This window comes from Bufo gargarizans, chromosome 1 (genome assembly GCF_014858855.1).
Source record: "Bufo gargarizans isolate SCDJY-AF-19 chromosome 1, ASM1485885v1, whole genome shotgun sequence".
Lineage (NCBI taxonomy): Eukaryota > Metazoa > Chordata > Amphibia > Anura > Bufonidae > Bufo > Bufo gargarizans.
Genome location: NC_058080.1, coordinates 520,479,466 through 521,031,629, shown reverse-complemented (window position 1 = coordinate 521,031,629; position 552,164 = coordinate 520,479,466). Strand labels below are relative to the sequence as shown.

At 42.8% G+C, this 552,164-nt stretch overlaps 1 protein-coding gene and 1 long non-coding RNA gene across 2 annotated transcripts; one reads left to right on the top strand and one right to left on the bottom strand.

Moving 5' to 3' along the window:
- Positions 1-84,006: 84,006 nt before the first annotated feature.
- SEZ6L (seizure related 6 homolog like) lies at positions 84,007-531,582 on the bottom strand. The gene is made up of 17 exons (XM_044275383.1): positions 531,561-531,582; positions 372,041-372,742; positions 370,765-370,898; positions 255,266-255,458; positions 247,882-248,067; positions 245,740-245,905; positions 182,745-182,899; positions 175,553-175,747; positions 174,039-174,177; positions 138,863-139,059; positions 134,511-134,705; positions 125,229-125,420; positions 119,634-119,828; positions 117,332-117,364; positions 116,447-116,561; positions 92,438-92,540; positions 84,007-84,036 (listed from the first exon to the last, which is right to left on the bottom strand). Exons 1-17 carry the CDS (start codon positions 531,577-531,579, stop codon positions 84,007-84,009), a joined length of 2,949 nt encoding a protein of 982 aa, XP_044131318.1. The 5' UTR covers positions 531,580-531,582.
- On the top strand, positions 409,464-414,080 carry LOC122924365. Its single transcript, XR_006387395.1, has 3 exons — positions 409,464-409,599; positions 409,923-410,176; positions 413,226-414,080. It is a non-coding gene; the product is annotated as an uncharacterized LOC122924365 (long non-coding RNA).
- Positions 531,583-552,164: the final 20,582 nt, after the last annotated feature.

Below are 552,164 nucleotides of genomic sequence, written 5' to 3'. Positions count from 1 at the left end.
GCCAGAATAAGGTGGAGACTGCAGAATTTCCTAGTTCCCTTGGAAAATATAACATCAAACCCTTGGGCCCTAGAAATAGTAAGATCAAGATACAAAATAGAGTTTTCTACTGTCCCCCCCAAAAAGTTCCTGAACACCAACTTAGGTTCCAGAAGATCCCAGGAAAATGTGTTGCAAGGAGTTTGAGATTTTATAACACTTGGAGTAGTAGTCCCTGTTCCCCGTTCTCAAAGAGAACACGGCTTCTACTCAACACTATTCCTAGTAAGGAAAAAAAGAGGGCTCCTTTCGTAATATAAATTTAAAAAGTCTAAACAGATTTATCGTATACAGAAAGTTCAGGATGGAATCTCTGAAATCCATCATTCCACTAATAAAGTTAGGGACCGTTATGTGCGATCTAAAAGTCGCATATTACCATTTTTTTTATTCATCACAGTTACCAGAAGTTCCTAAGATTTGCGATCAGGGATACAAAAGGTTCTTCATTACCAATTCATTTCACTGGCTTTCGGGATTTCCTTGGCCCCTAGAGTATTTACCAAACTAGTGGTTGAGATGGTTGCTCATCTGAGGCAGGAGGGCTTGATTCTAGTACCATACCTAGACGACTTTCTGGTCATTGGCGACTCAGTGGATCATTTAACTTCCGATTTAAAAATATTTTTATTTCGTCTAACAGACTTAAGTTGGGTGATGAACCCCGGAAAATCTTATCTTTAACCTTCTACAAGTGTAAAATTTCTGGGAGTGGTTTTGGATAGTGATGGATGAACATCGGTTGGGACGATTCGCGAACCGCAAGTTCGCGGCGGACCACATTCACGTTAATAGCAGACGAACCTAAAAAACCTTAAGGTCATATTTGCAGCCACCAAATACTTACTAGTAGTGCACAAATAGTCCCACAACATGGACAGTGACATACTAGAGGGGGATCAATGGCAAAAATTCCCCCAAAAAATATGTATTTTAAACAGGGACCATTTTTATGCGTCTTAAAGAGAAATTCTCAGAAATGTGCCCTGCTGGAGCCTAGAAAGATTTTGTTTTAGGCCACAGGAGTACAGCATTAAAAAAATTGTGATTATGTGGCTCGAGGTACATTATGCGGTCAATAGATAAAAAATTTAATGTAGGTCACTGGAGTACAGGCCCCAAACATGAGGCATTCACCGGACAAAAAAGAACAAGTAATTATGTGGCTGGAGGTATATTAGGCAGTCAGTGGATAACAATTTTATTGCAGGCCAGTGGACTACAGGCCCCAAACATTAGGCATTCACCGGACAGAAAAGAACAATTGATAATGTGGCTGGAGGTACATTAGGCGGTCACCGTATAACAATTTTACTGTTGGCCAGTTAGATTATAGGCCCCAAAAATTATGCATTCACCGTATATAAATTATCCAAGAGTTCCATGGCAAATTGTGCAAGCTCTGGTCACAGGTCAAGCCTGCACACCCAGTAGTCCAGGGGTTCCTCGCTTCTCAGAGCTTCCACATCGGCCGTCAACCCGATGTAGTCGGACACCTGTCGGTCTAGGCATTCCCTGAGGCTGGATCTGGATGGCGGCTGTCAATGGGTTGGCTGCAAGAAGGATCTCCTATCCGAAATGACCAACACATCTTCAAACTGCCCTCTTCTTCCAGGCGCGGTAGGATTGGTAGCCGCACCTGTTTCGCTGTGGGTGGAAATTTCTCTGCCAGCTCCCGCAACAGCAGAATGCAGCATCTGTCGCAGCAAGGCCTGGACATGCTGCATTCTGACAGCCCTCTGTGATGCTGGTAACCACGGGTTGCATGCTTGATGGCTGTCAGAAGGTTCACCCAGTGGGCAGTAAAAGTTATGTACCTTCCCTGCCCGTGTTTGCTAGACCACGTCTCTGTGGTCAGATGTATCTTGGCACCGACACTGTGTGCCAGAGCTGTATTCAGTTGGCCATATAGCTCCGGGATGCCCTTCTGGGAGAAATATTTCCTTCCTGGGACCTTCCATTGCTCTGTGACAATGGACACAAATTTCTAAAGGCCTCAGAGTCCACAAGTTTATATGACAGTAGTTAGCGGGCTAGCAGTTTTGACAAGCCAGCGGTCAGTCGTTGGGCAAGAGGGTTATCCGGCATCATGAACTTTTTACGCTCAAACATTTGGGCCACGGAAGACTGCCTTATGCCAGATGAACTCGACAATGGCACGGTGGAGTGGAGGACAAATGGGAGGAGAAGAGGCGAGACGTGAAGCACTAAGAGTGTGGCTTTGTGGGTTCTGATGGCGTTGCTCCCACTAGGCTCGGTGATGGGAGGCCAGGTGCCTTCTTAAGGCGGTCGTCCCTAGGTGAGTGTTGGGCTTACCGCGACTTATGCGTTGACAGCACAGGCTGCAGATGGCAACACTATTGTCAGCAGCTGACACGTTAAAAAAAGCCCACACTGCGGAGCCATGTTCCGGCATCCTGGGAGCGCAAGATGTGAACGGGCATGGTGGATGGCTTGCTCCAGATACATTTGCAGTCTGCTTTTTGCCTCCTGTGCACTGCGAGTTCTGCCTGCTTCTCCTCCCTATCTGCTGCTCTGTCTCTCCCTCTGAACTCCCCTCCTCTTCCTCTCTTGTGGGCACCCACGTGAAGTCCATCGACACGTCATCATCGTCACCTTCACCACCACTGACATTAGGGGTCTCTGATTAGGCAGCAACAGCGGGACCACCCTCCTTGGGCTGATCTGGATACTGTCGTCACACCGCTGGGTGGCGGCCGTTGCTACCTCCTCTTTCTCATCTGATACCAAGAATGGCTGTGCATCAGTAAGGTCTGTGAATGGATGGGAAAATAATTCCTCTGACTCGAGTGGAGGGGCTATGGTGGTGGTGGTGGTAGTGGTGTCTTTTGGGGGTGCACACAGCAGTGAGTGAGGAGGGTGCAGATACAGAGGATGAGGTGGGTGCAGAAGCAGAAGGCTGAGTGAGCCACTCAACCAACTCTGGTGCGTTCATTGACGCACCTTCTCCAACTTCCCACTTAGGCTCGGGCCTTGTGCACCTGCCCGACCCCTAACAACCCTGCGGAACGGCCTGCCTCTTCCTCTGCCTGTCATTTTCAAAGTGACCCAATGCCAAAGTCCCTAGAGAAGAGCAGGATTTGTGGAAGCAGGTATATCGCAGGCCTCAATCAATAATTGGTGGAAGCAGGTATATTGCACCCCTCAATCAGTATTTTGTGGAAGCAGGTATATAGAACTCCTTAAAGGGAACCTGTCATGTGGATATTTGATTGTATATAATTAGTTAGATTATAATCATTAACTACTAAAAAGTACCTTAGATGTATTCACTTACTGGTGTGACAGATGGTTACCTCATAATATACACACAAAGATGCCACATGCTAATAAGCTGATTTGAGTCCAGCATGATGTCAGTGAGTCCAGCGTAATTCAGAGCTATAGCCACTCCCCTGCCCCCCTGCTGCTGATTCATATGGAAAATAACTATCAATACACAGCAGGCGGGGAGAGTCAGTCGCTTATTTATGTTGCCCTTAGTTAGGACACCATAAAACTGGTGACAGGTTCCCTTTAATCAGTTTTTGTAGAAGCAGGTATATGGCAACCCTCAATTCATTTTTGTGGAAACAGGTATATAGAACTCATGAATCAATATTTGGTGGAAGCAGGTACAGTACAGACCAAAAGTTTGGACACACCTTCTCATTCAAAGAGTTTTCTTTATTTTCATGACTATGAAGGCATCAAAACTATGAATTAACACATGTGGAATTATATACATAAACAAGAGTGAAACAACTGAGAATATGTCATATTCTAGGTTCTTCAAAGTAGCCACCTTTTGCTTTGATTACTGCTTTCGACACTCTTGGCATTCTCTTGATGAGCTTCAAGAGGTAGTCCCCTGAAATGGTCTTCCAACAGTCTTGAAGGAGTTTCCAGAGATGCTTAGCACTTGTCGGCCCTTTTGCCTTCACTCTGCGGTCCAGCTCACCCCAAATCATCTCGATTGGGCTCAGGTCCGGTGACTATGGAGGCCAGGTCATCTGGCGCATCACCCCATCACTCTCCTTCATGGTCAAATAGCCCTTACTTTCAAAGTTTTCCCAATTTTTCGGCTGACTGACTGACCTTCATTTCTTAAAGTAATGATTGCCACTCGTTTTTCTTTACTTAGAATTTGTATTATGGCAAGAAAAAAGCAGCTAACAGTCTATTCAGTAGGACTATCAGCTGTGTATCCACCTGACTTCTCCTCAACGCCACTGATGGTCCCAACCCCATCTATAAGGCAAGAAATCCCACTTATTAAACCTGACAGGTCACACCTGTGAAGTGAAAACCATTTCAGGGGACTACCTCTTGAAGCTCATCAAGAGAATGCCAAGAGTGTGGAAAGCAGTAATCAAAGCAAAAGGTGGCTACTTTGAAGAACCTAGAATATGACATATTTTCAGTTGTTTCACACTTGTTTGTTATGTATATAATTCCACATGTGTTAATTCATAGTTTTGATGCCTTCAGTGTGAATCTACAATTTTCATAGTCATGAAAATAAAGAAAACTCTTTGAATGAGAAGGTGTGTCCAAACTTTTGGTCTGTACTGTATATCGCACCCCTTAATCAGTATTTTGTAGAAGCAGGAATATAGAACCCCTTAATCAGTATTTTGTAGAAGCATGTATATTGCACCCCTCAATCAGTATTTTGTGGAAACAGGTATATAGAACTCATGAATCAATATTTGGTGGAAGCAGGTATATCGCACCCCTCAAACAGTATTTTGTGGAAGCAGGTATATCGCACCCTTTAATTTTTGGGGGGCAATAGGTATATCACACCAGTTGCAAACAGTTGTTCCAATAACACTTGTCCCTCCATATACCTGTGGTATCGCAGCAGAACTGCACACAACTGCTGCACAATACAAATGCACTATAATATAATTTCTATGTTAGAAAGTATATTATAGGTATATCACACAGCTCAGTATATCACACCTATAACAGTCCTTTAAAGGACTTTTGTGTCCCTATTAGCTAGCATTTGGTGTCACTAACAGTCTGTCCCTGCTCCACAAAGCAACCTCTCCCTACACTGGCAAACACAGAATGTAAAATGGCTGCCAGATCGGGTTCTGTGATAGGGTGGGGGTGTGTCCATGTGCTGAAATGTCTCAATTGGCTGTCTTGTCCCACCTGATGAATGTGTCATGGGTCAAAGTTCAGCACAGTGCAAAATAATATGACTCTGGCGGACATCGCCATATGTTCGGCGAATTGCGAATGAGCAAAGTTCACCGCGAACCGCATGGCCATCTCTAATATAGAGTATAATAAGATTGCAAACTGTTGTGCTGCACCGCAGGCTAGCCTGCACCACGCACCTGAACAGTTGTTAGTGATTTTTTTGGGTGATAACAGGGAGGGTGCTGCTCTGTGCAGCATAAGGGTCTCAGCCTTCTGGCTGGGTGTATGTAAATTTAATTGTGTGTTACTAGCATTTGTGGTCATGCTCATTAGCACATTTTAACCACCTCAGCTCCCCTAGCTTAAACCCCCTTAATGACCAGACCACTTTTTACAATTCTGCACTACACTATTTTCACGGTTTATTGCTCGGTCATACAACTTACCACCCAAATGAATTTTACCTCCTTTTCTTCTCACTAATAGAGCTTTCATTTGGTGGTATTTCATTGCTGCTGACATTTTAACTTTTTTTTTTATATTAATCGAAATTGACTTTCTGTTGTAAAATTTTTCAAATAAAACTACATTTCTATATAAATTTTTCTCTAAATGTATTGTTCTACATGTCTTTGATAAAAAAAAATGCAATAAGTGTATATTTATTGGTTTGGGTAAAAGTTATAGCATTTACAAACTATGGTGCAAAAAATAATAATTTACGCACTTTGACTTTCTGAGCACCTGTCATGTTTCCTGAGGTTCTACAATGCCCAGACAGTAGAAACACCGCACAAATGACCCCATTTCGGAACGTAGACACACTAAGTTATTACTTGATGGGTATAGTGAGTTCATGGAAGTTTTTATTTTTTGTCACAAGTTAGTGGAAAATGATTTATATATTTTTTTTTTTCTTACAAAGTCTCATATTCCACTAACTTGTGACAAAAAATAAAATTTTACATGAACTCACCATACCCCTCACGGAATACCTTGGGGTGTCTTCTTTCCAAAATGGGGTCACATGTGGGGTATTTATACTGCCCTTGCATTTTAGGGGCTCTAAAGCGTGAGAAGTCGTTTTGAATCCAAATGCGTAAAAATGCCCTGTGAAATCCTAAAGGTACTCATTGGAATTTGGGCCCCTTTGTACACCTAGGCTGCAAAAAAGTGTCACATGTGGTAACGCCGTACTCAGAAGAAGTAGGGCAATGTGTTTTGGGGTGTATTTTTACATATACCCATCCTGGTGAGATAAATATCTCTGTAAAAGACGACTTTTCTCATTTTTTTAATACAAAGTTGTCATTTTACAGAGATAGTTCTCTCACCCAGCATGGGTATATGCAGCATGGGTATATGTAAAATGACACCCCAAAACACATTGCCCTACTTCTCCTAAGGTACGGCGATACCACATGTGTGACACTTTTTTGCAGCCTAGGTGCACAAAGGGGCCCAAATTCCAATGAGTATCTTTAGGATTTCAAAGGGCATTTTTACGCATTTGGATTCCAAACTACTTCTCACGCTTTAGGGCCCCTAAAATGGAAGGGCAGTATAAATACCCAACAAGTGACCCTGTTTTGGAAAGAAGACACCCCAAGGTATTCCGTGAGGGGCATGGCGAGTTCCTAGAATATATATTTTTTTTTGGGCACAAGTTAGCGGAAAATATATATATTTTTTTTCTTACAAAGTCTCCCTTTCCGCTAACATGGGACAAAAAGTTCAATCTTTCATGGACTCGATATGCCCCTCAGCGAATACCTTGGGGTGTCTTCTTTCCAAAATGGCGTCATTTGTGGGGTGTTTGTACTGCCCTGGCATTTGAGGGTCTCCACAATCATTATGCCCTGGCAAACCCGATTTTTCCATTCACATCAATCGATGTGGATGAATAAATAATTGCCGGAATTTTTCTTTATATACAAAGTGTTTGCCAAAGCATATGAACACCGCCCCTAAGCTCATAAGCCTCGGAAAACGTATCTTTTTTTACTGCAGAGGAGAAATCTCGTCTTGCAGCGCTGCTGTCACGGCTGAGGATGGGGAAAACCCTCAGCCGTGCAATGACAGAAGATGGAGTCACGACTTGGCCAAAACCACAGAACTAGGGAGCTGGTCACCTCCTATTGCTTCCCTAGCCTGACCCTAACTCCTAGCGACATGAGCCGACCTTGAAGGTAGGAGGGCTCATGCTCTACAACCTCGGGTCCCTACTAGCCCTCCGCAGGTCCCTAAGCTAGGAGCTGGGTAGACTACCTGTTTCTCCTGGACATGGAGCAATAGGAGTCTAAGATGGCCAAACTATAAAGACACAGAAACAAGAACAGTAATATGGCAATGGCAGGTAAGTGCAACTAGTACTAACACTTACCTGCCACTTACCTGCCACAGACCCAGAGCCTGGGACCCAGGTATCAGTGCTACTGTCCACCAACACAAACGACAGCACACACACACCACACAGGACACCAGGAAACCATACACTGAAACAAATAGACATGACACACAAACACCTTCAAATCACCGTCCATAAACTTAAGAGACACAATTAGTTCTATGACCACAAGGATGGACCCCACTTGGCAGATGGAGGTCACAGGAGGCCGCTCCAGCTAGGCTTGGCTGAAGCAACCCACTGAGCCATGCCAAACACTGAGGCTATATAGACCTAAGTGGCCACACCCACACAGACACACCCAGTGTCTCACACACACAGAAAGGGAGTTAACCCTTCCAACACCAGGGAAGGGGAAACACCACTTAAAGGGGAAGTGCACATGATACATAAAACACAGTGCACATATACACACACACCTAACAAAGAGGTAGCTAGGTGCAACCGCATGCACAGCATAGAAAGCTGCCACATACATAACGTTGCCAGCGGCAACCACAGGTGAGGCAAATACCACTGCCCTCACCTGTGATTGACAACCAAACCGCTGGCAACCGGTTCAGGAGTCATGGCCATGGCTGTGACAGCCGCATACACCGACTTTTGTGTAATCTGACAGCAGCGCAATGCTTCTGTCAGAATGCACATCAGTGCTGCAGCTGGTTGATCGGTTGGTCCATCTAGAAGTAAAAAAAAACAGACTGCAACGCAATAAATTTATTAACATTAACGTTATATAACATTTGAAACAGAACATTAACTTTTATAAACTTTATTGAACTTTTAGAACATTAACTTTTTTGCTTACCTGTGATTTTTCCCATGGGACAATGTGCAAAGCGCAAATCGCCCAGAGATGTGGCGAAGTACATTATGCACCTTGTCCCAGGTGAAAGGAGAGGTTTGCAGCAGCTGTGTGTGAAAGTGTCCTAAGAGCCCTGTGTGCCTGTCCTGTGTGACGCAATCCCTATGCTAATAGTGTACCTGTGTGTGGTACTTCCGGAAACACTCCCCTAAGCATAGGGCAGGGCAGCCAGGACAGAAATAGCGGGTGTCACGCCTTATTCTACTCAGAGTGGCACTTGGTTTGAGGTACCAGCAACAACATTGGGGAAATGTCGCTCGTGTAGACCGCTCACTACACTGGTGGTTGGGGCCAAGGAACCTCCTGGATACAGGAGGTTCTCCATGATCTCTTCCTGAAATTTGAGGAAGGATCCTGTTCTCCCAGCCTTACTGTAGAGAACAAAACTATTGTACATAGCCAATTGAATTAGGTATACAGACACCTTCTTATACCAGCGTCTGAGTAAATAAGGAGCCAACATCTGGTCATTGAAGTCCACCCCTCCCATGAGCAAATTAAAGTCGTGGACCAAGAGGGGCTTTTCAATGACACTGGTTGCCTGTTCAATTTGGATTTTCGTGTCTGCGTGAATGGAGGAGAGCATGTAAATGTCACGCTTGTCTCTCCATTTCACCGTGAGCAGTTCTTTGTTACACAAGGCAGCCCTCTCCCCCTTGCAAGACGGGTGGTAACGAGCCGTTGGGGGAAGCCCCGGCGACTAGGTCGCGCGGTGCCACAGCAGCCAATCTGTTCTAGAAACAAATGCCTGAAGATGGCCACACTTGTGTAGAAATTGTCCACATAAAGATGGTACCCCTTGCCAAATAAGGGTGACACCAAGTCCCAGACTGTCTTCCCACTGCTCCCCAGGTAGTCAGGGCAACCGACCGGCTCCAGGGTCTGATCTTTACCTTCAGACACGGAAATTTGTGGGTATAGCCTGTGGCCCTTTCACAGAGCTTATACAATTTGACCCCATACCGGGCGCGCTTGCTTGGGATGTATTGTTTGAAGCCAAGGCACCCGGTAAAATGTATCAGGGACTCGTCTATGCAGATGTTTTGCTCAGGGGTATACAAATCTTCAAATTTGGCGTTAAAGTGGTCTATGAGGGGCCGAATTTTGTGGAGCCGGTCAAAAGCTGGGTGGCCTCTGGGACGAGAGGTGCTATTATCACTAAAGTGCAGGAAACGCAGGATGGTCTCAAATAGTGTCCTGGACATGGCAGCAGAGAACATGGGCATGTGATGAATTGGGTTTGTGGACCAATATGACCGCAATTCATTCTTTTTTGTCAGGCCCATGTTGAGGAGAAGGCCCAGAAAAGTCTTAAATTGGTAAACTTGGACGGGTTTCCACCGGAAAGACTGGGCATAAAAGCTTCCCGGGTTGGCGGCTATAAATTGAGTGGCATACCGGTTTGTTTCTGCCACGACTAAGTCAAAGAGCTCCGCAGTGAAGAACAGCTCAAAAAACCCCAGTGCCGATCCGATCTGAGCTGTCTCAACCCGAACTCCAGACTGGGCGGTGAAAGGGGGAACTACTGGTGCGGCTGAAGATGGGGGCTGCCAATCAGGGTTTGCCAGCACCTCAGGGACTCTAGGGGCTCTACGGGTCTGTCTGTGCGGTGGCTGCGACGGTGGAACTACTGCATGTGCCACCGTACCAGCTTCAACTGCCCTTCTGGTGCTCGCTACTTCACCATGTTCTACGGCAGTGCTGGTACTAGGTCCAGGATGGGCTGCGCTGCTGGTGTATGCCTCACCATGTAATCCGACAGCGCCAGCCCCACTCTGCTGCTCTTGAAGTGGATCCTGCGCAACCTGTGGTCTAGCAACACGGGGCCGGGTATGCCTGGTGGTATCAGGGACCTCAACCTCATCGTCCGAACTTTGGGTCACTGCCACTGCTTTCTACAGGTTCGTATTCTGACCCGCTGGATTTGTCAGATGAGGGTTCCCATTCCTCATCCGACTGGGTCAGACACCTGTAGGCCTCTTTAGAAGAATACCCCTTACTTGCCATTTGGTCAACTAAATTTAGGGGGTATTCCCTGAGACTACCCAAGAAAAAAAGCAAGCCTGTCTTACAAATGGGAGGCTAGCGAAGTACAGGAAGCCACTGCGATTGATGAAAAATATCAAAACTGATTTATTTTTTTTATCGCCGCAGCGCTTGTGTAGTGATTGTGCAGTGATAAAAAAAAATTATAACATTTTTGTCACTGCGGTGGGGCGGGCGTGGGTGAACGCACGTGTGGGCGACCGATCAGGCCTGACCGGGCAAACACTGCCTTTTGGGTGGAGGGCGAGCTAAGGTGACATTAATATTATAGATCTGACTGTGATCAGTTCTGATCACTTACAGATTGTCACGTACCGGCAGGACAGGTAGTGGATCCTCTGGACCAGAGAGGCGATGGCGCGGGTTGTACTAAAGGACCGGTTCTAAGCAGTTACTGGTCTTCACCAGAGCCCGCCGCAAGGCGGGATGGACTTGCTGCGGCGGTAACTACCAGGTCGTGTCCCCTAGTAACAACTCGACCTCTCTGGCAGCTGATAAGGCGTGGTACACAGGGAGAAGGCAAGAGCGTAGTCGGATGTAGCAGAGGTCAGGGCAGGCGGCAAAGGTTCAAAGGCGAGTAGACGGTAGCAACGGGTTCGGCAACAGGCAAACAAACACAGTGGAACGCTTTCTCTGAGGCACAAGGCACAAAGATCCGGCAGGAAGCTGTGGGAGGAGAAGGTATAAATGGGCAGTGCACAGGTGCAGCCTAATTAAGTCAGCACTGCCTCTCACAAACCTTAACCCTTAATAACCCTTTTGGACCAGGCACCAATCACTGGTGCACTGGCCCTTTGAATCTAAGAGTCCCGGCGCACGCGCGCCCTAGAGCGAGAGGACGCACACGCCGAGCCACTGGAGTGCTGCCTGGGGGCATACGCTGTGAGCGCTCCGAGGCCAGCAGGGGACCCGGAGCGCTCAGCGTAACACAGATACTATAAAGTAACAATGCTGATTAGCGATTCGCTGCGATACGCGAATCAGTGACTGCGGTGCGGTGGCCTGGGCGCTAACTGAAGCTAACTACCTACCAAAGGGGCCTAAACTAACCTAAACCTAACCAATACTGGTGAAAAAAAAAGTGGCATCGCATCAGGAAGAGGAGGTAGCGACAGCCGCCACTCAGCGGTCTGACGACAGTACCCAGATAACCCCCAAGGAGGTTGGTCCAATTTGTTGCTGCCTACTCCGAGATCTCTAATGTTAGTGGTGGGGAAGGTGATGTCGATGATGATGTGTCTATGGACGTAACGTGGGTGCCTACAAAAGAGGAAGAGGAGGGGTGTTCAGAGGGAGAGATGGACCAGCAGATAGGGAGGAGAAGCAGGCCGAACTTACATTGCACAGGAGGGACAAACCAGACTGCTAATGTATCTGGCGCTCCCAGGACGCCGGCACATGGCTCCGCAGTGTGGGCTTTTTTTTTTTTTTTATGTGTCAGCTGCTGACACATAAAAAAAAAGGCTGCTGCAGCCTTTGCAGTCAACGCATAAGTCGTGGTAAGCCCAACACTCACCTAGGGACGACCGCCTTAAGAAGGCATCTGGCCTCCCATCACCAAGCCCAGTAGGAGCAAGGCCATCAGAACCCACAAAGCCACACTCCAGGCTCTCACCGTCCAGCCTCTTCTCCTTTTCCTCACAATTGTCCTCCACTCTACCTGCCATCATGCCGTCCTCACGTTTGTCAGGAAAAATTTAGGCTTCCATGGCCCAAATGTTCGAGCGAAAAAAAAGGGGTTGACCGCTGGCTTGTCAGAACTGATAGCCCGCCAACTACTGCCATATAAACTTGAGGCCTTTCTAAAATTTATGGCCATTGGAGCACCACAATGGAAGGTCCCAGGAAGAAAATATTTCTCGCAGAAAGGCATGCCAGAGCTATATGGCCACGTTCAGCGGCAAGTGAATGTATCTCTGGCACACAGTGTCGGTGCCAAGATACATCTGACCACAGACACGTGGTCTAGCAAACACGGGCAGGGAAGGTATATAACTTTTACTGCCCACTGGGTGAACCTTCTGACAGCCGTCAAGCATGTAACCCATGGCACCCGTGTAGATTTGGTTTTACCGCCACGGATTGCATGCAGGCCTGCCTCTTCTTCTACTCCATCCTCCCTCTCCTCCTCGGTTGACTCCTCCTTTTCCGCTGCTACCGTCTCTTCAGCTGCACCGCCCAAGATCCCCAGAACCTATTCGACATACCAGGTGAGACGTTGCCATGCTGTGCCTGTTGTGCCTGGAAGCCAAGAGCCACACCGATCCTGCACTCCTTTCAGCTTTGCGTTCACAGGCAGATCAGTGGCTAACACCGCTCAATTTGACAGTTGGTAAAGTGGTGTGCGACAACAGTGCCAATCTGCTGAGCATGCTGAAACAGGGCAAAATGACACACGTGCCATGCATGGCACACGTCCTGAACTTGGTCGTGCAGCGATTCGTTGTCAAATACCCTGGGGTCCAGGACGTCTTGCGGCAGGCCAGGAAAATCTCGGGCCATTTCAGAAGATCTTACACGGCCATGGCTCGCCTTGCTGACATTCAGCGGCGACACACCTGCCCGTCAGATGTCTTATTTGTGACTGCCCGACGCGATGGAACTCAACCTTGTACAGGTCCTTCTCAAAAAATTAGCATATTGTGATAAAGTTCATTATTTTCTGTAATGTACTGATAAACATTAGACTTTCATATATTTTAGATTCATTACACTACAAACTAAAGTAGTTCAAGCCTTTTATTGTTTTAATATTGATGATTTTGGCATACAGCTCATGAAAACCCAAAATTCCTATCTCAAAAAATTAGCATATCATGAAAAGGTTCTCTAAACGAGCTATTAACGTAATCATCTGAATCAACTAATTAACTCTAAACACCTGCAAAAGATTCCTGAGGCTTTTAAAAACTCCCAGCCTGGTTCATTACTCAAAACCGCAATCATGGGTAAGACTGCCGACCTGACTGCTGTCCAGAAGGCCATCATTGACACCCTCAAGCAAGAGGGTAAGACACAGAAAGAAATTTCTGAACGAATAGGCTGTTCCCAGAGTGCTGTATCAAGGCACCTCAGTGGGAAGTCTGTGGGAAGGAAAAAGTGTGGCAGAAAACGCTGCACAACGAGAAGAGGTGACCGGACCCTGAGGAAGATTATGGAGAAGGACCGATTCCAGACCTTGGGGGACCTGCGGAAGCAGTGGACAGAGCCACCGTGTACAGGCGTGTGCAGGAAATGGGCTACAGGTGCCGCATTCCCCAGGTCAAGCCACTTTTGAACCAGAAACAGCGGCAGAAGCGCCTGACCTGGGCTACAGAGAAGCAGCACTGGACTGTTGCTCAGTGGTCCAAAGTACTTTTTTCGGATGAAAGCAAATTTTGCATGTCATTCAGAAATCAAGGTGCCAGAGTCTGGAGGAAGACTGGGGAGAGGGAAATGCCAAAATGCCTGAAGTCCAGTGTCAAGTACCCACAGTCAGTGATGGTCTGGGGTGCCATGTCAGCTGCTGGTGTTGGTCCACTGTGTTTTATCAAGGGCAGGGTCAATGCAGCTAGCTATCAGGAGATTTTGGAGCACTTCATGCTTCCATCTGCTGAAAAGCTTTATGGAGATGAAGATTTCATTTTTCAGCACGACCTGGCACCTGCTCACAGTGCCAAAACCACTGGTAAATGGTTTACTGACCATGGTATTACTGTGCTCAATTGGCCTGCCAACTCTCCTGACCTGAACCCCATAGAGAATCTGTGGGATATTGGGAAGAGAAAGTTGAGAGACGCAAGACCCAACACTCTGGATGAGCTTAAGGCCGCTATCGAAGCATCCTGGGCCTCCATAACACCTCAGCAGTGCCACAGGATGATTGCCTCCATGCCACGCCGCATTGAAGCAGTCATTTCTGCAAAAGGATTCCCGACCAAGTATTGAGTGCATAACTGAACATAATTATTTGAAGGTTGACTTTTTTGGTATTAAAAACACTTTTCTTTTATTGGTCGGATGAAATATGCTAATTTTTTGAGATAGGAAATTTGGGTTTTCATGAGCTGTATGCCAAAATCATCAATATTAAAACAATAAAAGGCTTGAACTACTTCAGTTGGTGTGTAATGAATCTAAAATATATGAAAGTCTAATGTTTATCAGTACATTACAGAAAATAATGAACTTTATCACAATATGCTAATTTTTTGAGAAGGACCTGTATATGCTTGAAAGGCTGCTCCAGTAGAAACAGTGCAGTTAACAACTACCTGCACGAACTCTGGCAGGACAGGTTCTGTGGAGCTTTGTTTCTTTTCACCGTGCCAGTGGCTGCTCATGCGCGATGCATGCAGACTTCTGCGGCCATTTGATGAGATCACCAAACTGGTCAGTCGCAGCCAGGGTACCATCAGTGACATCGTACCTTACGCCGCCTTTCTGGCGCGTGCATTGCGGTGTGTCATTGATCAAGCCAAGGAGCAGGAAGATGAGAAAGTCGCAATGCTGGATGAATTCCCAGGGGGGGCTACTCCATCTGAAACAAGTCAACAACAGGAGTCTGAAGAGGAGTCAGAGGAGGATGGTGCTGGGAAGGAGGAGCAAGAAGAGTATGCTTTAAACCTTTCTGGGATCCCTGGTGTTGTCCGTGGATGGGGGGAGGAGAACGAGGACGACATTATCCTGGATGATGAGCAGGAGCCAGGCCACTACACCGCTTCCAGTTTAGTGAAAATGGGGGCCTTCATGCTCCAGTGTTTTAAGAGGGACCACCGTATAAAAAGCATAAAGGGCAAGGACCAGTACTGGGTGGCAACGTACTTAGTACAAACAAAAAATGGCGGAAATGTTACCACCAGCACAGAGGGCTGTCAGAATGCAGCACTTCCAGGCTTTGCTTAGAGAAATGCTGCATTCTGCTTTTTTGGGTGCTGGCAGAGGAATTTCCACTCACAGAGAAACAGTTGCGGGTACCAATCCAAGAGTGCCTGCAAGAAGAGAGTGGTTTGAAGATGTGTTGGTCACTTCTGATATGAGAACATTCTTTCAGCCGACCCATTGTCAGGCTTGACCTCTGGCCAGAGCTTGCACGATTTGCAATGGAACTGTTGGCTTGCCCCTCGTCAAGTGTCCTGTCCGAAAGGACGTTCAGTGCAGCGAGGGGGGGGGGGGGGGGGATCGTGACCGATAAGCGCACTCGTCTAGCTCACGACAGTGTTGACTACCTCACATTTCTAAAAATTAATGAGGCATGGCTCTCGGAGGAATTCAACACATGTGACCAGTAGACCATGTTTGATTCAAATTCCTCATGGCAGCCTATATCCGCCACCACCCATAACAATTTATGGTCTCTGTCTTCGGTTAATACAGCGGCATAAAAGGCCTTTTATGTCCATTGAATGCCTAATTTTTCAGACTGGAATTTAAAATCAATGGGTCTGTAAACGTTCCTCTCAATTGTGGAACGGATGTGGTCACCTTTGCTGTAGTCACCTGGAGGGCGGTGATGTCAGCTGGTAGCAGGTCCCTCTAAACACATGGCACGATGTGACCCTCTTTCAGAGAATGATGCCACTCGCTGGCTTGTATGGGCTTTTGACCTGTAGCCGACCGCTTCCCTCCCCACCTCTAGGAAGGGTCCCCTCCTCCTCTTCTGGGCTGGCAGCCAAGGACCCACAAAACACATTAGGGCCCATAGCTCCAGACCAGGAGATGTTTCTGGTACCAACAGACCCTCCTGGTTTCCGTCTACAATTAAAGTCCAAGCATGGTACAGTGTTTGTGTTTCTGTGGGGAGATATGTATATCTCCCTTACCTGGCACCTGACTTCCAACCTATGACCAAGGGCATGTTCATCGTGGTCACCAGAACAAATATATATCTGGTTTGCGCCTGTGATGGCCGAGCGATTCATAGTTCCTTATAACTCGCCGGTTCCATGGTGTCTGCTAGATTTGATTGAACTGGGGAATGGCTTAGACCTCATGCTGAGAGAGTCTTCCTGTCACATCATCTTGATTCCTGGCTGACTGGATGAGGTGTGAATTCGTACGCATGTGGCCTCCTTGAAGCCAGAACCCCCGTGGAGTTCACTACCTCTGCTATCTGACAAGCAAAGGGTTGAAGTGAGAACTTATTTTGCATGTACACTGACAAAAGTGATTATTACAAATAGGTTACACAAAACATAGACATACACATAAACAGTAATTAAATGTACTATGTTAAATAGACCCGGAAAGATTAAGTAAAAACCCACTCAGTGTACATGAAGTGAGAACCTTTTTTTTGCATGTACGCTGACAAAGGTGAATCAGATGAAAATCATGGCTGCCAATAAATAATGATCCATATTCTGGCGAGATAGGCACCTCATGGACAAAGGCAAATACTTTTACCTAGTTACTTAGGCTGAAAAAAGACACATGTCCATGAAGTTCAACATTTTTCAGATCAGTTATTACAACATTTATTTTTAGATGATTTTTAACCCTCAATGCTGTTTGCTATTAGATAAGATTCTATCCCCCGTTTTTTTTTTAAACGCCGACATATTATCTGCCTTTGGCGACTCTAACTTTAATTCAGCCTTTAGAAATTTATGGCAATATCAAAGCAACACATTTTGCATGTTGTAAATAACAGGACACAATAGCTTTTAGGCCTTGTTCACATTTTGTTTTTTTTATGGACATATACTATCCACATTGTCCACAGACATCATGTGTATCTATTGATTTTAGTGTGTTCGTTCACACAGTATCTTTCCACCGACCGTGACAGGTAGTACAGAGACGTCCACTACTTTGGTCTGTGATGCGGACCAAAGATGCCCACTAAAGTCTATGGGTCCGTGAAAAACCACTGACACAACATGGATGGCATCCATGTGCTGTCAGTGTTTCATGGACTATTAAGTTTCACCTGGATGATACATGGAGGGCAAAAAACGGACGCATGGATTCTTCACAGATATCCTCAAAGATGTTCAGGGATTTTCCATGGACATCATATGGACACTGAATTGTGAATGAGGCTTTACTTTGGTTGCAATTTTGAGTCTTTTAAAACAACAGCACCATCTTCTGGTCACTTAGATGAATTGCATAGGCAATCTGATGGAACAGTGTAACTTTCAAATAAAATTACAAAATATTAAAATATCAAAATGTGGGTGGAACTGTTCAGTATTATCTTTGTTCATCCAGTTCACTTTATCATTACATACTTGTACAAGGACATCGATGTTTCAATGTCTACTAGTGCTCTCTAATATTTATACATTGTACATACAGTGCTGCCCATAATTATTCATACCCCTGGCAAATTTTGACTTAAAGTTACTTTTATTCAACCAGCAAGTAATTTTTTGACGGGAAATGACATAGGTGTCTCCCAAAAGATAATAAGACGATGTACAAGAGGCATAATTGTGGGAAAAAAACAAAACATTTCTCAGCTTTTATTTACATTTGAGCAAAAAATACAAGATGTTCTGCACTGTGGAAAATCTCAGAGGACGTGGTCGGAAACCAAAAGTGACACCTGTGCTGGCCAGGAGGATAGTTAGAGAGGTGAAAATGAATCCAAGGATCACCACCAAGGCCATCCTGATGAATCTGGGCTCTGTTGGTCGCAATGTCTCAAAGAAGACAATCCAACGGACACTGCACACTGCTGGGTTCCACTTCTCCAGATAAGGCACACAAAAGCTTGCTTGGCCTTTGCAAAAGCTCATCTGGACAAAGAAGACTTCTGGTCGTGTGTGTTATGGTCAGATGAAACAAAAATTGAATTGTTTGGTCACAATGAGGTTTCCTTCATTTGGCATAAAAAAGGAGAAGCCTTCAACCCAAAGAACACCATCCCCACTGTCAAACATGGTGGTGGGAACCTAATGCTTTGGGGGTGTTTTTCAGCCAATGGACCAGGGAACCTAATCACAGTAAACAGCACCATGAACAAAGAGCAATACACGAGTATTCTCAACGACAACATCAGGCAGTCTGCAGAGAAACTTGGCCTTGGGCACCAGTGGACATTTCAGCATGACAATGACCCAAAACACACAGCAAAAGTGGTGAAGAAATGGTTAGCGGACAACATTAACGTTCTGGAGTGGCCCAGCCAGAGTCCAGACTTGAATCCAATTGGGAATCTGTGGAGGGAGCTAAAGATCAGGGTGATGGCAAGAAGACCCTCCAACCTGAAAGATTTGGAGCTCATTGCTAAAGATGAATGGGCAAAAATACCTGTGGAGACATGCAAAAAGCTGGTCTGCAATTATAGGAAGCATTTGATTGCTGTAATAGCCAATAAAGGCTTTTCTATTGATTATTGAGAAGGGTATGAATAATTTGGGACTGGACACTTTTTGCTTAAATGTAAATAAAAGCTGAGAAATGGTTTTTTTTCCCCACAATAATGCCTCTTGTACATCGTCTTATTATCTTTTGGGAGACACCCATGTCATTTCCCGTCAAAAAAATACTTGCTGGTTGAATAAAAGTAAGTCAAAATTTGCCAGGGGTATGAATAATTATGGGCAGCACTGTATATAGGAGGGAGTCAGAAGGGGCACCAACGTTATCTCTGTAGTGCCTGATAGAGATTGCTTTGCGGTTCGCCCGGCGGTCGTTTTGCGGCGAACTTTGCTCGTTCGTGATTCGCTGAACATGCAAACATATGGCGATATTCGCACCCGCCATATTCTTTTACATTGAGAAGAACTTTGACCCATGACGCATCCATCAGGTGGTACAGCCAATTGAGACGTTTCAGCACATGGACAAACCCCAACCTTATAAATAAACCTGATCTGGCCGCCATTTTACATTCAGTGTTTTGCCAGTGTAGGGAGAGGTTGCTGTGTGGAGCAGGGATAGGCTGTTAGGGCCACCAAATGCTTGCTAATAGGGCCACAAAAGTCCTTTTAAGGACTGGTATAGGTGTGCTATCGATAGGTGTGATACACAGAGGGGTGCGATATACTTATAATATACTTTTATAATGAGTCAAAAACACATAGATCTATATAGTGATCACCTGGAAGTCAGGGGCCTAGGGGCTAGGGGCTTACTAGGGCCATTTTTATATAGGGTAAGGTTCCAGACGGGGTCGCTCTTATCAGGGCAGGTGGTCTGTGGTTAGTCTATCAGGGCCAGAATAGCACCCCCCTGTAGGGCAATATCAGGGACAGTTCTTTGACCACCCTGTCCTTCAATACCACATCATCATCTAGCCCAGGGATAGATGTTTTTTGCTTTCCCTCCGGGATTCATGGATGTGCACTGGAATCCCCCGCATTGTGTTAGGACATATGGTTTCTGATTTGGTGCCGCCGAGCACTTGTTATTGCCTACCACATCTATGCTTTTTGCTTAACCTTAATAATTTAATTTCATTTTGAGGGATATCTTTTCCATTCACACGTCTGCAAAATGGGTCCGCATCCGTTCCGCAATTTTGCAGAATGGGTGCAGACCCATTCATTTTCAATGGGGCCGGAATGTGCTGTCCGCATCCGCATTTGAAGATCCGCACTTCCGCATCTGTGCTTCCCTTTCCGCGAAAAAATAGAACATGTCCTATTTTTGTCCGCAATTGCAGACAAGATTAGGCATTTTCTATTATAGTGCTGGCGATGTGCGGTCCGCAAATTGCGGAATGCACATTGCCGGTGTCAGTGTTTTGCGGATCCGCAAAACACTTACGGACGTGTGAATGGACCCTCATAGTAAAATTATTAAAGGTTACGTTTTATCTTTATGTATATTCTAATGGATTGCCTTCCTTGCACAATTTTACAATATACTTTCCATGTTAGAAAGTATATTATAGTGCATTTGTATTGTGCGGCAGTTGTGTGCGGTTCTGCTGCGATACTGCAGGTATATAGAGGGACAAGTGTTATTGGAACAAATAATTTCTACTGGTGTGATATACCAGTCGCCCCCCCAAAAACTGATTGAAGCGGGGTTTTATATACCAATATACTTTCTTTATAGTGCATTTGGGTACTGTATAGTGCATTTGCGCATGCGCGTACACGAAAATTATATTGCCGATATTTCACATTGAAAAAAATAATGAATGGAGATGGCAAATTCGAATAATACATCTGGTATGTCACTGTCCATGTTGTGGGACTATTTGTGCACTTCTAGTAATTATTTCTTGGCTGCAAATATGAGCTGAAGTTTTCAGGTTCGCCTGCCATTAAAATGAATGGGACCCGCCGCGAACTTGTGGTTCGCGAACATTTGATCGCGTACGCGAACCGTCCCGGCAGATGTTCATCCATCACTAGTGCCTGATATGTAGTAGATTTGGTGCTTCTTGCTAGAAGTTAGATACTTTTCCCTATTTGTGCCAGCTCAAGGAACATTACTTTCAGCATTATCAAATACCTGCCCAACTCCATTAATTGGGTGGATTTTATCCCATTAAGTCACACCCTGTTTTTAGTGAGTCACAAAACACGCCTAAAACAGTAAATGCGTAGCGTGTGGAATTCTGTCTCAGTTTGAATAGTAAATCTGACCCTCTGCAGCTAACGATCAGACCCAGCAATCTGAGTTATAGTTTAGTTTTATAAGTAAATGAGCATGTTTCCTGTCAGTGACAAAAAGTAGAGATCTTGATCATGATGAACAGAAACAGAAGATACATTAGACAGTTGCAGAACCTTTTATCAATTTTATATTCAAAGAGTAACCCCATTGTGCAATTTGAGATTATATACAGTCCTGATCAAAAGTTTAAGACCACTTGAAAAATGGCAAAAAATTATATTTAGCATGGCTGGATCTTAACAAGGTTCCAAGTAAGGCCTCATGCACACGACCGTTGTGTGCATCCGTGGCCGTTGTGCCGTTTTCCGTTTTTTTTCGCGGACCCATTGACTTTCAATGGGTCCGTGGAAAAATCGGAAAATGCACCGTTTTGCAGCCGAGGCCGTGATCCGTGTATCCTGTCCGTCAAAAAAATATGACCTGTCCTATTTTTTTGACGGACAACGGTTCACGGACCCATTCAAGTCAATGGGTCCGTGAAAGAACACGGATGCACACAAGATTGGCATCCGTGTCCGTGATCCGTGGCCGTAGGTTGCTTTCATACAGACGGATCCGAAGATCCGTCTGCATAAAAGCTTTTTCTGATCTAAGTTTTCACTTCGTGAAAACTCATTTCCGACAGTATATTCTAACACAGAAGCGTTCCCATGGTGATGGGGACGCTTCTAGTTAGAATACACTGCAAACTTTGTACAAGACTGCCCCCTGCTGCCTGGCAGCACCCGATCTCTTACAGGGGGATATGATAGCACAATTAACCCCTTCAGGTGCGGCACCTAAAGGGGTTAATTGTACTATCATATTCCCCTGTAAGAGATCAGGGCTGCCCGGCAGCAGGGGGCAGACCCCCCCCCCCTCCCCAGTTTGAATATCGTTGGTGGCACAGTGTGCGCCCACCATCGCCCCCCCCCTTCCTCCCTCTATAGTTAAAAATCGTTGGTGGCACAGTGTGCGCCCACCATCGCCCCCCCCCTTCCTCCCTCTATAGTTAAAAATCGTTGGTGGCACAGTGTGCGCCCACCATTGCCCCCCCCCTTCCTCCCTCTATAGTTAAAAATCGTTGGTGGCACAGTGTGCGCCCACCATCGTCCCCCCCTCTCTCTATAGTAGTAACAACCATTGGTGGCAGTGTGCGGCCTCCCATTCCCCCCCCCCCCCGCCCCCACCACAGTAGAAGATTCATACTTACCTGCTTGCTGCTGCGATGTCTGTGACCGGCCGGGAGCTCCTCCTACTGGTAAGTGACAGTTCTTTAGCAATGCGCCGCACAGACCTTTCACTTACCAGTAGGTGGAGCTCCCGGCCGGTCACAGACATCGCAGCAGCAAGCAGGTAAGTATGAATCTTCTACAATTGTACTATTGCTAAGTAACCATGGCAACCAGGGATGCAGTAGCTTCCTGGTTGCCATGGTTACCGATCGGAGCCCCAGCGATTAAACTGGGACTTCGATCGGAACTCCGCTGCCACCAATGATGGGGGGGGGGGGGGGAATGGGAGGCCGCACACTGCCACCAATGGTTGTTACTACTATAGGGAGAGGGGGGGCCGATTGTGGGCGCACACTGTGCCACCAACGATTTTTAACTATACAGGGAGGAAGGGGGGGGCGGCGATGGTGGGCGCAAACTGTGCCACCAACGATTTTTAACTATAGAGGGAGGAAGGGGGGGGCCCGATGGTGGGCGCACACTGTGCCACCAACGATATTCAAACTGGGGAGGGGGGGGGGCTGCCCCCTGCTGCCTGGCAGCCCTGATCTCTTACAGTGCGGCACCTGAGGAGTTAATTGTGCTGATCACGGCCCCCTGGAAGAGATCGGGTGCTGCCAGGCAGCAGGGGGCAGTCATGTACACAGTTTTTCAGTGTATTCTAACCTGAAGCGTCCCCATCACCATGGGAACGCCTCTGTGTTAGAATATACTGTCGGAAATGAGTTTCACGATGTAGCTCATATCCGACAGTATATTCTAACATAGAGGAGTTCCCATGGTGATGGGGACGCTTCAAGTTATGTTCGGGTATCCGCCTGGCCGTGCGGAGGCAAGCGGATCCGTCCAGACTTACAGGGAGTGCAGAATTATTAGGCAAGTTGTATTTTTGAGGATTAATTTTATTATTGAACAACAACCATGTTCTCAATGAACCCAAAAAACTCATTAATATCAAAGCTGAATATTTTTGGAAGTAGTTTTTAGTTTGTTTTTAGTTTTAGCTATTTTAGGGGGATATCTGTGTGTGCAGGTGACTATTACTGTGCATAATTATTAGGCAACTTAACAAAAAACAAATATATACCCATTTCAATTATTTATTTTTACCAGTGAAACCAATATAACATCTCAACATTCACAAATATACATTTCTGACATTCAAAAACAAAACAAAAACAAATCAGTGACCAATATAGCCACCTTTCTTTGCAAGGACACTCAAAAGCCTGCCATCCATGGATTCTGTCAGTGTTTTGATCTGTTCACCATCAACATTGCATGCAGCAGCAACCACAGCCTCCCAGACACTGTTCAGAGAGGTGTACTGTTTTCCCTCCTTGTAAATCTCACATTTGATGATGGACCACAGGTTCTCAATGGGGTTCAGATCAGGTGAACAAGGAGGCCATGTCATTAGATTTTTTTCTTTTATACCCTTTCTTGCCAGCCACGCTGTGGAGTACTTGGACGCGTGTGATGGAGCATTGTCCTGCATGAAAATCATGTTTTTCTTGAAGGATGCAGACTTCTTCCTGTACCACTGCTTGAAGAAGGTGTCTTCCAGAAACTGGCAGTAGGACTGGGAGTTGAGCTTGACTCCATCCTCAACCCGAAAAGGCCCCACAAGCTCATCTTTGATAATACCAGCCCAAACCAGTACTCCACCTCCACCTTGCTGGCGTCTGAGTCGGACTGGAGCTCTCTGCCCTTTACCAATCCAGCCACCTGGCCCATCAAGACTCACTCTCATTTCATCAGTCCATAAAACCTTAAAAAAAATCAGTCTTGAGATATTTCTTGGCCCAGTCTTGACGTTTCAGCTTGTGTGTCTTGTTCAGTGGTGGTCGTCTTTCAGCCTTTCTTACCTTGGCCATGTCTCTGAGTATTGCACACCTTGTGCTTTTGGGCACTCCAGTGATGTTGCAGCTCTGAAATATGGCCAAACTGGTGGCAAGTGGCATCTTGGCAGCTGCACGCTTGACTTTTCTCAGTTCATGGGCAGTTATTTTGCGCCTTGGTTTTTCCACACGCTTCTTGCGACCCTGTTGACTATTTTGAATGAAACGCTTGATTGTTCGATAATCACGCTTCAGAAGCTTTGCAATTTTAAGAGTGCTGCATCCCTCTGCAAGATATCTCACTATTTTTGACTTTTCTGAGCCTGTCAAGTCCTTCTTTTGACCCATTTTGCCAAAGGAAAGGAAGTTGCCTAATAATTATGCACACCTGATATAGGGTGTTGATGTCATTAGACCACACCCCTTCTCATTACAGAGATGCACATCACCTAATATGCTTAATTGGTAGTAGGCTTTCGAGCCTATACAGCTTGGAGTAAGACAACATGCATAAAGAGGATGATGTGGTCAAAATACTCATTTGCCTAATAATTCTGCACGCAGTGTATAATGTAAGTCAATGGGGACGGATCCGTTTGAAGATGACACACTGTGGCTCAATTTTCAAACGGATCCGTCCCCCATTGACTTTCAATGTAAAGTCTGGACGGATCCGTCTGAGGCTATTTTCACACTTTGGAAATGTTTTAACAATATAATGCAGACGGATCCGCTCTGAACGGAGCCACCGTCTGCATTATGAACACAAGTGTGAAAGTAAAGGGACTCCTGACTTTACATTGAAAGTCAATGAGGACGGATCCGTTTGCAATTGCACCATATTGTGTCAACGTCAAACGGATCCGTCCCCATTGACTTGCATTGTAATTCAGGACGGATCCGTTTGGCTCCGCACGGCCAGGCGGACGCCAAAACGACTTTTTTTTCATGTCCGTGGATCCTCCAAAAATCAAGGAAGACCCACGGACGAAAAAACGGTCACGGATCATGGACCCACGGACCCCGTTTTTGCGGGCCGTGAAAAAAAAAACTGTCGTGTGCATGAGGCCTAAAGCTTCAACGTGCAACAAGAAATAGGAGTGAGACAAAACATTTTTTGAGCATTGCTTTTAATTAAAGCAACAAATAAACTAAAACAGGCTGTTTTTCAGCTGATCAAAAGTTTAGGACCACACCTCCAAAAAACCTAACCCCCCCAAAACAGAAATCCAACTTCCAAACATGAATTCAGTAATGAGTAGCTCCGCCGTTATTGTTTATCACTTCAAAAATTTGTTTCGGCATGCTCGATGCAAGCGTTTCCATGAGGTGAGTGGGAACATTTCTCCAAGTGGTGAAGACGGCTGCACAAAGGCCATCCACTGTCTGGAACTGTTGTCCATTTTTGTAAACTTCCCTTGCCATCCATCCCCAAAGGTTCTCAATTGGATTTAGATCAGGGGAACACGCAGGATGGGCCAAAAGAGTGATGTTATTCTCCTGGAAGAAGTCCCTTGTCCTGCAGGCATTGTGTACTGTAGCGTTGTCCTGTTTAAAAACCCAGTCATTACCACACAGACTAGGGCCCTCAGTCATGAGGAATGCTCTCTGCAACATCTGGACATAGCCAGCGGCCGTTTGACCGATGGAAAAAACACCCCAGACCCTTATGGCGCCCTCTCCACTGTGGCGCGTAGAAAACATCTCAGGTGGGATCTGCTTGTCAAGCCAGTAACGTTGGAAACCATCAGGACCATCAAGGTTACGTTTTTTCTTATCGGAGAATAAAACTTTCTTCCACCTTTGAATGTCCCATGTCTGGTGCTCTCTTGCAAAGTCCAAACAAGCAGTTCTGTGGCGTTCAAGGAGACAAGGTCTTTGAAGACGTTTTTTGTTTTTGAAGCCCTTCAGTCTCAGATGCTGTCTGATGGTTATGGGGCTGCAGTCAGCACCAGTAAGGGCCTTAATTTGGGTCGAGGATCGTCCAGTGTCTTGACGGACAGCCAATTGGATCCTCCGGCTCAGTGCTGATGACATTTTTTGGGGTCTTCCACTTGACTTTTTTGTTCCATAACCCTCAGGATCATTTAAGAAATTCCAAATGACTGTCTTAGGGCTCTTTCACACTTGCGTTGTCCGGATCCAGCGTGTACTCCATTTGCCGGAATTACACGCCGGATCCGTAACACGGCAAGTGAACTGAAAGAACTCAAAATGCGTTCAGTGTTACTATGGCAGCCAGGACGCTATTAAAGTCCTGGTTGCCATAGTAGTAGTGGGGAGCGGGGGAGCAGTGTACTTACGGTCCGTGCGGCTCCCGGGGCGCTCCAGAATGACGTCAGAGCGCCCCATGTGCATGGATGACGTGCCATGCGATCACGTCATCCATGCGCGTGGGGCGCCCTGACGTCACTCTGAAGCGCCCCGGGAGCCGCACGGACGGTAAGTATACTGCTCCCCCGCTCCCCACTACACTTTACCATGGCAAACAGGACTTTAGCGTCCTGGCAGCCATGGTAACCATTCACAAAAAGCTAAACGTCGAAACCGGCAATGCACCGAAACGACGTTTAGCTTAAGGCCGGATCCGGATTAATGCCTTTCAATGGGCATTAATTCCGGATCCGGCCTTGCGGCAAGTGTTCCGGATTTTTTGCCGGAGCAAAAAGCGCAGCATGCTGCGGTATTTTCTCCGGCCAAAAAACGTTCCGGTCCTGAACTGAAGACATCCTGATGCATCCTGAACAGATTTCTCGCCATTCAGAATGCATTAGGATAAAACTGAACAGGATTCTTCCGGCATAGAGCCCCGACGACGGAACTCTATGCCGGAAGAAAAGAACCCAAGTGTGAAAGAGCCCTTACTGCGTCCCACTGCTTATGCAGTTTAACAACCCGTCCGCGTTCAAAAACGGAGAGTTTTTTGCCTTTGCCATCACAACGTGTGACTACCTGACAGAAAATGACAATGAATTCACATCTTTGCACAGATTTGTCCTTTTAAAGGCATGTGATCCTAAACTTTTGATCAGCTAAAAAACAGCCTGGTTCAGTTTATTCATTGTTTTCATTAAATTGAAGGCTCAAAAAATGTTTTGTCTCACTCCCATTTCTTCTTGTTTCATGTTGAAGCTCTACTTGGAACCTTGTTAAGATCCAGCCATGCTAAATATGATTTTTTGCCATTTTGCCAAGTGGTCTTAAACTTTTGATCAGGACTGTAATTATATATATATATATATATATATATATATATATATATATACACACACACACAGTATCTCACAAAAGTGAGTACACCCCTCACATTTTTGTCATGGGACAACACTGAAGATATCACACATTGACACAATGTAAAATAGTCAGCGTACAGCTTGTATAACAGTGTAAATGCGGTGTGCCCCTTAAAATAACTCACACAGCCATTAATGTCTAAACCACTGGCAATAGAAGTGAGTACACCCCTAAGTGAAAATGGCCAAATTGTGCCCAAAGTGACAATATTTTGCATGACCACCATTATTTTACAGCACTGCCTTAACTCTCTTAGGCATGGAGATCACTAGAGCTTCACAGTTTGCCACTGGAATCCTCTTCCACTCCTCCATGGCGACATCACAGAGATGGTGGATGTTGGAGACCTTGCACTCCTCCACCTTCCGGTTGAGGATGCCCCACAGATGCTGAATAGGGTTTAGGTCTTGAGACATGGTTAATCAGTCCAGCACCTTTACCCTCAGTATCTTTAGCAAGCAGTGGTCGTCTTGGAGGTGTATTTGGGGTCATTATCATGTTGGAATACTGCCCTGAAACCTAGTTTCCAAAGGGAGGGGATCATTCTTTGCTTCACTATGTTACAGTACATTTTGGCATTCATCGTTCCCTCAATGAGCTGTAGCTCCCAACAGCCGGCAGCACTTATTCAGCCCCAAACCATGACACTCCCACCACCATGCTTGACTGTAGGCAAGACACACTTGTCTTTGTACTCCTCATCTGGTTGTCACCAAACACCCTTGACGCCATCTGAACCAATTAAGTTTATCTTGGTCTCATCGGACCACAGGACATGGTTCCAATAATCCATGTCCTTAGTCTGCTTGTCTTCAGCAAACTGTTTGTGGACTTTCTTATGCATCATATTTAGAGGCTTCTTTTTGGGACGACAGCCATGCAGACCAATTTGATGTAGTGTGCAGTATATGGTCTGAGCACAGACAGACTGACCCCCTCCCCCCCGCCACCCCTTTAACGTCTGCAGCAATGCTGGCAGCACTCATATGTCTATTTTGAAAAAACAACCTCTGGATAGGACACTGAGCACATGCACTCAACTTCTTTGGTCAACCATGGCGAAGCTTGTTCTGAGTGGAACCGGTCTTGTTAAGCCACTGTATGGTCTTGGCCACCGTGCTGCAGCTCAGTTTCAGGATGTTGGCAATCTTCTTATAGCCTAGGCCATCGTTATGTAGAGCTACAATTCATTTTTTTATATCCTTATAAAATGAGGTGCCATGTTGAACTTCCAGTGACCAGTATGAGGTGGTGTAAGAGCGATAACACCAAATTTAACACACCTGCTCTCCATTCACACCTGACATTTTGTAACACTAACGAGTCACATGACACCGGGGAGGGAAAATGGATAATTGGGAACAATCTGGCCATTTTAACTTAGAAGTGTACTCACTTTTTTTGCCAGTGGTTTAGACATTAATGGCTGTGTGTTGAGTTATTTTGAGGGCACACCACATTTACATTGTTATACAAGCTGTACACTGACTGCTTTATATTGCATCAAAGTGTCATATCTTCAGTGTTGTCCCATGAAAACATAGAATAAAATATTTACAAAAATGTGTGTGGGGGGGGGGGGGGGTGTACTTGCTTTTGTGAGATTGTGTGTGCGTGTGTGTAGGTGTAGATATATATATATATATATATTATATACACACTGTAAGGGATCGTCTCTTTTCAGGGGTCTCACTCACAGATATCTCACCAGACAACGGATTTTCATGTCCAAACTGTGCATTTATTTTGACAGTCTTCTTATAAAGGATAGTCCAGTTCAGGGGCGGGCTGGGTCGGGGGGCAGGGAGGCAATTGCCCCCCAGGCCGCCCTAAATAAACGGCCTCTGGGCCGCCCATCTTTAAAAAAAAATATTTATATTTTTTATTCTTCAGGGCCGCACCGCCGATCACCACAGGCGGCGCGGCCCTGGATGTCATTGCGGCCATGCTGTGTGCTGTGGGGCAGGGGAGGGAGAGGCGTGTCCCTCCCCTGTTCTTCTGATAGGCTGCAGGCACTAATGCCTGCAGCCTATCAGAGGCCGGCTCAGGCAGTGCGATGACGTCATTATCATCGCAACGCCTGAGCCGGGCAGCACACAGCAGGGACACAGGCCGGAAGAGGCTTGCATCGCTGCTGATGGAGGTAAGTATTAGTGTTGTTTTTTTTCTTCTTTGTGGGGGGCTGGCACTATAGGGGCATTTCTTACTGACACATTATGGGGGGCACCATGGGGGAGAGGAGCACTATGGGGGTATCTGGGGGCTCTAAAGGGGCTTTTTTAAAAAAAATTATTGGCACATTCTGTTGGGCACTACAGGGGAGAGCAGCACTATGGGGCATCTGGTGTTACTATAGGGGCATTATTAGTGGGCACTATGGGGAAGTGGGGGCTCTAAAGGGGCCTTTTGTATTGGAACATTATGAGGGGCACTATGGCATTTGGTGGCACTAAGGGGGCAATTTTTACTGGCACATTATGGGAGGCACTATAGGGGAGAGCGGCACTATGGGGCATTTTTTTACTGGCACATTGTGGGGGAGAGGAGCACTATAGGGGCATCTGCTGGGGGCACTAAGGGGCATTTTTTTTACTGGCATATTATGGGGGACACTATGGGGAAGGGGGAGAGGAGCAGTATGAGGGCATTTACTGGGGCACTATATAGGGGTATTTTATACTGGCATACATTATGGGGATATTAGCTCAACTGCGGGCACTAAGCGGGGGTATTTCATATACTGTCATATTATAGGGAAAATTAGTACTACTAGGGGGTATTATGGGGAGCTTTACTACTACTGGGGGGCTATGAGGAACATGATTACTAGGGCACTATAGGGGCATTATTACTACTAAGTGTGCTCTGGCAGAGAATTATTTCTATTGGTGGGATTTTGGGGAGCACTGTTACTTTGGGGACACCCTGGCATAGTATCAGCTTAGCACAATTATTTTTGGGGGACATTATCTTTATACTATTAGTGTCTGGGCGCAGTTATTTTTTAGAGCACTGTGTGCCAAAAATTGTTTAATGGGTCACTATCTGTGTGGTAGTAGTATTCCCAGGGGTACTGTTTCTGCAGAATAGTATTGGGGGCATAGCGGGTACAGTATTGGGGGCACTATCTGTGTGGTAGTAGCATTTCCAGGGGGACTGTTTCTGCAGTATAGTATTGGGGGTGGCAGTAAACTAATGTCTGTTTCTCAATCTCCGCAGAGACTGGAGATGGCCGAAAAATTATCATGGCGGTCTGGTCTGAATGGAGAATATGAGGAAAGAGAACGTCTACATCAAAAGGTGACATCACTGGATATAAGAGGTATGTGGTGCTATGTAGGAGAGGAGATGCTCCGGCTCCTCTTCCTGCCATTTGCAGAAGGAGGATTCAGAGTTGGGTGAAGACGACGAAAGAGGGCAGCAGGCCACGGGCGGGTGGCAGATGGTGGGGGTAACCACAAGCCTTGAGCAGGATCAGGGGAGGGAGGAGAGCGGAGGAGCTTCCTGGCTGTAGCTTGTTATATAAGCAGGCAGTGCAGCCAGGACAGACCCTCCCCTCTCCGTATGATGTGTAGACAGGCCTCAACTATAGAATATCAGCTGTACAGTGTGTGTTGGGAGTGGCCTATTATATGTAGGAGGGGCTTTTAATAATGGGCGGGGCTAAACATGGGCACTGGGTGGGGTGAGGTTCCTGCACCGCCAACACTTAAAACACAAATAAACTCCTGCCCGTCTAGGCGCTACCTAAACAAAATACGTCCCTATCTCACTCATAGAGCTCAGTTCACACATAGACATTATATGCGGCTTTCCTCAGCCAACATCAATACTGCAGCCTCCAGGCTGTGGCAACTCCAGTACCTTTTGGGGGAGTGTGGCCCAGTAGTCCTCCAGACGCTGGGCGTGCAACCCTAGTTCTCTAGGTGTCGCTAGGTCCTCCAAACCTCAGGCTATTCAAAGCCTTGTGGCCCCTCAGTCCTTCTGACTGAGACCACACACAGAGCCTCTGATTCACAAAACAGTCTCGCTCTCCCTCCCCCAGCCTGACCTACTCTGAGGCGCTTTATGCCAGCCTGATTACAGCAGGCCTCACCTGCGATCCCCTCAGGTAGAGAGGGAAAACCTGTACTGGAAGGGTGTGGACTGGCAACTCCCTCTACCGAGCCTAGCCACCAGTCCAAGTAAAATCCAGCCCAGAAAATGCATACAAAAATGTCTCAGCAAACTATGCTTTGTTGAGACTACTGCCACTCTCTGGATTTTATCTGTCTCACCCATCTGAGGTACCTGAAGTAGGACAACACACCTTCCAGCACTGTTCACATTACCACAATACACAGTGGATATAAAAAGTGTACACACCCCTGTTAAAATGTCAGGTTTCTGTGCTGAAAAAAAAAAGAAAAAAATAAATCATTTCAGAACTTTTTCCACCTTTAATGTGAACTATAAACTGTACCACTCAATTGAAAAACAAACTGAAATCTTTTAGGTGGAGGGAAGAAAAAAAAAATATAAAACTTAAATAATGTTGTTGCATAAGTGTGCACACCCTCTTATAACTGGGGATGTAGCTGTGTTCAAAATTAAGCAATCACATTCAAAATCATGTTAAATAGGAGGTGTAAGTGCGTGACCTCCCTCCTCCGGACCGGCGTGGCGTGGCCTGCAGCGCGGCGTTCATGGTGGAATTCCGGGCGCCAGGTACAGAGCACTCACCATGTGATAGCATTCAGGTGAGCTGAAGTTAGACGGATGGCAGACTAGCCAATGATATCAGTGCTTTGATTGAATGACAACCCACCAACAAATAAGATACAGTCATCCCACCTACTTAAGGGACTACCTTCACCACACCAACCAGTACCCCTTGAAAAAGCTGTACGCGAAACGTGCATTGGGGAGTGGACCGGTGGTGTTGCTGAACGGTATACTATAACTGTGTGGTCAGTATTTTTCTATATGCTGGTTATAACTCTATTTACCCTATTGCCTCAGCTAGCCACCTGTGGTGTGTATTATCACTCCCATCTTGGTATTTGTTGTACAAACAATGCATTTAGGTAAATTATGCTAATTTTGAGCCATAGTGTGTAGGTATAACATACCTTCCTACTGATGACTAATCAGGAAGTTTTTTGCACGTGCACTTTATTTATACCGTATTTTTCGCCCCATAAGACGCACTTTTTCTTCCCCCAAAATGGGGGAGAAATGCCCCTGCGTCTTATGGGGCGAATGCTTGCAGTTTTACATCGCAAGCTGCGATGTACGAGCGAGAGGGGACCCGGGGAGGGACTGGGAGGAGGATCTGGGGGCTGGCAATAGCAGCGGGGCGGTTCAGTCAGCATACATAGTATAGCCCCGCCACTCCGGTATACTAAAATAAGATGTCATATCCAAGTAATACTTATTAAACATGCCCCCTCAGTCCTATTACTACCTTACATCCTAATCGCTGCTGTAGAATTCAGGCCGGGCGGGCAGGCGGCAGCGTAACTCTTGTCACGTGCCTGCGCCGCCTACTTTATGAATGAAGCAGGCGGCGCAGGCAAGTGACGTCAGTGAGAGACGCGCCGGCCGCCCGGCCTGCCTGAATTCTACACAAGCGATTAGGATGTAAGGTAGTAATAGGACTGAGGGGGCATGTTTAATAAGTATTACTTGAATATGACATCTTATTTTAGTATACTGGCGGCGGTGATCTGTGGATGGCACAGTTATGGGCTGGGGGGGTCTGTGGATGGCACTGTTATGGGCTGGGGGGGTCTGTGGATGGCACTGTTATGGGCTGGGGGGGTCTGTGGATGGCACTGTTATGGGCTGGGGGGTCTGTGGATGGCACATATATAACAGTGCCACCCACAGATCCCCCCCAGCCCATAACAGTACCATCCACAGATCCCCCTCTGTAACAGTGCCATCCACAGATCCCCCTGTAACAGTGCCATCCACAGATCCCCCCGTAACAGTGCCCATAATCCACAGATCCCACCCCATAACAGTGCCCATAATCCACAGATCCCCCACATAACAGTGTCCGTCATCCACAGATCCCCCACATAAGTGTCCATCATCCACAGATCTCCCACATAACAGTGTCAGTCATCCACAGATCCCCAGTAATAGTGCCATCCACAGACCACCATTAGTTCCAAACCCACAGCACACCTTTTGGTTCAAAAATTTTTTTTTCTTATTTTCCTCCCCAAAAACCTAGGTGCGTCTTATGGGCCGGTGCATCTTATAGGGCGAAAAATACGGTATATACCGGCAGTTCACCATCGGTCCCATTGGTTTTTTAATATGTATTGTGACCTGTATTAAATGTCTTTGTGTGACTTGCGTCTTCCTGTGATTTTCTAATAAAATTATGCTATTTTTGGACTATCTTAGTACCATTAGTGTTATTTGTTATATATCTGACCCACTCCTTTTGGTTGGTTTTCATGTTAAATAGGAGTCAGCATACACCTGCCATCATTTAAAGTGCCTCTGATTAACCCCAAATAAAGTTCAGCTGCTCTAGTTGGTCTTTCCTGAAATTTTCTTAGTTGCATCCCACAGCAAAAGCTAGGGTCCACAGAGAGCTTCCAAAACATCAGAGGGATCTCATTGTTAAAAGGTATCAGTCAGGATAAGGGTACAAAAGAATTTCCAAGGCATTAGATATACCATGGAACACAGTGAAGATAGTCATCATCAAGTGGAGAAAATATGGCCAACAGTGACATTACCAAGAACTTGACGTCCCTCCAAAATTGATGAAAAGATGAGAAGAAAACTGGTCTGGGTGGCTACCAAGAGGCCTACAGCAACATTAAAGGAGCTGCAGGAATATCTGGCAAGTACTGGCTGTGTGGCACATGTGACAACAATCTCCCGTGTTCTTCATATGTCTGGGCTATGGGGTAGAGTGGCAAGACGAAAGCCTTTTTAAAAAAAAAAAATAATAATCCAAGTCAGGCTACGTTTTGCAAAAACACATCTGAAGTCTCCCAAAAGCATGTGGGAAAAGATGTTATGGTCTGATGAAACCAAGGTTGAACTTTTTGGCCATGTTTGGCCCAAAAACAACACTGCACATCACCAAAAGAACACCATACCCACAGTGAAGCATGGTGGTGGCAGCATCATGCTCTGGGGCTGGTTTTCTTCAGCTGGAACTGTGGCCTTTATTAAGCTAGAGGGAATTATTAACAGTTCCAAATACCAGTCAATATTGGCACAAAACCTCCAGGCTTCTGCTAGAAAGCTGAACATGGAGAGGAACTTCATATTTCAGCATGACAACGACCCAAAGCATACATCCATATCAACAAAGGAATGGCTTCACCAGAAGAAGATTATAGTTTTGGAATGGCCCAGCCAGAGCCCAGACCTGGATCCGATGGGGTGATCTGAAGAGGGCTGTGCACAGGAGATGCCCTCGCAACCTGACAGATTTGGTGTGTTTTTGCAAAGAAGAGTAGGCAAATCTTGACAAGTCAAAATGTGCCATGCTGACTCATACCCAAAAAGACTGAGTGCTGTTATAAAATCAAAAGATGCTTCAACAAAGTATTAGTTTAAGGGTGTGCACACTTATGCAACCATATTATTTTATTTTTATATTTTTTCTTCCCTCTACCTAAAAGATTTTAGTTTGTTTTGCAATTGAGTTGTACAGTTTATAGGTCACAGTAAAGGTGGAAAAAGTTCTGAAGTGATTTATCGTTATCGAATTTTTTTACAGCATAGAAACCTGACATTTTAACAGGGGTGTGTAGACTTTTTATATCCACTGTATATAGTAGAAAGCTGGGTTTTAAAAAAGCTGAGGGGACACCATAGCCAGCTGGTGACTGTGAATGGAGATAATTCTGATTATGGATATTTAACCCCTGAGATACAATTTGCGACCACGTCATCTTATGGATCATTTAAAGGGTTTGTGGTCCTGGCTACGGTGGGAGACCGTGAAGAAGGACGAGGGGAAAGGGATGATATGACTGTCCACTATAGATGGCTGGGGTGTGCGGGAAACCATGGCCGGGTGCGAGCTAAATGAGGGGCATGCCTGATGGAGAGAGAGGTGAAGAAGGGGACGGGAGGGAGGGGTGAGAGCGCGGCGTCCGTGATGGGAGCGTGGGGCCGCGCTAAATAGGCCTCCTTCGCCCCTCACACAAACGCAGGCTGACTTTCAGCCTTACTACTTGTGGTCCTGGCTACGGTGGGAGACCGTGAAGAAGGACGAGGGGAAAGGGATGATATGACTGTCCACTATAGATGGCTGGGGTGTGCGGGAAGCCATGGCCGGGTGCGAGCTAAATGAGGGGCAAAAAGTCAACGGGTAGGAAATGTAGGGGTGGAACTCATAGGGCTAAGCTGGAGAAAGCTTTGGCAATCTCGGCCCGCGGATTGGGGATGTAATGCGTGAAGCAGGAGGATTGCCATCTGCCCATTTTCTGGATGAAGTGTGCTGGGACCCCGTGACTTGATGCTGCGGAAGCGGCGCCTATGCGAAACGAATGTCCCGAGATGGCCTTGGCATCGAACACCAACCCGGAAGCTAAAGTTCTGATGTGATGGACGAACTGTGAAGTCGTGAGACCTTTGGAGTTAAAGGGAAAGAGAGGGCTGCCTGGCGCGGAAACTTTTGAGATGGCGAGAAGCTTTTTGAACACGGCCACCGGGCACCATTCATTAAAGGTCTGGAAGTAGATTATTTTGACTGGAGGTCCTACTTGGGAAGTTTTGGTGGAAGGGAGAGAAAGGGTGCAATGAGTCTGCTGCCAAACCAGCTGGTCTGAAGTGGGGCCTGCGTGTCCTGGAGAGCTAGTGAATTCCCCGGGCCGTAAGAACCCGTAGAAACAGAGATACATGGCAGCTTTGATTATTATGCTTTTGTATGGCCCGAAAGGATCGTTGTCTAGGGAGGTGGAAAAAGCCCTGCACATTGCCCCGGTGACTGGTTTCCTGCGGGACTCTGGCTTGTTGCTGCTCTTTTGGATCCCTCTAAGGGTGGATTTGATGGCCTGGGAAGAAAATATGGACTGGCTGCCTGGGAAATCTAAAGTGAGGAAATGTTGTACCCCTGCCAGGTACAATTTGATGGTGCTGAAAGATAGGTGAAGGTCTGTGTGACAATAAGCCAGGAACGCCATGAGATGAGTTGTTTCATCCAGCTGTCCTTGTGGGTGCCTGATGGAGAATTGTGAGAAGGTTTCCCACCCGGTCTTGTAGTTCCTGGCTGTATTGAGGGATAGGGATAGGGAGTTATGGATGAGTGACTTGGCAGTTCTGACGTGCTTGCTCAATCCATCATCAGTGTCTCGATGGCGGGTGGAGGAACCCCTGATGGATCGGCGTCTGGCATCACCTGAAAAAAAACCCGGGAAGTTGAAACGGGAGAGGGCATCAGCTGCTGTGTTTGCTGAACCCTGTATGAACCTGCATGAAAAATGAAAGTTGTATTCTAAGGCAAGGCATACTAATCTGCGGACGAAGGGCATAATTTGTGGGGAGGAGGAGCGACCTTTGCTGAGGATTTCTACCACTGCCTGATTGTCCGTGACGAAGACGACAGGCTTGTTCCTCCAGACCTCCCCCCAGGTCTGGGCAGCTGCCACGATAGGATAAATTTCTAACAGTGGAGAGGATTTGATGGAACTCTGGGTGGAAGAAATCTGAAGCGGCCAGGGACCCGCGAACCAGTGGTTCTTGAAAATGGCTGCAAACCCTTTTGAACCTGCTGCGTCGGAAAACACGGTGGAAGAATTATCATCCCAGGAAGGGACGAAGAGGGAGATGCCGTTCCAGCTGGTCAGGAAATGGTGCCACATGTGAAGATCGGCCGTTGCAGCGGCGTCGAGGTGGATCAAGGAGTCCTGATCCGAGGCAGCAGGTAAAAGTTGCAGCAGTCTGGAGGTGAATGCCCGCCCCTGGGGCATGATCTTGGAGGCAAAATTTAACATTCCCAGAATCGACTGGAGTTCGACCTTGGTGAGGGTCCTGGCTGCGACAGACCTCCTGATGGAGTCCTGGATTTTTAGGAGTTTTTCGTCAGGCAAACGGGCTTCGATCTTACCAGTATCCAAGATGATCCCCAGGAATGTTATGACTGAAGATGGACCTTCGACTTTTGCTGGGGCAATCGGGAAGTTTAATTTTGAAAACAAGTCGAGAAGTACCTGGAGCTGATTAGGTGCCTGGTCTGCGGTCTCGATCAACAGGAAATCATCGAGATAATGGATGACCCTGGAGCACCCGCCGTGGTTGACCAAGACCCAGTGGAGAGCTGTGGCTAATTGATCAAAGAGCCAGGGACTGCTCTTTGATCCAAACGTCAGTCTGTCTGAGAAATAGTACCGTTCCCTCCACTTGATGCCGTAGAATTTCCATAAATGGGGTGAGACCGGAAGCAGTTTGAAAGCGTCGGCAATGTCCGCCTTGGAAAGCCACGCGCCTGACCCCAGCTGGAGGATCAACCGAATGGCCTCGTCCAAGGAGGAGTACCGCATAGAGAAGTCTTCTGAAGGGATGAGCGAATTTAAGCTAGGTGTGCTGGAAACATGAGGAGCAGAAAGGTCGAATATCAGTCTTTTTTTATTTGAATTTTTTTTTGTGACCAGGCCAATGGGGTTGGCCCTCCAGATGTTGAAGGGGGGGATTATGAATGGACCCAGGAGGAAACCCTTACTGATCTCGGACTGGATGAGGGAGTCTACTGATTCAGGATCCGCCAAGGTGGAACGAAGATTGGGACCCTCCCAAGTTGTTTGCGGGTAGGAAACTAGCCCTGTATGGAACCCCTGTGAGAAACCGGAGACCAAAAACTGCACGAAGGCGGGATCGTGGTGATGCAGCAAGAGGGCAGCTAGTAGATCAACGTTGACTCCAGCTAGTCATAGCTGTTTTGATGACCTTTGCGGACAGGACGACTGGGGGTGGGCCCTTAAACAAATAGTGCAAATATGCAAAGCCTTGCATTTTGAGAAGTAGCAGTCAGACCAGTTAAAATTGTTACAAACCTGACTTTTGCCCAAAAACACTATGGGCCTGCCCCATTTGTCTGTGTTCTGCCCTGAACTTGAAGACGTAGAAGGGAAGGCGGAGGGTCTGCCTTGGGTCAGGGCCCCTGAGTTGGGACACCAGTCGGAGGAATGCAGGATGGACTGACAATTGGCGCAGGCGGGAGCTTTGAGGCCTGCAAAGTGCCTGCAGAAGAGCTCCATGTCTAGTATGGACCAATCCGTGATGTGCCGAAACTGGGACAGAGCAGCGGCGGCTTTGGCAGAGAACGAACGGTGGTAGTCGTAAAATGCGTGACCTCCGTACTTGTGTCCCAAATCAGTTACCCTGTAGAGGTAGATGTCAAGTTCCTCTCTGCGGTGCGGTTGGGCCGAGCATAGGATGTCTCGGAAAAGGCTGAAGGCCAGCACGAACTCTGGAATGGAGAGCTTTTTATGCAACCGGGCGTCTTTGGACTTGAGAACCACTGATATATCTCCACATGCAATGGTCCTGTTCTCGTCGGAGTCGTGGGTAGAAATAAGTATGGAAGCCAAGTTAATGTCTTTACCTGCCAAAATGTCCTTTCGGACATTATCGGGAACGAAATGTGATGGGGAAATGGTGAAGGAGCTGGGGGCCTGGCTTGGAGTTGGGGCCTGAATGGCGGACGGGCCTGGAGCCGGAGAGATGGGAGTGCTTGGACTTGATGGCCTGGTTTCCACCACTAGCAACCTGGTCTGCATGTCGGACACTGAACTGGTGAGAGTGTTGATAGCGGAATGAAGCTGGGCCAGCGCTGTCTGGACCGTGGACAGAGACACCTGCTCTTCAGCCGCCGAGATAGGCCTTGCCGTCAGTAGCCTGTACAACTCAGCTTTGCGGGCTGCGGCAGGATAGCGGATGCCTCTCCTGGTTAATTCGGCCATGAGTTTTGGGATGGTCCATTGCCTGCATGAAAGAGTGCTTCCATGGGCTGAGCCGGGCGATTCTGGAATGGAGCGAGTCTCGACGATATCCGACGCGTGGGACATCGTGCTGTGAAAAGGAAAAAAGGAAGGTAAGAAGGGTGATAGAGCCACCTGACACCAGCGAGTGAATCCATGAAACCCTCTGAATGACACCGAAGAGTGACCGAGTCCGTTACCAGGAAGAGGTTAAGAGGCCCAACCTACCTGATGAGCTGGCCTCGACTACCTGAGGGAAAAGGACCTGCGGATGCTGGCCTGATCCTAAGGAATGAAGTAGTGAAACCAAACTTACCTGGACTTGGCTGATGAAATCGTAAATGAAAACGACCTGGATGAAAAGGTTACCTGGGATTGGTACCTTGAGGAATTCGCCTAGCGAACTTTGAACCGAACAGACCTCCGAGGTGACCCTAGAAACATGGGGTGAGGTTTGAGATAAGCAGAAGAAAGTAGAACCTGACGTGAATCAGGGAGCGAAAGCTGGGTCAAGCTTGACCGTGCCTGACACCTGTGAGCCCCTAAATGACCTGATGCCTTGCAGGCGGGTGGAACCCGTGAGCTAGCTGCGTGGCTAGCGGCGAAGCAAGTGGGGAGCATCGAAGCACCTGGGTTAGGACGGGGCGAGTGAGTAGCGCATGAGACGTGAGAACCTGTCCCTGATGCGTGTCAGGGCGGTGGATGAACTTGATGTATGTCCGGAAAACTAACGTGGACTGCTACGTGGCAGACCACAACTGAAGCCTGATACGTGTCAGGGAAAGAAAACGAGACGGAAAGGGCATCTGCTGCGTGGCAGATGATTACGTGAAAGAAACATTTAAATTGACGTAAATCTGCTGCGTGGCAGACAAGCGTGAATGAACCTTAAGGAAAAGACAAAATTGACATGAATCTGCTGCGTGGCAGACAATAGCGTGGATGAATCTAAGGAAAAGACATAATTGACATGAATCTGCTGCGTGGCAGACAATAGCTTGGATGAATCTAAGGAAAAGACATAATTGACATGAATCTGCTGCGTGGCAGACAATAGCGTGGATGAATCTAAGGAAAATTGACATGAATCTGCTACGTGGCAGACAATAGCGTAGGTGAACCTAAGGAAAAGACATAAGTGACATGAATCTGCTACGTGGCAGACGATAGCGTGAATGAATCTTAAGGAAAAGACAAAATTGACATCAATCTGCTGCGTGGCAGACAATAGCGTGGATGAATCTAAGGAAAAGACATAATTGACATGAATCTGCTGCATGGCAGACAATAGCTTGGATGAATCTAAGGAAAAGACATAATTGACATGAATCTGCTGCGTGGCAGACAATAGCGTGGATGAATCTAAGGAAAATTGACATGAATCTGCTACGTGGCAGACAATAGCGTAGGTGAACCTAAGGAAAAGACATAAGTGACATGAATCTGCTACGTGGCAGACGATAGCGTGAATGAATCTTAAGGAAAATACAAAATTGACATCAATCTGCTGCGTGGCAGACAATAGCGTGGATGAATCTAAGGAAAAGACATAATTGACATGAATCTGCTGCATGGCAGACAATAGCTTGGATGAATCTAAGGAAAAGACATAATTGACATGAATCTGCTGCGTGGCAGACAATAGCGTGGATGAATCTAAGGAAAATTGACATGAATCTGCTACGTGGCAGACAATAGCGTAGGTGAACCTAAGGAAAAGACATAAGTGACATGAATCTGCTACGTGGCAGACGATAGCGTGAATGAATCTTAAGGAAAATACAAAATTGACATCAATCTGCTGCGTGGCAGACAATAGCGTAGAAGAACCTAAGGAAAATTGACATGAATCTGCTACGTGGCAGATAATAGCGTAGGTGAACCTAAGGAAAAATACATAATTGACATGAATCTGCTGCGTGGCAGACAATAGCGTGAATGAATCTTAAGGAAAAGACATAATTGACATGAATCTGCTGCGTGGCAGACAATGGCGTGAATGAATCTTAAGGAAAAGACAAAAGTGACATGAATCTGCTGCGTGGCAGACAATAGCGTAGAAGAACCTAAGAAAAATTGACATGAATCTGCTATGTGGCAGACGATAGCGTAGGTGAACCTAAGGAAAAATACATAATTGACATGAATCTGCTGCGTGGCAGACAATAGCGTAGAAGAACCTAAGAAAAATTGACATGAATCTGCTACGTGGCAGACGATAGCGTAGGTGAACCTAAGGAAAAATACATAATTGACATGAATCTGCTGCGTGGCAGACAATAGCGTAGAAGAACTTAAGAAAAATTTACATGAATCTGCTGCGTGGCAGACAATGGCGTGAATGAATTTGAGGAAGATTGACATGAATCTGCTGCGTGTCAGACAATATCGTGAAGGAAACCTAAGGAAAAGACAAAATTGACATGGATCTGCTGCGTGGCAGAGAATGGCGTGAAGAAAAACGTATTTGCACATGCTCTGTATACCTGGAGAGAGGATTTTTTTATTTTTATTTTTTAAACTACTCCTTGGGTGGGTCCTGTGAACTCCATTATATACAGTCATGGCCGTAAATGTTGGCACCCCTGAAATTTTTCAAGAAAATTAAGTATTTCTCACAGAAAAGTATTGCAGTAGCACATGTTTTGCTATACACATGTTTATTCCCTTTGTGTGTATTGGAACAAAACCAAAAAAGGGAGGAAAAAAAGCTAATTGGACATAATGTCACACCAAACTCCAAAAATGGGCTGGACAAAATTATTGGCACCCTTTCAAAATTGTGGATAAATAAGATTGTTTCAAGCATGTGATGCTCCTTTAAACTCACCTGGGGCAAGTAACAGGTGTGGGCAATATAAAAATCACACATGAAAGCAGATAAAAAGGAGAGAAGTTCACTTAGTCTTTGCATTGTGTGTCTGTGTGCTCCACACTAAGCATGGACAACAGAAAGAGAAGAGAACTGTCTGAGGACTTGAGAACCAAAATTGTGGAAAAATATCAACAATTTAAAGGTTACAAGTCCTTCTCCAGAGATCTAGATTTGCCTTTGTCCACAGTGCATAACATTATCAAGAAGTTTGCAACCCATGGCACTCTAGCTAATCTCCCTGGGCGTGGACGGAAGAGAAAAATTAATGAAAGGTGTATACGCAGGATAGTCTGGATGGTGGATAAGCAGCCCCAAAGAAGTTCCAAAGTCCTGCAGGCTCAGGGAGCATTAGTGTCAGTGCAAACTATCTGTCAACATTTAAATGAAATGAAACGCTATGGCAGGAGACCCAGGAGGACCCCACTGCTGACACAGAGACATAAAAAAGCAAGACTACATTTTGCAAAAATGAACTTGAGTAAGCCAAAATCCTTCTGGGAAAACGTCTTGTGGACAGATGAGACCAAGATAGAGCTTTTTGGTAAAGCACATCATTCTACTGTTTACCGAAAATGGAATGAGGCCTACAAAGAAAAGAACACAGTACCTACAGTGAAATATGGTGGAGGTTCATTGATGTTTTGGGGTTGTTTTGCTGCCTCTGGCACTGGGTGCCTTGAATGTGTGCAAGGCATTATGAAATCTGAGGATTACCAACGGATTTTGGGTCGCACTGTAGAGCCCAGTGTCAGAAAGCTGGGTTTGCGTCCGAGATCTTGGGTCTTCCAGCAGGACAATGACTCCAAACATATGGCAAAAAACACCCAGAAATGGATGGCAACAAAGCGCTGGAGAGTTCTGAAGTGGCCAGCAATGAGTCCAGCTCTAAATCCCATTGAACACCTGTGGAGAGATCTTAAAATTGCTGTTGGGAAAAGGCACCTTTCCAATAAGAGAGACCTGGAGCAGTTTGCTAAGGAAGAGTGGTCCAAAATTCCGGGTGAGAGGTGTCAGAAGCTTATTGATGGTTATAGGAAGTGACTGATTTCAGTTATGTTTTCCAAAGGGTGTACAATCAAATATTAAGTTATGGGTGCCAATAATTTTGTCCAGCTCATTTTTGGAGTTTGGTGTGACATTATGTCCAATTTGCTTTTTTTCCTCCCTTTTTTAGTTTTGTTACAATACACACAAAAGGAATAAACATGTGTATAGCAAAACATTTGTTACTGCAATACTTTTCTGTGAGAAATACTTAATTTTCTTGAAAAAATTTTAGGGGTGCCAACATTTACGGCCATGACTGTATATATATATGACTTTATTAGCAACGCACGATACGTATGTATGGTCTGCATGGCCTTTAGTTTGTGCCATACAATTCCCTTTTGATGCATATGAAATGGCTTGTTTACTTGGAACAAAGTGCATTCTGTGACATGTGGCCTGCAGACAGCTTGTCCTCACAGCTTTGTGGGATTGTTGAGATGGCGCCTCTTAAAGCACATTTAGATAGAAACTATTCAAATAGATTGGTTCAGGCGAAAAATGAGTTTTCCTAGTGGATACTAAGGCATGCTAGCCGTCGGGTTCCCAGTGCCTGGGGTCGGCCGTGCTGGGGACCCGAGCGTCAGCGTTGCCTGGAGACCGGTGCGGGAGGTGGAGCCAGCATGCGGACATGAGAAAACATATGAAGAGCGCGGCGCCGAGGCTCCCAGGACGGGGAGCAGCTCAAGGCGCCGCTTAGCTTACCAGGGGAGCGCAGTTCGGGAGGGTAGAAGACTTCCGACCGGAGCGAAGAACGAGCAGCAGCGTGGGTAAGCGGCAGCGTCAGTACTGAAGCCGGAAGCGCAGAGACGTCACGTGAGAGCGCGGCGTCCGTGATGGGAGCGTGGGGCCGCGCTAAATAGGCCTCCTTCGCCCCTCCCACAAACGCAGGCTGAGTTTCAGCCTTACTACTTGTGCAGGATCCTAAAAATAGTAATTTAATTGTGAAAAACGCATATAGTCTCCTACACAGCATAATAGTGTACCTGTAAACTTTTCCTGAGTCTTCCCTTCAATCTCCATGCTCCTGCTGTACTCCATTGTATACAACCCAATCTTCCAGGTTGTGGATGTAGATGAGCTGCTGCCACAACACTTCCCATACTGCGGTGCACCGTAAGATTAGCCAGAAATGTAAATGCCTACTAAACACTTCTCTGGGCCAAAACCTCTGTCTAATATACTCTCCATCATCCCCATTGCTGTCGCCTCCTAATGTTTCCTCCCATACCACTTCCATCTGAGAAGCAGTGGACTCCAACTACCCTGCTTGTGGACTAAGAGTGTCAACCAGCCAAATTCCAAGATCACATGGGTCTGACATCACGACCATAGGGGCAAAGATTCTGACAGAGGGGATCATGGGAGGCCTGGCCGTGATGTCAGAGGAAATACAGTCTTGGGTGGCGCTCAGAGCTCTCTGCCTCCTCCCATTATATGCATGGTCTCATGCTGGAGGTTAGTGGGAGATTGCTTTGAGTCAGACCTTGCGCTCTTGTAATTCCCCCACTGGCTCCTGGTATTGCCCATACGGCCCAGATAGGTTTAGCGTTAGGTCCCGAGCTACTTGAGAAACCTTGGCGCGGTGCTCGGGCTCAGACATGTCCTCCAAGTAGGATATGTTGGCTTATTCTCAATTTTACACCAGTACGGGGGTTAGTAAGACCGCAGAGTGCACCTGTCTTTGTTATATTATTTTTACTGTTTATTACATCCACACATTTGCCATCCTGTGTAGGATGTCCATTGTGGTACTTGTGGTCCGCTGCAGGCATCCTCCATTGTATGCTTTTTTGCTGGGGATTGCCATTAGCAGCGGACCACAAGTGCACAATCTGCCCCCCGGTATAGATGCACCACTGCATATGGGGTTGAGCATTTCCTGCTTTTTAATACCACGCCAATTTGTAGTTTGAAATACAGGCTGCACAGAGGGCACAGTCATGTGACCACTGCCCCGATCTCTGGAATGAGACAGAAAAAGTAGTACATTTGTAAGTTGCAGGGCATGGCAGGGGAAGCAAAGGGAAAAATGTATACTTGGATAAATCCTTTAACTGGAGTAGGCTGCTCCCAGTGATTTAACAGCTCCCCTGTGCCGAGATTGCAAGAACTGTTTGGTTGCTATGGAGCAGTGGCGTAACTAGAGTGCTATGGGCCCCTACGGCAACTTTGGATCGCCCCCCCCCCCCCCACGCCATGCCAGGTTGCAACCTCTGTATCTGAGTTTGTTACACCAATGGTCTCTGATCCCCCTGTAATGTCTCTCACTGCCCCCAGTAGTGTCCCCCCACTGCCCCGCCAGTAGTGTCCCCAGTATTGTTCCCCACTGCCCCCAATATTGTCCCCCACTGCCCCCAGTAGTGCCCCCCACAGCCCACAGTCTTCATGTAATGGGGCCCCGCATTTTCATTGTACTTAAGGCCGGGCCCCCTCAAAGCGCTAAGCTCATCTGCATGATATGCACTCCAGTCTCCAGGCCTCCAGCATGAGGCCCGGCGCTGCCTTACTAAAACTAGTTAGAAATTCAGCAGGTGGGTGGAGCCTGACAAACATTGGTTTTAGTTTTAGTAAGGCAGCGCCGGGGCTTGATGCTGGAGGCCTGGAGACTGGAGTGCATATCATGCAGATGAGCTTAGCGCTCTGACGGGCCCAGCATTAAGAACAGTCAAAATGCTGGGCCCCGTTACATGTGAGCACAGCAGGTCCCCTTCCCCCGCCAGGCCCGTTCGCACTTTCTGCGACCACGATCATTACGCCCTTGCTATGGAGCCTTACAAAGGTTTTCATGCCTGCTATAGCAAAGTTCCTTTTATAGCCACTGAGGAAGGAGGCAGTATAGCCTTCGAAAAGCGTCTGGCGTGGAGGATAAGAGATTTGTATCTAGCAATAACCGGCAAATGGAAAAATCAACACCGCTCTCCAAGTTGATGTTAAAGAAAGCGCTTTCATTTAATAGAAGCCCAAATATTACAGCAGCGTCTGGCGTGCTACAGGAAGTAGCAGGAAGCTAGCGAAGTCCCATTACCTGCACAGGTACTGCCGGAGAGACGAGGGACGCCCGAGACATACAGGGAACCATATTATAAGCTGACTCCGGGACAACCAGAGAAGTACCCCTGACCTATAGCAGGATCTGTCTACCAGTCATAACAGACTGCATCTGTATCAGTGAGGTATTATTGAAATCCTCTATCCACAACAGATAAAAGCCAGAGGTAAGCTTACCCCTTACTCACTCCACATGGGACGCCACGAACTGGATACCATCTCCATATACGTAAGTACTGGACTATTTTCTGACAAACAGCACTGTTTAAGGGTACTTTCACACTTGCGGCAGTGTGATCCGTCGTTGGAACTGCCCGCCAGATCATCCGATCTGCCGCTGACTGAAAGCATTTGTGAGACGGATCCGGATGAGGATCCTTCTCACAAATGCATTGCAAGGACGGATCCATCTCTCCGCTTGTCATGCGGACTGACGGATCAGTCTTGTACATTTTTTCACATTTTTACCGATCTGCGCATATGCATGCCGGAACGACGGATCCGGCATTCCGGTATTCTGAATGCCGGATCCGGCGCTAATATATTCCTATGGGAAAAAATGCCGGATTCGGCGTTCAGGCAAGTCTTCAGTTTTTTTCGCTGGAGATAAAACCATAGCATGCTGCGGTTTTCTCTTTTGCCTGATCAGTCAAAAAGACTGAACTGAAGACATCCTGAACGGATTGCTCTCCAGAATGCATGGGGATATGCCTGATCAGTTCTTTTCCGGTATAGAGCCCCTGTGACGGAACTCTATGCCAGAAAAGAAAAACGCAAGTGTGAAAGTACCCTAATACGGAAATCCTTTTCTCGATCACATTGTGAATTGAATGTCCCAGACTGCAACATTGTATATGAAGTAACAATAATAGGCTACATTCCCTAGAGAAGTATCAGAGATATATAACTTAGGGAAGCGATTGCACTACTACTACTGCAGAGTTCCCTCAGACTGTGGACAAAATACGATCCAACACTTTGATCAAATATATTTTTCTTTATATATTTTTTTTATTTTTCATTTTTGTGAGCACATCTGCACTATAAAGTTTACAACATCCATTTCTGCTGCACGTCTACCATCTTTTTGTATTTTTTTCACAGTATTATGTAGACTTTACACGGACTTGGATTTCTTCACCTACAGCTCACAGACACTTCTCAAATCTGTGCAATATAGGAGGACTTACTCACTTGCTCCAGCCTGAGATTTGAATGAACTCTGCTTGACTGCAAAACCTGTATCCCAGCAGCTACTTAATAAGTTTTAAAATTAGTATGCATATTTTATTGTATCTTTTTTTAATTATTCGCAGTACTGCCAATTTTATGTATGACGTCTTGCCTTTGAGCTATTTGCTTTATTTCATTTTGGAGTTATCTGTACGGATATCCATTTATATTATTTAATATATATTTCTATATCTCCTGTTTCCTTTGACACATGCATCCACATAATAAATGAATTTAGTGATGCTACACTCACCTAAAGAATTATTAGGAACACCATACTAATACGGTGTTGGACCCCCTTTTGCCTTCAGAACTGCCTTAATTCTATGTGGCATTGATTCAACAAGGTGCTGATAGCATTCTTTAGAAATGTTGGCCCATATTGATAGGATAGCATCTTGCAGTTGATGGAGATTTGAGGGATGCACATCCAGGGCACGAAGCTCCCGTTCCACCACATCCCAAAGATGCTCTATTGGGTTGAGATCTGGTGACTGTGGGGGCCATTTTAGTACAGTGAACTCATTGTCATGTTCAAGAAACCAATTTGAAATGATTTGAGCTTTGTGACATGGTGCATTATCCTGCTGGAAGTAGCCATCAGAGGATGGGTACATGGTGGTCATGAAGGGATGGACATGGTCAGAAACAATGCTCAGGTAGCCTGTGGCATTTAAACCATGGCCAATTGGCACTAAGGGGCCTAAAGTGTGCCCAGAAAACATCCCCCACACCATTACACCACCACCACCAGCCTGCACAGTGGTAACAAGGCATGATGGATACATGTTCTCATTCTGTTTACGCCAAATTCGGACTCTACCATTTGAATGTCTCAACAGAAATCAAGACTCATCAGACCAGGCAACGTTTTTCCAGTCTTCAACAGTCCAATTTTGGTGAGCTCGTGCAAATTGTAGCCTCTGCATACCTCGGTTGTAACGTTATTTCAGTCAACGTTGCTCTTCTATCAGCTTGAATCAGTCGGCCCATTCTCTTCTGACCTCTAGCATCAACAAGGCATTTTCGCCCACAGAACTGCCGCATACTGGATGTTTTTCCCTTTTCACACCATTCTTTGTAAACCCTAGAAATAGTTGTGCGTGAAAATCCGAGTAACTGAGCAGATTGTGAAATACTCAGACCGGCCCGTCTGGCACCAACAACCATGCCACGCTCAAAATTGCTTAAATCACCTTTCTTTCCCATTCTGACCTTCAGTTTGGAGTTCAGGAGATTGTCTTGACCAGGACCACAACCCTACATGCATTGAAGCAACTGCCATGTGATTGGTTGACTAGATAATCGCATTAATGAGAAATAGAACAGGTGTTCCTAATAATTCTTTAGGTGAGTGTATATTGATTCTGTATGTGTCCAGATATAAGAGTGCCCATTCACCTCTTTTGAATATATTCTTGGTGAATAGAGTGCGACATCAGTTTGGAGCACCTTGCCATCCCCAACCAGAAGGAGAGCCGCCCTATATCTCTTCTTCCAAAGTTCCTTTTGAGTCCTATATGTGACAGGACTTAATAGAAACATTTTATCATAAACTGCAAAGATACATCATTGCAATCTATGACATAAGAGACCTAATGATATCATGTTCAAGTCCCCTAAGGGGGCTAAAATTAAAGTAAAAAAAACCATTTAAAAAAACTAAAGAATTAAGAATTAAAATCAACCCTTTCCTCATTTCACAAATAAAAATAAATAAAAATAGACATAAATGTATTGCCATGTGCAAAAATGCTCAAAGTATTTATTCCCTATACTGAATGCTGTAATGGAATGGTTTTGTTTCTTTGCCTCCCGAAAAATTAATCCAAACTGATATCAGTAAGAATTATAGCTTGCCCAGCAAAAAAGAGCCCATACATGGCTCTGGAAATTTTTTATTTGTGTTAGAATATGGCAAAGTAAATAGTTGTTTTTAAAGATTTACAAATTAAATGCGGTATCACTGTAATCATACTGACCCACTGAATAAAGGTAACATGTCATTATCACCACCCAATGAATGCTGTAAATACAAAACTCGTAAAACTATGGCGGAATTCCCCCCCCAATACATTACATGGAATATTAAATGCTGCCATTAGAAAGTACAACTTTCCCCTCAAATAAAAAGCCCTCATATGGCTGTGCGATAGTAAAACTGGTTTATGGCCCTATGGAAGACAAGGAGGAAAAAGCAGAAACTAAGCAAACCCCTGTCGCCCCAGAACTGGTTCATGGTACCAGTACCACATCTTCAGTTCTCAATATCAGAAGACACTGCCATTATTTTATTGTATACATTCAGTAATCTTGTTTTCTCTCTAACATTTATCTGTGTACACTAAAACTGCTACATGTATCTATTAACCTTCCACATGGTCTACCTGCAGTTACATGTCTGAATTGTTTTCCTATGAAATGTTTGCCAGTAAGAACAGGGTAGCGTGCAGAACCATTCTTGCTTCTCAAAACTATGGAAACCCTTGACAGAACCCTGGCTGATCCCATCAGTAGTGCAGTGGAGAAGATAAAAGAAGAATCCTAGAGATGGCGCTGTCTACAATCAAATGTCCTTATTTTGTAACAGGCACTTAAAGTCAAATAATACATTTTGGGGAAGAACACCTTCTTCAGATCAGAAATGCGTTATTGGACTTTTTAAACTGCCTGTTACAAAATAAAGATATTTGATTGTAGACAGCGCTGTCTTCAAGATTCTTCTTTTATCTTCTCCACATCTGGTTGCTCCATTGAAAAAAAACTCTAGACCAGGGGTGGCCAACCTTACAGACACAAAGAGCCAGAAAAAAACAAAACGAATGACTGCCAGGAGCCACAAGCTATACATTTACACAAGTATGCGTGCACACAACAGTATTACTGCAATTGAGTTTTTAAACATTTAAGAGTGCATTTAAACCACCTTTCCTACCTGTAGTGTAGACAACTTTAGTGAGATTTCTGGCAATCTTTGTTTTTCACAATGTGCTTTAATATGCTTTAATATGCTCAGATGACCGCCCCATATGCTCAGATGACCGCCCCATATGCTCAGATGACCGCCCCATATGCTCAGATGACCGCCCCATATGCTCAGATGACCGCCCCATATGCTCAGATGACCGCCCCATATGCGCAAACACACTTGGTGTGCTGGGCAGTGGCACCTGTGAAAAAAAGGCAGAGCAGCAGTGGCTGGAGACCAGCAGCAGCCAATTAGAGCCAAAGCTACAGAGTGGCTGTAATTGGACAAAAATGGCTGCTGCTGGCCTCAGTGAGTCTCTGCCACTGCTGCTCTGAGTGCCCACTGCCCTGCCCTGCTGCCCATTATTAACATTCATTAAAATTTACTATGGATGAAGCTGCTCTGGCTGCTGCTGGAGCTGGAAGCAGGTCCTCCTTGCTTGCTGTGCCACTTCTTGCTGCCCCCACAAACCCAGCCTGCGGTCTGATGAATCTGGCTTCTGGGCTAGCACTGAGAAGACTGGGGGCGGGCATTAGGTCACACACAGACACACTCACAGATGGGGGCGTATGGCCGTGGGTGGGCACATCGACGGCTGGTGGCGGAGCTGCAGTGAGTGACTGAGTCACGTGCCCGCTCTTGGTGCTCTGAGTCCTCTCCACTCTTCCGCCTCATTCCAGCATTCCACAGCTGCGCTGACGGGGCCCGGGCCCGGCTGTTACTTCTGCAGCAGCGCGTAAGTGAGGCGCTGCTGCTGCAGATTATTAATTTGCTAGCTGCAGAGGAGAGTAAGAGCTGGCCACACCGCTTTCCTGCGAGCTGCAAATAAAGGCGCAAGGAGCCGCATGCGGCCACCCCTGCTCTAGACCAGTGATGGCTGACCTCTGGCACTCCAGCTGTGGTGAAACCACGACTTCCAGCGTGCCCTATTCATTTCTATGGAGTTCTGAGACAGCCAAGCAAGTGTGCATCTTGGGAGTTGTAGTTTTACCTCAGCTGGGATGCCAGAGGTTACCCATCACAGTTCTAGACTGTGATTCCTGAACATCAGCAGCAGTTGTACGGAAGGCCTATTACTACTTACACACCTGTTTAGTTGTGGCTTATCACAAAGACATCAGATGAGCCTGAAATCGCACTTTACGTTTTCATCTCTCTCTATACGGGTATCATCCTATGTTGCGCTCTCCTTTTTTTGCATACTAAAGGCCAATCAGTAGGGGTCTGTTATATAAGCGACCCCATAGAGTATCATGGCTTTCTTTATAAATAGAAATCATGATGAAGATGTGAACAAAGCATTAAACTACATTTTCTAGCATTCCTTGTTGCCTGTCCCTCTGTCTCACCACTCAGATGCCTTGGTTGTGTTTGACCATGGCACCTGAGGGGCTAAATGGACCATATTCCCAGCAGTAGGACCGGTTTGACATTCCCTTGTGAAAGACTCTTCGTGGCATTGCCCATGTGGCCTCTCCAACTATCATGGTGTTCCAGACTGTTTGAGTGGGACTCATTGCTCGTAGCCCAATGTCCTAAAAATGCCTTTTGATGGTTTGTGGGGACACTGTTTGCCACCCTTGGCTTGGGATGTGACGTCCAATTTCACTGGCAGTATACAAACGGGATTCCAAAAAAGTTGGGACACTAAACAAATTGTGAATAAAAACTGAATGCAATGATGTGGAGATGGCAAATGTCAATATTTTATTTGTAATAGAACGTAGATGACAGATCAAACGTTTAATCCGAGTAAATGTATCATTTAAAAGGAAAAATATGTTGATTTAAATTTTCACTGTGTCAACAAATCCCCAAAAAGTTGGGACAAGTAGCAATAAGAGGCTGAAAAAAGTTAATTTAAGCATAACGAAGAGCTGGAAGACCAATTAACACTAATTAGGTCAATTGGCAACATGATTGGGTATAAAAAGAGCTTCTCAGAGTGGCAGTGTCTCTCAGAAGCCAAGATGGGTAGAGGATCACCAATTCCCACAATGTTGCGCAGAAAGATAGTGGAGCAATATCAGAAAGGTGTTACCAAGCGAAAAATTGCAATTTGCATCTATCATCATCAACTGTGCATAGCATCATCCGAAGATTCAGAGAATCTGGAACAATCTCTGTGCGTAAGGGTCAAGGCCGTAAAACCATACTGGATGCCCGTGATCTCCGGGCCCTTAAACGACACTGCACCACAAACAGGAATGCTACTGTAAAGGAAATCACAGAATGGGCTCAGAAATACTTCCAGAAACCATTGTCAGTGAACACAATCCACCGTGCCATCCGCCGTTGCTAGCTGAAACTCTACAGTGCAAAGAAGAAGCCATTTCTAAGCAAGATCCACAAGCTCAGGCGTTTTCACTGGGCCAGGGATCATTTAAAAGGGAGTGTGGCAAAATGGAAGACTGTTCTGTGGTCAGACGAGTCACGATTCGAAGTTCTTTTTGGAAATCTGGGACGCCATGTCACCTGGACCAAAGAGGACAAGGACAACCCAAGTTGTTATCAACGCTCAGTTCAGAAGCCTGCATCTCTGATGGTATGGGGTTGCATGAGTGCGTGTGGCATGGGCAGCTTGCATGTCTGGAAAGGCACCATCAATGCAGAAAAATATATTCAGGTTCTAGAACAACATATGCTCCCATCCAGACGTCATCTCTTTCAGGGAAGACCCTGCATTTTTCAACAAGATAATGCCAGACCACATTCTGCATCAATCACAACATCATGACTGCGTAGGAGAAGGATCCGGGTACTGAAATGGCCAGTCTGCAGTCCAGATCTTTCACCTATAGAGAACATTTGGCGCATCATAAAGAGGAAGGTGCAACAAAGAAGGCCCAAGACGATTGAACAGTTAGAGGTCTGTATTAGACAAGAATGGGAGAGCATTCCTATTTCTAAACTTGAGAAACTGGTCTCCTCGATCCCCAGACGTCTGTTGAGTGTTGTAAGAAGAAGGGGAGATGCCACACACAGTGGTGAAAATGGCCTTGTCCCAACTTTTTGGGGATTTGTTGACACCATGAAATTCTGATTCAACATATTTTTCCCTTAAAATGTTTTCTCAGTTTAAACTTTTGTTCCGTGATTTATGTTCTATTCTGAATAAAATATTAGAAGTTGGCACCTCCACATCATTGCATTCAGTTTTTATTCACGATTTGTATAGTGTCCCAACTTTTTGGGAATCCGGTTTGTAGAATGGAGTACTATGAACCATTCTTCTAATTAAATGATCTGTCTGTGAAAACATTAATCTCTGTGCACATCATTCCAGTTCATTGTTGTTCTCCTAACCGATGGGACACACAATGCTGAACAGTGCTGACATCTTGGCCTAGGTCTTTCAGTTCAAGGATTCTGCCCCTCTCAGTTTGTGATAAGTGGTGATAACTGGCACGTCTATGAACAGGAGGCATCACACAATCTTCATGTGGCTAAAAAACTTTGCTTTAAATCTGGGTTTTATGCCCCTCCCACATGCCACAGATAAGAGCTAGGTGCTTGAAAACGTGGTCATCTGCAGATCCTAGCAACACATGCCAGTTCCTTGATTTGCTTAACCTAGTTGAGGAGTGTAATAACAGGCATCACAATGCAAACCTCAACCTCTATATCTTTACTGAAACAGGCCCCAGTGTGCACAGATTCTTTGGAGTAGATGGCATAGCTATATAGAATTTCAGATTTCCAAATTTCCCTTGTAATTTTCATGTAAAGGTTTTATTTACAGGATCTGAGTTTACAGGTGCAGTTTTACATCCCTTCTGTGTTGTAATAATATGGGAATCAGTTTTGATTTTTTTTTTTTTACAATCGTTTGTAGACAAAAATATCAGTTGTACTGGTGCTGATAAGCCGCTCATGTTCTCAGTGTCATCTGCGTAATTCTACAACAGCCGTTCATTGTAAAATACTGCTCTTCAATATAAATGCATACACATTTATGGAACAGATATTTATTTTACTAGATGGTCTTTGCTTAACATTCCAGGGAACATGAGAGTTTTTTCATACTTGCTATAAAGTAAAGTTGTAAATGTATTCAGCTTTATTACTGTTAGATTTTGTCATTTAACCCGTTTATATACACCTAAACTGATGAATATCCCGTTGAAAGTAGGTGATGTCCTTAAGGCAATGGGCACTTTTCAGCTGATTTTTTTTTTGGTCTGTTTGCTCCCTAAATGCAAAATTAAGCAACTTTCTTTAATAGCCTTCATTAAAGGGCTTCTGTCAGCCCACTAAACCGTTAATTTTTTTTGGTTGGTTAATAATAATCCCTACACTGCGAGCTCCCTATACATAAGCTAAATATTTATTTTGGTTCTGTAGATTTTGTTAAAAAGCTATTTTTATAATATGTAAATTACCTTGCTACCAGCAAGTAGGACGGCTACTTGCTGGTAGCAGCCGCATCCTCCTCTCATAATGACGCCCCCTCCGCTGTGTGATTGACAGGGCCAGGGAACGGGATCGTTCTCTGCTGGCCCTGTTTGAATTCAAAATATCGCGCCTGCGCCGTACCTGTCTTTAATCGGCGCAGGCGCACTGAGAGGCGGCCGCTCTCTCGGCGCTCCATCCTCAATGCGCCTGCGCCGGGTGTAGATGTGACGTCATCGGCGCAGGCACATTGAGGATGGAGCGGCCGAGAGAACGGCCGCCTCTCAGTGCGCCTGCGCCGATTTAAGACAGGTACGGCGCAGGCGTGATATTTTGAATTCAAACAGGGCCAGCAGAGAACGATTCTGTTGCCTGGCAACGTCAATCACACAGCGGAGGGGGCGTCATTAGGAGCAGAGGATGCGGCTGCTACCAGCAAGTAGCCGCCCTACTTGCTGGTAGCAAGGTAATTTACATATTATAAAAATAGCTTTTTAACAAAATCTACAGAACCAAAATGAATATTAGCTTATGTATAGGGAGCTCGCAGTGTAGGGATTATTATTAACCAAAAAAAAAAAAAAAAAAAACGGTTTAGTGGGCTGACAGAAGCCCTTTAAATAAAATTCTGACAAATTAGCTTCTGGAGGGTGTGCAGTTCCTTCATCTAGCTAGTGGTTCTGCAGAATCGGATATAAATCCATCTGAGTTCTGCTTCTGTTTCTAAAAACTCTATCTGCACCCCTCTATCCTTCTGGTAGTGAGAGATAGGCAGCAGGAGGTTGTACGCTGTGCATGTGTGTGGAAAGGTCCTGGAATTCTAATGTAATAATAAAGCCAAACTGACAGCCAGCAAACGCCGCACACCAGACACTTTGCACAAGCCATCACACTCTGAACACCCTGGAGGGCCAGGGTACGCTTCACCCGCCTCCAGCAGGAAGGGGGACTTTGGCAGAGCCCTTCCCAGGTGTCAGTAGCAGGGCGGCTGGAGGCTGGGCACACCGGTCGCAGTTGGGCAAAAAACCCAAAGTAAATACCGTGACACTACGCAGTGGCAAAAATAGAGAAACACGAGAATTGTCAGTAAATGTAAGCCAGGGTACAAGAACCAGAAGACAACCAAAACAGAGCCAGAGTCAAACATGAGAATTGTCAGTAAACGTAAGCCAGGGCACAAGAATAAGAAGACAACCAAAACCAGAGCCACAGTCAACCACCAGAGAAACCACTCACCAGACAGCTTCAGATCCAGAACCAGGAAGTAACTGAATAATCAGCAGTGGGTGGGGGGAAAGACCAGGTTTAAATATTCCTCAACAGATCACCTGACACTGCTGAGGTCACGCCCAATCTCCACCCTCGGACCAGGGAAGCACAGGTGAGGGCTGAGAGTGTGCAGAGGAAGGATTCCCCTACCACATATCTAAGCCAGAAGACATGACAACAGATGTTCCCTGGCAACAGCTGACACTAGAAGTTCCGTTGTCCCGGGACCTTTACTAGCTCAGCCCTGTAAGGGGTGACACCACACCCCTTGTGGCCAGCGAGGGGTGAGGGATGTACTACTGGAGGGCCGGAGACAACTTGGGAGAATGACAGACATGTCTTTGCGTGGTGACATGCTTCAGGTGAGACTGCGTCTGTCTCCCTTTCTGCCTCACAGGTCCATGGAGGACATCCCAAACCAGCTGCAGATAGTTAAAAAAGCGCACACACAAGGCAGTTTTCTGGGGGAACCAAAACCCTGGACACACAAATCCACCATGTATTACTACAAGGACTTATTCACTTGAGAAAAGTCTGAAACTAGGAGCAGATTGTAAACTGAATATCAGGGGGTCTGAAAATGAATGACCCCATTAACACTATGTGGTGTATTTTTATGTGACAGAGCTCTGGTAGTTAATGCTCTGTGCCGTAATAGTACGTTATGGTGTTGGCGCAAGCTCAGCAGCCGGATCCTGGCTTTCACTGCCGGGACTGGAGATAACATACTTATTATTGCCACATCTGCAATGCCCCAGTCTATTAACCCTTAGGAGACCGGAGGATTTTTCATTTTCATTATTCTTCCCTATCTTGCTTGAGTCATAACTTTTTTATTTTTCCATTCACATAGCTGTATGAGGGCTTATTTTGTGCAGGACAAGATAGACTGATAATTGGTCTCTCTACCTGATCAGGGCCCTTTTCCCTTATTCTCCTGCACCCGGCTGCTCACCTAACATCAAGGGCACCCCTTCCACCACCAGACAGGAGACCCTGAAAGTACAGGGTGTGCCCTGAGGGGAATAAGGCTTGTGCGCTTCACTGCATGTGCAGCCTGGGAGAGTGCTGGAGCAGGAAATAACAACTATGAGGAATCATTATCTCCACTACCACTCCCATTCTCTCCAACCACCACCATGCCACCCCTGCGGGCTAGCTGCAGATGCATGGCATATTTTCCACCATGGAATTGCTGGTGGTATGCTGCGGATTTCCTCTGTGGATTTCACCTTTTGCAGTGCAACAATGTGGTTTTTGTTGCGAGTTTTGCAGTGGAATTAAAATTTCTTTTATAGAATTACATCAGCAGTCATCTCATTATCCTTACAGAATATGATTACAGTGAAAAAGAAAGACAGTTGCATTCCTCGTCTCTTTTTCCCTTCCCTGATAATTTATGTTCATGTCAAAGAGCACTCCCACAACACTCTCCATTTGAAGTTTCCTTACGTCCAGTGATTGCTGTAAAGCAAAATTCTGGTTTGCAAAAACTCATGCACGATTTGATGCCAGGTAAATGCACAAATGTAATACCATTGTGTGCTATTTTTCTATTTTTTTATCAAACTTCTTTTATAGTCACTGTATGCAGCAACAGATCTACTTGCATACTGTATAATAGTGGTGGCCAAGAATACCTTAGGGGAACAGTAACATGCATTTTTTATTATCGTGGACAGCTATGTAAAAAAAAGAATCATTCCCATTTATCAATCCACAGTTAACTAACCACTGTGTACTTTAGCTTTATACACGTATACACTCACCTAAAGAATTATTAGGAACACCATACTAATACGGTGTTGGACCCCCTTTTGCCTTCAGAACTGCCTTAATTCTACGTGGCATTGATTCAACAAGGTGCTGATAGCATTCTTTAGAAATGTTGGCCCATATTGATAGGATAGCATCTTGCAGTTGATGGAGATTTGAGGGATGCACATCCAGGGCACGAAGCTCCCGTTCCACCACATCCCAAAGATGCTCTATTGGGTTGAGATCTGGTGACTGTGGGGGCCATTTTAGTACAGTGAACTCATTGTCATGTTCAAGAAACCAATTTGAAATGATTCGAGCATTGTGACATGGTGCATTATCCTGCTGGAAGTAGCCATCAGAGGATGGGTACATGGTGGTCATGAAGGGATGGACATGGTCAGAAACAATGCTCAGGTAGCCCGTGGCATTTAAACAATGGCCAATTGGCACTAAGGGGCCTAAAGTGTGCCCAGAAAACATCCCCACACCATTACACCACCACCACCAGCCTGCACAGTGGTAACAAGGCATGATGGATACATGTTCTCATTCTGTTTACGCCAAATTCGGACTCTACCATTTCAATGTCTCAACAGAAATCGAGACTCATCAGACCAGGCAACATTTTTCCAGTCTTCAACAGTCCAATTTTGGTGAGCTTGTGCAAATTGTAGCCTCTTTTTCCTATTTGTAGTGGAGATGAGTGGTACCCGGTGGGGTCTTCTGCTGTTGTAGCCCATCCACCTCAAGGTTGTGCGTGTTGTGGCTTCACAAATGCTTTGCTGCATACCTCGGTTGTAACGTTATTTCAGTCAATGTTGCTCTTCTATCAGCTTGAATCAGTCGGCCCATTCTCCTCTGACCTCTAGCATCAACAAGGCATTTTCGCCCACAGGACTGCTGCACACTGGATGTTTTTCCCTTTTTCACAATATTCTTTGTAAACCCTAGAAATGGTTGTGCATGAAAATCCCAGTAACTGAGCAGATTGTGAAATACTCAGATCGGCCCGTCTGGCACCAACAACCATGCCACGCTCAAAATTGCTTAAATCACCAAATCGGGAAACGATCTGACATTCAGTTTGGAGTTCAGGAGATTGTCTTGACCAGGACCACAACCCTACATGCATTGAAGCAACTGTCATGTGATTGGTTGACTAGATTATCACATTAATGAGAAATAGAACAGGTGTTCCTAATAATTTTTTAGGTGAGTGTATATTAGATTTTTAGATATATCTTTCACTTGAACAGATGATGTCATATATGCAAAGAAGGCCATTATAGCATAACTATGATGTCACAATGACTTTGACCCTATATAAACTTAGAATCGGGACAATTGTCTATAGAATTTGGAAGCCATGATTCAGGTAAATACAGGTAAATACAGAAATTTTCAGTTATTAGTGGTTTTATAAGAGAGGCGTTAGATGAGGCACACAGAGTCCGTGTTTCACTTTTGCAGTGCAATTTTAATAGGCCTAGCCTAATACACAAAATCTATGAGGCATATGGAGATAACACTGTAAGACATGTGATAGCTGGGTAGCATAGTGCAGGTTCTCTGTATAAAGTCCTGTACGTTTAGTTAAAGGAAGGAAAATGCTATTGTATCTGTTCACATTAATATTTGAAAATATAAAGGGGTTATCCGATCCTGTAAACACCACCTGAAATGCCCTGGTCCCTCATACAGAACATATTTACCTGATCCCCGCCGCCTGTGTCCCTCCAGATCCCTGCTTGCCCACTGCTGCATCTCCCCGTCGTGCAGATCACATGGGGGGGTTAGGTGGTTGTCGATGGGGCAGCCAATACCAGGCGGTGATGGTGACCTGCCCCCTTGCATCACGGGAAAGATCAGTTGTGACATGTGTTGCTGTATGTGATTTAAAGGGCTTCTGTCACCCCACTAAAGTGATTTTTTTTTTTTTTGGGCTAGTGAAATTAGTTATATTGCGATATATGACAATATAATTGTGTTACTTACTTTGATCCAGCAGTTTCTGCAAAAAACGAAGTTTTATAATATGTAAATTTGGTCTCTACCAGCAAGTAGGGCGGCTACTTGCTGCTAGCTGCTGCAGAAATCCACCCCCTCGTCGTGTTGATTGACAGGGCCAGCCGGGATCTCCTCCTCCGGCCAGCCCTGTCGGCATTTCAAAAATCGCGCGCCTGTGTTGATTCGGCGCAGGCGCTCTGAGATGAGGAGGCTCGTCTCCTCAGCACTCCCTCAGTGCGCCTGCGCCGATGACGTCTTCTATTTCGGTGATGTCATCGGCGCAGGCGCACTGAGGAAGTTCTGAGGAGACGAGCCTCCTCATCTCAGAGCGCCTGCGCCGAATCCACAGAGGCGCGCGATTTTTGAAATGCCGACAGGGCTGGCCGGAGGAGGAGATCCCGGCTGGCCCTGTCAATCAACACGACGAGGGGGCGGATTTCTGCAGCAGCTAGCAGCAAGTAGCCGCCCTACTTGCTGGTAGAGACCGAATTTACATATTATAAAACTTCGTTTTTTGCAGAAACTGCTGGATCAAAGTAAGTAACACAATTATATTGTCATATATCGCAATATAACTAATTTCACTAGCCCAAAAAAAAAAAAATCACTTTAGTGGGGTGACAGAAGCCCTTTAATCATAATTTTCATACATGGTAGCTAATGTTTAATGTTTGTTTTGTTGTATCTATATGCTATTTTGTTCATGTTTTATTCCTATTAGACGTTTAGGGATAAATTGTCAACATGGTGTTACCATTCCCCTTTTTAAAGGGACGTTGCCAGCCCTGATTGGATAGTGTCAGGGACTGCGCAGGGACATAACCCCAACTGGTAACATCCAATTGACAATTTAGCCATAAACCTCTAGGAGGAATAGCAGAGAGGGGCACAACATAGAGTTATAGGAAAAGATGCCCCAGGCTTGTCATTTCATGTGGAACACAATTATGTACTAAAACAGACAGTGTCGGACTGGGGATCCTAGGGCCCAGCCGTAAAATTCATTCTGGGGGCCCACTGCACAGATACCTGCACATTTTCCCTGCTCACACAGCCACAGCAAGATGCTGATTATGAGGGTTCCTAGATGAGGGTTGTCTAGAAGTCATCTGAATGCATCTAAAATAATAAACTGGATTGTTTGTTAAATATTCTGCCCAGTTTTTATATCACCATAGGCTGGTTGCGGTGCTGTACACTGCCTATCTATATGTAGTGCAGTAAGTCTACTGTGTTATGTGCCACTTGTGCAGTGGGTGAGGGACTAGGGGCCCACCTTGTTCAGGTGCCCACCGGTACCTTCACCTGTACTCCTGTGGGCCAGGCTGAGCCTGAGAACAGACTTGTCAGGAGAGAAGGCAGATGCTCTTTAACTCCTAGATGACTAGCACTGTAATAGTACAGCTCTGTAGGAAGTGACTAAATGCCTAGCACTGTACTATTGCAACATATTGATCGATGCTTGCCCAATCAGCAGATGAGGTCTGGCTGTTACTGAAAACGCCATTGCCAGCGGATTAACCCCTTTGATTCCACAGGGTAAAACTGACCGTTTTAATGCAGTACAATACAGCATGTATTGTACTGCATTAGAAAAGGGATCAGACCCGCAAAAGTTTAGGGCCCCAGTAAGTAGAAAAAAAAAAGCAAAAAAAAAAAAAAAGCAAAAAAAAAAAAAAGCGCCCCTTTCCCCTCATCAAGCCATTTAAAATTGAAAAAAAAAAAAAATCATGTTGAGCATTTCAGGGTGTGTAACAATCGACTAGGTCATGATCTAGGTGAACGCTGTAAAAAAAAACAAAAAAAAACATGCAAGAACAGAATTTTTTTTGGTCACCTCAACTCCCAAATATCATAATAAGAGATCAAAAAATTGGTATGTACCCCAGAATGATACTAATAAAAATGTCTCCCCTTCCTACAAAAAATGAGCTATCACCAGAAAAATGAAAAAAATATGGCTTTCAGAAAATGGCAACACAAAAACTTTTGTGTAAAAGTGGCAGAACATAAGAAAAACTATATAAAATCCACTGTAATCGTACTGACCAGCAGATAACACGTTATTTTTCCCGCATGGCATACGCTGCAATAACAAAACCCAAAAAGCGATGGCAGAGCTGCTAAATAGAACCAAAGATAATGGCAACTTGTCCTGTAGGAAAATAAAAAGTCCTCACACATCTCATATATCACATATTAAGAGAAAAAAAATGTACAGTTCTCAGAAAATGTCTGTACTACTACCCCAGAGTATGTTCAGGTAGTTCAAAAGCAACATGGCGTCCATAAATCAATTCAGCAAAATCTCACTAGAGAAGCAAAATGGTCCCTTCTGAACCCTGCAGCTCGCTCACTGGTTTTTACAGTTACAAAGTTGCTATTGGCTGGTCTGCATTGACTGGCAGATCACAGCAATCTGGGCTGCAGGGGGTGGTAAAACCTTCCTGGGCCCTTAGCTAAGATGGCTGGCTATCAGTGACCAGTCACTTCCCACTGCATGTACAGCGCATGTTGGAAAAGGGGTTAAAGTGGGACCTGTCACCTTAATGGACGCCCTATTGTGTCTGGGGTGAACTCGGTGACACAGAACTGTGGTGTCTATATAAATAAGATTCTAAGATAGTTTGTATCTGCTCTCCCCTCTTTCATGTGGGACACAATGGACTTTCTGCACAGGATTGGGACTTTAACAGTTGATCCATCATGTTCTCTGGTGAGTATCGATGTTGAGTCACTGTATAGCTCAAGGGCATCTCTGCTGCGGCTTACTTCCTCAACACACGTGGGACACATTTTATGTCACATAATGCCTTTATGCTTACTTTACTTGAGTTTGTACTTATCCATAATTATTTTCTATTTGACACAAAGTTCTTCCACCAGCTCAGGGGGGCCGCAATGGGACACGTTACATTGATGACATATTCTTGGTCGGAAATGGTAATGTATCTGAGTTTAAGAAGTTTATGGGTACCTTGAATAACAATGATATAGAATTAACTTTTACCTTTGAATTCCATCCTGATACATTGATGTTCTTGGACATCAAATTCATCAAACAATCTGAATAATTCACAACTACGATCTTCAGAAAGCCTACCTCCACCAATAATTTATTACAATGGAGCAGTTATCATCCCACTGTATTAAAAAGGGGTATCTCGAAGGGCCAATATCTTCGGATGCGAAGAAATTGTTCTGACCCGGAAATGGTTTTTGGTGAATCTTAGTGGTTACTTCATAGATTCCAAGCGAGGGGTTACCCCACATATGTTTTGAAGGAGACATTTCAGCATGCGGAGACACAGGTTAGAAACAGTTTGCCAGTCCCGAGAACATCTAGCCCTTTGAAAGCCAACATCATTAGAATAAACTTGACCTATGATGTAGCCAACAAAAGAATTAGAGACATTCTTAATAAATACTGGCCAATTCTTATGATGGATCCTGACCTGTCAGAGGTACTTTCACCATGGCCTAGTATCACCTAAAGAAGGGGAAGAAGTCTAGGCGATCGCCTGGTGCATAGTCATTATACACGCCCAAGACATCCCTGTACTTGGCTTGATCGCAAGCCTCTAAGCACTTTTAAGTGCGGTTTTTGTCAAGCATGTAAATTTATGAGAAACACAAAACCAACATGTGTTCTTTCACTGGCCGTATATTTACGGTCAGGGACTTTATTAATTGCAGAAGTAAGGGCGTAATTTACCTTTGTGAATGCACATGTCCTAAGGATTATATTGGGAAAACATATAGAGAACTGAGACACAGGATATGTGAGCATATTAATGACGTTAGGAAAAAGAATAACACCCCTGTGGCTGATCATGTTGTACAGGTCCATGGAGGCGATTCTCATGATCTCACCTTTTCAGCATTAGAATTGGTTCCTCTGTCCCCCAGAAAGGGTGAATGGAACCGTCATATTTTTGCAAAAGGAATCTGAATGGATCTATCGATTCCATTCTCAGTCACCAGGGGGTCTAAATGAAAGGAGCTATTTTCTTTATTTATTCAGGGCTGAATTTTACTTGGATTGGGTTGGTAGGTTTTGGCAGTGGAACCTTCCAATCCACCCCACCAGTCCGGGGCAGGTTTTTCCCTAGCAGGGAGGGATGCCCAGGTGAGGCCTGCTCTAATGAGGCTGGGATTAAGCACCCTCCAGGGTGCCAGTCTGGGGGAAGGAGAGTGTTTGGGAAGCAGAGTCCTGCGGAGGCTCTGGGTGGTCTCAGTCATGAGGGCTGAGGGGCCACAAGGCTATGTGACGCTTGATACCTTCCCTCGGTGGACTATTTTGCTGGGTAAAGCCGGACCAAGTTGCCAGGGGCGGACTGACCGGTCGGGCACTTCGGACGTGGTCCGAGGGCCCGGCCAGGATAGGGGCCCGCCGCAGCTGTGCTAAAGAGCTATTTTTCACCGCCTATTTCGCGTCCCCTCGTCACGTGACCTATTCCTCCCAGGAGCCCATACATTAGAGTCTTTTTCTAGTTGGAGGCTAAAAGACCTTTCATGATGTCACGACCACGTGATCCTGCGTGGGTGGAGTCAGTCTCCTGGGCTGGCTGTTCAGCGGGAGGAGGTAAAGGACCTGTGATGATGTTAAGACCATGTGATCCTGTGTGGGAGGAGTCAGGCTCACAGGCTGTGCAACTGGAGGAGGTAAAGGACCTGTGATGCTGTATGGGCCAAGTCAAGTGGGATTCCCTAGGTAAAGTCTGTGACCAGGGCCCCACCTATGTTGCAGATCTACAACTTTCAGAATTTCTTGCCCACCAAAGACTGCTAGGACATGCTCAGAGTTTTAGCAGCAGCCTCAGAGCCACAGGTTGGAAAATACTGGTCTACAGAATTATTTATATATCTTAACTTGAACAAGTAATAGTTCATTTGGCTTCATTTGTGTCATCCTCTAGGCTCAAACTTGCTTGTCTAAAATATTTTCTTTCCTTCTTGGTCTATAGTTTGAGTTTCTTTGTGAATGTACACTACTTGAAATATATCAAATTCCCTTTTGTCCTCTTAGTGAAATTGGCACCTCCTAACCTCCAATGGCATCAGGGATCCAACAACTTTTATATTTTAAAGGGTTGTCAATTATCCTATTAGGGTATCCTAGATTGGTCCTAGAAGGGGCCTATGTTTTGGATGTTCATTAATTAGCACAACTGTGTGTGTCCTCCTGCCCCTTACCTCATCCTAGTGGTGGTCCCAGCCCTTCTGTACCTTGGTGCCTCCATTACAGCACCTGTGTTACAGTGTGTCAGCACACAGAGAGCCCTGCATACAACCTGCTGACTGTCTCCATCTAACATAAGCTTTTCCAGAGTGAGATCCACCTGAAGCTGCTCGGTTCTTTCTTTCAGCCAGATGTTCTCTGTGATTTCTGGGATTTGTCTACAGTACTCTGTGAGAGTCTGTCCTTGTGTGTGTCTGTGTCTCTCCGTGTGTGTGTCTCTTTGTGTGTGTGTGTGTGTGTCTGTGTCTCTCCATGTGTGTGTGTCTGTGTCTCTCTGTGTGTGTGTGTGTGTCTGTGTCTCTCCGTGTGTGTGTGTGTCTGTGTCTCTTCGTGTGTGTGTGTGTCTGTGTCTCTCCGTGTGTGTGTGTCTGTGTCTCTCCGTGTGTGTGTCTGTGTCTCTCCGTGTGTGTGTGTCTGTGTCTCTCTGTGTGAGTGTGTGTCTGTGTCTCTCCGTGTGTGTGTGTCTGTGTCTCTCCGTGTGTGTGTGTGTCTGTGTCTCTCCGTGTGTGTGTCTGTGTCTCTCCGTGTGTGTGTCTGTGTCTCTCCGTGTGTGTGTGTCTGTGTCTCTCCGTGTGTGTCTGTGTCTCTCCGTGTGTGTGTCTGTGTCTCTCTGTCCCTGTGTGTCACCATCACCATGCCCACAGTGTTCCTATGTCTTGACGCAGCTGCATCAAGACATTCTGTGCGGGGCAAGAAGAAAAGGAGGAGGCAGCGCCGCCAGCATGGAGTCCATGGGAGAGACATAGGGAAGTGTGTTGAGCGAACTTGTGTTTTAAGTTCGGCGTCTAAAGTTCGGGTTCGGATTAGCAAAGTATCCCGTTATGGATTCCGCTACCACGGACAATAACGGAATTTAGAATCCATAACGGGATACTTCGATAACCTGAACCCAAACTTTAGACGCCGAACTTAAAACACAAGTTCGCTCAACACTAATAGGGAGGCACACTAAGGACGTAGATAACACTACCACATTATCAGCACTAGTGTTATCTGTAGTTTTACATAGGATTGCAGGTAACACTACTACAATTTCTGTACTCAGTTAGCCATCACTGTGTTTGGGGACCCACTGAGACTTTATCGCCCAAGGGCCCACATGAGCCTGAAGCCGGCACGGTGTGATGTGGGTGAGGCTGTGTGTGGGTGTGGCTTGAGGGTGGGCGGGGACACAGGGGCCCAATAATCTCCTATTGCCTGGGGGCCCCATGAGTTGTCAGTCCGCCCCTGCAAGTTGCAGTTGTGAACTGTGCCCTATAAGTGAGGTAGTTCAATAGAGAAAAGGAATGTCCCACACGCAAAAAACACCCAGTGTTTGTATTAGAATGAGGGTTCTTTCTATTAAGCAAGCGGTACAACGCGTTTCGGGGATATACCCATTCTTCAGTTATAAACGCGATGCAAGTCATTTGTACCTGAAGAAGGGGTATGTACCGCTTGCTTAATAAAAAGAACCCCCATTCTAATCCAACCACTGGGTGGTTTTTGCGCCGTGGGACTTTCCTTTTCTCTATTGAACTACTGGCTTTCTGAGGGATTCCAGGCAGCCCTGATCAGAAGTACCTATCCCAGGCTGCATACCATCCGCCGTGAGGGGCTTATGCCAACCTGACACATGTCTACATTAGAGTTGTGCCTAATATAGCAGAACTCGACCAGGTGAGCCTCCATTTTTTGGAGATACTACTTATTACCCATTTAAGACTTTATTACCCTATGGTGCGCCCTTTTTTTGTTCTACAGTTGAACGAAGCCTGTTTTTATTACTATAAGTGAGGTAGGAACTTATTTATATATGTTAGAGCCCAGCCGGGCAGGCAATTATTTTGATTGTGTATGTGGGAACCGCAACTGATCCAGTGCCTGATAACCGGACTAATCTGTATTGTGCTGAAGGGACTAACATAAAAGTACAGTTTGGACACTAAAACCTGTTGTCTGTGAAGAAGTCTGTGATTATGACCCCCTGAATGATGCGATCCCTTACAGTAGTTTTAACCCTAAATCAAGTTGGCATTATTTAAATACCCAATTCCTAATTGTGCGTTGGTATCTATTTGGGGAGGGATACATTTAATAGTATACCATCTAATTTGCTGTGTATGCACACAATGGACTTTCTGCACAGGATTGGGACTTTAACAGTTGATCCATCATGTTCTCTGGTGAGTATCGATGTTGAGTCACTGTATAGCTCAAGGGCATCTCTGCTGCGGCTTACTTCCTCAACACACGTGGGACACATTTTATGTCACATAATGCCTTTATGCTTACTTTACTTGAGTTTGTACTTATCCATAATTATTTTCTATTTGACACAAAGTTCTTCCACCAGCTCAGGGGGGCCGCAATGGGACACGTTACATTGATGACATATTCTTGGTCGGAAATGGTAATGTATCTGAGTTTAAGAAGTTTATGGGTACCTTGAATAACAATGATATAGAATTAACTTTTACCTTTGAATTCCATCCTGATACATTGATGTTCTTGGACATCAAATTCATCAAACAATCTGAATAATTCACAACTACGATCTTCAGAAAGCCTACCTCCACCAATAATTTATTACAATGGAGCAGTTATCATCCCACTGTATTAAAAAGGGGTATCTTGAAGGGCCAATATCTTCGGATGCGAAGAAATTGTTCTGACCCGGAAATGGTTTTTGGTGAATCTTAGTGGTTACTTCATAGATTCCAAGCGAGGGGTTACCCCACATATGTTTTGAAGGAGACATTTCAGCATGCGGAGACACAGGTTAGAAACAGTTTGCCAGTCCCGAGAACATCTAGCCCTTTGAAAGCCAACATCATTAGAATAAACTTGACCTATGATGTAGCCAACAAAAGAATTAGAGACATTCTTAATAAATACTGGCCAATTCTTATGATGGATCCTGACCTGTCAGAGGTACTTTCACCATGGCCTAGTATCACCTAAAGAAGGGGAAGAAGTCTAGGCGATCGCCTGGTGCATAGTCATTATACACGCCCAAGACATCCCTGTACTTGGCTTGATCGCAAGCCTCTAAGCACTTTTAAGTGCGGTTTTTGTCAAGCATGTAAATTTATGAGAAACACAAAACCAACATGTGTTCTTTCACTGGCCGTATATTTACGGTCAGGGACTTTATTAATTGCAGAAGTAAGGGCGTAATTTACCTTTGTGAATGCACATGTCCTAAGGATTATATTGGGAAAACATATAGAGAACTGAGACACAGGATATGTGAGCATATTAATGACGTTAGGAAAAAGAATAACACCCCTGTGGCTGATCATGTTGTACAGGTCCATGGAGGCGATTCTCATGATCTCACCTTTTCAGCATTAGAATTGGTTCCTCTGTCCCCCAGAAAGGGTGAATGGAACCGTCATATTTTTGCAAAAGGAATCTGAATGGATCTATCGATTCCATTCTCAGTCACCAGGGGGTCTAAATGAAAGGAGCTATTTTCTTTATTTATTCAGGGCTGAATTTTACTTGGATTGGGTTGGTAGGTTTTGGCAGTGGAACCTTCCAATCCACCCCACCAGTCCGGGGCAGGTTTTTCCCTAGCAGGGAGGGATGCCCAGGTGAGGCCTGCTCTAATGAGGCTGGGATTAAGCACCCTCCAGGGTGCCAGTCTGGGGGAAGGAGAGTGTTTGGGAAGCAGAGTCCTGCGGAGGCTCTGGGTGGTCTCAGTCATGAGGGCTGAGGGGCCACAAGGCTATGTGACGCTTGATACCTTCCCTCGGTGGACTATTTTGCTGGGTAAAGCCGGACCAAGTTGCCAGGGGCGGACTGACCGGTCGGGCACTTCGGACGTGGTCCGAGGGCCCGGCCAGGATAGGGGCCCGCCGCAGCTGTGCTAAAGAGCTATTTTTCACCGCCTATTTCGCGTCCCCTCGTCACGTGACCTATTCCTCCCAGGAGCCCATACATTAGAGTCTTTTTCTAGTTGGAGGCTAAAAGACCTTTCATGATGTCACGACCACGTGATCCTGCGTGGGTGGAGTCAGTCTCCTGGGCTGGCTGTTCAGCGGGAGGAGGTAAAGGACCTGTGATGATGTTAAGACCATGTGATCCTGTGTGGGAGGAGTCAGGCTCACAGGCTGTGCAACTGGAGGAGGTAAAGGACCTGTGATGCTGTATGGGCCAAGTCAAGTGGGATTCCCTAGGTAAAGTCTGTGACCAGGGCCCCACCTATGTTGCAGATCTACAACTTTCAGAATTTCTTGCCCACCAAAGACTGCTAGGACATGCTCAGAGTTTTAGCAGCAGCCTCAGAGCCACAGGTTGGAAAATACTGGTCTACAGAATTATTTATATATCTTAACTTGAACAAGTAATAGTTCATTTGGCTTCATTTGTGTCATCCTCTAGGCTCAAACTTGCTTGTCTAAAATATTTTCTTTCCTTCTTGGTCTATAGTTTGAGTTTCTTTGTGAATGTACACTACTTGAAATATATCAAATTCCCTTTTGTCCTCTTAGTGAAATTGGCACCTCCTAACCTCCAATGGCATCAGGGATCCAACAACTTTTATATTTTAAAGGGTTGTCAATTATCCTATTAGGGTATCCTAGATTGGTCCTAGAAGGGGCCTATGTTTTGGATGTTCATTAATTAGCACAACTGTGTGTGTCCTCCTGCCCCTTACCTCATCCTAGTGGTGGTCCCAGCCCTTCTGTACCTTGGTGCCTCCATTACAGCACCTGTGTTACAGTGTGTCAGCACACAGAGAGCCCTGCATACAACCTGCTGACTGTCTCCATCTAACATAAGCTTTTCCAGAGTGAGATCCACCTGAAGCTGCTCGGTTCTTTCTTTCAGCCAGATGTTCTCTGTGATTTCTGGGATTTGTCTACAGTACTCTGTGAGAGTCTGTCCTTGTGTGTGTCTGTGTCTCTCCGTGTGTGTGTCTCTTTGTGTGTGTGTGTGTGTGTCTGTGTCTCTCCATGTGTGTGTGTCTGTGTCTCTCTGTGTGTGTGTGTGTGTCTGTGTCTCTCCGTGTGTGTGTGTGTCTGTGTCTCTTCGTGTGTGTGTGTGTCTGTGTCTCTCCGTGTGTGTGTGTCTGTGTCTCTCCGTGTGTGTGTCTGTGTCTCTCCGTGTGTGTGTGTCTGTGTCTCTCTGTGTGAGTGTGTGTCTGTGTCTCTCCGTGTGTGTGTGTGTCTGTGTCTCTCCGTGTGTGTGTGTGTCTGTGTCTCTCCGTGTGTGTGTCTGTGTCTCTCCGTGTGTGTGTCTGTGTCTCTCCGTGTGTGTGTGTCTGTGTCTCTCCGTGTGTGTCTGTGTCTCTCCGTGTGTGTGTCTGTGTCTCTCTGTCCCTGTGTGTCACCATCACCATGCCCACAGTGTTCCTATGTCTTGACGCAGCTGCATCAAGACATTCTGTGCGGGGCAAGAAGAAAAGGAGGAGGCAGCGCCGCCAGCATGGAGTCCATGGGAGAGACATAGGGAAGTGTGTTGAGCGAACTTGTGTTTTAAGTTCGGCGTCTAAAGTTCGGGTTCGGATTAGCAAAGTATCCCGTTATGGATTCCGCTACCACGGACAATAACGGAATTTAGAATCCATAACGGGATACTTCGATAACCTGAACCCAAACTTTAGACGCCGAACTTAAAACACAAGTTCGCTCAACACTAATAGGGAGGCACACTAAGGACGTAGATAACACTACCACATTATCAGCACTAGTGTTATCTGTAGTTTTACATAGGATTGCAGGTAACACTACTACAATTTCTGTACTCAGTTAGCCATCACTGTGTTTGGGGACCCACTGAGACTTTATCGCCCAAGGGCCCACATGAGCCTGAAGCCGGCACGGTGTGATGTGGGTGAGGCTGTGTGTGGGTGTGGCTTGAGGGTGGGCGGGGACACAGGGGCCCAATAATCTCCTATTGCCTGGGGGCCCCATGAGTTGTCAGTCCGCCCCTGCAAGTTGCAGTTGTGAACTGTGCCCTATAAGTGAGGTAGTTCAATAGAGAAAAGGAATGTCCCACACGCAAAAAACACCCAGTGTTTGTATTAGAATGAGGGTTCTTTCTATTAAGCAAGCGGTACAACGCGTTTCGGGGATATACCCATTCTTCAGTTATAAACGCGATGCAAGTCATTTGTACCTGAAGAAGGGGTATGTACCGCTTGCTTAATAAAAAGAACCCCCATTCTAATCCAACCACTGGGTGGTTTTTGCGCCGTGGGACTTTCCTTTTCTCTATTGAACTACTGGCTTTCTGAGGGATTCCAGGCAGCCCTGATCAGAAGTACCTATCCCAGGCTGCATACCATCCGCCGTGAGGGGCTTATGCCAACCTGACACATGTCTACATTAGAGTTGTGCCTAATATAGCAGAACTCGACCAGGTGAGCCTCCATTTTTTGGAGATACTACTTATTACCCATTTAAGACTTTATTACCCTATGGTGCGCCCTTTTTTTGTTCTACAGTTGAACGAAGCCTGTTTTTATTACTATAAGTGAGGTAGGAACTTATTTATATATGTTAGAGCCCAGCCGGGCAGGCATTATTTTGATTGTGTATGTGGGAACCGCAACTGATCCAGTGCCTGATAACCGGACTAATCTGTATTGTGCTGAAGGGACTAACATAAAAGCACAGTTTGGACACTAAAACCTGTTGTCTGTGAAGAAGTCTGTGATTATGACCCCCTGAATGATGCGATCCCTTACAGTAGTTTTAACCCTAAATCAAGTTGGCATTATTTAAATACCCAATTCCTAATTGTGCGTTGGTATCTATTTGGGGAGGGATACATTTAATAGTATACCATCTAATTTGCTGTGTATGCATTGGTTTGGAGCTCCATTTTCATACTCTGGTGTTAGTTAAAATAATGTTTTTTAGATGGGTGTTAGGTAGAGACACAATGGGCGTATCTTTTACTATTGGTATATTACCTTTTATCAGCAGGTATATGTGTCTTTCTGCCACTTTATCATGTGGTTTATCACATGATTCATAATGTGTATTCCTGTCATTCCTCAGCATGTGATGTATCACGTGATCTATAATGTGTCTCTTTTCTATTCCTTAGCATGTGACTTATCACATGACTTATCACATGATGTGTCACGTGATAAGTCATGTGGCATATTAGGCTTAGGTACGAGGATAGAGGACATCCACCATCAGGGTGTGCCTCTGGGCTGAGCCACTATCTATGGTTCCGACAGGGTCAGTGTCACTGCCTGCCCTGTGTGAGATCTGAGAAGATCAGATAGACTTGCAGCACAGTGAGTCTATCTAACCGGTCTTCCTGTGTTTCCTTTCTGTTTGCTGTTGTTGCCTGGATCCCACCTCTCCACAGGTTATGCTTGTTAGCTGGTTAAGAGGCTCTATTTAAGTCTGCCTCTTACTGCTGATTTTGCAGGTTGATATTTTCCTTCTGGAGTTCTGAACTGGTTGTTTGTGGATCCTCTACTTCCCGCTCGTCTCAAACTAAGTCCTCCTGTTTTCTCTCTGCTAGGTCTCAGGGAGACGCTGGTCCCTTCACAGGGGAAGGTACCAGCTGTCTCATTCCCCTCTCCCTAAGTTAGGGTTTTCTACAGTGTCAGCAGGCTCAGGGATTGTTAGGAGGTTATCATTCCCTCCTCCCTAGCTTTGGGGCCTAGTCTGTTTACCTGTTGTTGTTTGTTTACTTGGTGTTCCTCTTATCCCCATTTGCTGTGACATTATCAACCGCCCCTACCGTCATTATTTTTCTTGCTTTGTGCAGATATGGATGCTGTTAAAGCACTGGTGGATTGCATGCAGGGATTATCTTTGGAGGTAGCTGACCTCAGTAATTCAGTTGCACAGTTTCAGAATTATGAGGCGTCTGGTTCAGTGGGAACCAGGTCAGCCTTTAACCTAAAGTCGCCCTTGCAGATAGGTTTTCTGGGGGAGTGATGATTTTATTCGGTTCAGAGAATCTTGAAAACTGTATTTTTGACTGCATCTGCTCTCCTCTGGGGAAGAAAATCAAAGAGTAGGGATTATTATTTCTCTGCTGAAAGGTGATGCTCAGTCCTGGGCCTTTTCTCTACCGATTGGTTCCCAATCCCTCCGATTGGTGGAAGAATTTTTCAGAGCCCTGGGCCTTATTTATGATGACCCAGATAAGGTTTCTCTGGCTGAATCTAAGCTGCGTAGTTTGAGTCAGGGAGAACATTCTGCAGATTAATATTGTTCTGAATTTAGGAGATGGGCGATTGATTTGGAGTGGAATGACCCAGCGCTCCGTAGTCAATTCTGTCAAGGGGTGTCTGAGAGACTAAAAGACGCCCTGGCATTCCACGAAAACCCTGATTCTTTGAGGGCGGCTATGTCCCTGGCCGTACGGATTGATAGACGCCTGAGAGAGAGATGCAAGGTTCCCCTCACTCGGGATGCACTACCATATGGGGAAACAGCATCTTCTGCCCCACGGGTACAGAGACACTCGAGCTCTTGTCTGGTGATGAGCCTATGCAATTTGGACAGGTCTCTTCGTGCCCTGGTGATAGGAACTTCAGGGTTCAGAGAAGAATTTGTTTCTTCTGTGGTAAAGAAGGACATTTTATTAACGTATGTCCTTATATTAAATCTCAAGGTGAAAAAGAAAAAAAAAAGGTTGTAACTAATGGGTCTTGTTCTCTTACTCTTTGCAGTGTGGGTGGGGAGTTGGAGAAGGTATATTTGTCTTTTACTGGTAGTACCCGGTTTCTCCTGCCTGCCATGGTGGCGCTAGACTTCGAAAATATTGAAGTTGAAGTATTTGTTGACAGTGCATCAGGGGTTAAGCTTTTGGACTATCAGTTCGTTCAGAGTCATGGTTTTAAAACAAGCGCATTAAACAAGGGAATATCTGTGTTTGCTAAAGTGTATGACTGATATGGTGCATGATATTCATTTGAGGGTGGGTGATTCCCATGTTGAGTTAATTTCTTGTTTTGTACTGAAGGGTTTGCCTGTTCTTCTAGTGCTAGGTTTACCATGGTTGACCAGACATAATCTTATCATAGATTGGCAAGCAAGACAGACCATTAATTGGAGTGATTTCTGTATAGACAACTGTCTTGGCGCGTCACTTTCTGTGGTATCCTCTAAGGTGTTAACCCCTATTTCGTTTAGATTTTTCTGACGTATTCTCTGAGGGTGGAGATCAGGAGTTACCCCCCTCACCGAGAGTATGATTGTCCGGTCAACCTTGTTCCTGGAGCTACATTGCCAAAGTCTCGGTTGTATAATCTTTCCCAACCCGAAAGAGTAGCTATGCGAGGGCATATTACTGAGAGTTTGGCAAACAGACATATTAGACCATCTAAGTCACCGGTGGCTGCCGGCTTCTTTTTTGTAAAAAAAAAAAAAAGATGGGACCCTTAGACCGTGTTTAGACTTCCGGGAGCTAAATCGTATCACTGTCCGTGATCATTATCCCTCTTCCCTTGATCCTGGATTTATTCGATTATCGGAGCCAAGGTGTTTTCAAAGTTGGGTTTAAGAGGGGCTTATAATCTGATAAGAATCAGGGAAGGGGTCGAATGGAAGACGGCCTTTAATACCCCTGAGGGCCACTTGGAGAACTTGGTCATTCCCTTTGGGTTGACTAATGCCCCGGCGGTCTTTCAGAACTTTATCAATGACATTTTTCATCATTTGGTGGGGAGGTTTGTTATTATTTACTTCAAGGACTTATTTACTCGCCCGATATGAAAACTCATCAGGATCATTTAAGACAAGTATTACTGATCCTCCGGGAGAATAAGTTATATGCTAAGTTAGAAAAATTCGTTTTCTGTTCAGGTTTTTGTATGGATCCGAAAAGGTCCGTGCAGTATTGGACTGGGATCGACCTGAGAATCAGTAAGCGCTGATGCGGTTTTTGGGGTTTACTAATTACTACAGAAAATGTATCCTGAATTATTCTACTGTTGTCAAGCCTTTTTACCGATATAACCAAGAAAGGTGTGGATTTTTCAGTCTCGCCTGAAGAGGCATTACATGTTTTTTCTGCTATAAAGAAATGTTTAGCTTCTGCTCCCATTCTGGTGCAACCTGATGTGTCTTAGCCTTTCATTGTGGAGGTTGACGCATCAGAAGTGAGAGTCAGAGCTGTTTTGTCGCAGGGTCCTTCTCCTGGCAAATGGCGCCCTTGTGCTTAAAAAAAAAAAAAAACTCTCTTCTGCTGAAAGAAATTATGATGTTGGTAAATGGTAATAGAGAGTTGCTGGCCATTAAATTGGCCTTTGAAGAATGTAAAAATGGCGTTATTGGTTAGAAGGAGCGATTCATCCCATTACGGTAATTACTGATCATAAGAATCTGGCTTACCTGCAATCGGCGAAGCGTCTGAACCCAAGGCATGCCAGATGGTCATGTTTTTTACCAGATTTAATTTTGTGGTCACTTATCCCCCTGGGGTCAAAAACATGAAGGCGGAAGCTTTGTCGCGTAGCTTTCCTGGGGAGGGGGGGATTTGGAGGATCCTTCTCCGATTTTGGCTGATGGGGTGGTAGTTTCCGCCCTTTATCACGAACTTGAGGTGGAGGTGTCGGAAGCTCAGGGTGAGGCACCTGATTCCTGTCCTCCAGGGAGGTTGTTTGTTCCTTTTGGGCTTCTGCACAAGGTGTTCAAGGAACATCACAATACTGTCCTTGCAGGACACCCTGGGAGCAGATCCACTATGGATCTTATTTCCCGGAGATTCTGGTGGCCAGGTTTACATAAAGGTGTGGAGGGTTATGTGGCAGCCTGTGAGACCTGTGCATATGCCAAGGTGACTCATACTCGGCATTCGGGATCTCTTCTTCCTTTGTCCATCCCATCCCGTCCCTGGACGCATTTGTCCCTGGACTTCATCACTGATTTGCCTAGTTCCTCTGGGAAGACGGTGATTTTGGTGTTGGTGGACCGCTTCAGTAAGGTGGCGCACTTTATACCATTATCAGGTTTGCCCAATGCCAAAACTCTCGCTCAAGTGTTTATTGATAACATCATGAAATTACACGGCATTCCCTCTGATGTGGTGTCTAATAGGGGGATGCAATTTGTTTCCAGGTTCTGGAGGGCATTCTGTACTCGTCTGGGAGTTCAGTTGTCCTTCTCTTCGGCTTTCCACCCTCAGTCGAACGGACAAACTGAGCGCACTAACCAGAATCTGGAAACTTATTTGAGGTGTTTTGTCTCTGAGAATCAGGAAGAGTGGTCTTAATTTTTGTTTTTGGCTGAGTTTGCCTTAAATAACCGTAGACAGGAGTCCACTGATAAGTCACCATTTTTTGGTGCTTATGGGATTCACCCTCAGTTTGGTACCTTTTCTGGGACTGAGTCCACTGGTATACCTAAGAGGAAAGATTCTCTTTCTCATTGTCATCTATCTGGAGGAAGATTCAAATTAATTAGAAAAAAATGTGCGAAAGATATAAACATATGGCTGACAAGAGACGTGTGGCTGGTCCAGACCTGTGTGTGGGTGATTTGGTGTGGTTGTCCACTAAGAACATTAAGTTGAAGATACCCTCTTGGAATTTGGGCCCAAGATTTATTGGTCATCTCTGCCATTATTAATCCGGTTGCGTTTCGTCTGGAACTTCCACAGGCTTGGAAGATCCATAATGTGTTTCACAGGTCTTTGTTGAAAAACTATGTGGAACCTGCTGAACCATCTCCCTTGTCACCTCCTCCTGTCTTGGTAGATGGTAATCTGGAGTTTCAGATCTCCAGAATCATTAACTTGTGTATTCTTTGTGGTTCCCTTCAGTACCTTGCACATTGCAAGGGTTACGGGCCAGAAGAAAGAATGTGGGTTCCGGCGACTGATATCAGTGCTAGTCACCTTCTAAATGCTTTTCCCAGGGCGCACCCGGATAAGGTCAGTCCTGGGTGCCCGGAGTTCACCTGTAGAAGGGGGGGGGGGGTACTGTCACTGTCTGCCCTGTGAGAGATCTGAGAAGATCAGATAGACTTGCAGCATGTGAGTCTATCTGACAGGTCTTTCTGTGTTTCCTTTCTGTGTTTCCTTTCTGTTTGTTGTTGTGGGCTGAATCCCACCTCTTCACAGGTTCTGCTCGGTAGCTGGTTAAGAAGAGTTTGTTTACTTGGTGTTGCTCTTATCCCCACTTGCCGTGACAGTCAGATTTCTTGCTATGTAGCCCTTTTTTTCCCCTGTTGCCAAGTTTATCATTGATTATTGGTATAGCAATGGAATAGACATTGATAGCCCTATTTGGGCTCTTTTTATATAATATATATTAAAAGTTATGTTTTAATTGGTTTTTGCTTTCTTTGATAATTCTTAGATTTTTGCATGACAAACATATGTGATTATCTACATTTAAGTTTTTTGTATTCACCTGTAGCTCCCTCAATGTTTTTTATAGTTACGAAGCTGCTATTGGCTGGTCTGCATTGACTTGCCGATCACAGCAGGAGCCCAGAACTGTGCACAGTACTCAATATGTGGTCTGACTAGTGATTTGTAAAGTGGCAGTACTATGTTCTCATCACGTGCATCTATGCTCCTTATACCTTTCACTGAGCGATCCATTGCTTCATTCTGGAGAAAAAGTACTTTTAATCCATATGTGAATGAGCAGTTGAGTGCACCAAGGACGGGCCCAAACCACTCTGTGCACCCTTCCTCATCCCTCTCATTCTTGATAGAAATGGTCAGGTTCCTGCATACAAATAAAAAAGTAAGACAGCACTACCTGCTAAGGTGTCTTAGTAAGTCCAATCGGTGGCAGTGCATGTGGTGTCAGATCCCGGCCTCTAGGATCCCCCAAGATGCAGAACTAGAAGAAAAAACCAAGGCACTCCAACTGCTCAAATAAAATCCGTGTTTATTTCTCACCCAGCGTGCAACGTTTCGACTCAAAATTAGTCTTTATCAAGCTTGAAAAAGACTAATTTTGAGTCGAAACGTTGCACGCTGGGTGAGAAAAAAAAACATGGATTTGATTTGAGAAGTTGGAGTGCTGCGTTTTTTTTTTTTCTGGTTCAGGTTCCTGCATAGTCATCCCACCTGGCCCAGTCAATCAATTTGAGAGGCAGGGGATGGCGGAAGAAGCAAGAGTAGCAAGGATGCACAAAGTAGCTTGGGCTTGTCCACTTAACTGCTCATTTCTATATCGATTAAAGGGAATCAGATCGCCAGGAAAGTTCACCGGTAAACCAGGCACAGTGCCTTGTAGGGCTAGCTCAGCTGAATGTAATGATACCTTTCATTTACTAATCTGTTTCCTCTGGAAAAATAGCACCTTTGATCCACATGTGAATGAGCAGTTAAATTAATACTGGCTGGAAACCACTCCGCGCACCCTTGTTCCTCCTACTTCCTCTGCCAGCCCCTCCCTTTAATTCTTAATTGACAGGTTCGGTGAGATGACTATGCAGGAAACTAACCCTATCAAGCAAATTTGCAGGCAAGGGTGTAGTCTATTAGATAGACTAGGGTGCAGACTTATGAATGCTACATGGGCCGTTCACACAACGGAACTTGCCATCGGAATTTTGGTGCTGACAATGCACCAAAATTCCAATGGTGGATGCGCGGTGTCTGCTTCCCAGTATTTTCAGTTGGAGGCAGTGCTGCAGTTCATGAGCTTGCAATTTAAAGCCAAGACTGTCCAAGAAGGGATATGTCCCTTCATGGAGCAATGTTCTGATGGTTGCCACTTTAAGCTGTGGTGGGTGTTCCCTCATGGTATAGCTCTCATCAATGGAGCTAAACCGCGAGTGGGTCCATGGTATCCAAAGTAAACAAAAGCATAAAAATCAGCTGCGATAGATAGCTACGATATTGTATATTTTTTACAGAGACAGTGTTGACATTGAATTATGGGGCTATCAGCCCTCCATATATCATTGATCTTGGTGCACTGTATGTTTTTGTTAGGAATCAATTCCTATAGATTTATCGTTGACTAAGAATTGGAACTCAGAGAAATGTACATAGATTTGGAATTAACTTTTTTGCTAACTGTTGGATTAACAAGGGAGAGAATGTCACACGCCATATTTGTCACACTTTTTCAACCATACAAATACACATTCGTCTTTTTTATTAAATTTTAAATATTCCAGGTATAAGTCCAATGCATTTTGTTATTTTTCAAAACAAACGTAAACTATTAAAATATTTGTTGTAGTTTCCAAATGGCTAAGATAGGAGACACTGAAAAGAGAAAAAAAAATCTGACAAAGTAAACACAATGCCATCCGATAAGAGTTAGTAGTCCTTTCCAGTCTCAGTCCTGGACAGTAGATTTATCCATGCAGGGATTAGTAGTCACATCTTTAGTTATCCTTTACAAAAGTCCCTGTTTCCACATTGCATACCATATCAATAAAAATACAGCATAAAAAAAGACATCTAAAAGGTCTTCTTCCCACAAAACACGGCTCAGTGGAGAAGGGTCAGGTTGACAGTAGCACAATCACCATCACTGAAATGGTCCTGGGATTACACACGGCATTGATAAAGGACTTTTCGAATGTCCAAAACAACGGCTGCAATATGTATTTGGTTTGGATGCTGGAAAATTACATATTTCAGTTTTCTCCTTTCTTAATCCAGTTATGAACGACATGTTACAATCTAAAAGTTGCATACAAAAAAACAATGATACAGTAATTTGAAAGAAATAAAGTCTGTTTAGTCAACATTGGCATATAAAAAACTTGCTTTGCTGAAGGTTAGTGGTCAGTGAGTCCTCTTCTAAATTCCATAGTGAATGGTTGCTAATTGAGAGTCAATATACGTCCTGTTATGCCATATTTTTGTATACAGTGCTTTTGTATGTATAGTAATCTAAAGCGAAAATACTTAGAAATTTATAGATTTGCTCATTTTCAAGTTTATGATTGTCCAGGGGCTGGTTAGGAATGTTAAGGCCTGTATTTTCTAAATGGAGTGTGCAAAGGAGTTTTGGCTATGAGAATAAACACATGCGTATCAGGGCCCTATTTCAGCTCCTGCTGCCCTAAGCACTAAGCTTGATTACACTCATCATCTGGGTGCCCATACACCTTGTGGATGCAGGGTGGTGGCATGCTACATGACCAAGAACCAAATGCAAGCCCCACCACAATTTGCCACAGTTTAAAACCATGTGCACCATCCGTACAAGCTGTCTACCCTTAAAGGGGTTGGCCCATCTGGTATATTGATGGCATATTGTTAGGATATGCCATCAATGTCACATAGGTGCAGGTCCCACCTCTGGGACCCACTCCTATCTTGACAATGGGGCCCCTGAAGTGCATCTCACCTGCAGTCCTATGTAACACCACATATAACACAGTGATAACGCTCTCCGTCTAGATAATGTAGTAGATGTTATCTGTGGTCCTGTGTAACACCACAGATAACACAGAAAAATTAGTTGATGTTACCTGTAGATCAGGAGGATGACTCAAAACACATAATTAGGAATCCAAAGTTCCCAACACCTTCCTTACGGTCAGTGTGTCTGGTGAGACTGAAGTGCAGAGAGTCAGTATTACACAAGTGTTATGTGACTCTGGATGTCACCTCTTGCAGGCCGCTTTCTTTCAGTGGTTCTGACATGATTGCCCTACTAGAGTACAGTTAGGTGCAAGTGGGCTAGCTGTAGGGTGTCCCCTCTTTAGCATTCCATCACAGGTTGAAGCCAGTATAACCATCTATAAATAAGGGGCCTGAACATCCCCAGACCATGGTGTCAGGTGAGGGTCTCAGGCCTATTGAGGACCTTCATCATGTGCTAGATGCTATCAGTGCTAAGAGAGCAGGGCTGGGAGGTTATGATCACCTGGCTTTGGCATAGGTTTCAACTGTATCCACGGCCTGAGGGCCAGACCAAAAGTAGCAGGGGAGTAGGGGATTAAAAAAAAAAACATAATTATGTAATTTTTACTGCCTTTAGCTGGTGTGGCTCCCTTGGAAGGCAGCACACTAGGCACTGGACCTCCAGTGCCTAGAGGTAAATACAGCCCTGATGTGGATAAGAAGATTCTTCCCATTCTCAGATGACAGGCTGCCATAACTGGCTCATGTATTTTGCTTGCTCTGGTACAACTACCCAATGTAAGGTGATTAAAAATGATATGCAGATGAACTCACCATGCAAAAGTGAAACGCTGTGTTGTGTTTAGTGCAGGGCCTTGGATGTGCATGACATTCTCTCTCTAAATCTTACTGTCATGCATTGCGCCGTGAGTGACGCCATGCATTAGGCATTACACAGTGTTTGGATTTTGCACAGGGTGTTTCTTTCAGGTACATCCAAGATAGAGCTTCACTTTAAAATGTATAAAGATGCATTTATAGGTGACAGTAGTTAAATGATGTAATGGATATGTCTTTGCTTGGTGACTACCATGATAAGAACTGGCTTCCTGAACACTTAGGGGATCATTTCTTAATACTGCCTGCGCTGGCGGTCGATCCGCTGAAGTTATGTAGAGGTATTGGCATACATAACTTCAGCACAACCACCGCTGGTCTAAATCTACACCAGCTTACTTGCTGGCGTAGATTTAGAACATTTTCTACACCTAAAAAAAGTGTAGAAAATGATAAATAAGACAGGCCTGGCGGCTCGCCTCTCCAACAATCCTCCGGTCCTAAATCCTCTGGACTTCCCAGTCTTGGGATCGGTGAGCCAAAAATGGCTGGGACTGCCACTTAGGCAATCACTTGCTGAGATGGGTCACCATTGTGGTACGGTGAGTATATATTGTTTGTTATTTTACCCTGCTCTGACCCCATTTTTTTATTACAATTGGTTCTCCAAAATATACCTTTAATGGCAGTGCCCTGGATTGATGTATACCAATATATGGCATTATTTAAAATGGTTGTAACAAATTCTACAATTTTGTTCGTATGGCTTTTTTTTTAAATTACAGATTAAGAAATAAAATCATTTATAGAAATTTTTCAAAAATTATAATTTATCAATATACCAAGCCGTGTTGTCTGATATCCATTCTCTGTAAACTCGCGGGCACGGGAAGATGGCATTGTGGGGCATATTTCTTGGCTAAGCCAAGTACATTAACTGTATACTGAGTAATAGAAAATATACAGGTAAATGATTGGCTAAACGACATTGGCACTTCTTATTGGAAAGCTCTGATCCATGAACACTTGCTCAGAATTTGGGTAATTTAACCATTTATGCCGTATTGCCATATTCACTATATTGTATGCACTGGGCTCTTATAAGTGGAAATGACATGTCCTATAGGTGCAAGGATCTAATAGGATAGCATAATGTTAACTATTTCATTACTAAAAAGAGACATGTTGCATTTTCCATGCTGCTCCCTTATTGAGCCACATGTCAAATCCTGCAATTTCTAAATCGGCTTTCCATTACTGACAAATATATACAGTACTTGGCATAATAAAGATACCATAGTCTCTGGGCAGCATCAAGCTTTATTCACATAGTGCAGCTAGTTTGTAGCCCAAACCAGGAGTGGATAAAAAAAACAAAAACTAATAACGTAAGTATTTTCTCTGTACTTTCTTGTCTTTAGGATCCACTTTTGAATTTAGGAAGCAAATCATACAAAGAATGCACCAAACTGACTTGTGTGAACTTGGCCTTAGAGCTATAGGTCCTTTTCCCCCACATTCACCATGAATTTCTTATTCAAATACTGCAATGTTGATGCTGCGCATAGTTGCATTACCGTGCTTATGTAACGCCTTCACCTCAAGGTCACTTTATATCCCCCAGGGTCACATGTGTACCACTTCACAAAATCCAGGCCTCACTGTTATGTGGGCCACTACCATGAATACAGTTACATGTTATCAATTCTCTATTATCTTCATTCTGTCAGTTAGTAATAGTCTGTTACCAACCTGTCCTGTCCATGGACTACACAAAACACGTATTACCTCTATGTCTAACAAATATCACCACAGACATAGTCCAGCCTATATAAAGAAAAAACGGAGTGAGAAAAAATGTAGACAGAAGAATGCATCCTATGTATGAGGACTCTAGGAAGAGTGCCAGCTGTTGGGTTCCCTTGTGCCAAGACTTTTATTAAGAAGAGAAGCGTCAGGGTAAAATAAAGCACTTGGGGTATGAGAACAATGGCCTACTGGTACAGTCATACAGTGGATGAATTACACAAAATACAATTTTAATTCATAGGGTTCAGAATTTTTTAAACCTCTTGTCCTAGATCACATCAAAGTATACTTTTTATGACACCCCCAATTTTCATTTTACTTATTTTTTCCATTTCACTCAAATTCCATCTCTGAATGGTGTATTTTTATTTTTTTAATAAATTTTCCACAAAAAAGGTTGAAAATGTCTCCTCATTTGTCTCCTACACATTCCAATTTTGCTTTTATGTGCAATACTATAAAGTGCATGAAAGGCGCCCTACACTTTTGCTGATATCGTTTGCCAGTTAGTTCTGTAACACAAATTAAGCTAGGATTGAAATCCTCAAGACTTGAAGCAAATCCTGAGAAGCTGAGGGCTATAACTTTATTACCACTGCAATTTTGCTATTTTTATGTTAGATTAATCCCGGGAGCATTAGCTGTCCTTGTTCTGGCACAAGTTTTTCTTGTAGCCTGCAACATAACAGTGTTTCCTAAAACACATCGAGTCTCCTAAATGTAAATGTTATAAATACAGAGATGGAAATCTTCAAGAAAGAGTCAAAAGGAAATACAACTAAAATACTAAAAGGTTCATTTCAACTCCACATAGTCTCTGGATTAAGCACTGAGAAGTTCTATCATGTTGCAGAACTGACATCTTGATTGAAGGTGTTCCAACTTCTCCTTTTATTTGAAACAACAGCTTCTATATTGAAACTTCATATTCTCTCGTTTCCTGAAACAAAAGAAGGAATATATTGAATTTTAAAGTTTTTTTTTTTCTAATGAAGACAAACCGTGTCCATATGCCCTATAAGGTAATATGAACATCACATAGTGGGGACCACACTTGGGTCCTCTTACCATGAGCCAGTACAGAGAGACAATGTGTTACGAGCTGCTCCCATTCTTTTAAAACGTGGACAGCAGTAACTGTAACTGCAGTGGCTGGCTGTGTCTTCCCCTGGTAAAATCAGCTGTTAGCTGGGGGTGCCAGGAGTGAAAGAACGAAAGTCTGTGTTTTCAGTACCATGCATTGAACAAGGTTCGCTCATTCCTAGTAGCAAACCATATATATATATAGTGGATATAAAAAGTCTACGCACCCCTGTTAAAATGTCAGGTTTCTGTGATGTAAAAAAATTAGACAAAGATAAATCATTTCAGAACTTTTTCCACCTTTAATGTGACCTATAAACTGTGCAACTCAATTAATAAACAAACTGAAATCTTTTAGATAAAGGGAAGAAAAAATCTAAAAATAAAATAATATGGTTGCATAAGTGTGCACTCCCTTAAACTAATACTTTGTTGAAGCACCTTTTGATTTTATTGCACTCAGTCTTTTTGGGTACGAGTCGATCAGCGTGGCACATTTTAACTTGGCAAGGTTTGCCCACTCTTCTTTGTAAAAACACTCCAAATCTGTCAGATTGCGAGGGCATCTCCTGTGCATAGCCTTCTTCAGATCACCCCACAGATTTTTAATCGGATTCAGGGCTCTGGTTGGGCTATTCCAAAACTTTAATTTTCTTCTGGTGAAGCCATTCCTTTGTTGATTTGAATGTATGCTTTGGGTTGTTGTCATGCTGAAAGATGAAGTTCCTCTTCATGTTCAGCTTTCTAGCAGAAGCCTGAAGGTTTTGTGCCAATACTGACTGGTATTTGGAACTGTTCATAATTTCCTCTAGCTTAACTAAGGACCCTGTTCCAGCTAAAGAAAAACAGCCCCAAAGCATGATGCTCCCACCACCATGCTTCACTGTGGGTATGGTGTTCTTTTAGTGATGTGCAGTGTTGTTTTTGCAACAAACATATCTTTTGGAATTATGGCCAAAAAGTTCAACCTTGGATTTATCAGACTATATTGCAAAATTTTGCCTGGCTTTGATGTTTTTCTTCGTAAGAAAAGGCTTTCGTATTGCCATTCTACCCCATAGCCCAGACGTATGAAGAATACAGGAGATTGTTGTCACATGTACCACACAGCCAGTATTTGCCAGATATTCCTGCAGCTCCTTTAATGTTGCTGTAGGCCTCTTGGTAGCCTCCCAGACCAGTTTTATTCTCGTCTTTTCATCAATTTTGGAGGGACGTTCAGTTCTTGGTAATGTCACTGTTGTGCCATATTTTCTCCACTTGATGATGTCTTCACTGTATTCCATGGTATATCTAATGCCTTGGAAATTCTTTTGTACCCTTCTCCTGACTGATACCTTTTAACAATGAGATCCCTCTTATGATTTGGAAGCTCTCTGTGGACCATGGCTTTTGCTGTGGCATGCGACTAAGAAAATTTCTGGAAAGACCAACTAGAGCAGCTGAACTTTATTTGGGGTTAATCAGTCACTTTAAATGATGGCAGGAGTATGCTGACTCCTTTTTAACATGATTTTGAAACCTGACATTTTAACAAGGGTGTGTAGACTTTTTATATCCATATATATATATATATATATATAGTCAGGTCCATAAATATTGGGACATGGACACAATTCTAACATTTTTGGCTCCATACACCACCACAATCGATTTGAAATGAAACGAACAAGATGTGCTGTAACTGCAGACAGCTTTAATTTGAGGGTATTTACATCCAAATCAGGTGAACGGTGTAGGAATTACAACAGTTTGCATATGTGCCCCCCACGTGTTAAGGAACCAAAAGTAATAGGACAGAATAATAATAATCATAAATCAAACTTTCACTTTTTAATACTTGGTTGCAAATCCTTGCAAGCCTGAAGTCTGGAACGCATAGACATCACCAGACACTGGGTTTCATCCCTGGTGATGCTCTGCCAGGCCTCTACTGCAACTGTCTTCAGTTCCTGCTTGTTCTTGGGGCATTTTCCCTTCAGTATTGTCTTCAGCAAGTGAAATGCATGCTCAATCGTATTCAGGTCAGGTGATTGACTTGGCCATTGCATAGCATTCCACTTCTTTCCCTTAAAAAACTTTTTGGTTGCTTTTGCAGTATGCTTTGGCTCATTGTTCATCTGCACTGTGAAGCACCGTCCAATGAGTTCTGAAGCATTTGGCTGAATATGAGCAGATAATATTGCCCGAAACACTTCAGAATTCATCCTGCTGCTTTTGTCAGCAGTCACATCATCAATAAATACAAGACAACCAGTTCCATTGGCAGCCATACATGCCCACGCCATGACACTACCACCACCATGCTTCACTGATGAGGTAGTATTCTTGGGATCATGAGCAGTTCCTTTCCTTCTTCATACTCTTCTCTTCCCATCACTCTGGTACTAGTTTATCTTGGCCTCATCTGTCCATAGGATGTTGTTCCAGAACTGTGAAGGCTTTTTTAGATGTCGTTTGGCAAACTGTAATCGGGCCTTCCTGTTTTTGAGGCTCACCAATGGTTTACATCTTGTGGGAAACCCTCTGTATTTACTCTGGTGAAGTCTTCTCTTGATTGTTGACTTTGACACACATACACCTACCTCCTGGAGAGTGTTCCTGATCTGGCCAACTGCTGTAAAGGGTGTTTTCTTCACCAGGGAAAGAATTCTTCGGTCATCCACCACAGTTGCTTTCCGTGGTCTTTTGGTGTTGCTGAGCTCACCGGTGCGCTCCTTCTTTTTAATAATGTTCCAAACTGTTTTTTTGGCCACGCCTAATGTTTTTGCTATCTCTCTGATGGGTTTGTTTTGTTTTTTCAGCCTAATGATGGCTTGCTTCACTGATAGTGACAACTCTTTGGATCTCATCTTGAGAGTTGACAGCAACAGTTTCCAAATGCAAATAGCACACTTGAAATTAACTCTGGACCTTTTATCTGCTCATTGTAATTGGGATAATGAGGGAATAACACACACCTGGCCATGGAACAGCTGAGAAGCCAATTGTCCCATTACTTTAGGTCCCTTAACAAGTGGGTGTCACGGCTGAGGATGGGGAAAACCCTCAGCCGTGCGATGACAGAAGATGGTAGTCGCTGCTCAACCAGGACGACAGAATTAGGGAGCAGGTCACCTCCTAATCGCATCCCTAATCTGACCCTAAATCCTAGCTGTATGAGCCGACCCTAATGGTAGGAGGGCTCATACTTCGGAACCTTGAAGTCCCTGCTAGCCCTCAGGGTGGCCCTAAACTAGGAGCAGGGTAAGACGACCTGTTCCTTCTGGACACAGAGGAACAGGAGTCTCACTGGCCAAGCTGCAGGGAAAAGGGGAACACAAACAGATCTATGGATATGGCAGGTGAACTGAACTAGTTCCACCTACCTGCCACAGCCTTGCTGACTGGATCCCTGTGCTGGCAAGCTGATGTCCACAGAATACTAAATGAACCCAGCAAACACACATCCATACACAGGAACCCAGATCCATAGCTGCACCAAATAACAAAAGGAAAATATCAACTGAACATCACATAGACATAAACCTATGACCACAAGGGTGGCCCCCACTGGCAGATGGTAAATAACAGGAAGATGTCTCCAGCAACCATGGCTGAAGAACCCCTCAGCTAACTGAAACCAGCAGAGGCTTTATAGCCCAAAGTAGCCACACCCACACTCAGACACACCCAGTGCACACACACTAGGAAGGAATTAACCCTTCTCACACCAGGGAAGGGAAGACAACCACTTAAAAGGGAAAGTGCACACATAACATGTAACACCCCGTGCACACCGATAAAAGGCACACCTATAAAGAGAGGTTGCCAGGTGCAACCGCATGCACATTGCAGCAAACTGCCTAGCACCAGCTCAGGCTGCTATACTGCCACATACATAATAAAAACATGTTGCCAGCGGCAACCACAAGTGTGGCAACAAATAAGCGGCCCTCACCTGTTGTTGAAACAACCAAACGAGACCGCAGGCAACAGCATGCGGTTCAAGAGTCACGACCATGACCATGGTTGTGACACTCCCACCCCTCAAAGCCCCCCACCAAAAAAAAAGGGAAATTGGTGAGGGACCCAACAAGAGGATAGGAGAAGGGGAATCAGAGTCATATTATGCGTGTCTCCCCAGGACTGCTGCCGGCCCCTGGAACAACACACAGGAACCGGAGACCAGCAAAGAAACAGCCCGGGGAGAGCGCACTGACCCTGCGTCCCTTCTCCACTCACGTCCCCACTCCAGTCGCTGCCAGCAGACACCCCTAACCAGCACGCAGCCGGACCACTAACAGAATGCTGCCAGCAGACGACCAGAGATAGGAACATGGAGAGGGACGAGGGATCACCAACACGGACACGGAAGGTAAGGTGGCGGGGAATAAGCCACCAACCGCGCCGTTAACGGTGATCCCCAAAACGCTCTCCCTCTGGAGAACGCGCATGCAAGCCAAAAGCAAATGGCTTTGCATGCTGCACCCTCTTTCGAAGGTAACGCCACGTGAGGAGCCTTTGTGGTCATACTGTCACTGCTGAGGATGGGGAAAACCCTCAGCCGTTCGATGACAGAAGATGGTAGTCGCTGCTCGACCAGGTCACCTCCTAATCGCATCTCTAATCTGATCCTGACTCCTAGCTGTATGAGCCGACCCTGATGGTAGGAGGGCTCATACTCCGGAACCTTGAAGTCCCTGCTAGCCCTCAGGGTGGCCCTAAACTAGGAGCAGGGTAAGACAACCTGTTCCTTCTGGACACGGAGGAACAGGAGTCTCACTGGCCAAGCTGCAGGGAAAAGGGGAACACAAACAGATCTATGGATTTGGCAGGTGAACTGAACTAGTTGCACTTACCTGCCATTGCCATATGACTGTTTCTGTTCCCCTTTCTTTATAGCTTGGCCAGTGAGACTCCTGTTCATCCGTATCTAGGAGGAACAGGTAGTCTTACCCAGCTCCTAGTCCAGGGCCACCCTGAGGGCTAGCAGGAATATCAGGTTCCGGTGTATGAGCCCTCCTACCTTCAGGGTCGGCTCATACGGCTAGGAGATAGGGTCAGATTTAGGGATTGATAGGAGGTGACCTGATCCCTGATTCCTGTCCTGGCCTTGTACTGACCATCCATCTTCTGGCATCGCACGGCTGAGGGTTTTCCCCATCCTCAGCCGTGACAGTGGGAGGCACATATGCAAACTGTTGTAATTCCCACACCGTTCACCTCATGTAAATACCCTCAAATTAAAGCTGACAGTCTGCAGTTAAAGCACATCTTGTTTGTTTCAGTTCAAATCCATTGTGGTGGTGTATAGAGCCAAAAATGTTAGAATTGATGTCCCAATATTTATGGACCTCACTATAGATATATATATATATATATATATATATATATATGTATATGTATAGAAGCAAAGAAAGCTTGTCTGTGCCAAGGTCTGTTGTAAATAAAGCAGCTTACATCTGAAATTGATAGCCGCCAATCAGAGGTGTAGCTAGGGATTTAGCAAAGCGAGTGGGCCCGAACCCAGATAACATTACAACCTCACCACTACCAATACCACTAAAGAGTAACAGAATAATTTTATCATACTACTTGTGAACACAACACTGTACAAATCAGTATTACCAATAATACCACTATACAACTACGGTACCACCACAGAGTGGCTTAATAGAATCCACTGCACAAAAAACAATCAGTGGTGGATATTTTTGTTACACAAGGTACTGTGCAATAAAATTCTGTTATTTTCTCTGATTGTAGTTCACTTTTCCTGTCTTTCCATATGGACCAGACCTCCATGATGACTGCTTTCATCTATGACTTGTGTCTGCAGAGCTTGCAACAGATATTTTTGGCTCCTAACTTTTCCAGAATCCTCCCAATCTTTTCCCAACCTACATGTTCCCATGCTGATGATGCCTGGTATAAAGTTAAAATGTTCCTCTTTTTTCCCCTAGACATTAATAATGCCCCCTGTATGTCACATGTAAAAATGATAATACCCCTTAAAAAGAAATGATGCCCTCACGAGAGTGCCACACTCGAATATAACAAAAAAAGTATACTCTGCTCACCTCGATCCTCCAATCAGTGCAGTAAGGCATCCTTTTGCCTGCATAGTTAGGGTCCCAACACGTGGCACACTGCAATTACATCATTGCGCTGACTGTGCCAGAACACTGATATTCTGTGTGTAGCCTCAACATTTTATAGGCTATAGGCCTAAAGTGGCCTGCAGCCTAAAAGACAGAGAATGACAGTCCAGAAAGCCATAGGCTGTAGGCATAGACTATATTCAGTTGTAAACAGTGTTTGCCTGAGTACTCTCCTTGTGAGCCCCTCCATGCAAGTGGCCCCAGGGCTGCCACCTCCCACCATTATCTACTCAAATGCAGCCAAAATAATTCCACAAAGAGTATATTTCCAACGAACTGTGCATAGCAAATTTTACATCACTGCAACATTTTGGGCCCTCTGTCCCTTTGTACAGCAAATGAAAATGGGGCAGAGCCCCCATAACATAGCACTCATGTGCTCCAGTGTCTTTTCCCCTTCAGGCACAATCTCCAGGTATCAAATATCTAAAGGACAAATTTGCTATGCACCGTTCATTGGAAATATACACTTTATGGAATTGTATTGGCTCCTATTAGTTTTGGATTTGTTTGAAATTTGAGTGCCCAAAGGTGCTCATGCACAAGGCTATGCCTGTATGGCAGTGCATAGAGTTGTGCAAGTCATTCAGTCTCCAACTTAGTCCAAAACAATGCCACGTGTAATGGAGCAAGTGCCTCTATGGGAGCACAGTAATGCCTTGTAAAAAATAGAGCCATCATATGACTGTTTACCATGAATCTTTAGGGTATGGCCACGCGGTCAGGTTTCTGCATGTAGTCTTGAAAGCCGAGCACGAGTGAATCATGGCTAGAGCATTGTGGACACTTTAGTTGGGTTTCCACAAACAATCATCATTTTAGGATGTTATTGAAGGACACAACTATCAAACGCCATAACCCATGAAGAACTATTTCTCACCTTTCCTTTTACCCTTTATCTCACTGTTTGTACATAAAATAACACGAAAATATATACTGTTTGTTCTCTATGAGAAAATGACAAACTGCAGTACATAATTGAAAATGATTGCCGACCACTTATATAGTATAAGAAAATGGACATATCAACTAGTGTTGAGCGAAATTAAATTTGGCTGCTTTGCTGAATTTCATGAAGAAGTTTGCTTCATGATGAATTAGGGCTCTTTCACACCTGCGTTCTTGTCTTCCGGCATACAGTTCCGTCGTCGGGGCTCTATGCCGGAAGAATCCTGATCAGTTTTATCCTAATGCATTCTGAATGGAGAGAAATCCGTTCAGGATGCATCAGGATGTCTTCAGTTCAGGACCGGAACGTTTTTTGGCCGGAGAAAATACTGCAGCATGCTGCGCTTTTTGCTCCGGCCAAAAATCCTGAACACTTGCCGCAAGGCCGGATCCGGAATTAATGCCCATTGAAAGGCATTAATCCGGATCCGTCCTTAAGCTAAACGTCGTTTCAATTTGTTTGACTTTGATTCGCTCATTTCTAACATCAACAATTTCTCCCTTTATGTGAGAGCACGCACTAAGATGTTGCATACAGAGCACAAATAGATCCTCCATAGAGGTGCATGAGCATACTGTAACCTTGTGCGTTTTTGATTTCGTACAATGGCATATATAGCTTTTTTATTGCTGAATTCTCTATTGATCAGACAGAGAAACATCATGGCATGTTCTATTGGACTCGCTTCCCTTACTGTGCGTGGGCAGCACATCTCTCCTAGGATGCAATGCAATTAGCTCTTGTTATCCCCTTCCTCCCCTGCATAAAAAATAGTCCCTCACATATAGACCCAATGATACATATGATATATAATGCCCCCCACAATTTCCTTCTCCGTAGCTATATGCTTTTATGAATTTAGAGGAAGGAATGAATGAAAGGTTCCTGGCGATCACTGCACCTGCTTCTCTATGAGATCACTGTGCCACCACTGAGGGGACGGGAAGGGAACAGGGGCCCTCCTGCGCATGTTAGTCCACCACTGAATGCAGGAGGTGGCCCAGAAGGATAAACAGCAGGGGGCGCTACCGGAGATGAAAAAGTCGTGTACAGAAAAAAACTAACCATATTTTTATTGCATCTATATTACAATAGTACTTCATTTGAAATGCACTATTCATTGCATAAGTATTGGTAAGTAAATTCATACATGGACATACACCTACCCCAGTCTCGTAGATTGGATTGTCAAACTCTGTCTCTACTGTTATCTGGCTGTATGGATGAGAATACATAAGAGGAAGGCGAAGGCTGGAATAATATCTGCATCTGAAAACAAAAGGAAACAAAAGATTATTAGACATCCTTGTTGTAATTAGTGATGAGCAGCAGGGGCAATATTTGAATTTGTGATATTTCACGAATATTTAGGCGAATGTTCGTCATATATTCGCAAATTCAAAAAATCGCGATTATTTTCTTGGTTGCGAAAATCGGCAAAGTAATATGCGCATATTGGGTGGGTCACTGTTGCTACATTTTTTCAAGCTGCTAGAAGTTTCCTGAGACTGGGGAAAATGGTTGGCACGGCAGAACATTACAATAGCTTTATATGTAGATAGAGTGCTCCAATATATTCGCGATTGCGCACATCGGCAATTAATGATGTGCCTATTTTTGCACAATACGTACAACTTCACATTTTAGCAGGTCTGACTATATATTACTGATTGGTACACTAAGTATTGTTGTGAACTTATGACATCACCGAACTATGTCTGTAGCATGTATGTATGGACAGCAGAACCATCAGCTACACTATATCACTATCTAACCTACACTGACTATCTCCCACTAACTATCTGTATTATATATATGATCTAACTAACTTACTAACTATCTAATGTAATTAAACAGTAAAGCACAGAACACAGCAATGACACTGCCGTCGCTCTCAGGACTCCATAAAACTGTAGAAAATGGCTGCTGGGGAGTTTCTTATATAGTAAGGGATAGGCAACTTTCCTATTGGTTGCTAGGGATGTTGCTAAGCTCAGACAAAGACATTGCAGCCTTCTCATTGGCCCACAAGCAAGAAGGGAGGCTACTGATGAAAAAAAAATCGAGAATATTCGCGAATTCAAATATATAGCACTATATTCTAAATCTTCATGAATTCTCGAAGTGCTGATATTCACGATTAAAATTCGTGATTCGAATATTCGCTCCCAATACTAGTTATAATATGTGCAAGAGAATTCAATAGAAAGGAATTACACACAATCCAGTGATGAGCTATGCTTTTATATTAGCTTTATTTGAGTTTCTCATATCTGTTTTTGTGATATTCACAAAATGATTATCCCATCGATGACATTTATAATCTATACCATAATCTAATCTTCATCTATGGTGGCTGTTTAATCTTTGCCATTTTACCCAGTCACATCAATACATGCAGCATGTGACATCACTAGAAGTGTCGGTTGCAGCTGTCTCGTGTGTTGCTGACGCAGTCAGAAGACTGATAAACAAGCATCACAAAGTAAAAGCCATCATATTTTCTAGTATTTACAGCCTCAGCACTCTTTGAGCCGCACTGTATTGATCCTACACTTATAATACTCAGACATCATTCAGAGATCATATTTGGATGGTTAAATATTAAAAATGAGAGGGCTAAAATGCATATGGTTATGTATTCAATGAAACCTCTACCTTTGCACTATAGGTTTTAAAGGCACTTGGCCATTGTCTATATCAGATTTCTTTATATAATGTACATTGTAATGTTACTTGCCTAAAATCTATGGACCCCTTTAGGGCAATTTTTTTATGATTGCATTTTACAAATTTTTGGCTAAAACTAATTTTCTTCCATCGGTCTTTATAAAAAATGTTCAGCGGTTTCTGAAATACAAGGGTTAAAAAAAAGACTGTTTGCAAGCTGCTACAGTCTGTTTTCTTTAAATACCATTATCTGGCATCTCATGTGTGCCTCTTTTCTCCTGACCTCATAAACACTCATTATAGCTCAATTCTAATGAAACCAATATGAACATGTGTTAAATAAGTGTTTATAAGGTTAGGAAATCAGAGATAAGAGCTACATATGAGCCCTTGGATGACGGGATCTCAGAAATGGCTAAACATTTTTAATAAAGACCAAATTTAAAAATGATATTTATCCTAAAAGGAGTAAATTGCAATCATACACTGAACAAAAATACACTGAACAAAAATATAAACGCAACACTTTCGGTTTTGCTCCCATTTTGCATGAGCTGAACTCAAAGATCTGAAGCATTTTCTACATACACAAAAGACCCATTACTCTCCAATATTGTTCACAAATCTGTCTAAATCTGTGTTAGTGAGCACTTCTCCTTTGCCAAGATAATCCATCCTACCTTAAGGTATGTCATATCAAGGAATGTCTACCAGAGCTGTTGCCCGTGCAATGAATGTTCATTTCTCTACCATAAGCTGTCTCCAAAGGCATTTCAGAGAATTTGGCAGTACATCCAACCGGCCTCATAACCGCAGACCACGTGTAACCACACCAGCCCAGGACCTCCACATCCAGCATGTTCACCTCCATGATGGTCTGAGACCAGCCACCCAGACAGCTGCAGCAACAATCGGTTTGCATAACCAAAGAATTTCTGCACAAACTGTCAGAAACCGTCTCAGGGAAGCTCATCTCCATGTTCGTTGTCCTCATCGTGGTCTGGACCTGACTGCAGTTCGTCGTCGTAACCGACTTGAGTGGGGAAGTGCTCACATTCGATGGCGTCTGGCACGTTGGAGAGACTTTGTGTTCACGCTTCGGTTTTCACTGTTCAGGAGAGATGGCAGACAGCGTGTGTGGCGTGGTGTGGTTGAGCGGCTTGATGACGTCAACGTTGTGGATCGAGTGGCCCTTGGTAACGGTGGGGTTATGGTATGGGCAGGAGTATGTTATGGACAACGAACACAGGTGCATTTTATTGATGGCATTTTGAATGCACAGAGATACCGTGACGAGATCCTGAGGCCCATTGTTGTGCCATTCATCCACGACCATCACCTCATGTTGCAGCATGATAATGCACGGCCCCATATTGCAAGGATCTGTGCACAATTCCTGGAAGCTGAAAACATCCCAGTTCTTGCATGGCCAGCATACTCTCCGGACATGTCACCCATTGAACATGTTTGGAATGCTCTGGATCGGCTTATACGACAGCTTGTTCCAGTTCCTGCCAATATTCTGCAACTTCGCACAGCTATTGAAGAAGAGTGGACCAACGTTCCACAGGCTACAATCAACAGCCTGATCAACTCTATGCGACGGAGATGTGTTGCACTGCGTGAGGAAAATGCTGGCCACACCAGATACTGACTGGTTTTCTGACCTCCGCCAGTAAGGCAAAACTGTGCACATTTCAGAGTGGGCTTTTATTGTGGGCAATATAAGGTACACCTGTGCAATATTCATGCTGTCTAATCAGCACTTTAATATGCCACACCTGTGAGGTGGGATGGATTATCTTGGCAAAGGAGAAGTGCTCACTAACACAGAATTAGAGTTTCAGCTCATGCAAAATGGTAAAACCGAAAGTGTTGCGTTTATATCTTTGTTCAGTGTATATAGAATACATAATTGATTCATGGTAGAACCATTATTTATTTAATGCACTTATATAGCGCTACTATATTCCACAGTGCTTTACAGACATTAGCATCCAACTGTCCCCATTGGGGCTCACAATCTAAGTTCCCTATCAGTATGTCTTTGGAGTGTGGGAGGAAACCCACGCAAACACAGGGAGAACATACAAACTCCATACAGATGTTGTCCTTGGTCAGATTTGAGCCTATGACCCCAGCGCTGCAAGGCAACAGTGCTAACCACTAAGCCACCGCATTGTAACCAGTGAAGAGGCAACTGCCTTGTCCTCATAACAAACCTTAGGGCACAGAACCCACATATTAGAATTATCCTACAAAAGTGCCCCAAAACAGAGCAAACTTTCATATATACCTCCATAATAAAGACAAGGGGGCAGAATTCTAGTCTCCAACAGAAGCATGACCTACAAACCCCAAATAAAGGGGTTCTCTGGGATTTTTCTTTTAATCACCCTGCTCAGTGGTACCTGTGAAGAGATCTGTACTTACCTATTCCCTGACACTCCAGCTCTGTGGCTCCTGGACTGTCTTGACTAGACTTCTGGTCCCTGTCTGTCAACAACCACATGGATGAGATCACAGGTACCACTGCAGCCAATGACTGGCCTCAGTCGTGACGTGTCATTACCCAACAATGAAATGCCACTTGGGATACATCTTCGCTGAGGCCAGTCCCTGGCTGCAGTGGTACATGTGATCTAGTCCATACAGATATTAACAGGTAGAGACCTGAATTCTAGTGAAGACAGAGCAGGAGCCATGGAGCAAGAATGGAGCAGTACGCAGCCAGATATTACAAATGTCTTCACAGGTACTGCTGGGTGGGGGGAGTTAAAAATAACTGGACAACCCTTCAATATTTGTGGTCTATCCATTAGAATAGAAATTTCCTTTTGTGTTTGATTAATTCAATTTGATTTGTGCCCAAATGTATTCTTCATGAATCAGCATTGCTCTAATTACCATGAAAATTGGTATATAACACCCACTAGTCTCCTAGGACTTAGATTTTTTTTTTATTAAAATGTTATTTTTTTCAGAATTTTTTATGAATTTTTGCTCTTTCTACACTCTCTTTTAAGCTCTTGAATGCAATGACAGCAGGAGCAATATTTTATACCTCATAAAATATTTATTACCTATTTTTTTAGGACGTTACAAGGCTTAGAAGTTTAGAAGCAATTCTTAAAATTTTTAAGAAAATTTCCAAAACCCCCTTTTTAAGGATCGTTTCAGGTCTGAAGACACTTTGTGGGGCTTACATAGTAGAAAACCCCAATAAATTACCTCATTGTAGAAACTACACCCCTCAAGTTACTCAAAACTGATTTTACAAACTTTGTTAACCCTTTAGGTGTTCCAGAACAATTAAAGGAAAATGGAGATGACATTTCTAAATTTCACTTTTTTAGCAGATTTTCCATTTTAATCCATTTTTTTCTTTAGCACATCGAGGGTTAACAGTTAAACAAAACTCAATATTTATTACCCTGATTCTGCTGTATACAGAAACACCCCACATGTGGTCGTAAACTGATATAAGGGCACACGGCAGGATGCAGAAGAAAAGGAATGCCATATGGTTTTTGGAAGGCAGATTTTGCTGGACTGGTTTTTAGATGCCATGTCCCATTTGAAGCCCCCTGATGCACCCTTACAGTAGAAACTCCCAAAAAGTGACCCCATTTTGGAAACTAGGGGATAAGGTACTAGTTTTATTGGTACAATTGTTGGGTACATATGATTTTTTTTGATCTTTCATTATTACACTTTAATTTTGGCACAGTTTTTATTTATTTATTTTTACAGCGTTCACCTGAGGGGTTAGGTCAGTGATATTTGTATAGAGCAGATCGTTACGGACGTGGCAATACATATTATGTATACTTTTTCTTATTTTTTTAAGTTTTACACAATAATAGCATTTTTGAAACCAAAAAATGATGTTTTAGTGTCTCCATAGTCTGAGAGACATTGCTTTTTTATCGATTGTCTCAGGTAGGGTCTCATTTTTTTGCAGAATGAAGTGTCAGTTTTATTGGTACCATTTTGGGGGACATACATACACATTTTTGTGATGTAAGGTGCAGGGGCGTTGCTAGGTTGAAACATTCGGGGCCTGTGCCCCTGATGTTTTGTCCCAGGCCCCAAATGTCCTGCCTGCCTGCTAGATACAACTGCATTGCCATCCTCAGGACAATTTAATCTAATGCCCTGCAAGAGCTGAGGGACCTGTAGTGACATCACAGGTCATGTGATCAGTGCTAAATGCAGTAGCTGAAAAGGACCTGCAATGATGTCACCGTCCTGTCGCTAGTGCAGGAGAGGACGGCTCAGCAGTGAAAAGAAGTCCTGGGAACAAGCTGTGGTGAGGTCTGCTACATGAGGAGAGGTAAGTGAAGGGGTAGATTACTCAGTGTAATAGGCAGAGCAATGTTGGGAGTTGTAGTTATTTAACTGGGACTGTATGTTAGGGCTGAAGGGAGGGAAGTTATTTACATGGGACAGTGGGGTGGAGTGATGTTATTTACATGGGACTGAAAGTTGAGGGACTGATGTTATTTATATGGGAATGCATGTTTTCTAGGTGGCTGGGGCAGGGTGATGTTATTTACATGGGACTATATGTTGAAGGCGGCTGTGATATTATTTACATGGTACTGAATGTTGAGGGGTAATGTGATTTACATGGGACTGCATGTTGGAGGTGGCTGGGGGGGATAATTTTATTTACATGGGACTGTATGTTGAAAGTGACTGGGGGGAGAAGTGATGTTATTTACATGGGACTGACTATTGAGGGGGTAATGTTATTTACATGGGACTGTATGTTGAAGGTGGCTGGGGAGGAGGTTATGTTCTTTACATGAGACTGTATGTTGAAGCCGGCTGGAAAGGGGGTAATGTTATTTATGTGGGACTGTATATTGAGGGAGGCAGGAGAGTGGTGTGGTGTTATTTACATGGGACTGTATTTTATAGGGAGCTGTAGATAGACAGGGATGTTATTCACATGGGACTGTATATTGGAGGGTGCTGGAGAGATGGTGTGATGGTATTTGCATGGCACTTTATGGCAGAGAAGGGAAATAATGTTATTTACATGGGACTGTATGGTCAAAAGGGCTGAGGAATTATAATTTGTGAGGACAGTAAACGGAGGAATATACAGGGGTCACTGCCGGGGGCATTATAAATACTGGAGTGCTTCAGGGCGAGCATTGTAACAGTAGGGGGCGATATAAATACTGGGGCACTTCAGGGTGAGCATTATAACAGTAGGGGACATTATAAATACTGGGGGCACTGTGGGGGCATTTTAAATCCAGAAGACATTAGGCGTTCTTATTACTACTGGGGGCTCTATAGGAGGGACTTATATATCCGCATTATTTCTACTAAGAGCACTGTGGGGGTCTTATTACTACTAAGGGGTCAGTAGATAGCTTTATTACCACTGGGGGAACAATAGGGGGGCCTTATTTCTACTAGGGGCTGTGAAAGGGCATTATTAATACTGGAGGGCTCTTCTACTAATGGGGGCACTCTTGGGGAGCATTATCACAGTTGAGGGGACTGTAGGGGGCAGTATTACAAATGAGGGAATTCTAGAAAGGAATTACTATTGGTGGGCCTATGAGGAGCACTATTACCATGGGTGGCACTCATTTTTCTTCAGGATAGTATTTATACACATGGGAAGGAATAATGCAAGTCACCCGTACTTATTAAATGGTAAAACACTCGGTAACACTGACATGGAAAAAGATCTAGGAATTTTAATAAACAGCAAACTAAGCTGCAAAAAACAGTGTCAGGCAGCTGCTGCAAAGGCCAATAAGATAATGGGTTGCATCAAAAGGGGCATAGATGCCCGTGATGAGAACATAGTCCTACCACTTTACAAATCATTAGTCAGACCACACATGGAGTACTGTGTACAGTTCTGGGCTCCAGTGAACAAAGCAGATATAGCAGAGCTGGAGAGGGTCCAGAGGAGGGCAACTAAAGTAATAACTGGAATGGGGCAACTACAGTACCCTGAAAGATTATCAAAATTAGGGTTATTCACTTTAGAAAAAAGACGACTGAGAGGAGATCTAATTAATATGTATAAATATATCAGGGGTCAGTACAGAGATCTATCCCATCATCTATTCATTCCCAGGACGGTGACTGTGACGAGGGGACATCCTCTGTGTCTGGAGGAAAGAAGGTTTGTACACAAACATAGAAGAGGATTCTTTACGGTAAGAGCAGTGAGACTATGGAACTCTCTGCCGGAGGAGGTGGTGATGGTGAGTACAATAAAGGAATTCAAGAGGGGCCTGGATGTATTTCTGGAGTGTAATAATATTACAGGCTATAACTACTAGAGAGAGATCGTTGATCCAGGGATTTATTCTGATTGCCTGATTGGAGTCGGGAAGGAATTTTTATTCCCCTAAAGTGAGGAAAATTGGCTTCTACCTCACAGGGGTTTTTTGCCTTCCTCTGGATCAACTTGCAGGATGACAGGCCGAACTGGATAGATAAATGTCTTTTTTCGCCCTTATGTACTATGTTACTATGGGGTACAGAAAAATGAGGAAGCTAAGATGTCTGTGTGTCACACTCTGTAGAGACGAGGTGCGGCTGAGAGAAGTTGTCCGGACGGAATAGAGAAGATGATGACAGAGAAGATCTACATCAGAGGAGACGTCACCTGGGAGAAACTGGTTGTGAGAGGTATGTGCTTCTGTATAGCTGTATAACTATAGCAGGCTTAAGGGTCGGTTGGTCGACTAAGGCTGGGTTCAGACCTGAGCGTACTTGAACGTACGTTCTGTATGCGCGATTGTACCGGCGTTTGCAATCGCGCATACAGAGACAAGCGAACGCCCATTGTCGCGTGTTCCCGGAAGTCTATGTACGGGAACGCGCGACAAGACGCCCCAAAGAAGCTCATGTACTTCTTGGGGCGTCGGGCGTTTTACAGTGCGATCGTACGCGCTGTAAAACGCTCAGGTGAGAACCATTCCCATAGGGAATCATTGGTTCTTGCCTGTTGAGCGTTTTACAGCGCGTAGGAACGCGCTGTAAAACGCTCAGGTCTGAACCCAGCCTTAGAGAATTGGGCTATATGCTTTGGGGCTTGGGCCCCGGATCTTTTGAGACCCTAGCAACGCCCCTGGTAAGGTGAAAAAAATGTATTTTTTGACACATTATTATTATTTTTTTTATGGTGTTCACCTGAGGGGTTAGATCATGTTATATTTTTATAGAGCTGGTTGTTACGGACATGGAGATACCTAATATGTATACTTTTTTTTTTTTTTTTTTTCACTTTAACACAATAATAGCATATTTGAAATAAATAAAAATCTGAGCAATTTTCTTATGTAGGGTCTCATTTTTTGCGGGATGAGGTGACAGTTTTATTGGTAACATTATGTGGGACATACAACTTTTTGATCGATTGGTGTTCCACTTTTTGTGATCTAAGGTGACAAAAATGGCTTTTTTTGACACAGTTTGTGTTCACCTGGGGGGTTAGGTCATGTGATATTTTTATAGAGCTGGTTGTTACACGGCGATACCTAATATGTGTGTTTTTTCTTTTTTCTTTACTTGAAACTATTATTTATTTACTAAAAACACTTTTTTTTACTTTTTTTTTTTTTTTACTTTATTTCTGTCCCACTCTGGGAATTCAACTTTTGGGGGTCTGATCCCCTCTGCAATGCATTACAATACATCTGTATTGTAATGCATTGCCTGTTAGCGTATTACACAAAGTAATACACTAACAGGTTGCCTAGGAGACCCAGCCTGAGGCTGGATCTCCTCTGCACCCGTAGAAGGCAGGTCCCAATGCCATGCAAGGCATTGGGCAGCCTCTGCATGGCATAGGGCTGCCTTGTCACCCATCGGGTCCCCGCCACAGCGGCGCGGGGACTCAATGGGCTCCCTCACCTATGACAAACCCCTTCTATGTCGCGGTCAGCGCTGATCGTGGCATAGAAGGGGTTAATCTGCCGGCATCGCTGTAAACAGCGATGTTGGCGGATACAGCAGGCGCCCGGCTATCAGGGACTGCCAGACCCCTGCAGTGATCAGGTGCGCAACGCTCCGGTACCCACCCGAGCACCATGACTTACTATTACGTCAAAATTCGGGAAGTCACTGACTTCCATGACGTAATAGTATGTCACATGTCGAGAAGGAGTTAATAACACAGTGCCGTCATATGTGCTATGCTTTTTCATATTAGAAACCTTCCAAAAATTGTTCCTTATCAGGGGCAGATGGCTTTTAAGCACAAACGGTGTTCCCTGTCCCTATTTATACACACATAAATGTTAATGTAAGAGGACAGAGTGGCTTGTTCTGCAGAATTCCTGCTCGTATTTATATACACACAAGTGTTACTTGTCATAAGACAGAGTGGCTTGTTCTGAACTAGCCTAGAAAAAGTATCCCTACTAATTGGGAGCAGCAGTACAGTGTTGATGTGGAAATGGTAGGGTAATAGTGGCATGTGGCTGCAATAATAGCAGCAGCAGTAGCAGCACAGCATGGAATAGACAAGGCAGTAGATGTGTGTGTGGCTGTTTAGGGGTAGTTACAGCAGTAGCGGAAACTGTGTAGCAGTAATTTTAGTGGCAGTAGGGGTAATGGAAGTGGCAGCAGGGGATTGGTAGCAGGGAACAGCAGCAACCATATGGTAGAGAACATGATGGTAGGCAGGCCGACAGCAGCAGTGGCACGATGACGAGAGCAGCAGCCATGCGGTATGGAAAATGATGGCAGGCAGACAGTGCCAATGGCATGATGATGGCAGCAGCATCAGCCATATGGTACAGAACATCATGGTAGGCAGGCAGACAGCAGTAGTGGCATGATGGGGTACTGTCAGCTGGAGAGGTGTGAATATCCTTGTGGATCCATGCCTCGTTCATTTTAACAAAAGTGATGTTTTGTACACTAGCAGAGGACAACTTCATCCATTTCGGGTGGCACAACACTCCCTGCTACACTGAAAAAGAATAGCTCTATCATGTTGATGACACTAAAATGGCTGCTGCTGCAGATTTTACTGCTTGGGGTAGCGGAGATGGCGAGGAGTGGGTGACTCTGCAGGGGCTGGAGAGAGGACTCAGACATGTGGGCGGCAAGCGTCTGCTCATTGAAAACTGTGGCATGCTGCATACAGTTTCCTGGTAATAAAGTAATTTGGCCTCACTTTTAGCAAGAGGAAAACATTCCCCCATTTTTTCCATCTTTGATAGATATGGTCTAAAAGCATGGTTATCCAGTAATCATCTGACTTTTTCATGTGAATGATATGTCTGTCATTACGTAAGAAGCAAGCATACAGTTTGCTACTTTGGCCAGCGTGCTGGAGGACCCAGTTCTTTCCAACTCTGCCCCTCACTGAAATGTTTGGTCATCGTGCCCGGTGTTATCGTCAACATCATTATCATCCTCCTGATCCTCTAGCACTAACTCCTCCATCTCCTCCAGTGGAAGCTCCTCATCCTAATCCTTCATGGGACCTTCCCCAAACAGCTACAGGATGGACAGCAAAATACGTAAGCTGCTCTTTTTCTGCTGGTGCCTGTAGCATCAACGTATGCATCTGTTCTAAGATAAATATCAAGGGGGTGACATTGTTTATGACTCAGTTGTCCCTACTGAGGGCTTCCGTAGGCAACAGTTGTCTCTGACTTTCGAAACAACAGATGCTCCTTGCTGAGGTGGTCTAGTGCATGACAAAATCATTCACGACTTTACAATGCTCGTATAGACGCTCTAGCATCTGCAAGATGAAATTCCAGTGAAACCACCAAAATAATCATGCATAGTTTCTATGAATTATGTATGTGTTTAATAACTGTTTAATTTTTGTACTATAAACACATTGTGTAATGCAATAATGAGTTTGCGTACCACCAATATAACAATGCAATGTTGGTGGTGAAATGTCTTTAAACTGTGCATTTAATATCACTGATATAAAATTGGCATTGTAAAATGCTTTTGCTATAATGCGATGTGTTTAATAACACGGACTGATATACTGTAATGACCTGAAAAAAATGCAACAGCTATCTTTGCAGCAGAATCCTATTGGGGTGCTGTGCTGCCCATAAACCTTTGTAGAAATTTTTTTTTTTTTAAAGCAGTTTCATATAAAAAAAAATATGATTTTTGTTTCTTGCAGTGAGTTGGTTTTATAATGTAGAACTGTTAGGCTAAATTACAGCAGCAGGCAGCTATTAGCACAGTGTCACTTGCCCCTGTGACTAGCTCCCTGATCAAATTCCCTAAAATCTACACAATTATATTTCTATTCTTTCCCTTCCATTAGTGTCCATAATCACACTACAATAGTTGCTTGTGGCTCTGTAATCCGTTTTTGACAGACACTGCCAAACACACTCTACCCAGTTTAGAAAATGATCACAGTATGGTGCTTCTTCTCGGTCAACATAGACATCTCTCTGCCTACTGCCCCCCTGATTAGCTTGTGAGGTTTGTAGCCTCTGAGCCAATCAGGGCAAATCTTCCCCCCACTTTCATCTTCTTCCTCCCTCATGGTTTTTCTCTACCAATATCAACAGTAAAATGGCACGGTGTGTTGTTTTTAACGATTCAGCTGAAACAAATAAAAAAATCTTTAGATTCATTTGGTGGATGAATTTTTGTGAAATTTGAAACAAATCCGATTAGTTTAGAATTGACTTGCTCATCCTTAATTACCATGACCACTTCTATACAATATGGGATATTGACAAGAGTAGAGTCTGGCATTCTCATCTGACCTTTATGGATAATAATGTGCTGCTGTATAGGACGCCATTCTAATATCCAGTATCTTATTGCACATTTATAGTACAAAAAGTCCATGGAACAAAGCATCGGAGCAATTATTTCTCAGCAGTTATTGATGTTGTGCGCTTTGTCCAGACACTGAAATGTTTATATAAAATTACTTCCTGTCTAAGCGATTCTTGTCTTTATTGTGTCTGTCAGTGCCAATGTACGAAGCTTAGACACTGTGTATGTGCATTACAAGACGAGCGGCCTTGAAAACAAACAACAGAGGTTAACATCAGGGGATCATAGCCTTAAAGGGGTTGTCCGGGTTCAGAGATGAACCCGGACATACCTCCATTTTCACCCAGGCAGCCCCCCTGACTTGAGCATCGGAGCAGTTCATTCTTCGATGTTCTCCTTTACCCTGCGCTAAATCGCGCAGGGCAAAGGCATTTTCAAGGGTTCCGGTGATGTGCCGGGCTCTCCATGGGGCAGCCAGGAAGCCGGGTGACATCACCGGCACTTATGAGCGGGCTTTAGCACTGCTCTAGCCAGTAAAACGGGTGGAAGCTTCCACCCAACAGTGTGTTATTGTAAACAAAAGAGCCCGTGCCCTGAGGTATCTAGCGCAGGGCAAGGGAGCGCATCGGAGCATGAGATGCTCCAATGCCAACATCAGGGGGGCTGCCTGTGTAAAAATAATGGTATGTCCGGGTTCAGCTCTGAACCCGGACAACCCGTTTAGATAATAGATACTGAGTGACTGGTATTTGTAACACGTTCTTGGCAGGTAGACATTGCAGCCACATCACTGTATTCATTATCTCTTTACTATTACATCACTGTGTTCATTACCTTTGTGTTAGGGTATGTCCACATGGCGGAAAAGCAAGGTGGGTTTGGCTAGAGATGAGCGAATCGAAGTTGACAAAGTGGAATTCGATACGAATTTCAGGAAAAATTAGATTCACACCAAATACGAATTTCCTCATGCTTCGTGGTAACAAATAATTTTTTTTCCTAAAATGGCTGCTGCATGTGTCAGGACATGGAGCAAGGAACTCTAGGAACGAGGGGTCACCCACAAGCCAGCCAATCAGAAGCCAGCCAGCCCTGTGATGTCACAGCCCTATAAATAGCCTAAGCCATCTTGGATTCAGCCATTTTCCAGTGTACTTATTGCAGGGAGAGACATCAGCAGGCGCTAGGGACAGTGTTAGAAAATACTTTTATTTTGCTGTATAGAAGTTGTGCCACCCTGTGGCCTCCTGATGATGCTGCTGCTGCCACCAACACACTGTCATTCTGCTACCATGTTGCCTCCTCCTGATGCTGTTGCTGCTGCCACCTTCACACTCTGTCAGTGTGCCACTCTGTGTCCTCCTGATGTTGCTGCTGCCACATCTACACTGTCATTGTGCCACCCTGTGGCTTCCTCATGATGCTGCTGCTGCCACCTCCACTCTCTGTCATTGTGCCACTCTGTGGCTTACTGATGCTGCCGCTGCCACCTCCACACTGTAATTTTGCCACTCTGTGGCCCCTTGATGCTGCTGCCACCTCCACAATGTCAGTGTGCCACTCTGTGGCCTCCTGATGCTGCTGCCACCTTCACACTGTCATTGGGCCACTCTATGGTCTCCTCATGCTGCTTCCACCTTACCACTATGTCATAGGGCCACTCTGTGGACTTCTCATGCTGTTCCCACCCTCCCCACTTCATGACTAGGCCACTATTTTGCCTTTTTGCTTGGCTGACATCATCATTTATTTGACCCTTCTTCTGATCTGCCAGAAGGAAGGAAAAATGAGACGCACAACGGATCATGTCTATGTAGCAGCTGTAAGGCCTGCATGACATGGTCCCTATTTTGCATCAGAATTGACTTATGATTTGGTAGCCAAAAGCAGGAGTGGGTACAAAAAACAGAAGACATGCAAATATTCCATTCACATGTCATCTCTGTTTTGGATCCACTCCTGTTTTTTTTGGGCATTAGCAATACTGATGGATTACTGACCAAATGCTGACCGAGTGAAGGTGGATGCTCCACCGACATGATCCGTTTTTTGTGGGTTATTGTTCTGACGGATCAGAGGAAGGGCAAAATAATCAGTGACATCAACACAAACTTACTGCTGACACCCTCTCCACTCTGTCGGGCGGCTCTACTTGTATAAGCGTTTAATAGAACAGGTACTGTAGACATCTATGTGGAATCAGCTGACGACGGTGTAAAATGCACTTCTTCTTGACGCTAACATTGACCTGTAAGGGTCCATTCACAAGTCCATGTGTGTTTTGCGGATTCATAGAAAATGCCTTTTCTTGTCCGCAATTGCGGACAAGACTAGGACATGTTCTATTTTTTTTCAGGATCAGAATTGCGGACCCGGAAGTGCGGGTCCGTACGTTGTGCGGCCCCATAGAAATGTATGGGTCCGCAATTCCGTTCCGCAAAATGCGGAATGGAATTGCAGATGTGTGAATGGAGCCTAAGGCTGAGTTTACACTTTAGTTATTTGTTCAGTTTTGGCCCTGTAACTGCCCAAATAAGTGAAGTGTGCATTGATTCTAAGAGCGTCGCCTGTCATCTGCATGTCATACTGACTCAGTGTTGTTTCACTACCACAGATTCCCTATGCATGTTACTGTAAGGCACAGTGCTCTACACCACTATAAAGGCTCTTTGCAGCCAGGTAATAGCCATTTTTAAACGCTATTCGCCACAAATAAATTCGTATCGAACCTAATTTTTCGGTGAAGTGGCCGAATCGAATTTTTGAGAAATTCGCTCATCTTTAGGTTTGGCATATTTTCTATGTGCCCCAATTGTTTCCCATGGGAATCTATGTTGCTGTTTATACTGTTATAACAGCGGGCGTTGCGTGAAAATGTGCGGGTGCGTTGCGGGAACACGCGCGATTTTTCCACGCGAGTGCAAAACTTTGTAATGCGTTTTGCACTCGCGTGAGAAAAATCACGCATGTTTGGTACCCAAACCCAAACTCCTTCACAGAAGTTCAGGTTTGGGATCGGTGTTCTGTAGATTGTATTATTTTCCCTTATAACATGGTTATAAGGGAAAATAATAGCATTCTGAAAACAGAATGCATAGTACAATAGCGCTGGAGGGGTTAAAAAAAAGAAATAAATAATTTAACTCACCTTAATCCACTTGATCACGCAGCCGGCATCTCCTTCTGTCTTCATCTTAGCTGTGTGCAGTAAAAGGACCTGTGGTGACGTCACTCCGGTCATCACATGATCCATCACATAATTTTTTACCATGGTGATGGATCATGTGATTGACCATGTGATGACCGGAGTGACGTCACCACAGGTCCTGTTACTGCACACAGCTAAGATGAAGACAGAAGGAGATACCGGCTGCGCGATCAAGTGGATTAAGGTGAGTTAAATTATTTATATTTATTTTTTTAACCCCTCCAGCGCTATTTTACTATGCATTCTGTATTCAGAATGCTATTATTTTCCCTTCTAACCATGTTATAAGGGAAAATAATAATGATCGGGTCTCCATCCCGATCATCTCCTAGCAACCGTGCGTGAAAATCGCACCGCATCCGCACTTGCTTGCAGATGCTTGCGATTTTCACGCAACCCCATTCATTTCTATGGGGCCTGCGTTACGTGAAAAATGCTGAATATAGAGCATGCTGCGATTTTCACGCAACGCACAAGTGATGCGTGAAAATCACCGCTCATGTGAGCAGCCCCATAGAAATGAATGGGTCAGGATACAGTGCAGGTGCAATGCGTTCAACTCACACATCGCATCCGCACGGAATACTCGCCCGTGTGAAAGGGGCCTTAGGATTGGCTAATAATTTGAAGGTGTATTCAATCAATGGGATGACAATTAGATGTGATTGTGCGCCCTGTTTTATCTAACGTCTGAACTTCTTAACCTATGTTTGGGGAAGTGTATAATGACATGAACAAAGGAAATATCTGAGGACTTCACAAGAAGAGCTGTTGATGCTCAGGTTGGAAAAAGTTACAAACCATTTCTAAAGAGTTTGGACTCCACCAATCCAGTCAGACAGCCTGTGTACAAATGGAGACAATTCACAATTATTTTTATTCTACCCAGGAGTGGTCAGCCAACAAAGATCATGTCAAGAGCAAGGTGTGTAATAGTCTGTGGGGTCACAAAGGAACCCAAGGTAACCTTTATGAAACTAAAGGACTTTCTCACATTAGCTAATGTTAATGTTCATGAGTCAGTCATCAGGGGGACACTGAAGAACAATGGTGTACATGGTAGGATTGCAAGGAGAAAGCCACTGGTCTCAAACAAGAACACTGCTGCCTGTCTGCAGTTTGCTAAAGATTACATGGACAAGTCAGAAGGACATTGGAACAATGTTTTTTTGACAGACGAGACCAAAATATAACTTTTTGGTTTAAATGGGAAGAATTATATTTAGAGAAAGTAAACTGCATTCCAGCATAAAAATCTCATCTCATTTGTGAAAGATGCTTGTGGTGGTAGTGTTTGGGCCTGTTTTGCTGAATCTGAGAAAGAACACCTTACTATAATTGAGAGAACAATAAATTCTGAATTATACTAGCAAATGTTAAAGGAAAATATCAGGACATGTTTCTGTGAGCTGAATCTCAAGAAAACGTGGGTCATAAAGCAAAAGAATGACCCTAAGCACACAAGTCATTCCGTATTCCAGGTATATAAAGTTATTCCCAGCCACATAATATGGCATAACAGATCGGTGGGGGTCCTACCACTGAGACCTACACTGATCACGAGACCAGGAGTTCTGTATCCTGTGGAGCCACCCAAAATGAACAGAGCAGCAGGTTGGTCATGCATGCGGCTGCTCTATTTATTTCTTTGGGAGTCTCAGAGATAGCGGAGTACAGAGCTCTGCTATTGCTATCTCTGGAACTCCCATAGAAATGCAAAGAGTGGCCACGTGCATGCCTAATTGGCCTCGCCATTCATTTTGTGGTCTCCACAATTCACGATGGGAACCAGGCATGTAGAGTCCATCCGTTCACCTTTTCTGCGTCGCACAAAGACACGGTGGTTGGAACCAAAGATCTCAAATTTGGACTCATCAGACCAAAGCACAGATTTCCACTGGTCTAATGTCCATTCCTTGTGTTCTTTAGCCCAAACAAGTCTCTTCTGCTTGTTGCCTGTCCTTAGCAGTGGTTTCCTAGCAGATATTCTACCATGAAGGCCTGATTCACACATTCTCCTCTTAACAGTTGTTCTAGAGATGTGTCTGCTGCTAGAACTCTGTGTGGCAACGACCTGGTCTCTAATCTGAGCTGCTGTTAACCTGCGATTTTTGAGGCTGGTGACTCGGATGAACTTATCCTCCGCAGCAGAGGTGACTCTTGGTCTTCCTTTCCTGGGGCGGACCGCACGTGAGCCAGTTTCTTTGTAGCGCTTGATGGTTTTTGTGACTGCACTTGGAGACACTTTCAAAGTTTTCCCAATTTTTCGGTCTGACTGACCTTCATTTCTTAAAGAAATGATGGCCACTCGTTTTTCTTTACTTAGCTGCTTTTTTCTTGCCATAATACAAATTCTAACAGTCTATTCAGTATCCACCTGACTTCTCCACAATACATCTGATGGTCCCAACCCCATTTATAAGGCAAGAAATCCCACTTATTAAACCTGACAGGGCACACCTGTGAAGTGAAAACCATTTCAGGTGACTATCTCTTGAAGCTCATCAAGAGAATGCCAAGAGTGTGCAAAGCAGTAATCAAAGCAAAAGGTGGCTACTTTGAAGAACCTAGAATATGACATATTTTCAGTTGTTTCACACTTTTTTGTTATGTATATATAATTCCACATGTGTTAATTCATAGTTTTGATGCCTTCAGTGTGAATCTACAATTTTCATAGTCATAAAAATAAAGAAAACTCTTTGAATGAGAAGGTGTGTCCAAACTTTTGATCTGTACTGTATATATATATATATATATATATATATATACAGTACAGACCCAACCCCATTTATAAGGCAAGAAATCCCACTTATTAAACCTGAAAATAATGGAAACTTTTTGAATGAGAAGGTGTGTCCAAACTTTTGGTCTGTACTGTATATATGAACAGAGACATGCTGTAATGAATGGGCATCTGAAAAACAGAATATCAAAAATCTTGAAAATGGGTCCTTAATTATCTTACAGATAAGGGGTGTGAAAGTTTTATGGTCTCATAATTGATGTTATCTCGGAGACATGGTGCTTCTACTATGTCTGTAGAAGGTCATTAAAAGGCATCAGAACTTTAAACCCCTTATTATGTTTTACTTAATGAGAGCACTAAACTAGTTTTCTACTAACACTGTACCAGAGCTTTTCCTTTTTCTTTATGCTTCCTAAGAACAGGAGAGAAGAAGGATGGAAAAGCCGCACAGATTGCCCTTGTCTTAAAGTTGCCTAGAATTCAGTGTTTCTGCAAATCAACAACAGAATGGCTTAAATAGAAGATGGGTGTTGCAACAGGACAACAACCCAAAGCATAGAAGTAAATCAACAACAGAATGGCTTAAACAGAAGAAAATACGCCTTCTGGAATGACCCAGTCAGAGTCCTGACCTCAACCTGGTTGAGATGCTGTGGCATGACCTCAAGAAAGCGATTCACACCAGACATCCCAAGAATATTGCTGAACTGAAACAGTTCTGTAAACAGGAATGGTCAAGAATTACTCCTGACCATTGTGCACGTCTGATCTGCAACTACAGGAAACGTTTGGTTGAAGTTATTGCTGCCAAACGAGGTTCAACCAGTTATTAAATCCAAGGGTTCACATACTTTTTCCACCTGCACTGTGAATGTTTACATGGTGTGTTCAATAAAAACATGGTTAGATTTAATTCTTTGTGTGTTATTAGTTTAAAGGGACACTGACAGGCCCAATAAGCATATTTAGGTATATACATGACAGTACAGGTCTTATAAAGTGTATTAAAATCATCTAAGTATCCCCCCTGTCCACCTTATAAATACAGTAAACTGAAGTTTTATAACCTGCTTGAATCGTCTTCAATCTGCCCAAGGGGTGGCGTTTCATCTCCATTTGCGCCCAGCCAGCCTCGCCCCAACTGCCGTTTTGAAGCGCCGCCCAGCTCATCAATATTCACTTCGCTGGGCCGCTACTACTGTCCCCGACTTCACAAGATCCGGCGCATGCCCAATACAATCCTATGGGCATCGGCCTCCGTCTCATCTTCAGCGCATGCGCACGGCACCCTCACTGGCCGGGATTACATCGCGCCTGCGTACAGTCTGCATCTTAGAGGCCGCTTCAGCCTCTGCATTATGCGCATGCGCCGGGCACTGTTCAGCGCAGCGCTTCAGAGCGGGGACAGCAGAAGCCGCCCAGCGAAGTGAATATTGATGAGCTGGGCGGTGCTTAAAAACGGCAGTTGGGGCGAGGCTGGCTGGGAGCAAGTTGAGATGAAACGCCGCCCCTTGGGCAGATTGAAGACGATTCAGGCAGGTTATAAAACTTCAGTTTACTGTATTTATAAGGTGGACAGGGGGGATACTTAGATGATTTTAATACACTTTATAAGACCTGTACTGTCATATATATACCTAAATATGCTTATTGGGCCTGTCAGTGTCCCTTTAAGCAGACTGTAATTGTCTATTGTGACATTTTTTTCTGCACATTTTATGGCCAATTTGTGCAGAAATCCATATCATTCCAAAGGGTTCACATACTTTTTCTTGCAACTGTGTATATATAGGTAACCTTAATCACTTTAGATCTTAAGAATGATTTTAATACAGACATAGAACTGAGGTTGCGATTTAGTGCAGCTTTATGAGTTCTGTAGTTAATATTGGGTTAGAAGTAAGCTTATTACACAAGTCTTGGCATTTACAGAAAACCTTAAAAAGGGTTTTCCAAGGTATTTTTACTGATGACCTATCCTCAGTATCTGATTGGTGGGGTCCGACAGCTGTTTGAGAAGGCACTGGCACTCCTGTGCACCCTGCTGCCTTCTCGCAGCTTACCAAGCACAGCGCGGTACATTGTATAGCGGCTGTGCTTGGTATCTCGCTCAGCCCCCATCACTTTAATAGGGGTGAGCTGCTCGTAGGCCACGTGACCGATGAATTTGTCACTCGGCCTAGGTAAAGCTGAGAGAAAGCCACAGTGCTGCCGCTGCCTGCTCAATCAGCTAATCAGTGGGGGTACTGTGTCCCTGACCCTCACTGATCACATACTGATGCCCTATGTTTAGGATAAGTTATCAGTATTAACATCTCTGAAAACCCCTTTAAGTGACAATCGAAACTCTGCTACAATTGTGTATATGGTGGTTGACAGAATGGTTGGTACATGGTGGGGGTGATTTATCATGAAGTCAGTTTTGCATGAGTCTGTGTTGGTGTACTTGTGGTATGCTTATCAAATGTTTCAAATTGTTTGTTAAATTTAGTCTTTTGTCTAGAAATGGTCCAATTTTTTGCTATCCCCTCCTGTCCTTTTGCGACTTTTTGGAGCCAGAATTCTGGCGTGCAGGACATGATAAATTCCTCCCATGGACTCTATATGAACATAAAATATTTTATGTGCTGATATTAAAAAGTTGTTTAAGCTCTGGTTCTTTTTCTTCTGCCCTTGGGAAAAATTTCTATGAATGACAGCATGCTATAGGACGTCTCCTTCTCCCCCTCTTCCGACCTCTTATTCAGTGGCTGATCAATAGGCTAAATCCATTAAGTAACCATGACATATAGACCCAGGGGGAAGGTAATGTCAGTCTGAACCTCTGTCAACAGCACTTGTGTCAGTTGTTGATGGTTTCTAGAAAGTAACAGAAGGATCTCTAAAAGCACTCGAGTTAGAATTATTCCATGAGTGCATGTTTAGGGTATGGCCACATGTGCAGTAAATGCTGCCCCTTTTCCACAGAAGATTGTGTGCGGAAAATCTGCAGCATTTACAGGAACATCAAAATCTCATCGCCATGCTGCGGAAAGTTCCTGCAATCAAATTCTCACATAACTTGACATGTGGCAGGGATTTTAAATTTCCACTGGGGATTTCACCGTTTGTAATACAAAGGGTAAAATATGTTGTAACACTACATTTATGCACCAAACTCTTTTTGGTGTGGACTTGATAGCTGCAGATTTTGGGTAGATGGACTGTGGATTCAGCACATGTGGCCCTAGCCTAAAGGGGTTTTCCAGTTAAAGGGACTTTCTTCTAATTGACACTGAAAATGCTTGATAATCACGGTGGGTGATTATCTGTCTAATTGTGGCATCTGAGTGGAGGGGCATACACAGATCTCATGGGTAGGGTGGCCTCTTAGGCCACCCTCAAAGATGGACTGTAAAACCCCGCCCCCAGCTCCACTAATCCACGCCCCAATCTGGTTAGGCCATGTCCCTCCCACTCGGCAGCTGACGGGGATTAAAAAAATGAAGGTAAAATGAACTGCAGGTCAACTGCAGGCGAGGGAGGGAGGGTGACTTTCTCCCTGCAGCTCATGCTCAGACGGCACAGTGCTGCTGTCTGAGAGTGAGCTGTTCATAAGGACATCCCTGTGTCTGTCCAGGCCCTGCGCCGGATGGTGGACAGGAGTTTGAAAGCCAGACTGTCCGGCCTAAAACTGGAATTCTGGCCACCCTACTCATAGGGCCCCATCACAAAACATAGTATGGCCCCCCCTATATGAACTCTGTATTTCTAAATGTATTTACACCAGACAACTGGAATAAATACACTGATACATTTCCTACTTCCTTACAAAGCTGTCTGCTTGCAGCCACTATTAGAGGCAGCTCAGTGCATAGGAATTTAAATATTTTCAATTGCCTGAAATGAAAGCTGTAATAATTTGCACAGAGCTTACCTTAGTTATGGCTGTCTGAAAATGCAGTTTTCACACTGGGAATAGAAGTTCACAGCATAGCCCCCCTTCTCTGGGCTCCGTAGCAATGAAGTGGTCTGCCTCCATTGAAGGCATACTATTGTCTGACTATTTAGACAGAAGGAGGTACTCCCTCTGTCCTCCGATTGCACCCCCTCCACAACACCCCCCTCCACACCTCCATTGGCAGAAAAATAAAAAAATTATACGTTTCTGAATAAAAGTAGTAGGACAAAAAACTATATAAATTGGGTATTGCGGTGATGGTACTAAGTCACACAATAAAGTTCACATGTGATTTTTACGTAAACATCATAAAATGGAAACCCCAAAAAACAATGCCATAAACAACTTTGTCAGCGGAAAAATAAAGCAACTTATAACTCTTTGCCTTTGAATGCAGGGAGGGAAAATGAAAATGTCACCCCTCAAAATCACCTTGGACCTCAAGAGGTTAATGCAAAATGGAAAATTATTTTTCCACAGTTCGCTAGAGGAACAGTTTTCGAAAAGGAGAGCACTATTAAGAAAAGTAGGATTACACTTATTAAGTATGGTTTAATGCTTATTCTAGAAAAACGTGATACGTCTAAATCCAATGAACGGCATTGCCGCAGTGATTACCCCAGTACCATCAATAAATGCTAGATAGGCCCACTGTAGAATCGCATTAGTATATTCAAACTGCAAACATACTGTACATTGTTAAAATACTCAGCAAAATAATGTCATGCCAATTAAAGAGGTTGTTCAGTGGGTATTAAAATATGTATATGGCTCAGTATGAGTTAAAATTAAAAGAATAAGCATTACCCACTTCACGGCTTGAGACACCAGGAGTCAGCCAGAATTTCAGTCAGCCAATTACTGGTTAAGGCAGGTCACCACGGCACGTAGCGACTGGTTGAGCAGGCATCTCCAGACATTTCCTGCTAGCTGAGCTGAGACCAGGAAGTGGAACGCAGCAGTGACCGGTAAGTGTTGAAATGCCAGTGGTGGGGGACCGTTGAGGGTGAGTATAGCCCACTGTGAGCCAGATATAATAAATGTAATACCGCTAACAACCAGGGTTGCCAACCAGAATTTTGCTTTTATCTGGACAACTTAGCCAACTTTTTTTACGGACATAGCTCAATATACTGATAAGAACTCATTACCAGCATTTACTGTGAACTGTATAATGATGATAATTACCACCAAAATAATCCTGTCAAGCACCACCAGCCTCAAAAAAACTCATGGACACATCTATTTATTTTAACGGACATGGGAAAAAATTGCCTATTTTTACGGACTGTCCAGAAATTTCTGGACAGTTGGCAACCCTGCTGACGACCCCTTTTAGGGTCTATTCACACGTCCTGCAAAATTGATCCGGATCTATTCCGCAACATTGCAGAACGGGTCCAGACCCATTCATTTTCAATGGGTCCGGAAAAGATGTGGACAGCACACAGTGTGCTGTCCGCATCTGCACTTCTGTTCCGCATCCTCACTTCCGTTCCAGAAAAATGCGGAACGCACATGGCTGGTGTCCAAGTTTTGCGGATCCACAATTTGCGGACCGCAAAACACTTGCGGATGTGTGAATGGACGCTAATGATGTAAATAAACATATTTTCCTATATGTTACAAGGTCCTGTTAATAGACAAGGAACCCATCAATGTATCGCTGGTCTGCCAGTGACATAGCTATAGGACTGCAGAGGTGACAATTGCACCTGTTTCCCAACGAGACCCTGAGGTTTTAAACTATACTTCTATATACTGATTACAAAGATAAAACAACTGTTTTATGATTTCCTACCATTTTTCATCGATCACCATTGTCTCTCTGTCGCTGTTACCTTGTTATGTAAATGTAGGCTCCTCCAAGCAGCACAGAAATGATCACTACTGGAATGAATATTGCTAATGCCATGTTCCCTCCTTCCAAGGATGTTTCTGCGGCTGCTTCTGCCACTGGACGAAATAAGGAATATACATTTGACACAATTGCTTGATAAGTATAGTAGATACACCCATTCATAGACATACGGTACATTCATATCTCCTTAATAAACAACAGACCGACTAATTGCTAGAGCCTTGATGCACTTCAGGTTGTATTCAGACAGCACTTATAACTGGCTTTTTTTTTTTGTTTCATGCCCTGCATTCAAATTTTGTAAACTCTGCAAGTAGCTGTGATCACTTACCGGTCGTGGGACCTGTGAGCATTTCACTAATGCCTGACAGATCAGTCTCTACCTGTGATTTATCTAAAGCAACCAGCCACTTTAGATGCATCTCTTGGCTTTGAAGATATAGAGACATATAAAAAGTATTAATCAGTTGGGGGTCTGAGTACTGAGATCCCCACCAAACACTAGAACGAGGAGAGAGAAGAGCTTGCATATCATGCTTTCCCCACTCACTGCAGAGGATGCAATCCAGATGGACCCATAGACTTTCTGTTGAGTACATCTTGCTTCCTCTACTCTCAAACCCCCACTGACAAAAACTTTTGATATGGCTCTATGACATCTCAAAAGTTTTCCCAACACTCAGCGACCCTCTAAGAAATTTGGCTGCAATTTGCTCCACTGTCACATAACTGAACTTACTTTTCTTACAACTTTTGAGGAAAGTCACAAATTATGCTGCAAATTCAACCTGCAACTTTTTTTTTACTCAAAAACACTTAATCAATTCTCCATTATCTTTATATTTCGCCTCATCATGTCACTTACCTTGTAATGCATGTTCAAATCTGTCTTGTGTTGCTAGGAAAAAAGGAAATAAAATCAATATCACATGAAATTCCAGACGATCTAGCACTGTTAATGAAAGGTAATGGAAGTTTTATTGCTGGAAATGGTTATTATATTATTTAAGGGTGGGACTTATATGCAAAGCATTTTCATGGCAACCTTCATTAAAGCAATTCTCAATCTATACAAGTTGTGTAACTTTTTGTTTTTCTTATTTGAGCTTTATCGTGTCCTTTTCTTCAATCATATAGATCACTACTTTCAAAACTCTCCTGATTGCCCTTGGGAACTGTTCAGTTCAGCTGTCAACTGAGATCCCAAAATGCAATAAACTTTGGTAACATGATACAAGAATAATTTTAAAGTTAGCTTTGAATTGGGATAGAACAGAAATAGAGCAGTAAATCAAAACTAGTAGTAATGAAGGTAAAGGTTTTAAAATTTTATAGGGAACCTGTCCCCATGAAAAATGAGTACAATCTGCAGGCAGCATGTTATAGAGCAGAGAGGAGCTAAGCACAATGATGTATAGTTTATGTGAAAATATTCCGTATAACTTGGATTTTATTAATTTAAGTCCCTGCTTATTCTGGGCTTAGGAGTCCGTTGAGTAGGACCTCTCAATGGATTCCTAAGCAAAAAAATGAGTAGAGATTTACATGAAGGAAGAACACGTTATACCAAATCTTTTCTTATAAAGTTATATATCAGTCTGCTCAGCCCCTCCTGCCCTATAACATGCTACCTGCAGATTGCACTGCATTGTCATGGTGACAAATTTAAGAAATGTTCCTCTAATTTTCTATATATTCAGCCTTCATGTGTTGTAAAAGGAGGTGTAATTTGCTTCAACCAAACAACCTACCTACGGTAGTGTATCAATTAGGGGACCAGAAGAATTGACTTATGTCAGAGTTGTAGAGTAGTGTTCATTCAGCTTTAAGAGGTTACACAGTGGATCGGTGGGTGGGGAGGTCATATATTTTAATGCCACTGATGTATTATAATGAACCTTTGAAGATCATGTGATGGGAATTATTATCAACAGCTTTTAAAGATCAGCATTTCTTCTTTATAATATATTATGTTTGCTAAATGAAAAGCTGGATATAATATATTATGTTTGCCAAATGCTCACTATTTGTGAAATGAAGCCAAAAATTACGTCTTTTTTTCCAAACCCAATAAATCAACGAGAACTACAAACCACAAGTGAAGAATAAGGTTCCATACAAAGAAGTAAATGCGTGTTCCTGGCTGTCGAATTTAGAAGATCGTATAACATTGTGGGTGTCATTTATCAAAGTGTTACTGATTAATAAGGTTGTTCTGGCTGCAGGTTTAGTCTATTTGAATGGGAGCTACGGACAGAACAGCCACATTAAGAGATAATGGAGTTTGATGACTTGTAACTCCCTACTATTGCTCTATATAAATACCCAATAAAGATTTCAGCAGGGTCAATTACCCTGAAGCTCTGATGCTATAAAACGTGCTGAAAATGTCTCTTGTATTCTACCTATTGATGACCATAGAAGGGAACTCTTGATAAAGTATAATATCGACCCTGATATATATCATATCTCCCTCAATAGATTTCTTTTCTTAGTGGTAGTAAATACAATTTAAATTATTCTTAGTACAGTAAATAGTATAAAAGACATTTGAGTTTTTAAGTTAAAGTTAAGTTTTGATAACTTGACAGGATGACATCACAATCTGAGGATAACAAAAGTAGGCCTGCTTCTGAAATCAAAAGCTTATATTATACCAGATGCTCCACACTGTGTTATCTACAGCAGCTATTGCTGGATAGCATGTAGACATCTGCTTAGTGTAACCTGCCAGAATCTCTTGTTTCGTCTCTTCTGGGTGACATGAAATGCGTTGGGTGTTAAAGATGCCATCTGCTCAGAAAGGCCACTGTTGTATACAACAATTTGTTTTAAGACCTCTTAAACTTCAAACTATCAAGCAGTAAATGACTAAGATGACAGAGTTGACTGTTCTTATTTTAAGAGGCGGACTCAATAAGTCTCTAAAAACCACTTTACTTCATAGTTTTGTTGGCACAACATGATTTATAGGATTAGTCTCAGAAGACTGCTAGGAAAGAGCAAGAAAATATGTAACTCCTTTGATGCTGGAAGGGCATGTAATAATACAGTATCTCCTGGCTTGGATGGTAGAGTTTAATATAGTTAGACCTCCTGTTTTTGCTGGGATAAGTGCATGGTAGAAAAGGACAACTAGAGTGGATGGTAGAATAAACATATTGTACCTTTGCATATCGGAAGTGGTCCACTCCATTGTGATGGCTGACCTAGGATACACTTTATTGTGACCTCTCCCATTAATTCAAACCCTTCATAGCACATAAAAGTGAGTGACTCTCCAGGAAGATAAAGCCTTTTGTAGAGTATTTGATAGCCATTTTCTGGTAGGCCAGGATTATCACAGGCAAGCGACTCTTCAGCTGTAATGACATGCATGAATTATTAATTTATTATTTTGTGTCTGTAATGCTGAGAAACATTGTAATCTCTCAATCTGGCCAGGTCTTTAAAATCACCATTGCCTCTTACTGGAACAGATGTAATGATAACTGGCAATGAATGGTTGCTACTGAGGCTAGTTTCACACAGGAAACGATTTGAGGGGCCTAAGGCTAGTTTCACACCTGTGGTGTGAATTTCAGCAGGTTCCAGCAGAGAACAACCTGCCAGAATTCTCCAGATCCGGTGCTGCTGGATACAAACGGAATGCCTGCCAGCACCATTAAGTATAATGGGGTCCACATTCCGGCAGATAATGCGGAGAATCAGCCGGACACTGCACGCTGCGGTTTGTGTCCGACAGATTCCCGGCATTATCTGCTGGAACAGCCTGCTGGAATTCACACCGCATGTGTGAAACTAGCCTTAGGCCCCTCAAACCGTTATCTGTTTTCAAATTTATCTATGACTAGGGCTGTAGATAGGCCAGTCAAGTTTATCCTCACCAAAGTGCTTGTGTATGGACCTTACTTAATGAAGGGGGCATGTAAAGTCTCATTGTATGCTGTATGAGGAATAAAAGAAGTCTGGCCAAAATCAAGAAAAACAGTGTCAGACCATTATTTCTTCTCAACAATTTACAGCTGACACTACACATTCTAGAAGGAAGCATTCACTATGATTGATTTATTTACGACTGCCAACATTAAAGGGCTTCTGTCACTCACCATTTAGCAATTTTCATTAGCCGACATTAGTTATTTGCTAATGTCAGCTGAGTGCAATCATACATGTCCTACCTTTGTCTGTGGCTTATTTATTGTAAAAATCATACTTTTATCATATGCAAATTTCTTCTCTACCAGCAAGTTGGGCGTGTACTTGCTGGTAGCCGCCGCATACCCGGACTATAAACACGCCCCCTCCTCCACTTGATAGACAGGGCCAGCGAGCGCTCTCCTCCTCCCGTTGGCCCCGTCTGCCGCTGAATTCCCGCGCCTGCGCCGCAATGTTCCTCGATCGGCGCAGTCATACTGAGTGAAGGATGCGCGCTTGCCAGCTCCTTCCTCAGTGCGCCTGTGACAATTACGTCACACTGCACCCGGAAGAGAAGACTGCCGATTATCGCTGATGCCGGCAGTCTTCTCTTCCAGGTGTAGTGTGACGTAATTGGTGCAGGTGCACTGAGGAAGGCGCGGGAATTCAGCAGCAGATGGGGCCAATGGGAGGAGGAGAGCGCTCGCTGGCCCTGTCTATCAAGAGGAGATGGGGCGTGTCTAGAAGCGGCAGATGCGGCGGCTACCAGCAAGTACACAACCAACTTGTTGGAAGTGAAGAAATTTGCATATTATAAAAGTATGATTTTTACAAGAAATAAGTCACAGACAAAGGTAGGACATGTATGATTGCACTCAGCTGACATTAGCAAATAGCTAATGTCGGCTAATGAAAATTGCTAAATGGGGGGTGACAGAAGCCCTTTAAGTTTTTCTGCGCTATGCATAATTATATTGTAAAAATTAATACACTCATTACCGTAACTTTTACTATTTAGTCCTGCTGGATGAAAGATGTGACTGATTGAAAAGTTAGCATTTGCTCATTTGTAGGGTGTTCAGTGGCACATTTACCCAAGGCAGTTATCTGGAATGCGTGTAACAGGGCCCTTAGCAGGTATCATATCTGAGGCATGTCTATATATACATGGTCATTTTTTTATTTATGAAAATTGAATTTATTGTATCTTTTTGGTTTTTAGATGACATGCACATTTTTACCTGATAATATCTCACAAAGGATTTTAGCACAGTTCTACCACATCTACTATCTCACAACTGATATGTTAAGTGAGACAGTAAATTACAAGGACAAAAGGAAAAGTCAAATTAGTTGGCATTTTGACACTGACACTGTATATAATTATATGGGAGTTTACTTGTATTGATTCCTTGACTATCTCTTTGATGCAGCAAACATATTGTGACAGCCGCAATCAATGCATTCAATAGATCTGCTGATATGACAGAGGGAGAGTGTTGGTGAGTCACCTCTAAACAAAGTAACAGTGCCTTTGTCTCTCACATCACTTTTGGTTCACCGGTACCATGCAATTTAGCTTTATATTTGACACTAGGTAATATTGTTAGCTTCATATTCCAGAGCGCAAAGCCATTACATGTTTAGAAATAGTTTTAGTTGAATTTATGTTACCTGCACAATATGTTATAACTAGGGAACCTTGCTATGTTAGAGTAGTAATATCCATCATATTCATACTTTATTTTCTATCTTAAAGAGGTTATGCAGCTTTCTAATATTGATAGCTTATCCTCAGGACAGGCCATCAATATTAGATCGGTTGGATTCTGACTCTCAGCATCCCTGTCAATCAGCTGTTTGAAGGGGCTACATTACCCATGTGTGTGCTGCAGCCTCAATATTAGATCAGTGGGGGTTTAACTCTCAGCATCCCCATCAATCAGCTGTTTGAAGCAGCTATATTGCTCATGTAAACGCTGCAGCCACAATATTAGATTGGTGGGGGTCCAACTCTCAGCCCCCGTGTCAATCAGCTGTTTGAACAGTCCACATTACTCATGTATGTGCTGCAGCCTCAATATTAGATTGGTGGGGGTCCAACTCTCATTACCCCGTGAATTATTTGCTACATTACTCATGTGTGCCTCACTATTAGATCGCGGGGGTCTGACTCTCAGCACCCGCATCAATCAACTGTTTGAAGGGGCTACATTACTCATGTGAGAGCTACAGCCTCAGTATTAAATCTGTGGGGGTCTGACTCTCAGCACCCCTGTCAATCAGTTGTTTGAAGGGGCTACATCACTCATGTGTGAGCTGCAGCTTTAACATTAGATCGGTGGGGGTCCAACTCTCAGCCCCCGTGTCAATCAGCTGTTTAAACAGTCCACATTACTCATGTATGTGCTGCAGCCTCAATATTAGATTGGTGGGGGTCCAACTCTCATTACCCCGTGAATTATTTGCTACATTACTCATGTGTGCCTCACTATTAGATCGCGGGGGTCTGACTCTCAGCACCCGCATCAATCAACTGTTTGAAGGGGCTACATCACTTATGTGTGATCTGCAGCCTCAATATTAGATCTGTGGGGGTCTGACTCTCAGCAACCCCATCAATCAGCTGTTTGAAGAGGCTATATTACTCATGTGAGAGCTACAGCCTCAGTATTAAATTGGTGGGGGTCTGACTCTCAGCACCCCTGTCAATCAGTTGTTTGAAGAGTCTACATCACTCATGTGTGAGCTTCAGCTTCAACATTAGATCGGTGGGGGTCTAACTTTTAGCACCCCCATCGATCAGCTGTTTTAAGGGGCTGTATTACTCATGTGAGTGCTGCAGCTTCAATATTAGATTGTTGTGGGTCCAACTCTCGTCACTCCCGTCAATCAGCTGTTTGTAGGGTCTACATTACTCATGTGAGAGCCACAGCCTCAATATTAAATTGGTGGGGGTCTGACTCTTAGCACCCCCATCAATCAGCTGTTTGAAGGGGCTATATTACTCATGTGAGAGCTGCAGCCTCAACATTAGATCGGTGGGGGTCTGACTCACAGCACCCCCATCATTTAGCTGTTTGAAGGGACTACATTACACATATGAGAACTGCAGTCTCTTCAATCTTTACATTGTTCTGCGCAATGTTCGTACTAAGAGCGCCATGTGGCGATTCTGAAGATTGCAGCATTGTTCCTTTTACTGTCTTTTTATATTTTATGTTCCATGAGTCTCTGGCATTGCATGTTCTCCAGAAGTTACTTAATGCCAATCACTAGAGACATTAGGCAGGGTGATCCATATGCTATTTGGAAGCTGGTTATCTATTTACAAGTCCTATTAAGACATTTTTTATTGGGCACAATTTTTTTCTATCTATTAGAGATAAATCCTGACTCCTCATTTCAATGTCAAGGTTATGGGCAGCAGGATGCCTTAGTGATTAGCACTGTTGTCTTGCTGTCTTGGGGTCCAGGGTTTAAGTCCTGAACAATGAACATATTATGTTCTCCCTGTATGTATAGGTTTCCCCCCACCCCCCATTCCAATAACATGCTGATAACCTAATTTGCAGAATATGAAATTGACCCTACTGTGTGTATGAGATGGACAAACTAGATTGTCAGCCCCAGACAGGAAATTATGAGAATCCATACCATTACTCTACTATAGAAACATGAATTCAGTTTGCATCCTAAGCCTTTTATCCACATACCCTGGTTAAGACAGGGTAAAATTAAAAATTACATGTATGTGGGTGAACCTTTAGGATTAGCAGATAATTAAAAGTGAAATTAGGGTCAGATGTTTTCAATGGGTTGACAATCGGGGTGAGTAGGTGACCTGCTTTATTTATATAGCAGTGATCTAGCAAAATCCATTATTTTTAAAAATCTCTTTATTAATTTTAATTCTTTAAAACACAGGACAGCCCCTCATCCGTTTAGCCGGAGGAGGGTTCTAGTATATAGTAAACATTTATAACACACCCCTCCCCCTCCTTCCTTAAAGGGTGAAAAGGCATAAAAAAGAACCTTCTGCAATTTTACAAAACCCTTTGTGTAAGCCAAGTACTCCACAGTTGGTTAAATCTATTGCTTTTGCCCCCGATTGTATATATAACTTTTTCTTTTTTTTATCATGTGCTCCACTACATTTTTCCATGATGATCTTTTACGCTTTCTGGATACTCTTGATGCAGACCTGGGGGAGGTGATGAGTACTATTGGGACTTTTGGATACTACTCAGGGTTAAAAATAAATTTTTCATACACATGCAGATTGCCCACCTCAGTAGGCTTTGGAATACCACATAGACTTTTGCAGGCATCACCAGCCAAAAATTTATGATTCTGCTACTTTGTAATATTTTCCTTGGTTTACATGTTATTTTGAAACTTTAATTTTGATGGCCTGACTATAGGCCATCAAAATCCGACTGGTAGGGGTCCAAGAACTGGCAATCAATTGATTGAAGGGGAATTAACAAGAAGCTGCAGCTTCTTCATTGTTTTCTGCATACATTAGACATAGGCTGCACCTATATTGCATCTTAGTCCCATTGACTTGATTTAGACTGAGCCGCAGTAAGCTGCAGTGCCAGATACAGCTGCTGCAAAGTATATGAAGCTGTGTCCCTAAAATCAGCTGATCAGTGGGGGTGCCTTGAGTCAGATCCACATTAATCCGATATTGATGGCCTATCCTAAAGATAGGTCATCAATATTAAAGAAAACCCTTTTAAGTCATAGAAAACCTAAATGGACATTGAAACTTTTTGGAACCTATGACCTTTACATATGACCACATTTAGTGTTTTAAAGTCCAGATTTTAGTAACTTACAAACACAGTGTGGAATTCTTGAAGTCCAGATGGGTGTCCCCGTCTCCCGACTGTAGCATGTTAGAAGAGAGCTTCCTTCAAGAACAAAGCCAGTGTTGCATGTGTACTGGATGGTGGTTCCCACCAAGAGGACCGGATCTGAAATAAGACGAGTGGAGTGCTCCACCTCTCCAGGATCTGTGCAGTACATGACTGCAACACAAAGAGAAAGATGAATTCTGATTAATATACCCACACATATATTATATACATAGGCTGGGAAATAGATAAATACAAAAACGTATGGTAGGAAATGAGATAGACTAGTGGATATAAATGTTATAAATAGGATAGCATCTATTTGTAACAAAATAGTATCATTACTTCTGCTGTATCATAAATGCTAATTAATGATCCTGAGATCTGTAGGGTGTGTTAAAACATCTAGCTGATGTTTGTTGGAAAGTAGTGTGTAATATGTGGGCCCATCATGACCATAAACCACTATTTTGATTACTACAAGTATAACAATACATTATATTTTAAATGCAACCTTAAAAACCTACAGATATACTCTATTGTTAACCAATTTTCATATGACCCCTATTATTAAGCTTTAGCCATTGAAGGGAATTGTCCCACAAAAAATATTCTACATTCTTCAAAACAGCACCTGAATTTGAACACATTTGTATTTGCATGTAATTTAAAAGTTATTATAGCTACTAAGTTATTCAATGAAATCTATTTGCATAGCACCACCTGCTGTTTGTTCTTTCTAATTTGTAAGTCCACCTCAGTGGGGTGGACACACATGCTCAGTTCCATCCTTCATATGCCACCAGCTTGAAACAAATGTAGCAGAGCAACTGGAGCCTTGGATTCATGTGGGGTAGAGGTCTGGATCTAGCTTTGTTAGAAAGAGATTGTCAAGTACAGTCTGATTTCTATTGTTTGCATTAAACATGGGATATCCCCATTAACTTACAGGACTTGAGGATAGGTCATCAATATCAGATCGGCAGGGGTCAAACACCCTGCCTCATCATGATCAGCTGTTTTAGACAAACTATACAGTGTACCGAGCTGGATGCAGATAACTCCATACACCGTGTAGTGGCAGTTCCAAGGTATTGCAGCTGAGCTCCCATTCAAGTGGGAACTTGGGTGAAGAACCGGAAGTCAGAAACTATACAGTCTATGGAGCTGTCTGCTTCCAGCTCTGTACACTGTATAGTTTCTGGTGCCTGTGGCTGTCCGAAACAGCTGATCATTGTAATGCTCTCATACTGATGACCTGTCCTGAGGATAGACCATCAATATATGTAGTCCAAGGAAACCCTTTAACCTAAAACTGATCCTAACCTAAATTTTTTAACTTTAATGTACAATAATTTCTAACTGAATTGCAATCAAAATGGGAATGAAACCTCCACCAACTTGATATTGATGACCAATAGGTCATCAGTATCATACAAGTGAACAACCTCTTTAAAGAAAGCGTTAATATAGGATACAGTAGAGTAACATAATGTAACATTCATCTGTGTGGCAAATGGATTATATCCAGAAACAGTATGCAAGAGTCCCAGATCCATAGTATTTTTAAACTTTTTTATTTCACCATGGTTTTTGTTACATGTTACAAGTAACTAAAATCATTTTCATATTATTCACAGACAAATATATAAGAACAATTTCTAATTTTGAGGCACTTTGACAGGCACAATTACAATGAGTTCCATAAAGAATTTGTAATTCATCACACGTCACATGATATTTCACACCACAAGTTATAATCTATTCATGGAGCTGTCAGACAATAATTCCTAGGTCTTGCCAATCCATCCACTTTTTTTTAATGATGATGACGTCTTCTGAAAAAATCACTCAGAGTGAGTTATTTTATTTCCAGTCCATTTTTTTCATCCACAACAAAGATGAGAGTATTTTATTTTTATCACGCTGAAGATGATATGATGAAAAAAAGGAAAGTATCCATAGCTGATATGAAATGTTGATCCTTGTGAATCTTGGCTAGGTGAGGGCAGTCACTTTTATACTAAGAAGGCTAAGGTGGTTAAAGAATGGTCAAATGAGATCTGATTCATAAATAACCAGAGAAAAGTCATACAAGTAAACAGACAATTCATCACAGGCATAATATCGGAAGCATATAGATTTGCCTATAGATGCAACTGATAATGTCAGAACAATAAATACGTTAAAGGGACTTTAGGGCATGTCAATCAGATAAGTCATAAAAGTAACGAAAGTGGGGGTCTGGTCAGGACATCAATTCTGTGATATGTTCAGTGTATACATCAATACCATAGACTTTTATCAGCCAAACTGATGCCAAAAGTGTCCTTTTGCCATATAGTATGTTTGCCTGGTCAGGCTATGTAAAAACTATATTAAGTGTAGCCCACTTCACTCTTCAATACAAGGGGATCCTGTATACATTTTTTTATGATGGGAGTTAATGCAGACATACACTATGCAACTGCATTGAATTACAGTGCTATATATTTGGCAGCTCCCTTTCCCTTTTCATGAAGAAGTATTGACTTTTTAACTATAGATAGAGGCTGGACCCCTTCAAGTAATACCACCATAATATGTCTAATTGATTTGTCAGTGGTCATTAGCTAGAAACAGCCTGCAGATATGGGATAAGTGTCTGACACTGGGTATCTGACTTTTCCCCTAGAGACCATGAAAACAAAGGGCCTGGGGTCCCCTGTGAGAAAAAAAGTTATAGTGTGCATGCATGACCACCTCTACATTCACCTCTATGGGTCTGGTGAGTATTGCGCTCAGGGCTACCTAAGTCCCAAAGAAGCGAATGGAGCTGTAGTCAGACATGCACACCACCTCTTCATTCTCATAGGATAATGTGGGCCCTCCATTTTCATGACTCGTGATCCGCTTCCCAGTGGTCAGACACCCCTTGACCAGACACTTATCCCCTATCCTGTGGATAGGGCATAAGAAGGGTTAGTTAGATAAGCACTTTCATTTTCACTCTTACTTTATAATCAACTGAAAAAAGCATTTCTCCTTTTAATAGCATTATTATTATAGATATTATAGCCTAAATGTATTATAGGTCTTTTGTACTAAAAACCAAATCTATTCCATAGGATATATTTCATATTGCTGTAGCAATGCTGTAGTGCTCTACATATATGTCAGAGCTGTCTAGAGAAGATGTTGATTAAAAACTATTTAAGGCTTTGTGTAACCTTCAAACCAAGATCCTAAGAAGTTTCCCAGAGCTCATATTTCTCGTAAATGCTTGGATGTTTAAGTTAAGTTGTATGCTTACCTTTGAATGTGACCACTTTTTGAATAAGTACAGACATAATCTACATAAACAGATGAATAACCATCCACTACATTTTTATTGTAGTTTACAAAATGTATTATAGCCTAGTGCTGAGAACTGACCTCAGAATTCTCTTGGAACTATAGATAGTCCCTTTTAGACAGCTTAGCTGAACTGCTACAATGCACAGATCTTTATTACATTGTATTCTGGGGGGTTGAGTTTTAATTTAGAAATCATATTTCTGTACTTTGCAGCAAATGACCAGCACTTATTTGATACACTGAACAAGCAGAAACTTGGAGGAATTGAGCTCAGTAGGAGTTTTGTTACATTTCTGAAAGAAATTCAGTATAGCATGACAATACATTTGGCCTCTGGAACAAAAGCTTTATGTTATTTCTTAACTACATTTACTGGGAGGCAAAAATCCAGAGCAAGTTCTGTGCAGACACTGAACAAGCAGGTCTTGTGGGAGGATTGAGGTCAGGATCCAAAAGAATTTGATCTACAGAAACTTGGGAGGAATTGCACTCAGGAAAATTTTAGCTATACCGTTGAAATCAATTCAGTATAGCATGACAATACTTTTGGCCACTGTAACAAAAGCTTTACCTTGTTTCTTATGTACACCTTTGAAAGCATTTTTTGTTTATGATTGCATCTTATTAATTTTTGTCTAAAAAACATTTTTTCAATTGGCTTTTATTAAAAATATTGAGCTGTTCTGTCACAAAGGGTTAACAGTGTTTCTAGCTGTGTGACTGGTACTTTCACTCTGTGCTGGCCATCTAATTACCCTTATCTCTAAACTACTAAAAGCTCATAAACACTTATTTAAGCCACATTCTTATCAGTAAGCAAAGGATTGAGGATTAAGTGTTTATAATGTCAGAGAGCAGAGATAAAGAGTCAATCTGCTCCTCAGATGACGTAAAAGACAACAAATCCACAGGGAGCTAGTAGAGTATGTCAGCTCTGTCCACAAAAAAGGATTCCATATTTTTAATAAAGACCAATTGAAAACATGATTTTAGCTCAAAATGAGTACAATGCAATAATAGAAAAAAAATGTCCCCAAAGGTGTACATAGCCTTTAACTACTTTCCTGGAAAGCAAATAACCAGAGCAAGTTTGAGCTGACACTGAACAAGCAGGTAATTTGGGACAATTGAGCTCAGAATTCAACAGAATTTGAAATACATCCGTGGACATAGTATTGATACCTGTAGAACAGGGTTTGCCTAGTTACTTTTGCTAACAGAGCACAACTTCTGAATTTTAGTGTTTATAAAGGCATTATTCTATTCTGGATATATACACTGTAAGAATGAATGTTAATTTGTATGGTGAGATAGCTCTATATCATCTGGACACATCATTGTGCCAGAACCATGATATAGTCCCACACTGCCTCTCTAAAAACCTAAGTGTAATGACCTGGTTTTGACTTCCAAATCCCTTACAGCTACTTCATTCAGATGAGGAAAGTATAAAATAAGTAGTTTCTTAACTTTAGACCATGCGCTATAGGTTATATCTAAATATAAACAGTGAAATTGTGCTCAAAGGTGAATGCACTCTTGAAGGGAATGGCGTGTGTAATGAATTAAATGTTATAAATAATTTTTACTTTGTTCAGTTGGTTACAGGCTGCGCACCAAGAATAATATCCATATGCACCTCATGCATACATTACTCTGCACTTTCTCCATTTACCAGATTTCTTTTGCAACAGTCCTTTTAACAATCATATGAATAATTAACTAGTAATAGTACTGCCATTCTGAATAATAGATTTCTAATGAATATGAGTGTGTAACATTTTACCGCCCACATATCATTTGATGTCCAACCTATGAATTCCTCATAAGCTGTTAATTATCTCCTGCTTTCCAGCTTGTCCCATTCATTGCTCTTATTTTACACTTTTTCCATTCTCCTGTATCATTACATTTTATAAAGGTACATTTTTAAGATTTTCAGATTTGGCTTTTCATAGCTTCTTAACCCAAAGGACTGACAGTGAATGTATTGTAAGAACAGAATATATACAGTGCATTCAGAAAGTCTTCAGACCCTTTCACTTTTTTCCCCATTTTGTTATGTTGCGGCCTTGTGGTAAAATAAAAAATTAAATAAATCAAGTTTTCCCCCATTTATCTGTACTCAATACCCCATAATGACAAAGTGAAAGCAGAATTTTAGAAATGTTTGCACATTTATTAAAAATAAAAAAATAAAAATTTGCACGGACATAATGATTCAGACTCTTTGCTATAACACTTGAAATTTAGCCCCCCCCCCCCCCATTTTAAAAATCTACATCTTGATTTGATTTAACCTGTGGTCAATTCCCTTGATTGACATGATTTGGAAAAACATATAAGGTCTCACAACTGATAATGTATATAAGACTAAAAACTAAGCCATCAGGAGGAAAGAACTGCCTGTATAGCTCAGAGACAGGATTGCGTGGAAGCACAGATCTAGAAAAGGATACAAAAAGCTTCTGCTACACTCAAAGTTCCCAAGAGCTCTGCGGCCTCCATAATTCTTAAATGGAAGTAGTTTGGAACAGCCAGGACTGTTCCTAGAGCGGACCGAGAGTCGTGATCAAGAACCTAATGGTCACTCTGGCTGAGCTCCAAAGATCCTGTGTGCAGATGGGAAAAACTTCCAGGATGTCAACCATCACTGCAGCATCCAATACATCTGGGTTTTATGGCAGAGTGACCTGAAAAGTCTCTCCTCAGTAAAAGACACTTGAAAGTTTGCAAAAAAGCACATAAAGGATTCTTAGACTGAGAAACAACATTCTGTTCTGATGAAACCAAGATTGAACTTTTTGGCCTCAGTTCTAAGTGTCATGTTTGGAGGAATCCAGGCACTGCCCAATACCATACTTACAGCGTAGCATGGTGATGTCAGCATCATGTTGTGGGGGTGTTTTTCAGCGACTGGGACAAGGAGACTAGTCATAGTTTAGGGGAAACTGAATGGAGCTTAGTAAAGAGATATTCTTATATGAAAATGTGATCCAGAGTGTTCTGGACCTCAGAGTGGGCTAAAGGTTTACCTTTCAAAATGACAATGAACCTAAGCACACAGCCCTGACAACACAGGAGTAGTTTAGAGTTTAGAGACAACTCTGTGAATGTCCTTTAGTTGCCCATTCAGAGCCCTGGCTTGAACCCAATCGAATATCTCTGGAGAAGACTGACAGAGCTTGAGAAGATCTTCTGAAAAGAATGGCAGAAAATCCCCAAATCCAGGTGTAAATCTTGTAACATCATACCCATGAAGTCTGGAGGCTGTAATCACTTCCAAAGGTGCTTTAACTAAGTACTGAGTAAAAGGGTCTGAATACTTAATGTCAATGCCATGCTTTAGGTTTTCCTTTTAAATAAAAATTTTCAAAGATTTTGAACATTCTAATTTTACTTTGTCATTATGGGGTATCGAGTGCAGAATGATGGAGAATCGATTTTTTTTTTATTAACAAAATGTAAGCATGAAATGTTCAAGTGAAAGGGTCTAAAGACTTTCAAGAACCATCAATTATAGTCACTGCATCAAAAGTCATACTATTTGAATGACAGCTTTCATTCTCAAAGGGCTTTATGACAAGTGGCATTCTGCAAAACATGAAGGCTTTCGGTGCACTTAAGACTTAGTTTTGGGCAACTTTTCCTGCATAAAAAATATGCATCCTGCTTTTGCTAGTATGAAGTACATACATGAATTTGTCTCATTAGCAGGAGTTCTTCAACTGTGAAAGGGCTGTCTGCACAGGTGGAAAAGGGCCCACCTGCCTTTTGATGGACAGGGCCCTGCCCTGTCAATCTGGCGCCTGCGCCACTGCTCCGAGTAGCGGCAGAGATGCTCTGCATCTGCTACTGTAGCAGTGACTGCGCATGCGCCACTACACTTCCTGGTAGCAGCACATGAACAGTCGCTCCCAAAGAGGAAGCAGAGCTTCTGAGCTTGTGCCACTACTCAGAGACAAATCGATTAGTTAGAATCAATTTGCTCATCCCTAAAGTAGACTTATCATTTGGTCTATCAGGAGGAAGTCAACTGATCACTATATGGTATGTTCATTTCTAGGTGGCTTCTCTTTAAGTGGCTGCAATATTAAGGGTACGCAGGCCCAGGAACTTATAAATGAAGCCATATTTTTATTATTACATTGTGTACTACTATATATCCAGATATCATAACACAGCATCACCCAATGGCTACAACATGGCATAGAGTGTGTCTTTTCTGTAAACGAAAGATCACAACTTTGAAGCTTGAGAATCCCAATAGGTAGGTTTGAGTACCATTCGGTATTAATGAAAAACTATATTAAATGCATAATAAATATTTTAATTGCCTAGAAGGACACCTTCAACTACCACAAATTAAAGTTTTGAAAATGCTATACTGCACTGGGACACAGTTCATTGTAATGGTCCTGGTCACTGTACCAAGTTCCAACCTTATAGCAACCTGACCTTGGAGCTAAAAGACAATGATGTTTCTTAGCCTTGTATCTGTTGTGAGCCATTTGATATTGACTCTAGAGCCAAGTTTCAGTAATACTTTGCCATTATTGGGGTCATTGGTATCCTATAGTATCTTCAGCTACCTATATCTGATGAACCCGATGCAGGGTACTTAATGTTCATCCCAATCTACAACTTTAGGAACACTGCCTTAAAGGCTATGGACACCTTTGACATGAACAAAGATGATTTTCACATTTGTTAGTGGTTATCTTGCATAAACAGTTGCACAAGTTTCAGTCTACAATCTTCATTCCCTCATTTATTTTCAGACCCTCTGTTTCAGTTTGTAATGTGCTCCTAGGTTTAGACTTGCTTATGTGAATGAGTCCCTCACAGTATAATACATCTTAATGTGAATCAGTGTGTCTAGAATGCTACTGTCTTCCCCCTGCTAACTGCCTTGTACAGTATGTACTTTCCTTCCTATCTAAAGCATTTGTGGGCTGCCCTCCATGGATCCTCTCCCCTCTCTCTACGCATATGCTGTGTACAACCTCCTGTTGCTACAGTATCTCTACCAATGCGACAAGGGAGAGGGAGAATATAGAGAGAGAGGCATCAGAAACAGGTGCAGTACCACAATGGATTTATATATATTTATTTAGCAGCACCATCCGCTAGGTGAAGGGCATACACATACTCTGCGGAAGCAAAATGGTAGGACATTTGCAACAATAAAAAAAATCAATGCAAAGGTGTCCATAACTTTTAAGCCAAATTTCGAACAACTTTAGGCCTTATCACACAACAGTAATGTTCCCTCTAAGCTGGAGAGTATATAAATATATTGTTAGCTACTAACAATGTCCCTGGTGTAACTAGTGCTAGAGAAACACTCATTATATTTTCAATTTAAATGCTTCCTTTCCGGATTAGTTAAGTACAGAGGTACCACTGGGTACTTAATGGTGTCTGCTCTATCTTTAACTATATAGTTGTGGACTATATGAGAGTTAATATAAAATAATAACAGCAAAAAATCCAAATTGCTGTCTTTTTAATAAGAGGGCAGACCCACTTCCTCAGATTTAATAAAAAAACGTTTTCTTGCTGCATTAAATGTGGTTTTTAGAGTACAGCTTTGTGTTGTTCATTAGACTTTATGATGCCAAATAAAAATATAATTGTTAATTTGTTACGAGTCTTGATATTTCTAGTGCATCAGTACTTCTTCCCACATCTACCTATCTTCCAATTCATACAGTGTAACATTCACATGTGTCATTTTATTTTAACCCCTTCATCACTTTTAAAAGTATAAATATTTGCTCAAGACAAGCACAAGAGCAATGGCATTTTCAAGACTACAATTCCAAGAAAAGCCACTTGACGTCTTAAGATGAAAATCAACTGCAGATGATTCGAGAAGGCCATGGAATAATCTAGAATGGAGTAATAAAACTGTTTGTGTCTTACTTTTTTCACAAAATGGGGGGTCGCTGCTCCAGCTGAGATCCCACTGACAGGTTAAGGTTTCGCTTCCCACAATATCATATCCTGGGTCACACTGGTAAGTAATTTTTGCTCCTCTGACAAGATCTGTGTGAGATGTTGTTTTCCATCCATTCTGAATTTCAGGAAGGTCTGAACATGAGTCATTTCTGGACACCTCTAAAGTATATGGTAAAAAAAAAAATCTTAGTTGGTTCTGTCAAATATTTTTTTTTTATATTTATTTATAAAAGAAGACTTTATAATAAGTAGTCGAATTCCAAGTTTGAGTCTGAGACTAGGTTGGAGGTAATTCACCATCAAACATGCGGCTGTCACAGTTTATGGGGCATATTTCCGGCTCTGTAATGGAGGATGTGGTTGGCATTGTTATGGGTGATGTGACTATCACTGGTACAGTATGAGACAACAGACAGAATAGAACCTACATCATTCCCATGGATGTTAAATTCGGGAAGTTAATCCTTTCAAAACTTAACAGGAATGCATCATGTTGACTACCGGTGTGGGAATGCTGCAGTTTCCTTTATTTGATGGGAGGTCTGTTGATGTTACTGATATAGATACCCTATCGCTAGTACTTTTTTTGGGACTTTGTAAGACGAGATTCACACTATGTTCTGGCCACACACTTGAGTCATACTTTTTGCTTTACACTCCAAAAAAGCATGTACTGCTACATCAGGACGACAGAATGACACTAGATGCCTCTGCAATTGGATCTTGCGATTGTTTAATTCTATTGTAAAAAAAACAGTATACATTTCAACATTATTTCTCAACCGCATAGAAAACTGCAACCTGCTATGTTTCTCTGCCATGTTGAAAAATAGTTTCCAGATGCTTGCTTTTTACAATGGAAGTCACTGACTGCAAGATCTATCCGTATAGGCATCCTACTTCATCTTCTTGTAACAGCATCCATTTTTGGGGGATATGCTGTTAAAACCTCAAAACTTAACTGTATGGTGTTAATCTATGCATATAGACAGACCGACTATAAGTGGCAAGAGTATGTGTACATTCCTGTGTGTACTCTTGTCCTGCTCGTAGGTCTACGAGCTTCTCTTTGACAGAGTCTGCCTGGTGCATGCACTTTATCTATATATCTAATTTTGTCTATATACAATAGTTTCATCTGTGTTTGATTAAAGGTAGGTTAGAACCTTTTTAGGACATTTTTTTCTCTCCTTCTTCTGTAACACTACATCGTTGAAGCTCAGCAGGCACTAAACTGGTGCAATCTATCCAAATAATGGGGTTGTGTGACAAACAGTAGCATCCTATCTCAAAGAGCAGCATGCAGTAATTACCATGATGCTGTCTGTGTGTTAAGAGCAGAAATAAGGTCCCCCTTAACCCTTTTAAGTCAGTGTGCCATGAATGGCAGCAAGCACCAGGCAAAACACAGTGTTGGTATAAATGTAATGCTCAATACATAATATCAATCCAGCACAATGGCCCACCTAATATCTTAGTTTAAGAAAGTTGACTTTTTGTAGGCCATGTACACAACCTAATGAAAAAAGAAGAGCGATGTTTAGTAATGGCCAAACAGTAACTAGCATTTGCAGATCCGCAATACACGGGTACTGTTCCGTGTGCATTCCGCATCACGGATGCAGACCCATTCACTTCAATGGGTCAGCAAATCTGGAGATGCAGAACGGAAGCACGGAACGGAACCCTACGGGAGCACTACATCGTGGTTCCATGGGGTGTTGTCCCGTACTTCTGTTCCACAAAAAGATAGAACATGTCCTATCTTCTTGCGGAATGGCTGGATCACGGACCCATTAAAGTGGGTCCGCGATCCGCTGCGGCTGCCCCACGGACGGTGTTCGTGCATTGTGGTCTGCATTTTGCGGGCCGCAGCACAACCATGGGGCGCACACGTTCGTGTGCAGGAGGCCTTAGAAACATTGCTACTTTCTTCCAGAAACAAGGCCACTCCTGTCCATGGGTTGTGTCTGGTATTGCAGATCAGGTCATACGTCAAGGCTATGGACACTTTTGGGGGCAATTTTAGTATTATTGCATTCTACTTATTTTGAGCTAAAATCTTTTTTTATTCAATTGGCCTTTATTAAAACACTTTGTCTTCTACAACTTTCAGTGCATCTGCAGGCTGTTTCTCTTTCCCAGTGAACCTGTCAGAGAGCTTCTCTAACACCTCAATCGGTAGGCCTTATCTCTAGGTCCCTGGTAGCCTAAATACTCATTGCATCCATATTTTTATTAGTTTGAAAATAATTTATCTTAAAAGGGGTTCTTTGGGAATTAAGAAAATGAAAATACTTAAGTATTACTTAAATATATTTCCATTTACATTCATGAGGAGACATGAAGTACAGAGAGGAGAATGGGGATGTGGCTGATGAGCAGCAGTCTCCATTTCCACAGCCCTACATTACCACAGTCTGTCCTGTCCGTCCTCTCTGTACTTCATGTCTCCTCATGAAGTCCATTCCACAGAGATTCAACTTATCATCTGTATTCATGCTCATAATCCCTGACAAGTAGGAGAGGAGGATGAGGCAGCTCTTTAGCTCAGTGTTGTGAAGTAACTTGTCCTCCTTTGTTATTAGGACATGTTTTGTGTGCACTAATAGGACGGCGGGCATTCTATTTTTCCTAATGATTGCTCCCCCCAAAAAAAAGCCATTAACTAATGAAAGCTATTTGGAAATATATGTATATAATCATTTTTAAGTAGTTTAATTTTTTTAAACTTTAAGTAGTCACTGTACTTTCACACAATCTCATTTAATATAATACAGAATGGTGTAACTAGCAAAATTTCAAATAACTTCATTTAAAAAATCTGCCTAAATCTATCCATCCCTACTAACAGAAACACAGAAGACGGCTCACAGGAAATGGGGTTGTGTCAAAGATGGCTGAGATCCTGAGCCTAATAAAATAACTGCTTCTATGCAGCTTTTGACACAGCCTGTGTGTCTGTAAGTGTTCTTACTCATTACTTATCTGTTCTGTGAGCTCCAGAGCTGAAAAGAAACATAGTGGGAAGTAAGGGAAAATAAATTACTGCACTGACTGGCAGATTCCACAAATGGATACGCCCCCTGCTTCTGAGAGAAATGCATCTAGCTATGCAGGTGAAACGGGGAATAATATGTCTGAGGAAGACATTAGGGAAGCCCAAAAAAGACCTGTTCCTTCATAGTTATGATTGTACAAAGCAGCACAGCCATTATGCAGAGAGGAAATGAGCAGATTGAGATATATTTTTGTGGGAAAAGACTCATTAAAACCTGCATATTATACATTTATATCTTTTCTTTTTCTAACAGCGATCAGTACAGAGAGGAGGGGTTATCAGTAACTGGCAGTTATGCACAATTATGCACACAATGCCATCAATCACTAATAACACCTCCTCCCTGTACTTACAGTTGTTCACAGAAAGTGGAAAAGTAAAGATATAAATGTATAAAATGCAGCTGTTACTGACTCTTTTCCTACAAAAAGATATATCAATCCACTTGGCTCCACCTGCTCTATAACATGGTGCTTTCAGATTGTATTGCATGTTGTGGTGACAAGTCCTCTTTAAATGTATGCTTGTAAGCTGTTATGAAAGTAAAGCTAAGAGCTTCCTGAGTAGCTCTCTGACAGATTTACTGAGAAGGAAAAACAATAGTCCTTAGATGCAGTAAAACTGAAAGCTGTAGAGCAAAATATGAAATTTTTTATAAAGACCAATTAAAAAAAATATTTTAGCTCAAAATATGTAGAATGAAATAATAAAAAATGGCCCCAAAGTTGTCTACAGCCTTTAAGTGAATGGGGATGAGCTGCAATACCACACACTACTTGTGGACAGGTGTGGCACCCTAGTCATATTTTATCCCATTAAAGGTGTAAGGGGGAGTTCACCTCACCGTTCTGTGTTCTGTGATCTCAAGTACCATTCATTTCCATGCTGGCAAAAAATTGTCCGATTGTTTCTGTTAGAGCCCTTTTCATCACAGATCCGTTATTTATAATGGACACAAAAGTCTTGTCCATGTGACTTTTTTCCCGTTTGAAATAATGGATCCGTGATGGAAATGGCTAAAACGGATGCCAAATGTGCATAGCTGATGCACAAAATCATTTTTTTATATATATGTTTTTTTTGTTTCTGTTCTTCTGATGGATCAGAAGAACAGAAAATAAAACGAAGATGTGAACTCTCCCTAAGGTGTATCACATATCACACTTGAGTGTTACCTTTTCCTGTTGTATGAGTTTGTATAGAAAGTACCTACTTACTACTCTTTCCATTAAACAGACAAACATAAAATGCTCACCTATGTAATTTAAGATAAAACCTTGCCCCTTTCCAAAGATCATCCCAGCTGGATCTGAATGAAACTGAATGGAGAGGTCAGGAGAGGATGAGTAGAGCTTCTGAGGATTGCTACTTCCAACAAACTGTCCTAAAATCTTTGAAGTAATTTCATCTCCATCATAAATAGTTAGGATGTCATTGTTACTCAAATTTAACCTGTAAAACCAAGAAAATAAATCTTATTAGTTTTTAAGCCAACACACGTCTATTTAACAGACTGACTAATACTGGACAGATTTATTTTTTCCAGAGATAGTGGCACTCTTGTCTATGGGCTTGATCTGGTACTGCAGTTTAGCCCCATTATAATTTCATACAGCCCCTTTATGACCAGCATAGAGTATCTGGGAGAAAAAGACTGCTGTATTCAAATCCAATGAGGTAAAAGATTTGATATACACAGTGTCGGACTGGGGTGCCTAGGGCCGACCAGTAAAATTTATTGGGGGCCCATCGTACGGATACATTTAAATATTACCTGCTCACACAGCAGCAAGATGCTACCAGATAATTGAATATGGGGGCCCCTGCAGCAACTTTAAGAAGGTAGGTGCTGGGGAAAAGAGGATACTGGCTAGCTTTCCTCTATACCTAGAAGTCATCTCTGCTCTGATCATATCTATAATAACAAACTAGGTAGTTTCCTTAATAATTTTCAAGTTTTTTTTATATGAACATAGGCTGGTTAAGGTGCTGTACATTGAATATATGTCTACTATGTTATGTGACACTTGTGCAAGGGGTGAGGGGTTTATTTTTAGAAAAATGTTATTCATACTGCACATTTATGCCTGCCACATTGCCACAGTGTGCAATACACTTTTTAGCCTTTGCCTTGGTTTACGATACAATATTTAGCCTCAATGACATGTTGGTTTCAGAACTTGTGAATATGAAAAGATTAAGTACTCATTACTAGCATTATAAAATTATGCTCCATGTCCTTAAAGCTGTATATATAGCAACCTATTCTTCAGTTCAGGAAAGGCAGAAGTAATAACATTTTAATCATAACATTTTGCAAAAAGAAATAATAAAATTCAAAAATCCTCTAACAGCATTTGCTTATTTATGCTAGTCTCTTTTTATGCTGTTTTGCACAGTTGTATAATTGTTAATTATTCCATTATAATTCAGCGAGAGATTTATTTTCTCATTTCTGAAATTCTAGGCCAGGAATAAAAATATAAAATATAATTTAATATGCTGAAAGATAAATATTTTCAGCATTGAATAAATTCATGACTGCAGCTTGTCCTAGAATAATGATGAGGGTTTATTATGGAAATAACCTTATCCTTTTAACTGGTACAATATAAAATGTGTATCTGCTGTTGCTACAGTGTTTGTGTCTGTCCAGAAATGGCTTTTCTATGGATGCCAAGACTCCAAGTGTAACCTTCTCTACAGGAATGAATGTCATTGTAACTCTGTGAAAACAAAGAAGAAAACAGTTGCAGCTTTGGATTAGTATTTTCTAAAATAATAGAGGCACTAAGCCTGGTAACAGATCTTTAGTTTTTGGACAGATTTATTGGGTTTGTCTGTATAGTATAAATATTCTGGCCTTTCCACTGAGAGTAGAAGAAATGGATATACTGACGGAAAATTTACGGAAGCATTACCTCATCCTGGTTATGGTACATAACTAGTAAGTAGCTGATCCCAATCAACAAGAAACCTGGTCGAGTGTCCATTAGTCTGATGTACCATTCTGAACAGTTACCAACAGTTTCTATTAAAGGCTCTGAACACCTTTAGAGGTCTTTTGTCGTTGCATTTTACTTATTTTGGGATAAAATAATTTTTTAAGTTGTTCTTTATTACAAGTTTTCAACAATCCTTCCTCTACAGCTTTCAATTTGACTGCATCTGCAGACCACCGCTCTCTGCTTCACATGGAATCTGTTAGGGACCTGTTGTTATGGCTCAATCTGTAGTCCTTATTAGTGTTGGGCACGAATAATCGAATCGTGAATATTAATGGCGAATATCGGCACTTCGATAATTCGCAAATATTTAGAATATAGTGATATATATTCATAATTTCGAATATTCTAGCTTTTAGTTTTCATCAGTAACCTCCCTTCTTGCTTGTGGGCCATTGAGAAGGCTGCAATGTCTTTGTCTGAGCTTAGCAACATCCCTAGCAACCAATAGGAAAGTTGCCTACCTCTTACTATATAAGAACCTCCTCAACAGCCATTTTCTACAGTTACAATGTCATTGCTGTTCTCTGTGCTTTCCACACTACATTAGATATATAGTTAGATAGCTTATATATGTATAATACAGATAGTTAGTGGTAGATAGTCAGTGTAGGTTATATCCTGATATACAGTTGCAAGAAAAGGTATGTGAACCCTTTGGAATGAAATGGATTTCTGCACAAATTGGTCATAAAATGTGATCTGATCTTCATCTAAGTCACAACAATAGACAATCACAGTCTGCTTAAACTAATAACACACAAATAATTAAATGGTACCATGTTTTATTGAACACACCATGTAAACATTCATAGTGCAGGTGGAAAAAGTATGTGAACCCCTAGACTAATGACATCTTCAAGAGCTAATTGGAGTGAGGTGTCAGCCAACTGGAGTCCAATCAATGAGATGAGATTGGAGGTGTTGGTTACAGCTGCCCTGCTCTATAAAAAACACACACCAGTTCTGGGTTTGCTGAGCTCTCCGAAGACCTACGATTAAGAATTGTTGACTTGCATAAAGCTGGAAAGGGTTATAAAAGTATCTCCAAAAGCCTTGCTGTTCATCAGTCCACGGTAAGACAAATTGTCTATAAATGGATAAAGTTCAGCACTGCTGCTACTCTCCCTAAGAGTGGCTGTCCTGTAAAGATGACTGCAAGAGCACAGCACAGACTGGTCAATGAGGTGAAGAAGAATCCTAGAGTGTCAGCTAAAGACTTACAAAAGTCTCTGGCATATGCTAACATCCCTGTTAGCGAATCTACGATACGTCAAAAAATTAAAAAAGAATGGATTTCATGGGAGGATACCACAGAGGAAGCCACTGCTGTCCAAAAAAAAACATTGCTGCACATTTACAGTTTGCACAAGAGCACCTGGATGTTCCACAGCAGTACTGGCAAAATATTCTGTGGACAGATGAAACCAAAGTTGAGTTGTTTGGAAGAAACACACAACACTATGTGTGGAGAAAAAGAGGCACAGCACACCAATATCAAAACCAATGGATTGCTATCATCGAAGGAAAAATTTATTCCCAAGTTTATCAAGGCATTTTGCAGGAGAACTTAAGGCCATCTGTCCACCAGCTGAAGCTCAACAGAAGATGGGTGTTGGAACAGGACAATGATCCAAAGCATAGAAGTAAATCAACAACAGAATGGCTTGAACAGAAGAAAATACGCCTTCTGGAGTGGCCCAGTCAGAGTCCTGACCTCAACCCGATTGAGATGCTGTGGCATGACCTCAAGAAAGCGATTCACACCAGACATCCCAAGAATATTGCTGAACTGAAACAGTTCTGTAAAGAGGAATGGTCAAGAATTACTCCTGACCGTTGTGAAACGTTTGGTTGAAGTTATTGCTGCCAAAGGAGGTTCAACCAGTTATTAAATCCAAGGGTTCACATACTTTTTCCACCTGCACTGTGAATGTTTTCATGGTGTGTTCAATAAAAACATGGTAACATTTAATTCTTTGTGTGTTATTAGTTTAAGCAGACTGTGATTGTCTATTGTTGTGACTTAGATGAAGATCAGATCACATTTTATGACCAATTTGTGCAGAAATCCATATTATTCCAAAGGGTTCCCATACTTTTTCTTGCAACTGTAGTGTAGCTGTTGCAGTGCAGGGTGTTAGGTAGTGTGATAGGTTCTGCTGTCCATACATACATGCAGACCTGCTAAAATGTGAAGTTTCACGGATTAATATTCACATCATTAGTGACGATTAGCGCAATTGCAAATATATTGGAGCACTCTAACTGCATATAAAGCCATGTTCTGTCGTGCAAACTATTTTCTCCAGTCTCAGGAAACTTCTAGCAGCTTGTAAAATGTAACAAAAGTGACCCACACCTTTATTTCACGCGCATCATGCGAATATTACATTGCCGATTTTTCGGAATCAAGAAAATAATCTTGAATTCGCTAATTTGCAAATATTCAAGAAATATCGCAAATTTGAAAATAGCCCCTGCCGCTCATCACTAGTCCTTATCTCTGAACTCCCAGCAGCTCATAAACACTCATTTAACCTAAATTCTTATCAAACTAATTTAGCTATAAAAGTGCTTATGCAATATAAGGAAAATACAGGTAAGTCCTACAAACTGAGTTGTCAGAGGAGCTCCTTGACAGATTCAGTATGAAGCAGAGCGCAATGGTTTGCAGATACAGTGACACTGAAAGCTGTAGAGGAAGGACTGTTGAATTTATTTTTAACAAAGACCAATTGAAAATTAGATTTTATTGCAAAATGAGTAGAACAGAATGATAACAGAAATTGCTCCGAATGTGCCCATAGCCTTTAATAGGGTTTTCTACAAACTTTCTACAGTATAGGTGATACATGATACATGTATAATATATCTCTGTATTTCCTTCTGAGTCTGACTTGATTACTTCTCCTCCCTCCTTTTGGTCACACCTGGTATCAATGATTAGCAATTCTGGGACAACAGGATTAAAGTCCAAATTGATGCTTTAGTTAATGACACTCTGGCAATTTACAGGAAAACCCAATTATAATTCACTAGGTACGGTGAAGTTCCAGCACCACAAAAACATAAACCAAACAAAATAAATTCCTGCCCATCCGGGCTCTGACTAATACAAATTAGTTTCTAGCTCACCTATTGAGCGCAGGTCACACGCAGAGAGTCCAACGTCTCTAGCCAGCAAGGCAGCCAGCTCCCTAGACTTCTTCCAGGCATATCTATCTCTGACTGACAGCCTGGGATGTGCTTTTATTTCCCCCTAATGACCCCAGCTGGCTACACTTGGGGATCCCTCAGGCTAGGGGAAAGCCTGTCTTAGAATGGGGGTGGACTGGGTAGGTCCCACTACCAAACCTACATTCCCAGTCCAAATAAAATCCAGCCCTTGAACTTTTAACAAAACTGTCTCAGCAACCTACATCTTGCTGAAACCACTTTAGCTTTTCTGGATTTTACTTAACTCACCCAGTTGAGGAACCTGGGTGAGATATACACCCCTTCCAAGACTTTTCCATACACTTTACCACATATCCCCCCCCTCTTTTCCAGACCGAAGGTCTGGGCACTTTCATCAAACATACAGTGTAGCCTGGACATTTGCATTTCCCTGTAACTTCCCCGGCCTATGCTTAACCTTGAAATTAAACTTTTGCAGGGAGAGAAACCACCTGGTCACTCTTGCATTTTTCTCCTTGTTTTGTTTCATCCAGGTTAAAGGAGCTGATCTGTCACCAACAGAAATTTTATACCCAGCAGGTAATATTTAAGTGACTCCAGAGCCCATTTAGTGGCAAGACATTCTCGTTTCACTATAGCATAATTTTTCTCAGCTGGGGTCAACTTCCTGCTTAGGTACATCACTGGGTGCTCCTCCCCATTTATCTCTTGTGACAAGACCGTTCCCAAGCCTGTATCAGACGCATCCATATGAACCAGAAACTCCCTTCCGAAATACGGGGAAATTAGCTCTGAAAAGCCTTTTCTGCCTCTGGGGTCCACTTCACCATTACTGACTTAGGGCCTTTTGTTAAGTCAGTCAATGGTGCTGCATTTCAGGCAAAATTAGGTACGAACCGGCTGGCCACTTTTGTATTGCCTCTACTTCATTTACTTGGGGCTTAACCAGCCCTTTACCAATAATGTAGCCCAGGTATGTTTCTTCCTCTAGCCCTACTGCACACTTCTCAGGGTTTATGGTTAGGCCAGCATTACTAATGGATTCTATCACGGCCTGCACTTTCCAGAGGTGACTTTTCCAATCAGGTGAAAAAATGACCACATCATCAAGGTAAGCGGCAGCATAGTCATGATGTGGCCTCAAGATTAGGTCCATCAACCTCTGAAAAGTGGCAGGGGCTCCATGTAACCCAAACGGCATCACTGTGTACTGGAATAGCCCCTCTGGAGTGGAGAATGTCATCTTTTCTTTAGCCCCATCTGACAATGGTATCTGCCTATAGCACTTTGTAAGGTCAAGGGTCGTGATGTACCTTGCTTTCCCAAGCCTCTCAATTAGTTCATCTTCTCTGGACATGGGGTTTGCGTCAAATTTTGACACCTCATTTTGTTTTCAAAAATCATTACAGAACCTCCAAATCCCAGTGGGCTTCGGGATAAATACAATAGGGCTCGACCACTCACTGCTAGATTCCTCAATGACCCCCAATTCAAGCACGTGCTTGACCTCGGAGGATACCGCTTTTCTGCATGCTTCTGGTATCCTGTAGGGCTTTAGATTCACCTTATTGTGGGGCTCAGTTCTCACATAATGTTTTATCTTGGTTGCGACACCTCCTTAGTAGGGATGAGCGAACTCGAACTGTATAGTTCGGGTTCGTACCGAATTTTGGGGTGTCCGTGACACGGACCCGAACCCGGACATTTTCGTAAAAGTCCGGGTTCGGGTTCGGTGTTCGTCGCTTTCTTCGCGCTTTTGTGACGCTTTCTTGGCGCTTTTTGAAAGGCTGCAAAGCAGCCAATCAACAAGCGTCATACTACTTGCCCCAAGAGGCCATCACAGCCATGCCTACTATTGGCATGGCTGTGATTGGCCAGAGCACCATGTGACCCAGCCTCTATTTAAGCTGGAGTCACATAGCGCCGCCCGTCACTCTGCTCTGATTAGCGTAGGGAGAGGTTGCGGCTGCGACAGTAGGGCGAGATTAGGCAGATTAACTCCTCCAAAGGACTTGATTAACTGATCGATCTGCAGCTGTGGATCATTGAGCTGCTGATCCTCAATTGCTCACTGTTTTTAGGCTGCCCAGACCGTTTGTCAGTCACATTTTTCTGGGGTGATCGGCGGCCATTTTGTGTCTTGTGGTGCGCCAGCACAAGCTGCGACCAAGTGCATTTAACCCTCAATGGTGTGGTTGTTTTTTGGCTAAAGCCTACATCAGGGTGAAGCTGTCACACCAAGTGCATTTAACCAGCAATAGTCTGTTCATTTTTTGGCCATATACAAAATCAGGGGCAAGCTGCGCCTGTCACCAAGTGCATTTAACCCTCAATGGTGTGGTTGTTTTTTGGCTAAAGCCTACATCAGGGTGAAGCTGTCACACCAAGTGCATTTAACCAGCAATAGTCTGTTCATTTTTTGGCCATATACTAAATCAGGGGCAAGCTGCGCCTGTCACCAAGTGCATTTAACCCTCAATGGTGTGGTTGTTTTTTGGCTAAAGCCTACATCAGGGTGAAGCTGTCACACCAAGTGCATTTAACCAGCAATAGTCTGTTTATTTTTTGGCCATATCCCAGTCTAATTCTGTCACTAAATCCATACCGGTCACCCAGCGCCTAAATACTAGGCCTCAAATTTATATCCCGCTAAATCTGTCCTTAGTGCTGTAGCTGGGCGAGTTATTTAGTGTCCGTTCAAGCACATTTCTTGTTCTGGGTTGAAATACAATTCCCAATTTAGCAATTTCATAATTTAGTGGTTTCTGCTATATCAGAGCTATTTGAAATCTATCCCTAAAAGGGTATATAATATTCAAGGTGCACATTGGGTCATTCAGAATAACTTCACACACACCCGCTACTGTGTATTTCCAAGTCTAATTCTGGCACTAAACCCATACCTGTCACCCAGCGCCTAAATACTAGGCCTCAAATTTATATCCAGCTAAATCTGTCCCTAGTGCTGTAGCTGGGCGAGTTATTTAGTGTCCGTTCAAGCACATTTCTTGTTCTGGGTTGAAATACAATTCCCAATTTAGCAATTTCATAATTTAGTGGTTTCTGCTATATCAGAGCTATTTGAAATCTATCCCTAAAAGGGTATATAATATTCAAGGTGCACATTGGGTCATTCAGAATAACTTCACACACACCCGCTACTGTGTATTTCCAAGTCTAATTCTGGCACTAAACCCATACCTGTCACCCAGCGCCTAAATACTAGGCCTCAAATTTATATCCCGCTAAATCTGTCCTTAGTGCTGTAGCTGGGCGAGTTATTTAGTGTCCGTTCAAGCACATTTCTTGTTCTGGGTTGAAATACAATTCCCAATTTAGCAATTTCATAATTTAGTGGTTTCTGCTATATCAGAGCTATTTGAAATCTATCCCTAAAAGGGTATATAATATTCAAGGTGCACATTGGGTCATTCAGAATAACTTCACACACACCCGCTACTGTGTATTTCCAAGTCTAATTCTGGCACTAAACCCATACCTGTCACCCAGCGCCTAAATACTAGGCCTCAAATTTATATCCCGCTAAATCTGTCCTTAGTGCTGTAGCTGGGCGAGTTATTTAGTGTCCGTTCAAGCACATTTCTTGTTCTGGGTTGAAATACAATTCCCAATTTAGCAATTTCATAATTTAGTGGTTTCTGCTATATCAGAGCTATTTGAAATCTATCCCTAAAAGGGTATATAATATTCAAGGTGCACATTGGGTCATTCAGAATAACTTCACACACACCCGCTACTGTGTATTTCCAAGTCTAATTCTGGCACTAAACCCATACCTGTCACCCAGCGCCTAAATACTAGGCCTCAAATTTATATCCCGCTAAATCTGTCCTTAGTGCTGTAGCTGGGCGAGTTATTTAGTGTCCGTTCAAGCACATTTCTTGTTCTGGGTTGAAATACAATTCCCAATTTAGCAATTTCATAATTTAGTGGTTTCTGCTATATCAGAGCTATTTGAAATCTATCCCTAAAAGGGTATATAATATTCAAGGTGCACATTGGGTCATTCAGAATAACTTCACACACACCCGCTACTGTGTATTTCCAAGTCTAATTCTGGCACTAAACCCATACCTGTCACCCAGCGCCTAAATACTAGGCCTCAAATTTATATCCCGCTAAATCTGTCCTTAGTGCTGTAGCTGGGCGAGTTATTTAGTGTCCGTTCAAGCACATTTCTTGTTCTGGGTTGAAATACAATTCCCAATTTAGCAATTTCATAATTTAGTGGTTTCTGCTATATCAGAGCTATTTGAAATCTATCCCTAAAAGGGTATATAATATTCAAGGTGCACATTGGGTCATTCAGAATAACTTCACACACACCCGCTACTGTGTATTTCCAAGTCTAATTCTGGCACTAAACCCATACCTGTCACCCAGCGCCTAAATATTAGGCCTCAAATTTATATCCAGCTAAATCTGTCCCTAGTGCTGTAGCTGGGCGAGTTATTTAGTGTCCGTTCAAGCACATTTCTTGTTCTGGGTTGAAATACAATTCCCAATTTAGCAATTTCATAATTTAGTGGTTTCTGCTATATCAGAGCTATTTGAAATCTATCCCTAAAAGGGTATATAATATTCAAGGTGCACATTGGGTCATTCAGAATAACTTCACACACACCCGCTACTGTGTATTTCCAAGTCTAATTCTGGCACTAAACCCATACCTGTCACCCAGCGCCTAAATACTAGGCCTCAAATTTATATCCCGCTAAATCTGTCCTTAGTGCTGTAGCTGGGCGAGTTATTTAGTGTCCGTTCAAGCACATTTCTTGTTCTGGGTTGAAATACAATTCCCAATTTAGCAATTTCATAATTTAGTGGTTTCTGCTATATCAGAGCTATTTGAAATCTATCCCTAAAAGGGTATATAATATTCAAGGTGCACATTGGGTCATTCAGAATAACTTCACACACACCCGCTACTGTGTATTTCCAAGTCTAATTCTGGCACTAAACCCATACCTGTCACCCAGCGCCTAAATACTAGGCCTCAAATTTATATCCCGCTAAATCTGTCCTTAGTGCTGTAGCTGGGCGAGTTATTTAGTGTCCGTTCAAGCACATTTCTTGTTCTGGGTTGAAATACAATTCCCAATTTAGCAATTTCATAATTTAGTGGTTTCTGCTATATCAGAGCTATTTGAAATCTATCCCTAAAAGGGTATATAATATTCAAGGTGCACATTGGGTCATTCAGAATAACTTCACACACACCCGCTACTGTGTATTTCCAAGTCTAATTCTGGCACTAAACCCATACCTGTCACCCAGCGCCTAAATACTAGGCCTCAAATTTATATCCCGCTAAATCTGTCCCTAGTGCTGTAGCTGGGCGAGTTATTTAGTGTCCGTTCAAGCACATTTCTTGTTCTGGGTTGAAATACAATTCCCAATTTAGCAATTTCATAATTTAGTGGTTTCTGCTATATCAGAGCTATTTGAAATCTATCCCTAAAAGGGTATATAATATTCAAGGTGCACATAGGGTCATTCAGAATAACTTCACACACCCGCTACTGTGCATTTCCAATTCTAATTCTGTCACTAAACCCATACCTGTCACCCAGCGCCTAAATACTAGGCCTCAAATTTATATCCCGCTAAATCTCTCGTTACCGCTGTCCTGTTGTGGCTGGGAAAGTTATTTAGTGTCCGTCAAAGCACATTTTTTGTTCTGGGTTGAAATACAATTCCCAATTTAGCAATTTCATAATTTAGTCGTTTCTGCTATATCAGAGCTATTTGAAATCTATCCCTAAAAGGGTAGATCATATTGAAGGTGCACATAGGGTCATTCAGAATAACTTCACACACACGCTTCTGTGCATTTCCAAGTCTAATTCTGTCACTAAATCCATACCGGTCACCCAGCGCCTAAATACTAGGCCTCAAATTTATATCCCGCTGAATTTGAATACAATACATTGGGCCAAATAATATATTTGTTGTTGTGGTGAACCATAACAATGAGAAAAACATCTAGTAAGGGACGCGGACGTGGACATGGTCGTGGTGGTGTTAGTGGACCCTCTGGTGCTGGGAGAGGACGTGGCCGTTCTGCCACATCCACACGTCCTAGTGTACCAACTACCTCAGGTCCCAGTAGCCGCCAGAATTTACAGCGATATATGGTGGGGCCCAATGCCGTTCTAAGGATGGTAAGGCCTGAGCAGGTACAGGCATTAGTCAATTGGGTGGCCGACAGTGGATCCAGCACGTTCACATTATCTCCCACCCAGTCTTCTGCAGAAAGCGCACAGATGGCGCCTGAAAACCAACCCCATCAGTCTGTCACATCACCCCCATGCATACCAGGGAAACTGTCTCAGCCTCAAGTTATGCAGCAGTCTCTTATGCTGTTTGAAGACTCCGCTGGCAGGGTTTCCCAAGGGCATCCACCTAGCCCTTCCCCAGCGGTGAAAGACATAGAATGCACTGACGCACAACCACTTATGTTTCCTGATGATGAGGACATGGGAATACCACCTCAGCATGTCTCTGATGATGACGAAACACAGGTGCCAACTGCTGCGTCTTTCTGCAGTGTGCAGACTGAACAGGAGGTCAGGGATCAAGACTGGGTGGAAGACGATGCAGGGGACGATGAGGTCCTAGACCCCACATGGAATGAAGGTCGTGCCACTGACTTTCACAGTTCGGAGGAAGAGGCAGTGGTGAGACCGAGCCAACAGCGTAGCAAAAGAGGGAGCAGTGGGCAAAAGCAGAACACCCGCCGCCAAGAGACTCCGCCTGCTACTGACCGCCGCCATCTGGGACCGAGCACCCCAAAGGCAGCTTCAAGGAGTTCCCTGGCATGGCACTTCTTCAAACAATGTGCTGACGACAAGACCCGAGTGGTTTGCACGCTGTGCCATCAGAGCCTGAAGCGAGGCATTAACGTTCTGAACCTGAGCACAACCTGCATGACCAGGCACCTGCATGCAAAGCATGAACTGCAGTGGAGTAAACACCTTAAAACCAAGGAAGTCACTCAGGCTCCCCCTGCTACCTCTTCTGCTGCTGCCGCCTCGGCCTATTCTGCTGCTGCCGCCTCGGCCTCTTCCTCCGCCTCTGGAGGAACGTTGGCACCTGCCGCCCAGCAAACAGGGGATGTACCACCAACACCACCACCACCACCTCCGTCACCAAGCGTCTCAACCATGTCACACGCCAGCGTTCAGCTCTCCATCTCACAAACATTTGATAGAAAGCGTAAATTCCCACCTAGCCACCCTCGATCCCTGGCCCTGAATGCCAGCATTTCTAAACTACTGGCCTATGAAATGCTGTCATTTAGGCTGGTGGACACAGACAGCTTCAAACAGCTCATGTCGCTTGCTGTCCCACAGTATGTTGTTCCCAGCCGGCACTACTTCTCCAAGAGAGCCGTGCCTTCCCTGCACAACCAAGTATCCGATAAAATCAAGTGTGCACTGCGCAACGCCATCTGTGGCAAGGTCCACCTAACCACAGATACGTGGACCAGTAAGCACGGCCAGGGACGCTATATCTCCCTAACTGCACACTGGGTAAATGTAGTGGCAGCTGGGCCCCAGGCGGAGAGCTGTTTGGCGCACGTCCTTCCGCCGCCAAGGATCGCAGGGCAACATTCTTTGCCTCCTGTTGCCACCTCCTCCTTCTCGGCTTCCTCCTCCTCTTCTTCCACCTGCTCATCCAGTCAGCCACACACCTTCACCACCAACTTCAGCACAGCCCGGGGTAAACGTCAGCAGGCCATTCTGAAACTCATATGTTTGGGGGACAGGCCCCACACCGCACAGGAGTTGTGGCGGGGTATAGAACAACAGACCGACGAGTGGTTGCTGCCGGTGAGCCTCAAGCCCGGCCTGGTGGTGTGTGATAATGGGCGAAATCTCGTTGCAGCTCTGGGACTAGCCAATTTGACGCACATCCCTTGCTTGGCGCATGTGCTGAATTTGGTGGTGCAGAAGTTCATTCACAACTACCCCGACATGTCAGAGCTGCTGCATAAAGTGCGGGCCGTCTGTTCGCGCTTCCGGCGTTCACATCCTGCTGCTGCTCGCCTGTCTGCGCTACAGCGTAACTTCGGCCTTCCCGCTCACCGCCTCATATGCGACGTGCCCACCAGGTGGAACTCCACCTTGCACATGCTGGACAGACTGTGCGAGCAGCAGCAGGCCATAGTGGAGTTTCAGCTGCAGCACGCACGGGTCAGTCGCACTACAGAACAGCACCACTTCACCACCAATGACTGGGCCTCCATGCGAGACCTGTGTGCCCTGTTGCGCTGTTTCGAGTACTCCACCAACATGGCCAGTGGCGATGACACCGTTATCAGCGTTACAATACCACTTCTATGTCTCCTTGAGAAAACACTTAGGGCGATGATGGAAGAGGAGGTGGCCCAGGAGGAGGAGGAGGAGGAGGAGGAGGAAGAGGGGTCATTTTTAGCACTTTCAGGCCAGTCTCTTCGAAGTGACTCAGAGGGAGGTTTTTGGCAACAGCAGAGGCCAGGTACAAATGTGGCCAGCCAGGGCCCACTACTGGAGGACGAGGAGGACGAGGATGAGGAGGAGGTGGAGGAGGATGAGGATGAAGCATGGTCACAGCGGGGTGGCACCCAACGCAGCTCGGGTCCATCACTGGTGCGTGGCTGGGGGGAAAGGCAGGACGATGACGATACGCCTCCCACAGAGGACAGCTTGTCCTTACCCCTGGGCAGCCTGGCACACATGAGCGACTACATGCTGCAGTGCCTGCGCAACGACAGCAGAGTTGCCCACATTTTAACCTGTGCGGACTACTGGGTTGCCACCCTGCTGGATCCACGCTACAAAGACAATGTGCCCACCTTACTTCCTGCACTGGAGCGTGATAGGAAGATGCGCGAGTACAAGCGCACGTTGGTAGACGCGCTACTGAGAGCATTCCCAAATGTCACAGGGGAACAAGTGGAAGCCCAAGGCCAAGGCAGAGGAGGAGCAAGAGGTCGCCAAGGCAGCTGTGTCACGGCCAGCTCCTCTGAGGGCAGGGTTAGCATGGCAGAGATGTGGAAAACTTTTGTCAACACGCCACAGCTAACTGCACCACCACCTGATACGCAACGTGTTAGCAGGAGGCAACATTTCACTAACATGGTGGAACAGTACGTGTGCACACCCCTCCACGTACTGACTGATGGTTCGGCCCCATTCAACTTCTGGGTCTCTAAATTGTCCACGTGGCCAGAGCTAGCCTTTTATGCCTTGGAGGTGCTGGCCTGCCCGGCAGCCAGCGTTTTGTCTGAACGTGTATTCAGCACGGCAGGGGGCGTCATTACAGACAAACGCAGCCGCCTGTCTACAGCCAATGTGGACAAGCTGACGTTCATAAAAATGAACCAGGCATGGATCCCACAGGACCTGTCCGTCCCTTGTCCAGATTAGACATTAACTACCTCCCCATAACCATATATTATTGGACTCCAGGGCACTTCCTCATTCAATCCTATTTTTATTTTCATTTTACCATTATATTGCGAGGCTACCCAAAGTTGAATGAACCTCTCCTCTGTCTGGGTGCCAGGGCCTAAATATATGCCAATGGACTGTTGCAGTGGTGGCTGACGTGAAGCCTCATTCTCTGCTATGACATGCAGACTGATTCTCTGCTGACATGAAGACAGATTCTCTGTTACGGGACCTCCCTCCTCTGCCTGGGTGCTGGGCCTAAATATATGCCAATGGACTGTTGCAGTGGTGGCTGACATGAAGCCTGATTCTCTGCTATGACATGCAGACTAATTCTCTGCTGACATGAAGCCAGATTGTCTGTTACGGGACCTCTCTCCTCTGCCTGGGTGCTGGGCCTAAATTTATGACAATGGACTGTTGCAGTGGTGGCTGACGTGAAGCCTGATTCTCTGCTATGACATGCAGACTGATTCTCTGCTGACATGAAGCCAGATTGTCTGTTACGGGACCTCTCTGCTCTGCCTGTGTGCTAGGCCTAAATATATGCCAATGGACTGTTGCAGTGGTGGCTGACGTGAAGCCTCATTCTCTGCTATGACATGCAGACTGATTCTCTGCTGACATGAAGCCAGATTGTCTGTTACGGGACCTCTCTGCTCTGCCTGTGTGCTAGGCCTAAATATATGCCAATGGACTGTTGCAGTGGTGGGTGACGTGAAGCCTCATTCTCTGCTATGACATGCAGACTGATTCTCTGCTGACATGAAGCCAGATTCTCTGTTACGGGACCTCTCTCCTCTGCCTGTGTGTGTGCTGGGCCTAAATATATGCCAATGGACTGTTGCAGTGGTGGCTGACGTGAAGCCTGATTCTCTGCTATGACATGCAGACTGATTCTCTGCTGACATGAAGCCAGATTGTCTGTTACGGGACCTCTCTCCTCTGCCTGTGTGTGTGCTGGGCCTAAATATATGCCAATGGACTGTTGCAGTGGTGGCTGACGTGAAGCCTCATTCTCTGCTATGACATGCAGACTAATTCTCTGCTGACATGAAGACAGATTCTCTGTTACGGGACCTCTCTCCTCTGCCTGGGTGCCGGGGCCTAAATATCTGAGAATGGACTGTTCCAGTGGTGGGTGACGGGAAGCCAGATTCTCTGCTATGGAACCTCTCTCCAATTGATTTTGGTTAATTTTTATTTATTTAATTTTTATTTTAATTCATTTCCCTATCCACATTTGTTTGCAGGGGATTTACCTACATGTTGCTGCCTTTTGCAGCCCTCTAGCTCTTTCCTGGGCTGTTTTACAGCCTTTTTAGTGCCGAAAAGTTCGGGTCCCCATTGACTTCAATGGGGTTCGGGTTCGGGACGAAGTTCGGATCGGGTTCGGATCCCGAACCCGAACATTTCCGGGATGTTCGGCCGAACTTCTCGAACCCGAACATCCAGGTGTTCGCTCAACTCTACTCCTTAGTCATGGTCTATGTGGCCACCAAGGATTCCCGATCTTTCCATGGCTTGATCAGTTTTACGTGGTAAATCTGGAAGGGTTTTCTCCTTCCTGGTTGGTGCACCTTATAGTTCACCTCGCCCACTTTTTCCACAATCTCGTATGGACCCTGCCACTTTGCCAGAAACGTGCTCTCTACGGTGGGAATTAAGATCAGGACTCTGTCCCTGGGATTAAAGCCCCTTACCCTGGCAGATCTGTTGTATATTCTGCTTTGAGCCTTCTGCGGTCTTTGCAGATGCTCTTTAAATATGGGCAACACGGTCGCTATCCGGTCTTGCATTTGAACCACATGTTCGATGACACTTTTATAGGGAGTAGCCTCGGTCTCCCAGGCCACATCTAATAAATCCCATTGGTGACGGCTAGTGATGAGCAAATCAAAGCTGACAAAGTGGAATTCTATCCAAATTGCAGGAAAAATTTGATTTGCAACGAATGCAAATTTGCTCGCGCTGCATGGTAACGAATCACATTTTTCCTAAAATGGCGGATACATGTGTGAAGACTGAGAACATAGGCAAGAAACTCTGGGAAGGCGGGATCACCCAGATTGACATGCCTGCATCCAGCCAATCAGCAGTCAGCCAGCCCTGTGATGTCACAGACCTATAAATATGGCGGCCATCTTACAGTCAGACATTTTCCAGCGTTCAGAGTGCAGGGACAGACGTGTGAAGCCGCTAGGGACAGCAATTGGAAAAACCTGATTGTGGAAAAAAAAAGATAGGGAGGAATCATTTCACAGCATCTTAGTGCAGGGAGAGACGTCAGAAGGCGCTAGGGACATTGATAGGAAAGTGATTTACAAGTTCAGGGAAAGATTATTTGGGTATCCAAATAGCCATTATACAGCTCTGTCATTACAGCTATTTGTTATTGGGATGCAAGCTCTATGTTGATCAGTACTACAAGAAAAATATATACACACTTTACTCTTTAAGTTTTTTTCTGGTCAAAACGCATAGTGGCCTATTTCAGTCCAACAAGAAAAATATATTCTCAGTTCACTTCTGCAATTAATTTTGTTAAAAGAGTATAGGGGCATATTACAGTAAAAAAATAAAAATATATACTCACTGCACTGTTGCACTTATTTCTGTTGAAAGCGTATAGGGGCATATTTCAGTCCAACAAGAAAAAAAATAATCTCAGTTCACTTCTGCAGTTATTTTTTTTGAAAGAGTATAGGGGCGTATTACAGTAAAAAAAGAAAAATATATACGCACTGCACTATTGCAGTTATTTATGGTGAAAGCGTATAGGGGCGTATTTCAGTTAAAAAAGAAAAATATATATGCACTGCACTGTGACAGTTATTTCTGGTGAAAGCGTATAGGGGCATATTTCAGTACTACAAGAAAAATATATACGCACTTCACTCTAAGTTTTTTGTGGTCAAAGCGTATAGGGTCATATTACAGTACATCAAGAAAAATATATTCTCAGTGCATTTCTGCTGTTAATTCTGGTGAAAGCATACAGTGGCCTATACCAGCCCAACAAGAAAAATATATTCTCAGTTCACATCTGCAGTTATTTCTGTTGAAAGCATTTAGGGGCGTATTACCGATTTTTTTTAAAAATATATATGCACTTCACTGGTGCAGTTATTTGTGGCAAAAGGGTTTAGTGACCTATTTTAGTACAGAAATAAAAAAATGTACGCCTTTCACTGGTGCACTTATTTGTGGCAAAAGCGTTCAGTGGCCTATTTCATTATAGAAAGAAAAAAATATACGCACTTCACTAGTGCAGTTATTTGTGGCAAAAGCGTTTAGTGGCCTATTTGAGTACAAAAAGAAAAATATATATGCACTTCACTGGTGCATTTATTTCTGCTGCAAGTGTTTACTGGCCTATTTCAGTACAAAAAGAAAAATATACTCTCAGTTCACGTCTGCGGTTATATGTGTTGAAAGCATGGCTGGGAGTCAGCAGGGTGGCAGCAGTGGGAGGTCGGGAGCCGAACGTGCCCGGGGTAAAGCACCTGCTTCGCAGCAGCCTACCTACCCAGGAAGTAGTGGTGCAGGGGTTTATGGAAGCAGCGGCGGTAGCAGTCAGCCAGTGCGGCTGTTATGTGGTGAAATATTTATTGAAGCATTTTGGTCGAAAAACTAAATTTATTCAGCGGTCAGCTCTGCAGTTATATGTGGCAAAATCTTTATTAATGTATTCCAGTGGAAAAACAAATTGTATTCATCTTTCAGCGCTGCAGTTATATGTGGTAAAATCTTTTGTAATGTATTTTGGTGGAAAAACAAATCTTATTTAGCGTTCAGCGCTGTAGTAATATGTGGTAAAATCTTTTCTAACGTATTTTGGTGGAAAAACAAATCTCATTTAGCGTTCAGCGCTGTAGTAATATGTGGTAAAATCTTTTGTAATGTATTTTGGTGGAAAAACAAATTGTAATAAGTGTTCAGCGCTGTAGTTATATGCGGTAAAATCTCCATGATGTCTCCATGATAAATCTGCAGACTGGGGGCTCCGTGTGGCTTCTACACACTTTCAAAATAATCTTTTAGCGGAGCGAATAGATGCCGAATGACAGGGACGCTCCATGAGCTTCCCAGGAGCTGCTGTTGGGAGCAGCGGTTCATATCTGAGACAACCATATAGTGCGGGTGGAATCCCAAGGCCCTCTCCATCTCCATGCTACGTTATATGCGGTAAATTCTTTATTGACGTATTTCGGTGGAAAAACTAATTGTATTCAGCGTTGCAGTTATATGCAGTAAAATCTTTTGTGACGTATTTCGGTGGAAAAACTAATTATATTCAGCGTTCAGCGCTGTAGTTATATGCGGCAAATTCTTTATTGACGTATTTCGGTGGAAAAACAAATTGTATTCTGCGTTCAGCGCTGCAGTTATATGTGGAAATATCTTTTGTGATGTATTTCGGTCGCAAAACAAAATGTATTCAGCGTTCAGCGCTGCAGTTATATCTGGTAAAATCTTTCTTGACGTATTGCAGTAAAAAAAACTAATTTTATTCAGCATTCAGCACTGTAGTTATATGCAGTAAAATCTCCATGATGTCTCCGTGATAAATCTGCAGCGTGGGGATCCCGTATGGCTTCTACACACTTTCAAAATAATCCTTAAACGGAGCAAATTGATGCTGGATGACCGGGACGCTCCATGACCTTCCCAGGAGCTGCTGTCGGGGGCAGCGATTCATTTCTGAGATGTCCGTATAGTGCATGGGGAATCCGAAGACCTTCTCCATCTCCGTGCTCTGGTATATGCGGTTAAATCTTTTGTGACTTATTTTGGTGGAAAAACAAATTTCATTCAGTGTTCAGCACTGCAGTTATATGTGGTAAATTCTTTATTGACTTATTTCGGTGGAAAAAAAAAATGTATTCAGTGTTCAGCACTGCAGTTATATGCGGTAAAATCTTTTGTGACTTATTTCAGTGGAAAAACAAATTGTATTCATCGTTCAGTGCTGCCGTTATATGCGGTAAAAAAATGTTGTGACTTATTTCGGTTGAAAAACAAATCTTATTCAGCATTCAGTGCTGTAGTAATATGTGGTAACATCTTTATTGAAGTATGTTGGTCGAAAAACAAATTATTTCAGTGGTCAGCGCTGCGGTTATATGCGGTAAAATCTTTAGTGACGTTTTTTTATGAACTTCGCGACTCTTCCAGGCTCAAAGCAATTTTGACACTTTGTCTTCTCATTGTCTGTAGCTACTAGAGGCCTGTTCATGCCAGGCAGGTTCCCCCAGAAGTATCTTGGTCGATCGACACTCTGTCATTGTGCCATTCTGTGGCTTCCTCATGATGCTGCCACCTCCACACTGTGTGATTGTGCCATTCTGTGGCTACCTAATGCTGCTGCCACCTCCATACACTGTGATTGTGCCACTATGTGGCCTACTCATGCTGCTGCCACCTCCAGACTGTCGTTGTGCCACTCTGTGGCCTACTCATGCTGCTGCCACCTCCAGACTCTGTCATTGTGCCACTCTGTGGCCTACTCATGCGGCTGCCACCTCCACACTCTGTCATTGTGCCACTCGGTGGCCTCCTCATACTGCTTTCACCTTTAGACCCTGTCATTGGGCCACTCTGTGGTCTCCTCATGCTGCTTCCACCTCACCACTATGTCATAGGTTCACTCTGTGGACTTCTCATGCTGTTTCCACCCTTCCCCACTTCATGACTGGTCCACTATTTTGGCTTTCAGCCTGGCTGACATCATCATTTCTTTGACGCACAATGGATCCTGTCTCTGTAGCAGCTTTACGGCCTGTATGGTCCCATTAGAATTGGCTTATGATTTGGTAGCCAAAAGCAGGAGTGGGTAGGAAACACAGAAGACATGAAATATTCGGTTAACGTGTCATCTGTGTTTTAGATCCACTCCTGAAATACTGATTGATTATTGACCAAATGCTGAAAAATTAGCTTATCTCTAGTGAGGGCTATATACTAACTTGAACGGCGAAAACCCTGTAGAAGCCTGGGGCACCTCTCTGATGAAAAACATAAGGTAGGGGAAGAGGCAGTCCTAGTCCCGACCATTCTTTTCTACCACTTTTTTTTAACATTGGCTTCAGGGTCTTGTTGACTCTCTCGACCAACTCGTCTGTCTGGGGGAGATACACGGATGTACATATTTGGGTGATTTTAAACAATTTACATAATTCTTACATGACTTTTGACATAAAGGGTGTACCCTGGTCTGTGAGAATTTCTTTAGGGATCCCTGTGCAGGAGAACATGAAAAACAACTGCCGGGCAATATTTTTTGCCGACATGTTTTGTAGGGGCACTCCTTCCAGGTACCGAGTGGCATAGTCCAATACAACCAAGATATACTGGTGTCCCCTAGCCGACTTAACAATGGGACCCACCAAATCAATTGCAATTCTTTCAAAAGGTACCTCAGTGATGGGAAGAGGTACTAAAGGACTACGAAAATGTGGGGCCAGGGCACTTATCTGGCAGGTGGGGCACGACTCGCAGTATAATCTTACCTCCTTATACACTCCATGCCAGTAAAACCTTTGTAGTACTCTCTCTTGTGTTTTGTTAGTGCCCAAATGACCCCCAAGTAAGTAGTTATGTGCAAGCTCTAGTACCATACGGCAATAGGGTTTTGGTACCAGAAGCTGCTCCACAATTTCGTTGTTGCATTTAGTAACTCGATAAAGTAGGTTTCAATTCATGGCAAAATGCAGAAATTTCTGGTTAGCTTCAGGTTCCTGTGGTACACCATTTATCACGGTAACATTTTTTTGAGCACTCACGAGAGTGGGGTCTCTCAATTGCTCCGTACCAAAGTTACCTCGAGACACTTCTAAGTCCAACACATTTTGCCCAGATAGGTAGCTTTCTCTTCCCCCGCTAACACCTGCAATGTAAAAGTGTCATCATCAACATGCATTTCACTTGAACTATTTAAAAGGGAAGGCACAGATTCTGCAGGAGTTTTTTCACTGGCTGCAGTAGAGTCTTTCTTATCCCACAATTTCCAAAACAATGGGAAGTCCCGGCCCACTATCACATCATTCATAAGTCTTTTGACTACCCCGACTTCATAGGTTACAGTCCCAGCCAGGGTCACCAGCTTAACCCGAGACACTGGGTAAGACTTGGCATCCCTGTGGCTGCACAGCACATTTAGTCTTTTGTTTGGCACATAATTCCCAGCCACTAAGCTAGCATGCACCAAGGTGACCAGACTACTCGAGTTGAAAAGAGCCCTGATAGAGCAGTCGTTTACCACCAGAGTACATATCTGCGGCTCAGTCTCTAGTCCTGGTGAGGCCAAACTGGCACCGCATACAGCGACTGTCTCCGACTAGCTTCACACTCTATGGGCTCTGAGGTTAGAGGGCAATGGGCAGCAATGTATCCCCACTCACGGCACCTCCAGCACTGACCAGACTGCCCGTGGGATTCAGTCTTATGCCCACGCCTAACCTCTAGAGCCTTGCTCCCTCTTGCACCCTTCCATACACCCCCAACAGCCTGAACTTTCTTACCCACAGATGACACTGGTCTGATACTCCGGTGAGGTGGTGGTGTGGCAGGGACATCACAGAGGTAGTCCTCAGTTGCCAGGAATCTTTCCACCAGGTTAACAAGCTGGTCAGCAGTTTTGGGGTCTCCATGTCCGACCCACCGCTGTAGCTCTGCAGGGAGGGCTCTGAAATAGTAATCCACCACTACTTTCTCCACGATCTGGGCCGGTGTAGAAGACTCGAGTTCCAGCCACCTCCTTACGAGATGGATGAGGTCATACATCTGAGACCGGGCAGGCTTGTCCATGGTGTACGGGCACGTATAGCCGGCGTAACGCCCAAGCGAGCCAGGACCTCCATTTTTAACTTGGCATAGTCCCGGACATCCTGCTCCCTGAGGTCATAGTAGGCCTTTTGTGGTTCACTGGACAGAAAGAGTGCAAGGACCTCTGCCCACTCTGCTACTGGCAGTCTCTCTCTCTCCCCCTTTCTCAAACACAGTCAGGTAGGCCCCAATGTCGTCATTTCTCTTCTTTTAAAACATATAGTGATACCTCCTAAAATAGTTATTACTTTACATTTCCCATATGTCTACTTCATGTTTAGAACATTTTGTAAGTGACATTTTCTTTTTTTTTGGGGACGTTAGAAGGCTTAGAAGTTTAGAAGCAAATCTTGAAATTTTTCAGAAAATTTCCAAAACCCACTTTTTAAGGATCGGTTCATGTCTGAAGTGACTTTGTGAGGCTTTTATAATAGAAACCACCCATAAATGGTCCCATTTTAGAAACTATACCCCTCAAGGTATTTAAAAGTTTACACACCTTCTTAACCCTTTAGGTGTTCCACAAGAATTAAAGGAAAACGGAGATGAAATTTCAAAATTTCACTTTTTTGGCAGATTTTCCATTTTAATCTATTTTTTCCAGTAACAAAGCAAAGGTTAAAGGGAGTCTTTCACCTATACTGACCATTATAGAACACTAACACCGTTATCAGCATTATAGTCCCCATATTGGAATGCTACTTACTATTTAGCTGTCCGTCACTTATTTTCTTCAAAAAACACTTTTATTCAATATGCAAATTAGGTCTGAAGGTGCCCAGGGGTGGTGTTAAAGCGGCCAGTGCCCAGGCCCCTCATCGCTATTCATATGAAACCCCTCCCCTTTCACCCCTCTGGCCTGCCCTAGGTTCTTGAGAAATCCAGCGCCAGAACCGTTCACAAGATTCGCCGCGCCTGCGCACTTCATTTCCCATTATGGCACATGCACATTAAATGCTCTTGTGCCTCTGCCCATAATGGGGAATGAAGTGCGCAGGCGCGGCAATGCTTGTGAATGGCGCTGGCTCTGGATTTCTGAAGAACCTAGGGTGGGCCAGAGGGGTGAAAGGGGAGGGGTTTCATATAAAAAGCGCTGCTGCTTGAATTCCGCCCCTGGGCACCTTTAGACCTAATTTTCATATTGAATAAAAGAGTTTTTTGAAGAAAATAAGCTACGGACAGCTAAACAGTAAGTAGCATTCCATAATGGGGACTACACCCCCCAAGGTATTAAAAACTGATTTGACAAACTTTGGTAACCCATTAGGTGTTCCACAATAATTAAAGGAAAATGTAGATGAAATTTCAGAATTTCACTTTTTGGCAGATTTTCCATTTTAATAATTTTTTTCCAGTAACAAAGCAATGGTTAACAGCCAAACAAAGCTTAATATTTATTGACCCGATTCTGTAGTTTACAGAAGTACCACATATGTGGTTGTTAACTGCTGTACGGGCACACGGCAGGGCACAGAAGTAAAGGAATGCCATATAGTTTTTGGAGGGCAGATTTCACTGGGATAATTTTAAGTTGCATGTCACATTTGAAGACCCCCTGATGCACCCCTGGAGTAGAAACTCCAAGAAAAGACCCCATTTTGGAAACTACGGGATAAAGTGGCAGTTTTGTTGGTACTATTTTAGGGTACATATGATTTTTGGTTGCTCAATTGTAACAGTCACGTACACACACACACACACACACACACACAGGGGGGAGGATAGTGACCACTGCGCTCCACCCTCACCCCTGGCCCTGCCTACTTGCCTCACGAGTCCTGATGACAGGGGACAACTGGACGGCAGTCCCTAACTTAGGATACGTGCGGGAAGGACAGACAAGACAAATAACGGATAGTGAACGGACCGGGTCAAAACCAAGAGGACAACGCAGTACAGAGGGATAAGCAAAGAATGGTCAGGAGAAGTCGGGGTCATAAATACCAGGAGAGCCGAGAAGTACCAAAGGAGTCCGCAAAGAATAGTCAGGTGGAAGCCGAGGTCAAAATACCAGGATGGATGCGCAGTACAGGAGGAGCAGGCAAAGAATCGTCAGGGAACAGGATCAGGTAAGCATACAGGTATCCAACAAACGCCAGGAACCTAAATTAACAGGCAACCTGTGGCCAGCAGGCTGCCTGTATTTATAGTGGGGAGTGAGGGTCATGTGACGTGGCCAGCGTCACATGACCGACAGACCGACCAGTTGAGCATCGAGTAATCAGCTCGGCGCTCAAGGCAGACCTAGGAGCAGGAAGCCTCCCAGCTAGCAAAGCCGCCGAACGAGGTCAAACACAGATCCTCGCTCCCGAAGCTAAGCAGTAGGTCTGCGGCTGATGGGAGACCGAGTGCACCTTTGGCACCCCGTTACATTTATATTGCACTTTTTGTGAGGCAAGGTAACAAAGAATAGCTGTTTTGGCACTGTTTTTATTTTTTTGTATTTACAATGTTCATCTGACTAGATCATGTGGTATTTTATAGAGCAGGTTGTTACGGATGTGACAATATGAAATATGACTTTTTTTGGTTGTTTGTTTCAGCTTTACATAATAAAGCATTTTTGAGAAAAAAATGATTTTTTAGTGTCTCTATTTTCTGAAAGCCAATTTTTTTTGGGGGGGGGGGGGTGACTGTCTTATGTGGGTGCTCATTTTTTTGGGTATGAGATGACGGTACTATTTTAGGGTGCATATGACTTTTTGCTAACTTGGTATTACACTTTTTGTAATGTAAGGTGACAAAAAATTTTTTTTTTTACGGTGTTCACCTGATGGTTTAGGTCATGTGATATTTGTATACAGCAGGTTCTTACAAATGTGGCAATACCTAATATGTATACTTTTTTAATTTATTTAAGTTTTACACAATAACAGCATTTTTGAAACAAAAAAAAAATCATGTTTTAGTGTCTCCATATTCTGAGAGCCATAGTTTATTTTTATTTTTTGGGCGATTGTCTTAGTTAGGGTCTCATATTTTGCAGGATGAGATGATGGTTAGATTGGTTTGATTTTGGGGTGCGTATGACTTTTTGATTGCTTGGTATTACACTTTTTGTGATGTAAGGCCTCAAAAAATTGCTTTTTTGACACAGTTTTTATTTGAAATTTTAGGTCATGTGACATTTTTATATAGCAGGTCGTTACGGACATGGCAATATCTAATATGTATCCATTTTATTTATTTAAGTTTTAAACAATAATATAATTTTCATTTAAAAAAAAATAATCATGTTTTAGTGTCCATAGTCTGAGAGCCATAGTTTTTATTTAATTTTTTGGGGATGAGATGTCAGTTTGATTGGTACTATTTTCAGGTGCATATGACTTTTTGATCGCTTGCTATTACAAAAAATTGCTTTTTGGACAGTTTTTATTGTTATTTTTTACGGTGTTCACCTGAGGGGTTAGGTCATACAATATTTTTATAGAGCATGTCCTTACGGACATGTCAATACCTAATACGTATACTTTTTAAAATTTATTTAGGCTTTACCCAATAATATAATTTTTTAAACGAAAAGAAAATAATATTTTTGTGTCTCCATAGTCCGAGAGCCATAGTTTTTTAATTTTTTGGGCGATTGTCTTAGGTAGAGTATAATTTTTGCAGGATGAGTTGACGGTTTGAATGGCACTATTTTGGGGTGCATATGACTTTTTGATTGCTTGCTATTACACTTTTTGTGATGTAAGGGGACATAAAATGTTTTTTTTACATCATTTTTATTTTATATTGTTTACGGTGTTCACCTGAGGGGTTAGATCATGTAGTATTTTTATAGAGCAGGTTGTTACGGACACGGCGATACCTAATATGTCTCCTTTTTAATTTTTTTTTACATTTAACACAATAAAAGGATTTTTGAAGCAAAAAAAAAATCATGTTTTAGTGTCTCCATAGTTTCTTTATTTTGGGGCGATTGTCTTAGGTAGGTGCTAATTTTTTGTGGGAGGAGGTGACAGTTAGATTGGTACTATTTTGGGGGACATACGCCTTTTTGATCACTCAGTGTTGCACTTTTAATGATGTAAGGTGACAAAAAACGATTTTTTTTTATAGAGCCGGTCGATATGGATGCGGCGATCCCTACTGTAAAAAAAAAATATTAGACTTTATTTTGGGAAAAGGACGTGTGTTTTTTTTTTTTTACTTGAAACTTTTAGTTTTTTTGTAAAACTTTATTTTTTTTAACATTTTTTTTCACTTTATTTTTTTGTCCCACTCTGGGACTTCAACTTTTGGGGGTCTGATCCCGTTTACAATGTATCACAATACTTCTGTATTGTAATGCTTTGGCTCTAAGTGTATTACACACTGTAATACACTGTCACAACCATGTTTATGGCCGTGGCGCCTTGGGAGCCGCATACAGTTGCCTGCGGTTTGGGTTGTAGTGTCAACCGCAGCTGGAGGCATAATGTTGTTAGCCTCAAGTGCGGTTGCCGCGGACAACAGGTATGTGTGTGGTTCCCTTGGAGTTGTGTGCGCGTTTGTATGCACTTTCGTATGTCTGTGTGCACTCTGTGTTATGTCTGGTCATACTGTCACGGCTGAGGATGGGGGAAACCCTCAGCCGTGCGATGGTGGAAGATGGTCGCTGCATGACCAGGACAACAGGACTAGGGAGCAGGTCACCTCCTATCGCGTCCCCAACCTGACCCTAACTCCTAGCTGCATGGGCCGACCTTTAAGGTAGGAGGACCCATGCTCAGGAACCTCGGAGCCCTAACTCACCCTCCGACCGGTCCCTGGACTAGGAGTCAGGGTAAGACAACCTGTTCCTTCTGGATACGGAGGAACAGGAGTCTTCCTGGCCGAGCAGCCTAACATCATCCGGCATCACACGGCTGAGGGTTTTTCCCCATCCTCAGCCATGATAGTATGACCAGAGAGGCTTCTCACCTGGTATCCCTTGAAAGAGGGTAAAGCATGCATCGCCATAGGTTGATGGGGTGCATGCGCGTTCTTCGGAGGGAGAGCGTTATGGGGGTTTCACCGCTGACGGCGCGGTGAGTGGCGTTCCCCGCCATCCCTTCACCGTTGCCTCGTTTGGCGTCCCCTAATTTTATCTTGCACTCGTGGTGTTTGTTTGGTGTGCGGTTTGCACACCTTCGAAAGAGGGTGCAGCATGCAGTGCCATCCTATTTTGGCCTGCATGCGCGTTCTCCGGAGGGAGAGCAGTTCCGGGGGGATCACCGTTAACGGCACGGTTGGTGGCTTATTCCCCGCCACCTTACCTTCTGTGTCCGTGTTGGTGATCCCTCGTCCCTCTCCATGTTCCCATCTCTGGTCGTCTGCTGGCAGCACTCCGTTAGTGGTCCGGCTGCGTGCTGGTTAGGAGTGCCTGCTGGCAGCGACTGGAGTGGGGACGTGAGTGGAGAGTCCCCTCGTCCATTCTCAGTGGTTCTCTTCCCGTGTCGCTGTGTCGGGCTGCAGGCCTCGCTGGACTGGCTGAGTGTGTGCTGGGAGAGGATGCAGCTGGCAGTGACTTCCTGGGAACCATGTCCTGAGAGTGGATGTTCCCTTCTCCTATCCCCTTGTCTGAGTCCCTCACAAGTTGTTTTTTTTGGTGGGGGGGGGCTTTGAGGGGTGGGAGTGTCACGACCATGTTTATGGCCGTGACTCCTTGCCCGCGGTTTGGGTTGTAGTGTCAACCGCAGCTGGAGGCATAATGTTGTTAGCCTCAAGTGCGGTTGCCGCGGACAACAGGTATGTGTGCGGTTCCCTTGGAGTTGTGTGCGCGTTTGTATGCACTTTCGTATGTCTGTGTGCACTCTGTGTTATTTCTGGTCATACTGTCATGGCTGAGGATGGGGGAAAACCTCAGCCGTGCGATGGTGGAAGATGGTCACTGCTTGACCAGGACGACAGGACTAGGGAGCAGGTCACCTCCTATCGCGTCCCTAACCTGACCCTAACTCCTAGCTGCATGGGCCGACCTTTAAGGTAGGAGGACCCATGCTTAGGAACCTCGGAGCCCTAACTCACCCTCCGACCGGTCCCTGGACTAGGAGTCAGGGTAAGACAACCTGTTCCTTCTGGATACGGAGGAACAGGAGTCTTCCTGGCCGAGCAGCCTAACATCTTCCGGCATCGCACGGCTGAGGGTTTTTCCCCATCCTCAGCCGTGACATACACTTACAGCTTCCTGCCTGTGAGATCCAGTATTTTTTCCTGCAATTCCAAACGGAACAGTAATAAAACCAGGATGAAATATGTTGGATTTACACAGTGCGGTAGTCATCCGTGCAGAGCCTATAGTTTTGTAATCCCTAAAAAATCATTCCATGATTCTGCCAACATTAACCACTTCCCTATTAAGTCTTATATTAACTGTAATTCCACGGGCGTAGTGTATGTTATAGAATGCAGGGAATGTAAGGTACTTTATGCAGGATGTACAGTGAGGAAATTTAAATCCAGACTTTTGGAACACCTTAATTACATCACAAATTCTGCATATACTTATATCTCTAATGCAGCGAGACACTTTATTACAGTACATGACAGAAGCCTGAATACTTTTTAAGCGTATGCCATTGAACGTGTCTTCACTCCGAAGAGAGGAGGAGACCTGAAAAGGTTAATTGCCCAGAGGGAAGCATTCTGTATTTTCAGATTAAACACCAGACATCCTGCAGGTTTGAATTTAAGAAAGGAACTGATGCATATTTATTGATTATATTTGTATTCTGTAACATCTGGTGTTGTTTTATAGTTGCTTTCGCCTTATGTAGTTGTTCTATCTTTGTTTTTAAATTTACCTTTTACATGTAATACCCAAGACAACCTGGAAGTATTGATGGAGGTTCAGACACTGCGGTTTTCTATATAGAATAACTGTTGGCTGTCTCTTTTTAATTCAGTGTCTCTCGCCCCCCATACTAGTTCAGGCTATATGTCATGCAATTTTATAAAGTTCTATGTAATTGTTCTCTGAAAACAAAGTTAATCAAGCGACCCACCCTTAATTAACTAAATTAGTATATACACCTGAATTTTTTTCTCCTCCCCCTGTTCATGTCGGAGAGAGGAATAAATCTTTATATATGCTGATTATTGAGTTGGTTCAATAGTCATGAGTAAAAACATGGTTTGTTCGAAACGAGTAGACTAAAGCGGGATTTGATGAGGAGGTGTTTTATTACCACTGTAATATTCACTGCTGGAAATAAAGAAATCTTCACTCAAGAACTTTTAAGGTGCTGGATCCACTTTCTTATTACTGGAGCTACAACAGTCTCTCTCAATACAGCAATCTGCTCCACCAGTAAACTATTGGTTTCCTGCTACTGGGCCTGGGCCTGTACAGGCTGCTTTAGGATTTCCTCCATTGCAAATGATGAACTTTACAAAGCTGCAGCAGTTTTCACCCAGGACATTAAAGAATCAACTGCCACGCCATTGTCCCCAGCAACTTGCTGTTGCACCTATCCTTCACCAATTGTAAGGGGTTGCTCTCTCAAGCAGGGCAGCGGTGACAGATTTGTTTGCAGACAACAGGATTAAAGTTCAAATTGATGCTTTATTTTATGACACTCCAGCAATTTACACGCAAACCCAATTATAATTCACTAGGTGATGAGGGGATTTTTGCTTCTTGGAAATGGGAGATTTATGTATATCTCCGTTTTCCATCCCTTCTATTCTATGCCCTTGTTTTCCATATAACCCGATTATTCTGTGTATAATTACACCTCTTCCAGTCCTTCATATACCCCAGGAGCAGCACACAACCCTCACAGATGAACTGCTCCAGGCATTGCACAAGTACACATGTATTCTCATGTATGCTTATGAAAGCATCATCTTTTGACCGCACAATACCGGAATCCATCTGTTCTGCTGTACTCTGTTATCTGGCTTACAGAATAAAGCAACTTACATGGATAAACTTGGTGTTGGTGAGTTCACGCTATCTGGTAAGGATTGTTCGCAGTGATTATATCTGCTTATACAGGCCAGGCATAGAGATCTCACTAGGGATAAATTGCTACTACAACAGTCAGAGTCAGAATAATACTACTCATACCTGCTAGACCTTTCTCTACTCCTTCTGACTGCTGGAGACATATTACCTAATCCTGGCCCCCCTCAACTGATCCCCACTATCATTTTTCCTACCACTAAACCCCTACAACAAACTGCTATCACCATTTAAACCTCATTGACTCGACCCCTGCTCTCCCCAGACTCACTCTGGAGCATTATGGAGCTCTGTTCTGTTTGCAATAAGCATTCCTACATTCATAACCACATTTGCTGACACCCTCAGACTCTGTCTCCCCTGCTGCACTCTCCTATGGAAAACTCCAATTTACCCACACTTCCCATCAAGCTAGACATAGTGGAGGTGTTAGCCTTCTCTTATCAGGTAACTGTTCTTTTAACCCACCTCTACCCTTCCTCAACCTTCCTTCTTTTGAAATTCACTCTGTCCACATCTACTCTTCCTCTCCCTATAGCCTCCAAATAGCCATCATCTACTGTCCACCAATCCCAACTACTCTCTGTTATGACCACTTTAGTGCCTGGCTTCTACACTTCCTCCTATTGGACATCCCCACCATCATCTTGAGGGAATTTCAACATTTATGTTGACACATGTCAATCAACTGCCTCCAAACTCCTATATCTTACTTCTTCCTTTGGCCACACATAATGATCCTCCAAAGCCATCCACCGAGATGGACACACACTATACCTTGTTTTCACCTGCTTCTGCTCCCTGTTTAATCTCTCAAACTCTCCTCTCCCCCTCTCTGACCACAAACTTCTTGCATTCTCAACCACTCTCTCCAACTGCCTCTCCAGTCCATAAACCAGCACACCCTTGTGGGAACCTCAAACATCTCTCTATTTACATGTTCTGTGACTCTCTCTCACTGCTGTCCATCATATCTTCCCTTTATAATGCTGACACAGTTGCTGTTTTCTACAACATCACATTACTTTAGCTTGCCTCCCTCAAACACAGCAAAACCCATCAAATCAACAACGCTGGCACACTCCCCAGATGAAAAAAACTAAGACAAGCTTGTGGCGTTGCGGAACGACTCTGGAAGAAAACCCATTCCAAGAAAGCCTTTAAAACATACAAACAAGCTGTTCTCAACTTCAGTTACTCTCATCTCTTCTAAACAGGAATAATTCACTAACCTCATATTGTCTCTTTCCCACAACCACAAACATTTGTTTAATACTTGTAACTTTCTATACCATATTGCAAACATAAAATTTACAAAATCTCACTTTCACTGAAGAAAAACTTTCCACCTTAACATTCAGATCACATGTCACCAACGGTGCCCTTGACTCATTCCCATTCTACCTCATTCCTAACCTAACCACTATAGTTATCCCTGCCCTAACCGACATATTTAACCTATCACTAACCACTGGTGTTTTCCCTTTATCTTTTAACCATGCCACCATCACACACATACTCAAGATGCCTTCCCTGGACCTATCCTCTCTATCCAGCTATTGCCCAGTCTAACAACTCCCATTCACATCAACACTCCTTGTTCCCATGTCTGTCCCTCGCACAATCGTCTATAAGATTTCTCTAGTGCATACTCTAGAATTCACATCAGACTCTACCCTTAACATTTAAACCATGAAAAGCAACCTAAAAATCTCATCAGGAAAGCCTACCACCTGCAATAAGCATGCTGCCACCACACCAGTCAGGTGAACAGCTTTTACCCTCACCTACTGTGTCATTCCTCTCTAGCGGGCATGGTCATCTCCACCTCTTTAACAGTTTGTTACTAAGCTCAGCCTCATTGTACTTGTGTTGTTTTATATTATATACAGTGCGTTTCAAAAACATCTCCAGACCCTTTCACTTTTTTCACATTATATGTTGTATCTTTCTGCTAAAAAAAGAAATCAAGTTTTTCCCCATTATTCTGCACTCAGTAATGACAAAATTTAAATAGAATGTTCAAAATCTTTGTTAATTTATTGATAAGGAAAAACTATCATCTTTTATTGTAGTAGTATCGACTGAATTTTGAACCAGTTGACTCCAATCAAGGTGTAGAAACATCTAAAATATAATAGAGAAATAGAAGCCCCAGGGCTAAATTTCAAGTGTCGTAGCAAAGGTCTGACTACTTACATCCATGCAAAATAGTTTTTCCTTTTTAACAAATTTGCAAACATTTTATAAAATTCTGTTTTCACTTTCTTAGCAGATTGATTTGGCAAAACTCGATTTTTTTAAATTTTAACAAAAGACCACAACTTGAAAAAAGGGAAAAACTCTGAATACTTTCTGAATGACCTTACTGTATACTCCCCTTAGATGTACAGTGCAATGGAATTAATGGCACTTTCAAATAGTAATAATATAATAATACTGCATGCAAACGTTTTTATTGCACTTTTTCCACAGTAAAAACAATTCAAGGTATTCTTACACTCCAGGAACTGAACCTACCTACTTTCTCTTAAGACTTAAAGTGGGTCTTATGAAGACAACCCCTTTTTAGAAACAATTCAGTCTGGTAATCGGCTGGTCAGACTGCGGCTGTTATCGGTAGCCACAACTGTATCCCCTCAATGGCTGTTGTATGGAAATTGTGGCATTACATGGTAGCCAATTAAATGAATAGCTAATCATGTAATTCTGAACAGCTGTCCATTCTAGCTTATAGAGTAGAGACCTGATAACCCATCACTATATGGTCATATTTTCTAATAGGGCATATGGACAAAGGTTGTCTTGATAAAATAACCCCTTTAATATATACAGGTCCTTCTCCAAAAATTTGCATATTGTGATAAAGTTCATTATTCTCTGTAATGTACTGATAAACATTAGACTTTCATATATTTTAGATTCATTACACACCAACTGAAGTAGTTCAAGCCTTTTATTGTTTTAATATTGATGATTTTGGCATACATCTAAAAAAAATTAGCATATTTCATCCGACCAATAAAAGAAAAGTGTTTTTAATACAAAAAAGGTCAACCTTCAAAAAATGATGTTCAGTTATGCACTCAATACTTGGTCGGGAATCCTTTTGCAGAAATGACTGCTTCAATGCGGCGTGGCATGGAGGCAATCAGCCTGTGGCACTGCTGAGGTGTTATGGAGGCCCAGGATGCTTCGATAGCGGCCTTAAGCTCATCCAGAGTGTTGGGTCTTGCGTCTCTCAACTTTCTCTTCCCAATATCCCACAGATTCTCTATGGGGTTCAGGTCAGGAGAGTTGGCAGGCCAATTGAGCACAGTAATACCATGGTCAGTAAACCATTTACCAGTGGTTTTGGCACTGTGAGCAGGTGCCAGGTCGTGCTGAAAAATGAAATCTTCATCTCCATAAAGCTTTTCAGCAGATGGAAGCATGAAGTGCTCCAAAATCTCCTGATAGCTAGCTGCATTGACCCTGCCCTTGATAAAACACAGTGGGCCAACACCAGCAGCTGACATGGCACCCCAGACCATCACTGACTGTGGGTACTTGACACTGGACTTCAGGCATTTTGGCATTTCCCTCTCCCCAGTTTTCCTCCAGACTCTGGCACCTTGATTTCTGAATGACATGCAAAATTTGCTTTCATCCGAAAAAAGTACTTTGGACCACTGAGCAACAGTCCAGTGCTGCTTCTCTGTAGCCCAGGTCAGGCGCTTCTGCCGCTGTTTCTGGTTCAAAAGTCGCTTGACCTGGGGAATGCGGCACCTGTAGCCCATTTCCTGCACACGCCTGTACTCCAGACTCAGTCCACTGCTTCCGCAGGTCCCCCAAGGTCTGGAATCGGTCCTTCTCCACAATCTTCCTCAGGGTCCGGTCACCTCTTCTCGTTGTGCAGCGTTTTCTGCCACACTTTTTCCTTCCCACAGACTTCCCACTGAGGTGCCTTGATACAGCACTCTGGGAACAGCCTATTCGTTCAGAAATTTCTTTCTGTGTCTTACCCTCTTGCTTGAGGGTGTCAATGATGGCAGTCTTACCCACGATTGCGGTTTTGAGTAATGAACCAGGCTGGGAGTTTTTAAAAGCCTCAGGAATCTTTTGCAGGTGTTTAGAGTTAATTAGTTGATTCAGATGATTAGGTTAATAGCTCGTTTAGAGAAAATTTTCATGATATGCAAATTTTTTTAGATAGGAAATTTGGGTTTTCATGAGCTGTATGCCAAAATCATCAATATTAAAACAATAAAAGGCTTGAACTACTTCAGTTGGTGTGTAATGAATCTAAAATATATGAAAGTCTAATGTTTATCAGTACATTACAGAAAATAATAAACTTTATCACAATATGCTAATTTTTTTATAAGGACCTGTATAATGTACCATGATGAAGAACATAGCATGAGAAAAAGTGAAGTAATGATCAGCAGAGGACCTCTGTACAAGAATGGCATGTGATTCTTATGGTCTCAAACAAGCATTTGTAATGCACTTTTCTCACCCCAAGGACTCAGCGTTCTTGAAGAGTTGTGGAGCAAGGGAGTCAGTAGCTGCTCATTCTCCATTATCCACTAGGGTAATCTTTATTTATTTTTTACTTTGAAGCCAATTAACCTCTTGCTATGATTTTGACAGAGAGTGAAGTACCTTGATGAAAACCATGCAAACTCCATGCAGAGGTTTTCCTTGGTCAGATTCCAACCGAGGACCACAGCACTGCAGTTTTAATGTGGTTGCAACCGTTGTGCTTCTGGTGCTCCTGTGTGGTTCCACAGGCTGCACATGTAGTATTTTAGATAATGTTTAAAATTTCAGGTAATGTGCCACATATTAAATAAGGGACTACTTCTACATTGTTGCACAGCTAACGTTTTTAAACTTCTTCATATGCAAAAAATACATATTAATGTTAGTACAATTTCTGAGAGGTAAGCCAGTCTGTACCCCAGTGCAGCTTGCACTATATTCATCTAGAGGGTGAGAGCTCTAAAGAAGCAGATTTGTTTTACTGTATATTCTAGAACTTACAACTGAATATCAAGGAATATTCTTCTATCATCTCCCACATGGATTCGCCATATGCAGTCTTCTCCTTCTGTATATAAATCAGGCCAGTTGGGTGACAATATAACCCCTGCAGGGGTAGACAACTCACCACCACACATTGCTGGATGAAGAAAAGACAATGAGACCAGTAAGACATAAACATTAAAGTGATGCAGAACTGTATTTATGGGATAATGCACACTCTTCTGTAAATTATAAGACTATTGCAAGTCACACATGTCCCCATCTAAACAAAATAACCAGGCTATAGGAGTTTTGTTTCCGTTCAGTTATTAACAATGGTGTGAAAACACAGAAACATTTTACATGCAGGACTATGGGTTTTAAACCAGAATGTGAAAAAATTCACATATACGTGCTTCATCTGAAGGAACCGTGAGAGGGTAGGTGGTGCCGAGAAGACTGGGCAACAGTCTCTTTACTGTATAATCAGCACATCCTGATGAACTCTCGCATTTACAGGCCTTTGGAGAAATATCGGTGGAGGCTCTATAGTGATTTATTACGTATAAAATAAGGTACCCAATAGACTATAACTCCATGAACGTCTTTAAAGGGGTTGGCTACTTGTGTCCAATGTTTATGTAAGATGACTAAATTGCACTTAATAATATAGTCTTTGTTAATATTCTGTGCCGTTTGTTTTATTTTATGCCTCCTTGTTAGGCAAATCTTTTGTGCTGTCCACACAGAGGTCCTGTCCATAAGATGGCTGCTGATGGAGGGTCATGTGACCAGGCAAATCACTCAGTCTCTTCCATTCAAACACAGTGCACCTGCACTAAACTCCCAAAAGTGCAAGTGCATATGGTATGTACTGTGTATTTGAACGGAGGAGACATCACATGGAGGTGATTAGCCAGGTCACATCACCCTACATTAGCAGCCATCTTATGGACAGAACCTCTGTGTGGACAGCGCAAAAGACTTGGAAAACAAGGGGCATATCTTATAAAATATAGAAAATGGTGCCGAATTTCAACATTTCGGTAACTTATAGTCATCTTAGAAACACATTGATTAACAATAAACAGAAAGTGGACAACCCCTTTAAGGAGTTTATTGCTAATTTACAGTATTGTGTTCAGTCTCTTGTAGAGGTGGCAGTTAGTTTAAGTAGATGTCTAAAATCTTAAGTAACGGAAACGCATGCTCTTACTGAAAATTTAGAAATGTGAAATCTAATTTTATCTTGAGCTTCAAATGACTGGGTGCCTTCTTCCTGTGTCCTCATGACAACACTTCCTGCCACTTGCTCTAGTAGCTCAGTTCCTAATGTCAGCAATCTCTTATATTATTGTTCTTCTTTGCCACATTAAAGGGATTGTCCACTCCTTTACTGTTGATAGCCTATCCTCAGGATGGAAAGTCGTGATTTTTTGCTCATATCTGTCCCAAAAGTTGCAAAAGTCATATTTTACAACTTTTTAAATCCAGAAATCCCCCTTAAATGTAATTTAAAATGGCTCTCTTACCTCTGCAGAGTGGCTCTGTGTCATTCCAATAAGGGTCTTTCATATTAATACACTCTATGATAGCTGGTCCTTGTTCCAGAGAGTGGCCGGGGTCACATGAAAATTCCACCACGGTTCCCATACTATATGTAGGGTCGGTTGTTGTGAAGTTGCCATTTTGTATATATGGTTCGTAGCAGTGTCCTCTTTCAAAGGCTTAGGAAGTGGATGAAAGACAAACAATTATACAATTACCATCATTTATTCTGGTGGAAGGGAGAATGAATTTCAGCAAAATTGTTGCTCTCCATTTTAGCCTCATGACCTTTACTGGGAAAATGAATACCACATTCTTGTCATAGCTTGGTTACCAAAGAATTAAAGGGGTTCTCTGAGCTACAGATATTGATGACCTTTCGTCTGTACAGGTAATCAGTATCAGATCGGGTGGGGTCTGACACCCGGGACCCCTGACCAATCAGTTTTTATTTTTTTGGGGCTGCTGAGACACTGTAAAATATACAGTGCACAGAGCTGGAGGCAGAATGAATGGGAGCTGAGCTTCAGAACACTGGTTTCGGTAACTTGTACGGAACCTTCTGCTTCCGCTCCTTACATTGTTAGTATCCTGAAGCATCTAATCAGTGGTGACGCTCGGTGTTGGACTCCCACTGATCTGATGTTGATGACCTGTCCTGAGGATAAGACATCAATATCTGTAGCCCAGAGAACCCCTTTAAAACTCAATGTACTTTAACCTTTGTCATAAAAATTGTTTTCATCAGTTTTTTTTTTCAAAACATTATTTTATCTGGTTTTACACACCCTTGAAATGGTGATAATATCACTGCCTGATCTTTCCACCTCTAAGCAAGATGTCCTTAATCTCTTCTTGAGAAGGTCCAGGCACTGACAATAACTGGCTTAGGGTACTTTCACACTAGCGTTAAAGTTTTCCGGTATTGAGTTCCGTCACAGGGGCTGAATACCGGAAAAAAACTGATCAGTTTTATCCTAATGCATTCTGAATGGAGAGCATTTCGTTCAGGATGCATCAGGATGTCTTCAGTTCAGTCACTCTTACTGGTATATGGCCGGAGAAAATACTGCAGCATGCTGCGGTATTCTCTCCGTCCAAAATTCCGGAACACTTGCCGAAATGCCGGCATTATTTTCCATTGAAATGCATTAGTGCCGGATCCGGCACCAAGTGTTCCGGCAAAACGGATCCGGTTTTCCAGTCTGCGTATGCACAGACCTTTAAAAATGCAAAAAAATAAATAAATACCTGATCCGTTTTTCCGGATGACACCGGAGAGACTCATCTGGTGTTTGAATGCATTTGTTAGATGGATCCGCTATCCATTTGCACACAGATTCACGGATCCGGCAGGCAGTTCCGGCGACGGAACTGCCTGCCGGATCTTCACAACGCAAGTGTGAAAGTACCCTTAGACTGTTCTTAGTGACAAGGATGTTCAGCAGCTTTTTTAATACTTTACATGAACAGCAGGAGTTTGCAAGATTAACGTACATTGTTCTTCGAGTGGAAAAATACATTGCCGTTTATTAATATTCTAAGTGAAAATTTGCCCGTGTCAGCATGTGTTCATGCTTCCATTATTCTCCTGATAATTCATTGCATTATAATGGAATGCAGTGCAAAATTAAATCTAAAGTAATAATAAAAGGATTATGATTAATGCATGGAATCAGCAATACACTAATATTAAACGTGTTTGTCAATTACTGCTGCCAGTGTGTATTTAACCCTTTTTGGACCTTTAGATTGAATTCGAGGAGCCATAACTTTTAGATTTTTTTGTGAATGTAGCTGTTCTATAATCAGTAAATAAATGTCTTATAATATGAATGTAGCAAGGTTTAACCTTGACAATTAGGCTACGTTCACAGTAGCATTGCGAATCCAGTGATCTAATCCAACAAAGGATCAGGCTACTGGAGCTCACCATATCTGGCACTGCCAGACACGATCACGAACCGTCAGATCTCCATTGACTAGAATGGGATTTTGCTGCATGCAGTGTTTTTTGTCTGTCCAACAGCCGGCATTTATACCGGAACAGCCTGACGATCATCCATGCTGGAGATGTGAACAAAGCCTTGAAGGGCATCTGTCAGTAGATTTGTACCTATAAAAAATGCTGGATTGTTATATGTGCACTTTGCAGCTGAAGGCATCAGTGTTAGTCCAATGTTCATATGTGTCTGCATTGTTGAGAAAAATGTAGTTTAAGTGCAATGGGATGTTGCCGTTACACCTAGAGGCTTTGCTTTCTGTGCACTTTGCACTTTGATTGACAGGGCCAGGTGTGATGATGGTTTCATAGGTACAAATCTGCTGACAGATGTCCTTTAACGCATTAAACACACAGTTGCGGTAAACTTGAAGTAGATTTTTTCGGTGGAATTTGTTGTGTTAAGTTTCATATTCTCTCGAACTGTATATTTAATGGGCTAAACTATATTTTCTCTTTGTTGGACAAACTAAAATGACTCTATATTGTGTGAAAGGGTGCTCATTAAGCCCATATATAACAATAAAACAAGTCTTTATTCGCACAGGACCAGATTTACTAATGTGTCTGCGCCTAGAATCTGTCTAAAAAGTGGTGCATATTGATATAATTTGGTGAAGCTAGGGTTTGCTCAAAAATGGGGAAGAGTATATTGGTAAGAGGCAGAGCTTCACTGGGAAGGGGGTATGGCCTAAGTTGCACTTCTATACTCAAAAACATAATCAACTATGCTTTTTATTACAGATAAAATATAATACACTGGTGCATACCACCCAATAGGCACTCTTGTGGCATACAGTACACTTTAAATAAGAACCTATAGATGCAATACATAGAACCGCCATATATAAATTGCCCAAGTTACTCAGGTCAGTCCTTTCATCCTTGATTACCTACAGTTTCACAATATTGGTTCCCTGAAAGTCCTTACTGTATGAAAGAGCATGACCCGAACATGACTTGCTGTCTGAATGATGCATTTTACATCTGGATTATTGTACTCAGTATGTGGACACTGCCAGAACAGCGCATCATCAGTTTAGCTATTTAGGTCATGCTTAGAAAACCGGAACAAAATTATTTCATTCAGGCTCTGGAAATCACAAAGATTGGAGTCAAGAGCAATTCATTTGAATCAGCTCTCCTGTGCTCAGCAGGCTAAACATCTACATAACATCTGAAAGATTGCATCAGAACTTGACAGGCCCTATGAGAAAAGTAGCTGAACGAAAGATTACACTCGCTGACATAATTCACACTGTGGAGTGAGACACAGATCGCTGGATATGCCTTATATCATTTCATAAATAATACAAGCCGAACATCAACAACTGAAGTCTTTATAAAAGTAATTCTTACCACTTAGAAATATAGTAGTACATTTTGACGTTACAGTCTATTATATAATATTATCTACTTTCTCAGTTCATCCAAAGATAATGTTCTTCATATTTTCAATCACCCTTAAAGGAAGTTGTCAACCCCTGGGGTCCTCCTCTGCTCCCTGAACATAGAACACCAACTCACCTCTCTGCAGTCCCACCACTGGTCCATCACCAGCCGCTTCCGGTCTTTGCAAGACCAGGAAGCAGGTTGATCCTGTGACCTCTGTGACCAATCACAGGCCTGTGATAGCCCATAGTGGTTACAGTACCAAGCCAGTTCCTGGTCCTGTGGCTACCAGAAGCAGCTGGAAATGAAACAGTGTTAAGAGGGACAGGGGAGGACTTCCAGGTGCTGTTGGCTCCAAGACCTTACAAGCCCTTTAAATTCTTGTCCCTTCTTAATTACAAATATTTATTTTAATGGATATGCACTTACAGTAGCAGCAAGATGACTATTTATCTGCTTAGGGTTCAGTGTTGTTACCTTGTAATACTGTGATCCTGGGTTCAAATACAACCAAGGACAACATCTCTATAGGTTGTGCATTTTCCTTGTGTGGATTTCCTTTGGCTACTGTGGTTTTGATAAACATACGGTACTTATAGATTAACAGACTAACTATGATATGGGGCCTGTGCATGGAAGTGTGTGAAAGAGGAAAATGCAGTGTGAATACAACATAGAAGCAGAAAAATGTACTGCCCCACGCTTTTCCCTGTGTTTAGTCATGCCATCCCTCAGTTGCTTGCACAACACTAAGTGATTGAAGCAGGAACTTCAGCTAGAAAAAACATGGCAGCTAAGTGCAGAAATGGAGCAATTAATTTCAGAGTTTTTTGGGGGGGGGAACTGGATTTTTTAAATTAAAGAGATATTGTGTAGAAATTTATGGCAAGGATAGACTAGGCTATTAGTGTGCAATCATTGGGGGCCCAAAAGATATGACAGTGTACAAGTGTAAGGGTAATCTGGTGGGAAAGCTCTATGACACCATGGGGAGATTTATCATTTCCATGTACCAGAAAACTGGCGTTAAAAGAAGCAAGCCCCAGATTCTTGACTTTTTAAATGCATTTGTAGTCAAATATTTCTGCAAATAGTTTTTTACTGCCGCCTTCGCCACTTTCTCAAAAGAGGCGGGGTGGTGTAGACAGGACCCTGGCTATTGCAGATGAATCATAGTTTACGACAGTTTCCTGGTGTAAATGATGACTGAAATATGGCCAGCTTCAAGTGTAGATTTTATTATAGGTGCTCTGTCTCCCGGAGGATATGCTTCATTTATAACCAGGGGCTTAGCTATAGAGGGTGCAGAGGTACCGGGCCCAGGAGCCTGAGGGGACCCAGAGACCTTTGTGCCACATAAGAAGACACTGGTATTATATAAAGTGCATGCTGGTCAAGGTACACCTCTGGCTGGAGGGAAGGGGTTAGGTCAAGAATTTAGCATGGGGGGGGGGAGTGTTTAAATTTTTGCCTCAGGCAACACAAAGGCTATGTGCTTCTCTGCTCCTGGCCACAAAGCACTGAGGGAAGGGGGCCTAAACTGAACTCTTGCACCAGGGCCCATGAGCCTTTAGTTACGCCCTTGTTTATGATATGGCATGTACTTTGTCATAAATTAAGAACATTTTTTGGTGGCGCAACGGATGTCAAGAGCAGCATTAAGAACACCAGACTGGGTAAATCTCCCACTTTGTCTCTTGTTGGTTCCATTTAGCTTTTTTTCAGAGCTCACATTGGTGACTGACAGGACAGGTGCCTGGATCTACAGCACACCTGACCATGTGAATGCAGAAGAAGTGGCTAGCAAAGGGGAATGGAAGAGCCAGGGTGCGCTAAGTGGCTTGGGCCCACCTCAGGGGAATTTAAGAAGCAATTTGCATAAGCATTAAGTATTTCTTCTTAAAGGGGTTCTCTGGTAATAAGAAAATGAAAATACTTAAATATTACTTTATTATTAAATATTACTTTATTACTTAATGGCTTGTTTTGTCTGGTGGGCAATCATCAGGGGAAACAAAATGGCCGCTGTCCCATTAGTTCACACAAAACCTGTCCTGATCACACATGAGGACAAGTTAATTTACAACACTGAGGTAAAGAGCTGCCTCTTCCTTCTCTCTACTTGTCAGGGATTAGGATCCTAAATATAGATGTAGTGTCCCACTAGGTAGGGGTAGGCACTACACAAGGGTCAATTGGGTCACGTGTTACTTCTGCTCACAAGGGACAGTGATGTTATGTTCTTATATGCATTTAATGTGTTTTTACATGTGTTGTTTCCCCTGTTATATGCTCAGCAGGCCTATTTGGGTGAAGTTAGACATCCTAGACACTAGAGGGAGATAGGGAGCCCCTAGTATAAATGTCCGGGCCCAGACAGGGAGGGGTTAGGTCATAGTCAGGAGTCTGTGGATACAGAAGTGAGAAGGCACCAGCCAGAGATAGGCTGAGGGCCTCCTCCTGACATGCAGCTGGATATTCCAGGCTTCTAGTTGCCCCAGGAGGCTAGTGAAGGAGTACAGCCTGCCTGGAGACCAGTAATCCAACCAGCACAGAAGAAGTAACCCCAGTAGTAGGGATGAACCTCCTGGGAGAAACCTGCAGCTTCCCGCACCACAGGAACAGAACAACCAGCTCAGAGAAGTAAGCTGAGAGGCAGAGGTACTATAAGATAGAAGCAAGGGTCAATACTGGAGGAAAAAATATTACCAAGGATTAAAGCCAGCATTTAGGCATCCGGGCCTTGGGATCCAGCCAGCTAGAATAGCTGAGGGGATAGTGCAGCATAGTTCTGCGAAGTATTAACTGTTTTACCCTCCAAGTATCTTGCAAGATTTATACCTGCCATATTAAGAAGTAAACCTGCTGTCGCATTTGTGATATAAGGGACTGCATGATTATCAATTGTCTGTATAAAGTTGGACTGTTTTCCAAGTAAAGCAACGTTTGGTTCACCATACCAGCTGTGTACCTCATTTACTACTCCTATAAATCGGTGTGCCACCGTTACAGGCACTGGCGTCACGATCCTTAAAGGGACCTTGCCTCAGGCACTCAAAATATCTGCAACATCCAGGGCACCTCATCCACCATCAGGCCTGGTCCCTACATCCAGAGTGTGCCCCAGAGGAACTTGTGTCTACCTCTCCTTCACTGCTGCATGCCTGCCCAGGGTTCCCCTCTAAAAAGTAAGTAACCCTCGATTGCCCATAACTGTGACCTCACTATCGCAATACCCTGCAGGTCTGGCATGCTGCATAGATAATAAGAACTTTAGCTCAATCTCTGGGGAATTTAGTTCATATGGAGACATGAAGTAGAGAGAGGACAGACAGGACAGGCTGTGGTAATGGAGACTGCATACAAGTGCTGCTGCTCATTAGCCACATCTCACCCTCCTCTCATGTCTCCTTATCCTCTCCATTCCCCAGAGATTACCTGTATTCAGGATCATGATTCCTGACAAGCAGAGAGGAGGATGAGGCAGCACTATGGCTCATTGTGGTGAAGTAACTTGTCCTCCTGTGTTATTAGGACAGGTTTTGTGTGTGCTGATAGGACGGCTTGTCCCTGGTTTGATAATGATTTCCCTTGTGACAGATTCCTTTTAATAGCAGTGGAAATAACTCATATTCATACCTACTGTATATGCTTGATATGGATTGGAGAACATTTTGGTGGCTGATTAATAAGTAATAAAAATGTTCCAAGAGAAAAAGTCAGCACATTGATGAGATAAAGAACATTTCTTACATACAGTCGATTCATAAAGTCTCATTTACCTTCAAAGCGAACATTGAACCCAGGGGCTGTTTTGGACTCATCTGTGGAGAATTCAATCCTAATGCAAGACCCTTCACTAATCAGACCTTCAAACGGCACCATTTCTGTTTTTGCAGAATCAAAGAGAATCTTCCCGTTGCTGTACACTGCCAATCTAAAGGATTTAAAAGGAAAACATTAGCCTTTTGGGCCTTTTAGTGAATATATGAGCCAATCATTTAAAGCTGCTATTACTCTTTACTATTCTAAATTTCCCCATACACATCTCAGTGGATGATGTGAATAAAATAAATGCATTTTATTCAGAGGTAAAATATAAAAGCACATTTCATTTGTTTGATGCATTCACCAATTTCAAATAAAAGATTGCTTGGATATGTATTGGGGTTACATCATCACATTGGGAGCGTCAAGGTGATGGCTTAGGAAATATTAATAAGATTAACAGAAATGAGTAGAAGGAAATAGTAAAGGAAAGGTAATATAAATGCAATAATAATCACATTGCAAGATCAGAAGATAGGAAGCAGACGAGTAAATACAATAAAAGCAAAGACATCTTTGAGGTGAGGCATTTGATTATGGCAATAGGTAAGATAAAATATAAAATGATCTCATTATAATATAAATGACATAAAAGAAAATGGCCACACCCAAATTATGAAGGGACAGATACTTTGGAAATACATGAAAGAATGGACCACGGAATGGAAGCAGGATTAGATTAAGGTTGGTGGTGGCCTTTAAGCATAAGATTTGGTGGAAGGCCCTATCCCACTTCTTTTACCCAGAAGCTATCTGACTCCCGATTGGAACCACATACGTGTGGCACATGGTCCTCTCTACTGAAGTTTATGTGAATTTGGAAGACAGCTAAAGCAGTGACACACATGCCCAGACACCAACCCTAACCATGGGAAGGGACAACTGGTCAGGTGTACGTGGAGGGGTTCAGTTTTGGGGGAGTCTGATTGGGCATTGAGAGATATCATCCTGGAATGAAGTTAAAGTAAGTTGGCTGGTGCTAGACTCATACCTGGGGAGGCTAAAACATAGGGGTGATCAGCGTGTATGGAGAGGTTGCCTGTGAATTGTATGGAATGGCTCAGTCTTGTGGTGCAATGGACTGCACAAGAGCATGGTAGGATTTGACTAAAGGAGTGACCCCATTTCTGGATAGTTTCTGTGTTAGTTGCTGTGTGCTAGCAGTTAATTTGTGTTCATCAGAGTATACTACATACATAAAGACATATTGTTATAGATAACCTGATAAAAGAAGTGAAAGCTGAATTATTATTTGAAACATGTCACAGGGTGTGTAAGGGGCACGTGTATATGCACACAATGGTAATACAGTAATATGAAAGGTTATGTCTGTTGGAATTATTTTTTTAATTAAACAACTTTGCAAGCAGTCTATCTATTTGGGTCTACAATTCTTATGTAGATCTATGTGTCTCAGTGGTTACAGACTACAAACAAACCCTGTATTGTCTGATATGCCCTACTACTTGGTAATAGAGATGAGCAAATCTTTCCAAAATTAGATTCGCCGGTTCAACTAATTTCTTTGGAAAAATTTGGTTCGATCCGAATATATTCGCGGCAAATTAAATTCATTAAAAAAAGGCTATTTCTGGGCTGCAGAGAGCCTTTATGGTGGTGTAGAACACTGTGCCTTGCAGTAACACGCATAGGGAGTCTGCTGTGGTAGTGAAATAATACTGTGAGTCCGTATGACCTGCAGATGACAGGCGTCACCCTTAGTTCACTTATTTGGGCAGTGATGGGGCGAAAACTGACCAAATAACTCAAGTATGAACTCAGCCTTACAGGTCGATGTTAGCGCCATGAAAAAGCGCACTCCTTTTACACCGTCATCAGCTGATTCCACATAGGTGTCAACAGAACCTGTTTTATTAAACGCTTATACATGTAGAGCCCCCCTGACAGAGTGGAGACGGTCAGCAGCAGTAAGTTTGTGTTGACGTCACTGATTATTTTGCCCTTCCTCTGATCCGTCAGAACAATAACCCACAAAAAACTGATCATGTCGGTGGAGCATCCGCCTTCACTCGGTCAGCATTTGGTAAGTAATCCATCAGTATTGCTAATGCCAAAAAACACAGGAGTGGATCCAAAACAGAGATGACACGTGAATAGAATATTTACAAGTCTTCTGTGTTTTGTACCCACTCCTGCTTTTGTCTACCAAATCATAAGCCAATTCTGATGGGACCATACAGGCCTTACAGCTGCTACACAGAAAGGATCCGTTGTGCATCTCATTTTACCTTCCTTCTGATAGATCAGAAGAAGGGTCAAATAAATGATGATGTCAGCCAAGCCAAAAAGGCTAAACAGCGGCCCAGTCATTAAGTCGGAAGGGTGGGAACAGCATGAGAAGTTCACAGAGTGGCAAGGTGACATAGTGGTGAGGTGGAAGCAGCATGAGGAGACCACAGAATGGCCCAATGATAGAGTCTGTAGGTGGCGGCAGCATCAGGAGGCCACAGAGTGGCACAATGACAGAGTGTGGAGGTGGCGGCAGCATCAGGAGGCCACAGAGTGGCACAATGACAGAGTGTGGGGGTGGCGGCAGCATCAAGAGGCCACAGAGTGGCAAGGTGACATCCAGTTTGGCTGCCCAGTAGTCTAGCGGATCTTCAATGACGGCTGGCAGGATGCACTCCAAGTATGCCACCACCTGCTGGTTCAGGTTCTGCTCTACGTCTAGCTGCTGGTGAGTAGTTTATTCAATAGGCAGGTGAAGAAAGCTGCTCATCAGTGACTGCAGACTCAGGCTGCTGCTGGTGGAGCTGGTACTGCTCCTCCCACCCCACTCCTCCCCAGCAGCCATGGCAGTTGAACGTGAGCGCAGATAGGCAGCGTCCAACTGACTACATTGGATGTCTTTATAGTAGTTCAGTTTGTCCTCTCTCTCAGCGGGTATAAAAAAGGCCCCCATTTTGGACCGGTAGCAAGGGTCCAACAAGGTGGAGAGCCAGAAGTAAACCCTCTGCCAAATGGTGATAATTCGGCTGTCACTACCCAAGCAAGTGAGCATGCAGCGGGCCATTTGTGCAAGTGACTCGGAGGGACTCCCTGCCTCCATCTCCACTGCATACTGCCATGGTGTGTCTTGGTCCTCTGCCTCATCTTCCTCATCACCCTGTAGCTCCTCTGGCTGCTCCTGCTCCTCCTCTCCTGCCACCTGAGTAGCAAAGCCACCTATTTCACTATACATTGCCTGTGCTCCAATGTCCTCCTCCTCCTCCAGTTCAGCCCCTGCAGGGCTCATGTGGCCGTGAGATCTAGGTGCCACGTCTCCAGTCCCCTGACCAGCCAGATTTACCAGAATCTGTTCCAGGACATGAAGCAGTGGAATTACATCGTTCATCCTGTAGTCCTGGTGACTGACAAATAACATGGCCTCCTCAAAGGGCCCAAACAAACGGCAGGTGTCAAGCATGAGTTGCCACTGGCTGACATCGAAGTTGCACAGGGGGGTACTTCTGTTTGATTGGATAATCAAGAAATCATTTATGGCCTTTCTCTGTTCGTATAGTAGGTCCAACATATGTAGGGTGGAATTCCAACAGGTGGAAACGTCGCATATCAGCCTATGTTGGGGGATGCCGTTCTGCCGCGGCAGGTCAAGGAGGGTCTGCTTTGCGGTGTACAAGTGGCTGAAGTGCATGCAAAGTTTCCTGGCCATTTTTAGGATGTCTTGCAGATGGGTGGAAGACTTCTGGAACCGCTTGACAACCAGATTGAACACATGTGCAATGCAGGGCGCATGGCTTAGCCCTCCTTGATGCAGCGCCGACACCATGTTCTTCCTGTTGTTGGTCACTATGGTTCCGATTTTCAGTTGTCGCAGAGAAATTCAGGAATCGATTTCTTGATGAAAGACATGAAGCAGTTCCTCTCCTGTGTGACTGCATTTGCCCAAGCAAACGAGGTGAATAACAGCGTGACACCGCCAGTGCCCTGCACATGTGATACGCTGGATGGGCACTGTGAATTGTCCCTGAAGTGGAGGCTGAGGATGCAGTGAAGGATGAGGAGGTGGACATTGTCGCAGGACCAACAGCGTGAGAATGTGGAGGCGGAAACAGCATCACCTGGCCAAGTTGCTGGTGTGGCTGTGCAGGAACCACATTCACCCAGTGGGCCGTAAAGGACATGTATTGCCCCTGACCGTAGTTACAGCTCCACACATCGGCGCTGCCATGCACTTTGGCAGACACTGACAGGCTCAAGGACTGGTCCACCTTCTGTTCTACATCTGTGTGCAGGGCTGGTACTGCCTTTTTGGCAAAGAAATGGTGGCTTGGGACTCTTCACCTTGGCTCGGCACACGCCATCAATTCTCTGAAAGGTGCAGAGTCCACCACTTGGAAAGGGAGGGACTTTAGCACCAGCAACTTGGACAGAAGCACATTCAGCTTCTGCGCTGTTGGATGAGTGCACGCATACTGTTGTCTCTTGGCAATCGCTTCAGTGATCGATTTCTGACGGAATGAGTGACGAGGAGGAGGAGCAGAAGCATCAGGACCAGCAGATGATGGGAAGGACAGACAGCCAGACAGCTCCCTTCGACTGAGGTGGCTGAGGTGGTGGAGCCTTGACTGCCTGAAACCAGGTGCGTGCCACTGGGTGATGCAGCGGTTGCTGTGGCAGGCTGGACTACCACATCAGAGCCACAGTTCTCCCAGGCCACTTTATGGCGATGCTGCATATGTTGACGCAGGGCCCCAGTGCCAACATTGGCACCCTGGCCATGCTTCACCTTATGCCCACAGATTCTACATATGGCCACGTTTACCTCCTAGGTGATTTTACCCGCAACATTACGCACTGACTGACTGATGCCTCCTTGAACTCCTGCAACGCTACTTCCCGGGCAGGTAGGCTCCCACAAAGCAGGTGGTCTACCCCGGGCACGTTTGGCTCCCCACCTCCCACTGCTGCCACCCTGCTGACTCCCAGCAACACTAGCGACTTGCTGGCTCCACTGCTGGCTCACAGGCAAGCTGCCACCCTCTTCTCCCGATGATGATGAAGCCCCTTCATCACCCGGCAGCCAAGTGCGATCAGCTACATAATCAGCATCGAGTACTGTCTGCACGTCACTGATGTCCTCCTCAACAGTCTCTGGGTCAGGAGCCTGTCCGCCCGCAAGACCAACTCCCACACCACTCTTCTAATCACTAATTGCCCGCCTAGCGGAGGAAGCGGTGGATGTCTCCTCCACATCTTGCCTTGCCAGTAGCTGCTGACCGTCTTCTAGTAGCTCATCCTTACTGTATAGGGGAGCTGAGCATACAGAATACAATACTTCTCTGGTTGAGGGAACAGAAAAGGACAGCGGCAGGTTCAGGACAGATTCTGCTTCTGGGCCATGCCGGGCCTGCTTCTGGGCCATGCCAACTAATTGTGTTGTCAGAGGAACCCACCGACTCTTGGCTGGGGGTGTCTGATGTCACTTGGGACGAAGTGGATGACCGAGTCAACCATTCAAGTACCGCTGGGTTGCTGGCCAAGACACAACTGGGAGCTCAGGCCTTTCGCTGCGACCCCTGCTGCCACGCCCCCTTACTCTGCTGCGATCTCTGCCTGCGCCAGAAACACTTACGCTGGGTTCACACCTGAGCGTTCGCGATGGAGCGCTCTGTATGTGCGATTGTACGGGCAATTGCGCATACAGAGACAAGCGAACGCCCATTGTCGCGCGTTCCCTAAAGTCTATGTACGGGAACGCGTGACAAGACGCCCCAAAGAAGCTCATGTACTTCTTGGAGCGTCGGGCGTTTGACAGCGCGATCGTACGCGCTGTAAAACGCTCAGGTGAGAACCATTCCCATAGGGAATCATTGGTTCTTGCCTGTTGAGCGTTTTACAGCGCGTAGGAACGCGCTGTAAAACGCTCAGGTCTGAACCCAGCCTAAGGCCTCTGCCACTCACCTGTCCAGGGCCTAGCACTTCTCTGTCTGACATACTGTTAGATCAAATAACCAAATTTTAGATCAAATATTTTTTATTTGGCCACTAATACACAGCCAACAGGGCTTTAGAGTATATCACTGCACAGCTGAACAACAAATAGGCCCTTATTTTTTTCTACTTTTACACAACACAAAAGGCTTTTCAACAGATAAGTGCAACGCAGAAAGGTGAATATATTTTTATTTTGCCACTAATACACACCAAACAGGGCTTTACAATATATCACTGCACCGCTGAACGGCAATTAGGCCCTAATTATTTTCTACTTTTACACAACACAAAAGGCTTTTCAACAGATAAGTGCAATGCAGAACGGTGAATATATTTTTATTTCACCACTAATACATGGCAAACAGGGCTATAGATTATATCACTGCACCGCACAAGGGCAAATATATTTTTCTTTTGCCTCTAATACACGGAAAAAAGAGCTTCACAACATATAACTGCATTGCACAAGGGCAAATAAGACGTACTCTAGAAATATTTCCTTGCAATAAACCCTGTTAATGGCTGTATCAAACAGCACTTGCACCCCAATAACAAGAACGGTTTGCTAAAATAACAGAGCTGTATAATGGCAATTTGGATCCCCAGTCAGTGCAGCAAGGTGTAACAGGATTGTTCCTATTACCTAATCTGTAACCTCCCCTACTGAACCCTGTTCTACATAAATGCTGTGGAATCATTCCTCCCTATACTTTCCCTGCACTTATAGTCTTTGCTATCACTATCCTTAGCACCTGCTGACGTCTCTTCCTAAGTGCGCTGGTAAATGGCAGAATCTAAGATGACTGCTGCTATTTATAGGGCTGTGACATCACAGGGCTGGCTAGCTGCTGATTGGCTGCATGCATGCCATTATGGGTGATCCTGCCTTCCCAGAGTTCCTTTTTCCATGTCCTTACACGTGCAGCAGCCATCTTAGGAAAAAATGTGATTTGTTATCACAAAGCGCAAAGAAATTCGGCTTCAGGGCAAATCAAATTTTCCACTTTGTTAGCTTCGATTCGCCCTTGTCTACTTGGTAACATACATTTTTCCACTTAGTTCTTTTCCACTTAGACTCCCAGTGGCAAATCAATATATAGCAATACACCACCAATGTTTGTGCTGAAGCGACCTCTTTCAACAGAATAACATTGCAATGCTTTAGCATCCTTTAAACCATTGTAATGATGGAATAACTGAAGCACTATTATTATACAGGTCCTTCTCAAAAAAATAGCATATTGTGATAAAGTTCATTATTTTCTGTAATGTACTGATAAACATTAGACTTTCATATATTTTAGATTCATTACACACCAACTGAAGTAGTTCAAGCCTTTTATTGTTTTAATATTGATGATTTTGGCATACAGCTCATGAAAACCCAAATTTCCTATCTCAAAAAATTTGCATATTTCATCCGACCAATAAAAGAAAAGTGTTTTTAATACAAAAAAAGTCAACCTTCAAATAATTATGTTCAGTTATGCACTCAATACTTGGTCGGGAATCCTTTTGCAGAAATGACTGCTTCAATGCGGCGTGGCATGGAGGCAATCAGCCTGTGGCACTGCTGAGGTGTTATGGAGGCCCAGGATGCTTCGATAGCGGCCTTAAGCTCATCCAGAGTGTTGGGTCTTGCGTCTCTCAACTTTCTCTTCCCAATATCCCACAGATTCTCTATGGGGTTCAGGTCAGGAGAGTTGGCAGGCCAATTGAGCACAGTAATACCATGGTCAGTAAACCATTTACCAGTGGTTTTGGCACTGTGAGCAGGTGCCAGGTCGTGCTGAAAAAGGAAATCTTCATCTCCATAAAGCTTATCAGCAGTTTTCCTCCAGACTCTGGCACCTTGATTTCCGAATGACATGCAAAATTTGCTTTCATCCGAAAAAAGTACTTTGGACCACTGAGCAACAGTCCAGTGCTGCTTCTCTGTAGCCCAGGTCAGGCGCTTCTGCTGCTGTTTCTGGTTCAAAAGTGGCTTGACCTGGGGAATGCGGCACCTGTAGCCCATTTCCTGCACGCGCCTGTACACGGTGGCTCTGGATGTTTCTACTCCAGACTCAGTCCACTGCTTCCGCAGGTCCCCCAAGTTCTGGAATCGGTCCTTCTCCACAATCTTCCTCAGGGTCCGGTCACCTCTTCTCGTTGTGCAGCGTTTTCTGCCACACTTTTTCCTTCCCACAGACTTCCCACTGAGGTGCCTTGATACAGCACTCTGGGAACAGCCTATTCGTTCAGAAATTTCTTTCTGTGTCTTACCCTCTTGCTTGAGGGTGTCAATGATGGCCTTCTGGACAGCAGTCAGGTCGCCAGTCTTACCCATGATTGCGGTTTTGAGTAATGAACCAGGCTGGTATTTTTTAAAAGCCTCAGGAATCTTTTGCAGGTGTTTAGAGTTAATTAGTTGATTCAGATGATTAGGTTAATAGCTCGTTTAGAGAACCTTTTCATGATATGCTAATTTTTTTAGATAGGAATTTTGGGTTTTCATGAGCTGTATGCCAAAATCATCAATATTAAAACAATAAAAGGCTTGAACTACTTCAGTTGGTGTGTAATGAATCTAAAATATATGAAAGTCTAATGTTTATCAGTACATTACAGAAAATAATGAACTTTATCACAATATGCTAATTTTTTGAGAAGGACCTGTATAGTTGAAAAGAACATATCCTTGAGTCATTCACCAAAAAGCAATTACCAAATGTTTGTAAAGGGATTCTTGCCTCAATGTGCAGGTGTCATCAGAAAATGACCTATTGATCAGTTTTTTATGTTAAACATATTTTTAAGAAATATGGTTATTTTTTAATTTTTCATGTCATGATCCATGTTTTTAACCGCCTCCTGAATGCAGGGATGCATCCTGCGGGCGGTTCGTGTTGTTCCTCGTTGACGCGCCGGTGCGTCATGCCGCGAGAGCCGGGATTTTACATGAACGCGCGAGTACCTTTTAGGAGGGCATTTTTAGACATTTGGCGAGTTCATGTAAAAAAAATTTTTTTTGTCACAAGTTAGTGGAATATGAGACTTTGTAAGAAAAATAAATAAAAATCATTTTCTGCTAACTTGTGCCAAAAAAAAAAAAAACTTCTATGAACTCGCCATGCCCCTCACAGAATACCTTGGGGTGTCTTCTTTCCAAAATGGGGTCACATGTGGGGTATTTATATTGCCCTGGCATTTTAGGGGCCCTAAAGCGTGAGAAGTAGTTTGGAATCCAAATGTCTAAAAATGCCCTCCTAAAAGGTACTCATTGGAATTTGGGCCCCTTTGTGCACCCCATACCCGGCATTTCTTCTAAATTGTATGCCTTAGTTAACCATTACATTTTTAATGGTTTCTTGTCAAAAAACATGAAAGAGCGACTCATACCAGCTTTCCCCAAAATCCCCACGTGGTACTTCGTACCTAAAGTTCATAAATCATTAACCCGACCACCAGGTCGTCCAATCATCGCAGGGATTGGCTCAGTAACAGAGCCCCTGTTTGGTTATATTGACTGGCTTCTCAGGCCCTTACTACGTAGTACTCCGACCTATCTTAAGGACACGGGTGACTTTCTTCGTGCGCTCAGTCACCTTGAGTGGCAGGAGGATCTTCACCTTGTCTCTTTAGACGTCGAGAGTCTATATACTCGTATTCCACACGATCTAGGACTCCAAGCAGTCAACACGGTATTGTGCAAAACAGACAAGAGTGCAACATTCATTGATTTTATCAATGAAGCATTGGACCTTGTCCTTGGCAATAATGTTTTTCAATTTGATGGTCTCTGGTACCGCCAGGTACTAGGTACCGCAATGGGCACTCCAGTTTCGTGCACATTTGCCAACCTGTACCTGGCGGTATTTGAAGAGACCTACATCTTTTCGACTGATGACCCCTATCTACACCATATTCATCTGCTTCTGAGGTATGTAGATGACATTTTCCTGGTCTGGCGGGGGAGTGAGGAGTTGTGCCTTGCTTTTGTTGATCATTTAAACGAGCACAACCAGATGAACATGAGGTTCACCATCAAGTTTGGTGGTGAGTCTTTAGACTTCTTGGATGTGCACGTCACTGTAAAAGATGGTTTATTACATACCGGTGGTTACCGTAAACCTACAGCGACCAACTCCCTCCTCCACCAGACCAGTTTTCATCCACCCTCAGTCAAACGTGCCGTCCCTTTTGGACAGTTTGTTCGACTGCGTAGGATTAATGACACTGATGAAGGTTTTTTTAGGCAAGCCAGGGAGCTTCGCAATAGACTCCTGGATAGGGGTTATCCGTCGAGTGATGTTTCAGCGGCTCTTCATAAAGCCGCCAAATTGGATCGCATCTCCCTACTTAAGGAGAGAGGAATTAGCTCCACAAAATCTCGCTTCGCTTTTTCATTTCAATACAGTGCTGTCGCAGACACAGTTAAACGGGTGATAAATCAGAACTGGGACCTCTTGAGAGGGGATTCCTCTCTCAGTAGTGTGACGGACGAACAACCCTTGATCGCATTTAGAAGATGCCCAACACTTAAAAATAAACTTGTCAGGAGTGTCTTCTCTACACCCAAGAGCGAGACCTGGCTTGATAAGCCAAAGGGCAACTTTAAATGCGGTCATTGTTCGTTCTGCACACTCAATGTATGCAGCAAACATCTACACATAGGGGGGGGTAACACACACAGTGCCGGAATTTATTAATTGCCGCACTTCTTATGTGGTGTATGTAGTTTTTTGTCCCTGTGGACGGTTTTATATAGGTAAAACTATTCGTCCTCTCTTTGAGCGTATTCGTGAGCACGTTGGCTCTATACGTTCGGGTAGAGGCTGCCCACGTCTTATTGATCACATCCGCACCGCCCATGATGCTCATCCACGTTGCCTCTCCTTTGCGGGGGTGGAGTATGTCCGTCCCATCCCTCGTGGGGGCGACTGGCACCGTCTACTCCTGCAGAGGGAGGCAAGGTGGATAATGCAGACGAGTGCTATGGGCCCAGCGGGCATGAATGACAGGAACGATATGTCCGTCTTTCTATAAGCTGTATGTGCTCAATATTTGTGGACACACGCCCATAGGTTTCAGTCTCTCGATACCTCACCAGCCCATATCCAGATTTTTCTGCTCCTTATCTGGTGCTCTTTGCTTCTGTCCCTTGCCCCATGTCATATGGCCGCCTTTGACTGCGCCAACACAATGCGCTTCCTCTATCCGTTGCATCATTATATGCACTGATCCCGCATTTTATCCATGCCATCTGTTTATGTCCTTGCACTTATGTCCCAATCGGTGTGGGCAGTAGCAAGTGAATCATATTCTTGTTTGTGCTTATTTGTATGTATTCGCATTTATTTCTGCTGTTCGCATATTTTTAACATATGTCACTTATCCTAGGGCGCACAGCTGGGGTTGACGGCGTCGGCCGTCCCCTGTCCGCCCCTTTAAAATGCGTACCAGCGTCATGACGTATCCAGCGGCCTGAGGAAGCGCGATCTCACGCGCGAAACGGCCGTCGCCGCCTGCAACACTGTGTCCGTCCCTGGACCCCCATTGTATCGACTTCCATATGAAGTTTGAATAAAGATACCTGCCTACATCCTGGTGAGTGCCGCAAATCTATCGTTTCCTCTCTCTACATCGTGAACATTAGCCTGACTTCTTACATTGCTGAGCACCACGCATTGGATTATCTCCAGACCGCACGAACGCTGACATCCATCAGAAGCGGCTTTAATAGTGGGGGCAGTGCCGCCGTGTTTCTCCCTCTCCTAGCGCTCCCTTTGTGCAACTAGGCTGCAAAAAAGTGTCACACATGTGGTATCGCCGTACTCAGGAGAAGTAGGGCAATGTGGTTTGGGGTGTATTTTTACATATACCCATGCTGGGTGAGAGAAATATCTCTGTAAAATGACAACTTTGTATAAAAAAATGGGAAAAGTTGTCTTTTACAGAGATATTTATCTCACCCAGCATGGGTATATGTAAAAATACACCCCAAAACACATTGCCCTACTTCTCCTGAGTACGGCGATACCACATGTGTGACACTTTTTTGCAGCCTAGGTGCGCAAAGGGGCCCAAATTCTAATGAGTACTTTTAGGATTTCACAGGGCACTTTTTACGCATTTGCATTCCAAACTACTTCTCACGCTTTAGGTCCCCTAAAATGCCAGGGCAGTATAAATACCCTACAAGTGACCCCATTTTGGAAAGAAGACACCCCAAGGTATTTTGTGAGGGGCATGGCGAGTTCATGTAAAATTTTATTCTTTGTCACAAGTTAGTGGAATATGAGACTTTGTAAGAAAAAAATATATATAATTCCATTTTTTCTAACTTGTGACAAAAAATAAAAACTTCCATGAACTCACTATGCCCATCAGCAAATACCTTAGGGTGTCTACTTTCCGAAATTGGGTCATTTGTGGGGTGTTTCTACTGTCTGGGCATTGTAGAACCTCAGGAAACATGACAGGTGCTCAGAAAGTCAAAGTGCGTAAATTAATTTTTTTGCACCATAGTTGTAAACGCTATAACTTTTACCCAAACCAATAAATATACACTTATTAATTTTTTTTTATCAAAGACATGTAGAACAATACATTTAGAGAAAGATTTATATAGAAATGGAGTTTTATTTGAAAAATTTTACAACAGAAATTGAAAAAGTGCAAACATTTGGGTCAATTTTGATTAATATCAAAAAAGTTAAAATGTCAGCAGCAATGAAATACCATATACTGGAACACCTTCCCAATTAAAATATACCTTTTAATGATATTCTATTAAAATCTGGCCTACAGCCGGACTACACATACAAGGAAAGTCGACAAACAATGTCCTATAATGGCAAAAAAGGAATGGCTACAGTTACACCTATATCAAGGTAAAGATACACGACTGGTAAGCAATCCTGGGGATTTTGATTACCCCTGCACAAGGTACTCTGAGTGTAAGGCACAGTTGAGGACCAGAAAAAATCGTTAAGGAAACCAATATATTATAGTTCACTATTAATCCTATTGCATAAGTTCACATGGTACACATTCCGTGATTGTTCACGGTTAGCTGAAATAAAATACACATTCCGTGATTGTTCACGGTTAGCTGAAATATGATACACATTCAATAATTGTTCACGGTTAGCTGAAAATATTGAGTCTGTATATCGTGAATATTCACATATTGTTGAACCACAGCCATAGTTACTTGGTAACTTACGATTTGCTGAAATACCAGAACAGATGGAATCAGATGGTTACTCACGATTGCTGAAATACCAGGGCAGATGGAATAGGATGGTTAGCTCAGTCGTCAAGGGGTGTAGTGCTCCATAACTAGACAGAGATCTGGTGCTGGTAAAGGAAGCGTTACGATGATTATTTCGCACTAATGATGATTGAGGTGGTCTGTAGGTCGTGATGGCAATAATACAGCTCACAAATGTGATATCCAATAGTAGAAACAATAATTCTATCCTATAAATGTCCCTTCATGACCCTACATAGACTCAGCCCAGGGACACCCCTTAATGGTAGAGGTTCCCTGTCCTCGTGCCTATACTGGCTCTCCCTTTATCACCCTATCCTAATTGCCAAAAGGCTAGGCATATAAGACACACTAGAAAAACAGATACAAACATACAAATCCCAACGCTACGTTTCCCCAGTCCAAATATTTTCCGACTGGTTCGTCAGGGGAAGTGGAGACCAATCCTCCATCAGCAATATCTCATGATAGAGATTTTCAGATTCGGCGTCTCTCAATCAAGACCCTCCAGGAATGGAAGCCCAGATGTAGGCAAAAAATGACCGGTGTCCCCAGGTCCTGTTCAAAAACAGCGCCTTATAAAGTGTCCTCCCCCAATTAGTCCCTCCCCTCTTAGATAATTAAGTTACCAAGACAGATGAACTCGATGTTCAGAGTGTTCTCTCCTGGATTATTTAACATCCCCCTAGTCATGGTAATAGCACATTTCATAGAAAACATATTATATAGTCATAAACTACCTCACAGTTGATGATCCATATAGGCAGCATGTAAAACGCCGATTTGGAACGCATATGCGTTCCACAGACCGGAAGTAGTGTCCGAACCGGAAGTGACGTATCTAGTGCTGTCCCGATACCCGGAAGTTGTTTTGGAACGCAAATTGCGTTCCACCAGGCGATTGAATATTAAATGAGGCTGTGCAATTGGTTTGCAATCATCATAATGTTAAAGTCATTACAAATAGCATGTTTATTAATGTATCATTGCTATCCGTTTATTATTTCCACCGAAATCGATTATTAAGTGGATAATATGATATAGCATTTGGCAAACAGTAAAGAAGGGGGGGAGAATGGGACACAGAGTGGAGGCTTAGAGGGAGTTGGATCACCCTAAATGGGGATTGAGGACACTTTATATATTGACAAGGTTCCACTGGACCATATATTAACAAGCCATCAGGGGGGAAAAGAATTACAAAATACACCCCCTTCCGGCACTATGATAATTACTATAGGATCAATTCTGATCCGATATTTTAATTTATGACAGAATGTATGATAACAATAAAGTCACCATTGGTAGTTGGTTTAGTTGAGGAAAGAGAAGGGGGCCACCCGAGGAGGTGAACCCCATATACAGCCGGACATCAAGGATTTAATAGTCGTGCCAGAGTGGACGGATGAGCAAGAAAAGAAGAGTAATTCATTTTGTAGATGCCCTGAACAGGCAATAATTATAAGAATGAATTCTAGTCGTGGCTGAGTGGGAGTTGTGGACAGTGTGTCTCACTCAATAATTATATTTATGTGGGAAAAGTCAGGAACGGAGGATGCACCTATTTTACAGGAAGCAGCCGAACGATAATTGTTCATTGAGGCCATGTGGACTATAAGTTTTTAGTCTATATATCCACTGGCATTCCTTCTGTAAAATCTTTTTATCCCAATCTCCTTTACGTGGGGAGGGAGGAATGATTTCAATGATTTGAAATCCCAGGGATTTAGGATCCCTCCCATGGAACTCAAGTACATGATTCGACACTGGTTTGTCTCGTTTATGTCTAATATCCCCTAGGTGCTCCCTACTCTCCTCCTCAACTCCCTTTTAGTCTTACCCACATAATTTAAGGGACACGTACATGTTATAAGATAGACCACTCCACAGCTCCTACAATTACCAAAGTCCCTTATCTCAAAGGTTCTATCCGTTGTGACACTTTTAAAGGATTTTGATGTAATAATGAATGGGCATGCTATGCAACCACTACATTTAAATGTTCCCAACGGTCTCCTATCCAACCAGGTTCCAGAGGTTTTCGGTGTGGTGTAGAAACTATGGACCAAATGGTCCCTTATCGATTTTCCCCTCCTGAAAGTGATCCCTGGTTTGGGTGGGAGCACATCTACAAGATCTCTATCTGTTCGGAGGATGTCCCAATGCCTTCTCAAGATTTCGAATACCCTCTCATGAGAGTCATCGTACGTTCCAATAACCCTAATAACTTGATTCTGTGTTTCATCCTTTTTATTAGGGTTCAGAAAATCATCTCTGTTGTGTGTGAGGGAATGCCTAAATGCCTTTTTTAGTGTCACGTCAGGATAGCCTCTATTTAGAAATCTTTCCCTAAGGTCCCTGGACTGTGCCATAAATGTGGGGGTATCAGTACAGTTCCTCCTGATCCGAATATATTGGCCCTTAGGGATGCCTCTTTTTACTGGGTTCGGATGAAAACTACCCCAGTGTAGGAGGCTATTGGCGGCCGTCGGTTTTCTAAATGTTTCAGTATACAGTGTTCCATTCCTTTTCGAAATTTTGATATCTAGGAATGAGATCTCCCTCTCATTTATTTCGTAGGTAAATCTTAGGCCTATGGGATTGTTATTCAGTGATGTGACAAAAGACTTGAAGGCAACCTCTGGACCATCCCACAGGAGAAAGATATCATCAATGTACCTTCCCCAGAAGGTAATGTGGGTGGTCCAGGGTTCCTCCACATCACTGAATACAAGTTGGTCCTCCCACCAGCCCAGGAGCAGATTTGCGTAGGTCGAAGCACAGGGGCTACCCATCGCGGTGCCCCTGAGCTGGTGGTAAAACACATTCTTAAAAAGGAAGAAATTGTGTGATAGAACAAAATTAAGGATACTGATCATGAATGAATTGTGCGCTCTGAACTGAGTACCCCTAGTTGTCAAAAAGGACTCGACTGTCTTAACTCCCCACTCATGAGGTATACTGCTGTATAGGGCCTCAACATCAATAGATGCCAAAAATGTCTTTTCCTCCACAGCAGCATCCTGTATTCGCAGGAGGAGGTCAGTCGTGTCCCTTATGTACGAGGGCAATGCTGAAACAAATGGTCTCAGGACCTGGTCAATATAGATGCTGGTATTTTGAGAGAGGGAATCTATTCCAGATACTATCGGTCTCCCTTTCAACGGATCCACCCCCTTATGGATTTTCGGGAGTGCGTAGAAAGTTGGTATCTGGGGATTTTTTGGAGACATAAATTTGAGCTCATCTGATGAAATTAGTTTATCCTCAAATGCTTGTAAGAGGATCTGGTCCAGTTCCTCTGTAAAAAGGTTTGAGGGATCATCCCGTAGTCGACCGTAACAGTCGGCATCATTGAGAAGGCCTTCACACATCCCATTATACATAGTGTGGTCCATAATAACAATGTTGCCCCCCTTATCGGCGGGTTTCACAATGATGCTACTGTCTTTTTGTAGTCCAATGAGGGACTCTCTTTCCTGTCTAGTAAGATTCCACCCAGACCCTTGTTGTGATCTAATCTTTTCCAGATCCTGGATCACCAGTCTGGAGAAGATATCGATTGCAGAATTTTCTTGGGGCGGGGGCATTCTATTGCTTTTGGGACGCAGTTTGGTGAAGGGGCCCAACCCATCTTGTTGGTAAGGACCTTCATTAATGGAAAGGAGGAGTCTGGTATCCTTTAGGCAATCCAATGGGATGCCCAATTTGGTGCATTCCTCCCTATCATTGTTTTTGTAGAATTTGTGCCAACGTAATTTCCGTGTGAAAAGATTTAGGTCCTTTACCCACGAGAAGGTATTGAAATTTACCGTTGGCACAAAAGAAAGACCTTTTGACAGGATCTCCAGTTCACTGGTTGTAAGGGCCTTGTTCGTCAAATTGATTATACATTTCTCATTCACTTGTGCCTTTGTTCTTTCTGTATTGGAACCCTGTCCCTCAGGTCGTAGGGGGGACCTGTTTGATCCTCCCCTCTCTTTCCTAAAAAATTCGTGGCTTCCCCCCCACCCCCGGAAGCAACATATGATTCCGAAGTAGAGGAGGCATAACCCTGTCCACCTCTCTGCCATCTTTTTCCTCCTTTCGGTCGAGAATTCCCACTACCACGTCCTCTGTAGGGTGTTTTAGCTCTGTTATATCTCTCTGTATCCGAGGAGTCTAAATCAGTGCTCGACTCTTCTATAATCTTGGTTTCTGATTTTTCTCTCAGGAAATCAAAGGCTCGTTTATCTCTAAAGGTGTTAAGGTCAGTCACAAACTGCCTATGCTTCCTCTCCTTTAGTTGTGTTTGGAAATTCTCGACCGAGGTTTGGAGAGTCGCTTCTCTTCGATTGAAGTCGGGGTCCCCTTTAAGTGTCAAGGCTAATTCAATCTGTTTATTTAATTTTTTACAGGTATTATTCAAAATTTCTTTTTCTTCTAGACTTCAATCGAAGAGAAGCGACTCTCCAAACCTCGGTCGAGAATTTCCAAACACAACTAAAGGAGAGGAAGCATAGGCAGTTTGTGACTGACCTTAACACCTTTAGAGATAAACGAGCCTTTGATTTCCTGAGAGAAAAATCAGAAACCAAGATTATAGAAGAGTCGAGCACTGATTTAGACTCCTCGGATACAGAGAGATATAACAGAGCTAAAACACCCTACAGAGGACGTGGTAGTGGGAATTCTCGACCGAAAGGAGGAAAAAGATGGCAGAGAGGTGGACAGGGTTATGCCTCCTCTACTTCGGAATCATATGTTGCTTCCGGGGGTGGGGGGGAAGCCACGAATTTTTTAGGAAAGAGAGGGGAGGATCAAACAGGTCCCCCCTACGACCTGAGGGACAGGGTTCCAATACAGAAAGAACAAAGGCACAAGTGAATGAGAAATGTATAATCAATTTGACGAACAAGGCCCTTACAACCAGTGAACTGGAGATCCTGTCAAAAGGTCTTTCTTTTGTGCCAACGGTAAATTTCAATACCTTCTCGTGGGTAAAGGACCTAAATCTTTTCACACGGAAATTACGTTGGCACAAATTCTACAAAAACAATGATAGGGAGGAATGCACCAAATTGGGCATCCCATTGGATTGCCTAAAGGATACCAGACTCCTCCTTTCCATTAATGAAGGTCCTTACCAACAAGATGGGTTGGGCCCCTTCACCAAACTGCGTCCCAAAAGCAATAGAATGCCCCCGCCCCAAGAAAATTCTGCAATCGATATCTTCTCCAGACTGGTGATCCAGGATCTGGAAAAGATTAGATCACAACAAGGGTCTGGGTGGAATCTTACTAGACAGGAAAGAGAGTCCCTCATTGGACTACAAAAAGACAGTAGCATCATTGTGAAACCCGCCGATAAGGGGGGCAACATTGTTATTATGGACCACACTATGTATAATGGGATGTGTGAAGGCCTTCTCAATGATGCCGACTGTTACGGTCGACTACGGGATAATCCCTCAAACCTTTTTACAGAGGAACTGGACCAGATCCTCTTACAAGCATTTGAGGATAAACTAATTTCATCAGATGAGCTCAAATTTATGTCTCCAAAAAATCCCCAGATACCAACTTTCTACGCACTCCCGAAAATCCATAAGGGGGTGGATCCGTTGAAAGGGAGACCGATAGTATCTGGAATAGATTCCCTCTCTCAAAATACCAGCATCTATATTGACCAGGTCCTGAGACCATTTGTTTCAGCATTGCCCTCGTACATAAGGGACACGACTGACCTCCTCCTGCGAATACAGGATGCTGCTGTGGAGGAAAAGACATTTTTGGCATCTATTGATGTTGAGGCCCTATACAGCAGTATACCTCATGAGTGGGGAGTTAAGGCAGTCGAGTCCTTTTTGACAACTAGGGGTACTCAGTTCAGAGCGCACAATTCATTCATGATCAGTATCCTTAATTTTGTTCTATCACACAATTTCTTCCTTTTTAAGAATGTGTTTTACCACCAGCTCAGGGGCACCGCGATGGGTAGCCCCTGTGCTCCGACCTACGCAAATCTGCTCCTGGGCTGGTGGGAGGACCAACTTGTATTCAGTGATGTGGAGGAACCCTGGACCACCCACATTACCTTCTGGGGAAGGTACATTGATGATATCTTTCTCCTGTGGGATGGTCCTTCAAGTCTTTTGTCACATCACTGAATAACAATCCCATAGGCCTAAGATTTACCTACGAAATAAATGAGAGGGAGATCTCATTCCTAGATATCAAAATTTCGAAAAGGAATGGAACACTGTATACTGAAACATTTAGAAAACCGACGGCCACCAATAGCCTCCTACACTGGGGTAGTTTTCATCCGAACCCAGTAAAAAGAGGCATCCCTAAGGGCCAATATATTCGGATCAGGAGGAACTGTACTGATACCCCCACATTTATGGCACAGTCCAGGGACCTTAGGGAAAGATTTCTAAATAGAGGCTATCCTGACGTGACACTAAAAAAGGCATTTAGGCATTCCCTCACACACAACAGAGATGATTTTCTGAACCCTAATAAAAAGGATGAAACACAGAATCAAGTTATTAGGGTTATTGGAACGTACGATGACTCTCATGAGAGGGTATTCGAAATCTTGAGAAGGCATTGGGACATCCTCCGAACAGATAGAGATCTTGTAGATGTGCTCCCACCCAAACCAGGGATCACTTTCAGGAGGGGAAAATCGATAAGGGACCATTTGGTCCATAGTTTCTACACCACACCGAAAACCTCTGGAACCTGGTTGGATAGGAGACCGTTGGGAACATTTAAATGTAGTGGTTGCATAGCCTGCCCATTCATTATTACATCAAAATCCTTTAAAAGTGTCACAACGGATAGAACCTTTGAGATAAGGGACTTTGGTAATTGTAGGAGCTGTGGAGTGGTCTATCTTATAACATGTACGTGTCCCTTAAATTATGTGGGTAAGACTAAAAGGGAGTTGAGGAGGAGAGTAGGGGAGCACCTAGGGGATATTAGACATAAACGAGACAAACCAGTGTCGAATCATGTACTTGAGTTCCATGGGGGGGATCCTAAATCCCTGGGATTTCAAATCATTGAAATCATTCCTCCCTCCCCACGTAAAGGAGATTGGGATAAAAAGATTTTACAGAAGGAATGCCAGTGGATATATAGACTAAAAACTTATAGTCCACATGGCCTCAATGAACAATTATCGTTCGGCTGCTTCCTGTAAAATAGGTGCATCCTCCGTTCCTGACTTTTCCCACATAAATATAATTATTGAGTGAGACACACTGTCCACAACTCCCACTCAGCCACGACTAGAATTCATTCTTATAATTATTGCCTGTTCAGGGCATCTACAAAATGAATTACTCTTCTTTTCTTGCTCATCCGTCCACTCTGGCACGACTATTAAATCCTTGATGTCCGGCTGTATATGGGGTTCACCTCCTCGGGTGGCCCCCTTCTCTTTCCTCAACTAAACCAACTACCAATGGTGACTTTATTGTTATCATACATTCTGTCATAAATTAAAATATCGGATCAGAATTGATCCTATAGTAATTATCATAGTGCCGGAAGGGGGTGTATTTTGTAATTCTTTTCCCCCCTGATGGCTTGTTAATATATGGTCCAGTGGAACCTTGTCAATATATAAAGTGTCCTCAATCCCCATTTAGGGTGATCCAACTCCCTCTAAGCCTCCACTCTGTGTCCCATTCTCCCCCCCTTCTTTACTGTTTGCCAAATGCTATATCATATTATCCACTTAATAATCGATTTCGGTGGAAATAATAAACGGATAGCAATGATACATTAATAAACATGCTATTTGTAATGACTTTAACATTATGATGATTGCAAACCAATTGCACAGCCTCATTTAATATTCAATCGCCTGGTGGAACGCAATTTGCGTTCCAAAACAACTTCCGGGTATCGGGACAGCACTAGATACGTCACTTCCGGTTCGGACACTACTTCCGGTCTGTGGAACGCATATGCGTTCCAAATCGGCGTTTTACATGCTGCCTATATGGATCATCAACTGTGAGGTAGTTTATGACTATATAATATGTTTTCTATGAAATGTGCTATTACCATGACTAGGGGGATGTTAAATAATCCAGGAGAGAACACTCTGAACATCAAGTTCATCTGTCTTGGTAACTTAATTATCTAAGAGGGGAGGGACTAATTGGGGGAGGACACTTTATAAGGCACTGTTTTTGAACAGGACCTGGGGACACCGGTCATTTTTTGCCTACATCTGGGCTTCCATTCCTGGAGGGTCTTGATTGAGAGACGCCGAATCTGAAAATCTCTATCATGAGATATTGCTGATGGAGGATTGGTCTCCACTTCCCCTGACGAACCAGTCGGAAAATATTTGGACTGGGGAAACGTAGCGTTGGGATTTGTATGTTTGTATCTGTTTTTCTAGTGTGTCTTATATGCCTAGCCTTTTGGCAATTAGGATAGGGTGATAAAGGGAGAGCCAGTATAGGCACGAGGACAGGGAACCTCTACCATTAAGGGGTGTCCCTGGGCTGAGTCTATGTAGGGTCATGAAGGGACATTTATAGGATAGAATTATTGTTTCTACTATTGGATATCACATTTGTGAGCTGTATTATTGCCATCACGACCTACAGACCACCTCAATCATCATTAGTGCGAAATAATCATCGTAACGCTTCCTTTACCAGCACCAGATCTCCGTCTAGTTATGGAGCACTACACCCCTTGACGACTGAGCTAACCATCCTATTCCATCTGCCCTGGTATTTCAGCAATCGTGAGTAACCATCTGATTCCATCTGTTCTGGTATTTCAGCAAATCGTAAGTTACCAAGTAACCTTGGCTGTGGTTCAACAATATGTGAATATTCACGATATACAGACTCAATATTTTCAGCTAACCGTGAACAATTATTGAATGTGTATCATATTTCAGCTAACCGTGAACAATCACGGAATGTGTATTTTATTTCAGCTAACCGTGAACAATCACGGAATGTGTACCATGTGAACTTATGCAATAGGATTAATAGTGAACTATAATATATTGGTTTCCTTAACGATTTTTTCTGGTCCTCAACTGTGCCTTACACTCAGAGTACCTTGTGCAGGGGTAATCAAAATCCCCAGGATTGCTTACCAGTCGTGTATCTTTTTTTTTTTTTTTTTAATATTTCTTTATTATTATACAAAGCACATTAAATATACAGTATCTGACCGTCCAACGGGTCGTTACAATAATCATTCAAATTAACTTTTTACCCATACCACCCCCCCAACCCCCCCCCCCTCCCAAGCGCATCGCTATTTATACAAACAGTAGAAAGTACTATATATAACAACAGTATATGGCTATATTTATTTTTCCTTTCCCCTTCTCCCACCCTCCCTCTTCCCCTTTACCAATAACCTTTTGTTACCATCGTCTCAAAAATAATCATCTATATATTAAATAGAGATTACAACTTTTTATTTACAACCATCGGAGAAAGATGAAGAAAAAAGGAAAGGAAAAACATTCCATTCCCTTACGTCCTACCAGCAGCACAGATGGGGGTTAACTGCCCCCCGTGGACTGGTAGGACCGGCGGAATGTTTAATGAGCCCAAAGAATAAACCAATAAAAGAACTCCAGCTCCCTTAAAGGGAGGGGTTCATCCCCCAGCCCACCGTGTTTTTTTCTGTCCTTTGGACAGGTGGACTGGCGAGTTTTACTCTCTCCTTGTTGAGAATTGGGGACGTTTTTTGACTCTTAGAGATGGGGTTGTCAGGATGGCCGAGCGGTCTAAGCCGCCGTGTTCAGGTCGCAGTCTCCTCTGGAGGCGTGGGTTCGGATCCCACTTAAAGATAAAGTACCGGACGGTTTTTTTCTTTCTCCAGGGGGGATGGAGGTGTGGTGGTGATCACCACTTATTCATTAACCTTCTCTTTTAGGGAAGGCTACAGCTGATGAATGGCAGTATCGTTAGGGGGAGGATTATTTTAACAAAGACCACTCCCCTGGGCGGAGCTACTCTATTTAAGCTCCCTGCTTCCATTCAGTCGGTCTCTGGCTGCGCTGCTCTTACAAGCAAGCTCCAGAGTCTCCTGCATTTCTGTGATATTTCTCTATCCAGACGGGATTTTTTTTGCCTTTCAGAGCTTATTACTGACTCCTCTGGTTCGTGCTCCTAAAAATCATGGAGGGTTTTTCCCTTATTTCTTTTAGGATGTTTTGATTTTTTAATTGTTTTCCCTTTCTATTTTCAGCTATGGCCTCTCCCCAAGAGCCCAATCAGCTACGGAAAACAGCTACCAAGAGGAAACACCTGGCTTGCTATGACTGCAATACGCCTCTTGATGAGAGCTGCCCTTTCTCCAGGTGTGACAGTTGTCGTTCCACCACTGCTACTGAGCCTTCGATGCAGGACATGTACCAGTGGGCCAAAACTTATGTTGACGATTCCATTCAAGGGGTCGTACGTCTCCTTAATGAGAGGCTACCTGTTCCCTCCCAAGCTCCTATGGAGGTGAGCGGGGGCCCCGATAGGCCTTTACCCCTTTCTGTGGGGTCATCTTCTTCTGAGGAAGAAGAATCGACTTCTGGCTTTTTTCCACCGGAAAAGACTCAGAAGCTTCTGAGGTCCATCAGGTCGGGGGACCATGATGTTGACGTAGGGGAGTCTTCCGATCCCGCCTACCGGACCCAGCGGGTCTTTAGGGCAGATGAGACCCTTCTCTCTGTGATGCGCACAGAGTGGAAAAAGCCGGAAAAAGGCCCAGTCCTTACCAGGAAATTCAAACAAATGTTCCCAATGGCTAAACCCTTAGTGGAATCGTGGGGTTCCATTCCTAAGGTGGACATGGCAATTGCCAAGTTGTCCAGGCGCACTCTGGTTCCTGCAGACGATGGGTCTAGCCTGCAGGACCCTCTAGATAGAAGGACAGAGTGCACCCTTAGACGAGGTTACTCGGCTGCCGCCGCTTCCGCCTCGACTTCCATTGCTGCCACAGAGGTCTCGTCCTTCCTCAGAGCCAGGTTGAATCAGATCCAGACGGATGTCGACCAGAGTGTCTCTCGCGATGATATCCTCGCTGCCTTCAAGTCCGTCAATTTGGCCATGGACTTCCTATGTGACACAGCCCAACTTCAGTTAAAGTTGGCAGCCAAAACAATGGCTTTAGTATCTGCCGCTAGGAGACCTCTGTGGCTGAAACCTTGGAACGCAGATAATGCGTCCAAGTATAACCTCTGTGGGCTCCCCTTTGAACCTGGCCGTCTATTCGGATCTGAATTAGACACCATTATGGAGGGTCTTTCAGATAAAAAGGGGGAAGAGTCTCCCCCAACAATCCTTTCGAGGCAGGGGTAGACAAGCCCGCGGGGGCCGGCCAGGACAGCAGGTTGGACGCAGAGATTGGGGGGGGCCGCCTAGAAAATTTTCTAGGCGCTCCCGTAAACCCACCAGGGAGGCAAAACAAACCTCCTGACTATGGGCCTCTCTGAGGCTCTTGGATAAGCCCTGCTATCCCTGTCGTTACACTTCTGGTTTTTCCCGTACCCCTTCTCCACCTCCCTCTAAGGGGGCGTCTTTTATCCAGACTCTTATGGGCCCAAGAAATCCCGCATCCTTGGGTCCAAAATATCGTTGCCATAGGCAATCTAATAGACCTTGTTTTTCTCCCCCCAGGAAGACTCATTGCTACTCGCAGTTTTTTGCCGGCCAGACAAAGAATCTTGGAGGTCTATGTTCAAGACTACCTTTCCAAGGGAACCCTGGAGGAGGTACCGGCAGGGGAGAAGGGTCTAGGGATTTATTCTCCAGTATACCTGGTTCCCAAGAAGACGGGAGATCTTCGGACGATCATAGATTGAATACTTCTCAATCCCTTTTTAAGGAGGACCAGATTCCACACGGAAACTATAAGGTCGGTCAGCCACCTCCTCAGCTCTGGGGAGGTGATGGCCATTCTGGACCTCAAGGCTGGGAAATTTTTCACGATCACGGTCCAGATACTAGGAGTAGGCAGACATCTCCAGTTTGCCGCCCCTCCCTTCGGAATCTCGTCTGCCCCCCTGACCTTCACCAAGGTCATAGTATCGGTAGTGGCAGCATTGAGACTCCAAGATCTGACCATTGTCCCTTACTTGGACATCTGGCCTCTACTTTCCCATCTTCTTCATGTCGCATTTTTTCTTCTGCTCCACCTAGGTTGGATTGTCAACTGGCTGAAGTCGAACGTGAGCCCTTCGACTTCTATCCGTCATCTAGGATTCTTAGTCGACTCTCTGGAGATGTCCCTCCAGTTGACACCAGAAAGAAGAATGCGGATACAGGACCTAGTAAGGGTCCCTTATGTACCACAACGAGTCTCCATATGGACCCTCATGAAGATGGTGGGGCTCGTGTCAGCGACTGTGGATGCAGTCCCTTGAGCTTTATAGCACCTCCGGCCCCTTTAGTCGGAGGTCTTAAACAAACGGAACGGCAGCCCCCTGGGGCTAGATTCCCTGTGCCCCCTATTCAACCAGTCCCAACTTTCCCCCACAGGGTGGTTTTATCTACCACAGGGGAAGTCTATGACCCAACCAGCTTGGCTCATATTGACCATGGACGCGTCCCTAGTAGGCTGGGACGCTCATATAGACGGGTCCCCAGTTCGGGGATCCTGGTCTCCTCAGGAGTGGCATCTTTTTTCAAATCTCCACGAGATGTGTGCTATCCGGCTAGCCCTCCTTCACTTCGCCCCTCAGATTCGGGGCAAAGCAGTGAAAGTCCCGTTAGACAACAGGACTGTCGTGCTTTATATAGACAAGCAGGGAGGCACAAGATTCTTACCCCTTCCATCTGTGATCGGGGTAATTCTGCGGTGGCCAGAGCTGAACTTATCCCATCTATCCGCCACTCACATCTGAGGCTCCTTCAACGTCATCACGCACCGCCTAAATTGCGGCCTATCGACCATGGAATGGTCACTACATCCGGAGATCTTCAAATAGTTAGTCCTCAGATGGGGGATGCCATAGGAGTATCTCATGGCAACCGAGTTCAACGCCAAGGTACAGAGGCTTTGTTCCCTAGACAGGGAGGACAACCCCCTGGCGATAGGCGCTCTGACAACACCGTGGAGGTTCAGGCTGGCGTACATCTTCCCTCCCCTTTCCATGATTCCGAGGGTATTGATGAAAATCCGTCAGGATCAGGCCTCGGTAATAGCCATCATACCATTTTGGCCCAAGAGATCCTGGTTTTCCCAGCTCATTCAGATGAGTCGGGGACAATATTGGAGACTCCCCCCGGAGCAGACCCTGGTGTCATGGGACACGCATCTCTGCCCAGATCTGCACAGACTCAACCTGACAGCCTGGAGGTTGATCAGTCCCTTCCCAGAGTGGATGGGCTCTCTGAGTCGGTCCTGAGAACTTTATCGCATTCCAGAGCAGAGTCTACTAAAAAGGCCTACTCCCGGATCATGAGGATCTTCACCTCTTGGTGTAGCTCCAACCAGGTGGCGTTTGCAGATCCGCCCCTCGCAGCGATCTTACAGTTTCTTCAGGATGGGATGGACAGAGGTCTCGCCCCATCTACCCTAAAGGTCCAAGTGTTTGCCATCTCGGCCTGTCTTAACAGACCATATTCTCGGGACCCTCTCATCAAGCGCTTCCTTAAAGGAGCGGAAAGATTGAAGCCTACAATACTGAAACCCGTCCCTCAATGGGATTTGTCAGTTGTTCTCAGGGGGCTAGCATCCCCCCCCTTTGAACCCTTGGAGGAGGCAAGTTTTAAATTTTTAACACTTAAGATGGTCTTTCTTCTGGCCATAACTTCGGCCAAAAGAATTTCGGAGCTACAAGCTTTCTCCGCGTTATACCCATATACCATGTTTCTACAGGATAGGGTCCTTTTAAAATTTCTACCTTACTTTAGACCTAAGGTTTCAACCTTTCAGAATATTAATCAGGTAGTCTCTCTACCTGTATTACTCTCTGCCTCCTCCTCTGATGTCCCAGTGCGACATCCACTGGATATATCTAGATGCCTTCAGATCTATGTGGATAGATCCAAAGAATTCAGGTTGGATGAAAATCTCTTTATCCTGTTTGCCGGTAAGTCTAAAGGCCGTAAGGCGTCTAAAACGACTATTAGTCGCTGGGTCAAGGAAGCTATCAGGGAAGCTTTCACCTCTCAATCCTTAGATCCTCCGGAGTTTGTGAGGGCCCATTCTACAAGGGCCGTAGCTACCTCTGTTGCGGAGAGAAGTCTTCTCCCCCTAGAGTTGATCTGTAAGGCAGCTTCCTGGAGCTCTGAATCAACCTTCATCTCCCATTATAGGATTGATGCTAGGGTATCAGAGTTTTCGGCCTTTGGGCAGACAGTTCTTGCTTCTGCCGAGCATGAGGACCCTCCCTAGGGGATTCTTCTTGCTATCTCCCCATCTGTGCTGCTGGTAGGACGTAAGGGAATCGTTAATTTCTAACGATAATTTGTTTTCCCTTAGTCCTAACAGCAGCACACAAATTTCCCGCCCTAAAGCATTTTTTTCTTGTGATATACACGGTGGGCTGGGGGATGAACCCCTCCCTTTAAGGGAGCTGGAGTTCTTTTATTGGTTTATTCTTTGGGCTCATTAAACATTCCGCCGGTCCTACCAGTCCACGGGGGGCAGTTAACCCCCATCTGTGCTGCTGTTAGGACTAAGGGAAAACAAATTATCGTTAGAAATTAACGATTCTTATTCCATACATACCCAAATATTTTTACTCTCCAATTTCCCACCCCCCCACCTCCCTTAGGGGGGGGGGGGGAGGGGGAGACGTGCAGCACGAAAAAAAAAAAAAAAAAAAAAAAAAAAAAAATCTATCCAGCCCTAAAGTAACCAGCTCTTCCATATTTCATCCATAGTTTTTCTTTTTCTACTATGGCCCTCCATCACCCGTTCTTCTTTAATCATGTCCTCTACTGCTTTTCTCCACTGCCGAACTGTTGGAGGGTCAACCCCTACCCATTTCTTGAGTATTAAGAGTCTAGCTTGAAATAAAACCTTACTAAGGACCATACTTATATCTCTATTCAAACCCAGATGTTCAGTTGCCCCCAGAATACACGACATCGGATCCTCTGATATTTGAACCTTCAAAATTCGATATATAGTATCTGTTATTTCTGTCCAGTATCTGAACAATCTGGGACATCTCCAGAAGCAATGCATTAAGTCAGCTCTCTCCCCCCCACATTTTACACAATCATCCGAGGATCTAACGCCCATTCTTTTTAGTATCCATGGGGACCTATGCAACCTATGAACCACAAAAAATTGTGAAATCTTGTGTGAACCCCTATTTGAGACTCGAGAATAGTTCTTTAATGCATCGTTCCATTTTTCTTCCGTAAAAAATTCCAGTTCATTCTCCCATTTTTTCCTAGCTAATATTGTAACCCGTTTCTTTTTTCCCCCCATCAATATCTTATATCTTTTTGCCGTTATTCCTCTTCTTTCACCCAAGTTAGTAAATTTGTGTAATATCTCAGATCTTTCCATCTTATATTTATCCTCTTGCATAACTGACCTCAATGCATTCCTAAGCTGAAAGTATTTATATATGTCCTTATGCGGTATACCAAACTCTCTAACCATTGTATTAAAATCTTTCAATTTACCCTGTTCGAATATCTGGTTTAAGTATTTCATCCCATTTTTCTCCCAGTCGATGTACATTTTAATCCCCTGCAGTTCCTTAAGATTAATATTTTTCCATATAGGTGTGTATTGCAGAAACCCTTTAATCTCTAGTGTTTTTTTAATCTCTACCCATATATATTCCATTAAATTTAAAACTCTATTTCCTGTGTTTTTTCCCCCCAGTGTACCCGATTCCAGTACCTCTAAAAAGTTCCATTCTTCTTTCCATCCCAGTCTATTTACTACCTGACTACCCACTAACCCATCCAAACTACTCTTTATTTGACCATATTGTGTAATTATATAATAGAAAAACCAATTCGGAACTGCGAGTCCACCTTCTCTCACTGGGAGCTGAAGTATCTCTTTCTTTATTCTGGGAATCTTACCTTTCCAAAGGAGATCTCCCATTAACCTATCAAGCAAAGATATCCTACGACAACCTGACTGGGGCGTTTTGAAGGACATATAGTATTTTGGGGAGAAAAACCATTTTTATTAAGTTTACCTGACCCTGTATTGAAATTGGTAATCTGCGCCAGACATGTATTTTGGCCCTAAGTTCTTTTATTAGGGGAAGTACATTTAATTTTTCATAATCTCCTATGTTTCCGGAAATTTGTATCCCTAAATATTTAAAGTTTTCTTGTTTTCCCAACACCTGCACCTTTAGGAACCCCTGTGGTTGTGCATCTCCCAACATCAACATATATGATTTCCCCCAATTAATATTTAATCCAGAAAAACAACCAAACTTATCTATAATATCTATAACTCTATTAAACTGGTCTCCAGTACTGTGCATAAATAATAAAATATCATCCGCGTACATTAACAATTTTTCTTCCCCTCCATCATAATGAAAGCCTTTAATTTCCCTATCGTTTCTTATTATACCTGCCATAGGTTCGATCGCAATGGCGAATAGCAGTGGAGAGAGAGGGCATCCCTGCCTAGTGCCCCGATATAGGGCAAGGGGCAGGGACAAGCTCCCATCCACCATCACTCTGGCCCGCGGATCCTGATATATTAGCTGTATCCATCTTATAAACCCTTCCCCTTAGAACTGCCCATAGATATTCCCATTCAATACAGTCGAATGCCTTTTGGGCATCCAGTGATAATACGGCTTTCTCCCCCGCTTCTGTTCTATTAGCTTCGATATTTAAATACAACCTTCTTATATTTGAGTATACCCGGTATAAAACCTGTTTGATCTAGGTTTATTATACCCTTAACCACCCTTGAAAGTCGTGTATCTTTACCTTGATATAGGTGTAACTGTAGCCATTCCTTTTTTGCCATTATAGGACATTGTTTGTCGACTTTCCTTGTATGTGTAGTCCGGCTGTAGGCCAGATTTTAATAGAATATCATTAAAAGGTATATTTTAATTGGGAAGGTGTTCCAGTATATATTCAATTATTCTTCCCTTAGATTCATTTACTGCCAAGCAGGTTTGTGATGTGGTAGCAATGAAATACCACCAAATGAAAGCTCTATTAGTGAGAAGAAAAGGAGGTAAAATTAATTTGGGTGATAAGTTGTATGACCGAGCAATAAACCGTGAAAGTAGTGTAGTGCAGAATTGTAAAAAGTGGTCTGGTCATTAAGGGGGTTTAAGCTAGGGGGGCTGAGGTGGTTAAGAAAGCTAGAAATCTTACAGCTTTGACCCTTCCCACTGACCATCTTAATAGGTTGTTGATACCTCCTACTGCTTTCCACTAGTCATCTCATTGCAGACAGGATTACAAGGTTACACTTTTATTAGGGTGGGTTCACATCACCGTTAAGGATTCCGTTTTTATTTTCCATATAACATGTTTATAATGGAAAATAACGGAATCCATAAGATGGAGGTAAAAACGGAAGCCTTTAAGAGGCATTCCGTTTTAATCCATCATAATAGAAGTCTATGGGAATCATAACGGATACGCCTGGTTCCTGTTATGCAAGACGGAAAATAAAGTTTTGTCGACGGGACTTTTTTTTCTGTTTTGCATAACGGAAACCAGACAAAAACATTACGATTGTCCATAGACTTCTATTATGATGGAAAGCAAAACGGAATACCTTTTAAAGGCTTCCATTTTGCCGTCATCATAATACAAGTCTATGGGAAGCATAATGGATCCGTCCTGGTTTCCGTTATGTAGGACTGGACTCCTGCATAATGGAAACCAGGACAGATCCGTTATGCTGCCCACAGACTTTTATTATGACGGAATGTAAAACAGAATGCCTCTTAAAGGCTTCCATTTTGACTTCCGTCTTATGGATTCCGTTATTTTCTGTTATAACCATGTTATAACAGAGAACAAAAATGGAATCCATAACGATAATGTGAACCCGCCCACTAGAGGGTAGTTGCAGCTTACCTCCTCCCCCTCCCTCCACAGTGACCTCTGCACAGATCACAGAGCATGCCACCTAACTCTCCCTCAGAATTCAAAGAGCTTCTGTTATCCATTGTGTCTATGACCCATGGTGGCTGCTGTAGAGCATACCTCTAACTAATGTTAGCAGCAGTTCAGGCAAGATGTCTGCTGCCATAATTGTGAACAGAAAATAGAATGGAAAATCTACAATCTGAAAAAATAAAATAAAATTAGAAAACAAGTAAGGCTACTTTCACACTCGCTATTTGGGCAGATCCGTCATGGATCTGCAAAAAAACCGGATTACAATAATGCAACCGCATGCATCCGTCATGAACGAATCTGTTTGTATTATCTGTAACATAGCCAAGACGGATCCGTCATGAACTCCACTGAAAGTCAATGGGAGATGGATCAATTTTCTATTGTGCCAGATTGTGTCATAGACCGATCCGTTTGGCTCAGTTTTGTCAAGTGGACAGCAAAACGCTCCAGGCAGCATTTTGGTGTCCGCCTTCAGAGCGGAATGGAGACTGAACGGAGGCAAACTGATGCATTCTGAGCGGATCCTTATCCATTCAGAATGCATTAGGGCAAAACTGATCCGTTTTGGACCGCTTGTTGGTGCCCATGATGGCTCTCACAAACGGAAAGCCAAAACGGCAGTGTGAAAGTGGCCTAATGTGTATAAGTATCTGGTTTTAATTAGTAAAAAAAATACATTGCCTTTAACTGTTATACTTTTCATGAAACACTAAGTTAAAGGGAACCTGTCACCATTGCATTGCAGTGTAATCTGCCAGCATCATTTTGTAGAGCAGGAGAAACTGAACAGATTGATATATAGTTTTGTAGGACAAGATTCAGAATAATGTATAATTGATTCATTTAAATTCCTGCTCATTCTGGGCTTTGAAGTCAAGGAGGCGGCGGCTGCCTTCTCAAACAGCTGATTGGCTGGGCTCCCTGGTGTCGGACCCCAACTGATCGGATACTGAGGTTAGGTCATCAGTATAAAAAAGTCTGAAAACCCCTATATAATAACAAATATAATACACAGAATCTACTGATATTTATTGCCTTAGATCCAGAGCCCATAGTAAGTCTCTGAGATGTGCTTTTGTTAGGTAATGCTCAGTAATGACTATTGATTTTTAACAAACTGTGCTATGTAAACATGCTGACTTAATTAGATGCTTACAATGGCAGAACGGCGAAAGCAAAGCTACCGTATATACTGGAGCAAGCATAAATGAAAATGCAAACATTTCCAGTAAAATAGATACAACATTCAAAAGCTGCTTAGAAAGTTTCACTTTTTCTTTCTTTTAATTGATAGATAATAATTTGTACCGTTTAATATTTAAAATAAAAATTCTCAAACGAAACCATTTTCCTCCTACATTTCAAAATGATAGGTTAATTGTCTATGAACCTGTGCGTGATAGGTAAATTACTTTGTGAGCCCTCTTTACCCTGGGTTCAGACCTGAGCGTTCTGAAACGAGCACTCTGTATGCGCGATTGTACGGGCGTTTACAATCGCGCATACAGAGACAGGCGTGCACACATTGTCGCGCGTTCCCGAATATCTATGTGCGGGAACGCGCGAAAAACGCCCAAAAAAAAGCTCAAGAACTTGTTTGAGCGTCGGGCGTTTTACAGCGCGATCGTACGCGCTGTAAAACGCCCAGGTGAGAACCATTCCCATAGGGAAGCATTGGTTTCTCCTTGTTGAGCGTTTTACAGCGCGTAGGAACGCGCTGTAAAACGCTCAGGTGTGAACTTAGGGTAACACAGGGACTGATGTCAACGGTGACAGTCTTTGTAAGGAGCGGCAAAATATGTTAACAATACAGTATATAAGCAACAGGAAATAAAATTGGTAATTGTCGTATGAATAACTTACATCCAATAATCCTGATACATTCCAGACTCCCATATATGTCTCTTTTCTCATTCTCATCCTCCTTTTTTTTAACTTTTATTTGCTTCTACACATTATATCAGTAGTAATGAACTGAGGACCCCATTAAAGGGCCACACAAGACTTAGCTAGTGCCAGGATGGTTGTGACTAGCACTTGTACTTATGACCAGCAATTAAATACAAATTTGGAGTCTATAGATTTGGAGTTAAAAAAAAAAAATACAAATGGAAAGAAGACAATTTACCATACATCAATACATAAAAATACACAGAAAACAACATTTGGAGATGGGAAAGACACCACAGTATCCCCGTAGCAGAGTTGAAATCTCTGATAAATTATTAAACAATAAAAAAATAACTATCATTAGTATTACCATGTCACAAAATGTACACACTATTAAAATATGAAATAATTTATCCCATAGTGTAAAAAAATAAATACAAAAATGGCCCATTTGTCGTTTTTTGGGTCGCTTTTTTACGGAATTGCGGACCCATACATTTCTATGGGTCCGCACAACGTGCGGCCCCGATCCGGATTTGCGGACCCGCACCTCCGGGTCTGCAATTCTGATCCTGAAAAAAATAGAACATGTCCTATTCTTGTCCGCAATAGCCGCGGAACGCACATTGCCGCTGTCCGTGTTTTGCGGCAATGTGAGTATTAAGAAAAATTATATACTGTAATTGTACTGAACTCCAGAATGAAGATCAAATGTCATTTTTACAGAATAGGAAACACTGTAAAAAGGAAACTCAAAAAAGTATGGCAGAATTGTATTTTTTTCCAACTCCACTACATTTAGAATTGTGTTTGTTGCCATTGTAAAGTATAACTTGTCTTGCAAGAAACAAACCCTCATACGGCTATGTGAATGGAAAAATAAAAAAGGTGACGGCTCCGGGAAGGCAGAGAGTAAAAAATGAAAATTAAAAAATGCATCAGGAAGGTGTTAAAGAGGACCTTTCACCTGGAAAAACATTGCGAACTAAGTATCATGACATATACAGCAGCGCCCAGGGATCTCACTGCACTTACTATTATCCCTGGGCGCTGCTCCGTTCGGCCGCGATGTCCTCCGGTATCTTCGCTCACTTGGTAATAGTAGGCAGAGGTTTTTTTCTCCCAGGCTGTGAGCTCTGCGCTGCGATTGGCCAGCGCTACAGCCTAGGAGGAGGAGACGCCCAGCAGAACACGGGCAGACTCCTCCTACTATAACCAAGTCCCCGAACATACCGGTGGACATAACGGGAGAAAGGAGCGGCGCCCAGGGATAATAGTAAGTGCAGTGAGAACTGGGCGCACTGTATATGTCATTACACTTAGTTCACAATGTTTTTCCAGGTGAAAGGTCCTCTTTAATGTAAATTTTGCTAATATGTTCAGATTAGTATCTGATCTTTAGACACATGTTACTAATGATATTCATTCTTCATTTTGGGCTTTCCAATTTGTTAAACCGTTGACTGTAATTTTTGGCTGTTGCCCAAATAAACAAAAAGGCTGCCGAGTTATTGTACCATGTTCTGCTCTAGATCCTTGGTGGTTTTCTTTTTACTATACAAAAAGAATTAAAATGTAGATATTTGATTACTAAAAAATAACTAATCTTCATAATTGAATATTCATTCTGTATATGTCTCATTTTGCTGCATAATCTGATTTAAGGCATATGACATATTTTTCCCAGTTTCGTGTCTCTACCCCAGAAGGCTGAAGTCACTCAAATATTTAAATCTACAGCTCAGCGTTAGTTTTACTTTCTCTAGTTTCTGCATAGTATTATCACTTCCATCTAGAAAATGATATACTTGGTTTAACTGCTCAACAGGTGGAAGGCTGGGAAGCTGTTCATAGATAAAGAACATGAATGATGGTATATTTGATAAATTATATACTGTAGAATTAAGAAAGAAGATATGCACGCAGATAATAGCAATGGTGACAACAAAGTATACGCATGGTAAATATCCTGTAGTTAAGAATTAGGTCATCTGAAATTACTACTGTGGTTGATAGCTGCCACCCAGCTGCAACAGTGAGTTTAGGGAAAATCTCAGATCCCAGCTAATTAACCCACAATCATAAACAATTTTACCATCACAACGGAGGAAGACTCCCAGTGACCCCAATTTGCCCGATGTTAGTCTTAAGGGACAGCATCCTATCTTCATTTCTGTTAGGGCATACCTGTGGAAGTTATGCTTTGGAATATATAGAGTAGGGATTAGCGAATCGGCTTCGGATAAAACATCCGAAGTTGATTCGCTCATCCCTAATATAGATATTCTGATGCTCTAAAGTCCCCTTGTGAGAAGCAATATAGTGATAAAACAATTTCTCTGGACTGGATTAAAGAGATACATTAAAATTGGAAATATTAGACAGTATACATAGTGAACTGTCTATTGAATTGTTTCACTGTGGCATTTTACTGGATAACAATTTCATAGGACCCTCTGATTTTTCTCTGATTTTCCTTTATTTTTAGCTGTCACTGAAAAAATGATATAATTTAGATGGCCACTGAGATGTAATTTTTAATAGTAGTCATTAAAAAGTACAACACAAATAGTATCAAAGACATGTATGTACTTAACACAAAGAAATGTGCTGTGATCGATAGAAAAAAATGTAATGGAGTCTACTGTGTGAGTGTACCGCTCCTTTAGGCATCCACTGTGCGACCAAGCGTTGCTTTGTAGCAGTGCAGCCACAATAGAACTGAATGGGGTAGCAATGCAACTCGAAAGCTGCCAAAACTCCAGAGTCACAAAAACAAGGTTGTTTTTTGTCATTCTGGGGTTGCAGCTGGCGCACTTTACGAGTAGCGCTACTGCACTGCTACAAAGCAATCCTTAGTCAGGAGACAGGTGTTGCGGCCAAGATCACCGTGCAGCCCTAGCCCTAGCCTGATTCCTAATCCCTCATAGTACTTGCTCTAATAGGGGAAAACTTGATAAGTCCTGTAAACTGTAGCCTCTGTATGGAACCCCAACAATCTATTATGGCAGGTGGTACAAAAGATTACATATTAAAAGTGTTTAGCTCACTGTGGTAAGGTGCAGGGTACTGTAATGGATGGCAGATACGTGTATCGTGTGAGGTAAGAGCCGGGTTTTGTGTGTTAGCAGAAGCTGTTGACACCTTTAATACTTAGTATGGCTGGAAACCCAATCCCGGCCGGCTTTTATTGGGAGTAGGTAAAGAGTTGGGCGGGTGCCTACTCCCCACGTTCCAGAACCAGGAACGTGGGGAGGCTTTGCCATGCACTCTCCAACACTGGGTAGGCCAGGTATCACCGGGTAACGCCCTAGAGATGGTCGACATGGTGGAGCGTTTTGAGGCCACTAAAAATATACAGGGGGGTTCTTTTGGGAGGGGGCCGGTTAAATCTAGGAAAGCCCCTCCTTCGATCCGACGTCCGGTTCCAGCAAAGCCTGCTCGGGACGTGCCCCCCACAGACCCGACTACAATTATCTGCTGGCGGTGCCAGGAACCGGGTCACATAAGAGCTGACTGTCCCCGTCAAGACGAACCCATGGACACCAACTTTGGCTATCGGCAGTGATTGTATGCCAGGAGACTGTGTGCAGCCAGTGCCCTTGAGACATTATACGCAAGCCACCTGTTCCAAGTGAAGGTGGGAGATACTTTGGCGGTGGCGCTGCTGGACTCAGGGAGCCTGGTGACCCTGGTTAGCGCTGCCCTAGTGCTGCCCGTCGAGTACACGGGCCGAAAGGTGGGGATGGTATGTATTCATGGGGACCTGAAAGATTATCCTACCGCCCAGGTGACCTTGTCCACGGTGTCCGGCAAGTGGACTCACGAGGTGGCCGTAGCCACCACCCTCCCACACGAACTAGTAATAGGGAGAGACTTCCCCGGTGTCCCTTCCCTGTGGCCAGAAGTTAAATGTGACGTTACACACAGGCCCGGGGTAGCCCCACGAGAGTGGCCCTGCTCAGGGGGAACCCAGAGCCATGGGAATATGAAGCCCAAGGGCCCCCAGTGGGGGTATCCACCTCTGAGGAGGAAGAGACAACCTCACTAAATGTGATGGTGGGAGACGTGGAGGAGTTGCCACCAGTACCAGAGTTGGCAGACCTCAAAATTTTGGTACTGCACAGCACCGGGATCCCACCCTGACTTGGGCCTGGGAAAATGTGGTGATAGTAGAGGGTGAGCTGCAACAACCGGGGGCGGAATCTATGTTTACCCGGTTTGTAGTTCGTCAAGAATTGATATACCGGGAAAATCAGTTACGGGGGGAGCAAATTAAACAGTTGGTGGTGCCCAAGCCTTACCGTAAGCTCGTATTAGAATTAGCCCACCAACATGTTCTTGGAGGTCACCTGGGCCAGCAGAAAGCACAGGATCAAGTTCTGCAGTGGTTTTACTGGCCCAGTGTGTTTAAAGAGGTGGAACAGTATTGTGAGTCTTGCCCAACCTGCCAGATTACTTGCCCCCAGCCCCATTTCTGTAGTCCCTTGGTACCCCTCCCGATCATCAAGATACCGTTTGAGTGTATCGCGATGGACCTCGTAGGCCCCGTACGGATCCTGGCAATCTTGGATTATGCCACACGGTACCCCAAGGTGGTGCCACTGCTTCATACGTCGTCTAAGTTAATAGCCCGGGAGTTAATGGAGATGTTCTCACGAGTAGTGCTCTCTAAAGAGGTGTTGACTGACCAGGGGACCCCGTTTATGTCCAAGGTCATGAGGGAGCTATGTAAATTGTGCCGCATAAAACAGTTGCGGACGTCCATGTACCACTCGCAGACAGATGGCCTCGTAGAAAGGTTCAACCAGACTCAAAAAAATATGTTAAAATGGGTGGTATCTAGTGTTGATCACGAATATTCGAATTGCGAGTTTTTATCGCGAATATAGGCACTTCGAGAATTCGCAAATATTTAGAATATATTAATATATATTCGGAATTTCGAATATTCGAGATATTTTTATTAATCAGTACACATGATTCCTCCCTGCTTTTAGCTTGTGGGCCAATGAGAAGGCTGCAGTAGTGTTGATTGCGAATTTTCGTAATGCGAATTTTCAATTGCTGAGTAAAAACATGATTGTTCGCTACTTCTTGCTTGTGGGCCAATGAGTCATTGGTCCACAAGCAACTTAAGCAGGGAGGAATCATGACTTTAGATGGGAAAAATTACGAATATTCTAAAAAACTAATATACAGCACTATATCGAATATATTAGTTTTTCGAATATTCATAATATTCTAAAACAAGAATATATAGCAATATAGTGAATATTCGAAAAAATATAGAGCAATATAGCTAATATAGTGCTATAATCTTCTTTGTCTAATAGTTGTAGTTTTTTACTCATCTGAAGTACAAACAAAAGATTATAGCACTATATTAGCTAAATTGCTTTACATTAGTTCTTTTCGAATATTCGATATAGTGCTATATATTTTTTAGAATATTCACAATTTTTCCCATCTAAAGTCTTAATGACTCATTGGCCCACAAGCAAGAAGCAGGGAGGAATCATGTTTTACTCGGCAATTAAAAAATTAGCGATAAAAATTAGCATTACTAAAATTTGCATTTTTGCATATTAAGCGATCATTACCTTGCTGATTTTCCGAGTAAAAAAATTGTAGAATATAACGAATATTCGAATTTGCGAATATTCAATTAATATTCTACAAAATATTCGCAAGATATCGCAAATTCTAATATGACCCCTGCCGCTCATCACTAGTGGTATCTAAGGATGGGAAGGATTGGGATCTTCTGTTGCCCTATCTTATGTTCGCGGTGCGAGAAGTGCCCCAGGCATCGACGGGGTTCTCGCCCTTCGAACTGTTGTATGGTCGGCATCCGCGAGGTCTGCTGGACATAGCCAAAGAGGCATGGAAACAACAACCTACTCCCTATAAGAGCCTGATTGAGTATGTCACCCAGATGCTGGAACAGATGAAGACAGTGCTGTCACTAGTAAGGGAACGTATGGAAGCCGCCCAGCGAGCCCAAGGGGGGGGGGGGTATATAATAGCCAGGCTCGGGTGCAGAACTTTAACTCTGGAGACCGGGTTCTGGTACTGGTCCCTACAGTCAACAGTAAATTCTTGGCTAGGTGGCAGGGTCCATACGAAATACTTGAGAAAATGGGAATGGTAACTTACAAGGTACACCAGCCCCGACAGAGGAAGCCGGAGCAGGTGTACCATGTGAATTTGTGAAAGCCCTGGCAAAATAAAGAGACCAGTCCGTACGGCCGTCCTCGGCCGGGGTTTTTAGGGTTAGAGTGTCCAGTTTCCCGGTCTAACTGGGAGGAAGCTGTTGCCACGATAAAGGTTGCTAATAGGGATGAGCGAACTCGAACTGTACCGAATTTTGGGGTGTCCGTGACACGGACTCGAACCCGGACATTTTCGTAAAAGTCCGGGTTCGGGTTCGGTGTTCGTCGCTTTCTTGGCGCTTTTGTGACGCTTTCTTGGCGCTTTTTGAAAGGCTGCAAAGCAGCCAATCAACAAGCGTCATACTACTTGCCCCAAGAGGCCGTCACAGCCATGCCTACTATTGGCATGGCTGTGATTGGCCAGAGCACCATGTGACCCAGCCTCTATTTAAGCTGGAGTCACATAGCGCCGCCCGTCACTCTGCTCTGATTAGCGTAGGGAGAGGTTGCGGATGCGACAGTAGGGCGAGATTAGGCAGATTAACTCCTCCAAAGGACTTCACTTGATTAATCGATCGATCTGCAGCTGTGCATCATTGAGCTGCTGAAATTCAAATGCTCACTCACTGTTTTTAGGCTGCCCAGACCGTTTGTCAGTCACTTTTTTCTGGGGTGATCGGCGGCCATTTTGTGTCTTGTGCGGTGCTGCGACCAAGTGCATCCAAGCTGCGACCAAGTGCATTTAACCCTCAATGGTGTGGTTGTTTTTTGGCTAAAGCCTACATCAGGGTGAAGCTGTCACACCAAGTGCATTTAACCAGCAATAGTCTGTTCATTTTTTGGCCATATACTAAATCAGGGGCAAGCTGCGCCTGTCACCAAGTGCATTTAACCCTCAATGGTGTGGTTGTTTTTTGGCTAAAGCCTACATCAGGGTGAAGCTGTCACACCAAGTGCATTTAACCAGCAATAGTCTGTTTATTTTTTGGCCATATACTACATCAGGGGCAAGCTGCGCCCGTCACCAAGTGCATTTAACCCTCAGTAGTGTGGTTGGTCAAGCTATCACACCAAGTGCATTTAACCAGCAATAGTCTGTTCATTTTTTGGCCATATACTAAATCAGGGGCAAGCTGCGCCCGTCACCAAGTGCATTTAACCAGCAATAGTCTGTTCATTTTTTGGCCATATACTACATCAGGGGCAAGCTGCGCCCGTCACCAAGTGCATTTAACCCTCAGTAGTGTGGTTGGTCAAGCTATCACACCAAGTGCATTTAACCAGCAATAGTCTGTTCATTTTTTGGCCATATACTAAATCAGGGGCAAGCTGCGCCCGTCACCAAGTGCATTTAACCAGCAATAGTCTGTTCATTTTTTGGCCATATACTACATCAGGGGCAAGCTGCGCCCGTCACCAAGTGCATTTAACCCTCAGTAGTGTGGTTCGTCAAGCTGTGACACCAAGTGCATTTAACCAGCAATAGTCTGTTCATTTTTTGGCCATATACTACATCAGGGGCAAGCTGCGCCCGTCACCAAGTGCATTTAACCAGCAATAGTGTGGTTATTTTTTGGCCATATCCCAGTCTAATTCTGTCACTAAATCCATACCGGTCACCCAGCGCCTAAATACTAGGCCTCAAATTTATATCCCGCTAAATCTCTCGTTACCGCTGTCCTGTTGTGGCTGGGAAAGTTATTTAGTGTCCGTCAAAGCACATTTTTTGTTCTGGGTTGAAGTACAATTCCCAATTTAGCAATTTCATAATTTAGTGGTTCCTGCTATATCAGAGCTATTTGAAATCTATCCCTAAAAGGGTATATAATATTCAAGGTGCACATAGGGTCATTCAGAATAACTTCACACACACGCTACTGTGCATTTCCAAGTCTAATTCTGTCACTAAATCCATACCGGTCACCCAGCGCCTAAATACTAGGCCTCAAATTTATATCCCGCTAAATCTCTCGTTACCGCTGTACTGTTGTGGCTGGGAAAGTTATTTAGTGTCCGTCAAAGCACATTTTTTGTTCTGGGTTGAAGTACAATTCCCAATTTAGCAATTTCATAATTTAGTGGTTCCTGCTATATCAGAGCTATTTGAAATCTATCCCTAAAAGGGTATATAATATTCAAGGTGCACATAGGGTCATTCAGAATAACTTCACACGCACGCTACTGTGCATTTCCAAGTCTAATTCTGTCACTAAATCCATACCGGTCACCCAGCGCCTAAATACTAGGCCTCAAATTTATATCCCGCTAAATCTCTCGTTACCGCTGTACTGTTGTGGCTGGGAAAGTTATTTAGTGTCCGTCAAAGCACATTTTTTGTTCTGGGTTGAAGTACAATTCCCAATTTAGCAATTTCATAATTTAGTGGTTCCTGCTATATCAGAGCTATTTGAAATCTATCCCTAAAAGGGTATATAATATTCAAGGTGCACATAGGGTCATTCAGAATAACTTCACACACACGCTACTGTGCATTTCCAAGTCTAATTCTGTCAGCTAAATCCATACCGGTCACCCAGCGCCTAAATACTAGGCCTCAAATTTATATCCCGCTAAATCTCTCGTTACCGCTGTACTGTTGTGGCTGGGAAAGTTATTTAGTGTCCGTCAAAGCACATTTTTTGTTCTGGGTTGAAGTACAATTCCCAATTTAGCAATTTCATAATTTAGTGGTTCCTGCTATATCAGAGCTATTTGAAATCTATCCCTAAAAGGGTATATAATATTCAAGGTGCACATAGGGTCATTCAGAATAACTTCACACACACGCTACTGTGCATTTCCAAGTCTAATTCTGTCGCTAAATCCATACCGGTCACCCAGCGCCTAAATACTAGGCCTCAAATTTATATCCCGCTAAATCTCTCGTTACCGCTGTACTGTTGTGGCTGGGAAAGTTATTTAGTGTCCGTCAAAGCACATTTTTTGTTCTGGGTTGAAGTACAATTCCCAATTTAGCAATTTCATAATTTAGTGGTTCCTGCTATATCAGAGCTATTTGAAATCTATCCCTAAAAGGGTATATAATATTCAAGGTGCACATAGGGTCATTCAGAATAACTTCACACACACGCTACTGTGCATTTCCAAGTCTAATTCTGTTAGTAATTCCATACCGGTCACCCAGCGCCTAAATACTAGGCCTCAAATTTATATCCCGCTGAATTTGAATACAATACATAATATTTTTGTTGTTGTGGTGAACCATAACAATGAGAAAAACATCTAGTAAGGGACGCGGACGTGGACATGGTCGTGGTGGTGTTAGTGGACCCTCTGGTGCTGGGAGAGGACGTGGCCGTTCTGCCACATCCACACGTCCTAGTGTACCAACTACCTCAGGTCCCAGTAGCCGCCAGAATTTACAGCGATATATGGTGGGGCCCAATGCCGTTCTAAGGATGGTAAGGCCTGAGCAGGTACAGGCCTTAGTCAATTGGGTGGCCGACAGTGGATCCAGCACGTTCACATTATCTCCCACCCAGTCTTCTGCAGAAAGCGCACAGATGGCGCCTGAAAACCAACCCCATCAGTCTGTCACATCACCCCCATGCATACCAGGGAAACTGTCTCAGCCTCAAGTTATGCAGCAGTCTCTTATGCTGTTTGAAGACTCCGCTGGCAGGGTTTCCCAAGGGCATCCACCTAGCCCTTCCCCAGCGGTGAAAGATATAGAATGCACTGACGCACAACCACTTATGTTTCCTGATGATGAGGACATGGGAATACCACCTCAGCATGTCTCTGATGATGACGAAACACAGGTGCCAACTGCTGCGTCTTTCTGCAGTGTGCAGACTGAACAGGAGGTCAGGGATCAAGACTGGGTGGAAGACGATGCAGGGGATGATGAGGTCCTAGACCCCACATGGAATGAAGGTCGTGCCACTGACTTTCACAGTTCGGAGGAAGAGGCAGTGGTGAGACCGAGCCAACAGCGTAGCAAAAGAGGGAGCAGTGGGCAAAAGCAGAACACCCGCCGCCAAGAGACTCCGCCTGCTACTGCCCGCCGCCATCTGGGACCGAGCACCCCAAAGGCAGCTTCAAGGAGTTCCCACATTTTAACCTGTGCGGACTACTGGGTTGCCACCCTGCTGGATCCACGCTACAAAGACAATGTGCCCACCTTACTTCCTGCACTGGAGCGTGATAGGAAGATGCGCGAGTACAAGCGCACGTTGGTAGACGCGCTACTGAGAGCATTCCCAAATGTCACAGGGGAACAAGTGGAAGCCCAAGGCCAAGGCAGAGGAGGAGCAAGAGGTCGCCAAGGCAGCTGTGTCACGGCCAGCTCCTCTGAGGGCAGGGTTAGCATGGCAGAGATGTGGAAAACTTTTGTCAACACGCCACAGCTAACTGCACCACCACCTGATACGCAACGTGTTAGCAGGAGGCAACATTTCACTAACATGGTGGAACAGTACGTGTGCACACCCCTCCACGTACTGACTGATGGTTCGGCCCCATTCAACTTCTGGGTCTCTAAATTGTCCACGTGGCCAGAGCTAGCCTTTTATGCCTTGGAGGTGCTGGCCTGCCCGGCAGCCAGCGTTTTGTCTGAACGTGTATTCAGCACGGCAGGGGGCGTCATTACAGACAAACGCAGCCGCCTGTCTACAGCCAATGTGGACAAGCTGACGTTCATAAAAATGAACCAGGCATGGATCCCACAGGACCTGTCCGTCCCTTGTCCAGATTATACATTAACTACCTCCCCTTAACCATATATTATTGGACTCCAGGGCACTTCCTCATTCAATCCTATTTTTATTTTCATTTTACCATTATATTGCGAGGCTACCCAAAGTTGAATGAACCTCTCCTCTGTCTGGGTGCCAGGGCCTAAATATATGCCAATGGACTGTTGCAGTGGTGGCTGACGTGAAGCCTCATTCTCTGCTATGACATGCAGACTAATTCTCTGCTGACATGAAGCCAGATTGTCTGTTACGGGACCTCTCTCCTCTGCCTGGGTGCTGGGCCTAAATTTATGAAAATGGACTGTTGCAGTGGTGGGTGACGTGAAGCCTCATTCTCTGCTATGACATGCAGACTGATTCTCTGCTGACATGAAGCCAGATTGTCTGTTACGGGACCTCTCTCCTCTGCCTGGGTGCTGGGCCTAAATATATGCCAATGGACTGTTGCAGTGGTGGCTGACGTGAAGCCTGATTCTCTGCTATGACATGCAGACTGATTCTCTGCTGACATGAAGCCAGATCCTCTGTTACGGGACCTCTCTCCTCTGCCTGGGTGCTGGGCCTAAATATATGCCAATGGACTGTTGCAGTGGTGGCTGACGTGAAGCCTGATTCTCTGCTATGACATGCAGACTGATTCTCTGCTGACATGAAGCCAGATCCTCTGTTACGGGACCTCTCTCCTCTGCCTGGGTGCTGGGCCTAAATTTATGAAAATGGACTGTTGCAGTGGTGGGTGACGTGAAGCCTGATTCTCTGCTATGATATGAAGACTGATTCTCTGCTGACATGAAGCCAGATTCTCTGTTACGGGACCTCTCTCCTCTGCCTGGGTGCCGGGGCCTAAATATCTGAGAATGGACTGTTCCAGTGGTGGGTGACGGGAAGCCAGATTCTCTGCTATGGGACCTCTCTCCAATTGATTTTGGTTAATTTTTATTTATTTAATTTTTATTTTAATTCATTTCCCTATCCACATTTGTTTGCAGGGGATTTACCTACATGTTGCTGCCTTTTGCAGCCCTCTAGCCCTTTCCTGGGCTGTTTTACAGCCGTTTTAGTGCCGAAAAGTTCGGGTCCCCATTGACTTCAATGGGGTTCGGGTTCGGGACGAAGTTCGGATCGGGTTCGCATCCCGAACCCGAACATTTCCGGGAAGTTCGGCCGAACTTCTCGAACCCGAACATCCAGGTGTTCGCTCAACTCTAGTTGCTAATAATCTGTCCTCTAAACAGTCTCAAGAGGTCAAGGAGTTGGTTAGCAGGAAAATGGATGTGGTCTCGGACCTTCCGCGATGCACCTCTGTCATCCGCCATGACATTGCCACGGAACCTCGGGTCAGTGTCCGGTTGAGACCATATCGGGTACCTGAGGCCCGCCGACAAGCCATTTTGAAAGAGGTGCAACTGCATGGGTCCCTGGTTTTGGTAAACCCCGATTTCAAGAAGGAGCTCATAGTCCAGACCGACACCTCTGAGGTTGGCCTTAGGGCTGTACTGTTTCAGGAAGTCAATGGGGAGAAGCATCCCATTGTCTTTCTCAGCCGTAAACTCACCCCAGCCGAGACCAGGTATAGTATAGTGGAGAGAGAGTGCCTTGCCATCAAATGGGCACTCGAGGCTCTCCCTTACTATCTGTTGGGCAGAAGCTTCCGCCTGGTGACTGACCACTCCCCTCTCAAGTAGATGAGCCAGGCCAAAGAAAGGAATGCCCGAGTCACCAGGTGGTTTCTGTCTCTACAGAATTACAAATTTATGGTGGAGCACAAAGCAGGCAGATTACTGAGGAATGCGGACGCCCTCTCCCGGGTACACAGTTTTTCGTGTGTTTACCCCCTTAGGGTTAAACAAAGGGGGGGGGGGGGTATGTGGTAAGGTGCAGGGTACTGTAATGGATGGCAGATACGTGTCACTGAGGTTCCTGGCCTCGGTGAGGTAAGAGCCGGGTTTTGTGTGTTAGCAGAAGCTGTTGACACCTTTAATACTTAGTATGGCTGCAAAGCCAATCTGGGCCGGCTTTTATTGGGAGTAGGTAAAGAGTTGGGCGGGTGCCTACTCCCCACGTTCCAGAACCAGGTTTTGGAACTGGGATTTAAATTCCCAGGCAGCAACCTCAGCTGGGGAGAAAAAAAAGGAAGGAAAATCACTGTGAGTCTGGGTGGTTTTTGCACTGTGTGGAGCTGAGGCCTGGACCCCGACACAGGCGTACAGAGTGCCTAGCATCCTGTGAGGAAACTTTATGTGGCTGCGCGATCAGCCAGGACAGGACTGATTCCAGTCAAGGAGCCAGGTGAAGCTCTCTGTTATTTTGTGTGTGAATTAGCACCAAGTGACTGTTCTGTTTTTTTTTGTTTGAGCAAGTGTGAAATAAATGCTCTTTTGTTTTATTACCTGGACTCCATTTTGCCTCTATACTGCACCCGCACCCCTGTCTACCGGAGTACATCCCCACACTCACACAGCCGACTATTATATTTTTCAAATTTTTTCCTCTACAATACGTGTTTCTGATACAATTTGTGTTCTGCTTTTTAATTACTACTAAGTTACGTTTTAGTGGCACACTAAATCATATAATTCCTTTAGTGATGGTTAGTTACTTTGCATAGTGCCACACTGCCTACTGCATAGGAAGGGTCCTAAACTTTCCTATTCTAGTGTATTATTACTTTTTTATTTGTTACTCGATATGTGAGTTCAATAGCTAACTATGATGCAAAAAAATATCTTTGACGTGCTCTCAAAAAACTATTTCTCAGAACCGTTTCTAAAAAATTAAACAAAATAAAAGAATGGTCACTCCACTATAATGGGCTGTATTACAGGGTGGGGCATCCAGGGCACTTGCCCTAAATGCAGTTTAGTAAAGGTGCATTGGGGAGCAGTGATGGCCAGTTCGCAGTGTTTGCCAGTGAACACATGCGATCTGCCATCTTAACTGACAAGTCCGGAGAGGCACAGGTAAGTCCTTACCTGTGCCTGTGCTTGAGCCGGTCTAAAATGAAATGCGGTCTCCGGGAGCAGGCAGTTTCGAGAACAGCCCTGGAGGCTGCTCAGTTCGTCTTCTCAGCGCAAACTGGATGATGATGAGGAGGAGGAGGAGCAGGAGATGGTTGCCTCCGCTACAGAGGGTAGTACCCATGGAAGTTTAATTCCATCTGTTCAGCGTGGATGGGCAGAAGAGGAAGGAAAAGGATGAGGAGATTGAGAGTCATCCTCCTGATGATGACAGTGAAGTCTTGCTTGTTGGGACTCTGGCACACATGGCTGACTTTATGTTAGGCTGCCTTTCCCGTCACCCACACGTTTTACGCATTTTGGACAACATCGATTACTGGTTGTTCACCCTTCTCGACCCCTGCTACAAAGAGATCTTCTCATCTCTCATTCGTGTGGTGGAGAGGACGAGCAAAATGGTGCAATACCAGAAGGAAAAATTGCTCCAAAAATTTCCATCTGACAACGCTGGCGGCAGAGTACGTAGTTCCTTGGGCAAGTGTTGAGGAGGGGAGACGAGGGGAACACACAGCAGTTCCAACAGAGGCAGGGCAACACTTATCAAAGCCTGGGACAGTTTCATGACATCTCGCCAGCACCCTCACCCTGATGCGTGGCCTAGTGTCACAAGGAGGGAAAATTTTTGGAAGATGGTGAAGGAGTACGTAGCAGACCGTGTCAGCATTCTCAATGATCCATCAGTGCCCTACAACTACTGGGTGTCTAAGCCGGACACATGGCACAAACTGGCGCTCTATGCCTTGGAGGTGCTGGCCTGCCCTGCCCCCAGCGTTTTGTCAGAGCGGGTATTTAGTGCTGCTGGAGGCATAATAACTGATTAGCGCATCCGCCTGTTAACTGAAAATGCTGACAGGTTGAATCTTATAAAAATGAACAAGGCCTGCATCTTACCCCGACTTCTCTACTACACCAGAGGAAAGCGGCTGAACATAAAGGCACAACAAAAGTTAGTTTTTTATAATGTACTGAATAATGCACCCCTTCCACCACAAAAAAGGGTATATAGTTCATTCTTCCTTTTCTTGTCCTCCTCCTCTTCCATCATATCAACATGCTTATTAGTCTGCCCTCGCTCCTAATGTTGTAGAGGTTCAGCTCACCTGCAAGCTCTCGCATATAATGTTTTAGAGGGTCAGCTCACCAGCAGGTCCTCATCTACAATCTTTTAGAGGGCCAGCCCACCTGCAGTCCCTCACATGTAATGTTTTAGAGGGTCAGTTCACCAGCAGGCCCTCACCTATAATCTTTTAGAGGGTCAGCTCACCTGCAGGCCCTCGCATATAATGTTTTAGAGGGTCAGCTCACCAGCAAGCCCTCACCTACAATCTTTTAGAGGGTCAGCTCACCTGCAGGCCCTCGCATATATTCTTTTAAAGGGTCAGCTCACCAGCAGGCCCTAACTTACAATCTTTTAGAGGGTCAGCATACCTGCAGGCCCGTGCATGTAATGTTTTAGAGGATCAGCTCACCAGCAGGCCCTCACCTACAATATTTTAGAGGGTCATCTCACCAGCAGGCCCTTGCAAATAATGTTTTTGAGGGTCAGCTCACCAGCATGCCCTCAACCATAATTTTTTCAATGGTTAGCTAAGCAGCAGGCACTCTCCCATAATTTTTTCGATGCTCAGATCAGCAACAGGCACTCGCCCCTAATGTTTTAGCGAGTCAGCTCTGCAGAAGACCCTCACTCCTAATGTTTTAGATAGTCAGCTCAGCAGTAGGCCCTCGCCTGTAATGTTTTAGAGGGTCACCAGCAGGTCCTTGCTCCAAATGTTTTTGAGGGTCACCAGCAGGCCATCAAACATAATTTTTCAAGTGTGTATGATGCCCTTCTTTATGTGTAATAAAGGGTGTATTGGAGTGCCAGTTCCTTGTAATTTTTGGAAGCCCTTTTACTTATTGCATAGGCTTTATGAGTGTAGGAGTCCGACTACCTGAACAATTGTACCACAATGTGAATGAGGCCCTTCATTATGTGATATACAGAGTGTATCGGAGTGCCTCTTCATTGTAATTTTTGGCAGTACTTGCATTTTAAATACATGTAAGTTTACAGGAGAGAATGTTTCCTAAAATTTTTTCCTCTAAAATCGATTTTTATCTTTGGCTTTGTACGTATTATTGTCAGTCTGTAAAAATGGCGTACTACTCGAACAACATCGTTCCCAGTATCGACTTGGGAGTCCAAGAGGCATCCAGACATCCTCCCCATGCTGTTCCCAAACCATTTCAGTGATGTTTCCATCAATTTCTTACCTTTTCCTATGAACCAGACACCCTCTCCTCTTCAGAGTAGGGGGGTGCCTGGTTTAATGCTTGGGTTCTCCCATTGACTTCTATTGTGCCCGGGCGCTTTCGTGCACACTATTCCCCTTCCTTTTTCAGTCTATACTGCAGAGGTTCCTAATGGCTGTAGTAACCTGATCCAGGCAGTAGGTGTTTTGAGACTGACAGAAGAGAGGGAATGCAGAGAGCAGTTCAGGAAAGCTGCAGGCTCTGCTCACCATGGCTCTCTACTACCAGGATGTAACAGCTCTGCAGGAGAGGCAAGTATTGTGTGTAAATTATTGTGTAATGTTTATGTATCTGTGTAATATTTTTGTAATGTGAATGTGTATGCAACATGTACAGGTATTTATGTATCTGCAATGTGTGCACATATATACTGTATATGGTGGTGCTTGAACTTTTGCTGACTCTTCAGAATTTTCCATATTTCTGAATAAATTTAAGCTAAAATTACATTGGATTTTCACACAAGTCCTAATAAGTAGATAGAGTCCTAATAAGTACCCAAATCAAACAAATGAGTAAAAAATATTACACTTGAGCAAACCAGTCCAGACCAAACCAAGTTTGGACCTAACTGTTATTTTTCAGACAGCAGATGAACCCGATTCTTTTCAGGTTTGTTTCGGACAATTCCAGTAAAATGACCAGTAGCGCCATTTTAGTGCACATGTCGGCAGGGAAAAAAGCACTATGGAGGAAGAAGGGTTCTCATAAGAATGACACTGAGAGGAAATGGGGGGAGGGTAGACAGACTGGATGAGCCAATCAGTGATGCAGCAAGCAGGGAGGTGCCCTAGTAGAACTAGCAGAATGCTGAATGATGATGTCAGGGAAAGTGAAAAATCGGAGACAGTCAGAAATCAGTCAAGCTTATCGCTAGGGAAAGTGAAGGGAAAAGGCTGGGATTTAAAAAAAGAATTGTATGTGTTGTGTGCAACAGAGAGAAGCAGAGCAGCTGACAGACAGGAAAAGATCCTGTGGCTGTGCCTGCTATCAGAAATGCAGGTACAACTCAAAAGCAGCTACCTGCAAGCAAATACTTTTATCTCCCCCCCCCATTTTCACAGAAATTTTTATTTTTGTGGGGTTCAATTTAATTAAGCTGCATATATACGTGATTACTGCAGCAGTACCCCTGGTGTGGCAGCAATCTACCTGCGTGTAATAACGAGAAAATGAGTGCCAAACCTCAATAGTCTATTTATGCAAAATTAATAAAAATTAAACAAAAGAGATAACAAGTTATCCTAAAATCATGAGTCCTCGGAGGCTAGTGGGGGTTATAAACCAACTTTCTGTCACGGACCTTCCCGAGACAGGTGGCAGGAGATCGGTGAGACTGGCAACACGTGATTTGATCTGACAGCTTTTCCCTGGTGTCTGTGTTGTTTCTGATATGGCCACACCCTTTTCCTCAGGTGTTGCTAAGGTGGTCAATTAACCTTCTGCAATGCTGTGCGGTTTATAGCTTCAGTTTCAGTTTTGGATTGATGGTGTGTGGATCTCGGCGGAGTTCCTTGCGCTTCCATTGCTTCTTTGAAGTTAAGTCTTTCCTTTCCCTTTTGTATTTTGTTTGAGTTCTGTGTGTTGCATTTCCCTATTGTTTGTATTAGGCCTGAGGGAGACTCCTGTTCGTCCTTCCTTTTGGAGGAACATATAGTCTCGTCCCTGCCATTAGTACTAGGGTCCTATAGGGCTAGATAGGACGCTAGGTATTCCTGTGTACGAACACACCTACCTCTGGGGTCTGTTTGGTTAGGGTCTTACTAGGAGGTGTCTATCTTCCTTCCTTAGTTCTCAGGCCTGATTCGCTGTCCCCCCCTACCCTCTTATGTTTGTTGTGGTGTTTCCCTCCCACACCGAAGTGTGACATTATAAGCCGCCAAATCCGTCATTTTTTGTTTGTGTGCAGCCATGGATAATATTGCTGCACTGGCAGGTCAGCTGCAAGGGCTGTCTTTGGAGGTAGCTGACCTCCACATGACCGTCTCGCAGATGCAAAGACCACAGGCTGCTGGTCCTAGTGGTGGTGTTGGTTACCAGGCCTGTCTTGAACCTAAAGTTGCCCTCCCGGACAGATTCTATGGGGGATGTGATAATTTCATTTTGTTTAGGGAAGCGTGCAAACTGTATTTTAGGCTACATCCACACTTATCTGGGGATGATAAACAGCAAGTCGTGTAGTTATTTACTTGCTTAAGGGGGATGCGCAGTCATGGGCTTTTTCTCTGCCGACCGGATCGCAGTCTCTTCCGGTCGGTAGATGAATTTTTAGAAGATTTGGGTTTTATATATGATGATCCGGATCAGACTTCTTTAACCAAAACCAAACTGTGCGGCCTTCGTCAGGGTAATTGTTCCGCTGAGATTTATTGCTCTGAGCTTAGCAGGTGGGCTACGGATATGGAGTGGAATGATTCTGACCTCCGTAGCAAGTTTTGTCAGAGGTTATCGGAGCAGCTGAATGATGCCTTGGCTTTTCATGAAACCCCAGTGTTTCTGGAGGCTGCTATGTCTCTGGCTCTACGCATGGATAGATGCCTGAGAGAGAGATCTATGGGCCCCTACTCTCAGGACGTACTATCACATGATGTATCGTCCTCTTCTGATACTTTGGGTGAAGCTACTCCAGGGTTTATGCCTGGGGACGAATCCATGCAATTAGGGGGAGCTACTCCTGGATCCGCTTTTTAGCATACTGGTAATAAGAAGGGAGTGTGCTTTTTCTGCATTTCTTTATCGACAGCTGGGCCGGGGTGAATCTGATTGATGCTCAGTTTGTCCGTATGCATGGGTTGTCACCGAGTGCATTATTAGAAAAAAAACATTTCTGTTTTTGCTATCGATTCTCCACTAGTGTTGAGCAAGCATGCTCGGCCGAACTGCTGTTCGGCTCAAGCATCGCTATGCTCAGCTTATTTCAGTGCTCGGCCGAATTCTGTGGGTGCTTGAGTACAATTTAATACAATGAAAGTCAATGGGAGACCCGAACATCAAACCAGGCACTCCCTGCTCTGAAGAAGAGAGGGTGTCTGGTTCACAAAAAAAGGTTAGAAATTTATGGAAAACCCATCAAAATGGTTTGGAAACAGCATTAAGAGGATGGCTGGATGCGTCTTGGACTCCTATTATCTATGACATACAATAGACAACCACACAAAGGCTGTATGCCAAAAGCCAGGTATGTGGAAGCCAACCATTTATCCATGAGACAGATAACAGTTAGCATCATACCTTTCAATGGCAGCTCTGTGCTTTATGAGACATTCCAAACCAGCTCTTATCTGACTGAAAGCCAGTAAGCCTCAAAGTTGCTTAAAATCAGTTGGATGGCTTGGGTGGACCTGCGCACCTAGATCAATATCATTAGGGTAACAAAAAGTTTTCTGATTGTCCTAACATAATATTCAATAACCTTTCTATACAGTTTTGTCATATAAAAACTAATTTGCATAAACATGGACATATGGAAAAGACACGCAAATGAGCCGAATCTGCCTTGTTTTTCAGCTGAAAAACGATAGAAAATTGCATGGAAAATTTGCGATCTACACTACTCATGATTCATGAACAGCGCCATCTATTGAATTCATAGTCTTGTCATAAGACTATGAAACCAATACATGGCGCTATTCATGAGTCATGAACAGCGCCATCGATTGGTTTAATAGTCTTATGACAAGACTATTAGAGTATGAGTCGTATGACACGACTATTAGTCTTGTCATAAGACCATGAAACCAATAGATGGTGCTGTTCATCTTGTTGGGGCATGTACAAACCATGTAGCACTCAGCCTTTTGAATGGAAAGTTCACGATAAAAATTCGCTATTAGAATATTCGCTATCTACACTACTCATGAACAGCGGCATCTATTGGATTCATAGTCTTGTCACAAGACTATAAAACCAATAGACGGCGCTGTTCATGAGTCATTACAAGCAGGGCAATTGTCCTCAGATACACCCTAGCAAGCCTATATTACCACAGATAAAGTGCTAGATGTGTGAATGATAGCAGCAATCCGATATACACCTCAGTGTTAGCGCAGGCTATTATAGGCTGAGTGCTACATGGTGTGTGGACTCTGTTGAGCAGGATGCCCCACTTACTAGCACCCCAACAAGATGAACAGCACCATCTATTGGTTTCATAGTCTTATGACAAAACTAATAATCTTTTCATAAGACTACGAAACCAATAGATGGTGCTGTTCATGACTCATGAACAGCGGCATCGATTGGTTTCATAGTCTTATGACAAGACTATGAATTCAATAGATGGTGCTGTTCATGAGTAGTGTAGATCGTGAATTTTCCATGCAAATGGTTTTTCAGCTGAAAAACGAGGCACATTCTGCTCATTTGCATGTCTTTCCCATATGCCCATGTTTATGTAAATGAGTTTTTACATGACAAAACTGTATAGATAGGAAATCTTAGGAAAACTTTTTGTCACCCTAATGCTATTGATCTAGGTGCCCAGGTCCACCCAAGCTATCCAACAGATGTGAAGCAACTTTGAGGCTTTCTGGATCTAAGTCAGATAAGAGCTGGTTTGGAATGTCTCATAGTGCACAAGGCTGCCTCTGTAAGGTATGCTGACTGTTATCTGTCTCATGGATAGATTGTTGGCTTCCACATACCTGGCTTTTGGCATATAGCCTTTGTGTGGTTGTATATTGTATGTCATAGACCAGTGTTTCCCAACCAGTGTGCCTCCAGCTGTTGCAAAACTACAACTCCCAGCATGCCCGCACAGCCAAAGGCTGTCAAGGCATGCTGGGAGTTGTAGTTTTGCAACAGCTGGAGGCACACTGGTTGGGAAACACTGTCATAGACAATAGGAGTTCCAGATGCATCCAGCCATCCTCTTAATACTGTTTCCAAACCATTTTGATGGGTTTTCCATCAATTTCTAACCTTTTTTTGTGAACAAGACATCCTCTTCTCTTCCTAGCATGGGGTGCCTGGGATTCTCCTATTGACTTCCATTATGCTCGGTAGAGCACTTGAGCATACCGATATGTTTGGCCAGAGCACACAAGCACTTTGGTGCTCGATCAACACTATTCTGCACCTCTTACTCAGAAGTGTTTATCTCAGTTAGCGCATGATATCAGATTAAGAGTGGGTTACTTTCATCAAGAGTGTATCTTTTGTTTTGTGTTGGAGGGTCTCCCTGCACCGGTGGTTCTGGGTTTACCATGGTTAAGCAAGCACAATCCCACTATCGATTGGCAAGCTAGACAAATTCTGGGGTGATTATTGCATTGACAATTGTCTGAATACATCTTTTTCTGTTTTAACTACTAAAACATTATCCTCTTTTATATCTGATTTTGCCGACATGTTTTCTGAGAGTGGACGCCAGGATTTACCTCCACACTAGGAATACGATTGTCCTGTCAGTCCTATTCCCGGAGCTAAATTGCCAAAATCTAGGTTGTATGACCTTTCGGAACTTGAAAGACTGGCCATGAGAGAGTATATTTGGCCATGAGAGAGAGAATTTGGCTAAAGGACACATAAGACCTATCAAGTCTCCAGTGGCAGCAGGGTTCTTTTTTGTTAAAAAAAAGGACGAAGGTCTGCCATGTCTGGATTTCAGTGAACTCAAACGGATTACTCTCCGTGATCCTTACTTTCTTTCTTTGATTCACGATTTGTTTAACCAAATTGGGGCCAAGTTGGACTTAAGAGGGCACATAATCTGGTTAGGGTCAAGGAAGGGGATGAATGGAAGACGGCTTTTAATACTTCTAAGAGAACCTGGTCATGCCTTTCGGGTTGACCAATGCTCCTGCGGTTTTCCAGCATTTTGTGAATGACATTTTTCATCACCTTGTGGGGAGGTTTGTAGTCATGTATTTGGATGACATTCTAATTTATTCTCCAGATGTAGAGACACATCAGGATCATGTTAGACAGGTGTTACAGATTCTAAAAGATAATAAATTGTACGCAAAATTAGAGAAGTGTGTTCATCTTCAGGTTTTCAAATGGATCCAGAGAAAGTTCGTGCTGTATTGGACTAGGATCGACCCGAAAATCTGAAGGTTCTTACGCGTTTTTTGGGGTTCACCAACTATTACAGAAAATGTATTCAGAATTATTCGACAATAGTAAAACCCTTAACTGACATGACAAAGAAAGGGACAGATGTCTCAGTGTGGTCTGATTTGGCGTTGCAAGCCTTTTCTGCGATTAAGGATTAAGGAATGCTTCTCTTCTATATTGGTGCAGCCGGATGTATCATAACCTTTCATTGTGGAAGTGGACGCATCCGAGGTAGGGGATAGTAGCAGTTTTATCACAGGGCCCGTCACTTGGTAAATGGCGCCCATGTGCCTTTTTCTCTAAAAAACCTCTCTTCCGCAGAGAGAAATTGTGATGTGGGTAACAGAGAATTACTGGCTATTAAGTTGGCTTTTGAGGAGTCTTAGCAACCACGAGTGAATCTAAATTCCACTCGGTCACAAGGGGAAAAAAGAAACAAAAAAAAGAGGGTGGGGGCCTACAATAGGGTAGTACGTTCAATACAAAATTAATTGATTGAAAGATAAAGGTGCTCACCTTTTAGGGTTGTGCTAATAAGGCTACTTTCACACTAGCGTTCGGGACTCCGCTTGTAAATTCAGTTTGAAGGCTCTCACAAGCGGCCCCGAGCAAAGTTCCTTGCTCTTCCATTGCTCCTTTGAAGTTAAGTCTTTCCTTTCACTTTTGTATTTTGTTCTGTGTGTTGCATTTCCCTATTGTTTGTATTAGGCCTGTTTGCATTCCTTCCTTAGTTCTCAGGTCTGATTCCCTGTTCCCCCCTTCCCTCTTATGCTCGGTGTGGTGTTTCCCTCCTAAACCGAAGCGTGACACTTTCAGGGCAATTGGAGCAACTTTGGTTTGGCCGAAACCGATTTGGGTCCGAACCAAACTTTTTAAAAAGTCTGGTAAACCGGACCTGAAACAAATCTTGACTGTTTCGCCCATCTCTAACTTAGTAATTTATTTATTGGGGAAAATGATCCAATACCTCATTTCTGTGAGGAGAAAAAGTATGTGAACCTTTTCTTTCAGTATCTGGTGAGACCCCCTTGTGCAGCCAAAACTACAAGTAAAAATTTCCGGTAATTGTTGATGAGTCCTGCACATCAGATTGGAGAATGACTTGTGCGCCTAGGGTCATCAATAAAACAAGTGGGGGAGGCATGGGAGATATTACAGGCCGAGTAATGTTGCACCAGAGCGGCCCCGCCCATGATGCATTTTTAGAGTTAGAGAACCATATTTTCACAAGAAAGGTTTATTTTTCAGGGGACCTAACCTACAGGGCAATATGCTTACTTTTAAACCAATTTTTGAGGCTCCCTTTAAATTGAATAGAAAAATACAGTATGAATAATTTTTTATGTGAACTTAAGGCCTCATGCACACGACCGCATACTGACCGGTATACGGGCACCGGCCGTTTGCACACCGTATCATGGATGCGGACCCATTTGCTTAAATGCGTCCGCAATCTGGATAATATCGTTCTATTTCTGATCACGGACACATTCAACAAGAAAGAGGCTGCATCAGTCTGCACCAACCACAAGGACAGTGCCCGTGCATTAGGGCCGCAATTTGTGGTCCCCAATGTACGGAATGGGCAGCACGCGTTTGTATGCATGAACCCTAAAAAAATAGAAAAGTCAAGATTTCTTGTTATATGATTACTTGACCTTTATTTAGTAAGAGAAGCAAAAATGCATGTATTATTTAAGAAGTCTAGTTCCGTTACCTGAAATAACACTAATTAGTTTAAGTAGCTTGCTTGCTAGGCAAGCAGCTGTCAGGGCAATTGTATTCCGAGCAGTATGTTTTTCAGATAGTAGATAATTTGATTTGAATTCTATCTACCCTCCCTCGGCCTAACTATTAGAACAGCAGGTGCAGCATCCATTACCGGAGCTTGTTCAATCAGTTCACTTGTAACAAGTACAGAGATTACTGGAGTAACGTTGAACAAATGTCCTCAATCATTTCATGGGAACGAGTGTTAAGTCTGAAATCACACAATGCAAATTTGTGTTTCATAATTACTTTTAGAATTTGGTTGCCAAAATCTTCCCACAGCTAACAAAAAAGAACATTTCAGTCAAAACTATTTTTGTGAAAGCAGTTGTCTGGTTTAGAAAAATCATTTACAAAGACTTATATGGGAGCTTTGAGTTAAATGAGAAGTTCCCAATTGGCGATTCGTTTGGATTGAGTTAGTATAGGCATTCTTGGCTCCTGATGAAGGGGACAGTCACACATATAGCTACTATATCATAGCATCCACTAGTCTAATATTTACAGTATCAACTGCATCTCTTTAATATGTGTGTACATGATGGCCCTCATAAACTGTAATAAACTGCTTTCTCTGATCCTGGCAGGAGACATAACCAGGCATTTGGAGGCCAGATCAAAGCACAAGTGCATACACAACTTTCTATATAAGTTTTGTAGAATTATACAGTGCAGCCAGCCCAGAAGCCTCACTGCGCATGCGCATGCGCTAAGTCTTCTACACAGTCTGCACAATAACTCTCAGCAGCAGGGATACCGTCTGAGGATACCAGAACTTGCAAACTTGGCATATTTGCTCCATTTTCTGATAGTGTGAGCCATGAATTTAGGACTGTCATCTATCAGCTAAAGCTAATGGTGGCTATAAAGAACATCTATGGACCTGTCACATCTCTGCACTACATTTGCAGCCTACTGATTTTAATGGGAATTGTGAATTGCTTAAAATTTTCTATGGTCGTGCTGCATGTGCTTCCCGCCAAAACAACTCCATTAAGGTGAATGGATCAGATTTTCAGTTGCAGAATTTTTTTGCAACTAATCTGCTGCATGTGAAGGCTCCCTAAAATGGTTGAGACAGGGGTGACGGTGAAAAGCAAGGGTTCTGGTGATGACCACCTACTGAAACAGGAAGGAGACACTTTAGTGAAATTCAGCAGCAGTTCAGGCTCTGAACCTTGGAGGTTTCACAATACGGGCAGTAACGCCTTGCAGTTGTCAATGAATGAGGCACAAATGCTTGGCAATTATATAGAAACATAGAATGTGTCTGCAGATAAGAACCATTTGGCCCATCTAGTCTGCCCAATATACTAAATACTATGGATAGCCCCTGGCCCTATCTTATATGAAGGATGGCCTTATGCCTATCCCATGCATGCCTAAACTCCTCCACTGTATTTGCAGCTACCACTTCTGCAGGAAGGCTATTCCATGCATCCACTACTCTCTCAGTAAAGTAATACTTCCTGATATTACTTTTAAACCTTTGCCTCTAGTAGCAGTTTTTCTTCTTTTAAATAATTTCTCCTCTTTTACCTTGTTGATTCCCTTGTATTTAAAAGTTTCTATCATATCCCCTCTGTCTCGTCTTTCTTCCAAGCTATACATGTTAAGGTCCTTTAATATTTCCTGGTAAGTTTTATCCTGCAATCCATGTACTAGTTTAGTAGCTCTTCTCTGAACTCTCTCCAAAGTATCAATATCCTTCTGGAGATATGGTCTCCAGTACTGCGCACAATACTCCAAATGAGGTCTCACTAGTGCTCTGTAGAGCGGCATGTCCACCCTGTTACAAATCTTTGTGTCATCAGCAAAAAGACACACCTTACCATCAAGGCCTTCTGCAATTTCGCTGATAAAGATATTAAACAATATGGGTCCCAGTACAGATCCCTGTGGAAACCCCACTGGTAACAAGACCATGGTCTGAATATACTCCATTGACTACAACCCTCTGTTGTCTGTCCCTCAGCCACTGCCTAATCCATTCAACAATATCGGAGTTCAAGCTCAAAGACTCCAATTTATTGATAAGCCTTCTATGTGGGACAGTATCAAAAGCCTTACTAAAGTCTAGATAAGCGATGTCTACTGCACCTCCTCCATCTATTGTTTTAGTCACCCAATCAAAAAAATCTATAAGATTAGTTTGACATGATCTCCCTGAAGTAAACCCATGCTGTTTTTCACCTTTCAATCCATGGGATTTTAGATGTTCCACAATCCTCTCCTTAACTATGGTTTCCATTAATTTCTGCACTTATGGTATAGGAACAGTTTTCTGTTGCAAAAAATACAGTCTAACTATATAAACTTCAACAAGTGGTTTTCCTTGATGGTGGTAGCTGCCTTAAATGGGTTCTCTGAGACAGGAAACCCCTTTTAATATGGTCAGGGGTTAAAAAATAGACTCACCCGTCAATTGTGCTCCGATTCAAGTGCCAAGCTGCCATCGCTGCCCCTTCAGATCCATGCTGGACCATAAGTGTGACAGCAGAGCTCTGGCTTATGTCAGAAAAGAGGGAATCATTTTGGCAGCTACTCCTTTACACTTCAGTAATATGCAGCAGGCAAGGCGTACACAGACCCCATAGCAAAGTATGCCCTTTTCCCAGTGAGATTTCTGAAAAACTTGCAATTATTTTGTATTGTGTGGAGGACTTTTTTTTATTACAAAAAGTTCTGCTCCATCTTACCCTCTTTACCTGACTTCTATGTTGGAAAAAGTGGAACACATGCTTCATAAATATGTCACTGGTATTAATAAATTAATAAATCTCCCCCATACAGCTCTATGTCTCCTGCTTCTCTTCAGTACAGGATAAAACTATGGGGTCATTTATCAAACTGGAATAAAGTAGAACTGGCTTAGTTGCCCATACCAACCAATCACATTCCTCCTTTTCCAAAGGAGCTGTCCCAAATGAAAGGTGGACTCAGTTCTACTTTACACCAGTTTGATAAATGACCCTCTTTGTTTTAGCAACTACTTGCATTCCCTGTGTATTTGTCACGGCCACATACTGTTGCCCGCGGTTTGGGTTGTTGTTTCAACCGCAGCTTGAGGCATGATGTTTCTTGTCTCAGGTGCGGTTGCCGCGGACAACAGGTGTGTGTGCGGTCCCTTTGGAGTCTGTGTGCGTGTATGGATGCACCGATGTTTGTCTGTGTGCACTTTGTGTATTGTGTGGTGTGCACTGACACCTTTCCTGCACTGTGGTTGCCCGTGGCAACGTTTGGTGATGTGTACATGTGGTGGCAGTGTCCCAGCCTTTGGGCTGACTCCCAGGACATGGTTGCCACCCATGTCGTTGCCAGCGGTAACAAACACAGTGTGTTTGTTGTGTTTGGACACGGTTCCTTTAAGTTGGTGTTTTCCCTTTCCTGTGGTGCTGGAAGGGTTAACTCTCTTCCCAGTGTGTGTGATGTCACTGGGTGTGTCTGACCGGTGGGTGTGGCCACTTAGGCCTATATAGCTTCTGTCTTCGGCATGGCTCAGGAGGTTGCTTCAGCCATGCTTTGCTGTAGCAGCCTCCTGTGATTTCTTTCTCCTTGTAAGGGCCACCCTTCCGGTCATATGTTATTATTGCGTGATTTGCTGTTGATGTCCTGTGTCTTTGCTTTTTGTGCAGCTATGGATGCCCTGGTCCCTGTGTGTCTTCATGTTTGTGATGTTTACCTTTGTTTGTGTGGACAGCGTTTGCACGGGTTCCAGTCTGTTAGGGTTCACCTGTCTTATCCGTAGTCCTGTTTATGTACCCCCATCTTCATGCTGCTTGGCCAGTGAGACTCCTGCTCCTCCGTTCCTAGGAGGAGTGGGTTGTCTTACCCTGCTCCTTAGCCCAGGGACCGGACGGAGGGTAAGTCAGGGCTCCGAGGTTCCTGCGCATGGGTCCTCCTACCATCAAGGTCGGCCCATGCAGGTAGGAGACAGGGTCAGCGTTAGGGACGCAACAGGAGATGACCTGCTCCCTAATTCTGTGTTCCTGGCGAGTAGCGACTGGACATCTTCCGTCACCGCACGGCTGAGGATTTCCCCCATCCTCAGCCGTGACAGTATGACCGGAAAGGCTCCTTGCTTGGAGGGTGAAAGCATGTGAAGCATGTACCGCCGTCTGCAGAAGGGGTACATGCGCGCTCTTCGGAGGGAGAGCGTTCTGGGGGTTTCGCCTCTGACGGCGCGGTGAGTGGCGTTCCTCGTCGTCCCTTCACCGTTGCCTCGTTTGGCGTCCCCCTGATTTTATTGCACAGTGGTGTTTCTTTGGTGTGCGGTAAGCATACCTTCGGAAGAGGGTGCAGCATGCAGTGCCATCCCCTTGTGGCCTGCATGCGCGTTCTCCTGAGGGAGAATGTCCCGGGGGGATCACCGTTAACGGCACGGTTGGTGGATTTTTCCCCGCCACCTCACCTTCTGTGTCCGTGTTGGTGATCCCTCGTCCCTCTCCATGTTCCCATCTCTGGTCGTTTGCTGGCAGCACTCCGTAAGTGTTCCGGCTGCGTGCTGGTTAGGAGTGTCTGCTGGCAGCGACTGGAGTGGGGACGTGAGTGGAGAGTCCCCTCGTCCATCTCTCAGTGGTTCTCTCCCCTGTGTCGCTGGTGCGGGCTGCAGGCCTCGTCGGACTGGCTGTGTTGTGTGCTGGGAGAGGATGCAGCTGACAGCGACTTTTTGGGAACCGTGTCTGAGAGTGGACGTCCCCTTCTCCCATCCCCTTGTGTTGAGTCCCTCACGTGTTTTTTTTTGGTGGGGGGGGCTTTGAGGGGTGGGAGTGTCACGGCCACGGTTTTGGCCGTGACTCCTTGGGAGCCGCATACTGTTGCCCTGCTCCTTAGCCCAGGGACCGGACGGAGGGTAAGTCAGGGCTCCGAGGTTCCTGCGCATGGGTCCTCCTACCATCAAGGTCGGCCCATGCAGGTAGGAGACAGGGTCAGCGTTAGGGATGCAACAGGAGGTGACCTGCTCCCTAATTTTGTGTTCCTGGCGAGTAGCAACTGGACATCTTCCTTCACCGCACGGCTGAGGATTTCCCCCATCCTCAGCCGTGACAGTATTCTGGGGAATGTATTCTTATGACTCTATGTTATACCATTCCTCTCTTATTTCTTCAAGAAGTTATTGACTGAATTGTCAACAGCTTCCAGTAATAGTACAGATGGGTGTTACCAGTCATGGGTGTGTCTCTGTACAGTCTGACACCAACAGTGCTGATAGGACAGAGTCAGACACACCTCCTACTGGTAACACGCTGCAGAATGTTTACTGCTGACTGCTGGTAATTTAATTGTGAATGTCTAGCAGGAACAATACAGAAATGGCACAGCACAGAGCCATAAGAATAGATGCTCCAGAACTGTTATTACATGGGGAATGCAAGTAGTTACTAAAACAGACATGTCAGGAGAGGGGTCAGGTCCTCTTTAAGCTGTATTACCTGTGATCAGGTGTGGCACTATGTTTAAAAATTAATCAGCTAGACACATGAGTGACAAGTGACCGCGGCAGCCAGTGTCAGGACCAGGGGGACCCGTGAGCGAGAGATGGAGATGGAAACCAGCAATGGGGATCAGGAAAGTATTCTCACCACTGCAGGTCTGGCTATGTTGGAGGAGTGGGGGGGGGGGGGGGCTTGAAAAATTGCAAAGTTGAACAATCCCTTTAAGGGCCTAACATGTGGGGAGCATTTAGACATTATGAGAATGAAAGATTTGATGGCCTTGGTATGTTTAATGGCCCTAGTACATGCCTAGTAGATGTTTGATTACCTGTCTTTTTCTGACAAAATGAACTTCTCAAAATGCAGATGTAATTTCTGTCCTCCCGGAGCATCTATTGTCCATGCACAAAAGAGGTTGTTGCTATAGTTGCTTGGAAAGTTTGGGGACAGAACTCTTCCAATGGTGGCATTTTGAATTCTTCCTCCACAAGGAGCTAAAGAAAGACACAAGGATACATTGAAATATAACCATATGCAATAAGCTTCTCCACTTCTACTCTTCCCCTGGTGGGGACTGTAGGCTGCAAGAATGCTATTCCTTAAATAAATCCATGTCTGTGTAAAGGATTTGGGTTCAGTATCAGAACACAGAGCCCAGACTATTATAATCATGTATTAAGAAATCAATCAGCACAGAATAATGACCCTAAAATAACAGGGGTTTAAAGAGTCACACAATTGCATTTAATAGAGGATGGTGTAACTAGCAAATTTCGAAATCATGGCTAACAGGGGTCTCACTTCCACCGAATTTGCAGTCTACTGCATCTTCTCGGGAAAGATCGGTTCCTAGTAAGAAAGAGACAGAAGACAGCAGAGAGGAAGTGGGGGCGTGTCAGTGCAAGCTGAGATCCTGAGCCTGATAAAAAAAAAAAAAACTGCTTCTACAGTCCTTCTGAAGATGGTGTCCTGCTTTTTCTGTAAATGTGAATGACCCCTCCATATCTGTTCTGTGAGCTCTGAAGCTGAAAACAAACATAATGGGAAGTAATGGAAAGGATGCCTCAGCAGTACAATGCTGGTAGGTTCCACAGAAGGGAGATAACCCCCTGTTTGTGAGAGAAATGCATCTAGCTGTGCAGCTGAAGAGAGGAATAATTAGGCTGAGAAAGACATTAGGAAGCCCCAAAAAGACCCGTTCCTTCACAGTTATGATTGTACAAAGAGGCACAGCCATTATGCAAACTTTTTTTTAGGTATGTAGGTAGGTTTTTTAGGTATGCTTTAAAAGCAGTCTTAGATTCTGTTCTGTCAGCTTTCGTTTCTCTTAAATGGTAAAATAGTGAAATCAGAGGCATTATCATTTCCAGTAAAAAAAACAAAAAAACAACAACCTTGAAACTTGACAGATCCATTACCTATAGCACCATAAATTATGAAATGGATTCATCATATGTGTTGTGGATCCAGTAAAAACAGACTTTGGGATGCAGGCGGCTAATAATAGTGTCGTCATGAGTGCCTGCCAACCATAACAGGCATCTCAGGAGGCATACTGGAAGAGGCCTGTGGCCTGCACTGCACATAGCAGCATGGAATGTATTTTATTTATTTTTTTATGTTCCTTGGCCACTTGGGACATATACCACTGGGGTCACTTTAAGTTTCCAATCTGTCCCTGCTATGTGGCCAATGAGTATAAGTGTGGCTTGATTCTGAAGAGTGATGCAAAGAACCTAGGTTTTGTAAGAGGTCAGCCCTGCCCCTTTTATGGAGGAAACTTTTTGGTATTAGGTTGCTTTGGGTTACTGTTGAGCTGTTATGGTGGCCGTACTACTTAAGTTGAACTAAGCGGTTATGTGACTGTTGCTAAGGATTGCTGGGGGCCCCAGCATGTGGACCCATGCTGATCAGACACTCATCCCCTAACCTGTGGATAGGGGACAAGTTGTCTTAATGGCACAATCCCTTTAAATGTAATGTTTAGGAGGAGACCCGATGGCGCAGCTCGCCAGATGTGGCCAAGCCAAGGCCAACCATAGGTAGAAGTGGCTTGGCTGTGTGCAACTAACTGCTCCATATGGTCTGCCTTTACACCTGAAAACCTCCACTTAAATGCAAGACTTGGATAAATAGCTACTTCCAGCTATAAGTTCAGTTGGCATACTGATGGCTGGTGTGTCCATGTGTATGTGGACCCTTGGACAATGTAAGCACAGTAGGCACCTTGTGTACCTCATCCTTAGCATCACAAGCATAAACCATGTTACCCAGATCACCACCACAGAGCCTCTTAAACCCACTGTGCTGTTGCTTCTGCCTAAGTTTGCCTGGTTCTGTTTATATCCTATAATGTTTTGGAGGTATCCATACATGATGCTTCCATAATGTGGATATTACAATTTAGATCCCAATACCTTTATGCCATTAAGTGGCAATCAGAAGCCGAACATAGTAATACAATACATACCTATGCAGACAGGTTCTTTATCGCTCCATCTTGGTTTTGAAGCATTGATGCATGTAAGATTTCTAGATCCTTCCAACTGATATCCCATATTACAATGAAAATGGGCTGTTCCTCCAGCATGAAGATCCATGACAGTAACTTCTCCGTAGTCTGGCCTTCGAGGAAAACTGCAGCTCAGCATAAAAACTAAAGCAAGATGAAAATTACATATTATTTGGTGTTCTGAATCAGAGCATTCAACATTGCATGTCAAGACATTTTCAAGCATCATTAATGGATGCTGAGATATTTCACAATGTTGTTCAGAGCATCCACCTTATTTCAAGTCATGAAGAGGCTGACTGATGTGTGTATTCAGAAGAAGTCTACTGTCCATTGTAATGTATCCCCCACGAATACAAAAAGTTGCTTCTGAAACCTCTAGCTGCATATAATGAATGCTATTAGCAATCTTACATTAAAACTGAATATGTAATAAATAGATAGATGCAAATTCATATTTACACTGTAGTTAATATAGATTTTGGAATAAATGTCATGGACTGAATGTTTCCTTCATTAAAGCCATGCTCCAGTTCCAATCCACCTTAATGACTTCATTAAGGCAGGGCATAAACAACAATTCCATGCTATCATGCTGCTATCAGTAAAGCTCCCTTTATAATAGATGCCCAATAATAACCTTGAAGGATTTAAGGGAATTCCGATCAATGGTTAGCAGGCACACACTGACTGCAGAAAGCAGATTTTATTTACAGCAATACTTCTAAAGCTGCCCATACACATAGAGATTAGGGAATCAATTCAAAATTAGTCAAATTCATCTCAAATAATAAAAAAAATGAAGATTCAGTTTTTTTATTTAAAAAAATTAAAATCTGGCTGTTTGTTACCAACGGTGACCATCTGTTTACCCATAATCATATTTGTCATTTTTAAAGGGGTTGAATGAAGGCCTAGAAGACTTCGCAATGTCATACATGACTTTTCAGGCATTCTGGCCACATTTGATTATTGAACTTATTTGTACCCAAATTGAATCTGACGACCTATTCGTTACAATCAGAGCCAAATCAAATTTTAGAGATTCACTCATCTTTATATATACGGTATATAATAGTTTGACTGGCAAGAATGTGGCTGATTAGTTGTTTGATGGATTCTGATTGTTCATATGAATGATCCTAGAAACATAGATTAATAAATGGCTGTTGAAGAAAATGGCTGCCACAAAAAAACAAAAAGAAAACCACAGAAACAAAACAAAAAAGTAAAAGTTATATTTTTTGTAAATATACTTGGCATAATTACCAACTGTAACTTCTGATTTACTAGTGTTTGGCCATTTTTAAAGTTTGGGGAGTACTCTTTAATGGTAAGTCTGTCAAGAAGTCATAATGGCTGTAAGGGCTATTTTACATTTGAAAGACAACCTCACATTGCAGAATAGGAATGGACCCTAGCAATAGGCTGCAGGATATGGATACATTTTATTATACACTGTACATTTGGGCACATGACGACATTTATCTGGGTTGTCTGACCTATCAAATGTCCCTCTCTCCCTGGAACTAAACAGAAAATGACAATAATTTAACTTCCTGAAAAGCCCCCTTCTACCCACCATTTTTGGTAAGAAATAACATTTATAATTGGAAACCGTATGGTATGTTTCAAAATAAGGGAAATTACAAAAGCCTTGTTGTGATGGGTAACTGGGGCAGTAAAATCGGTATCCCTCCTCTTTCTATGCTTGCTATACACCTGGCATCATTTCTGAGGGTATTTCTGGGTGGCAGTAATAGGGATGGGGTGAAGGAAATGGTGTTCTGATAATCGTCAAATATCCTCAGATTCAAAGGCATGTTCAGGGGCGGAGAACTCAAATAGGGGACTCTCAATCACCTCTCCTGGAATTCGAGGAAGCCAAGCATTCCTTGGGCCTTTTTAAATAAAACAAAGCTATTATAGGTAGCAATCTGAATGCTACCTTTTTGCACCAGGTCTTGTTTTTTCGCTTCACCAGAGAGGGTTGAAGTGCCTAGTCCAAAAATTCCACTCCTCCCATAAAGTAGTTATAGTCTGTTACACAGATCAGTTTGTGCTTTTCAGCAGTAGCCCCCTTCTCCCTAACTGCTACTGTGTTGTCCGCGTCCACGGTGTTCATAATGTAGACATCCTTCCTGTCCTTCCACTTCGCTGCAAGCAGCTGATCACCTGCAAGGGAGAAGGATGCTCCTTTCGCCAAATGCTTGGACACCAACGGCTGTAGGAACCCCACTCTTTTAGCATCTGTGCTTGCAGTATGGAGCGATTTAAAAAGGGGTACACTGGTATTAAAATTAGCAGTATATACGTGATATACTTTGTGCAGGAATGGCGCTAATAGGTCCTACAACATTTCCCCTGATGTAATTTCTGAGCCTGGGGGGTTAAGTAGGCGGTCTCTGCCCTCATATACAGAGAGACTCCAGGCATAGCCTGTCGTAAAAATAAATGAAAACGTTCTCTTTTACGTTGACATGGTTTCTTTTCGGTGCTGCTGATCTCCGTGTGAAGTGGGCACAGTTCACATTCAACAGTATTTTATGAAGGTGATCACACTGCCAAGTGTAGTTAATGACTACCAAGCGAGGTCAGGAAATATCAGGCTCCTCTCATGCAACCAAACATCCGAGCTCCAGCAGGGATAGCCCTATCATGAATGATCCTTCTGCAGAGGTTAGAATTTTGTGCACATAGTGAAGATCCACCAGAAAAATAGTCTTTAAAAATGTTATTATACTCACAAAGGAGATGTATAAAAAAGCTTTGAGCAAACATCCACACAGCCTGTCGTGCTCTCGCACATCTTATATTAATTTACCTAATACCTTGCATGCTTGGAGGGAATACATTGTTGGAAGAAAAGGCAACCTTTAAAACTGAAAAGGGACTCATCGACAGACAGATTTTTATCAGTGTATAATTTTAAGAATGAATCCTTAAGGAGGGCAATAAAGAGCCTCAATTTATTTAGATGATCCTAGGCTGGGTCAGTTCTGGGGGAGAATTATCCCAAAAATGAATAAACCCCTTTAGGGCTTCATAGTGGTTTCTGGACATAACTGCTGCAAACACAGAGGTTAAGGACGTCCGCATGAATGGGTCTGCACCTGTTCCGCAAAATTGCGGAACGGGTGCGGACCCATTAATTTTCAATGGGGCTGGAAAAGATGCGGACAGCACACAGTGGGGAGCATCTATGGGGGCACTTCTTACTGGCACATTATTGGGGGCACTTCTTACTGGCACATTATTGGGGGCATCTACTGAGGCCACAAAGAAGGATTATTTTATACGGGGGGCTCTGTATTAGGGGCATTTTATATTGGGGCACATTATGGTGGGTACTATGGGGAAGGAGAGAGGAGTACTATGGGGTAATCTACGGGGGCACTAAGAAGGGGTATTTTATACTTGCAAATTATGGGGGAAACTGAGGTCTACTGGGGCACTATATATGGGGCATTTTATACTGGTACATTATGGGGGGTACTAGGAGGAAGTGGGAGAGGAGCACTATGAGGGCATTTACTGGGGGCACTATATAGGGGTATTTTATACTGGCACATTATGGGGGCACTATGGGGACATTAGCTCAACTGGCATTAAAAGGGGTTATTTTTTGCACTGTCACATTATAAGGAGAATTATTACTACGGGGGGATGGGCATTATGTTGGGTTTTATTACTACTGGGGGTCTAGTGGGAACATGATTACTAGTATGGGCACTATGGGAGCATTATTACTTCTGGGGCACAGTGGGGACATGTTGGGGGCACTGTAGGAGCACTATTACTACCATGTGTGCTCCTACTTTTGGGAGGCACCTTGGCACAGTATCAGCTTACCACAGTTATTTCTGGGGGACATTACGTTTACACTATTAGTGTCAGGGACACTATTTGCTGGGCGCAGTTATTTTAGGGCACTGTGTGCCAATAATTATTGAAGGGCACTATCTGCATAGTACTAGTATTCTTAGGGGTTATCTGCTTCTGAAGCATTGTATTGGGGAGCACAGTGGCACAGTATTGGGGATGGTAGGATGATTGTCCAGAAGATGGGAGGATGATGGAAAAGTAGTAAACTAAGATTTTTTTTGTCAAACTGCAGAGACGAGAAATGGCTGGAAATTGGTAGTCTGGTCTGAAGGTCTGAAAGGAGACAATGAGGAAAGAGAACATCTACATCAAAGAGACGTCACAGGATGTAAGGTATAGGGTGCTGTATTACCCTGTATGATCTATAGTGATACAGGGTCCGTGGACGGAAGCAGAGCTTGAGTCACCGCTGTCTGAATATATTTCCACGTCTGAAGCTCTGTCCATCTCACTATCTGAACTGTCGGTGCATCAAAACTCATATATCTGCTGTGCGCTTCACCCAGCAAGGGACAATAATGAATGCCCACTGACCAACAGTTATGGATGGACCCTAATAGATGTCTAGGAATAGACGCCCACTGACCGACAGTTACAGGTGGACTGTATCAGACGCCTAGAAATGGATGCTAACGGGCCAACGGTAATGGATGGACGGTAACAGACACTCAGTAATAGACGTCCATTAATCGACAGTAACGGATGGACAATCATGAATGTTCACTGACTAACAGGAATGGATGGACAGTAATGGATGCCCACTTACCGACAGTTATGGATGGACCGTAATGGACGCCTAGTAACAGACTCCCACTGACCGACAGTAGTGGATGGACCGTAATGGACGCCTAGTAACAGACTCCCACTGACCGACAGTAGTGGATGGATAATAATGAATGCCCACTGACTGATAGTTACAGACAGTAATGGACACCCACTGACCGAAATTTAGATATGGACTCTAACGGATGTCTAGTAACAGATGCCCACTAACCAACAGTAACAGATGCCTAGTGATGGACGCCAGCTGACCGATAGTAACAGATGGACTATAATGGATGCCTAGTGATGGACGGCCACTGACCAACAGTTATGGGCGGACAGTTTAGAAATTGTTTTGTGTGAATTTATTAGATTTTTTGTTTTATCATTAAATGCACAGCCAGGACAATGGTCTGATCTCTCCCAGAACAACTGCAGTGAGGGGAAAGAAAAAACACAGCCCATGTCCTGGCCGTGTTTAGTTAATATACTGTAATGGATCTCCATGATAGGGTTATCATGGAGATGACATGATCAGGGACCAATAGTAATGGGGGTTGAGTGTCGGTATCCAGCTTCCCCTAACCCAATTGGGGCAAAACAGGGTTTCTCTCTCCTCTATTATGTGAGAGGAAAGAGAAATCTTATTGTGCGTGCATGTCCTGCTTGCTGGCCACTGCCATTTTGGATTGGGGGGGTAAGGATCGGGACCCAACCTTACCAGATCCGGCATACTGGGGAATCCGATCCTAGCACTGGAAGCTTTCTCTCTCCCACAGAAACAAAGAATTGGGCATGTTGAAGTCCTACATGCGAGATACTTCTTTCCCTGGCATCTAATTTATACATCATTGACCTATCCTTTTGAAATCAGTTAGTTATACCAATTTCTGTATAATATTTCCATCCAGCTTTGTTTGTCAGGCAGCAGTCTTTTCATGAACCCAGTGTGATATGTGCTGATACAGATGTACATAGAACAAGAACTTGTGTTTTCAGCACATTTTCAGAGTATACCGTATCTTTGTTATGTTTTCTGAAGAACAGTCTCTCACATCTTAAATACATCCATTCACGTGATACTCTAGAGAACAAAAATTCAACTTTCATCTAATCAAACAAAACCAACACATGGGAAATGAATGTACACAGATGGCTCGGCTTTTAAAAACAAAATGCTCTTACTTCTTAAGGGCTTTGAAAAACTAGCTAGGTTCACTTATATATGTCTGTAATTCATCTGAAAACTAAATTTTCTTTATTTGTTTGTTTGTACACCACTCACATCCGCATTTTGTTAGCCAATCAATATATGATATTAAAGCGGTTCTTCAATGAAAGAAAAAGTTGTGCGTCTGCTGTAAATGGCAATAACAAAAAAGGCATTACTTACACCGTTTCTCCCTGCTTCTTACAGAACTATCCTTTGGTCCATGCAGCCAATTACAGACTCCGTAGTATATGGCATGTCACTGTTGAGGCCAGTGATTGGCTGCAGTGGTAATGTGGTGTGCACAGATTGTCACCGCTACAGCCAGGTAAATAAACAGCAGCAGGGAGAATTGGAGCTCCATACTGGAAGAGGCAGCGGTGAAAAGTACCAAGCACAGCCACTATCAGATGAAAGGTGCTGTGTTTGGTGAGTAGAGAGAAGGCCATGGCGCTACTGTGAGCGCCGTTGTCTTCTCAACAGCTGTTCGGCAGGGGTCCCGGGTGTAGGACCCCCACCAATCAAATACTGATGTAACCTATCCAGAGTATAGGTCATCAGTAAAAACATCTTGGAAAACCCTTTAAATTCTTTTGCTATTTTAGCCCATTAATAACTGTGTTCACATAGAATTCCACTAGGGATATACGTCTGATCATGCAAATATAGTAATCAGTAGTGATGAGCGGCAGGGGCAATATTCGAATTCGCAATATTTTGTGAATATTTTGTAGAATATTCGTCATATATTTGTGAATTCCAGGATTCAAGATTATGTATTATGCGTGCGAAATACCGGCGTGGGTCACTTATGCTACATTTTTCAAGCTGGTATAAGTTTCCTGAGACTGGAGAAAATGGTTGGCACGGCAGAACATTAGCATATTTTTTCGCAATACCTGCAACTTGTGACATTAGAGCACTATGTCTGTAGCATGTATGTATGGACAGCAGAACCTATCACACTACCTTACACCCTGCACTGGAACCAGCTACACTGTAGATCAATCTAACCTACACAGACTATCTCCCCCTAACTGTCTGAATTATATATATATGTTAACTGTCTAATGTATTACAACAAAGCACAGAGCACAACAATGACACTGCTGTCTCTTTCATAACTGCAATAAACTTTAGAAAATAGCTACTCGGGAGGTTCTTATATAGTAAGGGGTAGGCAACTTTTCTATTGGTTGCTAGGGATGTTGCTAAGCTGTGACAAAGCCTTCTCATTGGCCCACAAGCTAGAAGAAGGGAGGGATGATCACCTGATGTGTACTGTGTTAAAAAAAAATAAATAAAATAAAAATATTTGATTTTATGAATATATTGCGCTATATTCTAAATAATCTCAAAGTGCCGATATTCGGCATAAACATTTGCTTTTCGAATATTCGCGCTCAACACTAGTAATCAGGCCTATATGGTGAATGGTACACTGACTTTAATGGCTTTAATGGAGTTCAAACGTAACAGACTTACTTTGATAATGCAGCTGAAAGGTTCCGATTGTATCATCTTGGAATGTTTTGAAGTAAACTGCAAGGGTATTGGTTGGACTTCGGATGACCTGACCTTCAACCAGAAGAGTTTCATTTGCTAAGACCACAAGACCATCCTCATTTATACCTCGAATAGACAGGTGCTCGCCTTCAGAGAGGTTAACACTTTTAACCTAAGATTAGAAAAAAACATTTTGAATACAAGAAAACAAAATAACTATCATTCATAAAACCAAAAATGATATTAAAACATGAAGAATGGGTTGCTTGATGGCACTTAGAACTGAACTTCATTTCGACCTCCAAAAATAGTTAATTGATTTTAGGCTAAATTTGCTTAAGAGTAACGTTAATCAAAACCTCAAATTTAGGTATGATTGTACACTAACACCAACATTCTGCTTTTGCAACCTTCACATGGTGCTGGAAGATATTTGTTATTGCCCTTAAATTGGAGAGCTGCCTTAGTATGCTTTGTGAAAACAAATACATGTAACCAGTGTTATCTCCTTGCAGCATATAGGCACAAACTGGAAAATAAGCTGGAAAAAACAAGCAGAGGCATACACAGGACAGTATGTAGGTAGAACAATGGGAAATACCAGGGAGCAAATGTCTCCCTTTCTCACCTGGGATGGTTTGTGCAATAGACTTATAATTGTATTGTGGCTTGTATTGGCTTATAAGTATAGGTGCTGTGTAGTATTGAGCGAGCATGCTCGGCCGATTACCAGTTCGGCTCGAGCATCCCTATGCTCGGCACATGGCGGTACTCGGCCGAGTACCGCATGTGCTTGAGCGCAATGCTCGAGTCTCCTTCCCGCACGTTTCGTGGCAGCTAAGCAGCCATTAAACGTGCAGGTAAGTACTGCCCTCACTGTAATGCCAGTAGTCATGTTGGCTACTGGCATTACAGTGATCGGCTGGCTGGAATGCGTTATCGGGTGCTATATTCAAAGTTATTCGGCTCATTCGTAGTCAGTGAGAGCTGAGCATAGGAAGGGACAGACAGTGTAGGGAGTGTAATTGAATATTATTTCTGTGCAAAAATGTTTTAGAGACTTAAAAGTTCTTGTAAGGACTATTGTGTGCGACACCAGCAATATATGTTTGTAGCGCAATCTATGCTAAATTGCTAAGTGTTAGGGAGAGCTGTGCATAGGAAAGGACAGACAGTGTAGGGAGTGTAATAGGAAGATTTTTATACAAAAAACTTTTCAGAGACTCAAAAGTCCTTTGGGTAACAGCAGCAATATATATTTTGAGCGGCATCCTGCACAAAATACAGTGTAATAGGTCGCTGCGGACAGTTACATTATTTGCACCACATCTCCTGTTTAAAGTGTGCGCATTCCTAAAATATCAGTGATATCCAGTGCAGTTTTTCTTTAGACGGTGTCCGCTTCTGACAGTGACCTTACCAGGCTTGCATCTGCTGTGTAATGTGTGCGCTTCAAAAAAAATTCTGCAACATAAAATTTAAAGGGAACCTGTCATCAACTTTATGCAGGTGGGCAGGGAGAGCAGGAGATTATGAATAACCATGACTCTTCTCAAGATCAGATTTGACTCTTTTCAAGGCCTGGGCTGCAATGATTATGATGTTGGTTCTCGGCAACCACTTAATTTTACCTTATAAATGACAGACCACTGAAATTAACTCACCTGTCTCTACTTTATTCTGCCGTTAGTATGAGCAGCATAAAGTTGATGACAGTTTCCCTTTAATTTTTCAATAGACGGTGTCTGCTTCTGACAGTATAAAGAAAAGGTTGAACGGCACTCCTCAACGTGTGCAGGGAGGTGCTCAGTGGTATACAAAGTTCATGTATTTGAAGAAAAGACCACCGCACTCTCTTTTTGCTGTTACGTCAAATGCTTATTTTTATTGTCTTATTATATCCATCCAAAAGTTTTGAAGCACCCACGTTACACACCTGGTCAGGTCACTGTCAGAAGCGTATTTTTATTGTCTTATTATATCCATCCAAAAGTTTTTTGGAGCCACTGGCCAACATTTTGGTCAGCAATAGACCTTGATCACGGTCGTAGTCATGGTGCTATGTGGTGAAGTAGGATGGCCATCCTACTCCACCACATAGCACCATGACTAGGGCCGTGATCAAGGTCTATCGCTGACCGAAACGTTGGCCAGTGGCTCCCAAAAACTTTTGGATGGATATAATAAGACAATAAAAATACGCTTCTGACAGTGACCTGACCAGGTGTGTAACGTGGGTGCTTCAACATTTTTTTCTGTGACATAAAATTCAATTTTTCAATAGATGGTGTCCTCTTCTGACAGTTGGAAGTGGGTAATTTGCGTGCCCCCACTTGCCTTCCTTGAATGTGGTAGCCGTTTATCAGGCTCCCTCTCCGGAATCGAACACTGATTCACTGTTACCCGTGGTCACCATGTTTGGCGCATAAAAGAACATCGAAAGTTGATAGGGCAGACATCCAAATGGATCATCTACGTCACGGGGATGTGCGATCAGGCAGAAGTTATCTAGAGTCAACAAAGCGGCAGTAGGCCCTCGCCCATAATGTTAGCAATGGTCAGCTCACCTGTAGGCCCTTAACCATAATTTTTTCAATGGTAAGCTAAGCAGCAGACACTCTCCCATAAGAGTCTGGTCAACACAATCCCCACCGTCGTTGGTTATCGGAATTAACCAGACAAATCACTCCACCAACTCAGAACGGCCATGCACCACCACCCACAAAATCAAGAAAGAGCTATCAATCTGTCATTCCTTTCTGTGTCTGGGCCGGGTGAGGTTTGCCGTGTTGAGTCAAATTAAGCCGCAAGCTCCACTCCTGGTGGTGCCCTTCCGTCAGTTAGTTTAAGTTTCAGCTTTGCAACCATATTCCCCCCGGAACCCAAAGACTTTGGTTTCCCGGAAGCTGCTTGGCGGGTCATGGAAATAATGCCGCCGGATCGCCTGTCAGATCGTCTTCGAACCTCTGACTTTCATTGTTGATTAATGAAAACATTCTTGGCAAATGCTTTCACTGTGGTTCGTCTTGTGCCGGTCCACAAATTTCACCTCTTGCGGCGCAATACGGATGCCACCTGCCATCCCTCTTAATCATGGCCCCAGTTCTGAAAATCAACAACATTTTTGGCAGCATTTGCACTTTATATACAAGTAAGTATACAGGAAAGAGAATTTTTCCTAACATTTTTCCTATAAAATCGATTTCATCTTCGGTTTTGTGCGTATTATTGTCAGTCTGTAAAAGTGGTGTACTTATCAGACAACATTGTTCCCAGCAGCGACCTGGGAGTCCAAGATGCATCCATACATCCTCCCCATGCTGTTCCTGAACCATTTTGGTGGTGTTTCCATCAATTTCTGACATTTTCCTATGAACCATAGGTCGAGCACCCGAACATCCCGATGTGTTCGGCCCGAGCCCCCAACCACTACGGTGCTCGATCAACACTAGTGCTGTGGTCTCAACTGATTGTCGCTTTAAGAGACATAGGCTTTCAAGTGGAAACTTGACAATAAAGAGGAAGAAAAACAGGACACCCTCCAGGCCAAACTCCATTCCAAAGAATATGAAGAATCCAATATGAAGAATAGCTTTAGACAGAAAAAAGATGAACACAGGAATTATTTTCTATCAGAAGAAGTACAAAATGTGTTGCACATCAGATTACTAACAAAGCGGACCTGAGTTTTCCACCATATTGGATTCTTTAAAGTTTTGAATTGAAAATAAAGGGTCTCCTTTTCCTCTTTACTGACATGTAGATGTGGGGACAGCTAAATCAGCTCTACATAGTGATAAACCCACCAAGAACTCCTAATATCTCAGCCTTTTAAATCCTTGTCTTTCATGAGGAGGAATGTTGGGGTTAGCTGTAGCCCAACGTAAATGTTTAGGTTTTTGAGTAATGTCACACAAAGGTACAATACGTGTCTACATGGTTCAACATTCAATTTTATATCTCTAATTCACTATGCATTATAAAGAAGACATTTATCCAAAACAAACCTTGCTTCATGGGTAAAATATTATTAATGATAATGTTAGATATTATCCCCCTCTTTTTTAGGAAATGTACTTTTTGTACTTTCAAATAAGTACCTACATTGGCATTTTTCTATCACAGTGCCAGTCAAGTGGAAACTAGTCCTAATGTAGAGACCAAAGAACCATCACTGCAATTCTCCAAGAAAATCTCATTAGAATGACATGACGTCTCATTCAATTATCATCAAGAGAACTTCTAATCTGCAACAAGCTAGAAATATTTTCTGAACCTCTACCTAGATATTGGACGCCTCTACCAAAACGACATCCTTGCTATAGCAAAAAAAATAAAATAATTTCCAAGTTAGCTGTCTAATCAAATTGCAGAAACTTCAAATAGAAAATGACTCATTAGGGAGAATTTATCAACGTTTTCAGGTACATTTTTGCACAAGCAGCATTTTGCGCACAAATATATATATTTTTTTTACATTTTATGCCTCTCTTGTTATTTTTGAAATGTGGGTGGTGCTTTGCAATATGAGCGTGGGCTACAGAAACCTGACATATTTACTATAGTTTAGTATAGTTTTTTTTTTTCGTTTCCGTTCCGTTTTTTGCTCTCCGTGTACTCCGTATGCCTTCTGTTTCCGTATTTCCGTTCCGTTCAAAGATAGAACATGTCCTATTATTGTCCATATAACGGACAAGGATAGTACTGTTCTATCAGGGGCCAGCTGTTCCGTTGTGCAAAAAATGGAATGCACACAAACGTCATCCGTATTTTTGCGGATCTGTTTTTTGCGGACTGCAAAATACTGAAAAAGCCATACGGTCGTGTGCAAGAGGCCTAAATTATAGCACAAATCTACACTACTTCATAGCTGCCTTGCATTTGTTTTTTTGGCGCATAGATTGCCAGGAGATGCACCACATTTCTTAAAGGGGTTCTCTGGGAATAAGTTAAAATGGCTACCAGCAACCTACTCTAAAATGTGAGCAGAACTGCTTGCAGAGCGGCCTGTGGGAGTGAGGGGTTGAGGCCTAAGTACACACTACGCTGCTCTTCAATAGATGTAATGATGCGATCCTGCCTATGATATGCCATCAATTTGTACTATATGCAAATGCCAGGGCGTAGCGTGTAGTGAAGGCCAATCCCCTCACACCACCCAAGGAAGCTCTGCAAGTGGAGACAACCAGTCCTGTTCATATTCTAGGACTGGTTGCTAGCATCTATTTTAATTCATTACCAGAGAACCCCGTTAAGAGGCCCGAATCTCTTAACAAATTTGGCTAATCTTATTCTAGCACACATAAAACATCAGTCTTCATATATTTCCCCAAACTGAGTATGTTGTGTGCAGACTCTGTAACGTGCAGTGGTCTTAATAAATTCCTCCCATTGAGTTCGCTATGTGCATGTTCAGTGTTATTTGCAGAGGTCTTAATAAATTCTCTCCATTGGCTCCACAAAGCATGCTCTGGGCAGAGATCACTTTGCAGCGAGGGAAAGGAGGTACGTATCTCCTCTCAACTATTGCCACTGGTGTTATCACAGACACTGGCAATGTGCATTCCGCAATTTGTGGACTGCATATCGCCGGCACTATAATAGAAAATGCCTAATCTTGTCCGAATAGGACATGTTCTATATATTTTTTGCGGAAACGGAAGCACGGATGCGGAACTGCGGATCCACAAATGCGGATGCAGATCCGTAAATGCAAATGCAGACAGCATATTCCGGCACCATTGAAAATGAATGGGTCTGCACCTGTTCCGCAAAATTAAGTAATAATGACATGGAACAAGACACCATCAAAAAATTGAAGAAATATGTTTAATAGAAAATATAATTTGAACAGATCAGTTAACAATCATACATTCCTTTGAAGGGGGATCATGGGGTTTTGAAATTCATCACTTTTGCCAAAGGCTTTCTCATACACTTCTAAATCAACAATGCATCATCACAGAAATAAATTTGATACAAAACGCATTGAAAAGTTTATATGTAATGTTTGAAAACACAATTTGCAAGCCTATTCAAGCAGGAAATATTTCAGATAAAGTAGAGAAGTAACAACAATACAAACAATAGCCTCCTACACAATGGAAACTGTCATAATTGCTATTGAGTTTTTTTTTGTTTGTTGCTTTTTTTCTGTTATGTTTGCATTTTTCAGTTATCAGCAAAAAATTGTATTTTCTACATTTCCCATAAGTAGAATGCACTATTTTAGTATGGCTTTTTGGAAAATGCTCAGTTCAGGTAATGGCACAGTTGTTGTTATACTTCTTTATATTGACAACCCATACAATAATTCACTTTATAGGTGACCACAACTGGACTTTATCTATGACACCAGAAACAGTTATAGAAGAAAGCTTAGTGTCCTGGGCTTAAGTTGGAAGGACATGTGATTGAATGAAGGTATATAGTGCATATATGTAAAAATATAGGTGGTAACGTGCACAGAACTGTGGACAGGATCTTACTGGCCTACCAAAGAGTCCTCTAATGACCCTAGGCTTGGGAGCTTAGTGTCATGCCCGGCCCTGACTATGTGCGGAGGTCGGTCAGAATAGCAGCACGTGTTAAGTGTTTGTTTTGGAGTCGTGCTGGATCCGCCTCCCATCAGGTGCACTGGGTGGGGTCATTAGTTTAAATGGCTCTCAATTCCAGTGCTCTGAGCGGGTTATAGAAATCAGTCTGGCCTAGTAAGCAAGCAAGCAAGGAAGGAAGGTTTTCTGTCCCAGCTCTGATAAGATAAGTGTGGTTTCTGTTCTTGTTGTTTGCTGTTTTAGTTGTGTTGGTATCATCTCTCCCATCCAGGTTCTGTGCGAGCATGCTGCTTCTATTTCCCCTTTTCACCATCTCAGGGAATTTAGGGTGTATTAGCCCAGGCACGAGGACACAGCATTCCTACCACCAAAGTCTGCCTGTGGGCTGAGCAGTGCTGGGAGAGAGGTCAGGGATTAGCTAGGAGGTGACCCTTCCCCTGCTTCTCGTTCAGAGCCTGGTTGTTGGTTTTTCTGTGTGTCTGAGTGCTTGTCCGCCGTGACACTAAGCTGCTGCAAGACAGTTTTGGTGGCAGCTTATCTCCTGGGAGATAAAAAGGATTGGGCGAAAATATAAATTTCGCCCGATCCTTGTCTCTCCTGACTTCATATGTCAGGGGAGAGTTGGGAGTCCCCAATACAGGTTAGATTGTTGCCAGAACCCATTGTTCTTGGCAGGTTCATCTGACAAAAGTATAATGTGTATTATCCAGCTTTAGAATGCCCCAAAAACGAGCAGAATATAACCTGATTTGATGCAGACTTTGGAACCAGGTATTTGCCCGCAGTGGTTCACAGCAGCTGCAACTACCAGAAAGTAAGATATGTGGATATGCTACAACTTATTAAAAAAGGGAATACCCCTTTAACAACCCATCAGCAGCCACATGTATGACTGTCTCAGATCATGCCACACTTCTATGCTTCTCATGGTTTCTATAAGAGTAGGGGCTTGTGCCGTATATTTGTGCTGCCAATTAGCCAATAAACGAACATACGCTCATTTATTGGCTGATTTGCATCTTTCATCAGGATGAAACATATATGATTACACAGCATATATCTCTCTGTGTAATTAGGAATGTGCTGCCGATAATCATTAGAACTGAATGAGTCAGGAACGGCTATGGTAGTGACCATTCGTTCTTTATTCACTTTGCATCAGCCTGGCTAAAGCAAACATGCATCGATCAATGTGTTTATTGTTGATCGGTGCTTGTCCTGCCGGAACAGTGTAATAGGGTGCTTAGAGCTACTCTTGGCCACAACAGTATAAATATATCTAATGGGCTTTATCTACAACACAATGATATTCCATTACATGTTTGCATGTTGCAATATCTCAATAGCTAAAGAGCCAATGTAAAGCAGTGCACTTTACTCACACTGACTGTCTCAAGGTGTGCAGTCCAAAGAGTCACAGTAGATTTCCCTAACAGGATTTATCACGGGAATAGAATGACTCTCACATGGGTATAAAATAATGAGATTGGCTGTGTGCTTGAAGCCTGTGCTATTACCTTTGATATTGAGAAAATGGCCTTTTCAGTATAATGAAAATTGTATCTCAGAGGGGATGAGTCCCATATGAATTCCTCCTAGTTTCAGCTAACCATTTGGACGAAATTATTTTGTGTGCAGTTCCAAAAACTCATTATATAAGAAACTCTTGGTGTCCTTCTGAAATCATAATTCTCTCCTACTTCAACAAAAGATGTAACCATAAAACTTAAAAGATGTTGCAACTTTTTCATCAGCTCTTTTTTTTTCTTCTGATGCTTGAATTAAGATCGAGAGTATACAATGGTCAAAGAAAAGTGAGGTCAAGCTGTGCTATTGGTGTATCCTCCTTCAATTTTACTGCAGCGTTGTACCTCATAATCATGTAGGAACAATTAAATATTTGCATGGCCCACAGAGTACACTTAAAGGCAGGGGTGGATTGGGAACTTAAAATGGCTCCATGTTGTAGGTGGGTCCAAATTGCCAGAAGGTGAGGCAACACAAGAAGGCGCGGTAAGCAATAACATGGTGCAAAATACCATCCCAGCAGAACCAAATACAGTGCAGCACAATATACTGCCCCAAAAGCTGTTCCTCTGTTGTGACCATCAATAGCTGCCATTTTCTGTCCTCCCCTTCCAGTTGTCTCTTATTAACATATGGAGCAGGGGGCTTAGTAGGGGAGACGAGGGAAGAGTATCTTAATTCTCAGTGTTAAATACCGCCGAGAGCTCATTATATACCTTGCCAGCAGCAGAGAGGAGGGCTTGGCTGGCCCCCTGGGCATCGGCCAACCGGGAAATTTCCCTGTAGTGTCTATGACCAGACTACCCTTGCTTAAGGGAATACAAACGTCCTAAATAAAGATGACTAAATTGAGCACTGTGTTGCACTAAGGGCTGTTTCACATGAGCAGATGCCGTGCGTGACATCCGCTGCAGTGAATGACAGCCAAGACCCGATGCGGACAGCAGAAGCACGGAGCATTAACATGACTGATAATGCTCCGTGCCTCTCTGTGATCTCTTTACTACGAAATCACAGTGACAACTTTATCTCACTGTGATTTCGTAGTAAAGAGATCACAGAGAGGCACGGAGCATTATCAGTCATGTTACTGCTCCGTGCTTCTGCTGTCCGCATCGGGTCTTGGCTGTCATTCACGCAGCGGATGTCACGCACGGCATCCGCTCGTGTGAAACAGCCCTAAAACTTTCAAACGCTAGGAGTTATTTGATACATTTGGCATATCTTGAAACATAAAAACTTTTGTCTATAGTTTTCGCTCCAGTGTTTGTATTCCACTCCCCTACTGGATCTATTGCACTAAAAAGTCACAGTTGATCAATCTGAGGTGCCTGTGCACCTAATTAACATAGCTAACCCCTTGCACTTTTCATCCAGTGCAACTTTTTTTTCCCTTAGAATTCTGGTGCAAATGATATGATAAACCCCCCCCCCCCCCCAATATTGTGATGTATCTAATAAATGACACAATTTAACAATATTCTTTAAAAAATAGCCCAACCTTTGGGCCCATTCAATGGAGCAGTAGAAGAAGCCTGTTTGTCCTGCCTGTTCACCTGCTTTAAATGGTATCTGTCACTTTCAGCAAACCCTACTAAGTACAATAATAGATGTATAGAGCACCTGCTGCTGACTCCAGATCAGTAATTTGGAAGTTGATACTCACTCCCATTCCCTGATATGCACCCACAAACTTCAGTAATCCTGAAGTCCTCTCCATTATATGTGCATACACAAGAGTCCTCTCAATGCTTTCCAAATGACTGATCCGGAGTCAGCGGCAGGTGTTCTATACATGTATTATTAGGGCTTGGCAGGGAAGACATATTCCTTTTAAAGGGATTCTCTCACCATAAAACTAATTGTAGGGATTCTGTAACCAGAAAATTAATTGTTAAACCGGACACAATACCTTGCAGAGCTTTGTTAGCTGAATGTAATGACGTCTTTCAAGCAGCAATCTGTTGCTTCATTTTAAAGAAAAAATACTTTGAATCTATATGCAAATGACCAGTTTGAGTGCACTGAGGGTGGGTCCAAGCCACTCCGTGCACCCTTTAAATCTCACAATCTAGGTAGATATCTGCTGATCATGCCTTTATGTATGAGGGGAGATAAGGGACTAATTAATGCTTATATCAAGATTGAGAAGGAAAACACACTTTACATGCATCTCATCTCCACTATCCGCTGGCTCAACCCTTTCCTCTCTCTCTGGAGGGATAGTGTTTCTCTTGCTTTGCAGCAGCACAATTTCTCGATCGCAGAGCTGCTTTGTGTGTGAAGACAATGAGTGTTTATAGCACTACCTTAGAAAAGTTATTGCTCATACCATATTTACACGATAATTTGCTACTTTTTACACTTCTCACATCCTTTCAAAAGTAGTGAAAAAAGTGGGCATGGCTTAGTGGGAGGAGGTGTGGCCAGCTGTGACCCGATGGATTTAGTAACATTTACACAAGAAACTGGCATAAATTGTACCTTAAATGTATATAAGTTGTGGGGACTCGCTCTGGTAGACAGGATTAGCAGACGCAGTATAGAGGCAACAACAAGTTCTTTAGACCAAACAGTTCAGTGTTTTATTCACACTTTAGGCAAGTGACAGAACAAGCAGTCATATTCAAACAAAAAGTCACCTTGCGGTGTTGGGGGTAATTCACACCATGTGGCAATTCTGCCTCAAAGAGTCCTTGCTGAGGTAGCAAGCCTTCATCCAGACACAAGGCTCCCAGATCCCAACACAGAGACCCGGCTTCTGAGCCAAAACCACTTAAAATATGGTCTGGTATTTGACCTCACCTGGCTGTAAATCAGCCCAGCAGCACCCTGGCCACTCTTCACCTTCTGCTCACATATTCTACATATGGCCATGTTTACTTCCCCTGGCGGCTTAAAAAAAAATGCCATACCTCTGAAAAGGTGATTTTACCCCCAAAACTCTGCACTGACTGGCTGCCACCGCCGCTGCCTCCGTGAAGCCATGCACCGCTACTTCCTGGGCAGGTAGGCTCCTGCGAAGCAGGTGGTCTATCCCAGGCACGTTTGGCTCCTGACCTCCCACTGCTGCCACCCTGCTGACCCCCAGCCAGGCTAGCGACTTGCCGGCTCTGCTACTGCCTCGCAGGCATGCTGCCACCCTCTTCTCCCGATGATGATGAAGCCCCTTCGTCACCCGGCTCCCATGTGCAATCAGCTACATCATCATCTTCGAGTACTGTTGAGGAAACAGTCTCTGGGTCGGGAGCCGGGACGCTTGCAACACCAGCTCCCACGCCACTCTCCTCATCACTACTTGCCCACCTAGTGGAGGAAGCGGCGTATGTTTAGCAAAAGTACAAACCAATAAACGTGCTACTATTGAACTGTGGAGGGGAAAAATATGTTCACAATTTAAAGAAGCTCTCCACCTGAATATAATTTGAAGCTGGCATAGTTAACTTCTGCCTGTTTTTCTCCTTCTAACATGTTGTTAATAGATCATTTAGCTTAATAGCCATTTAGGACAGACTGGTAGCTAGAGCAACACCACTTAAAAAAGCATCTGTCACCAAAATGCTGCTTTTCTAGGTGTTTTGAGCAGTTATTTTAAAATGACATGATAAATTTATTCTGCTCTATGGGACTGTGATTTTCTTTCAGTAACTTACACTGCAGCCCTCCTGAATTTTTGTTAGGGATGTCCAGAGCACAGCCAGTGAACCACAAAACTGCTACCAGCCTTGTAAGACCATTCTGGGTAGTGTGAGGCTAAGCTATCCCTAGATTTTTCACTAGAGCCTGCCACATGGACTTTGCTGCTAGGGACCAAGGTTACGTCTGTGGAATAGATAACAAAAAACTGGTGTGAAGCACACTAATGGCAGACCTTCCAGAATGACCAGGGAGGTACAAAGAGGAGTTAAGCCAAGGTCAGTTACCAAGAGAGTTGATATAAACAGCAACACCGATCAAGGGGTAAATCCAAAAACAAGCCAGAAGTCAATAGAAAGCAACAGAATATGGAGCCTGAGGCAAGTCAATTAGGAATCATCAATCTTATACCCCTTGCCTAGCTCTAGGATTGGAAACAGAGTCAAAAACCTGATTGCCTTGGCTTCTGTTCACTGTGACAGGGCGATCAGTAGGCTGGTCGGCATGACAACCCTCTCAGAACAGCCCTGTATCGTGATTTGGCTGGGAGAACTCTTATCAATTTTACTTATGTAGATTAAATTAGCTGCTAATAAATTCATTGGGGGGGTCTGCCCATGTTCAATCCTTTTGGAAGGACTTAGCCTCTGACTGGTAGATAATGTCGCCTGAAATACCCCGCATTATCTGATTGGTTAGACTGCAGCTTCAGCCTTTAGATTTCATCAGATATAAGACAACCAGGGGCGTAGCTATAGGGGAAGCAGGAGAAGGAGCTGCTTTGGGGCCCAAACTCAGAAGGGGCCAACCTAGGAGGAGGACAAAAAGATGTTATTGTCAGGGTCCCCTCAACAGTATTATAAAATAACATGATATACACTAACACTGTAGGAAATTGATAGCGTTGCTGTTGGGCCTTGTCTGGGCGTTTGATCTTGACTAGCCTCAGGAGTGGGGCTTACACAGGAGTCGGAAGTTGCTTTGAAGTTGCTGGGGGAGGTGGGGCCCAGTCATTTCTAGTTACGCCACTCAACCAACCCTTTAGAATCTTTTACCTCAGAGTGGAAGTTACTGAAAAATTTAATGGAGATGCTAAAAATATTAAGTATATCATGTTACTGAATGTCCGCAAGGGAATATATCATAACGTAATACAGATTATATTCCAAATATTACTGATATATGCACTTTAATAGAAATCATTCTGAGTGGTCAGTGGGTTAGTGGGATAATTTATAAATTAAAAAGTGGCATAATGAGTATTAGAAAAATGGCATATGTAATGTGCACCGTGTTATCACAGATGTGCACCAATTGTAATCCTTTCACAAAGAAGCTTCATGACGGTTGCACCAACTTTATTATAGACTTGTGAAATTTTAAGATGCAAAGTGTTTGTGTACTTGGAAGGTTAGCCAACTCCTTTTATAATACACTGTAAGTCAATGCTTGTTGGCAATGATTTGTTTTTACATATAATATGTTAATTGTTTTGTGATTTACTTAGGGTACGACCACATGGTGCGGTGGGAACAAGCCCACGCTGTGACACTCGCGGTACTGCATGACCATTAACAATACAGACCAACAAAACAGTGCAGTCTCATTAAGTTTTCTGTCTTTAGTTTTATTGGTGCCTGCTATGACCCTCGACCACAGAGTGGCTGTTTAAGCTAGACAAGACTACGTTGTGTGCTGGTACCCTTAGGCTGACAGATCCTAATTATGTCTCATACACATGACTAATGAAGACGAAGCAAGACGTGGTATACAGGCTCTTCATTCCTTGGGAACAGTGGCACAGTGGGCACAGTATGACTCAAAAAGCCTCTGTGTAGCCCAGACCTTCTTAATAAAAAAAAAAACTATCAAAAAATCAATTCCAGAGCTAAACTCCCTGCGTGTTCAATAAAAGGGATGTCTAAAGTACTTGGGACATAGACCTTTCAACACTGAATTGATTGCATGGTTTCCCACTGCAATGGTCAGCTGTAATCTGTAGGGTATTCTAACAAGTATTCCATTTTCTTGCAGTGACACCATAAGGGAAATTGAGGAATACACAATACTTGAGACCAATTTTCTTGTAACTTATGGACAAGGTGGGTCCTCCAAAGGAAGAAAATCTCTATATAGACATTCTTTGCACTGTAGCTCAGGATCCAGATCCTGAATAGGAGACCCCATCTAAGACTTCAATTTTCTCAATTAGGATATTTGTAAAATGATTTTCTAAGGCCTCCTTTACACGGGCGTGGCGGGAAAAGGTGCGGGTGCGTTGTGGGAACATGCGTGATTTCTCCGCGCGAGTGCAAAACATTGTAATGCGTTTTGCACTCGCGTGAGAAAAATCGGCATGTTTGGTATTTGGTACCCAAACCCGCGTGGGATCGGTGTTCTGTAGATTGTATTATTTTCCCTTATAACATGGTTATAAGGGAAAATAATAGCATTCTGAATACAGAATACATAGTACAATAGCACTGGAGGGGTTAAAAAAATATTTAACTCACCTTAGTCCATCACCATGGTGACGAACCATGTGATGAACGCAGTGACATCATCAAAGGTCCTATTGCTCACAGTTAAAGACAGAAGAGATGCCGGGCTGGGCGAACAAGTGGACTAAGGTGAGTTAAATACTTTTTTATTTTTTTTAACCCCTCCAGCCCTATTGTACTATGCATTCTGTATTCAGAATGCTATTATTTTCCCTTATAACCATGTTATAATGGAAAATAATAATGATCGGGTCTCCATCCTGATTGTCTCCTAGCAACCGTGAGTGAAAATCGCACCACATCCGCACTTGCTTGCGGATGCTTGCGATTTTCACGCAACCCCATTCACTTCTATGGGGCCTGCGTTGCGTGAGAAACGCACAATAAAGAGCATACTGCAATTTTCACGCAACGCACAAGTGATGCGTGAAAATCACAGCTCATGTGAACAGCCCCTTAGAAATGAATTGGTCGGTATTCAATGCGGGTACAATGCGTTCACCTCACGCATCGCATCCGCGCGGAATACTCGCCCGTGTGAAAGGGGCCTAAACCATACAACCCACTAAAATATGTTAGGGAGCATCTGCACAATTGAAAAGCTTTGCAATCAAAAAGCTTTGAAATTGAAAGTCCCAGACAATACTGCTTTTCAGATGAGAAAAATTATTTAGAAGAAAATCTTCCAAAATACGGTAAACTGCTAAACATTAAACGTTAATATTGTACAGAACAAATCAGCAGGACCTCTGTACTCAGGGAGAGAGAAGGGGAAATCTCTAGAACATTTTGTATAAGAAAAGCCGCATCATTGAAGTACATTCTTTCATCAACCATGTCGAAGCAAAGTTTCATGCAAGATTACTTCCATAATATGAACTGGATAAAGCATTTCTAAATCCAAAATAGTGAGGTACTATATAAAAACATCTGCTATTCCCTTGAGAAAAGATCACATTCAAAGAAGTGTTACACTTTCATAACAATACCATGATTATGTTATTATCATAATAACTTCAAAACAGCAGACGTGCGAAAATAAAATCTCCGTTTATGCAGTCTGGGTGGCAATAAATCTGCCAACAAAAAGTAAGCACTGCACGGTGAGATAAGTGAATTTAAACTATAGCTCTATCCTCACAGCTGGTTTTGTATGTGGAATAACTTTGAGTTAGGGATCGAATAATGTGCTCCTAATGTAGGAAAACAAATCAGACATGTGTGTAATATATATATATATATATATATATATATATTCATGCCTTCAGAAATATTTCTTATATTGCATATGTATTATACTTTGTGTTCCAGGTGAAATTGCTTTATCTAGTCGATGTCTGTTTGGTCAGTTTAGTTAACTATCTTACAATTCCCTGTATGTCCCTAGGGAGCGACTGTATCTCTCACATGACTTGGTGACATCAAGTCATTTTTTTCACAAGTCCGGCGAGGCAGTCTGAAAACAAGTGCGGTCAGCAGGAGCAGGCAGTTTCGAGAACAGCCACCGGGGGCCTTCATCGGGCTGTTCTCAGAACTGCCTGCTCCCGGTGACTGCATTTGTTTTCAGTCCGGCTCGCGGCACGGGCACAGGTCAGGGCTTACCTGTGCCTCGCCGGACTTGTAATAAAAAGATGGCAGCCCACATATGTTTGCGGGCGAACAATGCGAACTGGCCATCACTGCTGCTGAATCAGCAGCATCTGAAATAATCCCCCTCATCCATCCATCGTTGGTATGTCTAGATTTCCATCTAGCATTTTATGTTTCTACGTTAATACATATTGTTGTATTTTGCATGTATTGTATACTCCGTAGTTATTAGTTAGAGATTATGCTTGTCACAGAAAGGTCAACAACTTCCTTGTGCATATGTCTATGGCTACTCATCTTCCCTCTTATGCCGTGTTGTATTTTACACTTATTGAAGGCCCTAGTTGGGACCTTCGGGATAAATACAAGACAGCAAACAGTCAACTGACCAAAAAGAATCCATTTAGGGGTCCTAACCTATTATATATAAATAAAACTACATCTTTATTTTATCATTTAAAACTTTACAAATGTGAAAGATAGTTTTAATCACACATGATTTTCCTATCAGAGGACAGTGGAACAGGGTCACTAAGGCCTCTTTCACACGGGTGAGATTTCCGTGCGGGTGCAATGCGTGAGGTGAACGCATTGCACCCGCACTGAATCCCGACCCATTCATTTCTATGAGGCTGTGCACATGAGCGGTGATTTTCACGCATCACTTGTGCGTTGCGTAAAAATCGCAGCATGCTCTACTTTCACATAGAAGTAAATGGGGCTGCGTGTAAATCGCAAGCATCCGCAAGCCAGTGCGGATGCGGTGCGATTTTCACGCACGCTTGCTAGGAGACGATCGGGATGGGGACCCGATCTTTATTATTTTCCCTTGAAACAAGGTTATAAGGGAAAATAATTGCATTCTTAATACAGAATGCTAAATAAATTAGGGATGGAGGGGTTAAAAAAATAAAATTTATTAAACGCACCTTAATCCACTTGTTCGCGCACCCTGGCTTCTCTTCTGCCTTCATCTTTGCTGTGCAGTAGCAAAAGGACCTGTGGTGAGTTCACTGTGTTCATCACACGGTCAGTCACATGATCCATCACCATGGTGATGGATCATGTGATGGACCACGTGATGAGCGCAGTGATGTCATCAAAGGTCCTTTACCCAGGTCCTGTAGAAAGAAGAAAGAAGAGAAGCCAGGCTGTGCGAACAAGTGGATTAAAGTGAGGTAAATAATTTTTTCTTTTTTAACCCCTCCAGCCCTATTTTAGTAAGCATTTTGTATTAGGAATGCTATTATTTTCCCTTATAACCTTGTTATAAGGGACAATATTACAATCTACACAACACCTAACCTAAACCCGAACTTCCGTGAAGAAGTTCGGGTTTGGGTACCAAACCTGCAGATTTTTCTCACGCGCGTGCAAAACGCATAAAAATGGTTTGCACTCGTGCGGAAAAATCGCACATTTTCCCCGAGACGCACCCGCATCTTATCCAGCCCAAAACCATGACGCCCGTGTGAAAGAGGCCTATTGGTTGCCATTGGTAACTGCTAGGCTATCTGCGCAAAGACTGTCTTTTTTGTGTTTAAATAAACACTGCTTTTTAATTTAATTTGTGTTGTGTTATTATTGCTAGTATTTATCCACCCTTCCACTTCTTGGAATCTATTTGCACTATGTAGTGCTTTTTTTTTATATATTTACTGCTGATTACCAGCAGATATTCAATAAGGTGGGGGTGGATACACTAGACGTCAGCTATATTGTGCCTGAGATAAGTGCTTCCAGTGGTATTTCTCTTTAATCTCAGTGCTGTTCAGAGTAACCACACTGTCTAACAGTTTGCTGTCATGTAGCTTCACTCTTCTTGCAAGCTACATTCACTTATCAGCTTTCTTGTGAGTTCAAATACAGGCTGCTTAAGCTCACTAGTCCACATTGCTCAGTTTGATGCATTGTGGCTGACAATTCATACGCACTGATACTATGTATCTTTTCTCCCCACACGTTCAACAATTCAGGCAGACTGATGTTTGATTTCACCACACATACATTTCTTGTTGTGCAATAGCCCTCACACTTTCCCTGTAATCATAGATATTATATCCCTCCACTGTCCTCTGTCTAAAATGGAACACACCACGCCACCGCTCCCTACATGTTTCACCACAAGTGTGGCTTCATCAGGGGAGATAAGGGTACTAGTGTGCGCGCGCTTTACTTGCCCTGGTAAATAGACATCCACTTCCCACCCTCTGCCAGCCATTCGTTGTCCCTCATTTAGTGAGTGGCAGGGGCCTGTACCTATAGCGAGCGCTGTAACCAATGGGAGGAGATCAGGGCTGAATGGACTGCTCTCCATATAGTTACCTGTATATTCACCAAAGACTAAAATGTACCTTGGGGCATTTAAAAACTTAGTTACAGTCCCAATGAGGGACACAATTTTCCAATGCAAGGGTGAATATGATATAAATACATACATGATGGAAAAAAGCAATTATAAAAATAAAATCAAACACAATTCACTCAAATTAATAAAGGAACAGTAATTCCACACATACATATCGTCCACTATCATGATTTAATATTTCAAAATCAATCAATATGATAACAATGTGTACCTAAATTATGAAATCATAATTTAATAAAATATAAACTTTCTTTGTGACAATCCATAATACTCAGCCATCTTTTTATTCTACTATATGACGTACACAATTAATTACCTATTATATTGTTTATTCATGCATTCTACTTAACCATAACTATCCCAATGTGACATGAAATGTTATCATGTTATTAATATAACACAAACCATCATATTACTTATGATATCAAATTAATTAATAATAATTGTAGTAATAATTAATTAATAATAATTATAATTAATTGATTCCACCATTTTGATATACCATACCCATCCATGTTATATTATTTTATAGAATCATATTGATTGTATATGGAGAACTGGGGAATACAATTTCTCAATTTTGGGTAAATATTTGCATAGCATGCAATTCCCACATGGGAATGACCCCGTAAGATTCATTTTCCGATTGTATTTTAGGGAGGAAGCTATGGACTAGTTTGTCCTTGAGATTCTGTCCTCTTCTGTAGGTTACACTAGGATAGGGTGATAATACCTTGCTCAGATCCGAATCACCGGTAAGTATTTTCCAATGTTTTTTCAAAATATTCATTATTTGTTGGTGGTTACCATCATACGTTCCAATACATCTTATTACTTAAGTTTCCTGTGTACAGTCATTCCTGTTTTTCTGTAATAAGAGATCCTCTCTCTTATGACTCTTCGCTCGATTAAAGGCCTTTTTCAGGGTTTTCCGTGGATAACCTCTAGCACTGAAGCATTTGAATAGATCATCTGCTTCTCTTTTAAAAGCCTCCTCCGTAGTACAATTCCTCCCATTCTTTTATTCTGTCGGGTGCCAACTTAACAAATTGAATACCGGTCGGGCAATATTTAAGAGCTAGGAGGAATTGTACTACGGAGAAGGCTTTTAAAAGAGAAGCAGATGATCTATTTAAATGCTTCTGGGCTAGAGGTTATCCACGGAAAACCCTGAAAAAGTCAAAAGAGAGAGGATTTGCAATCTAATTCTTACACATTAACTTTCTAAAACTATAAATTAACCTTTCTGGACTACTGGTTAAAGGGACACCCATCAGAAAGGGGTATTATTTTAAATTCTATGGTGGTAATTTATTATAGCTGTATGGCAGTTTATTGGCGAAGGAAAGTTGCAAATTTTTCAGCAAGTGCTTATTTGTAACAAAATGTGTGACCTTTTTAGTTTGTTCAAAAACCATTGCCACTTCTCCAAAAAGGGAGTGGGGCGAGGTGGGCCAGAGGTGGGCCAGTGGTGGGAGCTCTGTGGCCTGACTCATTGAACATGTGCATCAGGAAACTGTTGAACATGGCACCTGAAATCTAATCCAGCTCACTCCTGAAGCAGGAATATCAGAAGATTCAAAAATGTATTCATGAGCCCCTTAGTAAATTGGTTGGATCTTTTTCCAGTACATTTTTTTTATTAAGACTGACAAGGCAACATGACCCCCAATATTCATAGAACACCATTTTTTTTGCGACTTTTACTTTTCATTTTGGCAGAACTATGCCATTGAACATGTAAGGGGTTATACCGTGATTAATATAAAAAAAATTAAATCATACATCATTTAGTACATTTATTCCTTGCACAGAATACATATCCCGTCTTCTGTAGCTGGTGGCAGTTGAAGGATTGAACTGAGTATGTACGTCCACCTCAGTGAGCTGGACAGAGAAATTAAAAGAATTGCAAACAGCAGGTGGCACTATACAGATTGATTTGATTGAATAACTCAGTGGCTATGCTAAATTTGAATTACATGCAATTGCAACATTATTCAGATGCTGGATTTGAATCTGTAGAATTTTTTTTGTCAAATTTTTACTGGTCTGACTGAAAAAGTTAAGCAAGCCTGTTTATTATGCCAAAAAATCAAACAAAGGAAGTTAAAGAGCCAGGACAGGAAGTAGAATACATAGAGGGACATAAAAAAATGATAACTAGAAAATCATCAAACCATCATTTATAAAAAAAAAAAAATACATAGAATAATTTGCAGAACGGAACAGGCGGCCCATTGTAGAAATGCCTATTCTTGTCCGCAAAACAGACAAGAATAGGACATGTTATATTTTTTTTGCGGGGCCACGGAACGGTGCAACAGATGCGGACAGCACACGGAGTGCCGTCCACATCATTTGCGGCCCCATTAAAGTGAATGGGTCCGCACCCGAGCCGCAAAAACTGTGGTTCGGATGCGTACCAGAACAACGGTCGTGTGCATGAGGCCATAGATGAATATGTGACAAAAGATTTTGATAGTGTCCCCCTTGAAATGACCTTTGGGACCAACAATGGGTGCCCAAAGGGGTTTTAGAATTCCCTCAAATTCAGCATGATAGTTGTCAGAAAAACAGTCATTTATTATTTTCCACTGTCCACCATTCTTCTCTACCAGGAAGCACAGCTTACTTAATGTAGATACTGTACCCAACCAATACAGAAAGCCAGTTTTTATTGCACTCTTTCCTTCGTAATGCCTCATTCACACATCAGTGTTTTGGTCAGAGATTTCCTTGAGTGATTTTGAGCCAATACCAGATGCTGCTCTAAACATATAACAGGTGCAGATCTTACCCTTATACCTTATGGCTATATGCACATGACAGTATGTGTTTTGCGGTCCGCAAAAAAAAAACGGATGACATCCGTATGCCATCCGTCTTTTTTGCGGATCCTTGTAACAATGTCTAAAATGGACACAAATAGGACATGTTCTATTTTTTGGGCAGGGCTACGGAACGGACATACTGATGCGGACCCATTTTTGCGGACCCATTGAAATGAATGGGTCTGCATCCTATCCGCAAAAAAAACGGAATGGACATGGAAACAAACAACGTTCGTGTGCATGTAGCCTATGTCTGATGGAAATCACTGATCAAAACACTGACGTGTGAGTAGGGCATAATGCACTAAGCATGCACACTAGTGTTGATCGAGTATGCTCGGCTGAACACTAGTTCGGCTCGAGCATCGCAGAGTTCGGCCGAACACCACGTGTGCTCGAGCACGATGCTCAAGTCAGTGTACTTAAATGTAATTTAGCATCTATTTCTGAAAAGTTTCTGCCAGGATTTGAACTCCCAACCCCTTGTACATTAGAGGCAAGGACCTTATCCACTCTATAAAGCTGAATGCTAAACTATGTTAGAAAAACCTCATAGAGGTTTTTTATTTAGTGAGTATTCCTAAGCCGAATATTTTTGTGCAGGTTAACATGTAGCTGCATAGTGTAGTGGTTAACGTCTTTGCCTCTAATGTACAACATTGGGAGTTCAAATACTGGCAGAAACTTTTCAGAAATTAGATTTAAATACACTGGGGTGTCCCCAAGCACTGACTCCATTAACTTGCATTGCGAAGTGTTCTACTCAAGCAACCGAGCACACAAGCACTTTGGTGCTCGATTAACACATTTACAGCTTAATTGTACACGCACACCAACTACATATGACCAGACATGCATACTCACTACATACTGTAAAGGTAAGGTATCAATAGCACAGTAACTTGCATACACAAAAACTGTATACATTCCCTATGCATGCATTACTGTACATTAACCCCTTAAGGACCTCCGCCGTATATATATAGCGGAAGTCCATTCCCTAAACATGGCGCCCCACTCGCGCGTGCTGCGGGCGCCAATGCCGCCGGCTTCCGCTCTGGTAATAGCGTTCCTCGACTGAGATCAGGGAACCTGTTACATTGCTGAAATAGCCCGAAGCCTGCTTGAGGCTTCGGTGCCTATTTCAGGAATATACAAATACAGGCCACTAGGTGGCAGAATTGTATTTATGAAGTGTGCAATGATGGCTATTTAGCCATCAATGCACACAATGGGCAATCTGATTATTGCCAGTTATTGTCACCCAAGGTAACTTAAAAAAAGTAAAAAAAAAACGTTTTTACAAATATATATAAAAAAATAAAAGTTCAAATCACCCCCCTTTCCTTAAAATAAAAATTTTAATTCTTAACCAAAAAAATAAATAAAAAAACATCATAGGCATCGCCATGTGCGAAAATGCTCATACAATTAAAATATAACAATATTAATGGCAAACGGCAAATGGCATAACAGGAAAAAAATATGAAATAGCCAATTTGCCATTTTTTGTCACTTCAACTACCCAATATATATTTTTTTAAATGATCAAAAAGTCACACACACTTCAAATTGGGATCATCCCGCAAAAAATGAGCCCTCACACAGCCCCGTACACATAACTACAAAAAAGTTATAGGGGTCAGAATATGGTTATAGAAAAAAGTATTTTTTTTCCTCAAAGGTTTTAATATTTATTTTCAGTATTAAAACGCAAGAAAAATTATACAAGTGTGGTATTGTTGTAGCTGTACTGACCTGGAGAATGAAGGTAACAGGTCAATTTTATTGCACAGTGTACAGTGTGAAAAAAAAAAAAAAAAACCTTTAGCAGAAGTGCCTTTTTTTCCTAATTCTACCCCATTTGGAATTTTTTTCCCGCTTCCTACTACATGGTATGCAACCGTAAATTGTGCCATTAGTAAGTAAAACTTTTCACACACAAAAAAAAGCCCTTATAAGGCTATTTGAATGGAAAAATAAAAAAGTTAGGACAAAGGCAAGACGGGGAGTGAAAAACAAAAACGCAAAAATTGAAAATCCCAGGGTCCTGAAGGGGTTAAAATACATTCAGAAGAAAAGCAAAATGTCTCCTAGGCTAAGGTTTCTAGACCCGCAGCTGTTATTTTCTAGATACTAGAATTAAAGCAATATAAAGTTGCTGCAAAGGGTCCTTTGTTGTTAGTGTTTGTCCTTGGGTCAGCTAACTGCAATGCCACAAAATGTTTGTCAGGTAAACTTTAACACAACTGTTTTATTGTCAAGCACGTGGCTGTGACATCACAAGTAGGATTCCATCAGGTAAGCTGTTGTGACTAGTGATGTCACTATCACGATCGGCGTAACTGTCACATACGTGACACGGAGGGAGGAACAGAGGGAGGCCCTGCCCTAGTGAGAGGGAAGGTGGTGACCCCTGACTCACCTTGCGTCTGGCACCTGGCTGCCCTGTCGTCCCTAGACGGGTTCCTCACCCGTACGCCGATCACGTGCCTAAAACCCTGGCTTTCCCTAGGATGAGCCCTAGATAGTGAACAGGGCGGTGGGAACACTAGTCCGCACCACTAGCTCTAGAGGAAAACACCAAGGGGAGGACAGACAATACAAACTAAACATATAATCCCAGGTGGGCAACAACAGGAGACAACAAAAGCCCAACAGGGATCCGGAGGGTAGCACTCTGGAACAACAACCAGATTCTCAGCTCCAGTGGGTCAGTATAGATGTCCAGGCAGGAAGCTCTATAACTGGCAACAAGAGAAGTGTGAGAGGAGAATATAAGGAGTTTGGGAGTGGCAGACAAGAAACAGCTGAGGAGGAGAAGCTACGGATCCCTGAGTGAGACAAAAAGGATAGCAAGGCAAACACAGAAAACAAACACTAAGAAACACCGTGATCTTTAGACATAGAGCGCGCAGCCACCCGCTGCGACTTCCTGACCCTGGGTATAACAGAGTCAGACGTGGCTCTTGACACCCTCGTGACAGTACCCCCCCTTTCACGAGGGGCCTCCGGACACTCAGGACCAGGTCTCTCCGGATGAGAGACATGGAAAGCCTGAATCAACCTGTTGGCGTTTACCTCTGACGCTGGAACCCACATTCTTTCCTCGGGACCGTAACCCCTCCAATGCACCAGATACTGAAGAGAGCGGCGGACCCGACGAGAATCAACAATTCTGGATATTTGAAACTCCAGATTACCATCCACAACAACAGGAGGAGGTGGCAGCGGTGATGGTTCTAGAGGTGGAACATACTTCTTGAGCAACGACTTATGGAAGACGTTATGGATCTTAAAAGTCTGAGGTAGCTCCAGGCGAAAAGCCACAGGGTTAATGACGGCTACAATTTTATAAGGACCAATGAACCTAGGACCCAGTTTCCAAGAGGGAACCTTCAACTTAATATTCCTAGTAGACAACCACACATAGTCATTCACTCCTAGGTCCGGACCTGGCGACCGTTTCTTATCGGCCATGCATTTGTATTTACCACTCATATTTTTCAAGTTAGCTTGCACCTTCTGCCATACCGATGAAAGAGATGAAGAAAACCGTTCCTCTTCGGGAACCCCAGAAGACCCCCCCTCTTTGAAAGTACAAAATTGGGGATGAAAACCGTATGCACCAAGAAATGGTGACTTGCCAGTGGATTCCTGACGGCGATTATTTATGGCAAACTCGGCTAACGGTAAATATGATGACCACACCTCTTGGTTTTCAGACGCAAAACACCTTAAATATGTTTCTAGGTTTTGGTTGGTACGCTCAGTCTGTCCATTCGACTGAGGATGGAAAGCTGAGGAAAAGGATAAGTGTACCCCTAAACGGGTACAAAAAGCTTTCCAAAACTTAGAAATAAACTGGGTTCCCCGATCCGAAACCACATCGGAAGGGACCCCGTGAAGCTTCACGATTTCACTGATAAACACCTGAGCAAGAGTCTTAGCATTAGGAAGTGCGGGTAGCGCAATAAAGTGTACCATTTTGCTAAACCTGTCTACTACTACCAAGATAACTGTTTTACCCGCAGACAAAGGTAAGTCAGTGATGAAATCCATTGATAGATGTGTCCATGGTCTATTGGGGATGAAAAGTGGCAATAAAGACCCTGCTGGACGTGTATGAGAGACTTTCACGCGTGCACAAGTAGAACAAGTAGACACGAAATCTATTACATCCTGACGCAACCTTGGCCACCAAAAACGACGAGACAATAGCTCCAAGGTTGCTTTACTACCTGGGTGCCCAGCAAGTGCCGAATTATGATGTTCCTTCAATAACTCAAGACGCAGGTTTAACGGTACAAACAATTTCTCTGAGGGGCAAGAGGCCGGGGCGTCCCCCTGGGCCTCTAACACCTTTCCCTCTAGAACAGAGTGTACAGCTGAGACAACCACTCCTCTTTGTAAAATAGGTACCGGATCACTAACATTACCCCCTCCAGGGAAACTACGAGACAATGCGTCTGCCTTGGTATTTTTTGCCCCAGGACGATAGGTGATTACAAAGTTAAATCTGGTAAAGAATAGCGACCACCTAGCTTGTCTAGGGGTGAGACGCTTAGCCGATTCTAGGTACAGAAGGTTTTTGTGATCCGTAATTACCGTGACGGGGTGGATTGCTCCCTCTAAGAAGTGACGCCACTCTTCAAACGCCAGTTTAATCGCCAACAGTTCCCTATTTCCAATATCATAGTTCTTTTCTGCTGCAGATAATTTTTTGGAAAAGAAAGCGCAAGGACGCCATTTGCCAGGAGACGGACCCTGAGACAATACAGCCCCCACTCCCACCTCCGACGCATCAACTTCAACAATAAAAGGCTGGGAGACATCAGGTTGAATTAGAACAGGTGCCGAGGTAAATCTCTCTTTTAGAGAGGAAAATGCAATTTTAGCGGCGTCAGACCATTTAGAAAAATCAGTCCCCTTCCTAGTCATGTCAGTAAGGGGTTTAACGATCACTGAATAATTTTTAATAAACTTTCTGTAGAAATTTGCGAAACCCAAAAACCGTTGTAGAGCTTTAAGGTTCTCAGGAAGATCCCAATCTAAAATTGCCTGGACCTTCCCAGGATCCATACGGAAACCTGAAGCAGATAATAGATATCCCAGGAATTGTATTTCCTGAACGGCGAAGACACATTTTTCAATTTTCGCATATAATTTATTCGTCCGTAGGACCTGCAGTACTTGCCTGACATGTACTTCATGTGTTTTCAGATCAGCCGAATAAATTAAGATATCATCTAGGTATATGACTACAAACCTGCCGATGAGATGACTAAAAATATCATTAACGAAATGTTGGAAGACAGCAGGGGCATTGGTCAGACCGAAAGGCATGACTAAATTTTCGTAATGCCCCTCAGGGGTGTTAAAAGCTGTCTTCCACTCATCCCCTTCCTTGATACGAATCAGATTGTAGGCCCCCCTAAGATCAAGTTTGGAGAACCACCTAGCACCCGCAATCTGATTAAAAAGGTCAGGAATGAGAGGAAGAGGGTATGGGTCTCGGACGGTTATCCGGTTTAGCTCACGGAAATCTAGGCAAGGACGCAGGCCCCCCATCTTTCTTTTTAACAAAGAAAAACCCTGCAGCCACGGGTGAAGAAGAGGGTCTGATGTGTCCCTTGGCCAGACTCTCGGAGATATAATCTTTCATGGCTTGTCTCTCTGGACCCGAAAGATTATACAACCTGGACTTGGGTAATTTTGCACCGGGAATCAGGTTAACCGGGCAATCATAAGGACGATGAGGTGGTAGCTTCTGACAACCCTTTTCAGAAAAAACGTCCTCAAAGTCCGAAATAAATGTAGGTAGGGAAGCTATGGAGGCGATTAAGCAATTGTTATTTAAGCAATTCTCTCTGCAATGCTCACTCCACTCCAATATCTCCCTGGCCTGCCAATCCACCACTGGATTGTGCGCTACCAACCAGGGAAGACCCAATACCACAGGAGAGGGAAGGCCCTCCAGAACGTAACATGAAAGACGCTCCTTATGGTGGTCCCCTACCCGAAGATGTAAGTTATGGACAACGTGAGTGAGGTTTCTCTGAGACAGAGGAGCAGAGTCAATAGCGAATATGGGAATGGGTCTCTGCAGCGTACAGAGAGACAAACCCATAGTGCGGGCAAAATGGGCATCTATCAAATTTACCCCTGCACCACTGTCTAGAAAAAAAGAAATAGACTCCGTCTTAACACCAAAAACAATAACCGCTGGCAACACAAATTGAGATGTTCGTATGGAGGAAACGTATACCCCCCGGCTGACATCCTCCGCACAGCCTGGGGTTAGTAGTTTTCCGACGGTCTTTTGTTTTTGGGAAAGGAGGGACAGACATTAATGAAATGACCCTTCCCCCCACAGAAAAAACAAGCCCCCCACCTACGGCGAACCTCAGGAGGACGGACCTGACGAGAAGTTCCTCCTAGCTGCATAGGCTCATCCAAGTCCGTACAGACTAACTGCTGCTTGGGAGAGGTTACCGATTGCTCAGGAATTTTCGATCTCTCCCTAAGACGTCTATCTATCCTGATAGAGAGGGACATAACAGCATCAAGGGAAAGGGGGGTCTCATACAGCGCCAGCGCATCCTTAACCCTTTCAGATAACCCAGAGCAGAACTGACTCCTGAGAGCCGGGTCGTTCCACTGAGTATCCGTAGCCCACCTGCGGAACTCTGAGCAATATTCCTCTGCTGGCCGATCTCCCTGTAGGAGTCTCCGTAACTTCGACTCAGCCAGGGCGACACGGTCAGGGTCATCATATATGAGACCCAAAGCCCCAAAAAATCCCTCCACTGACCGGAGAGCCTGGGAACCAGGGGGTAACGAGAACGCCCAGGATTGCGGGTCCCCCTGAAGCAGGGAAATAACAATCCCCACCCGCTGTTCTTCATTACCTGAGGAGTAAGGGCGCAGCTTAAAATATAATTTGCAGGCCTCACGGAACAACACAAATTTGTCCCTTCCCCCAGAGAATCTGTCAGGAAGAACAACCTTGGGTTCTGTAACAACCTGGTTACCCATAGCAACCGCTGGGCTTACGGTCTGCTGCATTTGCTGCTGCTGTTGGAGGACAGACGCCTTCAATCCTGCCACCTCCAAAGACAGGCCTTGAAGCTGTTTTGCCAAAGCAGCAATAGGATCCATATTGGATTCTAAGTAGAGAAAAAAAAAATTAAATAATTTTTTATTTTATTTTTTCTCAAAAAATAAGGGCCAGTTATAATATCACGATCGGCGTAACTGTCACATACGTGACACGGAGGGAGGAACAGAGGGAGGCCCTGCCCTAGTGAGAGGGAAGGTGGTGACCCCTGACTCACCTTGCGTCTGGCACCTGGCTGCCCTGTCGTCCCTAGACGGGTTCCTCACCCGTACGCCGATCACGTGCCTAAAACCCTGGCTTTCCCTAGGATGAGCCCTAGATAGTGAACAGGGCGGTGGGAACACTAGTCCGCACCACTAGCTCTAGAGGAAAACACCAAGGGGAGGACAGACAATACAAACTAAACATATAATCCCAGGTGGGCAACAACAGGAGACAACAAAAGCCCAACAGGGATCCGGAGGGTAGCACTCTGGAACAACAACCAGATTCTCAGCTCCAGTGGGTCAGTATAGATGTCCAGGCAGGAAGCTCTATAACTGGCAACAAGAGAAGTGTGAGAGGAGAATATAAGGAGTTTGGGAGTGGCAGACAAGAAACAGCTGAGGAGGAGAAGCTACGGATCCCTGAGTGAGACAAAAAGGATAGCAAGGCAAACACAGAAAACAAACACTAAGAAACACCGTGATCTTTAGACATAGAGCGCGCAGCCACCCGCTGCGACTTCCTGACCCCGGGTATAACAGAGTCAGACGTGGCTCTTGACACCCTCGTGACAGTCACGAACATAAAATTTTGCGTTCGCGAACAGTGAATTTCCACAAATGTTCGCGAACGGGCGAACCGGGCGAACCGCCATAGACTTCAATAGGCAGACGAATTTTAAAACCCACAGGGACTCTTTCTGACCACAATAGTGATGGAAAAGTTGTTTCAAGGGGACTAACACCTGGACTGTGGCATGCCGGAGGGGGATCCATGGCAAAACTCCCATGGAAAATTACGTAGTTGACGCAGAGTGTGGTAAGTTGAATTCGCAAAGCGATTAACATAACCTGCATTAATCGCATTGTGATTACAACTTAGGTCTGAGTTCATAATGGTTGTATTGGTCACACCGTCACGTGGTAAAGGGGAGCGGGGGTGTGACTCACTGCAGCCTGGTGAGTGGTGGGGCGCCGCGGCAGTTGCCCTGCAGGAGTCTCTGGTGCCGGGAGGAGGAGGTAGGTAGAGCGGCTCTGACTTTATAGACCAAATTATTTTAATAATACCCCAATAATAATAAGTTAATAACCTAACCCCATTCATAAATTACTGTGGATTATTATAGAGACGGCCAGGAGACATAAGGGGTTGGGTTGAACTGTGGGCTGGGGCCACCCGGCCACATTTAATAATCTTTGCTCAGGGGGGCCCTCATAAATATAGACCCACATGGTGTGGACTGGACTGGACATTTTCACTAAGGAATATAGTTTAAACGTTTATGTGCAAAAGAGAAAATAAGAAGTCAGCTCCAATCAGATATCTGCACATAGACCAAGACTCTGGGTCTATGCAGATATCTGATTGGAGCTGACTTTGTGACTTCTTTTTTTTTCTCTTTATCTCTTTATTATGGCTTCGGGGGGGGGGGGGGGGCAGGGGTGACACCATTTTCTACCGCACCGAGTGACACCAGCCATAGCAACGCCACTGTAACCATTAGGAACCCAGCCCTAAGTTGAATTCGCAATATGATTAATATAACCTGTATTAATCGCATTGCGATTGCAACTTAGTCAAATTTGTGACACTGCAGCTTCAGAATAAATCTAAGATGGATGCTGTCCCTAAGATGGATGCTGTCCTTGCTATTTGATAGGAGGTGGGAGGGTCTGGGAGGGAGGGTATGCTGATTGGCTGGAATGTGTCTGCTGACAGTGAGGTACAGGGTCAAAGTATTCTCAATGATGACATATAGGGGGCGGACCGAACATTGCATATGTTCGCCCGCCGCGGCGAACGCGAACAAGCTATGTTCGCCGGGAACTATTCGCCTGCGAATAGTTCTGGACATCTCTAGTTGTGACATCACAATTGAGTTTCCAGCAGGTAAGGTGTTGTGACATCACAAGTGGATTCCAGTTAGTTGAGCTGCTATGACCTCATTAGTGGGTTTTGCAAAAAAATAATAAAAAAAATGATTGGCTGCAAAAAGTAAAAAAAAAATATTTGTAAAGCATAGAAAAAAACTGAAAAAAAAGGGATCTTTCTCAATAGATCCTAACCTGCAAAAAAAAGCTGCTGTTGATGGAGCTATCAAATTAGTAACTTTTAGGCTTATACTGAGCTGTCTTACATATTTACAGAACCCATAATTAGACATAATGAGATTCATTCAGCAGTCTTAAGCTAGGAGGTAGCAGCAGGATATTTTTCATATGAAATAAATAAAAATTTGAATAAAAATTAAATTATAGAATGACTAGATAGCCAGTCAAAAGGGAAACTTTGAAAAGTTTCTGTCACCAAAATGTAAATTTTCATGCAGAATAATTGAATAACTGCTCTTTATGATTCTCCAACATTAAAATGGCCGGTCATGAATATTAAATGGTATTACTATATCCAGACTTCTTAGAATATATATAAAAATGTTCTCTCTACGAAGGACTTGCCTACCATGTGATCCCATAAAGTCCCCAATTTTAGGGAACCCATAGGTCACCAGTGGCACAAATTAGAGCAGAATCACTCTTTATTTTTCCCAATTTTTGTTTACTATACAGGACTAACTCATTGAAAAAGTGCCATTACATGAGTGAATGTTTATAAAGACCTCCTTGTTTAAGGAGTTTTAAGATCATCGCCTGGATCACTGCCAGTGAACCCCAAAACTGCTATTAGTCTACCAAAACCACTCCAGGAGGTAGGAAGCTAAGGATACCCATGTAAGGATGGATGGACTTTGCTTCTAGGGACCCAGGTTACTTCTGCAGAGGAGTTGATAGCAGAGAACTGGTGCAGGCACACTAATGGCAGACCTTCCAGAATAGTGAATAGTGAAGTGAGATTCGGATGCTACATCCAAAGTCACTTCATTCAAAGCTTTGATTAATGCTGTACGGAGATACATTTCTGTACAGCATTAAAATGTACGGGCTCCAATGAGCCAAAGTCAGTTATTTGCAAAGTCACACGAGACTTAGTTGGATAACTTCGATAGTTGATTTTTAAAGTGGAAAATCACTTTAAATATAGGTAGAAACAGCAGACACAGGATGAATCCAGAAACAAGCCAGTAGTCAGTTCACCATGAGGGTCAATAAATAGGAATAGAATATTGCACAGTATAGAGCCAGTATATAACAAAATCATAGGCAAGTTAATTGGGAATCAGCAATATTTAAACCCCCTCATAGCTCTGGGATTGGACATAGTTTGGCTTGGCTTCCATGCACTCTGACAGGGCAACCAGCTGGGACTTGGCTGGTTGGCACAGTATCCTCACAGTACAGCTCTGAATAGTGATTTGGCTGGGTGAACTCCTGACTCTCCTCACTAGAAAAATAAGTAATTCATTTTTATTGAAATAGGATCCTAGAAATTATATATTTTAATGATTTAAAAGAAAATGAATTGGAGTTATCTTGGAAAACAGTGGCAGTTGGAACCACACAATCTCCATGTGCCGCTGTATCGGCTCCTCTGAGTGCCATATATACATATAGTAGATATTCTTCCAAGAAAAAAATGGAGGATATCCCAATTTGTTTTACAGATGGAATCTGACAGAAAAAAAATCTTTATGCCTATGAATTCGGAGGCATACAGAGACAGAGTTTAAATGGAGCCATAATGTGGTCTTGTGCATGAGGCCTTATACTATAAGGAAATTGTGTATACAATTATCAATGTGGAGGATATCTATCAGCATAATGTGCTGCATGGCCCTTTACCATTAAACAAAACTGCATGATTTGGCATGTTTTTTGAATACTAGGAGAAACATATTTTTTAACATCTTTCCTTTGTTAAAAACTACGGGGCAATAACTGTATCGCAAAATCAGAACAATTTGTGTCTGTTTTTTCTGTGTGGTAATTACCCACATGGCACATTACTGCTATGTGTGAGCCAAACTTAAAGAGGACCTTTCACTACAGCATAAACTAAAAACTAACTAGATCAGTGGGCAGAGCGGCGCCCAGGGGTCCCCCTGCACTTACTAGTATGCCTGGGCGCCGCTCCGTTTGCCCGGTATAGGCTCCGGTGTCTGCGCTCCCTCTGACTGATTTTTTGTAGGAGGCGTGTCCCTTGCTGCAGTACTGGCCAATCGCAGCGCACAGCTCATAGCCTGGCTATGAGCTGTGCGCTGCGATTGGCCAGCACTGCAGCAAGGGACACGCCTCCTACAAGAAATCAGTCAGAGGGAGCGCAGACACCGGAGCCTATATCGGGCAAATGGAGCGGTGCCCAGGCATACTAGTAAGTGCAGGGGGACCCCTGGGCGCCGCTCTGCCCACTGATCTAGTTAGTTTTTAGTTTATGCTGTAGTGAAAGGTCCTCTTTAAGGAAGGGCTAAAATGAAGATTTTGAGGAGTTGTGAACTTAATTCAGCTGCTGATACTAATTACTGAGGTGAAATTCAAAACTGTTAAAGAATTAAAACAGAATCTGTAAATCAATTAGAGTTGTCACAATGAGCTACAGTATATCTGAGGTGCAATACTGCATTCTAATGTTTTAACACCTGCCTCCATTTATCTTAGTGCGTAATAACTTAATTAGCTTGGTAATTAGTACTGATGCAAAAAAAAAAAAACGATATTCACACGGGATGATTTAACACAGATTCAAAAGCTTGTAAAATGAGCTATGTTTTCCATCAGTAAAGGAATTTTATGCATTCGTTTTGGAAATGGTGTCAGATGATAAAGCAATAAAGAGCAGTAAGATGAGTTCATTAGATGGGATCTTGGAACATCTCCAAGCTCGCAGTTTGCGGTATTCTGGTGTTACGAAATTATGGAAAATTGCTAGGATAAGCCATTTCTTCAAGATGTGCAGGAGAAAAGATTGTGCTTCACTAGCCTTTTGCCCAATTTGCTCTACTGATTGGTGGAGGCCCAAGTTGTTGGACCCACATTGGACAGGAACTTACTAGCGTAGGTCAAATAACAGTCTCAGCAAAGTAACAAAATCAACACATAATAGCCCACCACAGGCATAATCATAGTCCATGAGTGGGGTGGGAGGAAGTGGCGGAGCACCCCCTTCGCGAATACAATGGACTCATAACTATGAGTTTACTATCAGTACAATTAATCACCAGCACTCCAGATGAAGATCGGATTAAAAGCCTCTGAAATTTATTTCAGACCAACAACAGGTACCAACAATGCGTTTCGATCTACAATTATGGCATGAACAATTCATAGCAACCATCGAGATTCAACTGCAGGCATGGTGAGCAGACCATATACTACTTGCAATGAGTCCACTATATAACTTCAGGTTTCATATTTTTTTTTTTTTACATACATTTTTACAGCTAATATCTTTAAAAATGTGTGCATATTGAGACAGCTGTTATTCGCTGCATAGGACCACCCCCTGGACTCCCAAGCCCAGAATGAGCAGGGATTTAAACCAATATTCAATCTTTACCCAAAAACTATATATCAATCTGCTCAGATCCTCCTGCTCTATGACATAAAGTCAGTAGATTATACACCATATTCATGGTGATAGGTTCCCTTTAAAATGACAGGTTTGACAGGCGATAATTAAATGAGAAAATGATCCTCATCTCCACTTAACCTGCAGTAATGAAATCAGGGTTAAAGGGGTTGTGTCACTTAAGCAAATGGCATGTATCATATAGGCAAAGTTAATACAAGGCACTTACTAATGTATTGTGATTGTCCATATTGCTTCCTTTGCTGGCTTGAATCATTTTTCCATCACTTTATACACTGCTTGTTTCTATGGTTACGACCACCCTGCAATCCAACAGGTGTGGCCGTGCTTGCACACTATAGAAAAAAGCATCAGCCTATGTGATCTTCCACGGTCCCGGCCACCAGAGAGGCCAGCACTTTTTCCTACAGAATGCAAGCACGGCCACTGCTGCTGGATTACAGGGTGGTCGTGACCATGGAAATGAACAGTGTATAATGTGATGGAAAAATGAATCATAGTGCCTTGTATTAACTCTGTCTACATGATAGATGCCACTTGCTGAAGTGAGACAACCCCTTTATATTAACAACGAAAAGTGTAAATTGAACATGTCAGACATTTTTATGAATATATTAAACACATGAAACTTTTCTAAAAGAAACATGTCGACATATGCTCAGTATAAATAAAAATGATATTTCTTCATGCCATGTCAGTTTCTGCAATACAAAATATAAAAAAATCACTAATGCACTTATGGGGACAGAGAGACTTGCAAAACCCTACAAGGAAATACAATGAAAGCATTTCCGTAATTTATTTTGTGAGATTACCACCCACTATGAACCAGAATTCGCACACAGCCATACACTTAACTCCCCGCTGTAGCATTTGAATACTGAGTTTCTAAAAGAATTATTATTATATTCTCCATTAACTTTCCCTTGAGTTCACCTTGAAGAGAACCAAATAAAGCCATTCCTGAGAACAAAACAGAGCAAAGGAAGCTCAGGCTCGGCTTTCAAAACTGAGCGGATATGTTGCATAGCATTTCTAATGTTCCCTGAACAGATCAAGGCAACTGGTTCCCTCATTTTTGTTAATTGGAATCCATCTGCATTGGTTATTTATTATTCTATCTTGTACAGACAGAAATTAAAGAAGTGCATAAAATATTCATAGTAGACATGGCTTGGTGCATGCTATACAAAGCTAAGCCTAATAAAAGACACATAATCAATGCAAAGAGCAGCTCAGTCTGACGTTCTAATTAGAGATGTATGAATTATCTGCTTAATATTAAAGTCATAGCGGATAAAGCAACATAGATAAAGGCCTCATGCACACGGCCGTATGTAACTTGCAGTTTGCAGATTGCAGTTTCGCAAAATACAAATACCGGTTGTGTTGCATCCACATTTTTTTGCAGACCCATTTTGTGGCCAAGTGTAGGACATGCTCTAACATTTTGCTGAATGGACATACGGATGCGGAAAGCACATGGATCATCTGTGTGCTTTCCGCAACTGTATGTCTGTTCTGCCAAAAGATAGATTATGTCCACAAAATGCAGACCACGGACCCATTGAAGTCAATGGGTCCACAAAAAGAATGCAGATGGCACATGAACCACATCTATATTATGTGCATCCGCGACCTGCTCCCATAGTGCCAGTTTATATAATGCTCCCCACTGTAGTGCCAGTATATAATGCGCCTCTCCCCCCTATGTAGTGCCAATATATAATGCTCCTCCATTCCCCCATTTAGCGCCAGTATATGTAATGCTCCTCTGTCCCTCATAGTGTCAATATATGTATAACTCCCTCATTCCCCCTGTAGTGCCAGTATATAAGGCTCCCCACCCCCCTGTAGTGTCAGTATATGTATAACTCCCTCATTCCCCCTGTAGTGCCAGTATATGTATAACTCCCTCATTCCCCCTGTAGTGCCAGTATATAAGGCTCCCCACCCCCCTGTGGTGTCAGTATATGTAAAGCTCCCCCATGCCCCCAGTAGTGCCAGTATATAATTCTCTCCATCCCCCCTGTAGTGCCAGTGATCACACGAGACCCATGCAGGAGGTCACAGTGATTTCATCCCAACCTCTTGTGCAGTTCTATGGGGTCTATGAGGCTAAACGGCAGAGACGGGAGCCAGAAGTTCTTGTAACTCGCTGTAAACCAAGGGTTGGCCCCCGCCTGAGGCGAAATACTCATCTTGCCTTATGGCAGATGCAGCCCTGCCAAGAAGTGTATTAGGATTAGTGGTCAGTGGAAAACTGCAGGATTTTATGATTTTTATTTTATAGAGATATTGACATGGAAAATTAAAAATAAGAGAATAAAAAATTCTTTAAACATGTTTAACATAAAAATAGATTTTAACAATGTCTCCCTTTAAGTGTTTAAGTGCCCCTGAACCTTCAGAGTATTATGACTCCTGTTTGATTGAAGGTTAGTTTCTCTTCATTATCACCATAAAAGCTATTGAGCAAGAAGTCTCCAGCTGGTAACATGCAATCTGCTTGTCGGACAGCAGAGAGACACGTATTAAAATGTGCCGCACAAACTATTAACATTACTTTTCCTTCCAGTTGCTTAAGGGAGTGAAGTAGGAGATACAGTACTTTAAATTGGTCTTTAAATCTCATGAGATGTTGGAGAGGACAATACAATATGCTAACAGAATAGCAATTTCAGATACAAAATAAGAGAAATATTCAGCAGCAACCTCCTCAAGTAGAAGCTCTGTGTCTATGAGCTCCCCTACTGTAAATAAAATCATGCCATATGAAACCTTGCTGCTTCTTTCTATAATAAAGATTTATGTCTGTCTTAAAGCAAAACTAAAATTATTTAAATAGGGTTTTCAATAGAAAACAATTGTCTGCTTTTCCCCCGGAAACAGCAGCTTCACTGTTGTCAATTTATTTACTACAATTGTGGGATAATCCCTTCAAAGGGCATCTGTCAGCAGATTTGCACCTATGAAACTGGCTGACCTGTTACGTGTGCGCTTGGCAGCTGAAGGCATCTGTGTTCGTCCCATGTCCATATCTGCCCGCATTGCTGAGAATTTTCTTTATATATGCAAATGAGCTTCTAGGAGCAATGGAGGTGTTGCCGTTACACCTAGAGGCTCTGCTCTCTCTGCAACTGCTGTGCCCGCTGCAATTTGATTGACAGGGCTAGTAGTGAAAACATAATCAAACCTGCCTGGTCCTGTCAGCAATGCAGGCACATATGTACATGAGACCAACACAGATGCCTTCAGCTGTCAAGTGCACATGCAACAGCTCAGCCAGTGTCATAGGTACAAATCTGACAGATGACCTTTAACTCCTTAAGGACCGGGCTCATTTTCACATTGTATTTCATGACACTGGTAAAATGGAGTCCAAAAAATGCATTTTTATTTATAAAAAAATACCAAATTAGCAAAAAATTTTGAAAATTTAGCAAATTTCCAAGTTTCAATTTCTCTACTTCTATAATACATATTAATACCTACAAAAATAGTTATTACTTTACATTCCCCATATGTCTACTTCATGTTAGGATCATTTTGGGAATTACATTTTATTTTTGGGGGACGTTACAAGGCTTAGAAGTTTAGAAGTAAATCTTGAAATCTCACTTTGTGAGGCTTACATAATAGAAACCACCCAAAAATGACCCCATTCTAGAAAATACACCCCACAAGGTATTCAAAACTGATTTTACAAATTTCGTTAACCCTTTAGATGTTCACCAAGAATTAATGGAAAATAGAGATACAATTTCAAAATGTCACTTTTTTGGCAGATTTTCCATTTAAATTTTTTTTTTCTAGTTACAAAGCAAGGGTTAACAGCCAAACAAAACTCAATATTTATGGCCCTGATTCTGTAGTTTACAGAAACACCCTATATGTGGTTGTAAACTGCTGTACGGGCACACGGCAGGGCGCAGAAGGAAAGGAATACCATATGGTTTTTGGAAGGCAGATTTTGCTGGACAGTTTTTTTGACACCATGTCCCATTTGAAGCTCCCTTGATGCACCTCTAGAGTAGAAACTCCAAAAAAGTGACCCGATTTTAGAAACTACGGGATAGGGTGGAAGTTTTGTTGGTACTAGTTTAGGGTACATATGATTTTTGGTTGCTCTATATTACACTTTTTGTGAGGCAAGGTAACAAGAAATAGCTGTTTTGGCACCTTTTTTTGTTGTTATTTACAACATTCATCTGACAGGTTAGATCATGTGGTATTTTTATAGAGCAGGTTGTCACAGACGCGGCTATACCTAATATGTATACAATTTTTTTTTATTTATTTAAGTTTGACACAATGATTTCATTTTTGAAACAAAAAAAATCATGTTTTAGTGTCTCCATAGTCTGAGAGCCATAGTTTTTTCAGTTTTTGGGCGATTATCTTAGGTAGGGTCTCATTTTTTGCGGGATGAGATGAAGGTTTGATTGGCACTATTTTGGGGTGCATATGACTTTTTGATCGCTTGCTATTACACTTTTTGTTATGTAAGATGACAAAAAATGGCTTTTTTTACACCGTTTAAAAAAATAATAATTACGGTGTTCACCTGAGGGGTTAGGTCATGTGATATTTTTATAGAGCCGGTCGATTCGGATGCGGAGATACCTAATATGTATACTTTTTTTTATTTATGTAAGTTTTACCCATTTATTTTTTTTGTTTAAAAAATGAAACCAATGTTTTAGTGTTTCCATAGTCTGAGAGCCATAGTTTTTTCTGTTTTTGGCGATTATCTTGGGTAGGGTATGATTTTTGCGGGATGAGATGACGGTTTTATTTGCACTATTTTGGGGTGCGTATGACTTTTTGATCGCTTGCTATTACACTTTTTGTGATGTAAGGTGACAAAAAATGGTTTATTTAGCATGTTTTTTTTTTTTACGGTATTCACCTGAGGGTTTAGGTCATGTGATATTTTTATAGAGCAACTTATTACGGAGAACATTTATTGACATTTATTTTGGGTCTGATTCTAATGAAATGAAATGAAATCAATTCTACCTGAAAAAGTGGTCCAACTGGTCAGAAAATCCATGTATGACCAATTTTTCTCTCTTGTGTTTCTCTTTCTTACTTTTTCATGTTTTTATCTTTCTATTCCAGCTCTTTAATACAAAGGAAGCAATTGTAATTCATTTCAGAATGACACTGTCATTAGAGATGAGAGAATTTTTCTAAACTTTTATTCAGTCGGTTTGCCAAATTTACCAAAAAGATTTGATTCGATCCGAATTTATTTGTGGTGAATCTCGTCAAAAACAGCTGCAGAGAGCCTTTATCATGGTGTAGATTGTAGAACACTGTACCTTGCAGTAACACGCATAGGGAGTCTGCTGTGGTAGTGATACAATACTGTGAGTCATTATGACACGTAGATGACAGGCGTCACTCTTAGAATCACTGCACACTTCATGGGGCCAAAACTGACCAAATAACTTAAGTGTGAACTCAGCCTTACAGGTCAATGTTAGATGCAGATACCCAAGATCCTGAAAGAGTTCACTCCTTTTACACCGTTGTCAGCTGATACCACATAGATGTCTACAGAACATGCTTGTTATTAAATGCTTATACAAGTAGAGCCCCCCTGACAGAGTGGAGAGGTTGTCAGCAGTAAGTTTGTGTTGACATCACAGATTATTTTGCCCTTCCTCTGATCCGTCAGAACAGTAACCTGTCTGTTGAGCTTCTGCCTTCACATGGTCTGCATTTGGTCAGTAATCCATCAGTATTGCTAAGGCCCAAAAAAAAACAGGATGGGATCCAAAACAGAGATGATACATTAATGGAATGTTTGTATGTCTTCTGTGTTTTTTACCCACTCCTGATTTTGGCTACCAAATCATAATCCAATTCTGATACAAAATAGGGACCATGTCATACAAACCTTACTGCTACATAGACAGGATCCGTTGTGTGTCTCATTTTTCCTTCCTTCTGACAGATCAAAAGAAGGGTCAAATAAATGATGATGTCAACCAGACCAAAAAGGCAAAATATTGGCCCAGTCATGGAATGGGGAGGGTGGGAACAGCATGAGAAGTCCACAGAGTGGCCCAGTGACAGAGTGGTGAGGTGGCAGCAGCATAAGGAAACTACAGAGTGTTGAGGTGGCAGCAGCATGAGGAGACCACAGAGTGGCCTAATGACAGAGTCTTGAGGTAGCAGCAGCATGAGGAGACCACAGAGTGGCCCAGTGACATACTGGTGAGCTGGCAGCAGCATGAGAAGACCATAGAGTGGCCCAGTGACAGAGTGCTGAGGTGGCAGCAGCGTGAGGAGACCATGTGTATAACAATGTGAATTCACCGCAGAATGGCTAATAGGATGTACATATATTTCCTATTAATACACCCCGTAAATGGCTGTAGTACAATGTAACTTCACCTCAGAACAGCAATTAAGACGTATTTTTTTCTCCTATTGATACACCCCCAAAAAAGAAATATAACAATAACAATTCACCGCAGAACGGCTATTAATACACCCCGTAAATGGCTGTATCACACAACACTTACACCCCAATAACAAGCAAGGTTTGCTGGAATTACTGAGCTATTATATAGTGCAAACCTAAAAGCAGCAGTATAATAGCAATTTGGATCCCTAATAAGTGCAACAAGGTGTAATAGAATCGCTCCTATTACCCAGGTTGTACACTCTCCTACTGCACCCTGTTCTCCTTTTATAGTGTAGCTGATGCCTCCCAATCCTCTCCCTACACCTTGAATAATCTTTCCCTGAACTTGTTAATTGTTTTTTCAGCACAATGAAGTCTTTCCTAGCACTGTCTCTAGCGCCTGCTGACGTCTCTCCCTGCGCTAAGTACACTGGAAAATGGCAGAATCCAAGATGGCTGAGGCTATTTTTAGGGCTGTGACATCACAGGGCCTGGCTGCTGATTGGCTGCATGCTTGGCATTGTAGGTGATCCCTTGTTCCCAGAGTACTTCGCTCCATGTCCTAACATGTGCAGCAGCTATTTTAGGAAAAAATTTGATTAGTTACCATGAAGTGTGAGGAAATTCAGCTTCGGTGCGAATCAAATTTTTCCTGAAATCGGATCGAATTCCACTTCGTCAACTTCGATTCGCTCATCTCGAACTGTCATGTATAGCTATGGGTAAACTCATGGTTGACTTTATGAACAAACAGCCTGCTCAAAAACACATGGCACCGGATTTGTTATACTTTTAAATTAAAAATGTTCCAAAAATCGTTACTTATAGGAAGCAGACTCCTGCCGCTACCACGCAGTGGCATTTATTGATGCACTAAAATTTGCTAATTTGCGCACTTATAAAAACAGTAGAAAAATTGAAAAAAAGTTTTTGGGAATAGAAAATAGGTCTAAATGGATGTCCACTGCGACAAAAAAACACTTTGGTATTGGTGCAGTAAAATATGCTTAACTGTGCACTTATAAACATTAGATAAATTGCATAATGTTTTTTTGTTAAAAAAAAACAAAAAAAAACATGCCCACTCAAAATTCTTCAGCTGCGACATCTACTGCTATTGATGCAGTAAACTTAGATGATTTTTTATTAATGTTGATCAAGCACCATAGTGCTCGGGTGCGCAGGGGCTCGGGCCGAACACATCGGGATGCTCGGGTGCTCTACCAAGCATCCGAATATAATGGAAGTCAATGGGAGAACCCGAGCATTAAACCAGGCATCCCCTGCTCTGAAGAGGGGAGGGTGCCTGTTTCATAGGAAAAGGTCAGAAATTGATTAAAACACCACTGAAATGGTTCAGGAACAGCATGGGGAGGATGTCTGGATGCATCTTGGACTCCCAGGTCGCTGCTGGGAAAGATGTTGTCCGAGTAGTACGCCACTTTTACAGACTGACAATAATTTGCACAATACCAAAGATAAAATCGATTTTAGAGGAAAAATTGTTAGGAAACATTCTTTCCTGTATATTTACTTGTATATAAAGTGCAAGTGCTGCCATAAATTACAAGGAAGAGGCACTCCGATACAACCTGTATATCACATAAAGGAGGGCCTCATTCACATTGTGGTACAATTGTTCAGGTAGTGGAACTCCTACACTCATAAAGCCTATGCACTAAGTGAAAGGGCTGCCAAAAATTATAAGGAACCGACACTACAATACACCCTTTGTTACACATAAAGGAGGGCATCATACACAGCCTTGAAAAATTATGATTGATGGCCTGCTGGTGACCCTCAAAAACATTTGGAGAAAGGTCCTGCTGATCTGACCATCTAAACATTATGGGCGAGGGCCTACTGCCACTTTGGTGACTCTAGATAACCTGGACTCGATCGCACGTCCCTGTGACGGCGACGATCCATTTGAATGTCTGCCCTATCAACTTTTGATGTTGTTTTCAGTGCCAACCACGGTGACCACGGGTAACAGGGAATCAGGGTTTGATTCTGGAGAGGGAGCCTGAGAAACAGCTATGGCTACCACTTCCAAGCAAGGCAGCATGCGCGCAAATTACCTATTAGGTATAATTAGGTGAGGGCCAGCAGGTGAGCTGACCCTGTAAAAGATTGTGCGTGAGGGCCTGCTGGTGAGCTGACCCTCTAAAAAAATATATGCGAGGGCCTTCAGGTGATCTGACCCTCTAAAAAATTATATGCGAGGGCCTGCTGCTGAGCTGACCCTCTACAAAATTGTGGTTGAGGGCCTGCTGCTGAGCTGACCATTTAAAAAAATAATAATTTTAAGCGCACACATTACATGGCAGATGTGGCCCTGGTAATGACACTGTCAGAAGCGGACATCATCTATTGACAAAGTACACTGTATGTCACAGATACATTTTTGAAGCGCACATGTAACACTGCAGATTCGGCCCTGGTAAGGTCACTGTCATAAGCGGACACCGTCTATTGACAAAGTACACTATATGTCACAGATACATTTTTGAAGCGCACACGTTACACTGCAGATATGGCCCTGGTAAGGTCCCTGTCAGAAGGGGACACCGTCTATGGAAAAAGTACACTGTATATCGCAGATATTTTTTGCATGAGCACATATTACACTGGAGATGTGGCGCAGCTAATGTCACTGTCCGCAGCGGACACCGTCTATGAAAAAAGTACACTGGATGTCACTGATATTTTTTGGATGCACACTTTACAAAGGAGATGTGGCGTGGATAATTTAACTGTCTGCAGCGGACACGGTTTATGGAAAACGTACACTGGATGCCACTGATATTTTAGGAATGCGCACACTTCACACAAGAGATGTGGCGCAGATTATTTAACTGTCCGCAGCAGACATCGTCTACAGAAAAAGTGTACTGGATGTCACTGATGTTTTTTGGATGCGCACACTTTACACAGGAGATGTGGCGTGGACAATTTAACTGTCCACAGCGGACACCGTCTATGGAAAAAGTGCACTGGATGTCACTGATATTTTAGGGATGCGCACACTTTACACAGGAGATGTGGGGCAGATAATTTTACTGTCTGCAGCGGACACCGTCTATAGGAAAAGTACACTGGATGTCACTGATGTTTTTTGGATGTGCACACTTTACACAGGAGATGTGGCGCGGATAATTTTACTGTTCGCAGCAGAGACTGTCTACGGGAAAAGTACACTGGATGTCACTGATATTTGAGGGGATGCGCACACTTTACACAAGAGATGTGGGGCAGATAATTTTACTGTTCGCAGCAGACACCGTCTACGGAAAAAGTACACTGGATGTCAATTATATTTTAGGGATGCGCACACTTTACACAGGAGATGTGGCGCGGATAATTTTACTGTCTGCAGCGGACACCGTCTATAGGAAAAGTACACTGGATGTCACTGATGTTTTTTGGATGTGCACACTTTACACAGGAGATGTGGCGCGGATAATTTTACTGTTCGCAGCAGAGACTGTCTACGGGAAAAGTACACTGGATGTCACTGATATTTGAGGGGATGCGCACACTTTACACAAGAGATGTGGGGCAGATAATTTTACTGTTCGCAGCGGACACCGTCTACGGAAAAAGTACACTGGATGTCACTGATATTTTAGGGATGCACACACTTTACACAGGAGATGTGGCGTGGATAATTTAACTGTCCGCAGCGGCCTATTAGACGCTATTTATCGCAGGATGCGCTAAAAATGAACAGTACAGACCAAAAGTTTGGACACACCTTCTCATTCAAAGAGTTTTCTTGATTTTCATGACTATGAAAATTGTAGATTCATACTGAAGGCATCAAAACTATGAATTAACACATGTGGAATTATATACATAACAAAAAAGTGTGAAACAACTGAAAATATGTCATATTCTAGGTTCTTCAAAGTAGCCACCTTTTGCTTTGATTACTCCTTTGCACACTCTTGATGAGCTTCAAGAGGTAGTCACCTGAAATGGTCTTCCAACAGTCTTGAAGGAGTTCCCAGAGATGCTTAGCACTTATTGGTCCTTTTGCCTTCACTCTGCGGTCCAGCTCACCCCAAAACATCTCGATTGGGTTCAGGTCCGGTGACTGTGGAGGCCAGGTCATCTGGTGCAGCACCCCATCACTCTCCTTCATGTTCAAATAGCCCTTACACAGCCTGGAGGTGTGTTTGGGGTCATTGTCCTGTTGAAAAATAAATGATGGTCCAACTAAACGCAAACCGGATGGAATAGCATGCCGCTGCAAGATGCTGTGGTAGCCATGCTGGTTCAGTAGGCCTTCAATTGTGAATAAATCCCCAACAGTGTCACCAGCAAAGCACCCCCACACCATCACACCTCCTTCTCCATGCTTCACGGTGGGAACCAGGCATGTAGAGTCCATCCCTTCACCTTTTCTGCGTCGCACAAAGACACGGTGGTTGGAACCAAAGATCTCAAATTTGGACTCATCAGACCACAGCACAGATTTCCACTGGTCTAATGTCCATTCCTTGTGTTCTTTAGCCCAAACAAGTCTCTTCTGCTTGTTGCCTGTCCTTAGCAGTGGTTTCCTAGCAGATATTCTACCATGAAGGCCTGATTCACACAGTCTCCTCTTAACAGTTGTTCTAGAGATGTGTCTGCTGCTAGAACTCTGTGTGGCATTGACCTGGTCTCTAATCTGAGCTGCTGTTAACCTGCGATTTCTGAGGCTGGTGACTCGGATGAACTTATCCTCCGCAGCAGAGGTGACTCTTGGTCTTCCTTTCCTGGGGCGGTCCGCATGTGAGCCAGTTTCTTTGTAGCGCTTGATGGTTTTTGTGACTGCACTTGGGGACACTTTCAAAGTTTTCCCAATTTTTCGGATTGACTGACCTTCATTTCTTAAAGTAATGATGGCCACTCGTTTTTCTTTACTTAGCTGCTTTTTTCTTGCCATAATACAAATTCGAACAGTCTATTCAGTAGGACTATCAGCTGTGTATCCACCTGACTTCTCCACAACGCAACTGATGGTCCCAACCCCATTTATAAGGCAAGAAATCCCACCTATTAAACCTGACAGGGCACACCTGTGGAAGTGAAAACCATTTCAGGTGACTACCTCTTGAAGCTCATCAAGAGAATGCCAAGAGTGTGCAAAGCAGTAATCAAAGCAAAAGGTGGCTACTTTGAAGAACCTAGAATATTACATATTTTCAGTTGTTTTACACTTTTTTGTTATGTATATTATTCCACATGTGTTAATTCATAGTTTTGATGCCTTCAGTGTGAATCTACAATTTTCAGAAGGTGTGTCCAAACTTTTGGTCTGTACTGTATATTGCTGCTGTCACACACAATAGTCCTTAAACGGACTTATGGGTCTCAGAAAAGTTTTTCTAATAAAAATCTTTCAATAACACTCCCTACACTGTCCCTTCCTATGCTCAGCTCTCCCTGACTAAGGCTGAGCCGAACACGTGTCATCGGGTGCTATAGCACCCGATGACGCGTTTCGGCCAGCCAATCACTGTAATGCCAGTATCCAACATGGCTACGGCATTACAGTTAGAGCAATACTTACCTGCACGTTTATTGGCTGCGTAGCAGCCAAGAAACATATGGGGAGAAGACTCGAGCATTGCGCTCGAGCACATTGCGGTACTCGGCCGAGTACAGCCATGTGCCGAGCATCAAGATGCTCGAGCCGGACTGGTGTTCAGCCGATCATGCTCGATCAATACTATTTGTTATGTTACGGACAGTGGGTGTGGAACCATTGCACCAACCATGGGGCTAGACCTACTAGTGTTGTCCCGATAGTTCCCTGTTTTTCAATCTTTAACTGCAATACAGGCATTTAGCCTTTGCTGCTGGGGAGCCACCAGGTCATTACCTCTTGGATTAATGCTCATGTGGTTGGTAGATGACTCACTGGGGTCAGAGACAGCAGTTCAAAGAAATGAGGGATAAGGCTATACTCGTAGCTGAGATCAGGGCAGACAGCGTTTGTGAGATTACATGAAACAGGTTTGAGGTCAGGGCAGGCAGCAAGGGGTCAATACAGAAAACAAGCTAAGACAAGCAGAGGAGGGTCATAGTCGGCAAACAGGCAGAGGACAGTACACGGCCAACTAAACAGCACACTTCCACTGGTTACTAGTGTAGTATCTCAGGTAACTGAAACATTCCCCCAATGACATTTGATTTGCCTCAATTACCATTTGGAAGCTTGAACTCATACTATAGTGAAATTATGGTTTGGGGACACTTTTACTATTACTCTGTAATATCTAGCTATGATATTGTTACAATGCCTTTAATATATTGTTCATACTTTATAACAATTGCAACAAGCAGTTATTTCACCGAAAAAAACAAGATGATAATTTCATAAGAAGCAATGTAAGTGTGCGATATCACCAATAGCTATAAAATGTTCAATATATTTCCAGAGGCTTGGTTAAAAACCTTTCATAATCTGCATTTTTGGAACACAAATAATCAGGTTTATAGATCATCATGTTATGAAGAACATCACAATTACAATGTAGCATGGAACCATTACATCCTTGGCTAATTATTTGCAGTAAAATTAGACTAATTGTGTGTTCTACTATTTTTCATCAGGTTGATACAATTACTTGTATTCTGAAATTTCCATTAACCTTTGAAGTGCAGACGGTGATTTTAAAAGGAAGACCCCTAAGGTATATTTAATGTGCATTAATGTCTGTGTTGTCTTACCTGGGATATTATTCTGGTAATAGGCTTTAAACTTTCTATTGCTTTCCTTTTCTTGTTTGAATACAAATATTAAATACATAGCAGCCATATTTAAATGTATTCACTGGTCAGTTTTAGTTATTAACCAATAACAGTCATTTTTTTTATTTACTTTTAAAGGGACACTGCAATTTTTTTTAAATATCTCATTTAACAGCTTACATGTGAATATTCTTTGTATTTAACATACAAACAGCAAAACAAAACAGAAAATGAACGGGTGGATGGTTTTCTGGATGCAATTGAAGTCACTCCATGTATTTCACTTCTTGTCTTTTTAACATAATCCTTTGTTTGGACTTTTAGCCTCACTTGAATTTCTCAGTCAGACCATTAACTCTGACCAGAGAGGGAAGAGGGTGAGTGTCTCTATTAGGGCAACACACATTACACTGGTAAGTGCTGTGCTCTTCTGTGGACATGTTTTTCCAGGCCTATCAAGAGAACAATAGTGCTGTCATACTATCATCCCAATTCTACTAATCTATTATTACACTACCAGATATCTTTCCCACACATCGGCAGTAAACTAACAAATGGTTACCTATCTATATAGTTTATACAATCCGGATTCCCAAAAAGTTGGGACACTAAACAAATTGTGAATAAAAACTGAATGCAATGATGTGGAGATGGCAAATGTCAATATTTTATTTGTAATAGAACATAGATGACAGATCAAACATTTAATCCGAGCAAATGTATCATTTTAAAGGAAAAATATGTTGATTCAAATTTTCACGGTGTCAACAAATCCCCAAAAAGTTGGGACAAGTAGCAATAAGAGGCTGGAAAAAGTAAATTTAAGCATAACGAAGAGCTGGAAGACCAATTAACACTAATTAGGTCAATTGGCAACATGATTGGGTATAAAAAGAGCTTCTCAGAGTGGCAGTTTCTCTCAGAAGCCAAGATGGGTAGAGGATCACCAATTCCCACAATGTTGCGCAGAAAGATAGTAGAGCAATATCAGAAAGGTGTTACCCAGCGAAAAATTATCATCAACTGTGCATAACATCATCCGAAGATTCAGAGAATCTGAAACAATCTCTGTGCGTAAGGGTCAAGGCCGTAAAACCATACTGGATGCCCATGATCTCCGGGCCCTTAAACGACACTGCACCACAAACAGGAATGCTACTGTAAAGGAAATCACAGAAGGGGCTCAGGAATACTTCCAGAAACCATTGTCAGTGAACACAATCCACTGTGCCATCCGCCGTTGCCAGCTGAAACTCTACAGTGCAAAGAAGAAGCCATTTCTAAGCAAGATCCACAAGCTCAGGCTATTTCACTGGGCATGGGATCATTTAAAATGGAGTGTGGCAAAATGGAAGACTGTTCTGTGGTCAGACGAGTCACGATTCAAAGTTCTTTTTGGAAATCTGGGACGCCATGTCATCCGGACCAAAGAGGACAAGGACAACCCAAGTTGTTATCAACGCTCAGTTCAGAAGCCTACATCTCTGATGGTATGGGGTTGCATGAGTGCGTGTGGCATGGGCAGCTTGCATGTCTGGAAAGGCACCATCAATGCAGAAAAATATATTCAGGTTCTAGAACAACATATGCTCCCATCCAGACGTCATCTCTTTCAGGGAAGACCCTGCATTTTTCAACAAGATAATGCCAGACCACATTCTGCATCAATCACAACATCATGGCTGCGTAGGAGAAGGATCCGGGTACTGAAATGGCCAGTCTGCAGTCCAGATCTTTCACCTATAGAGAACATTTGGCGCATCATAAAGAGGAAGGTGCAACAAAGAAGGCCCAAGATGATTGAACAGTTAGAGGCCTGTATTAGACAAGAATGGGAGAGCATTCCTATTTCTAAACTTGAGAAACTGGTCTCCTCGGTCCCCAGACGCCTGTTGAGTGTTGTAAGAAGAAGGGGAGATGCAACACAGTGGTGAAAATGGCCTTGTCCCAACTTTTTGGGGATTTGTTGACACCATGAAATTCTAATTCAACATATTTTTCCCTTAAAATGGTACATTTTCTCAGTTTAAACTTTTGTTCCATGATTTATGTTCTATTCTGAATAAAATATTAGAAGTTGGCACCTCAACATCATTGCATTCAGTTTTTATTCACGATTTGTATAGTGTCCCAACTTTTTTGGAATCCGGTTTGTATATTTTTTATATTTCTGTAGAGACTGCTAAAGAAGGGCATTGTATTGCATTTAATTTTCAATAGCCCAGTAATGCCAAATAAAAAAGAAAACAAACATTTATAAAAATAGTTTTCTATGAATATTGAGTTAAAAAAAAAAAAATTTGGATAGTGTCCCCTTAATTCATAAAAGGACAATTTTAAACCATGTTGGATTTAGTTACCTTGAGCCCACCAAACAAAATGATTCTGAAGCCTATAGAACCTTACAGCTAAGTAGAAGAGGTGAATGTCCAAAAGCTATAAACCACAGTGTGGTCTATGATCTGCTTCAAAGTCAGCTCGAGATTTTTTTTTTGTTGAACCTCTGGCCAATTCCTACCCTAATTTTAAACCATACAAAAAGATGTGTTAAATCTTTGCTTGAATATATGTATAATATACTGTAGGTACATAAGATCTACCTCATCGATGTTCACACACAACATTCACATAAATCCAGTTAGGATGCAGATTTGGAGATGTCTGCTGATCTGAAGTCATGTAAGATGTCTATGGTGCAGCTGACAGAAATTTAAGGGGTACTGTTGTCATTAGGATATTTAGGTAGTGCCGCCCTAGGTTTTGGGCATGAAACTTAAGTATGGAAGTAAAAACGGAACCTGTCACCATGAACACGCATTCCAATATACTGGCGTCATATTATGAAGCAGGAGGAGCTGAGCAGATTAATGTATAGTTTTATGGTGAATGAGAGTAAGAGGTTCCAAGGCACTCAGTTTCTTCCAAACCAGTCGCTTTAAAGGGAACCTGTCATCAATTTTATGGTGACAGCATAAAGTAGTGAGAGACGAGTGATTTCAGCGGTGTGTCACTCATGAGCTAAAAGTAAGTGGTTGCAGAGAACCAGCATCATAATCATTGCATCCCAGGCCTGGAAAAGAGTCAAATCTACCTGAGAATAGTCAGAGTTATTCATAAGCTCCTGCTCTCCCCGTCCATCTGCTGATGATTGATAGTCTTTTCCTTACTTTTCTACCTAGAAGAAAACTACCTATCATCAGCAGGAGCTTATGAATAACTCTGACTCTTCTCAGGTAGATTTGACTCTTTTCAAGGCCTGGGCTGCAATGATTATGATGCTGGTTCTCGGCAACCAGTTACTTTTAGCTCATGAGTGACACACCGCTGAAATCAGCGTGTCTGTCACTATACTGTCCTCGGTGAGTCAGTATAAAATTGATGACAGGTTCCCTTTAAGTAGGATAGCCAACCACTTTAGTACAGTTAAAAAGACTGTAGCACCCCAAAATTTATGTGAAATTCAGTGGATTTATTATGATTAATTCAAGGCAACATGTGACAAGTGACGGTCGAATAAAGACGTTTATCAAACACGATTTACTAGAGAGCACAGGAAAGTGATGGAATAGTGAAATAGGAAAATGTGGTCAACATCATGATAAGATCTCAGCATGGAAGTCAAATATTAAATTAACCTGTCACCATGAACATGCATGCATTATATAAAAGCAGGAGGAGCTGAGCAGATTAATATATAGTTTTGTTGGAAATGATTCATAAAACTTGCACTTTATTAATTGAAATCCCTGCTCTTTCTATGCTTGGGAGTCAAGTAAGTGGTCCTACTCAATCATTGACATACTTCTCTGTATGATTCTGCCATCAATTACTGAGAATGCCCACCCACTGGACTCTTATGCATACAAAGAGCAGGGATTTCAATAAATAAAGTACAAATTTTACTGACTTATTTCCAATAAAACTATATGCTCAGCTCCTTCTGCTCTATATCATGCTAGCCACAGATAGGACTACATGTTCATGCGGACAAGTGCCCTAAATGCCCTGAAATTTTAATTTAGAGATTTCCTCACACAACTAACAACAAGATTTAGTTGAGTAAAGGTTGATTATTACTCTGAATAGAGTGTTAGTCCCATGGTAAAGCTCACATCTGGTTTAAAAATCAATATATGGTTCAATTCTACCAGTTTTCATCAAATTTAATAAAGGCACATGCCTCCTAATAAATCTGGTTTAACTGGAATTGTCTGTTTGAATTTTGAAAATAACTAGAGTGAGCAAACAAATGTCACCATTTTTGCACATATTTGGTATAATTTTAGATGCAACTTTTTAACTTAAGCAATTTACTGAAACTAGGTGGATAAGCAATAATAAATTGGGGCCGCAGTCCCTAGTGTCTGGTGGGTTAGACATATATAGTGAAAAAGTAATATTAAGGCCTCTTTCACATCCCAACTTATGCTGTCCGTGTTTTTCATTGATGGCACATGGATCCATTGACTATACTATACAATGTTTATTTATACATCACACCAAAAGAAGGCAAATCCGAGTAGAAAACAATAAAATCTGCCTTTATTAATACATAATAAAACAAGAAATCACAGTATTAAAATGGTTGGTGGTACAAGCATAAACAAGGCTAACAATGCCCTAGCAAGAGGTACAGACTAATTGTGAAATACAGGCATATGGTTGGACAATTAATAAACCAAGGTATATAATACACTACATGATACAATGCATGCACTTGCACTTTATTTGGTTCTCAACATTGAATCATGTAGTGTATTATATACCTTGGTTTATTAATTATCACTTTTGGTGTGATAATTGAGGGGCACAGTTTTCCGAGTTGAGCTATTTTGCCCCAAATATATTTTTTGGGTGTTTATTCATATATCAGTGGAAAAGCAATGGAGACATGCACTAATTTGTCTTTGAAACCTTTGGCAGAACATAGATGATATTCATTGACCACTGGTAGCAGATGCTCTGAAAATTTTCAGCCTAGCAATGCATGTGGAATACAGGTGACTCATAGAGGAGAAAAAACAGACACACAGACTCTTCACAGATATCTTTGCAGATAAAACACTGACTATCCTGTTACAGACATCATCAATGACATGGACGTGTGAAAGAAGCCTAGGGCCAGTTTCACATGAACGTAATACAAGTGCATTTCTGCACTGATATTACAGTTAGACATCTTGGTCTAATGACCCAAACTGCAGAATAGGGATCTATGATGCTGTCAGTTTGCCTCAATAGACCAGTGGTCAGGGCGAGGGCTTGAGACCATAATGTAGGCACAGAAATACACCAGCATTAAGCTTTTGGGAAAGTGGCCTAAGGGTAAGGTATAGGCTTAGGACCCGCATGTCACACTTCGGTGTGGGAGGGATAGACCACACAGAGCATAAGAGGGAAGGGGGAAACAGGGAATAAGGCCTGAGTACTAGGGAAGAAAGAAGGACACCTCCTAATGAAACCCTAGCCAAGATTGTGACAGACTACCAGTATGAACAGACCCCAGAGGTAGGTGTGTTCATACACAGGAATACCTAGAGTCCTATCTAGCCCTATAGGACCCTGGTACTAATGGCAGGGACGAGACTAACTGTTCCTCCAAATGGAAGGATGAACAGGAGTCTCCGTCAGGCCTAATAGAAACAATAGGGTAATTGAACACACAGAACCCAAACAAAACACAAGAAAGGAAAGGAAAGACTTAACTTTAAACGATCTATGGAGGCACCAGGAACTCCGCCGAGATCCACACACCAGCAATGCAAAACTGAAACTGAAGCTATAAACCGCATAGCATAGTGGGAAAAGCAACTATAAATAAGGAAGGTTAAATGACCACATTAAAAACACATGAGGCAAGGGGTGTGGCCATTACCAGAAACAACACAGACGCCTATTGATCCACAGGGAAAACCTGTCAGAACAAACCATGTGTTGCCAGTCTCACCAATCTCCTGCCACCTGTCGTGGGAACGTCCGTGACACTGCGTTGGCAACACTTGGAGGAAAATATTATATATGAATCATGGGACTGGTATATACCAGATGCTACATGAGAAGACTACAAGCCCTGCATACTGAATAGATATTAACAAGCATGATGTCTCTTACCCTTGACATGCTGAACTAGGAAAGTACAGCTATTTACTCCACATTTCAGAGAAGGAGGTTTGACAATGCAGAGCTTGTTTAATGTGAAAGATAGATTCACAGCAGACAATGTTTCTTTCCTCTTATCTCTTGACAGATGTGGGAGATTACTTCTATTAATCATCATCACCTGTGACATTCACTGATAGTTTCAGAAAAGATTTACGCTGCCAAACCCTGCATGCCATGTGATGTTGTTCCAAGATTTAGCTGCCTGAATAGTAAGGTGAAAGTGGCTGATACTTATCACTGGTTATGCCACTGAACATATTGCTTCACACAGCAAATAAAGTAAATGTTACAAATACGCACATAAAAATGTTTTCATTTGTCTATTTTGGTATTACAGTTTTTGGGTATTCAAGCATAATGCTTACATTTCTGCATTGTGAACAAATAAAAGAGTAGCTGCACACAGAATGGCATGTATGACACTTGTTAAAAAATAAGTTAATATAAATGGAAGAGCGTGTGATTGCAGGATCAGACTACACAGAAGTTGTCTGTAGTCTGCTACCATGGAAACACAGGTTTGTATACAAACTGTAGGCACAAAATAAAAGATGATTTTTAATTAAGACTATTTGCATAGTTGCTTCATTTTTTTGTACATGCATTGGAGCAATAAAAACAAATAATTCCATAGTCTTAGCTAAAAGTGAAAAGTGAAGTTAAGGCTATTGGTACCTTCGATGTGCAAACCATAATTTTACATATGTTAGTGATTACTTTAAGTACAAAGAATTGTATTTTAGACTGCAATCTTCATTCTTACATTTAGGCCTCTTTCACACGGGCGTTGCGGGAAAAGGTGCGGGTGCGTTGCGGGAACACTCACGATTTTTCCGCGCGAGTGCAAACATTGTAATGCGTTTTGCACTTGCGTGAAAAAAATCACGCATGTTTGGTACCCAAACCCGAACTTCTTCACAGAAGTTCGGACTTGGGATCGGTGTTGTGTAGATTGTATTATTTTCCCTTATAACATGGTTATAAGGGAAAATAATAACATTCTGAATACAGAATTCATAGTAAAATATCGCTGGAGGGGTTAAAAAGAAATAAAAAGTAATTTAACACACCATAGTCCACTTGATCGCACAGCCCGGCTTCTCTTCTGTCTCCTTCTTTGCTGATTGCAGGAACAGGACCTGTGGTGACGTCACTCCGGTCATCACATGATCCATTACCATGGTAAAAGATCATGTGATGGATCATGTGATGACCGGAGTGAGCAAAGAAGGAGACAGAAGAGAAGCCGGGCTGCGCGATCAAGTGGACTAAGGTGAGTTAAATTATTTTGTATTTTTTTTAACCCCGTCCAGCGCTATTGTACTATGCATTCTGTATTCAGAATGCTATTATTTTCCCTTATAATCATGTTATAAGGGAAAATAATAATGATCGGGGCTCCATCCAGAACGTCTCCTAGCAACCGTGCGTGAAAATTGCACCGCATCGCACTTGCTTGCGGATGCTTGTGATTTTCACAGAACCCCATTCATTTCTTTGGGGCCTGCGTTACGTGAAAAATGCACAAAATAGAGCATGCTGCGATTTTCACGCAACGCACAAGTGATGCGTGAAAATCACCGCTCATGTGAACAGCCCCATAGAAATGAATGGGTTGGGATTCAACTCACGCATCGCATCCGCGCGGAATACTCGCCTGTGTGAAAGGGGCCTTAGGGCTGATGCACATGACTGTGTGATCGGCCCAGGAAACACAGCCCGTGTGATGGACGCATCTCTGGGACAAACCACAGCTCCGCTCACCCGAACTGACTGTATCATAGTCATTTATGATACAGTCAGTTTGTACCTGATCGTGAGGCTATTGCAGTGTACTGTATTCATATCATTTTCTCAGATATTCTTACAATTTTACAGTAAACATCTGGGTATTTTATATGCTTTCCCTAAGACCTATTTAGAGTTTTAATACCTTATTGGGAGGTGGGGGGTGCAATTCTACTGACAGAGAGTTGGTGAAAAATATAGTTAATTTTAAGAATTGGTAAAATAATTAAATTTGAAGAAAGAAGTGCTAAATAAGTTCAGACATTCTAATTCACAATGTTAACCCCAGTGCTGTGTTTGCGTGGGTTATCTTCTTTTTTTATTTTATTTTTTATTTTATTTATCTTTATTTATTTATTAATTTATTTTATTTCCACCTTGTGGGTACGTCACATATGAGGCGGTGAGCAGGAAGGCCAAAGTTATGCCGCAGCACAGACAGGCGAACAGCAGCAGGGTGAGAAAGCTGAAAGCACGCACAGATGGCCCGAACTTTCTGCAACAGCTTTGACATATCGGGGTAATTTTTCAGGAACCTCTGCACAATCAAATTCAGCATATGCGCCAGGCAAGGGATGTGCGTCAAACCGACTAGACCCAGAGCTGCTATGAGATATCACCCGTTATCGCACAGCACCAGGCCGGGCTTGAGGATTAGTGGCACCAACCACTCATTGGTCTGTTGTTCCATGCCCGTCCACAGCTCCTGCGCAGTGTGGGGTCTTCTCCCAAACAAATGAGTTTCAAGACAGCCTGCTGTCGATTACCATTGGCAGTGCTTAAGTTGGTGGTGAAGGTGTTACACTGACCGGATGAGGAGGCAGTAGAAGAGGAAGCTGAGTGGGGGGAGGAGGAGGCAACAGGAGGTAACGAAAAACATCCCTCAATCCTCGGTGGCGGAAGGACATGCGCCAAACTGCTATCCGCCTCAGGCCCAGTCGCCACTGCATTTACCCAGTGTGCAGTTAGGGAGATATAACTTCCCTGACTGTGCTTACTGGTCCACGTATCGGTGGCTATGTGAACCTGGCCACAGATGGCGTTGCGCAGTGCACTCCTGATTTTGTCCGCCACTTGGTTGTGCAGGGCAGGGATGGCTCCCCTGGAAAAGTAGTGGCGGCTGGGAACCACGTACTGTGGGACAGCCACCGCCATAAGGTTTTTAAAAGTCACCTTCTCCACCAGACGGAATAGCAACATTTCAAAGGCCAGAAATTTTGAAATGCTGGTATTCAGGGCCAGGGATAGCTGGTGGGTAGGGGGGTACTTCCTCTTTCTCTCCACTATTTGGCGGACGGACAGCTGAACGCTTTCATGGAACAGTGTGGAGATGCTTGGCTACGGTGGAGGAGGTGGTGGTGTTGCTGCCACATCCTCTGTTTGATGGGTGGCAGGTGCCACTGTCACTCCAGAGGGGGAGGAAGAGGCCAAGACTGCAGCAGAAGAGTAAGGGTCCATTCACACGTCCGTTGTTTGTTTCCTGATCTGTTCAGTTTTTTGCTGAACAGATCTGGACCCATTCATTTTCAATGGGTCCTGAAAGAAAACGGACAGCACAATGTCAGATTTTTTTTCAGGACCCATTGAAAATGAATGGGTCCAGATCTGGTCCAGATCTGTTCAGCAAAAAACGGAACAGATCAGGAAAGAAACAACGGACATGTGAATGGACCCTAAGCAGGAGTCTGAGATATTTCGTAGTATTTGAGGTGTGTACTACCCTGCAGCTCGTGCTTTGCATTTAGATGCCTGGTCATGCAGGTGGTGCTCATTTATGTCTTGCTTCAGGCTGCGATCGCACAGCGTGCAAACCACTCGCGTCTTGTCATCAGCACATTGTCTGAAGAACTGCTACTCCAGGGAACTCCTTGGAGCTGGCTTTGGTGTGCTCAGTCCCTGGGTGCGGTGGGAAGTAGCAGGCATACTGGCTAGGGGACGGCCACTCAGCTTTTGCATCCTGCTCCCTCTTTTGCTGTGCAGCTGGGGCTGTGTGACCACCACCTCTTCCTCAGACCTGCACACGTCACTCGCATGACCTTGATTCCATGTGGGGTCTAGGAAGAGAGATGGCCTTGCGGTTCGTCCTGCGGTGGTTTCCCAGCGAATTGTGAACATGCAAAGTTCACTGGGAAACCACCGCAGGACGAACCGCTAGGCCATCTCTCTTCCTAGACCCTACATGGAATCAAGGTCATGCGAGGAACAAGGAACATGCGAACATATGGCGATGTCCGCCGGCGCCATATTCTTTTGCATTGCCCCGAACTTTGACCCATGACACATCCATAAGGTGGGGCAGGACAGCCAATTGAGATGTTTCGGCACATGGACACACCCCCACCCAATAAAAGAACCAAATCTGGCAGCCATTTGACATTCTATGTTTTGCCAGTGTAGGGAGAGGTTGCTTTGTGGAGAAGGGACAGGCTGTTAGGGACACTAAACTCTAGCTAATAGGTCCACAAAAGTTCTTTTAAGGACTGGTATAGGTGTGCTATCGATAGGTGTGATACACTGTGGAGTGTGATATACTTATAATATACTTTCTAACATAGAAAGTATATTATAGTGCATTTGTATTGTGCAGCACTTGTGTGCGGTTCTGCTGTCATACCGCAGCTATAAAGAGGGACAAGCGCTATTGGAACAACTAATTGCAACTGGTATGATATACCTGTTGTCCCCCCAAAAACTGATTGAGGGGTGTGATATACCTTCTTCCACAAAATACAGATTGAGGGCTGAGAAATACCTGTTGCCCCCCAAAAAAGAGTGGTGGGATATAACTGTTGCGTCAAAAAAAATTATTGAGGGGTGTGATATACCTGCTACTACAAAATACTGATTAAGGGGTTCGATATACCTGCTCCCACCAAATATTAATTGACGGGTGCGATATACTTGCTTCCACAAAATACTGATTAAGGGGTTTGATATACCTGCTTCTACCAAATAGTGATTGAGGGCTGTGATATACATACTTCCAAAAAATACTGATTAAGGGGTTCGATATACCTGTCTCCATCAAATATTGATTGAAGGGTGCGATATTTCTGCTGTGATATACCTGTGATATACCTGTTGCCCCAAGAAATATGATTGAGGGGTGCAATGTACCGTACCTGCTTCCACAAAATACTGATTAAGGGGTTTGATATACCTGCTTTAATCAAATACTGATTAAGGGGTTCGATATACCTGTTTCCACCAAATATTGATTGAGGCCTACGATATACCTGCTTCCACAAAATACTGATTAAGGGGTTCGATATACCTGTTTCCACCAAATATTTATTGAGGCCTGCAATATACCTGCTCCCACAAAATACTGATTAACCCCTTAAGGACCAGGCTCATTTTCACCTTAAGGACCAGGCCATTTTTTGCAAATCTGACCAGTGTCACTTTAAGTGCTCATAACTTTAAAACGCTTCGACTTACCCAGGCCGTTCTGAGATTGTTTTTTCGTAACATATTGTACTTCATGACACTGCTAAAATTGGGTCAAAAAAGTTAATTTTTTTGCATAAAAAAATAAATTGTTTACCAAAAATTTTGAAAAATTAGCAAATTTCAAAGTTTCAGTTTCTCTACTTCTGTAATACATAGTAATACCCCCAAAAATTGTGATGACTTTACATTCCCCATATGTCTACTTCATGTTTGTAGCATTTTGGGAATGATATTTTATTTTTTGGGGATGTTACAAGGCTTAGAAGTTTAGAAGCAAATTTTGAAATTTTTGAGAAATCTTCAAAATCCCACTTTTTATGGACCAGTTCAGGTTTGCAGTCATATTGTGAGGCTTAGATAATAGAAACCTCCCAAAAATGACCCCATTCTAGAAACTACACCCCTCAAGGTATTCAAAACTGTTTTTTCAAACTTTATTAACCCTTTAGGTCTTCCACAAGAGTTGATGGCAGATGGAGAAACAATTTTGAAATTTCTATTTTTTGGAAAATTTTCCAATATAATCAATTTTTTCCAGGAGTAAAACAAGGGTTAACTGCCAAACAACACTCAAAATGGGTTGCCCTGATTCTGTAGTTTGCAGAAACACCCCATATGTGGTCGTAAACTACTGTTTGGCCGAACGGTAGCACATAGAAGGAGGGGAACACCATATGGGTTTTGGAAGGCAGATTTTGCAGGACTGGTTTTGTTTATACCATGTCCCATTTGAAGCCCCCTGTTGCACCCCTAGAATAGAAATTTCAAAAAAGTGACTCCATCTAAGAAAGTACACCCCTCAAGGTATTCAAAACTGGGTTTACAAACTTTGTTAACCCTTTAGGTGTTCCACAAGAGTTAATGGCAGATGGAGAAACAATTTTGAAATTTCTATTTTTTGGAAAATTTTCCAATATAATCAATTTTTTCCAGGAGTAAAACAAGGGTTAACTGCCAAACAACACTCAAAATGGGTTGCCCTGATTCTGTAGTTTACAGAAACACCCCATATGTGGTCGTAAACTACTATTTGGCCGAACGGGAGCACATAGAAGGAGGGGAACACCATATGGGTTTTGGAAGGCAGATTTTGCTGGACTGGTTTTGTTTATACCATGTCCCATTTGAAGCCCCCTGTTGCACCCCTAGAATAGAAATTTCAAAAAAGTGACTCCATCTAAGAAAGTACACCCCTCAAGGTATTCAAAACTGGGTTTACAAACTTTGTTAACCCCTTAGGTGTTCCACAAGAGTTAATGGCAGATGGAGAAACAATTTTGAAATTTCTATTTTTTGGAAAATTTTCCAATATAATCAATTTTTTCCAGGAGTAAAACAAGGGTTAACTGCCAAACAACACTCAAAATGGGTTGCCCTGATTCTGTAGTTTGCAAAAACACCCCATATGTGGTCGTAAACTACTGTTTGGCCGAACGGTAGCACATAGAAGGAGGGGAACACCATATGGGTTTTGGAAGGCAGATTTTGCAGGACTGGTTTTGTTTATACCATGTCCCATTTGAAGCCCCCTGTTGCACCCCTAGAATAGAAATTTCAAAAAAGTGACTCCATCTAAGAAACTACACCCCTCAAGGTATTCAAAACTGGGTTTACAAACTTTGTTAACCCTTTAGGTGTTCCACAAGAGTTAATGGCAGATGGAGAAACAATTTAGAAATTTCTATTTTTTGGAAAATTTTCCAATATAATCAGTTTTTTCCAGGAGTAAAACAAGGGTTAACTGCCAAACAAAACTCAAAATGGGTTGCCCTGATTCTGTAGTTTGCAAAAACACCCCAAATGTGGTCGTAAACTACTGTTTGGCTAAACGGCAGGACATAGAAGAAGGGGAACGCCATACGGTTTTTGGAAGGCAGATTTTGCTGGACTGGTTTATTTACACCATGTACCCTTTCAAGCCCCCTGATGCACCCCTAGAGTAGAAACTCCATAAAAGTGACCCCATCTAGGAAACTACGGGATAAGGTGGTTGTTGTTTTGGGACAATTTTTGGGGTAAATTAGATTTTTGGTTGCTCTATATTACTCTTTTTTGAGGCAATGTAACAAAAAAATTTAATTCTAAAATTGTTTCTACATTCGCTATTTAGTTTTGTGGAACACCTAAAGGGTTAACATAGTTTGTAAAGTAATTTTTGAATACCTTGAGGGGTGTAGTTTCTTAGATGGGGTCACTTTTTTGGAGTTTCTAGTCTAGGCTACATCAGGGGGGGCTTCTAATGGGACATGGTGTAAAAAAAAAAAACTGTCCATCAAAATCTGCCTTCCAGAAACCGTATGGAGTTCCCTTCGTTCTATGCCCTGCCGTGCGGCTATATAGCCATTTACGACCACATATGGGGTGTTTCTGCAAACTACAGAATTGGGGCAATAAATGTTTAGTTTTGTTTGGCTGTTAACCCTTGCTTTATTACCGGCAAAATGGATTTAAATTTAAATTTTGCCCAAAAATAGGTGTTTTGGCACCGTTTTTATTTTATATTTTTAACACCGTTCATCCGAGGCGTTTGGTAAAAAGTTATTTTTATAGCGACGACTTTTACGCACGCGACGATGCCCAATATGTATGGCTCTCAGACTTTGGAGACACTAAGCAGGCATCCTAAAACTGCGGCCCTCCAGATGTTGTAAAACTACAATTCCCACCATGCCCTGATGATGGCTGTAGGTTGTCTGGGCATGCTGGGAGTTATAGTTTTACAACATCTGGAGGGCCGCAGTTTGAGGATGCCTGCACTAAAACTAATATTTTTTGGGGAAAGAAAAATTGTTTTCGTGTCTCCAAAGTCTGAGAGCCATAGTGTTTTATGTTCTCTAGTGAACTGTTGGGGATTATAAAAATTTAGTACTCCATGGAAGTGTGATACTCCCTGAAGCAATCGATAATGCAGAGGCCCGGATGATCGGGGCACGTGTCACATTGAGTTGTGGTGTCCTTCCGTATCCCCCTCTTGTGACACACTCTGCACTTTTTTTGGGTTCGTCCCTTCTTTCCAGTATGGGGGACCACACCTGGAAAGTGTTGGCCAGGGACGATCCGGGCGCCTCCAGTTCCCGAGGTACTCCGGCCTGCTCTTTCCCGGTCCTGAAAAGATCAGGTCTTTGAGGACTGCCTCATAGAATTGGAGGAATGTCCCTGTGCTGCCAGCGCTTCGGGATAGTACAAAAGAGTTGTACATGGCAACCTGCACCATGTAGACCGCAACTTTTTTGTACCATGCCCGGGTTTTGCGCATGGCGTTATATGGCGTGAGGACTTGATCAGAGAGATCAACTCCTCCCATATACCGATTGTAGTCGACGATACAATCGGGCTTGAGGACCGTTGCCGCGGTACCTCGCACAGGGACTGGGGTGGTGCTGTTACCGTGGATTGTGGACAGCATAAGGACATCCCTCTTGTCCTTATACCTGACCAGCAACAGGTTTCCACTGGTAAGTGCACGGGTCTCACCCCTGGGGATAGGTACCTGGAGGGGGTAGGCAGGGAGGCCGCGTTGATTTTTCCGCACGGTCCCACAAGCGAACGTGGATCTGGCGGCAAGGGACCTGAACAAGGGAATGCTGGTATAAAAGTTGTCCACGTACAAGTGGTAACCCTTATCCAGCAGTGGGTACATAAGGTCCCACACGAGTTTCCCGGTAACACCCAGAGTGGGGGGACATTCTGGTGGTTGAATCCGGGAATCTCGCCCCTCGTACACACGAAATTTGTAAGTGTACCCTGAGGTACTCTCACAAATTTTGTATAGCTTCACGCCATACCTCGCCCGCTTTGTGGGAATGTATTGGCGGAAACTGAGTCTCCCCTTGAACGCAACGAGAGACTCATCAACCGCGACCTCCCTTCCAGGTACGTAGGCCTGCTGAAATGTGGCCCCAAAGTGATCGATGACCGGCCGTATCTTGTACAGCCGGTCATAGGCAGGATCACCTCGGGGTGGACATGCTGCATTATCGGAATAATGCAGACATTTCCGGATGGCCTCAAACCGGTGACGTATCATGACCATACTGTACAGTGGGGTCTGGTACAGGACGTCCCCACTCCAGTATTGCCTGACACTGGGTTTTTGGACTAGACCCATATGCAGCACGAGGCCCCAAAATGTCCTCATTTCGGCTGCACTGACCGGCGTCCAGCCACCGGGTCTAGCCAAAACTGAGCCTGGGTTTTGAGCGACGAACTGTTGGGCGTACAGATTCGTCTGCTCCACCATCAAATTCACCAGTGGGTTACTGAAAAAAAAACTAAAAAAGTCTATTTCAGTAAACCCCACTGTGGGAATCTGGATTCCAGGATTGCCAGCGAAATCCGGAATCTCAGGCTCAAAGTCCACTGGGGGACACCAGCTAAGTTCATCGGCAGGGGGCTCCGGTGAACTTATTTGGTGGGCCGGGAAACCAGTACGAACCCCAGGGCGGCTCGTACTAGGGTGGGCCACAGGATCCCTAGCATGTGTGGCCCCTGGCTCCGCCTGGCGGCGTCTCCGCTGCCTTGGTGGCTCATCGTCATCCGATGATGATGAGGAGGATGCGGATGACAAAAGGAACGTGGGGTCATCCTCATCCTCACTGGGGCTCTCAGAGTCGGAGGCAATCTGGGCATATGCCTCCTCGGCCGAGAACACCCGGCGGGCCATGGGTGTGTGTGTGTGCGTGTGTATGTGCGTGCGTGTAAACCTTTATTCTATGTGCGTGTGTGTGGGGGCACGGGTGTTCACGTACTAAAAAGTCCAGGCAAAAAAAAAGTGTTAGGAAAAAAAAAAAAAAAAAAGTTCAAACTTGCTGATCTGCGGTTCAACGCTGATCAGCGGTCGGTGGGGTGGTGGGGCGGGCGATGCGCTAACAGTGGACGGACGCTAAAAAGTGCCGGCCAGTCAGCGCACGCAGAAAAAAAAAAAAAGTGGTGGTGGGGGAAGGGTCTGGTGGTGGGGGGGAGGGGGTTGGTGGGGGGGGGGGGCTGGTGGTGGGGGGGATGCGGGGGGGGGCAAGTGGTCTGGGGTCTGAAAGTTGAAAAAAAAAAAGTTTGGAATAAATGTGCTTTTTTTTTTTTTTTCTAACTTTTCCCTTCTATCCCTGCCTAAAGGTGCCTCTCCCTCACTGACCCTAACCTACCTGGGTGGCGATGGGTGCAGGAGGGTGATGGATGCCGATTTAGGGGGACACAGGAGCTGGTGCTGGACGATGCTGCACGGTCAGGGTGCTGGACAGGAAGAGGAGGGGAGAGAGGAGCGCAGGAAGTTTGAATCTCGCGCCTCTCTCCCCTGCACCAATCAGCACCCTGGACAGCGGCGTTCAGCACCAGGGCCAGCTCCGCCTCTGCAAATCCTCGGACTGCGATTGGTGGTGTAAAATTACGCCACCGATCGCAGTCTTTTTCCGGTTCATCGGGTCACAGGACACCCGAATGGATCGGAAACGCAGAAAACCGCAGGTCTGAATTGACCTGCGGTTTTCTGCGATCGCCGATACGGGGGGGTCCAATGACCCCCCCCTGCGTTGTTACGGGATGCCGGCTGAATGATTTCAGTCGAAATCCCGTTTCGATTAACCCCCGCGGCGCCGGAATTCAGATTTTAAGTCAGGACGTACCGGTACGTCCTCGGTCCTTAAGGACTCGGGAAATAGGGCGTACCGGTACGTCCTCGGTCCTTAAGGGGTTAAGGAGTTTGATTTACCTACTTCCCCAAAATACTGATTGAGGGCTGCGATATACCTGCTTCCACAAAATACTGATTAAGGGGCTCGATATACCTGTTTGTACCAAATATTGATTGAGGCCTGCGATATACCTCTTTCCACAAAGTATAGATTAAGAGGTTTGATATCTCTGCTTCCACAAAATACTGATTGAGGACTGCAATATACCTGCTTCCACAAAATACCGATTATTGGGTTCGATATACCTGTTTCTACCAAATAATGATTGAGGCCTACGATATACCTGCTTCCACAAAATGCTGATTAAGGGGTTAGATATACCCGTTTCCACCAAATATTGATTGAAGCCTGCAATATACCTGCTTCCACAAAATATTGATTGAGGGCTACGATATACCTGCTACTACAAAATGCTGATTAAGGGGTTCGATATACTTGCTTACACCAAATATTGATTGAGGCCTACGATATACATGCTTCCACAAAATACTTATTAAGGGGTTAGATATAACTACTTCCACAAAATACTGATTGAGGGCTGTAATATACCTGCTTCCACAAAATACTGATTAAGGGGTTCGACATACCTGTTTCCACCAAATATTGATTGAGGTGTGCAATATACCTGCTTCCAAAAAATAATGATGGACGTCCGCCTTAAGAAGGCACCTGGCCTCCCATCACCGAGCCCAGTGGGAGCATTGCCGTCAGAACCCACAAAGCCACACTCCCAGTGCTCCATGTCCTGCCTCTTCTCCTTCTCCTCTCTCCTGCCATTTGTCCTACACTCCACTGTGCAGTCGTCGCATTCGTCTGGCAGAAGGCAGGCTTCCGTGGCCCAAATGTTCGAGCGTAAAAACTTGATGACGCCGGATAACCCTCTTGACCAACGGCTGACCGCTGGCTTGTTGGAACTGCTAGCCCGTTAGTGATGGACAAACAACGGCGATTCACAAACGCGCGGTCACAATCAAATATTCACGAACTACACGTTTGCGGCGGAAACCCATTGACTTTAATGGCAGGCAAACCTAAGAAACTTTCAGGTCATATTTGCAGCCACCAAATGCTTACTAGAAGTGCACAAATAGTGCCACAACATGGACAGTGACATACCAGAGGGGGATCAATGGTAAAAATTCCCACAAAAAATATAAAAATATTTTAATCAGGGGCCCTTTTTAAGCGTCTTAAAGGGAAACTCTCAAAAAGGTGCTCTGCCTAGAAAAATGTTACTTTAGGCCGCGGGAGTACAGGTCATTCACCTGACAGAAAAGAACAAGTGATTATGTTGCTGGAGGCATATTAGGCGGTCACTGGATAACAATTTTACTGTAGGCCAGTGGAGTACAGGCAACAAAAATTAGGCATTCACCTGACAGAAAAGAACAAGTGAATATGTGTCTGGAGGTATATTAGACGGTCACTGGATAACAATTTTTACTGTAGGCCAGTACAGGCCCCAAAAATTTGGCATTCATCTGAGAGAACAAAACAAATGATTTTGTGGCTGGAGGTACATTAGAGGGTCAATGAATAACAATTTTGCTGTAGGCCACTGGAGTACAGGCCCCAAAAATTAGGCATTGACCTGTCAGAAAAGAACAAGTGATTATGTGGCTGGAGGTACATTAGGCAGTCACTGGATAACAATTTTACTGTAGGCCAGTACAGGCCCCAAAAATTAGGCATTCACCTGAGAGAACAGAACAAATGATTTTATGGCTGGAGGTACATTAGACGGTCAATGAATAACAATTTTGCTGTAGGCCACTGGAGTACAGGCCCCAAAAATTAGGCATTGACCTGTCAGAAAAGAACAAGTGATTATGTGGCTGAAGGTACATTAGGCAGTCACTGAATAACAATTTTACTGTAGCCCACTGGAGTACAGGCCTTAAAAATTAGGCATTCGCCTGACAGAAAAGAACAAATGATTTTGTAGCTGGAGGTACATTAGGCGGTCACTGGATAACAATTTTACTGTAGGCCAGTGGAGTACAGGGCCCCAAAATTAGGCATTCACCTGACAGAAAATAAAAAATGATTATGTGGCTGGAGGTACATTAGGCAGTCACTGGATAACAATTTTACTGTAGGCCAGTACAGGCCCCAAAAATTCGACATTCACCTGACAGAAAAGAACAAGTGATTATGTGGCTGGAGGTACATTAGGTGGTCACTGGATAACAATTTTACTGTAGGCCAGTACAGGCCACAAAAATTAGGCATTCACCTGACAGAAAAGAACAAGTGCTTATGTGGCTGGAGGTACATTAGGCGGTCACTGGATAACAATTTTACTATAGGCCAGTACAGGCCACACAAATTAGGCATTCACCTGACAGAAAAGAACAAGTGCTTATGTGGCTAATGGTACATTAGGCGGTCACTGGATAAAAATTTTACTGTAGGCCACTGGAGTACAGGCCACAAAAATTAGGCATTCACCTGACATAAAAGGCCTTTGCAGTCTGCAGTCTGCTTTTTGCCTCCTGTGCACTTCGAGTTCTGCATGCTTCTCCTCCCTATCTGCTTCTCCGTCTTTCCCTCTGAACTCTATTCCTCTTCCTCTCTTGTGGGCACCCACGTGAAGTCCATCGACACGTCATCATTGTCACTTTCACCACCACTGACATTAGAGATCTCGAAGTAGGCAGCAACAGCGGGGGTGTACTGTCGTCAGACCACTGGATGGTGGCCGTTGCTACCTCCTCTTCCTCATCCGATGCCAAGAATGGCTGTGCATCGGTAAGGTCTGGGAATTGATGGGAAAAAAATTCCTCTGACTCGAGTGGAGGGGATATGGTGGTGGTGGTGGTTATGGTGTCTTTGCGGGTGCACACAGCAGAGAGTAAGGAGGGTGCATATACAGAGGATGAGGAGGGTGCAGCAGCGGAAGGCATAGTGATACACTCAACCAACTCTGGTGCGTCCTTTGACGTAATTGCACGCACCTTCTCCAACTTCCCACTTAGGCTTGGGCCTGGTGCACCTGCACGACCCCTACCACCCCTGTGGAACGGCCTGCCTCTTCCTCTGCCTGTCATTTTCAAAATGACCCTGTGCCAAAGTCCCTAGAGAAGAGCAGTATTTGTGGAAGCAGGTATATCGCAGGCCTCAATCAGTATTTGGTGGAAGTCGGTATTTCAAACCCCTTAATCAGTATTTTGTGGAAGCAGGTGTATCGCAGGCCTCAATCAGTATTTGATGGAAGCAGGTATTTCAATCCCCTTAATCAGTATTTTGTGGAAGCAGGTATATAGAACCCCTTAATCTATATTTTGTGGAAGCAGTTATATCGGAACCATCCATCAGTATTTTGTGAAAGCAGGTATATAGAACACCTTAATCAATGTTTGGTGAAAGCAGTTATATCAGAACCATCCATCAGTATTTTGTAAAAGCAGGTATATCAAACCCCTTAATCAGTATTTTGTGGAAGCAGGTATATTGCACCCCTCAATCAGTATTTTGTGACAACAGGTATATAGAACCCCTTAGTCAATATTTTGTTGAAGCAGGTATATCGCACCCCTCAATCAATACTTGGTGGAAGCAGGTATATCGCACCCCTCAATCAGTATTTGATTGAAGCAGGTATATCAAACCCCTTAATCAGTATTTTGTGGAAGCAGGTACGGTACATTGCACCCCTCAATCATATTTCTTGGGGCAACAGGTATATCACAGGTATATCACACCAGTTGCAATTAATTATTCCAATAGCGTTTGTCCCTCTGTATAGCTGCCGCACACAACTGCAGCACAATAGAACCGCACACAACTGCTGCACAATACAAATGCACTATAATATACTTTCTATGTTAGAAAGTATATTATAAGTATATCACACCCCTCAGTATATCACACCTATTGATAGCACACCTATACCAGTCCTTTAAAGGAATTTTGTGGCCCTATTAGCTAGCGTTTGTTGTTCCTAACAGTCTGTCCCTGCTCCGTAAAGCAACTTCTCCCTACACTGGCAAAACACAGAATGTAAAATGGCTGCCAGATCGGGTTCTTTAATAGGGTGTCACTGTGCCATGTGCTTAAACATCTCAATTGGTTGTCCTGTCCCACCTGATGGATGTGTCATGGGTCAAAGTTCGGCGCAATGCAAAAGAATATGGCACCGACGGACATCGCCATATGTTTGCATGTTCGGCGAATCGCGAAGGTACAAAGATCACTGTGAAACGACCACCGGGCAAACCACAAGACCATCTTTATAGCCCATCCAATATTATCAAAACACAAATAGCTGAATATGTGTGTATATATCAAATGGTGCTCCATAAATATGAGAACACACATATAATGTAACATGATCCTTTATTGTTAAAAAGACATACAAAACACAAAATCTGACATAATGTATAATTTAGCAGCAATGCAGGAAAGTGACATAGTGAAATAACGGTCCCCCCAAGAAGCCACAAGAAGATTAGCATATATGAGTCTCAATGGAGTGTGCGATGAGCAGTAGCCAGGGTGCTACACAACTTCCAATTTAGTGCAAATGGGGGCCTTCATGCTCCAGTGTTTGAAGAGGGACCCCCATGTAAAAAGCATAAAGTACAAGGACCAGTACTGGGTGGCAATGTACTTAGACCCCCGGTACAAACACAAAATGGCGGACATGTTACCAGCATCACAGAGGGCTGTCAGAATGCAGCATTTCCAGGCCTTGCTGCAAGAGATGCTGCATTCTGCTGTTGCGGGCGCTGGCAGAGGAATTTCCACCCACAGTGAAACAGGGGCCTGTATTCCACTGGCTTACAGTAATTTTTGAGGCCTTTACTGGCCTACAGTAAAAAAAATGATCTAGTGACTGCCTAATGTACCTCCAGCCACATCATCACAAGTTCTTTTCTGTCGGGTGAATGCCTAATTTTTGGAGCATGTACTCCCCTGGCCTAAAATAAAATGTTTCTATTCTTCAGCAGGGCACATTTTTGAGAGTTTCCCTTTAAGGCGCAAAAAAAAGGCACGTAAAGTTTTTATTCAGTGACCGCCTAATGTAGCTCCAGCCACATAATCACAATTTCTTTTCTGTCAGGTGAATGCCTAATTTTTGGGCCTGTACTCCACTGGCTTACAGTAAAAAATGTTATCCAGTGACCGCCTATTTTACCTCCAGCCACATAATCACTTTTTCTTTTCTGTTGGGTGAATGCCAAATTTTTGGAGCCTGTACTCCACTGGCCTAAACTAAAAGGATTCTATTCTTCAGCAGGGCACATTTTTGAGAGTTTCCCTTTAAGGCGCATAAAAACGGCCCCTGAATAAAATACATATTTTTTGTGGGAATTTTTGGCAATGACCCCCCCCCTCTGGTATGTCACTGTCTCTGTTGTGGGACAATTTGTGCACTTCTAGTAATTATTTGGTGGCTGCAAATATGACCTGAATGTTTTTCAGGTTCGCCTGCCATTAAAGTCAATGGGGCCCACCGCGAAAGAGCAGTTTGCCCACATTTGATCGTGAATGCGCTTTCGCGAACCTATCCGGACGATGTTCATCCATCACTATCTAGGACCTCATCATTCTCCACATCATCTTCCACCCACTCTTCACCCCTGCCCTCCTTGTCGGTCTGCACACTGCAGAAAGCCGCAGCAGCTGGCAGCTGTGTTTCGTCATCATCAGAGACATTCTGCGGTGGTCCTCCCTTGTCTACATCCTGAAACATAAGTGGTTGGGCATCAGTGCACTCCATCTCTTCCACTTCTGGGGCAGGGCTAGTTGGATGGCACACGAAAATACTGCCAGCAGAGTCATCAAAAAGCATAAGAGACTGCTGCATGACTTGGGGCTCAGACTGCTTGGTTGATTTGCAAGGGGGTGAGGTGAAAGACAGATGCCCATGGGCTGCAGGTGCCAACTCTGCACTTTTAGTAGGGGACTGGGTGGGAGACAATGTAAAGAAACTAGAGGCACTCTCAGCCACCCAATCTACTACCGTCTCTACTTGTTCTGGCCTCAGCATTCGTATACTGGCATTCGGGCCTACAAAATAATGCTGAACATTCTGTCACCTACGTGTACCTGAGGAAGGTGTTTCATTTGGGCGTGTAGCTGGCAGAGATCGACCACATCCTCTCCCTGCAACAGGAGCTCCACCAACACCAGCAGTACAACGACCAGGGACACGTCCTTTATTTCATGCTCTCCTCATTCTTTGAGGTCACCCACTGAACTAACAGACAGATTAACTATATTAATTTTCCTGTCACGAATGCAGTGCAGGTGTACCTCACACCAAAAATGAGTATGTCACCCATAATGTTGATCGCAAAATTTTTCAGCCAATTTTGGCAATTTGCGAATATCGAGAATATAGTGCTATATCTTCGTAATTGCGAATATTTTAGGTCACCCACAGAATAAATAGCCAGATAAGATTCCTAACACTCTCCCTCACTTCAGCTGCCTGCTTCCTGTCCCTGCACTACTCAGAGCTGATGGGCGGGGCTACACTTGATCCAGCTTGTATAGAGGTTGGGTCACATGATGCACCGGCCAATCACAGCCATGCCATTACTAGGCATGGCTGTGATGGCTTCTAAGTACCTACAGCTTAAAAGCTTGTTGATTGGGTGCCCTGCAGCCTTTAAACAAGCTTTATTAAATGCCCAAACACCAAACTCGAATGCAAACTTTTGCTGCAAATTTCGGGTTCGGGTCCGGGTACCCCAACTTGCAAAGTTCTGTACGGACCCGAACTCTGCAGTTCGGGTTTGCTCAACACTAGTGAATAACGTTTACATTTGTATAGGTAGTAATATGTCCACTTTGGTCATTGGCATTCAAGGACAAAGAACTGGAAGGAGGCCTCCATGTGTTCATGACCACATATTAATTTCTGGATTTGAAAACAAATAGCTAGGAGCAAGAAGCTATCAGCTGCAGTAATTAACAAATACCTATTCATACCATATGTTCCATTACTGAGCTTGGCAGTTTCATACTGGTCCATTCTGTAGCTAAGCAACTTTATTTCACTATCATCATATAGCTTTTGATTAGAGATTAGTGAATTTCTTAAAATTCTATTCAGTCTGATTTGGATGAATCAGTCAAACGATTCAATTTTGGTCAAAGTAAATTCAACCTGCATCAAAAGTATCCCTATTGACTGATCTTCCACTCTCTCCCTTTTCCTGTCCTTCTTTCTTTTTGAAAAATTCTGGTTGAATTTCCAAATTTTAGAATCTATTCGCTAATATATACTTTTGACCAACTAATTGCATCAGGAGTACATGTAAAACATGTAATCAAAATCTACCCATTAACACTTGGCTTGTTCGACCAGTGAATAAAAATAGTAACCCTAATGTCATATTTTTTGTATGATTAGGCAAGTTCTTATGTTTCTGTGTTTAAAAGGGTAATGACAGAACTGCAGTGAACCCTTTATTGATTTTACCTGGATAACAACGCTCCTAGTCACTCATTATGCCCTACAACACAGTATTCTTCTTTATAATGGAGCTACTTTACTCAACAGGTAGCTGGAAACTGCTAAAAGACATTTGTTCCTTTACTTTTGGGTTTTGTGGGCATTTTAGAGATCTAACACCAACTAACCAGAGTGTTATGGCATATCTTGCAAAATAATCCAACATACTGTATAACTGCAGACTTTTCATATAACTCATACGTCCCAAACTATTAATCAACCGTTATTTACTCAATAATTATTATTTACTTTCCATGTGTGTTTCCAGCCCTGTAGATAGCCTTTCCTCACTTCATATTTTATTGTCTTGGTTTGATCATTTAATCGTTTAACCATTACATCTTCCTAGCATCTTGGCCAATTTTCTCCAATAAATATCCATTCAATGTATGTATGCTGGTGTAAGGATGAACTTGTTTGTTGGGAACTCAGATTAAATCCATGGAGTAAGGCAGCAGAAAACTTGTGCAAACTCCCTAGATGTAGACCTACCAGAATGACTGGGGTGCAAAGAGTAGTAGACAAGCAGAGTAAAAACCAGGAGGGACAGATAATGCTAAAACAGTTGACGAGGGTTAATCTAGTAACAAGCAATAGTCAGAAAACCAGGAGAATCAGTAATCCAAATCAACAGACAATGGATTAATGCAGAAAACAAGCCAAGATTTGTACACATAGGGTTAAAAGGCAGATCTAGAGTTCAGATACAAAGAACCGAAGCACAAATATAGCCAATACACTATATACAATCACAGACAATGAGACACAAAAAGTGTTTGACCTAAATCCTAAATGACTCAGTTCCCGTTGTACTCTATGGCATCGATCAAGGCATAGATTAAAACAAATGCTTTCTATATGATTGGATTTATTTGATGCATAGATGCCACAAAATAAATACAATCCTTACAAAAATATGCTATTGCATCTTTTTAAAATGGAAGCACAGAAAATAAAGTCATACTAAGTTTTGCTGTGTGAAGTTTATAACCACCCAAGCGTTTCTACAGTAAAAACTAAATGAGCATTTTCAGGTGATTTATTGCAGTGCTTAATATTTGATGTCAGTTTGGTGAACAAAGCATAGAAAGATACTATTAATTCAAATTAATTTGCCAATCATTTTATGACAAGGACAGGTGGGGAACTAATTAACAAACTTTTACTGGATGTTCCGTAAAAATACTGTACTCAAATCTGACATCATCCTACAGATAACACTATGTAAATTCATTAAGATAATTAATATTTCTAGAAAAGACTATGTAACAATGTAACACTGCCGGGGAGAAGGGGAGTTTTTTTTCTTCTTCTTGGCTGTGACGCTCTCTGCTGCGATTGGACAGCGCTACAGCCAGGGAGAGAAAGAGACGCCCATTGAGAAACAGGGCAGTCTCCTCCTCCCTGTACCGATGCTATTCAAATCATTAGCATACCAGGCGGGAAAACTGCAGGAAGGCACAGTGAGGGAACGGAGCAGCGCCCAGACAAACTAGTAAGCAATATTACATCTGTGCACAGTGCCCTACATAACCTGCTGACCCATAACCCATGAAAGGTCCTCTTTAACAGGCCCATCGATTTTAAAGTGGTTCGTCTGGCTCCATTGTCTTATTTTTTGCCACTATCTACTAGTCTTTAAAAGAAATGGCAATGTGAATGTCGCCATAGACTTTATTGGTTCTGAAAATGTCTGTGTGATGGCCGTTACAAAAAACGCTCATTATACGGGCATTTTTTCTGTTCGTGTGACTGTAGTCTAAAACAGCAGGAAGGATGTGTGCAGGAGAACAGGGGAGGATGAGGAGATGGTGCTGTGCAGACCGGCTCTGTTGTTTTGCATGCTGGGAATGGCAGTTTTCCACCTCAGGTTGAAACTACAGACTTCCTGCACCCCAGAAAGACAGCAATAAAAACAACCATGATCACAGAAAACAGGGAGAATGGGGAAATGGAAATTTTCACAAAAAGTGCTTCTATCTAATGTGTGAGTTTGAATAAACTGTTTTAGGTGTTTTTCACCAAGAACAGATCAGGTATTACAATATAAAACTTAATCCCATAATCAGTTGTGAGTCCAACACTAAAGAGCTTAACTGTTACAATGGCGTTTCACTTGTACACTTGTACCGTGTGCGTCAGCAGCTTGTGGGTATATTGTGCCACTATGCTTATTGGCTTTCCCTTGCTGTGTGCATCTGTTCATTGTTAAGTCTGCTATATTTGTTCCTGAGTCTCTCTCGAGTTTTGTGGCCTGCCGTGGTTGTGTAATATGTCTATCTTTGGAATATCTGCCTGGGCTTTTAAGTTTGAGCCTGAATGGAGCTTTTTTTGTCTGTCTGTGTGTGCTGGTTTCAGTCTGCATTCCTGTAACGCTGTGTCTAATAGCGCCAGTGTGCATCTTGTGCATCCTTCTGCCTAGTCATCTTGACCACTCCTTCCAGTATCTACTTTGTCTGAATGGGTTCCTGCAATCCGTATGTCTGAGTTTCTGGAATGTCCGTCAATCTGTGCTCCGTGTTTTGTTTTTGCCTCTGTTTGCCTTTGATTTACCTGTATTCTACCTGGTTCTGTATTAGAGCCTAGTCTGTGCCTCTGGTGCTTTGCACTATTGTCTCTGACCTTCGGAGGTCAGCTGGCAAGAACACTTGGACCAACCCAATAGGTAGCGGTCTGGTTTCTCCCCTGAAACAAAGTCCACATACTTGTGCAGTGGTTAAAAGCTAAAAATCAGGAGAGTGCTGGAATAAAGCCCTTAGGGTTTGGACCAATGTCAAACTTGGCACAGTGGTTCCGTATCACCTTCCGTAATATTAACGTTCAATAAATTAACAAAAAAATCTCATCTGAGCCTGGAGGATCGCTTAATCTCGTGTACATTTCCATATCTGATTATTAGTATTTAGGAAGATCATCTCAGAAAACATGTATGTCAAATCAATTTGTTGTGCTCAAAATAAGAATAGGGGGAAAATAAACTTAATCGCATTTGATAGCGTTCTTGTACACTTGTACCGTGTGCGTCAGCAGCTTGTGGGTATATTGTGCCACTATGCTTATTGGCTTTCCCTTGCTGTGTGCATCTGTTCATTGTTAAGTCTGCTATATTTGTTCCTGAGTCTCTCTCGAGTTTTGTGGCCTGCCGTGGTTGTGTAATATGTCTATCTTTGGAATATCTGCCTGGGCTTTTAAGTTTGAGCCTGAATGGAGCTTTTTTTGTCTGTCTGTGTGTGCTGGTTTCAGTCTGCATTCCTGTAACGCTGTGTCTAATAGCGCCAGTGTGCATCTTGTGCATCCTTCTGCCTAGTCATCTTGACCACTCCTTCCAGTATCTACTTTGTCTGAATGGGTTCCTGCAATCCGTATGTCTGAGTTTCTGGAATGTCCGTCAATCTGTGCTCCGTGTTTTGTTTTTGCCTCTGTTTGCCTTTGATTTACCTGTATTCTACCTGGTTCTGTATTAGAGCCTAGTCTGTGCCTCTGGTGCTTTGCACTATTGTCTCTGACCTTCGGAGGTCAGCTGGCAAGAACACTTGGACCAACCCAATAGGTAGCGGTCTGGTTTCTCCCCTGAAACAAAGTCCACATACTTGTGCAGTGGTTAAAAGCTAAAAATCAGGAGAGTGCTGGAATAAAGCCCTTAGGGTTTGGACCAATGTCAAACTTGGCACAGTGGTTCCGTATCACCTTCCGTAATATTAACGTTCAATAAATTAACAAAAAAATCTCATCTGAGCCTGGAGGATCGCTTAATCTCGTGTACATTTCCATATCTGATTATTAGTATTTAGGAAGATCATCTCAGAAAACATGTATGTCAAATCAATTTGTTGTGCTCAAAATAAGAATAGGGGGAAAATAAACTTAATCGCATTTGATAGCGTTCTTCATTAAAGTAGGATAATACATCCTGAATTCTTTATTTTGAAATACTTGCATTTAATTTTTAAAAGAATTGCTAATGTTCATGGTCTCAACAGATACTTAAAAGGTGAGTGCAGCAACAGTGGTTCTTGATTTGGGACTCCCACCATTGCCTGAATGAAGGACTCTGTGACACTTTACTGTTGCAATATATTGTAATATGCATGCATTATAAACAGTCACAGCTCTCAGCAGATGGGAGAATGGAAAAATTGCGCAAAACAAAATTTAGGAAGCTGCAACTCACCACGAAAATATTTCCCACCTCTGAAAGAACACAAAAAATAACAGCATGGGTAGGTAAGTAAGTAGGTGAACACGGACTTAGCCATGACAGAATGAGTCAGCAGTCCTTGATTGGGAGAAGAGTAGAAAAAATGCCTCTCCCCTGAAATAAAAAGTGCATCATTACAAGGAAAGATAAGTATGTTAAAAAAGTTTTAAGATATTACTATAATGATATGAATGAATAGATTCTTAAACATAATTAGGTCTCGATTAACCAGCATATTTAACAGCTATTCCAAATATATACAGTACCAGTCAAATGTCTGGACACAGCTTTTTCATTCTATGGCTTTTCTTTATGAAGGCAAAAAATGCCAAAAACTGACTCTTGAAAAGGCATACCTGTTTATTGAAAACCAATCCAGGCGACCGACTACCTCATGAATCTGATTTAGAGAGTATCAAGAGTGTACAAAGCTGTAATCAAAGCAAAAGGGGCTACTTTGATGATTCTAAAATAAAAACATTCCTGTTTGTTTAACACTTTTTTTTTACTACTTAATTTCATATGTGTTCCTTTATTGTTTTCATGTCTTCAATATGAATCTACTATGTAGAAAATAAAAACACAGAAGAAAAATCTGGGAATTAAAAGAAATGCCCACATTTTTGACTGGCATATATTTGGAAAAGCTGTACAATATGCCTGTTATGGCTGATTCTCATGACTGTGCTTGGTCTGGGAAACATCTCCTGGACCGACCACAGCTCCCCTGATCCAAAGGGATTGCATCATAGTAATTTATGCCTTTAGCAATGTTTAATTTAATTAAAATTTCCTATCTGATTTTGGGTAAACACAGTACAATAATCATAAATTACTATAATTTTTATTTATTATGCTCACTTACATAGCACTGACATATTCCACAGCGCTTTACAGACATAATCATCACACTATCCCACATGGGGCTCACAATCTAAGTTCTTTGGAGTGTGGGAGGAATTTGGAGTACCCGGAGGAGACCCACGCAAACATGGGGAGAACACAAAAAACTCCATGTAAATGTTGTCCTTGGTCAGATTCAAACCCAGGACCCCAGCGATGCAAGGCAACAGTGCTAATCACTGTCAATTCAGGTCAGGGAAGCTACGGTTGGTCAGGGAATGTGGCCGACAAACAGCCCATGTTTCCTGGACTGAGTGCAATCATGGGAATCAGCCCTTAAAAAAGCTCAAATTATGTTTAAGAATCTATTAATTCATATAAGTATATACATATCAATTTTGCGGAACGGGTGCGGACCCATTCATTCTCTATGAGGACAGAAAAGATGCAGACAGCACACAGTGTGCTGTCCGCATCCGCATTTCTGTGCAGTGGCCCCGAACTTCCGGGCTTCAGCACCAAACTTCCGGGGCGCGGCTCCGCAAAAAATAGAACATGTCCTATTTTTGTCCGCAATTGCGGGTGCCTGCCGGGTGTATTGTGGATCCGCAATTTGCGGATCTGCAATACACTACGGACGTGTGAATGGACCCTAATGATGCTTTTCAATTTAAAGGGTATGTTCACATTTACAAAAAATGGTGTGGTGTCAAAAGGCAGAAAGTGCTCAACCCCATATGCAGTTGTGCATCTATACCCAGGGTAGCAGATCCTGCACTTGTGGCCCATTGCTAATGGCGACCATTAGCAAAAATGCATACAGTGGAGGATGCCCGCAGCAGACCGCAAGTACCACACAAAGACATCCTACACAATATAGAAAAATCTGTGGATGTAAATAGCTATATGAAATAAATATTAATAAGGAAGGTGCACTACTGTGGATGCAAACAAACAAGTCTGACTAAACCCTCAAACTGGTGTTAAAATTCAGCCAATATATCCTTATATGAAGGACATATCTGAACCCGAGCACCGTGCAAAGGTATCTCAAGTAGCTCGGGACCTAACGCTAACCTACCTGTGCCGTATGGGCAATACCAGGAGCCAGTGGGCAAATTACAGGAGCATAAGGTCTGACTCACAGCAAACTTCCAGTTACCTCCAGCATACAGCCATGCTTGCAATGGGAGGAGTGAGGAGGCTGTGAGTCCCACCCGAGCTACTTGAGATACCTTGGCACGGTGCTCGGTGCGCGGTGCTCGGGCTCAGATATGTCCTTCCGCGCAGCATCCAATTGTCCTTACCCCAGGCATTTGAATGCAAGTGGAAATACCCAGCCACCCACCCACTGTCCATAGCACTAAATGTGCAACTTTCAAAATTACTGGCTCTTGAAATGTTGCCATATAGGCTTGATGTCACTCGGTACGCAGTCCCCAGCCTCCACTATTTTTCACGGTGTGCCCTGCACGCCTAACACCAGCATGTGTCCCAAAACATCACCCGTGCCCTGACCAACGCAGTTACTGGGAAGGTCCACTTGACCACAGACACATGGACACGTGCTGGTGGCCAGGGACGCTACAATTTCCTCACCGTACATGGGTGAATGTTTTGGAGGCCGGGAGTGAGTCATACCCTGGGATGGCACAGGTGCTACCCATGCCCAGGATTGCGGGCCCTACGTCTATCAGGGTCTCCGCCAGCAGCTATGTTACTGGCTCCAACCCCCACTTCTCCTCCTCCTCTTCCACCGCTACCTCCACCACTTCTACCTCCAGCAGTCAGCCATCAGTCGGTAGCTGGAAGCAGTGTAGCACTGCCGTGGGGAAACGTCAACAGGCCATGCTGAAGCTGATCTGCCTAGGGGACAAACAGCACACCGCTGCATGGTTGTTTTGGACAATGGCCGTAACTTGGTGGCGGCTTTGGAGCTCGGCAACCTGATGCATGTGCCATGCCTAGCGCACGTATTCAACTTAGTGGTTCAGCGGTTTATTAAAACATACCCAAATTTGACAGAGCTACTAGTAAAGGTGCACCGCGTGTGTGCCCATTTCCGCAAGTCGTCCTCAGCTTCAGCCGGTCTGTCAACGCTGCAGCAGCACTTGGGGCTTCCAGTTCACCGACTGTTGTGCGACGTGAGCACACACTGGAACTCTACGTTCTACATGTTATCCAGGCTTTGTGAGCAGCAGAGGGCAGTTGTGAAATACCAGCTGCAACATGGCAGTTCGAGTCAACATCCACAATTCACAAGCGAGGAGTGGGCATTGATGGCAGACCTCTGTGAGGTTTTAAGAAACTTTGATAAATCCACACAGATGGTTAGAGGCGATAACGCTATAATCAGCGTAAGCATCCCACTTCTGTGTCTACTCAAACGATCCCTGATCACAATTAAGGACAACACTCTGAATGTGGCAGATGTGAAAATGGGGGAGGACTTTAGTGTGGGTGATAGCCAGACCACCCACATTTTGTCTTCTCAGCACGAATTGGACCATGAGGAGGAGGAGCTGGAGACAGTTGCCTCTGCTACAGAGGGTACTACAGACGGAACTTTAATTCCATCGGTTACGACGTGGATGGGCACAAGGGGATGAGGAGGAGGATGAGGAGATGGAGAGTCATCCTGACGTCCACATAGACATCTTGCCTGTTGGTTCTCTGGCACACATGGCTGACTTCATGTTAGGATGTCATTCCCGCGACCCTAGTGTTATATGCATTTTAGATAACACAGATTACTGGGTGTTCACCCTTCTCGACCCCGCTACAAAGTTGGCAGCAGAGCCCACACTTCCATAGGCAAACGAGGAAGGCAGACAACGGGAACACACTCCAGTTCCAACAAAGGCAGGGCAACACTCTCCAAGGCATGGGACGCTTTCATGATACCCCACCAGCAACCGCACCCTGAAGCGCGGCCTACTGTCCCAAGGAGGGAAAAGTTTTGGAAGATGGTGAAGGAATACATAGCAGACCGTGTCAGTGTCCTCAATGATCCCTCGTTGCCTTACAGCTACTGGGTGTCCAAGCTGGACATGTGGCACGAACTTTGCGCTCTATGCCTTGGAGGTGCTGGCCTGCCTGCCGCCAGCGTATTGTCTGAGCGTGTATTTAGTGCTGCTGGTGGCATTAAAACAAATAAGCGTATCCGCTTGTCCACTGACAATGCTGACAGGTTGACTCAGATAAAAATGAACAAGGCCCGGATTGCCCCTGACTTCTCCACTCCACCAGAGGAAAGCTGAGCTAATGAGGAACAAAAACCCAATTAAAATGTATGCTTTATAATGTACTCAATCCACAAGATTCCGATGCACCCTGTTCACCGCAAAAAAAGGATATATGTTTGAATCTTGTTTTCTCCTCCTCCTCCTCCTTCCATACAGTATATATGCCCTCACTACAATGTTTTATAGGGTCCGCTAACTTTCAGGCCCTCAACTCCAATGTTTTAAACGGTCTGCTCACCTATATGCCCTCACTACATTGTTTTATAGGGTCCGCTCACTTTCAGGCCCTCACCTCTAATGTTTTATACGGTCTGCTCACCTGTAGGCCCTCACTACAATGTTTTATAGGGTCCGCTCACCTTCAGGCCCTCAACCTAAATGTTTTATACGGTCTGATCACCGGTAGGCCTTCACCTCTAATGTTTTAAACGGTCTTCTCACCTGTAGGCCCTCACTACAATGTTTTATATGGTCCTCTCACCTGAAGGCCCTCACAGATAATGTTTTAGAAGGTCAGCTCAGCAGCAGGCACTCGCCCCTAATTTTTTATAGGGTCACCAGCATGCCCTCACTCCAAATTTTTTGGAAGGTACCTGAACAATTGTAGCACCATGTGAATGAGGACCTCCTTTATGAGATATACAGGCTGTAGCGGAGTGTTTCTTCCTTGTAATTTTTGGCAGCACCTACACTGTATATACAATTGAATATACAGGAAAGAATGTTCCCTAACAAATTTTCCACTAAAAAGTTTTTTTTTGGGTGGGGTGGGGCGGGGTTTTGGGTGTTTTTTGGTCGGTCTGTAAAAGTGGCGTACAACATGGTTCTCAGCAGCGACATTGGAGTCCAAGATGCATCCAGACATGGTCCCCCTGCTGTTCCTGATCGTTTTCAGAGGTGTTTCCATCACTTTCAGACCTTTTCCTATGAACCAGGCACCCTCCCCTCATCCGAGCAGGGGGTGCCTGGTTGTCTCCCATTGACTTCCATTATACTCGGGTGCTCAGCCGAGCGTATGAATATTGCTATATGTTCGGAACGAGTACCCGAACACCCAAACACTTTGGTGCTTGCTCATCACTAATCTGCTCCCCTGGGTATAGATGCACAATTGCATATTTAAATGTGCCTGATTTTCATCCATGGGCAACATTTAGGTGCACCTATGAGGCCTGGGCCTTATCAGCCATTCTTGGGTGGGACTCACAGTCTCCTCCCTCCTCCCATTGCAAGAATGGCTGCATCCTGGAGGTAACTGGGAGTTTGCTGTGAGTCGGACTTTACACTCCTGTAATTTTTCCACTGGCTTCCCACTGTCGCGGTGCTCAGGCTTAGATATGTCCTTCATATAAGGATATATTGGCTAAATTCTCAATTTTAACACCAGTTTAAGAGTTTAGTCAGACTTGTTTGTTTGCATCCACAGTAGTGCACCTTCCTTATTAATGTTTATGTTCACATTTAACTTTAATTTTAATAAACTTTGCATAGATCAATTGTGCAAGCAAAAAAAAAAAAAAAAAAACACCTTAGGATAGAAAAATGCCATTTTATCCCTCCAGCACCGTTCTTCCTTCCCTCTGCATAGATTCCTATAGCATGTGTGTCTCTGTGTCTTTAAATAACTCTTTTTGCCTCTTTCCTCTCACTCTAGCTCATTCCTCCTTCGCTTTCCATAGTCTTATATGTGCAGCATGGGCAGTCATCTTGTCTCTCAAGACAGACTTAGCAGACAGTGTTAGTTAAAAGGGAGAGTGGGGGAGAGAAAGAAGCATTTTTCTTTGATACATTGATGAGCAAAAGGGTAACAACGTTTTGCACTTTTGACTTTCAGACTCCATATCTCAACATCCATTACAGCTTTGAACATGACCCCAACTTCATTTTACAGACAATCATCTTGGCTATCTCATACATAAATTGGACTTGCAACTATGCATATGATTAGTTATGCAGATTCTTGTTATTTAACTACATTGTTACTGTTTTGCACCCAAAATTCTAAATGTTAATTTTTAGTATTTTGTAAATCCACCTTTGACTTTTAACATTGCCTTAATCCTTCTGGGCATGTTCTCTATTAGATTCAAGCATGTCTTGACCGAAAATCTGTTCCCAGGTCTCTTCTACATGTTCCCAATGTTGGTGCACACTGGTTGACTTACTTGGGTACGAACACAGTTTTTTCTTCAACTCTACCCACAAGTGTTTTATTGGGTTGAGGTCTGGGGACTGTGGGGGCCTATCTAGCATTTTTACTTCATTGTCATTGAACCATTTCTTTGCCAATATCGACATATGCTTTGGGTTGTTGTCCTGCTGGAACACTATGTCGTTCTTTTTTTATACCTATAGTACTCAACTGCACCAAATGACTCATCTTGTAGGATACTCACATATAGCTCAGCATTGAGACCACCATCGATCCTACTCAAGTATTCAACCCCTTTACCTGTGAAACAACCCCATGTCATCATGCTTCCACCACCAAACTTGACAGTTCATTCAATTTCTCGATCCATTAGCCCCCTTTTCCCTTGTTTCTTCCAGACCCATTTGCACCCATCAGAGCCCAGTCTATTGACTTTCGTCTCATCACTCCAAATCACCCATTTCCAACCTTCTACTGTCCACTATTGCAAACTCGAGCTGAAGCTTCTTATGGCTATATTGAAGTTGAGCGTTCTACACCTTTTTTCGGGCTACAATTTCAGACTTGTGTAATGGGAATCACACGGTGCTTGCATGGATGTCTGTGATCTCACCATTACGAAGCATATGAGCCACCTCGACTGCCATGTTTGTCCTGCCAGAACAGATAGACCTTGTGATGAGCCGACTTATTGACTCCGATATTTTGCCTGGACGTCTACCTCTTGGCTTTGGAGTGGATGGACAGACATAATTTTGTATTCTTCCAACTGTCATGGCACTCACATGAAGCAGTTTGGCAATTTTCTTGGCCGAAATACTGCTATTGATGAGCTGGATGATGCTGTTTTTCTTTTCTTCATAAAATCATCTTCATGGCTGCTCCTCAATTCGAACTAGTGTCTTCTTGCATGAGAATCAGCCTAATAACACACTGAGCTATTAGGGAATGTGAGAACAGGTTGTAATTTGTAGTATACAAGAAGAAAAAGATTGTTCCACCACCAGGAGCAAAACAGTAACAATGCAGTTACATGACATGAATCTGCTAACTAAACTAATCATATGATAAATAGTTTCTTATATGTTACATATATAAAATGTGTAATATGATATATTACACATTTTCTTATATTCACTTGTCCTATTTAATTATTCAACATTTGTTGAAATGGAAGCAACCATTTGATATCGTTTAATGTGAAGATAACATGGCAGCTTAATCAATTACTAAAACAAATTGACTATGGTGGTTTGTGCCATTCCAAAATAAATGGAGCTAAAAGGTAAATGTATTGACCGGATATAGAAAAATAAATGTGTCAAAAAGACATGTCATAAAAAATCTGATCAGTCATGGTCCTGCTGCTTGGACACTAACTAATCCCAAGGAAAGGCTAGTTTTACTTTCAGCACATAGGCAAGGGTGCACCACCAATGAGGCCAGGTGAGGCTATCGCCTCAGGCAGCACCAGGAAGAGGCAAGATTGGGGCAGCAGAAAGGCCATGGGCAACGAGCGCTTTCATTGTGGCAAAGGGGTTAGGTTAAGAAATTGGCATAGGGGGGAGATCCTTTTCAGTTTTTGCCTCAGGCAGCAGAAAGGCTAGCTGCACCCCTGCACATAGGCACAAGTACCTCATGAAATAACAGGGAAAGATACTAGCTATATTAAACATAATTGACCCATCAAAGTACAAGTGAAATCTTTGGATAGGGACAGACAATTAGTAATGCAGCCCACTGCAGGCATCAGAGAAAAATGGTATACCAGTCTTCTTGATTTCACAGCAATGGAAATGAGCCAAATACAGCAAGGGTGGGTTGAGTTCCAAGCGTGCCAGAAAGATGAATGCTCTCTGAGAAAATGTGTTATGAAAATAAATATAACATGATTATAGTTCACAGCATGCCTTCTTCTATGGAGTTTTCACTCACTTATCTTTCTGCTTTGCTATATAACAAATAATTGCTCCCAAAATTCTAGTTTTACAATCTTTGCTGTATCTGATAGTAAAGCTTGTATGATTTGCTAAGTATATTATATTGGAAATATCAGGCAAAATAAATGAAGAAAACGTTGAAGATAACTTTCCTCAACACATCAGATCATATTTATGTATTCGGTCTTATCCAAAGCAAACGATCTGCGTCATAATTAACGGTAAGCAGCGTAAATGCTATGGAGTCTGTATGTCTGCATGTTGGCACACCAGAGTCTCCGATTTTTTGTATGATGAACTGTATGCACTATGTGGCCCTATATGGTGCCTCAAGGAAATAGCTTCAGTGGATCTGCAATATGGTCCACGTGAGCATGCAAGAGGCCATTTGGAGTTTGTCCTCTGTATACTTTGATGCCTACTATGTACTCTTGGATTTTACAGTGATTTCTAGACTAAAGTTATAAAGCAGTTTAAATTATTTACAATACATGCTTTATAATAATCTGTAACAATTACAATGGCAATATGACTGATGTTAACAAATTAGATAATGAATATTTTATATTCCTGTTAAGTTCAATTACTAGTTTGAGCCCACAATTTCCTTCTCTAAGGCAGTTTTCAGTGCCAGATATTACCCTACTACATCTGACTTTCAGATAAGGGAAATACAATTCAGAAATGTCTCCTGCTACAGTTTAGAGCCAAGACACAACATGTTGCTTTTAGTATAGTCCTTTCGCAAATAATAATTAGAGGGTATATGCAAACAAAATTAGACATTACATAGCAAAAAACTAATCGACAAGTCAAACAATATGAGGAAATAAAGGTGGCACAAACGTTTTAGACAAAGGTGCAGCCATCTTAACTAGAGTTGAGCGAACACCTGGATGTTCGGGTTCGAGAAGTTCGGCCGAACATCCCGGAAATGTTCGGGTTCGGGATCCGAACCCGATCCGAACTTCGTCCCGAACCCGAACCCCATTGAAGTCAATGGGGACCCGAACTTTTCGGCACTAAAAAGGCTGTAAAACAGCCCAGGAAAGAGCTAGAGGGCTGCAAAAGGCAGCAACATGTAGGTAAATCCCCTGCAAACAAATGTGGATAGGGAAATGAATTAAAATAAAAATTAAATAAATAAAAATTAACCAAAATCAATTGGAGAGAGGTTCCATAGCAGAGAAGCTGGCTTCCCGTCACCCACCACTGGAACAGTCCATTCTCAGATATTTAGGCCCCGGCACCCAGGCAGAGGAGAGAGGTCCCGTAACAGAGAATCTGTCTTCATGTCAGCAGAGAATTAGTCTGCATGTCATAGCAGAGAATGAGGCTTCACGTCAGCCACCACTGCAACAGTCCATTGGCATATATTTAGGCCCAGCACCCAGGCAGAGGAGGGAGGTCCCGTAACAGAGAATCTGTCTTCATGTCAGCAGAGAATTAGTCTGCATGTCATAGCAGAGAATGAGGCTTCACGTCAGCCACCACTGCAACAGTCCATTGGCATATATTTAGGCCCAGCACACACACAGGCAGAGGAGAGAGGTCCCGTAACAGAGAATCTGGCTTCATGTCAGCAGAGAATCAGTCTGCATGTCATAGCAGAGAATGAGGCTTCACGTCAGCCACCACTGCAACAGTCCATTGGCATATATTTAGGCCCAGCACACACACAGGCAGAGGAGAGAGGTCCCGTAACAGAGAATCTGGCTTCATGTCAGCAGAGAATCAGTCTGCATGTCATAGCAGAGAATGAGGCTTCACGTCAGCCACCACTGCAACAGTCCATTGGCATATATTTAGGCCCAGCACACACACAGGCAGAGGAGAGAGGTCCCGTAACAGAGAATCTGTCTTCATGTCAGCAGAGAATTAGTCTGCATGTCATAGCAGAGAATGAGGCTTCACGTCAGCCACCACTGCAACAGTCCATTGGCATATATTTAGGCCCAGCACACACACAGGCAGAGGAGAGAGGTCCCGTAACAGAGAATCTGGCTTCATGTCAGCAGAGAATCAGTCTGCATGTCATAGCAGAGAATGAGGCTTCACGTCAGCCACCACTGCAACAGTCCATTGGCATATATTTAGGCCCAGCACACACACAGGCAGAGGAGAGAGGTCCCGTAACAGAGAATCTGGCTTCATGTCAGCAGAGAATCAGTCTGCATGTCATAGCAGAGAATGAGGCTTCACGTCAGCCACCACTGCAACAGTCCATTGGCATATATTTAGGCCCAGCACACACACAGGCAGAGGAGAGAGGTCCCGTAACAGAGAATCTGTCTTCATGTCAGCAGAGAATCAGTCTGCATGTCATAGCAGAGAATGAGGCTTCACGTCAGCCACCACTGCAACAGTCCATTGGCATATATTTAGGCCCAGCACCCAGGCAGAGGAGAGAGGTCCCGTAACAGAGAATCTGTCTTCATGTCAGCAGAGAATTAGTCTGCATGTCATAGCAGAGAATGAGGCTTCACGTCAGCCACCACTGCAACAGTCCATTGGCATATATTTAGGCCCAGCACCCAGGCAGAGGAGGGAGGTCCCGTAACAGAGAATCTGTCTTCATGTCAGCAGAGAATTAGTCTGCATGTCATAGCAGAGAATGAGGCTTCACGTCAGCCACCACTGCAACAGTCCATTGGCATATATTTAGGCCCAGCACCCAGGCAGAGGAGGGAGGTCCCGTAACAGAGAATCTGTCTTCATGTCAGCAGAGAATTAGTCTGCATGTCATAGCAGAGAATGAGGCTTCACGTCAGCCACCACTGCAACAGTCCATTGGCATATATTTAGGCCCAGCACACACACAGGCAGAGGAGAGAGGTCCCGTAACAGACAATCTGGCTTCATGTCAGCAGAGAATCAGTCTGCATGTCATAGCAGAGAATGAGGCTTCACGTCACCCACCACTGCAACAGTCCATTGGCATATATTTAGGCCTAGCACACAGGCAGAGCAGAGAGGTCCCGTAACAGACAATCTGGCTTCATGACAGCAGAGAATCAGTCTGCATGTCATAGCAGAGAATCAGGCTTCACGTCAGCCACCACTGCAACAGTCCATTGTCATAAATTTAGGCCCAGCACCCAGGCAGAGGAGAGAGGTCCCGTAACAGAGGATCTGGCTTCATGTCAGCAGAGAATCAGTCTGCATGTCATAGCAGAGAATCAGGCTTCACGTCAGCCACCACTGCAACAGTCCATTGTCATAAATTTAGGCCCAGCACCCAGGCAGAGGAGAGAGGTCCCGTAACAGACAATCTGGCTTCATGTCAGCAGAGAATTAGTCTGCATGTCATAGCAGAGAATGAGGCTTCACGTCAGCCACCACTGCAACAGTCCATTGGCATATATTTAGGCCTAGCACACAGGCAGAGGAGAGAGGTCCCGTAACAGACAATCTGGCTTCATGTCAGCAGAGAATCAGTCTGCATGTCATAGCAGAGAATGAGGCTTCACGTCACCCACCACTGCAACAGTCCATTGGCATATATTTAGGCCTAGCACACAGGCAGAGCAGAGAGGTCCCGTAACAGACAATCTGGCTTCATGACAGCAGAGAATCAGTCTGCATGTCATAGCAGAGAATGAGGCTTCACGTCACCCACCACTGCAACAGTCCATTGGCATATATTTAGGCCTAGCACACAGGCAGAGCAGAGAGGTCCCGTAACAGACGATCTGGCTTCATGTCAGCAGAGAATCAGTCTGCATGTCATAGCAGAGAATGAGGCTTCACGTCAGCCACCACTGCAACAGTCCATTGGCATATATTTAGGCCTAGCACACAGGCAGAGGAGAGAGGTCCCGTAACAGACAATCTGGCTTCATGTCAGCAGAGAATCAGTCTGCATGTCATAGCAGAGAATGAGGCTTCACGTCACCCACCACTGCAACAGTCCATTGGCATATATTTAGGCCTAGCACACAGGCAGAGCAGAGAGGTCCCGTAACAGACAATCTGGCTTCATGACAGCAGAGAATCAGTCTGCATGTCATAGCAGAGAATGAGGCTTCACGTCACCCACCACTGCAACAGTCCATTGGCATATATTTAGGCCTAGCACACAGGCAGAGCAGAGAGGTCCCGTAACAGACGATCTGGCTTCATGTCAGCAGAGAATCAGTCTGCATGTCATAGCAGAGAATGAGGCTTCACGTCACCCACCACTGCAACAGTCCATTGGCATATATTTAGGCCTAGCACACAGGCAGAGCAGAGAGGTCCCGTAACAGACAATCTGGCTTCATGTCAGCAGAGAATCAGTCTGCATGTCATAGCAGAGAATCAGGCTTCACGTCAGCCACCACTGCAACAGTCCATTGTCATAAATTTAGGCCCAGCACCCAGGCAGAGGAGAGAGGTCCCGTAACAGACAATCTGGCTTCATGTCAGCAGAGAATTAGTCTGCATGTCATAGCAGAGAATCAGGCTTCATGTCAGCCACCACTGCAACAGTCCATTGGCATATATTTAGGCCCAGCACACAGGCAGAGGAGAGGTTCATTCAACTTTGGGTAGCCTCGCAATATAATGGTAAAATGAAAATAAAAATAGGATTGAATGAGGAAGTGCCCTGGAGTCCAATAATATATGGTTATGGGGAGGTAGTTAATGTCTAATCTGGACAAGGGACGGACAGGTCCTGTGGGATCCATGCCTGGTTCATTTTTATGAACGTCAGCTTGTCCACATTGGCTGTAGACAGGCGGCTGCGTTTGTCTGTAATGACGCCCCCTGCCGTGCTGAATACACGTTCAGACAAAACGCTGGCTGCCGGGCAGGCCAGCACCTCCAAGGCATAAAAGGCTAGCTCTGGCCACGTGGACAATTTAGAGACCCAGAAGTTGAATGGGGCCGAACCATCAGTCAGTACGTGGAGGGGTGTGCACACGTACTGTTCCACCATGTTAGTGAAATGTTGCCTCCTGCTAACACGTTGCGTATCAGGTGGTGGTGCAGTTAGCTGTGGCGTGTTGACAAAAGTTTTCCACATCTCTGCCATGCTAACCCTGCCCTCAGAGGAGCTGGCCGTGACACAGCTGCCTTGGCGACCTCTTGCTCCTCCTCTGCCTTGGCCTTGGGCTTCCACTTGTTCCCCTGTGACATTTGGGAATGCTCTCAGTAGCGCGTCTACCAACGTGCGCTTGTACTCGCGCATCTTCCTATCACGCTCCAGTGCAGGAAGTAAGGTGGGCACATTGTCTTTGTAGCGTGGATCCAGCAGGGTGGCAACCCAGTAGTCCGCACAGGTTAAAATGTGGGCAACTCTGCTGTCGTTGCGCAGGCACTGCAGCATGTAGTCGCTCATGTGTGCCAGGCTGCCCAGGGGTAAGGACAAGCTGTCCTCTGTGGGAGGCGTATCGTCATCGTCCTGCCTTTCCCCCCAGCCACGCACCAGTGATGGACCCGAGCTGCGTTGGGTGCCACCCCGCTGTGACCATGCTTCATCCTCATCCTCCTCCACCTCCTCCTCATCCTCGTCCTCCTCGTCCTCCAGTAGTGGGCCCTGGCTGGCCACATTTGTACCTGGCCTCTGCTGTTGCCAAAAACCTCCCTCTGAGTCACTTCGAAGAGACTGGCCTGAAAGTGCTAAAAATGACCCCTCTTCCTCCTCCTCCTCCTCCTCCTCCTCCTGGGCCACCTCCTCTTCCATCATCGCCCTAAGTGTTTTCTCAAGGAGACATAGAAGTGGTATTGTAACGCTGATAACGGTGTCATCGCCACTGGCCATGTTGGTGGAGTACTCGAAACAGCGCAACAGGGCACACAGGTCTCGCATGGAGGCCCAGTCATTGGTGGTGAAGTGGTGCTGTTCTGTAGTGCGACTGACCCGTGCGTGCTGCAGCTGAAACTCCACTATGGCCTGCTGCTGCTCGCACAGTCTGTCCAGCATGTGCAAGGTGGAGTTCCACCTGGTGGGCACGTCGCATATGAGGCGGTGAGCGGGAAGGCCGAAGTTACGCTGTAGCGCAGACAGGCGAGCAGCAGCAGGATGTGAACGCCGGAAGCGCGAACAGACGGCCCGCACTTTATGCAGCAGCTCTGACATGTCGGGGTAGTTGTGAATGAACTTCTGCACCACCAAATTCAGCACATGCGCCAAGCAAGGGATGTGCGTCAAATTGGCTAGTCCCAGAGCTGCAACGAGATTTCGCCCATTATCACACACCACCAGGCCGGGCTTGAGGCTCACCGGCAGCAACCACTCGTCGGTCTGTTGTTCAATACCCCGCCACAACTCCTGTGCGGTGTGGGGCCTGTCCCCCAAACATATGAGTTTCAGAATGGCCTGCTGACGTTTACCCCGGGCTGTGCTGAAGTTGGTGGTGAAGGTGTGTGGCTGACTGGATGAGCAGGTGGAAGAAGAGGAGGAGGAAGCCGAGAAGGAGGAGGTGGCAACAGGAGGCAAAGAATGTTGCCCTGCGATCCTTGGCGGCGGAAGGACGTGCGCCAAACAGCTCTCCGCCTGGGGCCCAGCTGCCACTACATTTACCCAGTGTGCAGTTAGGGAGATATAGCGTCCCTGGCCGTGCTTACTGGTCCACGTATCTGTGGTTAGGTGGACCTTGCTACAGATGGCGTTGCGCAGTGCACACTTGATTTTATCGGATACTTGGTTGTGCAGGGAAGGCACAGCTCTCTTGGAGAAGTAGTGCCGGCTGGGAACAACATACTGTGGGACAGCAAGCGACATGAGCTGTTTGAAGCTGTCTGTGTCCACCAGCCTAAATGACAGCATTTCATAGGCCAGTAGTTTAGAAATGCTGGCATTCAGGGCCAGGGATCGAGGGTGGCTAGGTGGGAATTTACGCTTTCTATCAAATGTTTGTGAGATGGAGAGCTGAACGCTGGCGTGTGACATGGTTGAGACGCTTGGTGACGGAGGTGGTGGTGGTGGTGTTGGTGGTACATCCCCTGTTTGCTGGGCGGCAGGTGCCAACGTTCCTCCAGAGGCGGAGGAAGAGGCCGAGGCGGCAGCAGCAGAATAGGCCGAGGCGGCAGCAGCAGAAGAGGTAGCAGGGGGAGCCTGAGTGACTTCCTTGGTTTTAAGGTGTTTACTCCACTGCAGTTCATGCTTTGCATGCAGGTGCCTGGTCATGCAGGTTGTGCTCAGGTTCAGAACGTTAATGCCTCGCTTCAGGCTCTGATGGCACAGCGTGCAAACCACTCGGGTCTTGTCGTCAGCACATTGTTTGAAGAAGTGCCATGCCAGGGAACTCCTTGAAGCTGCCTTTGGGGTGCTCGGTCCCAGATGGCGGCGGTCAGTAGCAGGCGGAGTCTCTTGGCGGCGGGTGTTCTGCTTTTGCCCACTGCTCCCTCTTTTGCTACGCTGTTGGCTCGGTCTCACCACTGCCTCTTCCTCCGAACTGTGAAAGTCAGTGGCACGACCTTCATTCCATGTGGGGTCTAGGACCTCATCGTCCCCTGCATCGTCTTCCACCCAGTCTTGATCCCTGACCTCCTGTTCAGTCTGCACACTGCAGAAAGACGCAGCAGTTGGCACCTGTGTTTCGTCATCATCAGAGACATGCTGAGGTGGTATTCCCATGTCCTCATCATCAGGAAACATAAGTGGTTGTGCGTCAGTGCATTCTATGTCTTTCACCGCTGGGGAAGGGCTAGGTGGATGCCCTTGGGAAACCCTGCCAGCGGAGTCTTCAAACAGCATAAGAGACTGCTGCATAACTTGAGGCTGAGACAGTTTCCCTGGTATGCATGGGGGTGATGTGACAGACTGATGGGGTTGGTTTTCAGGCGCCATCTGTGCGCTTTCTGCAGAAGACTGGGTGGGAGATAATGTGAACGTGCTGGATCCACTGTCGGCCACCCAATTGACTAATGCCTGTACCTGCTCAGGCCTTACCATCCTTAGAACGGCATTGGGCCCCACCATATATCGCTGTAAATTCTGGCGGCTACTGGGACCTGAGGTAGTTGGTACACTAGGACGTGTGGATGTGGCAGAACGGCCACGTCCTCTCCCAGCACCAGAGGGTCCACTAACACCACCACGACCATGTCCACGTCCGCGTCCCTTACTAGATGTTTTTCTCATTGTTATGGTTCACCACAACAACAAATATATTATTTGGCCCAATGTATTGTATTCAAATTCAGCGGGATATAAATTTGAGGCCTAGTATTTAGGCGCTGGGTGACCGGTATGGATTTAGTGACAGAATTAGACTTGGAAATGCACAGAAGCGTGTGTGTGTGAAGTTATTCTGAATGACCCAATGTGCACCTTGAATATTATATACCCTTTTAGGGATAGATTTCAAATAGCTCTGATATAGCAGAAACCACTAAATTATGAAATTGCTAAATTGGGAATTGTATTTCAACCCAGAACAAAAAATGTGCTTTGACGGACACTAAATAACTTTCCCAGCCACAACAGGACAGCGTTAACGAGAGATTTAGCAGGATATAAATTTGAGGCCTAGTATTTAGGCGCTGGGTGACCGGTATGGATTTAGTGACAGAATTAGACTTGGAAATGCACAGAAGCGTGTGTGTGTGAAGTTATTCTGAATGACCCAATGTGCACCTTGAATATTATATACCCTTTTAGGGATAGATTTCAAATAGCTCTGATATAGCAGAAACCACTAAATTATGAAATTGCTAAATTGGGAATTGTATTTCAACCCAGAACAAAAAATGTGCTTTGACGGACACTAAATAACTTTCCCAGCCACAACAGGACAGCGTTAACGAGAGATTTAGCAGGATATAAATTTGAGGCCTAGTATTTAGGCGCTGGGTGACAGGTATGGGTTTAGTGACAGAATTAGACTTAGAAATACACAGTAGCGGGTGTGTGTGAAGTTATTCTGAATGACCCAATGTGCACCTTAAATTTTATATACCCTTTTAGGGATAGATTTCAAATAGCTCTGATATAGCAGAAACCACTAAATTATGAAATTGCTAAATTGGGAATTGTATTTCAACCCAGAACAAAAAATGTGCTTTGACGGACACTAAATAACTTTCCCAGCCACAACAGGACAGCGTTAACGAGAGATTTAGCAGGATATAAATTTGAGGCCTAGTATTTAGGCGCTGGGTGACAGGTATGGGTTTAGTGACAGAATTAGACTTAGAAATACACAGTAGCGGGTGTGTGTGAAGTTATTCTGAATGACCCAATGTGCACCTTGAATATTATATACCCTTTTAGGGATAGATTTCAAATAGCTCTGATATAGCAGAAACCACTAAATTATGAAATTGCTAAATTGGGAATTGTATTTCAACCCAGAACAAAAAATGTGCTTTGACGGACACTAAATAACTTTCCCAGCCACAACAGGACAGCGTTAACGAGAGATTTAGCAGGATATAAATTTGAGGCCTAGTATTTAGGCGCTGGGTGACAGGTATGGGTTTAGTGACAGAATTAGACTTGGAAATACACAGTAGCGGGTGTGTGTGAAGTTATTCTGAATGACCCAATGTGCACCTTGAATATTATATACCCTTTTAGGGATAGATTTCAAATAGCTCTGATATAGCAGAAACCACTAAATTATGAAATTGCTAAATTGGGAATTGTATTTCAACCCAGAACAAGAAATGTGCTTGAACGGACACTAAATAACTCGCCCAGCTACAGCACTAAGGACAGATTTAGCTGGATATAAATTTGAGGCCTAGTATTTAGGCGCTGGGTGACAGGTATGGGTTTAGTGACAGAATTAGACTTGGAAATGCACAGTAGCGGGTGTGTGAAGTTATTCTGAATGTCCCTATGTGCACCTTCAATATGATCTACCCTTTTAGGGATAGATTTCAAATAGCTCTGATATAGCAGAAACCACTAAATTATGAAATTGCTAAATTGGGAATTGTATTTCAACCCAGAACAAGAAATGTGCTTGAACGGACACTAAATAACTCGCCCAGCTACAGCACTAACGACAGATTTAGCTGGATATGAATTTGAGGCCTAGTATTTAGGCGCTGGGTGACAGGTATGGGTTTAGTGACAGAATTAGACTTGGAAATACACAGTAGCGGGTGTGTGTGAAGTTATTCTGAATGACCCAATGTGCACCTTGAATATTATATACCCTTTTAGGGATAGATTTCAAATAGCTCTGATATAGCAGAAACCACTAAATTATGAAATTGCTAAATTGGGAATTGTATTTCAACCCAGAACAAGAAATGTGCTTGAACGGACACTAAATAACTCGCCCAGCTACAGCACTAAGGACAGATTTAGCTGGATATAAATTTGAGGCCTAGTATTTAGGCGCTGGGTGACAGGTATGGGTTTAGTGACAGAATTAGACTTGGAAATGCACAGTAGCGGGTGTGTGAAGTTATTCTGAATGTCCCTATGTGCACCTTCAATATGATCTACCCTTTTAGGGATAGATTTCAAATAGCTCTGATATAGCAGAAACCACTAAATTATGAAATTGCTAAATTGGGAATTGTATTTCAACCCAGAACAAGAAATGTGCTTGAACGGACACTAAATAACTCGCCCAGCTACAGCACTAACGACAGATTTAGCTGGATATGAATTTGAGGCCTAGTATTTAGGCGCTGGGTGACAGGTATGGGTTTAGTGACAGAATTAGACTTGGAAATACACAGTAGCGGGTGTGTGTGAAGTTATTCTGAATGACCCAATGTGCACCTTGAATATTATATACCCTTTTAGGGATAGATTTCAAATAGCTCTGATATAGCAGAAACCACTAAATTATGAAATTGCTAAATTGGGAATTGTATTTCAACCCAGAACAAGAAATGTGCTTGAACGGACACTAAATAACTCGCCCAGCTACAGCACTAAGGACAGATTTAGCTGGATATAAATTTGAGGCCTAGTATTTAGGCGCTGGGTGACAGGTATGGGTTTAGTGACAGAATTAGACTTGGAAATGCACAGTAGCGGGTGTGTGAAGTTATTCTGAATGTCCCTATGTGCACCTTCAATATGATCTACCCTTTTAGGGATAGATTTCAAATAGCTCTGATATAGCAGAAACCACTAAATTATGAAATTGCTAAATTGGGAATTGTATTTCAACCCAGAACAAGAAATGTGCTTGAACGGACACTAAATAACTCGCCCAGCTACAGCACTAACGACAGATTTAGCTGGATATGAATTTGAGGCCTAGTATTTAGGCGCTGGGTGACAGGTATGGGTTTAGTGACAGAATTAGACTTGGAAATACACAGTAGCGGGTGTGTGTGAAGTTATTCTGAATGACCCAATGTGCACCTTGAATATTATATACCCTTTTAGGGATAGATTTCAAATAGCTCTGATATAGCAGAAACCACTAAATTATGAAATTGCTAAATTGGGAATTGTATTTCAACCCAGAACAAGAAATGTGCTTGAACGGACACTAAATAACTCGCCCAGCTACAGCACTAAGGACAGATTTAGCTGGATATAAATTTGAGGCCTAGTATTTAGGCGCTGGGTGACAGGTATGGGTTTAGTGACAGAATTAGACTTGGAAATGCACAGTAGCGGGTGTGTGAAGTTATTCTGAATGTCCCTATGTGCACCTTCAATATGATCTACCCTTTTAGGGATAGATTTCAAATAGCTCTGATATAGCAGAAACCACTAAATTATGAAATTGCTAAATTGGGAATTGTATTTCAACCCAGAACAAGAAATGTGCTTGAACGGACACTAAATAACTCGCCCAGCTACAGCACTAACGACAGATTTAGCTGGATATGAATTTGAGGCCTAGTATTTAGGCGCTGGGTGACAGGTATGGGTTTAGTGACAGAATTAGACTTGGAAATGCACAGTAGCGGGTGTGTGAAGTTATTCTGAATGACCCTATGTGCACCTTGAATATTATATACCCTTTTAGGGATAGATTTCAAATAGCTCTGATACAGCAGAAACCACTAAATTTTTAAATTGCTAAATTGGGAATTGTATTTCAACCCAGAACAAAAAATGTGCTTTGACGGACACTAAATAACTTTCCCAGCCACAACAGGACAGCGGTAACGAGAGATTTAGCGGGATATGAATTTGAGGCCTAATATTTAGGCGCTGGGTGACCGGTATGGATTTAGTGACAGAATTAGACTGGGATATGGCCAAAAAATAACCACACTATTGCTGGTTAAATGCACTTGGTGATGGGCGCAGCTTGCCCCTGATGTAGTATATGGCCAAAAAATGAACAGACTATTGCTGGTTAAATGCACTTGGTGTCACAGCTTGACCAACCACACTACTGAGGGTTAAATGCACTTGGTGACGGGCGCAGCTTGCCCCTGATGTAGTATATGGCCAAAAAATGAACAGACTATTGCTGGTTAAATGCACTTGGTGACGGGCGCAGCTTGCCCCTGATTTAGTATATGGCCAAAAAATGAACAGACTATTGCTGGTTAAATGCACTTGGTGTGATAGCTTGACCAACCACACTACTGAGGGTTAAATGCACTTGGTGACGGGCGCAGCTTGCCCCTGATGTAGTATATGGCCAAAAAATAAACAGACTATTGCTGGTTAAATGCACTTGGTGTGACAGCTTCACCCTGATGTAGGCTTTAGCCAAAAAACAAACGCACCATTGAGGGTTAAATGCACTTGGTGACAGGCGCAGCTTGCCCCTGATGTAGTATATGGCCAAAAAATAAACAGACTATTGCTGGTTAAATGCACTTGGTGTGACAGCTTCACCCTGATGTAGGCTTTAGCCAAAAAACAACCACACCATTGAGGGTTAAATGCACTTGGTCGCAGCTTGTGCTGGCGCACCACAATACACAAAATGGCCGCCGATCACCCCAGAAAAATGTGACTGACAAACGGTCTGGGCAGCCTAAAAACAGTGAGCAATTGAGTATCAGCAGCTCAATGATCCACAGCTGCAGATCGATCAGTTAATCAAGTCCTTTGGAGGAGTTAATCTGCCTAATCTCGCCCTACTGTCGCAGCCGCAACCTCTCCCTACGCTAATCAGAGCAGAGTGACGGGCGGCGCTATGTGACTCCAGCTTAAATAGAGGCTGGGTCACATGGTGCTCTGGCCAATCACAGCCATGCCAATAGTAGGCATGGCTGTGATGGCCTCTTGGGGCAAGTAGTATGACGCTTGTTGATTGGCTGCTTTGCAGCCTTTCAAAAAGCAACAAGAAAGCGTCACAAAAGCGCGAAGAAAGCGACGAACACCGAACCCGAACCCGGACTTTTACGAAAATGTCCGGGTTCGGGTCCGTGTCACGTACACCCCAAAATTCGGTACGAACCCGAACTATACAGTTCGAGTTCGCTCATCCCTAATCTTAACCAAATTGGGGAGTACATAAGCTACAGGTACATGTGCCAGTCAACAGTCGGTATATTTAATGCTTCTGCATACATGGGTTGTAGTGGATACTGGTGGATAAAGGGACCATGTTCTGAAAGGGGGTAAATGCAGAGGAAATAGATTAGGAGTGTAATAGGCTACCATAAAAACATGTTTTAGTAAGCACCTAAAACTGTGGGAGTTGGGAATTAACCTAATTGTTTGGGATAGCACAGTCCAGAGAACTAGTGCAGCTTGAGATAAATTTTGGAGATAGAAGTGGAAGGTTCAGATTATGGAGGAATATCATCAGTCATAGATCAGTCATAAATCCCTGGCAGGGCAGAGAGTAGGAGTATGGTGGTAGACAGAGATGAGTGAGGAGATATATAGGGGGGTGCTGCACTGTGAAGAGCTGTACTGTGTGGGTAACCAATGCAGTGACTGGTACAGGGTGGACATATATGTGCAGCAGTTGGGCAGATAAATAAGCCTGGCGGCTGCATTTGGGATAGTTTGGGAGCTTTTTGTAAGGGGAAGACAAATTAGTAATGAATTCCTGTAATCAAGATGAGAATGGATCAGGTCAACAATGAGAGTTTTTTTTTGTTTCAGTAAGAAAAGGGCAGATTCTGGATAAGATTGTGACATGCAGGCAGCATGAGTCAGCAAGTGGTTGAATAAAGGGAGTGAAGGAAAGATCAGTGTCAAACATAACACTGAGACAGCAGGCATGTTGTCTTGGAGTTATGGTAGTGCCACACATGGAGAGGGAGATATCAGGTTTAGGTCGGTTAGTAGGTAGGATGCTACTACTAACACTAATAGTTCAGTTTTTTAGGTTTCAGTTATAAAGAAGACATGATGTAAGAGACAGCTGGCAGACAATTATGGTGTTTTGCAGTAGTGCAGGGATAATGTCACTGGATGAAGTATATAGTTGGGTGTTGTTTCTGTAAAGATGGTACTGAATACCAAATCTACTGATATTCTTTCTGATAGGGGCTATGTAGAGAGAAAATAGGAGGGGACCTAGAACTGAACCCTGAGGAACCGGAACATCAACAGCAAGAGGAAGAGGAGAAGAAGTAGATCAAGCTAATGATACATTGAAAGAGAGAAAGGAAGAAAACCAAGATTTAACAATGTTCCTAAGGAAAATAATGTGAAGTATGTTGAAGAGGAGTTAGAGGTCTACCATGTCAAATCCTCCAGAATGGGGAAAGTATTCAGCATTAGAATGATTAGAAAGTAGTCAGCATTAGATTTAGATTTAAGAAGATAATTTGAAAATTTGGTAAGGACAGTAGAATGTACAGTAGATTAAGGAAATCAAATTGTAAGAGGTCTAGGAGAGATACTGTATAACAGAGAGATAAAAGATGAGGTGAGAGTAGACCAGGCATTAGAGTTTAGAAATAAAGAGGAGATTAGAGACAGGTCGGTAGTTGCAAAAGACAGGTAAAGAGATTTTTTTTATTTTGTAATGGACTTATGACAGAATGTTTGAAACAGGAAGGGAAGATACCACAAGAAAGAGGCTGAGTATTGTAGTTAAGTGAATGGTGACTGCTGCAGAGAGAGACTTGAGAAGGTGTGAGGGAATAGGGTTACTTTTGCAGGTAGTAGGGCGAGAAGAACAGAGGAGTCTGGAGACTACTTGGTCAAATGTAGAGAGTGTACCAGAGTAAGTTTGGGAGGGATGGTGATCAATGATACTTGGAGATGGGGAGAAAATTTCATGCTGGAAGTTATAAATTATTTTTTGGGGGATTACTGGATAGTGAAGAGATCAGAGTGGTGAAATAGAGCTGTTTGGCAAGGTGAAACAAAAGGGGAAAATGTCTAATGAACTTTAAATGTAAATAATCTAGAAGCAATGCTTATATCATTGCCTTCTAATATCATTCACAACTATACAACTGGAAATATGTACTATTCATTCAATACCACAGTTTGGTAAGAAGTGACAAATTGTATTTCACAATTCACAAAAAATAACTACTAAACATAAAGACATTCAAAAACATAAAATGCATTCTAAAACCTTTCCAGGTCTTTTAATGGTAACTGAGCCCAACTAAAATCAAGTTAATACCTGATGATGTTAGCTTGCATGTTTGTTGCATAATTGGCAGGATGTTTACAAGGGGTAAAGATTTGGATTCATTGGCACATGTGAAAGCACACTGACTCCAGCCATGAAAGTTATATTGAATATTACCTAAAGGATCCCATTGCCTTGTCATGGGTATATGAGGTTTTGTCAGGCTTCCAACTGCACAGCAGACCATACTATTGTGACTTTCAAAAGCAACAGAAACCAAATGGAACTGACCAGATCGACTACATCCCAATTGGGCGCTGAGGGAGAAACCTTAACAAAGAAAATTCAAAATAAAAAGCAAAAAAAAAAAAACTACTGTACTGCTTACCACAACCTGGTTACATGTATGCCCATCTCATTTTTCTTAAATGTTTGTTACTGTTCATTCTCCCTTTCAGCAGCCTGGCCAAAAACCTTTAATGGCATTGCTTATGATTAGGGATATGGGGATTTCATATTTTGAAGTTTGTGTGCGGGTTTGTGTTGTGATATTTACTGAATTGCGTTATGGATTCTGTTATCACGGACCATAACGCAATTCTATGATGGAATGCATAACGGAATGCCTTTAGAGCCATTCTGTTATTCATTCCATCATAATAGAAGTCTATGGCATGCATAATGGTTTCGTCCGCAATTCAGTAAATACCACAACACAAACCCGCACATGAATTTCAAAATATGAAATATGCTAATTTGCTCATTAAAGCAAAGTTCTGATCTCTCCTTAGCATTTTGTGAACTTCATATACTCATCTAATAATATTATCTTATGCAAAAGCAAAGGAGAATACCAACAAGGTCATTAAAGCGAAGTTCTGATCTCTCCTTAGAACTGCTCTTGATGAAGTGCACTTTGGTGCACGGAAACGCGTTGAGCAAACCCTGGAGTGGGTGGAATGTTCGCCCTTGATGAAGCTTGTGCGAAACCCAGGTCGGGCGAGAACATTTGAACTCTTCAGCATTTTATGAAAAGCTTTTATTGGATGTTGTTTGTGAGTATATTAAACCCTTTACAGTTGACCAGTGTTTGTGGTGCTTCACTAGCTGTGTGACCCTTGTTAAATTGCAGAGGGGCTCAGTAAGAGAGAAGGTGATTGGCATGGTATCGATGTTCTCTTATGCCTAAAAGTGCTTTCGCCTTGACATGAAAGGGAATACATCTGGAGGTTTTACAGCAGCGCGGTCCTACAATTCAAATTGACTGACAGTGTGAACTTTGTCCACTTCAGTTTTGAAAGTGCAGCTCAAAAACAACAGGCAATGTATCTGAGACTTTTATACTTTTTTAGCACAGTCACAAGAAGATGACAGTGGAGAACGGCAATTAGTGTTTCACGAGGTGGATGATGATGATGAGACACAGTTGCGAATAAGTCAACTGCAATTAGTATCTCAAAATGTTGATGATAAGGATGAGACACAGTTGTCAATAACTGAGGTTTTTGTTTGGTGAACAAGTCAGGAGGATAACCAGATTGAGGAAGTGGAAGAGAAGGTGGTGGACGATGAAGTCACTGACCCAACCTGGGAAGGTGGCAACCTGAGCAAGGACAGCAGTACAGAGGGGGAGGGATCCTCAGCACTGCAACAGGCTGGAAGAGACAGTGGGGTGGCAAAAGGGAGAAGGTGGGCCACACCAACCAGGCCCGCAACTGTTCCCCGGAGCACCCCCTTATGGCAATCTCCCTTGCAAAGGGGTAGGTGGTACGCAGCCTGGCGCTTTTTTAAAGAAAGGCCGAATGCCTGAGTCCACAATCAGTGTCTGCGGGTCACACCACTGCTTCCTCTTCCACTGTGTTACATGCTGGCCAATCCCCTGTCCAAGACACAGGCCCACATGCCTTCCGCCATTCACCTGGACCTTTTCAAGCACCATCAGCTAGCATATCAACTTTTGTGTCCCAACGCAGCGTACAGATGTCTATACCCCAGGCCTTTGAACGAAAGCGCAAATACCTAGCCACCCACCCACAGGTCATAGCACTATACGTGCACCTTTCCAAATTGCTGGCCTTGGAAATGTTGCCATTTAGGCTTCTGGACACTGAGGCTTTCCGCAGCCTCATGGCGGTGGCCGTCCCGCGTTACTCTGTCCCCAGCCACCAATATTTTTCACGGCGTGCATGCCCATCCTTACACCAACATGTGTCCAGTAACATCACAACGCAGTTTTTGGGAAGGTCCACTTAACGACTGACACATGGACAAGTGCTTTTGGCCAGGGACGCTAAATTTCCCTGACGGCACACTGGGTGAACGTTGTGGAGGCCGGGAGCGAGTCGTACCCTGGGATGGCACAGGTGCTGCCAATGCCAAGGATTGCGGGCCCTACTTCCATCAGGGTTTCCGCCACCACCTACCCTAATGGATTAAATCCCCCTACTCCTCCTCCACCTCCTCCTCCACTTCCACCTCTGAATTATCATCTTGCAGCACCAGTCAGACATCAGTTAGTAGCTGGAAGCAGTGTAGCACTGCAGTGGGGAAGCGGCAACAGGCCGTGCTTAAACTGACATGCTTAGGTGACCTACAACTAGGCATGGTTGTGTCTGATAATGGCCGTAACTTGGTGGCGGCTTTAAACCTAGGCAAGCTCACACACATAACATGCCTACCCTACATGTTCAACCTAGTGGTTCAGCAGTTTCTCAAAACTTACCCCAATTTGCCTGAGCTACTGGTAAAGGTGCGCCGCATGTGTGCCCATTTCTGAAAGTCATGGACAGCTTCCGCCGGTCTGGCAATGCTGCAGCAGCGCTTGCAATTGCCAGCTCACCGACCGTTGTGCGACATGAGCACGCGCTAGAACTTCACGTTCCACATGTTGGCCAGGCTTTATGAGCAGCAGAGGGCAGTAATGGAATACCACATGGTTGTCGCCTTTCCAGTCAGCTTCTGTTCCTTACAAGCGACGAGTAAACATTGATGTCTGACCTCTGTGAGGTTTACGCAACTTTGAGGAATCCACACAGATGGTTAGCGGCAATAACGCTATTATCAGTGTAACCATCCCACTTCTGTGTCTACTCAAACGTTCGCTGCTCACAGTTAAGGCGGACACTTTGCATGTGGAAGAGGTGGAAATGGGGGAAGACAGTACACAGGGTGATAGCTAGACCACCCTCAGTTTGTCTTCTCAGCGCAAATTGGATGATGAGGAGGGGGAAGAGCAGGAGCAGCAGGAGACAGTTGCCTCCACTACCGAGGGTAGTACCCATGGAAGTTTTATTCCATCTGTTCAGCGTGTATGGGTAGAAGAAGAGGAAGAGGATGAGGAGATTGAGAGTCATCCTCCTGATGAGGACAGCAAAGTCTTGTCTGTTGGGACACTGGCACACATGACTGACTTTATGTTAGGCTGCCTTTCCCGTGCCCCTTGCGTTGTATGCATTTTGGCCAACACCGATTACTGGTTGTTCACCCTTCTCGACCTTCTCATCTCTCATTCCTGTGGTGGCGAGGATGAGCAAAATAGTGCGATACCAGAAGGTCCTTGTGGAAAAATTGCTCCAAAAATTTCCAGCTGACAACGCTGGCTGCAGAGTACGTCGTTCTGTGGCCAACCGAGGAGGGGATACAAGGGGAACACACAGCAGTTCCAACACAGGCTGCGCAACACTCTCCAAGGCCTGGGACAGTTTTATGACACCCTGCCAGCACCCTCAACCTGATGCGCGTCCTAGTGTCACAAGAAGGGAAACATTTTGGAAGATGGTGGAGGAATACGTAGCAGACCATGTCAGCATCCTCAGTGATCTCTCTGTGCCTTACAATAATTGAATGTCCAAGCTGGCCACGTGACACAAACTGGCTCTCTACGCCTTGGAGGTGCTGGCCTGCTACGCCGCCAGCGTTTTGTCACAGCGTGTATTTATTGCTGCTGGGGGCATAATAACTGATAAGCGCATCTGACTGTCAACTGAAAATGCTGACCGGTTGACTCTTATAAAAATGAACAAGGCCTGGATTGCCCCTGACTTCTCTACTCCACCAGAGGAAAGCGGCTGAACATAAAAGCACTCTAAATGTGGCTTTTATGGTGTACTCAATACACTGTATTCCCATGCACCCCTTCCACTACTAAAACATATCAACATGCTTATTAGGCTGCCCTCGCTCCTAATGTTTTAGAGGGTCAGCTCAGCAGCTGACCCCCACCCATAATGTTTTAGAGGGCCACTAGCAGGCCCTCGCTCATAATGTTTTTGAAGGTCACCAGCAGGCCCTCAACCATAATATTTTTGAGGGTCACCAGCAGGCCTTCACCCATAATGTTTTAGAGGGTCACCAGAAGGCCCTCGCCCCAAATGTTTTTGAGGCTCACCAGCAGGCCCTCGCCCATAATGTTTTAGAGGGTCACCAGCAGGCCCTTGTTCTTAATGTTTTAGAGGGTCACCAGCAGGCCCTCGCCCCCAATGTTTTAGATGGTCAGCTCAGCAGCATGCCCTCGCCCCTAATGTTTTAGATGGTCAGATCAGCAGCAGGCTCTCGCCCCTAATGTTTTAGATGGTCAGATCAGCAGCAGGCACTTGCCCCCAATGTCTTAGATGGTTAGATCAGCAGCAGGCACTCGCGCCTAATGTTTTAGAGTGTCAGCTCAGGAGCAGACCCTCACCCCTAATGTTTTAGATGGTAAGATCAGGAGCAGGCACTCACCCCTAATGTTTTAGATGGTCAGCTCAGCAGCAGACCCTCACCCCTAATGTTTTAGATGGTCAGCTCAGCAGCAGACCCTCACCCCTAATGTTTTAGATGGTCAGATCAGCAGCATGCCCTTGCCTCTAATGTTTTAGATGGTCAGATCAGCAGCAGGCACTCGCCCCTAATGTTTTAGAGGGTCAGCTCAGCAGCAGACCCTCACCCCTAATGTTTTAGATGGTCAGATCAGCAGCAGGCACTCACCCCTAATGTTTTAGAGGGTCAGCTCAGCAGCAGGTCCTCGCCCCTAATGTTTTAAATGGTCAGTTCAGCCGGCCCTTGCTTCAATAATTTTTGAGGGTCACAAGCAGGCCATCAAACTTAATTTTTCAAGGGTGTGTATGATGCCCTCCTTTATGTGTAATAAAGGGTGTTTTGGAGTGCCGGGTCCTTGTAATTTTTAACAGCCCTTTCACTTAATGCATAGGCTTTATGAGTGTAAGAGTCCCACTAACTGAAGAATTGTACCACAATGTGAATGAGGCTCTCTTTTATGTGATATACAGGTTGTATCGGAGTGCCTATTCCTTGGCAGCACATGCACTTTATATACAAGTAAATATACAGGAACGAATGTTTCCTAACAATTTTTCCTCTAAAATTGATTTTATCTTCGGTTTTGTGCGTATTATTGTCAGTCTGTAAAAGTGGCGTACTACTCGGACAACATCGTTACCAGCAGCGACCTGGGAGTCCAAGATGCATCCAGACATCCTCCCCATGCTCTTCCCGAACCATTTCAGTGGTGTTTCCATCAATTTCTGACCTTTTCATGTGCCTGGTTTAATGCTCGGGTTCTCCCATTGACTTCCGAGCTCCTGAGCACAAACAATGGTTTAGGTAAATTTAATACTGAGCTGGTGGAACCTAGTTTAATGACATGTCTCTACCTAAAATGACTAACTCTGGTTTAGAAATAAAGACATAAATGTGGTGTGCGTTAATACCTACAACAAAGTACTAAAAGCTAAAATAAAAATGATACATGCTTGGCTAATTCTCTGTACTGCACTTGATCTGTCATACCAATTCCCATAGAATCTTGAGAAAATATAGACCTTTTAGGTGGAAGATTTGTTGGGCTCTGAGGTAATATAGTTCATTCTGCTCATTTCTATTATTACCATCCCATTCCTACACAATCAAAACCTTTTTGTGGACACTTTACTGTTCTTTGCTGTTATTATTCATCAACTTTCTTATTCTGAATGCAGCTCTGTTCTCTTCTGTGTACACATGGCAATGTCAACCTTTCTATAGAAAGTGAAGCTTCCTGATACACTATGTCCAAATGAATGTTGGCAGTGTTATCGTTGCAGACTGTGGAGTATTACTTCAGGTTGTGTGCACAGAATTTTTAGCTCTTAGGGGTTTCTATAGATTTTGTCTCATCTGATAATGGCTTATGTAAAAGCAAAGGAGAATACCAACAAGGTCATTAAAGCGAAGTTCTGATCTCTCCTTAGCATTTTGTGAACTTCAGCAGCAAATGATTAGATCTGAAAAGATGAACTTAGTATTAAGGGAGTGAGTGAGAAATTCACTTTTCATCTAATAATGCTATTTCAAGGGATCTAAGCGGTGTATACCATTTGATGTGATGCCACTTTACACTAGGTGTCTGACCCTCAAAGCTGTTGGAGAAATGCACATGGAGTGAAGTGGATGAGCTTAGGAGTACATTAGGTACCCTTAAATATTGTGTAACTTTATTATGCAATATTAGGCTTTAGGGCACTGTCTCTCATTATAAGAGATGGGCAAAGTTATGAAAACATCAATTTGGCTGCTTCCCCAAATTTCACAAAGATATTTACTTTGTCATGAAGCACATTTCTTTGTGAGTAGCGGGTACAATAATGGGGAACGGCGACTGCGCTGCCCCCTCTGATGTCGCGTTCATCGCTGATTGTGGTATCTGAATTAAAAAAATAGCTTTCAGGGGTTAATCGGTGAAAAGAAAAATACTCACCTTATGCAAAGAGGCCTGCGCGGGAATCTTGATTGAAGATCCTGCACAAAATCTCGCATGGCGCTTAATGACATCATTATGCTGGCCAGTGTGGTGACGTCATACGTGACCGTGCACGAGATTTTGTGCAGGATCTTCAATCAAGATGGCCATGGAGTCTCTCTCTCAAATGGATAAGGTGAGTATTTTTTTTTTCACACAATTTCAGTGAAAATTGATTAGTTACCACGAAGCATGAGGACATTTGTTCAACACTACTCATTATATGTATAGAATTGTTTTGTATGTGGCTGATTACTATTGTAATCTGTGATGGCTGCTGGCTCACCCTCTGTGATTTTATTTTACCATATATCTGGTAAATGTGTTTTAATGCTATATGTGTTTTAATGCATTTCTTAATATAGATGGATTTTTAATTCTTTGAATTGCTTGGTCTAGCATTGTTTTTTTCCTCTTTTGGTGGCATATTTGCACTTTGGTGCATATGTGACCTATACTTTGCTTTAAGGGATATTTTCTAGGTTATAAACACTGATAATCAACTATATAACTTGCCATTAACTTCTAGAAACATAGAAGAATGGTGGCAAAAAATACATTGTCCATCTTGTCAGCCCTTAGTTTTTTTCCTTTTTATATTTCTCATAGTATAGATATACAGTTATTTCAGGACAACCATATCTGCTGGAAGTTTGTTTAAAAAAATCTACTACTCTGTATCAAAATAATATTTTCTAGCATTGTACTGTGTATACAGAGCGGGAAGTGACAATTACACTTCCTTCTCCAGTTCTAGTGAACATGTGATCATTTGGGGCCAGGCAACTGCAGGAACTGCAGTGTCTTTGCAGACCCAAATCAGCTCTGCAATGAGGATGAATATCTGTGTGCTGTCTCTAGGTGTTGCATTCCTTCTGTATCTAGGGCTAATAAGCCATAAAAAATGAAATTTTAAATGCCCCACAAAGTTTTTTTTGGAGAGCACGCAGTGTAAAAAATAAATAAGAAATTAATATAAATAAAAGAAAACAACAATAAAACCCCCATCACACGGCACATTGCAGCTTCCAATAGTGTCTGATAGTAAACGATATATCCCCCTATATCAATATGACCGGTAGAGAAATGATGTATAAAACTATTTTAGTTGTACGTTGTGCGATTAAAGATGTGAAAAATGACCGAAATTAAAATGACTGAAAAATAAATCCTCATTAATCACCAAAAGAAGGTGCAAAAATTATTTTCAAAGCCAAAACAAAAAAGTTATGGCCTTCACACACAAAAAAAATGGTCAAAAAAGGGGATAAATGTTATTTTTTTTCTTGAACTGGTTAAATGTTTCAATCATGTCACCACTTTCTCTTTCCTCAAGGCCATGAAAATTTAGTTTAAGTCTTTCTTAATCAGTTTAATTCTTAAGAGTCTCCAGCATTTTTTTGCCCCGTCTTTAGACCCGGTCTGTAGATGAGGTCTCCAAAACTGAACACATTATCCCAGATGTGGTCTCACCAGCGCTTTATACAGTTGGACCACAATCTCCCTCTTTCTAGATGTTATATTGCATGCCTAAATTGTGGACTTATTTTGAAGCCATCATAAATCAGAACACCCCAATCCTTTACTCTTGGCTAACACAGAAGTAGTGCTTCTCAACTAATCATTCCTTCCAGCGTCCATAATAGGTCAGTTTACTGAGCCATGCACCAGCCTTCATGTATGTGTTCCAATGACTTTTTTAATTGAAGTGACAATTTTTTTTATATAATTACTAAAAATTTTCAGTATACACTTTAACCACATGAGCATTTGCGAAGTAAGTCAGTGGCGCTGCCTGCTCTAATTTTTGTAGGACATGCCAACCATCTAATGTGTATGGGAGCTTCCTAGCTAAAAACAAAGGGGTTTTCCGAGACTTTAATACTAATGACCTATCTTCAGGATAGCTCACTAGTAACTGATAGGTGGGGGTCCGATCACATAGAAGTGAATGTGGTTGGAGGGGGATGATGGTCCTAGGTGTCCGACCCCCACAGATCAGATACTGATGACCTATATAGAGGATAGGTCATAATTGTTTAAATCTCAAAATACTTTTTTAATTTGTACAACTCTGAATCTATGAAGCGTCTTGCCACTGATGCTGTGTTTCGTCTTTTTGAAGCTTTGATATATTTTTTCTGTTAATGTTGCTTTATTTCCCTTTTTGCAGCTGTAGATTAGTCTAAGTGAAAAGTTAGTAAAGAATTTTGAATATATGTACAGTTCCATCCTAAATTGATATATCAACTGTATTATATAGCTTTGCTACTTTTTAAGCTAATGTGTCAATGTTCTGTCTATGCTCAGATAAAACATTGTTTTACATCCAGTAAAATGTCTTTATACTGTATGTTAGACTCCAATGTGATATCCATATTTTGCTGAAATGTTTGACAGTCTTATTTTCTCTAGGTAAGTAAGAAATTCCTCTTTGTCAGTTACATTGTTTATACCTCTCTTATTCACTCACGCTATCTTTTACTCTCCTCTCTATAAAAATATCCTGTATATCTATCTACAGGGTTTCAAAGAAATTTCCAGACGTGCCATATGATTACATTTATGCCAAACTAAATAATTGCTGATTTTTTCAGTAATGCTAAACCTAGAAAATGTCACAATTATGATAAAGTACATGCATAAGTATACAAACTAACACATACACACTGTGACACAAACACACACACACACACATATATATACACACACACACACACACACACACACACACACACATTCATATACATACTGAATGCTGTGACATACACATGCACACACTGTGACTCATAGACAAATAAACATGCATTCATAGAAATAAGGTTTGCGGAAGCCACCATGGTCCATAGGCACAATAGTCTGAAGGTACTTATTGACTTCTAGGGCACAGTTTTCTAGGCAGGCTATGTGACCAGTGCAAAAGACATTGGGGGAGATTTATCAAACTGGTGTAAAGTAGAACTGTCTTAGTTGCCCATAGCAACCAATCAGATTCCACCTTTCATTTTTCACAGCTCCTTTGGATCTATCTATCTATCTATCTATCTATCTATCTATCTATCTATCTATCTATCTATCTATCTATCTCTGTTTGTAATCCTGCCTATGATGATAATGATGAAAAGTGATCTGTACAGGCCAAGAGGTGTGGCTCCTATCATTATATTAATTGACCAATGTAAAAACGACAGGATTTTAGGATTAAAAAAAAAAAATAGATAGCGATATAGAAAATTAAAAAACATCACTATTGATGAGCAAATTGGTTCGTCCCACTACCAGCAGACTGTCATGACCCTTGGTCATGGTCGTGACTCCTTTAACCACTTTACGTCCGCCCATAGGATATAAACGTCCTATGGGTGGACCTCTATTTCTGAAAGCACGTTTTAAAACGTCCTTTCAGAAATAGAAGCTGCACACTAATCGTGCAGCTGCTGATCGGGTTGCCCGCTGTCAGTGACAGCAGGGCAACCCAGAGATAAGGCAGGGACAGTTCCCAGGTGTCCCTGCCTTCTAGATCGCTGCAGACACAGCGCTCACCGAGCGCTGTGTCTGCAGAGCAGGAAACGCTATGCGCTTCCTGTTCCGGCCCGGCAGTCATGTGCCGCCGGGACCGGCGCGTGCAGGAGCTGTGTGAGGTCTTACAGAGACCTCGATCAGCCCTGCTCTGAGGCTGTACAGCGCAGAATCACGCTGTACAGCCTCTCTGGGGGGTGCATTTCTTCTGTAACTGGGGCTACTATGTCAGCCCCAGTTACAGGAGAAATCAATAGTGAAAAAGAAAAGAAAAAGTGAAGCAAATGTCCCCCAGAGGTCTTGTATGACCTAATGGGGGATGAAAAGTGTAAAAAAATAAATAAATAAAATAAAGGGTTGAAAAAATAAAATAAAAAAAGTTTCACATGTAAAAAAAAAAGGTCCCCAAGTAAGGAATAAAAAAAAAAAAATTTAAAAATAGAAAAAATAAAATAAAATAGACATATTTGGTATTGCCGCGTCCGTAAAAACCAGCTCTATAAAAATATCACATGAGCTAACCCCTCAGATGAACACCGTAAAAAATAAAAAATAAAAACTGTGTCAAAACAAGCAATTTTTGTCACCTTGCATCACAAAAGGTGCAACACCAAGTGATCAAAAACTCGTATGTCCCACAAAATGGTACCAATAAAACCGTCACCTCATCCCGCAAAAAATAAGCCCCTACATAAGAAAATCTCTAAAAAAATAAAAAAATTATAGCTCTTAGAACATGGAGACACTAAAACATCATTTTTTGGTTTCAAAAATGCTATTATTGTGTTAAAGTGAAACAAATAAAAAAAAGTATACATATTAGGTATTGCCGCGTCCGTAAAAACCAGCTCTATAAAAATATCACATGAGCTAACCCCTCAGATGAACACCGTAAAAAAAAAAAAAAAAAACGGTGTCAAAACAAGCAATTTTTGTCACCTTGCATCACAAAAGGTGCAACACCAAGTGATCAAAAACGCGTATGTCCCACAAAATGGTACCAATAAAACCGTCACCTCATCCCGCAAAAAATGAGCCCCTACATAAGAAAATCTCTAAAAAAAAAAAAAAACTATAGCTCTCAGAACATGGACACATTAAAACATAATTTTTTTGTTTCAAAAATGCTATTACTGTGTAAAACTTTAATAAATGAGAAAAAGTATACATATTAGGTATCGCCACGTCCATAACAATCTGCTCTATAAAAATGTCACTTGACTGAACCCCTCAGGTGAACGCTGTAAAAATAAATAAATAGAAACTGTGCTAAAACAACCAATTTTTTGGTCACCTTGCCCCATAAAGTGTTATAATGAATGATCAAAAAATCATATGTACCCAAAAATAGTACTAATAAAACTGCCACCTTATCCCCTAGTTTCCAAAATGGGGTCACTTCTTGGGAGTTTCTACTGTAAGGGTGCATCAGGGGGCTTCAAATGGAACATGGCATCTAAAAACCATGAGGAGTTCCTTTTCTTCTGCGCCCTGCCGTGTGCCCATACAGCAGTTTATGACCACATGTGGGGTGTTTCTGTAAACCGCAGAATCTGAGTAATAAATATTGAGTCGTGTTTGGCTGTTAACCATCGATGTGTTAAAGAAAAAATTGGATTAAAATGGAAAATCTGCCAAAAAAGTGAAATTTAAAAATTTGATCTCCATTTTCCTTTAATTCTTGTGGAACGCATAAAGGGTTAACAAATTTTGTAAAATCGGTTTTGAATACCTTCAGGGGTGTACTTTCTACAATGGGGTCATTTATGGGGGTATCCACTATGTAGGCCCCACAAAGTGACTTCAGACCTGAACTGGTCGTTATAAAGTGGGTTTTGGCAATTTTCTTAAAAATTTGAAGAATTTCTTCTAAACTTCTAAGCCTTCTAACGTCCTAAAAAAATAAAATGACATTTCCAAAATGATGCCAACATAAAGTAGACATATGGGGAATGTTAAGTAATAAATATTTTATGAGGTATCACTTTCTGTTTTAAAAGCAGAGAAATAGAAATTTAGAAAATTGCAAATTTTTCAAATTTTTGGGTAAATTTGGGATTTTTTCATAAATAAAGGTGAAATATTTTGACTCAAATTTATGACTATCATGAAGTACAATGTGTCACGAGAAAACAATCTCTGAATGACTTGGATAAATAAAGGCGTTCCAAAGTTATTACCACATAAAGTGAGACATGTCAGTTTTGCAAAATTAGGCCTGGTCAGGAAGGGGGCAAATGGCCCAGATGGGAAGTGGTTAACTGCATGCAGTTGCCTGCGGTCTTGGTTTTGTTGTCAATCACAGGTGAGGGCTAAAGTATATTGTCTCACCTGTGGTTGCCGCTGGCAACATTGTGTATGTGGCAGCAGAGCAGCCTGAGCGGTGCTAGGCAGCTTGCTGCAATGTGCATGCGGTTGCACCTGGCAACCTCTCTTTATAGGTGTGCCTTTTATCGGTGTGCACGGGGTGTTACATGTGTTGTGTGCACTTCCCTTTTAAGTTGATGTCTTCCCTTCCCTGGTGTTGGAAGGGTTAACTTCCTTCCTAGTGTGTGTGTGCACTGGGTGTGTCTCACTGTGGGTGTGGCTACATGGCCCTATAAAGCCTCAGTGAATAGCAGTAGTCAGTGGGGGTTCTTCAGCCATGCTTGCTGGAGACATCCTCCTGGTTATTTACCATCTGCCAGTGAGGGCCACCCTGGTGGTCATAAACTTTATGTCTGGTGTTAGTTTATGTCTTTATGGTTTATCTGTTATTGCAGCATATGGTTTCTTGGGTTCCTGTGTGATGTCTGGTGTGTGCTGTGTCCTCTGTGTTGTTGTGGACAGCAGCTCTTGTACATGGGTTCCAGGTTGTGTGTTTGTGGCAGGTAAGTGTGGAACTAGTCTCACTTACCTGTCATTGCCATATGTCTGTTTATGTTCCCCTTTCTATGTAGCTTGGCCAGTGAGACTCCTGTTCCTCCGTGTCTAGGAGGAACGGGTCGTCTTACCCTGCTCCTAGTCCAGGGCCACCCTGAGGGCGAGTAGGAATATCAGGTTCCGGAGTATGAGCCCTCCTACCATCAGGGTCGGCTCATACAGGCTAGGACACAGGGTCAGAATTAGGGATTGTTAGGAGGTGACCTGCTCCCTGATTCCTGTCCTGGCCATGCTGTGACCATCCTTCTGCTGATACCGCACGGCTGAGGGTTTTCCCCATCCTCAGCCGTGATACAGACTTTCTTTAATGCACCAGTAAAATGTATTCTTTCCAATGAGGCCATAGTAAGATAGCTGCTTGTCTCGCGAGAACATCTTAATCTTGTGCATGCACCCATGACTAGCAGCGCTTGAACGAATATACTTCATTATGAATCGGAACCCAGGATTGTGGCACACAGCACAATCATAATGAATCCTAGTTTGGATTCATAATAAAGTATATTTGTACATGCATTGCTACTCACAGTAATGGCGTATGGGCCATCTTAATATGGCCTCATCTGAAAGAATACATTTTAACAGCGCATTAGGGAGAGTCCATAGTAAAGATAATATTTTGAACAAATCACGTTGGAGTGCAGCAGGACGAACAGATTCAATCATCACTAAACATCACAAAACATTCTTTAAAAATATGTTTATCATAAAAAATTTATTTAACCAATTTAATTTAACACTTTCAGAATCAGACAATTTTCAGTTTTGTCATTTAGTTTTTTTTACTCCGAGCCTTTTCAAAGCCATAACTTTTTTATTTTTCTATTCACAATGCCGTATGAGAGTGAGCATATATATATATATATATATATATATATATATATGTATGCTTGTTTTTTGAGGGACAGGTTTTACTTTACAGTGGCACCAATTACGGTTCCATACAATGTAGTGGGATTTTTTTTTCCAAATTGGGTGAAATTATAAAAAAAAAAAAAAATTCTGCCATAGTTTTGTTTTTATGGCATTAACTATGCGGTAACACTGACCTGTTTCTTTCATTCTCTGGGTCAGTACAATTGCAATTATACAACATATGTATAGTTTTTTTGGCATTTTAATACTGAAAAAAATTAAAACTTTTTAAAAAATAATTTTTTTCTTTGCATCGCCATATTCTGACCCCAATAACTTTTTTATTTTTATGTCTATAGAGATGTGTTAGGGGTAATTCTTTGCGGGCGATCCGTACTTTTCAATGACACTATGTTGTGTATGACTTTTTGATCACTTTTTATTTATTTTTTGTTCGAGTTAAAGCGACCAAAAAATGGCAAATTGGCCATTTTGGCATTTTTTTCTGTTTTGCTGTTTGCCCTATGGGATAATTTTTTTTCCTTTTAATATTATAGGCATTTTTGCACTTGGTCATGTCGATGATGTTTATTTATTTGTGTATGTATTTTTATTTAAATTTCAGGGAAAGAGAGTTATTAGAATTTTAATATTTGTAATTTTTTTTATCTTTAAAACCTTTTTTTTTTTTTTACTTTTTAAAAGTTCCCCTAGGAAACTATAACAAGCAATCATCAGATTGCTTCTGTCATAGCCTGCTTGCTTGGGGGAGCCGATGCACAGCGTGGAGCACACTCCCAGTTTTTGACCTCAAGGATGAGGTAGTCACTTTTGTGCCTGCTGCTTAATTTTATGTTGGAGTGGCAGGAAGGAGTTAAACAATAGGCTATGTTTTGGTAACACGTTCCCTATAACAAGAATAAGACAGGTGGTGCTTTTTTATTTAAGGTGGAAAGACTCTTTATGTAAAATGCAATATAGGAACTTGAGTAAATACATGTCAAATTAACAGTCATAACAACCTACCTGCAATAGCTTCTTGTATGATCTTATAGACAGGCATGGCCAACCTGCGGCTCTCCAGCTGTTGTAAAACTACAACTCCCACGATGCCCTGCTGTAGGCTGCTAGCTGTAGGCAGTCTGGGCATGTTGGGAGTTGTAGTTTTGCAACAGCGCAAGAGCCTCAGGTTGGCCATCCCTGTTATAGAGTATTGACAAATAAATACTTCTTATCATTTAATATGAGTACTCAAAGTTGAACTCTGGGGCAAATTTTCATAAATAGTAACATTTTCTACTAGGGCCCATTAATCACACTTGAGTTATAAATGATTTCAGTCTGACCCCCCCCCCCCCCCCCCATGCAAGTTTCCAAGGTTATCTCCACACTTTACGTCCATAATGTCAATGTAAAAAAAAAAAGATTTTGTATTTTAGTTGGCTATATATGAGTTAATAGAAGATTGCCCCCTTCCCTGCCATCACTCACTGCTCTGCAGCTATTATGTATGTGGTTAGATACACTCAAATTAGGGCTCATGCAATCGGCCATATATATTTTGCTGTCCGCAAAAAACAGATCTGCACAAAATACGGATGATGTCCGTGTGTATTCCGTATTTTGCGGAACGGAACAGCTGGCCCCTAATAGAACAGTCCTATCCTTATCCGTAATGGGGACAATAATAGGATATGTTCTTTTCTTGTGGAACGGAAATAGGGACATATGGAAACGGAATACACATGGAGTAAGTTCCGTTTACTCTGGAATGGTTCCGCATACAGTCTGCAAAAAAACTGGAAAGGATACGGAAAGAAAATACGTTCGTGTGCATGAGCCCTTAGATTACTGAAGCATATATACACAACAAACCTATTCATAGCAATGTACCTATTTATGTATTCAGCAGGAAATACAGAATATTGTACAACAGTCAATGTAAGCCTATTAGGCCAGTTTAGCCTTAGCTCCAGGAAAAATGCAAAAGTTTTTTTTTAGATGTAATGTTAATATTTATGCATGATACTATGTAAAAAAATTGCCAAACATCACAGAAATTTATATACATTTTCAAAACATTAATTTTTGCCTGAGTTAACTTGCAAGAAACTAAATGATGTTCTTACCTGTAGCTCCACTCCATAACCCATGTAGACTGTGATATTGTAGGTACATTCCAGGAAATGTTTGAAAGGAAGTGGGGGGTAGTCTGTTGAATCAATGTATCCTTCTGGTTCCATGAAGTTCACACTGCATTGAACTACATACAAATCCTTGTTAGTCAGAAGAACAAAGAGTAGAAATATACTAGATATAAAATAAAAATGACAAGGCGTTAAATTCTTAAAATCTTCCTTCAGTTTTAGCAATCTTCTGATATATCATAGATAGATGTCCGAGCACAGGCCTTCAGCTTGTGTCCTCATCAGTTACTAGAGAGAGGAGGGCCTTTGTCTTATATCTTACAGATCTCAGAGCTCATGTCAATGGGGCTGCTGTAAAGAATCAGTGGTGTGACATAACATATATTATAATGAGATGAATTCCCATTTAACCAGCAAATTAAAGCCATATTACATACCTTACAAGATATCAATAACTGTAATTGCCCCGTCATTCTGCAGTAAAATAGCCAAATAATGAACTTGAAAGGAATTACAACAGATACGCTAGCAGACAATTCATTTTTCCTGGTTTTGGACCATAAAGCGAAATGACTAGAATATGCTGAATATGCTACTGCAATGATTTCTTTTGAAATCTATATTCATAGCTCATTAAATGAAATGTTTAAGCAGTAAGGCAAAAAAGATATTAATTGAAATTGAATAAAGAAGCAATAATATAATATTGGTTTTCTTCCATGATTCACCGTGGGTTTGTCTAAGATCTGTTTGTAGGCACTAGTTACAGTAGAATTTCTATTCAAAGTTGCATGTGTGTACCTCGCACAGTGAGACATGAAGTGTAAGTAATAGTATTACTTGCGAGTTGATCTACGGGAGGGCAAAAACAAAAAACTGCATGAGGTAGAAGTCAATTTTCCTGATTTTAGGGGAAAAATTCCTCCCCAACTCCAATTAGTAAATCATAATAGCTCCCTGGATCAAAGACCCTTCTCTAGGAGTCTAGTAACTGTAACCTGTAATATTATTACACTCCTGAAATGTATCCAGACCCCTGTTGAACTCTTCACCATCACCACCTCCTCTGGCAGAGAGTTCCATAGTCACACTGCTCTTACTGTAAAGAATCCTCTTCTATGTTGGTGTAGAAACCTTCTTTTCTCTAGATACACAATGTCCTTGTGACAAGCTATTCTTTACCATCATACATCAACTATCAAATACAAATCTACAATTGACATTGCTCTTGCCTGGAGTGAATATGTTATACAGATACCTGGACTCTGCTCAGTTGTTATCACTGTCGTAGTTATTATAGTAGATGTGGTAGTATCTTGGCTTTCATCTGCGACCATATCATTGTCTCCATAATGTGTCCTATCAGGCTCATCCGCTTGAACTGAAGTGTTTATATCAGGTAAAGACAACTTTACAGAATCTGGATTGTGTGGGTTTGATGGCTGTGCTGTATATGGAGTTAACTGGAAAGGTATTTGAGGGATGAATCCACTATGTCGTCTTCTGTTTACCCACAATGGAAATTCTGGGATGTGTTCCTTTACCACTCTGGTTTCAGAAGAAATGTCCTTTAATAAAGGGGACTTTTCTAAGAAAGATAATGATAATGAAACACTGGGATGAGGCTCTACTAGTCTTTCCGAGACAGTTGGCATAGCTTGTGGCCTCAAACGCTTCCTTGCAACATTTAACTGCTTTAGGGATGGAGGTTTTTTCCTGGTTGGTATTGTTTGATTATCTGCAAAGTCTGGAGTGGAGCTTGGAGCTTGAGATACCACCCTCAGGAGCAATCCTTCTCTTTCTGGATCTGAGTCAAAGAGTTCTTCTCCAGAATGAGGGGCACTTTGTGATCCTGTTTCCTTGAGATTGGAATTTTCTTTTCCAATTCTGTTGCTGACAAGTTCTACCGGGTGCAATTCCAATGTAATTGTAGGAATGGGGCTTTGTTTGATGTTATCATCTATAAAATGAAAGAATGACATTGATTCATATACATGTCAGTGTATTATAGGTATCTACTGTATACATTTATAAGGTAAACTGGTGTCTCTAAGAAATGAAACTAAATAGTGAGGAAAATCAAGAAGTGGTTATAATGTTTAGCATATTGAAAAAGTTCTATGTGCCTCCATATAAAATCCGAAGCACATAGAGGTGCATTACAAGCCCTCGTGGACCTATAATAAAGCCAAGTCCAAACATCATACTTTAATTCTGATAAATGAGGTAAATATCATGGTTTTCAGTGACTCTGCAGCTATGATATACAATATAATATACTGATGACTGCTTTATGTGGTAAAGCCATGTATTAAACATTTTTCTCTAAAAAATTCTCCATATAATCTTGTAAAAATAAGTGCTACCCAGCGAGAAGTAAGGGATCATAAGACATGTCCAGAAAACTCTCCACCCTGCACCCTTTTCCTGCTCTGTGCTATGATTCATATAGCTGAAGGGGAACTGAAAGACATTGCGCATGTGGTTGGGTTATCAATGAGGCTGCTCAATATTGTCATAAATATTAAAATGTTACATAGCTTTTGTTATGCATGGGAACATAGATCTTAACCACAAAATCTGACATTTTTACTATTATGAATTAAGAGGTAAATTTCTGGCTGCATAATATGACAATGTGTATTTCATTCCTTCTCTGGCTCTTTGTAATCCTGTATCAGTTTATACATTATATACTATTTCATCAAAAACTTTAACCTTGGAGGAACAGACCTTTGCTGACCTGGCCTCCTTTACACCATTTTACCATAACTCTCCTTTAGTTTTTGTGGCAGCGTATTAAATGCTGCTCCTTTTATCTTTTTATCTATGCTGGATCCTTGTGGCCTTTCCACAGATCTAGACATCAATCTGTTCTTGAAAAAAGCTTAAAAACGTCTATAATAAAAAAAAAAAAATGTATGGACCAAAATTAATATATTTGCTAATTGTTTTTGTAGTTGTTGATCTGGATCATCCTCATTCAACAATGTGCTTCAGTCAATGAATAAAATCTTTTATGTGAGGTTTGAAGTGATCTAGACCACAGTTGTAGAAATAAATGAACTAAATGGGTAGTCCAACATTCAAAATAATTCCAAGTTTTCGAATCTCTGTACAGTATTATTTTGAAATTTTGAATGAAGAGACTTCAGATGAAGCAACCAAAGCTCGCTTCGCTCAACAATAATTTAAAAAATTTGCCCCATCATTCAACCCCAATATACTGATCAAATTAGTTTTTTTTTTTTCATATAAAATGTATTGTGTAAAGTGCTCAGTACAGTTTTATAGAAGTATCTTGTGAAATATAGTAATGCAATTTTCATCCCGTTCTAGAAGAAATTACAACAAGCACACTACCTCCTACAATACACTGCAACCAGCCCAATATCATGGCCTTTAAAGTACTATGATGGTAAGTAAGTCCCTGTCCATGTTTAATGCTAATGTATTTAATGTATTCATTCCTTGAAAATTGTATCCATAAATGGGTCAGAAAGTTCTAAAAGTCTAAAAGATGCAAATAATTATTCTGTTACTTGGCGATAAAGTCAGACACACTGATATTATTACAGACTTTTCATTTTACCCTGCGGCCGTTTGAAGGTCAATGCAAGATCACATTGCTTTGAGTATGACAGATTTTCATAATTTTAATGTAAAAACAGCAGAGTGGGATAGCATATAGTTATATTTAAACCTGTGGAAATTATTTATAATTAAAGAAAATTTTCTGGAAATCTGCAATTCCGGAAACAGAAAATATTTCTAATTTAAATGTTAAAGGTAAAAACTTTCTGTTCTAATTTTCATTTCCATCATGTTCTAGGATAGAGAATAGATTTTCTCTCCTCTGGGAAGTTTTTTTTTCCTGAACTCAATGCAACACATTTTTTTTTTAATTTGTTCTTGGTCTGACACTTTCTTTGTCACATTCTCACATGTGAAATTAAACTAATTTACCTTTACATTGCTAAACATTTTCGCCGTAGCTTAAAGGGGGTCTGTCAGCAGATTTTTCCCTATGAAACGGGCTGACCTAACGTGTATTTGGCAGCTGAAGGCATCTGTTTTGGTCTCATGTTCATATGTGTCCGCATTGCTGAGAAAAATTATGTTTTAATGTATACAAATGAGACTCTAGGAACCACAGAGGCATTGCCGTTACACCTAGAGGCTCAGTTCTCTCTGCAACTGCTGTGTCCTCTCCACTTTGACAAGGCCAGGCAGTGTAAATGTGATCGGGCTTGCCTGACCTTGTCAATCTGAGTGCAAAGGGCACAGCAGTTGCAGAGAGAGCAGAGGTTCTAGGTGTAATGACAACGCCCCTGTTGCTCCTAGAGGCTTATTCGCATATATTAAAACATAATTTTTCTCGGGAATGGGGCACATATGGACATGGGACCAACACAGATGCCTTCTGCTGCCAAGTGCACATGTAACAGGTCAGCCAGTTTCATAGGTACAAACCTGCTAAGAGATGCCCTTTAAATAGAGATGTAGCCAACCCCCACATTATCTTGACTGGTTTAATATCTTAACATAACAAAATCAAATTACAGTTGTACAACATATTGTGTTAAAGTGACCATATTGGCATGCCTGGAGTCAAGATAACATTGGCTACATCTGTAATAACCTGTATAAAATGTTGAATATAGAATAATTGGTACATTTAAATTATTTATAATTTTAATATTGTAGTGTGATTATTGGTCTAACCACATGCTTAGATCAAATAAGTTCAAACTGACAGAAGATGGGCCAAAACAAGTAGGCGGGAACAACTAAAGTAGGCAGGACCTACATTGAATAGTGTAGGTCTGGTCTGCTAAACAATCCCACAGTTGGAAAAGAGAAACTGGTCGGACTGTGAGATTGGACCGTATTCTAGATGGATGTTATGGAATTGACCAGAAAAAAACAGGAAACATTTCACCCTGAAAAGAGGATTAAGCCCCTTAAAGCTTCTGCTTAAGGTAATAATGATAGTTAAAAAATTGGTCATGAGTGCGGGAAGTACTCAATTAAATACAAGATGACGCCACCAGAGTCATGATTGTGATCTGTTATGAATCTGGATCTGGATCTAAGGATCCGAGATTCCTCTATGTCCTAATCATTAGATGAATAAATATAATTTTGTATAGCATTAGAAGTCACTGGGGGACCACTCCCCCCCATACATGAGGCGTATTAGGGGTTAAACTGTTCACTGCATGGCTTTAAAGAAGCATTATCCTGTCTTCCTACCTCTAACAATCGCTAGAGGCCGGTGTCCTGGTGAATTGCAGAACCAAAAGTGACATTTGCGTTCCACCAGACCGGAAGTAAGGCCGCGCAGTGCATTCCATGGGCTGAAAGTGTGATGAGGAGCGCCGGTTTTAAAAGAACAGAGGCCTAAAGCATAGATTTATAAAGCCTCAGCAACCAGCAACTCTACCCTATTTAACCAGACCAGCCTAGGTGATAACTAGTGTTGGTCGCGAATATTCTAATCGCAAATTTTTATCGCGAATATTGGCACTTCGAGAATTCGCGAATATCTAGAATATAGTGCTATATCTTCATAATCGCGAATATTCTAGAGTTTATTTTCATCGGTACCCATAATCCCTCATTGCTTCTTGCTTGTGGGCCAGTAAGAAGATATCTTTAACTTTAGGACTAGTGTTGATTGCAGATTTTCGTATCACAAATTTTTATCGCTAATTTTCCAATTGCCGATTTTCGCAATCAAGAAAATAATGACAAGATCACGAATTCTCGAACATATGACGAATATTTGCTGAAATATTCACGAAATATTGCGAATTCGAATATTGCCCCTGCCGCTCATCACTGGCGGTAACCCAGATTTAGATGCTAGGCTGTTATATAGCAACTACCCAAACAAAATTGGCAACTAGGTGAACATGACGCAACAAGATGATCCCTATTGCTTGTAACACAATGGTAGGTACACACATTTATGTTTTAGAAACTAAAGGCAAGAAAAGTTCAGAACACAATTTGAACATAAGGCCCCATGCACACGGCCGTATGCGGGCCGTGGAACCGCGGCCTGGATCTCTCCTGAGAGCAGGAGCGCACGGCGTCACTGGTTGCTATGACGCCGTGCGCTCCCTGCTGCCGCCGCAATACAGTAATACACTGTGTGCATGGGGCCTTAGTATGAAGTCTAGTTATAATTTTCAGCTGGAGGTAAACTTTAAGACTTTATCCCATAAAACACATTGCTACCTATCAATAGGACAGGTGATAATTTGGTGAAGGGGCACTGCTGGGACAGTGATCTACTGATTACTGAAATGGATCCTACATTCAAGCTCACAATGCAACTACGGTGATGAGGCATGTGACTTCATTTACAGACTACGGGACTGACGGGAACAACCAATTTTTCTAGTTATTGTGGGGTACCATCAGTGGGGTTCCTCAGCAACCAAACATCCTCCAGATTGTCCTGTAGATAGGTGATAAATGTGTTTTGTAGGATTGCCATTAAATATTCCCCATAGTAAATCACATACCTCTAGTCCCGCTGACATACCTAGATATAACGTATTTTCTTTGTACCAATACACTTCTTATTTTTCTGCAATTCATTAGCAATAATAACACCTCCCAGAGATTTGTAATTGTCGACAAATTATCAGGAAACACTCCAAACACTTTACACATGTGCCTAACAGCACATTAATATGCTGCTGTGCTTATCATGCCATAATTACACCCAGCATTTGTTATAAAAAGAGCATAAACAACCAATCCAACATGACCTAATACTTCCATCAAAAACATAATTTTAGTCAAGTTTCAGAACAATGTGTCTACACTACGAAACAGCTGTACAAGTACTGATAAAATAAATAGAACATATAATTTGGGTATAATATGTACTACATACGCTTGAATTGCTGCTTATGAGCAATCCAAGCTATCACACTCCAGCGAATACACCTCATACCGGGCTGTAATTCCTTTTTTATTGTGCAGAATTTTTTCAAGTTCATAATAATAAGAAATACATTCGCCTCATTCGGTGAAATGCATTTGCCACATACTGCAGTAAAAGTCAATCCACTCTTTTCTCATTAGTCTGAGAACATGCTATATATATTTACCCTGTATTTAAAGGAGATTTACAGGAGTTAAATATTGATGGCTTATCTTCAGGATAGATCATCAATTTCTGATCATTGGAATTCTGACATCCCGCACCCCACAGATCTGCTGTTTGAAGAGGCTGTGGCACTCCGGTAAGAGCTGCAGCCTCCTCACATATGCCAAGAACAGTGCCATACATTGTATAGTGGCTGTGCTTGGTATTGCAGCCCAGACCCATTCACTTTAATGGGACTGAGTTATAAATAAGCCATGTGACTGGCCTAAGAAGAGCATATCACATAATATCGCACATTAAAATCCATATTTTGGATCCCAAACTTATATTTCTCAAAGATATTGGTTGAGTATATCAGAATTTTCCTGCATTCCCATCACATATGCTCACAGCTCACAGCTCACATCTTTTACATTGAGCTACATAGTGTAACCCCATTTTTTTATTTTTTTTATTTTACTCTTTTATAAAGTGCTGACCTATTCTGCAGCACTTTACAGGCTCCGTTTAGATAAATTCTATACCAATATGCCTTTGGAGTGACATCACCGCGCCGGGCCATCATGATCACGCAGGTGACTTCATCACGCTTGCCGCAGGTCCTTTGGCGGGCTTTCTTCAATCAAGATGGAAGCGGACAGCCTCTCCACGATCAAGTCGATAAGGGGAGTATTTTGTTTTACCCCTAATTAACCCCTGAGCCGCTTAATGTGAGTCACAAATGCCGGGATCATCGCTGAACGCTGCATATGAGGGGCTAAATGAGGGGGGGCACAAACGCTGTTCCCCATCATTGGGCCCACTCCATATAATGGAAAGCAATTTGTGATGAAGTAATTCTGGGAAGCTGCCAAATCAAATTGTTCAAAACTTTGCTGATCTCTACTTATCACCAATTACTTTAGGGCCCTTTCACACTTGCGTTGGCCGGTTCCGGCATAGAGTTCCGTCGTCGGGGCTCTATGCCGGAACAATCCTGATCAGGATTATCCTAATGCATTCTGAATGGAGAGAAATCCGTTCAGGATGCATCAGGATGTCTTCCGTTCCGGAACGGAACGTTTTTTGGCCGGAGAAAATACCGCAGCATGCAGTACTTTTTGCTCCGGCCAAAAATCCTGAACACTTGCCGCAAGGCCGGATCCGGAATGAATGCCCATTGAAAGGCATTGATCCGGATCCGGCCTTAAGCTAAACGTCGTTTCGGCGCATTGCCGGATACGACGTTTAGCTTTTTCTGAATGGTTACCATGGCTGCCGGGACGCTAAAGTCCTGGCAGCCATGGTAAAGTGTAGCGGGGAGCGGGGGAGCAGCATACTTACAGTCCGTGCGGCTCCCGGGGCGCTCCAGAGTGACGTCAGGGCGCCCCAGGCGCATGGATGACGTGATCGCATGTACACGTCATTAATGCGCCTGGGGCGCTCTGACGTCATTCTTGCCGCAAGGCCGGATCCGGAATGAATGCCCATTGAAAGGCATTGATCCGGATCCGGCCTTAAGCTAAACGTCGTTTCGGCGCATTGCCGGATACGACGTTTAGCTTTTTCTGAATGGTTACCATGGCTGCCGGGACGCTAAAGTCCTGGCAGCCATGGTAAAGTGTAGCGGGGAGCAGCATACTTACAGTCCGTGCGGCTCCCGGGGCGCTCCAGAGTGACGTCAGGGCGCCCCAGGCGCATGGATGACGTGATCGCATGTACACGTCATTAATGCGCCTGGGGCGCTCTGACGTCATTCTTGCCGCAAGGCCGGATCCGGAATGAATGCCCATTGAAAGGCATTGATCCGGATCCGGCCTTAAGCTAAACGTCGTTTCGGCGCATTGCCGGATACGACGTTTAGCTTTTTCTGAATGGTTACCATGGCTGCCGGGACGCTAAAGTCCTGGCAGCCATGGTAAAGTGTAGCGGGGAGCGGGGGAGCAGCATACTTACAGTCCGTGCGGCTCCCGGGGCGCTCCAGAGTGACGTCAGGGCGCCCCAGGCGCATGGATGACGTGATCGCATGTACACGTCATTAATGCGCCTGGGGCGCTCTGACGTCATTCTGGAGCGCCCCGGGAGACGCACGGACTGTAAGTATGCCGCTCCCCCGCTCCCCGCTCCTACTATGGCAACCAGGACTTTAATAGCGTCCTGGCTGCCATAGTAACACTGAAAGCATTTTGAAGACGGATCCGTCTTCAAATGCTTTCCGTACACTTGCGTTTTTCCGGATCCGGCGTGTACCTCCGGCAAGTGGAGTACACGCCGGATCCGGACAACGCAAGTGTGAAAGGGCCCTTAGTCTGTTTTACAGTCATGTGCAACTCTATGTTCTGTGCCAATTCCACCATTAGTGCATTTAATATTTGTGAAATAGCTTTACTAAATCTACACTTAAACAAAATGAATTGTAAATCTTTAATCTTAGTGTATCCGTGTGGAACTAATCTGTAACTCCTATTTTCGTTACATATTCGTTGCCCTGTCTACTGCTTATATCTACCACACTTCTTTTTATCCCTTGCAGATTATGTCCTGTTATCATCCACAGGGCTCAATACTAACATAGCAATTTTCCCAAAGACTGTAACTGTAAATCAGAAAGAATCAAAATTCAGATTACCACATTTCCCCAGTTTAACTGTAAACATAAATAATACATGCCAGAACTGTAAAAAGAAATAATAAATGCCAGAACTATTACAATGTCAAAGTATTTATCCCATACAGTGAACACCATAATAACTAAATAGCAGTTTTTGGTGGATTTGTTGCATTCCACATGAAGTTAGAATTCTGGAGCATTTTTTCATTTCTCTGTTATTTGTTCTATCAATAAAAAAAACAAGGTGCTACCATTCAGCCTTGCTAAATGGTTGCATCCTTACACAGTCAGCACTGATTGAACAATAAAGTTGCCAGCTCCCCCCTGACTCGATAACTGCAGAGTGCCTGGTATTAACATCAGCACAAAAATGGTACATGGGGATCTTCATGGCATAGGTTTCCATGGCGGAGCAACTGCATGCAAGCCTTACATAATCAAGCACAATATCAAGAGTCAGATTTGAAGCACACCCCTACTGGACTCTGGAACAGTAGAAATGTGTTCTGTGGACTGAGGAATCACACTTCGCTAACTGGTAGTCTGATGGATGAGTCTGGGTTTGGTGAATGTCAGGACAACATTACCTACCTGAGTGTATTGTGCCAACTGTAAAGTTTGGTGGAGGAGGGATAATATTATGGGTTTCTATTTCAAGGTTTGTCCTGTGAAAGACAGCCACTAGCCACATTAGTACCAGTGAAGGGAAATCCTAATGTTTCAGCATACCAAGATACTTTGGGAAATTGTATGTTTCCAAGTTTATGGAAACAGTGCACAATGCAAGGTCTATTAAGGCATGGTTGGAGACGTTTGCTGGTCTGCACAGAGCCCTGTCGTCAACTCAATCAAACACCTTTGGGATATAACTAGAATAGAGACTGTGAGCCAAGCTCTTTCATCCAACCTTAGTGTGTGACCTCACATATGCTCTTCTGGATGAATGGGCAGAAACTTTCACAGACACGCTCCAAAATATTTTAGAAAGCCTTTCCTGAAAATTCTATTTTAGCTGCAAAGGTGAATGGACACCATATTATTTCCTGTGAATTTAGAATGTAATGCCATAAAAGGTCCTGTAGGTCTAATGTGTAGGTGTCATAATACTTTTCTCTGTATGTAAAATTTGCCAAAATGTATGTTATGGAACTTATAGTGGTTCCTTAAAATTATGCCTTCTAGAATATCTTGAAAACATATTTTAGGTCTATCTATGAAATAGGATTAGAGAACAGTAGGCTATAAATAAAAACATAACATTCACACATAGCAATACCATAGTTATATTTTATGGCCATATCCAGGCAGTTCAAAACAAACTGAGCTCAGCACTTTTCTGACTTTAGCTGTACCACTTTGTCTGTGTCAAAATTAAATATGTATCTGGGTCACTGTTCCTTTAGTAGTGCTGAGCTATTGCTAGAGAAAAGTACAGACCTTTTCCAGATGACTTAGGCTACAATGGATGTGTGTTGAAAGGCCATTTACACTGCTGGCATTGGACAGGGACAATTGCCCTTCTCGATGTAACACTACGGTTCATATATAAGTCGCGAGCAAGAGATGCTAAGTCAGAATAGCAATACTATACCACAGCGGATACCACCACCCTGGGTCCTAGTCTGTTGGTGGTCTTTGAAGCCATACGCCGACCGTTGCCATCTGTATACACTCAGTCATATTCTGCCTGTAGTGTCCCCTGATGAATCCTGGGGCTTCCTGGGAGGAAACGCGTCGGGTCGTATAAGTATCACCATCACTCTATCCCTCAACCGGGTTTTTTTGTTGGTGGGGGTATTCTATTACATTGTGTATACTGTATGTTTGTATAGTGTATATTGTCTGTCCACTCGGGCAGCTTGTGCTTTTCCTGTGTCTAGGGCCTTGATAGGGTCACATACACAGGACGAGAGTTCCAGTCGGGGCCACCCCTTGCGGGGTTTTTTGGACCCCGTCCCGTGGATTATTGAGTAGGGCGGACCAGGCCAAGTAGGGAGGCAACAGGGCTAGTTGACCTTCACTGACACAGCCGTGCCTGGCCTACCGCTAGTGGTCCTGCCCACTATATACAGTACACCCAGACCTGACTGGTACACTTCTTGTACCCGTCGTCTTAATAGTGTACTCTCGTGTGCATGCTGTATTTGTTGTTTGTCTGTAGGGGCCGTTTTTATCTCCCTATAATTAATAAAAGTGACATTTTACTTAGTATACTGCCCCTCCTAGTTTATACCAATAGCTAAACTAGCACTGAGTTTTAATAGTACTTAACCAGAATCTCCATTACCTGTGGACAAGGGATGAGTGAATTTCTCTCTTTGTCTCAATTTTATCAAATAAAATTTGAATTAGTTAGAATTTGAATTTAAAAAAAATCTGTGATCAATTTATGAATTTTAGAATCATTTCTATAATCTATATTATAATATAATCCATATTATATAATGAGGAACTGACAGCTGTGTCTTATGGCTACTCCACCTATGTCATGTAGATTCTAGGGCTACTCTCTGTGAAGCACTTTTGTTCTATCTAAAGATATAAGTAAGTCAGCCACAGAATCGATTGTGTAAAAGCATATGGCACAAGATTCTAGAACTTGTCTGTCATTCATCAAAAAACTTAAATTACTTAAAAGATGCATTCTCTACAGCATAGTCCAAAATCAAATGATTTTTATAGTTTCAGTCTTTGGAGGAGCTGTAGTAAATGGATCAGTGATGCCTCTTCCTTGTGAGTTGCCCCCAGCAATTAATCAGATTCCACCTTTCATTTTCCAAAGGAGCTGTCCAAAATGAAAGGTGGAATCTGATTGGTTGGTATAGGCAACTAAGCCAGTTCTACTTTATACCTGTTTGATAAATGACCCCATTTGTTTATATTGTACAATGAAAGATTGGCGATTGGTTCCAGATTTGGGTTCCTAAATGCTCAAAGGAGACCCACCAGAAGAAAAATCAAAAAATGCCCTCTGTTGTACATTTTTATTTCTTTGTTGTCTTTTAATATCTAACATCTGTGGTGAGACGTGATCACTTTAAGGGAAACGGTCAGTTCACTGAGGGCAGCATAGTGTAGTGATAGATCCACTGATTTCACTGGTCTGTAACTCCATTGATGGCAAAGTTGTTTTAGAATACTGACCCGGCAAAGCCTGTAGCATGTGTCAGCGATGAAAGATGAGTCCGATGTCGCACACTGCCCCCACTTCTAGACGATGATTGACAGTTTTCTTTCCTTTTGTGTGTTCCCTTTATTTGTGAAAAGAGCCTTAGTTGTATTAATATAAAGCCTCTAACTTTCAATCACAATGATCCATGATACGGATACCTATAATGACACCCGTAGTCTACTATATGCCTATGTTGTACATCTATGTACCTCCCACAGAAAGATGTATGAATCCATAAGCCAAATAATGGTGGCATATTTCATTGGAGACTGTTTTATTGAAATATTCTCCCTATGTAGCCTTCTTAGAGCGGCATATCAACTTATTACAATGGAACTGCCTGGGCTCCATGTACGATCATAGACAGAATATCCTACAATGTTTTTAACTGCGTAGGCTTTAGGTACTAGTTTATTAGTCATATTGCTACATTGTAACAAGTCTAATACATCAGGGATATATATTGAGACCTTATATGAGTCTGAGTATGTATCTGTGATACATTACACTTGTTACAATGTAGCAATATGACTAATAAACTAGTACCTAAAGCCTACGCAGTTAAAAACATTTTAGGATATTTTGTATGTGTTATCTTTTGTATCCTTAATTACAAGTGGGGGCTTTCTGTCTCAATTCTCCTGCTTATTGTCATAATTAGGCTTCAGCAAATCGACCTTTCGGTTCATAGATCTGAAGTCGATTTGTTCAAATACTTACATTTTAATGCTGTATCCATACAGACTTAAAATGTATCTTCTCCGTGGAGCCAAAGTTCATTTTGCCCAAAGTCGAGCAAGACTTCTGTGAATTCTGCATTCATATCTGTGTATTGAAAAACAATTTAACCCCTTACTGACCACCAATATCCCTTTTTACGGCGGTCACTAAGTGGCCTTAGGCTGGGCTGCAGCTTTTTTATGGCGGTCCAGTCTAAGCGCTGCACAGGTCAACCGTGAAGCTGGGAGCGGGGACCCGGCTCTAACAGCTCGGACTGCCAGGAGTGCTGATCCAGGCTATTTAACACTTTACATGCCACGGGCAATGGCGCTCGCCGCATGTAAAGTGCTGACAGAGGGAGCGGACTCCCTCTGTCCCCCATCGGTACCCCGCAAATGCAATCGTGGGTGCCGATGTGTGTGAAGGCTGGCTGGGGTCTCTTGTAGGCCCCAGACCAGCCTTGAGTAATATCCAGCAGGCTGCGCCTCTCTGGTGCAGCCTTCTGGTCAATGACAGAATTGCTCATTTATTCTTAGTTGCCACCAAAAAAACTTACAAGCGATCAAAAAGTGCCATTTACTCCAAAATTATACCAATGAAAAATACAATTCATCCTGCAAAAATAAAGCCCTCACACAACTCCATAGAAAAAAATAAAATAAAAAAAGTTATGGGTCTTGGGAAGCGGCAATGCAAAAACATTTTTTAATTTAATAAAAAAGGTGTTTAAATTAAAAAAGTAGTAAAACGGCTGGTACCTCGGTACCAAAGCCCAGTTTGTATTGGTTTTTCAATACGTAGCTATGAATACAGTAGGAATTAACCGAAGTCTCGGGTGACTTCGGACATGAAGAACTATGACTCCACGGAGCCAATGCATTTTAATGGCGTACGGCTACAGCATTAAAATTTAAGCATTTGAACAAATTGACTTCAGATGTATGATCCGAAGGTCAATTGGCTCAAGCCTAGTTATAATAAATTCTTTGGTTTTTAAGGGAAAATTTCCTAAATGAAGCACAAGTCATTGAGTCTACTAGTGTTTGTGCCATTCTTGGTTTGTGACATGACACAAATATTGGTCCACTTTGGATTATAATTATATGCAGACTAATGCAAATGAGAGTAGAAATAAATGAAATGACGTGTCAACACTAGCATGAACGTAGACTGAAAATGCCACCTAAATTAGTGCTTAAAACGGAGCATACAGCTGATATTCCATTTCCTAATTTGAATGTGACAGGTCACTTGCAAACTAAGGTATATAGATGAGAAGGTGACCCAGTCGGTGACTGGTTTTTCAGCTGTTGGGATTTTTTTATGCTTCTTATGTTATCCTATTGTTTTTTTCTTATTGCGGTATTGTGTTGAACATGTGTGTCTCTTACCTCTGAAGCAAAGCAATTTTATTTGGCTTGAATTCTCATCCCTCTGTCTCGCATCAGAGAACAGACGATGTTCAAAAGTGTTAACATGAGAACAGATGATGAAATAATAAGACTTCTGTGCTTTGTTATTTGTGGTGCGAACAAACAGATGGTTATTTTTAGCACAGGTTTCGAACCTGTCATTCACCCTGCTATGAATTTGGGGGTACAATGAGTATAATAATATTACAAATTATTAAAACTACATAAAAAATTATCTATAGTTTATTTCCATGTGTTTCATGTTCTGCAATCGTCAATTTAGTAGATCAGAAATTTGATTAAATGTTAGAGAACAACATATGCAGTGATCACCTTTATAGTGTTAATATTTTAATTGTTCCTGTTAATATAAAATACTAGAGATGAGCAAAGTCTTGGAAAATTTGTTTCGACTGCTTCGCTGAATTTTAGAAAATAATTACTTTGTCACAAAGCACATTTCTTTGTAAGTAGTGGGTGCAAAAACAGGGAGCCGCGATTGCGCTGCTCCCCATCATTGTACCTCTCAGATGCCGCGTTCATACATGATCGCAGCATCCAATATGCATAATACGGTGTAAACTTTAATAAAAAACAAGAAAATCATACTTACCTGTTCCATTTGCTCGTGACGGACCAGTCGCCACCATCTTGCTTGAATTCATGCGAGATCTTCAAGCAAGATGGTGGCAGCCGGCCAGTCAGGAGCAAATGGATCAAGTATGTTGTTTTGTTTTTTTTGCACTATTTCAGGTTAAATTGATTTGCTACCACGAAGCATAAGGAAATTCAGGCTTTTTGGCGAATTGAATTTATCCTGAAATTTGGATCGAAGTCCCGCTCAATTCTATCAAATATCTTCTGGGAATTAAGTGAAATATTTTTGTTGCATGTTGTATATAACAGATAGATAGATAGATAGATATGTTGGGATGAGTCATCAGTATAGCAATTTCGGAAAACCCCTTTAACAAATGCTGGACTCTCTACCTACAGTATTTTCCCTGTCGTTTCTCTGGGAGACAACTCAGGATAGGTCATCAGGTATTTGATTGGTGGAGGTACGACATCAGCTGTTTGAGAAGGCAGTGGTGCTCCTGTGAGCACATGTTGGTTGCTTGTTAGTTTAACTCATCTTACCCTGTCTCTTTTGGGACTGTGGAGGCAAGCTCATCTGACACGGCAACCTGGAAGAATGTATTGAAATGGGTACCCAACCAAGAGAAAACCAAAAGGAACGGCATATTGCTGCAGAATACTGTGGTAGCCATGTTGCTTAATTGTGCTTTTTATTTTGTATAAACAGTATTACCAGCAAAGCACTCCCATATCATCACATCCCCTCCCCAATGCTTATGGTGGGAATCAGATAACCAGACATCATCCATTCATCTTCTCTTCATACCACTGTGCTTACAGACAAAAATGTTAACTCATCAGACCAAAGGATAGACACTGTACAGTATCTATTGGTAGTATCCACTACCTGTGTTTCTTGGCTCAAGAAAGTCTCTTCTTATTTATCATCTTTAGCAGTGGTTTTCTAGTAGTAATTATATCATGGAGGTCTGATTCACACACTTTTCTGCTGCATGAAGTATTTAAAGGGGCATTCAAGGAGTTCACTATTGATTACCTATCCGATAAGCAACTAATATGTTATTGTAGGGGGTCCGACACTTTGCTCCCCACTGATCAACTGTTCTGTAGTAGTTCTGCTGCTGGAAGTTGGGCCTTAACTACACAGCTCTGTCCACTGTGTAACAGAAGGAGCTGGACCCTGCAGCACAGCTCCCACTGAAATGTATGGGGGCAGTAACCAGCTCTATCCACTTCTGACATGGACTTTCAGCACCAATGCTGCTGTAGGACACTTGGTTGGCAGGGTTGTGTGGTGTCCAACCCCAATTGACCTAAGGATAGGTCATCAATATCTACAGATTAGAAAGCTTTTAGATCACAATGTATTTGAATCAAGAGAACCCAAAAATCAGTCTGGTGTGTCTAAACTTTTCACTGGTACTGCATAAGGTTGAATCACAGTTGGAATGCAAAAAAGTAGCAAAGCTTTGGAAAGAATAAGCACAGGATACAGATGTAGTAGAGTGTATTAAGAAGCTAACAACGCATTCATAAGGTCATTCACCTGTTATTAGTGCAAACATTTAAAATTGCATATGAATTCATTAAGATTATCACAGTTTAAAAAATATGCAATAACTACAGGTGGTGTCTGTGTCAAGAAAAGGTTCTTGGACCCACTAGAGGAAACTATTCTGAGGGGTAACCGACAAACTTTATGAAATATGTGCACCTCCACTTTTAATTGCATCATTAGCTTTGTTATTTTTATTGGACATGCAGGACAGTTCAGTCAAATGAAGACAACCTAATGACGAGCGTTCCCGGAGGCCCAAGGCAGACCTCTGGGACGTCATTCAAATGGACACAGGCAAGATACAGACCAGGGACCAACAGAGTGCTTTATTACACATGTAATAAAAGAACATGACCGTAAATTATTTGCAGGTTAGACAATAGTGGTAGACCTACCACAGAACCAAGGGCACCGGCAGACCAGAGGCAAAACCCAGAGAGCGGAGAGCCAGTGAGCCACGTTCTTCACAGAGTCCCTGGTGGTGGAGATGAACTGGGCCGAGGGTTCACTGGCCACACCTCCAGGAAGGTCCTGGTACACTTGGCCCCTACCTGCAAGGAACCATGCAGGTGCAACCACCAGCGGACCAAACAACAGAACTGGAACCGAAGCAAACACAGGACATGGAACATACAAGACGAACGGGAACCAGCACAGAAGCAGATGCCTGCACTCCAAGCGGAATGGAAGCATGGTGATCTCAGGCAGAGCTGCACACAGACTAGAGATTCTCCCTCTGGAGAACCCAGGAGCCCTCTCATGAAGGCAGGACAAACACAAGAACAGAAGCAGTAGGCACTGCCAGGCTGAATATATGACAGGGTCAGAAGCAGTAGGCACTGCCAGGCTATCAGATGCAGTTAGAGCACTGCTAGGCTACACATGGAACAGCGTGGATCCAGACAGAGAACAAGTACAGAAGAACAGGCAAGGCATTGGCAAAGATAACAACATCATAGAAGAGGTAAAGAAGATCAGACAAGACAACAACAACACTTTACCAGGCGACACCACAAACAAGGGCAAATGGCAAAACCCCCTGGGTCAGCAGCAAGGGGCTACACCCAGTAAGGCACAGAACAGAAGAAAGACTGACACCTTGAGTGAGCAGCAAGGTGCTGCACCCAGAAAGACACAAGACAGACTGACACAAGCCCCACAGCGCACAGGTAGATATAGCTGCATAATGAGGGCACCTGATAAGACACACCCTGGAACAGATCAGGGAAAGTTAACCCCATCGGAACCACAGAACACACAATCCCAAGTGTCAGATCACACCAGACACAGAATGTTGCAGACAGAACGCCCAAACAGCAACCAGCATACACAGGAGAAATGTGGCCAGTACGAAGTTACAGGCAGCCAGCCTACACAACAACAAGAGCGTAACAGTACCGCACTGTGATGCAACAGACATGCAACCATATTCAGACCCTGTTCAAACACAAGGCAACAGCCAGCATGCAGTCCCAAGAATCCAGCATACACAGGTGATAGCCAGTATTCGAGGGAGCCTGCAGCCAGCCTGCATGGAAACAGTGACAAAAACTGCACAGAGATACAGACACGGAGAGAGCACACATTTATGGGCATAGTACACTCAAGACACCGCAGCCATCATGCAGCCCCAAGCAACCAGCATACACAGGAATCCGCCTGCAGCCAGTACGCAAGAGGGCATGCAGCCATCCTACACAGTCAAAACTGTCACAGTGAACCGCATCATGACAATGAGTGATCGTCTTCCAATTCATCACAAATGGGATCATCTGCTGGAACTTTGGGGTGCTGTTATATTATTGTGCCAGAACCTCAGTTCAGTGATTCTAATTGAAATTCAAAGGAGAATTATTATCAGCATAGTTTGAGAAAAGAAAGGAATGCGGTATGCAAAAATTTGTGCTTGTTTTTGTGCATTTTGGTTCTACTAACCTTGGTGTACTGGGTGCTCACGGTAAAAAATTTCTTTAGTGTTCTAAATACAGTAAAGGTTAAAGCACTGTCATCGAGGAAGATTTATGGCTGATAATTCCCCTCTCTGTGCCTTACCCATGGTCGGAGTAATGCATTAGCAAAGCTGTTCCATGTCACCAGTGCTACATGGAGCAGGTGCAGCCTCAGAAGGCACTACATCATTAGAAAGATACTTGCAGCCATATTTCTTTTTCTATTGGCCCATTAATAGCTCATAAGAACTATTCCCTGCTCATAGCTGGTAAAGCTCCAGAGGGTAAGGACATCAATATGGAACATAAAAAATGCTCTATTTTCAGAAATTCTATCGTGAGACTATTTTACCAGTAATTTTTTTCTTTTTAGAAATGATTGATGTGATATTTCATAAATGTATCAAAGAGAATTAGTATAATCTGCCAAAAGCTTATTTGCAGAATTTACAGTCTCTTTTACTCTTAGCAGTTCTTAAGATCTTTTCAAATGTAATTCATCAATCATATTTCAAAAAACCACCCACATACAGTGAGTGCATATATTTTAGGGCTTATCACTATTATCATTATAGTGGTTGAGAAAATTAGAAAAACATATCTTGATTTTTCCAAAAACTTTCCACAAAGAAAACGGAAAGGACTCAGTGTGCATTCCGTTTTGCCGATAAGGATAAGCAATATGAATGTCTCACAGGTGTAATCCGGATTTTTGCAGATCCGTGTTTTGCAGACCGCAAAATACATATGGTCGTGTTCATGAGCCCTAATCCTGGACAACATCTTTAACCTTATTTTATTAAAGGGGTTGTCCAGCTTTTACTAAGTAAAGGCTTATGGTCAGTATAGACCATTACTAGGTAATTGACAAGAGTCCGACACTCCTCACCTCTGCCGACCAGCTGTTCCGGAGTAGCTCCATCACCGGAAGCCTGCGCCAGAATTGCACAGTACTGTCAATCTTGTGTTGGAGAGAGCTTGCTTCTACAGTGCTGCTCCCATTAAAGTCAATGGAAGCAGCACTGCCGTGATGAGCTCTGTCCACTACACATTTGATGGAGCTGTGTAGTTCCAGTGCTGACTTCCAGGAATAGAACTACACCCAAACAGATGATCACCTGAGGATAGCCCATCACTTATTATAAGCTTGGCAACCTCTTTAAAGGGGTTGTGCCACTAATATAAATATATCCTACCTAACAGATATCACTGTTTTCCCAAATACTACCATTTATCAAAACTGCCTTATTCTAACAACCTACTATTGTGCCATGTGGCTAATCTGTTTTGATATTAAAGCGGTTCTCCAGGAATTAAGAAAATGAAAATACTTAAATATGACTTTATTATTAATATCTTCCTATATACATTTTATTATTTATAATGGCTCGTTTTGTCTGGGGAGCAATTATCAGGGGAAACAAAATGGCCGCTGTCCTATTAGTACACACAAAACCTGTCCTGATCACACAGGAGGACAAGTTACTTCACAACACTGAGGTAAAGAGCTGCCTCATCCTCCTCTCTGCTCTACTTGTCAGGGATTATTCTTCTGAATACAGATGATAAGAACTTTAGCTGAATCTCTCTTTATCAGGTAGATATTACTGATTGGTGCACTAAGTATTGTTGTGACATCACAGCACTATGTCTGTAGCATGTACAGTATGTATGGACAGCATAGAAACAGTAATTCTTGTCACACTACCTAACACCCTGCACTGGAACCAGCTACACTATATCACTATCTAACCTACACTGACTATCTCCCACTAACTATCTTTATTATATATATATATATATATATATATATATATATATATGCTAACTAACTATCTAATGTAATCGGATAAGGAATAGGATCCAGATAAAAGCACAGAGCACAGCAATGTCACTGCTCTCTCTCTCTCTCTCTCAGAACTGCAAAAAACAGCTGAAAATGGCTGCTGGGGAGGTTCTTATATAGTAAGGGGTAGGCAACTTTCCTATTGGTTGCTAGGGATGTTGCTAAGCTCTGACAAAGATATTGCAGCCTCATTGGCCCACAAGCAAGAAGGGAGGTTACTGATGAAAAAAGATCTAGAATATTCGCGATTATGAATATATAGCACTATATTCATCTTCGTAAATTCTCAAAGTGCAGATATTCGTGATTAGAATATTCGCGATCAACGCTATTCATGAGGAGACATGAAGAGGACAGACAGGACAGGCTGTGGTTATGTGTTGCTGTGGTAATGGAGACTGCATACACCTCACCCTCCTCGCATGTCTCCTTATCCTCTCCATTCCCATAGAGATTCACCTGTATTCAGGATCATAATCACTGACGAGCAGAGAGGAGGATGGGGCGGCTCTTTTGCTCAGTGTTGTGAAGTAACTCGTCCTCCTGTGTGATCAGGACAGGTTTTGTGTGTACTGATAGAACGGCAGCCATTTTATTTCTCCTAATGATTGCTCCCTAGAGAAAACAAGCTATTTTAACTAATGAAAGGCATTTGTGAATATATTTATTCTAAAATAATATTTAAGTATTTTCATTTTTTTAATTCCTGGAGAGCCCCTTTAAGTTGCTGTAGATGACATCCTGCATTGGAGCTTTGTACTGTAGAATGCAAAACTGTCATTGGTAAGAACAAGAGGAGTGGTTAGCGTCACATGTATGTACTGCTAATATCAGGACTCCCTAAGGTATGATGGAATAGCAGACATATGACTGAAAGCAGGATTTAAGCATGGGGGATAAAAGAAAACTGCATAAAAAAGGTCAAATTCTGAATAAAACAAACAAACGAACAAAACAAAAATCCAATGAGTAATGGGAACTAGAGTAACTGATGAACATAAACTTCTGAATGAAAACCAGTTTGTCACATCTCATTTAAAGGAAACTTGTCACCAGGATTTTGCGCATAGAGCTGGGGACATGGGCTGCTAGATGGCCGCTAGCACATCCGCAATACCCAGTCGCCATAGCTCTCTGTGCTTTTATTGTGTTAAAAAACTGTTTTGATTGATATGCAAATGACCTGATATGAGTCCTGTAGCCGGAGATGAGTCAAGCGGAAAGGAGCCCAGCACCGCCCTGCGTCCTCCGAATCTCCTCCTTGCTGGCTGACGTCACAGAGCTGGAGCGCCGAAATCTCGCGATGCGCGAGCTAGCGCATGCGCAGTGTCGGCATCATGTTCATTCCCTGTACTGGCATCAGCACAGGGACTTTTGTGTTTAGTCTATTTGATTTACAGACCTGTTGCCATTTTCTGTCTTGTTACTAGCAGATATTTTTTGCAAAACTGACAAGATGAAGTACAGCCATATTGATTGTAACTAGAGATACGCAAATCGAATCTCATGAAGTGGAATTCGATTCGCCTAGAAGCTGAATTTCCTTGTGCTTCGTGTCAGCGAATCGATTTATCCTGAAATCGTATAAAAAACTAAAAATTTGAATTTGCCTCCTCCATTTGCTCACGACGGGCCTCCAGCCTCCATCTTGCTTGAAGATGGCGGCGGCTGGCCCATCGCAAGCAAATGGAGGTGGTAAGTTTGATGTACTTGTTTTTTTATTATTCATTTTACACAGTTTTTAAACTCAGATGCCGCAATCATGTATGAACACGGCATCTGAGGGGTACAATGACGGGGGTGGTGCTATCGCAGCTCCCTTTCATTGCACCCGCTACTTACAATTATTTTATTCGTTGAAGCAGCCAAATCGAAGAAATTCACTCATGTCTAATTGTAACTTTTGGATTAGCTTCTCAGAAGCAGAAAAATATTTTGACAGCATGTTCTGTCAATAACAAAATTCATACTTGCTAAGAAGTAAGCTTAACAGTCACAACCAGTATGGCAGGACTTCTTGTTACAACAAAACAGAGACATATCTGCAAGTGGAACAAACAGATTTATGAAACTTTTGGCTCCTGTTCTCACTTGTAAACCATTTATAATCTGCAGCTAAAATGTCACCGTAATGCTTGGATATTGGGTATTACCCCTTTCAGATCTGTGACATGATGCACCTTTCTTCCCCCAAAAGTGTGTGTGTGTTTGTGTAGGGTAGGGATGGGGGTGATGGGGGTGTCAGTGCATCTTATAAAGCAAATACTAATGACTGCTTCCATTATGGAAGTGCTCATTAGTATGTAGGAGGTGTGGGGAGCGGTGAGTGTAGTGACTGGCTTTACACACTGCTCTCTGGTCTTCTTCCGTGCTCCTGCTCTGCTGTATTCTGACTGCACATAGCATCAGGATGTAGTGCACATACATGTTGACTATGACAAGGCGATGTGTGACATCAGGTCGCAGTGCAGCACAGTGCCGGCAGAAGACCAGGGAGTGGTGATTGCAGGAAGAGCACGCTGTCCAGAGTAGGAAAGATAAGTTGTTTTATTTATTTTACTGTCTGAGGTCTGATAAACATTTGGGGTGTGACTAGGGATCTGAGGTCTGATAAAGATTGGGGGTCTGATCTGAGGTCTGATAGAGGTTGGTGATTTTATTTGGGTCATTATGAAGATTGGGGGGTCTGAACTGAGGTCTGCTTAAAATTAGGGGTCTGATCTGAGGTCTTATGGAGATTGGGGGTCTGATTAGGGGGTCTTACTTGAAGTCTGATAAAGATTGGGGGTTTGATATGAGATCTGATAAATATTGAGGTCTGCTTTGGGCGTATGATGAAGATTGGGAGTCTGATGTAAGGTCTAATGAAGATTGAGTGGATGATTTGGGGGCAGAAAGATTGAGGGTATAATCTGAGGTCTGATGAAAAATATATGTTTTTCTTATTTTCCTCCTCTAAAACCTAGATGTGTCTTATAATCAGGTTCATCTTATAAAGAGAAAAATATGGTAACATTCTGTGTCATAATTGCCTTACCAGTATATCATTGAGATGGTGTGGGCTTAGGAGCAAGGCCCACACCACTGCTTGTAAGTGCCATTACTGTACTTTTCCTATTATCTATGTTCCATGTAGACTTGATAAAGGGGCCTTCGAGACCCCGAAACGCGTTGCCTCAAAATAAACTTTATTGTATCCTGTACCGGGTCGTGGTAATGCGCCTTATGATCGGTCTACCAGCTTGATCACTCCACAGTGACAAGCTAAGACACGTTTTCCAATATATACCCAAGTGGCGACTTGACCTTCATCCCAAGGGGCTTCTTGACGCATCAGGCAGCACCGACCTGCACCTTTTATACCTCACAGCTCACCTGCAATACGGTTGCACTTAACTTCGGTGCAACCATAACAGGTGAGTCTATCGTATCCACCAGCTCTTTGAAGGAAGCTGTTGTACCTCGATTTACTTACCCTATGAGCGCCTTTCTCACCCTTTGGCCGTTACCTTAGAGTCCTTATCATGACAGCCATTTTATTTATGAAAAATAAAAAAATATATGCATAGTTGGTTACCACATCTTCATCAACCCAGTTTATTACAGTATTCTAATATTTTACCTGCATGGTAAACACTGTAAACGAAAATATCAAAAGGTCCCATGTATTCCAAAATGGTATCAACAAAAACTATAGCTTGCCCTGCAAAAAGTGATTCCTCCATTGGCAGTAAAAAAAGTTTAAGTTTTTAAAAGTAGTAAAACAGCAAAAAAAAAAAGTGGTATGTCCATAATAATAATGACCTGCAGAATAAATTAAAAACATTACTTTTACCATGCACTTTTACAGTAAAAACAAAACCCTAAAAACAATGGCGGTGTCACGGACGTTCCCGCAACAGGTGGCAGGAGATCGGTGAGACTGGCAACACGTGGTTTGATCTGACATGTTTTCTGTTTGGATCAAATGACGTCTGTGTTGTTTCTGGTGCTTGTCACACCTTCTTTCCCCAGGTGTGGCTATTAGGGTCATTTAACCTTCTCTATTTATAGTTGCTTCTCCCACAATGCTGTGCGGTTTATAGCTTCTGTTTGGACCTTTGGATAGATTGTGGCTTAAATCTCGGCTGAGTTCCTGGTGCTTCCATTGCTCCTTTGAAGTTACTGTAAGTCTTTGATTTCCCTTTTGTATTTTTTTGGGGTTCTGTGTGTTGTATTTCCCTAGTTTTCAGGCTTCATTCCATTCACCCCTTCCCTCCTATGCTCAGTGTGGTGTTTCCCTCCCACACCGAAGCCTGACAGGTGGAATTGCCTTGTTTTTATTCAGAATGTCGCCCCCTATAACCTTTTTAAATGTTATACAATTCACCTGATGTACCCCAAAATGTTACCATTAAATACAGCCTGCCCTGCAAAAAATAACCCCTCATTTGTTGATAAAAAAAATTAAAAAGTTATGGCTTTTTAAATGCAGACATTAAAAAACAAGAAAAAACTATTGAGCTTTGAGTAACAAAGTCTGCATCCATAAAGGGTTAACAGATAAATTTAATTTTAAAGGGGTTGTCCCATCTTAGTCTTTTGTTTAAAGTACTGGCCCGGTATCCTGGACTCACAGAAACAGCCAAGCACCTGGCACTCCGCATTTTCTGTATCTCCCATAGCAAGGCCACTTGAGTCAGTGCTTACTCTGGGTTATTTTCATCTCTAGACGAAAGTGACTTAACAGGTCTTATAGGTTACACCCCTATAAGAAGCGCCAAAACCCAAAAGTGTATCAGAGAAATATTTAGTAGCTAATAAAGTGATCAAATGGTAATTAGCTGTAAATAAAGGTTGGGCTTTCACCCTAAGGGTGACTAAAAGGAAAAAGGGGAGTAAGTGGACAAAAGACACACCACTATAGCATACCTATAATCACAGTGAGTGGGATTAATCACATATATTAACCATATGAAGGTATATTGAAGTAGCCAAAGATAATAATCAACTCACTTCACGGGGGGTGGCCAGCTGGATAAACTCAAGACACCAGCATGGACCAATAACCCCCCAGCCAGGAGCGCCTGTAGAGTCTTCAAAACTGATAGTTGCCCAGTATGGAAAGAAAGGCTTCACTTCAGTAATAATGTTGAAGGCTTTGGCTTCTTTATTGTAGAAAATGGTTCATAAAAAAGGCTGCAACCTCCTTGACTTGTTAAGTAACATTTGTTTACTTCCTCCTACACACTGATCTCTTTCAGTGTGAGCACCCCTTTCAGCTGCCTCCCCTGCTACACTTGTTCTTCCTGCCTCTGTTTTTTCCTGTTCTCCATCCACTGGCGCCTCTAGTTATATCCTATCTCTTGGAGTCATCCACTAGATTGGATTAACCAATTCTTTTTCTCTATACCCGCGTTATTTTCATCTCTGCCATGAAAGGCCAAGACAGGACAATCTCATTATTGTACCTGTTATCCTACTAATCTGGTAGGAATTTCTTTTAATTCACATTTGTTTCTCAAATACATTAGGCTATAATACTGTATCAGTATTGTGAGACAGAGAATTTAGCTAGGTTTTCAGCCATTAAGGTAAATATACTATAGACAGAAGCTGTGTGCCTCATATATTGTATCACAGACACTTTTTTGCTTAGGCTGACGGGGAGCAAAAGGAGGTGCGGTGGAGGGGCTGTGTCTTTAGACACACAGAAATTTAGGCATATACTGTAGGCCTTATTAGCACCTGCGTGTGCTTAGTTGATCTTGATGGGCCCTGCGCTACTAAATTTGAATGGCTCCTCTGACAGTCCGTGCACCAAACTGAAATCTACTCTAACTCATAGCTGACGTAGATTTGGCACCCACACCGTGCCAACACCATGCCCCCTTTTTGTAAACTGGCGAGGCTGTCATGGCTGTCATAAAAATGGCAGCTGTAACGGAAAAAAAAAATTGCCACGGGGAATGATAAAGTCCATTATTCTGAAACACAGTTCTCACACAAATTTTGGTGCATTTTTAGAGTATCTCGCTTAGGTTTGCACTTTTATATTATTAGTAGATCTACCCTATTATGTTCAGCATTATCATTATACTTGACTCACTGCACAGGTAATACATGGGAATGATGATACTGTAGTTGTTAGACATTGAAGGATATAGCCACAAAATACCTTCCTAATTTTGCATTGATTGATGCAAAAAAAAAAATATAAAAAAAACCTAATAATTAATGTTATGACATAGAACTACCATATCCTAGACATCACTACTTTTGGGATATTTTATGATTTTTATCCATATACTTCTTTCTTCATATAATGCCATTGGTTACATAAAAAAAACTTTCTTTGATTACCAAAAATGTTGCTTTCTGTCTGGTAGCTTTAGATAACTATATTGGTAGGTTAATGGAGTAATAATTCCACAGTATGAGATCCCAAGTACAAAATGATCAGACGGGAGAAGAAATGTTGCTACCATTCAATGTGACTTTTCAGAATAAACTGTCATGTGTGTACATGCGTGACTCAACTTCTGCCTAATATATGACTTTTATCTGTTTTTATCATCAGCTTTACTTCTCTGCAGGCTTCATCTCTAATTTACAGTTCCAGAATGGGTGGAGACTAGCTGCTATGGTGTCTCCTATACACAGAAAACCGAGAGGAGAACATGATTACTTATTCCTATCTCTCTCACATACACAGAAGAAGCAGCCGCACTGGTGTAGCAGCATCTATGTGTGGTTATGCTTTCTCTCTCTCTGCATTGCTTCTTACTCCCCCTCCTTTGCTCTGCCTCATAGACTTTTATGGGCAACAACTATAACCTGATCTCTAAGTGAGCCGATAATACGTATTCATCCCTGCCTCTCTAAAAGATGGAGTGATTAGTTTAGGAGGAAAGGGTGAGGAGTCTGATAAGGAGAAAAAGATAAATTCTACTGTAATAAGATATATAAAAAAAAATGTACCACCACTTGCACTATTGATTTGTATAAGATAAATGTTATGGCTATGAAGTTTCCTAAATGATAAGTGATTTCAGTGTTTAGGAGGCTGTCTTAGCACTTGACAGAGATACGGAATAACAAAATACAAAAAAAAAAACACTAAAATGTCAAAGAACCCCTGTGAGGACTGCACATATAACCATTTTTCTATTCTTGCCTCTCTGGCCCTGACCCCTGGTGGGAGAACCACTGACTCAGAACCTGCCTCTAAAGACTGATGCATTCAAAATCCTCAGGATACTTTTCTCCGTTATGACCTCCAGACTTACTTTGAAGAATTTCTTTTCTGTATCAATGACCTCAGTAGCGTTTTACCAAGACATACTGTAATTATATATATTTTTTATATACTCAGAATGAAAATCAAAAGAATGACCATTTAAAGGTAACTGAAGGTTCGTATATTTTAGTAGGTATCATCTTAAAATATTAGCCAATATTTAACTCTGTGATATTTATATCTATATTGTTGCCCCACTGTATGACAGAGAGTGTAGGGTGAGGATTTAACATATCAAATTATGAAGTTTGAATTGCTTATGCTTTCTGTCTATTATGGATACAAAAGACTTTAACATTTCACATCTTTTATAGTTTTTATTTGTCATTGCATAGATGAGTATTTTGTGATCTGAAGATTATAATCTGATGTAGGCTCCTGACCTTTGGGTTGCTCTCTGCTGAGCTATGCTCTGTCAAGGAACAGCTGTGTTCTTGAAGGCCAGAACTTCACAGTAAATATACTTATAGGGAATGACAAAATCCCCTGTGCGGGATTATTACTCCTAAAAAGATGGATGGTTCACATAAAATTAAGGTCAATTTCTCTCAAACTTGAAGTTGCATTTTAAAGTACATATGTTACAGTTTTTTGAGTCATTATCCTTTCTGTGTTACTATGTATTCTATTCAATTCTCCACATTTTATTGTCTCATAGAGCAATGAGGAAAATTTACTTAAGAACTAGTCCAAGCAATTGCATTCACTGTTGCTCAGCTGGGAGGTCACAGGAAAGGCTAATCAGCTGTCAGGATGTAGATAAAAATGTTTACCGTCAAAAGGGGCAAAACGTCGGCACTTCCTGCACCAAAAATGACTGCTACAAATGACTAAAAACATAATACATAGTAAACATAATTAGCACAATTTGCTGGTGTTGTCATTCAGAATTTACTAATGCATGATTGTCTTCAAGTTTTGGGTATAAATAATTTAAACAAATTAAAACTGCAAAACAACCCCAAAAGCAATTTGTAGTGTTTTATATCAAAATAACTGTTCTCATTTTCAAGGGATTCCTTGTATTTGTGACAGAGCCCTTGAGATGGAAAGAGACTGAAAGAATATGATGAAAGCAATTTTAGAATTTAATTAGAACACAGGGTGACTTAGAAGCAAAGTTATTTCAATATAGGAAGTCTTATTTACTTCCAGGTGGTGAACATAAAGTTGATTATTAAAGAGGTTATCCAACAGTATAAACACGCCCCACAATGCCTGGGCTCCTCCTATGGAAGATACTTACCCAATCCCCGACACCCACATCCCTCCAGATCCCTGCACGGCCACCATTGTTATCACTCATGATGCAAGGGCGCTGAACTCCGCCGCCCGTCACTGAATGTTTTGGGCTGCGAGATAGGGAGATGTAGCATTGGCCTTGCAGGAATCTGGAGTGATAGGGGTGCTGGGGACCAGGTAAGTATATTCATTAGAAGGAGCCTGGGCACTGTGGGGGTGTTTCTACTGTTGGATAACCCTTTACAGTAGACATGATGTGCAAATTCAAAAAGTTCTCTAAAGATTGTAAGCGATCTTATGGAAATGCACAAGTTATCCAATGACCAGTTGAATACATTTCTATACTCTTCCTGCAAGAAGCAATGATACAGTTAATGTGAATAATGTTAGCAATTATCTGAAAAAAAACCCCAGAAAAAACTGGCTCCTTGGCATAGAAAATACAACCCAGAAGTGACTATGAAATCCTGACTGTACTATGAGACTGTATGTTTGTTTTATCTATCACATACTTGAAAAATGTTGGTGTTGTCCCTACCATTCATACTTTCTGAAAGGGGCCTCAAAAAACATCTAACAAAAGATATTTCATCTGAGGCTACCATTAGGGTTCATATTGTTGGATTTCTGTTACTTTTAGATGGCCAATGCCCAATAGGATTTGGCACACTTTGGCTCCCATCATTATAGTTATGGCTCTGTTAATAATGAAAGACATGATGCTAGCATGAGCAGAATTCTAATTTCTAAATCAATAGCTAATTTCTCGTCCTCCTAATCATGTTTTGTTTTGCCTAGAAATTCCTTATGTAAGATATGATAATTTCAAGATTTTATTTTAGACTATCATGGTATGAAATATATCAGCCTTTAGGGTTTCCATTTCAGTAAAACAACACTTTATCATATTTTATTCGACAATACATTTTACAGTTAAATCCATTTTCTGCTTCCAGAATTCCGACTTATACCTTATTCCGCGGCTGTGCGGGAAGCATTAGCACGGTCTCCTCTTTAACAAAGCATGAAATGAAGCATATATTATTCTAATTCCACAATGAGAACCTCAAGTACCACCTACTGAATTTCTATAGCATATCTTTTATTTTCCTAATTGTTAAACAATTACTTTTGTACTCACTGAAAGGAACTTTCATTATGATCAAAATGCAGAAACTGGGTCTAGATTATTTTAGATGGATGTAAAGACGTCAGTGACACAATAACATTTATGTTTGCGTTTCATCATTTATAATGCTTCTAATACCTTATTCAGAAGGTAAGATTTTCTGTCCGTGTGCCATCCGGACTGGCCTATTAAAAGAAGTGGTCCAATTCAAACTTCAGTTTTTTCTCTTTTAAAATGCCCAAGTTGGTACATTGTCAGCAACAAGCACTGCTGCTAAGCCACGCCTCTAACGCCGGTTAATATCAATACACTCCCCAATCCCAACTAGTACCCTTTGTGTCCCCACACAGTAGAATCGCCCCTTTGATGCCTCCTTCACAGTAGTTATGTCCTCTTTGTGCCCCCCACGGTAAAATGCCCCCTTAATTTCCCCTTCACAGTGATTATGCCCCATTAGTGCGCCCACATAGTATAATGTCCCCTTTAGTGTCCCCACATAGTGGAATGCCCCCTTTTGTAGCCCTTTACAGTAATTCTGGCCCCTGAATTGTTAACAAAATAACCCCTTCCCCTGAAGAATAGAGCACACATGCTCTCCTCCTCAGCAGGCGCTGTGACGTGACATCATCGTACTTGCTGCGCTGACTGAGCACAGGGATCAAGGAATCATCATCATTCCCTGGCGCTCTGTTATTTAGCCCCATAGGTGTGATGAGAGTGCAAGCAGTTGAAATGTGAGCAGATGGCTCTTTGCTTCACTATAGCACTCAACTGTCTCTGCATTGTAAGGATGCAGAGACAGTTGAGAGCAGGTCCGAATACAGGGATAATGGGAAGATGGATAAGGAGGGTCATATGACCACGTCCTGGTGGGTTTTCCTATAGTGCTTTGCAGTCAGCCTTATAAATTGATGACCTATTGTCAACAGTTAATTAGCAGGAGTGGGACTCATGGTTAATGGGCCGAGGCTGCCTTACTGCGCAAGAGCAACCCATGTACATTGTGGGTTGAAATCCAAGAAGTGCCTGCAACCTAATTACATGAAGGAGCACAGCGCTGGCTTGGTAGGAATATTTCCAACATTATCACTAGAATTTAGCAAAGTTTTAGAGAATTCTATTCGGCTGCTTTGCCGAATAAAATATTTTTTTTGCTTAATTTAGCATTTTTTGTAAGTAGCAGGTGCAATGACAGGGAGCTGCAATAGCGCTGCTCCCCATCATTGTACCCCTCAGATGCCGTGTTCATAAATTGCATCTGTGTAAAATTAACAAAACATTTTTTTAATCAAACTTACTGCCTCCATCTTGCTTGAAAATTTGGCGCAAAATCTGGCGCACTCCGAGATGACTTCATCATGCAGGCTGGCGTGGTGAGGTCATATGTCACTGCGCACAGAATTTTGGCCGAGATCTTGTGGTGGTGGCCAGCCGGTTGCGAGCAAATGGAGGAGGTAAATATGATTTTTTTTTTTTTTTTTTACTATTTCAGGTAAATCGATTTAATACCACTAAGCACGAGGAAATTCGGCTTCGAGGCAAATTAAATTTATCCTGAAATTTGGATTGAATTCCACTTCGGTGGATTCGATTTGCTCATCTCTAATTTTATTACATGACACGGAGGCTCCTATTGCTATCTCTTTCTTTACTAAAATCATATAGCAGCAAAAAACAAACAAATCAATCAAAATGGAAACCATGGCAACTGACTCCTCCCCACTGTGCCAGTATAACAGTTCTAGCCACTGTCGACTCCTCCTCTTTCTTTGCTGCTCTCCTCACAGATAAGTACAGTGGTCTCAATTTCTGTGGGCTGAGCTTTATTAGTATTATTGTATTATTGTATTAGGTTATATGTTATATATTATATATTATATATTTTATGCTTTTCCTTGTAGTCTTCCTTCACGTGAGGTGTGTCTTTCCTCCCCACTCTTTCCTTTTGCCCTTATTGGTTTTTTCCCCTAGGCAAAAAGTTTTTCCTTATTAGGTTTTTCAGTTACCCACCTGTAGCGCTGCTGGGTTTCGACCCCACTCCCTGTGCGGCCATTTCGCCGCTTCATAGGACTCCCGTCACCCACCGCCACCTCTGCGCCGCTCCGCTTCTTCTTCCTTCTGGGCGGCCGAGATCTCGCGAGATTTCGGCCGCCATTTTACCTCACCAGGTCTCCGGCGGTTTTTCGCGCGCATCCTGCTCTCTCCTCTCTGAACCGAGCGTGATCTCGCGGTATTTCGCGAGATTTGCGCCGTTTCTCCTCAGAAGAGCTGCCGGAGCCTCAGTGTATCAGTGCTAGTAATATATTTATCTGTGCTTGAGGGTTTTTGTTGCTTTTTCGCCACATTAGGCTCTATTAAAACTGCCCTGTTTAATAAGCCACATTAGGCCCTATTAATACTAGCCAGTTTTATTACAATGTCCAAAGTGAATATGGGTGGGTGTGAATCTTCCCCTGAAATTTTGGAGGTGCCCTCTAATACACAGGAACCAGGTGCCATGTCGGTAGAGGCACAAACTTCGGCTATTCAGCGCTCAGTGACTGCAGCTATCCAGGCTGCTATGGGGTCTATGTCCACGGCCATATCCACTTCAATTTCTGAAGCCCTTATGGCCGGTCCCTCCTCCTCCAAAACTTCTAGGTCCCATCCATCTGAGACCTTACTACCTGCCTCCAGAACCGTTAAGACTGGTGGAACTGAAGCCACCCAAGATGGCGTGCCCCGTTCACGCAAAAGAGCCTATGCCCGCCAGGCAGAAAAGGCGGGGCAGTGGAAATGCGCTAGAGTGCAACAAGATTATGTTTCGGGCTCTGAACCCGACTCAGATGAGGAGGCTCAGTATCGTTAGATCGAATTTGAGGACTTGGAGGAGGACGATCTTTTGGATTCGGACCTTCCAGGTCCATCCTCAAGATCTATCACGCCACGGTCTGCTTCCATGGAGGTTCCTTCGGAATCCTCAGCCATTTTAGATCCCGAGGGTGAGCCCCTATTTGATCCCGATACATTACATCACCCAAGGTCTGAAGAGTGGCTCCTGTCCTCACATGTGGCAAAGTACCTAGAAGCCCGAGTGCGCCAGCCTCTTTCTAAGGAGGCGCGCAATAAAATGAAAGCTGAGTGCCCCAGACCCATTATTCCAAATAAAGTCTGTGAGACACCTATTGTTGACCCGAAGATGTGTCAATTCCTCTCTAAATCGGGCTGGAACCCAAAGAAGGGTCTAGAGTCTGCCTTAAAGTCCTGTCAGGACAAGCTGTTAGACCTATTGGGCCCACTAACAAAAAATTTTGAAATGGCTGAGTCAGCCAAATCCCAGAATTCACTGGTGGATCCGGAGGAACTCCGGGGATGGGTTCAGCGTGCCGTGTGCATAACAGGCAATGTTAATACTTCACTCTCCATAGAGAGAAGAAAGGCGATTCTTTTCAAAATAGAACCCAAACTCTCTAATTTAGCCCTCACAGAGGCAGGTAAAGAGGCCCAGAGATTACTGTTTGGGGACTCCTTTATAAAGGACCTGTCCCGGTTTGTAGGAGCCTTCACTGCCCTTGACAAGGCCCAGACCTCGATGAAACGAGTATTCCAGGGTAGGGTCTCTCACAGGGCCGGCAGCTCTAGGGGCCGCCTGTCCGGCCGTTCTTCCTACCAGACCCGTGGTTCGGGTCGAGGCTCCTTCCCCTATCGTTCCTACACACAAGACTTCCGGCAGCCACCCGCCTTCTTCCCCACCCGAGAATCAACTTGGCGTTCCCGCGGAGCCAGAGGTTCATCTAACCGACGCCCTTTCGGTAAGTCGACTTCCAACGTCTTCTTTGACCCCTTGGGTAGGGGGCAGACTCCGTATTTTTTCCCATGTCTGGTCAACCATCACTGCCGACCCATGGGTTCTTTCTACTGTACGGGGATTTCACATAGAACTCATTTGCTCTCAGATCCAAATTCCCCCTCCACATCCTGTAGTTCTCCCATCCTCAACGCGCCAGTTGTTACATCAGGAGCTGACGGCGCTATGTCAGAAGGGTGCCATAGAGCGAGCTCCCGTATCCACAGAGGGAATCCTAAGCAGTATGTTCCTGGTGGCCAAAAAAGGAGGCCAAATGCGTCCCGTAATCAACCTTCGGGCCCTAAACGCTTTCGTGCGGTATCGGCACTTCAAGATGGAGGGCATTCACCTTCTCAGGGATTTGCTACTCCATGGCGATTGGATGGTCAAACTGGACCTGAAAGATGCCTACCTGACAGTGCCGGTAGCCGAGTCTTCCAGGGATCTTCTTCGTTTTCTCTGGGGCTCGGAGATATGGAGATTCACATGTCTACCTTTCGGACTTTCTTCGGCCCCTTGGTGCTTCACCAAACTTCTACGGCCGGTCATCTACTGTCTCCGCAGTCAAGGGATTCGTCTGATTATTTATCTAGACGATATCCTCATCATGGCCCAGTGCCCTTCCGTCCTGCTTACACATCTGCAATGTTCCATTGACCTGTTATCTCGATTGGGGTTTCTTCTCAATCTAGAGAAATCGACTCTGACTCCGGCCCAGTCCATAGAGTTTCTAGGCTTCACCATCAATTCATCCACGGAGACCCTCAGCCTCCCTCCTTCCAAAATGCGAGCCATCCGCAAGGAGCTCCTTCATTCCCTCTCTCTTCCACAAGTCTCCCTACGCCACCTGGCCCGTATAATAGGCCTTCTCTCTTCGTCCATCCAAGCAGTGTTCCCAGCTCCTCTACATTATCGGGCCATGCAGAGGCTCAAGATTGCCCACCTTCAATCGGGAGCATCCTACGCGGATTTGATTACCTTGGATGAGGACACCAGAGACGAGTTGTCTTGGTGGGTCCACAACCTGGAAGTGTGGAATGGGAAGGCGATTTTTCGACCCCGTCCGGATATCACGATAGGGTCAGATGCCAGCCTTCTAGGCTGGGGAGCTTACAGCAACGGTGTGTCTACTGGAGGTCGTTGGTCAGTAGAGGAGTCTGGCCTTCACATCAACGCCTTAGAACTGCTGGCGGGTTCTTTTGCAGTTCGCAGTTTCGCGAGCAACCTGACCAAGGCTTGCATCAGGTTACGGATGGACAACATCTCTGCAGTCAGGTATGTCAATGCCATGGGAGGCACGCATTCTACAACCCTATCCCACAACCCTATCTGGACTTTCTGCCTTGCCAGGGAGATCACGGTGTCGGCAGAGTATATACCGGGCCTACACAATACCCATGCGGACTGGAGCTCTCGTTTTCTGTCGGACTCCAGCGATTGGAGATTAGACACCACAGTCTTCTCATCCATTTCATCCCGTTGGGGTCCTTTCTGTTTAGACCTCTTTGCGTCTCGTCTGAACTCCCAACTCCCACGGTTTTACAGCTGGCGTCCGGATCCAGACGCGGAGGCGGTAGATGCATTCCTTCAAGATTGGACCGGTCACATTTCCTACGCCTTCCCTCCGTTCGCTCTGATCCCACGGGTCTTAACTCTAACCCGCCTTCAGGGAGCGGATCTTGTTCTTATAGTCCCGTTTTGGACCACCCAGTCGTGGTTTCCCCAACTTCTGGAGTGCTTAATTCAATGTCCTCTACTTCTTCCGCTCTTCCCGGACCTCTTGTTAGATCCTTCGGGTCTCGGGCATCCTCTTACCCTCGAAGGCTCCCTCCAACTTCTGGCGTGCAGAATTTCTGGGAACCCTGGTACATCGCTGGAATTTCGGACTCAGCTAGACGCCTATTGGACGAGGCGTGGGCTCCAGGGACCAGACGGTCTTAACGGTCAGCCTGGAGATCTTGGACTGATTGGTGCCTGGCTAGGCACCTGGATCCCGTTTCAGCCCCTGTACTTCAATTTCTTACTTCGCTTTTTGAGGATGGTAAAGCATACCGTACCATCAACTTGTACCGCTCCGCTATTTCTGCTTTTCACCACGGGTTTGGGGGGTGCCCGGCGGGTCAGCATCCTCTAGTTTGCCGTCTTCTTAGAGGCTCCCGTCTTTCCCGTCCACCCAGACCTCGTTTTTCCTCTACGTGGGATGTCTCCTCCGTGCTGTCCCTTTTTTCCTCCTGGCCTTCAAATACGGACCTTACCCTTCGCCAGCTTTCTGCTAAGCTGGTTTCCTTGTTTTGCTTGATCTCCTGCAAGAGGGTGTCCGACGTCCGTGCTTTGGATTACGACGCTAGATCCTTCACTCCTAATGGGGTTGTGTTCAACATCACACGACGCACCAAGACTAGTATCAGGTCCGTTTCTTATCCATGTTTTCCGGACTCCCCTGCCCTCTGCCCAGTGCCTGCCTCCGGGAATATGAGATACGAACTCTCCCTCTTCGTTCACCTAATTGTCCACAGCTTTTTCTATCATACCGTCGCCCTTTTGGACCGGTATCAACAATCACTCTAGCCCGCTGGGTGAAGTGGGTCATGTCCTTGGCAGGTGTGAATACGGAGATTTTCTCTGCACATTCCACTAGAGGGGCTTCGGTGACCTCAATGACTATGGCAGGCGCCCGTTTGGAGGACATTATGAAAATGGCGGATTGGTCACGAGTATCTACCTTTCGTGAATTCTATTTCCGGCCTCCGGTTCATGTTTTTTCTTCTGTGGTAAGTCAGCTTTGAACTCGCAATAGGAGCCTCCGTGTCATGTAATAAAATTGCATGATTTTCCTATCTTATGACGTAAAGTCATGATTTTATTAAAGACACGGAGGCGAGTATTGCCCCGCCCTATTTCCCCCCCGATATTTTGAGACTTGAATATTTGTGATTCTATATTATGTCTACATCTGACAGTTACGTTACTATATGTACACTGCAATGCGTTACTGATGATTGTTACCTTCATTTAGACGTTTTTTCTATCTTTTGTCTCTTTTTCTTTTCATAGGATGAATTTACTACTTTCCAGCTGCTGCTTTCATTTCAGTTTCCAGTTTTATTCTTCGGTTAAAGAGTTGATTGGTCTTCAGTTTCTATGGAGTTTGGCTTATCGAGATCACCATCAAAGAAAGAGGAGGAGTCGACAGTGGCTAGAACTGTTATACTGGCACAGTGGGGAGGAGTCAGTTGCCATGGTTTCCATTTTGATTGATTTGTTTGTTTTTTGCTGCTATATGATTTTAGTAAAGAAAGAGATAGCAATACTCGCCTCCGTGTCTTTAATAAAATCATGACTTTACGTCATAAGATAGGAAAATCATGCAATTATCACTGTTAAAGTGCTTACTGACATGAAGTGGGGACCATAAAAAAATGTGGACAACCCCTTTAAATATTGTCCACTCCTTGGTGGCTAAAAGACTCAGCAGAGATTTCACATCTTGGTAGCAAAATGATGTTGGCACTCGAGTCTTGATTAATGTTGCTTTGTCCATTCTAATCCTGTTCAAACCAGAATGGTTCGAAGGAATGAAGTAAAATTGCAATTTTGCAAGTACGGGTTTGGAAACTAAAGCATATATCTGATAGGTGACCACTAGAAATGCAGCTGTGCACTTCTGAACTTGTATTCAGTTGTAACCTAATTCATTCATGCCAACGCTTTCCATTTTCCAGATTTCTCCCTCATTCTTTGGTATTATCCTAGGCATGTAGTCTCAGGGGTCTAAGTACATGCTATTCTTCAAATGTACTTTAAGCGATACATTTTGGTGCACACGGAGTGAATAGAAAAGGATTTCATGCACACTGACCTGAGAAAAACAGAATTAAAGAGGAGAAAATGATGTTAGTGGTCCCCTAAGGACTTCCTCTGGCAGGCTTAGTGCCAAAGTAAAAACTACATTTAATACAGCAATATTGACTACTGCCCATCTGTAATATGTTTCTGACAACCTTGCTCTTGGTGAGCTTCTCTGTGCAGCAGTTAACGTGGATTGACATCTGATACCACCGCTTCAGGAGAACATTTATCAGCTGCCAGAAAAGCTAAAAGCAGAACTGCTGTCATTATTTCTAGAGACATTGAGTAGAGTGATGAGGACTCTGTAAGTATGTTATGATATTTTCATATAATGGTGAGGATCATGAAGAGCATTACGATGAAGCTATTCACAGATAATATGACTATTCAACAGCATGCCATTACACTAATATGTTTTTCACTGAAACAAAGCACTATCCTAACGTCATTTGGATCTGATCACATTAGGACAGTTTTGTCTCCGTTCTCCAGGCTGTCTGCTAGATTCTAAAAACGGTAAGCTGGAGGCAGACCCTTTCCATCTGCAGAATGTCCATATTTAAACGGCTTTCACTGCTATTTAGATTTATGTTTTAGTCTGAGATATTGTAAACCTGAAATATATGAAATGGAATATTCCTCATAATAAAGCTTCATTGTATCACTGTTTGCTTTTACCTTGTGCAGTGTAGATGTCCTCCTGGGTATTTGCTCTTGGCAGGTCTTATAGCCATTGACTGGTTTGAATCAACATCCTTTAAAATAATCATTTATGACGGTAGCTTTAATTTTATAATGTATTTCTTTTACCTTTATATTGCTCCTATCTTCTGTTCTAGGCTGTGGTCACATGACCATGTCCATGCAGCTCTTTCCTTATTTCCTGTAATATGTCCATGGGCGTGTCAGTGCTGGGGGAGTGTCTATGCAACTATCTGGTAGGAGGAGCTATGTCACTAGCTGGGTGTTGCTAGGGGCGGTGCTGGAGCAATGGCGGACGAAGAAGTGCATCATGGGTTTGGTCGGATACAACAGGACATGCTACATATGGGATGTAACAAACCAGAGTGATTCTTTCACATAGTGAAAACGGGTGAGTCCCAAAAGAAAAAGTATAGGGGAGATATATACATGAGGTAATCAACTACATGAGCATATCTACTACAAGTCCATAATAATTTTGGAGAACCCCTTTAAGTTTTTTTTAATTATTATTAAAGCGGTTGTGCTAAGTTTAGAAGTTATCCGTTATCCACATGATAGGGCATATCTGACTTCTCTCGGAGGGTCTGATGAATGGGATCCCCACTGATCCTGAGAATGGGGGTCCTGTCACCGAATTTGATAGAGCGTTAGGATGGGCATGCACCCTGCCAATCCATTCAGTCTCTATGGGACCACCAATGATCAGTTATCCTGTGAATATAGGACAGCATCTAAACCTGGCACAATCTCTTTATAGTTTGTGTCAGAGCTGAGACACCTTGGGTAACTAACATATTGACATTCAAATTACAGCAGTAAGAAAACCAAAAAATCCTTCATCAGCGCTTGGTGATGTTTTTTCATGTAACAGGAGGAGACTTTTTTTGTACACGACACAAAACATACTTGATTAGTCCTATACTTGACTATAGTTGGAAAAAAATCTATTTTTGATGCCTAAATAACAAATTCAGGTTTTGATAACTGCCATAAACTTTTTATCTGCTACCAAAGAGGATATCTTGTCCTTGAAAGATGGAGGAGTGTTTCTGCTCACTGTGGCACTCTAAACCACTGGCTGTGAGATCACAATGCAGGTGTGCACTATATACAGGAGACTTCGCCATGCTTCTTACTTCTAATTCCTCTCTCGGTGCAGTCTCCCATGCCAATCAAACAGATATACCATCTTATGTGATGACAACATCATTCACTCATTCCTACTCATGCCATTATTTATTTCATATGTTGCTACACTTAAAGGGAATGTGCCATCAGAAAATGACCTATTGTTTAAATCAAGTTTTTATTTTAAACATATGTTTAAAGAATTGTTGGTGGGTATTTTTAATTATCCTTTTTACAGTATATTTGGAAAAATCCTGAAGTTTTTGCACTGGCCATTAAGCCCTAATAATAGGCGTCACTTCTTGGTTTCTACAGCTCACTTTTCAGCAGTCATCTCATTATCAACATAGGCAGAATTATATTAACAGCTAAAACCATTATATATAGATAACACAGGATCCACCATTCACATTAGGTGACACCTGATATCGATGGCCTAATTTCATAAAAGACCATTAATATCAAAATCCTAGACAATCCCTTTAGAGGTGTTGTCCGAGTTCTGAAAAAAATATATAGCACTGTGAATCTGATGGGCAGCAATATGTAACTAAGCTAAGCAAGTTTTAGGCAAAAAAATGTATATATCCTCATTTCCCTGGTTCTTTTCTTGCCCTTTGTTTACCTGCAATAACAACAATCTCTGCCCCTCCTCCTGCTCTGCAAAGGGAGTAAATGCAAGTGCTTCCCTGAGTGACATGTCTGCCTGCTGGGAGACTCAGCATCATGTTGTATGTGTAGGACTACAAGTCCCAGCTGTACAATGACACTGCTGATACACAGAGGATTTTCTCCCTACCTGTCCTTGTGTAATGCTCTGCAGAACACCTCTAGTCTGTCATCTCACTGCCTGCAGCTACTCAGTAAAGCCTCCAGCTCTGAGTCTGTGCTGCTGAAGGGGTTACATTTTTTATGAAGAATCCAGGGAGAGAGCACAGAGCAGAGGGCAGTGAAGGGGACATGGCCAGCACAGTGACGTCTCATGTACAGACACTTAGGCTACTTTCACTCAGACACTTAGGCTACTTTCACTTTAGCATTTTTTGCGGATTCGTCATGGATCTGCAAAAACGCTTCTGTTACAATAATACAACCGCTTGCATCCGTCATGAATGGATCCGGTTGTATTATGTCTTATATAGCCAAGACGGATCCATCATAAACTTAATTGAAAGTCAATGGGGGACGGATCCATTTTTTATTGTGCCAGATTGTGTCAAAGAAAACAGATCGGTCCCCATTGACTTACATTGTGTGTCAGGATGGAGCCATTTGGCTCTCCTTCGTCAGGCGAACAGCAAAATGCTGCAGGGAGCGTTTTGGTGTCCACCTCCAGAGCGGCATGGAGACGGAACGGAGGCAAACTGATGCCTTCTGATCAGATCCTTTTCCATTCAGAATGCATTAGGGCAAAACTGATCCGTTTTGGACCGCTTGTGAGAGCCCATGATGGATCTCACAAACGGAAAGCCAAAATGCTAGTGTGAAAGTAGCCTTATCTGATCTCTCAGGCTTGTGCACCGAACATCATCACAGCAGGGAGAGAAGCTGACATCACAGGTCATGTGACCCTCAGTGAGATCTGAGAAAGCAGCAACTGGAGATAAAGTAAGTGCATGGTAAAGCTGTTACAAAGAACAAAAAAATTACTCAGACAACCCCTTTAAGTATTTAGTTGCTGTCATCATCAGGGGTTTATCATGTAGGCAACGTTAATACAAGGCACTTACGAATGTATTTTGATTGCCCGTGTTGCCTCCTTTGCTGGCTAGCTTAACTTTTTCATCACATTATGCATTGCTTGTGTCCATGGTTACGAGTCACGACCACCCTGCACTCCAGCAGCGGTGGTTGTGCTTGCACACTATAGAAAAAAGTGGGGCCTATGAACACTCCCCAAGTCCCAGCTACCATTGAGGCCAGTGCTTTTTCCTGTAGTGTGCAAGCATGGCTGCTGCTGCTATAATTACAGGGTGGTCGTAACCATGGAAATGAGCAGTGTGCAATGTGATGGAAAAATTAATCCAGCCAACAAAGGAAGCAATATGGATAATAACAATACATTAGTAAGTGCCTTGTATTAACTTTCTCTAAATGATAAGTGCCATTTGCTGATGTGAGACAACTCCTTTAAAGCATCTATGTTTTCTATAACTATAGATGGATTCAGTCTAATAGTTAATGACTGGTGAATGCAGTTGTGCCTAGGTTATTAAGCCATCAATCATCTATTCAGCGTGTGACTATGATTAGATTTATATTTTTTGGTGTGCTATCATGTAACATCAACTGTGTAATTTGTTTTCTAGGTCCATGCGGAGGATGCGCTGAATATAACTTTGCTCTGTTTAATTGTCAGATATACTGTATCTCATTATGATTGCAGCAGAGAGGTATGTTCTACTAAAAGGAGGAGATATCTGCTTTGAAGGAAGTCGATTCCTTATGGGTCATCTCATGTAATTTCAAGGCTGGCTATTCAAATCTGTTTTCTCCCTGTTCTACACCATTAATTTAGTCATTTACCCTCCCATGCTTTTCTGTAAACAGTTTTTAGTAAGAACATTCATTGCTTCCCATCTCATTTTATTATTGGAACTACAGCAGTATTCCGAGTTCTTCTATCCCTTCTTGCATAGGCTTAGATGAAATAATAAAGCGGAGAACAGTCTGTCCCTGGGAGCATTAGCAGCTAGGCTGGCATGGAGCGGAAAATGCAAGAAGCTGGGGTTAGGGTGGATTCACTAATTTTTTCTTATCACTTTTTTACATGCATTTTTGGTGCTTGAAAAAAATAATACACCACTTCTTAATGTTAATGTGAGAACACAGTATAAACATGCCTTTTTATTCATCTGCAGTGCATTTGGTGGTCAATGACATTTTTATTTAATTGCAGCATGCTCTGGCTATTGAATTTTTTTGTTCATTTGCTAGACTTTTTGTGCCATAGACACCCAATGCCCTTTTGCCCCGCTTCCAAAAACACCAAAACAATGCACCAGAAACACCTAAAAAACTCTACAAAAATGCATGTCAAGTTAAAGCAGTATTCATTGTTCTTTGCATATGCTTAGATGAAATAATAAAGCTAAGAAGAGTCTGTCTCTATGAAAATTAGAGGAAAAATGCACTGAGAGGAAAAAGCTAAGACAAAAAGCTTAGGGTGGATTCACACAGTTATTTTTCTCACATTTGGAATAACTTTTGTGTTTTTTTGCCACTTTTGTTACATATGTTTGCATGTTTTTAAATGCAATATAAACATAATTTGTTTAGTGTTGTTTTTTTTAACTTGGGGTCCATGATGTTTTTTGGTTCCTTGATGTTGGTATTTTTGGGCATTTGCTGGCATTTATGTACCATAGACATCCATTGCTTCTTTTGCCCTGCTTCAGAAAAATGCATGCTTCAATCTGTTTAGATTTTTTTAATAGTATTTTTGCAAGGTGCTTTGTCCCCCCCCCCAAAGAGTTTAAAAAAAATAAAAATAAAGATCTAGTGACATTTCTACCCTTTTAAAAATGCATGGATGCAAAAATAAATTATAAAAACACATTATTTAAAAAAGAGACTCATAAATGGCACATAAATATGGCAAAATCCCCACACAAAAAAAATCATATGAAAAAGAACATGTATTTTGCCTGGCACTTTTTACTTGAATCAAAGTAAATTTATGCGTAATGGAGGCCTTAGGGCTCATGCACATGGCTGTAGTTTTGGTCCACATTAGTGTTGATCGAGCACCAAAGTGCTCTGGTGCTCAAATAGAACACTTTGGGATTCTCGGGTGCTCTACAGAGCACCAGAACACAATGGAAGTCAATGGCAGAACCAGAGCATTAAACCAGGCACCCCCTGCTCTGAAGAGGGGAGGGTGTCTGGTTCACAGGAAAAGGTCAGAAATGGTTCGGGAACAGCATGGGGAGGATGTCTGGATGGATCTTGGACTCCCAGGTCGCTGCTGGGAATGATGTTGTCCGAGTAGTACGCCACTTTTACAGACTGACAATAATACGCACAAAACCGAAGATAAAATCGATTTTAGAAGAAAAATTGTTAGGGAACATTCTTTCCTGTATATTTACTTGTATGTAAAGTGCAAGTGCTGCAAAAAATTACAAGGAAGAGGCACTCCGATACAACCTGTATATCACATAAAGGAGGGCCTCATTCACATTGTGGTACAATTGTTCAGGTAGTGGGACTCCTACACTCATAAGGTCTATGCACTAAGTGAAAGGACTGCCAAAAATTACAAGGAACCGCCATTCCAATACACCCTTTATTAAACATAAAGGAGGGCATCATGCACACCCTTAAAAAATGATAATTGATGGCCTGCTGGTGACCCTCAAAAACATTAGGAGCAAGGGCTTACTGGTGACCCTCTAAAACATTAGGGGCTAGGGCCTTCTGCTTATCTGACCATCTAAAACATTAGGGGTGAGGGTCTGCTGCTGAGCTGACCATCTAAAACATTAGGGGCGAGGGACTGTTGGTGACCCTCTAAAACATTAGGGGCGAGGGTCTGCTGCTGAGATGACCCTCTAAAACATTAAGAGCGAGGGCAGCTTAAAAAGCATGTTGATATGATAGAGGAGGAAAAGGAAGACGAGAAAAGGAAGATTGAACCTTATACCCTTTTTTGTGGTGGAAGGGGTGCATAGGAATACAGTGTATTCAATACACCATAAAATCCACATTTAAAGTGCCTTTATGTTCAGCCCAGGGGCATTGCTAGGGTCTCAAAAGATTCGGGGCCCAAGCCCTAATGCATATTTACCAATTCTCTAAGTAGACCAACCGACCCCAACCCCCCCACCACCGCAAACACTAGCACTGAAGACATTTTACTATACTTGCTATACAGCTATACCTCTCACATGCCTCCCAGCCGGTGACGTCTCCTCTCATGTAGATCTTCTCTGTCATCATCTTCTCCATCCGGACAACTTCTCTCAGCTGCCTCGTCTCTGCAGAGTGTGACACACAGACATCTTAGGTTCCTTACTTTTCTGTACCCCCAAATACTATTCTGAAGAAAAATGAGTGCCATACAGATAATCTTCCCCATAGTAATAGTGCTCCTCATAGTCGCACCAATAGTAATTCCCTTCTAGAATGCCCTCATTATTAATACTTCTCCCTACAGTGCCCCCAACAGTGATAGTGCTCATCAAGAGTGCTTAATCCAGTATTAATAATGCCCTTACAGAGCCCTCAGTAGAAATAAGGCCCCCTATTGCTCCCCCAGTGATAATAAAGCTATTTACAGAACCCTCAGTAGTAATAAGGCCCCCACAGTGCTCTTAGTAGAAATAATGTGGATCTATAAGTCCATCCTATAGAGCCCCCAGTAGTAATAGGAACGCCTAATGTCCCCTGGATTTAAAATGCCCCCCACAGTGCCCCCATATTTATATTGTCCCCTACTGTTACAATGCTCACCCTGAAGTGCTCAATTCTCAGTCCCATGTAAATAACTTTCCTCCCTTCAGCCCTAACCTACAGTCCCAGTTAAATAACCACAACTCCCAGCATTGCTCTGCCTCTCCCTTCACTTACCTCTCCTTATGTAGTAGACCTCACCACAGCTTCTTCCCAGGACTTCTCTTCACTGCTGAGCCTTCCTCTCCTGAACTGGTCACATGATGGTGACATTATCGCACATCCTTTTCAGCTACTGCATTTAGAACTGATTACATGACCTGTGATGTCACCACAGGTCCTTCAGCTTTTGCAGGGCATTAGATTCAATTGTATTGCTGTCTTGAGGACAGCAACACAGTTGCATCTATCTGGCAGTAAGGACATTCGGGGCCTGGGACAAAATATCAAGGGCCCAGGCCCCGAATGTTTTAACATAGCAACGCCCCTGGTTCAGCCGCTTTCCTCTGATAGAGTGAACCTGTCAGCATTTTCAGTTGACAGGCAGATGCTCTTATCAGTTATCATGCCCCCAGCAGCACTAAATACCCACTCAGACAAAATGCTGGTGGCAGGGCAGGCCAGCACCTCCATGGCGTAGAGCGCCAGTTCGTGCCACGTGTCCAGCTTGGACACCCAATAGTTGTAAGGCACAGAGGGATCATTGAGGACGCTGACACGGTCTGCTATGTACTCCTTCACCATCTTCCAAAACTTTTCCCTCCTTGAGACACTAGTCCGCGCATCAGGGTGAGGGTGCTGGCGGAGTGTGAAAAAACTGTCCCAGGCCTTGGAGAGTGTTGACCTGCCTCTGTTGGAACTGATTTGTGTTCCCCTCATCTCCCCTCCTTAGTTGCCCAAGGAACTACGTACTCTGCCGCTCGCGTAGTCAGCTGGAAATTTTTGGAGCAATTTTTCCACAAGAACCTTCTGGTATTGCACTATTTTACTAGTCCTCTCCACCACAGGAATGATAGATGAGAAGTTCTCTTTGTAGCAAGGGTCAATAAGGGTGAACAAACAGTAATTGGTGTTGGCCAAAATGTGTATAACGCGAGGGTCACGGGAAAGGTAGCATAACATAAAGTCAGCCATGTGTGCCAGAGTCCCAAATGACAAGACTTTGCTGACCTCTTCCTCCTCTTCATCATCCAATTCGCGCTGAGAAGACGAACTAAGGGTGGTCTGGTTATCACCCTGTTTACTGTTTTCCCCCATTTCCACCTCTTCCACATGCAAAGCGTCCGCCTTCATTGTGACCAGTGAGAGTTTCAGTAGATACAGAAGTGGGATGGTTACGCTGATAATAGCGGCATCGCTGCTCACCATCTGTGTTGATTCCTCAAAGTTGCGTAAAAACCTCACAGAGGTCAGACATCCATGCCCACTCGTCACTTTTGAAGAGTGGAAGCTGACTTGAAAGGCGACGACCATGTTGTAGCTGTTATTCCACTACTACCCTCTGTGCTGCTCACAAAGCCTGGTCAACATGTGGAACGTGGAGTTCCAGCACGTGCTCACGTCGTACAACATTCAGTGAGCTGGCAATTGCAAGCACTGCTGCAGCGTTGCCAGACCGGCGGCAGCTGTCGATCACTTTTGGAAATGGGCACGCACATGGCCCACCTTCACCAGTAGCTCAGGAAATTTGGGGTAGGTTTTGAGAAACCGCTGAATCACTAAGTTGAACATGTGGGCTTGGCATGGTATGTGAGCTTGCGAAGCTCCAAATCCATCAATCCATCACCAAGTTACGCCCATTATCAAACACAACCATGCCTGGTTGTAGGTTGAGTGGTGAGAGCCACAGCTCAGTCTGGTCCCTTATACCCTGCCATAGCTCTGCGGCGGTGTGCTGATTATCACCTAAGCAAATTAGTTTCGGCATGGCCTGTTACCGCTTCGCCACTGCAGTGCTACACTGCTTCCAGCTACTGACTGATGGCTGACTGGTGCTGCAAGATGAGAATTTAGAGGTGGAAGTGGAGGAGGAGGTGGAGGAGGAGAAGGGGGGTTGCAGCCTCTAATGTAGGTGGTGGCGGAAATCCTGATGGAAGTAGGGCCCACAATCCTTGTCGTCGGTAGCACCTGTGCCATCCCAGGGTACTACTCGCTCCCGGCCTCCACAACATTCACCCAGTGTGCCATCAGGGAAATGTAGCGTCCCTGGTCAAAAGCACTTGTACATGTGTCAGTCGTTAAGTGGACCTTCCCAATAACTGTGTTGGTCAGGGCACACGTGATGTTATGGGACATCACGTGTGCCCTTAGTGACCACAAGTCTAAATGGCAACAATTCCAGGGCCAGCAATTTGGAAAGTTGCGCATATAGTGCTATGGCCTGTGGGTGGTGGCTGGGTATTTGCGCTTTCGTTCTAAGGCCTGGGGTATGGACATCTGTGCGCTGCGCTGGGACACAGAAGTGGATGTGCTAGCTGATAGTGCTTGCAAATGTCCAGGTGCAGGGTGGGAGGCATCCGGGCCTGCGTCTTGGACAGGGTATTGGCCAGCACTTAACACAGGGGAAGAGGAGGCAGTGGTGTGACCCGTAGACAGTGAATGTAGGTATCGTGGATGAGTGTGTTTCTTGTGCTCTGGCAGCAGGCACAGTTTCACCGCACCCAGGGCCAGAGCCTCTGCTGCCATCAGCAGCACGGCCATTTCCCCGTCCCTTTCTGCTTGCCTTGAGCATATTAAATGGTATATATGCGTGCAAGTATGTCACACGTACAGTTGCGCAGGTTTTGTAAGTGTATGCGCAAATAAATTACACTGAATGTCACAGATATTTAGGATGCACAAACGTTATACAGAAGATGTAGAGCAGGTAATGTCGCTGTCACCAGCAGCTAAGAAAAAATTACACTAAATGTCACAGATATTTAGGATGCACAAACGTTATACAGGAGATGTAGCGCAGGTAATGTCGCTGTCACCAGCGGCTAAGAAAAAATTACACTGAATGTCACAGATATTTAGGATGCGCAAATGTTATACTGGACATGTAGTGCAGGTAATGTTGCTGTCAGCAGCGCTGCAAAAATTACACTAAATGTTACAGATATTTAGGATGCGCAAACGTTATACAGGAGATGTAGAGCAGGTAATGTCGCTGTCAGTAGCGGCCCAAAAATTGCGCTGAATGTCACAGATATTTAGGATGCACAAATGTAACCCCACTGATGTAGCAGAGGTTGTGTCACTGTCAGCAGCGGCCAAACAATTGCATGCAATTTATCGCAGGTTGTGCTAATAATATATATTGCAGCCAGATAACACAATAGTCCTTAAAAGGACTTTTGGCTCTCTAACAACTTTCAACAGTCAACTCTGCCTGAAAAATATAAATAAATTCCTGTCCCTACACTATCTGTCCCTTCTGCTGCAGCTCTACCTAAGACTGAGCCGAACCACGTGTCATTGGGTGCTATATAGTATAGATGATGCTTTCCGGCCAGCCAATCACTGTAATGCCAGTAACCAACATGGCTGCGGCATTACAGTGAGTGCCAGTACTTCCCCAAACGTGCGGGGAGGAGACTCGAGCATTGCGCTTGAGCACACACGGTTTTCAGCAGAACATCGCGATTTGCCGAGCATCGCGATGCTCAAGTCAAAATGGTGTTTGGCCGAGCATGCTCGCCCAACACTAATCCACATCTGATCTGCATTTTTTGCGAATCAGAAGTGGACCCATTCATTTTAATGGGCCCACAAAAGATGCGGACAGCACACTAGTGTGCTGTCCACATCTGTAAGTCCGTTCTGCGGCAAAAAAAAAAGAACATGCGGACAATGATAGGACATTTGTGAAGGAGTAAAAAAAAAAGGGTGACAGGCTCTCGCCCGTATCAATGTTTTGCAGATCTGCAATTTGTGGATTGCGGAAATGGCTATGGTCGTGTGCATGAGCCCTTATACTATGGCTATGTCTCTGTATGCTCAGATAGTATAGTCTGGTGGAGGTCATTTTTAGGGATGAGCGAACTCGAACTGTATAGTTCGGGTTCGTACCGAATTTTGGGGTGTCCGTGACACGGACCCGAACCCGGACATTTTCGTAAAAGTCCGGGTTCGGGTTCGGTGTTCGTCGCTTTCTTGGCGCTTTTGTGACGCTTTCTTGGCGCTTTTTGAAAGGCTGCAAAGCAGCCAATCAACAAGCGTCATACTACTTGCCCCAAGAGGCCATCACAGCCATGCCTACTATTGGCATGGCTGTGATTGGCCAGAGCACCATGTGACCCAGCCTCTATTTAAGCTGGAGTCACATAGCGCCGCCCGTCACTCTGCTCTGATTAGCGTAGGGAGAGGTTGCGGCTGCGACAGTAGGGCGAGATTAGGCAGATTAACTCCTCCAAAGGACTTGATTAACTGATCGATCTGCAGCTGTGGATCATTGAGCTGCTGATCCTCAATTGCTCACTGTTTTTAGGCTGCCCAGACCGTTTGTCAGTCACATTTTTCTGGGGTGATCGGCGGCCATTTTGTGTCTTGTGGTGCGCCAGCACAAGCTGCGACCAAGTGCATTTAACCCTCAATGGTGTGGTTGTTTTTTGGCTAAAGCCTACATCAGGGTGAAGCTGTCACACCAAGTGCATTTAACCAGCAATAGTCTGTTCATTTTTTGGCCATATACAAAATCAGGGGCAAGCTGCGCCTGTCACCAAGTGCATTTAACCCTCAATGGTGTGGTTGTTTTTTGGCTAAAGCCTACATCAGGGTGAAGCTGTCACACCAAGTGCATTTAACCAGCAATAGTCTGTTCATTTTTTGGCCATATACAAAATCAGGGGCAAGCTGCGCCTGTCACCAAGTGCATTTAACCCTCAATGGTGTGGTTGTTTTTTGGCTAAAGCCTACATCAGGGTGAAGCTGTCACACCAAGTGCATTTAACCAGCAATAGTCTGTTCATTTTTTGGCCATATACAAAATCAGGGGCAAGCTGCGCCTGTCACCAAGTGCATTTAACCCTCAATGGTGTGGTTGTTTTTTGGCTAAAGCCTACATCAGGGTGAAGCTGTCACACCAAGTGCATTTAACCAGCAATAGTCTGTTCATTTTTTGGCCATATCCCAGTCTAATTCTGTCACTAAATCCATACCGGTCACCCAGCGCCTAAATACTAGGCCTCAAATTTATATCCAGCTAAATCTGTCCCTAGTGCTGTAGCTGGGCGAGTTATTTAGTGTCCGTTCAAGCACATTTCTTGTTCTGGGTTGAAATACAATTCCCAATTTAGCAATTTCATAATTTAGTGGTTCCTGCTATATCAGAGCTCTTTGAAATCTATCCCAAAAAGGGTATATAATATTGAAGGTGCACATAGGGTCATTCAGAGTAACTTCACACACACCCGCTACTGTGTATTTCCAAGTCTAATTCTGTCACTAAATCCATACCGGTGACCCAGCGCCTAAATACTAGGCCTCAAATTTAATTCCCTCTAAATCTCTCGTTACCCACCGCTGTACTGTTGTTGCTGGGCAAGATATTTAGTGTCCGTCAAAGCACATTTTTTGTTCTGGGTTGAAGTACAATTCCCAATTTAGCAATTTCATAATTTAGTGGTTTCTGCTATATCAGAGCTATTTGAAATCTATCCCAAAAAGGGTATATAATATTGAAGGTGCACATAGGGTCATTCAGAATAACTTCACACACACCCGCTACTGTGTATTTCCAAGTCTAATTCTGTCACTAAACCCATACCTGTCACCCAGCGCCTAAATACTAGGCCTCAAATTTAAATCCCTCTAAATCTCTCGTTACCGTTGTCCTGTTGTAGCTGGGAAAGTTATTTAGTGCCCGTCAAAGCACATTTTTTGTTCTGGGTTGAAGTACAATTCCCAATTTAGCAATTTCATAATTTAGTGGTTCCTGCTATATCAGAGCTATTTGAAATCTATCCCAAAAAGGGTATATAATATTGAAGGTGCACATAGGGTCATTCAGAATAACTTCACACACACCCGCTACTGTGTATTTCCAAGTCTAATTCTGTCACTAAATCCATACCGGTGACCCAGCGCCTAAATACTAGGCCTCAAATTTAATTCCCTCTAAATCTCTCGTTACCCACCGCTGTACTGTTGTTGCTGGGCAAGATATTTAGTGTCCGTCAAAGCACATTTTTTGTTCTGGGTTGAAGTACAATTCCCAATTTAGCAATTTCATAATTTAGTGGTTTCTGCTATATCAGAGCTATTTGAAATCTATCCCTAAAAGGGTATATAATATTGAAGGTGCACATAGGGTCATTCAGAATAACTTCACACACACCCGCTACTGTGTATTTCCAAGTCTAATTCTGTCACTAAATCCATACCGGTGACCCAGCGCCTAAATACTAGGCCTCAAATTTAATTCCCTCTAAATCTCTCGTTACCCACCGGTGTACTGTTGTTGCTGGGCAAGATATTTAGTGTCCGTCAAAGCACATTTTTTGTTCTGGGTTGAAGTACAATTCCCAATTTAGCAATTTCATAATTTAGTGGTTTCTGCTATATCAGAGCTATTTGAAATCTATCCCTAAAAGGGTATATAATATTGAAGGTGCACATAGGGTCATTCAGAATAACTTCACACACACGCTTCTGTGCATTTCCAAGTCTAATTCTGTCACTAAATCCATACCGGTGACCCAGCGCCTAAATACTAGGCCTCAAATTTAAATCCCTCTAAATCTCTCGTTACCCACCACTGTACTGTTGTTGCTGGGCAAGATATTTAGTGTCCGTCAAAGCACATTTTTTGTTCTGGGTTGAAGTACAATTCCCAATTTAGCAATTTCATAATTTAGTGGTTTCTGCTATATCAGAGCTATTTGAAATCTATCCCTAAAAGGGTATATAATATTGAAGGTGCACATAGGGTCATTCAGAATAACTTCACACACACGCTTCTGTGCATTTCCAAGTCTAATTCTGTCACTAAATCCATACCGGTGACCCAGCGCCTAAATACTAGGCCTCAAATTTAATTCCCTCTAAATCTCTCGTTACCCACCGGTGTACTGTTGTTGCTGGGCAAGATATTTAGTGTCCGTCAAAGCACATTTTTTGTTCTGGGTTGAAGTACAATTCCCAATTTAGCAATTTCATAATTTAGTGGTTTCTGCTATATCAGAGCTATTTGAAATCTATCCCTAAAAGGGTATATAATATTGAAGGTGCACATAGGGTCATTCAGAATAACTTCACACACACGCTTCTGTGCATTTCCAAGTCTAATTCTGTCACTAAATCCATACCGGTGACCCAGCGCCTAAATACTAGGCCTCAAATTTAAATCCCTCTAAATCTCTCGTTACCCACCACTGTACTGTTGTTGCTGGGCAAGATATTTAGTGTCCGTCAAAGCACATTTTTTGTTCTGGGTTGAAGTACAATTCCCAATTTAGCAATTTCATAATTTAGTGGTTTCTGCTATATCAGAGCTATTTGAAATCTATCCCTAAAAGGGTATATAATATTGAAGGTGCACATAGGGTCATTCAGAATAACTTCACACACACCCGCTACTGTGTATTTCCAAGTCTAATTCTGTCACTAAATCCATACCGGTGACCCAGCGCCTAAATACTAGGCCTCAAATTTAATTCCCTCTAAATCTCTCGTTACCCACCGCTGTACTGTTGTTGCTGGGCAAGATATTTAGTGTCCGTCAAAGCACATTTTTTGTTCCGGGTTGAAGTACAATTCCCAATTTAGCAATTTCATAATTTAGTGGTTTCTGCTATATCAGAGCTATTTGAAATCTATCCCTAAAAGGGTATATAATATTGAAGGTGCACATAGGGTCATTCAGAATAACTTCACACACACGCTTCTGTGCATTTCCAAGTCTAATTCTGTCACTAAATCCATACCGGTGACCCAGCGCCTAAATACTAGGCCTCAAATTTAATTCCCTCTAAATCTCTCGTTACCCACCGGTGTACTGTTGTTGCTGGGCAAGATATTTAGTGTCCGTCAAAGCACATTTTTTGTTCTGGGTTGAAGTACAATTCCCAATTTAGCAATTTCATAATTTAGTGGTTTCTGCTATATCAGAGCTATTTGAAATCTATCCCTAAAAGGGTATATAATATTGAAGGTGCACATAGGGTCATTCAGAATAACTTCACACACACGCTTCTGTGCATTTCCAAGTCTAATTCTGTCACTAAATCCATACCGGTGACCCAGCGCCTAAATACTAGGCCTCAAATTTAATTCCCTCTAAATCTCTCGTTACCCACCGGTGTACTGTTGTTGCTGGGCAAGATATTTAGTGTCCGTCAAAGCACATTTTTTGTTCTGGGTTGAAGTACAATTCCCAATTTAGCAATTTCATAATTTAGTGGTTTCTGCTATATCAGAGCTATTTGAAATCTATCCCTAAAAGGGTATATAATATTGAAGGTGCACATAGGGTCATTCAGAATAACTTCACACACACGCTTCTGTGCATTTCCAAGTCTAATTCTGTCACTAAATCCATACCGGTGACCCAGCGCCTAAATACTAGGCCTCAAATTTAATTCCCTCTAAATCTCTCGTTACCCACCGGTGTACTGTTGTTGCTGGGCAAGATATTTAGTGTCCGTCAAAGCACATTTTTTGTTCTGGGTTGAAGTACAATTCCCAATTTAGCAATTTCATAATTTAGTGGTTTCTGCTATATCAGAGCTATTTGAAATCTATCCCTAAAAGGGTATATAATATTGAAGGTGCACATAGGGTCATTCAGAATAACTTCACACACACGCTTCTGTGCATTTCCAAGTCTAATTCTGTCACTAAATCCATACCGGTGACCCAGCGCCTAAATACTAGGCCTCAAATTTAAATCCCTCTAAATCTCTCGTTACCCACCGCTGTACTGTTGTTGCTGGGCAAGATATTTAGTGTCCGTCAAAGCACATTTTTTGTTCTGGGTTGAAGTACAATTCCCAATTTAGCAATTTCATAATTTAGTGGTTTCTGCTATATCAGAGCTATTTGAAATCTATCCCTAAAAGGGTATATAATATTGAAGGTGCACATAGGGTCATTCAGAATAACTTCACACACACACGCTTCTGTGCATTTCCAAGTCTAATTCTGTCACTAAATCCATACCGGTCACCCAGCGCCTAAATACTAGGCCTCAAATTTATATCCCGCTGAATTTGAATACAATACATTGGGCCAAATAATATATTTGTTGTTGTGGTGAACCATAACAATGAGAAAAACATCTAGTAAGGGACGCGGACGTGGACATGGTCGTGGTGGTGTTAGTGGACCCTCTGGTGCTGGGAGAGGACGTGGCCGTTCTGCCACATCCACACGTCCTAGTGTACCAACTACCTCAGGTCCCAGTAGCCGCCAGAATTTACAGCGATATATGGTGGGGCCCAATGCCGTTCTAAGGATGGTAAGGCCTGAGCAGGTACAGGCATTAGTCAATTGGGTGGCCGACAGTGGATCCAGCACGTTCACATTATCTCCCACCCAGTCTTCTGCAGAAAGCGCACAGATGGCGCCTGAAAACCAACCCCATCAGTCTGTCACATCACCCCCATGCATACCAGGGAAACTGTCTCAGCCTCAAGTTATGCAGCAGTCTCTTATGCTGTTTGAAGACTCCGCTGGCAGGGTTTCCCAAGGGCATCCACCTAGCCCTTCCCCAGCGGTGAAAGACATAGAATGCACTGACGCACAACCACTTATGTTTCCTGATGATGAGGACATGGGAATACCACCTCAGCATGTCTCTGATGATGACGAAACACAGGTGCCAACTGCTGCGTCTTTCTGCAGTGTGCAGACTGAACAGGAGGTCAGGGATCAAGACTGGGTGGAAGACGATGCAGGGGACGATGAGGTCCTAGACCCCACATGGAATGAAGGTCGTGCCACTGACTTTCACAGTTCGGAGGAAGAGGCAGTGGTGAGACCGAGCCAACAGCGTAGCAAAAGAGGGAGCAGTGGGCAAAAGCAGAACACCCGCCGCCAAGAGACTCCGCCTGCTACTGACCGCCGCCATCTGGGACCGAGCACCCCAAAGGCAGCTTCAAGGAGTTCCCTGGCATGGCACTTCTTCAAACAATGTGCTGACGACAAGACCCGAGTGGTTTGCACGCTGTGCCATCAGAGCCTGAAGCGAGGCATTAACGTTCTGAACCTGAGCACAACCTGCATGACCAGGCACCTGCATGCAAAGCATGAACTGCAGTGGAGTAAACACCTTAAAACCAAGGAAGTCACTCAGGCTCCCCCTGCTACCTCTTCTGCTGCTGCCGCCTCGGCCTATTCTGCTGCTGCCGCCTCGGCCTCTTCCTCCGCCTCTGGAGGAACGTTGGCACCTGCCGCCCAGCAAACAGGGGATGTACCACCAACACCACCACCACCACCTCCGTCACCAAGCGTCTCAACCATGTCACACGCCAGCGTTCAGCTCTCCATCTCACAAACATTTGATAGAAAGCGTAAATTCCCACCTAGCCACCCTCGATCCCTGGCCCTGAATGCCAGCATTTCTAAACTACTGGCCTATGAAATGCTGTCATTTAGGCTGGTGGACACAGACAGCTTCAAACAGCTCATGTCGCTTGCTGTCCCACAGTATGTTGTTCCCAGCCGGCACTACTTCTCCAAGAGAGCCGTGCCTTCCCTGCACAACCAAGTATCCGATAAAATCAAGTGTGCACTGCGCAACGCCATCTGTAGCAAGGTCCACCTAACCACAGATACGTGGACCAGTAAGCACGGCCAGGGACGCTATATCTCCCTAACTGCACACTGGGTAAATGTAGTGGCAGCTGGGCCCCAGGCGGAGAGCTGTTTGGCGCACGTCCTGCCGCCGCCAAGGATCGCAGGGCAACATTCTTTGCCTCCTGTTGCCACCTCCTCCTTCTCGGCTTCCTCCTCCTCTTCTTCCACCTGCTCATCCAGTCAGCCACACACCTTCACCACCAACTTCAGCACAGCCCGGGGTAAACGTCAGCAGGCCATTCTGAAACTCATATGTTTGGGGGACAGGCCCCACACCGCACAGGAGTTGTGGCGGGGTATTGAACAACAGACCGACGAGTGGTTGCTGCCGGTGAGCCTCAAGCCCGGCCTGGTGGTGTGTGATAATGGGCGAAATCTCGTTGCAGCTCTGGGACTAGCCAATTTGACGCACATCCCTTGCTTGGCGCATGTGCTGAATTTGGTGGTGCAGAAGTTCATTCACAACTACCCCGACATGTCAGAGCTGCTGCATAAAGTGCGGGCCGTCTGTTCGCGCTTCCGGCGTTCACATCCTGCCGCTGCTCGCCTGTCTGCGCTACAGCGTAACTTCGGCCTTCCCGCTCACCGCCTCATATGCGACGTGCCCACCAGGTGGAACTCCACCTTGCACATGCTGGACAGACTGTGCGAGCAGCAGCAGGCCATAGTGGAGTTTCAGCTGCAGCACGCACGGGTCAGTCGCACTACAGAACAGCACCACTTCACCACCAATGACTGGGCCTCCATGCGAGACCTGTGTGCCCTGTTGCGCTGTTTCGAGTACTCCACCAACATGGCCAGTGGCGATGACACCGTTATCAGCGTTACAATACCACTTCTATGTCTCCTTGAGAAAACACTTAGGGCGATGATGGAACAGGAGGTGGCCCAGGAGGAGGAGGAGGAGGATGAGGAAGAGGGGTCATTTTTAGCACTTTCAGGCCAGTCTCTTCGAAGTGACTCAGAGGGAGGTTTTTTGCAACAGCAGAGGCCAGGTACAAATGTGGCCAGCCAGGGCCCACTACTGGAGGACGAGGAGGACGAGGATGAGGAGGAGGTGGAGGAGGATGAGGATGAAGCATGGTCACAGCGGGGTGGCACCCAACGCAGCTCGGGTCCATCACTGGTGCGTGGCTGGGGGGAAAGGCAGGACGATGACGATACGCCTCCCACAGAGGACAGCTTGTCCTTACCCCTGGGCAGCCTGGCACACATGAGCGACTACATGCTGCAGTGCCTGCGCAACGACAGCAGAGTTGCCCACATTTTAACCTGTGCGGACTACTGGGTTGCCACCCTGCTGGATCCACGCTACAAAGACAATGTGCCCACCTTACTTCCTGCACTGGAGCGTGATAGGAAGATGCGCGAGTACAAGCGCACGTTGGTAGACGCGCTACTGAGAGCATTCCCAAATGTCACAGGGGAACAAGTGGAAGCCCAAGGCCAAGGCAGAGGAGGAGCAAGAGGTCGCCAAGGCAGCTGTGTCACGGCCAGCTCCTCTGAGGGCAGGGTTAGCATGGCAGAGATGTGGAAAACTTTTGTCAACACGCCACAGCTAACTGCACCACCACCTGATACGCAACGTGTTAGCAGGAGGCAACATTTCACTAACATGGTGGAACAGTACGTGTGCACACCCCTCCACGTACTGACTGATGGTTCGGCCCCATTCAACTTCTGGGTCTCTAAATTGTCCACGTGGCCAGAGCTAGCCTTTTATGCCTTGGAGGTGCTGGCCTGCCCGGCAGCCAGCGTTTTGTCTGAACGTGTATTCAGCACGGCAGGGGGCGTCATTACAGACAAACGCAGCCGCCTGTCTACAGCCAATGTGGACAAGCTGACGTTCATAAAAATGAACCAGGCATGGATCCCACAGGACCTGTCCGTCCCTTGTCCAGATTAGACATTAACTACCTCCCCATAACCATATATTATTGGACTCCAGGGCACTTCCTCATTCAATCCTATTTTTATTTTCATTTTACCATTATATTGCGAGGCTACCCAAAGTTGAATGAACCTCTCCTCTGCCTGTGTGCTAGGCCTAAATATATGCCAATGGACTGTTGCAGTGGTGGGTGACGTGAAGCCTCATTCTCTGCTATGACATGCAGACTGATTCTCTGCTGACATGAAGCCAGATCCTCTGTTACGGGAGCTCTCTCCTCTGCCTGGGTGCTGGGCCTAAATTTATGACAATTGACTGTTGCAGTGGTGGGTGACGTGAAGCCTGATTCTCTGCTATGACATGCAGACTGATTCTCTGCTGACATGAAGCCAGATCCTCTGTTACGGGACCTCTCTCCTCTGCCTGGGTTCTGGGCCTAAATTTATGAAAATTGACTGTTGCAGTGGTGGGTGACGTGAAGCCTGATTCTCTGCTATGATATGAAGACTGATTCTCTGCTGACATGAAGCCAGATTGTCTGTTACGGGACCTTTCTCCTCTGCCTGGGTTCTGGGCCTAAATTTATGAAAATTGACTCTTACAGTGGTGGGTGACGTGAAGCCTGATTCTCTGCTATGATATGAAGACTGATTCTCTGCTGACATGAAGCCAGATTCTCTGTTACGGGACCTCTCTCCTCTGCCTGGGTGCTGGGCCTAAATTTATGACAATGGACTGTTGCAGTGGTGGCTGACGTGAAGCCTGATTCTCTGCTATGACATGCAGACTGATTCTCTGCTGTCATGAAGCCAGATTGTCTGTTACGGGACCTCTCTGCTCTGCCTGTGTGCTAGGCCTAAATATATGCCAATGGACTGTTGCAGTGGTGGCTGACGTGAAGCCTCATTCTCTGCTATGACATGCAGACTAATTCTCTGCTGACATGAAGCCAGATTGTCTGTTACGGGACCTCTCTCCTCTGCCTGGGTGCTAGGCCTAAATTTATGACAATGGACTGTTGCAGTGGTGGCTGACGTGAAGCCTGATTCTCTGCTATGACATGCAGACTAATTCTCTGCTGACATGAAGCCAGATTGTCTGTTACGGGACCTCTCTCCTCTGCCTGGGTGCTGGGCCTAAATATATGCCAATGGACTGTTGCAGTGGTGGCTGACGTGAAGCCTCATTCTCTGCTATGACATGCAGACTAATTCTCTGCTGTCATGAAGCCAGATTGTCTGTTACGGGACCTCTCTGCTCTGCCTGTGTGCTAGGCCTAAATATATGCCAATGGACTGTTGCAGTGGTGGGTGACGTGAAGCCTCATTCTCTGCTATGACATGCAGACTGATTCTCTGCTGACATGAAGCCAGATTGTCTGTTACGGGACCTCTCTGCTCTGCCTGTGTGCTAGGCCTAAATATATGCCAATGGACTGTTGCAGTGGTGGGTGACGTGAAGCCTCATTCTCTGCTATGACATGCAGACTGATTCTCTGCTGACATGAAGCCAGATTGTCTGTTACGGGACCTCTCTGCTCTGCCTGTGTGCTAGGCCTAAATATATGCCAATGGACTGTTGCAGTGGTGGGTGACGTGAAGCCTCATTCTCTGCTATGACATGCAGACTGATTCTCTGCTGACATGAAGCCAGATTGTCTGTTACGGGACCTCTCTGCTCTGCCTGTGTGCTAGGCCTAAATATATGCCAATGGACTGTTGCAGTGGTGGGTGACGTGAAGCCTCATTCTCTGCTATGACATGCAGACTGATTCTCTGCTGACATGAAGCCAGATCCTCTGTTACGGGAGCTCTCTCCTCTGCCTGGGTGCTGGGCCTAAATTTATGACAATTGACTGTTGCAGTGGTGGGTGACGTGAAGCCTGATTCTCTGCTATGATATGAAGACTGATTCTCTGCTGACATGAAGCCAGATTGTCTGTTACGGGACCTTTCTCCTCTGCCTGGGTTCTGGGCCTAAATTTATGAAAATTGACTCTTACAGTGGTGGGTGACGTGAAGCCTGATTCTCTGCTATGATATGAAGACTGATTCTCTGCTGACATGAAGCCAGATTCTCTGTTACGGGACCTCTCTCCTCTGCCTGGGTGCTGGGTAGTGTTGAGCGCGAATATTCGAAAAGCAAATTTTTTTCGCGAATATCGCAACTTCGCGATTTCGCGAATATTTCGAATATAGTGCTATATATTCGTAAAAACGAATATTCGTTTTTTGTTTCCCCCCCCCCCCCCACAAAATTACAGTACACATATAATTGATTGTTTCCCAAAGGTCCAACAGCTCAGATCTTACTCACATTGCCTAGAAAGTGATTGAGGCGCGAATCTTCGTAAGGCGATTTTATTAGCGCACATGCGAATATCGGCACGTCCCAGAACAGAGGCAAAGGGCTTTGCATTCATACATTAGTGAATTGAGTTGCGAATCTTCGTAAGGCGATTTTATTAGCGCACATGCGAATATCTACACTTGTCCCAGAACAGAGGCAAAGGGCTTTGCATTCATACATTAGTGATTGAATTGAGCTGCGAATCTTCGTAAGGCGATTTTATTAACGCAAATGCAAATATCTACACTTGTCCCCAGAACAGAGAGGCAAAGGCCTGTGCATTCATATAGTATAGCACCATATTCGCGAATACGTAGAACTTCGTAAAATTCGATTTACGAATATTCGTATTTTTTATTTTACTTTCCACCTTACAGATTACATTGATCTGTACTCTGTCAACTACTGTCATCACCCCCCACTGTATCTCGATTGATTCCCAAAAGTCTCACATTCCCTAGAAAGTGATTGAGGTGCGAATCTTCGTAAGGCGATTTTATTAGCGCACATGCGAATATCTACACTTGTCCCAGAACAGAGGCAAAGGGCATTGCATTCATACATTAGTGATTGAATTGAGTTGCGAATCTTCGTAAGGCGATTTCATTAGCGCACATGTGAATTTTGCATAGCATATGTATTATGCGATAATTCGAATTATCGCATATGCGAAATAATAACGAATTTGAATAATCGCGAATATTTTACGAATATTCTTTCGAATATTCACAAAATTTCGCGAATTCGAATATGGGACATGCCGCTCAACACTAGTGCTGGGCCTAAATTTATGACAATGGACTGTTGCAGTGGTGGGTGACGTGAAGCCTGATTCTCTGCTATGACATGCAGACTGATTCTCTGCTGACATGAAGCCAGATTGTCTGTTACGGGACCTCTCTCCTCTGCCTGGGTGCTGGGCCTAAATATATGCCAATGGACTGTTGCAGTGGTGGCTGACGTGAAGCCTCATTCTCTGCTATGACATGCAGACTAATTCTCTGCTGACATGAAGACAGATTCTCTGTTACGGGACCTCTCTCCTCTGCCTGGGTGCCGGGGCCTAAATATCTGAGAATGGACTGTTCCAGTGGTGGCTGACGTGAAGCCTCATTCTCTGCTATGACATGCAGACTAATTCTCTGCTGACATGAAGACAGATTCTCTGTTACGGGACCTCCCTCCTCTGCCTGGGTGCTGGGCCTAAATATATGCCAATGGACTGTTGCAGTGGTGGCTGACGTGAAGCCTCATTCTCTGCTATGACATGCAGACTAATTCTCTGCTGACATGAAGACAGATTCTCTGTTACGGGACCTCTCTCCTCTGCCTGGGTGCCGGGGCCTAAATATCTGAGAATGGACTGTTCCAGTGGTGGGTGACGGGAAGCCAGATTCTCTGCTATGGAACCTCTCTCCAATTGATTTTGGTTAATTTTTATTTATTTAATTTTTATTTTAATTCATTTCCCTATCCACATTTGTTTGCAGGGGATTTACCTACATGTTGCTGCCTTTTGCAGCCCTCTAGCTCTTTCCTGGGCTGTTTTACAGCCTTTTTAGTGCCGAAAAGTTCGGGTCCCCATTGACTTCAATGGGGTTCGGGTTCGGGACGAAGTTCGGATCGGGTTCGGATCCCGAACCCGAACATTTCCGGGATGTTCGGCCGAACTTCTCGAACCCGAACATCCAGGTGTTCGCTCAACTCTAGTCATTTTAAAGGGGTTGTCCAGGACTGAGCTATTGATGACCTGCTCTTAGTATATGTCATTAGATGCAGACCTGTTCGGGTCCGACTCCCAGCACCCCTGATGAACAGCTGTTTTGTAGTAGCTCCAGCACGGAAAAAAAAAAGCTGCATACACGATGCATGCCTGGTTACTGCAGCACTGCTCCCATTCAGTTGATTGGGTCTGGATCAATTGGATCTGCACATGTGAAAATGAAATGGTCAACAGGATATGCCTCATGCACACGGCCGGGAAAGATCGAGACCTATTCAACTTGAATGGGTCTGTGATCTGTCAGCGCCACAGAAAAATTTAATTTTTTTTTGCGGTCCGGAGGCACGGACAGAAACGCCACTCCGTAGTGCTTCCTTGGGGTTCCGTGCCTCCGTTCCGTATTGCGTACCGATTTAAGTGAATGGGCCCGCATCTGTGATGCGAGGAGCACATGGCCGGTGCCTGCATATTGCGGACCCGTTGCTTTCGGGCCGCAATACGGCCACGGCCGGGCAAAGGCTGTGTGCATGAGGCCTTAGGGTGAGTTCACATCACCGTTATGGATTCCATTATTGTTTTCCGTTATAACATGGTTATAACAGGAAATAACGGAATCCATAAGATGGAAGTCAAAACGGAAGCCTTTAAGAAGATTATAGCACTATATTAGCTAAATTGCTCTATATTAGATTTTTTTTCGAATATTCGCTATATTGCTATAACTTCGTTTTTTCGAATATTCATAATATTATAAAACAATAATATATAGCAATATAGCGAATATTAAAAAACAAACAAAAATAGAGCAATTTAGCTAATATAGTGCTTTAACCTTTTTTTATTATAGTTGGAATTTTTTTCCAATCTGAACTTCAGATGAGAAAAAATTACAACTATTAGACAAAGAAGATTATAGCACTATATTAGCTAAATTGCTCTATATTCATTTTTTTTTATATTCGCTATATTGCTATATATTCTTGTTTTAGAATATTACGAATATTCGAAAAAAACGAAGTTATAGCAATATAGCGAATATTCGAAAAAAAAAATCTAATATAGAGCAATTTAGCTAATATAGTGCTATAATCTTCTTTGTCTAATAGTTGTAAGTTGAAAAATTTGCAATAAAAATTTAGTATTACGAAAATTCGCATTACGAAAATTAGCAATCAACACTACTCCTAAAGTCAAATATACTGCAACCTTCTCATTGTCCCACAAGCTAGAAGCAGGGAGGGATCATGTGTACTGCTAAAAAAAAAAAATCGAATATTCGAAATTACGAATATATATCACTATATTCGAAATATTCGCGAATTTTTGAAGTACCTATATTTGCGATAAAAATTCGAAATTCGAATATTTGTGATCAACACTACTTGAGAAGACTCCTGGTTATTCCTATTCTCCTGCCCTTTCACCCATCTGCTGATGATTGGCAGTTCTCTCCTAGAGAGAAAGAGAGAAAACTAGGTATTAGACTGTCAGTCATCAGCAGGTGGGCAGGAGAGCAGGAATTCATGAATAACCAGGACTCTTCTCAGGTGGCCGGGACTCTTTTCCAACCCCAGTCTGCAATCATTGTGAAGTTGGTTCTCGGTAACCACTTTTAACTTTTAATTGAAAGAGCCCTGAAATTAACTCACCTGTCTCCTCTTTATACTTCCGTTATAACAGCTGCATAAAGTTGATGAAAGGTTCCTTTTAAAGGCTTCTGTTTTGACTTCCCTCTTATGGATTCCGTTATTTTCCGTTATAACCATGTTATAATGGAAACCAATAGCGGAATTCATATCGGTGATGTGAACTCACCCTTTTATTATCATGAAAATACTCTTTCTAATAGCTGTGTATGACATGCCCTACCGGCGCTATGTATTGTGATGTATAAGCATGCAGGCATAATAACATATTGCAGCTTATTCTAATTGAAAACGGAACAGAATAATAGCCTCACAAAATATTTTAGTCAGAATATTTCCTAGCTTTTTCTGTAACCATAATCTTAAATAACAGCGTTAAATGTACCAATAGCCACTTTAAGTAATTTCCCTGAACTGCTCCTCTAACTATTCACTATAATTTCTCACAAAACATTTTGTTGCTCTGTAGTTGGCAGAATAACCAGATGATGATTAGTTAAAGCAAGCTAAGCAATGTATTCACGCTGGCTTCTGAGAAGAATAGTAATCACATTTCCTATGAAGCGGGAACGTATATCTAGGAAAAAGAAGCTTATTGTGTTGTGCACCAATATTATTTTCAGCATTAGGGTAATAGGAGAAAATAACAATACTTCTGCCTTGATGTATAACCCCTGTCATTGCTGTGTATCAGGCACATTGCAAATTTCCTAACGGCAGCTTTTTCTGCAGTAGCATGGATACATCCCCTGACAAATCCTAGATTACTGGTCTTTAGGAATATCGGGCCATTCGCCATTTTCCTAATCAACATTACAATACTTTGTTATTTGTAACACTATAGCTGTAGTTCAGTCCGCTATGCAATGCGCGGCATTGTACTTAGTATGCAGTGGGGGAGACTGCCGCTCTCACAATAGGGCTGATCGGTGGTGGTCCTGGGTGTCGGACCCAGATATTAATGTCCTATCCTGAGGATAGGTCACCAATTTTCTACTCCCGGAAAACCCCTTTAAGTTTGCTGCAAATGTGCATTTAATGTATTATGTTTCAAGTGGAGGTTTGCTACATCTGTGGCCAACAGGAACTTCTGTATGACTTGGGTGTTAGCCGGTACCTAAATCAGTTGATTGTCACAGAGGCTTCATTTTGAAAAGGGATTGTCTTTGGGAGACAGTCCTTTTAATGGATCACATCCATTAAAAGGACGCTGGGTTCAGACCTGAGCGTACTTGAACGTACGCTCTGTATGCGCGATTGTACGGGCGTGTGCAATCGCACATACAGAGACAAGCGAACGCCCATTGTCGCGCGTTCCCGCTGAAGTCTATGTACGGGAACGCGCGACAAGACGCCCCAAAGAAGCTCCTGTACTTCTTGGGGCGTCGGGCATTTTACAGCGCGATCGTACGCGCTGTAAAACGCTGAGGTGAGAACCATTCCCATAGGGAATCATTGGTTCTTGCATGTTGAGCGTTTTACAGCGCGTAGGAACGCGCTGTAAAACGCTCAGGTCTGAACCCAGCCTAATGGTTTTCTGTTTTAGATCATAGAGGGGGATTCTGAGCAGAGACCTCCATTCTGACATCTATTTCCTATAAAAACCTATACCAATAACCTATTCTATATACCAATATACCAGAAAACAGTAACAAAATACAAGCATAATTTCCTGATTTTGCAGTAAAGAAACGTATTCTTCTATGAATAATCTAAGGGAGTCACCTTTTGACTTACTTCTTGAAAATAACCTTTACAATGTACATTATAATTCATATGAAGTGTTCCTTGTTTTATCCCTGATGCATGGTAGACGGATATCCGTAATTACCAGCACTTGCGGTGGCATTACAGTGCTTTCAATAGGACCCAGAGGAAAAGGTGCAAACAGAATAGATCTGTTATCAGAGAGGATCTTGTAAAGCCTAACAATGTCACCCTTGGCTTGTAGAAAAATAAGTCATAGATCTAATTAATTTCCATGTGCATTAAGCAAATTCGTTGTCCTTTGTGCAATGTTAGAACAAGAACGAGATAAAGGTGACAATTTAAATTATTGCTTTGCCCTTTTGTTCATTCTACTCCAGTGCCGAAAGAGGAGATGAATAGAATAATATCATGAAACCTCAAAATGAGAGGCTACAGAATAATACAGTTACGTTAAAGTTTGACTATACACTCTTCAATATTGAAATTGGAACACCAAGAAAAAAAAATAATGGAATTAGGAAAATCACAGGGTCGATGGACATTTTAATGACATGCAAATGTTAAAAAATGGAAACAAAATATTCAAAGCATCTTGATTTATACAGTGTAGAGTAAATGCGCCACACGCCTTGGCAAACCATCCATGAGGTTATTAATGGTTGTCTGAGGAATGTTCTGCCATGCTGAATGCTCCTGGGACACTTTGGAAAAATGGTCATAACCCTGGTTCCACAATCAGAACAATGTAACACTGAGTTGTTAGTGTACCTGAAATAAAGACTAGAGCGGTCCAGCTATTGTTCATTATGCTACCCCACACTATAATCCTGGTAGTAGGACCTTTGAGAAGTTCCCTTGTAAAGGCCTCTACATGGTGTTGCCCACGTGGTCTGCAGATAAATCTACAGCTATCATTGTTTCGGACACAAAATTCATTGCTGAAGAGTAGTTCTGAGCGAATTAAAGTTCAAGAAGTTGACTTTGATTCGAATTCGATTAGCCGCAAAGCCGAATTTCCTCCTGCTTTGTGGTAATGAATTGATTTTCCCTGAAATGGTGGAAAAAATAAAAAAACATATTTACCTTATCCATTTGCTCGTGAAGAAGCCGCCACGGCCATCTTGCCATCTATCCTGTTCGAAATCACATGCGCGGTGACGTATGACATCACCATTGCGCACAACTTGATGATGCCATCACGCACCACGCAAAATGTCAAGCTGTATCTTCAAGCAAAATGGCCGCTGTGGTCTCTTTGTGCCCAAATTGATGAGGTAAGTACAATTTCATATCTTTTTAGGAAACAACTAAAATTCCTTAATATTGATCTCAGATGCCACAATCAGCAATGAATGCGGCATCTGAGGGCTTCAATGACAGGGGCAGCTCAATCGCTGTTCCCTGTCACTGTACCTGCTACTTACAAAAAAATTCATGTAATTTGTCACGAAGCAAAAAAAATAATTTAATTCGGCAAAGCAGCCTAATCAAATTTTTAAGAATTTAGACCTCCATTTCAACTCAATGATAGCCTTTGAGAGTGGTGGTATTAGATCAATGGAACTATGTTGCTGGATGTCTGGCTCGTAGCCCAGTGTTGTGCAAACACCATCTAATGGTTTGTGTAGACACTGTTTGCTGCCCTAGGCTTAGGACGTGATGTCCAAGTACACTTGCAGTACAGAATAGATCACTGCATGCTATTCTTCTAATCAGTGCAGAGGATCATGTCTGAGCTGTCATTCCAATTCATCGTTGTTCTACCAACCACCAGGACACACAACGTTGAAAAGTGTTGACACCTCAGCCTAGGCTCATAACAATCTGCTGGAGTGATAAACCAAGGTCTCTCTGTTCAAGGTTTCTGTCCTTGGGGGAAATAGGAGATATGGTTCTTATAGGCAACATCAACATATAAGTTTATAACGTACTGGGAAAGGTATAGAGATGATAACAACAAGATCAAACTACTACAGGAGTTGTCTTGGGGGTATAGGATAAATATAGCTGGCTAAGAGATTGATAATAGTAATCACCTAGAGCTGGGTATGTTTTACAGTAGATATTAATAACAATAATAATGTTTATTTATATAGCGCCACCATATTCCGTTGCACTTTGCAATTCAGAGGGTTCATGTACGAATATAAAGACATCATGAAATTACAGAGTAATAAAGTACTAAAGCACTAGCAGTAAGGACCCTGGTGGCAAGATCTTACAATCTATGAGTAGTTAAGGAAGGTAGACAGACGAGCCAAAGTTGGGTTATAGTGGATGTTGTGGTACATTGGAGAGAAGAAGAGCAGAAGAGCAGCTGAAGCGTGCATGGATAATTATGTGTGTGGCATCATGGATGCAGTGGGTGACAAATTCCAACCTACACAGCCTTGTATATTCTACAGTTGTGACAGATTCTTCTTCAGAAGGTTGATATTGAGGGCTACTACATAATACTGCAGTCAGCTGAACCGGCACTCGGCTTGTGACATGTATGCTGCTGCACAAACTCTGCAGTCTCTTCGTCTTCTTTTCAGACCAATGATTTCTACAGTCAAGAATGATAGAAGCTGGATTATTATCTTCTATAAAGCAAGTTGAAGGTAGCATAGGGGGCACTGTTATAATGTGGGTAGGTCAGTATTTGGCTTGTATGATTGTATGTGTCTCTTTAATAAGCATAAACGCCATACATTGTTGGAGTATGGTAGGTGGTGTTTTTTATGCAGAATTGACTACTTGCAGTCCCTGATGAGATTTTAGTCCCGGCCAGACAGTCACTGAAACAAAGCTGACACATTTGTCAGAAAAGGCATGGGATCTTGTCATAGTGTTGCAAGTAAAAGTTTGATGGCATTATTCCCACACTGCACTGTGAAATGTGTTTTATAAAATATGTAATCATATTTCATAGACCATAATACTCCAGGTTATAGACATTTAACTCGGCAGGGATGTTCCTTACACAGTTGGCAGCTGCACAGAGACTGTGCACCTGCGAGACTGCGGAGCCCATTGTCAGTGATAGCTCTGTATGCACAGCACACAATGAGTGCTGTGTATATAGATCAGGCAATGGCAATGCTGATTCCTGCACCACTACCAGCAATCATTTGATTACAGACATTGGCGTTGCCACAGGGGGGCAAGGGGGGGCAATTGCCCCTCCTAGGTTATTCCTTGTCCCCCCCGCTGACAGTGGCATAGCGTGAGGGTTGCCAGGGGGCAGTGTTCCCTGTACTTACTTACTGCCAGTGCCTCCGCTCAGGGTCTCTACGCAGGCCCGCTCACTGCCGCAGCCCGGATTTCATGTGGTGTGTGCCTGTTCCCCTTAAAGCCCATGCTGGCAATGCACGCCATTGTCACTGTGTGCATTGCTGTGGTGGGCTCGGAACAGGCACCCACCTGGCCACCATACTGCCCACAGTGTCCTGATGTGACATTACCCAGTGGAAGTTCCTGTGCGGCGCTCCCGTTGGCCCCGCCTCCTTCCTCATGCTGCGCTGCTGGTCCTGGAAGAGGAGAAGTTAGTGCAGCATCATGGGCTGCCCATGAAAAAGAACACTGGATCAGGTTGGGTTCAGGTCAAAACAGAAATGTTTTTTTTTTTGTGGCGCATGCAGTCCCTGTTTCAGTAGCGGAAGCAGAGCCTTTGCTCTCTCTTCAGGTCTCTTCATAAATTAGGCACATGGCCGGCAGACATTGCAACTGGAGTAAAAACTACTCCAGCCATGACTGGAGTAGTTTTTACTCTGCTTTTACGCATGTTTTCAGGCATAAAATATAGTAAATGTGGCAGGTCGGATGTCCTGGACCCATCCACTGCCATGCCCCCTCCAAATTATTAGTGCATGGGCGCATTAAGTCTCAAGATGGGGTCTAGTGAGTTTATTTATGCCAAAAACAGGCATAGCGCCATCATGAATGACCCCCATTGTATTTTCATACTAGCTATCAAAGCTGGCCGAGTTGTTCTCCACTTGATAATGGCACGCAGCAAACCTCTCCCAATAATTTCTTCCTAGTGCTTCATTTTCTTACTTCTTTTTAGATGTACTAAATTTCTCAAACTTTGCATGTGGACATTGTCTAGTTTTCTAGACCGGTCCACTGGGTTGTTTTTTACGGGTCACTCACTCCATGGATTATTGGGAGACAATAATGAAACTTCAGCAGACCAGTGAGTAGGCGGTTGTACAGATTTTACATCGCTGCAATAGAGGAGAAAAGAAGAGAGGAGACAGCATCTTCTTGGACCTAGCCACCCTGCCCCCTCCATGCCTCCAAAGTGTTGAAGTGGCGTGAGATCCCCTAGGACCAAGCCAAGTATTGTAAGTTTTCATGAGGAGTATGTATAGACTGTGCCACACAATATACAGTATACCTCTACACTGTGTAGGGGTTATACTGTATATTGTACAGCATGGCGCAGGAGTTATATTGTCTGGCCTGGTGTAACCTCCATACATTTGCTGTACAATATTCATTATATTTCATACACCATGCCATACAATATACATTATAATCTTTGCACCATTTATTTATATACAGGGAGTGCAGAATTATTAGGCAAATGAGTATTTTGACCACATCATCCTCTTTATGCATGTTGTCTTACTCCAAGCTGTATAGGCTCGAAAGCCTACTACCAATTAAGCATATTAGGTGATGTGCATCTCTGTAATGAGAAGGGGTGTGGTCTAATGATATCAACACCCTATATCAGGTGTGCATAATTATTAGGCAACTTCCTTTCCTTTGGCAAAATGGGTCAAAAGAAGGACTTGACAGGCTCAGAAAAGTCAAAAATAGTGAGATATCTTGCAGAGGGATGCAGCACTCTTAAAATTGCAAAGCTTCTGAAGCGTGATCATCGAACAATCAAGCGTTTCATTCAAAATAGTCAACAGGGTTGCAAGAAGCGTGTGGAAAAACCAAGGCGCAAAATAACTGCCCATGAACTGAGAAAAGTCAAGCGTGCAGCTGCCAAGATGCCACTTGCCACCAGTTTGGCCATATTTCAGAGCTGCAACATCACTGGAGTGCCCAAAAGCACAAGGTGTGCAATACTCAGAGACATGGCCAAGGTAAGAAAGGCTGAAAGACGACCACCACTGAACAAGACACACAAGCTGAAACGTCAAGACTGGGCCAAGAAATATCTCAAGACTGATTTTTCTAAGGTTTTATGGACTGATGAAATGAGAGTGAGTCTTGATGGGCCAGATGGCTGGATTGGTAAAGGGCAGAGAGCTCCAGTCCGACTCAGACGCCAGCAAGGTGGAGGTGGAGTACTGGTTTGGGCTGGTATCATCAAAGATGAGCTTGTGGGGCCTTTTCGGGTTGAGGATGGAGTCAAGCTCAACTCCCAGTCCTACTGCCAGTTTCTGGAAGATACCTTCTTCAAGCAGTGGTACAGGAAGAAGTCTGCATCCTTCAAGAAAAACATGATTTTCATGCAGGACAATGCTCCATCACACGCGTCCAAGTACTCCACAGCGTGGCTGGCAAGAAAGGGTATAAAAGAAGAAAATGTAATGACATGGCCTCCTTGTTCACCTGATCTGAACCCCATTGAGAACCTGTGGTCCATCATCAAATGTGAGATTTACAAGGAGGGAAAACAGTACACCTCTCTGAACAGTGTCTGGGAGGCTGTGGTTGCTGCTGCACGCAATGTTGATGGTGAACAGATCAAAACACTGACAGAATCCATGGATGGCAGGCTTTTGAGTGTCCTTGCAAAGAAAGGTGGTTATATTGGTCACTGATTTGTTTTTGTTTTGTTTTTGAATGTCAGAAATGTATATTTGTGAATGCTGAGATGTTATATTGGTTTCACTGGTAAAAATAAATAATTGAAATGGGTATATATTTGTTTTTAGTTAAGTTGCCTAATAATTATGCACAGTAATAGTCACCTGCACACACAGACATCCCCCTAAAATAGCTAAAACTAAAAAAAAACTAAAAACTACTTCCAAAAATATTCAGCTTTGATATTAATGAGCTTTTTGGGTTCATTGAGAACATGGTTGTTGTTCAATAATAAAATTAATCCTCAAAAATACAACTTGCCTAATAATTCTGCACTCCCTGTATACTTATTTAGTTTTTTTCAATAGTATGATTAAGTGGTGAAAATTATTAGTGCCCTCCCATTTTTGACTGTGGTATCTTATGCCCCCCCCCCCCCCCCCTATATATTGCTCCTAGAGTCGCAACTGATTACAGGGGACTTGGTTTTTGCACTAACTGCTGGGTCTTAGCAGATCCAGAGCAGCTCTGCATTAAGGCTCAAAAGCCTTATTAAAACCACCAGGGGCCAAATTCCCCTGGTAACTGAGGCTAATACAGTATGTCGGCCCCAGTTACAGGAGAAGTCAGCAATAAATAAAAATTGTTAAACGCCCCGTAAAGGTCTTGCATTTACTTATGGAGTGTATAAAGTAAAAAAAATATGAAAAAGGCAAATATAAAATAGTGATGCAAAGAAGAACACCATCACTAGCCCACACCACAGCTTATAATCCTGCCCATGGTGACTGTAAAGTATATATCCCCTATGTCAAAATAACTGTAATTGATAGGGGACATAATTTAAAAGAAGTATTTTAGCTACACTTTATGCTATTAAAAAATATATATTGAAAAAATAGGCTATTTCCTATAATAAAACATGCTAAGACAAAAACAGTATAAAGCACATTAGATCACCGGAAAATTACACAAAAATTATTTTAATAATTAAACCAAAAATTGTTTCACTAGTTTAAAGGGTTTCTACCACTTCGGTGTCACATATTTAGCTGTCAGACACTAACGATCCGCTAGTGTCTGCTCTGCCCAACCATCCTAATATAATTGCTTTTGGGGCAGCCGTTTTGATAAAAAAAGAACTTTTATTAATATGCTAATGAGCCTCTAGGTGCTATGGGGGCGTCATTAGCACCTAGAGGCTCCGTCTACCTTCAGAAACTGCCGCCGCCCAGCGCGTCCCTCCAGCCCGCCCATCTCCTCCTGAATGCGATCCTCCTTGTGAGCGCCTGTATTCCGCGCATGCGCAGTGAATGTCTGACAGCTTCCCTGCTCAGACATCTCCACTGCGCCTGTTCCTCGGAGCACTATGGCGTCATCGCGCAGGCGCAGTGGAGATGTCTCAGCAAGGAAGCGGTCAGACATTCACTGCGCATGCGCCGAATACAGGCGCTCACAAGGAGGATCGCATTCAGGAGGAGATGGGCGGGCTGGAGGGACGCGCTGGGCGGCGGCAGTTTCTGAAGGTAGACGGAGCCTCTAGGTGCTAATGACGCCCCCATAGCACCTAGAGGCTCATTAGCATATTAATAAAAGTTCTTTTTTTATCAAAACGGCTGCCCCAAAAGCAATTATATTAGGATGGTTGGGCAGAGCAGACACTAGCGGATCGCTAGTGTCTGACAGCTAAATATGTGACACCGAAGTGGTAGAAACCCTTTAAGGTGATGTCCCTGCATAATGTGCTTCAATGTCTTCTAGCAGGAGTTGAATGGCTAATTTAAAGTGTCTATATATAATGTACTTCCTCCATTACTTGTACTATGGATAATGCACAGGAATAAATACTCGCTCTGTAAGAATATATAGCCATATTTATGAGATGATGAAATCTGTACCTTTAATGAAATTGTGAAATTGACATTTCTTTTAGAAATTAGACAATCGTGTGTTTTTATGATTTATAAAGCTCTTGAGTTTCTGCTGGAGAACAATTTAAAGATTGAAATGGTGTAAAAATACAGAGATAGTTTGAGTGCAGTCCTAAAATGACCAATTACTGCTATCTTCTATCTATATTCTATCTATCTATCTATCTATCTATCTATCTATCTTCTATCTATCTATCTATATTCTATCTATCTATCTTTCTATCTACACGTCCAAAGAACGAGGCAGCACTCCAAAGTGCCGTGAAAGGGTGATGGCCCCAAACCTTATTCCCCAGGCAATGTTTCGGCCTACTCAATGAGGCCTTTGTCCAGCAGACAATCTATCTATGTATCTATCTTATATCTATCTATCTCTCATATCTATCTATCTATCTATCTATCTATCTATCTATCTAATCTCTATCTCAAATCTATCTATCTATCTATCTATCTATCTATCTCTATCCATCTAAATATTATCTGTCTATCCGTCCTTCCATCCATCCTTCCATCTGATATTGATCTATTCCTTATTGTCCAAGTATGTTTTATTATCCCTCTACTCTCACCTCCACGCTTCATTAAGAATATGGGCTCCTACTGATATCAGCGGGATGTGTTGTCACTTGTCACCAAACAGGATCTATTGCTATAATTCAGGCAAGGGAGGGAAAGTCCAGACTGCTCAGCCTTCTATGCAGATGGTCACCTCAAGGCATAAAGTAAATCTGTGAAAGTTTACAGGAGAAACACTGAACAATTCAGCAAGCTTGGATGTTAGATTTGCATTCAGCTACTGTTATTTTATATACTTTATCAAATGTAATTATGGATAAGATGTGATTTAAATTAGTCTGATCAATGAGGATCCACTAATTCTAAAAATGCGTCAATGAAAATTGACATTGATAGTGTTGTCAATTTTCTCATGACCGGAAAGAATCGAATAATCATAACTGGAGAGTTATCCCAGCAAGGCTTAAATATTATGCATGCAAGGTAAATCCTCTTTGCCTTCTTCTCTGGTGTATACAGGGTCGGACTGGCCCACAAGAGTACCATAGGATTCCCCAGTGCGCCCAGGTTCTGATTTAATAGTGGGCCCCAAAGGTCCAGGAGCAATCACCCATTTGGAGCTGCCTTCGGAAATAATCGCTTCCCATTATAGTCAATTTCTTTGATTCAAAAACTGTTAGACATTATTGATGATATAACGGATTGGCTCCGAGAATAATTTGCTCTGGTCTGGTGAACCCAAGGAACCCCAATCTGCCAATGAGTGTATCCATCTCAACTTAGGAGATTTCACACATGCTGGAGTGACGTGGAGAAAGCGGGGGATTGTTAATCGCAGTGACATGGGCATTTTTATGGCAGTGACTTCATGACTTGAACAATGTAAGAAGATGCCCTGATGACTCCAGGCCTAGCATTGACATATAGGAAAGTACACTCTTATAGTGTTATTACATTAAAATGCTGAGGCTGATAGTTTTGAAAGATAGGGCAAAGCTTTTGCTGTGATGTGATCTACAGTGCAATATATTGAGTTGCATAAGGCAAACTGTAATGACATGTTTAATTTAAAACAATATGGCAGCTTTAAGATGTCTTGAGTTGCTCCAGCTCTCTGGACTGCATTACCCTGAACAATCAGGTTAATTCCCAATTCCTTTAGTTTTAAATGTGCCTTAAAAACACATATTTTTAGGAAGAATTGATCATATTCCCTAATCTGACTTTATCCCGTTTACTACCTCCCACCCCTCAATATTCAGAATCAGATGCCATTATGTAACAGTAATCCCGCTAACTCAACGCACTGGCTCATGTAGCTTTATCTGCACTACTCTATCTAGTACAGAGATGGCTGAACCACCATAGAAGACAAGTCATTTTTTGCTGTCACCCCTATTTTCTCGTAGATTGTAAGCTCTTGCGAACAGAGCCCTCACTCCTAGCTTTTGAATTGTGTATTAGTTATAACTCTGTTGTTCGGTTTGTACATGTACCCTTTGAATTGAAAAGTCCTGCAGAATATATTTTCATACTCATTCTTTGCGTCTTCCATCTTCCATATGATTTATTACTCCTTTATGCATCAGTGCCTTTATGTATCAGATATATTTTCCGAAATGTTCTATCTTTTGAAAATGATAAAACGATGATCTATCATTAATATGAAAAGTTCCTCTTTTTGTCTGGTTTGATGAAACGTGTCCTATTGTTAAATGAACGTTAATATGTAGACACTTTCTATACTAGACCTTTGAGCCATAACTGTGTTTTTGTCTAGAAGTGAAAACATCATAGCGATACAGCTTCCAGGACAACTCCTCCTACCGGAGAATGCTGAACAATACTATGGTTTCTGACCAATGGATGTGATGCTGGTAATACACGGACTCTTGGTAACCATAGAAACACCTCTGTTGTAATTTCAGCAACAGGGTAAAAATAGCAAATGTTAAAAAATATCCCATTTCTAGGTTCTGCTCTATATTTTATAGAGTTAAATATGTCTCTAGGTCGCTTTGGCTATTCTGTGGTCATGTTTGCACGACAGTATAGTTGCAACATCTGAATACAAGGCATGCAAAGTGGAATATTCTTATTGTTTAAAATGATTTTAAAACATTTGTACATGGATTTGAGGATTATTATGAGTAAATAAGAAGGCACAAGTAATGATGTCTTGTCCAGATGACATTCAGTACCGTGCATACGTTTTTGGAAAGTGTGGGAAAAATGCTGCAAAGTAAGAAAGTTTATTTTTTAAATAACAAAATGCAAAGTGAATGAACAAATTCTAAATCAAATCAATATTTGCTGTGCCCACTCTTGCTTTCAAAACAGCATAAATTCTTCTAGGTACACTTGCACACAGTTTTTGAAGGATCTCGACTTTTGCATAGTACTGCACATGGGGAAAATTTTCATTGCAGATTACTCTAATTCTATACATTTGCTTCTGTACAACTGTAAACAATCCTGTATCATAAGGGTATTTTTTTTAAATACTGATTGGTTCTGCACCTTTAATTCTGTTCCCTTTCATTATTACCATTTTGTGTTATGATGTGCCTTGTAATCTAGCACCCATCCCCTTTTGTGCTGATAAGACCCACATTCCTGAGTGATATCAGAGACATGCTTGCTGCACACTGGAGGAAGGGCCAAAATGTTTAAACTCTGTGATACACATTCCCTTAGGGCACTCCATTGAAGACTTTATTCCAGGTAGGATGTAAGTATTGATTTGCCCTATTTCTTTTACACCCTGGGTAGTCGTCCATGTGCTACGTAATAGCGACTAATGCGACATATTGCATGTTGCATATTTAGGCTCTAGAGATGTATATTTACTTTTTATTATTCAGTATGTAATTTGTTTGTGTTATCGTATATTTAATCACTTAGTAAATATATTTATTCAGCCTACGTAAGCTTATTTATTCTCAATTCTTTCTAATTCAAATTAAGTTACTAATCAATTTTCATTTGTAACATAATTATATACCGTCACTCTTCTCAGCACTCTACCAGCACATTTTGTACATTACATTTTGTGTTTCAGCAAAGGGTCTTTCTGTAATTATGTTGACTAGTCAGTAAACGTTACAATTTGCCTTGACCTATAGCAGTTGTCCTAGATGCCCGGGTAACAATGGTGTCTCCAAGTACTATAATTACCCCATGATTTACAGTAAGGCCAAATTGAGTAACAGCCAGACTGTGCAATAATATGAAGCATGTCCTGTATGTATTACAACACTAGCAGGGGCAACAGCATTGGAACTCACCAATAGATAACATTAACCCTATGGTGATGGTAACTGATGATGGCCCAAATGGATAATAGTGATGACAGTCAGGTAATGGAGCAAATGGATAATGATAACCAGAGATGAACAAACAGCAACTAACCCTAATTCTCCCTGAATCTTTCCTTAAATATTTCCTTAAACACTGGCACTAACACCAACACTACTGATCCTCACTCACCCTGAAGATATCCATATTGAAAAACCTAATCTGCAATACTGGCCTTAACACTAAGGCTAGGGGAATCTAGGACCCAGATACAAAAAAAAACTGAGCAGAACTTAACTTAAAATAAGACATGGCAGATAAAAACAAGGAAATATGAACTACAAACCTGAACACTCAGAAACAAGGATTAGACTAAAGTACTCACTAGAACCAAACTACACATCTATGAAGCAACTAGACAAGGAGCTAGATGGTTTCTGATCTTAGAGTTTCAGAATTAATTTAATGGAGATGTCCAATCGTGAAAAAAAATATTTTGAAGGCCACCACTTGAAATGTTTAACAGCAAATGTAATACTAACCTCACGCTGCTACAGTTCCGATGCTTACAGGTTTCCGAATCACTATCTATTTTCTGCTCTCCTTGGATGGAGACTTATAACCGGTGCAGCTAATAACTGGCTATAGTGGGTCACCATTGTGGCCATTGATTGACTGAGTAGTCACATATCAAGAGAGATAAGGAAATAGAAGCTGATGGGATCATCAGAACTGGAGCAGTCAAAAAGGAGCAGTATATAGAGACTGGTAGAGTAACTGGGAAGCACCAGAAATAGAAAAGTAGAAGATCAGTAAGGTGTATATTATTTCTTTAAGTGGTTATAAAGTTTTATACAAATAAGGTTACTAATGGATGACCTTATGTGCACCCCTTAGCCCCAATTAGCATCTTGATGAGAAGATTTTACATATTTATGTAGATGTACTATCCATTATTGCAAAACTAACTGGTTAAAACAACATTGGGGGAACACATGAAGATGCATCTACATGAACTTTAGTCATAACATCAATATTACATGAATGAACTCTCAAGCTCTTCTTCTGCAAGTCTTCTAACAGTTGTATAATTCCTAATAACTTGATCCTCTATAGTCAGACACAAAGTCGCAGTACAAACCACCAGTCTTGACAAGTACTAAAGGTGCAAGTCATCCATACACAAAAAGGACAAAGGACTACATGACAGGTATACTTTAATTGGTTGCTTGAATAAGAGTTGACATTTGAAGGCTGCCTTTGTTCTTCTGGAGACATTTACTTATGTGCTGACATTTAAAAACAATTGGGGACACTGTAACAACCATTGCTTTCTATCTCTTCTGCTAGAACTATCAGTGATACAACTATAAACTGTAAACTTACACAATTTGTAGCAATGGCCAATCCGTTATGTAATGTATTACTTGTATTATAATGACCAAAGTGTACTACCTTCTAAAACCTTCCATATGGTGTTGTTACTTATTTGTGCAAAAGGTAATAATTGCCTTAGAAAAAGATTTCTTGATCGTGAAATCATAATGCATGAAAAACATGGAGATATCAGTTTAATGTACTGTGTGGCTACCTGGCCACTTGTGAAGCAACAAATTCCATCAGTTATTCTCAAAAGCAATGCCAAGCTAAAGAGCAAAGACATTGAAAAATCTTCATCTGGCTCAAGTAGCAAGGGGTATTCTTCCAGCCCATTAGTACTTGAGAGTTTATATTAGTCTACCAGGTAGTTTCATATAATTGATGCTATATCATACCTTTCAGAATGATGCAGACAGAAATAAAAATGTCTATTAAAATCAATCGACCATCAACAATCAACATAACTTGTAACACAAAATACCATAGATATCCCTCTAATATATATCACAAGGCTCAGAATACTATGGCTTCACACAACCTCTGAGTTGTTTGGAGTCATAATTTGGTGCCCATATAAGACCTTCCATTTATATATACATCTGGCAGCTAATTAATCATTACATGCTTTATTGAGTGCCATGTTCCTCTTTCTTTAGCTCCTAGGAGAGAATATACAGCACAGTACGAAGCACTGTATGGTGGGAAAATGGAATGCATATGGCTTCCTAGTAAGGAAGCACATGGTATCCAAACTTTCTCTTTTAAATCCAAGCATTGACACCCAAACAGATGCGAAACTGATTTCTTTTGAAATTGCTATAAATCAATAAATATGGATGTCCAGCAAAAAACCATGTAGTAGCTTTTGTTCTATATGTGTTCTGTGTAAGCATCATTATAGATTAGTCTATTAACCCAACTGTGCAAAATAATCACAATGTTATTAGGTCTACAAAAGAATCAATCGCTGGTCACTGGTTTATGACAGGCAGAGTTCAACTGTAACTGAAACCAGATGGAACTTCAGGGCTGAAAGCGAAAAAACAAGCACACAAGTTCTGCTCCACTAAAGCCTATTCACACAGTTGCAGCTGCTGTTCTCTTGGACTGCTTAACGTTTTATTACATCATTTAGTTTTATTTTTAATTTCTGTTTTGTTTAAAGAGCCCAGTAGAATAATTACTCATTGTAATACAATAATAATTATCATAGCAATAATAATTACAGTTCTGTTGTCGTTATCGCATGCTGGATTTCTGCTGTGCCTATAAAGCCCATCTGTGAATTCGTCAATCACATCAGTCATTTTAAAAATGGACTGTTGAGAAGTGCTAGCCTATTGCTTGGTTGCATTTGATCATTCTGAAAGTACATTTTTTCAGATGATCATCATTGATTACATATGTACAATCTGTCTATCTATCTATTATCTATCTCATATCTATATATCATAAATAAAAACCAGTAGCACTGTTAAATTTTGAAGTGGGTGCAATCTCTCCAAGACTATTGGCTCTGGGTCTTCAAATATCAAAAAACACAAAAAAAGAAGCAGCAATAAAAGTCAGGTGAAGTGTGTTAGGTCCACTTTTAATCACCCCACCTGCAAGTAATCAACCCAGAACAATGAGTACAATTCCAAATTTTTTCATGTTACACCCACAAACTTAGGCCTCTTTCACACGGCCGTGTACTGGCTGGGCCCGTGCTGCGGACCGCAAATTGCGGTCCGCAATGCATATTCACAGACCATGGGGCAGCCGCATGCGAATCGTGGATACATTCACTTGAATGGGGTCCGCGATCCATCCGTTCTGCAATACGAACACGGGAGCACTGCGGCCATGTGAAAGAGGCCTTACATGTATTTTATTGGGATTTTATGTGATAGACCATCACAATGTAGCGCGTATGTGTGACGCAAAAAGAAAATTATACATGGCTTTCAAAATTCTTAATAAACAAAAATCTTGAAAGTGTTGCATGCATTAGTATTTAGCCACCTGTACTCTGATAATCCTAAATAAAATCTAGTGTAACCAAATTGCTTTCAGAAGTCAGCTAATTAGTAAATAGAGTCTACCTGTGTGTAATGTATTCTCAGTATAACTGCAGCTGTTCTGTGACAGCCTCAGAGGTTTGTTAGAGAACATTATTGATAAAACAGCATTGTAAAAAAACTCACAGAACACACCAGGCGGGTCAGGGAATATAGTTGTGGAGAAGTGTAAAATAGGGTTAGGTTATAAAAAAATATCCCAAGCTCTGAAAATATCACAGAGCACTGGTCAATAGGAGTACGGCACGACTGAAAACCTACCAAGACATGTTCGTCCAAGGTATTTCGACACCCTAGGTGGATTAGGCAAACTGTGCCCCCCCACCACCACGAATCAATTAAAAGTGGCACTACTTCCTAAAAAGACTACCTCTTGCCCCCTCTACTGCCTTATAGGCTTTAGGCCTAGTGACCTGCAGCTTATGATACTGAACAGATGCAGCCATAAATGTGCCCCCTCTTATGGGTAGAGAGGTGGCGCACAAGACAGGCTCCTAACCTTGCTTACCTGTCATCCTAGCCCCAAGGCTGTCCACTTAAACTGACAGCCCAGGAAACAAGAGAAATGATTAGAGAAGCAGCCAATAGGCCGTAGTCACTCTGGCTAAGCTGCAGAAATCCACAGCTTAGGAGGGAGAATCTGTCCAGAGGACAACTTGGAGGTTTGTGATGTTACGGACAGGATTAGAGATTAGCAAATTTTTCAAAAATTTGATTCGCCTGTTTGCCGAATTTTTAATTTTTAATTTGGTTCGATCCGAATATATTTGTGGGGAATTTAGTTAAAAAACAGCTATTTCCTGGCTGCAGAGAACCTTTATAGTGGTGTAGAACACTGCATTGCAGCAACATGCATAGGGAGTCTGCTTTGGTAGTGAAATAATACTGTACATCCGTGACAGGTGTCGCTTTCAGAATCACTGCACACTTCAATTTTTGGGGCAGTCACGGGGCCAAAACTGACCAAATAACTCAAGTATAAACTCAGCCTTACAGGTCAATGTTAGCACCAAGAAGAAGCTCACTCCTTTTACACCATCGTCAGCTGATTCCACATAGATGTCTACAGAACCTGTTCTATTAAACGCTTATACAAGTAGAGACCCCACAGAGTGGAGAGGGTGTCAGCGGTAAGTTTGTGTTGACGTGACGTCCCTGATTATTTTGCCCTTCCTCTGATCCGTCAGAACAATAACCCACAAAAAACGGATCCTGTCTGTGTAGCATCCGCCTTCACTCGGTCAGTATTTGGTCAGTAATCCATCAGTATTGCTAAAGCCAAAAAAAAACACGAGTGGATCCAAAACAGAGATGACACGTGAATGGAATATTTGCATGTCTTCTGTGTTTTATACCCACTCCTGCTTTTAGCTACCAAATCATGAGCCAATTCTGATGGGACCATACAGGCCTTACAGCTGCTACACAGAGAGGATCCGTTGTGCGTCTCATTTTTCCTTCCTTCTGACAGATCAGAAGAAGAGAAAAAAAAATGATAATGTCAGCCAAACCAAAAAGGAAATATAGTGGTCCAGTCATAAAGTGGGGAGGGTGAGAACAGTATGAGAAGTCCACAGAGTGGCCTTATGACATAGTGGTGAGGTGGAATCAGCATGAGGAGACTGCAGAGTGGCCCAATGACAGTCTGGAGGTGGCGGCAGCATCAGGAGGCCACAGAGTGGCACAATGACACAGTGTGGAGGTGGCAGCAGCATCAAGAGGCCACAGAGTGGCAAGGTGACATATTGTGGAGGTAGCAGCAGCATCAGGAGACCAGAGAAAGGTAAGAAGACAGTGTGGAGGTGGCAGCAGCAGCATGAGGAAGCCACAGAGTGGCAAGGTGACATAGTGTTGAGGTAGCAGAAGCATAAGGACACAACAGAGTGGCCCAGTGACATAGTGTGGAGGTGGGTGGCAATACCAGTACCCGCTGACAAAGGTGGGTGTAAGGAGGAGCACTTGGCATCATATGTGTGGCATTAGGCGGGTGGCAGCATCAGAATAGTAGCTAAGGTAGGTAACCAGAAGAAACGGTCTCTTTTGTGAAAGCGTTGGTGTGGCACGATGAATGATCTAGTCTGATGCATCAGGCATTAGTGGGTGGAAATCCTAACTTATCCACACCTGATTCATCTTGACAAAGGTCAGTCTCTACACATTTAGGGTAAACAGGTGAGTTCTCCTTGGGGTAACTATGGCCCCCGCCGCACTAAACACCCTCTCTAATGCCACACTACTGGCTGGGCAGGACAGCTTTTCCAGGGCAAACTCGGACAGTTGCTGCTACAAATCCAGTTTGGCTGTCCAGTAGTCCAGCGGATCTTCAATCAAGGCTGGCAGGGTGCACTCCAAGTATGCCACCACTGCTGGTTCAGCTTCTGCTGTATGTCTATCTGCTGCTGAGTAGTTTCTTCACTAGGCCGGTGAAGAAAACTGCTCATCAGTGACTCTAGACTCAGGCTGCTGCTGATGGAACTGGTTCTGCTCCTGCCACCCCACCCCTCCCCAGCAGCCATGGCAGTGTAACGTGAGCACAGATGGCCCCCCGGTTAGATCTGCGAGAGGATAGACAAGGGCGCAGATAGGCAGTGGCCAACTGACTACATAGGATGTCTTTATAGTAGTTCAGTTTGTCCTCCCTCTCAGTGGGTGTAAAAAAGGTCCCCATTTTTCCAGGGCAAACTCGGCCAGTTGCTGCTACAAATCCAAACTCGGCCAGTTGCTGCTACGTCTCTCTCAGACGAGGCCCAGCAGCTGTTCCATCTGTTTTCTACACTGTCTATACTGTCACTGTATATAACTTCATTGTGTAATACTGTTGAGGGGGCCCTGACAAAATATTTTAGTCCTCCTCCTCCTATATGGGCCCCCTTCTGGGTCAGGGCCCCAAAGCAACCGCTTCCCCTGCTTCCCCTATAGTTAAACCCCTGTTGTTAGCCATTAAAGGGTATCAAATTACAATATTTTATATTGTTTCTCTTCTGGAAAGCATCAGAACTGTACCTTTAAAAACACAACTTCAGCTTCAGCGAGACATCCATTTCTGAAACAATGCCCTGTCCAGATAGTTTAAGCCATATGCCATGCTCCTGCTAAACAGCCCTGTCCATTGATTGCTAACAACACATGCTGCAATCTCACAATCATTTAGTTAGTCTCCTTGTTTTCTCAAACCACTTCTAGAGAATTGAAATTATGTTATAGATTCACTGAAAACAAGAGAAAAGGGGAACTGTAGATGTCTCTATCTGACATTACAAGACATCCAAAGAAAGGTTGCCATAGAAACACATCATTACTTTGAAATCTTTTCAGATTCATTTTTCTACTGTCTGCTTATGCAAAAATGTTCTTACTAAAGTGAAGTATCTGTTGCTATAAAGGACAGAACACTTAATTATATAAGCTATCACTGACCATTGCGTCAAACCATAGTGTCAAATAAATTAGCATTTAGTCTGTACCCTAAATGTAGTTTCTTTAAAGCGTGCCTAACATTTTGTGAACAAAAGGATCCAGCATCTGATATAGATAAAACTTCTCAGACGTTACGGTCACCAGTTAAAGAGGACCTTTCATAGTTTCAGTATTAATTGAGATACATACCTTTACTTGGGGGGCACCCCCACTGGTGCTGCCACCCTGCCTGATTTTTTAAAATATCGCTCCTGTGCCCCGCTGTATTCCCCCCATAGTTTTCCCGCTCAGTATGCTAATACTGAGCATCGGTACAGGGAGGAGGAGACGCCTGGGTTTCTTAATGGGCATCTCCTTCTCCTTGGCTGTGACTCTCTCCACTATGATTGGATCGCGGTACAGCCAGGGAGAAGAAGACGCCCATTGAAAAACCCTGGGGCCTCCTCCTCCCTGTACCAATGCTCAGTATTAGCATACTGAGCAGGAAAACTGTGGGGGGCATAGCGGGGAGCAGGAGCGATATTTTAAATAATAACGCAGTGTGGCAGCATCAGCGGTGGGTACCCCACAAGTAAAGGTATTTATCTCAATTAATACAAAACCTTGAAAGGTCCTCTTTAATATCTAGAACAGGGGATAATTCATGGCTAACACATTTTGGGCTTAGAGTAAGGGCTACAGGAAGCCCCATTTTAAGTGCGTTACTTCCTGTGCTGGAACTCAAATGATGACACTAAAGCCTGAGAAGTTTTATTCATGCTGGATCCTGAATGATTTTGTTCTTGAGATACAGATGTATCTCATGAGCAAGCACCAAAATCAGTGGTGGTTAGCATGCCATCCCGAGAGTGTAACTAAATACCAACTTTAAGCTTTATAAGCTTTTCACAAAAAGCTAGTGTCATAATGCACCAGGCGCAACTTTAATGCTGACAACATCTGTACCTGCTATGACCATGGCATTTCTGTGAATCGGTTTACCATTTAAGTGAGCTGGACTTTTCAGATTTCAAATTGTACCTAACATATATATATACTTTCTGTATGAATTAATAGTTTATGTAAAGATAACATACATTGATATCTTATTAAAGTTCCTTTATCTCCTTATGACTTTTACACTGTAACTGATCAGAATCTACTTACTTAATAAAAAAAAGCAATGCTTATGAAGCTTATCAGTGTCTCACTGATGGATCATTAGATCCAGGTAGACTGTGTCAGATAGAGAAGGAGAGGTATGGGGAGATATAAACATACAGTGTCTCACAAAAGTGAGTACTCCTCTCACATGTGTAAATATTGTATTATATCTTTTCATGGGACAACACTGAAGATATGACACTTTGATACAATATAAAGCAGTCAGTGCACAGTTTGTATAACAATGTAAATTTGGTGTGCCCTCAAAATAACCCAACACACAGCTATTAATGTCTAAACCACTGGCAAAAAAATGAGTACACCCCTAAGTGAAAATTTCCAAATTGTGCCCAATTAGCCATTTTCCCTCCCCGGTGTCATGTGACTTGTTAAGGTTACAAGGTCTCAGGTGTGAATTGGGAACAGGTGTGTTAAAATTGGTGTTATCGCTCAAGTTATTTTGAGGGCACACCAAATTTATACTGTTCTACAAGCTGTATACTGACTACTTTACATTGTATCACGGAAAAAATAGTCCTGTCGACAGGAATATTTTTTTCCGTCATGCATAATGGAACCAAACGGAACTGTTATTTGGCCTCTTAAAGGCTTCCGTGTTGCTTTCCGTCCTAAAATTCAGTTATATTTCATTATTATTATTATAACTCTGTTATAATGGAACCTATATGCCACGAGGGTGTCACGACCTATCGCTGACCCTGTTGTGCCTGGGGTAAGAAGGTCACAGTGGGTGGCTACTCGCTCAGTTTCTCAAGAGATCACTCCATGACCTAGTGGTGGGAATGAATTCTGGTCCAGGTTTTCCTGCTTAGGTTTGCAATCCTTTTCGCCCCATTTAGGAATCTGTAGCTTTTCCTTTCAGCCACTCCTAGCTACTATATATTTTCCCTTTCTGCTTCTCTTGTTGCCAGATATAGACCTTCTTCCCAGATCTTCTATTCTGACCTCTGGTGGATTTGGAGTTGCTGTGGAGCTGTTGGAACTGTTTCTGTCAGATCTCCGGTTCTCTCCTGTTTGTTGTCTCCCTTTAGCGATTCTTTGTGTTTTTTTGTGTTGTTTGTCCTTTCCCTGTTGTTACCCTAGGTGTCAGTGGTGAGGACTAGTGCTCTTACCGCCCTACTCATTACCTAGGGCTTATTTCAGGGTAAGCCAGGGAAGAGGCACGTGATCTGTGTACGGGTTAGCAGCCCATCTAGGGGCGTAAGGGCAGCCTGGTGCCAGTGTTAGGTAAGTTAGGGGTAACCACTCCCTCTCTCCCTAGTGGTAGGGTACTCCCATTCCCTGCCCTCTGCGCTGCACATCTGTTACCTGCCTAATCAAACGTCATACTTTAACAGAATTCCTTAACACCAATGCAAACTCGCCCTTACTTTTTTGAGACTTATCCAAGCAGATTATTTCTTGAATATATACAGTCGTTGATTCCCAGTTAGAATAATGTATTTTTTTTGACAGTGTAGTCCAGTTCAGCAAGAACATGAAATGCACAAGAGAATTATGGTTATATGGTTAATGCACTTCTCAGTGAAACCTAACATAAGTTATTTCCTTTATTTCCTTGAGTTTACTGCAAAAATATAGCTAGAATAGAAATCAGCCCGAAGTTTAGGAAAGCTTCATTTGGCAATAAATCCGAATTTTCTTGTGCTTCGTGGTAACAAATCAGGTTTTCCTAAATTGGTGGTTGCAAGTGTTACAAAGTGAAACTAAGTGTAGAGGAGACAAGCCCAGGAATGCAAGGAATGCAAGATCACCCAGTCAATCGGCAGATAGCCATCCCCTGTGATGTCACAGCCCTATAAAACCCTCATCTGAGCGGTCTCCACCGCTGTCCTGTGAGCCGGGAAAACAGAGAGACGTGGCAAGCACTCATGTGCTAGGCATAGTGTTGCTGAAAATGATTAATAGAAAAAGATTGCAAAGGGAGAGTGCAGGAAGACTGCAAGAAGAGTGCAGGGAGACTTATTCTGTGTCAGTTTTATTTATTTATTCCTACATTTACTTATTCCTACATCATATTCCTTAAACTAAGATATGTAATTCAATACCAATAAGATGGAAGTCTTTATTATTGTGGTGTCAGTATGCCAACCAATACCATCTAGTCTGCCCGCCTTAAGGGGGGCAGGTCTTAATGATGACCATCCTCATCTTTTGCTGGCTTTACTTCTTCCAAATCATCTTTCAAAGTCTCCTTGTCCTAGAAAAGTCAGCAAGATGCAGAGAGAGGAGCTGGATGTTCCCAATTACATATTCTAATCGATATTAGATGATGTGGAAAAGGATAAAAAGCAGATGGCAGAAGAAGAATTCCCACCTGTAGGGAAGGAGAGCTATGGAGTTGGAGAAGTGGGTATGCCAAAGTTGATTAATATTATGTGTTTACTGTAAAATAACCGGCAGGAGATTGCAGGCAAGAAAAGCAATAGTATACATATTGTCCCCCCACCTAACCATCCAAACCCCATACCAGCAAATGCCCCTGTTTGAAGCTGCAAGGCCATTAATAATGAAGAAGAACTATACGGTGCAGTCTTCATTATTAAATAAAAGGCAGCCGCAAGCTAATTGGCTGCGTGGTTCTTCACCACAGCACAGCCGATCAGTCTGGCCTTACCTTGAGGCAGAGTGGCCTGGCCTGGGTATATCTGATTTATAGCGAATCCTGACAAATTAATTTGGAACTAATCAAATTTCTTGGCAAACTTTGGCAAAGTTGCCAAATCAAATTTTTCTAAACTTCTTTCATCTCTATTGAATCATGGACTATAAAGAAAATAACTTCTATGCCAATTTCAAAACTGTCCTCTAACATGCCATGTGTTTATTCTGCACCTTTTAACCTGTGGGTATATGGATTCCCATAGGTTTGCCTTTAAAAGCCATCTGCAATACAGTATCAGAGTTGCTGGTAAAGCCAAAGTAATATGTATTTTCACACATTAAGCATAATAAAAGGAAATAAGAGGCTGGAGGAAATCTGCAGAACAAGAAAATAACATCATGGAACGACTGGGATAATTTAAAAACTACATGGACTAATACTGAAACAAAATTGGAATTTCTGAAATTATTCTATAAATTGTACTTCCTCACACAGCCTAATTATAGATGTAATCTGCCTTACAGTATTACAAGAGGTAAGGGTAACTCTGCAGAATTAATGTTATGAATTTATTTCTCTGCTCCAACAGTCACACAATGGAAGTACTGAACTATATTAGCAACCCATTGGAGCATGCTGCCATGTTTTCTGCTAGATTTGTATGAAATCAGATTCAAAATCACATTTTATATGAAACTGGAACAATGGATGCCTAATACATCTCCATGTGAACCCTATTGCGGCTCCTTGCTAACTGGGGTCTTAATATGTCAGTGTGCATGAGACCTAAGACCCATTGCAGATTTTGTATATTGTGAGCCAAATATAGGATATAGGATTGCTCTAGCGAAGGCTTTTTATTTCACCAGTAAACAGGAGTGGTTTGAAAAAAAGCTGTAAAATTTGACTATTTGTCCTACCTGCTGATTTCAGCTTGAAATAAAAATGGATGGATGAACCTAGCCAAATACAAATAATTAACAGCAACAATTTGGAGTTGCAAAGTGTGGATTATTATTTTCCCAGAGAAGGCAAAGTTTCATTAAAGAGGTTGTCTCATCTCAGACATTGGTGGCATATCCTAGTGAGATGTCAGAAAGGTGCAGGTCCCACCTCTGAGCTCTCCATTGCTCTCCATTCACTTCTATGGGAGTCCTCAGAGCATGCTGGCTATTTTCGGAAGTTTAATAGTGATGAATAGAAAGCGCACTGAGCACGCAAGGTCACCTTTCCATTCGCCGCTATGGAACTGCCGGAAATAACCAAGCCACTCATATAGTGGTGAATAGATGGTGGCTATTAGAGATGAGCGAAGTTCTGGAAAATTCGATACAGCTGCTTCACTAAATTTCACAAAGAAATTTGCTTTGTGACAAACTACTTTGTCACAAAGCGCAATTGTTTGTATCTCTGGTGTATGATAGGAAATGGCGATTGCACCGCCTCCCCATCATTGATCCCCTCAGATGCTGCCTTCATCGCTGATTTGAGATTGAATCTGAGATTGAAAATGAGTGCCTGCAGGGGTTAATCAGTTAAAAAAAATAAAAATACTTATCTATTTGATCGTGAAGAGCCCACCACAGCCATCTTGATTAAAGACACCACGTGAAATCTCGCACAGTGACGTGATAACATCATTGCCAGCTGGCAAGGTTATGTCCCCACACACGGTGAATCAAATTTTTCCTGAAATCTGGATCAAAGTCTACTTTATGTTTGTTCAACACTAGCAACCACACTTGCACAGTGCTCTCACCCTCACTTTAGGGAGTCTGTATTGGAGATAGGAGTGGGTCCCAAAGGTGGAACCAACACCTATCTGACATTGCTGGCATATCCTAGCGACATGTTACCAATATCTGTGATGAGACAACCCTTCTAAGTTAGGTGTCGGACCTTTGCTTAGACAGGAAGCACTTTGCATATGGAGAACCTGGACAACTTGCTATAACATGATTCTGGATAGTCTTTAAAAGTAGCCCAGAAAATCCATGCTGTCCACGATCCTGTCCATGATCTAGCAGATTTCTACGCTCTACATTTAGAGCATATTCCCACATAAGTAATCTAGACAAATACAGATGTAGTCAGCATTATCTTGACTCAAGGCTCACATGGATGGTCCCTTTACCTTGATTTGTTGTATTACTCTAAAGTGATTTTGTTGTATTAATGTGTTATGCCAGTCAAGATAATATTGGCTACATCTGTAGAAAGAAAATATACATTGATTAAAATATGTGTAGAGTATTTATTAGGACAGGGTAATACCATGATAAATATCAACAGAAACTTCTTATAAAAACATAGTGTGAAGCCTCCTTCAGAATCATCGTTTTCAGCTTCTCAGCTTTACTGTGTATAATGAGGAAGTGCTCATGTCTCAGTTCAGTGAACCTTAATTTTCAGTTGTCCTCCTATTCGAGACAACTACCAAATTAACCTCCCTTAATTAAAATATACCTTTTAAATATACTTTAAAATATGAAAACCTCTTCAAATAGTGCAGTATTATATCGTGCAGATTCAAATTATACCATAACGGCTCTATATCATAGGCAAATGTACTCAAAATACAATCAGGATTATAAGCAGGTCTATTAAGAGGTGGGACATTAGATGTCCTTCTTTACTCACAATTTGTTGACACAGGATGTCACAGGAGGATGGGGTTAAGCATATCTTTTATAGTCACAACTTTTGCTGTTCAGTGTATCCCACAAAATTCTCCAAATCCAAATGTTATTGGGAATAACTTATATATCCCTATTTGGTCCCTTAGTCTGTCTCTGCCTACAGGCAGAGCACCCGACCCAAAAGGGCGACCCCACCTCTCGGTGGCTGAACCCTTACAATCCCTACAATAGCCCTAAAAAATTTATGTTATTCCCAAAATAGAGGATAAACTCATACAATTTTTTTTTCCCATGAGAACCCTACAAATGATATAGTCTTTTAAAGTAGGTCCAAGGGGACATGAGCAAAAATCTAAAGTTTAATTTGATAGTTGTTTAGTTTTTCTCTCCTGATTATTATTGAGCATGTGTTGTGGTTTTCAAGTTGTATGTGGATGGTCATGGCTGGTTTTCTGAGGGGACCAATAAATGTGTATCATTGGCTGGAGGAGGGGGAGGAGTCTTGGTGGGAAATTTGTACCCTAGAAAATTATGTAAAAAGTAAAATAATACCAAAAGGTTTAAGGGTACGAGTTACTCCCGCTGCAAGATCCCAGTCACCAAAACTATTGGTAAAATGGGAAAAGGAATTTAGTGGATAGCTCTATCCGTTGTATGCAATTATTGTTATAGGGGAAAAGGAGATATTTAATAACACCTGTGAAAAATTAAATAAACAGATTGAATTAGCTCTAACATACAAAAGTGACCCTGATATTACTAGGAGGGAAACAATTTTACAAACATCTGTTGAACATTTTCAAAGGATACTGAAGGAAAGGAAACATAAACAATTTATCAGGGATCTTACAACCTTCAGTGAAAAGAGAGCTTTTGAATTCCTAAAAAGTGAGGATAAATCCACTATTGTTAATAAAGAATTTTCTACCACAGATGCTGATTTATCAGACACTGATAGAAGCACTACTAACAAGAACCTAAGAAAAGGACGTAGTATGGGAAATAGGGGTGGAAGATAGCCCCATCGAAGCCAAGAAAGATCACAGGAAGACACTCCTGAAACCTCATATGGCTCCTTATTGGGTGGTTCCTCTTCCAATTTTTTGTCGAGGAGAAAGGGGAATCAAACAGGCCCTCCTTATTATTTGAGAGACAGGGATACTCTACAACGAGAAGACAAACACAAATAAATAAAAAGTGGTAAACCTCTTAAGGAAAACTCTCCAATATGATGAACTACAAGTACTTTCCAGAGGTCTCTCATTTGTTCAGACTGAGATTTGACCCCTTTTCCTGCGTGAAAGACATTAATTTGTTTGCGCGCAGGTTAAAGTGGTACAAATTTTACAAGAACAATGATAGAGAGGAATTTGCCAAATTGTGCGTTTTGGAGAGGAAAGTCCCTCGGAGATTGTTTGGTACACAGTATGTATACGAAACCTAAGGATATGGGGACTTGGTTGGATTACAAACCAGTGGGCACTTATAAATGTGGAGGCTGTATCGCCTGCCCTTATATCAATGTCTCTAAAACCTTTAAGAGTGAGTCAACAGGTAGAATATACAAAATGCGGAATTACGCTAACTGTAAAACATCTGGGGTGATATATCTAATAATGTGTAGCTGCCCACTAAACTATGTGGGGAAAACAGAATGTGAACTGAGAGAAGGATTGGAGATCATTTGGGAGACATTAAACATAAGAGGGACACCCCTGTAGCCAATCATGTTATGCAAGCCCATAATGGTGGACCAAATTACCTCAATTTTCAGGTAATCAAAGTGATTACCACTCCCCTTATCCCCTGGATAAGGAATATCTTGCAGAGAGAAGCAAGATGGATTTATTTTCTAAATACAATTCATCCTGATGGGCTAAATGAACAACTCTCTTTTAGTTGCTTCTTATGAAAGAGAAAGAATATGTACCACTTTCCGTTTGTTCTAGCTGTGCTTAATATTAGTGGTTTCCTGTGATTATCTCTATCACTAGTCATTGACCAATACATATCAGATCAAAATAGGTCCATTGCCTAATTATAATTTATCATGTGTGCCCACATTCATCTTTGGGCATATCTACTTTTAGATAACCTATTTTAAATATGTTTGAAATGGAAGTATTCTATCTTGAAGCTTAGCCGCCTCCCTCTCACCCCCACCTTTGTCTTCCAGTAACTTCCAGTTTGAGACGTCACTTCTGGTTTTGCCGCGCAGTGGAAGCGGCATCTTTCATATAATCGGGTGATCTACATTGCTGGGGGTGTGAGGAATGGATCCGTAGGAGGGAACTAGTTTATATATATATATATATATATATATATGGTAAGGCATTTATGGTCTATTAGATGGAGGAGATTATTGTAAGATAGGAAGTAGGGCGGAGGAGTTTGGTGGGATGCTTCCTTTATAAGGCGTGACTTTTGAATAACATATAGACGCCATATCACAGAAAATTATCTAGGGTCTATTTCCTAATCACAGGAATTTGCTTGGAGGAGACATCAGACTGAAGAATTGGACTATAGGATCATCATCGGACTGACTCCCATATACTACACTACCCCCTGAAAAACCAGTGAGAATACTGGGAAAACGCAGCGTGCGGATATTTTAGTTTTTTGTTTATGTCCCCTGGGATCTACTTTAAAGGACTATATCATCTGTAGGGTTCTCATGGGACATCATTTTTGTATGAGAGTTTATCCTCTATTTTGGAAATAACATACATTTTTCAGGATTGTAGGGATTGTAAGGGTTCAGCCACCGAGAGGTGGGGTCGCCACCTTTTGGGGTGGGTGCTCTGCCTGTAGGCAGAGACAGACTAAGGGACCAAATAGGGAAATATAAGTTATTCCCAATAACACCTGGATTTGGAGAATTTGGTGGAATACACTGGACAGCAAAAGTTGTGACTAGAAAAGATATGCTGAACCCCATCCTCCTGTGACATCCTGCAATCAACAAATCGTGAGTAAATAAGGACATCCAATGTCCCGACTCTTGATAGACCTGCTTACAATCCTGATTGTATTTTGAGTACATTTTCTTATGATATAGACCTGTTATGGTATAATTTGAATTTGTACGATATAATACTGCACTATGTGAAGAGATTTTCATATTTTAAAGTATATTTAATAAAAAGGTATATTTTGATTAAGGGAGGTTAATTTGGTAGTTGTTTAGTTTTTCTCTCCTGATTATTATTTAGTATGTGCTGTGGCCTCCTATTCGTGCTAAAAGAGCCCAGAGAATGTTAAGACCAAAATTAATTATTTACACATGTATGTGCTAAGAACTCTGCAGTCTTCTTTAAACTAGACATGAAGTGTAGTCCCTATCACAAAAGTAGCAAAACGAGTAATGTAAGAAGCAGAATAGGCTTGTCTAATAATATGCAAAGTACTATGAACAGTATCACTTTTTTCAAATCACCTTGCCAAAATTAATGAACATATTTTACCAGTTTTTCAAAAATGAATGGGAAAGTGCGTCTCTTAAAAAAGAAAGATGGTGTTTAATATGCTATGTTTTATGTTACAAAGCACATCATATTGTATGATTTAAAGCATTGACAAAATATGATTCATCCTTCCTGAATATTGGCTTTGTCTAAAAGAGATTCAGTAAGGCTGGGCAGTAATCCATTGTCAGCACAGTGCCACTCTGCTCTGCACTGGGCCCTAAGGGCATATTGTTAACATGATGGACTTACAATGTAATGTTCCCGACAGACTGTGAACTATCACATTGTTAGAAGCCAGTAACGGACCATAAACTTAGGTGAAGGGTTGTTAATGGTTATGACCTCAACTCGAGCCTGATGATAATCATTAAAAATTACAGTATACAATGGGGCACCATCTGAAAGTTCTCCTAGGAGCTGTTGGGGTGTGAAAAACTGGGTTCATGATTATGTGTTTTATGAGAGATGCAATACATACAGTAGTTCCAGTTGTATTCATGAACAAATATCACATTATATTGGCAATGGAGGAAATTGCTGAGAACATAGTACATGGATCGTTGCTGATTGTAACATCTGAAAGGCATTGACCTACAAAAAAATAAAGTAATATCCTCTAGTAATATACTGTACATATACAATGAAATAAGTATTTTGCTAGCTCCAGATTAGAGGTGAGTCTTCAAACATCCTCTTCTGTATTGATCCTCTTAGAGTATATTAGTAAAATCCAATGCAATATCTGGCGAATCAATTCTCCCAGATACTGATGTATTCACAATGTCTATTTTAATTGATTCCTCAAGATAGCAACTAACATCATAAAGTCATTAGAAATCTCAATTATCCTACCACTAATATAAACAGACTGTGTCCAATACAAAATCTGTGCAAGTGTCCAATCACTATCACCTACCATGTATCAGATAGTTCTTCTTTGTTGCAACTGGGTCTCAACCGGGGACTGCAGTCTATTTACCACCTATAGATTTGTCACTGGATAACTTATTTTCCAATCTTGGTAATTTATTCATATATACTGTAGGAAGGTGCAAGGGACCGTCGTTGACGGAAGGTATGTGTCACCGAGGTGGAGTAAGAGCCAGTTTTCATGTGTCAGCAGCAATTGCTGTTTGACACCTTACTATTTAGTATAGCTGTAATAGCTGATCCGGGATGGCTCTTACTGGAAGTAGTCAAAGTCCTGAGTGGGTGAATACTCCCCATGTTCCAGGCCGGGTCTTGACTGACTAATATAAAAAACCCAGACAGCAGTGTCAGCTGGTGGTAATTACCTCTCTCTCTGACAGAGGACCTCTGGCAACCGCTGGATTGGGATCTGAACCGTGTGCTAGGCTGGAGGCCTGAGTTTGGGAGTTCTGCTCTGTCCTGAGCAATGCCGATCAGGTGTGAAATAACACCTAGGATAACAGGTGACTCTTTTACTGTATGAACTGTCTAGGTGTGAAAGAACACCAAAACTGCAAATGGACTGTTGTACTGTTTTGTTGCAATACTGTAAGTGTGAATAAAACACTGAAGGAGGCCTATATACTGGTCCACTTGTCCCGTCTACCAGAGCAAATTCCCACAATACCTGGAGATACAAAAGATTAGTATATATGGGGACACTCTCCACTATACCAAGTTTAAATGTACAGTAATACTGTCTATACATAAGGAGTTCTTGAAAATTCTGTTCTCTATTGATTCTTCAGAAGGCAAATTCCCCAATATGCTGTTAATGTCAATCGTGGTAAATAAATTTCTCTCATCATTGCCCATAATAAGTGGACTGGTGTAACGGATCTCCTGGCACCCCGACCGGGTATTTTGCCACAACTGGTATTGTCCATATTTGTTTAAGCTCCGCACAGATATTTTCACCCTAAACTCATAAAAATGAATTACAGTGAATAATATGCAAAAACCGGAACCAAAACTGAAGAAATATAGCGCTCCGAAAATCTACCTAGTCTGCACGGCAAACCCCTGATTTAATATTTAAATGTGAGTATCTGTAAAACAGTATTATGGTTCTGGATGTTGTGTCTGGTTCAGTGAATTACTGTATCTTTTCACAGCATCTTTTTTTGGAGAGCTTAATATATGATACTATTTTTGATAATTGTAAGAACTTAAAATGACAGGTTCGATAGGAACTTGTGTGTAAAGTGTACAAAAAAGTAATGCCACAAAAACACTTTGTGTAAGCAAGAAGGAAGTTCACAAAAGTTCATTAAAAATTGCAGCTTTACAGTAGTTAAATGGGTTGTCAAAGCCAATAAAAACAATAAAAAGGAGAAAGCAGCTGGACAGTTTTTAATTGGGTTGTTCACCCCCTGGTGTCTTTTAAAGCAGGTTATGGGGCAGTGTAGTCAATGACTGGCCACAGTGGTGATTTGTCCCCCATGTTTTATGTCATAGGTGACGTAACACATGAAGATCTCGTCACCACTTTGGCCAGTCAATGACTGCAGTTACCATGTGACCCATGTCAAGTCAGATGTTGATGAGGGGAGACCAGAGACCTGCAGCCATAGCAGGAGAGCGAAGGAGCTGGAACCCAAGGACAGAAATCAGGTAAGTATGATTCCCTAGACAGGTCTGGCCATTCTGTGTAGCTGCCTGCAAGGCTTTCAGGGGTAAACAACCCTTTAAAATAAAAAAACTAAAGCACTGTCCTACCATTCTAACACTCCAGCTCTGGTCCCTGTTGCCCAGACTGGAAGTAATGATGTTTCATATGCACTCTTGTGACCACTGCCAGCCAATCAGTAGCCTCAGTGGATGAGACCACAGGTCTTTGCAAAAAAAAAAAAAAAAAAGGGGAGCTCATATTTAATTTGCAGTGAAGATTCTGCAGCAGATATATTTTATGATATCATGTACAGCTATTGAAGAATGAAGCCACAATACCCCCCCCCCCCCCCAAAAAAAGCAGTGCTAGCCATGGTACATTTAAACAGTTTCAACCTAAAATAGTGCCAACCTGAGTAACCATTTAAAAAAATGCCCACTTTTTGTTGGTTGCCCTCAAGAAAGTAAACCACATAGTGCCAGCCACAATGTGCCTCATACAGTACCAGCCATAATGACCATCCAGGCAGTGATCAGCTGAAATGAACCTCAGAAAGTGTCAGCCAAAGTGCCTCAAATTGAGATGTGCGAATTTTTTAAAATAATTTGGTTGGATCCGAATTGTTTTATGGTGAAACGCGTCAAAAACGGCTGTTTCCTGGCTGCAGAGAGCCTTTATAGTGTTGTAGAACACAGTGCGTTCCAGTAACACGCTTAGGGAGTCTGCTGTGGTAGTGAAACAATACTGTGAGTCAGTATGAAATGCAGATGAAAGGCGTTGCTCTTAGAATCACTGCAAACTTTACTTATTTTGGCAGTTACGGGGCAAAAACTGACCAAATAACTCAAGTGTGAACCCTTATAGGTCAATGTTAGCGTCAAGAAGAAGCACACTCCTTTTACACCGTCGGCAGATGATTGCACATAGATGTCTACAGAACCTGTTCTATTAAACGATTATACAGGTAGAGCCCCCCTGACAAAGTGGAGAGTGTCAGCAGTAAGTTTGTGTTGACGTCACTTAACAATAACCCACAAAAAACGTATCCTATCTGTGGAGCATCCGCCTTCAGTCGTTCAGCATTTGGTCAGCAATCTATCAGTATTGCTAAAGCCCAAAAAAAACAGGAGTGGATCCAAAACAGAGATGACACATGAATGGAATATTTGCATGTCTTCTGTGTTTTGTACCTACTCCTGCTTTTGGCTACCAAATCATAAGTCAATTCTGATGCAAAATAGGGACCATGTCATGCAGACCTTGCAGCTGTTACATAGACAGGATCCGTTGTGCGTCTCATTTTTCCTTTCTTCTGACAGATCAGAAGAAGGGTTAAATAAATGATGATGTTAGCCAGGCCAAAAGACAAAATAGTGGCCCATTCATGAAGTGGGGGAGGGTGTGAATAGTATGAGAAGTCCACAGAGTGGCCTATGACATAGTGGTGAGGTGGAAGCAGCATGAGGAAACTACAGAGTGGCCCAATGACAGTGGAGGTGGCAGCAGCATCAGTAGGAGGCCACAGAGTGGCACAATGACAGTGTGGAGGTGGCAGCAGCAGCATCAGGAGGCCACAGAGTGGCACAATGACAGAGTGTGGATGTGGCGGCAGCAGCAGTATCATCAGGAGGAGGCCACAGAGTGGAACAATAACAGTGTAGAGGTGGAAGCAGCATCATCAGGAGGTCACAGAGTGGCACAATGACAGAGTGTGGAGGTGGCAGCAGCAGCAAGAGGAGGCCACAGGGTGGCATAATGACAGTTTGGAGGTGGCAGCAGCAGCATGAGGAGACAGAGTGGAGGTGGCAGCAGCATCAGTAGGTGGCCACAGAGTGGCACAATGACAGTGTGGAGGTAGCAGCAGCAGCATCAGGAGGCCACAGAGTGGCACAATGATAGAGTGTGGAGGTGGCAGCAGCATCAGGAGGAGGCCACAGGGTGGCACAATGAGAGAGTGTGGACGTGGCAGCAGCAACATCAGGAGGCCACAGAGTGGCAAGGTGACATAGTGTTGAGGTAGCAGCAGCATCAAGAGAACACAGCGTAACAAGGTGACATAGTGTGGAGGTGGCAGCAGCATCAGGAGACCACAGAGTGGCAAGGTGTCATAGTGTGGAGGGGGCAGCAGCATCATGAGACCACAGAGTGTCAAGGTGATATAGTGTGGAGGTACTTTTGTTATTTTCAAATGGTCAAAAAAGATTTAAAAAAAAGCCTTTCTATTAACTATGCTATTTACTACATACTAAGACATAACTTTTATTATTGCTTTTGTCTTTAAACATCTACTGACTAAATAAAAGTATCTAAAAAATTTCGGCTGTGTCACTTGGTAATTTTTAGTTAGGTATATTTGTAACGCTGTTATCTTCACGGTGTAATGTAGCAACTGCCAGGATGTATTGAGCAGTGTCCATACTCTACTACAAGCTCACTCCTTCTCAGTCCCTGCCCTACATAAAAAGCCTACTTCATAATGTGTTTCTAGTAACCAGTTCGCTGCCTAAAATTGCTTTAAACACTGCCCCCGACATGTTTTGCCAAATAACCTGGGGTATTCAGGGGATGCCCAATGTCCAGGGAAGAAAAAGTATACATATTATGTATTTCCACGTCCATTACGATCTTCTCTATAAAAATATCACATGACCTAACCCCTTAGGTGAACACTATAAAAAAAATAATGATAACTGTGCTAAAACAACCAATTTTGAGGTCACCTTGCCCCAAAAAGTATAATAATGGATGATCAAATAATCATATGTACCCAATAATGGTACCAATAAAAATGTCAACTCTGCAAACAGCGAGCTCCTGCAAAAGATAATCGGCAGAAAAATGAAAAAAATATGGCGTTCAGAAATTGGAGACACAAAAACATAATTTTCTTTAAAAAAATGCTTTATTATGTAAAACTGAAACAAACAAAAAAGTTGACATATTTGATATTATTGCGTCCGTAACAACCTGCTCTATAAAAAAAACACATGATCTACCCTGTCAGATGAATGTTGTAAAAAATAAAAAATAAAAGCTGTGCCAAAACAGCAATTTTTGGGTTACCTTGCCTTAATAAAAGTTATATAGAGCAATTAAAAATCATATGTACCCCAAAATAGTACAAATAAAACTGGCACCTTATCCTCTAGTTTCCAAAATGGGGTCACTTTTTGGGAGTTTCTACTGTAAGGGTGCATCATGGGGGCTTCAAATGGGACATGGCATCTAAATGCCAGTTTAGCAAAATCTGCCTTCCAAAAACCATATGGGGCTCCTTTTCTTCTGTGCCTTGCCGTGTGCCCTTACATCAGTTTACGACCACACGTGGGGTGTTTATGTAATTGGCACAATCAGGGTAATAAATACTAAGTTTTGATTGGCTGTTAACCCTCGATGTGTTAAAGAAAAAAATTATTTAAAATGAAAAATCTGCCAAAAAAGTGAAATTTGGAAATTTCATCTCCATTTTTCTTCAATTCTTGTGGAACACCTAAAGGGTTAACAAAGTTTGTAAAATCAGTTTTGAGTAACTTGAGGGGTGTAGTTTCTACAATAGGGTCATTTATGGGGGGTTTCCACTATGTAAGCCCCACAAAGTGACTTCAGAACTGAACTGGTTCTTAAAAAAGTTGACTTTGGAAATTTTCTTAAAAATTTAAAAAACTGCTTCTAAAATTCTAAACCTTCTAGCGTACTAAAATTTTTTAATTACATTACCAAAATGATGCCAACATAAAGTAGACATATGGGGAATGTTAATTAATGAATATTTGATGAGGCACCACTATCTGTCTTAAAAACAGATATATAAAAATTTAGAAAATTTTGGATTTTTTTTATAAATTAAGTTAAAACATATTGACATATTGACTCAAATTTACCATTAACAAGAAGAACAATGAGTCAAGAGAAAACAATCTCTGAATGGCTTGGATAAGTGAAAGCATTCCAAAGTTATTACCACATAAGTGACACATGTCAGATTTGCAAAATTAGGCCTGGTCAGGACGGGGGCAAATAGCCCGGTCTGGAAGTGGTTAAAGACAAAAGTAATAATAAAAGTTTGTTTTAGTATGTAGTAAATTGCACATGTAATAGAAAGGCTTTTATTGGACTTCTTGACCATTTGAAAATAACAAAAGTAATTAAAATGCCTTGACATGTGCTTAAGGTCAGCAGATGTTGCAATGTATAGTGTGGAGGTGGCAGCAGCATCAGGAGACCACAGAGTGACAAGGTGACATAGTGAGGAGGTGGGTGGCAATACCAGTACCAGCTGAAGATGGTGGGTGAAAGAAGGAGCACTTGAGATCAGATGTGTGGCATCAGGCGGGTGGCAGCATCAGAATAGTAGCTAAGGCAGGTAGCCAGAAGAAACCGGTCTCTTTTGTCAAAGTATTTGTGTGGCACCATGGATGATCTAGTCTGATGCATCAGGCATTGGTCGGTGGAAATCCTGGCTGACAAAGGTCAGTCTCTCCACATTTTGGGTGGACAGGCGAGTTCTTCTTGGGGTAACTATGGCCCCCGCCGCACTAAACACCCGCTCTGATGCCACACTACTGGCCGGGCAGGATAGCTTTTTCAGGACAAACTCTGCCAGTTGCAGCCGCAAATCCAGTTTGGCTGCCTAGTAGTCCAGCGGATCTTCAATGCCGGGTGGCAGGGTGCTGTCCAAGTTGCTGTCCAAGCTGCTGGTGAGTAGTTTCTTCAATAGGAGAATGAAGGAAGCTGCTCATCAGCGATAGTGATAAACAGCAGGGGCAATATTCGAATTCGTAATATTTCAAGAAAATTTTGGCGAATATTCATCATATATTCGCAAATTCAAGAATTCAAGATTATTTTCTTGATTGCAAAATATCAGCAATGTAATATTCGCGTAATGCGTGCAAAATACAGGCGTGGGTCACTTTTGCTAAATTTTTCAAGCTGCTAGAAGTTTCCTGAGACTGGAGAAAATGGTTGGCACGGCAGAACATAAAAATTGTTTTATATGCAGTTAGAGTGCTCCAATAAATTCGCGATTGCGCAAGTCGGCACTAATGATGTGAATATTTTGGCACAATACGTGAAACTTCACAATTTAGCAGGTCTGCATGCATGTATGGACAGCAGAACCTATCACACTACCTAACACACTGCACTGCAACAGCCACAATATATCAGGATATAACCTACACTAACTATCTCCCACTAACTATCTGTATTATATATATATATATATATATATATATATACATATATATATATATATATATATACACACACATATATATATATATATATATATATATAAGCTATCTAACTATCTATCTACTGTAGTGTGGAAAGCACAGAGCACAGCAATGACACTGCTCTCTCTCTCTCAGAACTTTAAAAAACTGTTGAAAATGGCTGCTGGGGAGGTTCTTATATAGCAATGGGTAGGCAGCTTTCCTATTAGTTGCTAGGGATGTTGCTAAGCTTAGACAAAGACATTGCAGCCTTCTCATTGGCCCACACGCAAGTAGGGAGGTTAATGATGAAAAAAATCTTGAATATTCGAAATTACGAATATATATCACTATATTCTAAATATTCGCAAATTCTCGAAGTGCCGATATTCGCCATTCAAATATTCGTGATCAACACTAATCAGCGACTCTAGACTCAGTTTGCTGCTGTTAGAGCTGGAACTGCTCTTCCCCCCCCCCCCCCACCCTGCCACAGCAGCCATCGCAGAGAATCGTGAGCGCAGAGGGCCCCCTGGTCAGACCTGCGATAGGATGGACAATGGCGTAGATAGGCAGCGGCCAACTGACTACATAGCATGTCTCTATAGTAGCTCAATTTGTCCTATATCTCAGCGGGTGTAAAAAAGGCCCCCATTTTTGACCGGTAGCGAGGGAGAGCCAGAAGTCATCCCTCTGCCAAATGGTGACACTTTGGCTGTCACTATGCAAGCAAGCGAGCATGCATTGGGTCATTTATTCAAGTGACTCGAAGTGACTTCCTGCCTTCATCTCCACTGCATACTGCCACGGTGTGTCTACATCTTCTGCCTAGTCTTCCTCATCGCCCTGTAGCTCCTCTGGCTGCTCTTGCTCCTCCTCTCCTGTCACCTGTGCAGAAAAGCCACCCATTTTGTTACACATTGCTTGTGCTCCAATGTCCTCATCCTCCTTCTCCTCCAGTTCATCCCCCACAGGGCTCATATGGCCATGAGATCTAGGCATCCTGTCTCCAGTCCCCTGACCAGCCATATTTATCAGCATCTGTTCCAGAACATGAAGCAGTGGAATGACATTGTTCGTTCAATAGTCCTGGCGACTGACAAATAACGTGGCCTCCTCATAGAGCCTGAGCAAAAGGCAGGTGTCACACATGAGCTGCCACTGGCTGACATGGAAGTTACACAGGGGAGTACTGCTGTCCACTTGGATCATCAAGAAATCGTTTATGGCCTTTCTCTGTTCGTAAAGTCGGTCTAACATATGGAGGGCGCATATCAGCCTATGTTGGGGAATGCCGTTCTGCCGCTGCAGCTCAACGAGGGTGTGCTTTGAGGTGTACGAGTGGCTGAAGTGCATGCAAAGTTTCCTGGGCATTTTTAGGATGTCTTGCAGATGGGTGGAAGACTTCAGGAAATGCTTGACAACCAGATTGATCAAGTGTGCCATGCAGGGCGCATGTCTCAGCTCTCCTTGACGCAGTGCCGACACCATGTTCTTCTCGTTGTCGGTCACCATAGTTCAGATTTTCAGTTGTAGCGGAGATTAGATTTCTTGATGAAGGATATGGTGCAGTTCCTTCCCGGTGTGACTCCGTTCGCCCAGGCAAACAAGGCGCAGAACAGCATGACACCGCCGTGCCCTTCACATGTAGTGTGCTGAACGGGCACTGTGAATTGTCCCTGCAGTGGAGGCTGAGGACACAGTGGAGGTTGAGGAGGCAGAAATGGACATTGTCGCAGGACCAACTTTGTGAGAACGGGGAGGCAGAAGCGGTGTCACCTGGCCAAGTTGCTGGTGTGGCTGTGCAGGAACCACATTCACCCAGTGGGCCGTAAAGGACATGCATTGTACATGACCATAGTTACAGCTCCACACGTCAGCGCTGACTGTGCACTTTGCCAGACACCAACAGGCTCAAGGACTGGCCCACCTTCTGTTCTACATGTGTGTGCAGGGCTGGTACTGCCTTTTTGGAAAATAAATGGTGGATTGGGACTCTCCACATCGGCTCAGCAGAAGCCATCAGTTCTCTGAAAGGTGCAGAGTCCACCACTTGGAAAGGTAGGGACTGCAGAACCAGAAACTTGGCCAGGAGCACAGTCAGCTTCTGCGCCGTTGGATGAGTGCACGCATACTGTTGTCTCTTGGCAATCACTTCGGTGATCGATTGCTGACGGAATGACTGAGGAGTAGGAGGAGGAGCAGGAGCAGGAGCATCAGGACCAGCAGATGATGGGAAGTACAGACAGCTCCCATCAGCTGAGGTGGTGGAGCCTTGACTGCCTGAAATTGGATGCGTGCCACTGGGTGATGCAGCAGTTGCTGTGGCAGGCTGGACCACCACATTTGAGCCACGGTTCTCCCAGGCCACTTTATGGTGATGCTGCATATGTTAACACAGGGCCGTGGTGGCACCCTGGACATGCTTCACCTTCTGCCCACAGATTCTACAAATGGCCATGTTCACCTCCTCCGGCGGCTTTAAAAAAAACTGCCACACCGCCGAGTAGGTGATTTTACCCCCAACACTCCGCACTGACTGACGGCTACTGCCGCTGCTTCCGTGAACCCCTGCACCACTACTTTCCGGGCAGGTTGACTCCTGCGAAGTGGGTGGTCTACCCCAGGCACGTTTGGCTCCCAAACTCCCACTGCTGCCACCCTGCTGACTCCCGGCCACACTAGCGACTTGCTGGCTCCGCCGCTGCCTCACGAGCAAGATGCCACCCTCTTCGCCTAATGATGATGAAGCCCCTAAATCACACGGCTCACAAGTGCGATCAGCTATATCTTCATCATTGAGTACTGTCTGGATGTCACTGATGTCCTCCTCAACGTCCTCTGGGTCAGGAGCCTAACCGCTTGCAACACCAGCTCCCACACCACTCTCCTCATCACTACTTGCCCTCCTACCAGAGGAAGTAGCAGATATCTCCTCCACATCTTGGCTGGCCAGTAGCTGCTGACTGTCCTCTAGTAGCTCGTCCTTGCTGTATTGTGGAGCTGAGCCCACAGCATATAATACTTCTCTGGCTGAGGGAACGGAAAATTACATAGGCAGGTTGAGGATAGGTGAGGGCACAGGGCCTGCTCCCGGGCCATGCCAACTAAGGGTTGTGTCTGACGAACCCACTATCTCTTGGCTGGGGTTGTCTGATGTCACTTGGGATGAAATGGATGAGCGACCGAGTCAACCATTCAAGAACCGCTGAGTTGCTGGTCAGCACTCGACTACTAGATGGCACTTGGAGCACAGGCCTCTTGATTCGACTCCTGCTGCCAAGCCCCCTTTACTCTACTGCGACCTGTGCCTCGCCAGAAACATTCAGGCCTCTGACACTCTCCTGTGCAGGGTCTGGCACTTCTCTGCCTGACATACTGTTAGATCAAATGAATAAATAAAAAGGAAATTTAAACACCCCAAAAAAGTCTTTCATTTTCTCACTTCACCACACAATGTCTAATAAGCCCTTTTTTTCCCACTAATACACTCCACAAAAGACTTTAGAACATATAACTGAACAGCTGAACGGCTCATAACGAGTTGGTCCTCCAATTACTTAGGTTTTTACTCACACATAATTTTTTTATGTTTGACGGTCGCCTCTACCACCAGCTCAGGGGCACGGCGATGGGTTGTTCATGTGCGCCGTCCTACGCAAACCTGCTCCTGGGCTGGTGGGAGGCTATAACCGTCTTTGGAGAAGGGGAGTCGATGACCGGGCCCATCACCCTGTGGGCCCGGTACATCGACGATATCCTCATAATTTGGAATGCCAGTCATTCAGCCTTTAAGCTTTTTGTGGAATCGCTTAATAATAATTCCATCGGTCTCCGATTTACGTATGAGATTAATGAAGAAAAACTTCCTTTTCTAGATGTATGCATATCCAAGAAATGTGGGGGGGGGGGCTTTCAACTAGCATCTATCGAAAAAAACTACAGCGACCAACTCAGTCCTCCACTGGCAAAGCAGCCACCCGCTGCCCTTGAAGCGAGGTATTCCCTATGGGCAGTATCTGCGCCTGCGGAGGAACTGCTCAGAGGAGCAAGAATTCAAAATTCAGGCGGCAGACCTCCAACAGAGATTTCTGGCCAGAGGCTATCCCGACTGTGTTTTGAAAAAGGCCTTTCAGAGAGCGTCCCTTATCCACAGAGATACACTTTTAGTTCCCAAAAAAAAGCAGGAGGTGGACAGGAAGGTACGGTTTATAACCACATTTGATGGCTCAGCCAAGAAGTCAAGAGAGATACTTGACCGCCACTGGCCCATTCTCCTGATGGACCCTGACGTAAGTGATGTCCTACCGACTACCCACAGGTCACATATAGGCGAGGCAAGAGCCTCAAGGATCTGCTAGTACACAGTCACTTCTCACCACCCGCCGCCCCCGACACCTGGCTGGGCCGTCGGCCTACAGGCAGCTTCAGGTGCAGCGGCTGTGTGGCCTGTGACAGCATCGCTACAGGGAAGACTTTTTTCAGCAACAATCTCAAACGTACATTTGATATTAGGGATTTCATTTCTTGTAGAACGGTAGGTGTAATATACAAAATCACGTGTATTTGTGATAAAGAATATATTGGCAAAACCAAACGTGAGTTACGTAGGCGAGTAGGAGAACATCTCCTTGATATAGAGAAACGACGAGACACGGCTGTGGCCCGCCATGTGTGTGATTTCCATCAAGGTGATCCACGGGTCATTAAAGTCAATGGTATTGAAGCAGTTACCCCCCCAAAACGCGGCGGTGACTGGGACAAGATCATATCACAGCGGGAAGCCCGTTGGATCTTTCTCCTAAGGACAGTCGCACCGACAGGCCTGAATGAAAAGCTGAATTTTAGCTGTTTTCTGTGATGTAATCAGCTGGGTTTGGTTTCGTATTGACAGATTCCCTGTTCATTCAGGCCGGTCTAGTTGTTTTACGTGACTGAATCAGCTAGGTCCAGCCTATGTATTGATATATACCCTGTATACGGTTTCCACCTATATCTGACTTTTTCTTCAATTATGGAGTACATAACCCTTTCCATTTACTTATGTCAGCAGCATATTCATTAGTCATAATACCAATGTACTAGTTTCTGCCAGTGTCCAAACATCTAATCTTGGTCTATATTAGACCAGTAGCCTTAATACTGTTTTTACTGACGATCTGATTGTGGGCCAATACGCTGTGGTGGCAGGATGAGTTCTGATCGCCTTGCCACCCAACAGCGTTAACAGGCGAGAGTGGTATCATCCTCTGTCTTGAGCGCTGCTGTCAATTCAGCTGGCAGCCGCGGCATCGCGAGACCAAACGATGCCGCACATGCGCAGGAAGGAGCCGGCATCCAGGGCACTTCTGTGCGTTTCAAACCTCGCTCCTATCTCTGCAATGGGTGCATGCGCGGCACGGATGCGCCCATTGGCCTCTTTACATTGTGGGCGGCGGAGGCGGCAGCCAGGTAACTATTTAAATATGGTGGGAACGCCAGTGGGGTTGGCGTCCCAGGTGCAGTTTTTCTGTGCATCGCATAACTGCATGTACCATAGTCTCTCCATCTATAGAGATCGCCCTAGGAGGAGTCCACCATCTGGCCATACCTCCATTACTGGCCGACGAATCTAGTCAGGCTGGTCTCTAGGGATTGAGGATTTACTTAATACCCATCCCTAGTGCTCTTTCCCTCATCTCCCCTGATGAACTGCTTGATAAGAAATCATTTTTTTGCAGGCAGTGAAACATGCGTGTAGGGAGCTTTTTCTAGATCCTTTAGGGACATATAGTATTATCTTTTAGGGACAGGTTCCGGACGGGGTCGTCCTTGTAAGGACGAGTGCCCTGTGGTGAGGCTGCTACTTATATCTAGTATTAGGGAAATATTTGTCAGTCAGCCATAGGGCCTTTACAGGGACCCTGCACTCTTGTGTATCACTGCCTGACATCACTTTTTCATTTGTCTACATACATGAAGAAGCCTCTATTGGAGTGTTGTCGGGGGTGAACGACCCGCATCCTGTCTCGCGGTACCGGTAGGACAATTGGTTACTGGTGCCGCCGTGCACTATTTGAGTGTATTTATGTATTTTTCATTTGGGATAGACACCTAGGTGATCTCCAGTGTATACCAACATTTTCTATCCCAAGGTCTGTCTTTGCATACTTTATTTAGGAATTATTCTATATTTTTTATCTGCATTATCATTAAATGTTATATTTTAGATTACCCACCTCCTGAATTATGCCTTTACTTTTGATAATCTGGAGCGCAGATCTTCACCTGGTTTGACCTCCCTAATCAGTACTTATAGCTAACTGAACAGCTGAACGTCAAACAATATATATTTTTTTGCCACTAATAAACGCCAAAAAGGGCTTTAGAATATATAACTGCACCGCTGAGTGGCAAATATATATTTTTTTGCTACTAGTACACTCCAAAAAGGGCTGTAATTTTCACACTTCACCACGCAACGGCAAATACTTTTTTTTGTGCCACTAATACACGCCAAAAAGGGCTTTAGAACATATAACTGCACCAATGAACGGCAAATATATATTTTTTTGTCACTAATACACGCCAAAAAGAACTGTAATTTTCTCACTTTACCACACAACAGCAAATACTTTCTTTTGTGCCACTAATACACGCTAAAAAGGTCTTTAGAACATATAACTGCACCTCTGAATACAAATAATATTATTTTTTTTGCAACTAATGCACGCCAAAAAGGGCTTTAGAACATATAACTGCACCGTTGAACAGCAAATAATATATATATTTTTTGCAATAAAGTAGAATAATTAAAACGGAGCAGCACTGCTAAATGTCTCACTGCAGTTGATGGCTCTCCATGCACCCTGTCATACCTACAGCAATGTGGTGCTCAGTCCATTCATGTAGACATGTAAAATCCCAAACGAATAGATAAAAAAAAGCACACGGCACTCACACCGGTGTAAAGTTCATTCCTTTATTCTTGGCATCATGCTAAATACAAGCCGAATACATACATCAGGTCTGGGGCGGACTATTCCTACACAGGATGCTGAATAGTGATGGCCGTTTCGCACTACCATGCTTCCTCAGGCCACTGATCTAGTGCGCAAGTCTGCGCCCTCTTTTAGTGTCATCACTCACGGTTACCTTGGTAACCTATGACGCTCCATAAACAGGTTAAAAACAGATAACACTTGTCACGCATATATATCTTTTTGCCACTAATACACTCCAAAAAGGGCTTTAGAACATATAACTTCACCGCTGAAAGGCAAATAATATATATTTTTTTGCCACTAAAACACGCCAAAAAGGGCTGTAATTTTCTCACCTCACCACACAACGGCTAATAAGCCCTTTTTCCCACTAATACAAGCCAAAAAATGCTTTAGAACATATAACTGCACCGCACAAGGGCAAATAAGACATAGAAATATTTCCTTGTAATAAACCCTGTTAATGGCTATATCAAACAGCACTTGCATCCCAATAGCAAGAACGGTTTGCTGGAATTACAGAGATGTATAATAGCAATTTGAATTCCCAGTCAGTGCAGCAAGGTGTAATAGGATTGTTCCTATTTCCCAGGCTGTAAACTCCCCTACTGAACCCTGTTCTGCTTTAATACTGTGGAATGATTCCTCCCTATCCTTTCCCTGTACTTCTATACAGCAAAAGTTTTTAAGTCTTTTCTAACACTGTCCCTAGCGCCTGCTGACGTCTCTCCCTGCACTAAGTACACTAGAAAATGGCTGAATCCAAGATGGCTGAGGCTATTTATAGGTCTGTGACATCACAGGGATGGCTGGCTGCTGATTTGCTGAATGCATGGCATTGTGGGTGATCCCTAGTTCCCAGAGTTCCTGGTGGCAGCTGAAGGATGGCTCAGTAGTTATACAAAATTTTTAATTACGTGAAATTACAAAAGTATTCAGTGCTGGTTTGAAAAATGTTAAATAGTATTTGTGGGACAACCCCTTTAAATATTTTAAATATATTTAAATAAAGTTCAAAAGTAAAACACAGACAGTAACCAGTATTGGTGACCTGCAATAACTAAAAATGATTTTAATAAGAACATTGTCAGCAAATAAATCTGTGAACATTCAAAGTCTGGATAGTACGGCGTATCTGCCAAAAATTGTTTCATTCATAAATCACAAATTCAGTAGCATTTATTACTTTAGCTTATGGTTTTGCAAATCCAATAATGCTTGAATACAAATTGTGTTACAGGACTCAGTCAGTTATAATGAAGTTCCTTGGTGTAAAATAATTGCTTCTGTCTTCAGTATCCTTATTGAAAGTATTGCTATTTTTTTTATTGGTACTTTATATTTTATTATCTCTTGCAGTACTGTATAATACGCCTTGGCTGGAGATTCTGAAAGATTAGACTGTTTAAGGTACGGTTCAAACTTGGTATTTTTCTCAGAATAGGCCATCAATATCAGACCGGCGGTGGTCTGACACCATGCACCCCTGCCTATCAGCTGTTCTGAAGTTCGGCACTGGAACTACCGAGCTCCATCCATTGTATACCGTCTATTGTGTAGTGGATAGAACTGATAACCACAATGTTGCTCCAACTGAAGTGAACAGGAATAGCACTGCAGTAACCAGCTATATATATACCCAATGGATGGAGATGTGTAAATCTACTTCCAGCTCTGGAGCTACCCTGAAACAGCTGATCAGCTGGAGTGCAGGGTTTCAGACCGCCACTAATCAGATATTGGCTTAGTAATGGCTTTTTCTGAGGATAAGCCATTGAGCATAAAATTCGGAATGGACCATTTAAGGTAAAAGATGAAATGGAGGAGCTCTGCTCTGAGGTAAAATAAAGTTGATAGCCCAGAATACAAATAGATCAAGTGTTATAGCTCAGGTTTCAAGTAGAATACATTTGTTGACACTGCCAGAACACTAACAGGACTTTCAGTAAATGTGCAGATGTGTCCACCCTTACATTTTTTTAAATGTCATAAAGGACTCAAATTTAATGGGAAAACATTCAGTGAAGTTTGTAATTTATTTCGTTGCATTCCTGCTGATTTGGGGCTTTCAAGTCAAGGAGGTGGTCCTATCAGTGATTGAGTATGTACAATTATAGACGCACAGTCATAGGACTGAATCTTTTCCTATAGAACTATATATCAATCTGCTCAGCTTGTCCTCCTCTATAGTATGTTGCCTGCAGATAAATTCTAATTTCTGTGCTGACAGGTTCGCTTTAAATCCAACATTTTAAGGGTTAACAACATTGTAAATGAATACACTGTTCATTGCAATCCCAGAAGATCATGCACTTCTCAACATGTTGCACACAACACATGAGCCTTCCAGCCCTTACTGTAAGTTATTTAATTGAAGATTACCATACGTCCTTCTGTAGTATAACGCAAACCCTTACTTGTCTTTGACTCCAAAACTTATTAATGACTGTTTTCTTATCAACTGAAAAAACAAAACACCAGTAAATATAAATTATTGAGTTGTGTTCTTTTGCTGAGTTGTTAAAAGCAATGTCTCTATACTATTTGCTTTTGGAAAATTGACATGTCCACCATTACAGGTCCAACTGAGGCATCACTGGGTCCAATGAGGTTGATGATCACAGTTCATTTAATTAAGAACTTTCCAAATAAAAGGTTTGTCTTGTCAAGACAACATCATTTTTGATTGAAGCTAGCTCAGAACTAGTGTTGATCGTGAATATTCTAATCGCAAATTTCTATTGCGAATATTGGCACTTTGAGAATTCGCGAAGATGTAGAATATAGTGCTATATATTCATAATCGCGAATTTTCATCAGTAACCTCCCTTCTTGCTTGTGGGCCAATGAGAAGGCTGCAATATCTTTGTCAGAGCTTAGCAACATCCCTAGCAACCAATAGGAAAGTTGCCTACCCCTTACTATATAAGAACCTCCCCAGCAGCCATTTTCTGCAGTTTTTTTGCCGTTCAGAGAGAGAGCAGTGTCATTGCTGTGCTCTCTGCTTTCATCTGGATCCTATTCCTTATCCATTTACCTTAGATAGTTAGCTCATATATATAATACAGATAGTTAGTGGGAGATAGTCAGTGTAGGTTAGATAGTGATATAGTGTAGCTGATAGGTTCTGCTGTCCATACATACATACATACATACATGCTACAGACATAGTGCTGTGATGTCACAACAATACTTAGTGCACCAATCAGTAATATCTACTCAGACCTGATACAATGTGAAGTTGCATGTATTGCGCAAAAAATATGCGCTGCTTTAGTGCCGATTTGCACAATCGCAAAAATAATGACTGGAGATCATGAATTCTATTGCCTATGCTGCTCATCACTACTCAGAACCAAAAGGCTAGCTTCAGAAACCCTGGGTGATTGACTGTTGTGACTGGGGTAAGATTTGACTGTCCTTACAGTCTGCAGAAGAAATGTATTGCATGCCATTCAAATGAACACATGGCTAGCTGCCAGTGAAAGATACGTCTGTTGAAGGCCATCAGTCACAGCTAGCAAACCTCTATATGCCCTAACATATGCCTTACATTTATGGAAAGGAGTTGTCTACATGAGAAAACCCTTTTAAATGGCTTCTGTTGCATGTGAAACTAATGAAGACTCTTGGATTCATTCTAGCCAAGCTACATGCTGGATCTTCACTTTTCTGCTTTGTGCCAAGCACACCTGACGTCTGAATGTGAAGTTTGCCTTGTTTAGCAGCAATACAGGAGCGAGGATATACTGTATCATTGAATGAGTAAGTAGATTTATTATTTGGGAATTTTGGCTAACTTGATAACAACCCAGGTAGGAGGGGAATTTCTGTCATATTGATTGTCACCAGCTTTCCAAGGACTATGGTATAATATATAACAATATGGGTTTATATTTACTGGGAATGTATTTATGTTACTGTAGTTGTACTGTATTTACTGTCTAAATAATAATTGTTTTTTAAAGCTTTATTGGCTTTTTTTCCATTTTTGAAAAGTGGTGTCTCCAAATGGTACCATGCAGGTATACACTCAGGCTCTAATATAGCAGGTGTGTATATACAGTACATGTTACTATCTCAGAAGAGTTACTATCTAGAACAATTTGACAAACCTCGAAAGTATCTTCAACTAATGCCTTCCCAGTTTAATAAATTCTGTTAATGTCTTATATGTCATGTTTCTAAGGCTTATTTTTAATTTAATCGTTATTAAACATGAGTATTGATTATTATAAAAAATACATTGTGTAATGAAAATTCAGTACAGAAGAATATAGTACCGGTATCGTTTTCCGAGACAGTATTGCCAGCTCAGCTCTACAGTTTTCCTGGAAATTATTTTACACTGTTGGCAACCATCACACATTTTTCCCTCTGATTAAACATTACATTTTCCCACTTTCTAGCTTCCACTGACCATACTTCTACCTGGCAAATTTTACATAGCTGATTTTAACCCATCTGTTCTGTTACATTCTCTCCTGTTTATTTCCTAGCTATCTCTACTATTCTAATATTAAACGGCTCCTATTTATCTTCTTGTCAACTCATCTCTTGTTTGTGCAGTAAATACATGGCTGAGGGGGGCGAAAACTGTTTGTCTAAAATCTGGCTTTTATTTCATCACTTAATAGTCAATAAACAACGTAGTCCCACAATAAATATAAAATAGTCCAGGAAGCTGCAAGTGACTCCTAAGAGGTGAAGAGACAAAATAAATTTTAAGATTTGCCATGCTGCCAGAAAAATCGATGACTAAATATTCTAAAATATATAAAGATCTAATTGGTTCTGATCTAATTGAATAAGTTACAAACTTCACAAAAAATACAGATTCACGGAAATCCAAATCTTATGCGGTTTGTTTCTGCTAAAATGGCATCTGACATTTCACAGATAAGAAGATAGCCCAACATGGCGGGGAAGATAAAGTAGGAGAATCACATGACCCAAGGCAGTGCCCTGGCCAGCCGGTTTGCCCATAATGCCTTGCAGTCAGCCTCAGCTAGTCAGGAGGGACTATACTATACTACATAGGATATGAGATAGAGAGAGAGAGAGAATGAATCTTATGTTTAAATTCAACTAGTCTAATGTCAGGGAGAGTTTGGTGCCATAATAGCTAGATAGTTAGATAAATGTATTTAGCTAGGGACAGGGCAGGACTCAGAGTAGTGTGTCAGTGTGGAACTCAGGCTGCCAGCCATTTTAAGTGAGTGCTACATCTACATTTAAAGCTATACGATTCATTTTTTTTGCTAATGTATAGGACCTTAAATGTACATGATATAATTCACAATCACAGAAACAAACCTTTTACAATATTAATCTGGTGCTCTGAATTATGTCCAATTTACCATTTTTTTCTATTGCAAAGGTTCTTAAAAACAATTCAATTGATCCCAGTCTATTGTATCTGATATACTGTATTTTATAGTGACATTTACAGTGTACTTGCAATGTTTTGGCATTAGTGAGCTTGAAAGACAGTAGTAGGAGACCTCTCAGTGTCACACAAGACTTTTCAGGGCAATCAAGAAACTTTGGATTCAGGTCGGATTTATTCAGATTCAAATAAACTGTTCTGACTGATTTCTAGGAATTGGATGAGAAATTAATTTCAAGAAATCTGCTCATCTCTAGTTCCCTTTATTAGCAGCCAATATAGATCTACATATTCGGTGGTCACACACTTAAAGACATGAGTGGACAGAAATCTAAGAGTTCAAATGAAACAGTGTCCTTTCTTAATAGAAGTAAAAAAATTACCAAAGAAATTACGAGTTTTCAAATTGCTCATGAAAATTCAAATAGATTCAAATGATTGCCTAGCTACAAGCATGATAGCCAGCAGGTGACTACACCTAGCCCTCCAACTCCCAGGAAGACAAATATATTAAGGGATTGTTAAAAGGGTCGCCTAGTATTAGAAAAAGTTTTTGTTTTTTTCACAAAAACAGAGCCACTCTTCTTTATAACCTGTGTCTGGCATTGGAATTCAGTCATATTACCATGAATAGGGATGAAGTGCAATACCTTATGAATATTGTAGCTCAGCCATGTTTACCTGTCATGAACTGCACCAGATAAAGCCCATGGACAAAAGTAGCAATATGTCTCCAAGAGAAACAGATTTATGTTTTACATCCTGGACAAACCATTTAATTCAGCAAATACATAACATATCCACTGGGCCTTCATTTTTCAGCTAAAATCAATATATTATTTAACATAAAATGTATGACTACAATTGATTAATGAAAAAACTTAATTATTTGGACAAAAATTGTAATCACCCTCAAATAAGTAGCTATAGTTGTATCTATTTGGTGAAGGTCCAAGCAAAAATGAAATGCTGTGTTCTGTCAAGGTCAGAGCGTTGTGTGTGTTAATCACGTATATGTTGGTGGCAGAGTCTGCCAATTTAATATCCTCTGGAGAAACACCGGCACTGTATTTCTCAGCAAGTAATGGGTCAGCAAATTCAAAGGAAAAATGTTGGCCTGGCATAAAGAATGTCTTGCCAGAGTTATAACTGTGATTCAGTTATAGTAGCTTTCTAGAACAGTACCTCTGCAATCAGCACTTTGTGTGCAGAGTAAAAATACACACACAACAAACACTGTCACTTTGAAATGTCAGTTTGATCCTACTTTATACAATTTAACACCTCTGAGCACAGACTTTCACGCAATATTCAGCAATCTTGGCTCTGCTGTAGAAAGAAGAAATCCTATTATCTGTCCTGTAATCCATACTATTTTTTCCTCATACCGGATCTTACATAGCCGTGTAACATCTGCAACTGAACGGAAATAAGACTTTTAATTATGAGATTAAAAATAATTGTCCATGGATGAGATACAGCAGCCAGTTCATCTTGCAATAATTTTGTATTGTGTAGTCTTAAAAAAATGTTGGCAAGACCTCTAACACATAGAAGATTGTGATAAGAACTAGTTGCACTTCCACAGGGTGGCCCACGAAAAAGTAGCCCGTCTCCATTATCTACACAACAAATTGTCCGATAGTAAATCTGTCTTAGTTGTCCTTAGCAACCAATCAGAGCTCAGCTTTCATTTTTTTCAAAACCCTGTAGGAACTGAAAGCTGAGCTCTAATTGGTTGTTATAGGCAACTGAGACTAATTTATTATTCAGTTTGATTAAAGTGGCCTATTGTGTCAGAAAGATGGTGTTATCCCAGAATAGCCATGTGCGAAGCAGATCCATTAAGAGACCTTTACCAACAAGTACCCAGGAACAAAAGCACCAGCTAAACGTTGTATTCAGAGTCTGGTTCGGAAATGGCATCAAGCCGGCTCTGTTGCAAACATGAAGAAACCGAGGCCAGGACAGCTGAAATTGTGAATGAAATTCAGCAGCGGATTGCAAGTAGCCCCCAAAAATCAACTAGAAGACTGTCTCAGCAAGTTGATGTATCACAAACGACGTGTCAGCGAGTGCTGAAATCTCTGAACCTGAAACCGCACCAAATAACGTGTGTCCAGGAACGGAAAAAGTATCACAGAGCTAAACGCGTAAATGACTGAACTTGGCAGCTGACTATAATTGCGGACAGACATTTGGACCCATTGCTGTACTTCATGATGGACGAAGCTTGGTTTCATTTATCAGGTCACATAAATTCCAAGAATGCGAGGTACTGGTTCGCTGAAAATCACCATTTGACTCCCGAAACACCACTTCACGACCAGAAAATTGGCGTTTGGTGCACAGTCTCAGAAACATGAATAGTTGGCCCAATTTTCTTCAAATCAACTTTGAATACTGCAATTTACCTGGACATCTTTAAACAGTCTAACAACCAACTATACAACTAACTAACACCAGAAGAACAAAACTCACTAGCACAGGTTCGTGAACTGTTTACAGAGGAGTGAACTGTAAGCAAGGGGCTATGGCCACCACGTTCCCCAGACTTGTCCATATGCGATTTTTATCTGTGGGGTAATTTTAAACAGAAAATGTCTGCTAACAATCCCCATCTCCTGGATGAACTAAAAGAAAACATCACAAACACTGTCATCAGTATCACAAGCAGTATCAGCCAACATAATCTGACGTGCCCGAAGATGCATAGATGTGAGCGGGGACCACTTTCAGCATCTTTTCTGACTTGTGGGTAATTAAAAGATAACAATCCAATTGCTCGTTCATCTTGTCATACTATCGCTGGAGGCAGCCTATTTTATCATGGGCCACCTTGTACATCTGTGAAGGTGTGCAATGACTGAAGTGACCCTCAAGTCTAAACTATTTTCTGACATGTCATACAGACATGTCAGAGGGAATATGTGGACGGGAATCTCCATTGATTGCAAGCTGCTCATGGGCTGTTTGGAGAACTAGCTGTTTTGGATTCTGGATAAAGTTGAATGAGGCTGCAAGGGGCTTGTCCTACAGTATAACAGCACTGTCAACTTTGGGTTGGTGATCCTCAGTCCTATGCACCATTGGCCTAAGAGCAGTTGGATTGGCATTTGCTCTAACAATTTGTGGAGGTACCAGCTCAAGGATCACTACTGATGTTACCTGCTGCTGTGTTTCTATGTAATGTCATATGATTTTTAAAAATTTAAGTTAATGAATCATCTTATGATGAAATTTCTATTCTCAGGCTACTTTCACACTAATGGTTTTGCTGGATCCGACAAGGATCAGCAAAAAAGCATCTGTTACCAATAATACAACCATCTGCATCAGTTATGAACGGATCCAGTTGTATTATCTTCCACTTAGCAAGGACGGATCCGTGATGAACACCATTGAAAGTCAATGGGGGATGGATCCGTTTTCTATTGTGTTAGATTGTGTCCCCATTGGATCCATCCCCATTGACTTGCATCGTGGGTCATGCCGGATCTGTTTTGTTCTGCATCCCATGACAGAAACTGCGGTTTGCTCTACGGTATGGGAATGCAACCAAACAGAACAGAATGCTTTTTGGAGCATTCCGTTCTGTTCAGTTACATTTAGTCCCCACTGGCAATGAATGGGGACAAAATGGAAGCGTTTTTCTCCGGTATCGAGATCCTATGACGGATCTCACTACTGGAAAATAGAAACACTAGTGTCAAAGTAGCCTAACTTAGAAATATTTCTTCGTGTTTCTTATATTTCTTTTGCTTCTACAGTGTCAACACAGTCCACAGCAATATATAATGACTGTCATCACTTTTATCATACTGGCCTTTCTCTAGCATAATAATGTGAATCAATGATGTGAGCTACTCTTTATTAAAGCCTAAAGGAACTCAGTCACTTCTAACAGCTGATGTACAGCCAAAAGCGGTTCTGCCCTCGTCATCCATCTTTTCAAAGAGACAATGGAATAGGCCACGGCCCACCTCTGCCATAGGCTTATCTTCTTTGAAACACAGGATCCGGCATATTAAATTGAACATGACTCATCCCTCTTCTCCTGACATCTCCTGTTACGGCACAGTAGGAATAATCCATTAACATGAGAAACCAGCCAAACAAGCATGTTTGTGTGGCCACCTTTATGTCTAGCTGTTTTATCCTGCAGAAGTTGCTGTATAACTTGGTTGGAACATGTAGCACCCTAAAACATGTTGTTTTAAGAAGAGCATCGCAATAAAGATTTATTGACTTTATCTTTGACTTCTACTGGTCCTTTGCATAGAAAGTTGTCCAACTTCTGAATTCAGTGTAGTGCCACCTCGCAACCGAGCACTTTACCGGCCTTATGTCAATTGAGTCTAGTGCAGAAACAGTATAAAACTCAAGCTACAGTGATAATATGATTAAATTCTCATAACAAAAGACCCTAGACATATGTAAAGGCACTTTAACATAATTATTTACAATTATTCTTTTATGAATAGTGATTGCCTTATTGTAAGATATGTCTGTTACACTTAATCATAAAATTTAACTTTTAATACTGGCTTAATAAAATAGCTCTTGTAACCAAAACCCAAAATAAAGATTAAAAAGTATCACTCACAGCTTAAGTTTTGAAGCATGCGCAGTAATGAAGCGAGGTACGAGCAAAGTCCCAGGACATGTGGAGTAACATTAGCGAGAGAAGCGGAGGCTAACTGAGCTGACATGTGCTGAAGCAAGCACTGAAGGGCGGCACGGTGAGCGGGAGGTACGAGTACATCATTGGTAAGGAGGGAATCTCAAGACCTGATATGTATGTGATGGTGGCAATGACACCTGATATCATAAGAGTATTAAATTATCCGCCCCCCCCCTTCAAACACTCGATGCACGTACCCCTGAAGACACCATAGTAACTGGTAACTGGCGAAACATGTTTGGGGGCAGTGTTTCAGGGAGTTTTTAGCACAGGAGTGAGGCTTCATCTCTAACTGAGACAACAGTAATTAATAGTTGTAGCGAGTGACAGAATGAGGAAAAGATAGAGGCTGGAGTAAGAGCGCAGTTACCAGCCCACTCAGTACACTGCTACTATTGTAACACTGTGCAAATAACAGTGTTGTACTTAACATAGATAGATAAAATTAAGCAACAGCACTGATACTTTTTAATCTTTATTTTGGGTTTTGGTTAAAAGTCGAGTTGAGCGGACACCTGGATGTTCGAGTTCGACGGGTTTGGCCGAACTTCGCAAAAAAGTTCGGGACCCGAACTTGACCCCGAACCCGATCCCCATTGAAGTCAATAGGGACCCAAACTTTCGAGCACTAAAATGGCTCTAAAAAAGTAATGGAAAGGGCTAGAGGGCTGCAAATGGCAGCAAACTGTGGTTAAGAGCATGGCAAGTGCTCTGCAAACAAATGTGGATAGGGAAATGACTTAAAATAATAAATAATAAATCTTGATCTAGGAGGACGAGGTCCATATGGAGTAGGAGGTTGAGGAGGCAGTGGATGTGGCAGTGTAGGTGGAAGCAGCGGTGGAGTAGGAGAAGGTAGCATACGCTGTTTTTTTATTTTAATTATTATTCTTTGTTTAAATTATTTTACACCCCAAAACATTGGGAAATATAACTTGTGATAACCCCCTCCAGTCGAACAAACGTTCAGACAATACACTGGCTGCAGGGCAGCACCTCCAAGGTGTAAAGGGAAAGCTCAGGCCATGTGCCCAATTTGGAGACCCAGAAGTTGAAGGGGGGATACCCATCAGTCAGTACGTATAGGCGCGTGCACATATACTGCCCCACCATGTCGCTCGTCCCCGTGATGTTCACAATCCATTTGGATATCTTCTCTATCAACTTTCGATGTTATTTTCTGCGCCTACCATGTTGATCAAGGTTATCGGCGAATCAGGTTTTTACGCCGGAGAGGGAGCGTGAGAAAGGGAGACCACATCCAAGGGAGGTTAATGTGATGGATCGGAAATATGGGACAAGTAATTAAAGCAAAAGGATTGAATGAAAGGGCCAATTAAAGACGAATTTTAGAAATTTAAGTCTCTGTCACCTATGCAGAGCAGGGGTTTCTATGCGGAAAAATTAGTAAAATGTCACCTGACAATGTAACAGATGAATTTTTGAAATTGATGTCCCTGTCACCTATGCAGAGGTGCCCCCGTGACGTCCACCATCCATTTGGATATCTTCTCTATCAACTATTGATGTTCTTTTCTGCGCCTACCATGTTGATCATGGTTATCGGCGAATCAGGGTTCCACACCGGAGAGGGAGCGTGAGAAAGGGAGACCACATCCAAGGGAGGTTAATTGTTTCAAATTAAATATGATAGAGCGGAAATGTGGGACAAACTATTGAAGCGCAAATGTGGGACAACTTGTTAAAGTGTAAGCATTGAATGAAAGGAGGTGGCGCTTATCGGTGGACCGGTTTTTAGGTGGACCTTGCCACAGATGGCGTGGCACAGTGCACACTTGATTTTATCCGCCACTTGGTTGTGCAGGGAAGGGACGGCTCGCCTGGAGAAGTAGTGGCGGCTGGGAATGACGTACTGTGGGACAGCAACCGCCATAAGCTGTCTGAAACAGTACGTCTCCACCAGACGGAATGACAGCATTTCAAAGGCCAGTAGTTTAGAAATGCTGGCATTCAGGGCCAGGGATCGAAGGTGGGTAGATGGGTACTTCTGCTTTCTCTCCAGGGTTTGGGAGATGGAGAGCTGAATGCTCTCATGTGACATGGTGGAGATGCTTGGTCAAGGAGGTGGTGGTGTTGGTGGCACATCCTCTGTTTGCTGGACGACAGTTGACAATGTTACTCCAGAGGTGGAGGAAGAGGCCGAGATAGCAGCAGAAGAGGGAGCAGTAGGGGTCTGAACCCTTTCTTGGTTTTTAAGGTGCTTACTCCACTGCAGCTTGTGTTTCACATGTAGATGCCTGGTTATGCAGGTTGTGCTCAGGTTCAGAATGTTAATGCCTTGCTTCAGGCTCTGATGGCTCAGCGTGCAAACCACTCGGGTTTGTGTGAAGAACTGCCCTGCCAGGGAACTCCTTGGAGCTGGCTTTGGTGTGCTCAGTCCCTGGGTGCGGTGGGCAGTAGCAGGCGTACTGTCTTCGAGATGGCCGCTCTGCTTTTGCACTCTGCTCCCTCTTTTGCTGTGCTGTTGGCTTGGTGTGACCACTGCCTTTTCCTCTGAACTATGAAAGTCACTGCCATGACCTTCATTCCATGTGGGGTCTAGAACCTCATCGTCATCCACATCATCTTCCACCCAGTGTTCCCCCCTGCCCTCATAGTAACATAGTAACATAGTACATAAGGCCGAAAAAAGACATTTGTCCATCCAGTTCGACCTGTCATCCTGCAAGTTGATCCAGAGGAAGGCAAAAAACAAAAAACCCTGCGAGGTAGAAGCCAATTTTCCTCACTTTAGGGGAATAAAAAATTCCTTCCCGACTCCAAGCGGTCTGCACACTGCAGAAACCCGCAGCAGTTGACACCTGTGTTTCGTCATCAGAGACGTGCTGCGGTGGTATTCCCATGTCCTCATCCTGAAACATAAGTGGTTGGGCATCAGTGCATTCAATGTCTTCCACTTCTGAGGCAGGGCTATGTGGATGGCCCTGGAAAACCCTGCCAGCAGAGTTATCAAAAAGCATAAGAGACTGCTGCATGACTTGGGGCTCAGACTGCTTGGCTGATTTGCAAGGGGGTGAGGTGAAAGACTGATGGGCATGGGCTGCAGATGCCAACTCTGAGCTTTCTGCAGAGGACTGGGTGGGAGATAACGTGAAGGAACTTGATCCACTGTCAGCCACCCAATCTACTAGCGCCTGTACTTGTTCTGGCCTCACCATTCGTAGAGTGGCATTGGGGCCTACCAAATAACGATGCAGGTTCTGGCGCCAACTCGCACCTGAGGAAGGTGTTTCACTTGGACGTTTAGCTGGCACAGAACGGCCACGTCCTCTCCCTGCAACAGGAGCTCCACTAACACCACCACAACCATGTCCACGTCCCTTATTTCATGTTCTCCTCATTATTTGCTTTCACCCACCAGGTATCAATTAAACTGACAATAGTCAACAATTAATTTCCTTAACAGTAATGCAGTTCCCGTGTCATAAACAGAATACATTTCTTTAGGTCACACAACAGTGTAACAGAGCAATTGAATACAATAACTTCACTATCACCAAAAGTTTGAATTTTCAAACCAACAATTTTACTGCAGAAGATAACGGTTTAATTTGACTGTCAAAAACGCAGCGTACACTGAAAATGTGCAATCTACCACAAAACCAGTGTTTATTGCAAACAACTGTAGAAATGCAGCATTTCAAAGGTAAATTCTAAAATAGCTAATGCTGCGTTGTACGCAAAAGTGCTCTGGGGCAATAGTACAGTGTTTTTTTGACAACCATTGGTTACTTCACATGAAAGAAATACAGGGTAGGCCTCAGATCAGCTATATAGGCCAAAACCAGTGTTTGTGGTCGGGGCACTCACGAAAGAAGGACTCCTACCTGCTGGCTAGCTAAAGCGGTTAGAGTTATGCCGAAACCGCGACGTCGAAGGGATAGCTGAAGGAGGCCAAAAAGAACAACAATTCCTATCATATCGCAAAGCTACAAACATTTATTCATAACACCAAATTCTGACAAGCAAGATTCAGGAATGTAGCGGCTGCAACAGGACGAACGCCAATGACCTAGTCTTTTAATTACATGTGCTGGAACCCGATTCCTTGAAGCGGCGGATGCTGCCCCTATGCAAAGCGAATGCCCGGATATTGAGGACGGGTCCACTGCAAGATTCGTCAGTAAACATGAATATGAGTTATGAATTGAGGACCGGTAAGGTGAGTATTGTTGAATGGTAGCAAGGACTGTCGGGCGGCTTGTTTGGCAGAGAGGACAGAAGCTGTTGCAGCACGGGACACCAATGATGAGAGGTCGGGAAGAAAAACACCTGGGTCGGAGGGCCTACGTGAGAGGTCTTGGTGGTGAGTAGCGAGAGTATGAAAGCATCTCTAGAAGCCGAGAGCTGACTGAGAGTGACGTATCTGCTACTGTTAGCCGGGGAAGTAAACTCGGCCGGTCTCAAAACCCGTAAAAGGCCGGGTACATGGCAGCTTTTATTACCAAACTAAGCAGGGCACCGAATGGTTTTGTCTAACAAGTCGGAAAGGTCGCGGAAAAGCTGGCCAGTGACGGGTAGCCGGCGAGTGCGTGACTCGCAGTCGCTTTTCTCGAGACCCCTCAGAGTAGCTTTACTGGCATGAATTGAAAATAATGAACCTGACTGAGGGAAACTCATGGCTCTAAATAGTTTCAGATTGGTGTGACAGTAACCTATGAAGGCCAGGATGTACGGAACGAACTCGGTGTCACCTTGCGGACAAGAGTCCTGAAATCTCTGGAAGGCTCTCCAACCTGTCTGGTAGGCTCTGGCTGTATTGGGTGAGAGGGACTTGAGTAACAGTGACTGAGCGGTGGCGAGATGAGCGTCTATGGAAGGATTAGAGCAGCGTATGGAGGGACTGGGCTCCCGATGGCGTCTGCTTCTGGACAGATCTGTGAAAAAGGGGTAAAATTAAAACGAGATAACGCGTCGGCTGCTACGTTGTGGTTACCGGCTACATGTGAAGCTACGTAACAAAATTGGTGTTGTAATGACAGAAGGACCAGGCGCCGAAGAAATAACATGACACATGGAGACTTAGAAGAACCACTATTGAGAATCTCGATGACGGCTGTATTATCGGACACAAAGGACACAGTCTGACCTGACCAACTTTGACCCTAGGTATAGGACACTGCCACTAAGGGGTAGAGTTCAAAAACTGCTGAGGTACGGAAAACCCAGGAATGGAACTAACTTCGATTGGCCATCTGTCTGCTAACCAATGGGTGCCAAAAATAGCCGCAAAACCTGTATTGGCAGTGGCGTCGGACAAAATTACGGGAGAGTTGTCGGATATTGTGGGAACAAAGGGTGATGGTCAGCAGACTGTAAGTTCCTGCTCTCGTGTGTAGACTCTGGAAGGGCCACCACCCCGGTGTGGAAACCGAACCTAAACCCTGTACTAAGGAACTCCACGAAGCCTGGGTCAGAATACCTGCGTAAGAACTGCTGCAACCGAACTATATTAACAACACACATGTAATTATTATCTGATTTTAATGAACAGACTACTTTAGGGTGGGCTCTGAAGCAGTTTAGTACATATGTGTAGCAAGCGACACTGACTGAAGTTACAGGATGCGTAGTTGAAATTATTACAAATCTGTGACCTGCCGAGTAGTTTGATGGGTCTACCCAGCTTGTCAACTAAACCAGAGGATCTGTGTGAATCGGACGGGCCAGAACAGGACCTGTAGAACTGGACCCCTCACTTAAAACAGCCTTATGACACCACACAGTAGAATGGTCAACTGAATGGCACAGGGAGCACGAAGGTGCCCTAAGCCCGGCGAAATGCCTACAAAAATCTCCGTATCAATGTTAGCCCAATTTGTGAGAAACTGGAACTGACTTAAAGTGGCAGCTGCCTTGGCCGAGAAAGAACAATGGTAGTCGTAGAAGGAACTACCACCATACATGTATCCCAACTCCGTTATCCTAAATAAATACAAATCAAGTTCTTCCCTTCTCTCATTCAACATCAGATGGATTTGTGTCAGAGAATTCTAAACTGTGACCATGGGGACCTCTTCCTGCTGCTGAGGGCCTGAGTTAACGACCAGTAACCGGTATAACTCGGCCTTCCTAGCAGAAGCGGGATACGAAATACCCCTTCTGGACAACTCCGTCATCAGCCTAGGGACGGTCCAACTGCGAAGAGACGACACACTGCCCCCTTCTGACATCCTGGCGGGGTTCTCGTCGACCGAAGTCTCCACTATGTCTGAAGCACGTGACATATCCTGTGGATACAGTATGCACAAATCAAACCCTGACTGTCAACCGACACCGGGATCATGTGACGTAAGCTGTGAGTAGGTTGAGACCCATGCAACTGTGAAGAATACGAGTGAAAAGGGACGAGAGGACCTGAGCCAAGGAGAAGCGATAGCTGAACCTAGAACACCCCAGTGATTGATGAGTCTGACGGTGGCACAACTGACCCACCACCAGAAGGAGAGAAGAGGAATACTGCCATACTGTACCCTGATGGTTGAACAACGTGCAGAATATATTTGAAGAAGGACGACACAGATCCTGGAATAAGTCACATGTAAGATCCCTGCAAACGACATACCGCCAGGCATAGAGGCGTGCGCCCAACAATACGGAGATCCTCTAACTAGCACTGAACAAGTGTGACGCCCCTTCCCTAAAACACAACTCTATCAATCAAAAAGCATGTATTCTCTTTTTTTTTTTTTTTTTAACAACCCTAACTAAATCTCCCCAAGGTGGTCATAGCTCTGGTGGCCACTAGATGGAGCAAACACAGAGCACAGAGCCATGGACTGCACTGCCGGCAGTCACCACAAGAGGGAGCCTGCACCATCCAACGCTGCTCATGGACTGTATTGGCTCCAGCGGCCACCAGGGGGAGCCCACACAGTTACCAGCCACCTGTAGCTCGTGCAGACAGCAGAGGAGACCACAAGCAGGAACGCACGGGTAAGTGTGCTGCAAGATGACATGGGGCCAGTGCGGGCATAAAGGGGGGGGGGGGACCATGCTGCTGCCAAGGACCCTGCCTAACTAGTGGCACAGCGGCCTGTGCCAGACATTGAAGGGGGGGAGAAATTCGAATCGGGATCACGCTGACCCCTGCACCCTACGATTCATGCCACGTGGGAGCTGAAGCTGCCTGGCAGACGCTCCGGTGCAGTGTGGCTCCCCCTTTACCTAGGGAGCCGGCACTGCCGGCCGGACTTGTGAGATCGAGACTGCAAAGCGTGGCAGTCACTTACCTGATCCAGTAGCTTGCGCACAAAACAAACCTCTGAGAAACGAACTTCTGGGAGCTTGACCAGAGGCAATCCTCACGCACCGAACGAGGCCAGAGTTTGACACGTCGTTCATTGAAGGAGGGGCAGAGGTGCCATGATATAGGCAACCGTGCCCCTCCCACAAATACAGGCCAATTAATCGGCCTTAACACTTATTGCAAACAACTGTAGAAATTCAGTTTTTCACAGCTTAATTATCAAATAGACAATACTGTGTTGTACGCAAAAGTGCTCTGGGGCACTAAAACACTTTTTTTGGCAACCCGATCTAGAAATGCAGTATTTCACTGCCTAATTATAAAATAGGTATTAATACCGAGGTGTACGCAAAAGTGCACTGTGGCACTAGAACACTTTTTTTTGGCAACCAACTATAGAAATGCAGTATTAAAAAATAGGTACCGGTAATACTGCGCTGTACGCAAAAGTGCTATCTAGCACAGAAATTTAGCTTTTTTACAGCAGCAAGGTAACGGCACTATTTAACGGTTTTATTGGACTGTCAGATATGCAGTGCCTGTGGCAGACAGATAAAAAAAAGTCACTTTAGGTCACAAAAATGTATGACAGTCTGACAGACTAATGTATAATTTTCAATGCCAGGTATGCACTGCCGGCTGTAGGGTACTAGTCTTGCCAAAAAAGGGAATTTCACCTCCACTGAGCTACCAGAACAGAAGTAGACTAATGTCCCTGGCACATAGGCAGTTAACATACAGTTTCAAGGTGACTGCATTTAACAAAATGGCCGCCGACGCCGACCTCACTAACAGATGGATTAAAAATTATTTTGGAGTATCACTGGGCTCAGGGCTGGGTACAATATTGTAGCATAGCACCCTCAATTATCGCTGTAGTTTGCAGATTGTAGAACACCAGATTTCTGCCCTAATCTGTCCCTCACCAGCAGCAGCAGCTTTTCCTACACTGACAAGAGCAGAGTGACGGGCGGCGCTATGTGACTCCAGCTTATAGAGAGGCTGGGTCACATGCTGCACTGGCCAATCACAGCCATGCCATTAGTAGGCATGGCTGTGATGGCCTCTTAGGGCAAAATAGTTAAACACTTGTTGATTGACTGCCCTGCAGCCTTTCTAAAAGCGCCAAGAGATCGCCGAACACCAAACCCAAACTTTTACAGAAACGTTCGGGTTCGGGTCCGGGTGCTAAAAATCGTAAAGTTCGGTACGAACCAGAACTTTACAGTTCGGGTTCGCTCAACTCTAGTTACAAGAGCTATTTTATTAAGCCAGTATTAAAAGTCAAGTTTTATGATTAAGTGTAACAGTAAGGCAACCACTAGTCATAAAAGACTAATTGTAAATATGATGAATGATTAAATATCACGACGGGTGCTTATACTACTGTGGCTTGCCACATGCATTCACAACTGAATATCATCTTACATCTAACAGGCTATCCTTGGTCTTCCTGATCATATTGCATTTGCTAGGGCTGAAAGCCACCAAAAAATGTAACCTTAAATGCCTGTAATAACATTTTGAGCATCTCATGGTCTGAGAATACTAAGCACATCTTTCCTCCTATTATCAGATATTAAGATAAAGATCTCTACAAAACATTCACACAAAGATGTTGCATTCAGAACCATGTCTCTAAATTCATGCTGAGCTTAACTGAGCTCTGCTTGTGTGGAACATCTTAATTTGATTACGGAATGCAGATTTCCCAGGGCTTTCTGCACAATTCAGTCATACTGATGAAGGAAGAGAATCTCGGCATTAACGCTCACCTCAAGTAGAATGCTAGAATAGGCACAATAATTAACACACATTCAGACTTGTCCTCTCAAATCTGAGCGACATTATGTACTAAATTTCACCTTGGCCTATTTAACAAGCAACCTTCAGTGTGTTACATATTAATGACTGATAGGAATAGCGTGTTATTATTATTGTCCTAATTTTAAGCTTTATATAACTGCTGATACATCCTTTTTCTTATCTGCTCAGCAAGTTGTTGCCAACTTTCAAGTTCCTGCTTATAATAAGACATAATAAAATATGCACATTTTATTGGTTTGCCAGCCTAGTAAAGTACTGACTAAGTATATTTTCCAATTTAATATGTCACAATAGACTAGACAGAATAGACTACACACTAAAGTAAAAAAAGTAACATACTTCTATAGTAGACTGCTGTGAGCATGCTCTATGGCAGGGATGGCCAACCTGTGGCTCTCCAGCTGTTGTAAAACTACAACTCCCACCATGCCCTGCTGTAGGCTGATAGCTGTAGGCAGTCTGGGCATGCTGGGAGTTGTAGTTTTACAACAGCTGGAGAGCCATCCCTGCTCTATGGCATGTGTAGCAGACACTGTGCCGGGAGGGGGAGGAGAGACGGGGCGTTGTTTCACCTATTGTCCATGGTGTGATTTTGTGTTATTTGCATAAAGCTTTATACTAAAGGAGTTACAGTATCTTTCATTATAATCCTTTCCTCTGATGATATTGATATGACTTCTGCCCATAGGATACACAACAAAAGTTGAAAATTGACAGGAATTTTCTGATGACTGATTACGTTTGAGGTGGTGAGCAAGGGTCAATATACCTCTATAACGTGCTTGCCACTCTCCAGTCTTCTTGTCTCTGGTAGGGATATTAGGTGGTACATGCACAGAGTCCTATAGGTCATAGGACTTCGTTTCTTTACCAACCAGGAGGTATGGGTACCCAGCCAATCAGGAAACCAAGGGTGACTAATTCTATCACCTGTCCTACATTCTGGTGCTATGTGATTGCATTCTTTCTTTATTCATACTGACTCTGCTCTCACTTGAACACTCAAGTTAATATTGACCGTGAACTGTCTGACTTCCCATTTGATTGATGTTCTGTAACTGGTAGCTGCACTCTTGCCTGACTCTGTCTCCATGCCTCCAAGTTTGGATCTTGTGTGGCTTAGGTGTTCTCTCTCTGTTACTTGGTATTGAAGGTTGGTTCCATTTGGTGGAACCTGGAGACTTGCAACAGCAAAAATATTCCTGTATAGGGGTCAAAGGATGAAAACCTAGATTCTGCTAGCAAGAGAGGCAGTGCTAATCCATATTTTATAAAGGTGAGCGAAAGGATCACAAACTCTAGGGCCAAGCCTAAATTTTACTTGGAATAGATTGTAAGAGCTGTTCTGCCAATGTGAATGAAATGCCAGTTTTTTTACTATATGGAAATTGTACACCGTGCCTAATTACATGAATGATTATCTCTGGGTATGCAGGTCACAGCATATAATTCTTTATGACTGACCAACAATAACACTCAGGCATTATATATGACAAGACAATTGTCCTCCAACATTTCTGGGGACAGTTCCAACACTATTATTGTGGTTTTATCTGGCGAGCGTTATTCACTTTGTGGTGCGCCTGGAAGCTGGCAAAAACTGACAGAGATTATAAAGTGTCATTTATAACATTTTGTGGTTAAGTAGCTGTTTTGTTTTCTGCTTATTTATCTATTAGGTATATTTTACTCTGATAACTGAAAGCCTTTGTTAGTTTTATTTTTTTCAAGGTCTAAGGCCAGGTTTACAGAACGTAAAACGCCGTTATAGTGAATTTTTTACTTATTTTTTTTTAACTAGCAGTGGATCCATAAAACATAATTCTGAAGCTACACAAAGACTTTTGTCTATGTTCACTTCTGTATGCATCTGGACTGCAGCAGTAGCTTGATAAAAATTGAAGAACCTTGTTACAAAAATCTGTGTGTAGTATTAGGGTACGACCATGCGGTCACAGGTTTCTGCATGCAGTTTTAGAAGCCAAAACCAGGAGCGAATATAACAAGAGGAGAAGTCTTATATATCCTGTATACTTTCTCTCCTTTTATGATTCACTCCTGATTTTGGCTTCCAAAACTGCATGCAGAAACCTGAAATACTTTTCCTCCCTTTAAAAAATAAGATTAAACATTGCTGCTGTGGAAACCTGACCTACGGCTATGGCTCTGCTAGCAGGTGGTACCCTCCGCTGCAAGTCACCATAAAATTGCATGATTACTGTGGCCTTTTGGTACCAAAAGAATTAAACTTGATACAAAACTATTGGATTAGTCAAATGATAATCACGCATAATGCATTAATAATAGTCCACTATCATTAGCCAAGTATGGCCATACACATACATATAGCCTATAGCTATCTCCCCCAATTCCCTCCCGACTCCCCCACACACATACATGTTTGGCTTGGCTGAATGTGTATATATATTCAATGGGGAGAGAGGAGAAAGCAGCTGCCAGACACTTCTGGTGGTGGCTTATCTCCCTGGATATCTCCCTCGTTATCATCTGTTGGGGGAGACTAGAGAGTTCCCCATATATGTTAAACTGTTGGCTGAACTCGCCGTTCTAGGCAGGTTCAGCTGACAATGCAATAATGTGTATGGAGGCCTTAAGGGATTGAGTTTATATTCATATATATTTATTCATTACATTTATATATATGTTAAAGCTAAATCCACCTTTGTGCAACTCTACATGATCTGGTTGTAAATAACTTATGAGTTTTCTTTAAAGGGGTTTTCAGAGATATTTTTACTGTTGATCTATCCTCTTGATAGGTCATCAGTGTCTGATTGGTGGGAGTCTGATACCCCACCAATCAGCTGTTTGAGAAGGCACCAGTGTTTGCAGGAGTGCCACAGCCTTCTAGTACCTTTCCCTAGGCCATGTGATGTCATGATCATTGTTTACATGGCCTAGGGGCATCTCAGCCCCATTGTAGTCAATGCTGCGATACCAAGTACAGCCGCTATCAAATGGACAACGCTGTGCTTGGTGAGCAGAGAGAAGGCTGCGACTCAACTGTGAACGCTGGTGTTTCCTCAAAAAACTGATCTGTGGGGGTCCCAGGTGTCAGACCCAAACCGATCAGATACTGATGAGCTATCCAGAGGATAGGTAACCAGTAATAAAATCTCGGTAAACCACTTTAAATGTTTCTAAGAAATTATTTAGCACATTTGCAGTAAATTCCTGGGCACCAGTGCAGTTATTCTTTGTCCTCTGTTCCAAAAAATATTCAAAATGACCGCTATTTTTTCCTAGACAACTTTGTTTCTTATCACACTTCCATTATTGTTTGCTCCATTGGATTTCTGTTGCTTTTTGATAGCAAAAAGAACAACACTAAAAAATCTGAAACCTGATGGACCAATAGGAAATCCCTAGGATACAGTTTACAAATGATCCTTTAGGGTTTGTCTACATGGCAATTTTAGACATGACAAGTCTTGAGCGCCCAAGTATCATGATGTAGCAGGGCAGTCATAGAAATGAGTGGGGTCGTAGAGCAACTTGCACGTTTTCTGTGAGTGACACATGAATCACGAAAAATTCAGCAGTGTTCAGTGTGAGTTGCGCTGTGACCGCATTCCTTCCCATGACTGCTTTTCTACACTGCGATCTTCAGTTGCATGACAGCTGTCATGACCAAAAATCGACATGTAGATGCATGCTTATAACTGTCATGGCAGCATAAATAAAGGAGCCTATGGCAATAATAGGAACAGAGTCTAGGGGTCCTTGTACACGGGCCAATTCTGGGCCACAATGAGCACCAATCAATGATAAAACTAGTTGATCAATATTCGTTCAAAAGGACTTTCCACATTCATACCCCTACCTTTATGTTATGTCAGATGATTTGAATAATAATATGATCATGGAAGCTTGCACCAGTGCACGGACTGTGAATATAATTGTTTCTCTAGTTAATCCACTTGGACAACTACAGTTGTGACTGGCCCAAAAGTTATCCAAAGTTAAAGAGAGTGTGAAGGGAATAGAGCGAAAACCTGAAGCCAGCGTATGCTACAGGGATTTTTCACCTGCGCAAGATGTTATAATTTATGGAAAGATATTATCATAAAGGTTATTGCACCTAAGGCACTGAATACATTTGCTGTGCAATTATTTTGGCAATACCCTTAGCTAGCTTTAGCAATCAACACTGCTACAAACAGACTGGAACAGATAAACTCAAATGTATGGACAATACATTGAACTCTGCATCTGCAATGAAACATGGTCATAATCAATAAATTGAACATAATTGAATCTGCCTTATTTATTATTATTATGAATATTGCCATAACAGGTGACTTGGGACTCCGACAGTAACTAGTACTTTATGTTAATTTTTACATGGAAACCTGCCAACAGTTTATGTGCATAGCTAGAATGCAAGCAGAATTGCAGAGCTTGCGCTTTTCATACTCATCTTCCCAAGTCTGTCGTTTCAGAATATGGTTCCCTAACAGTTGGTTATATTTAACCATCACAGTTCCCACTGCTCGGAGATTAAGGCAATGATGCTCTTGCTGCTATAATTTCAAGTTCATTTCATAGTCGATTATTTATTTTTTTGCAGATTTTGCATCCTTATCACAACCCATAATATTGTAAAACAACTGCCATTATGCATCATTTGGTTATTCCGTTATCTGACAATCATTTGAATATCAGGCTGGAGTTATATAGTTTAAAGAGCATCTGTCAGCATGATCAGCCCTAATAAACCAGTCATACTGCCTTGTAGGACTGATCATGTAAGATAAAGTACTTGTCTTTTGTCTGTATCTTGAACAGCTACAGAAAATTCTCCTTTTTTATTGTATATAAATAAGCAACATTGAGCGCCAGTGGGAAGACCACAGCCTTTGGAGCACTGCTTTTTTAATACCTGTGTGATCAGGAATCAGTATCAGGTCCAGTATGCAAGCAGCCAGTCACTGAGCTGACTTGGCACAAGAGCGAGAATACAGGGCTAGACAAGAGGTCTAACCCTGTCAAACAATGGGGAGGGGGGAATTTGCAAAGCACAGAGACATTATCAAAGTGGTGCTTCAAGGGCTCTGACCAGCCCCTTGGTGTTCGAACTTGCTCATTTGCATATAAATAAAAACAGAGATATCTGTTCAATGATTCAACATACAGACAAGAGAAAAGTTTTTTTTGTTTTTTTTATATGCATGATGAACCCTACAAGACTTTATCAAGCTGACCAATGCTTTTTAATTCAAGTTTTAATGGAGAGTTTAGATGCCTTTTTGGATCACTTTTGGATGCTAAAAAATGTAGCAGCTATTCATGCTAGATTAATACTAGATATGAGCAAATTGATTCTAAACTAATTCAATTTGATCCAAATTGTAAAAATTTAGTTCCATCCAAATTTTGGGTTATTTGAGAGAAAGAGAGAAAGCAATAATAAATGTTTCAAAAAGTGAGAGACTAGAAGCAAAATGAGGAGTCCTGGGAGAACTCGGAGTCTCCTACACAACCGATCAGACTGATTAGAGTACTTTCAATTTGGGTAGAATCGATATAGATCGATATAGACCTGAATCTAATCAGTCTACCTTTTTGGCCTAATAGAACCCAAATAGAATTTTGGGATTTGCTCATCCGTTATTGGTGTATGTTCACTGGAGATGAATAGAGGAATACCAAGTTGAGTCATCTCATTTGTTTTAAACATTGTCTCTCCTATGTATGGTGCAAAATGTTTTTACTGTTAAATCTACTGTCCATGATTTTGTCAAATGGTAAAGTTTTTAAGTGAAACAGTTTAGTTTTACTATAATATTTTGAGAATGCAGGGTCATATTTGTCTGTAATTATTCAGAATTATAGACTCTCCAAGAGGAAACTATGACTTGACACTGATCCAAAGAAGAAAATGAAGTTGTTTGTGTCCACGCAATTGTTTATTGTCCTGTGACATTATATTTGTGATTGCTCCTTAAATATCAAGGTGTCAGTGGTGCTCAAATCAGACAAATTTCATAACTCCTTTGAAAAAGCAATAGTAGCATATATTGAAACAATACTAGGAGTTTCAGATAATAATCAAATCACAGAACAAATAATTTTGAATGTTGAAAACCCAAATGCAAAATCCAGAGGTCTTACAATTTACACCGTATAGAATCTTAGAGGAAAAAAAACATGTAAAAAAGATAATCAATTACAAATTAAATAGTAAATATCTTTAAGTCATCAACCCTGTTATACCCTACTGCCACTGTAACATCTTAGAAGATTGACCCTAAACTCTGCTCTAGTCATGGTGCCCCTTACATTATCAGGATAAGTCAAAGGGAGGATTCCACCAAGGATATGGTGTGTCGTTGTTGATAAAGTTAGAGTTACATGTTACCTGACTAAAAAGCATTGTGTAGCACTGAACTGAATGGAGTACCGGTGTAAGTTGCAAATTTCTGCATCTACAACACCAGTGTAGAATTTTTTTCAAAACCTGGGGTCACGGTGGGGGCAACCTGCAAGTCGAGCTGCAACCCCATTTAGTTCATATATATTTGGAGCATGCACTACTACAAAATACTTTGGTTGTACAGTGCTTGTCACGACCAAAGTCATGGTATAGCCCCAGTTTTACAGTCGGTGGGGAGGAGGGGCTGCACACCCATGATACTCAAAACACAACTGCATGGTGAGTCAAAAAAAAGATATCACATGTAGATAACCACCCAGTAGGGAAAAAAGTATTCCACTGTCACAACTGTTGTAAAGTGGGGGCCCCTCAGTTAGCCAGAGGGAAGGGCTACCGCACAGAATGACTCTTGAGTTTGAAGGACCTGGAGCAACATTTTATGTCTTCATTAGCCTTAAATAACATTTTTATGAAGTTCCTAAAACTTCCCCAAAAATTTCCAGCAGCTGAGCCCTGATGATCAGCCTTCTACAGACTGGTTATATAGCCCTCTGTTTTCTATTTCATCACTGACCCTATTAGGAAATATATGCAATAACTTGCTATCTTCATAACATGTCAACTTCCCACCACACACTGGAAGTGAGAACCAATGTGGGGAGCAAATAGGGTTCATAACTCCATCTATCCTATATGATAATTGGCAGTAGTGATGCAATGGGTGAGATTTGCGCTTGGGTTGGAGAGGAGGCATGGTAAAGTTGGAGAAACAAAAAGTAACTGAGGTCTTTGTGGTATAATTGAAGAGAAGACCTTAGTATTTAATGGGATTTTTTTTCTGCCAGTTAAAAATAGATAGCAACACATATCCTTTTTATTCTGATGACAGATTTATTCTCTTTCCTGAACAGGATTATGGAGGCAGCCATCTTGCCTAAGCTGTTCTTAACAGCTTTTAGAAAGCATTTAAATAATTGCTTTATAGCAGCCCCATGGGCCAGAGCCACACTGGGACTTCCCTGGGAGAGTTTTCTAGGCATGCTCTGTGACCTGTGCGGAGGTCATTGTACAAGGAAATGATAGATAACCTTTGACAATCACCTATTTTGAATAGTGGATCCTGTATTATCTATACACAAAGGTGATATCTGTCATTCTAAACTTGCCTGTAATGATAAGAGGATAACTGTAATAAAATCATCTGTACAGACCAAGAAGTGGTGCCTATTATCGGGCTTAAGGTATCTTTACATGAGTCAATTATCGTGTAAATTATCGTTCAATTGAGCAAAACTGCACAATTATCCAGCAGTGTAAAAGCGATGAACGATAGCGCGATCCGTAGATTTCTCGTTGTTTGATCATTTGTGTGGGCACAAAAATCATTGTTGGACGTTAATGATTTCATACGTGTAAATAGGAATCATTCACTGCACGCATGTCTACAGGTGATTACACTGTGGGGTAGTGTCAGCAGGCCGCTCCAGTTATCGCTTTGTGTAGATGCAACAATCTGCTTTACAAACTATGGAATATGCAATTGAAATTATGATTTTGTGAAGGATAATCGGCGCGTCTAAAGAGTCATTGTTAAAACATTCACTGCACAAAGCAACGAGTTGTTCGTCACTCAATCGTACCGATCATCACCTTCTGTAAAGGTACCTCTAGTGGCCAGTGAGAAAACTGCAGGCTGTTGTGCTTTTTGTTTAAATATAGATATTGACATGGAAAGTTAAAAATAACATGACAAAAAAATTATTCAAAAACATAAAAACATGATTTAAACAATAGGTCATTTTCTGATGACACATTCCCTTTAATACTTTACATTCAGCTTGAATCGGGCCAGAATACTGCTTTCTAATAAGGGTTTAAAGAAGAAAATGTGTAAAAAGTTATCAGTCTATTGTAATAAAGCTAGTCTGGACCTGAATGACAAATCACTGCAAGAAGATAATATAAAATTGCTCAAAGGCGGGGCCCGAACATGTAGGGTTTTCATTAAATAGACCCTCATGCCATTAGTAATAGAAGAGCTAATGATAACTCAGCTGCTGCAATGACTTACACCCGCACAAGTCAAGGGGTAATTGATTTTCAAATTTGGAAAGCAAGAGCATCATTTTCTGCAGGGATGGATAACGTGACGCTCAGTAATTAGCTGGTCAGAAGGACGCCTCGCGTCTGCTCCATATAATAATCAATGAGACGACCAACTCTTTCTGGTGACTAATTTCAATCAAGGGAGAAAATAAAAGTTATAAATGTGTCACACTTTTCAGCAAGTTGGATTTAGTGTCGACAGAATTTAAATTGGCAAATTGTTATTTTTTTTATGTACCAAGCTGATGTCATGTAATGGAAACAGGAGCACTGAATCCCAAGAATAAATGGGCTCCATTTCCCCACATAAGGAACAAATATTAGCTATAAGCTCAATTTATTACATTCCCAATTACAAGGTTTTTGAGCATTACTTTCAAAGTGCCTTTGAGACAGGCGTTACATAATTCAATAAGACCAAATTACAATCTCCCTATTGCAATCATGTACTTAACGCTGATACCTTTTTATTAATTGCCGGCTGCAATAAATGCATTTTTCATATTTTATAAAATCATTTCATTGTCCCTTTCAATAAGCTAGGAAATATTATTTGAATGGATCAGGTTAACAGACAAGTTTTCCTTTCCTTTTCTAAGGAGTACGGCCCCTTTTGCACGAGCGAGTTTTCCGCGGGGGTGCAATGCATGACGTGAACGCATAGCACCCGCACTGAATCCTGAGCCATTCATTTCAATGGGTCTGTGTACATGATTTTTTTTTTTTTTCACGCATCAGTTCTGTTTTGCGTGAAAAACGCTGCATGTTCTTCATTTTGCGTTTTTCATGCAGCCCTGGCCCTATAGAAGTGAATGGGGCTTCAGTGAAAAACGCATTGCATCTGGAAGCAAGTGCGGATGCAATGTGTTTTTCACTGATGGTTGCTAGGAGATGTTGTTTGTAAACCTTAGTTTTTTTTATCTCCGTTCTCGATATAGGCGTGGGTCCCAGCGGTGGGACCCGCACCTATAAGACAATGGGAGCATATCTTAGCGAATTTACCCCATTGTCTATGATGAGACAACCCCTTTAAGATAACAAGCACATTTAAGCTAAGTGTAGATGTGTAGAGGAGAGGTGGAGACATTTGGGAGCAAATAAGCATTTGGCCAACTGCAAACTAAAATTTATATGAAGATCTGTACGATTTGCCAAAAGTAAATTGCAGTTGCATGTGACTTACTTGCACTGGGCTATGGTGGCAAAGATTTGAGACCTGTAGCCAAAACTACAGCAGGTCTGGATTTTGGTCAGCAGTCGCATCGCGGTCTTGTCATGCTGCTTACTGTAATGCAACCACATTGACAATGTGTCATTCGTTGCCATATCATAAAGCTGCACTGGAGTCTCCATGTTGTGTGACCAGACACATAGGGGATCATTTATTAATACTGGCATCCAGTCTTAATAAAGCCCCTGCACTGGAAGTGGATCCGCCAAAGTTATGAAGAGGCGTAGGCCTCTACATAACTTTTGCGTATCCAGCGCCAGTCTAAATGCAAGCCGGCTTCCTTGCTGGCTCACATTTAGACCATTTTCTACGCCTAAAACAGGTGTAGAAAGTGATGAATGAGATTGGCTTGCCGGCCTGTCCCCTTCCTGACCCATGCCATGCCCACTTTTTTAGATCTGGTGTGAGCGGTCTTAGCGGTATTAGGCATATTTCAGGTTAATAATTGACCCTCTGTATTATGTAGCAAACAAATATTCTAGGTGTATCCTCTCCACACATAGCTATCATACTTAGGGCTCATGCACACAGGTGTAGATCCTCAAATCCTGGAAGAGCGCATGCCACCATTTTTAAAAAAATCTCCTATCCTTGTCCAAAAAGGACAAGAATAAGACGTTCAAATTTTATTACATTTTTTTAACAGGGATGCGGAATGGACATGCAGATGCAGACAGCATGCGGTGTGTGCAAAAAAAGGACATGCAGGACGTGCGCAAAAAAAATGAATTGTTTGCAGACAGAAACTACGGCCGTGTGCATGAGCCCTTATTATGACAGTTACTTGGGAGATTTGTATTATCCTGTAGCCTTTACAATCATGCAACGTGGTATGGTGCTCATAAAAATCCCTCAGCCCATATCATACCTTTGTGTGAGAGATTTGTTTTCTCACATATCTGTGCCAATGGAAAAATGATGGCACCGTTTCTATCTCTGCCAATAACATTGTGGCGCTGTGTACAAAAATGATTTATATCATTGGAAAAATCTGAGAGTCCGAAAAACAGAAATACAATTGTCCAATTTTCCACTGACAACAGGGATAATTTTACTATTGCGTGGGTGTCTCCTAGTGCTCTAGTTATTGCAGCTGAATGATCTCAGGCCTTCCCACATGCTTTTCAAAGCAGCCAATATGAGCGTGTGAGGTTAATGTTTCAATCAAACCAAATTTGCGCTTCCACATCAATTTAGCTGCATGAATCCAAAGAGTGTGCTAAATCTGTATGCAGACGGTTATAAATGCTGCATAGTTACACATACAGCTGTAAAGTTTTTTTTTTTTCTTGACATCGCAATGTCATCTCAATGACATCTCAAATGTCCTCTCCTTCCTTTAGGCAAACCACAAAGTACCAAGCAACGGCATTGTATCATAAAGCAGTTCACGACAGGTACGTGACTGCTTTAGAGATTTACAGCTTTCATCAGAAGGCACTATTAAAACCTTTACTACAAACTTTCAGAGTTATTAGAGTATAAAAAGTGGTACTTTTTTATCATTGACAATACTTTGACAATTTGTTGTATTATTATTATTATTATTATTATTATTATTACAGTCCTAGCACCATTAGGGTGTTTCCGTGGGCTTCAGATCCATGTCTCCACTCCACAAAAGAAAGAACATTCTATCTTTTGCCATATCTTGTGGATCGCATGGTGTGTACTCGGCCAGTATATATTGTGGACCTGCCGTTTGCGATCCACAATACGGGCACGGAACCCTTTCGTTCATGTCCATAAGCCCTCATTACAGCACCTAGTTTCTAAGAAGTTGCATGCTTTCTATACTTTTTTTATATTTATGCTCAAAAAGAAAAAAGATATATATATATATATATATTTTTTTTTATGAAATAAACCCTAACCTTGTACATGCCCAAGGATGTAACTTTAAAGGGCTTGTCCCACAAAAAATAACCTACATTCTTTAAAGGAATCTGTCACCAGTCCAGTGACCTAACTATCTATTTGCTTAAACACATAACTGTAGTTCATCTGATTTAAACAATGTTTTTCTTTTGTTCATTTGAGCCGCCATTCCCAAGTTATGATATTTTTTCCTAATATGCAAATTAGGCATTTGGTGCTACAAGGGCGTCACTGTTGCTCTTGTTGCACCTAAGCTCCATTCCTTTCTGTGGCCAGCCCCTCCCTCGTTAATTTCCCACTGCCTGTCTCTGCTTATCAAAGCAGACAGGGAGGGGCTAGCCCTTAAAGCAGTGGAGCTTGGGTCCAACAAGAGCGAAGCTGACACCCCGTATTGCACAAAATGCCTAATTAGCATATTAGGAAAGAGTATTATAACTCAGGAACAGAGCCTCGGATCAACAAAAGAATAACAGCATTTTATTCAGGGGAACCATATATACTATATGTATCTATGCAAACAGCTGGATATGGAAGGCACTGGTGACAGATTCCCTTTAAAGTCAGCCCCTGGATCCAAATATTTTTGCAATTAGATGTAATTAAACATTAAGTATAGCCCTGAGTTATTCAATAAAATGTATCTGCATAGCGCCACCTGCTGTTTGTTCTTTTCCCTATTTCTCTGTCCACTTCACTGCAGAGGTCGCACATGCTCAGTTTCATCCTTTAACCACCACACGCCGTATTTACTGTTATTATCTGTGACAGCTACAGGGAGAGAGCTGCAGCAGAAAGAGGACACATCTGCTGAGAGAAGACACACTTCCTGATCTGCCAGATTGAAATAAATCTAGCAGAACAATTGGAGCAATGAATGAGGAGATCTCTGGATCCATGTGAGGTACAGGGCTGGTTCTCACTTTGCTAGAAATAGATGGTCATGTACTATATGTCTGATTTTCATGTTTTTTTCATTAAAGGGGTTCTCCAGGCTTTTAATATTGATGACACCCAGAACCCCCGCCGATCAGCTGTATGAAGAGAAGGCTCGCGCATGCCGGCTCCCTTCTCTTTTCCTGCTCGCTGCTGCTACGTCTATGGCAAGCAGGAAGAGAGAATGGAGATGGCGCAGGTGATTGGCGAGGGTTCTGGGTGTCTGACCCACGCCAATCTTATATTTATGACCTATATATATCAATACTAAAAGCCCGGAGAACCCTTTGAATTATGGCATAAAGTTTCTGGGCACTGACACAAAGTCTAGAACAGGCATGCTCAACCTGCGGCCCTCCAGCTGTTGTAAAACTACAATTCCCACAATGCCCTTCTGTAGGATGATAACTGTAGGCTGTTCGGGCATGCTGTGAGTTGTAGTTTTGCAACAGCTGGAGGGCCGCAGGTATAGCATGCCTGGTCTAGAGCAAGATCTCACACCTCTACATGTAGTTTATAGAGCAAGCATCGTCTAATGTGGCAGAGGGATCCATGGACCACCATTGACATGAATTCCCAAGTGCAGCTGCAACCTCTACACAAGAATAATTCTTAACACAAGTGATGTGACAGTACAGATATTATAGGTACAGTGATGTCACAGTAGGGGGTACTAAATACAGAGATGTGACAGTGCTGGCATAATAAATACAGTTATCTGACAGTACAGATTTAATAAATTCAGTGACAGTTGTCACAACGCAGAGACGATAAACAGCGGATATCTCTGCACAGGAGTAATCCAGATGGTGATGTCACAACACAGGGATGATGAGTCAAGTATCAGCACAGAAATAATGGTTATAGTGATGTGACAATGAAAACACGATGCGCAGTGATGTCACAATTAGTGTTGAACGAATCGAAGTTAATGAAGTGGACTTCAATTTCAGGAAAAATTCAATTCGTCTTGAAGCCAAATTTCCTTATGTTTTGTGGTTTCAATTTTTTCCTGAAATGCCGGCAAAAATATTTAATAAAAAAAACATACTCACCTAATCCATTTGCTTGCGGAGAGGCGGTCACGGTCATGACATAATCATGTCAGCGTGAGTATGTATTTTTTGTTCTTAATCCCATATTAACCCCTGAAAGGCCTCAATATGACTGTCAGATGCCACAATCTGCATTGAGCACGACATCTGAGGGATTCAATGACGGGGGGGGGGGGGGGGGGGGGGTATCGACATTCCTCGTCATTGCGCCCCCGCTACATACAATGGAATACGATTCGTGACAAAGTAATTAGTAATGAACACATTTCTTTGTGAATTTCAGTGAAGCAGGAGAATTGATATTGATAATAAGCCCTATAAAATGATGGGGAGATTTATTGCATATAGTAATTTCACAAAATAGAAATGATGATGTCACAGCTAAGGCCTCTTTCACACTTGCGTTGTCCGTATCCGGCGTGTACTCCATGTGCCGGAATTACACGCCGGATCCGGAAAAACGCAAGTTAACTGAAAGCATTTGAAGACGGATCCGTCTTCAAAATGCTTTCAGTGTTACTATGGCAGCCAGGACGCTATTAAAGTCCTGGTTGCCATAGTAGGAGCGGGGAGCGGGGGAGCGGTATACTTACAGTCCGTGCGGCTCCCGGGGCGCTCCAGAATGACGTCAGAGCGCCCCATGCGCATGGATGACGTGCCATGCGGTCACGTGATCCATGCGCGTGGGGCGCCCTGACGTCACTCTGGAGCGCCCCGGGAGACGCACGGACGGTAAGTATGCTGCTCCCCCGCTCCCCACTACACTTTACCATGGCTGCCAGGACTTTAGCGTCCCGGCAGTCATGGTAACCATTCAGAAAAAGCTAAACGTCGGATCCGGCATGCGCCGAAACGACGTTTAGCTTAAGGCCGGATCCGGATCAATGCCTTTCAATGAGCATTTATTCCGGATCCGGCCTTGCGGCAAGTGTTCAGGATTTTTGGCCGGAGCAAAAAGCGCAGCATGGTGCGGTATTTTCTCCGGCCAAAAAACGTTCCGGTTTGGAACTGAAGACATCCTGATGCCTCCTGAACGGATTTCACTCCATTCAGAATGCATGGGGATAATCCTGATCAGGATTCTTCCGGCATAGAGCTCCGACGACGGAACTCTATGCCGGAAGAAAAGAACGCAGGTGTGAAAGAGCCCTAACAGCTATGGTGCATAGCGATGATGCAGAGAATGATGTCACAGCAAGTGAACTGAACAGGGATGATAGAAATTATGATATCACACCTAATGGCTAAAGTCGACAGTAACAGGAGAGGGGAAAAAAATACAGCGATAATGTTGAAATACAATTTTTTCTGTATTGTTACAGTAAAGCCTGGTATTCCGTTATGTGACAGAGAGGCCATGGATTCCCTGTTAGGCACTAGGTCTAGTGCTACTGCTGCCTCTGCACCCCCTATAGTTACACCCCTGCATTAGAATGTGAATCCCATAGGATGGACAGGGAACAGTGTGAATTGATACATTCACTGCAATTTATTGCAGCTATGTACATAGTGAGAGAAAAAACTATATTAAAGGGGTTTTACTTAGGATAGGTGAATATCAGATTGGTGGATTGCAACTCTCAGTACCCCAGTGATCAGCTGTATAAAGAGCACAGCTACCTCAGTTTATCTATCTGCTCACTGTACATATAGTAGAAGCAGTGCAGGGCATTGCAGCTTCTTCCTACAATACAATGCACCAGGTAGACAGACCCTGAAACACTGAAGAGGCTGCAGTACTCACAGATCAGTAGGACGCCATGGCTCCCATTCCTACTGATCTAATATTGATGACCTATCCTATGGATAGACCATCTATATAGTGATCCCGGAAAATACTTTAAAGGGGTTGTCCGGGTTCAGAGCTGAACCCAGGCATACCCATATTTTAACCCAGGTAGCCCACCTGATGTTACCATCAGAGCATCTAATGCTCCGATGCGCTCCCTTGAACTGCGCTAGATCAAGGCAAGGGCTCTTTTGTTTACAATAAAACACTGCCGGGCGGAGGCATTCGCCTGGCAGTGTGTTCGTTGACTTCACCGGCTCTGATGGGCGTGCTTTTGCGTTGTCATAGCTGTTTTACTGGCTAGGGCAGTGCTAAAGCCCGCCCATCAGTGTTGGTGATGTCACCGGGCTTCCTGGAAGTCCCGTGGAGAGTACGGTTTGTCAGCGGAACTCCTGAGAATGTATTTGCCCTACGCGATTTAAAGCAGGGCAAAGGAGAGCGTCGGAGCATGAACTGCTCCAATGCTCAAGTCAGGGGGGCTGCCTAGGTGAAAATGGAGGTATCCGCCCGGCAGTGTGTTCGGTGACTTCACCGGCTCTGATGGGCGTGCTTTAGCGCTGCCATAACTGTTTTACTGGCTAGGGCAGCGCGAAAGCCCGCCCATCAGTGCCGGTGATGTCACCGGGCTTCCTGGAAGCCCCATGGAGAGTACAGTTTGTCAGCGGAACTTCTGAAAATGCCTTTGCCCTGCGCGATTTAAAGCAGGGCAAAGGAGAGTATCGGAGCATGAACTGCTCCAATGCTCAAGTCAGGGGGGCTGCCTAGGTGAAAATGGAGGTATGTCCGGGTTCAGCTCTGAATCCGGACAACCCCTTTAAGTTATAATAATTATTAGGCGCATCTCAGATTGCTGTGATATGGCAATGTCTAACCTACTTGAATATGTAATATCTGTAATTTATACTATTCTGATAAGGATTTTTCAATAAAAGGTACATGCATTCATTAGAAATTCATCTCCTCTATCCCACCTTCAGTGTGGCTTGCTTAATAAATATTGGATTTCACTTTGAAAATTATTTTGAAAGCATCAAAGACCGTTATGGTCATAAAAAGTGCCAATATAATTCTAATGGGCAATTCTGAGAAAGCAGAACTGATAAATAATAGATCATAGACTAAAACTTTCTTGAAATTTCGCTTTTGCTCTTGATCACCTGATCACCCACGCAATCAATGATCCAGAGGTGTAAATTGTTACTCTGCTGAGATAGAGATACTAAAAGAAGTTACAACTGAAATGCATTTCAAGTTCCATGATGATCATTTGCAAATGTTGTTTATACATTTTTGCTCTCTTTTTCCTTATGTCAGTTCTGATGGTGGAGTGTGGAACAAGATTCTCTCAGTCCTATATACCATTTTAGTATTTTCAGCGTGCCCTACTGAACAATGTTACATAATGCGGGGCTGTATTAGTAATGGACTACGTTACTATCAATAATTTTATTGATGCTTACATAGGGCCTTATCTTACCTTCTTAGTGTAAGCGCTTGTTAACTATAATAATCTTTACATAACGCATGGACCACATTCGTCTTGCACTATATCTTGTTAAGGGGTATTTTGGCGCATACGCTAGATAAGTCTATATTTGTTGCTTCACAATTTTGTGATAGGTATGCATTATGTTCGCCATAATTCTTATTTTGATTATTATTATCTTTGCTTTTATTTGCATATTTTGTTTGTCATGACTGTATTGGTCCTTATTTTCTCCTACTAAACATCTTGAAATAATGTAGGGGCCTTAATTGTGCACTAATTTTGTTGGTATTTATATAGGGCATTTCCTCATTCACTCAGTGTAAGCGTTGGTTTATTATTTTCACATGCATCATTTAGATTTTGCAGTACATCTAGGTATACTTTGGCGCAAGTGCTGGCTCTATTTGTCTCTTTACATTTATGTATTATCTTTGCCGTAATTGCCTTTATTATATGATCATCTTTATCATTATTTTATTATTATTTAATTCTGATTTATATCTTGTTGTGATGATATCAGTCCTTATCTTTTATTTGCATTCTTGATTACCTCATTTGGAGTTTTATATATTGTAATCATTTTTAGCACTCTAATACACTGAACAAAAATATAAACGCAACACTTTCGGTTTTGCTCCCATTTTGCATGAGCTGAACTCAAAGATCTGAAACATTTTCTACATACACAAAAGACCCATTACTCTCAAATATTGTTCACAAATCTGTCTAAATCTGTGTTAGTGAGCACTTCTCCTTTGCCAAGATAATCCATCCCACCTCACAGATGTGGCATATCAAGGTGCTGATTAGACAGCATGAATATTGCACAGGTGTGCCTTAGACTGCCCACAATAAAAGACCACTCTGAAATGTGCACCGTTTTGCCTTACTGGGGGGGGGGGGGGCATAGAGTTGATCAGATTGTTGATTGGGGCCTTCAGAATGTTGGTCCACTCCTCTTCAATAGCTGTGCGAAGTTGCAGAATATTGGCAGGAACTGGAACACTCTGTTGTTTACACCGATCCAGAGCATCCCAAACATGCTCAATGGGTGACATGTCCGGTGAGTATGCTGGCCATGCTAGAACTGGGATGCTTTCAGCTTCCAGGAATTGTGTACAGATCCTTTCAATATGGGGACGTGCATTATCATGCTGCAACATGAGGTGATGGTCGTGGATGAATGGCACAACAATGGGCCTCAGGATCTCTTCACGGTATCTCTGTGCATTCAAAATGCCATCAATAAAATGCAGCTGTGTTTGTTGTCCATAACATATGCCTGCCCATACCATAACCCCACCATGGGCAACTCGATCATTGACATCAGCAATCCTCTCACCCACACTATGCCACACACGCTGTCTGCCATCTGCCCAGAACAGTGAAACCAGGACTCATCCATGAACAGAATGCCTCTCCAAAGTGCCAGGTGCCATCAAATGTGAGCATTTGCCCACTCAAGTCGGTTACGATGATGAACTGCAGTCAGGTCCCGATGAGGATGATGAGCTTCCCTGAGACAGTTTCTGACAGTTTGTGCAGAAATTCTTTGGTTATGCAAGCTGATTGTTGCTGCAGCTGTCCGGGTGACTGGTCTCAGACGATCATGGAGGTAAACATGCTGGATGTGGAGGTCCTGGAATGGTGTGGTTACACATGGTCAGGGGTTGTGAGGCCAGTTGGATGTACCAAATTTTCTGAAACGCCTTTGGAGAAGACTTATTGTAGAGAAATGAACATTAGTGTTAAGCAAGCATGCTCAGCTGAACACCAATTTGGCTCAAGCATCATGATGCTCGGCCAAATGCCTCGGGTGCCCGAGCGCGATGCTCAAATCAGTGCATTTAAATCCAATTTAGCCTCTATTTCTGAATAGTTTCTGCCTGGATTTTAACTCACAACCTTCTACATTAGAGACAAGGGCTTTAACCACTCAGCTATAAAGCTGAATGATAAACTGTGTCAGAAAAACCTCATAGTAGTTTGTAATGTAGTAAAAAAAGTATCATTTCATATTTCACTGCAGGTTAACATGTAGCTGTATAGCGCAGTGGTTAAGGGTTTTGACTCTAATGTAGAAGGTTGTGAGTTCAAATCCTAGAGGAGACTTTTCAGAAATAGAGGCTAAATTAGTGGAAAAAGAAAAATATATTTGCCGTTTAACGGTGCAGTTATATGTTCTAAAGCCTTTTGTGGTGTTTAATAGTGGCAAAAGTAAAATATATTTGCCATTCAGTGGTGCAGTTATATGTTCTAAAGCCCTTTTTGTCGTGTAATAGTGGCAAAAAATATATATATTTGCCGTTCAGCGGTGTAGGTATATGTTCTAAAGCCTTTTGTGGCGTGTATTAGTGGCAAAAGAAAAATATATTTGCTGTTCAGCAGTGCAGTTATATGTTCTAAAGCCTTTTGTGGCGTGTATAAGTGGCAAAAGTAAAATATATATGCCATTTAGTGGTGCAGTTATATGTTCGAAAGCCTTTTGTGGCGTTTATTAGTGGCAAAAGTAAAATTTATTTGCCATTCAGCGATGCAGTTATATGTTGTAAAGCCCTTTTTGTTGTGTAATAGTGGAAAAAATATATATATTTGCCGTTCAGCTGTGCAGTTATATGTTCTAAAGCCTTTTGTGGCGTGTATTAGTGGTGAAAGAAAAATATATTTTCCGTTCAGCAGTGCAGTTATATGTTCTAAAACCTTTTGTGGCATGTATTAGTGTCAAAACGAAAATATATATTTGCCGTTCAGCAGTGCAGTTATATGTTCTAAAGCAGGCATGCTAAACCTGCGGCCCTCCAGCTGTTGTAAAACTACAACTCCCACAATTCCCTGCTGTAGGCTGATAGCTGTAGGCTGTTCAGGCATGCTGGGAGTTGTAGTTTTGCAATAGCTGGAGGGCCGCAGGTTGAGCATGCCTGTTCTAAAGCCTTTTGTGATATTGTATAAGTGGAAAAAAATAAGGGCCTATTTGCCATTCAGCGGTGCAGTTATATGTTCTAAAGCCCTTTTTGTCGTGTATTAGTGGAACAAAAAAAAAAGTATTTGCCGTTGTGTGAAAATTAGAGACTTTTGGTGGGTGTTTTAATTTCCTTTTATTTATTTGATATAACAGTATGTCAGACAGAGAAGTGCCAGGCCCTGCACAGGGGAGTGTCAGAGGCCTAAATGTTTCTGACGCAGGCACAGGTCACAGCAGAGTAAGGGGACGTGGCACCAGGAGTCGCAGCGGTCGTGTCTTGATCAGCAACCCAGCGGTTCTTGAATGGTTGACTTGGTCATCAACTTCATCCCAAGTGACATCAGACACCCCCAGTCAATCAGTATCGTCAACACAAACTTACTGCTGACACCCTCTCCACTCTGTCGGGGGGCTCTACTTGAATAAGCGTTTAATAGAACAGGTTCTGTAGACATCAACGGTATGTGGAATCCGGTGGCGACAGTGTAAAAGGAGTGTGCTTTTTCTTGGCGTTAACATACTTGAGTTATTTGATCAGTTTTGGCCCAGTGACTGCCGAAATAAGTGAAGTGTGCAGTGATTCTAAGAGCGACGCCTGTTATCTGCAAGTCATACTGACACAGTATTATTTCACTAATATAGCAGACTCCCTATGTGTGTTACTGCAGGGCATAGTATTCTACATCACTATATATCTGCAGCCAGGAAATAGCCATTTTTTTACGCGATTCACCACAAATAAATTCAAATCGAACCAAATTTTTTTTTTTATTCGCTGAATTGTCCGAATATATATTTTTTTTATTTGCTCATCTCTACTACATACATTATGCATTGTGTGTTGTGCATGCTTTTGTTTCTCTTCTATAACCTACTTCCATTCCCTGCACTCCACCATGTGCATGAGTAGTGTGAACGCTGATATGCCACTATATATATCTCTTAGGTAAGTTATATTCTACATGTGTATTTAATAAATATTCAGGCTATTTAATGTGCTATTCTAACTAGCGAGATTACCCCTGATGAAGCTGTATAATTCAAAGTGATGGTATTTGTGGAGTTTAGTCACACAGTACTCTGAAAGAGTTTTTTTTTCTCACAGCAGATTGTATGGTATACCAAATATTTCCAACTTCATGCTCTTGCACTTCATTTCATTTCTTGTAAAGCACTGCGGAATATGGTGGTGCTATATAAATACATTTTATTATTATTATTAATCAAGATGGCCACGACGGCCTCTATGCGATCAAATGGATAAGGTGAGTTTTTCTTTATTTTGTTACCATGATTAACCCCTGAAAGGCCTAAATGGTAGCCTCAGATGCCACGATCAGTGATGAATGCGGCATCTGAGGGGTTCAATGACAGTGGTGGTTGGTGGGGGGAGTGGCGTGATCACAATTCCCCATCATTAAGCCCACTACATACAAAGAAATGCTTTGTATTACCTCTTCACGAAGCGGATTTCTTTGTGGGCTGAATCGAATTTTCCATGACCTTGCTCATCTCTAATTATTTGTTTCTTACCTTCTGGATCAATGGAGGGAAACTATTTTTTAAAGTGTATTCATACCTCATCCCTTCACACACATTCTCTCCAATCTATTGGTTGAAATCGATGAACATACAGTATGGCTTTGTTCAAGCACACTATGTTACTACAATACAGAAACCTCCATAATGTAACATCTGCAGGGGTGGATTGGCCATAGACCTTACAGGGAAATTTCCCAATGGGCCAATGCCCAGGGGGCTGTCTGAGCCCTCCTCACAGCCGATGGAAGTCTTCCAGGATGTATTTTGTGATGCTGGCAGTATTTCGTGATGGACTGTGGTATTAGGCTCTGTTGGGGTGGTATAATGTGCCACAATATGGTATTGCTGGCCCTGCCTACTTGTGTTGACCCCACTTTCCATCAATTTCGACCCAACTACAAAATTGGTCCACTTTTAGTATTTTTCCAGGGCCACTTTAAGTTCCCAGTCCATCCCTGAACATCTGACACAGAAGATACAGAACAAAATGCAAACACTATGTGATATCTGATTTCTTTTGACATACTGTAGCTTTCCTTTACTTATGGAAACTTAAGTTGCAGAACATATACAGGATGGCTTCAAATGAAATCGCTCATCAATAATTTATCATAACACATCCATTTGATCTCTTCAGGTGCTCAGCTGCAAATATGCTAATATATCACTTGAAATATATGTTAATCTTAACCTCCTGCAATATCTAAAGAGAAGCTTGTCTGTTTAGGCTGGTTTTCTGAATAGATCCTATGGTTTCCTGATGTAAAAATCACTTTAACAGGTTGCAGATTGTGTTTTATCCCCTTAAGCTTTGTCATCTAATCTTCCTAAAAAGATATGGAGAGAGTTCAGTATCAGTAAGTGCCGAGGACCAAACCATTTCTAGTTATTATCCTGCACTTTCCCAACTGAGTAGTCACAATTAGAGCTGCAAAGAAGTGAGACAGATGTTTCCCACCAGCTATAACTAATAAGATGCTGATATTAAGCTTTTTCTTCCATGGTATCAACCTATCTCCAGCTAGAACACAAGCCAAATGACTAGAGCATTGGATTCAGTACTTAGAGAAATCTTGAGTGTCTGCAATTATTTTATACCCAATTTGTGCATTCTTTTATTATACAGTTAATGATCTGAGTTTATTTATTTTTTATTTCAGCACACAGAATGAAGAAGCCGTGGAAAAGTGAATTTTCTGGAATAGTGCCGTTTTAAATATAGAAATGTTATTTTGTCAGCATAGTGCTTACAAAAACTTACTTCTAATCATACGATTCTAATTAGGGATGAGCGAATCGACTTCGGATGAAACATCCAAAGTCAATTTGCATAAAACTTTGTTCTAATACTGTACAGTGTTAGAATGTATTGGCTCAGGTGAGCCAAAGTTTTTTTTTTGCGATAACTGGAACCGAACCCGAGTTCGGGAAATGTTTTTTTACAGTACAAATTAATTTATGAAGTTATTGCCCGAAGTCTCGTGAGACTTCGCAAAGCAATAGCTTCTGCTCATCGGAGGCAATACATTCTAATACTGTATGAAGCCCCTGCTCCGTACACTATTAGAACAAAGTTTTATGTTAATCGACTTCAGATGTTTCATCCAAAGTCGATTCGCTCATCCCTAATTCTAATTAGTCCCATAACTCAGTCCTGTATTCCCCTGCTCCTAGATGATCTTGAGCTGTTGCTGAGAATATCTGACGACTTAATGAGCTACTTATTTTGCTTTCACTCAGTATTAGGTGTATTGCACCTGAGATATGGTTTGCACACATCATAATATGACAGCGGTATAGAAATCTCCAGTCACATAATGTGTCCCATGTAACCCGTCCAAGACATTCCAGGAATAGATTCAACTGAGTTTTCTTCTTTTCTTTTTTTATTAGCAATAGGAACAGTTATGCTCATGGCAGTATTATGGTCTTGTCTTCTGCAGAACCATAATAAAGCATCCATACATTTACATGGGGCCTGTACTGTACCTCTGTATACCTTTGATTCTATATGGAAGTATTTCTGCTGGATTCGTTTGTTCATGGCCAGACCTGTGGTGATAATTAGAGATGAGTGAAGTTTTGTAAAATTCAATTGCGTTCATAGCTGATCGCAGCATCTGATAGGAATAATACAGCGTAAAAAAAAAATATATAATAATAAAACTAACTTGATCCATTTGCTCATGACGGGCTGGCCTCCGCCATTTTGCTTGAAGGTTTGGCGCAAAATCTCACGCAGCCCGAGATGACATTGCCACGAGCAGGATTTTGGCCGGCCCGCAAGATGGCAAGATGGTGGCAGTCCGCCCATTGCGAGCAAATTAATCAGGTAAGTATTATTATTATTATTATTTTTACACTATTTCAGGTTAAATCGATTCGCTACCCGTGAAGCACAAGGAAATTCGGCTTTGCATTGAATCAAATTTATCCTGAAATTTGTATCGAAGTCTACTTCACTAGTGATAATCAAACTTACCTGATCCCCACCTTATCTCTGCCCCTCCGGCTCTGCAGGTCCTGGGCCTCCCCATCAACACCTAGTTTTATATTGGGTCATGTGATTGCTTCAGCCACTGACTGGCTGCAGCAGTGATATTTCACCCATGTGTTATGTCACTGAGTCATGTGACAGTATGATTACCACCACAGTTCTGGCCTTGCTGTAGGGTCTGTAGAAAATGTTTACAGAGGGCAAGAACCCCTTTAAACCTTTAAATAAGAACCAACCAAGTTGAGCCATATGCAGATGTGGAATACTAGATGTGCCTTGCTGATAGACACCCAAAGCTGTGAATAAGAAGTTTGGATCATGTTTTATGCAGCTGTGCACTTGACTTCATTTTGCATCATGATTTATAGCTCTGTCCCTTTACTTATAGACCTGTCCTTACTAACATAATGACACAAGTTGACAAGTCTCTGACTTCCTGAAGATCAGTACTCTTATCTTCTGCTGCTGTGAACATTTTGGTTATCTGATGAGATACAGGTTGTTCTATTCCATCTATTTGGAAGATAAACTTGGACAAACGTGAGAAGGTGATTAATGGCAAAATGTTGTTCAGAATTAATCTATCATGAAAGTAAAAAAAAAAAGGTTATACTTATAGGGATCCTTTATCTTCAGTAGAACACGTCTACACAGCTGAAGGTAAACTATCTGGATGTCTTAAGCCGGCCATACACATTCAGACTCTCTCATCTTCTCCATACACATACATGTTCAGTTTGGCCGAATGTCTATGTATATTCAATGGAGAGAGGAAGAAAAGCTGATTGCTTGAAAATAAAATCTTACAGTCCGACTCCTGAGGGAGCCCCTTGAGAGTTTTGGCCCCAAAGCAGTCGCTTCCCCTGCTTACCCTATAGCTATGTCCCTGGGCGTAGCTATAGGTGGTGCAGAGGTAGCAGTCGCTACCGGGCCCAGGTGCATGCTGGTCAAGTTAGCGAAAGGGGTTAGGTTAAGAATTTGGCATGGGGGGGTGCCTTTTCAATTTTTGCCTCAGGCAGCATGAAGGCTATGTGTTTCCCAGCCCCTGGCCACAAAGCACTGAGGGAAGGGGGGCCCAAGCTTAACTCTTGTACCAGGGCTCATAAGTCTTTAGTGATGCCACTGTCAACTGCTGTTCAAGTAACTTCTATGGCCACCCTTAGGATACAACCTACTCGGGAATGCACAACTCAGATAGCAGGCTGAAGCAATGCTGAAGTCATTATCCAGTGTAGCTATATGTTGGATTTATTCTAGGATATTGGAATTGTAGTGAGTAGAGTTGAGTGAACCCGAACTGCAAAGACCTTTGCGAGTTCGGGTACCAGGACCCGAACCTGGACTTTTTCACTAAAGTTCGGGTTCAGTGTTCGGGTGATTTTTATTATTTTTCGTTATAACGGACAATAATAGCATTCTTTAAACAGAATGCAAAATAAAATGTCTATTGAGGGGTTAAAAAAAACAACTCACCTCATCCACTTGATCGCACAGTCGGTATCTTCTTTTTCTTAAGGACCTGCAAAAGGACCTGCGGTGATGTCACCGCGCTCACCACGTGGTGAATGAAGATAGAAGGTCCTTTGACCTGAAGTTCGGCCGAACTTCCACGGGTTCTCTCAACCCTAGTAGTGAGTAATAGTAAACTAAAAAAAGCACAAAGTATAAAAGTTCCGTAGGCGGCGCTCACCTGGTCAGTCTTGCAGTGGAAGCACGGACGGTGCTTGGAAGGGGCACCAGTTGCAAACTGTATGAAAATAAGACGGGATGTCCAGCTTTCCAAAAAAGACGTTGTTCTTTATTCCAAAATAACACAGGATAAAAGACAATCCAACACGGCAAGCAGGTCTACATGTTTCGGATGCTCTAATACTGATCCTTATTCATGACACATTGGTTGCTGAATGGCTACATACTTAAATAGCTGAACTTCCTAGCACTCACAGATGGTTTGGATTAGCAGGAGTGGACACACAAATTGGGTTCCGCCTACTATGTCTTTATGTTCTCGCAACATTATTTTTTGCAATTGACAGGAGTTTCCATGGGGGCGAAATTTTCGCCCTCCATGGCAAACATTTATATGGCATGGTGGGAATGTCACTTTTTATTTTCAGCAGATAACCCTTGGAGCGGCTCCCTGAGATGGTAAGGTCGTTATATCGATGACCTGCTGTTCGTGTGGTCAGGCGATACTGCGGCCGTGCCATCTTTTGGGACCTTTCTCAATAATAACCATTGCTGTCTAAAATTTACCATTTCACATGACATCACCACCATTGCCTTTCTTGATCTCTCTTTGGAAGGTGACTCTGCGACTCATCAAGTCCACTCTAGTACCTATCGCAAGGATACGTCAGGTAATACAACTCTCATGGCCACATCTTGCCATCCTCCACATGTGGTCCGTAATATCCCTAAAGGGGAATTTATTCGGGCCAAAAGAAATTGTTCTAAAGATGACAAATTAAAAATGGAGATAGTGGCCATGAGACTTGCGGAGCGCAGGTACCCTCCTTGGACTTTAGATCGAGCTAGGGCCAAGACATTAAATAGACCCAGAGACAGGCTTGTTTTTCCGGACAAAGCACAACCCGACCTACCTTCATGCATTAATAGACAAACTAATGCAGCCGCAAAAAATGTTCCCTGTTTCGTCACCAACTACAGTTTGGAATTTTCACAAATCTGCGCAATAGTTACTAAACACCTATCTGTTCTAAATGGTGACGAACAGTGGTCTGACATCAGCTCAGCAGGTGTCAGATGCATTGCACGTCGCGCACCGACTATTGCGCAAAAAATTAGCCCAAGTCTTTTCACTGACAGTGACACCAGTAAAAAAGAAAAAAGTGCTTGGTTGAGACACAAAGGCACATTTAAATGCGGCCTCCGCATTTGTACGTGCTGAAATTACATTAAAACAGGTTCAGCAGTTGTCTCAACAGCAACTCATAATTCTTTTAATAACAAACAATATGTAAATTGCAACACGAACTATGTGGTGTATTGCATTACCTGCACTATATGCAGTCTGCAATATATTGGATGTACAACCAATAGTTTAAAAGTCCGAATTTGTAAACACCTCTCAGACATCCCACATACCAAAGAAAGAAATGTTTCAGCGGCCAGTCTACATTTCGCGGTCTCTCATCAGGGAGACACCGCAGGTTTTCAGGTACAGGCCCTAGAAAGGGTTAATCCTCCTGCTAGAGGTGGTGACTATAAGAGAAAGCTCTTTAACAGGGAATCCTACTGGATTTTTTGTATGGGATCCCGGGTTCCAGCAGGGTTAAATCGCAAACATGATTTAATCCTGCATTACTGATCTTTGCTCAGATATACTTTTAAAACAGTTTATGTGTTTTTTGACATATCCAACTTTTTATTTCTATATGTGTCTTTGCCCTTATACTCACATGGCACTTGGATAGTAGGCGGAACCCAATTTGTGTGTCCACTCCTGCTAATCCAAACCATCTGTGAGTGCTAGGAAGTTCAGCTATTTAAGTATGTAGCCATTCAGCAACCAATGTGTCATGAATAAGGATCAGTATTAGAGCAGCCGAAACATGTAGACCTGCTTGCCGTGTTGGATTGTCTTTTATCCTGTGTTATTTTGGAATAAAGAACAACGTCTTTTTTGGAAAGCTGGACATCCCGTCTTATTTTCATACAGTAAACTAAAAAAAGGTATTCTAGTTTTGCACTCATGGGTTACACCAATAAGTTCAATTTCAGATAGACAAAATTTTGGTCCATTTACACTGGCAGATTTTTGCTTTTAACGGTCACTGATTGATGATATAGCAAGTCAGTTGTCTCCCTGCTTACAGGGAGGGGATTTGCTGCAGACAATTGTAATGTTCTCTTTAAATCCTATGATCAGCCAAGAAACAAGCAGTTGGCTATTTTTTATCATCATGTTTACACTGGGCAAAAACTGTGAATGAATGGTCATACATGTGTTCATTTGCCCAATCATGACCTTATTAATATTTATTATAATTCAGTATCTTATTGACTGAAATCCCTTCTCATTCTGGGCTTAGAAGACCAGTGCGTGGTTTCACTCAGTGATTGACAGCCTTCCCTGTATGAGTGTACATACAGAGATAGCTGTCAGTAGCCCAGCGTGTCAATTATATTAGGGACTCAGTTCAGAATGAGCAGAGATTTAAAGGTGTTTTACCACAAAAAAAATTCTACAAAGCAAAAAATGTTGTATAGCCACTGAGTTGTGTATGTCTAGCGCCACCTGCTGTTTGCTGTTATAATTTGGTTCACCTCAGTAACATTGCTGAAGTGGTCGCACATTCTCAGTTCCATCCGTCAACTACAACTTGCCGTATCTACTGTTAAAAGCTGTGTCAGTTACAGGGAGAGTGCTGCATCAGAAATGGCATGTCTCTTAACCGACATAGGCAGAGAGCTGCAGCAAAAATAACACAACCGTGAGAAAAAACTTGATCCCTGAGCTACCAACTTGAAATTAATCTAGTAGATCAATTGGCGCAATCTTATGTTCCATGTGAGGTACAGGGCTGATTCTAGCTTTGTTAGAAAGAGATTATCCTATCCTATATGATGTCTGATTATCAGTTTTTATATTAATCATGCGATAACACATTTAAATGAATCAATACTACGTATACTGATTCTTTTCCCACCAAACTATGTATCAATTTGCTCAGCTCTTTCCTCTCTGTAGCATGATGCTGACAGATCAGAGTGCTTGTTAAACATGAAAGGTTCCCTTTAAGTTGATTAGGACAATGTCTTCCCATATGACCTATTACAGTTACATCCTTGTTAATGGAACAGCCACGTATCAGTCGATTGATCGATCAATCGAGAAATAATATGATTAGTAGCTCACCCCTCTGAGTCTAATGGATAAAGGTGCTCTAACCAATGGCCTATCCAATGCCAAATATTACAGTTCAAATTTTTCTATTGGTAGGCACACTTGCATTCAGAAATCCATATTGTTGATGTTTACTATAACATTTATTATATATAAATAAAATTATAAAGCATATAAAAATAAATAATACGTAAATGGAATACCTATTTAAATGCCACATTAGACTTCTCCTATATACTGCAAATATATGTGTAAATCGTCAGTGGTCTATGGGGCTCTTTTTGAGATCTACATAGAACAGTGACCACCACACTATTACTTTATAGACACATTAATAAAAACATAGCATGATTAATACAAATCTATAGAAAATCGATAAATAGATGAATATCATAACATGATTGTTGCAAGTAAAATGATTGTTGTTGCAAATAAAAAGACTATTAAAATCATAACATAATTATTGCAAATCTATAGAAAAATCAATGGAAAATCAAAACCTGATTGGTATAATTTGTGCAATTCGATTCGTTTAGTTAGTCCATGTTAGTATTTGTTAGTTCATGCTTATTGCCCAGGAGTTTAAAAGAACTAAGTACTTACTAAAATAAAAAATATAGTTAGCTAGGTAAAAAAAAAAAAAAAAAAAGTGCTTGTTGTAGGCTTAATAAAAATGCCAATATGGTCAGCTGGTATATTGTATATTAGATGACAAAGTCATGTAGCCTTTTTACTTATTTTTGATGAAAAAAAATCATGCGTCCTTTTTTCTTATCTCTCCTGTATATCACGCCACTTAGTAGTGACTCACTGCCGCTGATGAAAGATTGAATATTCGTCGATCGATCGATGTATCTATCTACCTAAACTGTGATTTTAATAATGAGATATATACAGTGAACCTCTTTTCATATGGAGATGTTTGAAGATTATGCATTATAGTACAGAGGTCCTTTACAGTATATCGCACTCCAGACCCAATGATTATCAAAGCAGTTGTAAAGATTACAGAAAGTTGATCAATTATTGTATCCTTTCTTTCTTCATGTGACAGCTTACTGATAAAGGCCTTAATAGTTGGAACAATATTTGGGCCAATTATGGAGAGGAAACGATCATGGGAACACTCATTCATGGCCCATAAAATCGTGCAGCCAATCAGCCAATGAACGTGCAAGCGCTCATTTGTCGTCTGACTAGCATCTTTAATCTGGAGGAAACATACATGATTATCAGCAGGACATCTCCATGTGTAAGCAAGGTTGTGCTGCCAATAATCAATAAAACTGCAGGAGCAATCATGCATCCTACAGTCAGTATGCATCAGCCTGTGTAATATGCTGTTGGATGTGTTTATCATCCTACCCAGATAGGGCCTTAAAGGCTATGTACACCTTTGGGGGCAATGTTTTTTTTTTATTATTGCATTGTACTCATTTTCAGCTAAAAAATATTTTTTTAAATTGGTATTTATAAAAAATATGGTGTCCTTTTTTCTGTACATAGCTGAGATGCTCTAGTAGCACCCTTTGGATTTTCTGTCTTTTCCCCTCAGAGCAGGAGCTGGCGGACTCCTTATCTCTACTCTCTGGCATTATAAACACTCATCAAAGCTCAATCCTTATCTTACTAATAACAATGTGGCTAAAATAAGGGTTTATTACATTAAAGGTTTATTAGATGACCAGCACACAGTGAAATAGAAAGTACCAGTCACACAACTAGAAAAACAGTTAACCCTTTGTGACAGAACAGCTTAATATTTTAAATAAGGCCAATTGAAAAAAAGATTTTTAGCCATAAATGAGTAACATGCAATTATAAAAAAAATTGCCTCTGAGTGTATACATAGCATTTAAATCTTCCCTTGCGTATGTATGTCTGTCTGTCAATCAGAAACTGACTGTCCTGTAGGAGTCTACAGTAGTGTTGGGAGCGAATATTCAAATCGCAAATTTTAATCGTGAATATCGCCACTTCGAGAATTCGCAAAGATTTAGAATATAGTGCTATATATTCGTATTTGCGAATATTCTAGATTTTTTTTTTCATCTGAACCCATGATCCCTCCCTGCTTCTTGCTTGTGGGCCAATAAGAAGGCTGCAATGTCTTTGTCTGAGCTTAGCAATGTCCCTAGCAACCAATAGGAAAGTTGCCTACCCCTTACTATATAAGAATCTCCCCAGCAGCCATTTTCTGCAGTTTTGTGGAGTTCTGAGAGGGGACAGCAGTGTTATTACTGTTCTCTGTGCTTTACTGTTTAATTACATTAGATAGTTAGTTATATATATATATATGTATACAGTTAGTGGGAGATAGTCAGTGTAGGTGAGATAGTGATATAGTGTAGCTGATAGGTTCCACTGCAGGGTGTTATGTAGTGTCCATACATACATACAAACAGACATAGGGCTGTGATGTCACAGGTTCACAACAATACTTAGTGCACCAATCAGTAATAAGTAGTCAGACCTGCTAAAATGTGAAGTTGCACGTATTGTGCCAAAATATGTCCATCATTAATTGCCAATTTGCGCAATCGCGAATATATTGGAGCACTCTATCTGCATATAAAGCTATTGTAATGTTCTGCCGTGCCGACCATTTTCTCCAGTCTCAGAAAACCTCTAGCAGCTTGAAAAATTTAGCAAAAGTGACCCACGCCTGTATTGCGCGCGCAATATACTCATATTACATTGCCGATTTTCGCAATCAAGAAAATAATGGCAAATTTGCAAATTCGCTAATTTATGACAAATATTCACGAAATATCGTGAATTAGAATATTGCTCCTGCCGCTCATCACTAGTCTACAGTAGGTGGGAATATGCATGTGTCTTTTTTTTATTTTTATTCATGAATGGTGGTATGTTTCTAGGATTTTAAAAAACAACAAAAATAACAGAGAATGCTATAAAAAAAATACTGGTTTAATCCCCAATCACTCCAGTGGTCCACACATTCCCAGTTACTTTGCTATGGCAGTCATATACCATACAATGACATAACCGCTGCAGCCAATAACTGTAATCAGAAGTAAATCTTGCATAAGCCAGACAACATGACCATATGAATTGTGCAGAAACTTTTGCGGAACAAGTGCGGACCCTTTCATTTTAATGGGGCTACAAAAGATGCGGACTGCACACCGTGTGCGGTCTGCATCCGTAGTTCTGTTCGGCAGCCTAGCAAAAAATATAGAGCATGTCCTATTCTTGTCCACCATTGCGGAAAAGAATTGGCATTTTCTATGATAGCGGTGGCCATGTGTAGTCCGCAAATTGCGGAACACACATGGGCCGGTATCCATGTTTGCGGATCTGCAAAACACTACGGTCATGTGAATGTAGCTTTACAGTAGTATTTGAGCAACTGCATTGTGTTGCACTGTAAAGCTGTAGTGGGTACTTTAATGCACTATTATGTAGGTGCTGTTGTGTGGAGACTGTATAACAGTATTGTTGATGCACTTTAAGGGGTTCTCCAGGCTTTGGTGAAAATCCTCCTGTATGCTAACCTGCGAAGGGAACATAGACCACTCAGTATGTATACCTCCATTGCTCCACTGACTCCACCAACACCACTGAGCTCACGTGCCCACTGGAACTGGATGTGGGCTCCTCCACTCAGGTCCAAGATAGATGTGTTCCTTAGTCTCCATGTTCAGCTACATACTGCACCTAAATAGGAAAACTCAGAAAGATATCAGTTTGGCCTGAATGAAATGTAGATGGCGGAATTGGTGGAACAAATGAGGATTGAGGGCTGAGTGGACTATCTTCCCTCCACAGGTCAGCACGCAGGAGGATTTTCACCAAACCCTGGGAGAACCCCATTAAAGATGTTATTCAGTACTTTTCAGCACTTTTACTGTATTACTGTTATTGTACTCTATTATGATGTTCTAGATGCGAATGATCTATATCTATAGCTATGGAGCAAGACTGACAAAAACAGCATATGACCAAAAAACAATGGAGGTATATTGTCCCATAGTGAAGGTCAAGGACAAAGCACAAACACTTAAAGTACAGACAGACTAAAAGGGAACATTATTATTATTATACATTGATATTATTACTGTATGTTACAGATTTTTTTCTGCAACAGTATTTTAACAATTACATTTTCATATTTGGTATAGAGTGATTATACATAATGAAGCACACACATTGCTATCCTATTCCCATCGAAACTATATGATAGAATTAATTACCGTGTTCTGCCCATGACATAAAATGGACGTATGCTACTTGCCATTTAGTATCTTTCTGAATGGAACGAGTCCTGCCATCTGCCATATGCAGTATAAAGTTCCTGGGAGAAAGATGGACAGATAATAACTGTTTACAACGGGTCAAGCAAATCCTTGCATTAAATCACCATTTGTGACAATATTAAATAATATTTTATGGCAGGATAATCATATTTGCCTATTTAATGATTACCAGTCCCTATTTTAGTAGGACACGTGAAAGCCAATGAAATTCATTAGACCTGGAGCGAATAGGCAGATGTTTCATTTACATAATAGACAGAAGGTGGGTGATAAATGTAGAGATGGAAGGTAGTTGAATTAGTTAAAGTTCATATTCCCTATTAGATGCAGTAAATTTGTCTCCGGTTAGCTTTACTATATCTCCAAGGGCATATTTGACTTCAGGGATGTTGGAATACACTCAGAAATCTGGATAATGATGTATGGATTGTGATTTGAATACACATAGAAATGTAAACTCTAAATATTGCTCAATATTATTATTACTATAACTATTAATAACATTTAACAGTATTTTAAGGAAACTTCTCATACAATATAGTTTATGATACCCTTTTCTATGCCACAAAGAATACAATGATGCTAATTTGGGATTCTAAACTCCAACACCAAAACACCAAATTTAAAGGGGTTATCCCATGATTAATGTAGAAAATGAAAATCAGACATCATATAGGACATGACAACCTCTTTCTAACAAAGCTAGAACCAGCCCTGTACCTGACATGGAGCCAGAGATCTCCCCATTAATTACTCTGCTAGATTTATATCAAGCTGACAGCTCAAGGGGAGTGTCTTTTCCACTGCAGCTAAGGGGGCGTGTCCGTACTCTCCCTATCACTGCTCAGGAGGCAGTTGAAAGATGAAACTGAGCGTGTGCGGCCATCTCGGTGAGCAGGACAAAAAATTAGAAAAAGAGCAAACAGCAGGTGGCGCTGGACAGATTGAAAACATTGAATAACTCAGTGGCTATGCTAATTTTTAAATTACATGCAATTATAAAAGTATTCAGATCCAGGCGCTGGTTTGAAAACTGTAGAATATTTTTTCATGGGACAACCCCTTTAACATGTTACACAACGGTCACACATTTATAGCTTTTTGACTTGAGAAAAAATTATAATTCTTAAAACTTAACTTATATGTGCTTAAATGTTTTTTTTAGCATATAAAATTAATGCATTTCCTTATTTCTTTCCCTTCTTTCCCTATCTATGATTAGCAGAACCAAATGGCCACCTTTAGTGCAGAACCTCTCGCTGCAGCAAGCCCCTGCAGTAAAAGAGTCGTGGTGTTCCACTGAGTATCGTGGCCCCTTCTTTCTGCTTATTTACAGAGAACAAAGTGTTAAATCCCCGTGTTATACACCAAGTAAAAAATAGTTTTTGTGAGGGCCCAAAGTTTTCAACGTATAAAAAAATTAAAATAAATGTAGCCCCTACCCACAGAGGATAGCTAGATGTATTTGTTGTATTTAGTATGCAGTACAGGCGCAAAATACATTTGTTACCAGCAGCCTCCCTATCAGACTGTTTGCATAGACATATAGCTGTGCTTCACCTGATTTAAATACTGTTTTTCTTTTGTTGATCCGAGGCTCCATTCCTGAGTTACAATACTTTTTCTTAATATTCGAATCAGACATTCAGTGCAATGAGGATCCTACCATTGCTCTTGTTGCACCCAACCTCTGTCCCTTTCTGTGGCTAGCCTCTCCCTGGCTGCTTTGTTTGACAGGGCCAGGTAGTGGAAAAGCAGTCAGGGAGGGACTGGCCACAGAAAAGAATGCAGCTTGGGTACAACAAAAGCAATAGTGATGCCTTCATTGCACATGGAGCTCCGTACAGTATGAGAATGCATTGGCTTCGATGAGCCGAAGTTATTACTTTGCGAAGTCTCGTGAGACTTCGAGTAATAACTTTAGAAATTGATTTCTACTGTTAAAAACCTTTTACCGAATTTGGTTTTGGTTCCAAGTGGTACCTACAGTATTCTAACGAAATTTTATGCAAATCAACTTCAGATGTTTCATCCGAAGTCGAATCACTAATCCCTAATAATAATCTATAAAAAAAGTAAGTTCTAGATAAATCAATGATGAATATAAGTACTGTATGTAGTGTGGGGATTTGCTCTGGTAGACCGGCTTGCGGATGCAGTACAGAGGCAATGACAATGTCTTTAACTTAAACAGTGCAGTGTTTTATTCACACATAAGTAAAGTGACAACAAAAAAACTGTTTCAAGGAAAAACAGTCACCTTGCGTCTGGTGTTTGTTCACACCAGGCTGCAGCACATAAGTCCTTGGGTGAAGCAGAAATCCACGTGCTTTTTCCCCAAACAATGCAGCAGGCCTTAGTCCCAGGCCAAACTCTCAGGCTCCCACACCCAGACTGATAAAGCTCCAGTATCAGATGGAGGATAATCCGCCCAACTGAGGCTGCTGGCTGGGTTTTTATCCCAAACCAAAACCCAGCCTGGAACGTGGGGAACAGCCACCCACCCTGCACTTTGGCTGCTCCCAGTAAGAGCCGGCCCGGATTGGCTTTACAGCCACACTAAATAACCAATAGTGTCAGTCAGCACTAGCTGCCGCTGACATTTAAAATTACCAGCTCTTACCTCACCGAGGCCAGGAACCTCGGTGACACATATCTTCCATCAATGACGACCCCTTGCGCTTTCCTACAGTAGGTACTGACTTCAATAGGAAACTAATCTGACTCTCATTGTACTGTTTGTCATGGCTGTACATAAATAACGTACTGTATATCTAATAATGTATAGTCATCCAATGGGTTGACCTGTTATACTAGAGAAATATATATAGTATACTATATAGTTATATATAGTATAAGTATATGATCAATGTAGATTATAATCCATTGAGGACAAACTATGTATTAAAAATTGTCCGTTTGTCGCAACACAGACAATTTTTTATATGGTTGTCTAAATCAGGCCTTAGTACTCGAAGGCCAGCAGTTCCTATTCTAGATGGCGAATGAAGAACACATCTGCCTGCCAACTAACTAAAGAGTAAATACAGTTAGGTCCATATATATTTGGACAGATAATATTTTTTTCTAATTTTTGTTCTGTACATTACCACAATGGATTTTGAACAAAACAATTCAGATGCACTTGAAGTTCAGACTTTCAGCTTTAATTCAGTGGGTTGAACAAAATGATTGCATAACAATGTGAGGTACTCAAGCATTTTTTAAACTCAATCTCTTCATTTCGGGGGCTCAAAAGTAATTGGACAAATTAAATAATTTCTAATTAAATGTTAATTTCTAATACTTGAAACCATTTGTTGGCAATGACTGCCTGAAGTCTTGAACTCATGGACATCACCAGGCGCTGTGTTTCCTCCTTTTTAATGCTCTGCCAGGCCTTTACTGCAGCGGTTTCCAGTTGCTGTTTGTTTGTGGGCCTTTCTGTCTGAAGTTTAGTCATTAACAAGTGAAATGCTCTATTGGGTTCAGATCAAGTCACTGACTTGGCCATTTAAGAATATTCCACTTCTTTGCTTTAATAAACTCCTGGGTTGCTTTGGCTTTATGTTTTGGGTCATTGTCCATCTGTATTATGAAAGGCCGACCAACCAGTTTGGCTGCATTTGGCTGGATCTGAGCACACAGTATGTCTCTGAAAACCCCAGAATTCATCCGGCTGGTTCTTTCCTGTGTCCCATCATCAATAAATAATAGTGACCCAGTGCCACTGGCAGCCAAGCATGCCCAAGCCATCACACTGCCTTTGACGTGTTTTACAGATGATGTGATATGCTTTGGATCATGAGTTGTACCATGCCTTCGCTACACTTTTTTCTTTCCTTCATCATTCTTTCCATCGTCTCGTTATGGTAGATTTGGATTTCGATATGCCTTAACCTGGAGAGTGTTGTTCACTTGGTTGGCTGTTGTGAATAAGTTTCTCTTCACCATAGTAATTATTCTGCGATCATCCACCACTGTTGCCTCACGTGGGCGTCCAGGTCTTTCTCTCTTTCTCAGGATGCACCAAACTGTAGATTTTGTCACTCATAATGGTGTAGCAATTTATCACAGTTTTTTTTTCTGTTTTCACAGATAAAGGAATGTTTGTTTAACCTGCATGGAGAGCTCCTTTTACCGCATGTTTACTTCTCAGCAAAATCTTCAAAATGCAAGCACCAAAACTCAAATCAACGCCAGGCCTTTTATGTGCTTAATTGAGAATGAAATAATGAAGTAATTGCCCACACCTGCCCATGAAACAGCATTTGAGTCAATTGTCCAATTACTTTGGGTCATTTTAAAAGCAGAGTGAAACTCCTAAACCCTTCATCCAATTTTAATTTGGACACCCTCAAATGAAAGCTAAAAGTCTGGACTTTATGTCCATGTCCATTATATGACTATAACTTGAATATGTTTTAGTAAACGGGTAATAAAAACAAAATTTGTGTCAGTGTCCAAATATATATGGACCTAACTGTAGCTACACAAAGTACATGGGAGATGCAGACATGACAGAACAACTAAGGCCATGTTCACTTCATCGTTTTGTTTTGCGTTTATCTTATCTGTCAAACGAACAGAAAGAAAAACAGCTCCTTTGTTTTAAGCATCCATTGTGCTAATTTTGGATCCATTTGTGTCAGTTCCGTCAGAGATGCATTATTTTTTATGAAAGAAAAAGTCCAGGGAGCACAATATTATAGTAAGCGTGAGAATATACAGTACAATCTCCATGCTAATAAAATGCGATCTACGTATCATATGCCTATACTATAACAGGAATGTAATATCCAAAAAGAGAGGCAGAATTGTCAGCTCTAACATTTATTTCCGAAATGAAATGTGCACCTTATAAATATGAGATCTCTACGACGTACTCCATGGTAGGCATGGAAAGCCATACGCTATACTGTGTCGAAGACAAATAGTTTATTTAAGTGCACGATTAAACTGCACGCAACATATTCATATTTTAGTAAATCACGCCCTTAATAGGTTTACTGATATTGAACGGCCTGGAACATACTGCCTCTGAGACACTGACAAAGATTAACTGCACTGCGTACCAATGAAGAGCTCGCTGTCCTGTATAGCTAATGAAGCATTACATAGAAGAAGCTAGATAAGGTCACAGCAAAAGAGAAAACGGAGCAACATTTAGCAACTGCTGACATTTACCCTGCTTACTTTACAATGTAACTTTTGGCTTATTGAATTTAACTGCCTTTATGACACCAGATCATTATACTTTGTTGTAATTAATCATTATGCTAATTATGTCACCTATATTCATTTCCACAGGACCTTCTCCCCATAGGGATTAGTGTACTGGAGCAGCGAAGGAGACATTAATTAATTTAACGCACAAGAAGTAAAAAAAAAAAAAAAAAAAAATACAATAAGGACTTAAAAGCTATAAAAGTGGACACAAAGCTATTGTTAATCCTAAAAGGCCATGGATCTTTAATGAATCATTTAGAAAGATGAGTATTTGGGCTGACCCATCTTTCAGGTGTATGTATTTTCATCAGTGTTATCAAAGGGCACAAATATGGAAACAGATCTGGGACCTTGTGGGAAACCACAATGTTAAGACCTTAGGACCGGCCCTGTTTGAGCCTTTAGGAAAAAGTTCTTTTTTTTTTTTTTTTTTTTTTTTCCATTGCTACATTCCAAAACCTATAACATTGTTATTTTTCATTGATGTAACGGTACGAAGACTTGTTTTTTTGCAGGATGTTTTGTATTTTTTCAGAGGTGCCATTATAACTGATTAACTTTAACTCTTCCTGGAAGGAGGATGGAAAAAAAACACAGTCATTGCTTTTTGCATTATACATTTTGCAGCGTTCAACGTACGCCATAAATTTTGTATTTCAATGTTTTGTGTCGTCAATATTATTATGGAAATACCAAATGTATACCGTATATTTTTATTAATGTCTTACTACTTTTGCATTATAAATACAGAATTGACTGGCCATTATAGATTCAGTGATTGCAATTCTTTTAGATTTCTTTTTCAGAAATTGCCATTTATAAAAAAAAAAAAATACACTTAAATACACTTTTTTGCTATCTAGTAGTTCCACAAGCAAATTTAACAAGTGATCCTTTTACCACTTACACAATACATTGTACTGCTTATGTAGTGCAGTGTATTATGTCAGCCTGTCAGCATTCTACTGACAGGTGCTGTAGGCTTCCACACTTCGAAGATCCAGAGACTATTGTTCGGCCCCCTGGTTGCCATAGTCAATATTGCCACCTAGCAGTCATATTGTGGGGTTACCAGTGGCTACTGACTGTGGCTACTGTGTTCAAGTAGGATGTGGGAATCTGTCAACCTTTGGTGGGGAGTAGCATCAGGAATCTCAGGGACACCTACCCACACAGTTTTAATTGTTAGGGCCTTCTAAATTCCAGTTTATTGTATGCCACCCATCAACCAAATGAATGCAAAATACTTTTTCCACAAATACACTCCCTGATGTAAATACAAAGACATTTTCATCCTCATTAAAATGCAGCATGCTGACAAAAAACAGAAATGCAATGCTGATCTCTGGTCTGCCGTAATTGTAGAATAAACTGTTTACAGCCGTTCATAAGAAAGTGCATGTTTACACACTACATCAGAAAGACTGCATAGATGTTTGTTTTTGTCCATGCATTCTCACTTTTTATTAAATCCCTGTCTGCTAAGGCAGAGAAAAAATAGGCAATTAGGAGACTGGATAACATCTTGCTATATTAAATTATATGCAAACCTATCTCCTCCAGATGTCTTCTTGTTTGTCAGTATCCACGTTAGAAGTAAGCTCAGGGACATGTAAGCAAAAAAAATTGTTGACTGTGTCTTATTCATGTATTAAAAGAACACACATGGCTTTGGTATCCAACTTACAACTAATAGATACATAGATAGATAGATAGATAGGAGATAGAGAGATAGGATAGATATATAGAAAGATTAGATAGATAGATAGTTATGGGTATATCCCATGATTAATGTAAAGACATCATATAGTACATGACCATCTCTTTCTAACAAAGCTAGAACCAGCCCTGTACCTCACATGGATCCAGAGATCTCCCCATTCATTGCTCTGCTAGATTTTATCAAGCTGACAGCTCAAGGGGAGTGTCTTTTCTGCTGGAGCTAAGGGGGCGTGTCTGTGCTCTACCTATCACAGCTCAGGAGGCAAATAAGAGATGAAACTGAGCATGTGCGGCCTTCTCAGTGAGAAAAAGAAATGAGAAAAAGAACAAACAGCAGGTGGCGCTATACAGATACATTTTATTTAATAACTCAGCGGCTATACCAAATTTTTTAATTACATCCAATTACAAAAGTATTTAGATCCAGTTGCTGGTTTGAAAACTGTAGATTATTTTTTGTGGGACATCCTCTTTAATTGACAGTATGCAGTGTAGGATAAGAAATAGAGTAAGCATCACACTAACCAATATGGAGTGCAAGCTGATGTGTGAAAGGACAATCCACCACATAATCAAAAAAGTGCACATATAATAAAAAGCTGCATTTCCAGAATGGATCACATAAATAATTGCCTATATTAAATAACACATATTTTGCCCCTTCAATCCCGGAACAATACATTATTATTATTTTTTTCATTTTAGCCAGGTGAGGGCTTGTGTTTTTAGGAGAAGTTGTACTTTCTAATGGCACTATCTACTTTTGCTTACAATGTAGTAGGAGGCTGAAAAAAAAAAAGGAACTCTGCCAGTTTTATGGGATTTGTTTTTATGGAATTCCCTGTGCAGTAAAACTGACCTGTTTGTTTCATTGTACAGGTTAGTACGATTACGGCTATACAACGTTTATACAGTTTTTCCTACGTTTTAATACCTAAAGAAAATAAAAACTTTGAAAAAAGGCAAATTCTTCCTTTGCATCACCATATCTAACCCTCAAATTTTTTATTTTTACATCTGTAGAGCTGTGTGAGGGCTCTTTTTTGCAGATAAATCTTATTTTATGGTGTGTATGACTTTTTGATCACATTTTATTATACTTTTTGGGAGGTGAAGTGACAAAAACCTACAAATAGGCTATTTGGGGGGTTTTGTTCTACTACGCCATTCGACATATGGGATAAATATTTTTATATTTTAATAGTAAGGCTGGCTTCGGATACATGATGCCCATTATATTAATTTTTTTATTGTTTATTTTTTTATTCTAGGGCAGGGATAGGCAACCTCCGGCACTCTAGCTGTTGTGAAACTACAGCTCTCAGCGTGCATATTTACCCTGCTCTTCTCCAAACTTCCATAAAAATGAATAAAGCATGCTAGGAATTGTAGTTTCACAGCAGCTAGAGTGCCGAAGGTTGCTGATCCCTGTTCTAGGGAAAGGGGGTGATTTTTTTACATATTTTTTTTATTTTTACTTTTCTTAAGTCACCTTAGATGACTGTAACATGCAATCATTAGTCACTTGTATTCTTGTATTCTGCAATGGATAACTATCCATTACAAAATACTGAATAATATATATTCCAATACAGTGCTGCAACCTACAGGCCAGCATTGGAATATATCTATCCAATATATCCACTATATATCCAATATAATACAATATATACTGTATCTATCCAATAGTCTAGAAATTCTGATAGTGTAGCACTTGTTGCAAAAAAAAAGGCTATTATGAGACTCATCAGCATAAAATACGCATAGTGAGAGTACAGTTGGAAGATTCTAATGCTGTTATTTAGCAGATTTTTATACTAGTGATTATGTGTGATGTTCACTTGTGTTATTTAGTAAAATTTAGGGGGGGGGGGGGGGGAGTCCAAAAAGACAGAAATGTAAAGTGTTCCTCCAATCTTTTCCTCTCCTTGCAAAACCATTCTTATCTACTGGGAATGGAAGCCTCCATTAGCAACTTTGTATTAAGCCAGCTTAGGTGTTATACTCTCTTACCAATTATCATTTTGACGTTTAATACTTCTATATGAGAAAGCAACAACTTTTCTCGCACCTATTTCAGTAGGGACTTTTTATCAAAGAGTAGAAAGCAAAACTACAGTGCAAAAACAAATGTGTGAACTACTGATATTATATGGTAGAGTGACACATGTAATAGAGAACCAAGGGTCTCCTCGGGTCATACAGCGTCCAGAACAAAGAGTCACTAATGCAAAACCTTAACAGCTTCAAAACTGCGAAAACATCAGAAAATTCTAAGTGGTGCCACATAGGTGCCTTAGGATGCCATTTCCTGGCTCTAACAAAGATCATTACAAGGAGATAATGCTGACAATAATAGTTAGGGTCTTTTGGGTTGTGTGCTTGAAGGAATACAGATGTGTTCGCAAAGACATTTCTCAAATATTGCATCCACCATGTGAAGCAAGCTCTCAAAGAACTCATCCACTAAGCAAGGCTGTCTCCGCGCCCAATTACAAAGCTTGTGTAGGGTTGGCATGGAGAATTTAAAAGTATGCATTTCAGAGCCTGTGCAAATTAGAGCTGAATTGTCAAAACAGCTTATTAAATAGCTGAGCTGATGTTGCTGTGCTAATCCTTAGCCCTGGGCACACAATGTACCTTTACAAAAGTTCACCGATGTGATTAAATACATATTAAATGTATGTGACATTGCAAGATCCTTGTAGTCTGACAGGAAATGCATTATCATAAAAACTAGAACAGATTTTAGGCCAAGAAATATGAAATATCCTTAGATGGCTTTGACTTCATGTCATGATTGATTTCAATTATAGTTGAACCACTAACTAGCGGAATACCTCTAAAACCTTCACAATGCAAACTACATTCTTCACCTCCAGTGTAGTGATACATAGTAAAGAGGGCAATGCCACAGTAATACCAGAATCTGATTTCCATGGGATGTAAGAGCCTGACAGGTCATGTAAGGGTTAAACAATTAATTGGACGAGGTTAGATGTGATTCAAAAACAAGGCTGCTCTTGTCTATGAGCTTATGCCTCATTCAAATCTATGGTGCTGAACGGCAATAACAGGCACAGGCCATGGGCAAGGCTTACTAAATCCTCTCTGCAAAGGATAGAACATGTCCTATTCTTGGATGCAAATGTGGACCCATGGAAGTGAACGGGCTCACAAAAAACTAAATAAATATGGTCGTGTGAATGTACCCTTATTAATATGGCTGGACCATTGTACAAAGCAAGCACTTTACCTTGTCACACATATTTCTTCATAGATTGTGAGCTCTTGTGGGGAAAGCTCTCCTCTAGGTTGATTTATTTGTTGCTACGTGCGATTTTGTTGTACATGCACCCGCTGCATTGTAAAGTGGTGTGGAATATGTTGGCACTAGTGATGAGCACATTTCTAGAAATTTGCTTTGTTTCCAATTTGTTGAAATGTAAAAAAAAATCAATTAGTGTCTGAATCGATTTTACTCAAATCAAATATGCTCCAATTGCCCTGAAAATTGGTATATGAGACTCTGAGGTCTACTTGGACTTTGAATTTATATTTTGTCATTCTCTCTTTTATTTTAATTTTTTTGTGTGAATTTGTACACTTTATTTCTCCCATCCCCTTTTAAGCTCTTGAACGCAATGACAGCAAAAGCAAATACTGTCAGACACATATATAACTATGGGTAAATGCATGATTAGCACACTGTGCTGTCACATTTGTTATGCTTTTCATATTAAAAATCTTCAAAAAATTGTTCCTTTTTGGGGGCAGATTGTTTCACCCTTAGGATACCGGAGGTTTTTTCGTTTTTGCGTTTTAATTTTTCTTCCCTATTTTCCGTGAACCATAACTTTTTTATATTTCTGGTCACATACCTGTATGATGGCTTATTTTTTGCAGTACAGGTTTACTTTCTAATGCCACCATTAATTATGGCATAAAATGTAGTGGGAAGCGGTAAAAAAATTCAAAATGAGGAGGAATTGGAAAGAAAAATGCAATTCCTACACTGTTTTAGAGGTTTTTGTTCCCACGTCGTTTTGTTTACAGCAAAACTGACCCATGCTTTTTATTCTCTGGGTCAGCATGATTACAACAATACCCCATATGTGTAGGGTTTTTTATGTCTAAATAGTGTAAAAATCTATTTAAACTTTTTTTGGTTCAGAACAATCTTTAGTTTTTATCGATACAATTTTTGAGTGTGCGTGACTTTTTGATCACATTTAATAGCATTTTGGGGGTAAGAGTAGCAATGAAAAAATGGCAAATTGACTATTTGGCCCTTTTTTCCATTACTCCATTCGCCATATTGCAAGTTTTTAAAATATTTTAAAAGCATGCATGTTTTCGGTCACGATGATGCCCATTATGTTTATATTTATTGTTATTTAGGTATTTATTTTTAAATTATATGGAAAGGGTGGTGATTTAAACTTTTATATTTTTTTATTTTTTAAATATTTTTAGTGATCATTTTGAAGCTCATATATGAGCCTATAAAAATGGTTTTTAATTTTTATTTTTGTTCTATCAGGGAATTTAAGTGACATTTAAACCCTAATATGCTCATTTCTTATCCTGGCCTTCTGGCCAAAATAAGAATTGCAGTGTGAATACTTTCAGCGTCATCGGCAAGGCTGAAAGTATTCATCGCAACTACCGATGCCCGAATTGGCCACACGGGGCATCGGTAGTCATTGGCTCTTTGATCCACTTTGGTGACCCAACTGTTCTCGGAAGCGATGCAACCCACATGCAGGCTCCATTGCATTGGAGTACACCACATATGAACCTGAAGGCAGCCTTTGTCCTCTCACAAACTATTTCCATTATCTCTTGTATTTGCTACATATTCTGGTTCTTGACACGCTCACAGCACAGATGTACTTACACTTCTTACATAAGACTCTGTTATGCTTTACAAATCTTGTTCCCCTAGTAACCATTTTCTTTTATGTGGTATGCTCTCGCACATGATAATGTGCCACAGTCCATTTTTTAAAAAAGGGTTTTGATTGCACAATGCTCTTCGTAATTTGCCCATGTATTTGTTAACTACATGTCTACCAATTGCAAAGTGATGCTGGAAAAGGAAGCTATGTTTACTATGTTTGAACCAGTGGGACTCATTTCCAGTTGTAGTATGCATGTGCATGGTATGAACTACCCCCAAGAACACAAATAGTAGAATCTAAATATTTCACAGTTCTCCACAGTTTCCAAAAGTCCCAAATTTGCAGGGTTGTCCCTAATTTTCAGAAACAGTTCTGTCAAATTTAGTCAAAATGAGTCTTATTTCGGGGTGGGTTTGGGACTTTCCTGGGGCAGGGCTTACATGCACCAAATTTACCAACTGCAATGTTGGTAAGTACCGTATTTTTCGCCCCATAAGACGCACTTTTTCTTCCCCCAAAATGGGGGAGAAATGCCCCTGCGTCTTATGGGGCGAATGCGTGCAGTTTTACATCGCTGGCAGCGATGTATCAGTGAGCGGGGACTGGGGGGAGGGTCTGGGGGCTGGCAATAGCGGCGGGGCGGTGCAGTCAGTGTAGTATAGCACCGCCCCGCCGCTCCAGTATACTAATAAAAGATGTAATTTTCAAATAATAGTTATTAAACTTGCCCCCTTAGTCCTATTACTAACTTACATCCTAATCGCCGCAGTAGAATTCAGGCCGGGCGGGCGGCAGCGTAACTCTTGTCACGTGCCTGCGCCGCCTACTTTATGAATGAAGCAGGCGGCGCAGGCAAGTGACGTCAGTAAGAGACGCGCCGGCCGCCCGTCCTGCCTGCCTACACTACAGCAGCGATTCGGATGTAAGGTAGAATAGGACTGAGGGGGCATGTTTAATAAATATAAATTGAATATAACATCTTATTTTAGTATACTGGCGGCGGGGGCGATCTGTGGATGGCACAGTTATGGGCTGGGGGGGGTCTGTGGATGGCACAGTTATGGGCTGGGGGGGAAGGTCTGTGGATGGTACTGTTATGGGCTGGGGGGGGGGGTCTGTGGATGGCACATATATAACAGTGCCACCCACAGATCCCCCCCCAGCCCATAACAGTGCCATCCACAGATTCCCCCCCCCTGTAACAATGCCATCCACAGATCCCCCTGTAATAGTGCAAGCCACATATGCCCCCCATAACAGTGTCTGTCATCCACAGATCCCCCCATAACAGTGTCCGTCATCCACAGATCCCCCCCATAACAGTGTCCGTCATCCACAGATCCCCCATAACAGTGTCCGTCATCCACAGATCCCCCACATAACAGTGTCAGTCATCCACAGATCCCCCACATAACAGTGTCAGTCATCCACAGATCCCCCCATAACAGTGTCCGTCATCCACAGATCCCCCCATAACAGTGTCCGTCATCCACAGATCCCCCCATAACAGTGTCCGTCATCCACAGATCCCCCATAACAGTGTCCGTCATCCACAGATCCCCCACATAACAGTGTCCGTCATCCACAGATCCCCCATAACAGTGTCCGTCATCCACAGATCCTCCACATAACAGTGTCAGTCATCCACAGATCCCCCACATAAGTGTCAGTCATCCACAGATCCCCCAGTAATAGTGCCATCCAGAGACCACCATTCGTTCCAAACCCACCAAACACACAGCACACCTTTTGGTTCCAAATTTTTTTTTTCTTATTTTCCTCCCCAAAAACCTAGGTGCGTCTTATAGGGCGAAAAATACGGTATATTTTTTGTTACATTATAATTTATCTGCTATAATATCTAAACCTGCTATATGATCTAATCATTATTATCATGTACAAATAATGTTAATTCACTTAAACTTTTTATGTTTAATAAAAAAAATTGTATGTAGCTTATCCCTACTCTGTAAAGTAGGGATAAGCTACATGCAATTACTATACTTATTCACTAGCTACAGCAGCAATCTGTCCTCTACAGATATGGTGGTACAGTCAACAGTTATCTGACATGCATTGTAGAAATGAGTGGTATTAACAGTAAGAACTACAGACAGCATTAATCAGCAGATCTGCAGCTTCATTTTTCTAAAAATCTCCTTATATTTCAACATTCAATGGAAATCAATTGTGTCAGTTCATACAATTACATAGCTTCATTTTGCAAGCTTGAACATTTGTCACAAGGATTTTTATCTGAACAGTTACATTTTTTCATATTGAATACGATAATGGAAATAAAAAGTGCAAGAAGTCTGTGGTCATGATCCAGGATGACTTTCATTTATTCCAGATTTGCAATCCAGGTCGTTATATTTTATATCTTGGTTATGGAATAATGAATTTGCAATTTGAAGGGCTGTCACTTGCTACAACCTCTGTAGTTTTATATTATAGAGATAAATTGTACATATAGTGCATTCAGAATGTCTTTAGCTCTTTTGACTTTTTTCACATTTTCTTATGTTGCTGTAATGTGCTAAAATATAAAAAAAATGAAGTCCCCCGCCCATCATTCTACACTCAATAACCATAGTGAAAAGAGAATTTTATAAAAGTTAAAAGGTAAAATCTAAAGTATTAAGGGCCTTTGCTATGATACTTTAAATTTAGCTTGGGGGCCTCCCATTTCTCTTGATCATAACTGAGATATTTTCACACATTGACTAGAGTCCACATGTGGTAAATTCAGTTGATTGGACATGACTGTCACCGCCAGATCTCTGAGAAGTTCTGACAGACGTTCTTCAGTACCTCCTGCATGATGTTCTTTTGTTTTGGTTTCGCTTTGACATCTCTTCTCCCTCTTCCAGCTGTCATCTATTAGCAGTGATTGCCTCCCTTTAGAGCCCCTCCCATACTGCCTCAATTTGCGGTTTATACTACTTCCTGGATTGTGCTCACTGCTAGAAGTTTGCTACAGCTGGTTTCTCAAATAAGTCTATCCCTTTTTTTGTGTTTTCCTGTTGGCTTGATTCTAGCTGACCCTGACTCCCTCCGTATTAAGTGCAGGGAGCCGGTGGTCGTGTCCCCTCACTATTATAGGGTTTTCAGGTGTCACTCAGTCTAGGTACGTGGACATGCAACTTTCTATCACAGAGATCTTTGCATGGGCTGAGCAGTCAGGGAGAGCTATAGGGCTTTAGGGCTCACCCTTTTGTTCCTTAGTTTGGGATCAAGTCAGTCGGATCTTTATTTGTTACTTCTTGTTTTCTGCAACGCCATCCGTGACAATGACTTGGAAAGATGCACCCCTGTCTATATAAGGTCTCACAGCTGACAATGCATATCAGAGCAAAAACCAAGCCATGGGGAGGAAAGAACTGCCTGTAGAAATCAGAGACAAGATTGTGTGGAGGCACAGATCTGGAGAAGGGTACAAAACTATTTATGCTGCACTGAAATTTCCCAAGAGCACAGTGGCCTCCATTATTCTTAAATGGAATATATTTGGGACAACCAGGGCTCTTTCTAGAGCTGGCCATCCCACAAAACTAAGTCATTGGAGGAGAAAAGCCATGGCTGATCTCTAAAGATCCTGTGTGCAAATGGGAGAATCTTCCATAAGGTTACCCGTCATGGCATCATTCCACCAATCTGGGTTTTATGGCAGAGTGGCCAGAAACAAACCTCTCCAGTAAAAGACACATAAAAGTTTCCAAAAACACCTAAAGGCTTTCAGACTGTGAGAAATAAGATCCTCTGATAAAATCAAGATTTAACTTTCTGGTCCTGTGTTTGGAAGAAATCAGGCACTGCCCAATACCATCCCTACAGTGAAGCATGGTGGTGGCAACATCTTGCTGTGGGGGTGTTTATCAGTGACTGGGGCAGGGGGAATGGTCAGAATTGAGGGAAATCTGAACTGAGCAAAGTACAGAGACATTATTAATGAAAACCTCATCCACAGTGCTCTGAACCTCAGACTGGGCAAAAGTTTTACCTTCCAAAAAATCAATGACCCTAAGCACATAGTCGAGACAACATAATACTGGCTTAGGGATGGCTCTGTGAATGTCTTTCAGTTACTCAGCCAGAGCACTGACTTGAACCCATCTTTTGAGAGAACTGAAAATGGCTGTCCACCGACGGTCCCCATTCAACCTAAGAGAGCTTGAGATCTGCAGAGGAGAATGGCAGAAAATCTCCTATTTCAGGTGCGCAATCCTTGTGGTGTCATACACTAAAACACTGGAGGCTATAGTGCCCGCCAATGGTCTTGAGTAAAGGGTCGTATTTTGAATACTTATGTCAATGCAATATTTCAGTTTTTTGTTTGAAATAAATTAGCAAACATTTTGAGTATTCTGTTTTCACATTCTCATTATGGCGTACTGAGTGTAGATTCATAGTGAAAAACTTTTTTTATTTTAGCACAAGGACGCAACTTAAAATGTGAAAAAAGTGAAAGGGCCTGAAGACTTTCCGAACACACTGCATTGAAAAGTGGTCCCATTGAATGTCTCATACCTACAGTAGGTGGAAATACCTCAGAATACTCATTCATTCATTCAGAATATAGATATTGGCATACTATGCTATGTAATACAATCTCCATAAAGTAAATGTGATTATTATTCAAGGCAGTGTACAGCCAAATACTGTACATGCCATTTTCTCAATAAATGTTCTCGGTGTAAAGAACCATTCATTGAATATGCATTGTTCCTGTTCTCTGGTTTTATGACAGCTGTACATCATGATTGTTCATTTCAGTTTTTTATTCACAAAGTCACCCCCTTAAAAATGCATTCAGTTTTCTGAATATTGATCGCTTAACCTCAAGTTAAAAAAAGTTAAAATTTTTAACATTCCATTCAGGCATAGATAGAGGTTGTGAAATTAGGGACGTACACTATAAGCTACCAATTGAGGTATTTAGTTATTCTCAAGACAGGGCATCAATATCAGATCTTTTGGAGTCCGTCTCTTGGCACCCCTGTCAATCAGTTGTATGCCATCTACACAGTAGTAGCAATGCAGGGTAAGTACAGCTTGAACTTGTTCACTTGAATAGTTGGAGCTGCATTACTTTGTACTACTGCTACTATGTAGATGGCGTGCATGTAAACACTAAATAGGCTGCAGTGCTCATGTGAGCGCCACAACCCTTTCAGCCAGCTGATAAGCTGGGGTGTCAAGAGTCAGAACCCCTTTGATCTGATATTAATAAGCTACTTAAGAATAGACCATCATTATTGGGAAGCCAGAATATCCTTTTAATAGATGCCCACATAGCACATTGGTGGCATATTATTGCTATATGGCACCAATGTCTATGCTGTGACAACCTTTTTAAAGGCTCTATTATCCCTATAGATCTTCTCATTCTCTACTACAGCAAGCCTTCCTCTCTTGACATCATTAGGATTACTTTCTTGGATTTCTTTTACCTTTGTCATGTTAGGTGCTTATTTCCTGGTCACATTTTTTCTCCTATGATCTAGGTGTGCAGTCTTCAGACTGCAGACATACATATGTAAAAATATTTACCTTTTATGTATTACCAGTGACTTGGGTTTTCCAGAGTTATAATGGACTGTAAAGGGCTATTCCGGGACTTTAATTTTAATGACCTATGACTAAGATCATCAGTATTAGATTGGCAGAGGTCCAAGTCCCTGCAACCCCTGATCAGCTCTTTGAGTCATAATGCAGTGAAACTAGCACAGCATCTTCCAAAGTGTGCTGAAACCAGCCCAGCTCTATACACTGTGTAATGGAATAAGTGTGGGATGCAACTACCTCAGCCCTGTATACCATGTAATAGAAGTAGTGTGTGATGGAACCAGCCCAGCTCTACACTGTTAATGGAAGTACACGTAGTGTGTGATGGAACTAGCTCAGCTCTGTACACCGTGTAATGGAACTAGTGTGTGATGGAACCAGCCCAACTCTGTACACAATGTAATTGAAGTAGTGTGTGATGGAACTAGTTCAGCCCTGTACACTGTGTAATGGAACTAGTGTGTGAAGGAACCAGCCCAGCCCTGTACACTATGTAATAGAAATAGTGTGTGGTGGAACTAGTTTAGCCCTGTGCACTGTGTAATGGAAGTAGTGTATGATGAAACTAGCTCAGCTCTGCACACTGTGTAATGGAAGTAGTGTATGATGTAACTAGTTCAGCCCTGTACACTATGTAATAGAAGTAGTGTGTGGTGGAACTAGTTTAGCCCTGTGCACTGTGTAATGGAAGTAGTGTATGATGAAACTAGCTCAGCTCTGTACACTGTGTAATGGAAGTAGTGTATGATGAAACTAGCTCAGCTCTGTACACTGTGTAATGGAAGTAGTGTATGATGGAACTAGCTTAGCTCTGTACACTGTGTAATGGAAGTAATGTGTGATGGAACTAGCTTAGCTCTGTACACTATTTAATGGAAGTAGTGTGTTATAGAACCAGCCTAGCCCTGTACACTATGTAATAGAAGTAGTGTGTGATGTAACTAGTTCAGCCCTGTGCACTGTGCAATGGAAGCAGGGTATGATGAAACTAGCTCAGCTCTGTACACTGTGTAATGGAAGTAGTGTATGGTGGAACTAGCTCAGCTCTGTACACTGTGTAATGGAAGTAGTGTATGATGGAACTAGCTCAGCTCTGTACACTGTGTAATGGAAGTAGTGTGTGATGGAACTAACTTAGCTCTGTACACTGTTTAATGGAAGTAGTGTATGATGGAACTAGCTCAGCTCTGTACACTGTGTAATGGAAGTAGTATGTGATGGAACTAGCTTAGCTCTATACACTGTGTGATGGAACTAGTTTGAGATGGAACCAGCCCAGCTTTGTACACTGTGTAATGAAAGTAGTGTTTGATGGAACAAGCGCAGCCCTGTACACTGTGTAATGGACCTAGTGTGTGATGGAACAAGCCCAGCTCTGTACACTGTGTAATGGAAGTAGTGTGTGATGGAACAAGCCCAGCTCTGTACACTATTTAATGGAACTAGTGTGTGATGGAACCAGCCTAGCTCTGTACACTGTGTAATGGAATTATTATTATTATATTATTGCAGTGGGGTGGCAAAAGGGAGAAGGCGGGCCACACCAAACAGGCACGCAACTGTTCCCCTAAGCACCCCCTAGCAGAAATCTCCCTTGCCAAGGGGTAGGTGTTCCACAGTCTGGCACTTTTTTGAGAAAAGTGCGGACAACAAAAGAATTGTAATTTGCAACCTGTGCCATACAAAAATGAGCAGGGGCGTGAACACTAGCAACCTCATTACCGCCAGCATGATCCGCCACATTACATCAAAGCACCGTAATAGGTGGGCCGAACGCCTGGGTCTGCAATCTGTGTCTGCGGGTCACACCACTGCTTTCTCTTACCCTGTGTTACGTGCTGGCCAATCCCCTGTTGAAGGCACAGGCCCGGATGCCTCCCACCCTGCACCTGGACCTTCGCAAGCACCATCAACGACCACATCCACTTCTGTATCCCAGCGCAGCCTACAAATGTCCTTACCCCAGGCATTTGAACGCAAGCACAAATACCCAGCCAACCACCCACAGGCCATAGCACTAAATGTGCAGCTTTCCAAATTACTGACCCTGGAAATGTTGCCATTTAGGTTTGTGGACACTGAGGCCTTCCGCAGCCTCATGTCGGCAACTGTCCTGCGTTATGCAGTCCCCAGCCGTCACTATTTTTCAAGGTGTGCCGTGTCCGCCTTACACTAACATATGTCCCGTAACATCACACATGCCCTGACCAACGCAGTTACTGGAAAGGTCCACTTAACCACGGACACATGGACAAGTGCAATCGGACAGGGAAGCTACATTGGGTGAATGTTGTGGAGGCCGGGAGCGAGTCGTACCCTGTGATGACACAGGTGCTACCGACGTTAAGGATTGCGTGCCCTACATCAATCAGGGTTTCCACCAGCACCTACGTTAGTGGCTCCAACCCTCACTTCTTCTCCTCCGCTTCCTCCTCCACTTCTACCTCCGAATTATCCACGTGCAGCACCAGTCAGTCATCAGTCGGTAGCTGGAAGTGTAGCAGTGTAGCATTGCAGTTGGGAAGCGGCAACAGGCCGTGTTGAAGCTGGCATGCAGGGGACAAACAGCACACCGCTGCAGAGCTATGGCAGGGGATAAGAGACCAGACTGAGCTGTGGCTCTTGCCACTCAACCTACAACCAGGCATGGTTGTGTCTGATAATGGCCGTAACTTGGTGGCGATTTTGGAGCTTGGAAAGCTCACACACATCCCATGCCTAACCCATGTCTTAAACTTAGTGGTTCAGCGGTTTCTCAAAACCTCCCCCAATTTGCCTGAGCTACTGGTGAAGGTGCGCCGCGTGTGTGCACATTTTCGCAAGTCATCGACAGCTTCCACTAGTCTAGCAACGCTGCAGCTGTGCGACGTGAGCACGCACTGGAACTCGACATTCCACATGTTGGCCAGGCTTTGTGAGCAACAGAGGGCAGTAGTGGAATACCAGCTGCAACATGGTCCTCACCTTTCCAGTTAGCTTCCGCTATTCACAAGCGAGGAGTGGGCATGGATGTACGACCTCTGTGAGGTTTTAAGAAACTTTGAGGAATCAACATAGATGTTGAGCGGCAATAATGCTATTATCAGCATAACCATCCCACTTCTATGTCTACTCAAAA

Excerpts from the sequence above, each read along its gene's own strand:
- SEZ6L (XM_044275383.1), bottom strand. Across the intron at positions 139,060-174,038 it reads ATATTCCTTGATATTCAGTT|GTTAAATTTGAGTAACAATG; the intron begins GTAAGTTCTAGA and ends TTGGTTTTACAG. Across the intron at positions 119,829-125,228 it reads AAGAATTCCACACTGTGTTT|CTGAAGAGTCGCTTGCCTGT; the intron begins GTAAGTTACTAA and ends ATGTCATTACAG.